Consider the following 564,049-nt stretch of genomic DNA (forward strand, 5'->3'; position numbering starts at 1 on the left):
CTGATATCTTCGCAGCTCTCAATCATCTCAATCAAAAGATGCAGGGCGGTGGCGTCAACATCATCGAAGTGGAGGAAAACCTGAAGGCTTTTCAAAAAAAGCTACCGTTATGGAAACGACGAACAGAGAACGATAACTTCGCAAATTTTCCCCTGCTGGACGACTGTGTAAGTAAGATCAAAGATGTATCTGGAATCGGAGACATTTCTGTACCTGCGGAACTGAAGCAAGCAATGGTCACACACTTAGATGAGCTTCCAAAGTCTCTCGACGGATACTTCCCTACAAGAGAGTCATATCCAGCATGGGTGAGACAGCCGTTCACGTTTAGTGTTGAGACAACAGATGTCAATGATGAATACCTCGATGAAATCATTGAAATTCAGCAGAGCCAGGTTCAACAGCAACTCTTTAGAACAACAACGCTTTCAACATTTTGGTGTCAACAAATGGTAACGTACCCTGTTATTGCTAAGAAAGCTCCTGAGATTTTCATAACGTTTGTTACAACATATCTTTGCAAGCAATCCTTTGAGGATGCTGGACATAAACGAAGAAAAGGAACAGACTTTGTTGCGAAAAGGACATGAGAGTGGCACTTGCCAAGGTGAAGCCACGCATTACTGAACTGGTCTCTGAAAGGCAACAGCAGAAGTCACACTGATTTGCAGTAAATATTCATTATTATGTTTTTGTTTTTGTGTGAAAATCATGTTTTGATGATTTTGTTCTTTGAATACAGTGATGTTGACGCACGGTTCATTTTGTGCACCAGTAAAATATATACCTATGTTTTGAATTTGAAAAAATCATAATTTATTTTTCCAATTAAGGGTTCGGTGAATGCGCATATGAAACTGGTGGGGTTCAGTACCTCCAACAAGGTTAAGAACCACTGGCCTAGACTGTGTGTTGTGTAACTTTTATCATTATTTTAGCTTTCTAGTAAATAAATACTCAACTAAGATTGGCGTGGTACGAACTCATTGGTGGGACCCGGGTCCCTGCATATTCCCGGATTATGCGACGTTCAGAATGAGACTGTAGGGGAAACTGATTAATTAGCGACTGTTGTAACATCGATATTCTGATATTCTTTGAGTTCATTTGGGAAATAGAAATTTAATAAAACTAATCTTCCCATGGTGCCCCAGGTTAATAAGTTGATAATTGCTTGATTAATTTAATCACGCAATTAGAAACCTTCAATCATTCGATGAGCAACAGTCGTTACATTAACTAACACAACGTCACGACAAGCCTAAAACTAACACTAAAATGGAACTGACAGCGTTTTAACTACTTTGCGATATGAAACATATCAGTCAAAAATATCAAATTCTCTGTTTATACTTCAAAACAAACTTTATTAGAGGTTTAAAAAATAGCTTCTAATTGACTCAAAATTCAATGACATACAGTAAGGCATTGTTAGCAGAATAGAAACATTGTCTCGAAGCGTTGATCAGGCTGTTGATTGTGGAATGTTGTCCCACTCCTCTTCAATGACGAGCTAAACTACTTCTATGCTCGCTTCGAGGCAAATAACAATGAAACATGCATAAGAGCATCAGCTGTTCTGGAAGACTGTGGGATCATGCTTTCTGCAGCCGAAGTAAGACCTTTAAACAGGTCAACATTCACAAGGCCGCAGGGCCAGATGGATTATCAGGACGTGTACTGCGATGTGCTGACCAATTGGCAAGTGTCTTCACTGACATTTTCAACCTCTCCCTGTCCGAGTCTGTAATACCAACATGTTTTAAGCAGACCACCATAGTGCCTGTGCCCATGAACACTAAGGTAACCTGCCTAAATGTCTACCGACCTGTAGCACTCAAGTCTGTATCCATGAAGTGCTTTGAAAGGCTGGTCATGGCTCACATAAACTCTAGACACACTCCAATTTGTATACCGCTCCAACAGATCCACAGATAATGCAATCTCTATTGCAGCCCACAATGCCCTTTCCCACCTGTACAAAAGGAACACCTATGTGAGAATGCTATTCATTGACTACAGCTCAGCGTTCAACACCATAGTGCCTTCAAAGCACATCAATAAGCTAAGGATCCTGGGACTAAACACCTCCCTCTGCAACTGGACCCGGGACTTCCTGACGGGTCACCTCCAGGTGGTAAGGGTAGGTAACAACACATCCACAACGCTGATCCTCAACACAGGGGCCCCTCAGGGGTGCGTGCTCAGTCCTTCTTCTTTATTCCCTGCTCACTCATGACTGCATGGCCAGGCACGACTCCAACACCATCATTAAGTTTGCCGATAACACAATAGTGGTAGGCCTGATCATGGAAAACGACGAGACTGACTATAGGGAGGAGGTCAGATACCTGGCCATGTGGTGTCAGGACAACAACCTCTCCCTCAAATTGATCAAGACAAAGTAGATGATTGTGGACTACAGGAAAAAGAGGACCGAGCACGCCCCCATTCTCATTGATGGGGCTGCAGTGGAGCAGGTTGAGAGCTTCAGGTTCCTTTGTGGCCACATCACCAATAAACTAACATGGTCTAAGCACACCAATACTGTGATGAAGAGGGCACGACAAAACATATTCCCCTTCAAGAGACTGAAAATATTTGGTATGGGTCCTCAGATCCTCAAAAGGTTCTACAGCTACACCATCGAGAGCATCCTGACTGATTGCATCACTGCCTGGTATGGCAACTGCTCGGCCTCCGACCGTAAGGCACTGGGACCAAGCTTCCTGCCATCCAGGACCTATATAGCAGGCTGTTTCAGAGGAAGGCCCTAAAAATTGTCAAAGACTCCGGCCACCCTAGTCATAAACTGTTCTCTCTTCGACCGCATGCCAAGCGGTACTGGAGCGCCAAGTCTAGGTCTAAGATGCTTCTAAACTGTTTCTACCCCCAAACCATAAGACTCCTGAACGTCTAATCAAATGGCTACCCAGGCTATTTGCATTGCCCCCCCCCCTTTTACGCCGCTGCTACTCTCTGTTGTTATCATCTATGCGTAGTCACTTTAATAACTCTACCTACATGTACATATTATGTCAACTAACCGGTGCCCCCTCACAATGACTCTGTTACCCCCCTGTATATAGTCTCGCTATTGGTATTTTACCGCTGCTCTTTATTTACTTGTTACTTTTTTTTCTTATTCTTCTCCAAAAAAAGTATGTTTTAACTGCATTGTTGGTTAGGAGCTCGTAAGTAAGTATTTCACTGTTGTATTCGGCGCATTTGATTTGGTTTTATATTGTTAGATATTGGCGGGAACTTGAAAAACTATTGTAAGAGTCAATCCAGAGCATCCCAAACATGCTTAATGGGTGACATGTTTGGTGAGTATGCAGGCCATGGAAGAACTGGGACATTTTCAGCTTCCAGGAATTGTGGCCAGATCCTTGCAACATTTAGCTGTGCATTATGTTGAAACATGAGGTGATTGTGGTGGATCTCGTCATGGTATCTCTGAGCATTTAAATTGGCATTTATAAAATGCAATTGTGTTTGATGTCTGTAGCTTATGCTTGCCCATACCATATCCCACCACTACCATAGGGCACTCAGTTCACAATGTTGACATAAGCAAACCGCTCACCCACACGATGCCATACATGCTGTATGCTGTCGTCTGCCCGGTACAGTTGAAACCGGGATTCATCCGTGAAGGGCACACTTCTCCAGCATGCCATTGGCCATTGAAGGTGAGCATTTGCCCAATGAAGTCGGTTATAATGCACTGCAGTCAGGTCAAGACTGCAGTCCCTGAGACAGTTTCTGACAGTTTGTGCAGAAGTTATTCGGCTGTGCAAACCCACAGCGGCAACACCTCCTCCATTTGCATTTATATTTTTCCTATATATTCTATAACCATGTATAGATACTATGGCATCATCAAAGGAATGATCTAAGTGTGTTTCAGAGATGGCCAGAATATGCATGTTTTCAAGTGTTAATAAGTTGTACATTTCATGAACCTTGTTTCTCAGGCTACATATGTTAGTATGGGCTGTTTCTTGTCCTTTTCTGGGTTAGTGCTATTCTGAGAGGCTGATCCAAGTTAAACATGTCCATGACAATTACGTTTAATGTCAATGGTACTGAGTGGTCTGGCAGATGGTTTCAGTGCAAACATTGGAATTCAATTCTATGAATTTAATTATTGCATACAATACAAGCCCGGATGTGGAGGTCCTGGGCTGGTATGGTTATGTGGTCTGCGGTTGTATGTACTGCCAAGTTCTCTAAAACAACTTTGGAGGTGGCTTATGGTAGATAAATTAACATTCCGTTCTCTGGGAACAGCTCTACTGGACATTTCTGCAGTACGCATGCAATTTGCAGGCCACCTCAAAACTTAAGACATTTGTGGCATTTTGTTGCGACAAAACTGCACATTTTAGAGTGACTTTTTATTGTCCTCAGCACAAGGTGCACCTGTGCAATTCCCATGCTGTTTAATCATTTTCCTGATATGCCACACCTGTCAGGTGGATGGATTATCTTGGCAGAGAAGAAATGCTCTCTAACAGGGATGTAAACAAATTTGCTCACATAATTTGAGAGATATAAGCTTTTTTTGCACTTATGTAACATTTCTGGAATCTTTGATTTCAGCTCTTGAAACATGAGACAAACACTTTACATGTTTTGTTTATATTTCTGTTCAGTGTAATTCACCAATACATTTCTTGGGAGTCCCAAAAATATTGCTATCAGGTTGTAAATCACAGCTGGCCTGTTACATTGTTTTCCACCACCAGCCATTAAGGATGCACTGTTTCAGTTTCAATAACTCAATATTTTGAACAAAAAACGGACGACTGTAACTAAGGCTGGGAATGTCAATACAATCAAACTAGCGATCACAACTCAAAACGAGGCTAATATGCTAGCGCACGTCTGAAACACAAAGCCCACGGGCGAGTATAAATAAGTCAAGAGTTGAGTTCTCTACTTTATGAACTTACAGCCTGATGCGCTCGCATTAGTGAATACAACTTCAATTCGCGCTGCTTTCATGTGTTTCGTTTACAGAACGCAATGGAGGGAAAGTGTACAGACACATGCCTAGCTCGGCTACAAACATTTTGCAGTCTGGCTTTAGTTTTTAAGCTTGGCAATGAATACCCAATAAACAAAACCTGCAACAACAAAAAAACATGCAAAGGAGAAACGTGTAGGCCTATTACAGCAACAATTAAGTCGTAGCCTAGGATGGCTACTCATCTACAATATATTTTGAGTGCACCATACAGCAATGCTGCATTCAACAGCACTGGTCATCCATGCAGTGCAAAAGAAAATTAAACATGTTTTAAGTTTAAATGTTACAACAAACCTATAACTACATTTGTGTTATTTGGAGTTACTAAATATTTCTTATTAGGGTCACAGCATATTATCCACATCTGCAAGCATGGCAGCAAAGGCTGAGCAAATATGATTTATCTCCTTTTGTTTTAATATGTTAAAATGCTCTATACAGTTTTCTAAGTACATAAGTGGACATGATCTTTTTCCTAATAAAACAATGGCCATTTTTGGGGTGTTTGTAAAAACAAAGAGGCTATGTCTGGCATGCAAAATGTGTTTTTTTCCATGTGCTAATTGAGTTTGATACACCTGAGCTAGCGTATCTACTTATCTAGTTAGCTATTTATTTAGCAAGCTAAAAACACAGAGCCTTATGGTATCTAGCTAGTTAGCTACTGGGAGAATGTCATGTCATTGCATGAGTGTGTCAGTGACTGACTTTTTCCCTTAATATTGTTTTTCAGTGGCTACAGCTAGAGAGGCAGGTGTCATTTGGTTAGCAGGCAAGTTCCCATTCAGTTGTCAAACATTCGTTGGGACAAGCATGCATTGGCAGACAAGCTGCAGAAGGACAATCAGGCTACTATTCCCCATTGTTTAAGTGCAATTTTGATAGCAACTAGCTTAAAAAGTATGAGAGGGTTTAGCTAATGTTCCCTCATTAGATTTTAGCTTATGTCGCTCTGACTAGCATTAGTTGTTGATCTTGTTGATGTACATAGGTAACTGAGGGAGAGAGACCCTACCTTTTCATGGTTGTTTGATCAATGGGACTGTGATGTTCCCAACTGTAAGAGGACTTCCATGGTATTTACATATTTGCTGAAATCCATTCATTTGTATTTTGTGGCTTTTTGCGATAGCATTCTAATGATCTGAAGTCGCGCATACCATAAATACCTTGTTGAGTATTGTGAAGTTCACTTATAAAACCTAAGGTAGTGTATGTATGTACATGCTTTTGTAGCCTAGTCCCATACTGTGTGTACTGTAGTCAACTCTTTCGTTGTTGTCAAGCCTTATGTATGACGTGTGTTTAAAGATATAAGAGATGGCAACAGCACATACATGTGACTGAGTTCATTATTATGCACTTATGAACCTGTCTTTTCATTTGAAGATATATTATTTGAATTATATAAAATATACTGCCATTGGGATCCAATGAATAGAAAGAGTGTGCAGAGGCTCATTGTCAAACGACCAAACAGACAGAGCAACCCAGTCATCTTGAATATGAAGTTAGTGCTGATTGGTTAAGTAGGTTAACGAAGTACAGAAATACCCACCCACCCGCACAAAACAATACCAGACAAAAGCAGGATGCACTTACTACAAGATAATTAAACCAAATCACATGACGCCAATTTACGCTAATCAATTTCCATTCCAAATGGATACTTGCCGTATTAAAAGTTTACGGGGTGTGATCATGACGTGTATTTATTTTTCAAAATGAAATAAGTAAGCCGATTTGAATAGGTCCACAGCTGGATGTTAAAAACGGTCTTATATTTCTATGTGGGTAGTTTGGCGTTCCAGCTGGGAAGTTAAGAAGATAACATTCTCCCTAATTAGGAAAAGCTGCTTATTCTGTTATTCCCTTGAACAGTCCCATCACTAGCCTATAAAACCAACAGAGGGAATATTATGTTTATAACAAGAACATATTCCACATGAAAATACTATTTCAATTTGAGCTGGCGCATCAAGTGCTTCAATTGCTTTAGAATACCATTAACGGAGTGTGCCGGTAGTTGGGCTCCTCAGCAGAGCTAACTTCGGAGTCCTCTGATAGATTACACCCGAATTTGCCAAACTCAGGACTTTTATAGATTCAATTCATCATAATTGCCTATAAGATGAGAAGCAGTTTTAAATGTGTGTTGTGTGTGTAATGTGTATGTTGAGTCATGGAGAACATTTTATAGTGATTGCATAATGGGGATAATAACCATGCAGATTGTATTTAACACAGAAAGGGGAGATTTACAGTACAACAGTGCCACACTGGACACTGTACTTGTTCGGCTCGTCTTACTTCAAGGACCTCTGTTTGATGGTCATAAACAAATATAGCACAATCTGTTTTTTTTGTTCATAGTGTAGCTGACATAACATGATGTTTACTATTGTGTAAAGCAAAGGTGTAGTCTTTTGTAAAACTAGCTGAAGCATGTATTAACACCTCTGACACAAAGCATACAGTATATTAGAGAGCATACAGTATATTACTTTGGCTTCCCATGCTCTTGATTCCCTGCTATTTCTGTACTGTCTAAATAATAATACAAATGCTGAAGGTGTATGGAAGGTTACTGGAATTGTGCAACACTAATTAGTGGACCCATAATTGCACCCTACTACTACATATACAGTATATTGTATTATGCTTTAGTTGGAATGTGTTGTCTTGCTAAATGAAACCGATTGTAAAATAATCAGTCATGACACAGATAATGAATACTATTAGACCCACATTTGTGACCTACCGTAGTGTTTTAACATGGGATAAAATTAGAGACTCAGAGCTAGAAAATGGTATATCATACACCACAGTTGAGGAACAATGGGAAAGTAATTCTGCTTTGAAAGTTGAACCTTTGTAACCTCACTTTTGAGAAAATGGCCTTTGAATGTTTTGGTACCTACTGGAGAGCTCTTCTGTGTCTACACCCACTCAGCATCGTTCACACCTGTTTAAGCTTTAGCCCCGACCATCTCTTTAAGGATTCACATGTGAGGCTATGTACTAAACAACCAAAGATTTCAAGACTAAAGGCTGGCTTATACTATGGGTGTGTTTGTAAATTTAATCTGTAGTGCCAGAGTGTGCTCTGGGCATTCGTAAACTGAGACTGTTTGGCTCTCGGAAAGTTCAAAGCACAGACTGGACGCTCTGGCTGAAAAGTAGGGTAGATCCGAGCGTTCTGCCCTGACAACAGGATTCAAGCACCCTATGCTAATTGGCTAACGTTTGCTAGGTTGCTAGCTACTTCCAGACACAAATGAGAGACCATTTTACTCGCCCTAGCAGAGCTTGTGTAGGCTATTATTTATGTTATCCAGAGCATTGGTGACGGGATAACAATTGAATTACAACTGTTTTGCCAGCATTTACTGACACAGGCCATATTCAACAGGTGTTGAGCATTCATACATTTGTCAGTTATTCTGCACTTTGGCACACTCAGATGAGAGTGCTCTGAAGTCAGAGTAGATAGCCAGAGAAAATTTACTATCTACGTCTATCGACAGTTGTCGCGGTGACATCAATAACATTATATTGAAATAGTTACTTGCATAATTGAGTCTTTTGTTTAGATATGCAGCTAGCTAGCAGAAAAATGAACCATAATCACAATTTATGATGTTACTACCCTGCATGAATCGGCAGGTAATGAACCAACGAGGTTCAATGTTAGCTAGCTAACAGTAGGCTATAACTAACAAAGCAAATGGCTCAGATATTAATTATATTACTACACAGATCATACATGTAACGTTAGCTAGCCAGCCAGCTAGCGTTAGCTAGCTAACAGTTTCACTTTAACTTGAAATTAAAACTAATTTTGGACTAAATTAAATACGTGTAATACCCATATACATGGATGGACACTTCTCTTTCTATGTCACGGATGTCATGGTTGCCCTTAGTTTGAAGATGTAATCAGGAGACAGTTGTTTTATACAACAGCCTTCTGTGTGTTCTCTTTTCAACTCTGTCTGTATATTTGCAATCAAACGCCAGAATTTTCACCATCTCATTAGCTATCATACTCGAAGTCCACTGATTTCAGAACTCAGTCCTCCAGAAAGTGGAGAGCTACCTTGTGCAGTTCTACTACGTAATATCTTTAAAAGAAAAAGCTGCATAATAAAGGATTACCTATTTTAGACAGAACTGTGCTACATGGCAGACCAATCCGAACTCATCTCTCGGCATATCCAGTCCACTCATTATCTCAACCAATCATGGCTAGCGGGAAGGTTGCCGACTTTTTCTGTGGCTAAACCAACTAGGTTTGTAATTTAACCATTTTGTTCGTATTTACAGATGGCACAGGCACCCTGACAGCTGAATTATTTTTTATTACTCTCTTAACCATCCCCAACTGGGAGCCGCCACTGAAATCAATGGAATGGATTTGTTATATTCCTTGCACTAATCAAAACCAACAAACTGAGATGTAGAGGTCGAAGTCGAGGGCAAGGGGCATTTAGTGGAACAGGGGAATGGAAGTGTAGATAACCAGCGGTCTGTTAGGTAGTTAAAGTATGCTGTTGTCAATGCTTTGTGTCCCTTAGACAGCACAAGGACGCCAGTGATTCTGACTGCATCCAATTGTTTTTTTTTGTTTCCAACTACGTATATGGCACTGTTTAAGTTGTTTATGGTGTTGCATTGTCATGGTGTTCAGCCTAAATTGGTGTTATCCAAAGTATTTTGCTATCCAGGTTGGTGTGTTTACTGTAGTTCCATGGCAACTCCAAAATGTGTGCGATTGATAAAGACAGGAGAAATGTTAGACTACTCCAATACTCTGATAATTTAACTGCTCACTGTTCTGTTTCCCTAAGATACAGGCAGTATACACAACCGGATTCAGTTAAATACAGCCAAACCCAATGCTTATTTTCATATTGCAGTAGCAGTGCAAGCTTCAATCTCTCAGCCCCACCACCACCATCACAAACAGTTCCAGTGCACTGCACTATCCTCTTGCCTCGAGGCCATTCAGTGTGGGCCCAGTTATTACAAGGCTTTTCCAGAGTGACAAATAAAGAATAAAATATGTATCCATCCCAAGAGGGAGAGGAAGGAGGGAGGACAGAGGAGGAGAGGAAGGAGGGGAGGGGGGATTGGTGATATTTCTGGCCCTGTATGGAGCTCTCGATGTAGTCATGACCTAGCTCAGCAGCCGCCCTGCCGCCTCACCGCTTCATGATAGATAGATGGCTTAGAGGCTTCTGCCAGATCAGAAGGGATCCCTGGTATCTCACACCACCACAGTACCTGACTGGCAATGTGTGTCCGCTAGACCAGGGCTGCGTCCCAAATGGCACCATATTCCCTATTTACTGCACTACTTTGGACCAGGGCCAATAGGACTCTGGTCAAAAAGTGCATTTTACAGGGAAAAGGGTTCCATTTGGGAGACGGACCTGAAACCATTGGTAGTGGCCTCGGATGAATTAATATAGCCTCTCCCAAAAATGAATATATATATATATATATGTGATGGAAATCGGGAATGAACGCAGTAATAAAAAGACACTGAAATTGACTTGGCATCCACATTTTTTTTGGGGGGGGAGGGGGATGTATTAGCATGTCTTGGTACTAAGACTCTGCCAGCTATTATAGACTACAAAGGGAAGCACAGCCGAGAGCTGCCCAGTTACACGAGCCTACCAAACATGCTAAATGACTTCTATGCTCACTTCGAGGAAAGTAACACTGAAGCATACATGAGAGTGTGTGATCACGCTCTCCGTAGCCGATGTGAGTAAGACCTTTAAACAGGTCAACATTCACAAGGCCGCAGGGCCATACGGACGTATACTCCGAGCATGCGCTGACCAACTGGCAAGTGTCTTCACTGACATTTTCAACCTGTCCCTGACTGAGTCTGTAATAACAACATGTTTCAAACAGACCAACATAGTCCCTGTGCCCAAGAACACTAAGGTAACCTGCCCTAAATGACTACTGACCCATAGCACTCACGTCTGTATCCATGAAGTGCTTTGAAAGGCTGGTCATGGCTCACAACACTATTATCCCATAAACCCTAGACCCACTCCGATTTGCATACCTCCCCAACAAATCCACAGATGATGCAATCTCTATTGCACTTAACACTGCCCTTTCCCACATGGACAAAAGGAACACCTATATGAGAATGCTATTCATTGACTACTTTCTCAGCGTTCAACACCATAGTGCCCTCAAAGCTCATCACCAGGCTAAGGACCCTGGGACTAAACACCTCCCTCTGCAACTGGATCCTGGACTTCCTTTCGGGCCGCCCAGGTGGTAAGGGTAGGTAACAACACATCTGACACACTGATCCTCAACACAGGGGACCTTCAGGGGTGCGTGCTCAGTCTCCTCCTGTACTCCCTGTTCACTCATGACTGCATGGCCTGGCAAGACTCCAACACCATCATCAACTTTGCCGATGACACAATAGTGGTAGACCTTATCACCAGCAACGATGAAACAGCTTATAGGGAGGAGGTCCGAGACCTGACCGTGTGCTGCCAGGACAACAACCTCTCCATCAACGTGATCAAGAAAAAGGAGATGATTGTGGACAACAGGAAAAGGAGGACCGAACATGCCCCCATTCTCATAGACGGGGCTGTAGTTGAGCAGGTTGAGAGCTTCAAGTTCCTTGGCATCCATATCAACAACTAACTAACATGGTTCAAGCACACCAAGACAGTCGTGAAGAAGGCATGACAAAAACCATACCCCCTTAAGAGACTGAAAAGATTTGGCATGTGTCCCCAGATCCTCAAAAGGTTTTACAGCTGCACCATCGAGCGCATCATGACTCGTTGCATCACTGCCTGGTATGGTAACTGCTTAGCCTCCGACCGCAAGGCACTACAGAGGGTAGTGTGTACGGCCCAGTACATCACCAGGGTGAGGATTCCAGCCATCCAGGACCTCTATACCAGGGGGTGTTAGAGGAAGGCCCTAAAAATTATCAAAGACACCAGCCACCCTAGTCATAGACTGTTCTCTCTGCTACCGCACGACAAGCGGTTCCGGAGCGCCAAGTCTAGGTCCAAGAGACTTCTAAACACCTTCTACCCCAAGCCATAAGAATCCTGAACATCTAATCAAATGGCTACCCAGACTATTTGCATTGCCCCCACCCTCTTCTTGGTCACCTCCCTGACCAAGGCCCTTCTACCCCAATTGCTCAGTTTGGCCGGGCGGCCAGTTCTAGGAAGAGTCTTGGTGGTTCCAAACTTCTTCCATTTAAGAATGATGGAGGCCGCTGTGTTCTTGGGAACCTTCAATGCTGCAGAATATTTTGGACCCTTCCCCAGTTCTGTGCCTTGACACAATCCTGTCTCAGATCTAAGGACAATTCCTTCAACCTCATTGATTTTTGCTCTGACATGCACTGTCAACAGTGGGACCTTATATAGACAGGCATGTTTATTTCCAAATTATATCCAATCATTTACCGCAGGTGGACTCCAATGAAGTTGTAGAAACATCTCAAGGATGGTCAATGGAAACAGGAGGCACCTGAGTTCAATTTCAAGTCTCATAGAAAAGGGTCTGAATACTTATGTAAATAAGGTATTTCAGTTGGACAGTTTTTTAAATCCATCTATCTGTCTACAACCAGAATCTCCCTGCGGGACAAGTTTGGTCCTTCCTTAGTTTTCAAAGACACAGCGAGTTCAAGGGAGCCTCTGCAACAGGGAGCCTACTATCCCAGGCCCTCCGTGCTCTGTGTGGTCAGGTCTCATGAGTGTACACTTTTTCTCAGTCTGCGAGAAATAAATGACGACTGGAGATACAGCGTGCAGAAGGCTGTGTTATATTTGTGGCATCTCGTCTCTCACTGACAGCTTGTCCGCCTGTACCCCTTCAGTATCAAGTACTACTTGAGTACTTCAGTTTTGAGCATTCAAGATTTTCAAGTAGCGGATTGCATTTTAACACAGTGTTTATTTGTTCGATTTTCTCCAAAGTGTACAGTCTTATATTTGATAGAGTCCATTTCAGTATTTCACACACAAGCATTTTGTGTTCATAGTTGCACAGTAACCCCTGCAGTTGATAGGCAACTCTGCCTCGGCTGAGCCAACATGGTCCCCACGACCTTCCTCTCTTCTTCCTCCACACAGGAAGTGGAGGTCCTGCGGGTGCCCACCAGCGTATGCTGCTGCATTTCCTCTGTTTTTTGTGGGATTTGTCTCCTCTGTGACTGCAGATATCAGCTAGCTACTTTCCCCCTGCGGCACACATATTTTACGGCAGCCATAAAATGGTCCAGGAAACATTGATATCATATGAACACCTCCAGCTTGGCAATTATGGCCCCTTCAAACTGCCTGTGTTGTATCTTATTCTTATGTAGATAGTACATTTTCAGAGTCTGAAAAAAATGTCCAGTCTGTACTCGTGAAGTTGTGAAGTATATGTTATTGCAGTTTGTCTACTGTTGCCTACACAGTATGTACAGTAGTTGAGCACAAGTTCGATCTGTCGATTTCTGTCCTCTGATGACCCCTCAGTTAACGGTCAGCCAGGGGCACCATCTTGAGAATAAATCTTAAGTCTGTCGATAGATACCCAGCCTGCTATAAGGCATATTGTTAGTGTTCATATGGTGTATGGTATGGAACACATATACATGTAAGTTAGTTTGTCATTTCTGAGTTTCTGAACAGAACGTTAAAGGGGAAAGCCAGAGTCCAGACAAAAACCGCTCTTTGCTAAGTAGGCTACATAACATTCCTAACAACATTTGTTTTATTGACGCTTGTCACACAACTGCATGGATTACGTCTAGTGCTCAAAACACGTTTTTTTGAGCACTAGATACTTTGCTTCCTGATGATACTTAGCTTCCAGATACTTAGCTTCCTGATGCAGTCTGAATTAGATTTTGCAGTAGTGAAAAAAGTAGTAAGTTAATAGAGTAAGAGGCTAATGAGAATGATGAAAGACAAAGAGAGGGAAATGGAAATGAGGGAGAGACACTAGAGAGACTCATGACAGCAATAGAGAATCAGGGACACGAGCGAACCTGTGCTTTCTGAGGGTTCTCTTGACCCTCGTCAGGTGATTCGAGCTGTGAGCAGAGCTGTGATGGTTAAAGCGCAATACTACAAAGGCGGCTACGTGAATCAGCTAGTCATGTTTTCCATAGGAAAGTGTCAGTATGCGGAATGGTGATGAGCTTGAAGGCTGTTTTTAGTTTTGAATTGAATCAAATCAAATCAAATGTATTTATATAGCCCTTCGTACATCAGCTGATATCTGAAAGTGCTGTACAGAAACTCAGCCTAAAACCCCAAACAGCAAGCAATGCAGGAGTAGAAGCACGGTGGCTAGGAAAAACTCCCTAGTAAGGCCAAACCTAGGAAGAAACCTAGAGAGGAACCAGGCTATGTGGGGTGGCCAGTCCTCTTCTGGCTGTGCCGGGTGGAGATTATAACAGAACATGGCCAAGATGTTCAAATGTTCATAAATGACCAGCATGGTCCAATAATAATAATCACAGGCAGAACAGTTGAAACTGGAGCAGCAGCACGGCCAGGTGGACTGGGGACAGCAATGAGTCATCATGTCAGGTAGTCCTGAGGCATGGTCCTAGGGCTCAGGTCCTCCGAGAGAGAGAAAGAAAGAGAGAAAGAGAGAATTAGAGAGGGCATACTTAAATTCACACAGGACACCGGATAGGACAGGAGAAGTACTCCAGATATAACAAACTGACCCTAGCCCCCCGACACAAACTACTGCAGCATAAATACTGGAGGCTGAGACAGGAGGGGTCAGGAGACACTGTGGCCCCATCAGAGGACACCCCCGGACAGGGCCAAACAGGAAAGATATAACCCCACCCACTTTGCCAAAGCACAGCCCCCACACCACTAGAGGGATATCTTCAACCACCAACTTACCATCCTGAGACAAGGCCGAGTATAGCCCACAAAGATCTCCGCCACGGCACAACCCAAGGGGAGGTCCCCCCCAATTGACATGTTTAAGGAAAGGATAGAGTGAGGAATACAACATAACTGGGCTGCTCCAAAAGCCTCTGTTGATGTAGTCTTTTCAAAATAGTGTATTTAATTTTTTTTTAACATTTTTTTTTACATTTTCAGTTTTCCAAAGACATACAATAACAGTTAAGGACATTTAATATACAAGACATGAAAGGTTTTGTCATGCCCTTATGACGGTCTTAGTGTGTTTGGACCATGATAGTTTGTTGGCAATGTGGCCACCAAGGAACTGCACTGCAGCCCCCTCAATGATAATTGGGGTGTGCTCGGTCCTCCTTTTCCTGTAGTCCACAATCATCTCCTTTGTCTTGATCACATTGAGGGAGAGGTTGTTGTCCTGGCACCACACGGCCAGGTCTCTGACCTCCTCCTATAGGCTGTCTCATTGTTGTTGGTGATCAGGCCTACCACTGTTGTGTCATCGGCAAACTTGATGATGGTGTTGGAGTCGTGCCTGGCCATGCAGTCATGAGTGAACAGGGAGTACAGGAGAGGACTGAGCAGGGCCCCCATGTTGAGGATCAGCATAGCAGATGTGTTGTTACCTAACCTTACCACCTGGGGGGCGGCCCATCAGGAAGTCCAGGATCCAGTTGCAGAGGGAGGTGTTTAGTCCCAGGGTCCTTAGCTTAGTGATCAGTTTTAAGGGCACTATGGTGTTGAACGCTGAGCTGTAGTTAATTAATTGCATTCTCACATAGGTGTTCCTTTTGTCCAGGTGGGAAAGGCAGTGTTGAGTGCAACAGCGATTGCATCATCTGTGGATTTGGAGTGGGTCTGGAATTTCTGGGATAATGGTGTTGATGTGAGCCATGACCATCCTTTCAAAGCACTTCATAGCTACAGGATGGTAGTCATTTAGGAAGGTTAACTTAGTGTTCTTGGGCACAGGGACAATGGTGGTCTGCTTGAAACATGTTGGTATTACAGACTCAGTCAGGGACTTGCCAGTTGGTCTCAGTGCATGCTTGGAGTACACGTCCTGGTAATCCGTCTGGCCCTGTGGCCCTGTGAATGTTGACCTGTTTTAAGGTCTTTCTCACATCGACTAAGGAGAGCATGATCACACAGTTGTCCAGAACAGCTCTCATGCATGCTTCAGTGTTACTGGCCTCGAAGCCAGCATTCGTAATTTAGCTTGTCTGGTAGGCTTGTGTCACAAGGCAGCTCTCGGCTGTGGTTCCCTTTGTAGTCTGTGATAGTTTGCAAGCCCTGCCACAACCCAATGAGCGTTGGAGCCAGTGTAGTGCGGTTCAATCTTTATCCTGTATTGAGGCTTTGACTGTTTTATGGTTCATTGGAGGGCATATTGGGATTCGTATAAGCGTCCAGGTTAGAGTACCGCTCCATGAAAGCAGCAGCTCTACTCTTTAGCTGAGTGTGGATGTTGCCTGTAATCCATGGCTTCTGGTTTGGGTATGTACGTACATCACTATGGGAATGACGTCATTGATGCACTTATTGATGAAGCCAGTTACTGGTGTGGTGTACTCCTCAATGCCATCGGATGAATCGCAGATTATATTCCAGTCTGTGCTCGCAAAACAGTCCTGTAGTTTAGCATCTGCTTCATCTGACCACTTTCTTATTGACCGAGTCACTGGTGCTTCCTGCTTTAGTTTTTGCTGGTAAGCAGGAATCAGGAAGGAAGAATTGTGGTCAAATTTGCCAAATGGAGGATGAGGGAGAGCTTTGTATGCGTCTCTGTGTGTGGAGTAAAGGTGGTCTAGAGTTTAGTGCACATTTAACATGCTGTAAGAAATTAGGTAAAAACGGATTTGAGTTTCCTTGCATTAAAGTCCCCGGCCACTAGAATTGCTGTCTCTGGATGAGCGTTTTATTGTTTGCTTATGGCCATATACAGCTCATTGAGTGCTGTCTTAGTGCCAGCATTGGTTTGTGGTGGTATATAGACAGCCACAAAAAATACAGGTGAAAACTCTCCTGGTAAATAGTATGGTCTACAGTTTATCATATAATATAATAATATATGCCATTTAGCAGACACTTTTATCCAAAGCGACTTACAGTCATGTGTGCATACATTCTACGTATGGGTGGTCCCAGCCTTCGGATCGAACCCACTACCCTGGCGTTACAAGCGCCATGCTCTACCAACTGAGCTACAGAAGGACCACCTCATAAGATACTCTACCTCAGGCGAGCAAAACTTTAAGACTTCCTTAGATTTTGTGCATCAGCTGTGGTTTACAAATATACATAGACCGCTACCCCTAGTTTTACCAGAGGCCATTCTTCTATCCTTTTTCGAAAAAGCTTAAAATCCGCTAGCTGTATGACTCGGTGAAACATAAGGTTTTACAGTTTTAATGTCCCGTTGGTAGGATATATACGTGATCGTATTTTGTCTATTTCATTATCGATTGATTGTACGTTGGCTAATGGGACTGATGGTAAAGGTAGATTACCCTCTCGGCGTATGATCCCTACAAGGCACCCAACCTTCGTCCCCGATACCTCCGTCACTTTCTCCTGCAAATGATGGGGATGAGGGCATTGTCGTGCGTCTGAAGTAAATCCTTCCCGTCCGACTCGTTAAAAAATATTCCTCCAGTACGGGGTGAGTATTCACTGTCCTGATATCTATAATCTCTTTTCGGTCATAAGACAGGTTGGCAGAAACATGATGTACAAAATGTTCAAATGATGTACAAATAACACGAAAAAACATACAAAATAGCACAATTGGTTACGGGATCGTAAAATGGCAGCCATCACCTTCAGCGCTGCTCTTCATTACAACCTGAGTTATTTCAGTCCTGCTTTACATGAGGATGAGGCTTTGATCAGTTCAAACACCCTGCCTTTTAATAAGTTGGTCGATAAGGTCGGTCTCGATAATTATGGCTTACCCTTTTCTCCAATGGGAAAATATGTACGATAGGTATTTTATAGAACAGTGGGGTGAATAATTGCGCCATTGATTTGATATAGGATGGCCGTACACTTCACCTCACCTCGTTGTTGTTGTGTACCTCACATGTTGGGGTTGTTGTTGCTTCTTACTTCACCTATTGTTTACCTCACCTCGTGTTGTTGTTTACCTTCACAGTTGACTTGGTATCGGAGGACGAATACCTGGACATCCCCAGTATCTCCAGACAGAGAGCGGGGACATACGAATGCACCGCCATCAACGACATCGCCACAGACGTCCAGACCGTTGAGATCACAGTCAACTGTGAGTTCAATGTCATCCCTGGCATGTATTTACTAGGAACCAAACAGAAGCAAACAGGCCAAAACTTGGAGGGGCTAACCTGAACTTGTCAAGCAAGAGAGACTTGTTGCAAAACGGTTTGCTACGATGTGCACTAAGCATTCTATTCTCTCGCAGACAGACATTTCACTGAGTCAATGGTTTCATGAGCAGGGATTTAATATAGACACATGGATGACGCACATGGCGGCCGCTGATTGGCTGAAAGCTCGGGGTGGTTGGAGTTTTCAACAAAGTAGCGTGACAGAAATATGATGCAAAGTTCTTGAACTACCTGTTTTTTTAAGACGATATATAAAAAGATCTGTGAATTTGAACAATAGCATAAATATACCTATTTCACTTTTACATGTAAAAAGCCGAATGACCACTGCTACACATGCTGCCAATGTTTTGAACAGATTAGATTATAATATTTAGAGCTAGCAGCTAGCTCAATAATTAACTAGTGCACCAGGGAGAGCGCAACAAGCATGCAGATGTAATACGTGAAAACAAATGATCTAACTGGGGATATGTAACTAATATAATGTCACAAAGCACGCCAGCCATCCTGAACTAATTGAAATATTTCAGAGTTAGTCAGATATTCGTTTAGAAAGACTTGAAATTGGCATAGAAGCTACCAGCTAGCTATAGCTGATGAACAATACAATTGGCCAGCCACAGTAATGCTTTTTTTGTCCTACCAGATCCGCAATGAGAAGGTTCTATCTAGTGTATCCCTCTGTCCTTTGACTCTTGTCGAATGTAGATGTCCGGTTTATCAGGTCCCAGGCTTCCATGACTGTTAATGATTATGTATTTACAAGTTAATTATAATTATCTGTTTGCTTTAGCAGCATCTGTACCTTCTAGTCTCTAGTGCGGAAGTAAGCTGTCTGGCACGAGAGACTCATTGGGAAGGATACTAGATCAGACCCATCATTTCTGACTGAGCGCACTTTTGAGGTCCCTAGGATCGTCCATTTCCTTTGTGCTGTAATAATTTATGTTATGAAATCCTGTGATTTCCTTGGGGTGGTTCCCCCTGATAGCAAATAGCTGACAAAACAATCCAATCCAATGTTCGCATGGACTATGCGCCCGCGGAGCTGCTGGCTGTCACTGGAAGGAGTGTAACAACTTGTTTTGAACAATGTCTTTTTTTACAGGAAAATGTACACATTTACCAAACTTTTATGAGCATTTCAAACATAATCTATGAATTACAGTATATATAAATATATTCCATTTTTTTCACTATATATATATATTATATATATTTATATATTTTTTATTGACTATTAACAATTGGGCCGCTGCCCCTAACGCACATGTGGGCAGACCACTTCTGGATGAAGCTCAGTTTGTGTTTAGCTTTATTTTGTTGCAGTTCATCAGAAAAAGTTGGAAAAGAGGTTATGCATGCTATGCATCATGTCTTATTGGACAATTATGGATTACGGTATTTGTTGCACGTTGGAAATTATTCTACCCTACATACAAATATGTAGTGTGACTCAGTAACCTAATAAAGTCAAATAAAAGCATTGCGAAGTATGCATACTACAGATAATTCAAATGATAGGGGAAATAGATGGGGTATAACAGGGATGTGATGTGCTTTCAGTTAATTGGGTTTATTCTAATAATTATAACATGAACTGCGCTATACTTGGAATGCAGCCCACATGCTCTGAAGTACCAGCTCAATTAAACACCACTGCATTTACAAATTTGTTCTCCAAAGAATCACAATTCAACTTGATTCCATTGTATTTACACATGACACCCATGTGATACATTGAATAGGGCTGTTACGGTGACCGTATTACCTCCACCTCAGCGATCACGAGTCATGAAGGCAGTCAAATTCCAAGTGACCGTTTAGTCATGGTAATTAGGCTTCTTCAAGATCTGTTGCTGCTCATGGTCATTAGTAGCCCAACAAACGTGCTACCTGCCTGGTACTCAATACTGTATTGTCCCTCTAATCACTCTGATATCAATGCAAATGTAAACCAACTATATTTATTTCTTAACTGTCCTAATATTAAGCACATTGCTTATCTTTACAACAGGAATATAGTTTACATGGCTGGCATGAAAATAAATCATGGCAAAAGCGTACTCCACCCGCTATTTAAGTGCATATAAGAAATGTTTTTCCGTTGCCCCTATTTCGAGACAAGTGCATGACGATGGTCCTTCCTAAATAAATACAAATGCACACATTGTTTGGTATATGTAAGGACGAGATTAAATCCAGAATAGTCTGATGGGTGACAATAAAATCTCTTGTGAATTACAGCTGAAGTCAGAAGTTTACATCCACCTTAGCTAAATACATTTAAACTCAGTTTTTCACAATTCCTGACATTTAATTCTAGTAAAGATTCCCTGTCTTAGGTCAGTTTGGACCACCACTTTATTTTATTAAGAATGTGAAATGTCAAAATAATAGGAGAGAGAATTATATAGTATATTGTAATTATTTATTTCAGCTTTTATTTATTTCATCACATTGCCAGTTGGTCAGAAATCTACATACATAGTATTTGGTAGTATTGCCTTTACATTGTTTAACTTGAGTCAAACAGTTTGGGTAGCCTTCCACAAGATTCCCACAATACGTTTGGTGAATTTTGGCCCATTCCTCCTGACAGATGGTGTAACAGAGTCAGGTTTATAGGCCTCCTTGCTCACACACGCTTATTCAGTTCTGCCCAAAAATGTTCTATGGGATTGAGGTCAGGGCTTTGTGAGGGCCACTCCAATACCTTGACTTTGTTGTCCTTAAGCCATTTTGCTACAACTTTGGAAGTGTGCTTGGGGTCATTTGTCCATTTGCGACCAAGCTTTAACTTCCTGACTGATGTCTTGAGATGTTGCTTCAATATAACCACATAATTGTCCCACCTCATGATGCCATCTATTTTGTGCAGTGCACCAGTCCCTCCTGCAGCAAAGCACCCCCACAACATGATGCTGCCACCCCATGCTTCACGGTTGGGATGGTGTTCTTCGGCTTGCAAGCCTCCCCCTTTTTCCTCCATGATTGTCATTATGGCCAAACAGTTCTATATATGTTTCATCAGAGCAGAGGACATTTCTCCAAAAAGTACGATCTTTGTCCCCATGTGCAGTTGAAAACCGTAGTCTGTTTTTTATGTTGGGTTTGGAGCAGTGGCTTCTTCCTTGCTGAGTGGCCTTTCAGGTTATGTCGACATAGGACTCATTTTACTGTGGATATAGATACTTTTGTACCTGTTTCCTCCAGCATCTTTACACGGTCCTTTGCTGCTGTTCTGGGATTGATTTGCACTTTTCGCACCAAAGTACATAGTGTTTATACTTGCGTATTATTGTTTGTACAGATGAACGTGGTACCTTCAGTAATTTGGAAATTGCTCCCTAGGATGAACCAGACTTGTGGAGGTCTACAATTATTTTGCTGAGGTCTTGGCTGATTTTTTTGTATTTCCCATGATGTCAAGCAAAGAGGGACTGAGTTTGAAGTTAGGCCTTGAAATCCATCCACAGGTACACCTCCAATTGACTCAAATGATGGCAATTAGTCTATCAGAAGTTCTAAAGCCATGACATAATTTTCTGGAATTTTCAACGTGTTTAAAGGCACTGTCAACTTAGTATATATAAACTTCTGACCCACTGGAATTGTGATACAGTGAATTATAAATGAAATAATCTGTCTGTACACAAATTGTTGGGAAAATTACCACTTGCCAAAACTATAGTTTGTTAATAAGAAATTTGTGGAGTTGTTGGAAAAGGAGTTTTAATGACTCCAACCGAAGTGAACGTAAACTTCCGAATTCAACTGTATATATTATCACTTGTGAATGATACCCAGCATGAGAAACAACCTTCGAATCATAGTCACCCACCACATGTAGCCTAGCCCATAGGCTTTTATGTTTTGATAAGGTTTGTGTCACAACTAAAGTGGCCAAATAAGCACATTAATCCACTTTACAAGGGGTTTATTGCCTAACTGGCATACATAAGCAGTGCATGAGTTTCAAGTTTTGGGATGATAATTTTCACCATAAAATTTCAAATTTCAAATAAAAGCATTACATGCATTATCACATTTGCAGTCACTTTCTATAATGGCGTTCTCCGCAAATAAAACATCCCCTCTTATAGCCTACTGCCATGTGCGCATTGCTGCGCTTATAATGTGAAGATATAGCTTAATAGTTTATCAACATTTTAAGCTAAATGTACTGATCTGTTGTATCAGCCACATTGCGTACACTTTTGGGGGGATTGCTAGTGATTATATTAATTTGGAATCTATTGCATTCCACAACTGTCCCAGACTATGTTTGGAATATGTATTTGCACCTCGGAATTGAATGAGCATGTATACAGTTGCGTTCCAGATGTGTCTGTCTTCACTTGTAGCCTGTGGGAAAGACCCAATCATGTGATGGAGAGCCATGTGAGCGAGAGGCGCAGCACACTCAGGTAGAAGGGCACAACACAGCACTCCGTGCCGCAAAAGGCGGCGATTTTTTTAGGGTGCATTAGTATATTACATTAGTATATGACATTTTCAAAGGGGATGCCGCTGTGAAATTCGAGGCACTATCAAGTGCTTGTCAAATTGTGAATGAGAGACTATTGGAGTTTGTACAGCCTGCGCAAAAAAAAACAAAGCATCATTCAAGTCTCATCATGCAGCTTTAAAGTATATTAAAATTCAAAACATATAAACCAAACCAACTTGTCGTGCCGTGACTATCATTAATGTGATGACTGTTATTTAATGAATAATTAACTACTATGTTTAATTGTTACTCAATTAAGTTAATCATGTAACAATTAACTCATTATGAATGTGGGGCACTACTGGAAAAGTTGTTTTCCAAGTTACTATCTCCCGACTTAAACTCTAAACTCTAAAGGTATATATCTATGACATCAATAACAGTATAATTGCGCCAGAGCAGAAGGCAGACGATTTACGTGCCCCCAACCGATTGTGTTTTTTGTTCGTTTATCTGCATTGTTTGTAACTTATTTTTTACTATTTTGTACATAATGTTCCTGCTACCATCTCTTATGGCCGAAAATAACTTATAGACGAGCCCGAGGCGGAGGATATACGGCTCCCTCGGGAACAGGCCCGACCCCAGTGATCTGCGTGAAGAGGCAGAGAAAGTGAGGCTGGAGGGCGGGCTGCCTTCTTAGGAATAGGAGGCAATCAAATAAACCCCCACTCCCTCAAATCTGCTCACAAACATGCAATTTTTGGACAATAAAATGGACAAGTTATTGGGAGGATTAAACTACCAATAAGACATTAAAAACTGTAACATCTTATGCTTCACAGAGTCGTGCCTGAACGACAACAATATCAACAAACAGCTGACTGGTTATATGATATACCAGCAGGATAGAACAGCAGTGTCTGGTAAGACAAGGGGCGGCAGTCTATGTAATTTTGTAAACAACAGCTGGTGCACGATATCTAAGGAAGTCTCGAGTCATTGCTCGCCTGAGGTAGAGTTTCTCATGCTAAGCTGAAGACCACATTACCTACCCAGAGAGTTTTTCCTCTATATTCTTTGTAGCTGTTTACATACCACCACAGTCAGAGGCTAGCACCAATATAGCATTGAATGAGCTGTATTCCGCAATAAGCAAACAAGAAATCTCTCACCCAGAGGTGGCAATCCTAGTAGCCGGGGACTTTAATGCAAGGAAACTTAAATCAACATGTTAAATGTGCAACCAGAGGGAAAAGAACTCTGGACCATCTATACTCCACACACAGTGATGCATCCCTCGCTCTCCATTTGGCAAATCTGACCATAATTATATCCTCCTGATTCCTGCTTATAAACAAAAATTCAACCAGGAAATACCAGTGACTAGATCAACAAAAAAGTGGTCAGATGAAGCAGATGCTAAGCTTCAGGACGGTTTTGCGAGCACAGACTGGAATATGTTCCGGGATTCCTCCAATGGCATTGAGCAGTACACCACATCTGTCATTGGCTTCATCAATAAGTGCATTGAGGACGTTGTCCCCAAAGTGACCATACGTACAATACACACCCCAACCAGAAACCATGGATTGCAGACAGCATCTGCACTAAAGGCTAGAGCTGCCACTTTCAAGGAGCGGGACTAACCTGGAAGCTTATAATAAATGCCCTCCGACGAACCATCAAAAAGGCAAAGCATCAATACAAGACAAAGATTGAATCGCACTACACCAGCTCTGATGCTCGTTGAATGTGGCAAGGCCTGCAAACAGCACCAGCTGTACCAGAAGACAGTGTGATCACGCTCTCTGCAGCCAATGTGAGGAAGACCTTTAGACAGGTCAACATTCACAAGGCCGCAGGACCAGACAGATTACCAGGACGTGTACTGCGACCATGTACTGCGACCATGTACTGCGACCATGTGCTGACCAACTGGCAAGTGTCTTCACTGACATTTTCAACCTCTCCCTGTCCGAGTCTGCAATACCAACATGTTTCAAGCAGACAATCATAGTGCCTTTGCCAAGAACACTAAGGTAACTTGTCCTAAATGACTACCGATCTGTAGACATGAAGTGCTTTGAAAGGCTGGTCATGACTCACATCAACACCGTCATCCCAAAAACCCTAGACCCACTTCAATTTGCATACCGCCCGAACAGATCCACAGATGATGCAGTCTCTATTGCACTCCACAATGCCCTTTCCCACCTGGACAGATGAACAGCTATGTGAGAATGTTATTCATTGACTACAGCTCAGCGTTCAATTTTTTTGCTTTTTATTTTATTTTACATTTATTTAATTAGGCAAGTCATTTAAGAACAAACTCTTCTTTTCAATGATGGCCTAGGAACAGTAACATCTTCAGGGGCAGAATGACAGATTGTACCTTGTCAGCTCGGGATTTGATCTTGCAACTTTCCGGTTACTGGTCCCGCACTCTATCCACAAGGCTACCTGCCGCCCCAATCAATAAGCTAAGGAACCTGGGACTAAACACCTCCCTCTGCAACTGGTTCCTGGACTTCCTGACGGGCCGCCCCAGGTGGTAAGGTTAGGTAACAACACATCCTCAACACAGGGGCCCCTCAGGGGTGCGTGCTCAGCACCCTCCTGTACACCCTGTTCACTAATAACTGCACGGCCAGGCACGACTCCAACACCATCATTAAATTTTCCGATGACACAACAGTGGTAGACCTGATCACTGACAACAACGAGACAGCTATAGGGAGGTCAGTGACCTGGCATGTGGTGCCAGGACAACAACCTCTCCCTCAACGTGATCAAAACAAAGGAGATGATTGTGGACTACAGGAAAAAGAGGACCAAGCATGCCCCCATTCTCATCGACGGGTCTGCAGTGAAGCAGGTTGAGAGATTCAAGTTCCTTGGTGTCCACATCCCCAACAAACTAACATGGTCCAAGCACACCAAGACAGTCGTAAAGGGGGCACAACAAAACCTATTCTGGGGCCAACATTCCTGCCATCCAGGTGCTGTCAGAAGAAGGCCCTGAAAATTGTCAAAGACTCCAGCCACCCTAGTCATAGACTGTTCTCTCTGCTACCGCACGGCAAGTGGTACCGGATTGCCAAGTCTAGGTCCAAGAGGCTTCTAAACAGCTTCTACCCCCAAACCATAAGACTCCTGAACATAAAATCAAATGGCTCCCCAGACTATTCACACCCCCCCCCTTCCCCTCTCCCTGCCACTGCCACTCTGTTGTCATCTTTGCATAGTCACTTTAATAACTCTACCTACATGTACATACTACCTCAACTAACCAGTGCACTCGCACATTGACTCTGTTACCGGCACCCCCCTGTATATATTGTTATTTCTTACTGCACCTCTATAATTACTTGTTACTTTCATCTCTTATTCTTATCAATATTTTTTTTAAACTGCACTGTCAGTTAGGGTCTCGTAAGTAAGCAACTGTAAGGTCTACCTGTTGTATTTGGTGCATGTGACTAATACAATTTGATTTGAACAGTAAATTATTAATAAGTACCTAATCAGTCTCATTCTGAACGTCGCATATTTCTTGGATATCTGCGCAAATCCTAACCTTATTGATGAATCAGCAATAAACAAATTGGCTTCGTTATTTATTTACTAACTAACTAAGTAATCACACAGAAATACATAAACACACACGGTTTAGGTTGTCGATTACTAACTTAATACAATGAAAACAGGTCCCTAGTGGACTATCAAAAGCATGACCGTTTGGTTACACAATGGGAATGGAGGGGTAGGTAAGGAGAGGGAGTGACAAAGAGGGTCAACTTACCGTACATACATTTGGAGCTACGCTCACGGGAATATGAATACTTTGCACATGAACGACCGCTCATTCGGAAAATAAATGCAATGTAAATATTTACGCATATGTGAGGACAGCCACTAGGAGACGAGAAGCAAGTACAGGGAGTGAATATTTAATAAATAACCGTCATGAAACAAAACAAGGACAGCGTCTGGACAGGGGGAATAAAATGACATTAATGCTGACATGGGGATGAATCTGAGGAATAGACAGATATAGGGGAGGCAATCAATACGTGATAGAGTCCAGGTGCGCATAATGAGCGCCAAAGAGGGTGAGCAGGAGAAGGCGTGACAGTACCTCCTCCCAGCTGGCGTCCCAGCTGGGCGAGCCTGACTGGCCGACCAAGGTGTGGGAGCCCGATGAGCCGACTGTGGCATGGGAGCCCGACGAGCCGGCTGAGGTATGACGTGTGATGGGAGCCTGCTGAGCTAACCGAGGAAAGAAAACCTATCGAGCCAGCTAAGGCATGGAAGCCTGATGAGCCAGCTGAGGAACCCCCGGTTCCTTCGGCAGCAGCACCTGGACCCAACATCACCAACAAAAAAACAAAAAACTCCCTGATGCCTTCCAATATTGTGCTGTCAGCATTCTGTGAGGACAGATGCTGGGAGATGAGATGCAAGTACAGGGATTGAATATTTAATCAATTATCAACATGAAACAAAACAAGGACAGCTTCTGGACAGGGGGAACAAAACAACATTAATGCTGACACAGGATGAAACTGAGGCAATCGATAAATGATGGTGTCCAGGTGAGTCCAATGAAGCACCAATGCGCGTAATGAAGGTGACAGGTGTGCGCAATGATGGGCCACCTGGTGCCAGAGAGCACCAGAGAAGGGGAGCGGGAGCAAGTGTGACAGCGTAGATGTCTTTGTTGTCTCTCTGTTGAACTCAATGGGTGCTATGGTGAGGTTATCAAGGGATGTAAGACTCTTGTTTGTCCACCAGAGGTGGTTTGTCCTTTGTAGTGGAGCTTTTCTCATCTTGTGGTGTTCATTAGACTAGATTCTTCAGGTGTACCACATGGTGGTCAGAGGGATCTGTTCTTCCCCCTCGCCTTTGGTCAAATGTCCTAGACTACTTTACATGCAAAGCTGCAGACTGTGAATGTTCTGATCTAGTCTTTCATAGGTTCCAACCATTTCGTAATGTTTAGCTCATTCTGTCTGTCACGCTGATCTTAGGGTCTCACCATTTTCAGCCGTGTAGCCACTGCCTCACACTGTCTGATCTCAATGGTTGATTATTCAGCGTTCAGCTACCGACCACTTTACATGCCATCAGTAACCCGGCATGTTTTGGTTTAATGTAAATTTTGTTAGCGAGTCCTTTTAAGCACTCCAAAAGGAGCGTTCAGGGCAAAAGTTTATATAAAAAGCCATTATCTCAGTTAGAAGGCTAAAATCACATTGCTATCTTCACAAAAGTATATATTTTATACAACATTTAGATACAAACCTGACAACTAGAATGTGTACACCCTCAGAGATAGTTATTTAGTTGTACCATCCTTAATGACATCACAAAATAATAAAATAATAAACACTTTGACAGGATTGTTCTTTAACCTCTTGAAGCTAGGGGCACTATTTTTACGTTTGCAAAAATAACATTTCCAAAGTAAATGGCCTATTTCACAGGACCAGATGCTAGAATATGCATATAATTTTACCTTTATTTAACTAGGCAAGTCAGTTAAGAACAAATTCTTATTTTCAATGACGGACTAGGAACAGTGGGTTAACTGCCTGTTCAGGGGCAGAACAATAGATTTTTACCTTGTCAGCTTGAGGATTTGAACATGAAACCTTTCGGTTACTAGTCCAATGGTCTAACCACTAGGCTACCCTGCCGCCCCAGATAGAAATTAGGATTGACAGATTAGGATAGAAAACACTCTAAAGTTTCCAAAACTGTCAAAATATTGTCTGTGAGTATAACAGAACTGATATTGCAGGCAAAACCCAGAGGGAAATCCAATCAGGAAGTGCCTCTTATTTTGAAACCCTTCTGTTCCTATGCATACCTATCCTCCATTTAAAGGGATATCAACCAGATTCCTTTTTCACTGGCTTCCCTAAGGTGTCAACCGTCTTTAGACATAGTTTCAGATTTTTATTTTCAAAAATGAGTGTGAAAGATCACATTGCGTAAGTGGGTAGGTGGGGGCTCTCAGAGGGAGTTTTTGCGCTACAGAGTAAAGCCGCCATTGTTCCTCCCGCTGTTAATGAAAAACCTACACACTCGGTTGATATATTATCAAATATATTTTTAAAAACTACCTGAGGAATGATTATAAAAAGTGTTTGACATGTTTCTGTGGACATTATGAAGACTATTTGGAATTTCCGTCTGCGTTGTTGTGAACGCTCTTTCCTGTGCATTTCTGAACATAACGCGACAAACAAACGTCGGTATTTTGGGTTTAAAAATAATCTTTATGTAGCAAAAGGAACATTTGTTGTGTAACTGGGAGTCTCGTGAGTGAAAACATCCGAAGATCATCAAAGGTAAATGGTTAATTTGATTGCTTTTCTGATTTTCGTGACCAAGCTTTCTGATGCTAAGTGTACATAATGCTATGCTGGGCTATCGATAAATTTACACAAACGCTTGGATTGCTTTCGCTCTAAAGCATAATTTCAAAATCTGAGACGACAGGTGGATTAACAAAAGGATAAACTGTGTTTTGCAATATTGCACTTGTGATTTCATGAATATGAATATTTTTTTGTAATTTTATTTGACTTTTGCGCTATGCTATTCAGTGGTTGCTGACGAAAATGATCCCGCGACAGGGATGGGTAGCGTCAAGAAGTTAAAACTAAGGGCTGCAATCACGTTAACGGAATTGAAATGACAACAGCCAGTGAAAGTGCAGGGTGCCAAATTCAAAACAAGAGAAATCTTATAAATAAAATTCCTCAAACAGTATCTTTTCCGTTTTAAAGGCAATCTTGTTGTTAATCCCACCACAGTGTCCGATTTCAAATAGGCTTTACAGCGAAAGCACCGCAAACGATTGTTAGGTCACCACCAACTCACAGAAAAACACAGCCATTTTTCCAGCCAAAGAGAGGAGTCACCAAAAACACAAATAGAGATAAAATGAATCACTAACCTTTGGTGATCTACATCTGATGACACTCATAGGACTTCATGTTACACAATACATGTATGTTTTGTTTGATAAAGTTCATATTTATATTTAAAAAAAATCTCAGAATACATTGGAGTGTTATGTTCACTAGTTCCAAAAACATCCAGTGATATTGCAGAGAGACACATCATTTTACAGAAATACTCATTATAAATGTCGATGAAAATACAATTGTTAGACATGGAAATATAGATATACCTCTCCTTAATGCAACCGCTGTGTCAGATTTCAAAAAACCTTTACGGAAAAAGCAAACCATGCAATAATCTGAGAATGGTGCTCAGAATTTTTTTATCTGCCATGTTGGAGTCAACAGAAATGAGAAATAACATTATAAATATTCCCTTACCTTTGATGATCTTCATCATAATGCACTCCCAGGAATCCTAGTTCCACAATAAATGTTTGATTTGTTCGATAATGTCCATTATTTATGTCCAAGTAGCTACTTTTGTTAGGGCGTTTAGTATAAAAATCCAAACGCTCGTGCAAGTCCAGCCGAACGTTGGACGAAAACTTCAAAAAGTTATATTACAGGTGGTAGAAACATTCCAAACTAGGTGTAGAATCCATCTTTAGGATGTTTTTTTTAATCATAAATTTTCAATAACGTTCCAACCGGAGAATTCCATTTTCTTTAGAAAAGCCATAGAACGCAGGTCGCGCTCATGTGAAATGCGTGACCAGGACCTGGCTCTGTGCTTGACCACTGACTCAAAGAGCTCTCATCCAGCCCCACATCACAGTAGAAGCCTCATTCAAGTTTCTAAAGACAGTTGACATCTGGTGGAAGCCTTAGGAAGTGAAACATAACCAATATCCCACTGTGTATTCAATAGGGACTGGGTTGAAAATCAACCAACCTCAGATTTCCCACTTCCTGTTTGGATCTCTTCTCAGGTTTTTGCCTGCCATATGAGTTATGTTATACTCACAGACATCATTCAAACAGTTTTCTATCCAATACTAATAATAATATGCAGATATTAGCAATTGGGACTGAGGAGCAGGCCGTTTACTCTGGGCAACTCTGGGCACCTTTCATCCAAACTACTCAATACTGCCCCTGCAGCCATAAGAGTTAACCATTTCCCACATTCTTAATATTAGAAATATTGTTTCAATGTCCAATCATTTGACGCAGAGGGGGACAGCCCCCCCCCCTTTCTGTGCGAGAGAGGGGTCTGGCTATCTTCAAACATGTGCCAATCTGATCTGGCACCTTTGATCCTCACCAAGGAGAGAGGGTCAGGACAAACTAAAGTTACATAAATAACTCTAAATTAAGCATATAGGAGTACGAATTTCTTTGCTAACCGCTCAACTCAGCTTTGTTCAATTTTATTCTTTATACTAATATATTATAAAATAATGACACAGAATTGTAACCTTTCCTTACGGAACCCCTCGACAACATTCTGCTGAAAAGGTACCGCGCAAAATTCAATTTTTTTTAGAAATATGTAACTTTCACACATTAACAAGTCCAATACAGCAAATGAAAGATAAACATCTTGTTAATCTACCCATCATGTCCGATTTCAAAAATGCTTTACAGCTAAAGCACAACATATGATTATGTTAGATCACCGCCAAGTCAAAAAAACTGCAATTTTTCCAGCCAAAGATAGGAGTCACAAAAAGCAGAAATAAAGATAAAATGAATCACCAATCTTTGATGATCTTCATCAGATGACACTCATAGGACATCATGTTACACAATGCATGTATGTTTTGCTCGATAATGTGCATATTTATATCAAAAAGTCTCAGTTTACATTGGCACCTTACGTGCAGTAATGTTTTGATTCCAAAACATCCGGTGATTTTGCAGAAATACTCATAATAAACATAGATAAAAGATACTAGTGTTATTCACAGAATTAAATATATACTTCTCCTTAATGAAACCGCTGTGTCAGATTTAAAAAAAACTTTACGGAAAAAGCATATCTGAGAACGGCGCTCAGAACCCAAAACAGCCAGAGGAAAATCTGCCATTTTTGAATCAACAAAGTTAGAAACAACACCATAAATATCCACTTACCTTCTTCATCAGAAGGCACTCCAAGGAATCCCAGTTCAACAATAAATGACTGATTTATTCCATAAAGTTCCATCATATATCATATATGTCCAAATAGCCACTTGTTGTTAACGTGTTCAGCCCAGTAATCCATCTTCATGAGGCGCAGGCACTTCATCCAGACAAAAACTCGAAAGGTTCCGTTACAGTCCTTTAGAAAGATGTATGGAATCAATTGTTAGATGTTTCTAACATAAAACATCAATAATGTTCCAACCTGAACAGAAAAAGCACTGGAACGAGAGTTAACTCTGTCAGGAGCGCGTGTCATGAGACCAAAGCTCTCTGCCAGACCACTGACTCAGAGGTCCCATGAGCCCCCCCTTTATAGTAGAATCCTCAAACCAGTTTCTAAATATGGTAGACACCTAATGGAAGCCCTTGGAAGTGCAACCTCATCCATATCTCAATGTGTTTTTGGTAGGCCAAGCTTTGAAAAACTACAAACCTCAGATGTCCCATTTCCTGGTTAGATTTTTCTCAGGTTTTCACCTGCTATATGAGTTCTGTTATTCTCAAAGACATCATTCAAACAGTTTTCTATCCAATACTAATAATAATGTGCATATATTAGCATCTGGGACAGAGTAGGAAGCAGTTCACTCTGGGCACGCTATTCATCCAAAAGTGAAAATGGTGCCCCCTATCCCAGAAAGGTTAAGCAAGTCTTGTCTGCTAAATTAACTAGTGTAGCCCACAGCCATTTGGTATAGCCACATCAGGACCTAACATAAGGACAACTCAGAGTATGCTATTCTGTTCTATTGAAATAGACAACATTTTCTTCATATCATGCTTCTTTAGATCTGTCTATAATAAATCATGGATTTATTAAGGAGTAGGCTATATTACATGGATTTATTTGACTTTTCAAACATGTAGATGCTCCAAATGTCTGCATCAGTGGCTTGTAGTGGAAGCCAGGATATGCTAAATGTGTTTATGTTAATTAATGGTCAATTACAGTGATACCACTTGACAATCACCGGCTGTCAACATTTTGTGACCGCCACAGACCTAACCTTGACTCCCTCTCTGGCATCCTGATCCCATGAGTGCCCTCATGTGCCCGTAGATGCCCCCAGTGTGTCAGAGGGCAGAGACGTTGGCGTGACCCTTGGCCAGAGAGGGGTGCTGGAGTGTGAAGTGGATGCGGTGCCCAAGGCGGACTTTGAGTGGTATCGAGATGACAGAAGGTAAATTGTTGTGCATGTTTGCGAGCATGTTGAATCTATGCTTTATGCAGGGTTTTAGATTTTCCTGGAAGTTGATTTTCAAGAAAGGTCATTGGGTCATCAGCATATATATATATATATATATATATATATATATATATATATATATATATATATATATAATCTGCTCAAAAAAATAAATGGAACACTAAAATAACACATCCTAGATCTGAATGAATGAAATATTCTTATTAAATACTTTTTTATTTATATAGTTGAATGTGCTGACAACAAAATCACACAAAAATGATCAATGGAAATCAAATTTATCAACCCATGGAGGTCTGGATTTAGAGTCACACTCAAAATTAAAGTGGAAAACCACACTACATGCTGATCCAACTTTGATGTAATGTCCTTAAAACAAGTCAAAATTAGGCTCAGTAGTGTGTGTGGCCTCCATGTGCCTGTATGACCTCCCTACAACGCCTGGGCATGCTCCTGATCAGGTGGTGGATGGTCTCCTGAGGGATCTCCTCCCAGACCTGGACTAAAGCATCCGCCAACTCCTGGACAGTCTGTGGTGCAACGTGGCATTGGTGGATGGAGAGAGACATGATGTCCCAGATGTGCTCAATTGGATTCAGGTCTGGGGAACGGGCGGGCCAGTCCATAGCATCAATGCCTTCCTCTTGCAGGAACTGCTGACACACTCCAGCCACATGAGGTCTAGCATTGTCTTGCATTAGAAGGAACCACACCAGCACCAGCATATGGTCTCACAAGGGGTCTGAGGATCTCATCTCGGTACCTAATGGCAGTCAGGCTACCTCTGGCGAGCACATGGAGGGCTGTGCGGACCCCCAAAGAAATACCAGCCCACACCATGACTGACCCACCGTCAAACCGGTCATGCTGGAGGATGTTGCAGGCAGCAGAAAGTTCTCCACGGCGTCTCCAGACTCTGTCACGTCTGTCACATGTGCTCAGTGTGAACCTGCTTTCATCTGTGAAGAGTACAGGGCTCCAGTGGCGAATTTGCCAATCTTGGTGTTCTCTGGCAAATGCCAAACGTCCTACATGGTGTTGGGCTGTAAGCACAACCCCCACCTGTGGACGTCGGGCCCTGATACCACCCTCATGGAGTCTGTTTCTGACCGTTTAAGCAGACACACGCACATTTGTGGCCTGTTGGAGGTCATTACGCAGGGCTCTGGCAGTGCTCCTCCTGCTCCTCCTTGGACAAAGGCAGAGGTAGCGGTCCTGCTGCTGGGTTGTTGCCCTCCTACGGCCTCCTCCACGTCTCCTGATGTACTGGCCTGTCTTCTGGTAGCACCTCCAAGCTCTGGACACTACGCTGACAGACACAGCAAACCTTCTTGCCACAGCTCGCATTGATGTGCCATCCTGGATGAGCTAAACTACTTGAGCCACTTGTGTGGGTTGTAGACAGTCTCATGCTACCACTAGAGTGAAAGCACCGCCAGCATTCAAAAGTGACCAAAACATCAGCCAGGAAGCATAGGAACTGAGAAGTGGTCTGTGGTCACCACCTGCAGAACCACTCCTTTATTGGGTGTCTTGCTAATTGCCTATAATTTCCGCCTGTTGTATATTCCATTTGCACAACAGTATGTGAAATTTATTGTCAATCAGTGTTGCTTCCGAAGTGGACAGTTTGATTGCACAGAAGTGTGATTGACTTGGAGTTACATTGTGTTGTTTAAGTGTTCCCTTTATTTTTCTTGAGCTATATATATATATATATGAGAGAGCGAGCGAGAGAGTCTTCCCTACAAGGACGTTTTGTGTATTGTTTAACTCGCATGGCTGAGCCAGCTCTATATGCATTTTAAATTGGTCAAATAAATTCATAAATGTATTCACTGACTACAGAGCTGTTTCCTTCTCTCTCAAGGATCATCAACGGTTTAGATGGCATGGAGATCGAGGATGCCGGGCAGCTCTCCAAGCTGACCTTCTTAAACATCTCAGAGGCAGACTACGGCAACTACACGTGCATCGCCATCAACAAACTCGGCAGCTCCAACGCAAGCTTTGTCCTGTATGGTGAGTACATTATGCCATTCAAGGTGCAAAAAAATGAGAATGTTGTGTAGGTAACACTTCATAATAACTTTCATGAATAAGCCATTATACATGCTTCTAAATGCTTCGGAAATTATTAAACATTTTATAAATGTTTATTATGAATGTTTACAAATGTTGAAATGTTTATTTATTATTTGTTTAGAAATAATTTATGAATGCCTATTCATGAAAGTTATGATAAAGTATACTGAATATGACTAACAAGGAACCCAAACCGGCTGCGCGCGTGCACCATCGTGCATAAATGTATTTTGTCTCACAACACCAAAAGCGATCACAACACGCAGGTTAAAATATCAAAACAAACTCAAGCTGGCTAGCTAAATTGCCATAAATGTTTAATGCTTTTCAACCTGTCCCCAAATTCATGTGATTGGTTTATAGAGTTTGACTTGATATTTTAACCTGCATGTCGTGATCGCGTTTGGTGTGCGGGAACAAAATACATTTTTGCACGATGGTGCACGCAAGCAGCCAGTTTTGGTTCCATGTAAAGTCTGGGAATCTGTGCCTTAATTGAACGCAACATTATCATAATGATTTAGGTTAACAGCAACACCTTTCACATCACTGTATGCCTTTAATACTGCACCCACAAAGCTAAAAACATATTCACCAGCTTGACTTTCTCATTGTTCACATTCAGGTAACATTGTCAGTGATTGTTTGCTTTTTGTTTGTTTTATATATTTTGCTGTGGTCTGTTCTTCTGGTGTAGAGGTTATTGAGCCTACTAGCTCAACACTAGTGCAAGGTTAGTACCGGTATTCAGCATGAGCATGCTTTTCGACTCACGCTCACCTCTCTGGTGCACTAACAGAATTCTAACAACGCATCTTAAACATTGCCATTTTCACATTGACAACAAACTGATTAGATGCCAATATCACTGGAGTGGCACTCATTGCTAATTCTGAGGTGACAGGAGGAATATGTTTCTGCCATTGGAAGGGGCCAGATAATGTTTGAGCAGTGCATGACAAAATGAGATTGTCAGAAGGTTACTGGGCTGCTCATGAAAACTTTATTAGCTTCTAATTCCATTTATTAATATTGATAACAAGTAAAAAATGTATGTCTGACAAGTGACATTTCCTGGAAGAGGGCCGGATGAGGAGAAAGTAAGTCAGTAAAATCACTGTGGAAATGGTAAATGAAGAACTCTGTACCTTTTTTAAATGTTTTGCTAACTCTGTTTTGTTTTTCTTATTTCAACCGCCTACCCGCCTCGCTATGTGGTATGTCTTCATTTTATTTTGCATGTGCTTCATCTGCTGTGTAAGTATCTATCTGTCCTAAAACTATCATTTGTGTTGTATGTGTTAAAGCTGTTGTGACAATTTGTTAAATAATTTGTCTGTCTGGTTGTGGAATGGTGTCTTTATAGGAATCACAGAGACACATTCCTAATTCCCTTTTTTTAAATCAATGCCATGTGTTTTCCATTCCGAACTTCCCTCTAGTTAGTTGTAACTAATACTTGTAATGTACGTTACTACTATAGTGAAGCCCTACACCTGACCTCTTAGCAATGTATTAGCAATGCACATTTGAATGATTGATTTGATGTGTGGTAAACGTCATTGTATTAATTAGACAGATGTTTGGAATATAAGTGAAACTGGATCATTAACTGTGGCGCCCCTCTTCAGAGATGTATTACTTGCTTTGATTTGGATTGTGGGGGGAAAGCAGCAATATTATTGTAATTATCCACATGCAGGTTTAGGAATAATCTACTGTGGCAGCATAATTGGATAGATGTCCCAATAGAATAGCTGGTGAACTCCAAGAAAATCCAAAGGAAATTAGAAATCATTGTGTTACTCGGCTTCAAAACTGCAATAATTTCGTCCCTCTCTCTCTCTCTCTCTCTCTCTCTCTCTCTCTCTCTCTCTCTCTCTCTCTCTCTCTCTCTCTCTCTCTCTCTCTCTCTCTCTCTCTCTCTCTCTCTCAATAATGCCCCATATGGTCCAATATTTTTGGGATTTCGAAAGCCCTTCTGAACCATACGACCCTGCAAGGCCAAAGAATGGAAATATGTTTAACTCATATAAGCCTTATTATATAGATCATCTCGTCAGCCTCCGAAATACAGTATAAATTCACATTCAATATGAGCTTTGCACAAAGATCATTACTGAGATTAAACATTTCATCTTGAAAGGGGACATAACACAATAGCTGTGACAATTGTCTCTAGAATTGTACCTCTTTCGCCCTCAAGAAAACTTGTCCCAAATCATATACAATATGATAAGTGTTCCAAGCACTTGGATGCTTGTCAAGGGCATTCGTTTATGGAGTTCGAGGACTACTCTACTTTGGCCTGGATTGTTGTTGTCTGGCCTGGATTAAATTCTTAACGTTAAGAGCAAATCAATAATTCTACATTTTGTCTCTAAATGAACAAGTCTTGTTCCCACTCTAGGTGAATAAAATCCCAGACCTTATGGCACCATATTTTTTATGCAGTACATGATGAATACAACATGACATTCGGGTGACAAAACAGTCCTAAACATTATTGTTATTAAATACTGATGACAAAACAGTTCTATACACAGTTTGTTAGGTACACCCATTTAGTACCGTGTCAGACCACCATTTGCATCTAGAACAGCCTGAATTATTCAGGCCATGGATAAAAGTCGGGAAATGCTCCACAGGGATATTGGTCAAATAGGACCTGATGGCATCACACAGTTGCTGCAGATTGGATGGTGATACACCACCGCCACCATCCTGTTCCATTGAGTCCAGGAACTTATGCTGCTCATGCCAAATCTTCGCCAAATCTCTGACATCAGCATGACGCAACAGGAACCGTGATTCGTCAAACCAGGCAATTTTTTCCCACTCAACTGTCTAGTATTGGGGATCGCGTGCCCAATCGAGACGCTTCTTCTTGTTTTTAGCTGATAGGAGTGGAACCCAGTGTGGTCGTGTGCTGCAATAACAAGGATCAACAAGTTGTGCGCCCCAAGATGTCGTTCTGCACACCACTGTTGTACTGTGCCGTTATTTTTCTGTTTGCGGCCCTCCTGTTAGATTGCACAGGTATTGCCATTCTCCTTCGACCTCATTCATCAATGAGTTGTTTTTGCTAACAGGACTGCCGCATGGCTGCATGTTTTCTCATGACAAACTAGGCACTGTTGTGTGTAAAAAGCCCAGTAGGGCATCCGTTTCAGAGATACTGGATCCGGTGTGCCTGGCACCAATCATACCATGCTAAATTATTTTAGGTAACTGATTTTGCTTCTTCTAATGTTCAATCGGACAGTAACTGAATACCTCAATGCCTGTCTGCCTGCTTTATATAGCAAGTCACAGCCTCATGACTCACTGTCTGTAGGAGCAATCCATTTTTGTAAACAGAGTGGTGTACTGGTGAACTGGTGATTGTACTTTACTGTTATTATATACTGGTGACAAAACAGTACTAAACATTATTTGACTCTATACTGGTGACAAGGGTGTTATGGGTGGGCCTTAGGGGCCCTGGCCCCCCTAACATACCTTCTTGCCCATCCAAATAAAATATAGAAATATTGATCATATATTTGAACAAGACGCGAGCCGACAGAAAGACTCATCAGTTTCAGTTATAAAGCATCCGAGCGAGAGAAACATTACCCATCTGTCTCAGTATGTTTACAAAAAAATACAAATGTAACCTTTATTTAACCAGGAAGGCTCATTGAGATTTTAAATATATCCTCTGTCCTGGCCAAGATAGGTAGCACCAAGTCATTGCACAATTAAAGACAGACAACGTGAAAAACTACAGGTAATCTAGTAAAAAACAGCACAGTAAAAACAGCACAGTAAAAAATATATGAAATATAGAAATCAAACTGGATGGTCTTCAGAATTAGATGGGAGGGGTTGAGGGTAGCGGAAGGATAGAAGTAAAAACAAACAGCATTTTACTATCGTAAAATACAATGTCCATACAATGTATTTCGTATGTACAGTAGAAGCCCAAGTGTTGTTGTTCATTAGTTTAGGTGGTAGGGTTAGTGGAAAATAATAAAGGAAAATATTATTTGAAAATATGTGTATTTATGTACAGTGGCTTGTGAAAGTATTCACCCCCTTGGCATTTTTCCTATTTTGTAGCCTTACAACCTGGAATCAACATTTATTTTGTGGGGGTTTGTATCATTTGATTACACAACATGTCTACCACTTTGAAGATGCTAAATATTCTTTATTGTGAAACAAACAAGAAATAAGACAAAAAATACAGAACTGAGGTGTGCATAACTATACACCCACCCAAAGTCAATACTTTGTAGAGCCACCTTTTGCAGCAATTACAGTTGCAAGTCTCTTGGCACATCTAGCCACTGGGACTTTTGCCCATTCTTCAAGGATAAACTGCTCCAGCTCCAGCTATAGTGTTGCTTTAACAGTATGCTTAGGGTCATTGTCCTGCTGGAAGGTGAACATCCGTCCCATTCTCAAATCTCTGGAACAATGAAACAGGTTTCCCTTAAGAAAGAATGTCCCTGTATTTAGCACCATCCATCATTCCTTCAATTCTGACCAGTTTCCCAGTCCCTGCCGATGAAAAACATCCCCACAGCATGATGCTGCCACCACCATGCTTCAGTGTGGGGATGGTGTTCTTGGGGTGTTGAGAGGTGTTGTGTTTGCTCCAGACATAGCGTTTTCCTTGATGACCAAAAAGCTAAATTTTTGTCTCATCTGACCAGAGTACCTTCTTCCATATGTTTGGGGAGTCTCCCACATTCCTTTTGGCGAACACCAAACTTGTTTGCTTCTTTAAGCAAAGGCTTTTTTCTGGCCACTCTCCCGTTAAGCCAATCTCCGTGGAGTGTACGGCTTAAAGTGGTCCTATGGACCGATACTCCAATCTCCGCTGTGGAGCTTTGCAGCTCCTTCATGGTTGTCTGTGGTCTCTTTGTTGCCTCTCTGATTAATGCTCTCCTTGCCTGGTCCGTAAGTTTGGTGGGCGGCCCTCTCATGGCAGGTTTGTTGTGGTGCCATATTCTTTAAAAAAATATAATAGTGGATTTAATGTTGCTCCGTGGGATGTTCAAAGTTTCAGATATTTTTTTATAACCCAACCCTGATCTGTACTTCTCCACAACTTTGTCCCTGACCTGTTTGGAGAGCTCCTTGGTCTTCACGGTGCCACTTGCTTGGTGGTGCCCCTTGCTTAGTGGTGTTGCAGACTCTGGGGCCTTTCAGAACAGGTGTATATATACTGAGTGCCCCCACTTAAACATTCCATCAGCAGGAATTGGGATTGGAATATTTCTTAGTCTGGGAATGACCTGATTAGCATAGCTATATTAGCTAACCTAGCTGTGCCAGAAATACCATGGACATACAGTGTCTTCAGAAAGGATTCACACCCCTTAAATTTTTCCACCTTTTGTTGTGTTCCAGCCTGACTGTAAAATGTATTACATTTATATTTTGTTTACTGATCAACAAACAATAGGCTACCCCATAATGTCAATCAAAATATATTAGTGTTTTATGTTCCATTCATATATGTATATATACATGGATGTGCGTACACTTTTTTACAAATGTTCTTCCCTTTTGACATTACAGAGTATTTTGTGTAGATCATTGACAAGAAAATGACAATTAAATCCACATTTATCTTACTTTGAAACAGAAGAAAATGTGGAAAAAGTCAGTGCGTGAATACCTTCTGAAGGCACTGTATCTATGTCGGGTAATAAGTAAACAGAACTAAAAATAACAATAATGTCCTCTTTTGAATTGGTTACCTAATAGATCTGGGTAAAATATATTTGTGTTTGTTATTCAAATAATTATTTTGTATGTGTGTGTATTTTCAAATAATATGGCACAAATCAACTACTTCTAAATGAAGTATTTGAAACTTTTTCAAATAATTTCCTATACATATCGTACTATTTGAATGTATTTTCAAATATTTATTTAAAATACTATTCCCAAATACCTGGATTATATTTGAGTGTATTTGCGTCGATGCATTTGAGTATTTTCAAAGACTTTCAGTATATCTCCAAATACATTCCTATATTCAACTACTTGTCTTTTCAAATAAAAAACATCTAAATAATTACTTCCAAATGTCTTTAAAAGTAATAGAAATACCCTAAACAGTATTTGAACCCAGGTGTGGTACCTAGCAACCGTTTGGCCCAGGGGGTAGTTTATTATGTGCTGAGTGTCAATTACTCAGATAATTTTGCATGTGAGCAGCATTTGCTTGTGAGCTGCTCTGTTGACATGTTTTGAGTGCCTTCTTTCATATAATCTCTCTTTTTAGAGGGGTCAACCAATGTGTTATTGTTGAGTTCATCTGTGTTAGAAAAGACATCCTCTGAAACCTTTGCATTACCGGCAGGTTTGTAATGAATCCACTTTAAAACCTAACCTAATAAACACAAACTAATTATTTTAAAAAATGTGTTCAACACATGATTAAATACTAACCTGTAGATTAACAGTACTGATACCTGTAGGTGACGTTAGGGGAAAGGGGGATTTAGTTGTATATTGTTGTACTACCACACAAATTTGTGAATATCAGTGAGACACACCTCTCCTTGAGCAGACAGCGAGTTAAGAGTTGGTGAGAAGGATTTAAAGCAGTGAATCACTTGTTAACAGAAGATTTACATAGTGATATCCATCCGACAGGTTTATGCAAGAGAAAGGGCAAAACCAATCTTGAATGCCTCAAACTCATCCAAATGTTTTGTTCCCTCTCCTCCGCCCTCCACCTTCGCCATGACAGGACCCGGAGCAGTGCAGGATGGGAACAGCGGCTCGATGGGGACACACGTACACACCTACACCTGTCTACTAGTCATCCTCCTTCCGTTTCTGCTCAAGTTTTGACGCAGTGGGCTTTCTGGCATCCGAGGGCAAGGTTGCATGTTTTGTGTGTTTTCTCTCACCTGGAACCACAAACGTGATGCACAGTGTGCATGGGCTACCCTACTACATCATGTCGAACCGCTAAAAAGTATTATGTAACATATACTTTTTTTATTCATTTTAGTTGAGTTTTAAGGACATAACAAGTTGCTTTTTTTTGTTTAGTTTCGCCTCCCATTATGATATGATTCTTAAAGTTTATTCACGTGGGTCTCAAAAATAGGCCTGTCCGATGTGGTTTGTCTGTTATTTACATTTAATTTATCTCAATTTCCCCCGACTGACAGTCATCTTAGCCCCGAGAGTCTTAGCCCCAAGAGTTAAGTGTATGAGGTAAACTAAACAAACACCCCAAACACAGGCAAGGACCAGAAGGACTGAAATCCCTCTAGGACCTAAAAGCCTGTAATCATGTTTGTTTCTGCTGTAATTATTTTGGATTCTGATACATTGACAAACCACAACCGGTTAAGAAGAAATTTAATTTTGACAAATGTTCTTCTTCCTCTCATCATTGTAAATTGTGATCTTTTCAGCTGTTTGTGCTATGCTATTTTTTGTTTGTTTTTAACACATATTGAAAAGGGGTAAATAAAATATAAAAGTTGTATAAATTTGTGCAAAGACCATGTTTGTCTTCCCTTTTAACTGGCACAAGTCTATACAAGGTGGTTTGAAGAATAATTACTTAACTAGTTATGAATGGAAAGGTAGTTTTATTTCCATTTTTGTGGACATATAACTTCAACTAATGTAATCACTTGCAAAGTTTATTCATGTCTTTACAGCTGGTGTTACTGACTTGCCTAGTTAAATAAAGGTAAAATATGGATCACTCTAAGTGCAAAACCTAACTTCCACTTCAGTCATTGAGTGATGCATTGATGTCAGTAGGAGACTAAGTGAAATTTGGACTAAAGTGGAAGTTAGGTTCCACCTCTGAAGGTTCTCAGCTGTTAATATCAGTATTTTTGTATGGTCATTGGTTTGAGTTTGTTCCAAAATAGTGTCTCATAACCAATAAGTATGAACTGTTTGGTTGTGTTGAACTGGTACGTTTTGACTGGAAATTCAGATAGATTGCTTATGTTGTCTCCCAATAGAGTGCAGATACATTAAAATATTCTCATACAGTGTGGTATACCGAGTGAAATAATCAGGGTGGAGTTTGGATTGATTTGAAATCGGGTATGTCTTCTCGTCGACGTCTCTGTGGCACTCAGGAGCTACAATAAAACGTTCTATAACCATCCACTTAATTTTACGCAATTGGATTTTGTTTAACAGGCAAGCACAATCCATGCTCCATGAAATCACTGAACAAAAATATCAACGCAACATGTAGTGTTGGTCCCATGTTTAATGAACTGAAATATAAGAAAATGTTCCATATGCACAAAAAGCTTATTTATCTTAAATGTTGTGCACAAATTTGTTTACATCCCTGTTAGTGGGCATTTCTCATTTGCCAAGATAATCCATCAACCTGACAGGTGTGGCATATCAAGAAGCTAATTAAATAGCATGATCACAGGTGCTCCTTGTGCTGTGGACAATTAAAGGCCACTCTAAAATGTGCAGTTTTGTCACACAACACAATACCACAGATGTCTCAAGTTTTGAGGGAGTGTGCAATTGGCATACTGACTGCAGGAATGTCCACCAGAGCTGTTGCCAGATAATTTGTTAATTTCTCTACCATAAATGTCCTCCAAAATTGTTTTAGAGAATTTGGCAGTACGTCCAACCGGCTTCAAAACCGCAAACCACCTGTAAGGCGTTGTGTGGGCGAGCAGTTTCCTAATGTCAAAGTTGTGAACAGAGTGCCCCATGGTGGCGGTGGGGTTATGGTATGGGTAGGCATAAGCTACGGACAACGGCAAAATTGCATTTTATCTATGGTAATTTGAATGCATAGAGATACCATGACGAGATCCTGAGGCCCATTGTCGTGCCATGCACAGCCCCATGTCACAAGGATCTGTGCACAATTAATGGTTGCTAAAAATGTCCCAGTTCTTCTATGGCCTGCATACTCACCAGACATGTCACCCATTGAGCATGTTTGGGATGCTCTGGATTGACGTGTACAACAGTGTGTTCCAGTTCCTGCTAATATCCAGAAACTTTGCAAAGCCATTGAAGAGGAGTGGGACAACATTTCACAGGCCACAGTCAACAGCCTGATCAACTCTGTGCGAAGGAGATATGTTGTGCTGCATGAGACAAATGGTGGTTTTCTGATCCACACTCCTACCTTTTTTAAGATAACTGTGACAAACAGATGCATATCTGTATTCCCAGTCATGTGAAATCCATAGATCAGGGCCTAATATATTTATTTAAATTGACTGATTTCCTGATATGAACTGTAACTCAGTAAAATCTTTGAAATTGTTTCATGTTGCGTTTATTTTTTTGTTCAGTATACAAGGATTTTGCAGCTTTCTGTGCAGTGCATCAACTCGTTTTCGCAGTTTATAAACTACATAGCAGTATCTCCTCTTCATGATAGTTTTTAAAACTTTATTAAAATATCTGTGCCCATATTCACAAAGCATCTCAGAGAAGGAGTGCTAATCTGGGGTCAGTTTTGTCTTCAAAATTAATGTGTTGACATGGACAGGGGGGAATTGATCCTAGATCAGCACTCATACTCTGAGACCCTTTATGACTGCTGACCATGGTCTTGATTTATTTCAGTCTGTCCTCTAAACACCATGTTTTCAATAGATACATGTACTGTAATGTAAATGTAAGCAAGACAAAGGTTCAGAGTAGCGTTGACAGATGTAATATGGGATGGATTGCACACAATGAAAAGGGATATATTTGCTGTTGTATTGCTATTCCACAGTTCTCTGACAGGACATTGCAGACACACCTGAATGTTCATCTCTCATCGCTGTCTCCTAAATGATTCATTCCTGTGTTGGTTTTAACGTTGCCTATATCAGACAAAGCACTTGTTGAGCCCATGACAAACACATCCTAATTCAGAGGTCTTAAAGGTAGACTCAACATTATGACATCATCAAAAACAGCGGGGAAACTTCCTGCTTTCTCCCAGAAATCAACAGCAACAAATTCTAATCTGCCAGGACTGCTGGTATTGCCTCTTCCTTAAGTGGGAATGCCTCAAGGAAGGGCACAAATTAGTCAGTTTTGTTAGTCTTCTGTTGTTGATGTCAGCACATGTGTACGATGAAGTCTGACTTTAATATTGTATTCACAAATGTGGAGAAAGGGACACATTTTGATGTTACAAAATATTTTACTTTTTAATGTTTCAAACCTGTGGTGCTGCCATCAAAATCGGCCATATTACAGCAGATATATGGGTGCATGTATCACACATTTCAAATGGGCTATGCCTGTGTGAGGGTCACATTGATTTGATAATGATTCGAAATATACATCACTGTAATTCATGATTCACCAGGCATCGGCATTATTGTAAATGATTGTTGAACTTGGATTTCATTTGAATACATTGTTCCATATGGCAGAGCACTTAGCTAATAAAGTGAGATAACACACCTATTATCCACTCCACACCAGCATAATTGTTTGAACCCCAAATCCATTTAGAAATGAATACCACGAGTATTACCCTAGTAAAATAGGTATTCAGACCTCAATGGGATAAATAAAGGTTAAATAAGTACCACATAATTAGTCAAGTGTTCTACTGTGGTAAATGTACTGATAAAACCGATCCAAATGTCTGTTGAACGATAAGCTCATTCTAGTGACTGAAACTATATAATATGGGCTCAATGAAGGCCATGCTAAGGGTAGATTCAATAAAAGTTGTATTACTTTTTTTGTAGTTGTTTTAAAACATATGTACAGAAAGCAACATCTGGGGCTTCTGAGAAGTCCACGGTATAACCATTGCAGAAACTTATTTCCCACGTATTATTTTTGACTGAGCTTATATTGGACCTACCCTATAGTATAGTGCTGTTTGTGACGTGACATTTAAGTATGCATTCAGTCACTCTGTGGTGACCGGCACACACACATTCCCTCTACCCCAATACAAGACAGTCAAGTCATTCACCCGACAAAGGTCAGTCAAAGTCGTCCCTTTATTCTGGTTGATTCCACAGTGAGTGGAAAATTACATTCTATTTGACTCCCTGTGATGTAAAAGATTGTTGGTTCATATGTATTTTCTTGTTGAAGATTGTGTGTTCATATTTCAAACTGACAATAATAATAAAAAATGATCTTAAATGCCACATGCTTTGACCATCTTTGTTTGAGTGCGCACATTGCTATGCTTTGGAATTGCAAGTCATTCATTCATGTGTGTTTGCTTCATTGGGTAATTGAACTAACCTGGTGTCTCCAATTACTTTGTTGATCCACCTTGTCAGCCATACAGTACCTGTCTAGGACCCACATGACAGACCTGCATATTGTGTCATTTTTCTGATTGGGAGACATTCAATCTGCTAACCTGCGTTAGGTAAATCAATCCCTTTTCACGCCAGGTGTCTGCCAGAAGGTGGAGAGAGTAGGCAGGGCAAATCCGTTTTTGTGATTTCTGGTATATCATCAAAATAAATAAAAACACAGCATGTTTTTGGACTCATTCAGCAGTTTTTACCAGATTATGTACAATACCATTGGAAATAATGTTGAACGTTCAAATTATGTTCCTAAATAGCCCAATGTAAAAACACAGTTTTAATGTGTCCAAATCAATTACAAATATGCAGAAACAGTTCATGCTATATTGAAAACCTAAACATAAAATGTACTATCTACACATACTGTACATGTGCGACAACAGTAATCATGTTACTTGTATAATTTATTTTATGAGCACCTTATAAACTGCACACGTACCAAAAACCCTATTGTTTTGACAAATGGCAATAAACCACTCATATTGATTAGGGAGGAAATCAGGTTCTATACGCTGTTGAAACTACCACAACTCAAAAAACACTTGGAAACTGGAGATATTTTGACACCATTGGTTAGAGAAAAACCTGCATTAGACTGTCAGCTAAATTTTAGAATGTTGCATTTTGATATGGGGGGGGGATCACCAACAAGGGGAAATGTAACACTGTCTTGTCAATCATTCAAATATCAATTATCAGGTTGAAATCAATAGTACAAGCAGCGGGAAATGAGGTTGCAGGTCCTGTTTAAACTAACACAGCAATCAAATGAATGTATTTGTGATGACTGTTAACTTTTAGATCAAAAAACACCAATCTGAAAGAAAAGTAATTGCACTAAATGTTGTGCTTTTATGAAAATGGGAGTTGTGTGTAATGTAGTAACAAAAACTGTCGACATTGGGGAAATTTGGGACAAACTCTACTTTTTGTTCATAAATATTATTCATACTATTTACAACATTTGAAGTAAATATTTTGATAGGTCAAAGTATCAGTTATCACAAAATGTATGCAACTAACTGGATTTATCCTCTACAGCATCTCTATCCCTATACCGGGGCAGTTGAGGTAACGTGCGCTAATGTGATTTGCATGATGTTGTAAGTAACAGCAAACTTTCCAGGACATAGACATGTCTTATATGGGCAGAAAGCTTAAAGTCTTGTTAATCCAACTGCACTTTCCAATTTACAGTAGCAGTGAAAAAATACCATGCTATTGTTTGAGGAGAGTGCACAACAACCAAACACTTTTATCACGGCAACTGATTTACCTCTGAAGGTAAATAATATACTTACATTCGGTAATTTTGCTCCTATTTGTCATCCTGTAGGTACCAGAGATAAAATGTAGGATTGTTTTGTTTGATAAAATACATTTTTATATTAAAATGTAGGGACTGGGTTCTACAGTTTGAACCCCTGCTGTCTCTGGCCCCACATCCAACCGGGTGTTTGCGGAGGCCAGGTGATCTGATACATCACTTGAATTCTAAATAAATCAGACAGTGTCACCAACAAAGCACCCCCACATCATCACACCTCCTCCTCCATGGGAACCACACATGCGGAGAGGCTGGTAACTCTTAATAAACTTATGCTCTGCAGCAGAGGTAACTCTGAGGCTTCCTTTCCTGTGGCGGTCCTCAGGAGAGCCAGTTTCATCATAGTGCTTGATCGTTTTTGCGACTGCACTTCAAGAAACGTTGAAAGTTCTTGAAATTTTTAGAATTGACTGACCTTCATGTTTTAAAGTAATGTTGGACTCTCATTTATCTTTGCTTTTTTGAGCTGTTCTTGCCATAATATGGACTATTTTATCAAATAGGGCTATCTCCTCTATATCACCCTACCTTGTCACAACACAAATGATTAGCTCAAACACATTAAGAAGGAAAGAAATTCCATAAATGAACTTTGAATAAGGCACTCCTGTTAATTAAAATGTATTCCATTTGACTACCTCTTGAAGCTGGTTGAGAAGGCAAGGGTTGGCTACTTTGAAGATTCTCAAATATAAAAAATATTTTGATTTGTTTAACACTTTTTTGGGCACTACATGATTCCATATGTGTTATTCCATAGGTGTGATGTCTTCACTATTATTCTGCAATGTAGAAAATAGTAAAAATAACGAAAAACCCTGTAAAGAATAGGTGTGTCAAAACTTTTGAATGGTAGTGTATATATCATTTTCCAAAACAGATACAAACATACGAACATCAATTTGCACATGGACACAAACTACCACTGCAGTGGCTTGTGAAAATATTCACCCCCTTGGAATTTTTCCTATTTTGTTACCCTACAACTTGGAATTCAAATAGATTTTTTTGAGGTTTGTATCATTTGATTTACACAACTTGCCTACCACTTTGAAGATGCTAAACTATACCCCCCCATCCTCACAGTTCACACCCCTTTACCCCACCCTAGTCAAGCTTATCACCAACTCCCATCCCTGCCCTCTCTTACCCACACTTGACAAGTGTTTCCCAACCTCCCATCTTTTCCCCCCTGCCTTCTTCTCAGTCACATTTACACCCTTCTATACATCTTCTAGCTCATCTATTCTTATTCATTCATACACAACATATACCTATCCCTCCGCACACCCATTCTCTCCTGCCCTCCTACACATATTCATATTCAACCTCCTTCACTCTCTCATTCATATGCACAGACACATACACACACATACACACACATGCGCCCACTCACAACCTCTCGCCTACAGACACACACACATCTTTAGAACAATTATTGACAATCATTGACATTATTCTGCAATGTAGATTTCTCCTTTTACATTGCCTTTTCACTGCCCATGTATCTCATTGCATCATTACATCCCTAGAGAAGAACAGTTACTTGGGGACAATAAAGTCTATATTGTATTGTTGAGAGGGGGAAAGAACATTGTCTCAATTTACAATAAACTGTTCTTGGGCATCACTGTATGTAGCCAAGTGTGCTTATCGCTTTTTTCTGCTTCTTCCTCTCCTCATGTCATTGGGCTCTTTTTCAACTGGAAAGGAACTCCATCCTCTGTGTTCCCTTCCATACCGACAGCGCTGACGGGAATCAGAGTTGAGATTTGATTCCTTTTTCCTCCAGTGACTATGCGATCGTAATGAATTGTTTACGTTTTTTCCTCAGCTTGTCCTGGACGAAGCAAATGGACTGGCGATGGATTTTGACATTGGTCTGCTAGTTCCACAGCTTAAAGATTACCATGCAAGGTTATTTAGCATTCTTCTGTTTCACGCCGATGCGATGGCATCGCTGCAGATCCTCCGGTGATACATCCATGCAAAGCACCTCCGATATCAGCTTGATCATGTACAGTGGGGCAAAAAAGTATTTAGTCAGCCACCAATTGTGCAAGTTCTCCCACTTATAAAGATGAGAGAGGCCTGCAATTTTCATCATAGGTACACTTCAACTATGACAGACAAAATGAGGAAAATAAATCCAGAAAATCACATTGTAGGATTTTTAATGCATTTATTTTCAAATTATGGTGGAAAATAAGTATTTGGTCAATAACAAAAGTTTATCTCAATACTTTGTTATATACCCTTTGTTGGCAATGACAGAGGTCAAAAGTTTTCTGTAAGTCTTCACAAGGTTTTCACACACTCTTGCTGGTATTTTGGCCCATTCCTCCATGCAGATCTCCTCTAGAGCAGTGATGTTTTGGGGCTGTTGCTGGGCAACACGGAGGTTTTCACTCAAAATCTCACGATACATGGCCCGATTCATTCTTTCCTTTACACGGATCAGTCGTCCTGGTCCCTTTGCAGAAAAACAGCCCCACGGCATGATGTTTTCCACCCCCATGCTTCACAGAAGGTATGGCGTTCTTTGGATGCAACTGTATCGTGCCATGTATCGTGAGATTTTGAGTGAAAACCTCCTTCCATCAGCAAGGACATTGAAGATGAAACATGGCTGGGTCTTTCAGCATGACAATGATCCCAAACACACCTGCCGGGCAACGAATGAGTGACTTCGTAAGAAGCATTTCAAGGTCCTGGAGTAGCCTAGCCAGTCTCCAGATCTCAACCCCATAGAAGATCTTTGGAGGGAGTTGAAAGTCCGTGTTGCCCAGCAACAGCCCCAAAACATCATTGCTCTGGAGGAGATCTGCATGGAGGAATGGGCCAAAATACCAGCAACGACAGATTTGTAACTTGTCAGCTCGGGGGTATGAACTTGCAACCTTGCGGTTACTAGTCCAACGCTCTAACCACTAGGTTACCCTGCCGCAAGCATATATTGCCGAACAGTGATTAAGAACTTATTTCATAATCTTGACCCAAAATATTATCATCAGGGAGTTAGCCATCAGTGATGGAGTGACAAGCCATTGACTGAGTTGACAGCAAAAACTCAAAACAGACATATTTTTAATTCTAAAAATAAAAATATAGAAATATATAGAAAATGATTCATTTGAAAATCCCCAATAAAAACAACCATTCTATCAGATCTTTCAGCAATATGACAGAATTTATGTTTTACGGTGTCGACAAGAATTGCATTCTTCTCTTTCTTCATTCAAGTGGTATACAATGTCATAATGTTCTTTTTCCTCAGTTGCGTCAGGATCCTATAACCTAATTAAAATAAACATATTTTAACCAGAATTCCTATCCTATCTTAATCTATCAGGGAGGTGAAGTTGACAGTTTATGGCTGTGACCCTGGTGATTTCAATATTGTTTGTTTAAACATATAAAAAGTAGAGAACTTTTACTACATGTAACGAGAACATGAAATGGGGTGCTTATGGTGTAGTTGACCCTGCTCATTAAAGATTCATTGTAGATAAATTCATTGTAGACAAGTTCCCCAAATCTCCAGACACATATTTTAGGAATCACAGTTTTGAGAGAAACATTCTTTAAACTCAGAGACGGCTATAGTATGAAACTACATAAGATCATTTTTCAGTTAATATTCATTATTGCCAGCTAAATATACTTTTTTTTTAAACTTTGGGGGTTTAAAAATGGGATCCTTTACAAGGGCCTTTCCATGCATAGGGCGACATAGAAAGTAATAATATTGAAAACATTTGAACAATTCCAAGGCAAATCATTTCCCTCATAAAATACCCCTAAACATATTTGTTTTGCACAAATAATGCAACACATTTGTTTTTCTTTTTAATCCAATGTTTTAATTAGGATGATGCAAAATAAAGCACACTCACAGTCTTTTACAACTATGCCATCTATGTCTTACTGCTTTAGCCATGGAGAGAATTGAAAAATACTGTGTGCTCTAGACTAGAGCTTCCTTAGTGCATTAGCCTGAACATTTGTCGTCCCTAGAGAGGATGTGTGGTGACTGTCACAATAACCGGAGAGCCCCATTGATTTCTCACTGACCCTGGCCACAACTGACTGTGGCCCGATCCAAATAACAGTGCCAACTCCAGCTAATGGCCATGCCCCAATGACTGGCCTCTTGATTCTGAGTACAAACTGTAGTGGTCTGTTTCAAGTGCTCGCCTCTCACCTATCAATTATGTACCATTACAGCATGGGGACTTCCTTAATAGGTTGAATCTTGTTTCTCTACCCTGCCATACCACCACGACACCGGTTGTTAATTGCACAGAGTACAGAGCGACATTTTCACATTCTCATTCATGTCCCCATAGATTATACATGTGAAAAGAGGCGCGGTGCGCCTAGTGTTCTCCTCCAAGACATCACTTAGAGAATAGGTCATTACCAGGAGGAATGCTATGCAGACAGATTATTATTTAAAGCCAGATTTTTTTCCATTGGGTGTACAGTTAAGTGTGTAGGACATCTTTAGGTTTGTGTTGTTTATTGCCGTCTTTTTTCCCAAAATGCTTCCAAATTGGGCTCCTCGGCTGCTCTGCACTTGCTACCCTGCTGTTCTACTTCATCCTCAACCGATATTTAATTCATGCAAGCATCTGTTAGCTGCAATTGTGAGAAAGTACAGAACGGCATCGTTAAAAAGAAAATGGACCCATCGATAAGATTACATATTTAACTGTACTGTACTTTCTTTATTTTGCAAATGGAATCGCGTATCTTTAACAGGCAATTTTCCAGGAAAAGTACATAATAAATTAGGGAGAAGTTTAGTAAATACAATGGAAGTCAATGCATGTCTGTCTGGAGTCATGTTGGCTGATAATGAAAGGAGTCTCCGCGCTGTAACTTACTTCATGATCAATGCAAACAGTCTATCAGCACAGCTGGTTGCCATCAATAGCAGATAGCTAGGCAGCCACTTCCCTGCTTTTATAGGCATCGAAGCACTTGTTGGTTCAAAATGTAAGAAGTACATGAATAAGGCAGACAAAAAGAAAACAACAATGTTACACTTCTGAAACCATAATGACTGAATGTTTGTCAGTAATTTGACCTGTTTTTGAAAGTTTAACGCACAACATGTTGAATGTGAAACTTAACATGCCTAACCCCAAAAGGGATCCACTGAATTCTGTATATTCTTCCTTATCCCTATAAGTAGATTTACTCACATACTGCATACTGGCAAGCTGAACTCAAGTTGTGTCATATTCAGGCTAACATGTGTGACGTGTATCGGTTCTTGTAAATAACAACACACTTTATATTTAGCTGGAAATGGCTTTCCCACAGCTTACATTAGTAGTTGGCTCTTTAGAAGCCGAATATGAATGTTAATTTTAAGAGAGTGGACAGGTGGATTGGTTATGCACCCAAACCCATGACAGACATTTAAACACTGGAGAAAAGTCATAGCTGTTTGCTTCCTGGCTCCCCGCAGAAACCATATCTCCCAGTGTTATTCACCCTCCTAATTAGTGTCAAAATGGAGTCACAAAGTTAGAAATCCTTCCTTACCAACTGTTTATTTCTCTCACCACCTTCCCCCCCAATTGTATCACTCTTCAAGGCAGCCGATCTTAATGGCAGGTAAGAATATTTAATTGGCCCGAAAAATACCGCCTCACAGGTCCGTGCAGTGCCGACTGAGGAACAGAGGTTCACAGTCCGGGTGTTTGGTGCTTATCAGAACCAAAGTGAATACCATCTGTGCTGAAAGGTACCGGGGTGCAGTTCCTTCCACGTGGGATCTCATTCAGATGGACAATGATTTTTTTATACTTGTACTTTCATGTTTTTTGATTGTGGAATGCTAATGATGATTGGGAAACTGTGTTTCACACTCCCAGCCTTTTGCTCCCCAAAATAGCATGGGGTAAAAAACTGTTTTAAATAAAAGGTGGGGTGGTATAGAGAAGATAGCCCTGTTTGGTAAAATTCCAAGTCCATATTATGGCAAGAACAGCTCAAATAAGCAAAGAGAAATGACAGTCCATCATTACTTTAAGACATGAAGGGCAGTCAATGCAGAGAAGGTCAAGAACTTGCAAAGATTCTTCAAGTTCAGTCACAAAAACCATCAAGCGCTGTGATAAAGCTGGCTCTCATGAGGACCGCCACAGGAAAAGAAGACCAAGAGTTACCTCTGCTGCAGAGGATAAGTTCATTAGAGTTACCGGCCTCAGAAATTGCAGCCCAAATAAATGCTTCACAGAGTTCAAGTAACAGACACATTTCAACATCAAGTGTTCAGAGACTGCGTGAATCAGGCCTTCGTGGTTGAATTTCTGCAAGGAATCCACTACTAAAGGACACCAATATGAAGAACAGACTTGCTAGGGCCAAGAAACATGAGCAATGGACATTAAACTGGTGGAAATCTGTCCTTTGGTCTGATGAGTCTTTGTGAGACACAGAGTAGGTGCACGGATGATCATGGCATGTGTGATTCCCACCGTGAAGTATGGAGGTAGAGGTGTGATAGAGCTTTGCTGGTGACAGTAATTTATTTAGAATTCAAGGTACATTTAACCAGCATGGTTACCACAGCATTCTGCAGCAATACATCATCCCATCTTAGCTGGACTATCATTTGTTTTTCAACTGAACAATGACCCAACACACCTCCAGGCTGTATAAGGGCTACTTGACCAAGAAGGAGAGTGATGGAGTTGGTTTGGGATGAGTTGGACCGCAGAGTGAAGGAAAAGCGGCCAACAAGTGTACGACATATGTGGAAGCTCCTTCATGACTGTTGGAAAAGTATTCCAGGTGAAGCTAGTTGAAAAAATGCCAAGAGTGTGCAAAGCTGTCATCAAGGCAAAGGGTGGCTACTTTGAAGAATCTAAAATACATGATTCCATGTGTGTTATTTCATAGTTTTTATGTCTTCACTATTATTCTACCATGTAGAAGATAGTAAAAATAAAGAAAAACCATTGAATGTGTTGGTTTGTCCAAACTTTGGACTGGTACTGTATATAAATGAGATATTTCTGTATTTCGTTTTCAATACATTTGCAAACATTTCTAAAAACATGTTTTCACTGTCATTATGGGGTTTTGTGTGTAGATGGCTGCTAAAAATTTAAATTCAGGCTGTAACACAACAAAATGTGCAATAAGTCAAGGGGTATGAATAATTTCCAAAGGCACTGTAAGTCCAATATCCAACCCTGCCATTTGCATGTTCAACCCGACCTGTCAAATCAAATATGTATATTCAATAGACCTGGATCTAAAACCAACTGTGGTGGATTTCCTGACCTCACTTGTCAATGCTACAGCCATTTTATTTTTTTCAAATCTTCCACTTGTTTGATTGTTTACTAACATTAATTTTCAATATTAAATATAGCTATCTAGATTAGGAATAGTGTTCAATAGTAGTTCATAGGCCAAATGTTCTAAAGCTTCCTATCTGCATGAGGTGCAGATCTAAAAACCAGCTGCAGGAAGTTTCCTGATCACTGTTGTCCATGCTATAGCAATTAATTTCTTAAATGTCCAATTGTTTGATTGTCTACATAAACAATGTGTACATACCAAAGGAATAACTACACAACAATCGGAATCATGTCTTCCATTCCCTAGCCATGATTACTGCCATATTCCTACTCACACGCCATCACAGTAGGTGAGGCCCTTGAGTATATCAATTAACATTTGATCTATTTCCTGGAGTAAAAAAAAGGCAGACTTGGTATATTGAATTTGTGAGGTCCTCTTGATATTTTGTGTGACTATCCCATGCCTTAATAACATCTATACGTGTGAAGGTCAGAGCACTGACAATTTTCCTGTGAAATCAGGAGTGGAGTGTAAACGGTAACATAATTAGAGGCATGGATAGGCATAATTAACTAGCACAGATCACATGAAAACTCATAAAGACAAGAAAATTAATTTTGTAGAGGTGAGTTCATTAACTCTTTCAAACAAGGCAATACGTTGTACAATTGAAGATTTACTGTATGGACTAGATTGTAAGAACATCTGATTAGTCTTCATTCCTTCTTACAAATTACATTAAATAAAATGTATATGTTAAAGTAGTTATATTCATATATTCAGTATATTAAAGTGTGTGATATCACGTCAAAAAAGGATGGAACTGAACATACTGATACTAAATCAACATGCGGAAAGTTAATTCAATGATCAAGCTACTTAAACGAGAACACATTTATTAAAGACGAATCTTCGTACAGTACCACCAAGTCATGGTAATTGAGTATCAATACAATTGAGATGGATTTCAAGGCGATTTGTTGTAAGGATGTTTGGTGGTTGAAGTAGCAGGAATGGCTAATGTACTTTGGTGTTCATCCTTGAAATATAGCACATCTTCTGTGTTGCAAAGTCAAGGAGCAAAACAATTACAATGAAGTCTGGGCTTAATTTGGTTTTGCACGATTCATTGGCTACATAGGCCAACACTGCCTCAAAACAAAAGGCGATATGAGCAAAGAAATACACCAGTGCAGAGGCATCCGGAAAACAGTCCCTCTTTGTGGAGGAAACCAAAACATGATTAATGAGGTGACAGTCATCTATCTACCTTCTCATCCCTTTTGTCAAGGGCCAATGAATGTGTTGTCTGAGCACAAAAGACAGAATCCAGGGAATGATCACCCTATGTGCTCCCTATATATTCCAAATCCCAACCAAACAAATGTGTGTTTAACTATGCTTCCTGGATGATATTCCATATGGAGTTCTTTATCTAATGCCACAGGAGTGACCTATTGGGCCAGCTAATGCCTGGTGGTGAGATTGACGAAGCCAAATGCATGCAGGAAGCCAGATAAACAAACAAACAAGCATTTCATTATCTGTTTAGTACATGACATTCATCTGTTTGGCAGGGGCAGTCATGAGTCATGACCACAGTAAAATTCCATGCAATCTCCTTTTATGCACTCTGGACATGAGTTGGTAGTTCCAAACGTGCTAACAATCATCAGGTCGCTAATGGCCTGGTACTCTGGGATCTATTGTCCCTCTAACCACAAATGTATTCGAAAATCACATCCGACACTTATCATGAAAATAGTATTTGCTTTTAAAACTCACCTCACTGTGATTGATCAATTTCAAGATAGAAGTTCAACAACAGGTTGAGCGGAAAACATGACCATTGTGGATGTTTCAAAGCCCAATGCAACAAAATGGACAGCGCTTTCTAAGGTGATGATTGATTCAAAACACACATATGCATAGGCCTATATAGTGTATGATCCTAAGCCTGAAAAAAATTACTGAATTAAAAATAATAATTGTGCCGTTACACAATGCATAGACTACCTAATGTTATGCATGGAAGAAAAACATGAACAACTGATTTATGTTGTCTTTGGTACATAATTGGTCTAGCCTATATTCCAAAATTAAACAAATTCAGGGTTAGCCTACAATTATAGTGAATTTGTATTTGATTTCAAATAGTCTATTAATTTTCATAATTAATAATGAATAAATCCTCTGCTTCATACCTTTCTCAAGAGCACAGAGAGGGGCTGTCAACAGTTTGATTAAATAATTTTTATTTTGATAACAATCTTCCTGAAGAGATTTGACTTGGTATCCCAAGTTAAGCACTGGGTAGATGGAGGAACAGGGTTGGAGAGCCCAGGCATACAGAGTTTGGGCGTATTGTCACCTGTCATGCAGCTGCAGGATGTATGCTCATCAAACAGTGTGAAATAACTGGAGTAGCCTTCCCAGCATGAGTAAAAAACGAACCAGCGGAAAAGTGGCCTCCATTCGCTATTCGGGTGCATATGTACGATATGCCTTTTCCCCCCTTTTCCTGCCCATTCGATCATGGAACATTCTAAATCGAAACTCATTTTAAATATTAGTGAAGATAAGATTAAATTGAGAATAGACTAATGGGTGAAAATAGGATCACTTGATGAAAGAACAACATAAATAGCCTACAGTCACATCATGCAGTCCGTATATCTTTTCATCGCTAAGAGATTGTAATGTTTGTGTCATTCACAACTAAACCTGCCAAATAACTCTTAATCTTGCATATAGGACCTGTTTCAAATTGTCACTTTTACACTGAATATAGCCACTTCATATGCGCGCTCGCATCAGAATCTGAAAAATATCCTTTCTATTTTATTCACCTAAGTTCATTCATATTCTTCTTACTATAACATCATGTAATATAAAATTATGATTTATAAGCATATCTTGTCTGCTAAATGAACAAGCCTACAGCCTATGGTATGGCGCATAGCCAGATTGTTACGACTTCTGCTGAAGTCGGTTCCTCTCCATGTCCGGGGGTGTTTGGTGGTCGACGTCACTGGTCTTCTAGCCATCGCCGATCCATTTTTAATTTTCCATTTGTTTTCCCACACACCTGGTTGTCATTTCCTCCATTACGTGTTGTGTTTTTAACCCTCTGTTCCCCCCATGTCTTTGTGCGGAATTGTTTGTTGTCTCTTGCGCGACGGGTTTTGTACTCATACGTTGTTATTCCGGTGGTTTTGTATTTTAAACTGCTCCAGTTATTACCCAGTTCTGCACTCCTGCGTCTGACTTCTCTGCCACCAGTTATGCACCCCTTACAGAATTCCGCACCGAATCTATGGAGTCAGCAGGAGTAGGTGCCCCTGGTATTGGGGTCGAGGAGCGCGTCCAGGAACACACAGTTATGCTCCACCATCTTGGCGCCACCATGGAGCGCGTCGTCCAAGCTATGGACCACTGGGAGAGACGGGGAGTACCTCCGGAACCTCCACCAGCACAACAGGGGCCTCCAGTACTCGCTCCCCCTGCACCTGGTTCCAGTGGGATTCGCCTCGCCCTCTCCGGGGAGTATGATGGGATGGCTGCTTGCTGCCAGGGTTTCCTGCTTCAGTTGGAAATATACCTGGCCACCGTCCACTCGACTGCTTCCGGACGTGAAAGGGTGTCCACCCTCGTCTCATGCCTCTCGGGGAAAGCCCTGGAGTGGGCCAACGCCATGTGGGTGGAAGGAGATGCGGTGCTGGACCACCTAGAGGAGTTCACCCGTCATTTCCAGGCAGTCTTCGACCACCCTCCCAAGGGAACGTCTTTTCCACCTGCGGCAGGGGACGAGGAGTGCACAGGAGTTCGCTTTCGACTTTCGAACCCTGGCCGCCGGAGCGGGATGGATTGACAGGGCCCTGATCGACCACTATCGTTGCAGTTTGCGCGAGGACGTCCGTTGAGAGTTGGCCTGCAGGGACTCTACCCTCACCTTCGACCAGCTGGTGGACCTGTACATTCATCTGGATAACCTGCTGGATACCAGCAGACGTCCAGAGCGGGGTCTGTCTGTTCCATCCCCCAGCACCACCGCTCTGATGCCCATGGAGTTGGGAGGTGCTGCGCTCAGGGAAATCTGAAGAGGTTCCGTCTCGTGCACCATCTGTGGCCGCAGAGGTCACACTAATGTTCGTGCCAGGTTGGTTCCCCTGGGGGTCGAAGGCAACAGGCAGGGCACTCTGGCGTCACCCCGGGTGAGAAGGCACCATTCTCACCCAGAGCCCTCTGTTGCACACATTTTTTTGCATTTCCTTTTCCTTTTTCCGCATTCCCAGCATAAGGCGCTCGTCGATTCAGGAGCGGCTGTGAATTTAATAGACAGATAATTTCCACATAGTTTAGCGATCCCCATCGTTCCTGTGGCTATGCCCTTCCCAGTTCACGCTTTAGACAGTCAACCATTAGGATCAGGATTAATTAGGGAGGCCACCGCTCCTCTGGGCATGTTGACGCAGGGGACACACACGGAGAGAATCAGTCTCTTTCTCATTGACTCTCCTGCGTTTCCGGTGGTGCTAGGTTAGCTTGTCATGACCCCACTGTTTCATGGCAACGGAGGGCTCTCACGGGGTGGTCGCGAGAGTGCTTGGGGAGGTGTTTAGGGGTTTTCTGTAGGTGCTACTATGGTGGAAAGTCCAGACCAGGTCTCCACTGTGTGTATTCCCCCCGAATATGCCAATTTGGCTCTCGGCATCTCCAAAAAGAAGGCGACTCAATTGAGCAGGCGCTGTGTGCAGAGCCCACTCCCCTCCAGTGTCCCTCTGGGCGTCTGTACGTTCCGTCTGCTGTTCATGACCAGCTGATCTATTGGGCCCACATGTCACCCTCCTCTGGTCATCCAGTCATAAGTCGGACGGTGCGCTGTCTGAGTGGGAAGTACTGGTGGCCCACTTTAGCTAAGGACGTGAGGGTTTTCTCCTGCTCGGTGTGCCCTCAGTGTAAGACTCCTTGGCACCTGCCCAGAGGTAAGTTTACACCACTTATCCATTCCACAACAGCCTTGGTCGCACCTGTTGGTGTACTTCCTTACCGATCTACCTCCCTCACAGGGTAACACCACGATCCTGGTCGTTGTGGACAATTTTTCTAAGTCCTGCCGTCTCCTCCCGCTGCCGGTCATCCTACGGCCCTACAGACTGCGGAGGCGCTCTTGCGGCCTGAGGATGATTGGGGTCCCCAGTTCACTTCGAGGGTCTGGAGGGTGTTCAGGGAAAGTCTGGGGGTCTCGATCAGCCTTACCTAGGATTTTCACCCTGAGAGTAATGGGCAGGTGGAAAGAGTTAACCAGGATGTGGGTAGGTTTCTGAGGGCTTATTGCCAGGACCGGCCGGGGGAGTGGGCAGCATTCGTGCCCTGGGCAGAGATTGCCCAGAACTCGCTACGCCACTCCTCCACTAACCTCTCCCCCTTCCAGTGCGTACTAGGGTATCAGCCGGTTCTGGCTCCTTGGCATCAGAGTCAGACCGAGGCTCCTGCGGTGGACGACTGGTTCCGGAGCGCGGAGGAAACATGTGACACCACCCATGTTCACCTTCAGCGTGCCGTGCTGCTCCAGAAAGCCGGAGCAGACCGTCACCGCATTGAGGCCCCGGTGTTTGGGGGACTGGGTCTGGCTCTCGACCCAAAACCTGCCCCTTCACCTGCCGTGCCAGAAGCTGGGTCCGCGGTTTGTGTGGCCATTTAACGTCCTGAGGAGACTCAACGAGGTGAGTTACAGGTTACAGCTTCCCCCCGATTACTGTATTAACCCCTCATTCCATGTATGTCCCCTCAAGCCGGTGGTGGCTGGACCACTCCAGGAGTCTGAGGTACGGGAGGGACATCGAGGGGGCCCCGGCATACAGGCATTGTGCAAGGGGCCTTCAGTACCACACACGGAGGGGTATGGTCCGGAGGAGCGATGCTGGGTTGCGGTGGAGGACGTGTTGGACTCTTCAATGCTGTGGGAGTTTCTCCATCCGGATCGCCCTGCACCTCGCCCTCCGGATCGTCCCCGAGGCTGGTGTCGGCGCACGTCAAAGGGGGTACTGTCGCGACTTCTGCCGAAGTCAGTTCCTCTCCTTGTTCGGGCGGTGTTTGGCGGTCGACGTCACTGGTCTTCTAGCCATCGCCAATCCATTTTCCATTTGTTTTGTCTTGTTTTCCACACAACTGGTTTTCATTCCCTCATTACGTGTTGTGTATTTAACCCTCTGTTCCCACTATGTCTTTGTACGGAACAGTTTGTTGTAAGTGCTTGTGCACATTGTTGTCTGGTGTGCGATGGGTTTTGTACCCATACGTTGTTATTCTGGATGCCGGTGGTTTTGTATTTTAAACTGCTCCGGTTATTACCCAGTTCTGCTCTCCTGCATCTGACTTCTCTGCCACCAGTTGCCACCCTTACACAGATAAAATACAGTAGGCCAACTCGTATTCTGTTCTGAAATACATTTTCTTCATATCATAATGTTTCTTTAGACATGCCTAAAATAAATAATGTATTTGTTGTGATGGTGTATATTCAATTTATTTATTTATTTATTTTTTAAATGTAGATGTTCCAGAGGCGTGCATCAGTGGCTTGTATGCTGCTTGAATGCATGGAGATGTTAAACGTGTTTATGTTAATTAACAGTCAATTACTGTGAGACTGGCAGGCTTTTGCATTACAATAACCAGCTGACAAAGTTTCATGACCACCGCAGCCCTAATTCTGAATACCGGTTTACTTTCTTGCAGATTATTGGCATTGGTTGTAAGTGGCCTGTAAAGTCAAAAATACAGTGTGCAATACAAAACACTGTTTCTGAGCATTTAAAAACCCACTCCAGCTGTTTTTTTTTACTTTTCCAGTTGAAAAAGTATAAATACTGTAGTAAAGCAAACACTTAATTGGGAGATCTGCAATTGCTACATAGCATTTTTGGACATTTAAGTTCATGACATATACCTATTAATTATTTAAGAATATATCTTGTAAATTCCTCATGAGCTTTAGTTCAATGTTCTTACCCCATCAGGACCCAAAATGTAAGCTTGTTTTACTCCTTTGTTTGTAAACAAAGTAAGTCTAAATAAACACGGTATAGCCTCACAACATGTTTAAAACTGTCATTGTTATCTCATGGATGGTCTGTCCTTGCTTACATTGCTCTGTCTAGGAATTTGAGAGTGGTTACATTTTTCCAGCCCCATCCCTCAGCAATTTACCAAATCATTAATGGGTGCCACTTTGTTATTGTTCAAGAAGTTGGCAATTCAAGGAGTTGGTCTCATGGGTGCACTCTGATATCATCGGCCTCCCCCTTGTGGGAACAATCGAGGACAAAATAGTAAATGTTCAAGAAATGCATTCTTGAACATGTGAATTTGAATGGACCTTAATTACAGACTTGTATGGGATCTGTAGCTATTAATAAACATGTTAAATTATGAGTCTAGTTTAGCCAAGGAGAAGCACTGAGCTATATAAGGAGAAAGACAGGATCCTTCCAGGCTAGCCACGAATGGCTGAACTAATTGAGGGGTTGACAATGCTGATGGTTGGCCATGTGTTTACATGTCAATTCTTAAAGAGAAGGGTTGTGAACGACACTGAAGGGGTGTAAACAAAGGGCTCTCTAGCATATTTCTATGCTGCAATATTACAACAACAACAAAAATAGCTTTAAGCGTTACACATTAAAGACAGAACAAAAGGCCTACAACAGCTCATTCATTTACTATTTCAACACAGCCATTGCTTTTTGTTAGTTGTGTAAGGTGCAAGGCACATTCTGGTATCATTTAACAGATTCCCATCAAATGTGTACACATTCTTTCTTGTCTAAGGAATTGGATGTAAAACATTTTGACATCTGTAAATTTAATTAGGCGTCTGCTTGTTGTTTTAAATACACAATGGGTCTGTCTTTGATGACATTGTCATTTTGTGATATGTTCTACCTTGTGACAGCTGTCATCAGGCCTGTGCTGTGAAACCGTTGTCTTCTAGAAAATAAATCTGTAAAGTGCTCTAGAGTCATTTCAGTGTTTACAAAGGAAGCACACCGAGAATGACAAATACAAGACAGCGATGCTTGAGTCATTGGTCAGATTGTGAGTAAGGACACTTCCCCTAACTTCTGTACTGTAGATAAGAGGGGTTTCAGTTTCAATTAACATGTTTATATAGCATTTTATATAGACTGTTTCAGTTTTCACTTAATTTATTATTTGGTTTAAAAAATATATAAAAATATTATGTTGAAGGCAGTTCTCTAACTTGGCAGCCAATTTCTATTTGAAGAATGCAATGGACTCATTACATTTACAAAATTGTTGTTCGGCTTTCCCAATAGAACCCTTTTTGGTTCCAACTGCCAGGTCGCAGTTGTAAATGAGAACTTGTTCTCAACTGACCTACCTGGTTAAATAAAGGTGAAATAAAATTTAAAAAATACATTTAAAAAGGGTTCTTCAAAGGGGTTGAAGAACCCTTTTAGGTTCCAGGTAGCACCTTTTTTTTCTAAGAGTGTAGATGGAAACCTAATAGATGGACCCAACAGATGGTTTATGTTGACAGGGATCTTAGGACACCTTCATCACAAACCTAGCACTGAAGATTAGTGGTGAAGAATAGCATCTGTTCATTCTCAATTTCTTATTAAAAGCCCAAAGCAAGATCCTATGAGAGTGCACATAGCTATACATATAGTTATGAGTTATAAGCAAGGGATAAAACACTTATTTAGAGGAAAATATCATTAAGCTTTATTACACTGAACAGATACAACCATCTCTTACTCATTCTCAAATAGAAAAGATACAACTACGCCTTAACATGCACAAATAGTTCAATACTATTACGTTCATTTAGTTTCTTACCAAAAGTCATTGACATACAGTTTTTGTTAATACTTTTGACAGAACAGAAGGGAAAAATAGAAAAAGGAAATGTACAATACCATTTCAATTACAGATTGCGAATAACTTGACAAGTTACGCTGAAAAACAAATGTGCAGCATATTATCTCCTGTAGTCAATAAACGAGGCAAAAGTATTTGAACATTTGAATGTTAATAAAGTTGATCACTTACAAATTCCTGTTCCCAGTTTGAATGAATGGGATGAAGATCATAATTTAGGGTAGAACACTATTTTGAGATTAGTGCTCATACCTCACACTTTGGTGCAAATATTTAATTGACATCATTGCATGGTTTACGTTTGATTAATGTGCATATCTAAAATTATGATTTGTCCTGTGTGCAACTCCCAAATAGTTATTTGAATTCTGCAGTAATTGCTCCCAACCCCCCACCCTCCACTCTCACTGGTTTTGTGGAAGTTACAATATAATTCAAACAACTATATGGCGGTTACATTTGCCAAGACCCACAAATGTTTACAAACATACGTGTTAGGGGCTCACTGTGGGTGGAAACTGAGATTGAGTAGTGTTCCTTTAAAGTGCAAATACTTATGTGTCAGATGTTTTATCATTCTAGCATGACATTTGCACGTGTGGTTGATTTATTGTATGTTTTTATTCAGATGTGTAATAATCATAGCAGAATGGTTCATGTTGCATGTATTTAATCTGAGAATGCAAGTTGCAGTGATGATGTCAAGGGTATCATGTGGAGACACTGATAGTGTCTTGCTCTTCTTTACAGTTTGATACATTAATGTACTTTATATGTTGTGAGGCTACAAAAGTAGGAACCCCCTTGGTTTGAATAAACATCACTGGCGTAGCACACACCACATAGCCCCCACAAGCAGGCAGGGCCCACAAGCTTTGGGCGGGGTCCCCCGGAGGTCGGGCCCCTCAAATAGTATATGAAAGCGTCATAAGCCATGAAAGAAAAGTTTAGAATTACAGGAAATTATCTTTAAAACTGCAACATTTTCTTTGAACCTCATGGAAAAATGTGTAGAATAGTAGAAAATTAGCTTAGAGAAAGTTAGGACAATCCTTTTCCGGTCGGGATTTTGCCATTTTCTTTTTTTACAGTAGATTTTTGGGGGGAATTTTGTTGCATTATTTCAGCTTAACATATATATCTAAGCAATAATTTTATAAGGGAAAAGATCTGACCTTGCGGGGGCCCTGTGAAACTGTGCTACGTCACTAATCAACACGATGCCGATAAGTACAATTGACATCCGTTTTTTTCTACTGTATGAATGACAAAATCATTGTTAAAAGTTGCCATGTTTATCGTAAGGATATTGTAACCTAAAATTATAAAAGAGACATCAAGAGTCAGCAAACTCCAAAACAATTGGTATTGGAAATTGAAACATTCACATTATGCATTTCTGATGAAATTGCACCCACTGTGTCCAGATAATACCGTTGTTGTTGAGTGTGGTATACTTAACCTGTGGACTGTGGTCCAACTACATTAATCATTTCAACAACAAAAAAGCAAACAAGGCACACTGCTAGCGTGATACAGATCAGGGATGGACAACTTAGATGGTGATGGGGGCCACAATAAAATGGAACCCATCATGATGAGCCGTAGTAGCCCCCCCCCCGACTTGCGAGCAAAACATTTTAGTGGCCCCCCTCATGACAGCAAAGAGAAACAATTTGCTGACTTTCCCGTAATTAAGTGACTGCTGATGCGCAACCACATTTTTGAATTGTAAATTAAATTGAGACCCTGACTGAGTAAAAAATAAAATAATAACAATATGTATTATTATTTATTTTGGGGGGTGTAGGTCCACAGACCTACAAAAGGCGGGGCAGGCCAGTTGCCCATCCCTGATATAGATAATTGTACCCTCTCTTTCAGTTATACAGCATACCTTTCATGTTTCATGATAAACATACTTCCATGTGGTATGACACTACATTATTTTGAACTTCATTTAGCCAGAGAACAAATTACTTTTGTTAGGAAGTATAGCATTTTCCAATTACATGAAGCTAAATGTGTGTTAATTGTTTCCAATTTAACAAGTTATACTTGAAAGTGGATCCCCATGGTAACTCTGACCCTCATTTTGCTTTTGGTTTATTTACAAACCCAAATCATGGATTGCTATCTGTGAAACCCCACTGTATAGCCATTTTTAGAAAATGAAACCTTTCATTAGGTATGGAATTTTGGTGAACTATTCCTTTAAAATAATGGTGCAGGAAAAACGGACAGACGGTTTCTGATTGTGTATTAGTTGTGTTGTATTATATTGGTTCTGAGGGGTATTACGTTCATACTGTTAGCTGGACATAATTGTTTTTCACACACAGACATACTACTTGGTGACACTTCCTGTCTGTGTGCCATTTGCTAAAGGAATGATTAACAAACATGAATGGAGTCATGTAGAACAATGAAAAAATGTGATACTTATTACTTGCAAAACGCTGAGCCTTGTCTGAGCCTTGTTACAAAAGGCTTATCATTTGACAATTAATAAAAGGTTTCCTATGCAATTTATGTTTGTTGTTTATAGTTTTTTACATAATTAATTAATGCATACGGGTTCATTAACTATTAATAGACCATTAATAAAGCTTTTATTGACAGCATATGTACAGTTTTGCAGAGTACCCAGTATGGTTAAAGATTTGACACTTTTGTATAGTAAACTGGATGAGATTTGATCAAAAAGAGAAACAACAACAGCTCCCTAGCTAGCCAGTCATTTGCATATGTGCTGCTTAGTTTAGTTTAGTAATGTATGTTGACTCCAGGCATGGAACAGTTTAAGTAGATATGACATCGCTATTGTTGTTTTACTGCTGCTCATAAATTACTTGTTATTTTTGTTTCTTTCTCTTATTCGTATTTACTATAATATTTGTTTTTAACTGCATTGTTCGTTAGGGACTCGTAAGTAAGCATTTCACTGTAAGGTCTACACTTGTTGATATTCTGCGCATGTGACTAATACAATTTGATTTGATTTGATTTGTTCCCCCAGGGATCTACATCTATCTTTTGACCCTCTCTTTGTCATAACTGCAAGATTACAGTATTGACTAATACACCGTTCATGATCATTTATGCACAGATTCGCATTGAACTTTAGGTTTATGACAGTGTAACTGCACTTGTGTTGACAAAAAAAAACTTTCCTTTGAGTTTTCCTCAAGTGACAGAGACATTTATTTTGTGGATAAGTTGTGACACTCTACAGTTCTTCATAAATAAAAGTGCAGAAATTGGAGAACTTTGAAGAAATACTCATCAAAGGGCCTCTGTACATGGGTGGGGGAGTGGCAAGAAAAACAAAACAGTTTATCCTTCTGACCTAGGAGACACCAGTCTTGATAATACTCATGTTTTACATATAAACATCAAGTTCAAAACCATGTGTATTGACAACATTTCATTTGATCCGTATTCATCCAGGAATAGTAAATCATTGAATGTTCTCTTTTATAAAACACAATGCACTAAAAAACCTTAGTTTGTTTTCTCTTACTTTGCGTGGTTAGGGCTCTATTCAATCAGATCCGCTTTAGCCGACACCCACATAGCAGTTGTTTTGGGGGCGTTGGGGGTGGAACTGTGTTAAAGCTGTCAAATCCACAACCGGCTCCTGGCATACCTAAAGTGGACATTGCCATTGGCTGCACAGAGTCACATTAACAGAAATCCCATGCAGCCTTGTTTATGAGGTCTAACGCTGAGATGTGAGATGTAATCTACACCTCAATTAGGATGATAGCAATACTCCTTATTTCATTTAATGATTTTTAGTTTGAGCATAATTATTTATATATATCCTACACTTTCTCATACACTACAGTGAGTATTGTAGTATTTACAGTTAACTAGAGTATAAATACTGTGGAAATGACTTCCCAAGGCAGGGGGCCCAATTGTAACCCATTATAGTCTTCAAAATGGCATAGTCTGAAGGGTGTCTGTGTTTACGTATATGCATGCACATGTGTCTGTCTGTGTGTGTGTGTGTGTGTGTGTGTGTGTGTGTGTGTGTGTGTGTGTGTGTGTGTGTGTGTGTGTGTTTACGTATATGCATGCATGCATGCGTGTGTGTGTGTGTGTGTGTGTGTGTGTGTGTGTGTGTGTGTGTGTGTGTGTGTGTGTGTGTGTGTGTGTGTGTGTGTGTGTGTGTGTGTGTGTGTGTGTGTGTGTGTGTGTGTGTGTGTGTGTGTGTGTGTATACACACTCTTCTCTGCTGCTGCCTGATAACCAGGCAGTTTTGGGACGGGACCAACATGCAACAAACCAGGTGGTGATTGCATTGTGGGGTGGCTGTGCGAAGGCTGATCAGAAGTGACAGCTGTGACATTGAATGGTTCTTATTCATTTGAAAGAAAAGGAGAAGACATAACAGCTTGAGCCCCCCAAATAGATAGAGTTGATGCGATACAGGGGACATTCCGATCCTCACCCTTTACTATTCAACCCTCTGATTGATAGAACACTGGGGTCAGGGCAAAACATGTAGTGATCAAATTGCAAGCTACATTTGTTATGGCAAATTAATTGTTTTTCACTGGACATTTTATAATGAAAGAACTTTAGAGCCTGCATTTGATACGCATGTGATCTTAATTGGATTCAAAGCCTCCTCCTACACTTGTATGTTATTTGTTATTGTTTCATTTTGTGTGGGCCATCATGGGAAGTAATGTGTCACATAGTCAAAAGGACTAAGGACTTTGTTTTTACAGTTCCTAATTTATGGACAATGTAAAACTTTATCTTCAGATGACATGTTGATTACTCACAATAGCGGTTACATCATTGCGATTCATGGACTCACTTGTATGTATGTTTTAAAGTACATTTCCTGCAATTCCACACATTTTGCCATGGGGCAGTTTTACAGCTAATGGGGTGGAGATACTTTTTTCAGTTTTAAAGCTAATTTCCTGCAGGTCTCCACAATTTGCCATAACTTATGCCATGTTAATGATGTTAATGATATCTGAGTGAGAGTGTCTAATCAAATCAATGGGGGCTCCCTTGAGGTCAGGGCCCCTGGGCATGTGCCCCGAGTGTCTGGTCGGTGTTCAGCCATGATTACTCCAAGTGTAGATAGCTGGCTAGACTAATTTACCAATCTAAAAATTGTTGACTGACATGGCTAATGGAGATTTTAAAAATTCTGATGCACAACCAAATTTCATACTTGCACCTTGTGTATTCTACTATTTTAACTCTCAACAGTAAGTTGAGATCCCCGAGTTCCTTAAAAAAAAGTGTTTTGTTGTTGCTGTTCTGGGGCACCCTAGCAGCCTGAGTCCTTAAGCGACCGCTTATGCCTGGAGCCGGCCCTGGCTATATCAAACAGTTAACCATGCAGGTAAAGTACATGAGAAACATTCTAAACTAGAGGAAATAATGAACGCGGTTCAGTGAATTTCTGCTAGGCTCTTTGCAGAATTGTTTAGAATTGATTGTGAGAGTAATTTAGGTAATCAGGCAACGTAATTTGGAAACTGTTCCTAAATCAGAAACCTTTGTGTCTGTTCAATAGATATGCAGATATACACATCCAATATGCACACCAGTTTCAATGTTTATTTGAATAGGGCCTGAAAGGACACAAACCGACAGACATTCACAATTTTTCAATCCCTGGTCAATGCAGAGGGCTAGAATGACTTCTGGGTTTATACTCTCTTGTTTTCTGCAAAGTTTTGCCATTTAAAGAGAGATCAGAACATTTGATCAATGACTCTCAATGACTCATTTCTCTTCACTTCTTGTAGTGGGGAGCGCAGGACGCATTTCTACATGTATCCTGTTGGAATCATGTTGTTTTTTCCTTTACCGTTTGCGGTTTGTTCGTAGACACCCACATTAGCTAAATGGGATTGTGGGATGTCGCTGTACTCAGTGAGAGAACAAATCACTTGTGCAGTGAATAAACTGTTTTCTTTGCACATTTCTGCCTGTGTATATCAGTCTTGTCTGTCTCAAAACTTCCTTTTAAAAAGGCGATAGCCAATTTCAGACAACTTAAAAAGCACTGTCATCATTTGTCTTTGACTATGCAGTTCTTCTCAGTGACAACCCCAAAAACGGTGTCAGTGCTGTTTATGCTTCAACAGTGCTTTTTTTTGCTGTGTATGGACTTCATTTGTCACAAATAATCCTTAAATATTTGATATTGTGTTGTTCTGCCACTGAAGTTGACATAGTTTATATTGAATGGTCTGTTTTTGTTATTATTCTGTTGCATACAACTGTAAAAATACAGTAAAATGAACAATCACATTGCATGTTTTATTTTTTTTGTAATTTACTATAATAAAAAAGCTTATGTTATTGTACAGAGAACAAACAGGACAGGACACACCAGTAATCTGAATGTACACCTCAATATTTGGGCAAAACCAGTCAACTATCAACACTTACATTAACTTTTTGTTTCCCCTTTTTTACATACAAAAGGTTGGAGTGACACAAACTTGGTAGTACCATCACCTCAGATCAGCTTCCAGGTCGACCCTCTCCCTCCCCACCCTCCTAGATATGTCCCATCTTCTGGTTTTTGTCCAAAAGAAGACATACCGCCAATGCAAACCCCCCAAAAAGAAGAGCAAACCAACGATGTTATTGGTGGTTCCTTTTGTTCCATTTCTTCTTCTGGGACCAAGAGTCTTGTTGTTTTTCAGTGCTGATAGAAGCTGATGATGGCCTGTGTTGCATCAAAACTTGAGTAGGAACAAAAAGAAAACAGTCAGCAGTAGGCAGAACGAGCAGTGGGGCGACAGTGCTGCCCTGTTCACATCGTGCATCATGGTCCCAGGGCCTGTGGGGAAAAATGTTTAGATATTAACTTCACAGTAAGGCATCGAAAGAGACAGTGCTTACCCCCACTTAGCTCTCTTACTGTGTCTATCCCCCCTCCACAGCTAAAAAAAGTGTGGGATCTATTGGCTTTAACTGCCAACAAAACTGGATGTTGGCTTTAGGGCCTTTTCCTGGAAAGTAATCTAGGGGAAGGAGGACTGGAAAGAGGTCATCATCAGCAGTAACGTTAGGTAAAGAACCAACCAGATGCATTCCTCCTGCACATTGAATAGGACCCGTTGCTTTGAAAACTGAGCATATCCTCCATTAGACACTGACCATCTTAACAAAGCATAGCCAGGAACTCAAATAGCTATTTAACCACAAATCCATCATTCATATCAGAGATGACAGGGTATTCTATACCCTTTGATGATCAAAAAGAAACATGCAGTACAAAACAAACAACATTCCCCAAATACCTTGGCATGTGAAGTGAGGAGCACAACTGAGGCTAGAGGAGAATAGAATAGTGTAGGATGGCTAAAATTGCTTCTTAATATGTGTTTTTGTTGAAGTTTGTTACTCTCTGTAAACTGCTGGAACTGCATTCAAAGGAAAAGTTGACAATACACTGTGGTTAACTATAATGCTATCCTAAGAGTTTTAGAAGTTTTCTATGACTCAACAAATTTGTATACTGAGCTATTGTATTCTCTCAATAGCTATTAAATCCAAAGAGGCTCAGCTCATTCACATGATATGCCTCTAGAGATAATCAAGAAGTTGGTGCTTTTTGTCCTACTCACGTCGACAATGTTACAATTCATTTATTAATGGCTTTACTCTACATTACAAAACTGCAAGTTTGCTTCACTGTGGATTTTCCCCCCACAACTATGAATAAGACCACTGACAAACAATATGTACAGTATATGTCTGCTTTATACCCCACCATACAGACAGATCTACATTTAGGCCAGGATTCAATCAGATCAGCGTTAACCCACAGTTACCAGCAACTGCATAGTATATCATTTATTTTGTTTAGGAAATGTCGGAGGTGTAACTGCATTCTGTAGATAATCTGTAACCATGAAGTGCTTCAAAAGGCTGGTCATGGCTCACATCAACACCATTATCCCAGAAACCCTAGACTCACTCCAATTTGCATACCACCCTAACAGATCCACAGAGAGAGCTTCAAGTTACCCTTGTGTCCACATTACCAACACATTTACGTGGTCCAAGCACACTAAGACAGTCGTGGAAAGGGCACAACAAAACCTATTCCTCCTCAGGAGACTGAAGAGATTTGGCATGGGTCCTCAGATCCTCAAAAGGTTCTACAGCTGCACCATTGAATCACTGCCTGGTATGACAACTGCACGGTCTCCGACTGCAATGCGCTACAGAGGGTAGTGCGGGACCAAGCTTCCTGCCATCCAGGACCTTTATACCAGGCACTGTCAAAGGAAGGCCCTAGAAACTGTCATAGACTCCAGCCACCCTAGTCATAGAATGGTCTCTCTCCAACCGCCGGGCAAGCGGTACCGGAGCGCCAAGTCTAGGTCTAAGAGGCTTCTAAACAGCTTTTACCCCCAAGTCATAAGACTCCTGAACATCTAATCAAATGGCCACCCAGACTTTTTGCATTGCCCACCCCTTCCCCTTATTTTACACCGATGCTACTCTCTGTTGTTATCATCATCTATGCATAGTCATTTTAATAACTCTACCCACATGTACATATTAACCGGTGATCCCGCACATTGACTCTGTCCGGGTAACCCCCTGTATATAGTCTTGCTATTGTTATTTTACTGCTGCTCTTTAATTACTTGTTACTTTTATTTCCCATTGTAATTCACATTTTTTTAAACTGCATTGTTGTTTAGGGTCTCGAAAATAAGCATTTCACTGTAAGGTCTACTACACCTATTGTATTCGGCACATGTGACTAATAAAATAGGATTTTATTCAATCATAACTGCATAGCATATCAGTGCTTTTGTTTAGGCAATGTCGGAGGTGTAACTGCATCATAATTGTCTAATCCACAGGTGGCTCCAGGCATTATACCTATCGCAGACATTGCCATTGGATGTATTAGTAGAAATCCCATGCATCTGTATTAGAAGATCATACACAGGAATATGTGATGTCATCTAAACCTTGATTAGGCTGATATAAATCCTTTTAAGTTTGAGTGTCATTATTTCTATATAGCCTACAAAAGCCACATTCGTTGATGACAGGTGATCAAATCGAGCACACAGCGATGCAATCACCATAGCTAAACATTGTCAGTAGAATGGCCCGAACAGAAGAGCTCAGTAACTTTCAAACTGGCACCGTCATAGGATGCCACCTTTTCAACAAGTAAGTTCATCAAATGTCTGCCCTGCTGGAGCTGCCCATGTCAACTGTAAGTGCTGTTATTGTGAAGTAGAAACTTCTAGGAGCAACAATGTCTCAGCCGCGAAGTGGTAGGCTACAGAAGCTCACAGAACGGCACTGCTGAGTGTTGAAGCTTGTAGAGCGTAAAAATCTTCTGTCCTCAGTTGCAACACTCAATACTGAGTTCTAAACTATTTTTCATGGTTCGAGCTTGGCCCCTTAGGTCCAGTGAAGGGAAATCTTAACTCTACAGCATACAAGACAATTCTGTGCTTCCAAATTTGTGGCAACAGTTTGGGTAAGGCCCGTTCCTGTTTCGGCATGACATTGCCTCTGTAAACAAAGAGTGGTCCATACAGAAATTATTTGTCAAGACCAGTGTGAAATAACTTGACCGGCCTGCCCAAAGCCCTGACCTCAACCCCATTGAACACCTTTGGGATAAATTGGAACGCCGACTGCGAGCCACGCCTAATCGCCTAACATCAGTGCCCGACCTCACTAATGCTCTTGTGGCTGAATGGAAGCAAGTCCCCACAGCAAAGTTCCAACATCTAGTGGAAAGCTTTCCCAGAAGAGTGGAGGCTGTTATAGCAGCAAAGGCGGGACCAACTGCATATTAATGCCCATGATTTTGAGCATGTGTCCACATACTTTTGTGTTTAAACTATAGCATCTTCAATTGCTATAATTGCATCCCCAGTGCACACAATAACACAAAAACATGTACAGTATTAAACCGATATAGTACTTCAACAGTAACAGTAAGGCAGTCTTACCATAGAGGATTATACTTGCATTGGTGATCCCCATGGTGTTCAGGGCAACACACGTGTAGTTTCCGTAGTCCTCTTCAGAAACATTCAAAAACATAAGCATGGATTGTTTACCTTGGTTCTCTATCTTAACCCCATTCAGTCCATTGAAGAGTCTGTAAAGAAGAAAATACGTTCTTAGAATATTGGTACTGGAATCCCATATCTACTGTACATGTCTATCCATAAGAAAATCCCTATAGACGTGAAGTTAAAAGATACATCTTATCTCAATCAAATTTGGCCCATTGGGGGATATGGTGTGAAGGTGTAGTCCAGGGGTGTGAAATACATTTTGCCCCGGGGGCCGCATTTCCTTGCCATCAATATTAGCAAAAAATAGCTCTCAATTCATTGTTTTGGTAATTTTCTATTCTCCCCTGACTGTCTACCTATTATTAGCAAGCTGGACAGTCCATTATCATTTCTAAACCGTTTCGATTCAGTTTAAGTCATTAACAAAAATTGAGTTTATCCCCTAGATTGGACGCCCGTATGTTTGAAACCCGTGGTGTAGTCTATAAACAATGTCGGTATAATCCAGTCCAGTTTGAGTACATTGCTGTGTAGGTATTTGTGTATGTCACAGGAGGTTGGTGGCAACTTAATTGGGGAGGGTGGGCTTGTGGTAATGGCTGGAGCAGAATAGATGGAACGGTATCAAATACTTTAAACACACGTTTTCCGTGGGTTTAATGCCATTCCATTTGTGCCGTTCCAGCCATTATTATCAGCCATCCTCCCCTCAGCATTCTCCACTGGTGTATGTGCATGTCCTTGAGAAGGGCTTAGCACAAGCATGGCTGCTAGGTAAAGACTATTAGTCTCGGGAACTTACATCGACAAAAATACTTCTGAAATAAGTCTCTAGAGCCCTAATACTGAACACAGCTCATTGGGTCATGCTGAGACGACAGCTCCGGATCGCTGTACAACAATCTGCATTGTGTAAAAAAATATTTGGCTGCATCACTAATATTCCCCACACTTCACTGGCTTGTGCCGGTTCATTTCGAAACAAGATAGTGTAGTGATTTATTATTTTTTTAAACTATACTTTCTCAGAGGTTTTCCAAGCAAAGCAGCCCATTGACAGAAACAAATTATGCAAAAACAAACACAAGTCGACTTTGGTGGCCATGATGATTCTCGTCCAAAGAAAGTAAAGTAATTTGGATAGTAAATTATAATTATACAAACTAGAATATCCCCTGTGGAAAATAAAAACAGCTGGGGGATATAAATCTCCTAACAATCAAAAAAGGCTGAGACCCTTAAATGCCCAGTGCAGTCAAAAACATGAATTCCTCTGTTATATGCATTTCCAGACTATGTTGGAATAATACTGTGAAATATGAAAAGGATGACAATGCCCTTTTAGTGTAAGAGCTGTTTGAAAAGACCTCCTGAAATTTCAGCCTGTTGATGGGTGGTATATGGCCTATATACAATGGTGGAAAAAGTACCCGGCTGTCCTACTTGAGTAAAGTAAAGAAATGACTCAAGTAAAAGGGAAAGTCACCCATGTCACGCCTTGGTCTTAGTATTTTGTGTTTTCTTTATTATTTGGTCAGGCCAGGGTGTGACATGGGTTTATTGTATTGTCGTATTGGGGGTTTTGTAGGCATTGGGATTGTGGTTGATTAGGGGTTGTGTCTAGTATAGGCTTGGCTGCCTGAGGCGGTTCTCAATCAGAGGAATATAGTGAAGTAAAAGTAAAAGTTGTCAAAAATATAAATATTAAAGTAAAGTACAGATACCCCCAATAAATACTTTAAAGTATTTTTACTTAAGTACATTACACCACTGCCTATATACCACGACTAAGGGATGTTCTTATGCACAACGCAACGCGGAGTGCCTGGATACAGCCCTTAGCTGTGGTGTACAGGCCATATACCACTAACCCCCGAGGTGCCTTTTTGCTTTTAGAAACCATTTGCAACACAGTAAGGCAAAGAAAGACACATCTATATTGAACATTTTGTTTTAATAAATAAATTCATAATAAATACAGAAAAAGTAGTCTCGTTGCTAGACTGGTTGCTATGCAACATAACCACAGGCTAGCTAGTACGTTTTCATTAAATGTATGCAAAAACAGAGCATTAGCGCCACTTCTCGAGTGACTAATACACAGCAATTATGTATTAATGTTGATCTGAATGATGCCTTTTATTGTGCATGAATGAAAAAATTGCCCCACGTTATTGTTTGTTATTGCCTTGCCCATGTTGTTGTTTATTGGATCCATGCTGCTGGAAATGGATGCCATTCTTCTAGTTGGGGAAGTTGCTGCTTTGTTGTCAGAAAGAATAGTGCTTCACCGCTTCGTCGCTTCCAAATTTGGCATCCAGTAACTTTGAAGATAGGTTTCAGATCTGTGTCCATGGACAGACATTATTTCTCATGGTTCGGAGGCAGAGGGGATCACCCGGCAGTTCAAACATGTATCCCCGTCCACTCTCCCTGTTCTTCTCCTGCAGGCCCTTGTGTTTTTTTTTTGTGGTTTTGTTGAACGAGAGAGTCGCATACTGTAAGCTATTCTCGTCTGTACATATATTAAATGAGTCAGGTTTCAGACGGTTTCCCTCCTTCACCCTTTTGCTCAAAATGAAGTTGAACATCAAACCATCGTTTCTTCACCAAACCATCAGGTGTTTCAGTGTCCAGAACCTTGGATTGTTTGATGAGCTGCATGTCTTTTTCAGTTATGGCTGTGTGGTGGGCAGCTTTGTCGAGCGCCTCTTTCCTCACGTTTTTATTTACGTCGACAAACACATTGTTGCTCGTTGTGAATTCGGTGTCCTTCTGTATATTCCATGCCAAACTGATAGGGGGGGGGGGGTCTTTGATATGTTGGTTCAAACCAGCTTTGTGTCCAGCATAGCTGCTAATCTCATGTTCTTCGCCATTCATGTTCCTGACTGAACCAGAAAAGTACTGTAGGATGTCGTTCAGCTCCGTTTTTTGTTGTATTCCCAAACTCACAATGTATCCCTTTTTCCACACACCCGTCAGTGAAGCAGGTAAGAGCCCACTTTGTTTGTTTCACATTGTACTTGTTTCTCTCAAGTTCATCTAAACTCTTATTTTTTACATGGGCATGTCAAACTATTTTTGATGTAGCCAATTTATCAAGGTGAAAGGCGCAATGATATCAAGTTGAAAAGGCTAAACGTGGTATACAAGCTCACATACTCACATACTCACAGCTAAATGTGGCTTTAGCCAATCAGCATCCAGTATCTAAACTACCCGGTTTATAATAGTTACTAGACGAATAAGAATTACACTTCCAAACCTCTCTGCCAATATCAACTCTTTTTCAGTTTTTCCCTCTCCACTCAGACCACGTCCAGACAGTCCTAGCAAAATTCTTGCTTGAGAAATTGCTCTTTGCAAGCTATTTTTGTTTCTTTTAGACCATTTTTATAAAAAGAACTATCACAGTAGGGTACATAACCTTTTCACACGTACCAACAAATGAGTGTGATCATCTACAGTTGTCCCTGTAACGTACGCTCAAACCAGTGTGATTACAACACTTATTTAGAATGTCAAGTTTCGATTGACACAACAGTCAGCATTTGAGCTAGCCACACTGTTTTTTCACAGAAACATTTTGCACAAACACAGTCCTTGCTAAGTTTTGTCCTGAATGTGACCAGTTTATTTTTGGATGCAATGTTCAGACATTCACAGAAGTAAAGAAAGCATACAGAATCCTCAAAACCGGAAAATGTAGGCTACATTAGACCTTGTGCTAAATGAGGAAAGATTGACATAACACAAGCCGTCATATTTAGATCATTCTCAGCTGACAGAACCCACAATATGAATTAGCTAATAGCAATTACAATTTATAATTCATCACATCACGGGTAAGCTCACCATTGATTGAAATAATTGAGTAAAACACTTTTTAAAAAACAAAAGTAATCCGAGTTCCGAATTCTTTGTAGTGTGCATGTTGAAGGGGGTGTGTTGTCTACGATCATTCATGTCCCTTCATTCACTTCCGGAAGTTTACTTGAAAGATAATTGAAGCATTCCTTCACCTCATTATAACATCTTTGGTCAGACAGAAGTGTACGTGACACGCAAAATGTATTGTATAATGTCAACAAACATGGCGCCACACATAGCTGGCAAATAGCTTAACATTAAGCCATTATAATCAGTACAACCTTCAAAAAAGTATTTTACACACATCATAGCTGTTCATTACAATCTATGCAATCATCTGAATGCATTATTTTCACCAGTACTTGAAAACATTTAAATAAAACTGGACACACCTACTCATTCAAGGGTTTTTCTTTTACATTGTAGAATAATAGTGAAGACATCAAAACGATGAAATAACACATACGGAATCATGTAGAAACCAAAAAAAAAGTGTTAAACAAATCTAAATAGATTTTAGATTTTAGATTCTTAAAAGTAGTCACATTTATATACAGTACCAGTCCAAAGTTTGGGCAAACCTACACATTCAATGGTTTTTCTTTATTTTTACTATCTTCTACATGGTAGAATAATAGTGAAGACATGAAAACTATGAAATAACACATATGGAATCATGTATTTTAGATTCTTCAAAGTAGCCACCCTTTGCCTTGATGACAGCTTTGCACACTCTTGTCATTCTCTCAACCAGCTTCACCTGGAATGCTTTTCCAACAGTCTTGAAGGAGTTCCCACATATGCTGAGCACTTGTTGGCTGCTTTTCCTTCACTCTGCGGTCCAACTCATCCAAAACCATCTCAATTGGGTTGAGGTTGGGTGATTGTGGAAGCCAGGTCAGCTCATCACTCTCCTTATTGGTCAAATAGCCCTTACACAGCCTGGAGGTGTGTTGGGTCATTGGCCTGTTGAAAAACAAATGATAGTCCCACAGCGCAAACCTGATGGGAAGACATATATCGCTGCAGAAAGTGTCCATTGAATTTTAAATAAATCACTGACACTGTCACCAGCAAAGCACCCCTACACCTCCTCCTCCATGCTTCAGGGTGGGAACTACACATGCGGAGATCATCCGTTCACCTACAAAGACACGGCGATTGGAACCAAAATTCTGAAATTTGGACCAAAAATTTCCACCGTCTAATGTTCATTGATCGTGTTTCTTGGCCCAAGCAAGTCACTTCTTCTTATTGATGTCCTTTAGTAGTGGTTTCTTTGCTTAAATTCAACCATGAAGGCTTGATTCACGCAGTCTCCTCTAATGAACTCTGGGTGTTCCATTCCTTTGGCGGTCCTCATGACAGGCAGTTTCATCATAGCGCTTTATTGTTTTTGTGACCACACTTGAAGAAACTTTCAAAGTTCTTCACATTTTCCGCATTGACCTTCATTTCACACCATGATCTGATCCACCTGTCTTTGTCCTTGTCTCCACCACCCTCCAGGTGTCGCCCATCTTCCCCATTATCCCCTGTGAATTTATACCTGTGTTCTTTGGTTGTCTGTGGCCAGTTAGTCTTGTCTCGTCAAGCCGAGCAGCGTGTTTTTCGTACTCCTGTTTTCTTGAGCCCCTGTTTTTCTAGTTTTCCTGGTTTTGATCATCCTGCCTGCCCTGAACCTGCCTGCCATTCCGTACCTTTTGACACTGCCCTGGATTACTGACCTCCTGTTTTCTCGAGCCCCTGTTTTTCTAGTTTTCCTGGTTTTGATCATCCTGCCTGACCCTGAGCCTGCCTGCCACTCTGTACCTTACGGACTCTGCCGAGGACTACCAACCTCTGCCTGCCCTTGACCTGTCATTTGCCTGCCCCTGTTTTACAACAGATGTCTGTTATTCTAACTGTCTGCATCTGGATCTTATCCTGAGTCGTGATCAGGCCCTACACCCAAATAAGGGCACTGCGTTCATCCACCTCTGGCTGCTCTGGCTCCCCAATGGTGGAACAAACTCCCTCACGACGCCAGGACAGCGGAGTCAATCACCACCTTCCGGAGACACCTGAAACCCCACCTCTTTAAGGAATACCTAGGATAGGATAAAGTAATCCTTCTCACCCCCCCCTTAAAATATTTAGATGCACTATTGTAAAGTGGTTGTTCCACTGGATGTCATAAGGTGAATGCACCAATTTGTAAGTCGCTCTGGATAAGAGCGTCTGCTAAATGACTTAAATGTAATGTAAATGTGATAGTACGCCACTATTGGGCGCCACTATTGGGAGGCACGAGGAATTGCTTCATGGTCTTATGGAAGGTTTCCAGACCTTTGCAGAATGCCATGACCGTGTGTTTATTACATTGATGGAGCAATCCCGCAGGTTGTCTGTTAGGCAGCCTATCACGACGGTAACCTCAGTAACCCGGCTGTCAGCAGTGCGTCTTTCCCGGCCACCCCGGCTTCCCAAGAACCCCGCTTACCTCCCTCGGAACACTTTGCTTGAGAATTGGGAACCTGTTGTGGGTTTCTCTCTCAGTGTTCGCTCATCTTCGAGCTGCAGCCCTCCTCCCGTCGAAGATAGCGTACCTTATCACATTGATGTCCGGGCTCTTGCCTGGGCTACAGCAGTGTGGGAACAACAGTCTGCCGTGTGCTTCAGTCTGGAAGAGTTTGTGGCTGAGGTGAAGAAGGTTTTAGATTCTCCGTTGTCCGCGAGAGAGGCTGCCCGGTAGTTACTCAAGCTCCAGCAAGACTCCTGCAGGTGTGGCAGGTGGATTTCCGCATGTTGGCTGCCGAGAGTGCCTACAACCCAGAATCTCTGTACGAAACGTTCCGACATGGATTATCGGAGGAAGTTAAGGACCAGTTCGCAGCCCAGGAACTGCCGACAGATGTCGAATCGCTCATCGCCTTGACTATCTAGATCAGTGGGCGGCTACGGGAACGTAGGAAGGAGAGGAGGTCCAATTCCGGTCCCCCTCGCCCACCCAAGGATTCCACCTTGCCTCCAAGGCATCCCGGAAGTCCCCAACGTCTACGTTTCTGAGACAATCCAAGGCTACCTGAGTTCTCCCGAGAGTTCTCCAGAATCTGCCAATTCGCATCTTCCTGAGCCGATGCAAATAGGCAGAGCTAGGTTGTCTCCAGCTGAACGTTTATGCAGACAATACGAAGAGTTGTTTGTATTCCGGGACTAATGGTCATTTCGTGGCTACCTGTCCACTAAAAAATCAGGCTCACTGGTAGGTGCGAGTACTCTGGTGGGCCATACGGAGAACTTTCCTTCTCCTCTTACTCACACCCCTCTGCATGTCATCCTGCTTTGGGGGAACCACTCAAAATCTCTCCCGGTACTTATCAACTCTGCGGCCCACAATACCACTCCCATCAACCTGCGAGTGTCAGGGAACCACAGCGAGGCTATACAGTTCATGATTATTAAGTCTTCCCAAGTTCCCGTGGTAACTGGACTGCTGGTGCTATCATGGCCTAGAGCCCATTCTGCCACGCCAATTGCCTGAAGTTGGTGCAGCCTGCCCCGGGATCTTTGTGTGGGCTCAGAAGTAGCCTCAGACCTCTCCGCCATTCCCGCCGAGTACCAGGACCTCCGGGAGGTTTTCAGTAAGGCCCGGGCCACTTTGTTTCATCTGCATTGACCCTATGACTGTGGGATTTATCTTCTCCTGGGCACCACACCACCCCGGTGACGACTGTATTCACTGTCGGGTCTGGGGTCCAAGGCTATGGAGACCTACATCAAGGACTCCCTCGCCCTGGACTACCGACCTCTGCCTGACTTTGACCTGTTGTTGGCCTGCCCCCTATTTTATAATAAACATCTGTTATACGAACTATATCCATTTGGGTCTTTTCCTGAGTCGTCATACTGCAAGTGTTAAAGTAATGATGGACTCTCATTTCTCTTTGCTTATTTGAGCTGTTCTTGCCGTAATATGGACTTGATCTTTTACTTAATAAGGATATCTTCTGTATACCACCCCTACCTTGTAACAACACAAGTGATTGGCTCAAATGCATTTAAGAAGGAAAGAATTTCCACAAATGAACTTCTTAAGGATGACGCAGAACACAGTTCCCATGCAGGAACATCACTCAGCGGAATTTCAGAACGCCACCTATAGTTTTTGATAAAACTCAAACTTTCATTAAACTGTCATTAAAATACACATTTAAGGTAGTGAATTAAAGCTACACTCGTTGTGAATCTATCCACCAAGTCAGATTTGTAAAATGCTTTTCGGCGAAAGCATGAGAAACTATTATCTGATAGCATGTACCCCCAAAATACTGCAACGGTCACCTAACACGACAGATTTTGCGTTAGCCGGCGCTACCCAAAACGCAGAAATAAAATATAAAACATTCATTACCTTTGACGAGCTTCTTACTTGGCACTCCTGGATGTCCTATAAACATTTATTTGGGTCTTTTTTTTCGATTAAATCGGTCCATATATAGCCTAGATATCGATCTATGAAGACTGTGTAATCAAGGAAAAAACTGAGTTTGATAACGCAACGTCATTTTAAAAAATTTAAAAAGTCGACGATAAACTTTCACAAAACACTTCGAAATACTTTTGTAATGCAACTTTAGGTATTAGTAAACGTTAATAATCTATCAAAATGATCACGGGGCGATGTATATTCTTTAGCTCCACGTCTTGAAATCATGTCCGGATATTTCTCAACCAAAACATCCTGTCGGAGACTGGAAGAAATCGGCTCCCTTGTTTCGGTTTGACCAAGAAACAAATTCGAGACAAATGACAAGACTGTTGACATCGTGTGGAAGCTGTAGGTATTGCAACCTCAGCCCCATTAAATGTGGTTCACCTTTATCAGTGGGTTCAAGTCGCGCATGGATATATTTTCCCATTTTCAGTGATCAGATTTTCCTGCACTTTTCGATGAAACTCACGTTCTGTTATAGTCACAGCAGCGATTTAACCAGTTTTAGAAACGTCTGAGTGTTTTCTATCCACAAATACTAATCATATGCATATACTATATTCCTGGCATGAATAGCAGGGCACTGAAATGTTGCGCGATTTTTAACAAAAAGCTGCGAAAATTCGCACCCTCCCTAAGAGGTTTTAACAAGGCCCACAGATTAATTGAAAATAAAAATATATATTTTTAAAGAAAAATATCAAATATATTTAGATTTTTAAACACTTTTTTGGTTACTACAAGATTCAATATGTGTTATTTCATAGTTTGGATGCCTCCACTATATTGGGCTCCCGAGTGGCGCTGCGGTCTAAGGCATTGCATCTCAGTGCAGAGGCGTCACTACAGACACCCTGGTTTGAGGCTGTATCACAACTGGCTGTGATTGTAGGGGACAATTGACCTGGGTTTGGCCGGTGTAGACCGTCATTGTGAATAAGAATTTGTTCTTTACTGACTTGCCTAGTTGCATTTTTTTATTCTACAATGTAGAAAATAGTAAAACTAAAGAAAAACCCTTGAATGAGTAGGTGTGTCCAAACTTTTGACTGGTACTGTACACATATGCATATTCTACAGTATGCTACACGATATACAGAAAATAAGGCACTTACTTTGATAGGAATGCACACATGTCCAAAATGATTAATTGTAAGGAAAACAACAATGAAGGCAATGCAGGCGCCAGCCAGAATTTTTTTGTGCAAGACTGCGCAACTATCTGTATACTTGATCTGTGGAAACACTGTGGAAGTGCTTGGGCTCTCAAAGAGAGAAGTTTGTCCAGCTAAGTGAAGGTTCAAACATAAATTCCCTGAAATGGGCTACTTTAATGTGAATTAATGAGGAGGCGGAACACACCTCAATAAAATTCTATTACATTTTTTTTTGTTAGAAATCATTTTAAATTCACAAGTTGAAACATAGCCTATAAATAATTAGCAGGCAGCGCATGTTAATAGTCCTGAAAGCATGTGCATAAAACAAGTCACGCTGGGGCGACCGTTAGAGATATTTGGAACTCACAGGTGAAAAGGTTAATTGTCATCCAGAAATGATTTGATATTGAGATTCAAATGGCTGCATTGGACATTTACAACATAGACTATTTAAAAAATATATATTTTAAGGACTTACCTGCGGTCCTCTTTGTACCACTCAAAATCTGCCCCAGGAACAGCAGAGGCCTCACATTGGAGCACCCCTTTTTGGCCCACTGGGGTACCTGTACTCCTGGCATTCGAAATGAAGGGAGCGTCTGTAGGATGCATGACATTAAATTCGTTTTATAGCGGTACATATCCACTTTTATCATTAAAGGTAAACTCAGCAATATGACATCATCACAGACAGTTGGGCAACTTTCTGCTGCTTACAGAAATCAACAACAACATTCTGATCTGCCATTCTGATCTGACACTATTGGGTCTTCCTAATGTGGGTATGTCTCACGGGATGGTGCACATTGGAAATGTTTTTGCAGTCTTGAAAGATTGAAATTATGCTTTTAAGAATTATGTCATATTGCTGTGTCTACCTACCTGATAACCATTCACTTTCTGTCCTTCAAACTGAACTGTTTCAAACAGATGAAGTATCTGTTATCCTGAATAATCTGTGAAGTCCTTCAATATGTTTTCTGTTGATACCAATGTACACGCTAGCTTGCATGTTAAACTAACAGAAGGCTTCTTAAATGAATTTATTTACCCCAGTAAGCTCTTAAAACAAGCTTGGGTCAACAAAGACTTGAAAAACAATGTAGCTGATAAAAGAGCCATATTAGCTGACTATTTAGCTTTGTTTGAGTGTTGAGCTGTTTGCCATCATTGTTTGTTTTTATGCTTACAATTGACTGTGACTTTCACCGTCCTCACATCCGGGGCTGAGATGTCATTGGAGGAGATGCATTCATAGGATCCCGACTGTTCTTTAGTGATCGCTGTCATATCAACGTATTCCCCTTCAGTGACGAATTTGTGGCCTAAAAAAGAACACAAAACATCCGTGTTTAAATGTAGAAAGCATACAGAGGTGCACAAGGTATTACCAAAACCCCCCAGGTGATTGAAATGCAGTTTCAATTACCTGACTAATAATTTATATTTGACCGAAAATGGCTCCCCAAAAGCCACATAACAACTCAAACCTTGATAATTACATAAAAATACATAGAACCATAACAAATTCCTAGCAGCAGCCGTTGAATTTGACATACACAGATGCACGTACACAATACTTCAGTTTGCAACCAGGTTAAGCAGGTGTCATATCCAAGATTCGTGGAAATCAACATTTCAAGCTGTCTGCCGCATTGACAAAGGTAGCCTGTAGACTATACAACCTTACGATGTTTTCTTGCTAGAGAGTGCGGACCGTACTTTTTCTCTATACATCAGACACTACAACATAACATTTCTTCACCTGTTCGCTAAATATTTGAATGCAGGAGCCACTCGGTGTGGAAATTCTCAAGAGATACAGTAGCAGGGTCTTGTACACAACATCAGCAGGTACCACATTACAGAAACACTGACACTCAAAATGTTATCGAATGTCAACACACATAGCATAAAATCACATTTCCCCAGACATCAGCAGTCTTGTAGGATAATCACTGCTCTCGCAATGGACATCATAAAGTCTCTAAAGTCTTGCTATTCAAAGAAACGTGCCAGTTTCAGTTATTTATCCTCTGTGTGTGTGTGGATGACTGTGTGTGTATGTGTGTGTGTGTGTGTGTGTGCGTGCGTGCGTGCGTGCGTGCGTGTGTGTGTGTGTGTGTGTGTGTGTGTGTGTGTGTTTCTTTCTGTGTGTGTGGAGGGGGAAATGGGGCTGAGACTAAAATGAAGAGACACCTTTACTTGGAGATAACCCCCTCCCAATCAGCTGAAATGTCACATACGACATTAGCATGATCTCATTACTTTCCAAAAGCCCTGGTCCCACCAGCAGCTGCTACTGCAGCTTACAGGGGACTGACTAGAAAGGTTGTGCTGGGCTGGGTTGTTACTTTTAACTTTAATGGGAAACGGAAGCACAGGTAATTGAACATTTGTATTTTGTGTTTCTATCAACATTACGCAGATTGAGACGAAGAAGTGGAAATTGAGTTATTGACCATTACTGTGTTATTTTATGGTTGCAGGGTGAGTGATGGCAAGGTTAACCTAAGATAATTTGGGCTTTAGCGTGACAGTAATTCCTTGTCCAAAAGATGGGCGGAAATGGTTAGGCCTGTATTTTCAGTCCAATCAATGAAATAATGATGTTAAGTTGTTAAATGAAAGGGAAAAAGTTTGCGTACTTTCTTAAGATTTGTGATAGAGTTACTCTGCTTTTGTATCTCAGCAGCATATTCTACTTTAAGATTGAACAGATGGTAATAGCGTGTGCAGGCACTCTTGATTGTTGTGATTTTGCTAATTGGCCCAATGAAGACCATGATGAGTTGAACTAGGTGACAAAACAACTAGACCTTCTGGCATTCTATGTTTACCTACCCTGACTCATGTTGGGCCTTCATTTATACATTCATATCAGTAGTGGTATGTAAGCTACAATAACCAGAGTAAGCATAGAAATATCCAGGACTTGAGTAGGAGAAAGTTTGAAAGTAAAGTCATGTCTCTCATGGTTGATCTTAAAATGAACCTTGTGTCAAAGCAAAAAACATGTCTTCTGTTCTAATATTCATGCCAGTTTTTGGGGGGTCTGGAGGGATTTGAGAAACACATCAAACGTGACTACATTTACATAGAAATATTATGCCAATAACTTGCCTCACAGATGAGCCATATATTCCAAACACTGTTTCCTTCTCTTTTGCAACTTTTGTAAGAGTTTGAAATTTGCTGCGCACATAGGCTCTGCCTGACTCAACCCTATTCATATTTTATTATTTTCCTCATCACACGTTTTCATATTATTTCCACAACACTGGAGAAAGAACAGCACCACTCGTGTACAATTGACAATAATTAATGTTTGCAGAGCGGTTTCTGCTTCAGCATAAGTTGTCTTAGCAACCAAGGCTGTTTCACCGTTTGCTGCTAAACCAGTTAACAATTCTAGAGAGAAATAATGTTTTTGTAATGCTACCCGTAATGGTCCCCGGATGTTTGTGTCCAGTTTTCCGTTAGTAAGGGAGCATTTTATGTACAGTATGTGGGCAAAAACCTAATGTGAACCAATTTAGCATGTTTTAGAGTTAGAGTTAGGAGAATATTCCCTTAATGTCAAACAGAACTTACCCAGAATCCAGTTGCAATGTTCACTTAAGTCAAAATACTTTAAAGTACTACTTCAGTAGTTTTTGGAGGTATCTGTACTTTACTTCACTATTTATATTTTTGAGAACGTTTGCTTTTACTCCATTACATTCCTAAAGATATTACTATACTTTTTACTCCATACATTTTCCTTGACAGCCAAATGTAAATTTTGAATGCTTAGCGGGACAGGAAGGTGGTCCAATTCACGCACTTATCATGAGAATATCCCTGGTCATCACTACTGCTTCTGATTGAGTGGACTCACTAAACACACAAGCTTTGTTTGTAAATGTGATTGTTGGAGTCTGTCCCTGGCAATCCGTAAATAAAAAATAAAATGGTGGTTTCTGGTTTGCTTAAAATAAGGAATTTGAAATTATTTATATTTTTCATTTTCCTTTTGATATTTAAGTATATTTTAGCAATTATATTGAGTTTTGATACTTAAGTATATTTAAAACCAAATAATTTTTTACTTTTACTCAAGTAATATTTTTTTTGGTGACTTTCACTTTTACTTGAGTCATTTTCTACTAAGGTATCTTGACTTTTACTAAAGTATGACAATGAGATACTTTTTCTACCGTTGCCATGTTCTCAGAATATCTATTATTAATGTTCTAGACATGTTTCCCTGGAAGGCTGCAAGAACATTCCCATGTCCAGTTTTCTTAGGGTTAGGGCAATATTCCATCAACATCCCACCAAACATATACAGAACATGATTGGTCTAATGTTGGTGGGACATTTTACATTGTTTTATTTTAGATACACTACCGGTCAAAAGTTTTAGAACACCTACTCATTCAAAGGTTTTTATGTATTCTTACTATTTTCTACATTGTAGAATAATAGTAAAGAGATCAAAACTGTGAAATAACACATATGGTATCATGTAGTAACCAAAAAAAGTCTTAAACAAATCTAAATCTATTTTATATTTGAGATTCTTCAAAGTAGCCACCCTTTGCCTTGATGACAGCTTTGCACACTCTTGGCATTCTCTCAACCAACTTCATGAGGTAGTCACCTGGAATGCATTTCAATTAATAGGTGTGCCTGTTAAAGTTCATTTTTGGAATTTCTTTCCTAATGCGTTTGGGCCAATCATTTGTGTTGTGACAAGGTAGGGGTGGTATACAGAAGATATCCCTATTTGGTAAAAGACCAAGTCCATATTATGGACAAGAATAGCTCAAGTAAGCAATGAGAAATGACAGTCCGTCATTACTTTAAGATATGAAGGTCAGTCAATCCGGAAAATGTCAAGATCTTTGAAAGTTTCTTGAAGTGCAGTCGCATAAACCATCAAGTGCTATGATGAAACAGACTTCATGAGGACCGCCACAGGAAAGGAAGACCCAGAGTTACCTCCGCTGCAGAGGACAAGTTCATTAGAGTTACCAGCCTCAGAAATTGCATCACAGATTTCCAGTAACAGGCACATCTCAACATCAACTGTTCAGAGGATCAGGCCTTCATGATCGAATTGCTGAAAAGAAACCACTACTAAAGGACCCCAATAAGAAGAAGAGAATTGCTTGGGCAAAGAAACATGAGCAATGGACGTTAGACCGGTGGAAATCTTTGTGAGATGCAGAGTATGTGAACTGATTATCTCCGCATGTGTGGTTCCCACCGTGAAGCATGGAGGTGGTGTGATGGTGTGGGGGTGCTTTAGTGGTGACATTGTCAGTGATTTATTTAGAATTCAAGGCACACTTAACCAGCATGGCTAAAGCATTTTGCAGTGATACGCTATCCCATCGGGTTTGCACTTTGTGGGACTATCATTTATTTTTCAACAGGACAATGATCAAACACACCTCCAGGCTGTGTAATGGCTTTTTGACCAATAAGGAGAGTGATAAAGTGCTGCATCAGATGACCTGGCCTCCACAATCAACCGACCTAAACCCAATTTAGATGGTTTTTGGATGAGTTGGACTGCAGAGTGAAGTAAAAGCAGCCAACAAGTGCTCAGCATATGTAGGAACTCCTTCAAGGCTATTGTAAAAGCATTCCAGGTGAAGCTGGTTGAGAAAATGCCAAGAGTGTGCAAAGCTGTCAAGGCAAAGGGTGGCTACTTTGAAGAATCTAAAATGTAAAATATATTTTGATTTGTTGACCACTTTTTTGGTTACTACATGTGTTATTTCATCATGTTGATGTCTTCACTATTATTCTACAATGTAGAAAATAGTAAAAATAAATAAAAAGACTATTAATAAGTAGGTGTGCCCAAACTTTTGGCTGGTTCTGTATTTACAGTGCATCCGGAAAGTATTCAGACCCCTTGACCTTTTCCACATTTTGTTATGTTACAGCCTTATTCTAAAATTGATTAAATAGTTTTTTCCCTCATCAATTTACACACAATACCCCAAAATGACAAAGCAAAAATTGATTTTTAGAAATGTTTATCACATTTACATTAGTATTCAGACCATTTACTCAGTACTTTGTTGAAGCACCACTGACAGCGATTACAACCTCAATTCTTCTTGGGTATGACGCTACAAACTTGGCACACCTGTATTTGGGGAGTTTCTCCCATTCCTCTCTGCAGATCCTCTCAAGTTCTGTCAGGTTGGATGGGGAGCGTTGCTGCACAGCTATTTTCAGGTCTCTCCAGAGATGTGTTTTGGTATGCTTTACCAGATCTGTGCCTCAACATAATCCTGCCTCGAAGCTCTACGGACAACTTCTTCGACCTCATGGCTTGGTTTTTGCTCTTACATCCACTGTCATCTGTGGGACTTATATAGACAAGTATGTGCCTTTCAAAATCATGTCCAATCAATTGAATTTACCACAGGTGGACTCCAATCAAGTTGTAGAAACATCTCAAGGATGACCAATGGAAACAGGATGCAATTGAGCACAATTTTGAGTCTCATGGCAAAGGGTCTGAATATTTATGTAAATGGGGTATTTCTGTTTTTTAAGTTTAATACATTTGCTAAAATTTCTAAAAACCTGTTTTCACTTTGTCATTATGGGCTATTGTGTGTAGATTGCTGAGGAACATTTTGTATTTAATCCATTTTAGAATGAGGCTGTAACGTAACAAAATGTGGATAAAGTCAAGGGGTATGAATAATTTCCGAACGCACTGTATATACTGTACTGTATATACATGTACCCAATTTCATGATATCCAATTGGTAGTTACAGTCTTGGCCCATCACTGCAACTCCCGTACAGACCTGGGAGAGGCACACTTTCTTGAGTGTACTTTTAACAGAGTTGAGAAAACACAGTTCTCAACTTCTATGCTGTCATTATCACAACGTGACTTAAGTGTGACAACCACTCACCCAGCTGCTGTTTGGACGATAGGTCTTGCAAGATAGCCTAAGCCTAGATACCATGTGGTTAGCTTTGAAGATAATTAGGTTCAGTATCTTAAGCAATGACACTGGTAGTTCATTCAGAAGGTTAGGCACAGCCACTGTAGCACAGCTACTCAAATCAAGCAGTTAGCCACTACTGCATGGCCTGTATGCCCCTATTCTATTATTGGAGAGTCTGGAGGGACTCCTTGCCCCCCTTAAGTCTACATTTAGGATCACTAGAAAGCTTTGTTAATGCTTTACAACACTGACATTAAGGTCTGCAAACCAAAGCAAACATGACACCATTTCCATGTTATTTAACCCAAATAGTGTATGTTAAGTCGCTAGCCGTTAGTAATGTACTGTAGCTTCTAGCTGCACAACTGTTGCTTGCAACCAGTGCAACATATTAACTGTTATGTTTTTGTGTCAAATTAATACCTGCACAACTGGGTTTGTTTGTTTGGGTTTGGATCGACTGCTTGTGAAACTTCACAAACTCTTTCAAGAGAAACCTTTATGTAAAATATTATCATATTTCACACTTTGTGTAGCGGCTCAAATCACCTTAGAGCATTGAATAAAGAAATCTGCCAGCAGTCATGAAAAAGGGGAGAGATTTGTTAACTAGTGTTTATCCAAGAAGTTGTTCTATTGCCTGATTCAAAACAAATGATAGAGCACAATCAGAAAGGAAAGGGCAAGATTCTCCAAAGGCAATTTTTCATCTCAGAGCCTTTTATCTGGGAACATATTCAAAGAACAAGTTCTTAAGAGGATGGATATACACTAGGCTATTATGATCAGTGCCTTGGGTGACTGTTACTCCGCATAGCTTGTATGTTAGTTATTAAACATAATACTCAAAAGCTCAAGTGCACCTAGTCCATAGGTATATTAGGAAATGCACAGACAGAACCACTGGACTGTTGCACTTTGCATCACTCACTACCCATTCCTGAAACAGGGCACAGATAAGGTCGGCCAGTGGCTACATCTGCCATGTGGGTTGTTCAGATCTTTACGTTACTCCTAAAAAAGAATGATATGATGGAATAGAAATCCTAGCCAATATTAGAAAAATATCTTAAACGTCTACAAACATTTTAAACCAAAGATGTATCAGTGAATTATATATCAGTTTGAATCATATTGATATTAACACATACCAATATTCAACTAGAATGTAACATTTCTAAGTTAATCACACAAACAAAAGAATCCCACAGGAGTTGATAAACATACATCATCATATTTAATCCAATTTCACTTCCCCACTTCTTTTCTTTCAGTAACACATTCTTGATTTGCTTCAGAAGACAGGACATTGTGCCTCAAAAAGTGCCTCAACTTTTCTAAACTGAATGACAGATTTTCCTTGAATACTCTGACACAGACAACAAAGGAACTGGAAATGACTGTAAATTGTCAACAGCAGAGCGATTTCTCCAAAGCCCATGCTAAATTCAACACAAAACCACAATCTTTACAGATCAAATCAACTATTTTCAAACTACAATACTCTCTTCCCTTCACCTTCTATTGTGTGTGGTTCTACAACAAAGTGATTGCATTGACAACGGAGACAGATCATCTGTGCATTAGAAAAGTAAATGAGAAACATATAAATAAACACCCAATGGGAGAATGCAGCTTTTGATTGACTCCGATGCCAACCGATCGCTGATTTGTGTTAGGCGTAAACAAAGCCAGAGGCCCATTGCAATTACAGCCAACAGCCTCCCTAAGAATCCTGCGGCCATTATGGAATTGTCTGTCCACAGTGAGAGAAGGCTTATTAGATTGTTAAAGGGCGAGAGTGACTGGGACATTGTGAGGAGAAATGAATAACAGAGCCATTCCATCTCTTCCACCTCTGGTTTAAAGCCCCAGTGATAAGTTAGGTCCCGGCGACATTACTGTGATTAGCATCGAAAACAACGGGCTCTCCACATTACACTTCATGTGGACTTGTTTGCATCAATCACCGAGTTCTCTGAGGAGGATGGAGTAGCTTGATGAGAGTGGAGAGTGAGCGCACGTTTGCCATTGACAAGTACCTTGGTTGTAAGAACCACATCTTTGGGGTTTGTCACACTTTTATGAGGGAAAACAACACACACACATGCACACGCACACAGCATCAACATAGACAGACACTGAACTGTGGTAATTTAACCCTTCAACCAAATAACCATATACACTGTCCTTTGGATAGTGGAACATTATTGAAACACATGGAAACTGCTGCGTGTGAAAAACAGTTCTTGACACACTCAAACCAGTGCGCCTGGCACCTGCTACCATATCCCGTTCAAAGGCACTTAAATATGTTATCTTGCCCATTTACCCTCTGAATGGCACACATACACAATCCATGTCTCAATTGTCTCAAGGCTTAAAAATCCTTATATAACCTATATCCTCCCCTTCATCTACACTGTTTGGAAGTGGATTTAACAAGTGACAACAATAAGGGATCATAGCTTCCACCTGGATTCACCTGGTCAGTCTGTCATAGAAAGAGTAGGTGTTCTTAATGATTTGTACACTCAGTGTATGTTGGTGTTTCCTTTCTTTTGGCAGTTATCTGTATATCTCATTCAGTCAGTTAAAATGGGCCGGTGGATACTGTTACACTAATCTGATATGAAGTCTGTCCTATAATTGAAGCCCATGGTCTGTCTCGTTGTATTCTCCGTATTTCCCCAGTCCATTCAGCTTGAGCTGGCTAAGGGGAGCAAGGTTGTCTGTCGCTTTAGCTCCTGCCTTTCTGGTTTGCAGTAAATTAATATAAACGCATTATGGGATGACGTTCTACTTATAATGAGATTTTAGAGAGCTAATGACTTTATAATAAACCATTGACCATTATTAATGTTTGTCAACAAATCAAAATGCAGTATGCAATCACCGCTGGATGGAATGGTTCCTAATAGGTCTTCAAAGTGTTGATTATGACTTTTGTCTACGTTAAACAATTAGGAGACTGCTGAGAAACCTGATACGGGGTGGTTATATTGAAAGTCATGGGAGTGCACCGGGGACTTCGCTATTACTGTATAACAGAAAGAAGAGGACAAAGCATTATCTTAGCAGGATAGAGGCACATTCACAGACAGGCACACAATAGGTTCACTTTAAGTGATTTACACCCTGGTTAATCCATAACCTTACTATTTAGATCTTTAGTCTTTTTGCAGGGCAGATTAGGACACTTCAGAATTTGTGCAGTTAACAGGTGTGTAAGTGTAGTGATGTAATGCATGTAAACACTTAGGTACTTTAGCTGTAAATGAAAACCGGTAACTCTGAATGCACTTTGAATCCACATTGTAGCACTATTACATCACAAGTTGCTGTTTCACATAACCTCTGATGAGCAAAGTCAACGATGTTAGCCAAACAGTATGGTTGTGTGTTTCTCAAAATATTCCTCTCATTGAGCACTCTGACCTCTCCTCAATGCTCCGGGCATCAATCCAACACACTAAAAATACTAGCACATGGAAGTGAATAGGAAATGTGATTCTAAGACATTACAATGTTCATTGGAAATGGACTGTATACATGTATGCTGTATTCTGTCAAAGCCTGTCAAGGGAGTTATTCATATTTGTTGGTTTAATATTGGCTAATATAAGGCTTAATGATGTAAGTAAGTACTACGTACAGTATAGATGGAAGATCATCATGGACCGTGAATCAATTATGTTCATCACAGCTTTTAATCAAGAGTTGTGTATGGATCTCTGCTGTCATTTGTGGAAGCCTTCCCAATATTTTTACCTCAACACTTACTGTAATTTCAATCCATTACCATGCTGTGAGTCTCATCCATGTAAAATCTTGGATCTGCTGTCAAAATAGAAATACTAATAAAATAAAATAAATCTAATGACAGAAAAAAAGTGTCCACATTCAGAATACCTACAAGCTATTCAATTATTTGTCAGCTCTTGTTAAAGTATTTTACTAGTCTCATCCTAATGCATTTTGATAGGCGTGTAATTCCCCCTCCTGTCCAATTTGTGGGATATTTTATTTAAAGCCTTTTGAAACGAAATTGCTCTCTCAATTATCCTCCTTATTTCATTAATACTAGCCCTACATTGTGAGAACTGCTCACCAGTTCAGTTAATTTTTTATTCTATCTTAATCTCCAAACCTTTTGCATAGAGGTCAGAGGCACATATTGTGAGAGAAATCCTATTGTTACAGCCAGTGGACAATTTGAGAACTAAGTTGTATTCAGTAGTTGTATTCAGGCACTAGAAGGGAGAACACGTTTTGATACGAGGAGTGAAATGGGGATTTAAAACTTGACCTTGTCCAGTAACAAAAAACAGCTGTTGGATAGGGCACATAAACGGTGTGCCCTCCTGAACACCATCTGGTTACGGAATTGGTTTTTCTATACACTTTAACTTCTTTACTGTAGCTGTGTAAAGCTGTGCCAGTTGATAACAAAAGGTAACCACTTACTAACTGAGCTTCCCTCTTACATATTATATTGAATTATAAATGAGACAATAATGCTTAATACTATTTATTGAACTACCAATGCATGAAGGGGGAATTCCGACCCAAGTTAAGCGGGCGTAAATGAAACTTATTTCCTTTTGTATGCACTTTTTCTCTACACTTATTCTTTTCTACTACATTTTTTTGACCAGCTTTTTCTTTGGGGGAGGGAGAGTTAAAGGTATATTCATGTCAATTGACACAGTTTATACCACATGTACCCATAGGCTGCAACATACAGAGACATTATCATATTTATCAACAGGATTTTGTAATAATACAATTGGTATGGAAATAAAAGAGTAGCAAAAACAGGTAGGCCCACCCAAACTCCCCAACCTAACATGTCTCCTTCCAAACCCCCCACATTCATTTGAGGGTATTTTCATCCATATTGGGTGAACCATATTGGGTGAACCATTTAGTGAACCATTTAGAAATTACTTTTAGGGGACCAAAAGTATTGGGACAAATTCACTTATATGTGTATTAAAGTAGTCAAAAGTTTAGTGCTTGGACCCATATTCCTAGCATACAATCATTACATCAAGCTTGTGACTCTACAAACTTGTTGGATGCATTTGCTGTTTGTTTTGGTTGTGTTTCAGATTATTTTGTGCCCAATAGAAATGAATGTTAAATAATGTATTTTGTTATTTTGGAGTCACTTTTATTGTAAATAAGGATAGCCTATGTTTCTAAACACTTCTAAATGAATGTGGATGCTACCATGATTACGGATAGTCCTGAATGAATCACGAATAATAATGAGTGAGAAAGATACAGATGCACAAATATCATACTCCAAAACATGCTAACAGGGGAGATTAGCATATTTTTGTTTGGGGGGGGGGGTGTGGTATTTATGCCTCTGTAACTTTCTCACTCATCATTATTCACAATACACTCAGGATTATCCATTTCTTGGAGCATTGTTATATCAATATGGTTTCTTGCTAGAATATCAAGACAGCCGGAACGCATGATATGAATATTAAGGCCTTTGCAATTCCATGAGAGAATATAGTGTTGCCATTATTTTTCTGAAATGTAACTGTTATCTTTAGTGTTGATAAGCCCATGTGAGTAAAATAAAAGCAGGACCCACAGGGAAACCCACCCATTTGTCATTCTCCACCCTGAAGACCCTTCCTGTAAACGGTTCCCCCTTTGCCTCCCTTCGCTGCCCCCCTCCACCAGGCCCCCCCTCCTCCCTAGGCCCTAACCTTTCCTCCCCGGCTCCCCCTGCCCTGCACTATAATTACAGGGTTGTAGCTTGATGGCGAGTGGCAGCCTTACCTATGAAATCTCTTAATACACAGTATATTTTTGGTCTTAAGGTATTAAAAGAATTACAATAATAAAGTAAAACCAAATGAGTAACCAATTCAGACCTTTACAATTAAGTTAGCAGACTTTACGAGTGGGTGTGTGTAACAAAGAAAAAAATATGAAAATTAAGACAAAAATCCCATATGACAGATATGCAAGCCTAATGCCTAAACAGTCAAAAATAGGATAGATGTAGGATCCATATATTGTCCATCATTGTGTAAATGACCTGGACCATAGGCAATATAATTATAACAAGTTCAATGCTCAGCAATAATAGTAATTTTCTTCCTTGTACCCACACATAAGAGGTGTCTTCATAATATTCTTATGCTGAGGACAGCATCATAGCCATAGGCTAGGCTGCTTGATTCCGCATGGATAGCATACCTGAATAATGAGCCAGTCATGCGGTTCCATCTGTTGGCTTTTCCCCTTGTGTGTTGGGTTTGATGTGCTTCTTGAAGAAGTCTTGAGCTGGGACCCAGCTTCTCCTGCACGAACAGTTCAAAAAAAAGATTGCTTTTGAAGGAAGATGGGTTGTCCGCTTCCAAACCAGTTTCAAGACCTGTGACCCACACACTGAATTTACGGGAATTATTTTCAAGTGATTCCTTTTTCTCTTTAATGAGTTTGATTATCCCTTCCAACTTAGTTTGCGCGGTTTCCAGGTCATGGAGTCACACCTCTGTCCCATTGGCTGTCTTCTCCAGGCTTTCCAATTTGGTTGAATAGGTATCCCCTTTAGCAGGTATCCACTTTGTAAATTGAGGGGCAGAGGTAATCTCCTCACGAACAATCTCTCGTATAGTGGCGGCCATCTCTTTCTGTTGCCTGGTGTTGTGAGCCACCATGTTCCCACGGTTGAATTGTTGACAGACAAATTCTAGATGCTGGATTGTAATAGACCTGCTAGTTATTTCTCGTCAAACAATGAATGTCCCACACCTTAATAAAATGTTTAGTATTGACAAGTTTTGGGAAATACAGTAAGTCAGTTCATTCAAAGTAATTTGCAAAAGAAAGCATGCCTGCCACCGGAACTGGAAACCATCTGAACAAGTAAAGTCAGGATTTCAGTCACTCCACACGAATTCTGATCTTGAACATAAGCATGAGAATAGCATGCTATTCACCCGCTGTACTTTTGGGGTGGAGCTCACAGAAATTAAGGTTTGGAGGTGTATATATCGTATATATCGTATTCTAACCTGGACTGTCACGCCCTGGTCGAAGTATTTTGTGTTTATCTTCATGTATTGGGTCAGGCCAGGGTGTGGCATGGGTTTTAGTATGTGGTGTGTATATATTGGGATTGTAGCTAGTGGGGTGATCTCCCCCGTCTGTTCAGCGCAGCCAGAGCTGCCAGCCTGCATGGAGCAGCCAGAGCTGCCAGCCTGCATGGAGCAGTCAGAGCTGTCAGTCTGCATGGAGCAGCCAGAGATGTCAGTCTGCATGGAGCAGCCAGAGATGTCAGTCTGCATGGAGCAGCCAGAGCTGTCAGTCTGCATGGAGCAGCCAGAGCTGTCAGTCTGCATGGAGCAGCCAGAGCTGTCAGTCTGCATGAAGCAGCCAGAGCTGTCAGTCTGCATGAAGCAGCCAGAGCTGCCAGTCTGCAAGGAGCTGCCAGTCTGCAAGGAGCTGCCAGTCTGCATGGAGCCGCCAGAGCTGCTAGTCTGTAAGAAGCCGCCAGAGCTGTCAGCCTACATGGAGCAGCCAGAGCCGCCAGTCAGCGTGGAGCAGCCAGAGCCGCCAGTCAGCATGGAGCAGCCAGATCTTTCAGTCTGCCAGGATCCGCCAGTCAACCAGACTCTTCCAGATCTGCCAGTCAACCAGACTCTTCCAGATCCACCAGTCAACCAGACTCTTCCAGATCCGCCAGTCAGCCAGACTCTTCCAGATCCGCCAGTCAGCCAGACTCTTCCAGATCTGCCAGTCAACCAGACTCTTCCAGATCTGCCAGTCAACCAGACTCTTCCAGATCTGCCAGTCAACCAGACTCTTCCAGATCTGCCAGTCAGCCGGGATCCGCCAGTCAGCCAGGATCCGCCAGATCCGCCAGTCAGCCAGGATCTAGTAGATCTATCTACCTGCCTGAGCTTCCTCTCACTCCTGAGCTTCCTCTCACTCCTGAGCCTCCTCACACTCCTGAGCTTCCGCCAGTCCCGCACCGGAGCCGCCACCATGGACAGACGCCCACCCGGACCCTCCCTATTGTTTTGAGGTGCGTTCGGGAGTCCGCACCTTGGGGGGGTTCTGTCACGCCCTGGTCGAAGTATTTTGTGTTTATCTTCATGTATTGGGTCAGGCCAGGGTGTGGCATGGGTTTTTGTATGTTGTGTATATATTGGGATTGTAGCTAGTGGGGTGATCTAGCAAAGTCTATGGCTGTCTGGAGTGGTTCTCAATCAGAGGCAGGTGTTTATCGTTGTCTCTGATTGGGAACCATATTTAGGCAGCCATATTCTTTGAGTTTGTCGTGGGTGATTGTCCTTAGTGTCCTTGTTCCTGTCTATGTGTTAGTGTACACAAGTATAGGCTGTTTCGGTTTTCGTTATGTTTATTGTTTTTTGTAGTGTTTGTATTTAGATTCGTGTTACGTTTGTTTATTAAAACATGAATCGCAATCTACACGCTGCATTTTGGTCCGACTCTCCTTCACACCAAGAGAACCGTTACATGGACTTAGTTCCCTCAGAATTCAAACACTTTTATGTTCCGGTCAAATGATGAATAAGCTCAAGCAACATGTCGATTCCAAGTGGAACAACATCTACTTACTGTTTTTTCGATAGAAATAACACTATTCTCCATGCACTGTAATTTAGATTTTTTAAAGAGCTATTGATAAGAGCGAGGTAAATGAGTAAGCCGTTAGGACAAGGGGATTGTAAATCTAAATTACAATTGTTTTATATATGTTTTACCTTATGATCGCTGGAGATAAATGTGAAACCAGTCATAACGGCAGCAAACTAAACCACATCAACATATCAGCTTTTCCACAGTAAAGTTTATGAAATTCTAGCCTCATCACTTGCAGGGATGAAATTTGGAAACCCAGACTGTAGGCTTCTGTAGCCATTCATATATAGTATAGCGCCAAACCTACCAAGTTGGTTTGTGATTTCTAGAAATATATGCCTGGACTTTTCACTGTATTTTTAAAAACAATTTGTATCGTGTTAAATATTAGACACAGTCAGATGCCACCATCAGTCATACCCACATACATTTATAACTGTCACTTTAGTGTTCATTTCCGTACATTTGCATCATGCCATCACATTGCTACCTTTCTTTCCTCTGTCACGTTTGACTAGTAGTTCCTGAAGATCGCAAGCAAACGTGGATCATATTAGGCTAACGTATTACAAGTTGTGCAATAATTTGGGATATCATTATGTAATGCAGACCATATGCAGCAGTTTATAACTGGAGGATGGTGCTAGGTTTACGATGACTAGACCGTTGTCATCACAGTTCCATGATTAGTGAGGATTATTAGGGTAGATTTATAGGACTATTGTTCAAATCAAATAACATATTATTTGTCATATCTTATTTGTAAAAAAAGTGGTGTAGACTAACAGTGAAAGGCTTACTTACGGGCCCTTCCCAACAATGCAGAGACATTTTTTTTGGTAATAGAAAGGTAATATAACACGAGGAATACATATGAATGAGTAACAAATTGGCTATATAAACGGCGTACCAGTACTGAGTCGATGTGCAGGGGTACGAGGTAATGGAGGTAGATACAGTGCCTTCAGAAAGTATTCACACCTCCTGACTTATTCCACATCTTGTTGTGTTACAGCCTGAATTCAAAATGGATTAAGTTTATATTTTTTTCTCACCCATCTACACACAATGACAAAGCTAAAACATGTTTTTTTTGTTCCATTTTTGGGGAAAATTAAATACAAAAATATCTCATTTACATAAGTATTCACACCCCTGAGTCAATATTTTGAAGAATCAACTCTGACAGCAATTGCAGAGTATTTCTGGATAAGTCTCTAAGAGCTTTCCAGACCTGCAAACGTGCAATTTGCTCATTATTCTTTTCTAAATTATTCAAGATCTGTCAAATTGGTTGTTGATCATTGCTCGACAACCATTTTTAGGTGTTGCCATATAGATTTTCATGCAGATTTAAGAAAAACTATAACTCGGCCACTAAGGAACATTCACTGTCTTATTGGTAAGCAATCCCAGTCTAGATTTGGCCTTGTGTTTTAGGTTATTGTCCCGCTGAAAGGTGAAATCATTTGGCAGTGGTTGTTGGAAAGCAGACTGAACCTGGTTTTCCTCTAGGATTTTGCCTGTGCCATTCCATTTATTTTTCATTTCGAAAACCTCCCTAGTCCTTAATGATTACAAGCATACCCATAACATGATTACAGTCCCCACTATCCTTGAAAATAGGAAGAGTGGTACTCAGTTCCGTTGTATTATACACAGCTAAAAAAAAGAAAGGGAACACTAAAATAACACATCCTAGATCTGAATGAATGAAATATTCTTATTAAATACTTTTTTCTTTACATAGTTGAATGTGCTGACAACAAAATCACACAAAAATTATCAATGGAAATCAAATGTATCAACCCATGGAGGTCTGGATTTAGAGTCACACTCAAAATTAAATTGGAAAACCACACTACATGCTGATCCAACTTTTATGTAATGTCCTTAAAACAAGTCAAAATTAGGCTCAGTAGTGTGTGTGGCCTCCACGTGCCTGTATGACCACCCTACAACACCTGGGCATGCTCCTGATCAGGTGGCGGAGGGATCTCCTCCCAGACCTGGACTAAAGCATCCGCCAACTCCTGGACAGTCTGTGGTGCAACGTGGCATGGTGGATGTCCCAGATGTGCTCAATTGGATTCAGGTCTGCCTTCCTCTTGCAGGAACTGCTGACACACTCCAGCCACATGAGGTCTAACATTGTCTTGCATTAGAAGGAACCCAGGGCCAACCGCACCAGCATATGGTCTCACAAGGGGTCTGAGGATCTCATCTCAGTACCTAATGGCAGTCAGGCTACCTCTGGCGAGTACATGGAGGGCTGTGCGGACCCCCAAAGAAATGCCACCCCACACCATGACTGACCCACCGCCAAACCGGTCATGCTGGAGGATGTTGCAGGCAGCAGAAAGTACTCCACGGCGTCTCCAGACTCTGTCACGTCTGTCACATGTGCTCAGTGTGAACCTGCTTTCATCTGTGAAGAGCACAGGGCACCAGTGGCGAATTTGCCAATCTTGGTGTTCTCTGGCAAATGCCAAACGTCCTGCACAGTGTTGGGCTGTAAGCACAACCCCCACCTGTGGACGTCGGGGCCCTCATACCACCCTCATTGAGTCTGTTTCTGACCGTTTAAGGAGACACACGCACATTTGGGGCCTTTTGGAGGTAATTTTGCAGGGCTCTGGCAGTGCTCCTCCTGCTCCTCCTTGCTCCTTGCACAAAGGCGGAGGTAGCGGTCCTGCTGCTACGGCCTCCTCCACGTCTCCTGATGTACTGGCCTGTCTTCTGGTAGCGCCTCCATGCTCTGGACACTACGCTGACAGACACAGCAAACCTTCTTGCCACAGCTCGCATTGATGTGCCATCCTGGATGAGCTGCACTACCTGAGCCACTCTCATGCTACCACTAGAGTGAAAGCACCGCCAGCATTCAAAAGTGACCAAAACACCAGCCAGGAAGCATAGGAACTGAGAAGTGGTCTGTGGTCACCACCTGCAGAACCACTTCTTTATTGGGGGTGTCTTGCTAATTGCCTATAATTTCCACCTGTTGTCTATTCCATTTGCACAACAGCATGTGAAATGGATTGTCAATCAGTGTTGCTTCCGAAGTGGACAGTTTGATTGCACAGAAGTGTGATTGACTTGGAGTTACATTGTGTTGTTTAAGTGTTCCCTTTATTTTTTTGAGCAGTGTATTTTCCCCAAACATAACACTTTGTAAAATGTAATTGCTTCGCTACATTTTTAGCAGAATTACTTTAGTGAACTGTTGCAAACAGGATGCACATTTTGTAATATTTGTATTCTATACAGGCTTCCTTCTTTTCACACTGTCAATTAGGTTGGTACTGTGGAGTAACTACAATGTTGCTGATCCATCCTCAGTTTTCTCCTATCACAGCCATTAACTTCATATGGCTGCAGGGGCAGTATTGAGTAGCTTCGATGGAGAGGTGCCCATTGTAAACGGCCAGCGCCTCAGTCTCAGTTGCTAATACAGTGGGGCCAAAGTATTTAGTCAGCCACCAATTGTGCAAGTTCTCCCACTTAAAAAGATGAGAGAGGCATGTAATTATCATCATAGGTACACTTCAACTATGACAGACAAAATGAGAAAAAAAATCCCAAAAATCACATTGTAGGATTTCTAATTAATTAATTTGCAAATTATGGTGGAAAATAAGTATTTGGTAAATAACAAAAGTTTATCTCAATACTTTGTTATATACTCTTTGTTGGCAATGACAGAGGTCAAACGTTTTCTGTAAGTCTTCACAAGGTTTTCACACACTGTTGCTGGTATTTTGGCCCATTCTTCCATGCAGATCTCCTCTAGAGCAGTGATGTTTTGGGGCTGTTGCTGGGCAACACGGACTTTCAACTCCCTCCAAAGATTTTCTATGGGGTTGAGATCTAGAGACTGGCTAGGCCACTCCAGGATCTTGAAATGCTTCTTACGAAGCCATTCCTTCGTTGCCCGGGCGGTTTATTTTTGGGATCACTGTCATGATGAAGGATCCAGCCACGTTTCATCTTCAATGCCCTTGCTGATGGAAGGAGGTTTTCACTCAAAATCTCACGATACATGGCCCCATTCATTCTTTCATTTACACGGATCAGTCGTCCTGGTCCCTTTGCAGAAAAACAGCCCCAAAGCATGATGTTTCCACCCCCATGTTTCACAGTAGGTATGGTGTTCTTTGGATGCAACTCGGCATTCTTTGTCCTCCAAACACGACAAGTTGAGTTTTTTTACCAAAAAGTTATATTTTGGTTTCATCTGACCATATGACATTCTCCCAATCTTCTTCTGGATCATCCAAATGCTCTCTAGCAAACTTCAGACGGACCTGGACACGTACTGGCTTAAGCAGGGAGACACGTCTGGCACTGCAGGATTTGAGTCCCTGGCGGCGTAGTGTGTTACTGATGGTGGGCTGTTACTTTGGTCCCAGCTCTCTGCAGGTCATTCACTAGGTCCCCCTGTGTGTTTCTGGGATTTTTGCTCACCGTTCTTGTGATCATTTTGACCCCACGGGGTGAGAATTGCGTGGAGCCTCAGATCGAGGGAGATTATCAGTGGTCTTGTATGTCTTCCGTTTCCAAATAATTGCTTCCACAGTTGATTTCTTCAATCCAAGCTGCTTACCTATTGCAGATTCAGTCTTCCCAGCCTGGTGCAGGTCTACAATTTTGTTTCTGGTGTCCTTTGACAGCTCTTTGGTCTTGGCCATAGTGGAGTTTGGAGTGTGACTGTTTGAGGTTGTGGACAGGTGTCTTTTATACTGATAACAAGTTCAAACAGGCACCATTAATACAGGCAACGAGTGGAGGACAGAGGAGCCTCTTAAATAAGAGGTTACAGGTCTGTGAGAGCCAGAAATCTTGCTTGTTTGTAGGTGACCAAATACTTATTTTCCACCAGAATTTGCAAATAAATTCATAACAAATCCTACAATGTGATTTTCTGGATTTTTTTCTTCTCATTTTGTCTGTAGTTGAAGTGTACCTATGATGAAAATTACAGGCCTCTCTCATCTTTTTAAGTGGGAGGACTAATACTGACTAATACTTTTTTGCCACTCTGTATATGCATATTATTATTAGTATTGGATAGAAAACACTATAAAGTTTCCAAAACTGTTGTCACGCCCTGGCCTTAGTTATCTTTGTTTTCTTTATTATTTTGGTTAGGCCAGGGTGTGGTATGTGGTATGGCCATGACAACTGTCAAAATATTGTCAGTGAGTACAACAGAACTGATATTGCATGCGAAACCCTGAGGAAAATGAAAACAGGAAGTGGCTTCTATTTCGAAAACTCTATGTTCCATAGCCTCCTTTTGCTGGATTTAAAGGGATATGAACCATATTCATTTTCCTATCGCTTCCACAAGGTGTCAACAGTCTTCAGACATTGTTTCAGGCTTTTATTTTAAAAAAATGAGCCAGAACGATAACATCGCGTCAAGTGGTCACATGAGTTTTGCTCGCGCAACAGAGTTTGAGCAGCCATTGCTTTTCCCTCTCCTACTGTGAAAGACATTTGCGGTTGATATATATATAATTTATTATATATTTTAAAAACAACTCGAGGAATGATTAGAAAAAATGTTTGACATGTTTCTGTGGAAATTATGGAAACTATTTGGAATTTCCGTCTGCGTTGTCGTGCCCGCTATTTCCTGTGGATTATTGAACATAACGCGACAAACGAACTGAGGTATTTTGGATATAAAAATCCTCTTTATGGAACAAAAGGAACATTTGTTGTGTTACTGGGAGTCTCATGAGTGAAAACATCCGAAGATCATCAAAGGTAAACGATTAATTTGATTGCTTTTATGATTTTAATGACCAACCTTCCTGTTACTAAGTGTACTTAATGTTTTGTCGTCTTTTTCCCCCATCTACTAATAGGTGCCCTTCTTTGCAAGCATTGGAGAACATTTTGATAGCGTATACAGCAACCGTTGAAAATACTAATATAAAGCGTCTAAGTTCTACACTCTTAGAAGAAAAGTTTCCAAAAGTTTTTTTTGCTGAGGGATAGGGTTCTACCACTTGGCTCTCTATTGTTTCCCCCTGTCACAGGTTCTCCTAGTCAACCCCACCTCATAAGATGAGGGAGTACATTGTTTATGAGGATTGCCTGCTGCAGTTGTTCAAGAGATGTCTAGTTGGCAGTCGAATATGCAACATAGAGAAGACCAGCAAGGGGACCCTGAGAATCACGCAGACATGCCCACGCTTTGAGCGTTCCTATAAATGGAACAGGCAGGACACTTGAATCTGGTTGGTGACATTTGACCTGGTCAAAGGTCAAAACAGTATAGAGTTGTGTCCCAATTCACCTCCATAACCTTGCTTGGTGGACCCAGCCTGATTGCTGCGTTGACCATTCTATTTCATTTCACATATCATGATATCTGAAGTGAAATCGAAAGGTGAATGCTGCGATCAGGTTGGTTCCACCATGCTTATCATAACCACCATTGATAATGTAATCAGTGCTTTGTCTGTGTTTATGTGTGAACGACGAGTATGGTTGATGAGGGGTCAGGAGCGGATCTACGTTGCCATGCCCATCAATGGGGTGCTGGCAAATACCTTACCTCCAGCCTCACCTTTTGCCTGCTCACCAACGGTCATCGTTGTTGTCACGTTGTGTTACTAACATGCTGTGTTTTCATGTGGTGCTGCCATGCTATGTTGTTGTCTTAGGTCTCTCTTTATGTTGTGTTATGGTGTCTCTCTTGTCGTGATGTGTTTTTTTGTCCAATATTTATTTATTAAATTTGTTTTAAATCTCAGCCCCTGTCCCCGCAGGCCTTTTGCCTTCTGGTAGGCCGTCATCGTAAATAAGAATTTGTTCTTAACCGACACGCCTAGTCAGATAAAACAAAAATCGAACAGTGACTGTGTACGTGTTCACAGACGCATCTATGGAGTCAGCACTTGGAGACTTGCAAGATGATGTGATGATGTCCAGACTGACAGACAGGCTTGATACTGATGTCTCTAAATGGAGAGGGACCTGGCACTCGGCAAACAATTTCTACCAGACACAACCTTTACCTTGTATTGTCTTTCTTATTATTGAATTGAATGGTATCAGTCAATATGGGGAGGGAGAAACCTTGGGCACCAGGATCAGGGACACAAAACAAGAAGATATGACCACCCTGACATGTTTGCCAAGGTAGCCCCATTACCACCAGACAAAATACCTATAGGCACAGTATCTGTATCGGCTGGGAATGACAATGAAAGGTGAAAGGTCCACATTGTTCTATGAGCAGAACACTGCTTCTATGGTATTATTTAAATGGTTGTGTATTCTACATGGACCGGTTACTACATTTGAAAGTTGTCAAAACACATGTAGAATATCTACATAAATTACGAATTGCATTATTCTCAAATAACTCTGTAGGCTACTGACCTATTCAAAGCTTCCTCCGGCATCTCACCATACCTGCAGGACTTTTATTTATTGTGATTGAGTGGGGGGGGGGAAACAACTGCGGGCAAGGTTCTGACAGATGGGTGTGTCTTGGTGGTGGCAAAGACACACACTAGAAACACCCACATCAAACCACACCCCCAAGCCAATTCACGTTAGGCTCCCGTCAAGCCAAGCCAAAAAACGACCCGAATCAGCAGGTGCAGTTCCCCTTTAATAACCAGAGTTGAGGATGATTGTGTAAAATAATCAAAACCTCACCCCTCATTATCATATTTCCCATCATGCTCTATTGCAGGTTAATTTTCAGATTTATTTTTGTTTCAATGCCTGTGTTTTTGCATATACATTGATTGGTTGATTAATCTTATGCTACACAAAGATTAATCGATTTAAAAAAAATAAACCAATCCAATCTGTTAGGAATTGTACTTATTGCACTCGTTACTAAGATAGTTGTCCTTGTTTAGATAATTTAGGTAGTCCCAAAAGACAATTTCCTTATCCTGGCATCCATTCTGAATGCAGGTTGTGGGTATTTAACCTATTTAATCCCATCGGTCACAATAGTGACTGTAATAAACCCTTTCCAGTTATAATGCTCTATAAATGTTACTGAATGATGTATCAATGCATTTACAGAAAATATTGAAATAATAAAGGGTCTCAATGAAGTATGTGCAGTGTCACATGTTTAGTGTAAATTGTCACATGACCAGAGTTTACTTCCTGGTTGCACCATGAAAAGAGGATGGCCCCCCCCATCCACAAGAGCAAAGGGCCTCTACCCACCAGAGGATCCAGTCAGAAGAGCCAAGGGAAAAGCTGCATGTGGTCAAAAATAAAAAGATTGTGTGTTCAAATGATCGAAGAGGCCTGCCACCGATGTGATTCCAGAACACATAGTATACAGCCCAAATATGCAAAAGTTTGGCACGAAACCACTGAGCCACGGAAGGAGATCTTTACTGGCTGCTGCTGTTGAAGATCAGGCATGATATGACAAAGCTTCTTACTGGCCAATCAACACGATGCACCGGTTCCAGAGAAGACGTCATTGTGACAAACGTACTGGCTCCACTGCACATTGAGTGTTTCAAGATATACAATGGACAGTAGAAAAGGAGATTAAGAGCGAATGAAAAAGGGCTGAAAAAGACAATATAATAAAAATAGAAAAGTCAATAAAGGGTGAGGAGAAGCAGTACAACGGACTCTAGGAAGAAAATAAAAGTTGACGAAAAAGACCATCAAAATGACAAATGTTTTTGGAAAAGAAGGTCAATTGATTCAAGACATACTGTATGACAGTAGGTCTGACTGATCACAGTTTAAAATAGCGATGCACAAACTAATCTTGCACTTGGTTCTGAAGCCTACCTCTATGAGATATATATATATATATATATATATATATATATATATATATATATATATATATATATATATATATATATATATATATATATATATATATATCTCATAGAGGTTCAGTGTAGGCCTCTACTTGAATACATATTCTACAGTCTACTTCTATCCTAAATGTTACCTTTATGTTCAGTGGGTATGAATCGCACGACTACAGTTGTTGGTGAATGTTGCACTAAAATGCCACAATGACAATGTTACAATGAATATTGCCCTAAAGTACATGTTCAAATGTTACAATAAAGTTACAATATTGACGTTTCAATACATGTTGCACTAAAGTAACAATGTTACAATGTATGTTACAATAAAGTAACAATGTTGAAATACGTTGATGGTTGTTTTCTTTTGTCAGTATTCATATCGTGTTGTATTAGGGTTTTGATGTGTAAAATAGTCAGACTAGAATGTGATGGGGCATTCTAGAGGCAATGCTAGTGACAGTTTTAAATGTGCTAATAACTGGGGTGGGATTTATAAGAACTTTGATAACTGCAGATGAGAATTATGTTAATTTAGTATACATTATCCCACCGGTCACAATTGTGACTGACCGACCATAAAGCACACTTTTTCACGCACTTTTCCATTAATATTTGGTCAAATTTGAGATTAAATGGGTTAAAAGTTCCAATTGTTGGATCTCCTCAATCTAGCAATAGGAATTTCACATCACTTTGCAGGAGATGAACTGCAGGCTTGATGGGGCCTGTAAACTAGGAGTTTCCTAACACCACTGTGTTAGGGTATAACTAGGCCCCCAAAGAAAGGCCTTATGATGCACACTACCGTTCAAAAGTTTGGAGTCACTTAGAAACACCTCACAAGTCCTCAACTGGCAGCTTCATTAAATAGTACCCGCAAAACACCAGTCTCAACGTCGACAGTGAAGAGGCGACTCTGGGATGCTGGCCTTCTGAACCGTGGTGGATGTCATGTCTTTTCATAAAGTGTTTAATTTTAAAGGCTAATACGGCTGGTGGAACCCTTAATGGAGGGTTCTAGGAAGAACCCTTCAAATATAAAAGGGTTATCTTTCAAACCCTTCATAGAGGGTTCTAAGAATAACATTTAGGAGAGGCAGAAGCCTTCATAGACAGTTCTAGGTAGAACCATTTACAGGGGATTCTATGAAGAACCCTACATAAAGGGTTCTAAGTAGAACACTGCAAAGGGTTCGACCTATACCAAAGAGGGTTCCCTTATGGGGACAAACCGAAGAACCCAACACGGTTATACTTGGCACTTTTTTTCTAACAGTGTAGTGTTTTGCTTGCTTGCTGTCACCTCTCACAGGGATGGGGCAGAATCCCCCCAAATCAGCTTGCGGATAAGTAATGGGTCACCATGGTTATGCGGTTCAGCCCGACCTATCCTCAAATGCCTCCCTGAACGCCCTTGATTCTGCATCCTGATATTTAACAAGGCACTGGGAGATAAATCGCCTCAGCTCTTTACAGTACAAATATATCTTCATTAGGGCAGTCATCGCCAAGACAGGGTATAATTACTTAGAGGTTTTGATTACTGACTGCCAATCAATTACTCTGATGTAATTCCTCACCCCTGAGATGGGCTGGAGTGATTACCGCTTCATTGAGTCTCTGTCTTTCTGTCTGTCTGGAGTTGTTGTCTGGGGGTTTTGTCTTGAAGGCATAAACAGCGAAGAGGTCGGAGGCACGGAGAGACAAAGAGACCTGTCAGAGCTAAAGATTAGTACCAGAGCCGATCCATTCCCTGGCTGGCTTTTCTTTCTCTTCCATGTCTGGTCAGAGCGTTTGAAATCATTCTTTGTACCAGAACTAAAAAACGTCGATAAGATTTACACACATTTGTAGCCAGACTGGCTGGCTGGCCCTTGAGAATTGTGGGCAGTTAGTTAAGAATAGAGTGTCAGCACTGAGGAAGAATGCCTCAGGTACATTGCTTTACCTGGCATAAGCTATAGCTACAGATGTTATCCAAGGTATATTAGGGAATATTCCTTGAACAGCGTGTTCAATTTACAAGCTGTTGATTATAATCAATAGGTTGTCCAGCAATGTTTTTTCATGTGCATTATCAAATCACATAACTACCAAACCTTTTGAGTAATCAAATAATCAAGATTATCAAGACGTATTGTTTAACTTCAGTCTAACTTTTCAAACATCAAGGTGGAAATAATTGACACATCTTTGGCACTGCTGTCATGCCTGTCACGTAACAAGGAACATTCGATGACATCACTGGTGGCAATAGCATTTTCTTCTTGTAAAAAACATGCCCACCAATCAACTACAGATTTGAGCAGGACACATCACAGCCGAGAGATGCATGACAGGATGTGAAATTCCTGGGGTGGTGTTGTATCAGCCCATTAATTGTACCTGATGATAATTAATAATGATCCTACCAGTGAGGCGTTCATGCGGTCCCTTTCGAAGGGAACCGTGACAATGCTCCGTGTGGGGATGGGAAGGCACACATCAGAGTTTGGAAAGGAGAAGATAAGGGGGAACAGGGAATCGGTACGAACAGGCTTCATCAGGCATGCGACTGGTTTAGTAACGTGAGAATAGAGTGATTGTGCATGAAACACAGTGTAGCATAGCTAGCGTAGCATGGCTCGCTAATGATGTGGGAGGCTGATGTAGGATAGGAGAGTTAGGTTATGTCGGAGAAGTTAGGCAGACATAGTACTCTGGAGAGACCACAAACCATTAGCCATTGCATTGGGGACCAAAGAGAGACAGTGTATTGAACTGGTCATTCTTGTTTTTTTCTCAGGAACCATACATACGGGAAGAGTAGCTTCCAATGTAGCTACTCCTGAGGGATTTCTGAGGGTGGTCATTAGGAAAGGAACACAGGACACTGCTATTGAACTACAGGGGGGAAAGTCAGGTTGATGATGGTAAAACCCAGGCACTAGTAATTAGGCCTCTTTTCCAATGGTGATGATCTAATTATACTGAACAAAAATATAAACGCAACATGCAACAATTTTACCGTGTTACAGTTAATACAAGGAAATCAGTCAATTGAAATAAATTCATTAGACCCTAATCTATGGATTTCAAAAGACTGGGTAGGGGCACAGCCATGGTTGGACCTGGGAGGGCATAGGCCCACCCACTTGGGAGCAAGGCCCAGCCAATCAGTATGAGCTTTTCCCCACAAAAGGGCTTTATTACAGATACTCATCAGCACCCCAACCTGCCCCACATTCAGACGATCCAGCATGTGAAGAAGCCAGATATGGAGGTCCTGTGCTCGCTTGGTTACACGTGGTATGCGGTTTGTGAGGCCGGTTGGACATACTTCTAAATTCTCTAAAACGACGTTGAATAGAAAAGTTTCTCTAGTAGAGAAATTAACATTGCATTTTCTAGAAACAGCTCTGGTGGACATTCTTGCAGTCAGCATACCAAGTGCACGGTCCCTCAAAACTTGAGACATATGTGGTATTGTGTTGTCTAACAACATTTTAGTGGCCTTTTATTGTTCCCAGCACAATATTTATAATGATATATAATGATCATGCTGTTTAATGAGCTTCTTGATATGCCACACCTGTGTGGATGGATTATTTTGACAAAAATGAGAAGAAATGCTCACTAACAGCGATATAAACACATTTGTACACCAAATTTGAGAGAAATAGGCTTTTGTGTGTATGGAACAAATCTGGTATATTTTATTTCAGCTCATGAAACATGGGACCAACACTTTACATGTTGTGTTTATGTTTTTGTTTGGTAAATGATGACTGATTCACACAATAGGGCTGACCTGAACCTCTATGCTGGCACATATAATTTTCTTTTCACATTGTTCTTTCTTTGGCCAAAGAATGAATCAGGCATAATAGTCATGTTCTCAAAACATGTCAGTAGGATGTTTACTCTCAGTGAGAGATTAAGCGAACAGATTATAAAAGTAGAGGGCTGTTCCCGCGGGAAACCCGCGGGCCCTGACAGAGATCATTGAGGTGTGGTCTGCATTTTTCATGCTGATGGCTGGAGCAGGCCGTCAGACAGACAACTTTGGGGTGAAAATATGTGTTAGTCCCGCACATTAGGCTACTTGGAAACTGATAACTTTCTGTTTTGTAGGTTATGATTGAGTCAATCTATTGTATTGAAACTCCTCTTTGTCGCACTATTCACACTCTCTCATAATTCAATGCTTCAAGTTCAGCAGCACCTCTCCTCTCCTAGTTGAGCGTGCAAGATCAAGTGTGCCTATAGACTATGTGTGTGGTTTCAATTAATTGCATAGGCGGAGAAGCACAGCACAGTTGTCATTCCAAAGGAGGAAAAAAATGATTTGGGTACAGTTTACTACAGTTTCTCCAAATAACTATTGATCATTGAAAAAGGTGGAGGCCGCTCAACCAACATGAGTCGTGGTGCAAGCAAAACATTTGATCATCATTTCTAAATGATAAATATTGATAACCCATTAATTTGTTTCTGCATTCAAATTGTCCCGCTCCTAAAAGGTAGGCTATAGCTATGCAAAACGTAAGAGAAAGTGCAAGTGTCAGCTCTCATCATTCTTGCTGCTTCATGTTCATTAGCCATATCTCGCCTCTCCTAGTTGGGCGTGCAAGATCAGGTGTGCATATGGTCTCTATTAAATCGAGTGGGCTTTAGCCTATGCATGGGCAGAGAAGCATGGGGCAGTTATCTTTCCAAGGAAATTAACTTCCTAAATATGATTAAGCTATAGATTAGGCCTACTACATTGTCTGGAAATAAATATTGTCTCTGCCTGCAAATCGTCCCACTCCTAAAACGTAGTTCAAGAGAACGAGAAAGTGCAAGTGTTTGTTCTCGCTCCAACTTTGGTTCTCTTTCAAACTATGGCTAGCCTATTGGCTGATATAGCCCAGTAATACCTATAGTGGTGCTGAGCGATTAACCAATTTTTTGTATTTTTTTCATTTACATTACATTTACATTTAAGTCATTTAGCAGACGCTCTTATCCAGAGCGACTTACAAATTGGTGCATTCACCTTATGACATCCAGTGGAACAGTCACTTTACAATAGTGCATCTAAATCTTAAGGGGGGGGTGAGAGGGATTACTTATCCTATCCTAGGTATTCCTTAAAGAGGTGGGGTTTCAGGTGTGTTTTCAAAGTAGCTCTCATGCTAGGAAAGTTTGGAGACATTTGATCTAAGTGATTTCCCCAGTGGCAACCCATCATTCAGGGCAGGTGGGGCATATCACATGTCAGTTTGCAAACAATGTAAACTATATATATATATATCATTGAGTTAATAAAGCTGCATACAAACATGCTCTCTTTTTATTTTATTGAATAAGGCATCTCCAAAATGCAGTTGTTTCAGCCTTGCCAATCACGTTGCACAGTGATTGGCAGATTGTTGTGTCACTCATGGAAACACTACGTCACCACCTCATGGGGACACACACTACGTCTCCACCAAATCTAATGGTAGAGCTCAAAACATCCAAGAAGGCTCAAGGTCATTGGCCACAGATAAAATGACATCAAATCATGTTATATCTAGAGTAGTTTGTATTGGACAGATCATGTCAACATCATACTTTCAAAATCCTAGCTAGCAGTTATCATGATGAAGTCGACAGTCTACTGGCAAATCCTTGTTAATCATTGTCATATGAAGAGAAATAATGAAGAGAAATTGTAGATAAAACTTATCAGTGCTCATCGGCCATTTGGCATAAACATTACACAACAAGTTGGAAAACGCAAATTCAACAATGAGTGGTTTGGAAGGAATCTGTGGCTCACTGCAAGCATTGCAAAGCAATCATTAGCCTGCTATTCAGTGGAGTGGTTGTGTGTCTCAAGTCTAAGATTAAGGGTCTCTTTTCCTAGTTTAAAATTAAAATAAAACATTCAACATTGGCCATGCTGTCAATGAAGCATGATTTGTGCCGCGCCCAAAACAAGTGTTAACTCGGAACTACAAAATCTGTCATTAGTGAGTTCAAGACAACTGGGACTCTGGAAAAATTTGCTATGACTTATATTCAACTCAGAATTGTAAATTGGGAACTGGGCCTCTTTCTAGAGCTACGACCTGGAGATCACTGACATCATCATGATTCAACTTTTTTTCCCCTAGTCTTGAAAGCACCATAAATCCAAAGAATGTCAGACTTTGATGACAAAATTTGCCCACGAAGGACAGCCACGCCACCTTCCTGTTCAAGTGAGCTAAGCACAACAAGGTGAGTCCAAAAATGTATTGTATGGTGCTGTATAAATTATGTATTATGCCAGGGAGATATGTATACTGTAGCTACGAAAGTAATACTAAGTGTATGTTGTGTAGTAAGTTGTTAGTCGACCATGTGCTTCACCCTAATAATTTGGTCTATTATCACTTCTTAATTTTGTCTACTGTTCTGACTTGGTGGTGCATATGTAACCTATAACCTGTTTTTGAGAAATGTAATCATCAAATATTCTAAGAGCTTTCATTGTCTGCTTATATGCCCCCTTTATTTATCCAACAGTTCTGTCTTGGTGTACAGGGAGCACACTGTAAGAACGGCCCATGGTCTGAATTCTGTCGCTGTACATTTCAAAAGTGTTGAACAAATAGTTATATTGACTACGTCCGTCCTAGCTCGCTCATTAACGTCTTAATCGAAATTACGGATAGCCTCTTATCCGCTTGTCGTCCCCTTATGCCATAGTTTGCACATCTCAAAAACGGCAGGAAATGAGGCTGAATGAACTGTTTTGCTGCCAGACAGGGCTCCGCTGATAGCAGTGGTAAGGTAGCAGTGGTAAGGTGTTGGGATTGTTGTTGGGACTCTGCTGTTGGGACAGCTTTATGTAGGCCCTAACAGTTTTGTGGGCACCGTTTGTCACCATTAGAGTGCAATTATTTTTTTGCCCCACCAAGATTTACATGGTAATATCGCCACTTGATTGCCTTATTCACTTTGAAGAACTACTAAAATTGTGATTTTGTCAGATGGCATCGGCAGCAGCTCTATAGAGGTGAGATGATGACTTGTAATTAAATAATAAAGTTATCAAATAAAAATAATAAAGTAAGTAGTGTGAATAAATGGTTAATAAGTGATCAGCACTAATGGCAGTCACTACCATGATATAACAGCACAGCACTAACCTAATAATGGGCCATGTGATAATCTCTGGTAATTTAACCTGTTTCATGGGTTATTTTTACACATTTTGATATTGCATTTTACATGTGTGCATTTTACCAGTATGCATAGGGTCTCGTGAGTCTTCTCAAGTACTCCCTGTGGATAGACCAAGTACCCCCGGTTGGGAACCACTAGCCAATAGGGTGCAGAATTGCTTGGACCTGTCACGACTTCTGCCGAGGTTGGCTCTGCTGCCCGTTCAGGCTGTGCTCGGCGGTCGTCGTCACCATCCTATTAGCCACTACCAATCCCTTTTCGGTTATCTGTTGGTTTTGTCTGATTTTTTTCACCTGTGTGTTAGTTAATTAGTATCTGTATATAATGTAGGTTGTCCCGCCCTTGTTTTGTGCGGGATTGTTTGTTTTTGTCATTTCGTTTCGGCTGTCGGTGTTTTTGTGTTTTATTTCTCCGGTTTGTCTGTTATTTCCTGTTTTGGATAATTTTCACCCTGTTTGTATTTTGGGTTGTCCGTGTTTATTTTTATTCACCGGAGAATAAACCTCTATTCACTATTTGCTCTCGGAGCCTGATTCCACCCACCTTGACGAGTCGTGACAGGACCATGGCTGCCAAGCAAGCTGCGTCACAGACGCGGGACAGCGGTCGGTTTTAGGACATATTGCGGGAGCGGGTAGAAGTCAGAATAAAAGACAGAGGGTGTGGTATGAAAAGCCGTGGGATAAAAAAATCAGTCCCATGAAGACCTCTAGATCAAAGCATCATTGCTGTCACGATCCATAACTGATGATAGATGACTAGGGGCTCTATTCAATCTGTATCGCGGAAGTTCAGCGTTACAGCGTGATTGAAATTTAAAGCCAATGTTTCTGCGTTAGCTGAGATTGCATTCAAGGTAAAGGCTGCATATGTCAGCTCAATCGGAAATTACCATCAAATTTATTTAGAGCAATCTGTAACACTTCAGCAATACTGATTCAATAGAGCCCTAAATCCTTTTAAAGCGAATATCTCAATGATACATTTATTCAGACTGGGGTTATTTGATTTGCCTGGTACATAAATGCACCGATGCAATCAAATAACTGATTGGAGTGGTTATCCCTTTAAAAAGTAATAGGCCTAAAAAAAAGAGACATACTTCTGAAGTCAACTGACAGACAAAATTTCTCTCGAAGCACCAGACGTTCGGATTCGCCGCTTTAATCTCAATTTCCCTATTTAGTGCCAGCCTTGACATGGGAAAGAAACATTCAAACATTCCACTGGCAGCAATTCGCCCAGCGTAGAAGACCATGTGTCCCCCCTAAATGACTGTATCCTGGGCTTTTTACAAAAGTATGACAGCCACTCAGCGTGTTCCCTTTTCACCTGTCTCTCCGGCGGCCCTGGGAAGCCCTGTCATCCATGAAGGGGGATGAGGACACATGTCAGAGGGGCCAAAGCCATAAAGAAAGCCTTCACTTAGCGGGAACACTGCAAAATGAAAATGACACTGCTACTGACGAACACCGTCAACCAACGCAGCGCACCACACCACAACCATCCTACACTCATAAAATAAAAGTGCAAGTTAGAGCCAAATAAGGTTCTTGAGAGCAATGCCATGTGTGAACCATTTTAGGGTCTCTGAAGAATCATAAATGGCATGGTTCTTTGAAGAACCATACAAAAATCCCAAACCAGAAATGTTTCGGCCCTCCAGGACTGGAATTGAATAACCCTGCTGTAGGGTTTTAAGCCTCATTTGCATATTTCCCAGGGTGCCTTTCGAGTGAATTTTTACAAGTACCCATGACCATGTTTGCTCCTGATTCAGACATGGTTTTTACATTCATTTAATTTCAGTCTAGTGGCCTTCATCAAGACGTTAGGTGAAGTTGGTGTCATAAAATATATACTTTTTGAGACAACACATATTTTGTGTAAGTGATGGGCTTACCAAAAAGAGCCAGCTCTTTTGGCTCCTAAACGGGTTTGTATTTTTTCGAGACAAACAGTATGCGTTTGACTATGATTGGTGTTAAATAAAATCATACTCTACCTGAACCACAATGTATTTAAAAATGCATTGGTTTGTTATAAAAAAGAATGCTATTAAACATTTGCATTTGAAGTATAACTTTTTAATGTATATAAACAAAGTGCATATAACCATTCAAAACTAATACAATCTGAACAGCATAATAGAATATTGCACCATATCAAAGAAAAATAAATAACAATTTGAAAAACTGCAGCATCCCACTTAAAACATTAAACTGGTCTTTTCTCTCTCTTCTTTATTGCCATTGCAATAACCAGCAGCACACAGTAATGCTGACCATATTTGGCTTTTTATGAGAGATTTGCATTCAGAAATGCAAGCTGCCTCACTTTTGAGGGGCTGATGCGGTTTCTTCTCTCAGTAATTATTTGTCCCGTTTTCGAGAAGATCCCCTCGGAGGGAACGGATGTGGCCACTATGCAGATTCTCCCTATCATGACTTTACTAAACCGTGGGTAGACAGAGGCCTTGTTCTTCCACCAGGAGGGGCTCCTCCAAATAGGATCGGACCTCCATTATGGCATCAGCTGAGGGATTCCTTCGTGCTTTGCCTCTCTCTGGCAGATGGCTGTGATTCGCTGCAGACCCTTACACAGGAGTATCATTTTTTGAGGCTGTCACATAGCTGAAAAGAGAGAACAGTAAATTATTAGTTCAGGTTCATGTTCATGTTTTGTCTACTGATACTACATTCTCATCTACTGCTCATATACATATATAATACTGGGTTAAATAATGATGTAGTAATAACTGCTTACTGTACCTCTCTCCACTGATCTCCACAGTGACCTGCTCAAATGCTTCCAGGACTCTGCACACCTCCTCCACCACCTCCCATTCCTCTTGGGTCAGAGCATCATCAGGTACATTGACAATGGCCAGGGTAGAGATGATGGCATCCTTTGACTCAAGAAACCGCTTCAACATATAAAATGTTGAATTCCACCTTGTAGTGCAGTCTTGTTTTGGCCTCAGCTCAGGCATCCCCATCTGGCATTGTGTAGACTTGAGTTTTTCAGCACCTACTGTGCTCCTGTGGAAGTATTTCATAACTGCTTTCACTTTGTCCACAGTGGGCTTCGTCAACTTCAGAGCATCTCTTACAATCAGATTGATTGTGTGGGCAAGACATGGATGATGGGTCCATTTTAAAATATTAACTTCTTGCGTCGAGCCATCCCGGATCCGGTATCGTGACTACATCCTCAAGCTCATTACCATAACGCAACGTTAACTATTCATGAAAATCGCAAATGAAATTAAATTAATCTATTTGCTCTCAAGCTTAGCCTTTTGTTAACAACACTGTCATCTCAGATTTTCAAAATATGCTTCTCAACCATTGCAAAACAAGCATTTGTGTAACAGTATTGATAGCTAGCGTAGCATTTAGCGTTAGCATTTAGCGTTAGCATTCAGCAGGCAACATTTTCACAAAAACCAGAAAAGCATTCAAATAAAATCATTTACCTTTGAAGAACTTCGGATGTTTTCAATGAGTAGACTCTCAGATAGCAAATGTTCAGTTTTTCCTGAAAGATTATTTGTTTAGGACAAATCGCTCTGTTTTCTGCGTCACGTTTAGCTACGAAAAAAACCTGTATCCAGGATTGTGTAAATCTACCTGCAAGCTAATTAGCATAACACAACGTTAACTATTCATGAAAATCGCAAATGAAATGGAATTAATCTATTTGCTCTCAAGTTTAGCCTTTTGTTAACAACACTGTCATCTCAGATTTTCAAAATATGCTTTTGAACCATAGCTAAACAAGAATTTGTGTAACAGTACTGATAGCCTAGCATAGGATTATGCCTGTCTTTCAGCATGCAACATTTTCACAAAAACCAGAAAAGGATTCAAATCAAATAATTTACCTTTGAAGAACTTCAGATGTTTTCAATGAGGAGACTCTCAGTTAGATAGCAAATGTTCCGTTTTTACAAAACATATTATTTGTGTCGACTAATCGCTCCGTTTTGTTCATCACGTTTGGGTAAAAACAAAAAAACTAATAAATTAAGTCATTAAAATGCAAACTTTTTTCCAAATTAACTCCATAATATCGACAGAAACATAGCAAACCGATGTTTAGAATCAATCCTCAAGGTGTTTTTCACATATCTATCGACGATAAAATCCTTCGTGGCAGTTGACTTTGAAATGGAACGCGCATGGACCTACAGATTACGCAATAATTTCGACACAGGACACCGGACGGGACACCAGGTAAATGTAGTCTCTTATGGTCAATCTTCCAATGATATGCCTACAAACACGTCACAATGCTGCAGACACCTTGGAGAAACGACACAAAGGGCAGGCTCATTCCTGACGCATTGACAGCCATATAAGGAGACATTAGAACACAGCGCCTTCAGAATCTGGGGCATTTCCAGTATGAAACTTCATCTTGGTTTCGCCTGTAGCATTAGTTCTGGGGCACTCACAGATAATATATTTGCAGTTTTGGAAATGTCAGAGTTTTGTCTTTCCAAGGCTGTGAATTCCATGCATAGTCGAGCATCTTTTCGTGACAAAATATTGTGCTTAAAACGGGCACGTCTTTTTATCCAATAATGACATAGCGCCCCCATAGGTTGAAGAGATTAATGGCTTTGGTTATAATAGCTGCATTGTCGCTAACACAACAAATCACTTTTCCATCTACTTGCCATTCTCTAGCCACTCTCAACAGTTCCTCTGCCAAGTTCTCTGAGGTGTGTCTGTCGCTGAACTCAAAGCAGTCCAGAGGATAGCTAGACATTGAACAATCTTCAATGAAGTGACATGGAACCGACATATAAGAAGTGGTTACCCTTGATGTCTAGCAGTCAGTGGTAAGGCAAACTGCAGTAGCTTTTTGGACTCTTTCCCGCACTGAAGCCTGTGTGCTCTCGTACAATTGTGAAATAAGTGATTTTTTAAAAGGATTTTCCTGCTTGGAATTATGTACATTGGATTTAGACTATTGCTATAATTTCTATAATTTCTGTCCTCCACGATCGAAAATGGCTGGAAGTCGGTGGCAATCATTTTAGCCAATGCAATACCAATTTGGCCTTGTTTTGATATAGACTTTGGTATAAACTGGTCCATAGAAGATTATGGGTCGCGGAGTCGGCCTACTTGACTGAGTGGATACCACGTGTGGTGTGCCAACTCCACCACTATCACTAGCAGGCCCGCTAGTCTCTCGAAGCTCCGCTATAGCTAGCTTCACAGTTCGCATATGCCGGTGTAGGTTGTGCGTAGAACCGGCTTTATATGAGATTTTGTTTTGGCAAATTCTACACTGTGCTCTAACATTGTCTACATTATTAAAATGCATCCAGATGCTACTGTGCTTTCTCATTTTCCAGCTGTTGTTTTCACAGCTGTCCTTCCTCTCTCTCCTCGGCTGCTAAGTGTGTGACTGTGAGTGAGTTGGCTCGGCCCTCGCTCACACGTCTTTTGGGTCATTGGTTTGCATCTTTGGTTCTCTTAGGGCCGACTTGTTCACGAACGACTCATCACTAATTCATGCGGCCTTCTTTTGAGGGCCTAGTTTTACCCTGTTACTTTCGCCCTGATCTGTTTCACCTGTCCGTGTGATTGTCTCCACCCGCTACAGGTGTTGCTTATTTTCCCCAGTGTATTTATCCCTGTGATTCCTGTCTCTCTGTGCCAGTTTGTCTTGTCTGTTTCAATTTAACCAGCATGGTTTTCCCATGATTTTGCTATTCTCTCTTTCCTCACGATTTTGACCCTGACCTGTTTTCTGGACTTTTATCTGGTTTTGACCTTTAGCCTGTCGACGACTATTCTATTGTCTACCTCGTTTGGAACTAATAAATATCAAACACTCAAACCATACGTAGAATGTATGCACACATGACTGTAAGTCGCTTTGGATAAAAGCGTCCGCTAAATGGCATATATTATTATTATATTATTATTATTATTATCTGCCTCCCGTGTCTGCATCTGGGTCTGGCCCTGAGCCTTATAAATACAATGGCCTGAAACTCAGGATACAGGCCACATCAGCCTTTCACGTCACATTATGCTGACTTGTATAGTGGTGTAATTTCTATTAGAATCCAATTTGATTCACCTGAATTCAAAATGACTGTTTGGGAAGACGAAGACAGAAGACTACCTTAAAGATCTAAACTGGAATAACCATTTCAGTAAAGGGTGCAATATGTTCAAGTAACAGATTGGAATAGTTTAGAAACATGTATGTTATTTATATTTCAGAAGTATAAGATTAATTAATCAATCAATTTACATACAAAAACATCGATATTTTGGGGAAAAACTACTCTAAAAATCAACCAGCATTAGAGCATGCTGGGAAACATGATAATGATAGATTAAACTCTGGTTATTCAGCACTGGGGTTATTTTACACCACTAAGCGTGAATTTACAGTTTTAATGTAACGTTTGAATCAACACTAGAAATGTTACACTGAGAAATCAACACTAGTTAACACTGGCCAATTTGATGTGCGCTATTAAAACCACACATCTGCAGGCTTCCATACATTTCAAGTACCTTTTAGAATTCTGAAAAACCGTAGATGCCATGACAAGAACCCAACTCTTAACTCAAAGGTTCTTTCTTGGGAAAATGTTCTCCAAGGAACCTTAATAGCTGAAGAAGAACCATTTAAGAACCTATACTTTTTCAGTATATCTAGAAACACAGGACATTGTTGCCACTGTAAAACTGAAATTCCCAGACATATCAAGGGTGTAAAATCAACATCGACAGGAATATCTGTCCTTTTCATCACTTGACCAGGTTGGATAAAGATTGAAACTGGCAAACCTAAGAGGTCGTGACACGTGTTAAAACCTCTATTTTATATTTAATCTTATTCCTCAAAAACAGAAACTTTTTAATAAAATGGTTTTGAATTTAATCCAATATATTTTTTAATCTATCCCTCCATTTCTATCCCTCCAAGTAAATACTAATCTGTATGTTAGTGGATAAGTGAAGACAATGCTTCCATCCTATTACCAATCAAACCGTGGCAGATCTGTAATTACTTCAAGGAGGTGAGGACTCCTTCATACTGCGCCCCACATTTTCAACTGTAGTGCTTCAACTGTTCCTGTATCCTATGTCTTTTTGTTCTTGTATGATATAGGCCTAATTATCGCTGCTAATCACACTGCTAATCACATTCTGAGCAGGAAAGTGTAGTGGATGGTCAGACACTACACATTTCACAGTGGCAGTGCCCTTAGTCATGCCCTGGAAGATTAATCATTGTCTGTTGACAGCCCAGCATTGATCTCTACAACCCATATGACACAGTCCTGACACACAGACTTCCCTGGACTCTCTAGGTATTGGGGGGGGGTATTGGATAGGAACAACTTGACAAATCTACATTTGAAGCTTAATTTTACAAGGAATTTATTTGTGAATATTTGCTGTTACAGTATACATATTTAACCTTTATCATTAGGCAATATTCCATTTCATGTTATGGTTGGTATTAATACTAGAGCAAACTATAGACAGCGTATTACTTATGGTTCAATGTTTTGAAAACATTTAACTCTGTGAATATGCCGATGTTCACAGACTAAACCCAGAACCAATGCTAATATGGATTTCCATAACAAACATACTTGCCAGAGGCAAGTATAAGAATCCAGGCATTGAGGCACAACAAAGGAAGTGCCTCAGTCGTCTTATGCAAAACATCTACACTGAAAATAAACACAAATAATGCAATTGCTTTTTATGGCTGGTCTCCTTAAGCCAATATTTAACAGAATGTCTCCTGAAGGGGAGAAATTTGGAAGCATAAAGAGCTTAGAGTAAACCATTGATTCAGTGAAATCTAACCCCAAGGTGATGCATTTGTTAATTAGACAATAAGAACAATAAAGACAGAACAAGCTGTCCTACTTAATGTCTTAAACCTTCTCTGAAGAAAAGTATGTCCCTAAAGTTTCCATCTCCCGATATACGCATACAAACCCCCAAAAACAACCTCGCAGGCATAGGGAGGAGAACGAAAGATAAACAAATATTGCCTGTTCGTTTGGACGTATCTAGTTTAAAGAATACATCTGCTTGGTCTCACACTTGCTTTTGACCCACATCCTCCCTGAGCAAAAAAAAAAAAAAAAACAATTTGCAGCCACTTTCTTGGCTTTGAAGACATTGACAGAATGGAGACAGTTTCAATTTGATTTAATGCAAATATTGCTTTCTCAGTCGGGCACAAAAATACCCAATTGAAAATATTTTCACACTTTTATTTCCACAATGCCCTAATTACTTGGAGATAGCAGCATAGTCATGTGAAAAACGTTTGTCACTTTGCTGCTAAGTAGGTTGTTTTAAGGTTTGACAAATAACACAAGGAGAAAGAAAAGTAGTCAGAATGTGGAATACCCCAGAAAACATTACGATACTGTCTTGCAACTTTGCAGAGCAGGAAAAAAAGAAGAGAGCTTTTTCTTTCCTTTTTGCTTGCTGAGCGAAGTAATTACACTATAATCATCATATTGTAGAACAGAAGGACGTAAAGAAATCTTTTTTCACACCTGACTCCAGGTTCTGTGGGCTATTTATGACTAAAATACACATACAGGTCGAAGAGATGATCAATCGAGTTACCTCAGTCCTGTACACATTGTAAAAGCAATATCATCATCGTATTCCTGATAGCTCCTGCTATGTACAAAGAATAAAAAGCCCCTTCCTTCCTCTTGAAGACATGAGTTAGAGAGCAGATTTAAGTTCACAAACATCATCACTATACCATTTTAATTATCAACTGTACCTGAGAATCAATATCGGCCTGGCATGATGCAACTTAATGACCAATGAGAATTACCATATTCACGAGTGACCACAAGAGGACTTCTAATATAACAGTAAATGTCAAATTTCAATATACATACGTATGGCAGTAAAAACCACCGGTGAACAAACTCAGTTGAATTAAAACTGGGACCGAGAGACTCAAAAACAGCTTCTATCTAAAGGTCATCAGACTGTTAATAGCAATCTCTAGCCATCTTCCACCCAGTACCCTACCCTGAACTTCGTCACTGTCACTAGCTGACTACCGCCCGGTTACTCTACCATTAACAGGCTGCTTCCCTATGTACATAGTTATGGAACACTGGTCACTTTAATAATATTTACATACTGTTTTACTCATGTCATATGTATGTATTGTATTCTAGTCAAGTTCATCCTATTCAACTATTGCTATATATAGTATATATACAGTTGAAGTCGGAGGTTTACATACACTTAGGCTGGAGTCATTAAAACTTGTTTTTCAACCACTCCACAAATTTCTAGTTAACAAACTATAGTTTTGGCAAAATAGCTAGAAACAAAGAACTTTCTTCTGAAACGAGTCAGTCTGTTCTTGCTCTGAGAAATGGAGGCTATTCCATGCGAGAAATTGCCAAGAAACTGAAGATCTCGTACAACACAGTACAAGGTCTTTGTTTCTGGCCATTTTGAGCCTGTAATCAAACCCACAAATGCTGATGCTCCAGATACTCAACTAGTCAAAAAAAAGCCCATTTTATTGCTTCTTTAACAAGCACAACAGTTTTCAGCTGTGGTAACATAATTGCAAAAGGGTTTTGTAATGATCAATTAGCCTTTTAAAATGCTAAACTTGCATTACCTTACACAACATGCCATTGGAACAGAGGATTGATGGCTGCTGATGATGGGCTTCTGTACGCCTTTGTAGATATTCCATTAAAAGCCAGCTGTTTCCAGCTAAAATAGTCATTTACAACATTAATAATGTCTACACTGTATTTCTGACCAATTCGATGTTATTTTAATGGAGAAAAATGTGCTTTTCTTTCAAAAACAAGGACATTTCTAAGTGACCAAAACGATATATATATATATAGTACCAGTCAAAAGTTTGGACACACCTACTTATTCAAGTGTTTTTCTTTATTTTTACTATTTTCTATATTGTATAATAGGAGTATAGACATCAACCAATGAAATAACACATACAGTCAATAATACAGTAGAAAAAGTCTATACACATTGTGTGCAAATGAGGTAGGATAAGGGAGGTAAGGCAATAAATAGGCCATGGTGGCAGAGTAATTACAATATAGCAATTAAACACTGGAATGGTTGATGTGCAGACGATTACTGTGCAAGTAGAGATACTGGGGTGCAAAGGAATTGATATATATTTTTTTTTCACTGGGGGTGACCAGTGAGATATACCTGCTGGAGCGCGTGCTACGGGTGGGTGCTACTATGGTGACCAGTGACCTGAGATAAGGCAGGGCTTTACCTAGCAGGTCGGATGACCTGGAGCCAGTGGTTTTGGCGACAAGTATGAAGCGAGGGCCAGCCAACGAGCGTACAGGTCACAGTGGTGGGTAGTAAATGGGGCTTTGGTGACAAAACGGATGGCACTGTGATAGACTGCATCCAATTTGTTGAGTAGTGTTTGAGGCTATTTTGTAAAGACATCGCAGAAGTGGAGGATTGGTAGGATGGTCAGTTTTACGAGGGTATGTTTGGCAGCATTAGTGAAGGATGCTTTGTTGCGAAATAGGAAGCCGATTCTAGATTTAATTTTGGATTGGAGATGCTTAATGTGAGTCTGGAAGGAGAGTTTACAGTCTAACCAGACACCTAGGTATTTGTAGTTGTCCACATATTCTAAGTCAGAACCGTCCAGAGTAGTGATGCTGGACGGGCGGGCAGGTGAGGGCAGCGATCGGTTGAAGAGCATGCATTTTCTTTTACTTGCATTTAAGAGCAGTTAGAGGCCATGGAAGGAGAGCTGTATGGCATTGAAGCTCGTCGGGAGGTTAGTTAACACAGTGTCCAAAGAAGGGCCAGAGGTATACAGAATGGTCTCGCCTGCATAGAGGTGGATCAGAGAATCCCCAGCTGCAAGAGCGACATCATTGATGTATACAGATTAGAGAGTCGGCCCGAGAATTGAACCCTGTGGCACCCCATAGAGACTGCCAGATGTCTGGACAACAGGCCCTCCGATTTAACACACTGAACTCTATCAGAGAAGTAGTTGGTGAACCAGGCGAGGCAATCATTTGAGAAACCAAGGCTGTTGAGTCTGCTGATAAGAAGGTGGTGATTGACAGAGTCGAAAGCCTTGGCCAGGTCGATGAATACGGCTGCACTGTAATGCCTCTTATCGATGGCGGTTATGATATCGTTAGGACCTTGAGCATGGCTGAGGTGCACCCATGACCAGCTCTGAAACCAGATTGCATAGCGGAGAAGGTACGGTGGGATTCAAAATGGTCGGTAATCTGTTTGTTTATAACTTGGCTTTTGAAGACCTTAGAAAGGCAGCGTAGGATAGTTATAGGTCTATAACAGTTTGGGTCTAGAGTGTCTCCCCCTTTGAAGAGGCGGATGACCGTGGCAGCTTTCCAATCTTTGGGAATCTCAGACGATACGAAAGAGAGGTTGGCTAGTAAAAGGGGTTGCAACAATTTCGGCAGATACTTTTTTTTGGAATCATATGGCATCATATGCCAGAAAGTGTTAAACAAATCAAAATATATTTTAAATATTTTAAATAGATTATACTTTAAAGTAGCCAGCATGTGCCTTTCTAACAGATTTGCACACTCTTGGCCTTCTCTCAATCAGCTTCACCTGGAATTATTTTGCAACAGTCTTGAAGGAGTTCCCACATATGCTGAGCACTTGTTGGCTGCATTTTCCTCCAGTCTTCAGTCCAACTCATCCCAAACCATCTCAATTAGGTTGAGGTCGGGTGATGGTGGAGGTCAGGTTATTTGATTGCAACACTCCATCATCCATTATCCTCCTTGTTCAAATAGCCCTTACACAGCCTGGAGGTGTGCTGGGTCATTGTCTGGTTGAAAAACAAATGATAGTCCCACTAAGCACAAACCAGATGGGATGGCGCATCACTGCACAATCTGTGGTAGCCATGCTGGTTAAGTGTGCCTTGAATTCTAAATAAATCAGTGTCGACAGAAAACACCATCACACCTCCTCCTCCCTGCTTCACGATGGGATCCACACATGTGGAGATAATCCGTTCACCTACGTTGCGTCTCACAAAGACACGGCGGTTGGAACCAAAAATCAGCAAGGCTCTTCTTCTTATTGGTGTCCTTTAGTATTGGTTTCTTTGCAGCAATTCGACATGGAAGGCCTGATTCACGCAGTCTGTAAATCCACATCCAGTCCCATCCAAAAAGGAAGAAACAATAACTTTAACACTTAAAAACACTTTATCACTTAAACATTTAAATCATATGAATATTGCCTTACCAGTATGCTGGCTGAAACAGTAAACAGTATGACAGTATGATTAGCATTGAACCACAGCAGCGGTAGCTCTGGGTCATAATTACTACAGGCCCCAGATTGTCCACCCCCCTTCCCTTGCAGCCTCAGATGGCCAGAGTAATTTCTCCTCGGCTCCTCAGTCCTCTGATGATTGGGTTCAATCTGGAACACATTGATCACACTGTTTGTTCCACTTGAGGCCCACATGAGTAACCCCCTGCCTGAATGTCATAATTTCATTGGAGACATGCCGATGACTGTCCCTGCCTCATTTATTTGAAATGCATGACCTTTGTGGAAAACAATGACCAATCAATATGTGCTTTCCCTCATCTTACTACCCCAGATGCAGGAGTAGGTGAAAATATGAGTAAAAATGGGAAAATACTGTGAGAGGAATTGGAATATTTTATGAACATGATTTCATAAAATAAGGACTGGGACGTTTGATCATGGGCAAACTACCACAGAAGTCAGTAAGTTATGGGCGAAACGACTATAACAGTGGTTCAATAATGTTAATATGGTAATAGTCTTGGTATTGTTGGTCATGTTGGCTTTATGGACTACAAGTGTGTAAAAGCATTTATAGCAGTTCAAAGGAACTGTTGTATGAATGCCTACAATACCTACCATCCAATAACCCACTATGTAATATACCGCCTGGGTACAATGCATTCGAAATACACAGGCATTTTATATATTAATACAGGTTATACCACAGCGTTATCAAACACTCATTTCTGATTGGCTAGAAGGGTATTCTAGAAAAGACATTAAAACCAGATAATGGGACAGTTGAAAAGATGTCTGGACACCATGCAATCATGACTCAATAAGCGCCTACACACGCAGACCGTATTTGCTACAAAGTTACAGAAAGCTAAACCAACAACCACACAACCCGAAATTGTATACATTGTAAACGCAGGTCCAACTAGGAAAAACCTAGCTAACTAACTAGTATTGATTTTTTTTTGCAGATAAATGTTTTTTTTTGAGCATCTGATGACCTAATGAGGTGAGTGATGAACATGGATTTCTCTGGTCCCTACTGTTGCAGTCATGACGCAAGTGGCGCTATGCTGTCAAATCCTCCCATGTTTCTATTTTGACCAGCTGTTTTCAGTAACTGATATTTTTCAATTTGGTTGTTTTATTAGCAACAAACTATTTAGCTAGCTTCTAGCCTAGTGTTTGATATGCAATGAGATATCCTCGCAATGAACAGTGTCGAGTGTCCTAACGAAAAGGCAAACTTTCCTAGCTATGCCAGGCAAAATCAGGCATTCATTTTTTATTTAACCAGGCAAGTCAGTTAAGAACAAATTCTTATTTACAATAATTGCCTAGGAACAGTGGGTTAACTGCCTCAGGGGCAAAATTACAGATTTTTACTTTGTCAGCTTGGATGTTCGATCTTCTTGGCACCATCGCTCTAACCACTAGGCTACCTGCCACCCTGATTATCAGCTCATTGCTATGGATGTCTCCAAATGAATGTCAATAGAAAACAGCTACTTTGCTGTTATTCTGGCTGCAGAGGTCGTGACTGTGTAGCCGTAGCTAGGAATAAGAACGTTGCCATGGAACATAAAGAACGAACGAAAGGGTCGCACCATAAATATCAAACTAATTGAATGAATGACTGGGTCACGTCTCTAGCAACCAAAAGTATGAATTTGCTTATGAAAATGAAAATGTCAACGGAAAAAAAAGTAGTTCTACCAGTAAATGCGTGTTTCATATTGTTTTCTTATCGACAACTGTGGTATAAGCGGGATAAACGCCTCCGTTCTGTACATTACCTGGGAAAAATGAACCCTGCAAAGGGACGAGGCGGATGTAAAGTACAGAACATTGGCATGTATCCACTACTTATATTATTGAGCCATGATGCATTATGAATGGTTCTGTGGTTCATAACACTACCAATAGTGTTAGTTTAATACATTATTTGAACAGAGTGGGTGTTAAAATTGTGGTGAAAATATGTTGTTCAGTAAAGTTTCACCATCACTGCACATAATCGCTCAACAAAACAAGCCCTACTAGCTGTATCTGAACTGAGATGGAGACAGACAGCCTTTGTATCAACAGACAGACAGTGAAGACATCTTGTAGGAGGCCTGGAGATCCTCCAAGGAGTGATGCATTATTAATCACTGCCGTTAAAAACACAGATGTGTCTGCATCTGCGCCCAGTTGAGAAGTTTCCTAGAGGTCTGTTGATTATGCCACCTTGCCTTCTGTGTTTTAGGAAGAGGCATCTGCAAGCTGCACCACTGGTACAGCTTTATCACTGCAGTGCAATCTGGGAGATTCATGAAGGAGAAAGTTTGTTTTCTTCTCCAAATATTCAGTCTCCAAACTTCATGCCTCCACATTTTACTTCATTGTTGTCAATTTTTCATCAGTAACACAAGTTTGTATGGAGATAATTTGTATTCATTATTAAAGGCCACTGGTTGTTTTTTTTAGCAAAACGTATTGGTAGTGGGTGAGGGTTACTACTGCTTTGCACCATGTAGTACTGTATCTTCGCCCTAACAATTTTTGAAGAATAAATGAATATGACCTATGCAGCAAACTTTAAAGTCAACCATTCACCTGGTACAGTACTTTTACCAACACAAGCAATGTTTTGCAATGTTTCACTTCTTTATCCAAAAAAAAAAGCAATTGCTATAATGAAATTAAAGAAATGAAATAATAAATACATTACCATAATTTTACTGCAGTGGGCTAAAATGCTTTAGGAGAACCGATGGCAGAGGAGAAATACAAGGCTACCCGTTGAGTCCTAAACAGAACTTAGGACTTATAAAAGCTTGCAGAGTAACAAGATTCTATAATACAACACACCCTGGGCAATATTTTATCAGATTTAGGTTTCATCTTAAATGTCATGTCCTTTCTCGCCTAAGTCACTTCTAATCTTTCTCAGCAAGTGCCTTCTGAAAGACACCCACAACCCAACCAGTTGTTCAAACCTTCAGTTTTTCTTAGTGCTGGGAAGATGACCAGTGGTGGATTAAAACATTGACATGTAACTAGATAAAGGGAAGCCTTACTGGATTTACACCCCACATTATTGCACAGGCCACTCCGCGGACCGACCGGGATGTAGAGATGGATTTCAGCCATCCGTAGGCCCTACCTCAAAACAATCTGTGCTGGTTTACCGACAGGAGCCACATGTACTGTAGTTTTGTCTGTACAGTTCACTTCCCTTACAAGTATCACATCCATCATGGATCATTTGATTGAACTACATTGTTAGTATTGTTTGTCCACTATGGGAGGATGGTGCTCATATCCGTGATTCGTACAAGTGGAGTGCACTGAACTGAAGGGTGTTTAAGACAAAAGACTGTACTTTCCCCCAATTTAAAAAAAAAATCATTCACCACATATCCAACAGCAGAGTGAAGTAATTCCATTGATTCAATAGTAATTCAGAATGTGTGTGTTTAAAAAAAAAGACTACCACTCTGTTGGCATAACTTTTTTTGGACAATTTCAAAACTTTTTGGAAACAAAAGATGCTCTACAGAGATGATGGACTCCAGCCATACCATCTAGGGGCCTGGACACGCTCATCACATTTCAAGATATTGACTCAGTGGCAGACCAACCCCTGCTTAGGTAATACATCCCATCCATTCTAAGTGTTATCAGAGTACTGGTGTCTATACTGCCAAGAGTGTTGTCAGTTGTAATCTTGTACCCATTTGTTTGAACTCCACTCTTAGATCTGCTATTGTTGGCTAAAAAGAGAAGCCCACTGTGGTCTGCTCACCCAGTGCTTTTAGTTCAAATGTGAATTCCATAAACTTGAATACCCTTCGGTTTTCAAATCAAGTATAGGGCTTGGTCTGCAGCATGATAGCAACCAAAGTCCATGTAATTCAGTTTATGAGATTCCATTATTGGTTACTCTGATATTTCCCCATATTGACATCGCCTACTGCCTCAGGCCCTATGGCGCTAACCTTGGAAAAGTAATTTCTACTCGATCCTCTATTACTAATAAGGACAGACCAAATGGTGCAGTTCTATGCAATCTTATAGCCATACCGACGATATCAACCATCGGACAGGGCCTGCAACCACCTATTGAACGTAGCATGTTTGAGATGGAGATTCCATGTGACTTAAAAACATTGTAAAGGACTTGGGTTGATGAATCTGAACATTAGGAGCTTACTTACTTAGAGGTGGTTGAATGGCCATTCTTATAAAACACAATTTCTCAGTCTCCTTACTGAAATCAATTTCCCTTGCCCAAAAATTGGAGCTAATATCTTTAAGGCTTTGTCTGGAGAAAAATGTATCCATAATTGTTACAGGGGTCACTCTTTTTTTTCTACTGTGTTATTGACTTGTTAATTGTTTACTCCATGTGTAACTCTGTGTTGTCTGTTCACACTGCTATGCTTTATCTTGACCAGGTCACAGTTCCAAATGAGAACTTGTTCTCAACTAGCCTACCTGGTTAAATAAAGGTGAAATAAAATAAAATTAAAATAAACATTTGAGGAGTTAACTAGTTTGTTGTCTTCTTTTATTAAATCAAATGTAATTTTCTGGGTGATCTAAATTATGATTGGGAAATGCATGCTTCAGACAATCTAAAAGACATATGTAAGGATCTAAACCTAACCCAGCTGGTGACTAAGTCCAACACGGCCCAACCTAAAGATTCTTCAAAGTCAACTCTGATTGATCTTACTTCACAAATACACCAGAAAAATATGTTTTTAATGGTGTCTTCGCCCACGGCATAAGTGACCATAGCCCAGTTGTTTGTTTGACAGATTTGAGAATAAAACAAATCTAAGCCTTGTGTCATTTTAAAAACTTCAGTGAACAGGCTTTTTTACATGATTGTTGTTTTAGTGACCTTGCTTGTATTTCAGCTATCCCTTAACCTGAGTTAGCTTTAAGCCTTTTTGCAAATGTTTCCAATACTATTGTGAATAATAATGCTCCCTTCAAAAAATGAAGGGTTAAAGGTTACTCCGGAATTATCAGAAGTTTTTTTTATAAAATAGATGATGCTTCGGTCAAGGCCAGGAACACAGGCTTCGGCCCGGACTGACACGTTTTTAAGCAACTGGGGAATCATTGTGTAAGACAAATCAGAAAGGCTAAATCTGATTATTATGTAACCGCTCTTTCGGATTGTAGTGGGAACCAGACTAAATTCTGGAAAACTGTCAAATCCCAGAAGGGTTCCACTTCCTCCTCTCTGTCACAACAAATTATTTCAAAAACTGGACTCATTACGAAAGAAAATGCCATCATTGACACATTTAATCACAATTTTATCTCTTTGAAGTAATTTCCAAGCCTATTCACAATGATATTGTGCTGGATGCTGATAGGGAAAAATTGCTGAATGATTAGAGGAATGATAGTCAAAGCTTTATTTTAGGCTATTTACAGGAAAAGTCCTGGATACTTTGCTAGCAATAGACAACATAAAATCCACAGGGGCCGACAAATTGGATCCCGGTCTGCTTAAGTGTGCAGCGCCCATCATTGTTGGCTCAATAACCCACATTTTTTATTTAACATTGTTATCAGGAAATATTCCAAATGTAAGGAAATCAGTTATTGTGCCCATAAGGGCAGGGGTAGTAGTAATGTTAATACATGTCACCCCATTTCAAGGCTTCCTTACCTAGCTAAGATTCTTGAATTCTTGGTAAATGTACAATGTTGCTCTTTTTTTTATCTGAGAAATATATGTTGAATGTAAACCAATCAGGATTTAGGTCTGGGCATAGCACCATCACAGCAACCACTTTAGATGTTAAGGATCTTATCAATGCTTTAGACACTAAAAGTGTTGTGGGCCTGTCAAAAGCTTTTCCTACTGTCATGCTATTTTACTGAATACGTTGTCCTCGATAGGCCCGAGCTCTGACACCTGTTCATTGTTTCATGATTATCTTAGAGACAGAACTCAGATTGATGGGGCCATCGTGATTGATGGGGTTAAGTCTGAATTTCTTGAAGTACATACATGTTTTGAGACCTATTCTCTTCACTACTAATATAAACACTATTGGTCAATCTGTTAAAAAGAGTCATCTATATGCGGATGATACCAGAGGTGTAAAGTACTTAAGTGAAAATACTTTAAAGTCCTAATTAGGTTGGGGTATTTTTGGGGGGTATCTGTACTTTACTTTAGTATTTATATTTTTTACTACCATTTTTACTTTATGACATTCCTTAAGAAAATATTGTACTTTTTACTCCATACATTTTCCTTGACACCCAAAAGTACTCATTACAATTTGAATGCTTAGCAGGACAGGAAATTAGTCCAATTAACACACTTATCAACTGAACATCCCTGGTCACCCCTACTGCCTCTGATCTCTGATCTGGCAGACTCACTAAACACATATGCTTCATTTGTAAATTATGTCTGAATGTTGGAGTGTTCCCGGGGCTTTCGGTAATTTAAAAACCAAGAAAATTATGCCATCTGGTTTGCTTAAGGAATTTTAAATAATTTTTTGATACTTAAGTCTATTTTAAATTTTACTGGGTGACTTTTCCTTTTACTCAAGTATGACAGTTGGGTACTTTTTCCACACTGGATGACACTATTATGTATGCTATTTCCCCAACTGTTGATCTAGCTATTGTAGGAATCCTTTGCTGATTTCAAACATGTGCTTAATACGGGCAAAACAAAATACACGTTATTTTCAAACTCTCGTTAAAAGGTTTCAGATGAACTACATGTGCACTCGTTAGATGGTTCTCCAATCGAACGTGTTCCCGCATATAAATACACCCCCCACCCCACAGTTGTGTCAAGTTCACTGGATATCCTTTGGGTGGTGGACCATTCTTGATACACATGGGAAACTGTTGAGCATGAAAAACCCAACAGCGTTACAGTTCTTGATACAAACCGGTGCGCCTGGCACCTACTACCATACCCTATTCAAAGTAACTTAAATATTTTGCCTTGTCCATTCACCCGCTGAATGGCACACATACACAATCAATGTCTCAATTGTCTCAAAAATGATTTTTTAACCCGTCTTCTCCCCTTCATATACACTGATTTTAGTGGAAACAACAATTGACATCAATAAGGGATCATAGCTTTCACCTGGATTAACCTGGTCAGTCAATGTCATAGAAAGAGCAGGTGTTCCTAATGTTTTATATACTCAGCATAGTAGAGATGGTTAAGAAGTGAAGATTTAAAATGGGTTTTTCTACAGAAACAGAGTGTGCCTTTCTCTAAGCAGTAGAAAGCAGATTATTCAGTCAACCTTTTAATCTGTTCTTGATTATGGTGATATTATTTAGCAAAGTGCAGCTGGTACTGCACTTAAACCATTGGATGCCATCTCCCATACCAACTATTGGATATCCTAACCCTGGGCTGGAGTCCAATAGGAATTACACATCACTTTGCAAGCCAACATATAGTGATGTGCAGGTAGGGTTGCAACATTCGGGTACATTTTCCAGGTTTTCCAGAAATCCCAGTTGGAAGATTCCTGGAAATCCTTCAACCAGGATATATTTTCTCAAATCTGTGAATTTTGGGAAGGTTAGCGTGATTTAGCTAAGCCTCTAAATAAGGCCTTATGAGATATGCAATATATTGTCATAAAGAGTTTAATATATTTATAACATTTGCCTTGGAACTCACTTGATGAAGGCCAACAGGACATTAAAAACTGTAATATCTTATGTCTGACTGAGTCATGGCTGAACGACGACATGAAGAACATACAGCTGGCGGGTTTTAAACTGTATCGGCAGGATAGAACAGAAGCCTCTGGTAAGACAAGGGGTAGCGGTCTATGTATGTTGGGAAACAACACCTGGTGCACAATATATAAGGTCTCAAGGTTTTTTTTCGCCTGAGGTAGAGTATCTAATGATACGCTGTAGACCACACTACCTACCTAGAGAGTTTTCATCTGTATTTTTCAAAGCTGTCTACATACCACCACAGACCGATGCTGTCACTAAGACCGCACTCAATGAGCTGTAAACGGCCATAAGCAAACAGGAAAACGCTCATCCAGAGGCAGCGCTCCTAATGGCCGGTGACTTGAACGCAGGGAAACCTAAATTTATTTTACTAAATCTCTACTAGCATGTTAAATGTGCAAAAAAGACTCTAGACCATTTTATCCCCCTGATTCATGCTTACAAGCGAAATTAAAGCAGGAAGCACAAGTGACTCGGTCAATAGAGAAGTGGTCAGATGAAGCAGATAAGCTACAGGACTGTTTTGCTAGCACAGACTGGAATATGTTCCGGGATTCATCCGATGACATTGAGGAGAACACCATATCAGTCACTGGCTTCATCAAAAAGTGCATAGATGATGTCATCCATACAGTGACCGTACATACATACCCTAACCAGAAGCCATGGATTACAGGCAACATCCGCACTGAGCTAAAGGGTAGAGCTGCAACTTTTAAGGGGCGGGACTTTAACCCGGAATCTTATAAGAAATCCCACTAAACCCTCCGACAAACCATCAAACAGGCAAAGCGTCAAAACAGGACTAATATCGGATCATACGACACCGGCTCCGACGCTCGTCGGATGTGGCAGGGCTTGCAAACTATTACAGACTACAAAGGGAAACAGAGCCGAGAACTGCCCAGTGACACGAGCATACCGGATGAACTAAATTACTTCAATGCTAGCTTCTAGGCCACTAACACTGAAACATTCATGAGTGCATCAGCTGTTCCGGATGACTGTGTGATCACACTCTCTGCAGCCGATGTGAACATTCACAAAGCCGCAGGGCGCGACGGATTACCAGGGTGTGTACTCCGAGCATGCACTGACCAACTGGCAAGTGTCTTCACTGAAATTTTCAACCTCTCCCTGTGTGAGTCTGTAATACCAACATGTATCAAGCAGACCACCATAGTCCCTGTGCCCAAGAACACAAAGGTAACCTGCCTAAATGACTACCCACTCATAGCACTTACGTCTGTAGCCATGAAGTGCATTGAAAGGCAGGTCATGGCTCACATCAACACAATTATCCCAGGAAACCACTCCAATTTGCATACTGCCCAAACAGATCCACAGATGATGCAATCTCTATTGCATTCAACACTTCCCTTTCACACCTGGACAAAAGGAACACCTCTGTGATAATGCTATTCATTGACTACAGCTCAGTGTTCAACACCATAGTGCACTAAAAGCTAAGGACCCTGGGAATAAACACCTCCCTCTGCAACTGAATCCTGGACTTCCTGATGGGCCACCCCCAGGTGGTAAGGGTAGGTAACAACACATCTGCCATGCTGATCCTCAACACGGGGGCGCCTCAGGGGTGCGTGCTCAGTCCCCTCCGGTACTCCCTGTTCCCTTATGACTGCACAGCCAGGCACGACTCCAACACAATCATGTAGTTTGCCGATGACACAATCACCGACACCAACGAGATAGCCTATAGGGAGGACGTCAGAGACCTGACCATGTGGTGCCAGGACAAAAACCTCTCCCTCAACGTGATTAAGACAAAGGAGATGATTGTGGACTACAGGAAAAGGAGGACCGAGCACGCCCCACATTCTCATCGACGGGTCTGTAGTGGAGGAGATTGAGAGCTTCAAGTTCCTTGGTGTCTACATCACCAACAAACTAACATGGTCCAAGCACACCGAGACAGTCGTGAAGAAGGCACAACAAAACCTATTCCACTTCAGGAGACTGAAAAGATTTGGCATGGGTCCTCATATCCTAAAAATGTTATACAGCTGCACCATTGAGAACATCCTGGTTGCATCACTGCCTGGTATGGCAACTGCTCTGCCTTTGACCACTTGGCACTACATAGGGTAGTGCGTACGGCCAAGTACATCACTGGGGCCAAGCTTCTTGCCATCCAGGACCTCTATACCATGCTGTGTAAGAGGAATGCCTGAAAAATTGTCAATGACTCCAGCCACCCTAGTTATAGACTGTTCTCTCTGCTACTGCACGGCAAGCAGTACCGGAGCACCAAGTCTAGGTCCAAAAGGCTTCTTAACAGGTTCTACCCCTAAGCCATAAGACTCCTGAACAGCTAGTGACAGGCTACCCAGCCCCGTCTTTACACTGCTGCTACTCTCTGTTTATTATCTATGCATAGTCACTTTAACTCTACCTACATGTACGCATTACCTCAATTACCTCAACTAAACAGTGCAACCGCCCATTGACTCTGTTCCACTACCCCCTGTATATAGCCTCGCTATTGTTATTTTACTGCTGCTGTTAAATTATTTGTTACTATTATTTAAAATATATATATATTTTTTTACTTAACACTTATTTTTCTCAAAAATTCTTAAAGCATTCTCGGTTAAGGGCTTGTAAGTAAGCCATAAGGTGAATGCACCAATTTGTAAGTCGCTCTGGATAAGAGCGTCTGCTAAATGACTTAAATGTAAATGTAAATGTATGTAATGCATTTCACTGTAAGGTCTACATTTCACTGTTGTATTTGGTGCATGTGACAAATTTAATTTGATTTGACTGAAAAATCTAAGAATTTAATAATCATGTCTCTGTCACTTACCAATAGAGTCATGGGTGGTAACTCTATAATTCACTTGAAAAGGCCAGACACACTGGGACATTTTATTGGAGGTGTGGCTTAGTTGGGGTGTTACACAAAATGTTCACGCTGATACAACTCAAATCTGGACCCCCTATAAGTTCACAGTGTCTCTATTGGTTTGAGTAACGACTACAAAATCACTTTGTGAGTGTACACTCAGATATATTAAGTGCAACGGGTTTCCCCAAAGGTTTTTTGTAATGACAGCATATTGGGGTTTACAGTGTTGCACCATTCTACTATAGTGAACAGCTACCACTAAATGGCAGTCATTAGGCTTTATAGGCAATTGAGTTATCTGGTTTCTTCAAGATAGAAATCACTACGTTTTAGAGGCATTGCCAAGCAGATTCTTTGGATATTGAGTGTGGAATGTCTTTTCCAATCCCCTTGGCCTTTTTTGAGGCACGGCCAAGCAGATATAAATAAATGTATGGGATATAGTCTGCCACAAAGCCACTGTTTTCTACCATTATTGAAAAAAGCTCTGTCTAAGGCAGCTTTCACTGGCCCTTCCCATAGGGCGGCGCACTATTGGCCCAGCGTCGTCCGGGTTAGGGGAGGGTTTGGCTGGGGTAGGCCGTTATTGTGAATAAGAATTTGTTCTTAACTGACTTGCCTAGTTAAATTAAGGTAAGAAAATAAAACATTCCAATGGCAAGCTAATGGTGCTGAAGGAGGGGAACACATTTTGATTCCATTGGAGAAGAAAATAGGTATTAGGTTAGGTAAAAGGTATTAGGTGTTTGGTATTAGGACACGCATCAATGGAAGTTGTGTTAGAGTCACTTGGAATTGGTGTCAAGAGACACTTGGAGTTGGATGTGTGACTGTCCTAATATGGACGATATATACTTTGATTATTGACTTCATACCCGCCCTGATGTCAGCTCTGCCGAAAACCATGAACAAGTTTACTTGAAGAAATAAACAGAAGGCGTCACAACTGGGTGAGGTTGTCACCAGCTGTAATAATTGCATAAAATGTCTGTCACAGTATGCAATCATAATAACAGCTTGGATCATATGGTGGATGTGTCACATAAAGTGTTACTGATTCCAGATAAGCTTGGTAGATCAGACACACACCCACTCCAAACAAGTCATGGGAGCGTTTAAAACCTATTACAGACATTGAAAATAGTTTTAGACAATGGTTATGACTGTACTTCACACTGACTTTTATTGGGTCCTGTTTTTCACTGCAGGTGATGACTGTAAAAATAGATAATACTATGTGGCAGATGCACACAGAGGAAAGTGGAGCACCAGGTGTTTGGTTTCAAAGGCATTCAATTTTACACGGGACAATGGCATAGAAGTTACTTCAAGTAATATGTGAATCTCATTTTGTGTCACGATCGTCATAAGGAGTGGACCAAAATGCAGCGTGGTATGTTTCCATCCTTTTTATTAGGAAGAGAAAACTCAAATAACAAAACAATAAAGCGAACAACCGAAACGTGACGCTCAGAGTAGTGCTCACAGGTAACTATACCTAGACAAGATCCCACAAAGCACAATGGGAAAATGGCTACCTAAATACAATCCCCAATCAGAGACAACGATAAACAGCTGCCTCTGATTGGGAACCATACTAGGCCAATATAGAAATATAATTCATCTAGATAACCCACCCTTAAATCACACCCCGACCTAACCAACATAGAGAATAAAAGCTCTCTATGGTCAGGGCGTGACATTTTGAGAATGAATGGGGCATTCTTATATCCTCCCAGCAGTATAATTGTTACATGGTAATCCTATTAAATTCCCAGCGCAGTCAAAATTGAGATTTTTTTTAAATACAAGGTTGGACTAATACTGTGAAATAGTGAAAATTATGATAATGCCCTTTTAGTGTAAGAGCTGTTTGAAAAGATCGCCTGAATTTTCAGCATATTTTGGTGGGATGGAGTTTTGGCTGGCTTGGTGACATCACCAGGCAGTAAATTAGTTAATAGACCAATAAGAAAGAAAGTTCCAAATCACTCAGCCAATACCATCTAGTTTTCAGTTTTCCCCTCCACACTCAGACCTCTCCCAGACAATTCTAGCTAAATTCTGGCTTGAGAAATTGCTCTTTGCTAAGAAGCTTTTTTCGTTTCGTTTTGACGATTTTGATTGAAAACAATTACAGTAAGGTACTTAATTGTTAGCATTAAATTATTTGAAATTCAGAAAAAAACGGCTGCACTGGACCTTTAAGACTTCCTGATTACAACACCAACACCATTAGAAAGCCAAACACTCCTTGGAGACACTAATGTGTAAGATGTGGTTATGATTATACCTCCAATAAAAACCAGAACATGAGATTAAGGTGGAATATCGTCAATTATGAAGGATTTACACACAAACCAGGAATCAAGCCTTTTTTTGAAGGCAAATGATTAAGGTTGCAAAATTACGTCAACTTTCAATAAATTCCCTGGTTTTCCAGATATCCTGGTTGGAGGATTAAGGATTTATTGCTTATTCCCTCCTGATTCCGAGAATCCTTCAACAGGTATTTCGGGAATACCTGGGAATTTATTGAAAGTTCACAGAATTCTGCAACCCTACTACTACTAACTATCGTATCATGTTTTAAACCTAATGACTAGAAGTTAATGTTGATGTCAGTGTATTTTTTCCCCTTCTCAGATTGTTGCCAGTATTCATCGTTCTCTGTCCAATGGATAATCCCACATGATCAAATACTACAGTTTAATGTAGAATACTACAGTACTTACTATATAATTATGTAGTAAACTGTAATATACTGTAGAATACTATCGTAAATACTACAGTATTGTCCTCAAAACTACTACAGTCCACAAAAACACTACAGTTTTTGAACTATAGTAATGCTGCAGTATCAATTTGCATATACCCTTCCCATTCCCCTATTATAGAAAAGAGCAGAAGTGCTGAACCTATCCATTCAGACCCCCAGTCCTACCTACAGTAACTATCCTGAGCATGGCAGTTAACCCACTGTTCCCCGGGCTCCGATGACATAGATTCACAAGGGTTGGGTTAAATGTGGTAGACATATTTCAGTTGAATGCATTCAACTGACTAGGAATCCCCGTTTCCCTTACAGGTTATGGAAAATGTGCTCTTTTAGTGTTTCCTCAAGGAGAAAGCCCCCACTTCTATGTCAAAGATAATAAAACAAAACACTATAGTAAATACTCCAGTATACTAAAGTCAGAAAAAACAGTACAATATATATATATTTCTTTTTCTCAAGTATTTATACTATAGCAAGTCCGCAAAAACACTACAGTGAATTGGAGCTCTGTCACCTGACCCGAGCCCGATGGGCCCTGACATTATACATTGGGTTAGGGCCGGAATTGGCCTGTTTTTTCATCAATAATTAGAGTAAGGTTAGGGCTCGGCATCACTAAATTGATCATTAACATTTTAAGGCTGAGCCATTTGCTCATGCTCTGCTGCGCAGCACATATCTGGTGTCAGACGTGCTTCAACCTCAACGTTGTCAGAATCCACAGGAGAGATTATTTGACCAAAAATAATAATGTTCCTTGTGTTTTGGCGGAGTTTAGAGAGACGAAGAGTAGTGTGTTTACAGCGAACTGTTCTCTGTCTTGTCATTGAGCAGAACAGCAAGCACAGGCATTACTATGGATACTCACACAAGCAGAGTCATGCACAGAGCACATGCAGCGCAGGGAGCGAGGGAGGTTAGGGGATGAACCTAGGGGTTAAAATTCATTCTGTAGTATTTATACCATATCATAAACTTGGTGGTTCGATTACTGAATGCTGATTTGCTGACAGCCGTGGTATACCACAGGTATGACAAAACATGTATTTTTACTGCTTTAATTACATTGGTAACATTTAACATTACATTTAAGTCATTTAGCAGACGCTCTTATCCAGAGCGACTTACAAATTGGTAACCAGTTTATAATAGCAATAAGGTACCTCTGAGGTTTGTAGTATTATATGGCCAATATACCACAGCTAAAGGCTGTATCCAGGCACTCCACGTTGGGTGTAAGAACAGCCGTTAGCTGTGGTATATTGGCCATATGCCACACCTCCTCATGCCTTATTGCTTAAGTATACTATAGTATTCATTCATGAGGGATACTGCAGAATAAGTCAGCAGAGAGGACCTAGTGTATTACATCCTACAACAGCATGATTTTCAGAATATAATTTTATGCAGCACTGCAACTTCAATTCATCAGAAATGAATATGTCTCTCTGCTTATGTATCCTGTGGGCACTCACAAATTGCACATGAATTGTCGAGTGCCATTTTGTAAAGTGTCAAATGCTTCAATGTCAAAGGAAAAGGGACGAATCAAATTCTCTGCCATATGTGGCGAATGAGGAGGTCTGCAAACAAATTACAACAGCTGGCTTCTAGAAAAAAAGAGTGTTTTCACTGAGGCTTGGGATCACTTTTGCTCTGCCTAATTCAATGGTCATTAAGGACAATGAGCTTACAGTAATGCATATTAACAAATACACACGTACATAGATGCAGGCACACAAACATGCACACACATACAGTGTTAGTAATTACCAATCATGTCTAAGTGTTTGACAAATGTGTCAAAAGCCTTTGCAACATGATTGCAGACAGTTTTCTATGATTCTTGCAAGTAACTGTATCAACATGGACAATATTGCGTTTCAAGTATTGTTCGCAGAGGAGAACAAGGCGATATGAAATATTTGTGTCATCTCTGACTACATTACCTTTAGCAAAGAGTATTGATATTTATTCACAATAAATGGAGATACAGGAAAGTGATAATGAAGAAAGCAACCAAGGGGGACTACATGGAAGCAAAGGCACCTTGCTTGCCAACCTCATTTGTCTTTTCCATCCATAAGTTTCCAGTACAGATTCATTGCCTAGAGACCACATGCCCTGTTTCTAATGCTGGTTTGTCATTGGCTAATGGTTACTGGTGTATTTGCAATGAGGATAAAATAGAAATGTGTGAAAAGGTTTGTTTTCTTGACTTTTTAACCTTACACATACCTTTCATCAAACCAATTTAAGTACTGATCAAAAAGCCTAAAACTGACGTATGTGATTTGCACTTCAACTGTTTTGCAGTCTTTCCTTTCATGATTGACCTTCTTTCATGGACTCCTGACATCATAGACTTGTTTCTACTGTATTATTGACTGTATGTTTGTTTTACTCCATGTGTAACTCTGTGTCATTGTATGTGTCGAACTGCTTTGCTTTATCTTGGCCAGGTCGCAATTGTAAATGAGAACATGTTCTCAACTTGCCTACCTGGTTAAATAAAGGAGGAAAAAATAAAATAAAATAAATCAATCTTGTCCAGAAGTGGATCCCCTCTTAGACTATGAGGATCTTCGATAGTGAATGAAAGGCAGCATAGAAGGGAGAAAGTTTGTGTTTTGCGAGTCAGTCATACAGTCGTGTTACTAAACCAGTGTCCACCAGTGATCAGAGTGATGAGCTAGTTTCCCCAAGTGATCAGGTGGATCAGGGGACAGAGTCTCTGAAGGAGAGTTTTGAGGTATCCCTGGTTTGTGAAGTTTCTCATTTTCAGAGGAGTGTTGATGGCAAACCAGATAGGGAGGATGATTTTGGGGGGACTTGGAGGAAACATTTTTTGCCTAGACAGTGGTTCCAAGAAAATAGTTCTCCCCAGTCAGGAAGGTGAGTCTTGTGTGTCTCTAACTGAGACCTTGTGATGTAGTGTGGCCTCGGCAGATTGAGGATGAGGTTGATTCAGGTGTCACTGAGCAACTAGGTGGTCTTAGTGGTATGATAATGGATTTGATTCCCCCAAGTGATCTGTTAGACTCAGAGATTGTCAGTTATTTTTTGGTTCCTTTAGCTGACACGTTCTTAGCCTAAGTAGATCAGGTTGTGGTCCGCAGGCTGACCATGAGGTTGTTTGGGTGTCAGCTGTTGATTTGGCTGACACATTTCTCACTGAGCTATGGGAGCGAGGAGATTCTTCCCAGTCGTATTGTGAGGTTAGCGAGGAGCCGTTGGAAGATCCGGTCTGGGTTTTGCAGGGTGACATGGCTGTGTCTTGTGATAATAGAAAATAAATAGGAGGGAAAAAAGTATACAAGTTTGGTAAATTCAGGAAAATAGAAATGGGTGACAGTAGCTAGGTTTAGAAATGGGTGACAGTAGCTAGGTTTAGAAATGGGTGACAGTAGCTAGGTTCAATCCAATAGGCAACAGATTTTCATGCAGATATTCTAAACTCCACGTAAAAACAATATGTACATTTTTTTCACCAGATTTTACAGATAAAAGGCTGTGTGATGATGTAGTGCACATTAAAATAACTTTTGCTTCCCAGAGTTGAAGTGTGAGAACCACACAACACATCATCGTGTGACTCCAAATTTACTTTCATACGATGGTTATTATATCAATATTGGACATAAAGGTGTTCCCACCATGATTTCTCACATAATTCATTTTAGTTTTTAGTTTTGTTGACATTTGGAATGTTTCCAGACAAATTTGCAGTTTCCATCAGGCCTGTCGTGACATTTTCTATCCAACGTGTACTTTACTCGCATAAAAAGGTTGGAAACCTGGTTTATGTGACTTTTTACATTCTGGGATGTGTTGGGGAATAGGTTAGGTAGTTTAGACAGCACACGACAGCTCACTACCACTTCCACACTCCAGGGGACAGCAGCAACCTTGTCCAGATGCTGAGCCTGGTTGATAAGCACATCGGGTGCTGCCAATTAGTGTGACCGTCAGTCAGGGTTTCAGGTTTCAAGCCATGGGCCTGCTACTGTTGTTTGGTGGCAATGCCACCTTTAATTTGTTTTTGAGTCTTGATTCCGGGCATGCCTTTTGTACATATTTATATTTTTTCCCCATCTGAACAAATGTGACTCGTTTCAGGAAACTAGGCGTATGTCGCGCGTCACTACTTCACAGAAGCGCTATTTGAACGTAAACTTTTTTTAAATCAAAATGCATTTTTTGGGCAGAAATGCCTTCTGGAACATGTGAACGTTTATGTGCCTTAATAACAGACATGTATGCCATCTGTAAATACAAATACAATTAGTAAATTACGTGCCTAGTTGGTTAAGCCATGGAAAAAGAGGCAACCTTCCCACTAGTCATGATTGGCTGAGATAATGAGTGGGCTGGACATGCCGAGAAATGAGTTTGGATTGGTCTGCCATGTAGCTCGCTTCTGTATATAATATGAGCAGGTCAGTATGTGTAGGTAATCCTTCTAAAACTCTTTTTTTGAAAGATATCACATAGTAGTGCATAAGTGTTGCTCTCCACTCTCTGGAGGACATAGTTTTGAAATCAGTGGAATTAGAGTATGATAGCTAAGGAGATGGAGAAAATTATGCTGTTTGATTGCAAATATGCAGACAGAGTCATAAAGAGAACACACAAAAGGTTCCGGATTACATCTTCTAACTAAGGGCAACCATGGCATCCATGACAGAGCGGGAGAAGTGTCCATCCATGTATACGGTTGAGATAGTCTAGCTAGCTACATTTTCCCGATATTACACGTTTCTAATTTAGTCAAATAGTCGGATTCATTTCAAGTTAAAGTGTCGGGCCAAATGGCTACTGTTAGCTAGCTAGCTAATGTTACCTGGCTGGCTAGCTAGCTGACATTACCTGTATGATCTGTGTAATAATATTTTTCGTATCTCAGAACATTTGCTTTGCTAGTTATAGCTTAATATTAGCTAGCTAACATTGAACCTGGTTTGTTAGCTACCTGCAGATTCATGCAGGGTAGTAACGTTATGAGTTGGGATTATGGGTCATTGTTTAGTTAGTAACATGTCAAAACAAAAGACTCCACTATGTTTATTATGTCACTGTGCCAACTGTCGATAGACGTAGCTGGTAAATTCAAGTGCAGAATAACCCACAAATTTACGAACGATCAAAACCTGTTGAATATGGCCGGTGTCAGTAAACATTGACAAGAAAAGCATAATTACATTTTGCCAGCAGCACAGTTGCAGTTACCAACGCTCTTGATAACATAAAAACAGCCTAACCAGCTCTGCTAGGGTGAGTAAAGTGGTTAGTGAGCTGTTCTCTCATTTGTGTCTGGAAGTAGCTCGCAAGCTAGCCAAAGTTAGCCAGTTGGCTTAGGTGCTTGACTGCTGTTGTTAGGTCAGAACGCTCGGATCAACCCTAATTTTCGTCCAGAGCAGCCAGTGTTTGCTCCGAGTGCGAAATGCTCTGAATTTATGCACGGCCAATCTGACCACGCTTTGAGTTTACAAACGCCCAGACTACACTCTGGTACTCCAGACTAAATTGACGAACACACCCATAGTATAAACCAGCCTTTAGTCTTGGAATTTTTGGTTGTTTAGTACATAACCTTACATGTGAATCCTTAACCGGTTAAGACTCTAGGGGCAGTATTTCATTTTTGGATAAAAAGACGTGCCCGTTTTTAGCGCAATATTTTGTCACGAAAAGATGCTCGACTATGCTTGGAATTGATAGTTTTGGAAAGAAGACACTCTGACGATTCCAGAACTGCAAAGATTTTCACTGTGAGTGCCTTAGAACAAAACCTACAGGCAAAACCAAGATGTTTGAGCGACCAGGAAATCAACAGGATTTCTGATGGCACGTTTTCCATGATCGCCTTATATGGCTGTGAATGCGACAGGAATGAACGGACACTTCCTATCGTTTCCCCAAGGTGTCTGCAGCATTGTGACGTATTTGTAGGCATATCATTGGAAGATTGACCATAAGAGACTACATTTACCAGGGGTCCCGCACGGTGTCTGTGTGGAAATTGGTGCGCAAAAGTCACCTACCAGTATTTTTCCATCCGAATCTGAGAACAATGCAGGCTTCCAGGAATGGCATTTCAATGAAGAGATATATGACAAAACACCTTGAGGATGGATTCAAACAACGTTTTCCATGTTTCAGTCGATATTATGGAGTTAATTCGGAAAAAAGTTTGACGTGTAGGTGACTGAATTTTAGGTTAGTTTCGGTAGCCAAATGCATAGTAACAAAACGGAACGTTGTGTCCTACACAAGCATCTTTCAGGAAAAACTGGACAACTGCTATGTAACTGAGAGTCTCCTCATTGAAACATCTGAAGTTCTTCAAAGGTAAATTATTTTATTTGATCCCTTTGCTGGTTTTTGTGAATATGTTGCGTGCTAAATGCTAACGCTAAATGCTAAGCTAGCTATCACCACTCTTACACAAATTATTGATTTTCTCTGGTTCTAAAGCATATTTTGAAAATCTGAGACGACAGGATTGTTAAGAAAAGGATAAGCTTGAGGATAGGCATATTTATTTCATTTCATTTGCGATTTTTAGAAATCGCTAACGTTGCGTTATGGTAATGAGCTTGAGGCTATGATTACGCTACCGAATACGGTGTGGGTAGGACTAACAGGTTAAAGAGATGGGTGGGGCTAAAGCTTAAACGAGAGTGAACGATGTGGAATGGGTGTCAAAAAGAAGAGCTCTCCAGTAGGTACCAAAATATTCAAGGGCCATTTTCTCAAAAATGAGGTTACAAGTTTATCAACATTCAAAACAGAATGACTTTCCCATTGTTCCTCAACTGTAATGTATGATATACCATCCACTACAGAGACTCTATTTTTATCCAACGTAAAAAATGACATTTATATTGTTGCTACATAAGTACAAATCGAGCCAGTCGGTCACAAATAATAATCCACTTGGACTGGAAAGAGGTCAAGAGAGACAGAGCTGGCCCTGGACAAAGGGTAAGGTTGCTGTCTCTCTAGGCACGTATATAGTACATTCAACACCTAGGTGCTTACACTGATTTCTAAATCAGGTTACAGACCAGTTAAGTAGGCCTAAGACCCAAAGACATAATGAGTACAGCACAATCAGTAGGCTAGTTATTGGTTTCGTAACATAGGTTAGGGTTGGACAGAACCTACAGGACAGTAGATCTCCAGGAAGAGGTTTGGGCAGCCCTTCTTTATGCCCTTAAAAAACAGGTCTTCTGTAAAAGCATGAAGCAAATTGGGCCATGCTCATCCAAGACAGTACCAATAACTACATCAGGGAAAAGCCTTTTACCAGTGGTAGACAGGACATTGGCCAATGTCTTAACCCAAACCTTACAAGAAAACCTATGCTCATCCCTGCATGTGCACTTTGCATTGTATTCAATCCATTGCTGTTTGTAGAACCTTCCCATCCCACTGGTGTAAGTAAACCTTTAGCATTCGGACTTTTATCCCCACTGATTACGTGATCACTCCACTGACAGACAGCTATCAGTAATAATGCAAGATTGTTCCCATTGAAAGACGTATCACAGCAAATGGAAAGCCATACGTTTTCCCCTGTATAATAGTCTGATTGCCACTCATAACGAGAGCTGTCAAGAGCCAACAACGCCAGTCCACAATGCCATAGAGCTGTCAATCATCCACTGACACTGCAAAATTAGAGGGCACAGACCTTCAAGCCTCCAACAGGAACTTTTCTAACTGGCAATTTTGTCTCCCCCAAGAAACAAATTAGAACACAATTTGGAAATAAAAATGGATCCTTGAAGGAAAGTAGACAACTTGATTGACGGCCCCTGTCATTTCTGTGTTGTGTCGTGTAAAAGTAGCAATCTTACAACAACATTGAATGGGAGAGTGGATAAGGCAGCAAAAATAATATCAAGCTGTTGATCAGATTGTGACAGAGCAGCAGGCACCGTGTAGGCCGCACAATGCAGCACTCATTTGCAAACTGCAAAGTCTTCAGTGTTTACCATCGTTTTAAATGAGGAATGTCCAATATGAAGTTTCTGACAGTCTGACGAAAGGACACTTGTAACCTCCTCCATATAACATGTGCCCCCCCTTTAATGGCCCACATTGATCCATTTGGCCCGGCAGTGCATTGTCCTCTACATGCACTGTTTTTCTCATGCACACATCTTCTAATCCTTTTAGAGAGGCTGGCAGCCAAAGATGAAGGGGCAGCGTTGAATAATTCACGGTTGTCCCCGATGAAAAAGAAGTGGAGACACAGGCTTGTAGTGCACTGAATCAATATTAAACTTGAATTGATCACATGCAAATAAGGGAATGACTGAGGGCAACCACATATACAGTATTAAGGGAATGACTGAGCCCCCCCCCCCCCCCCCCCCCCCCCCACTGGGATGTGGACTGTAAAATGTCAACAGCAGTATTGAAAATATAATTGAGCTAATATTGTTCCCAGTGATGGCTGCTCTCCTGTCCTGTCACTTGTCATCCTCCACACAGTGAGGTGAGGTGTCTTTCTGCTTCAGTAGCTGCTTCAGTTACATTTCCTCATGTTCTTGGCTGACACCACTGAATGTGATACTCAATATTCACACCAGATAGAATAATCCCCATTCGATGCCTTGGTGCTTCTCTCATTGATTGTTTGATATTTAGTCATGCTTGTTTAGCTCAGTTATGTATAATTTGGTTTATTGGACTTATTTTCAAATGTGTTGTCAAAATATGGCCCAGTCACTTAGCAGTCACTTTACTGCAATTCTTACAGACATAAATGCTTTTTGGGAGTGGTCCATAATCAGAAGCGACAGCGATGGAGGCAAACTGGGAAAAGAGTGGAGAAATGTCACTCTAGAACGCATTTAAGTTCCTACACACGTCTGAGAATTTCTTTGCGAGGCAGCCAAACATCCCTCATCTTCTTCCTTTCTTTCTTTCATTACAGCTCGCACATAAATGCCAAGTAAGATAACCTGCCATATCTCTGCATTTCCCTGACATTAACAGACAGTCTCAGCTAAAGACATTGCTTATTGGTTTTCACAGAAGTGATTTGTGATGCTTTTGTTGGTGCTGTGTGTCTGTCTATGGCTCCTGTAATGACAACTAAATTAATATTGGTTTCCTTTCTCTGTTATTGCCCAATTCAATAGAGTGGAGTTGGTAGATCAACATTACCACCATAATGTATGCATTGCATTGAAATGGAGTATGGTTTTAATTACACTCAATTCCAATCACGGAGAATGACACCATCTGATTTGGTGGTGCTGGTTTATTCATACAGGGCTTTCATTAAACAGTTACCCTTTAACTCTTGGTTGTAATGAGACAAAAGTTAGCAGAAAAATTATGATATTCAAGTTAAACACTGGAAAATCTGGGCATTTGTTTTAGGGTGGTTGTTTGATAAGGATTAGCCCCTTTTCAATTTTAGCCTAAAATGACATATCCAAATCTAACTGCCTGTAGCTCAGGCCCTGAAGCAAGGATATGCATATTCTTGGTACCATTTGAAAGGAAACACTTTTAAGTTCATGGAAATATAGAGAATATAACACATTAGATCTGGTAAAAGACAATACAAATAAAAACACAACTGTTTTTTTCTTTGTACCATAATTTTTTAAATGCAAGAGAAAGGCCATAATGTATTTTTCCAGCCCTGGTGAAATTTAGATTTTGGCCACTAGATGGCAGCAGTGTATGTGCAAAGTTTCAGACTGATCCAATGAACCATTATATTTATGTTCAAAATGTTGTATCGAGACTACCCAAATGTGCCTAATTTGTTTATTAATAACTTTTCATGTTCAAAACTGTGCACACTCCTCAAACAAATATTATGGTATTATTTCACTCTAATATCTACTGTAAATTGGACAGTGCAGTTAGATTAAAATTAGTTATAACTCCTTCAGGATCGGGGGGTGCCCTGCAGGACGGTTGAGCTAATGTAGGCTAATGCGATTAGCATGAGGTTGTAAGTAACAAGAACATTTCCCAGGACATATTCATATCTGATATTGGCAGAAATCTTAAATTCTTATTAATCTAACTGCACGGTCCAATTTACAGTAGCTATTACATAATCCAAGTCCTTTATACTGCAGCATTATATGTTTATGTATTGTTTAAAGAAATTAGGGAAAGCAAATTGGCTTGTCCCAGTAGTGATGAGTACACGGCATATTGGCCAGTGTTACCTAGTGTTGATTTTTCAGTGTAACATTTCTAGTGTTGATTCTTGCAATAAAATAACTCTGTAAATGTTAAATGAACACTCATTGGCGTAAAATAACCCCAGTGTTGGTATTACGTTGAGTGTGAGTGTGATTGTGTCAGTCTTACTCTGTGGACAGTAAAACTTTCCCATCAAAACCACACACATCATTATCATATTTCCCAGCATGCTCTACTGCTGGTATATTTTTGTGGGATAATTTTTATTATTTGTGTTTTTACAAGTACATTGTTTGATTGATTAATCTTATGCTACACAAAGATAATAACATACATTTTTCTTAAGCAATCCAATCAGTTAGTTAGTTTTACTCCACCCATTACTGAAATGGTTATTCCAGTTTAAAGGGTTGTTGTAGTCTCCTTTATCAATGTTTAATACTCTAATATTCAATCTGAATGCAGGTTGTGGTTGAATGAAAACTCCCGCTGTTGAATATCCCAACTCTTGTTGGATTCCAGTAGTTTGCAAGCCAGCATAATGTGATTTGTAGGCCTGATGTGGACTGTACACAATGAGTTTCAAGCCACTGTATTAGGGTAAAACTAGGCCATAAAATAAGGTTTGATGAGATATGTAATGTATTGTCATAAAGAGTTTGATTTTAATGATAACCTCTGCCTACGAACTCACTTGGTGAAGGCCAAAGGACTGAAACTGAATTCAACGACCGTGTCTATAGTATTGTTTATAATATTGTAATGTCCTTAATCCAACACTAAGTGACCTTGTCAAGAGATGCAGGCCTCTTAGAGTAATGGTTAAAAATACTATATGAGCATAACACCATTGGTGCAAACTATATACACTTCATAGTCTTAAAATAACCTTAGAAGTGTTATTGCATAACACTAAAAGTGTTAATTCCCTAACACTAACAAAGTGTAACAGTGTCAGTATTAAGCACCACACTGTCAATTTAAAGAGTTACTGAAACTGTTTTAACTACTGTACAGAAATGAAACAAACATATAATCATAATATCGGTCTAAAATACAGTATCAAATTCTCAGTTAATGATTCAAAACCAACTTTATAAAGGTTTTAAAAATAGGTTCTACTTGACTCAAAATTCTATTATGTAGAGTAAGGCATTGTTGGTAAAATTTCATGCATGTAGTCAATGAATGATTCATAAAATTATCCAATAGATCTTGAGGTAGGTCGTCATTGGAAATTAGAATTTGTTCTTAACTGACTTGCCTAGTTATATAAAGGTTCAATTAAATAGGTAGTCTAATAAATATTGCAATCAGGCAGTAAATCACAGTTAGTACATCATTTGGCAAGTGACTTCACTGACATTTTCAACCTCTCCCTGTCTTGAGTCTGTATTGCCAACGTGTTTCAAGCAGACCATCATAGTCCCCGTGCCCAAGAACACTAAGGTAACCTGCCTAAACGACTACCGACCCGTAGAACTCACGTCTGTAGCCATGAAATGCATTGAATGGCTGGTCATGGCTCACATCTACACCATTATCCCAGAAACCCTAGACCCACTCCAATTTGCATACCGCACAAACAGATCCACAGATGATGCAATCTCTATTTCACTCCACACTGCCCTTTCACACCTGAACAAAATGAACACCTATGTGAGAATTCTATTCATTTATTCATTGACTACAGCTCAGCGTTCAACACCATAGTGCCCTCAAAGCACATCACTAAGCTAAGGACCCTGGGACTAAACGCCTCCCTCTGCAACTGGATCCTGGACTACCTGACGGGCCGCCCCAGGTGGTAAGGGTAGGTAACAACACATAAACCACGCTAATCCTCAACATCGGGGCCCCTCCGGGGTGTGTGCTCAGTCCCCTCCTGTACTCCCTGTTCACTCATGACTGCATGGCCAGGCATGACTCCAACACCATCATTAAGTTTGTGGTGCAAGGACAACAACCTCTCCCTCAACGTGATCAAGACAAAGGAGATGATTGTGGACTACAGGAAAAGGAGGACCGAAGACACCCCCATTCTCATCGACGGGGCTGTAGTGGAGCAGATTGAGAGCTTCAAGGTCCTTGGCGTCCGCATCACCAACAAACTAAGATGGTCCAAGCACACCAAGACAGTTGTGGAGGAGGCACAATAAAACCTCTGCTACTCTCTGTTATTATCGGCCTCAACATAGTCACTTTTTAAGAAATTATAAACATTTTATTTTACCCCTTTTTCTCTTGTCTCAGCGCTTCAACTCCCGTACAGACTCAGGAGAGGCGAAGGTCGAGAGCCATGCGTCCTGCGAAACACAACCCAACCAAGCCGCACTGCTTCTTGACACAACGCACATCCAACCCGGAAGCCAAACGCAACAATGTGTTGGAGGAAACACCTCACACCTAGCGACCTGGTCACCGTGCACTGCACCCGGCCCGCCACAGAGGTCACTAGTGCACGATGAGACAAGGATATCCCTGCTGGCCAAACCCTCCCTAACCCTGGACGACACTGGGCCAATTGTGCATCGCCCCATGAGCCTCCCGGTCGCGACAGGCTGCGGCAGAGCCTGGGCTCGAACCCAGAATCTCTGGTGGCACTGCGATGCAGGAGGCCCCCATAGTCACTTTAATAACTCTACTTACATGTACATATCACCTCAATTACCTTGCCCCCGCACATTGACTCTGTACTGGTACCCCCTGTATATAGCCCCGCTATTGTTATTTACTGCTGCTCTTTAATTATTTGTTATTTATATTATTTTTTCTTGTTGTTGCTATTTCTTAAAACTACATTGATGGTTAAAGGATTGTAAGTAAGCATTTCACTGTAAGGTTGTGACAAATCTCACAAATCATTTCACCTGTTGTATTGTGACAAATACAATTTGATTCGATTTGTTGCCTCCAGACATCCTGGCGACGAACTGTTTCAGTTTCACTCACCCAATATGTTGGACAAAAAACGGATGAAAAGGGCAGTGATTGGGAATCTCAACACAATCAATCCAAATATGTAGTATGTGGCTAAGGCTATTGCTTATCTATTTACTCTTTATTTAGGTCTACTTATTAAGCAAGCTAGCTACAGTGTAAGACTTGATAGCTCAATCATTAAGCTAGCTGGAACCTATAAAATGACACAGAGCCTTGTACTGTAGCTGCTGGAATTAGCTGCTGGAAGGATGTCATGTCATCGCCTGGAAGTGGGTGAGTGTCAGACTTCTTCTGCAAAACTTTTTTCCCGCTACAGTGGCTACAGCTACTGGTATTGAAGTCATTTGGTTAGCTACCAAGAAATGTGACTCATGCACTAATAAAATAGCTACTCATCTACTCAAACTTGAACGACTGTTAGCATATCTCATAGTTGTCCAAATGTATTTGGCATCGATCAAATGAGCAGGCAGGCCAGCTATAAATCATATCACTTGTTAAAACGTTGGTTATTATGGGATTGGGGCAGGCTGCTGCAAGCCGGGCAGGCAACTATTCGTCATTGTATTCACAGTGCAATTTAGACTGGCAACTACACACTGAAAAGTTTGAGGGTTTATCTACCGTCCCCTTTGCTAGATTTGAGCTAATCTGGCTCAGGCTAATGTTGTTGTTGTTGTGCATAGGCAACTGAGGAATAAATAGCCTACTTCTTGGTTGTTGGATTCAATTTAAAGTTCCCAAAAGTAAGACGTGGTATTTATATATTTGCAGAAAACCATTCAGGTTTCTTTTGTGACTTTGGCTCGTGCTTTCTAAATAATTATCTAAACAAAAATGCATTGTTCTGCTGCCTGTAAGCACAGTCCAGTAGTGCAACATCAATGTGAATGGCATAGGCTATATGGCATGGTCTTCTTGCATAACAGGTCTACTCTAGCTGTGATTGGTAATGGAGCAACGGGTCTGTGTAGATTCCGACCTGGACAAGATGGACAAGTTGTATTAGCTTTCATTTACTGCAGTGTCTATTAATTGCCCAAACGCACGGCCACTTGCTCATTCATTGCGATAGAATTTTCACAAACACAGACTACTTCATTTCCAAACTTTCTACGAATAATGAAAACATGAACATGTGCATATCTATGGCCGATTCACAAATGGCATTACATTTGATGGTGCTAAATTTGTGTCAATTCCTCTTTAACACTGAAAAGTGTGGAACCATATACACACTGGCCCAGCGTTAATTTATAAAATGTCAATCACCTTAGATTTGAGCATCTGTGGCCTCCATTTAAGAACATCCTCAATTACTTAAAATGTGTCACTGGTGTAACCATCATTGATGCTACTACTCCTAGCCTACTCCTTAAAAATGATTGAAAGTCATTTAAGCTGCCATATCAGTTGATTTAGAATAGAAAAATTCTGTTAATTTGATTTAAAAAATGACATGCCCAATGCCACTTCAATTCAAGAACGACCCACCTCTGTTTGCAGAGTTAGTATTGGTAGAGGCCCTGTCTTACCTTTTGCCGAGCGATGCTTCCATATGATGTTGGGTTCTGGTCGTCCAATGGCAAGACACATTAGAGTAATGTTGCTGCCCTCGTTCACTGTGATGTCCGTCGATATGTTTGTGATCTTTGCAGGTACTAAGGAAAGTGGACAAAAAAACATTGAATTAAATTCTAATTGAAAGTACTATCATTCAATTATACATTTAGTAAGAATATAGATACAGCACTTTTGTTAGAAAAATGTTGACTTCATCTCAACCATCACAATTCAAACCATCAAAACCATGTAGCAAGCTTACAACTCATTTATGGTCATTACCATATAGAACATTGTACATTCTCACGAGACACTATCATATATAAATGTATAAATATATACTTTAGATAGGCATATGCCATTTGAATGTTGGATTTCAGTCTGCATTGACTGCTATGTAGGTGTAATAAAACTCTAAATTGAACCTGGACTTACATGTTGCATTTGTGACATCCAGTGTGGCTAATAAGGGTTATTATAATGGATAGGAAAGGCAGATAGGTATGTAACCAGTGATTGGGGACCATGGGGTGAGTGGTTTGCTCTCGTACATCTCATTGACCTTTCTATCTAATGCTCTAATTATTATGCATTTCTAATGTTCCTTTCTGGCTCATTTAGGGGACAGTTCCTAACCTACTTTTAAATGCCACAGAATAGCTTTCTCCAATCCTTACAGATTTGGTTTGTCACCTAAAACCCTCACAAACTTTTCAGATGCACAATTGAGAATAACCTGTTGGGCTACATCACTGCCTGGTATGGCAACAGCACCGCACACAATCACAGGGCTCTCCAGACACATCACCAGGGGAAAACTACCTGCCCTACAGCACCTGATGTCACAGGAAGGCCAAAAAGATAATCAAGAACAACAACCACCCAAGCTACTGCCTCTTCACCCCGCTACCATCCAGAACGCGAGGTCAGTACAGGTGCATCAAAGCTAGGACCGAGAGACTGAAAAACAGTTTCTAGCTCAAGGCCATCAGGAATGTCCACCAGAGCTGTTGATAGATAATGAATGTGCAGTTCTCTACCATAAGCCGCCTCCAACATTGTTTTAGAGAACTTGGCAGTACGTCTAACTGACCTCACAACCGCAGACCAAGTGTAACCACACCAGCCCAGGACCTCCTCATCTGGCTTCTTCATCTGTGGGATTGTCCAAGACCAGCCACCGGACAGCTGATGAAACTGTGGGTTTGCACAACTGAAGAATTTCTGAACAAACTGTCAGACACCGTATCAGGAAGCTCATCTGCATGCTTGTTGTTCTCACCAGTGTCTTGACCTGACTGCAGTTCGGCGTCATAACGATCTTCAGTGGGTAAATGCTCACCTTCGATGGCCACTGGCACGCTGGACAAGTGTGCTCTTCAAGAATGAATCCTGATTTCAACTGTACCCCAGATGGCAGACAGCATGTATGGCATCGTGTCGGTGAGTGGATTGCTGATGTCAACATTGTGAACAGAGTGCCACATGGTGGCGGTGGGATTATGGTATGGGCAGGCATAAACTACAGACAACTATCACATTTGCATTTTTGACGGCAATTTGAATGACATGACGAGATCCTGAGGCCCATTGTCTTGCCAATCACCCACCGCCATCACCTCATGTTTGATCATGATAATGCACGGTCCCATGTCACAAGGATCTGTACACAATTCCTGGAAGCTGAAAATGTCCCAGTTCTTCCATGGCCGGTATACTGACCAGACATGTTACCCATTGAGCATGTCTGTGATGCTCTGGATCAACGTGTACAACAGCGTTTTCCAGTTCCGGCAATATCCAGCAACTTCGCACAGCCATTGAAGAGGAGTGGGACAACACATGCCCCTACCCTTTTTTAAGATATCTGTGACCAACAGATGTACAGTATATCTGTATTCCCAGTCATGTGAAATCCATAGATTAAGGCCTAATGACTGTATTTAAATTGACTGATTTCCTTACATGAACTGTAACTCAGTAAAATAGTTGAAATTGTTGCATGTTGCATTTATATTTTAGTTCAGTGTAGTTCACCTTTATGTAAGGTCAATTTCACTTAAGAATTTGGTGCCCTATGAAATATACTTTTGCTTTCACTTGCTGGACATATCCGTTTTGTTGAACACAGACGTTTGCAAAGTAAGCATCTGAAGATGGTCAACACAACATGTAAATATCAGAGCCTGATTTTCATTACAGATACCTTAATCAGCCATCACTGGTTCTTATCACATCAATAATGCCATAAGTACATTATAAACCATCTCCAACCCTCTATCAACCATAGCCGGTCAACGGTAGCAACAGCAGTCAAGTGCTTTCAAAACAGGTATAACACCTCTACCAAGGAATCTGACATTTTGTTGTAAAGCGAAGGGACACGCTAAACTACACTGCAACTCCCTCAGTGGGTCTTAACCTTTGGCAGTCTAGTTTCCCTCAGTGTGACTTCAGAGCGAGGAGACCTGACCAGACTAACTGGCTGATGAAAAGCAGGGAGCAGAGTCTATACATCTCGGCCCTCCAAGTCTCCTGCTGAGATGAATGGGCTGGAGAGTCTGTGAAGGAACAGTTGACTGTAGTCTAGAGGGTTGACATCATTGTGTCAGCATTTTTCATGCTGCGGTTGGGAGCGGGTAGTAAGACAGACAACATTGGGCTGAAAATATATTTTGTCATTCCGCAGATTATTTGCAAACGGTCGTCTTTCTGCTTTGTGTGAGTTAGCCTAGGCCTACCTATTGTATTAAACACACAACTTTGTCCCATTATACACACACTCTCAAGATTCGCTGCTTCAAGTTAAGTAGGCCACCTCTCCTCTCCTAGTTGGTCATGAGAGATCAAGTGCGCCTAGTATACTGTGTGTGTGGTCTTTATTAAATAGTGTAGGATGCCTATGCATGGGCGGAGAATCACGTAGCATTTATCTTTCCAATTCAATTAAATATGACAATGAATATCCCATTGAGCATGGTGAAGTTATTAATTGTACTTTGGATGGTGTAACAATACACCCAGTCACTACAAAGATACTCCGTTATCGGAGAGGAAGGAAACCATTCAGGAATTTTACATCAAGGCCATTGGTGAGTTTCAAATAGTTTATAGCTGTGATAGGAGAAAACCGAGGATGCATCATCAATATGGTAGTTACTCCACAATACTAACCTAATTGACAGATGAAAAGAAGGAAGGCACTAAAGTAATACTGCAAAAAATGTGGAAAATCAATTCACTTTTTGTCCTGAATACAAAGTGCTGTGTTGTATTGTATTTTTCCCCAAACATTACTGAGTACCACTGTCCATATTTCCAAGTATAGTGGTGACTGCATCCTGTCTGGTCCTGTGTAGCTCAGTTGGTAGAGCATGGCGCTTGTAATGCCAGGGTAGTGGGTTTGATCCCCGGGACCACCCATACGTAGAATGTATGCACACATGACTGTAAGTCGCTTTGGATAAAAGCGTCTGCTAAATGGCATATATTATATTTATATTATTATTATGTTATGGGTATCCATCTAATCGTTAAGGACAGGGGAGTTTTTCAGGATAAAAAAAATTATGGAATGGAGCTCAGCACAGGCAAAATCTTAGAGAAAAAAACCTAGTTCAGTGTGCTTTCCACCAGACACTGGGAGATGAATTCACCTTTCAGCAGGACAATAACCTAAATCACAAGTCCAAATCTACACTAGAGTTACTAACCAAGAGGCAGTGAATGTTCCCGAGTGGCTGAGTTACACTTTTGACTTAAATCTGCTTGACAATCTATGACAAGACTTAAGTCTTGGTTGTCTACCAATGATCAAAACCAATTTAACAGAGCTTGAAGTCTTGTGGAAATATTACATTTACATTTACATTACATTTAAGTCATTTAGCAGACGCTCTTATCCAGAGCGACTTACAAATTGGTGCATTCACCTTATGACATCCAGTGGAACAACCACTTTACAATAGTGCATCTAAATATTTTAAGGGGGAGGGGGGTGAGAAGGATTACTTTATCCTATCCTAGGTATTCCTTAAAGAGGTGGGGTTTCAGGTGTCTCCGGAAGGTGGTGATTGACTCCGCTGTCCTGGCGTCGTGAGGGAGTTTGTTCCACCATTGGGGAGCCAGAGCAGCGAACAGTTTTGACTGAGCTGAGCGGGAACTGTACTTCCTCAGTGGTAGGGAGGCGAGCAGGCCAGAGGTGGATGAACGCAGTGCCCTTATTTGGGTGTAGGGCCTGATCAGAGCCTGGAGGTACTGAGGTGCCGTTCCCTCACAGCTCCGTAGGCAAGCACCATGGTCTTGTAGCGGATGCGAGCTTCAACTGGAAGCCAGTGGAGAGAGCGGAGGAGCGGGGTGACGTGAGAGAACTTGGGAAGGTTGAACACTAGACGGGCTGCGGCGTTCTGGATGAGTTGTAGGGGTTTAATGGCACAGGCAGGGAGCCCAGCCAACAGCGAGTTGCAGTAATCCAGACGGGAGATGACAAGTGCCTGGATTAGGACCTGCGCCGCTTCCTGTGTGAGGCAGGGTCGTACTCTGCGGATGTTGTAGAGCATGAACCTACAGGAACGGGCCACCGCCTTGATGTTAGTTGAGAACGACAGTTTGTTGTCCAGGATCACGCCAAGGTTCTTAGCGCTCTGGGAGGAGGACACAATGGAGTTGTCAACCGTGATGGCGAGATCATGGAACGGGCAGTCCTTCCCCGGGAGGAAGAGCAGCTCCGTCTTGCCGAAGTTCAGCTTGAGGTGGTGATCCGTCATCCACACTGATATGTCTGCCAGACATGCAGAGATGCGATTCGCCACCTGGTCATCAGAAGGGGGAAAGGAGAAGATTAATTGTGTGTCGTCTGCATAGCAATGATAGGAGAGACCATGTGAGGTTATGACAGAGCCAAGTGACTTGGTGTATAGCGAGAATAGGAGAGGGCCTAGAACAGAGCCCTGGGGGACACCAGTGGTGAGAGCGCGTGGTGAGGAGACAGATTCTCGCCACGCCACCTGGTAGGAGCGACCTGTCAGGTAGGACGCAATCCAAGCGTGGGCCGCGCCGGAGATGCCCAACTCGGAGAGGGTGGAGAGGAGGATCTGATGGTTCACAGTATCGAAGGCAGCCGATAGGTCTAGAAGGATGAGAGCAGAGGAGAGAGAGTTAGCTTTAGCGGTGCGGAGCGCCTCCGTGATACAGAGAAGAGCAGTCTCAGTTGAATGACTAGTCTTGAAACCTGACTGATTTGGATCAAGAAGGTCATTCTGAGAGAGATAGCGGGAGAGCTGACCAATATTGTGCAATCCAGGTGTGCAAAGCTTTTAAAGATTAACCCAAAGGTGATTCTAATGTGTATTGGCTCTAGGGTGTGAATACTTATGTAAATTACATTTCAGTATTTCAATTTCAATACATTTGAAAAAAATCCACAAATACTGTATGTTTTCACTTTGCCATTATTGGGTATTATGTGTAGATGGGAGAGCCAAAAATCAAATGAATCCATTCTGAATGTAGGCTGTAACACAACAAAATGTGGATTAAGTCAAGGGGTATGAAAACCTTCTGAAGGCACTGTATTTGTCTCTGCCTGCAAATCATCCTCATAAAAGGTAGGCTTATTCCTATATACAAAACGTTGCTCTAGAGAAAGTGTCCACTTTCATCATTGATGCTGCATCATGTTTAGTAGCAATACTTGCGAGATCAGGTGTGCATTTGGTCTCAATTAAATAGAGTAGGCTTACTTGTTCCAAATTTGCTGGGACAAGTGTGCTGAGTCACATACGCATAAAATAACATTACGGGACTGCAGTTGGGTTCGGGACCAGCTCTTTCAGTAGCGCCCAGCAGGTGTGGGCAGGTGCGGTATGAAAACCTGCAGGTGCGGGCGGGAGTCAATGACTAAATAAGTCCTGCTCAAACCTCTACCGAAGGCATCTAGCTTGATAATGGCAGTTGCCAGAGATTAAAACATGCTCAGTTGCAGTGCCCTGATGGTAGTCAGAAATCAAGACCCCAGGAAATGCGTCACTCTGTTCATGTCAGCACAGCATTGGAGGGAGCTGATAATCAAGGTCTGTGGATGTTGGAAGATTTCTTTAGGGTGTTTATTTCACAATGGAGCTTTTCAATTTTATGTTCTTATATGAATGGCTCCAAATGGAAAAAGTTACATAAACTTAGTTTGGAGTCATTAAAACTCATTTTTTAACCACTCCACAAATTTCTTGTTAATCAAACTATAGTTTTGGCAAGTCGGTTAGGACATCTACTTTGTGCATGACACAAGTCATTTTTCCAACAATTGTTTACAGACAGATTATTTCACGTATAATTCACTGTATCACAATTACAGTAGGTCAGAAGTTTACATACACCAAGTTGACTGTGCCTTAAAAACAGCTTGGAAAATTCCAGAAAATTATGTCATGGCTTTAGAAGCTTCTGTTAGGCTACTTGACATATTTGAGTCAATTGGAGGTGTACCTGTGGATGTATTTCATGGGCTACCTTCGAACTCAGTGCCTCTTTGCTTGACATCATGGGAAAATCAAAATAAATCAGCCAAGATCTCAGAAAAAAAATGTAGACCTCCACAAGTCTGGTTCATCCTTGGGAGCAATTTCCAAACGCCTGAAGGTACCACGTTCATCAGTACAAACAATATTACACAAGTATAAACACCATGGGACCACGCAACCGTCATACCACTCAGGAAGGAGACGCATTCTGTCTTCTAGCATATTGTGGTGCATTAAGTGCAAATCAATCCCAGAACAACGGCAAAGGACCTTGTGAAGATGCTGGAGGAAATAGGTACAAAAGTATCTATATCCACAGTAAAACGAGTCCTATGTCGACATAACCTGAAAGGCCCCTCAGCAAGGAAGACGCCACTGCTCCAAAAAAGGCATAAAAAAGCAAGACTACGGTTTGCAACTGCTCATGGGGACAAAGGTCATACTATTTGGAGAAATGTCCTCTGGTCTGATGAAACAAAAATAGAACTGTTTAGCCATAATAACCATAGTTATGTTTGGAGGAAAAAGGGGGAGGCTTGCAAGCCAAAGAAGACCATCCCAAACGTGAAGCACGAGGGTTGCAGCATCATGTTGTGGGGGTGCTTTGCTGCAGGAGGGACTGGTGCACTTCACAAAATAGATGGCTTCATGAGGAAGGATAATTATGTGGATATATTGAATCAACATCTCAAGACATCAGTCAGGAAGTTAAAGCTTGGTCGCAAATGCGTCTTCCAAATGGACAATGAACCAAGCATACATTCAAAGCTGTGGCAAAATGAATTCAGGACAACAAAGTCAATGTATTGGATTGGCCATCACAAAGCCCCGACCTCAATCCTATAGAAAATGTGTGGCTAGAACTGAAAAAGTGTGTTTGAGCAAGGCCTACAAACCTGACTCAGTTACACCAGCTCTGTCAGGAGGAATGGGCCAAAATTCACCCAACGTATTGTGGGAAGCTTGTGGAAGGCTACCTGAAATGTTTGACCCAAGTTAAACAATTTAAAGGCAATACTACCAAATACTAATTGAGTGTATGTAAACTTCTGACCCACAGGGAATGTGATGAAATAAATAAAAGCTGAAATAAATAGTTAAAATAAAGTGGTGATCCTAACTGACCTAAGACAGGGAATTTTTACTGTTATTAAATGTCAGGAATTGTGAAAAACTGAGTTTAAATGTATTTGGCTAAGGTGTATGTAAACTTCCTACTTCAACTGTAATTTATCAATAGCCAGTAATTGTCAAAGACTACAGCCTCCCAAGTCATATACTGTTCTCTCTGCTACCGCACGGCAAGCGCCAACTCTGTGACCAAAAGGCAACTGAACAGCTTCTACGCCAAAGCCAAAAGACTGCTGAATATTTGATCAAATTGCTACCCGGACAATTTACACTTGAACCCCTTTTATTATTTATGTATTTATCTTAACTGACTCTCCCTTGCCCTGGCTCTATGCACACTCACTACCCCCCCCCCCAATCAGTATATCCTGATTGCCTAGTCACTTTTACCCCTACACATGTACATACTGTATTACTTCAATTACCTCACCTAGCTTATACCCCTGCACATTGACTCAGTACTGGTTCTCCTTGTATATAGTGTCATTATTGTTTTTATTTTGTTACAATTTCCTTTTTCATTGAGCAAATATTTGGATTGCACACTTTTAAACTCTGCACTGTTGGGAATAGGCTCGTAAGTAGGACAAACCTATAGGTAGAAATTTGTAGGATAAAATATTTTTGGAAGTGAAACGTAGCTGGATTCTCAAGCTTGGCAGCGACGATTCAGAAATCTCAGGTTTTATAGTAGAATGCTCTAAAGAGCCAAACAGCAGAGGAAATTCTGAAGAGGTCAAATACTTTACACTAAGGAATAGAGGAGTATGAAATACATGGCCACATTGTCACGACTTCCACCGAAGGTGGCTCCCCTGCCTGTTCGGCGCTCGGCGGTCGTCGTCGCCTGTCTACTAGCTGCCACCGATCCCCTTTTCTGTTTGTTATGTCTTATTGGTTGCACCTGTTTCTTGTTTGAGTTTTGGTTCAGGACTATATAAGCCTGTTCGGCCCGCCTGCTTTTGTGCGAGCTTGTTCTCTGTTAGTCTAGGTTGGTTGCATGTTGTGTTCCCTGTCTGTTTGTGCCCAGTTTTGGGTTGGACACTTTTGTCTTCGCCTGTTGTTTTTGGCTTTAATTGTGGATACCGCAATAAAGTTTGGATTCCCCCATTTTCCTCTGCTCTCTGCGCTTGACTCCGCACTCACCCCTCCTGGCTGAATGACACACATTGTTTCCTCAGAAAACCCAGCAGAGCAAAATGTGTGTGTGTGTGTGGTTTTTTTATGTGCGTGCATGCGTGTGTTTGTATGTCTGTGCGACCTTGGACTACTTTTTACAGCAGATGTGCAACCTATAATCAACTCAAAATCCACATATTCTATTTAATTACTATATCATTTGTATCCGACATTAATGGAATATTTTACCTTAGGAATCATGACAATGTACTTTTGGCAAATCCCATCCATTGACACATCAAAGGCGTTGTTACAGCTATGTTCTCCAACTCTTTAGTTAATTAATGTTAATTTATAACCAATCCAAAATGGTTAAAAATTTCAAACGGATTACTAAAGATTTTCCAAACTTACTACCTGTACACCTAGTCCCCAAAAACATCAGAGCCAACTTCTAGTGTCTCACCAACATACAGTATATAAGTATCTACTCATAAGCACCCAGAGTCATAGAGCAGTAACATCTCCAAATATGTGAGTCTGGGAAGCATCATAAACACTGGAGCTTCGGGCTGCTTGAGCATTGACGGGAGGGAAAACTAGGCCGATATCATGCTGGTTGGTGGGAGGGAAAAGGGTGACACCTGGCTTTAAACTTCCAAGCTCTTCAATTCAAAGGCAGCTCTGCTCCAGGGACTGGAACTCATACAGTAGCATGCCTGTGTTCTAGGCTCCAGTCCAAATAATGATGTTGCATGAAAGTCAAATGGAATTATTATTTGACCCTGCTGGTCATCCATGAAGTTTGAACATCGTGGCCATGTACTGTTATAATCTCCACCCTGCACAACCAGAAGAGGACTGGCGATCAACTCAGAGCCTGGTTCCTCTCTAGGTTTCTTCCTAGATTCCTGCCTTTTTAGGGAGATTTTCCTACCCACCGTGCTTCCACATCTGCATTGCTTGCTGTTTGGGGTTTTAGGCTGGGTTTCTGTATAGCACTTAGTGACATCGGCTGATGTAAGGAGGGCTTTATAAATACATTTGATTGATTGATTTGATTGAATCACAAAGGTATTGCTTACGCTTATAGATGTATTCCATGTATTTTTATCCCCCCAAAAAACTAATATCATAACCATTATACTCTGTAACTGTTTTCAAATCACCATTGGCCTCATGCTGAAATCCCTGAGCAGTTTCCTTCCTCTCCAGCAACTGAGTTAGGAAGGGTGCCTGTATCTTTCTAGCGACTGGGTGTATTTATACACAATCCAAAGTAATAGTAGTTAATAACTTCACCATGCTCGAAGGGATGTTCAGCATTTGCTTTTTTTATTTTTACACATCTACTGTACCAATCAGTGCCCTTCTTTGCGAGGCATTGGAAAACCTCCCTGGTCTTTGTGGTTGAATCTGTGCTTGAAATTCACTTCTCTATTGAGGGACCTTACAGGCAATTGTATGTGTGGGGTACAGAGATCGACTAGTCATTAACAAAATCATGTTAACCACTATAATTGAACACGGAATGAGTCCATGCAACTTATTATGAGATTTGTTAAGCAGATTTTTACTCCTGAACTTATTTAGGCTTGTCATAACAAAGGGGTTGAACACTTATTGATTCAAGACCTTTCAGCTTCGAATATTTTATTAATTTAAAAAACAAATCTACGAAAAGTTCCACTGAAATTATGGGGTATTGTGTGTAGATCAGTGACACAAAATCTCAATTTAATAAATGTTCAATTCAGGCTGTAACACAACAAAATGTGGAAAAGGTCAAGGGGTGTGAATACTTTCTGAAGGCACTGTATATGCAGACATGTGCACAGATAGGGGTCTACATGTGCCCTCCTACTCCAATGCGCCCTTCTGGGAGGTGGTATATATTAGGGCAATAATTGCGGTAGAGGAATTTCATCATGGGTCCCTGATATGTAATACACAGAAATGTATAATTATGGATATTAATGTCATTCTTTTCATGGTGATGTATTATAAATAGGTACACAAATGTAGGAACATGTAATATCCTCCTTTGCATGTTTGGGTATTTTCTACAAATTATTCTACATTATTTTAATGAGCTCCACCACAAACAAGACCAAATTTAGTTGGATGGACTGGACCAAATCTAAACCAATAATAGACAAGTTTGGACATCAAAGTACCTAGTTTAACTTCTGCTTCCAACTCACACCCTCAAACACGTAGATCCCCTGAACGCAGCTCACTCTCCAGATCTTAATCACCTGAATTCTAATCACCTGTTCACACACTTGTATGGCATATCTCCAGTCAGAACAGAAAACAAACCTTCATTGTTGTTTTCCTTACTAATGATACTTTGATAGGAACGCACACATGTCCAGAGTTAATAATAATAATAATAATATATGCCATTTAGCAGACACTTTTATCCAAAGCGACTTACAGTCATGTGTGCATACATTCTACGTATGGGTGGTCCCGGGAATCGAACCCACTACCCTGGCGTTACAAGCGCCATGCTCTACCAACTGAGCTACAGAAGGACCACAGTTAAGTGCCTTATTGCGTTATCATAATAGTTTCTGCATATTGTGTTATGTCATTTCTACTGTAGTACACAGTATGTACACAGTATGTACACAGTATTCGGAAAATACTCAGACCCCTTGACTTTTTCCACATTTTCTTATGGTACAGATTTATTCTAATATAGATTTTTTTTTAATTCCTTATCAATCTACACACATCAATCTACACACCCCGTAATGACAAAGCAAAAAAATGTTTTTGGTGGAGGGCTGCAGAGAACGTTGTGCTTCTGGGAGTTTCTCTCATCTCCACAGAGGCACTCTGGAGCTCTGTCAGTGACCATCACGTTCTTGGTCACCGCCCTGACCAAGGCCCTTCCCCACCGATTGCTCAGTTTGGCTGGGCGGACATCTCTAGGAAAAATCTTGGTAGTTCCAAACTCCTTCCATTTAAGAATGATGGAGGCCACTGTGTTCTTGGGGACTTTCAATGCTGCATACATCTTTTGGTACCTTTCCCCAGATCTGTGCCTCAACAAAATCCTGTCTTAGAGCTTTATGGGCAATTCCTTCGACCTCATGGCTTGGTCTTTGCTCTGACATGGACTGTCAACTGTGGTACCTTATATAGACAGGTGTGTGCCTTTCTAAACTACATCCAATCTATTGAATTTAACACAGGTGGACTCCAATCAAGTTGTAGAAAAATCTCAAGGATGATCAATGCAAACAGCATGCATCTGAGCTCAATTTCAAGTCTCATAGCAAAGGGTCTGAATAATTATACAAATACGGTATTTTTTTTATGTATTTTTTTATAAATGTGCAAACATTTCTAAAAATCGGATATCACTTTGTCATTATGGGGTATTGTGTGTAGATCGATGAAAAATAAATAGTTAATCAATATTAGAACAAGGTTGTAACGTAACAAAATAGAAAGGGGAAGGGGTCTGAATACTTTTCAAATGCACTGTATGTATGGAGCACAATGTATTCTGTTTGTATCCCTTTATAGCCGCAGACACGCAAGGTACGAATTTCATTACCTTCATGGTGTTATACTCAATTGGGCGTATGTAGCTAACTACATTTGTCTATTAATTCTGTAAAACAATGCTAATGGCGTCAGAGAAGTATTAGCTTGTGTTGTGTCATATGAAGCTGCCCTGGCCTTAGACTATAATGTCCTGGAAAAATCCTGACTTCATGTCGCACATAACAAAGAACTTGACCCCAAACCTGTGTTTTTTGGAGGGAATATATTGACGGAACACCAGCATACCCTTCCATAAAAACAGGGACTCATCAAAGCATAGGTCCATGTATGGCAAAAATGTCCAACCAAATGGCGATGTCAGGCTGGTAAGAACATTTTCCTTTTGTGTAATGGGTCATTTAGGTTGGCAGTAGCATTGTTGATAAAATGTAGGCATCGCAACAGAAGTAGGAAGCAGTCTTGGGAAAAGAGAGCAGCAAATAAGAGAGTTGCAAACATAGAATCCGTGCTCCATTATCCCCTTTAGGCAGTTCATCTTCACTATTCCCATGAGAAGGACTGTCACCAGGAAGGTTAACATTTCACTAATTGTGGTTGTCATCCATTTAGTGAGCTTCCCCCTCACTCCTGGCTCTCTCTTCTCCTGTAGATCCAAGGCATAGCGATTGGTCTCCTCCACTGTCTCCCACCAGCTCCTCTATCAGAACAAACTTGAAGCACTCTGCCTCAGAGGGAGATGGCAAGGGGCTTTGCCCTCCAGACTGGGACTCAAAGCCAACAGCAGGACCAGGAGGGGTGAAATGGCTGACGGACTTCCAGCAACCGCAGACCTGTACTTCACCCAGTGTTGGTCGGCCTTCATCAACACCAGCATCTTCAGAGAGCCCTGGGACTTTGTTGGCGGGCAAGGGGTCCTTAGATTCTTGGCCAAAAGGATGGGGGGGGGCAGCACCTCACTGTCACTGTCAGAATCTGATTCCTCACCTTCATACTCAGAATTACTCCCAAAATGTTCACATTTGTGAGTTGTCTCCTTTTGAAAGACATTGCTAATGCTACAGCTTAGCCCACTAGCTACATACAGTACACACAACAACACTGAATGTGTGTTCCAGAGGTTAAGTGAGTGACTGCCAGCACTCTCCATTTGTATCAATAAATTATTATCAGACAATCGTTTGTCCAGTAATATTTTTTTTATTTACGGTTTTATTCACATTTTCAAGTGCTGGTGACAAATCATGGATTCCGATTCTTGCATAGATTGTAATGGACACATATGTGTGTAAAATCATTTTGTGAAGGTTGTACTGATTATGATGAGCTAATGCTAAGCTAATTGCCAGCTTTGTGTGGAGCCATTTTGTTAACATTAAACAAAGCATTCTGGGTGTCACGTAAACATCTGACAGACAAAACATGTTATAACAAAATGAGGTGAAGGGATGGTTCACTTGTTTTTCGAGTAAACTTCCAGAAGTGAATGATGGGAAGTGAATTATGGTAGATGACACACCCCCTTCAACATGCATATTGCAAACAGACCCAACTCATCTTGTCACCTCTTTTTATCTTTGGTTGGCGTGGAAAAACAAACATGGCGCCGTGCACAAACTCTACCAACCGTCGGATTACTTTAAACTTTTTGTAGGTGTTTTACTAAATGATTTAGAATACTGGTGAGCCCGTGATGTGAATTGTAAATAATAATTGCTATTAGCTAATTCATATTATGGTTTCTGTCAGCCGAGAATTAGCTAAATATGTCTGCTTATGTTAGCTCACCGTTTCTCAGTCAGCGGTAGGACTAATGTAGCCTGCATTTTCCGATTTGGGTGAGAATTGTTGTACTGTTGCTACTTCTTTCAAAGTCTGAACATTGCATCCAAAAATAAACTGCTCACATTGAGGACATAAAGACTGTATTTCTGCAAAATGTTTCTGTTAAAAAAACTGAGTGGCCATCTCAAACCCTAACTGTTGCATCAATCCTAACTAGTTGTTCTATGAAGTGGTGTAATCACACCGGTTTGAGTGTACGCTGCAGGGACCACTATAAATTGATCACGCCCGTGTGCTCATGCACATCATAGGGGTAAATGTAATATAAAAATTATGTCAATCGTTCGTTCTTACCACCAGTAATAGACTGCGAACAGTTAAAATGCGAATTTGCTAGCAAGAGCTTTGGGTGAACCTTGCGTGCGAGGCATTACTGATGCCAAAAGCACCCTAGAAATGGGCACAATAAGAACTGTCATTGAATCCATTTAAAATACATGGTCATAAAGGAGAGTAATTATTCTGATAACTGAAAAGTGACTTTTTCACAAAATAGAGGGACACAAGGATAACAAATGTGGCACAGTGTGGAAATTATATAAAATTTGTGAATGAAATGCAGAAATTGAAAATGCTGAAAATTATTTTGGGTTGAAGTTTAAACAGTTTATTGGTCGCATACATCGTTTGGCAGATGCTATAGTGGGTGCAGCGAAATGCTTATGTTACTAGCTCCTAACGATGCAGTAAAATGTCAATCAAGTACACAAATAATAATAATTCTTAAAAAAACATAAATAAATCAAGACATTTCAGAATTAATAAAATTAACAACCCAAATAGCACTGTAACAATAATTCAAATGCAATCTATGCATTCTGAAACCAAGATTGAACTCTTTGGCCTGAATGCCAACTGTCATGTCTGGAGGAAACCTGGCACCATCCGTATGTTGAAGCATGGTGGTGGAAGCATCATGCTGTGGGGATGTTTTTCAGCGGCAGGGACTGGGAGAGTAGTCAGGATCAAGGGAAAGATGAGCAAAGTACAGAGAGATCCTTGATGTGAACCTGCTCCAGAGTGTTCAGGACCTCAGACTGGGGCAAAGGTTCACTTTCCAATAGGACAACGACCCCAAGCACACAGCCAAGACAACACAGAAGTGGCTTCGAGACAAGTCTCTGAATATCCTTGAGTGGCCCAGCCAGTGTCCGGACTTGAACCCGATCGAGCATCATCTTGTTTTTGCTTTGTCATTATGTGGTATTGTGTGTAGATTGATGAGGGGAAAAAACAATGTAATCCATTTTAGAATAAGTCTGTAACGTAACAAAATGTGGAAAGATTGAAGAGGTCTGAATAATTTCCGAATGCATTGTATTGTTCACTAGAAGAATTAACACAAGATATACTAAGAATGTTATGTACAGTAGTAGATATATTAGAGTGAGCTATGTCAAGAATCCAGTATGTAAATTAATATGTGGTGTGAATAAAACATGTAACTAAAATGCAATGTACAGTAGTAGAATTATTACAATCAACTATGGCAAGAATACAGAATTTAAATACAGTGTGAAATAGGAAGTGTCCAGTGGTGTCCACTGTTGGTAATCAGGCCTACTACTGTTGTGTCGTCTGCAAACTTGATGATTGAGTTGGAGGCGTGAGTAGTCACGGGTGAACATGGAGTACAGGAGGGGGCTAAGCATGCACCATTGTGGAGCCCCTGTGTTGAGGATGAGCGAAGTGGAGGTGTTGTTTCCTGCCTTCACCAACTGGGGGAATCCCGTTAGGAAGTCCAGGACCCAGTTGCACAGGGCGGGGGTTTAGACCCAGGGCCTTGAGCTTGATGATGAGCTTGGAGGGTACTATGGTGTTGAATGCTGAGCTATCGTCAATGAACAGCATTCTTACATAAGTATTCCTCTTGTCCAGATGGGATAGGGCAGTGTGCACTGCGATGGCGATTGCATCGTCTGTGAATCTATTGGGGCGGTAAAGCAAATGGAAGTGGGTCTAGAGTGTCAGGTAAGGCAGAGGTGATATGATCCTTAACCAGCCTCTCAAAGGACTTCATGATGAGAGAAGTGAGAGCTACGGGGCGTGCCATCAGTCTTGTGTGTTTTCATGTTCATCACTCACTCACTGTCAAAGTCCCAACATCAGCGCATAGCTACTCTGCTACAGATTTTTTTTTTAAACGTGAAAATGCAAGCGCTTCACTCAAATGTCACATTTGCTTGTAAACAAAAACAATACTCTATAACCTTTCATTCTCATAACACACATCGCTAACTGAGTTATACATTTACATAAAGATTTTTTTTTAAATGGGTAAAATCATTTAATTGGGATTATATTTTGATATATCAAACTGCTATGGAAACATGAAACATCGGGGAACCGGTGAAGTAGTGATCGACAGCATCACCTTGAAAGGCAAACATTTCTCAGAGACGCAGGCTTGTGAATGTCACTCCAATCCCTGTTTGCCCCTTAGAAACCAGAAACCCCAAGGGTGAAAACTAACTAGTACCCTCAACATTGATGCGATATTAAATCCTTACATGGGCGATAGATTTATTTCTGGCCTTTATTATAATTGCTTGCCTGTTACTACCTCTGGGGGATCATGGAAGCTAAGCTGTTTGTGCAGAACATGCTGAGTGAACGTAACAGTGGGTTTGTGTAGCAATTGCCACATCTCTTCCACTCTAATAATGTTATTAATGGGGCTGTGTTTATGGCAGTGGAATGGGCCACTGCTTCATCACCCCTGGTAAAGTGGATCTTTTGGATTGCTCTCATGTTATTAAAGGTTAGGAAAAATGCACTAGGTAATGAATTACCTTCGCTGTCTTTGCTGTCAAAAACAGCAGTCTGTTGTAGATGTGCAGGTATTTGTCTATGAGAAAAAAGCAGACATTTGTTTACATAAATGTTGTGGTTTATGATATCGAGAGCTTAGTACTATAAGGTTCTATCTGCATTTTTGTCACCTACTGAGTTATTGACTTAGCCTTGCTCTGTTCAATGATCTCTACATACCCCAATTCATGTTAAGTTCAATAGATTACAAGATAGAAATTGCTGACACCATTCAAACCAATTCGAAACCAGTTCGAAGCTTTGCAGCCAATTATCTCAGAATGATCTTTTTGCAGATAGAACATCATAGTCCCAAGCTCAAACACACAAAAAAATATTTTTAACCGCAATAGACTTCTTTGAGTTAATTTTGATCGGGGGAAATCTTTGGCATTGTGAGATGGATATGGTTGGAAAATATGTAAATATAGTTGGTTTCATGGCCGGTTCCAGGCATAAGCGACATAAGAGACCACTTAGGCTACTGCAGACGCAAAGCACCCTCCCCCCAGAAAATAAATAATTATATATATATATATAACTATATACAGTGCATTCGGAAAGTATTCAAACCCTTTGACTTTTTCCACATTTTGTTACGTTACAGCCTTATTCTAAAATTGATTAAATATTTTTTTTCATTAATCTACACAATAACCCATAATAACAAAGCAAAAACAACTTTTTAGACATTTTGGCAAATGTATAAAGATCACATTTACATAAGTATTCAGACCCTTTACTCAGTACTTTGTTGAAGCACCTTTGACAGCGATGACCAATGCCCTTCTCCCCTGATTGCTCAGTTTGGTCGGGCGGCCAGCTCTAGGAAGAGTCTTGGTAGTTCCAAACTCCTTCCATTTAAGAATGATGGAAGCCACTGTGTTCTTGGGGACATTCAATGCAGCAGAAATGTTTTGCTACCCTTCCCAGGTCTGTGCCTCAACATAATCCTGTCTCGGAGCTCTACGGACAATTCCTTTGACCTCATGGCTTGGTTTCTGCACTGTCAACTGCGGGACCTGATGTAGACAGGTGTGTGCCTTTCCAAATCATGTCCAATCAATTTAATTTACCACAGGTAGACTCCAATCAAGTTGTAGAAACATTTTAAGGATAATCAATGGAAACAGAATGCACCTCAGCTCAATTTCAAGTCTCATAGCAAAGGGTCTGAAAACTTACTGTACGTAAATAAGGTATTTCAGTTTTTTATTTTTAATACATTTAATATATTTATATATATATATACACATATGTTTTTGTTTTGTCATTATGGGGTGTTGTGTGTAGATTGATGAGGAAAATGTTTAACTTAATTAATTTTAGAATAAGGCTGTAAGGTAGCAAAATAAGGAGAAAGTCAAGCGGTCTGAATACATTCTGAATGCACTGTATATATACTCTACCAAAAATGTTCTGCAGCACTAGCCAATGTCAGCAAAACATTTTTTTGCCAGCTGTCTAAACTTAGTTATCATGGTCGAATTACTGACGCAAGACATGTGCCCAGTGTCCCTGATCCTCACGGGCTCCACTTGATTTTGTTAGTCACTCTCACTGAAATGCCATATTAAAATAGCATAAATCATGGCAAAATGTGTAGAATTGCAGTTAATACGTTTCAAAACGGCAAAGTTACTCTCAGCCCCATGGCAAAAGGTGTGGAATTGGAGGAAATTAACTTGAAATTTTTTTCACTCTGCCATCATAAAGGGGCCACTAAAATGTTTGGCTTTAGGGCCCCCAAAAAGCTAAAGCCGGCCATGGTTGGTTTAGTAAAGTCCCAATCACTACTGTAACATGTTAAGGAAAAATTTTAGAGCAGCTGAGATTTATTTAGCATCAGATATTATGTACATGCATAATTTGCATCTCTGCCTTTGGATAAAAGCCCAAAATAAAGCTTGGCAAAATAGCCTTGAATGTGCTTCTGGTTTACACCCGCTCTAAAATCATTATGTAAATTAGTATGGGAAGGCAGTGCAAAGCAGGCCAAATAGCCGTAGAACTCAATAGGTGAGAAATTGACTCTCCACTCCCTGTGGTAGAAAAAAAAATGAAGAGAGCACTTAATGTGTTACAAAGAAAAAAGCTTAGGAGCTGACTCTCCAATTTCTATTCTCCTAATGTCGACAGAATATTTCAAATGCCTCATTACTTGTGTTTGAGGGACTAAATTAGAGGCTCTTCTCCATCCAATAATGAGTCCTAACGCTTATTACGCCAATGTGCATTAAATTGAGAGGCCAATTCCTCCTCTTTTAGACTCCCCTTATGCTAGAGAGTGCTAGGGCCTAATCTAAAAACATAGAGTTACATCATTACACTTGAGGAAACCATAGAGGATAATCCAGTAGTCCGTTTAGAGGGCTTTATAATTGAATTGAATTATGCTTGCCCTCTGACACGTCACATTGTGAGTGACATTTTGCTCAGGAGATGGCATATGTTTTGAGGCCAGCCTGGAAAGACTGCCAGAATCCACCACTGTTAGGAAGGCTAAAAGGATTAGCGTTGTCTGAAATAACTCACCAAATCAGGTTTACAGGCAATGGAAGCCAATGTAATTTTGGTCAGATATAAACATCTTTATGCTATATACTCTTATCTCCAGTTGAAGAGGGAAGTTTACAAACACTTAGGTTGGAGTCATCAAAACTCGTTTTTTTAACCACGGATATGGATACATATGTCACGGAAGCTCTGGGACAGGGGTACATTCGGCCCTCCATGTCACCCATCTCCTCAAGTTTCTTTTTTGTGAAGAAAAAGGATGGTGGTTTGCGTCCGAGTATTGATTATCGAGGTCTCAATTCCATCACGGTGGGTTTTAGTTACCGACCACCTCTCATCGCTATGGCAGTGGAATCATTTCACGGAGAGTGGTTCTTCACAAAACTGGATCTCAGGAGCGCGTATAATCTGGTGCGTTTTCGGGAGGGAGATGAGTGGAAAACCGCGTTTAGTACCACGTCTGGCCATTATGAGTACCTCGTCATGCCGTATAGGTTAAAGAATGCTCCAGCTATTTTTCAATCCTTCGTTGACCAGATTCTCAGAGACCTGCACGGACAGGGTGTGGTGGCGTATATTGACGATATTTTGATCTACTCCGCTACACGCACCACGCATGTGTCTCTGGTGCGCAAGGTTCTTGGGCGACTGCTGGAGCATGACCTGTACGTGTAGGCGGAGAAATGTGAGTTTTCCAAACGAGCCGTTTCCTTCCTGGGTTATCGCATTTCCAGCTCGGGGGTGGTAATGGAGAATGACCGACTCCGACCACGGTAAAGGAGGTGCAGCGGTTCTTAGGGTTTGCCAATTACTACCGGAGGTTTAGCCAGGGTTTTGGTCAGGTAGCAGCTCCTATTACCTCACAGCTGAAGGGGGGGGGCGGTGCGTTTGCAGTGGTCAGCAGAGGCGGACGGAGCTTTCCGTAGGTTGAAGGCGCTGTTCACCGAGGGGCCGGTGTTGGCGCATCCGGACCCTTCTTTGGTGTTCATAGTAGAGGTGGACGCATTCGAGGCTGGGGTTGGAGCGGTGCTCTCACAGCGCTCGGGTACGCCACCGAAGCTCCACCCCTGTGCTTTTTTTTCAGAAGAAGCTCGGGCCAGCGGAGTGGAATTATGATGTGGGGTGTGGGGGACAGGGAGTTGTTGGCTATGGTTAAGGTCCTGAAGGTGTGGAGACACTGGCTTGAGGGGGCTAAGCACCCTTTCCTCTTCTGGACTGACCACCGTAACCTGGAGTATATCCGATCAGCTAGGAGACTGAATCCTCGTCAGGCAAGGTGGGCCATGTATTTCACCAGATTTCGTTTTACGATCTCGTATCGACCAGGTTCCCTCAACACTAAGGCCGACGCGCTGTCCCGCCTCTATGACACTGAGGACCGGTCCATCGATCCTACTCCCATCATTCCGGCGGCTAAGCTGGTGGCACCAGTAGTATGGGAGGTGGACGCGTACATCGAGGGGCGCTAAGGGAGGAACCTGCGCCTCCACAGTGTCCGGAGGGTCGTAGGTACATGCCGCTCGCTGTTCGTGATGAATTGATTCGATGGGCTCATAGTCTTCCCTCGTCGGGTCACCCGGGTATTTCAAGGACAGTGCGAGGTCTTAGGGGGAAGTACTGGTGGCCCACCTTGGTGAGGGATGTGCGATTCTATGTCTCCTCCTGTTCGGTGTGCGCCCAGAGTAAGGCTCCTAGGCACCTGCCACGAGGGAAGTTGCAACCCCTCCCCGTTCCACACTCGGCCGTGGACTGATATATCGGTGGATTTTCTTACTGACCTTCCCCCCTCTCAGGGAAACACGACGATCCTGGTCGTTGTCGATCGGTTCTCTATGTCCTGCTGTCTTATCCCGTTGCCCGGTCTCCCTCCGGCCCTGCAGGCTGCGGAGGCTCTTTTCACCCATGTCTTCCGGCACTAAGGGGTGCCCGAGGATATTGTTTCTGATCGGGGTCCTCAGTTTACCTCCCGAGTGTGGAGGGCATTTATGGAACGTCTTGGGGTCTCGGTCAGCCTGACCTAGGGGTATCACCCGGAGAGTAATTGGCAAGTGGAGAGAGTGAACCAGGAGGTGGGTAGGTTTCTGCGGTCGTATTGCCAGGACCGGCCAGGGGAGTGGGCAAGATACATCCCCTGGGCTGAAATGGCCCAGAATTCACTAAGCCACTCTTCTACCAACATGTCACCGTTTCAGTGCGTGTTGGGGTACCAGCCGGTCCTGGCAATATGGCATCAGAGCCAGACCGAGGCTCCTGCGGTGGAGGAGTGGGTGCAGCGCTCTAAGGAGACCTGGAGGGCCGTCCAGGAGTCATTACGTCAGGCTAGTGGACGGCAGAAGAAGACCGCTGACCGTCACCGCAGTGAGGCCCCCGTGTTTGCACCGGGGGACAGGGTCTGGCTCTCGACCCAAAACCTGCCCCTCCGCTTGCCCTGCCGGAAGCTGGGCCCGCAGTGTGTAGAGCCATTTAAAGTCCTGAGGAGAATAAACAAGGTTTGTTATCAATTATTACTTCCTTCATATTATCGCATTAACCCCGCGTTTCATGTCTCTCTCCTCAGGCCGGTGGTAGCTGGTCCCATGCAGGAAGGTGAAGTTCCGGAGGTCCCTTCGCCCCCTCTGGACATCGAGGGGTCCCCGGCGTACATGATATGAGCTATTCTAGACTCAAGACGCCGGGTGAGGGGTCTGCAGTACCTTATTGACTGGGAGGGGTACGGTCCGGAGGAGAGGTGCTGGGTCCTGGTGGGGGATATTCTGGATCCATCTATGTTAAGAGAGTTCCATCGCCTCCATCCGGATCGCCCTGCAACTTGTGTCCCCGAGTCCGGCGTCAGCGCGCTGCGGGAGCTGTGCGCCGGGGGGGTACTGTCACGAATATTACCGAAGGTGGCTCCCCTTCTTGAACGGGTGGCGCTCGGCGGTCGTCGTCGCCGGTCTACTAGCTGCCACCGATCCTTTGTTCCGTGTTCGTTTGGTTTTCTAATTGTTTTCACCTGTTCATTGTTTGGTGTTAGGGTGGTGTTATTTAAGTTCGTTTAGCCCGCTTCTGTTTGTGCGGGCTTGTTCTTCTGTATTTGTGAGAAGTGTTAGTGTTTTGTTGGGTTTTCTCGCTATCCTGGTATTTTTACCTAAGGGTACTTATTGTAGTAATAGTTACGCCTGTGTTGGGTATAACTATTTAGTTCTTTTTTGATTTTGGACATTAAAGCATGTTTTTTCCCGAAACCTTTGCTCTCTGCACCTGACTCCACACCCATTCACTCATTGAGCATTACAGTTAGAAGTTTCCATAAACTAAATTGACAGTGCCTTTAAACAGCTTGGAAAATTCCAGAAAATTATGTCATGGCTTTAGAAGCTTATGATAGGCTAATTGACATCATTTGAGTCAATTTGAGGTGTACCTGTGGATGTACTTCAAGGCCTACCTTCAAACTCAGTGTCTCTTTGCTTGACATCATGGGAAATTCAAAAGAAATCAGCCAAGACCTCAGAAAAAAATTGTAGACCTCCACAAGTCTGGTTCATCCTAGGGAGCAATTTCCAAAAGTCTGAAGGTACCACGTTCATCTGGACAAACAATAGTATGCAAGTATTAACACCATGGGACCACGCAGCCGTCATACCGCTCAGGAAGTAACGCGTAATGTCTCCTAGATATTAATGTACTTTGGTGTGAAAGTGCAAATCAATCCCAGAACAACAGCAAAAGACCTTGTGAAGACACTGGAGGAAACATGTACAAAAGTATCTATATCCATAGTAAAACGAGTCCTATATTGACATTACCTGAAAGGCTGCTCAGCATGGAAGAAGCCACTGCTCCTAACCCGCCATTAAAAAGCCAGACTACGGTTTGCAAAGATCATACTTTTTGGGGAAATGTCCTCTGGTATGATGAAACAAAAATAGTACTGTTTGGCCATGCTGACCATCGTTATGTTTGGAGGAAAAAGGGGGAGGCTTGCAAGCCGAAGAACACCATCCCAACCGTGAAGCACGGGTGTGGCAGCATCATGTTGTGGGGGTAATTTGCTGGAGGAGAGACTGGTGCACTTCACAAAATAGATGGCATCATGAGGTAGGAATATTATGTGGCTATATTGAATCAACATCTCAAGTCAGGAAGTTAAAGCTTGGTAGCAAATGGATCTTCCATTTGCAAACAAAACAGAGGTTTTCAGATATAAAGAGAGACTTTATCGAACAAAAGGAACATTTATTGAATACATGAAAGTATTTTGAGTGCAACCATATGAAGATCATCAAAGGTAAGTGATTCATTTTATTTATATTTCTGACGTGTAACTATTCTACTTGGCTGGTTACTGTTTGTAATGATTTGTCTGCTGGGCTATGTTCTCAAATAATTGTAAGGTATGCTTTCGCCGTAAAGCATTTTTTTTTAAATCTGACACCGTGGTTGGATCCACAAAAAGTTCATCTTTAAACCTATGTAAAATAGTTGTATCTTTTCTGAATTTTTATAATGAGAATTTCTGATTTTGAATTTGGAGCTCTGCAATCTCACTGGATGTTGGCCAGGTGAGACGCTAGCGTCCCACATACTCTAGAGAGGTTTTAAAATAAATTGGTGAGCCTAACTGACTTAAGATAGGGAATTTGTACCGGAATAATTGTCAGGAATTGTGAAAAACAGAGTTTGAATGTATTTGGCTAAGGTGTATGTGTCACGCCCTGACCGTAGAGATCCTTTTATTCTCTATATTTGTCTGGTCAGGGTGTGACTCGGGTGGGAAAGTCTATGCTTTCTGGTTCATTGTTTTTGGCCGGGTATGATTCTCAATCAGGGACAGCTGTCTATCGTTGTCTCTTATTGAGAATCATACTGAGGCAGCCTTTTTTCCTTTTCTCATTTGTGGGTTGTTGTCTTTGTTAGTGGCATGTATAGCCTTACAGAGCTTCACGTTCATTTTGTTGTTTATTGTTTTGTTGGCGACATTTAAAATAAAATGAATGTACGCTCACCAAGCTGGTCCGGTCATTTTCAAGACGGCGTTCGTGACAGTATGTAAACTTCTGACTTCAACTGTAAGTAAAAAATCCACTAAAATGTTAAGTTAGAGAACAAAGAAGGTGCCAGTAAGATATTCTCCTCATAAACTTTAGTGAAAATAAATGTATGCTATGGGCTTAATCAGGTCTAACCTGTGTTACAGTATTGTCAAATAAAATGGAAGAATAATGTAGTGTACTATAAGACTCTCCTTTCAGGTAAATGCTTTCGGTTTTCAGAATAGCATGCGTATGTGTGGAAAGGAGCTGGGAATACAAAGACGGAAACAACGCCTGACAAAGCTAATTAGTACTCTGTTGCCCAAGGCCAGGATTTAATCAAACCTGTCACAGATATACTGAATATTGTGGTATCTTTATTTTACACTACTATTACTACTTCCTATGAAAACTGAAGTCTCCTTAGAATTTTCACTGTACCCAGAACCATTCATTTCATTTCCTGATGGAAGGAATGGAAAAGTACAATGACTCAATCCTTCAATGGGTTGGACAATACTCTTTCCGTCACTTATATTGAAAAAGCTATTACTTAAACACTGGAAGTAAAATGATACTCCAACGTTAAGAGAATGGAAGAATCAAATACTTTATTATTTAAATTTTGGAAAAAAATCTGGCCACAGACAGAAATAACATAACACAATTTGAAGTCATATGGGGTAGAATCTTACAAGTATTAGAAACAACATTGGGTGTGGATACAGTGTGAACATGTGGGTCTGGGCAAGTGTGATGTCATTAATTTTTGTGGAAATGTATGTAAACTTTAAGTAGTTTATTGTTTTTGTCCATGTATGTTTGATAATTGTTTTTTTTAAGTTTTAAAAAATATTACAAAAAAAAGGAATGGAAAAGTACAGTTGCGCGGTACTTGGTAAATATGCCAATGTGGATTTGATTGAATTTAGCCCTTAGTAGCTATTGATGTATACTGCTCACAAATTGCATTTGTTGCTACTGAGCTAATGATGCAACTCCTAACGACCACCCCATGTTATTAAGAAGGCAGAGATTTGATTGCTTGGTTGTGTCTCTTAGAACACAGTTAGAAAGTCTGCTCAGAGGATAATGACTTTGTTTTCTCTCTGTTGACATTGAATGCATCTCGTTTCATGTCTTCAAAGAGTTCCACACTTTATTACTAAGCATGATAAAAAGCACACGAAAAGTATTCACGTGATCAATTGTTTCAATTCTTCAGAACCTGCTTCTATTGATATCCTTCATGCAGTATTCGAGAGTTATGAATTAAAAGGAAAGCTTATGTTCTCTGATGTTTGAAGTATAACCTACACTTCAAAAACAATCCATAAACTGGGATATTCAAATCAATTGACTGAAATACATGCTTCTGAGTACTCTCTCAAGTTTTAACTAGGCAGCACATGTTAATACCTATGAAAACATGATTTGAGATTAAACAAACAAATTTGAGCTCAAACAACCTCATAGCTAAAACTTCAATATCAAACAAATGTATTCCCAAAATGCACTGGCTCTGTATCTCTTATCCATCACTATTAAACCAAACAGCAGACTAATACCTTGCATACTAAATAAAACAGCAGATGTACCTTGCACAACTTCATAGATACATTTCAATAATAATTCCCAAAATGCACGAGCATCTGTATCGCTTATTCATCACTTAACAAAACATGAGAAATCACTCATATTAAACAAAATGTACTTAAATGGCAGTCCTATTTTATTAGTATGGATTGTGTTGTCAAATGCATTATTTAGGTGTGGCGTAAATATGCCTTTCTATCGTAGCACAGACGCTTGAAAAAATACCAATGTCAGTTATTCCAGTGTGTTAGAGGGAGATTAGATCTGTGAAGTGTTCTAAATTATTGACATGGCATCCTATTGAGCATATGGCCAGCCAACCGTATTACCTCTAGCACCTGTCCTGAACCCTGTCCCCTGCACTCTTTCTTCTAAAGTCGTAGTCACTGTCTGCACTGGTGTGACGGCAGTACATCCCATGGTACCAAGCAGGGTTATTTATAGCCAAACAAACCTGGCCTGTCTCTGTGTGGGATCACACCACAACTCAGTCAAATTTTCTAGCTGCTATAACCATGAGTTTAGGGTCGGCAGTCATTAGTGAAATAGGCTGGTAGCATGTGCATGTTTTATTAACCATAGAACCTGGGGAAAATTCCAGTTGTGTACAGTGTTAATGAAATTAAACAACCATTGATAATCATCTTCAGATGATTTCATTTCATTTTAATAATCCTCTTATTAAATATCTAAATTGCCAATAAAAACGAGCTTCAGATAACATATTCCTTTTGGTAGTGTTCAACGCCATAGTACCCTCCAAGCTCATCATTAAGCTCGGGACACTGGGTCTGAATCCTATCCATGATTCAGGACTTCCTGACGGGCAACAACACCTCCACTATGCCGATCCTCAGCACAGAGTCCCCACAATAGTGCGTGCTCAGCCCCCTTCTGTACTCCCTGTTCACCCAGGAAGGCCAAGATGATCATCAAGGACCTCAGCCACCCAAGCCATGGCCTGTTCACCCCGCTACCATTGAGAAGGCGAGGTCAGTAAAGGTGAATCAAAGTTGGGACTGAGAGACTGAAAAACAACTTCTATCTCAAGGCCATCAGACTGTTAAATAGTGACCACTAAAACTTGATTCCACCTGTGGAAATTCAATTGATTGGACATGATTTGGTAAGGCAAACACTTGTCTATATAAGGTCCCAAAGCCCACTGAATTCAGTTATGATGCCAAACTGCAATCAGGTCAAGACACTGGTGAGGAAGTCTCTAGATTTTGCTCGCCTGAAGTAGAGTATATTGTGATAAGTTGCCTAGAGTATTCAGCTATACTTTTCGTGGCTGTTTATGTACCACCACAGACAGATGCTGGCACTAAGACCGCACTCAGTCAGCTGTATAAAGACATAAGCAAACAGGAAACCACTCACCCAGACGTGGCGCTCCTAGTCGCCGGAGACTTTAATGTAGGGAAACTTAAATCAGTTCTACCAAATTTACATCAACATGTTAAATGTGCAATCAGAGGGAAAGAATTCTAGATCAGCTGTACTCCACACATAGAGATGCGTACAAAGCTCTCCCCCGCCTTCCATTTGGTACATCTGACCACAACTCTATCCTCCTGACTCCTGCTTACAAGCAAAAATGAAAGCAGGAAGCACCAGTCTATAAGAAAGTGGTCTATGAAATAGATGCTAAACTACAGGACTGTTTTGCTATGACAGACTGGAACATGTTCTGGGATTCTTCCGATGGCATTGAGGAGTACATCACATCAGTCACTGGCTTTATCAATAAGTGCTTCGAGGACTTGGTCCCCACAATGACTGTATGTACATACCCCAACCAGAAGCCATGATTACAGGGAACATTCACACTGAGCTAAAGGGTAGAGCTGCCACTTTCAAGGTGTGGGACTCTAACCCGGAAGCTTACAAGAAATCCTGCTATGCCCTGCGATGAATCATCAATCAGTCAAAGCGTCAATACAGGGCTAAGATTGAATCATACCACACCGGCTCCGATGCTCGTCTTATGTGGCAGTGGCTTGCAAACTATTAAAAACTACAAAGGGAAGCACAGCCGCAAGCTGCCCAGTGACACAAGCCTACCAGATGAGCTAAATCACTTCTATGCTTGCTTTGAGGCAAGCAACACTGAGGCATGCATGAGAGCATCAGCTGTTCCGGACAACTGTGTGATCAAGCTCTCCGTAGCCGACGTAAGACCTTTAAAACAGGTCAACATACACAAGGCTGCGGGGCCAGATGGATTACCAGGACATGTGCTCCGGGCATGTGCTGACCAATTGGCAGGTGTCTTCACTGACATCTTCAACATGTCCCTGATTGAGTCTGTAATACCAACATGTTTCAAGCAGACCACCATAGTCCCTGTGCCCAAGAACACAAAGGCAACCTGCCTAAATGACTACAGACCCGTAGCACTCACGTCCGTAGCCATGAAGTGCTTTGAAAGGTTGGTATTGGCTCACATAAACACCATTATCCCAGAAACCCTAGACTAACTCTAATTTGCATACCGCCCAAACAGATCCACAGATGATGCAATCTCCATTGCACTCCACACTGCCCTTTCCCACCTGGACAAAATGAACACTTATGTGAGAATGCTATTCATTGGCTACAGCTCAGCGTTCAACACCATAGTACCCTCAAAGCTTACCACCAAGCTAAGGATCCTGGGACTAAACATCTCCCTCTGCAACTGGATCCTGGACTTTCTGATGGGCCGCCCCCAGGTGGTGAGGGTAGTGAGCAACACATCTGCCATGCTGATACTCAACACTGGAGCTCCCCAGGGGTGCGTGCTCAGTCCCCTCCTCTACTCCCTGTTCACCCACGACTGCATGGCCAGGCATGACTCCAACACCATCATTAAGTTTGCAGACGACACAACAGTGGTAGGCCTGATCACCAACAACAATGAGACAGCCTATAGGGAGGAGGTCAGAGACCTGGCGGGTGGTGCCAGAATAACAACCTATCCCTCAACGTAACCAAGACTAAGGAGATTATTGTGGACTACAGGAAACGGAGGACCGGGCACGCCAACCATTCTCCTCGACGGGTCTGTCGTGGAGCAGGTTGAGAGCTTCAAGATCCTTGGTGTCCACATCAACAACAAACTAGAATGGTCCAAACACACCAAGACAGTAGTGAAGAGGGCACGACAAAGCCGATTCCCCCTCAGGAAACGAATAAGATTTGACATGGGTCCTGAGATCCTCAAAAGGTTCTACAGCTGCAACATCAAGAGCATCCTGACTGTTTGCATCACTGCCTGGTACGGCAATTGCTCGGCCTCTGACCGCAAGGCACTAGAGGGTAGTGCCTACGGCCCAGTACATCACTGGGGCGAAGCTGCCTGCCATCCAGCACCTTTACACCAGGCGGTGTCAGAGGAAGGCCCTAAAAATGGTCAAAGACTCCAGTCATAGACTGTTCTCACTACTACCGCATGGCAAGCAGTACCGGAGTGCCAAGTTTAGGACAAAAAGGCTTCTCAACAGTTTTTACCCCCAAGCCATAAGACTCCTAAACAGGTTATCAAATGGCTACATGGACTATTTGCATTGTGTTCCCCACCCAACCCCTCTTTTTACGCTGCTGCTACTCTCTGTTTATCATATATGCATAGTCACTTTAACTATACATTCATGTACATACTACCTCAATTGGGCCGACCAACCAGTGCTCCCATACATTAGCTAACCGGGCTATCTGCATCGTGTCCCACCCACCACCCGCCAACCCCTCTTTTACGCTACTGCTACTCTCTGTTCGTCATATATGCATAGTGACTTTAACCATATCTACATGTACATACTACCTCAATCAGCCTGACTAACCGGTGTCTGTATTCAACCTCGCTACTTCTATAGCCTCGCTACTGAATATAGCCTGTCTTTTTACTATTGTTTTATTTCTTTACCTACCTATTGTTCACCTAATACATTTTTTGCACTATTGGTTAGAGCCTGTAAGTAAGCATTTCACTGTAAGGTCTACACCTGTTGTGTTCAGCGCACGTGACAAATAAAGTTTGATTTGATTTGAGCACACAGATGAGCTTCCCTGAGATGGTTTCTGACAGTTTGTGCAGAAATTATTCAGTTGTGCAAAGCCACAGTTTCATCAGCTGTCCAGTTGGCTGGTCTCAGATGATCCCACAGGTGAAGAAGCAGAATGTGGATGTCCTGTGCTTACACATGGTCTGCGGTTGTACTGTCACATATCTAAAACAATGTTGGAGGTGACTTATGGTAGATAACATTAAATTATCTGGCTACAGCTCTGGTGGATGTTCCTGCAGTCAGCATGCCAATTGCACGCTCCCTCAACTTTTTAGAGTGGCCTTTTATTGTCCCCAGCGCAAGGTGCACCTGTGTAATGATCATGCTGTTTCATCAGCTTCTTGATATGCCACACCTGTCAGGTGGATGGATTATCTTGGCAAAGGAGAAATGCTCACTAACAGGGATGAAAACACATTTGTGACCAAAATCTGAGAGAGTAAGCTTTTTGTGTATCTGGAAAATTCCTGGGATCTTTTGTTTTTGCTCATGAAACATGGGATCCAACACTTTATACGTTACGTTTATATTTTTATTCAGTGTAGAATGACTAAGAATTCCTCAAGAGATAATAACTTGCATTTCAGAGGTTCCAGGTTCAGAAGCATGGGTGAAAGTTACAGCTATGAAATCTTACTAAGAAACACAAGTGAATGTTAGGAATTGCCAGGGCTTCCTATAAAGTCTGTATTTTCTGTGAAAGTGGCATTATTATCTTGTGAAAACAAACGGGGATTCTCTCACTTCTCTCAGGTTTAAATGGTTGAGAGATAAATGTAGTCAAATGCCGCCTCTGCAATAATAACAACCTTGGTCCCCTTTGTAAGTATAAAACCTTGTTACAATACTTATTTGTGTTCTCTACCAAATTAAAAGTTTGAGGTTAAATCCAAGTTTCAGGTTTCTGTCTGGGGCTCCTGTACATTCTCCTTTGTTACTTATACCCTATTGAATTACTTCTGATCGATATCACAGATGGGTGTTTCTGGAAGTGCATGCAGGTTTTCGAAAAAGATATGGTTTTCCAGTTGGCGTCATTCTCAACCAAAATAGATGTAGCACTGACATTACAGCAATATCTAAGCCGATCATAATCCAAAATAGTCTTTACCAGCAGAGGTTTAAAAGTTGGTTAAAACACCCATTTGCAAAAAAACATGTTTTAATGGAACTCAGCATAAGATCTATATATATACACAGTAATTATGAAAGAGACAAGAACAATCCTACTCTTACCTCTTCCCTGTGGTGTATAAATAGGCAGGATGTCAGAGAAGGTGGTGCGGAGAGAAATGTGATAAAAAAACAACAACATCTGTGAAGCATTTCATGGCTAAACACAGCATGAAATATTAAAATGTCCTGGCACCCATGAGTCACCTTTGCTCTCACATGGCGTTCTTCAGAGCGCTGCTCTCCATTGAAGTCTCTTTGGTTCATACGATAAGAGCCCCCCGACAAGTTCAGCCATGTTGTACCCACCAACTTAAGGGTCACGTTAAGGGTGAGAGGGTCACGTTTAGGACGCATATGAAGTATAGGCGAAAGTCTGCCATCAGAAAACACAGCAGTTGGGAAAGCTGATTCCTTATGTGAGAGTTGTTTTTCTCTAGGCAGGGGCTGCGGAACTGACCGTTCAGGACCTTTCTTCCCGGTCAAACGTCCATGCAGCCTTCCAACCATTTGTTCTCAATCAGTTTCATGGGGATATGCATTTAGATCATCTTGAGTTATACAGTGTTGATTCAAAATAACCTAAAGTGTTGTTTTGAATGATGTACAGTGAGTGAATTTTAGAGCAGATTCAGGTTAAACTGTAACATAGCTTACCTGTGTATTTTGCCTAGCAGTGTGCGCTGTTGAATTTTGGCCACATGAGAGAAATATGTGGTGTTTTTGTAACGTTATACTATGCTATTATAATCAGTTCTGTTAGTGCCTTCAAAATTTTTCATCCCCCTTGACTTATTCCATATTTTGTTTTGTTAAAGCCTGAATTCAAAATGGATAAACATTAGAACTGCCTGGTCTTTCAGCCTATAAGTACCCGCAAGAGAAGGTTGAGATCGTTGAGAACGTTGCCGGGCGTTCCCTTTAGCATCAGATGTATATCTACCCGCAAGGTTTGATATGTTTAGTTTAATTCTAGACGTCCTAGTGAAAAACAAAGGCCTAATGTTTTGTATTATTCTAGACGTCCTAGTGAAAAACAAAGGCCTAATGTTTTGTATTATTCTACACGTCCTAGTGAAAAACAAAGGCCTAATGTTTTGTATTATTCTACACGTCCTAGTGAAAAACAAAGGCCTAATGTTTTGTATTATTCTACACGTCCTAGTGAAAAACAAAGGCCTAATGTTTTGTATTATTCTACACGTCCTAGTGAAAAACAAAGGCCTAATGTTTTGTATTATTCTACACGTCCTAGTGAAAAACAAAGGCCTAATGTTTTGTGTAATTCTACACGTCCTAGTAAAAAACAAAGGCCTAATGGCCTTATGTTACTAGTATTTGCTTAGAACCCAGAGCAATGCCACCGGGTGAGTGGTCATGTGAGTGGTCATACCCACCACTGCGACCTGTACGTTCTCGTTGGCTGGCCCTCGCTTCATACTCGTCGCCAAACCCACTGGCTCCAGTTCATCTACAAGACCCTGCTAGGTAAAGTCCCCCCTTATCTCAGCTCACTGGTCACCATAGCAGCACCCACCTGTAGCACGCGCTCCAGCAGGTATATCTCTCTGGTCACCCCCAAAACCAATTCTTCCTTTGGCCGCCTCTCCTTCCAGTTCTCTGCTGCCAATGACTGGAACGAACTACAAAAATCTCTGAAACTGGAAACACTTATCTCCCTCACTAGCTTTAAGCGCCAGCTGTCAGAGCAGCTTACAGATTACTGCACCTGTACAAAACACATCTATAATTTAGCCCAAACAACTACCTCTTCCCCTACTGTATTTATTTTGCTCCTTTGCACCCCATTATTTGTATTTCTACTTTGCACATTATTCCACTGCAAATCCACCATTCCAGTGTTTTACTTGCTATATTGTATTTACTTCACCACCATGGCTTTTTTTGCCTTTACCTCCCTTATCTCACCTCATTTGCTCACATTGTATATAGACTTATTTTTCTACTGTATTATTGACTGTATGTTTGTTTTACTCCATGTGTAAATCTGTGTTGTTGTATGTGTCGAACTGCTTTGGCCAGGTCACAATTGTAAATGAGAACTTGTTCTCAACTTGCCCACCTGGTTAAATATAGGTGAAATAAATAAAGGAAAATGTGCTAAACGCATGGACAGCACAGATATTCTTGGAAAAGTGACATTTGGAAATAAAGTGCCACCTCTTGAATGTTGAGTTATTAGACAAAGGTAACTTCCACAGAAGCTGCAGAATATGCTGCTTCTGATACTATACAGAAACATTTGACCTGCATGTTTCTCTGAAGGAGGATTTGATAAAGTGATGCTCCTTTCCCTGCATCTGTCAATTACAACTTTGGTATAGGTGTATAGGTATAGGTTTCGGTGTAGTTTGCAGTTTAGGTGTAGTTTGTAGTTTGGGTGTAGTTTGTAGTTTAGGTGTAGTTTGTAGTTTAAGTGTAGTTTGTTTCCCAATCATCAACTTGGATAGAATCAAGTTTAGGTTTTGTATAATTCTAAAGGCTTACTGCAACATATTCATTTCCCTTACAATAAATATGATTAGTAAAAGAGTTAGTAAATGAAACAGATTATTTTACGTAAAACATAAAAGAGAATGGTATCAACCCACAAGGCGCACAAAGAAATTATTAACATGAGCACTAACACTGATAAATATAGGCATAACAAAAACTCATCATTACACTATTGTTGTTATAAATTATATCAACCTCTTTATCATTCAGTTAGGCACAATTTAAATTGCAAATAATTTGCACAATTATCACCCATTCATCCATTTGTCATTCATTCAGTGGGCTGGCATCGTTTGCTTCCCTTCGCTCATCAACTCGGATAGAGTCAAGGATATGTTTTGCATTATTCTAAAGGCCTATTGCAACACATAGCATTTTTTAGTTTCCCTTACAATACATTCAACTAGTAGATAGAGTTATAGAAATTAAAACGGTCCCATAACAGCTTCTTTTTCCAAAGTAAAACTTAAAAGAGAATGATGTCAACACACATGGAGCACGGTCAAATTATTTGCTATAAACATGAGTGTCAACACTGATATATAGGCATAACATAAACTCATCAATATTGTCTTCCTAAATTAAATCAATCCTCTTCACCCATTGTTAGGCCTAATTTAAATTCAATTGTTAAGTAAAGTGCATGATTATCACCCATTCATCCATTTGTCATTCATTCAGTGAGGAGAGAGAGAGATGCATTAGCACCTGGCTAAGTACCAATGTCCCACATCTCGTCATTTTGGCGGGTTAAGTTTGGAATAGGTTGGGCTGAGCGGGAACTGTACTTCCTCAGTGGTAGGGAGGCGAGCAGGCCAGAGGTGGATGAACCTGCCCTTATTTGGGTGTAGGGCAGAGCCTGGAGGTACTGAGATTTCCCCTCACAGCTCCGTAGGCAAGCACCATGGTCTTGTAGCGGATGCAGCTTCAACTGGAACCAGTGGAGAGAGCGGGAGGAACGTGAGAGAACTTGGGAAGGTTGAACACTAGACGGGCTGCGGCGTTCTGGATGAGTTGTAGGGGTTTAATGGCACAGGCAGGGAGCCCAGCCAACAGCGAGTTGCAGTAATCCAGTCAAGGCCTGGATTAGGACCTGTGCCGCTTCCTGTTCAGGGTTAGCGGATGTTGTAGAGCATCTGGGACCGAAAAAATGAGGAAAAATGCTCTAAATACTTTTCTGATTGTGATTTTAAAAATCTGACTAAAGAGCAATGTAAAATACAAACATTTAGGAAAAGTCAGGGAAGGAGTAGGACGTAGCTTTTGGTCTATTTTTTTAAATGTACAAAATCAAACATCAGTAGCCGTTTGTGGTTCTGATGTTATTGATTTTTTGTCTCGCCCATCTATAGACAATACCCCATAATGACAAAGTGAAAAACATGTTTTTAGACATTTTTGCAAATGTATTAAAAATGAAACACAGAGATGTCTCATTTACATAAGTATTCACACCCCTGAGTCAATACTTTGTAGAAGCACCTTTGGCAGACTCTTTCTGGGTAAGTCTGGGTAAGAGATTGCTTTCCACACCTGGATTGTTCAACATTCGCCCATTATTATTTTCAAAATTCTTCAAGCTCTGTTAAGTTTGTTGTTGATCATTGCTAGACAACAATTTGCAGGTCTTGCCATAGATTTTGAGAAGAGGATTTAAGTCAAACTAGCAAGAAGAAGGTTGGGACGGCGGCGATAACCAGTCCGAGTAGGGGGAGTGTGGGATGTTGGATGAGAGCGAGAGGGAAAAGGATACAAGGTAGTGGTCGGAGACTTGGAGGGGAGTTGCAATGAGGTTAGTGGAAAAACAGCATCTAGTAAAGATGAGGTCGACAGAGCCTGCCTTGTGATAGGGGGAAGGTGAGAGGGTGAGGTCAAACAGAGGAGAGGACACCAGTGGTGAAGGAGCGCAGGTGAGGAGACATGAGTCAAAGGTAGTATATTTAAGTCAAACTCGGCCACTCAGGAACGTTCACTGTATTATTGGTAAGCAACTCCAGTTTGTATTTAGCCCTGTGATTTTGGTTATTATCCTGCTGAAATGTGAATTAATCTCCCAGTGTCTGGTGGAGAGCGGAGTGAACCAGGTTTCCCTCTAAGATTGCCTGTGCTTTGCGACATTCTGCTTCTTTTTTATATACTGAAAAACAATTACAAGCATACCCCATAACATGATGCAGCCACCACCATACTTGAAAATATGGAGGGGGTACTCAGTAATGTGTTGTATTTGATTTTCCCCAAACATAACATTTTGTATTCAGGACAAACAGTTCATTGATTTTTTTTTTTTTTGCAGGGGGTACTCAGTAATGTGTTGTATTTGATTTTCCCAAACATAACATTTTGTATTCAGGACAAACAGTTCATTGATTGTTTTATTCTGTACAGGCTTCCTTCTGTTCTGTAATTTAGGTTACTAATGTGGAGTAACTACAATGTTGATGATCCATCCTCTGTTTTCTCACATCACAGTTATTAAACTCTGTAATTGTTTTAAAGTCACCATTGAGTTCATGGTGAAATCCCTGAGCGGTTTCCTTCCTCTCCGGCAACTGAGTTAGGAAGGACACTATGGTGTTATCACTATGGAGCATCCCTCTCTCTCATGTGGCTTGTAATGTGAAGCAACGTCAAGTTAGCAATACATTTGCCTTTATAAAGATACATCGTTGGTAGTTATTTTACTCACGTATAGACATCTGATTACACGGCAAACACCTTTATCTTTGTATTGACTGGGTGTATTGATACAACATCCAAATTGTAATTAATGAATTCACCATGCTCAAAGGGATATTCAATGCCTGTGTTTTATTTTACCCATCTACCAATAGGTGTCCTGCTTTACGAGGCATTGGAAATTCTCTCTGGTCATGCGCAGTAAGTGATCCGGACATGTGCAGAAGGTTTGGGACCTTCAGCGCTCAGATAAAAAGGTCAGAGAAAAGGTCGGATCCGCAGCCACTCCGTTCTCTTTATCTTAAAACAAGCACCTTTACAATCTGATAGTGAAGTGTGAAAATATAATAAGGTAGCATTTAAATCTGTAAATTAAGCTTCAATAACAAACAATAATAATGTATTAATGATATATTATGAAGAGTAATCATACGGTGTAGCTGACATTCTCATCAATGATCTGTTAATTACAGTTGGAAAAAACAATTTAAGTACACTAATTTGTTCTGGGTTCACAGACTGAACAATTGTTTTAATCTGCATGCCACTGCTAATTAGAGAACATCTAATATTTAAAAAAACAAACATGCACTGGCTATTATTTTTTAAATGTTTCCTGTAAATAGTGTCAGGGCTAAATTCAAAAGGTTAATGAATAACAGATAATACATAGTTTTCTTAGCAAAATGCTGCATTTCCAAACAGGACAATAAACAATTCTTGGTGACTCTTGAGCAAGAAATAGCTATTGCCGAATTATGTCTAGTCCAGCAGTTATCAGTTTTATGATTGCATACTATTGTCTGTTGTAGCGTTGGTCCCTTTCTAAATGCAAGATCCTCTCATCGTTAGTTCATCTTGTTCAGTTTTAATTCAATGTTAAATGAGTGTGTACATGTTCTGTACCCCAAAACCCGACAAAGGGCAGTGGTGCTAATGGTTTTTGGAAACTGAGCGTGAGAGAAATTGATTTCACTGTAAATTATAACAAAAGTCCAGGTATCGACAGATGATTTAGCAAGTCCTTGCTCTGAAACTGGGGCACGGTTATCCAACTGGCTGTGCCCGCAAATCAATATCTATCAACGATCTGAAATGAAACCTAGATTAAATCCCAATTAATCTAAGGGAGTCACGTTTGGCGAGTTCCAGTTAATTACATCATCCTGGCAAAGGTTTCTCTTCAATTTACCCATCATACCTCCCCACCGGTTAATTCAAAATGATCACAGCCACGAGTTTCAAATATTGCATCTGTAAATTCACCACTAAAGTCAGACTACCATGCAAAGACAGTGATATCAATCAGCCCTGTAAGTCTAGATGACAACTTGACTAAACTCTAATCGCAAACCCCAAGAGAACTATGGAAAATGGGCTGAATCTGACTGAAGAAAAAGTGCAGTACCTTGAACAATGAGATGCACTTTGGACGATTTGGGTTTGTTGCTCATGAGGATGGAGCACACGTAGGGCCCCTCGTCGTGTACATTCACGTTCTGGATCTTTATGCTGTACTCTGTCACGGGTGTGTTGTCCATTCGGACAACGCGAGGGTCCAGAGACCACTTGTCAGTGCCCGCATAAAGAATGGTGGTGCGATTGAGCCAAGCCACCCGCGATACCTTGCTGTCCACAGTACATCTGTGAGATAAAGAGAGAAACAGAGAGAGAAGAGGATGAGTGTTAAGCATTCCAGCATATTTTTACAGTGTTCTATGGTGTCCATTCTATTGTAAAGCACAATTGAGTGATATTCATTGACTGATATGTCTGACTGATGATATTGTGTGAGGATGTAGCTTTTGTATGACTTTTTTGACAAAGTTAGACCTTGTGCACTATTATACAATATAATGTTCTTCAACACTGTTGCTGGGGCCCCACATGATGCACATGCTTTTGTTCAGACCAATACTCTGCCCTTGAGTATTTGAATCAAGGCACCAGGACCTTGATAAAAGAACTGACCACATAGCGAGGATAGCTCTCAATGAGGCTATACATCCACAATAGACTTTGGAACAAGGACTGTGTAATTACACATTCACTTACTGAAGGTTATTCCACCTGTGTAACTACTGATGCTATTACACATTTTCTTGTTCCACTGTGTAACTAATGTTTTGTAATTACACGTTTGAAAGTCACCTGTGAATTACCATGTTAATAAATCAAACCAAAATATGACCTTGTTACATGTAAGTAATGTACAAGGTGCCACTACCATTGCATGCACATGTACTAACAGGGTTGATAAATAGACTAGGACCTGGTGAAAACAATTGTAACCAGGCACATCCTATCATTAACTACCAGTCATTTTAAATTAGTTTATTTCTATGTTATGGCCTGGTTCAAAGGCTATACAGAATCAAGTGTAATGTAAGAACGATATAGTTACATAGGATATACTTAATTATCATGTACAGTACCAGTCAAAAGTTTGGACACACCTACTCATTCAAGCATTTTTCTTTATTTGTACAATTATCTATATTGTAGAATAATAGTGAACACATCAAAACTATGACATAAGATATATGGAATCATGTACTAACCAAAAAAGTGTTAAACAAATCAAAAATATATTTTATATTTGAGATTCTTCAAAGTAGCCACCTTTTGCCTTGACAGCTTTGCACACTCTTGGCATTCTCTTAACCAGCTTCACCTGGAATGTTTTTCCAACAGTCTTGGAGTTCACACAAATGCTGAGCACTTGTTGGCTACTTTTTCTTCACTCTGCGGTCCAACTCATCCCAAACCATCTCAATTGGGTTGAGTTCAGGTGATTGTGGAGGCCAGGTCATCTGATGCAGCACTCCACTGTTAGTCCAGACAAGGCCTGGACTAACAATTGAGTAAAACAAGATTATGTTTTGGGATCTGATGGGGTACAGCAGTTGAACTAAGCTCATGCGGTATTCATAAGTAACATTCTTCAAGAATCAATGAGTATGTATAATTTAGAAATGGATATATTAGTCGCAGATTGTCATTTTCAGTGAGTTATAACCTATATTTTAACTATACTTGCACATGTGTCCATTGATTGGTGTTAAATGTTTGCTCATAAATTCATTTTATTCACACTTAACACCAAATTACATACATGAGGCTTAATTAGAAGTGATTCATGCATTCTATGGAAATAAAACATATGCTTAGCATTTTACAAACAAATTCTGTCGCAATTACCATGGTACATTGCCTTAAATGTCAGTACCTGTGCAAAATTCCTATTTACACTGGGAACCTAAGCCAAGTCCGATTTGTATCTCCTTGGTATTCTCTGGTTGCCAGGCCCTGTGGAAAAGCCCAGTCGAACCATGTATTTGAAAAAGAGAGAAGCCTAACAAACAAACAACGTGATTTAAATTCAGGACAGATTATTGGATCATAACCTCCGTGCCTAACCTTCAATGAACTTCAATGTAGGAATATCATAACGCTCATAATTCCATTTCCACTTCCACTGCATACTAAACATGGACAGAGGAGAGCAAGAAAGGGAAGGATGGGAATACAGCTACAGTGGTGTATCTGACAGTATTTGCAGACAGATATCAAAACTATTGGGGAACTGTACTTCTGTACAAACTTGCAATGCAAATCCAAGGCTAAAGGTTAATGTATGTGATTGAAGTGTTACCTAAGGAAAAGCAAAATAACAATATTCACCAGTATAACAAAAGTTATATATTTTGACAAAAGGCCAACAACCTTTGTTCTGTCCAGAAATACAGCCTTATAGGATTGTTTTTTAGTGCAGTGACTCTTCATTCATTTTGCAATCTCTCATCATATCATATTTGTTCTGAAAAATCGGTTATGCATTTATTTATCTGACAGGATACATAACTGACTATGGATTCCCATTATGATCTGTAGATTGTAGAGCATCAGCAATTCCCACAAGATTCATTAGTCAACTGCCACTCTGTTGGCATGCAGTTACTAAGTCGTCTTTGTTGTAATCAATCTTCTAGTTGATTTCATGAAGTTAAAGAAGTTCGACTAGATGTGCAGAGACAACAGTATCCTTCCGTTTCTCTTAGACTAGTTACTACTACCCTTGCTGTAAAAGTTTGTTCCATGTTGCAGTTAACTGGCAGTAAGTGTTTATTGAGTTGAATATGAACAGAGCAGAGATCTCCAACGTTGGTCCTGGTGAGCTACTGACTATACAGGACTTCAGTCAGAAGCACGATTAGTTTAATCAGAATACAACATTTCCTCTTCTTGTTATTGAAATACTAATGTATAGCCACTCAAGTCATTCAATTTTTTGACTGAGAGACTTCACATTTATTGTTAATCTAAATAACGTCACAATTGATTTTCAAATCAGCTACATCACTACGTGACCACTTTAAACATGAAATTAAATGTTGAGTTTGCGCATACCCAAAGCGATCAGCTATGCTGTAGATCTGAGAAAACAGCCAAAAAATTGCTTTGACTGTTGGAATAATATCTCGTCCGAACGACTTGTTTGAACAACTTCATTGATTGTTTTGTCTAATTAGGCCTAATTTGTTACAGTGACTGTTGCTGCAGCCATTAATTCAATGGTTATATCCATTGATATGATTATTCATTAAAAGCTATTTGATAGGTCTGCTTTTGAATGCATGTAAGTGAGCCAAGAAGATCTCAGTTTTACCAATTTCACTTCAGATTCGGATGTTTATCCACATTTCTCCAAATTGACAATTTTCAAGTTGATCCAAATGTCACACTCCGAAGTGTTTTTGACACCCTGGGTTGCTCCCCTGCTCAGTATCGTCCTTCCGAGGGTCGTGGGGTTACTCTTCTTGCTCAGCATAGTCCTCCCGGTGGTCGCGTGTTCGATTCCAGTGGTAGTGATACCCTATCCCAAACCTTAATTCTTAACTAAGGCATTCGGAATTAATAAAGGATGACGCTGAGCAGGGGGGAGAAGTAACCCAGGGTGTCAAAAACATTTTCACATTTTACGTTTGGAGCAACTTCGAAATGTGACGTTTTACTACTACATATTAATTGGGGAATGGACCCTACAAGGAGTCGAAGGCATTCCACAGGGATGCTGGCCCATGTTGACTCCAATGCTTCCCACAGTTGTGTCATGTTGGATGGATGTCCTTTGGGTGGTGGACCTTTCTTGATACACGCAGGAAACTGTAGAGCATAAAAACCCCAGCAGTGTTGCAGTTCTTGACACAAACTGGTGCGCCTGGCACCTACTACCATACACCGTTCAATGGCACTAAAATCTTTTGTTTTGCACATTCACCTTCTGTGTCTCAAGGCTTAAAAATATCCTCTTCATCTACAATGATTGAAGAGGATTTTACAAGTGACATCAATAGATGGATTCATCTAGATTCACCATTGAAAGACCAGGTATTCTTAATGTTTTGTATACTCAATGCAAACTGCTCTTCCTTCAAAACACAAGGCATGAAATTATGATCAATTATTTATTGGGTATTCATTTATTCAAGAGCAAGTTCAGCAGTGTTGTATGTGTACACATTCTCACTGCATCTTACTGTAATATCACAATTAATGATAGGGAATATATGGTAGCTGTCAGAGCCGCTTGTAACCCCGTGTCAAGGCTTTTGCTTTGCAGTACAATGGTGGGTGTCAACAGCTGACAGCAAAAACTGTCAGTTTCACTGTGTTCTCTGTGTTCACCCCATTCAATCCACATTCCAAGAGAGGATTACATGGGTGTTTAACAGAGTAAAACATGGAAATGTGAAGAGTGTACAGAATGTTTGAAACACAACGAATGACCCAAGGTTGGAAGTATTATATGGGCATTTAACAATGTAACATTTTTTTAGATCTTAGATCTTTAGATCTTTTTTTCAGATCTTGTGACTCCAGTATAGTTCAAATAGTACAATGCCTATATAAATTGTGTTTCTGATAAACTAAAGTAAGAAGGCAAAATAGGGATTCTGCAGCAATACAGGCAAAAGTCCTCTTTAAGAATTAGAAACAGTTTGACAACAACACAGCAAGTGAGTACATTTTTTCACAGGACATTCTCTAAAGAAGCATCTAATTAACCATGAGTGCTAATGTGCAGCAGAAGTGTAATCAAGGGGATGGGAACCAATGAAAACTTCAAGATTAAACAGCTCTCAATGATCTCAGACACTCTGACGTCGCTTGGCAATAACTGCATTCACAATCAAAAGGGTCATTCCATTTGATTTCAATCACTTTATGACCGCAGACCTTTTAATTTGAACAAAACTTTCTATACATATTTCCCAACAGTAGAAGTGGTCAGAAAGTGACTTTTTTAAAACCTAGTTTCCCAAATATTCCGGAGATAGAGGTGTTCAAAGTTCTCCCATTTTGCATACCCCATGATACCATGAGACATCCACGTGTCACGCCCTGACTTGAGTATTCTTTGTTTTCTTTATATATTTTGGTTAGGTCAGGGTGTGACATGGGTGATGTATGTGTTTTTGTACTGTCTATGAGTTTTGTAGGTTTATGGGGTTGTTTACCATCTAGGTGTTTATGTATGTCTATGGTTGCCTAGATTGGTTCTCAATTAGAGGCAGCTGTTTATCGTTGTCTCTGATTGGGAACCATATTTAGGCAGCCATCTTCTTTGGGTATTTCGTGGGTTATTGTCTATGTGATGTTGCATGTTTGCACTCAGTGTTTATAGCGGTCACGTTCGTGTTGATGTTTTGTTTGTTTGGTGTACTTCGTGTTATTTTGGTCTTACATTAAAATAATGGATTCACATCACGCTGCGCTTTGGTCTTCTCACTACGATGTTCGTGACACCACGCCTTCATCATCCGCAAATATTAACGTTTGAGTTTGATATAATTTTAAAGTTTACAAAAAAAGTTTGTAAAACTATACAGAACTAAAATACAAACACAACATGCAACATTCAACGATTTCAATGAGTTAGTTCATATAAGGAAATGTATATACGTTTTATAAATTATATACATTTATATAATTTAATATAAGGAAATCAGTCAATTGAAATACATTCATTAGACCATAATCTATGGATTTCACATGACAGGGCAGGGGGCAGCCATGGGTGAGCCTGGGAGGGCACAGGGCCACCCACTTGGGAGGAAGGCCCACCCACAGGGGAGTCAGGCCTAGCCAATCAGAATGAGTTTTTCCCCACAAAAGGCTTTATTATTATTGTTATTACATTATTTATAAATTATCTGGCAACAATTTTGGTGGACATTCCTGCAGTCAGCATGCCAATTGCATGCTTCCTCAAAACTTGAAACATCTCTGTCATTGTGTTGTGTGGCCTTTTATTGTCCCCAGCACAAGGTGCACCTGTGTAATGGTCATGCTGTTTAATCAGCTTCTTGATATGCCACACGTCTCAGGTGGATGGATTATCTTGGTAATGGAGAAATGCTAACAGAAATGCTAACAGGAAAATAATTATTTTTGTGAAAAAAATAAGCTTTTTGTGCATATGGAAAATGTCTGGTCTCTTTCATTTCAGCTCATGAAACCAACACTTTACATGTTGTGTTAATATATATGTTTTTTAAATAAAAATGGAAATTTTAGAACCTTTAATGTCAATTATCTTAAAATGTGTAAACTCCGATTTATTTTTCATTTTCACGTATGTTGTAGCTCAGACCCTAATTTACATGATCTGGGGTGTTTGTGTAGTGCCCGCTATCGTGTGAGACACAGCATGGTCTTGAATACAGGGTGGTTGTCATTTCAATCATAGAGATTCATAGAATGGTCCTATCCCTTCAGATCTCTGCAATTTAATTGGTTCACCACTTACAGTTTAATTGAATTGAAATTGTAACTTCCAATAACTACCACAAAGATGGCTACAGGTCCACCCACGTTGAATGTCAACTTAAATGGCAATGTCTATTCTATTATCTATATTTACTATATGATTGGAACAGGTTTCCTACGGAAGGCTGACATAATGAAAAATATTCCCATTCAAGTCAAAATTCTCCGATGTGTGGACCTCCAACCATCTTTGTGGTACCATTTAAAAGTTGAAATGTCAATTTTATTCCCATTTTACTAAATTTATCAGCTCCAAAATGACACCAACCCTGTATTCCAATGCATGTTGTGTCTCAACCGATGGCGGGCACAACATAAAATATCTGTTTACGCGTTTTAGATAATTGATGTTAAACAGCTATGTAACACATTATAACATTTGTCATAAGCCGACATCAGTAGGTTTCAATAGTTATCAGTCATGTTATGACATGTTATAAAACCGGTTGTAATGACTATTAAAAATGACTGTTCACCCTGTTGTCATATGCTCCAATGTCAACTGTTAAACAACCTCTCGGAACTACCCATCCCGGATCCGGGAGAATTGTCATCAACTTACACTAATTAGCATAACGCAACGGACAAAAAATATTACTAGAAAATATTCATATTCATGAAATCACAAGTGAAATATAGTGAAACACAGCTTAGCCTTTTGTTAATCAAACTGTCATCTCAGATTTTGAAATTATGCTTTACAGCCAAAGCAAGACAAGCATTTGTGTAAGTTTATCGATAGCCTAGCATAGCATTATGTCCAGCTAGCAGCAGGAAGCTTGGTCACGAAAATCAGAAAAACAATCAAATTAACCATTTACCTTTGATGATGTTCGGATGTTTTCACTGACGAGACTCCCAGTTAGACAGCAAATGTTCATTTTGTTCCATAAAGATTATTTTTATAGCCAAAATACCTCCGTTTGTTCTTCACGTTTGGTTGAGAAATCTACCGGAAACTGCGGTCACGACAACGACAAAAAATATTCCAAATTAGATCCATAGTATCGACAGAAACATGGCAAACGTTTTTTTATAATCAATCCTCAAGGTGTTTTTCAAATATCTATTCGATAATATATCAACCGGGTCAGTTGGCTTCTTAGTAGGAGCGAGAGATACAATGGCCGCATTTGTCTATTACGCACAAATCACTCTGAGAGCCACCAGCTGACCACTGACGCAATGTTGTCGCTCACGCAAATCTTTCAAAATAAAATCCTGAAACTATGTCTTGTGACACTAGACACATTAGGGAAGCCATAGAAAAAGGAATCTGGTTGATATCCCTTTCACTGCTCAATAGGGACGCATAGGAACGCAGAGGTTTCTAAATAAGAGTCACTTCCTGATTGGATTTTTCTCAGGCTTTCGCCTGCAATATCAGTTCTGTTATACTCACAGACAATATTTTTACAGTTTTGGAAACTTTAGAGTGTCAATTATATGCATATTCTATTATCTGGTGCTGAAAAATAGCCCGTTTACTTTGGGAACGTTATTTTTCCAAAAATGAAAATATTGCCCCCTAGTTTCAAGAGTTAATAACAACTGCTATCATATAGCCTCTATGACAACTTATGTCATATGTTAGTACATGCAGTCTACATACAGTCTACATACAGATGTTATAACAGGGTGTTATGTAGTTTACTAACCGATGTGTCACATTAATACATTGAATGAAATTATGGGTGTCATAACACCCCTTGACAACTTAAGAAAGTTACATTAATGAATGTGTTTATACCACAGGATGAGTTGTGAGAATCACATAACTTCAAATGATCTTTTTTTTAAGGACACATTATAATACCAGCAACTTGACAAGAAAACACAGTAACACTATTTTAAGGTACACATATTAGCCACTACTTAGTAGTGTGTATATAAGTAGCTAATAAGGTATTTATTATGTTATTAGTCTTGTATTAGGCCTTAATTAACTATTTTCTTATAAAAACATTATACTGTAAGTCATATTACTGGTCAATCATTAATAATTTAATTATTAGCCACATAAAATATGTATTCATTGTTAATTAATTCAAGTTACACAAGAAACAGACTCTTAGGAAGCTGTCTCAATATGGGACTAATAAGGACATAGTACCTTAAAATGTGTTCCTTATTCTGAAGGGTGACCAAATTTTGACTTGCATAAAACATGTCCAGCAATGAGGTCATTGGACAGAAAGGGGCACACCTTCCCACATATTTTTCATACAGCCAACATTCAAGTCAAAGTTTGATGTAAACATGACTAAACTTCCTTAAACCTCCATATAGTGTATATGAATGCTGACTGTATGGCGTGAAATGTAAAGTGGCACACCTCCCCACACTCAGGAGCAAAAACATATAATGCTTGCATGAAACTGAAAATGTTTGTCGTTTTATGAAATAGAAATGTTTTCATATATATGCCATATAGCCAACAATCAAGTACACATTTGACATTAACAATTAGAATCTAAGCTTCCATAGTGTGTCTTCAAATCAGAATAACCATAATATTATTAATAATCATGGCAAGTATATCTATGGACGTTTCATGGCTAACCTTCTCTTCTCCCGAGTCTGTAGGGGAGTTGCAGCGATGAGACAAGACTGTAACTGTAACTACTAAAAATAATAACCATAATAATAATGCTGTTTCTGTAGACTTCCAGTCATTGCTCTAATGATAGTTATTAATGCTGACATCCTTCATATTGGACACCAGGGGTTGGAAGTGGTTCAGGGAACAGAACCAAAAACCGAAAAAGAAAACGAAACCTGGAACGAAAGTGATCCATACTGGAAAACAGAACCATTATTTTAAAAGCATGGGAACCAGTTAATAACGTTATTTTACAAAATAATGCAACAAAGCGCTCATGTAAAGCCCTCACTCTGTCACTCAGAAACGTATTCCAGTGTCTGCCTGCAAGCTTAAAATCTTTGACAGTGTGTGTGCGTGTATAGGCTACCTGCCCCCCCCCTCTGAGGCATACTGTAGGTTACAGTACTGACATTACAACTGTGATTCAGAAGATCGAGAGGGAGATTTTTAATTAGCTAGAGAAGAATGGATAACATTTTTCAATGCCAGTTAATGATACTATAGGCCTAGTTATCAGGTTTCAAAGGACTCAGCTCAAAGGACATTCAATGTTCCTCCATAGGACCTGCTCCTCCTAGGAATAATTCTGTGGAGCTAATTTAGAAAATACACATCATAACAAGATGCCCAGCGCTTTAAGCATTCTCCTCAACCCTCTCTTGTTCTCTCCCCAACCGAATCTTGCGCCTTTGGTAACACTTGTCTTTCCATCACGCATGTAAACAACTAGCTTCCCTACTCTATCGTAATATAATGAGCTAAATGTTTTTTTTAAAACAGGTTAAAAGGAACAACAAACCTTTTCTGGTTCTGGTTACTTTTTCTGGTTGGAACTGGTTCAGGACTTTATTTTGCTGGTCAGAACAGTGGAATTGAACAAAACATAAGTGTGGTTGTGTTCAGAATGAAATAATTTCACTTTCCAACCTCTGCTGGACACAGAGACATACAAATGATACCATCTGACTCTGGGGGAGTAAATAAAGGGCTTCTTTGCCAAAATCTCCAACTATCCCTTTAAATAGTGCATTGTCAACATTGTGCGATCAGATTGAATCCCAAACTCGAATGTGTTGGCTATATGACATGTAAATGAATCCATTTCTTATCTAATGAAACTACACAAATCCTCAGTTCCAGGCAAACAATATATGCTGTTGCTCACACCAATCTCGACAAACCATTTATGTATGGACCTCGCTTTGTGCATGAGGGTATTATCATGCTGAAACAGGAAAGCGCAGAAACAGAAAAGTTACTGAAGGCACTGGATCGTCTAGAATGTTGTAGCGTCAAGATTTCCCTTCACTGGAACTAAGAACTATTATTCCTCTTCCATTAAACTTTACAGTTGGCACTATGGTAGCAATCTCCTGCTATCCGCCAATCCCAGATTTGTACGTCAGACTGCCAGATGGTGAAAGGTGATTCATCACACCAGAGAACGAATTTCCAATACTCCTGAGTTCAATGGCGGCGAGCTTTACACCACTCCAGCTTGGCCATGGAAGCTCCATGAAGCTCCCGACGAACAGTTCTTGTGCTGATGTTGATTCAAGAGGTAGTTTTAAACTCGGTAGTGAGTGTTGCAACCGAGGACAATCTTTAAGCACTACCTACTTCAGCACTCGGCGGTCCCGTTCTGTCAGCTTGTGTGGCCTACCACTTCACGGCTGTGCCGTTTTTGCTCCTAGATGTTTTCACTTCGCAATGAAAGCACTTACAGTTGACCGGGACAGCTCTAGCAGGGCAGACATTTCACAAAATGACTTGTTGGAAAGGTGGCATTGTATTACGGTGCCACGTTGAAAGTCAATGAGCTCTACAGTAAGGGCATTCTAGTGCCAATGTTTGTCTATGGAAATTGTGTGGCTGTGTGCTCGATTTTATACATCTGTCAGCAATGGGTATGGCTGAATTAACCGAATCCAGTCATTTGAAGGGGTGTCCTCATACTTTGTATATACAGTCGTGGCCAAACGTTTTGAGAATGACACAAATATTAATTTCCAAAAAGTTTGTTGCTTCAGTGTCTTTAGATATTTTTGTCAGATGTTACTATGGAATACGGAAGTATAATTACAAGCATTTCATAAGTGTCAAATGCATTTATTGACAATTACATGAAGTTGATGCAAAGAGTCAATATTTGCAGTGTTGATCCTTCTTTTTGCAAGACCTCTGCAATCTGGTTGAAAAATGAGTTTTAATGACTCCAACCTAAGTGTATGTAAACTTCGACTTCAACTGTATAATGTAACTAGCGCTAGCACACTGCTAGGTAGGTAGCTAGCACTAGCAGTTGCCAGCTAGATAGCTAGCTAGCCATCAGTGGGCCAACAAAATGTTGCTTTCGCAACATCAAATACCTCATTTTATCTACCTCATTTTATCACTATTGATTTAATAATATAGCTGTCATTGTTACTGAAGCCTGCACATCTTTTTTCACAGCTGTCACAAATCCTGTTGTGCCCCAGCAACGTTGATTTTGTTGTCCATTTTGTTTCAAAATTTGCCCATGTTTCTTGGAGATCATTTGAATAGTAAAGTTTTGTGATACTCTCAACGCATCCTCGTGTGGTATCAGCACATTCATAACTGCTTTATAACACCTCAAGTCACTTTACTTAAGGTGGCTGTGCAAACTATATTAGGGCATATGACATGGTTATGATGCCCATCATTCCATTCCATGTAATAGTGTGACATAAAGGTAAAATAAAGGTAAATTACAAAACACCATGTTACAACATCTAGTATGTAGACTCCTATGCAGCATGTAATAACATATGACATAAGTTATCATGTAGACTGTGCAATAGTAGTTGTTACTAACAGTTTACAGAGCATATTACAACAGGATGAAAAGTCATTTTTAACACCCAATATAACCGGTTTTATAACATCTCATGCCGTGACTTAGAATGATTTTAAACTACTTACAATATATCATGACACATGTTATGTGTTATATAGATGTTATAAAGGCTTTATGAATGCATGCATACCTACATTAATAAAGTGTAAATAGTTTATAAAATAGTTTGACAACCCTGTTTGTAAGCTTTTAAAATGGCATCATACTCAACTGTTAATCTTTTCCAATGATGAACACTTGGATGTCTCATGGTGTGGTTGGGTATGCAAAATGGGTCAACCTTGAACACCTCTATCTTCTGAATGTTGTGGCATTCAGGTCATTTTCTGACCACTTCTACCATGGTCAAATATGTATGGAAAGTTTTGTTCAAACAAAAGTGGTGCGTTCAAAAAAGTGATTGAATTCAAATGGAATGACACAAAAATATGTTTCCTCCTTTTATAGCTCCTTTTTAGCTCACACCCACTCGTTTCCAAAAAACTGTCATTTTGGGGTTGTTTTTGACTGCTGCAGTGAAGACAGTCATGTCTGTAAGCCATCCAGTGTTGCTGCCTCGCCATCCTTCCCTAATGATTATAGTATGAGCTTTTACACCATAAATCCATTTAACTGGAGCGGACATCCAGCAGATTTTTTCCTGGGCCTATCAATTCTGTCCGCCATCAAAAATATGGTGGTGCACTCGAGCATACCTTCATGTGTGCCTCGATGATAAGTGTTACTTATGATGTGGCCTCAATTCTTCATTTAGGAATCTGGGCTGAGACATATACAGTGTTTACCCACCACCATAGAAGCCCAACCGGACAAACACTGTTGATTAAGCGGCCCACAAAATCATCCGTTCTGGAAGGTCATTGAAAGGCGATAAATACCAGGGAATAACGAGTTGATCAAATGTTGGGGAGTGATGTCTGTGCTTCAAGGGTGTTTGCAGAGACCAGACGGACGGTTTTCCGCAACGAGCAACATTCTCATTATTGACTGTTACTGTGTGGACTGGGCTTTTGCCTTGGCCTCTAATGGTGAGGCCACATTGACATCATACACCCTGGGCTAACGAAGTGTCAGACACTCGAGTGGAGGGACATTCAATAGAAGAAGTACTAGAATTCCACTCAAGTTTCCTTATTACCACTCAACAGACAGATGCCTTATTTACAGTATATAAACATCACCCTTAATTCTTCCCTTCATCTAATAATCATATAGGTTATATTAGACACCATACAGTATTTAGTTTGATTAATAGGTTATGCATTAAACAGCAAAACCCAGTAAGTTATGCAGGAGAGAACATTTCACTTCAACTGAGCAATGCACCATGGGATTCCCATCATGGTTTAGTGCGTTGAATGAAATATAATAACATATTCATCTACTTTGTTCCTCTTTGGGAGAACTGCATGGAGAGAAATATTTAGAAATATTGAGAATTAACATTCTGTGAACCAGGATATTTAAATGTACAGTTTTTTGGCATGCAACTCATTGATTCAACATAATTAAATAGCCTAAATGGTCACCCTTAAGCATTAGCCAATTCAGTATGTGGTATTGAGTTGCCAGCTACAATAGTAGAAGCAATTGTTTTAAAAAAGTACATCATACTTCGCATTTACAAGCAAATACTATTCAAATTGGTTGTGTGCTGCAGTCACCTAAATCTTTAGATGACCTAAATAGAAACCCAATGGCAATAGAACTCTAAAAACAACGCTGAAGTGTAAATAGACCTGTCAAACTGGCCAATTACATTTCATTATGTTACATGGTTTTAGTATCTGATGGAGTCATATTATTCTTCAATGTAGTTTACTCTGGAATTGCACACTGTAATTCTATTTGACTCTCACTCCAACACTATCATTCTATCCGGATTGAAACACAGACTAGTAGTGACAGCGGCATCAATTTGTGTTCATTTGCTTTCTAATAGACAGTATAAACCTATTTTCTCAAAATGTTCAGACCGATTTCTATGTCCTCACATTTTCATTTCCCTTGTGTCACTTTTTTATCAGGTTGCGGAGTGCCATGCAGTTTAAACTTTCCAAACTGATTGACTCCAGCATGCTTCAGTGGGTTAATAGCACTACTGGGAAATCTAAATTGTTGAACATTATTAATGGCCAAATGCAGATCCAATTTGGAGACATCTTGAATAGATAGAACATAAAATACAGAATCAACCTGGCACAGCAGCAGCATAACATGTAAGGTGCAAGCAAACATATTAGGTTGATAAAAACGGAATATGCCTTGTACTGTACATGGTGTTAGTAGTATAACAATTTTTTTATGAGATATTGATTCACAGCAACAACTTATGTGAAACCCAATGTAAAAAACAACAACACCAGTATCATCATAATGATATGTATCTGAAGGACATGGATACTGACAGCTGGAAATATGGTAACATTAGAACCAGGATGTATTAGAAAGATCTCCATTGGCTACAAGAAAAAAAAAGACAGTCAGACAAATAACATCATGCAGAGCCTCAGATCATCTTTCACTATACAGCCTTGTACAGCAATTGTTTTCACTCCAGTACAATGACTGTCCCTTAAATTATTAATCATGTCTTAACCAGAACACAACTTTGGAGAAAACTTTAAGCATAAAATGTTGTATACTAGTAGCTATCTTATTATTTATCTGTGGACTACAGTTCTAAGATATGGATAGGTCACCAAATCGCAGCAGAGGACATTTAGTGATTGCAGATCATTGTCAGTAGCCCGGGCTGCTCCCAGGGCCTCAGCCAAGAGATAAATGATAGCCCGGCTCTAGTTGCTAGGTGGATTGATGACCATCATTACATTGGCTGCAATGTACGGTAGCAACTTTGTTGGGCGCCCTCAGATAGGAGATACATATAAATGATCTCGCCACTACCTGTTACTAGCTGTCAAATCCTTGCTTCCTCCATTCTTGATACCTCGTCTCCTCTCAAAAGGCATTGGAGGAAAGGATCCAAGGTCACTCCCTGGGACCTCCTCTTGCAATAAGCTTTGCGAGGAATAGAGGAAACAAGGACAGAAGAAGGATTTCACGGCTACATGAGGGAAAGCTTCTGAGCCCCAAAGGATCATGGGACGGGGATGACAACATAGTTACAAAAAGTAATGAGAAGGCACAATCAGGTTATTAAAGAGGAGTTCACTAACGAGAGCCTTCAATTCTGTTGTAAACTAAGAATGTAAATTAATGATCTAATGTCCCGAGCTACTAATTAGCAGCCCTGACATTGTGAGCTTGATTTGGGCATTAGTTTGAACTGTAATTATTCAACGTACCTGGGATCCTCTCTGAACTCCCTGTGTTTGGCTTGTCTGAATTGTCGATTTTGGTGGTCAAGTGTATATGTTGTGTCATTGTCGACACTATGTGCATTATTAGACTAACAAGAGTGGGATACTATGTTTAGGCACAGTGCCATAAGCTAAATGAAAGTATTCCAGTTCAGAGTGCTTGACACACGCACACATCCACATTACACACATGCACACACACACACACATATGAAAACATGGTAGCCCGGCAGTTAGTGTTGGGCCAGTAATCAAAAGGTCGCTCGTCGAATCCGTGTGGTGAAAAATCTGTTGATGCACCCTTGAGCAAGACATCCAGGGATACTGTTGATAATGGCAGACTCTGACTCCCACCCCACTCTCTGAGCGTGACTCTAGGTGAGTTGTGATATGCGGAAAAAAAAAAGTTTCCAAAATTTGACCAATTTAAGCAGACTCACGCAATAAAGCAAAAGGTGTATGTTGTCGTACCAGAGAGCCTATCTTGTCATAACACTGCTGCACTGAGTATGTCTCTTGTGGATCAGCAATGAAAGATCTTCTGCCAGGTCTCACCTCACTCCTGCCATTAGTTTCGACACACACCTTGTCCCTATCTGCCTTTTCATAGTGTTTTGCCACGTGTGAAGTTAGTAATCAACTGCACACAACAATCTGCATGTGTTATTTAGAGAACAATCACTTTGTATGTTGAATTGATTAATCTGCGTTCATCTGAGTTGAACGTGACTGGTATTCCACTCAAATCTATTCTGTATTGTGGGGACTATCACAACAAAACTAGTTTTGTGATTCAGAGGGTCACTGAGATTGCAGAATGATACTGAAAGCTGATGAATTATTTATTCACTATAACTATAATAAAAGCCTTTCAAGAAAAACTCAAATTTCAAGAAAACTCAAAACCTGTAATTAATGCACATACAGCAAAGCTATTTTTCAGTGTTCAACCATCTCAGGTCTCAGATTCAATGTTTCTGTTGCTTTACATACCACTAAGAAATCAGAGCTTTGTTCTTGCCAAATACAAACTAAAATAGTTTCTGGTTAATCCTTATGTCCATTCTAACATACTATCTTAGTGGTTGAGAATGTATACTATATATACAAAAGTATGTGGACACCCTTTAAAATTAGTGGATTCGGCTATATCAACCACACCCGTTGCTGACAGGTGTATAAAATCAAGCACACATGCATGCAATCTCCATAGACAAACATTGGCAGTAGAATGGCCTTACTGAAGACCTTACTGACTGACTTTCAACCTGGCACTGTCATAGGATGCCACCTTTCCAACAAGTCAGTTTTTTCTGATGTAACAGATGAGAAAGTTTAGCTTAAAATGTTGATAAATTACGGGGCTATTTCTTCACATTATAAGCACAGCAATGCACACTCGGCAGTAGGCTATAAGCGCAAATGTTCCATTAGCAGGAAAACACCATTCTCAAAAGTGTCCACAAATGTGATTATGCATGTATTGCTTTTATTATAAAGGTGCATTTATATGGTGAATATGATCTTCCCGAAACATGAAACTCACGCGCTGCACATGTATGCCGGTTAGGCTCTTAGTTCCAGTGAAGGGAAACCTTAACGCTACAGCAGGGGTGTCAAACATACGGCCCGCGGGCCGGAACCGGCCCCCAAGGAGGTTCGATCAGGCCCGCAGGATAATTTGAAAGTGGAAAAAATGCATAAAAGACATGGAATTAATATTTTTAATTCGCTGCAATTCATGGATTATCCGCTAAGGGGCGCACTCTTTCCATCAGAGTAGAAGACAAGCCGCATCACTGAGACAGACTGAAAACAGCAGACGGTATCAATGCGCCATCTGCTGCTTGTTACGACGTTGTTAATACCTTGGTCTCTACCTCTCCGCTACACCATCATTAGCCAAAATGTCGTTATCCAAACGGAGAAAAGTAGATCTGGATTATCCGCTAAGTTTTCCATCAGAGTTCACTGTGAAAACGGCAGACAGGTACGCGTAATACCTTGGTCTCTACAGCCAAAATGTCGTTATCCCAAACGGAGAAAAGTAGATAAGGAGTGTAGAATTTTCAAAGAAAAAATGGACCACGTCCTATTTATTTACAGAGATGCACGGAAAACCTTTGTGCTTGGTGTGTTTGCAACAAGTTTCGGTATTGAAGGAATATAATATTCGCTACTCATCACAGCGAAAAATATGACGGCTTGCAAGGACAACTGAAAGAGATAAGATTAACCTGGCGGGTCTGAGGACAGCAGTCAACTTTCATCCAGCCGATCAGTGAAGCAAAAAGCCAGCTACCTAATTGACATTAGCATAGACAGATTGAACCATGTCAGCAAACTTCTCAGCAACAACATTTGAAGTGGATGGTTAAGGCGCTGTGCTGAGCATTTCAATCCCCTGAGAGGAAATGACAGTTCATGGAGAAAAAGGAAAACCCAATCTCAGGAATGGCTACGGGACCTTGTTCTTGGTTGATATTACTGAACACTTGAACAATCTGACAAAATGTTGCAAGGCCGCAAAAATTGCCAAAGTTTTCTGACAACATACATGCATTTAAGTTGAAGCTGACTTTGTCCATGCAACTGGCAAATGGCAACCCTGCTCATTTCCCCTGTCTGAGAATGTGTGTGTGACCAGACCTGATGACATAGGACAAAATTGTAATGGAGAAACGTTTTCAAAGGTATTTGGTGAACTTGAAGAACATGCTTCTGAAATAATTGATTTGCAGTGTGATGCAGATTTGAAGGGCAAATTTGCCTCTGTAGGTCTGGACAGATTTGATCAGTTTAAAATTTTGTGCATGTTTGGGACAACCTACCTTTGTGAACAAATTTTCTCAGTGATGAATATCAATAAAACAAAAATGTGTTCAAGGCTCACAAACAAGCACTTAAATGACATTCTGAAAGTGACAGCTAGTCAGGACATGACACCTGGTGTTGATGCACTTGTAAGGCCATGCCAAGTTTCAGGTTACAAGTCCAGACTAGACTAACAGCTTTAAAATGCTGCCTTAGATACGGTTTGCATTGAAAGAATACAGCTCCCTTAATTTAAAAAATGTGCACTTTAATGTTAGTCAGCAGCTTCAAAACAAAAGTTGTGTGAAATTCTACTGTTCATACAACTCTTATGTATTGTATGTGTATGTATGTTTCTTATGAAGTTTACAGATTTACCAGGCGAACACTTTCTTCATTACACATTTAAAATCACTCTCCTTAGTTTGTAAGGTGTACGCAGGGATTAGATATCGTATGTGTAAGTGGTTTAAAAATTCATTTCTTTAAAAGTCTCATTTAATCTTAAAGTGCATTACTATATTTTTCAGTACCAATTAAAGTTTTGTGCCTTTGTACAATCAGTGGGATCAGTTGCAATGCATATTTGTGAATGATAAAAGTAAATTGCACATTTGTCTAAGGAAATATGAGGTGTTTCATGAAATGTTTTGTAAAAGGATAGTTCCTTAAATTTCAATATTTTCCTAATGTTCTTGTGCTTCTTTACACCAAAACAAAGGAAAGGCATGTTATTTTGGTTATTTATAGCAGAGTTTTTTAATGTCCGTTGACATCTCCCTAGGCCGTATGTGGCCCACGATGCGAAATGAGTTTGACACCCCTGCGCTACAAACTTTGTGGCAACAGTTTGGGGAAGGCCCTTTCGTATTCCAGCATGACAATGCCCCTGTGCACAAAGTGAGGTCCATGCAGAAATGGTTTGTTGATAGTGGTGTGGAAGAACTTGAAGAACATGAAAAAAACCAACCATTTTAAAAATAGAGAAATAGTAACAGGCATTTAATTCCAGGGGTTGATAATAGTATTTTAAAGCTGAAGATGCCTGTCTAAAAGCTGTTTGCACATGGCCTAATTGGTATGTGTCAGGTGAAATTGATTCTCTCTTCAGACCTTTTAAATATGATCAAAGTATAACATTTTATAGCATTACCCCATAGTTTAGGGAATAGAGATCAGCTCTGTTTTCCATTACCAAACTCAAGACAACACTAGACAATGGTGCATTGTTGCAATATTAATAAACTTCCATTTTAGTTTAAGAGGGCTCAAACCATGCGTTACTATTTAAGGGCAAATGCTTTCACTGGCTTGTGGACTCTGAAAACAGAGTAGCAATATATATATATATTTTTTTTTTACACTTTGTTTTGTAGGTTTGCTTATACCTTCCTTTGAGTACTATGACAGAAGTAGGATTATTATATCCACTATACTGTATTTTCTTTAATAATAAAATATAAAGTTGAAATTAAACAGAATGTTGTGATTTTATTACAGGTCCCTCTTTCTCAAGGATGAATGACGGAGTGCCCTTTATTTGGAGAGTGAACACATGACACTGAGGATAATGACAGTGCCATTTGTCAAGTCCTGACCAAGACTAGACCAACAGAAAATATTAGATATGTGCTCCACTGGTGGGCTGTCTGTAGGGAATACAGCTGATTGAGGAAATAGAGAAGTGAAGCAAGAAAACCATCAAAACTTCAATACCCTCTTTTCACAGAATTATTGGCTTTTCTTGAAATGTGAAAATGGCACTCTAATCCTAGATCCCTCCAGAGCTGTCAACAACAGAAACGGGTTGGCATTATCTTGTAAATCTAGGCTAGCTATGAAGCTTTGTGAGGCTTTGTGTCTACTATATCACGTTGGCTCACTATTACCTGTTTGTTAAAGTGCTGGTCAAAGAAGTAAAATAAATGTTTATATATGTTATAATGTTTATAAACAGTACCGGTCAAAAGTTTGGAAACACCTACTCAATCGAGGGATTTTCTTTATTTGTACTATTTTCTACATTGTAGAATAATACTGAAGACATCAACACTATGAAATAACACATATGAACTCATATAGTAACCAAAAATGTTTTAAACACATCAAAATGTATTTTATATTTGAGATTCTTCGAAGTAGTCACCCTTTCACTTGATGACAACTTTGCACATTCTTGGCATTCTCTCAACCAGCTTCATGAGGGAGCCACCTGGAATGCATTTCAATTAACAAGTGTGCCTTGTTAAAAGTTCATTTCTTAATGTGGATGAGCCAATCAGTTGTGTTGTGACAAGGTAGGGGTGGTACATAGAAATAGCCATATTTGATAAAAGACCAAGTCCATATTACAGCAAGAACAGCTCAAATAAGCAAAGAGAAACAACAGTCTATCATTGCTTTAAGACATGAAGGTCAGTCAATACGGAAAAGGTCAAGAACTTTTAAAGTTTCTTCAAGTGCAGTCGCAAAAACTAGCAAACGCTACGATGAAACTGGCTCTTGTCATGGAACTTTCATTGCGCACACCTGGCCCCTATTCCCACTGATTGTATTTGTATATATGTGACCTTTGTTCACCATGGGGCTGTCCATTATGTTTAAAATGCCTGTTGGTGCGTGTGAGTACCTGTGCTGTGTGTCTTGGCTTTCGTGCCATTGTGGATTGCACAGATGATTACGCGTCTCGTCCCGTGTGTTAATCATCGTGCGCATGTGTTATTTATTCAAGGTACGCCTCGCTCTTTTGTTTGGGTTTCAACCCTGTGTTTATGTTATGTGTTTGTTTGGTCTTCGTCCCCGTGACTTTACAAGGCACGTCGTAATTTTGGCTGAATTGTCACGCCCTGGTCTTAGTATTTTGTGTTTTCTTTATTATTTTGGTCAGGCCAGGGTGTGACATGGGTTATTTATGTGGTGTGTTTTTTGGAGGTTATGGAATTGTGGTTAGTGGGGTTGTCTAGAAAAGTATATGGTTGCCTGGAGTGGTTCTCAATCAGAGGCAGGTGTTTATCGTTGTCTCTGATTGGGAACCATATTTAGGCAGCCATATTCTTTGAGTGTTTCGTGGGTGATTGTTCCTGTTTCTGTGTTTGTTTGCACCAGATTGGGCTGGTTCGGTTTTTCACGTTACATTTATTGTTTTTGTATTGTTCGTCATGATCTTTATTAAAGATGTATGAAGATAACCACGCTGCATTTTGGTCCTCCTCTCCTTCGACGGAAGAAAACCTTAACATGAATAAAGAACCCCATTACGCATTCCTGCGCCTGTCTCCCGAATCTCTTCATACCAGCGTGACAGCTCTCATAAAGACCGCCACAGGAAAGACCCAGAGTTACCTCTGCTGCAGAGGACAAGTTCATTAGAGTTACCAGCCTCAGAAATTGCAGACCAAATAAATAATTCAGAGTTCAAGTAACAGACACATCTCAACATCAACTGTTCAGAGGAGACTGCGTGAATCAGGCTGTCACGGATTTCCCTGGTACTACTGCTCATTCTGTGCAACAGCTCCGGAGGTCTACGTCACCGGCCTCTAGGCGCCACTGAACTGTTTCATTACGCACACCTGGTTCCCATTTCCCCTGATGAGTAATTGTATATATGTGCCCTCTGTTCACCATTGTTTTGTTGGTTATTATTCCCATGTTCATTGGTCTTGTGCTGTGGTGTGTTGTTTCAGCTTTCGTGCTGCGTGTATTGTGTACTCGTTATTACGGGTCTCGTCCCGTGTATTGTTGTGCCTTTGTTATTACGGGTCTCACCCCATGTAGTGTATTGCGGGTCTCGACCCATGTATTTATTAGAGAATTAACCTCACTCTTTTGTTTGGGTTACGTCCCTGTGTTTTTCTATATGTGTTTGTTTTGGGCTATGTCCCTGTGCCTTTTCATGGCATGTTGTATTTTTGGGTGGAGTATCAAAACCCCTTATTATGTATTCCTGCGCCTGTCTCTGACCATTTCTACAACGTGACACAGGCTTTCATGATCAGACTACTGCAAAGAAACCACTACCAAAGGACATCAATTCGAAGAAGAGACTTGCTTGGTCCAAGATCCATGATCAATAGACATTAGACTGGTGGAAAACTGTCCTTTCGTTTGATGAGTCCAAATTTGAGAATTTTGGTTCCAACCTCTGTGTCTTTGTGAGACGCAGAGTAGGTGAATGGATGATCTCTGCATGTGTAGTTCCCACTGTGAAGCATGGAGAAGGAGGTGTGGGGGTGCTTTGCTGGTGACACTTTCAGTGATTTATTTACAATTCAAGGCACACTTAATCACATGGCTACCACAGCATTCTGCTGTGATACGCCATCCCATCTGATTTACGCTTAGTGGGACAACTATTTGTTTTTCACCGCACAATGACTGAAAACACACCTCCAGGCTGTGTAAGGGCTATTTAACCAAGAAGGAGAGTGATGGAGTGTTGCAACAGATGACCTGGCCTCCAAAATCACACCCCCTAAAACCAATTGAGATGGTTTGGGATGAGTTGAACCGCAGAGTGAAGGAAAAGCAGCCAACAAGTGCTCAGCATATGTGGGAACTTCTTCAAGGCTGTTGGATAAGCATTCCTCGTGAAGCTGGTTGAGAGAATGTCAAGGTTGGCTACTTTGAAGAATCTAAAATATATTTTGATTTGTTTCACACTTTTTTGGTTACTACATGATTCTGTATGTGTTATTTCATAGTTCTGAAGTCTTCACTATTATTCTACAATGTAGAAAATAAAAAAAAAAAAAAACCTTGACTGAGTAGGTGTCCAAACTTTTGACTGGTACTGTAGGTCAGGATTCAAACCTGCTACTTCACTATGGGCCAAATCGTAACTTTTGGATTACCCAAACTCAGTAACGTAATCTGATTACATTCCATTACTTTAAGATGACTTACCCCTTAAGAGGCATTAGAAGAATACAAAAGTGTTTGTTACCAATTGAATGACATCAATTGCAGGATAAATCCATGGTAAAGTTTACATAGCTGGCCATATATGGATGTAAAAAAAAAAATTATGGGTTAGTTAAGTAGGCTACTTCTAACCCATTGCTTTCTACTACATATAATAATATGATTCAATTACATCAATTACAAGTCCAAAAAGCTATGTAGCAACTACAGATTGCCCCTTTAAGCCTATCAAAACTGTGCGAGTTTGAGCATGTGTCCATTAGGCCAATGGATTTTATTTTTTTATCAACATGAATTAGATTGAGCAATAAAGACCCCACTTTTATTCCATAGGCTAGGATCCGCACTGTGCAGCTGTTACAAGAGCTCATTTTTTCAAAAACAATGATTTATAAGCAGCTTAAACTTCTTGAAATCAAATACATATTTATATTTGTGAACAGCCACCCACAACAACCACAATCCGTAAGGCGCAAATAGCTAAATGTGAGAGCAGCAGTGTGATTCACATCAATGCACTATGTAAATAACAACAATAAGTGATATCCCTATCGACGTAGACTACAACACTGGTGTCATCCTTACCTCCAAGGGTTTATTCAAGTTGGATAATCTTTAGATGCCGACACCAGTCACACCATTGGAAGGCATAGTGTGGACTGTAGCCTACAAAAGCCTATTCCTGCTCTTTTCCTACGATCCATCAAACACATTTGGTGTGTCATCATAGTGGTCTCTGACCTGTAGTCAGACTCTCTCAGGTAGAGCAAACATGAACTTGCACCTTTTTCATTGCTGATTTGAATGTCATTGAGAAAACAGAAGTGTCAAAGATTCTTTTTCACAAACATCTTTTCTGAATGTAAAAGTGATCATCTCGTTTTTCAAAAGTATCTGTAATGTTTTTACAATATGTTTGCTGGTGATGTAACGGATTACTGTTACCGTTTTTCTAAGCCCTTAATTCCTGTGCAATTTCTGGCGTGTGATTATTGTGAACACTGAGGCTGTACCCACTTTAATTTACTCCAATCAGGCTACTGTGGCTATTTCATCAGAATGTAGGCCTACAGTAATAAAGTGGCCTACCGTCAAAAACAATGGAGAAAATGCATCTCATAACATTTTAACATGGAAATAGCGGTTCTATCATTCAGCCTACAGTAGCAGCCAATGTGTGGTGTTCAATGTAGGCCGACATGAGACTTGAAAATAACATGCAGAGCTTGACATTAACCTGTTTATCCACTTGTCCTTCAGACTGAACATTTTCTTTAGTTTGATGCAAGAAACCACTTTTCAAAATAAAATTCATTATTATTCCCATACCCTTATTATAGAGAATCAGACAAATTATACTACCCTCTGCCTATTGGCTACATAGCTTATTCAAGACTGTCTGAAAATACAACACTGCCCTTTAAGACATAAAAAAGCTCTTTACCTGACTCTCTTTTCAAAGATGGCTAGATATGTACATGTTTTGTAGGAAGCAATCACTCCCACATTGCTGACTACAAATTAGCTATAGTTGGACCAATACCTCAATAACTTGCAAAGACTATGAACAAATAGGCACACGTAGCTACAAGCAGCTCTCGCTTTGATCTCAACACAAGCGCATAATAATCGTAACCACTCATGCTGTAAAACAGTCCAGTTCAAAGTGAATGGCACAAGTCCATATATGGCAATGGTCTATTTGCATATAGACCTACTGCAGCTCTGATTGGTTACGGCACACGGGTCTGTGTAGAGTATGGGCCTGAGTTGTGCCTGTCAGTGCAATAGAATCCTACTCTGATGCACTCTGCCTACAACAAAATCTCTTGCATAGTTAGTTTTGCATACTAAGTCTTGCATAGTTCATTTTGTTTTGGTATGTTGCATTGAAAGAGGCTAATATTGCGTTGATTCGACCACAATTCCCACTGTAAAGGGAAATGTTGATAGTGTTATCTAACGGGGAAAACTCTGAACTTCACTCAACTTCCCTGGGTGGGCTGATTTTTCTTCTGGGCAGCAGTCCCTGGGGAGCTGCGCGCCTGCACACAAGCGCAGCTTAGAGGGAACATTGGATACAGCTTTTGTCAAAATGTACTTTTCATAACAGGTTTAGGAGATCTTACACAGCAGGTTAGGATAATTAACATATCAGATTAGGAGAATTAGGTTAAGGTTAGGAAGAGTGAAAAAATAAATAAACAACTTTTGACATCACTTTGACAAAAGCTGTATGCCATCTAGACAGACCCCTGTTGGGGAATAATCAGAATTAGTTGGTAACATAGGTAAGATGTTTTATATTCATCATATGTTTGTAAGTTACTTCTCATCAGAATGTTATTTTTGTATAATACTGTGGCGGGGTTGCAGTATCTGTTCTCTGTCAAGACTAAGTTGCTTGGGCCGGAGAGAGGGGAGAGGTCAAGCGTGTATCTCTTGGTTCCACAATGTCTGTGTGCCAGTCAGTGTGTCTCTGTGATCTTGTCAAGATAGGATGGATTTGATATATAGCTGTTAATATGGAGGATTTGTTTATGGTTCTGAGTTTGAGAAAATAACATAGTTTAGGAGCCAAAGCTGAACGATAAATTATGTCTATGCTGTCCAGCTATGTGTGTTTTTTGCTATGAAAGGATCTCAGTTGCAATGTGGAAGGGACTCTCAGAACATTCATTGATAGACACTGAATTGATCTGAGAGTCACAGCGTTGTGATAGAGCTCATATAATTAAAGATGGACTTTGAGAACTAACTCTGACTTGTGTGTGGTTTGCTCTCATGATTTGGTAAATAGAGGAAATTTCCACGACACCCCACATACTACCAGCTATCACATTGGAGAGGTGAAGATTGACTCATGCCATTTAGAAATCAGTATGGAATTGTGAAACAGTATGATAACTGCTACTACTGAAATTAGATACTTAATTGGCGACCACAATGGCATAACAGTTCACAAACCACAGATGTGGCGTTGCTGTCAAAATAGCTGCGACGGTAGACATTATCGAGCTGTACAGTATGCCTTTCTACTGAGTGAATAGCTTGCTGGCGGGCCACCGCTGCTGCATGTAGCCTTTTGTGTTTGTTATTGCCCCGGAGTCTTGTCTGTGCTTCATTCAGATTGGTGTCGTGCAGCTGCCTGTCCACACCAATGTAGACATACTGTTTGCAGTATCTAATCCTGACTTTGTAATGCCTTTCATCAATAACAGCCTTGTACATTGTGATACACGGCTGGCATTCCAAACAGAGTTCTGTTGGCATTTATTTGCTATGAATTTCTCTTAAAAATGGGTTTAGAACCATTGTTGTGTATAATTCATGATTGTGTGTAATACATCATAGTCTGGGTGTATCATGACTCGATGTTCCCTCACATAGTGTATCTGTACATTAAAATAAGGTGAAGAGGATTTCACGATGAGCACGGTTTATAGTTATACCGATAAGCTAACAGTTGGGGAGATGCATTTCATTTGGAGCATATTAGTGTAATTACCGATAAAATATTGCCACTTTACGATAAATGTCTCTAATACCTATAATATGTTGTATTAAAACTGGTTATATCTCGGCATCTTCATATGCCGGAATGTACGACAGCGTTATCTACTATAATACAAATTCCACACAAAAAAAAGATTAGGAATGTTGCTTATCGTCAATTCATTGAACTGCAATGCTAAAAGGCATCTGACAACTGTCTGTGCGCATCATCATTTGGCAGCTTTTGTCACGCCTTGGTCATTGTATCTTGTGTTTTTGTTATATGTTTGGGTAGGCCAGGGTGTGACATGGCTTTATATGTTGTATTTCGTATTAGGGTTTGTATTAATTGGGAGTGTGTATTATTAGGGGTGTGTCTAGTTAGGCTTGGCTGCCTGAGGCGATTCCTAATTGGAGTCAGCTGATTTTAGTTGTCTCGGATTGGGAACCGTATTTAGGTAGCCTGAGTGCGCGTTGTATTTCGTTTGTGATTGTACCTGTCTTAGTGTTAGTCACCAGATAGGCTGTATTAGTTTCATTCGTTTGTTGTTTTCTTCTTCCATTATTTCATGTACCGTATTCGCTTCATTAAAAGTCATGAGTAACCTACACGCTGCATTTCGGTCTGACTTTCTACAAACAACAGAAGAAGATCATTACAGAATCACCCACCACGATTCACAGACCGAGCAGCGTGTGAACTGGCAGGAGCTAAAGGAGGACGATATGGACGGCAGAAGCAGGGATTATACGACGTGGGAAGAAATCGACAGGTGGGCAGCCGACCCAGAGCGAGTTCAAGAGCCCGCCTGGGATTCCCTACAGCAATGCGAAGAGGGCTATACACGTATGGAATCGAGAAGGAAAGCATTGCTATACAGAGCGAAAACTGAAGGTAACAGGGGAAAGCGCAGAGAGAGAGTGGCTGAGTCAGGAAACAGACCTGAGCCTACTCTCCCTGTTAATCGTGAAGAGCAGTTGCAATGGGAGAGAATGCATCATTTGGAGATTTGGACATGAGAGGAGGAATTAGATGGTCAAGGACCCTGGGAGCAGCCGGGAGAATATCGCCGTCCCAAGGAGGAAATATAGGCAGCTAAAGCGGAGAGGCGTATGTATGAGGAGGCAGCACGGCGACGCGGTTGGAAACCGGAAAAACAGCCCAAAAAAATTATTGGGGGGGAGCTAGAAGGGAGAATAGTTATGCCAGGTAGGAAACCTGCGCATACTCCCTGTGCTCACCGTTGGGCTAGAGAGACCGGGCAGGCACCGTGTTATGCTATGGAGCGCACGGTGTTTCCAGTGCGGGTGCAGAGCCAGCTGCGACTCATACCAGCCCTTCCTATTGGCCGGGCTAGAGTGGGCATCGAGCCAGGTAAGCTTGGGCAGGCTCGGTGCTCAAGAGCTCCAGTGCGCCTGCACGGTCCGGTCTATCCAGAGCCACCTCTACACACCAGTCCTCCGGTAGCAGCTCCCCGCACCAGGCTTCCTGTGCGTGTCCTCACGCCAGTACCACCAGTTCCAGCACCACGCACCAGGCCTCCAGTGCGCCTCGCCTGTTCAGCGCAGCCAGTGCTTTTCTCCCCTCCTGCGCTGCCGGAGTCTCCCGCTTGTTTAGCGCAACCAGAGCTGTTCTCTTCTCCTGCGCTATCGGAGTCTCCCGCCTGTTCAGCTCAGCCAGAGCCTTTCTCCTCTCCTGCGCTGCCGGAGTCTCCTGTCTGTTCAGCGCCACCAGTGCTCCCAGTCTGCCCAGCGCCGCCAGTCAGCCCAGCGTCACCAGTCTGCCAGGATCCACCAGAAGTGCCAGTCTGCCAGGATCCGCCAGAAGTGCCAGTCTACCAAGATCTTCTAGATCGGCCAGACAACCTTAATCATCCTGGTCCACCAGCCAGCCAGGATTTACCGGAGCCTACTACCTGCCTGAGCTTCCTCTCAGTACTGAGCTTCCTCTCAGTACTAGGCTCCCTCTCTGTACTGGGCTCCCTTTCAGTACCGAGCTTCCTCTCAGTACCGAGCTTCCTCTCAGTACCGAGCTTCCTCTCAGTACCGGGCTTCCCCTCAGTACCGGGCTTCCCCTCAGTACCGGGCTTCCCCTCAGTACCGGGCTTCCCCTCAGTACCGGGCTTCCCCTCTGTCCCGGGCTGCCCCTCTGTCCCGGGCTGCCCCTCTGTCCCGAGTTGCCCCTCTATCCCGAGTTGCCCCTCTATCCTGAGTTGCCCCTCTATCCTGAGTTGCCCCTCTATCCTGAGTTGCCCCTCTGTCCTGAGTTGCCCCTCTGTCCCGAGCTGCCCCTCTGTCCCGAGCTGCCCCTCGGTCCCGAGCTGCCCCTCGGTCCCGAGCTGCCCCCCGGTCCCGAGCTGCCCCTCGGTCCCGAGCTGCCCCTCGGTCCCGAGCTGCCCCTCAGTTATGTGGGGATCAGGGTGAGGACTATTAGGCCATGGTCGGCGGGGAAGGTGGATTATCCTAGGATGCGTAGGGGAGGAACTAGGACATTTATGGAGTGGGGTCCACGTCCCGAGCCAGAACCGCCACCATGGACAGACGCCCACCCGGACCCTCCCTATGCTCTTGAGGTGCGTCCCGGAGTCCGCACCTTAGGGGGGGGTTCTGTCACGCCTTGGTCATTGTATCTTGTGTTTTTGTTATATGTTTGGGTAGGCCAGGGTGTGACATGGGTTTATATGTTGTATTTCGTATTAGGGTTTGTATTAATTGGGAGTGTGTATTATTAGGGGTGTGTCTAGTTAGGCTTGGCTGCCTGAGGCGATTCCTAATTGGAGTCAGCTGATTTTAGTTGTCTCGGATTGGGAACCGTATTTAGGTAGCCTGAGTGCGCGTTGTATTTCGTGGGTGATTGTACCTGTCTTAGTGTTAGTCACCAGATAGGCTGTATTAGTTTCATTCCTTTGTTGTTTTCTTCTTCCGTTATTTCATGTACCGTATTCGCTTCATTAAAAGTCATGAGTAACCTACACGCTGCATTTCGGTCTGACTTTCTACAAACAACAGAGGAAGATCATTACAGCTTTGAACTAATTAGACACATAATTAACAAAATATCTGTAATACGCCTTAATGAAAGAATGATAAGGTCAAAACAGTATTCAAAAAAAAAAATCCTTTACACTTATTTGCAATTTGCTCTAACCACACAGCTTTCACTGCTGGAAAGAATTCCAGCTGAAGTTAATAGTGATATTTCTCTCAGACAGGTGATAGAAGACAGATGGCTTGCTTTGGTGCTAATGCATATTTACTCAGTTGCATCTTGCCTGAATTTCTTCATAGCTCTATTGTATTCTCTGGGACCTATTTCCCCACCTAATGAGAATCTTTAAAGAACTAAATATTTAACACAACTTTCCAAATTATATTGAGAAATATAATGGAAACAAAAACATAAAAAATGAATACCTTCGAAGTGGTTTAAACTGCAAATATGCACACAGATGGACCAGAAGGCCTATTTTGCAAACAAAATTATAGAGTTATAAAGTATCTTGGACTCTCGGTTTTACAGTTCTTGGATTCCTTTATTATGACATAATATCATGGACAGAAAAGCTTACATGTCAAATAATATATTTACAGTAGCCTATATGAACAACACGATATAAAGATATTATACTCATTGGGAGTATATCACAGCAATTATTTCAATGTTTGTTTTGCAAACACATATCAAACAAAGGTCATTTGTTTTTCAGAACATAGCCAAAAACTACAATGAACAGGCCAATAACAGGCCACAATGGTGTAGTTTGTCCTTGGAAGTCTGATTGGTGTACATTTGCATAGCAAAATGTCCTAAAACGTGTTTAGCAGACCAAATGGTAACGGTCTTAGATTACATATAAAGGAATAACTACCACAGCAAATGGACATGATTATAAATAGCCAAATAACATTTTGCAAAGTTCCAATATCAACTGTAACTGCCAAAAGCGACATTTAAAAAGATTGTCAGTCAGTGCTTCCGTATCATTAAGCTCTTCGTACAAATTGTAACCAGTCAATTATCCAATTGTCCAAATATCATCATATAAGGAATAAATCATGCTGACAGAGGAGTGATATCTTATATGGTTTGTCTGTTTGTAAATATGCATCAAAGATGTATCATTTACCATTAATCAGTCCATTGCCATAGCAAATTAATCAGCTCAAAAATATATTTACATAATTGGAATGGTGAAGCACTCAGAGGCAAAGCAACAGCAGGGACAGGCTGGGCAGAGGTCCTAACAGATTGAACATTGGGGCCAGTGTAAAAAATTATACCTTAACTTGATTTGTTCTTTGTATTGTGTCCCGACTACTCAGAAATGTTGAAAAATGCAGTAGGATGTTCCTGGGATGGAATTGGTTCTATCACAATCATATGATATCACTACATTATCAAGGAGGATCAATAAGGAATAATGAGAGCTGCAGCTGCCTGTCTGCCAGGGTGTAGGACTTTTGCACTGAAATAATCACTGCTGGTCACATGTGATCACTATCATATCTCTGTTGAGGATGCTGAATAAACACGTGATCACTATCATATCGCTGTTGAGGATGCTGAATTAACATGTGATCACTATCATATCTCTGAGGATGCTGAATTAACAGTGTTTATTCAGCAACTGCATCAGAAAGTGAAGTTTTGGACAGCAGCAGCCATGACATTTTCCCTAACATCAATAAACTACTAAGGGCCAGCATCATCAGCCTTCCTATGACTTCATGTAGTGTTAGGAAAACTCTTCTCCCCTACAGACCGTATCAAAGCACCAATCAGTCTTGCATGCTTACTGTACATCTCAACAATCTAGCCCTGTTGTCCTTTGAAAGGGAACTCAGTAACTCTTTCGACGACATTTGGCAAGCTAACAAACTATGTCATTGTCTGTAATGGTAGCTAGCTAAAGTTAGCAGTGTCGGACACTGTTTCACTCATTAGCTGGCTAACTTTTTGAGCGAGAGGGGACAGAGTTTTGGGGGGAAAGAAACAACGATTTTGATTGACCCTGTGTAAAACCATCAATAACCAATAGTATAACCTTCATGGAAACTTGAAATACCTAACTTCACCAGACCCTCTTAGAACCATTCAGCCACTTTGGGACTAGATATGTTACATGCACAGCTACCATAGATATTCTGGCCTTCATTTTATCATACTTGCTTTAATGGTAATTTGCATATATATTCTGTCACAGTGACCACCCGGACACAAAAAACACACACATCACAGGCTGGGAGCAGCTCATGGGCACTTATAACTAAAGTGCCTTGCTCAAGGGCACAACAGCAGTAGGCAGTATACAGAGATGTTTTAGCTAGTAACCCTCTGGCTGCTGGTTATCATCCTGCCTTTCTAACCTCGAATCTACTGCCACCATAAATGTGGGGTTTGATACTTGTAGGTGTCATAACCAGCCATAAAAAACGCAATATATGCTACATGACCAAAAGTATGTGGGCACCTGCTTGTTGAACAACTCATTCTAAAATCATGGTCATTAAAATGGATTTGGTCGGGCACTGATGTTGGGCGATTAGTCCTGGCTCGCAGTCAGCGTTCCAATTCATCCCAAAGGTGTTCGATGGGGTTGAGGTCAGGGCTCTCTGCAGGCCAGTTAAGTTCCTCCATACCGATCTCTACAAACTATTTCTGTATTGATCTCGCTTTGTGCACAGGGGCATTGTCATGCTGAAACAGGAAAGGGCATTCCCCAAACTGTTGCCACAAAGTTAGAAGCACAGAATCCTCTAGAACGTCACTGTATGCTGTAGCATTACGTTTTCCCTTCACTGGAACTAAGGGGTCTAGCCCAAACCATGCAAAACAGCCTCAGATCATTATTTAAACGTTACAGGGGCAGGTAGTGTTTCCACTGCTCCAGATTCCAATTGCAATGAGCTTTACACCACCCAGCCGACGTTTGGCAGTGCGTATGGAGATCTTCGGCTTGTGTGCGGCTGCTCGGCCATGGAAACCCATTTTATGGAGCTCCTGACGAACAGTTCTTGTGCTGACTTTGCTTCCAGAGGCAGTTTGGAACTCAGTTGTGAGTATTGCAATCGACAACAGACAATGTTCTGTCAGCTTGAGTGGTTTACCATTTCGCCGCTGAGCCATTGTTGCTCCTAGACGTTTCCACTTCACAATAACAGCTGTGGCAGGTCTAGAAGGGACATTTGACAAACTGGCTTGTTGGAAAAGTGACATCCTATGTCCGTGCCACGTTGAACGTTACTGAGCTCTTCATTAAGGACATTCTAGTGCCAATGTTTGTCTATGGAGATTGTGTGGCTGTGTGTCCGAAATGGGTGTGGCTGAAATAGCCGAATCCACTAATTTGAAGGTGTGTCCACACACTTTTGTATATATAGTGTATGTCACAACATATATAAATATATGGGTCATGACAGGTTATTACAAATGAGCTATTATGACATATGAAATGATTGTGATCGCGTGATAACATATTATGACACTGGGTGTCAAGTAAAGTGTTACCAAAAAATTTTATGATTTTTATCTAACAAGTTGGGACCAAAATGGTTGAGTATCTGCTCCAGGCAGAGGTAACCAGACCCTACCCATTTGTGTCGGCTCTTGGGGATTGCTCACAGGTGTTTACAGTCATTAGTGGACAGGCATTGGAGCAAGGAACATTGTTTGAGCCACTCAATGTGTGCTTGAAGTCCTATTATATGTTTGAAGTCAACTCTCCCAGACTATGTGCTCCAGCATGGTAATTCCTTCAGACTACAGTGTATCCTCTGCCTGGAACAGAATCTTCTGCAGTAAAACTGTTACGAGCATAGATTTTTTTTTCCACTGAACAATAGTGGATAAGTATATCTACTCTTCTATGTAGTGTGAGAAGTGACTGGAGGAAGCACTGCCTTTCCGCCTGATGTGTTTGTGTTTCTGTGAATTAATAAATCAATGGATGGAGGAGCCATGAGTGTCTCTCTGATTCAGATGGGCTGAGTTAAATGCAGAAGACACATTTTGGTTGAATCAAATCCCATTTTATTGGTCACATACACATTTTTAGCAGATGTTATTGCGGGTGTAGCAAAATGCTTTTATTCATAGCTCCAACAGTGCAGTAGTATCTGACAATACACACAAATGTAAAAGTAAAAGAATGGAATTAAGAAATATATCAATATTAGGGCGAGCAATGTCGGAGTGGCATTGACTAAAATACAGTAGAATAGAATACAGTATATACATATGAGATGAGTAAAGCAGTATGTAAACATTATTCAAGTGGCCATTGATTCCATGTCTGAGTATATAGGGCAGCAGACTCTAAGTGGCAGGGTTTAGTAACCGGGTGGTTGCCTGCTTGTGATGGCCATTTAACAGTCTGATGGCCTTGAGATAGAAGCTGTTTTTGCGTCTCTCGGTCCCAGCTTTGATTCACCTGTACTGACATCGGCTTCTGGATGATAGCAGGGTGAACAGGCCATGGCTCGGGTGGTTGATGTTCTTTTTGGCCGTCCTGTGACATCAGGTGCTGTAGGTGTTCTGGAGGGTAGGTAGTTTGCCCCCGGTGATGAGTTGGGCAGACCGCACCATCCTCTGGAGAGCCCTGCGGTTGCGTGTGGTGCAGTTGCCCGTACCAGGCGGTGATACAGCCTGACAGAATGCTCTCATTTGTGCATCTGTAAAAGTTAATGAGGGTCTTAGGGGCCAAGCCGAATTTCTTCAGCCTCCTGAATGAATTCAATTGTGCAACTGACTAGGTATCCCTTTTCCCCTTTATATTCTAATGCTACTATGATATTAAGGCACTATTTATAGCTCTGTTAAATTGGCTTTGTCTCAATGCATTTTTGCCTACTGTACAGTATGTACTTGTTTGCCTTTAGTTCAACTTCTGTTGCACATAAATCTTTATATTTGTATGATAATATATAATGGTATTTTTTGTTTAAGCTGGCAAAAGTGTGTTCTGGTACGCTTTCATTCTATCACAATTTATTTTCAAAACGTATTGCGCCAATACGTAATGCGCCATTCAATACGCAATTAGTCAATGTCCTTAGTAGAGTGACTTAAACATAATATTTGACACTTGTTTTGACACCCAAATGTAGACCATTATTGTATGGGAAAACATCATGATGTGTGTGTGTTGTCACCTAAAATAGCTGAACTGTGTCAGTGAATGTGAATACATTTATCTATTGATTAGATCTGGCACTGTCTGTGTTAATAACACTTAAAACAGACGGTGTCAAGCCCAAATCAACAGAAAAAACTTTTTACGCGCGTGAACGAGTGTGTTCACGCTGGAATTAGAATGCATGGTAGTGATTGGATGAAAACAGATGGGCCGCGAGCATCAACGGTGTCATAGCGTACAAAATTAGAAGTCTATTTTTCTCACGTCTGCGCTAAGCAATACAGGTGGAATGAATGGATACATTTCCTGAAAACACACTCTTTGTGTATTGTTACGTCTGGAATTGTGACATGTATAGTTTGTGTTGATAATATCAATACTGTCAGTGCCATTAATACATATTTGAAAAAAAAAAAATGTTATCCCTCCCTATGTTGATTTCGATCACAGTCATATAGCCTTGGCAGGCTACGGCTGGGAAACTCAAGGAACTCAAAAGACAGATTTCAAGAGAAAATAATGTTCGTAGAAAGAACGAGACGAGCTACATTCTTTATAAACTGCTCGGGTGTATTAGCTGCCACTATCCTCATGTTCGTAAACTAACACAACTGTTTAGCGCAGGAAGGTACGTTGGCTCCATATGACCTATACATTGAGTCAAAAGGAAAGGAACACAGAACAATAATTCAGGGCTACATAGTGAACATAACAAATACAGCTGTTTATTATGGCATATGCTACGCAGTGTACTGTATGCGAATTGACACTCTAATCTCGCATGCAAATGTTTACGCAGTTGAGTTCGTTTTACGTGTGATTTGGGCTTTACACGCACGCATGCTTTGTTTTTCTCAGATTGCAATCTGAGTGTAAACATCAAGTTCAACTGAGGCTTTAGTCTGATGTTTCGACTGTTTGTTTCATGAAATCATATAAATAAATTGTAATAATCAATTATATCTCATTAAATCTTATTTTATGAAATAGCACATACTTACACAATAGGGCTTTGTTTCAATTTGCTATTTACATATTGTACACTGTGTACAATTCTTTGACATTCTGTGATGTATGTTCTGAAATTGCAGGCAATACAAATGAATGATTTGACATTGAACATTGTATCTTGACTGTGTGTAGGAAAGGGAGGGGTGGGATGGTAGAGAAGAACACACTGGGTTGTTTTAACCCAGCAATATAGTCTAATTTTCCCAGCAGCTGTGTCAAGCACTCAACACCAGGCGCTGGGTTACAAGCACAACCCCGCTGGGTTGAATTTAACCCAATGCCTAAATTGACACAGAGCAGGGTTATTGAAATGACCAGTATGGGGATATTTGTTACCCACAATAATTAATTTTGGAAAAAATAATATGAATTGTCATATTAGGCATAACTCAATTTCTACCTTTTTTACGATGGTAAAATAGATAATGTTAGTATAATCATTTTGCTTCTTTGCGTTTTCTGATTGAATGCATGCACTGAAACCACATGCTTTTGCCGAAGGACTTCCATAGGTTCACCATCTCCAAAGTTCACTCAAAAAGTCAATAGTTCTGAACTGGGATTGATTTAGTTTAATTTAAATTATTTCAATTTAGTTAATTATCTTTTAAACTTCCATTGGTTGAAATATATTACTCAGCTCAAAGAGGCACTGAGTTTGAAGGTAGGCCTTGAAATAAATCCACAAGTACACGTCCAATTGACTCAAATTATGTCAATTATCAGAAGCTTCTGACATAATGACATAATTTTCTGGAATTTTCCAAACTGTTTAAAGGCACAGTCAACTTGGTGTATGTAAACTTCTGACCCACTGGTATTGTGATACTGTGAATTATAAGAAATAATCTGTCTGTTAACAATTGTTGGAAAAATTACTTTTGTCATGCACAAATAAGATGTCCTAACTGACTTGCCAAAACTACAGTATGTTAACAAGAAAATTGTAGGAGTGGTTGAAAAACGAGTTTCAATGACTCCAACCTAAGTGTATGTAAACTTCCGACTTCAACTGTATATATATATACACACACACACTACCGGTCAAATATACAATACCGGTTAAAAGTTTCAGAACACATACTCATTCAAGGGTTTTTCTTTACATTTAATATTTTCAACATTGTAGAATAATTATGAAGAATTCAAAACTATGAAATTACACATATGGAGTCATGTAGGAACCAAAAAAGTGTTTAACAAATCAAAATATATTTTATATTTGAGATTCTTCAAATAGCCACCCTTGGCCTTGATGTCAGCTTTGCACACACTTGGCATTCTCTCAACCAGCTTTACCTGGAATGCTTTTCCTTCTAAATTTACATTTGGTTGAGGTCGGGGGATTGTGGAGGCCAGTTCATCTGATGCAGCAATCCATCAATCTCCTTCTTGGTAAAATAGCCCTTACACAACCTTGAGGTGTGTTGGGCCATTGTCCTGTTGAAAAACATATGATAGTCCCACTAAGCCGAAACCAGATGGGATGACGTATCGCTGTATAATGCTGTGGTAGCCATGCTGGTTAAGTGTGCCTTGAATTCTAAATAAATCACAGACATTGTCACCAGCAAAGCACCCCCACACCATAACACCTCCTCCTCCATGCTTTACAGTGGGAAATTCAGATGTGCAGATCATCCGTTCACCCACACCGCATCTCACAAAGGCATGGCTGTTGATACCAAAAATATCAAATTTGGACTCCAGACCAAAGGACATATTTCCACCTGTCTAATGTCCATTGCCTGTGTTTCTTGGCCTAAGCAAGTCTCTTCTTATTATTGGGGTCCTTTAGTAGTGGTTTCTTTGCAGCAACTCGACCATGAAGGCCTGATTCACACAGTCTCCTCTGAACAGTTGATATTGAGATGTGTCTGTTACTTGAACTCTGTGAAGCATTTATTTGGGCTGCAATTTTTTTAGGCTGGTAACTCTAAGGAACTTATCCTCTGCAGCATAGGTAACTCTGGGTCTTCCATTCCTGTGGCGGTCATGAAAGCCAGTTTCATCATAGCGCTTGATGGTTTTTGCGACTGTACTTAAAGAAACTCCGTATTGACTGACCTTCATGTCTTCAAGTAATGATGGACTTTCGTTTCTCTTTGCTTGTTTGAGCTATTCTTGCAATAATATTGACTTGGTCTTTTACTCAATCGGTCTATCTTCCCCACCTACCTTGTCACAATGTAACTGATTGGCTCAAACACATTAATTGAAATGCATTCCAGGTGACACATGATGGTAGTCACCTGTCTTCACTATTATTCTACAATGTAGAAAATAGTAAAAATAAAGAAAAACCCTTGAATGAATAGGTGTTCTAAAACTTTTGACCGGAAGTATATATATATATGTGTGTATATATATATATATATATATATATATATATATATATATATATATATAATGCATACAAAGATAAAGAACAACAAGAAGTTTTCATATTTTGTATGCATATTTTGTATGCATATTTTGTATGCAAGGAAAATAAACAAAAAAGTATCCCCCTCCCCAACCCCCCGTTCTAACTTCTAATACTAACTGTATGAGCAGGTAAAATGGGAGAGAGTGAGGTGGTTGCCAACATTATTTTCGCAGCTGTGCAGTAATCTTCCCTGATTGATTGAGGGATTCAAGGAGCCATCATCATTAAGTAGCATAATGGTTGGGGAGCATTTAATATTTAAATTCATGCTCTTTGAAATGAATTTTGTAACTTCGTCCCAAAAGCATTTAACTGCAGGGCACGCCCACATCATATGAATTGAATGTGCAAACTTGAAAATAATAAATTGATGATTTGGATTACGGGATGCCAAAGTCATATGTTTCCATATTCCTTGTCTAGTTAAAGGATGATTCAGTTACATTTAGATCTGTGGCCCATATTTTTTTAATGAAAAGCTCAGAGTATGATCTTTCCTATGGTTTTATATATTACAGAGATTAGTCCTTTCGGGAGATCAGATCATCTTTTTACAAATTCCATCATTGGATAGTTCGACAGCTGGGTATCCCATGGAACTTCATATGTCAGCATAGCTAACCTAAATAGGAGATGAAGAAAAAAAAGAGTAACCTGGTAATATAAATGCTTCTTTCAGATCTTGGAATGTCCTCAAAGCAATATTATCCATGATATCGTCAAGGGTGCAGATATGGCATTTAGACCATTCGGGTGATGTGCAAGGCATTATTGTTAAGTATTGGAGTCTGGGACATTTTATTTCCCAGTTGCATAGTTTTTACATTTTGTTCCAAAAATAAATTGTTTGAGCAATTATAGAACCAGAAGCGTAGTTTACATTTTTAAGAGATCAATGAACACCACTTTTTCCAGGGCAATGGGAGCCATCATATTTCTCTCCATTCTCAGCCAGGGAGCGGAAGTGTCATGCCTAAACCAATTTATAATTGGGCAAAATGCTTGTGCCCTAGAAATACAATTTGAAGTTTGGAATGGATAGTCCTCCAGCATCTTTCCCTCGCTGTAAATTTGTTAATTTAATCAGAGATATCTTACCTTTCCATATATATTTGTATAACGCAGTGTGGAATGCATCCCAATAGCTGGAAATGGGAGACATAGGAAGCATTGAGCTCACGAAATTCAACCGAGGCAATATATTTATTTTCACAATAGTAATTCTGCCGGTTAAAGAGACTAGGATGTTAGTCTATCTATGAGGTCTGATTGAATTTATTTGAGCGTTCTGTTTAAGTTCTTGGCAATGGTTTTATCTAAATAAATAAATAGATCTATTCCAAAGTATTTCAAATGAGAAAAAAATGGGATTCAATAAGTAGAGATGGGGTCCTCTGTCAGGTTCTTGAGGGAAAGTAGGGCAAATTTGGTTAGATTTATTTTATAACTTGTGGAGTTGAATTTGTCTATGACATTCAAAGTGTTTGGGAGAGTTGATATATATATATATATATATATATATATATATACACACATATATATATATATATATATATATATATATATATATATATATATATATATATATATATATATATATATATATATTGAGTAGATAAAGTAAGATATAGTCGACGTATAATGAGATGACGTCATCTGTAGAATTGAGAGATATTGGTGTAATTTCTTAGATTTTCGAATTGCCTGGGCCAGAGGCTCCATAGACAAACATAACAGAAGTGAGATGGGGTCACCTTGCCTCCTACATCTACTTATTCTGAGCAGAGCAGAGCAGATATTGCCTCTTATTACTATGGCTGAGGGTTTGCCATATAGTATTTTAATCATATTAATGAAATTGGAGTCCCATATGTTCCAAAACCGTCCAAAGATATGACCATTCTAGTCTACCAAAATCTTTTTCTGCGTCGAGAGTTTGAACTGCCTAAGGAGCTTTGATTTCTGATGAAGCATGTAAGATATGTAATAGACAACAAAGGTTTATCTGAGGATAATTCTTTTTTAACGAACCTGCTTTGGTCTGGATGTACCAATTCGATGTTCCAAGTTTCGATAGGACAAAATAATTGTTGAAAATAGTTTTAAATCTGTGTTTATCAAAGATATGGAGCAATAGTGAGAGCACTGGGTGGCGTCCATACTTTTTGTTTGATAAAAACAGTTAAATTAGCTCTGTATTTACATCCCTTCCAAATGAACCTTAGTAAATGGTTGTGTTAATCATTGAGAAATAGTTTTACAACAATTTTAAATAGACCAAAGGAGGAATACTGTCCAACCAGGTGACTTGCCTTTACTCATGTTAGCCAATGCCCTTTTGAGTTCATGGAGAGAGATTTGGGCTCCCAGCAAGCCGGCTTCCTCAGTTGAGGTCTTATATCTTTTAATAGGGACTCAATCTGGCTTGGTATTGATTTACAATCAGAAGTGTACAATTCTTTATAGAAATGGGATAATTAATTTGGGTTCTGATTGTAATTCACCTGATTCAGATTCGATGGTTGCAATATCCGCTAATTGATCATTACTGCAAAGCATGTTGGCCAGTAAACGACTGGGACAAATTCCATGGAAATAATGGTTGAGTCTAACTAGATGGATGGCAAATTCTGCACACTGTCTTATCAATAGATTTGCTTGACTTTGGAGATTGTAGTCTCTATTTGGTCTGAAAAAAGTATTTGTTGAGAACGCTCTGTCATTAACAATTTTTCCAATTCTGATATCTTTTATATTTGTGATTTAATCAGCCCAGATGCAAATGTAGTTGCATTGTTTTGAATAAAACGACTTATTTTTTTCTAATCAGTATCAATTCAATTGTTTTGAATAAAACAACTTATTTTTTTCTAATCAGTATCAATTCATTCAATTCAGTTTAAAATTGGAAACATTAATAAGGAAACATTAAAGCGCCATCTTGTGGCTATTTTAGGAAATACTGACATTGTTAGCTGGCAGTAGTAAGAATGATGAGCAGATGCTGAATTTCTGTTTTCTTAATCAAATCAAATTGAGTAGAGTACAACATCGATTCTGAGAATGCTTTTTGCCTGTTTGAATAGAAAGTGTACTCGGTTTTATTTGGAGGCATCAATGAGGTTGTAATCAGAGAGCATATGTTGGAGAGCCTTGGTTGCGTATGGATTGTAGTTGGTCTTATTAGATGTCCAAAATGGCATTCACGTCTGTCCCAATAACCAGTTGGAATTCAGTTAATCAAAAAACATAGGATCATAATCATTTGGAGCTTTTACACATTAATAAAAGCACTTTTCCTTCCATATGGATACATTTAAGGAAAGTGATTCTGCCTTCTTGGTCTTCACCTTTATCAAGGGTGGTGATTGTGAGTTTCTTATGTATCATTATGATTACACCCTTAGCTTTGTTTGGGGCTGACGAAAAAGCAGTCCGTTTGTATAAATGGTTCTCTATTCTAGGTGCTTGGAGCAGGTGTGCTTTTGGAGCATTACTATATCAATATGGCTTCTTCTAGAATATCAAGACATCTGGAACATTTGATATGACTGTTAAATGTCCCAGCAAATTCCACAAGAGAATAGCTAGTGATGGAATTGTTATCTTTAGTGTTTAGTGAATTGCAAAAATCTCCGAAGCTGGAGACTCACATCTCCCTCACTAGCTTTAAGCACCAGCTGTCAGAGCAGTTTACAGATCACTGCACCTGTACTTAGCCTATCTGTAAACAGCCAATCTATCTACCTACCTCATCCCCATACTGGTATTTATTTATTTTGCTCCTTTGCACCGCAGGATCTCTACCTGCACATTAATCTTCTGCCGATCCACCATTCCAGTGTTTAATTGCTATATTGTAATTATTTCGCCACCATGGCCTATTTATTTCCTTAACTTACCTCATTTGCACTCATTGTATATAGACTTTTTCTTTCCTTTTGTTCTACAGTATTATTGACTGTATGTTTTGTTTATTCCATGTGTAACTGTGTTGTTGTATGTGTCGAATTGCTTTGCTTTATCTTGGCCAGGTTCCAGTTGCAAATGAGAACTTGTTCTCAACGAGCCTACCTGCTTAAATAAAGGTACATTTTTATTTATTTTTTAAAAATATTTTTTTTAAGTGTTGAGAAGCCCATGGATATGAACTAAAAAGCAGGACCCACAGGGAAACCCACCCATTGGTTGCTCCCCACCCAGAAGACCCGATCTATAAACTATTCCCCTTCGTAAAATGCCTAAACAGTCCAAAAAATAAGATTGCTGTAGGAGCCATAGCACTTAATCTTCATCTATGATTAGAAACATGCTTTGATATGCAAAATATATATTTTTAAAATCAAGGTGTCATGTCCTAGCCGACACTCCATTATTTTTGCAGAAACCTTTGAATCTTAATTCGGAGCAGATATTTAACAGTTTTTGGAAAACGTGGTCGCATAAACACCTGTGTGAGATTTTACCGTAATTCTGTTACCAAACATTGCATCTGCACAGTTCTTCCAGTAAAATGTGTTTTTGTGATATTTTTTTGTGTACATTTTTTTCTTCCCTTGTGCGTAGAGTTGTATGGTTTGTTCAAATCTGTAATCAATGTTTGTTTTGTTGGACAAAGTGTAATTCCGTTATCATGGAATTGCCCATATTGAAAGCAGGTGCTTCCTCAGAGGTGTGGTTCCTGAGTTAATTAAGTAATTAACATCCCATCATATGTAGGGTCATGTAAAAACAAATGCTGGGAAGGCCATTATTTTGGACTGATTCTCCAAGTAGCTTATCTTGAGAAATGCTACGTGCGTGCACGCATCAGCCATCGCCAATGAGTAGCCTAGGCTTCCTCTTCAGAATTTGGTGGTGATGCAGAGCCACTGGAAAGTTAATTTAGTAGCTTACTGTAGCCTATGATATACACAGGAAAAAATATCAACTCAACATGTAAAGTGTTGGTCCCATTTTTCATGAGCTGAAATAAAATCCTTTCCATATGCACAAAAATATTATTTCTCTCAAATGTTTACATCCCTGTTAGTGAGCATTGCTCCTTTGCCAAGATAATCCATCTACTTTACAGGTGTGGCATATCGAGAAGCAGATTAAACAGCATGATCATTACACCTTGTGCCGGGGACAATAAAAGGCCACTCTAATGTGCTGTTTGTGTTCGTCATACAACACAATGCCATATATCTAATAAAAAAAAATGATTTGTCACATGCGCCGAATACAACAGGTGTAGCCCTTAGAGTGAAATACTTACAGATCCTGAGGCCCATTGTCATGCCATTCATCCGCCGTCATCACCTCATGTTTCAGCATGATAATGCATGGCCCCATGTTGTAAAGATCTGTACACAATTCCTAGAAGCTGAAAATGTCCCAGTTCTTCCATCGCCTACATACTCACCACAAAAGTCACACATTGAGTACGTTTGGGATGCTCTGGATCGACCTGTACGACAGCGTGTTCCAGTTCCCGCCAATATTCATCAACTTCGCACAGCCATTGAAGAGGAGTGGTACAACATTCCACAGGCCACAATCAACAGCCTGGTCAGCTCTATGCGAAGGAGATGTGCTGCATGAGGCAAATGGTGGTCATACCAGATACGGACTGGTTTTCAGATTCACGCCCCTACTTTGTTTAAAGGTATCTGTGGCTAACAGATTCATATACGTATTCCCAGTCATGTGAAATCCATAGATCAGGGCCTGTGTGTCTCTTCATTGGCCAGGGCTATTGTTTGCATTCAAAACCAGGTAGTTTTTATTGCTCTCAGTAAGTCACAGTCAGAATAGCCACTGAAATGTGTTCATAAAAGGCAATGTTCCCATGTGTGAAAATCCTAAAAACATCTCTGCTAAACTGTATGCCACGACATAAATGCGATAATAGATGCACGCAATGTTTCATTATAAAGGAACATTTTTTCAAAATTATATTTCATTGGAACAATTACACAAGTATTAATGTGGAAGACACACCAGAATCACTTTCCAAGAGGTGTTGAGTGTTCTTGAGGGGTCCAGTCTCAGTCCTGATTAAAATCTGCTTGAAAATCAGAGACAAGGTTTGAATATTGATGGCCATCAATGATACCCAACGAAAGTTACTGAGCTTGAGCAATTTTGAGAAAAACAATGGATGACTTTGGAGCAGGTTGTGTGGATCTGTAGGAATAAAAGTATAATTTAATAACGTTTTAGTTAGAAAAATTTAAGGCAGCAAAATGTAACAACTGTTCACAGGGTGTGCCATTATAGCATCAAAGGTCAATTGTCACGATATCCCTAGTTTGAATGACTTCAGTAAACGATTTTCACTGCTCAACATAACAGCATATTATATATGAGCACAAGCCAATATGATTCAAACACTAATTATTTGCTCTTCAGCACAGTATCTTGGGATATCATTTTCAGAGTTTGCCACTGATGAGCCCTAACCCTACATATTATAGCACGTACACTACTTTCAGCAGTAAAAAAGGATCCATATGAAGAGGGGAAGCATTCTTCTTTTCAAAAAAACATGCATAGCCCCACACAATCAGTGTGAATCATCAGAGCTTTTTCACATCAGTTTTATGTTGAACAGTCCATTTCATTTGCATCACATTAGCCATTCGAAACTTTTTTCACCACAAATGTTTCCTACCACGGTCTAACAGTTTCTCGCCTATCAAAGGAGCAATAGTAATTTGAGAGTAACAAGCTCCACACTGTACACATCATGGACAAAAATTGCAACATGAAATTCTGATTCCTAGCTACTATTCAGAACTATAACCGCACAGCACACATTGGTGTAGATGAACATTTCTTTGGTGCATTGTTTTGTGTCAAGACTGTCAGGCTGAGTTCAGTAGCATTCGTTTTGTGTCAGCCTACAAAAGATTCCCTTGAAGGTTCCTGCCCACCATGATGGCTAACTAGTCGAGTGGATGATTGATCCGCTGCAGTATGTGACCATACAGTCTGTCAATAATAAAAAGGAATGGGAAACGGCCTGCCAATAAACGGGTAAACCTTAATTACCACTCTGCTCACCAAATCGGGATGTTTCATCACACCATAGACCAACAAAGAATTCTTAACAATATAGCTTGATGATGTATAGCTAGCACCACACAAAATGGATTGATGACATGCCCTTAGAATAACCTAATAATAAAAACCTAACAAAATCTCCAATGTTAGCACAGATTGGAAATTACCCTCAATATCCCTGTTGCTGATTGGGAATAACGTTAAAATAGCTTCTTTCTGTTCCCATTCTACAAAGGTATACATGAGTACAGAGGTACTGTAACGACGGGAACATTGTCTCCATTTCATTACCTAAAAATAGCAGCTTGATATGTTTGACAGTGGCACAGATTCCTACGCACTATGGGGATTGTGTTGCATTAGAGAAACTCACACTCCAACACATCCATAAACCGACTGAAGTTTTGCCAAAACGTGTTTTACAGTTCAATGCACGCTATAGTATATTGTGTGCCAGATTTGAATTGAATATCAATGCCTTACACATGCACTGTTCTTTCTAAATCACAATTAATGAGTGGATGTTGAAGGCATTTGCTCGGTTGCTTCAGACAGCATGTATGCAAATACATTTTATTCTTGTTTTGTACTTTGTTGAAAATAATAACCCAAACGTACGACCATAAACACTCCCTCAAATGACCCCCTCTCTAAACAACATGTTTTTAAGGAGAATCTGAACATTAAACTACAATAGGTGGTTTAATCAACAGAGTACTCTAACACAAAGGTTTGCCAATTTAAGATCTGACGGTATCGATATAAAAGCAATCCATAAATTCTAAGCAGTCATGGAGATGCTATTAGTAATCCAGTGGGATCCAGAATCATGCTATTAGTAATCCAGTGGGATCCAGAATCATGCTATTAGTAATCCAGTGGGATCCAGAATCATGCTATTAGTAATCCAGTGGGATCCAGAATCATGCTATTAGTAATCCAGTGGGATCCAGAATCATGCTATTAGTAATCCAGTGGGATCCAGAATCATGCTATTAGTAATCCAGTGGGATCCAGAATCATGCACATGCATCACTTGATTATTGAAATTCCTTGTCAGAATTGAACTACTATCAGTCCATTCAGACATGTGAGCATTGACGTGGGATACAGCATTTCTTGTACTGGCTGAGGTGAAATGTATGTTTTGGGATTTCCAATGCAGATGAAACAAGGCGACGTGTCTCCTGGATATATGGTGCAGGAAATAGGTATTTTCTTAAAGTTCCCCCCCATGCAATGACACAATCAGCCACTCAGCCAGAGTTCTTCAATTTACATTTACATTACATTTAAGTCATTTAGCAGACACTCTTATCCAGAGCGACTTACAAATTGGTGCATTCACCTCAATTCATTTTTTCGTTATTTTCTCAGTTGGTAGTGGGGCCTGTCAATGCAATGCAGCAATGCTGCTCTTGTATTATCTATGCTACATATACTGGATGACATCACGTGGCAGATAGTTACTGTATGATATGAAATGGACCGCTGTTTGTGGTCAACTTTTCTCCCGTTACAAGTCTCTGCATAATTTGCATTCACGTTCTAGATGATTTGTGTTCCATTAATACACACCAACATTACAAATGACACAATGTCCAACAGCCACAGCACCATAACCAATCACATGCAGATTCATTTGTCGATAACAGCATCTCAGATTCTGTGTATGGATACCATATCAGATTTCTTAATAATGGCTGTTTATTGCAGCAGTATAAATCACAGGAAATTGATATCAACTCTGATTGGCATACTATGTACCATCACACCCAAATACAAATTCATGTCTAAAGTTTGATCAAATATACAAATAGATACAGAATAGAAAGACTTAAATAGTGTAAATACCAGAAGAAAAAAACAATGACTCCCGTGATTTCAAATTAAAGATCAAGAATACAAACTATATTACATCACAGCACACTTTTACATACAGTACAGTGCATTGACCCTGTATAAACAAATGTGGTGACCTGCATTCCCTTCACCCCTTCATAAGTAATTATTTTCCAAAAGCCGGGGCCATCCCCGTGTTGATCAGCCTTGACACCACTGTTGTTATCAGTTTCAACAATTTACATTATTTTACACGCATTCCCCCGGAGCGCAGGGACTTTGCTGCTTTCAATCGAGTGCAGAAAACATTTCGCTAACACCCGTAACGGAGGCAGTATTACTTGCAGCATCTGCCATGAATATAAAAGAATAGAAGCAAGACGATGTCCCTGTGGTGAATGTGTGGCCCATTGGAGATAACCTGATCAACTTCTGATACGTAGCTGTCCATCATCCAGACGATAACATTGCCTTTTATTTATCTTTCATCAATCTGAATTAATACGGATGGAGTGAAGGTCTGATACTAGAAGCCAAGCCTAGCCACAGGACATGGAAGTTAAGGCCTCTCATTCCATGAGGTGTCTCATTTTCCCAATGGGTTAAAGCTAAAACTGATTTCTAGTCTGATAAGTGTCAAAAGGGGAGATTTATTAACTGGACCACCTATTATTCATGATGTGATTCTACATTTTTTATGGAATCTAAATATATAATGTATTGTTAAATCAAAATGTATAATCTACACTTGACAAGATATTGTATCTATGGATCTTCATATCATGGGTCACCATGCAACTACACCGAACAAAAATATAAAATAATGTAAAGTGTTGGTCCCATGTTTCATGAGCTGAAATAAAAGATCCCAGAAATGTTCCATATGCACAAAAACCTTCATTCTCTCAAATGTGTTTACATCCCTGTTAGTGAGCCTTTCTCCTTTGCCAAGATAATCCATCCAACTGACAGATGTGGCATATCAAGAAGCTGATTAAACAGCGTGATCATTACACAGGTGCACCTTGGGCTGGGGACAATAAAAGCCCCTCTAAAATGTGCACACAACACAATGCCACAGATATCTCAAGTTTTGAGGGATAGTGCAATTGGCATGCTGATTGCAGGAATGCCCACCAGAGCTGTTGCTAGACAATTGAATGTTAATTTCTCTACCCTGAGCCACCTCCAACATCATTTTAGAGAATTTGGCAGTACTTCCCACCGGCCTCACAAACTGCAGACCACGTGTATGGCATTGTGTGGGCAAGCGGTTTGCTGATGTCAACATTGTGAACAGAGTGCCCCAAGGTGGCGGTGGGTTTATGGTATGGGCAGGCATAAGCTACGGACAATGAACACATTTGCATTTTATCGATGGCAATTTGAATGTGCAGGCATACCATGAGGAGATCCTGAGGCCCATTGTGAGGCCCATGTTTTTAAGGTTTATGTGACCAACAGATGCATATCTGTATTCCCTGTCATGTGAAATCCATAGATTAGGTCCTATTACATTTATTTCAAATGACTGATTTCCTCATATGAACTGTAACTCAATAAAATCAATGAAATTGTTGCATGTTACATTTATATTTTTGTTCAGTATAATACATTTCATGACTGGACAGTCCTAAACTGAAGATTTATCCTCTGAGATTATATCTAAAGAGTGCAAGCAAATCCAAAATGTGTGTACTGTTCACACAACAAAATTGCTGTTCTTTAATTCAGCCACTGCTGAACTATAATCACATCTTAATCACACTAGACACTCACAGCTACTCTCCCACTGGGCACGTACGTCAGTTCAATGTACATTTTTAGTTACATTTGGTTGAGTTATCAACAAACATAAATTCAACGTGAAAATAAACAAAACATTTCACCTTGTCATTGGATTTAGGTTAAAAGTTAGGTGAAAAAATATATATAATTCCCTTAAGTTGATGACTTTTTGTAAATCCAATCAGTTCTCCACATTGATTGATCATCATCACATTGAACATTTTTGTTGAAATTACATGGAAACAACCTTTCAACCAGTTTTTGCCCTGTGTGCTGTGACGAAGACTTCGAATAATCAAGTATAATTGTAGTGCTTTATGCAAAGAACCATGATCCAGACAATTAGCTCTCGATGAGACTTGTCAGTATCGCTGATTAATCTGAATTCTTTCCCCATGTCATCTCCCACTTTCATCTGAAGCCAGTTGCTCTAACAAACACGGGCTGTGCTGACAAATGCCATCTAAGCGCAGATAAGTTTACCACATTCCCACTGGGAACACACTGGTTGAATGAACATTGTTTCCATGTCATTGCAATGAAATTACATTGAATTACATGGAAAATGCCCAATGGGTTGTTTCCTGCATGGGGAATGGAAAAAGTGAAGCAATACTTAATTATGCTCAGCATTAACTAACACTTAGCCCAATGATGGCATTGCATCCCTCATTTGTGGGTTTGAAGCAGCCTTCCAGCACAATAACAGGGAGCACATGACTTTCACAGCTTGTACTCGGTTCATAACACACACCACGATTATCATTGTGGTATAAGTGAGATAACAAAGGTGATATGCCATCTGCTTTCCAGCAACAACAACAAAAAATGTAACGTGTACCCATTGTGGTGAGGGATCACGGTAGGCTATTAGATGTGAAACGGAGAGTGACAGGAAATATGTAAAATGCCCAGCTCACACACCGCACCAGGGGGATGTGTGAAGCAAATAATGGACAAAGCAGCAGCGCAATAACCACATTCTAACCCTTTGAGCATGAGTTGGAGCTGAGGAGACACATACCATTTATTATATGGCGCAGGGTGGAAATAAGCGCATTAAAACACCCTTTAAATGTATTTTCGGGAAAGGCTGTGGTCACCATTCATGCAATACAGCGGTCACCAACCGGTCGATTGCGATCTGGTCGATTTTCAAGGCATTCCTAGTCAATCACCAAACATGTATATAGAAAAGCCAACTATAAAGGCTTGCGCTCCTTTTTTGAAATTCGTGTTGAGCTATTGACCGCAAGTGCACTGAATTCCGAAGCACTGCGCACCGGGTAAGCAAAGTGTTCCCATTTTCAACCATTTAATTTGTCTGAAAATACAAGCTACACCTACCCGGCGGACCGGGAGATCTGAGACAAAATCGAGTAGGCCAACTGCACTGGCAAATCGGTTAGCTCAAATCACAGTGCCTACAGAGCTTCTGCGACCCCAGCCATAGCAAATATTGACAGTAGCCTATGTAAGATGTAATAACTTTAAAAACGATGACCACAGAGAGACTATCAACGAATACAGCAAAGAGCTGCTGATTTTATGAATGAGTTCATGTTTATGTTTTTATTATTCAGCACTGTCAAACCTGTTTTTATTCAACACTTACACAACATAAAACATGCGTATCTGTTATTCAACTCGCGCTACAGCTCCAATTAATGAGTCGCCAAGTGTATCGATAGCCCTGCGCTTTTATTATTATTAGCAGATCGACGTGTTTATAATAATATCAAGGAATATTTCACTTTCTCTGGTCATAAGAACAACATTAATTTGAGCATGAGGCAAATACGGAGCACGAAGCAAATGCGGTCCGACTCGAGTTACGCCATAAGGTGGATGCCGTCTACCCTCTCTCTGGTCAGAATTTCAATAGGGCATTTTCTAGAGCTCCGAGTTTCCGACCTGAGGATCACTGACATCATGATTTGACCTAATTTTTTTCCCGACGTCTCAGTTATCATCAGATGTAGGTGTCACACCATCAGCCCAGTAAAATGTTAAAAAGCGAATTATTTAAATGTATGCTCCGCAGTGCCTACTAGCAAGTGCTACACCAACTGATCTATTTTGTTATCAAAGCTTGTGTTTTGAAATATAACAGAGTCTGAGAATAAGAATATTGGCAGGCCAGGCATATAGCCAATATTCTGTGATAATGTACTATTAGGCCTACTGACCAAACCTCATTCATACAGAACTGTTTTATTAGGTTAATGTTCGATTTTTAAGTCATGTTTTAAAAAACATCGGAGCAGTAGATCTCAGCTTGCTCTTTGACTGCAAAAGAGATCTTGACTCAGGAAAGGTTGGTGACCACCGATGTAATACATTTAAATACTGTACATCAGACAGTATTGGGGACCTATTTCATAGTTTTTTCACAGGTATATTATTTTCCCATTTCAATCTTATAACAACCCTATACTTTTTGGCATATCTGTTATGGGAAGAGCAGACCATCTTATATGCCCTTAAATATTTTGATATGCAACCTGGATTTAACATTTAAGAGGACCATTGCTTCTATAGTGAAACAAATCTCACATATGGGCAGTTTACAAGTGATGTTGTTAGGCTACATTGTATTGTTGTTTCTTCTTCAGAGCGCACTGGCGAGCAACAACATAATTTCACTTCAAGTTTAGCACAGTATCCACACATTTCTGAATGATCGAAATGATGATGATGGTGAAAGGGGTGATTGAATTTACAATATAGAATGGGGGTTTGTAACTAGGTTGTTTCACCTGTCTTTGTGCTTGTCTCCACCCCCCTCCAGGTGTCGCCCATCTTCCCCATTATCCTCAGTGTATTTATACCTGTGTTCTCTGTTTGTCTGTTGCCAGTTCATTTACCAGCGTTTTTCCCTCTGCTCCTGTCTCTCGATTGTTCCTGTTTCCTAGTTTTCCCGGTGTTGACCATTCTGCCTGCCCTGAGCCTGCCTGCCTGTCTTCCTTTACCTTTGCCCCACCCTTCTGGATTACTGACCTTTGTCTGCCCTTGACCTGCCCCTTGCCAGACCCCGTTCGCTTAATAAACTGTTGTTACTTCGATGTTGTCGACATCTGGGTCTTACCTGAAAATGTATAGGTTTGCGCTCCTGAAAATGTATAGGTTTGCGATCTCGTGCGCATCAGGGAGGGGGATAAGCTCCTTTCCTGAGGACGGCTCACCTCTCACAGTTCTGAAACCTCCCCACGTCTACCTTTGACTCTTTCCTCTCTGTTTCCCTTCCACTCCTCTCCAAAACTCTTTTGACCTCACTCCTCACCTTCCCCCTACTCACAAGTTAGATGGTTCACTTTTGAATAAGTCTCCGGGTTCTGCTCTCATCCAACACCTCCCACACTGTTCGGATCTCGCTCTCTCTCCCCCGCTAACCTATCATCTCTTCCCTCCGCTCCAGCTGTCTTTCAGGCATTAGTGAATGATGTACCGAGCGGAAATGGAGACCTGACATGCTGAACATCTTTGTTTTAGGAAGCTCTTTGTTTACCTCCGCCCCCTGCAGATGACTGATATCCTGATTTTTTCACCGTGGTTCTGCTCACACTCCAGATTCATGTTCAGCACGTTCAAGACGTGTTCTCCAGCGCCTTTTAGAGAATTGTCTTTATGTGAAGGCTGAGAAGTGCGCTTTTTCAAGACTGTCTTTCATGTCTCCTCCGTCACATTGACCCTATCCCCTCCTCTCTTCTCCAAACTCTCTGAATCTCGGTTCTGTTATTTCCGCTGAAGGCATTCAGATGGATCCCATCTCTAAGGTCCATGCTGTCAGCGATGGCCCTCTCCTATTCTCGGGCTCTGTCATAACCTCCATGGTCTCCATTGCTATGCAGACGACACACAATAAGTCACGTGTCGACATATCAGCTGCAGCGCTTTTCCTCCCGTTTCTGCCCGTTTTCTATCGTCGTTTCATTCCAATTTCGGTCAGGTGGCAGCTCCTCTCACAGCCCTTACTTCTGTCAAGACGTGCTTTAAGTGGTCCGTTTCCGCCCAGGGAGCTTTTGATCTCCTCCTCATTAGAAGCGTTTGTGCCATTACATCCGCTCCTATCCTTGTTACACCTGACGTCTCTAGACAGTTCATTGTCGAGGTTGACGCATCAGAGGTGGGCGTGGGAGCCATTCTGTCCCAGCGCTCCCATTCTGACGATAAGGTCCACCCCTTGCCACTGAGTATTTTTCTCATCACCTGTCGCTGTCGGAACGTAACTATGATGTGGGAAACCAATCACCAACTGCTCACCAACCGCTCTTTAGCCTAGGCGAATGGCGACAGTGGTGACTGTCCCACTGGATGTCATAAGGTGAATGCACCAATTTGTAAGTCGCTCTGGATAAGAGCGTCTGCTAAATGACTTAAATGTAAATGTAAATGTAAATGTAAATGTGGGGACGAGTGGAAAACGGCGTTTAACACTCCGTTAGGGCACTTTGAATACCGGGTTCTGCCGTTCGGTCTCGCTAACGCTCCAGCTGTCTTTCAGGCATTAGTGAATGATGTACTGAGAGACATGCTGAACATCTTTGTTTTCGTTTACCTTGACGATATCCTGATTTTTTCACCGTCACTCCAGATTCATGTTCAGCACGTTCAACGTGTTCTCCAGCGCCTTTTAGAGAATTGTCTTTATGTGAAGGCTGAGAAGTGCGCTTTTCATGTCTCCTCCGTCACATTTCTCGGTTCTGTTATTTCCGCTGAAGGCATTCAGATGGATCCCGCTAAGGTCCATGCTGTCAGCGATTGGCCCGTCCCTAAGTCACGTGTCGAGCTGCAGCGCTTTCTCGGTTTCGCGAATTTCTATCGTCGTTTCATTCGTAATTTCGGTCAGGTGGCAGCTCCTCTCACAGCCCTTACTTCTGTCAAGACGTGCTTTAAGTGGTCCGTTTCCGCCCAGGGAGCTTTTGACCTCCTCAAGAAGCGTTTTACATCCGCTCCTATCCTTGTTACACCTGACGTCTCTAGACAGTTCACGTGGGAGCCATTCTGTCCCAGCGCTCCCATTCTGAAAGGTCCACCCTTGCCTATGTTGGGAAACCGCGAACTGCCTTTGCAGTGGTTGGAGGGGGCGACCGTTCCTTTTGTCGTTTGGACTGACCATAAGAACCTTGAGTACATCCGTTCTGCCAAACGACTCAATATGCGTCAGGCTCGTTGGGCGTTGTTTTTCGCTCGTTTCGAGTTCGTTATTTCTTATCGTCCGGGCTCTAAGAACACCAAGCCTGATGCTTTATCCCGTCTCTTCAGTTCTTCAGTAGCCTCCACCAACCCCAAGGGGATTCTCCCTGAGGGGCGTGTTGTCGGGTTGACTGTCTGGGGAATTGAGAGGCAGGTAAAGCAAGCACTCACTCACACTCCGTCGCCGCGCGCTTGTCCTAGGAACCTTCTTTTCGTTCCCATTTCCACTCGCCTGGCCGTTCTACAGTGGGCTCACTCTGCCAAGTTAGCCGGCCACCCCGGCGTTCGGGGTACGCTCGCTTCTATTCGCCAGCGTTTTTGGTGGCCCACTCAGGAGCGTGACACGCGTCGTTTCGTGGCTGCTTGTTCGGACTGCGCGCAGACTAAGTCCGGTAACTCTCCTCCTGCCGGTCGTCTCAGACCGCTTTCCATTCCCTCTCGACCGTGGTCTCACATCGTCTTAGACTTTATTACTGGTCTGCCTTCGTCAGCGGGGAAGACTGTTATTCTAACGGTTGTCGATAGGTTCTCTAAGGCGGCTCATTTTATTCCCCTCGCTAAGCTTCCTTCTGCTAAAGAGACGGCACAAATCATCATTGAGAATGTGTTCAGAATTCATGGCCTTCCGTCAGACGCCGTTTCGGACAGGGGTCCGCAATTCACGTCTCAATTTTGGAGGGAGTTTTGTCGTTTGATTGGGGCCTCCGTCAGTCTCTCTTCCGGTTTTAATCCCCAGTCTAACGGTCAAGCAGAACGGGCCAATCAGACTATTGGTCGCATCTTACGCAGTCTTTCCTTTCGAAACCCTGCATCTTGGGCAGAACAGCTCCCCTGGGCAGAATACGCTCACAACTCGCTTCCTTCGTCTGCGACCGGGCTATCTCCTTTTCAGAGTAACCTCGGGTACCAGCCTCCTCTATCTCGTCCCAGCTCGCCGAGTCCAGCGTCCCCTCCGCTCAGGCTTTTGTCCAACGTTGTGAGCGCACCTGGAAGAGGTTCAGGTCTGCACTTTGCCGTTATAGGGCGCAGACTGTGAGAGCCGCTAATAAGCGTAGGACTAAGAGTCCTAGGTATTGTCGCGGTCAGAGAGTATGGCTCTCCACTCCTAACCTTCCCCTTATGACAGCTTCTCGCAAATTGACCCCGCGGTTCATTGGTCCGTTCCGTATTTCTCAGGACGTTAATCCTGTCGCTGTGCGACTTCTTCTTCCGCGACATCTTCGTCGCGTCCACCCGGTCTTCCATGTCTCCTGTGTCAAGCCTTTTCTTCGCGCCCCCCGTTCGTCTCCCACCCCCCCCCCCGTCCTTGTCGAGGGCGCACCTATCTACAGGGTCCGGAAGATTATGGACATGCGTCCTCGGGGCCGTGGTCATCAGTACCTAGTGGATTGGGAGGGGTACGGTCCTGAGGAAAGGAGTTGGGTTCCATCTCGGGACGTGCTGGACCGTTCGCTGATCGATGATTTCCTCCGTTGCCGCCAGGTTTCCTCCTCGAGTGCGCCAGGAGGCGCTCGGTGAGTGGTGGGGTACTGTCATATATTGTCATGTCTTGTCCCTGTGCTTTCTCTTCTCTTCGTTTCCCCCTGCTGGTCGTATTAGGTTACTTTCTCTATCTTTCTCTCTCTCTATCGTTCCGTTCCTGCCCCCAGCTGTTCCTCATTCTCCTAACGACCTCGTTTACTCTCTCACACCTGTCCCCTCTTTTGCCCTCTGATTAAGTCTCTATTTCTCTCTCTGTTTCTGCTTCTGTCCTTGTCGGATTCTTGTTTGCTTTGCCCTTGTTCCGTCCTGTTGTAATCTGCCTCTTCATCAGATATTGCTTGTGAGCAGGTGTCTCTATCCTCTTCGGCCCGCGCCTACCCGAAGGGACCTGCAGTCTGTTGCCGCTAGCCCTGCAATTCTCCTAGAAGGGGGACTCTCCTGTTAAGCTAGAGGATTTATGTTTTCCCTGTTTGGACATCTCCTGTAAAGATTGAGGATTTATGTTTTCCCTGTTTGGACATTAAAAGACTCTGTTTCTGTTATATCGCTTTTGGGTCCTCACTCACCTGCATAACAAGTCCGACGCAGAAAGAAGGTATAGGCCTATTTAAGGAGTGCATGGCGACAGCATTGGAGGAAATCGCTATACAGACAAATATATGGATAACATAATTGTGTCTGTCAAACAGGCAAGCCTACATCTTATTTCTTAGTGCTCCAACAAAGCCTACTTGTTAGTAAATTTGTCTACTCAAGTTTCTGCACCTGACTCTGTCCATATTGATTTTAGAAATAGCGATCCACACGCAAGTGCTGGCTGTATCTTAACTAATCTTTTTAATGTATTTATCCAATTATATTCCATTCTCTTGTTTTTATTACATAAATATCCCCACTAACATTGTAATTACGTTTTTTAAATTGTATTAAGCTGTTGGTGCTTGCTTCTAGGTTGAGATTCTTGTTTCCTAATATTATTCCTATACAATTTTACGTAGCGAATAGAGCAGACCATTTATCCATCACATCCTACATTATGTTAATGAAGTCACCATGTGTGTGTGCGTAACTCAAATGTGTGTCTGGATTGTGAAGGTGTGAAACGTATCAACAAGAGAAAGAAGCCAACCAATCTTATATGTTCCCTTCAGTTTATGAGCCAACACTCCTCATGCAATGAAGGAGAACATAATACCAGCATTCAACTTTGATTCATTTACTGAATGAAGCTATATCAATGCATTTGAATTATGACGATAACCTTTGTCCCAAAGGAGGACATCTTAGCACTACTCACACATCACATTGGCCAAAACAATACACATAGAAAACACAGCAGGAAACCAACAATAGGAACAGTCAGACAAATACCTTTCCTACCCTACCATCCCACCCCACGCCTGCTCATTTGCGGAGTTGTTCATAATAGTGATAGCCCCTGGCATGACACTCCTCCCAAAGCGCACAGTGAGCACCATTTAATTGTCTGATTTAATTGTCTGATTTCTCCGACCTAATTGGAGATCAAAGCAGTGGTGGAGTGGGTGGTCTGGGCTGGAGCTCATGTGGCGGGCTTTGCACTAGTTTTGCATTCTTTCAGTAGGTGAGAGGGATCCAATCAGTTTAGATGCAGTGAAAAAATGAAATAGTAGGCCTATAGGCTTCTCCAGTGGCATGTCATAGCCTATACATTTGAGTGTTATACAACATTTCAGAACATACATGGCAAAACTTGAAAGAACTTGTGGTTCTCATGGTCAAGTGAAATGATCAAATGTATCACTTGTGCGCTCTGAAGAGGAAACAACGATATGTAGTCTAACAACATCGCTCCCAAGTGGTACAAATATGAGATTATGTTTCGCTATAGAAGAACTGGTCCTCTTAAATTGTAATTCCAAGTTGCACATCAAAATATTTAGGGTCATATGATGGTCTGCTCTGCCATTCCTCCCCTTCACACCAGTGCTGCCAGGAATATAGGGTTGCTGTCAAAAATCTATAAAATAGCTCCCCACTACCATGAGAAGTTTATGTTTAATGTATTCATTGAATGGTGATCACAGTCCTTCCGGAAATACAAATAAAAATTTAAATAGTGTTTTAATGCGACATTCCCCCGGCCTGCTCCATGTATTCAATGTACTCCATTTCAAATTTAGCTCCCAATGCGGCATTACTTCCGGGATATTATGACGCATCTGGCAGTTCCTTCTCAGTATGTTCCTAGAACACAGAAACTGGACAGCCTCCATCCTGATGAGAGAACACCAAATGGCCTCTCTTTAAAATAAAATAAAATAGTTGCACAATTCAAAAGCTAGTAGAAACGCACAGCATGAGCCATTATCTTCACCATTCACCCCAATACAGATAGATGAGAGGAGCAGTGGTGTAAGGCCAGGCTTGCAGTCTGCATTCCAATTCATCCCAAATGTGTTCAATGGGGTTGAAGTCAGGTCTCTGTGCAGGCCAGTCAAGTTCTTCCATACCGATCTCAACAAACCATTTATGTATGGTCTCGCTTTATGCACAGGGGCATAGTCACACTGAAACAGGAAAGGGCCTTCCCCAAACATAAAGTTGGAAGTACAGAATCATCTAGAATGTCATTCATTGTATGCTGTTGCAATCAGATTTCCCTTCACTGGAACTAAGGGAACTAGCCCAAACCATGAAAAACAGCCCCAGGTGATTATTCCTCCTCCATCAAACTTTACAGTTGGCACTATGCATTCAGGGAAGGTAGCGTTCTCCTTTCATCCGCCAAACCCAGATTCCTCCGTCGGACTGCCAGATGGTGAAGTGTGATTCATCACTCCAGAGAACACGTTTCCACTGCTCCAATGACGGTGAGCTTTACACCCCTCCAGCCGACGCTTGGCATTGCACATGGTAATCTGGCTTGTGTGTGGCCATGGAAACCCATTTCACAAAGCTCCCGACTAACAGCTCTTGTGCTGACATTGCTTCCAGAGGCAGTTTGGATATCGGTAGATGGAATTTACACGCTATGCACTTCATTACTCGGCTGTCCCGTTCTGTGAGCTTGTGTGGCCTGTTGTTGTTACTCCTAGATGTTTCCACTTCACAATAACAGCACTTACAATTGACCGGGGCAGCTCTGACAGGGAAGAAATTTGACAAACTGACTTGTTGGAAATGTGGCATCCTATGACGGTGCCACATTGAAAGTCATTGAGCTCATCAGTAAGGCCATTCTACTGCCAATGCTTTACTATGGAGATTGCATGGCTGTGTGCTCGATTTTATAAACCTGTCAGCAACAGGTGTGGCTGAAATAGCTTAATGCACTAATTTGAACGGGTGTTCACATACTTTTGTATATACAGTATTGTGTAAATGAAGATTTTGACCATAATTAGGCTGTGAATCATGCCACATAGAGAACCTTGTCAAAAGTATTTACGCTGTATGCTGATTCCTAATTGCTTGGTTACAAAAATATTTTATTTATATTTCCTCCTAAATAATGTAAGAGACTATCCTACCACTGCTTTTTCTGTGGGATCTGATTCATGGGAAGAGACTGTGGCACTTTCTTATGTTGTTTGGTCTTTATTCATCTACAGAGGCTTGCGAAAGTATTCACCCCACTTGGCATTTTTCCTATTTTGTTGCCTATTTTGTTGCCTATTTTGTTGGTTTGTATCAATTGATTTACACAACATGCCTACCACTTTGAAGATACAAAATATGTTTAATTGTGAAAAAAAAACAAGTAAGACAAAAAAACGGAAAACTTGAGCGTGCATAACTATTCACCCCCCCAAAGTCAATACTTTGTAGAGCCACCTTTTGCAACAATTACAGCTGCAAGTCTCTTGGAGTATGTCTCTATAACCTTGACACATCTAACCACTGGGATTTCTGCCTATTCTGTAAGGCAAAACTGCTCCAGCTCCTTCAAGTTGGATGGGTTCCACTGGTGTACCGCAATCTTTAAGTCATACCACAGATTCTCAATTGGATTGAGGTCTGGGCTTTGACTAGGCCATTCCAAGACATTTAAATGTTTCCCCTTAAACCACTCAAGTATGCTTAGGGTCATTGTCCTGCTGGAAGGTGAACCTCCGTCCCATTCTCAAATCTCTGGAAGACTGAAACAGGTTTCCCTCAAGAAAGAATGTCCCTGTATTTAGCACCATCCATCATTCCTTCAATTCTGACCAGTTTCCCAGTCCCTGCAGATGAAAATCATCCCCACAGCATGATGCTGCCACCACCATGCTTCACTGTGGGGAAGGTCATTCTCAAGGTGATGAGAGGTGTTGGGTTTGCGCCAGACATAGCATATTCCTTGATGGCCAAAAAGCTACATTTTAGTTTCATCTGACCAGAGTACCTTCTTACATACAGTATGTTTGGGTATTCTCACACATGCCTTTTGGAGAACACCAAACGTGTTTGCTTATTATTTCTTTAAGTAATGGCTTTTTTTCTGTCCATTATTCCATAATACCCAGCTCTGTGGAGAGTATAGCTTAAAGTGGTCCTATGGACAGATACTCCAATCTCCGCTGTGGAGCTTTGCAGCTCCTTCAGGGTTATCTTTGGTCTCTTTGTTGCCTCTCTGATTAATGCCCTCCTTGCCTGGTCTATGAGTTTTGGTGGGCAGCCATCTCTTGGCAGGTTTGTTGTGGTGCCATATTCTTTCCATGTTTTAATAATGATTTTAATGGTGCTCCGTGGGATGTTCAGTTTTACAAGGCACTGTATTTAACACCAGTAAAGAAAATGGGAAAACAGCTAGCAACTTCTGAAAGGGACAGTGAACCTCAGACTTTTCAATTCCATTAACCCAAAGGTGACTAATGACCTCAGGCATGTTGTTACTTCCTAAAAGGTGGTTTCTTCAACGCATACACATCTCTCTGGTCTTTGCATTAATGTGGAATTCTGGTTAATACTTGGTCTTGGTTGTTTCAATTAAGAAAAAAATTCTGTTGAGGATTTTAATGAGATAAACTTTAGATTTTATAGGTGGTTACTTGACGCTTGAACCCTATTCAATCAAACCAGGAAACCGGGATAAGTACAAAATGTAAATGTTCAGATATGAAACAAACTCAACTGCTTGTTCATTGAAATAATGTTCTCTCTTTGGGCTGGAGCAACAATGTTCTTTTTACTCATATCCCGGAACACCTGGTTGTATTTGAATAAGGCCCATGGACTCAATTACATTCCAAAATATTGTATGTTAAATCTCTCTCAATCTCTCCCCCTAACATGCAAATGTACGCACACACAAACACACACATACAAGTATACAACTGCAAGTCACTGTGAGTCTGTTTTTAAACACATGTGGACTTGCTGTCAGTAAAACCAATCCTTAATTGGGGACAATGGTGTGCCAACCAGGCCCTTACAGGCAGTGAAACAGCAATCGAGGCTAGACTTCTTGAAAAACAAGCCCACACTAACAGGAATCAACAATGCCTTGCCTTCTCTCCCTACACCTGGACTGCTTTGCATGTTCATGTGTGGAGTCTGTCTTGTGTAAACAAGAAAGCCTCCCCAGCTCAGTGACCATCCTCCCAAACTGATGGTAAATGGGCCTTGTTTTTTTTATCAAAGCCACATCCTGCTAGGAGATGGGGAGGGGAGGCAGAGATACTTTAATTCAAGCTTAATCAATGCAGTATTATATGCAGCCCTTCTAACACACGTGTAAGAGGATCTCTGGCGCCCTGCTGTGCTGCGAATCAGATTTCAATGATATGCTTCTTCGGCCATGTTTTCGGAGATGTTTCACGTGAAATCTGCAGGTGAATCTCAAAACCAAGAATGTTGAACACGGAGTGAAATCCTTTCTAGTGCATTGTAGCGACATGATGAAATTGAAAAGGATTACTAGTGATTATGGTGTCCGAATATTATGACATCCTTGGGGTCACAAGGAGTTGGTCCGAGTATGAAGAATGTAAAAATGCAAGTAAAGTTCAGTGCCAAACTGATGTACAGTTTCCATTCAAATGGGATGTCTTAAACTACAACAGTGTGAAGAGTGAGAGAGAGGAGCTATCACTGTAATTATTTTAAACAAAGTGATTTACAGATACCTTGCCTAAAACCCCAAAAGAACAAGCAATGCAGAGGCAGAATTACAGTGGCTAGGAAAAACTAAGAAACGTAAGAAGAAACCCAGAGCGGAACCAGACTCCGATGGGTGGCCAGTCCACTTCTGGCTGTACCGGGTAGAGCTGTAAAAGTGTTCTTACATCATCACAGACTGACATTGTCACAGACTAAGAGCATCTGTTGTCAAGAGCAAAGGGTTCGATTCAAGTCAATCCAACTTTATAATTAAGAAGGCGCTGCCAGATCTCAAATAATTAAAGGTTAAAGCTAGCTAGTTCTCCAATTCCTTTTGATGTTGTGACCCGATAATAATATTGTAACATTGTAAATTCTACCCCTTTCGTTCAACAGTTTTCTGTTCAACACTTCATACCAAGGAAAACATTTCCAATATGTCCAGAAAAACATTGTGGGGAAATGGTGTGTATGTTCTTTTATTGCTTTTTGTCCGCTTGTGATGCTTTCTGACACCGAAAAAGGTCTCTCTCTCAGAAGTCTGTAATAATAAAACTGGCTACTTCTGTGCTCTGTCAAAAATGAATGCATTGGCTTTCTACTAGAATTCTTTGCAAAGCAGAATGAGTTTGTGATTGTCATCCGTACAGAGAACCCAAAACATAATCAACTTTTGAACTCTCTCTCTCTCTCTCTCTCTCTCTCTCTCTCTCTCTCTCTCTCTCTCTCTCTCTCTCTCTCTCTCTCTCTCTCTCTCTCTCTCTCTCTCTCTCTCTCTCTCTCTCTCTCTCTCTCTCTCTCTCTCTCACTCTCACTCTCACTCTCACTCTCTCTCTCTCTGACTGCTACCTGCAGTGCACCTGACCGAAATTGAGGCGGTCTGAATCAAAAAGCGGAACTCATTTTCCTTTAATTACAGGCCATGCCATTCTCAGGGACAGAACAACAACTATTCCTTATGACCTGTGGGCAACCTGGGAGGCTCAAACTGAAGATGATTTTACACTCTGAGCCAGCATCCTTCTGCAGTCAAATGGCTGGTTCCCCAGTAATAGCTTATCATTGTGCAATAATAATGTCAGAGAAAATAGAGCACCTGAAGCCTTTAGTGCGCCCACCTTATGGAGACTTATTGTTTTTCATTGTGTTGACCTCTGTCGTGGTAAACACAGGCAATTGGATATGAATCTGCTCACCTCAGATTACAAAGTTTATTGCGTTTACAGAGACGGTGCAATTTGGTGTCGAGCTGCCAGCTCTGTGAAATATTGAGCTGTATCACTACAACACATTTACAGTCTGGAAAGCCAGCCTTGGTCACTCTCATACTGTCAGCAACTTACGAGTTTGAACAGCTTATCAGCAGTGCCTAAGGCAGGGTCTACAATTCCGGTTCTGGAGAGCTATTGGTTATACAGGCTTTTGGTTCATCCCAGTACTAATACACTTGATTCACATAACTAGATTCCAGACGGAATCGCTTGAACCAGTGTTGGAGACACATAGGGTCAGTTGCAAACAAAAGACAGAACTTAACGAGCAGCTGCTGGTAAGCACTGCGTGTTAAAATTAACTTGCTTGCAAACAAAAACCCACAAGAATAAACCAGCAGATCAGTTAATCTCCCGTTGATACTGTCAAACAAGTTAGATACCAGACTGTTGCGTTTGAGTTATCTACTCTCGGCTCCAATGAAATATCGATCTATAAGGAAAATAGCAAGGCTGGTAATTAATCACAAATATTTATTGTTAGAATATAGAACCAGTGAATTGTAAGAAAGATACTCACAGTAGAGTACAGTACAGTATAGTTCAGTACAGTAGAGTACAGTACAATACAGCAAATTATGGACATCTATGTTTGGGCCACATTAGAATATTATTTGTCATTTGACATACATTGATTAGACTAATTTAACGAAAACACATTATCACATTATATTAACTCAATCAGGATTGGCTTGATTTAGTAACCAATTTTAGATATGAACAATTCAGGACTTTACATTCTTTACACCCAAGCTTTACATTCTTAAAATGTGTAAAATATACTTTATTTCTATTGTGCGGAAGGATTGTCAAATAGCTAAATCACACTTAGCCTGCTCATAAAGAAGGACTACATATTTCAGATGATAATGTCAACCAAGGGGGGGTTAGCTGCAATCAAGACCAAAAGATAACCTTGACATCCTCTAGCGTTGTCCAATGTTGGTTGCAATTGAGATCAGCTGTGAGGGTGATTTAGTGCGTATTGATGGTTTAACGAGAGATCAGTTGGTGATAATCTGGTGGATTTCGATGGTTTTAATTGGACTATAGTCGAAAGATTGCGGGTTTTGGTAATTTTTGGAGGAGACATTGATCAATGAGATTTCATCCATTATTCACCCACTCAAAAAGACACCCAGATGTTTGTTGAAATCCCAAGGTGTTATCACTATGCTTTCAAACATCTACAGTGGCTTGAGAAAGTATTCATACCCCTTGGCATTTTTCCTATTTTGTTGCCTTACAACCTGGATTTAAAAATGATTTTTGGGGGGTTGTATCATTTGAGTTACACAACATGCTTACCACTTTGAAGATGCAACATATTTTTATTGTGAAACAAACAAGAAATAAAACAAAAAACTGAAAATTTGAGCGTGCATAAATATTCACCCCTCCTTCCCCCAAAAAGTCAATACTTTGTAGAGCCACCTTTTGCAGCAATTACAGCTGCAAGTCTCTTGGGATATGTCTCTATAAGTTTGACACATGTAGCCACTGGGATTTTTCCTCATTCTTCAAGGCAAAACTGCTCCAGCTCCTTCAAGTTGGATGGGTTCCACTGGTGTACCGCAATCTTTAAGTCATACCACAGATTCTCAATTGGATTGAGGTATGGGCTTTGACAAGGCCATTCCAAGACATTAAATGTTTCCCCTTATTAAACCACTTGAGTGTTGCTTTAGCAGTATGCTGCAAGGTGAACCTACATCCCAGTCTCAAATCTATGGAAGACTGAAACAGGTCTCCCTCAAGAAAGAATTTCCCTGTATTTGGCGCCATCCATCATTCCTTCAATTCTGACCAGTTTCCCAGACCTTGCCGATGAAAAACATCCCTACAGCATGATGCTGCCACCACCATGTTTCACTGTGGGGATGGTGATTCTCGAGGTGATGATAGGTGTTGGGTTTGCGCCAGACATAGCATTTTCCTTGATGGCCAAAAAGCTAAATTCTTTGTCTCATCTGACCAGAGTACCTTCTTCCATATGTTTGAGTATTCTCCCACATGCCTTTTGGTGAACAACAAACGTGTTTGCTTATTTTTTTCTTCAAGCAATTACTTTTTTCTGGCCATTCTTCTGTAAATCCCAGCTCTGTGGAGTGTACAGCTTAAAACGGTCCTATGGACAGATACTCTAATCTCCGATGTGGAGCTTTGCAGCTCCTTCAGGGTTATCTTTGGTCTCTTTGTTGCCTCTCTGATTAATGCCCTCCTTGCCTGGTCTTTGAGTTTTGGTGGGCAGCCCTCTCAAGGCAGGTTTGTTGTGGTGCCATATTCTTTCCATGTTTTAATAATGGATTTAATGGTGCTCCGTGGGATGTTCAAAGTGCAAATGCAACAAAATTGGAAAAGCGCTAAGGGGAATGAATACTTTTGCAAGGCACTATAAAAGCACAACCTAATTCCAATGGAAAAATGATGTTAGAAGATTGGTTGTGGTGTCATCAAAATGTGTTATCACTGCGTTTCCAAACATTTAAATGTTCAAAGTTCCAATGGGAATACAATGTCAGATATTTTATTTTTATACAACTTCAAGTGTTATCACTGTGCTTCATCTAATAGCACAGCCAAATTATTGCAGTTTAGATTACAATAAAAGTACATAGTGCAAGTGATCAATGGTGTTCAAGATTAAGAACAGATTATTACAGCAATTGTGAAAATATCCACAGACCTGGGACCTTTGCATGTCATCTTGAACATGCACACTTTCTATGATTACATAAGAAAACGTGTATAGTTACAGTAGCCTAACAGTGGGTGTGTTACTCATGTTCTGGTTGAATAAATACTGTTACATTAGTTTGTAAAATAGCCTTAACTGTAGGTTGTTTACTGTATTACAAAAATATTATTGAACTGTGTTTGGTTGGCAACACAACCAATTATCAACATTTGAAATATATCTAATGCTTGGATAGTTTCATCTGAGCCACTGGCTTAATCCTATTCTGGAACTTTTGGGGTTTAGATGGCGACGTGAATCCAACATATCATTTGTTAACTTGTCAACAAAATAATAGGCTACTTACTGTATTGTATAAGTGATATTGAATTGTTTTTCATTGTCAAAAACCTACAGTTTGTCTACAAATTAATCATTTACAGTGACTTGAATTTAACATATACAGTGCCTTGCGAAAGTATTCGGCCCCCTTGAACTTTGCGACCTTTTGCCACATTTCAGGCTTCAAACATAAAGATATAAAACTGTATTTTTTTGTGAAGAATCAACAACAAGTGGGACACAATCATGAAGTGGAACAACATTTATTGGATATTTCAAACTTTTTGAACAAATCAAAAACTGAAGAATTGGGCGTGCAAAATGATTCAGCCCCTTTACTTTCAGTGCAGCAAACTCTCTCCAGAAGTTCAGTGATTATCTCTGAATCATCCAATGTTGACCTAAATGACTAATGATGATAAATACAATCCACCTGTGTGTAATCAAGTCTCCGTATAAATGCACCAGCACCGTGATAGTCTCAGAGGTCCGTTAAAAGCGCAGAGAGCATTATGAAAAACAAGGAACACACCAGGCAGGTGCGGATTTGGATACAAAAATATTTCCCAAGCTTTAAACATCCCAAGGAGCACTGTGCAAGCGATAATATTGAAATGGAAGGAGTATCAGACCACTGCAAATCTACCAAGACCTGGCCGTCCCTCTAAACTTTCAGCTCATACAAGGAGAAGACTGATCAGAGATGCAGCCAAGAGGCCCATGATCACTCTGGATGAACTGCAGAGATCTACAGCTGAGGTGGGAGATATCCATAAAAAGTGTCGTTTAAAGTTTGCCACAAGCCACCTGGGAGACACACCAAACATGTGGAAGAAGGTGCTCTGGTCAGATGAAACCAACATTGAACTTTTTGGCAACAATGCAAAACGTTATGTTTGGCGCAAAAGCAACACAGCTCATCACCCTGAACACACCATCCCCACTGTCAAACATGGTGGTGGCAGCATCATGGTTTGGGCCTGCTTTTCTTCAGCAGGGACAGGGAAGATGGTTAAAATTGATGGGAAGATGGATGGAGCCAAATACAGGACCATTCTGGAAGAAAACCTGATGGAGTCTACAAAAGACCTGAGACTGGGACGGAGTTTTGTCTTCCAACAAGACAATGATCCAAAACATAAAGCAAAATCTACAATGGAATGGTTCAAAAATAAACATATCCAGGTGTTAGAATGGCCAAGTCAAAGTCCAGACCTGAATCCAATCGAGAATCTGTGGAAAGAACTGAAAACTGCTGTTCAGAAATGCTCTCCATCCAACCTCACTGAGCTCGAGCTGTTTTGCAAGGAGGAATGGGAAAGAATTTCAGTCTCTCGATGTGCAAAACTGATAGAGACATACCCCAAGCGACTTACAGCTGTAATTGCAGCAAAAGGTGGCGCTACAAAGTATTAACTTAAGGGGGCTGAATAATTTTTACACGCCCAATTTTTCAGTTTTTGATTTGTTAAAAAAGTTTGAAATATCCAATAAATGTCGTTCCACTTCATGATTGTGTCCCACTTGTTGTTGATTCTTCATAAAAAAATACAGTTTTATATCTTTATGATTGAAACCTGAAATGTGGCAAAAGGTCGCAAAGTTCAAGGGGGCCGAATACTTTCACAAGGCACTGTATATGTTAAATTCAAGTCTCCTTCCCAACAGAAAATCAAGGTTAAAGAATAGGACTAAATAAAATAAAACTTTATTTAAAGTGCATTAAAGAACAGTATGTTGAGACCCCGACTGTGCCCCCCCGCAAAAGCCTGAATTTCTTACAGCCTGAATTTAAAATGATAACATTTCTATTTCTGTCACTGGCAATACCCCGTAATGTCAAAGTGGAATTATGTTTTCAACATTTTTACAAATGAATTAAAAATTAAAAGCTGAAATATCTTGAGTCAATAAGTATTCATGCCTTTTGTTATGGCAAGCCTTTTGTTATGGCAAGCCTAAACAATTTCAGGAGTAAAAATGTGCTGTGAGGGAAATTGTATCGGTTTGTATGTATCAGATTGTACACAGATCGTATGTCTAGCATAGAGTTGAAGTCGGAAGTTTACATACATCTTAGCCAAATATATTTAAACTCAGTTTTTCACGATTCCTGATATTTAATCCTAGTAAAAATTCCATGTTTAGGTCAGTTAAGATCACCACCTTATTTTAAGAATGTGTAATGTCAGAATAATAGTAGAGATAATGATTTATTTCAGCTTTTATTTCTTTCATCACATTCCCAGCGGGTCCTAAGTTTACATACACTCAATTAGTATTTGGTAGCATTGACTTTAAATTGTTTAAATTGGGTCAAACGTTTCGGGGAGCCTTCCACAACCTTCCCACAATAAGTTGGGTGAATTTTGGCCCATTCCTCCTGACAGAGCTGGTGTAACTGAGTCAGGTTTGTAGGCCTCCTTGCTCATACACGCTTTTTCAGGTTTGCACACAAATGTTCTATAGGATTGAGGCCAGGGCTTTGTGATGGCCACTCCAATACCTTGACTTTGTTGACCATAAGCCATTTTGCAACAACTTTGGAAGTATGTTTGGGGTCATTGTCCATTTGGAAGACCCATTTGCGACCAAGCTTAAACTTCCTGACTGATGTCTTGAAATGTTGCTTCAATATATCCACATAATTTTCCTACCTCATGATGCCATCTATTTTGTGAAGTGCACCAGTCCCTCCTGCAGCAAAGCACCCCCACAACATGATGCTGCCACCACCGTGCTTCACGGTTGGGATGGTGTTCTTTGGCTTGAAAGCCTCCCCCTTTTTCCTCCAAACATAACGATGGTCAGCATGGCCAAACAGTTCTATTTTTGTTTCATCAGACCAGAGGACATTTCTCCAGAAAGTATGATCTTTGTCCCCATGTGCAGTCGCAAACTGTAGTCTGGATTTTTTATGACGGTTTTGGAGCAGTGGCTTCTTCCTTTCAGGTTACGTCGATATAGGACTTGTTTTACTGTGGATATAGATACGTTTGTAGCTGTTTCATCCAGCATCTTCACAAGGTCCTTTGCTATTGTTCTGGGATTGATTTGCACTTTTCGCACCAAAGTACGTTCATCTCTAGGAGACAGAATGCATCTCCTTCCTGAGCGGTATGACAGCTGCGTGGTCCCATGGTGTTTATACTTGCGTACTATTGTTTGTACAGATGAAATTGGTACCTTCAGGCGTTTGGAAATTGCTCCCAAGGATGAACCAGACTTGGGAGGTAATACAGTCGCCATTTGATTGTGGGGTATTCTAGGTCGGGTGAGCAAAAGGACTTGAGGTTCTCTATGTTATCACAATCACACCATGAGTGGTTGATCATGAAACATACACCCTCGCCTTTCTTCTTCCCGTTCTTTATCTCTGTCTGCGCGATGTACTGAGAACTCAGATTTCTGAATGGACAGGGACAGTATATTCCGTGAAACAGAGTATGTTACAATCTCTGATGTCTCTCTGGAAGGAGATCGTCGCTCTGAGCTCGTCTACTTTATTACCCAGAGACTTAACTTTAGCGAGTAATATACTCAGAAGAGGTGGATGGTGTGCACGCCTCCTGAGTCAGACTAGAAGTCCACTCCGAATACCTCTTCTCTGCCGGCGGTGTTTTGGAATAAGTTAAAGTGCCCTGTGGAGTACGAATAAAGGATCCAATTTGGGAAAGCCGTATTCCTGGTTGTAATGCTGGTGAGTTCTCGCCTCTGATATCCCACAGTTATTTCAGGCTGTATGTAATAACACACAAAAAATTGTGGGCTAATAATGTAAAAAATAACACAAAAAAAACATAATTCTGCAAAGTTGCTGAGGAACTAGAAGCAGAGCTGCCATCTCCATTGGCGCCATCTTGCACATCCTCAAATGTGCTTTTGTTATCATGCTGAAATATGAGGTGATGCCAGAAGATGAATGGCACGACAATTGCCATCAGGATCTCACGGTGTCTCTGTGTATTCAAATTCCCATCGATAAAATGCAATTGTGTTTGTTGTCCGTAGCTTATGCCTGTACATACCATAACCCTAATGCCACCATGGGGCACTCTGTTCACAATGCTGATATCAGCAAACTGCTTGCCAAGACGATGCCATACACACTGTCATCTGCCATCTGCCTGGTACAGTTGAAACCGGGATTCATCCATGAAGAACACACTTCTCCAGCGTGCCAGTGGCCATCGAAGGTGAGCATTTGCCCCCTGAAGTCGGTCACGACTCCGAACTGCAATCAGGTCAAGACCCTGCTGAGAACGATGAGCATGCAGATGAGCTTCCCTGAGATGGTTACTAACAGTTTGTGCAGAAATTCTTCGGATGTGCAAACCCACAGTTTCATCAGATGTCCGAGTGGCTGGTCTCAGATGATCCCGCAGGTGAAGAAGTCAGATGTGGAGGTCTTGGTCTGGCATGGTTACATGTGGTCTGGGGTTTTGAGGCCGGTTGGACGTGCTGCCAAATTCTCTAAAACAACATTGGAGGTGACTTATGGTAGAGAAATGAACATTAAATTCTCTGCCAACTGCTCTGTTGGACATTCCTGTAGTCAGCATACCAATTGCACTCACCCTCAAAACTTGAGACATCTGTGGCATTGTGTTGTGTGACAAAACTCCACATTTTAGAGTGTCCTTTTATTGTCCCCAGCACAAGGTGCAACTGTGTAATGATCATGTTGTCAGGTAGATGCATTATGTTGGCATTATGGCATATCTTGGCATTATGGGGTATTGTGTGTAGATGGGTGAGAATTATACTTTTTTTAATCAATTTTGAAGTCAGGCTTTAACACAATAAAATGTGGAATAAGACAAAGAGTATGAATAATTTCTGAAGGCATCTTTTTTTAAATAAGAAAACGTTACAGAGGTACGGACCTTTTTGTCTTCATATATAGCTATGGCCCTGTATGTAGCTAATTTAATGAGTTTGGTTTTGTGGATATTCCTTGAACACCTTCTACTTATCATTGGCCCAGGCAGATGGCTCAACTGGCTGGTGAATGGGCCCCAACTGCACCCAATAGACAAATCAAGGCTGTGGTTGGCCACTGAATTAGCCACTACATATTGACATAAAAGGTGATCCTTCTAGTCACTACATACGCTATCTGGTTGTCTGTCGTTTCATTGTTGGCTGAAACCAGTAGTTTATTTCCTGAAAACCATCTTCTTTCTACTCCACACCTTCAGGCTCAGATTAGAGTACCCTTTGTCTAGGACTTCACTCTTTGCCTACTGAGGCTCCATACCTCAAGACCCTGCGTAGCTATGGTTTGTGTCAATGGCACTCACAAGATGCCCCAGCGGCATCCAAGCAGGTCCAAATGTGATAGATTTGAGAACTATCAACAAAACCCCACAAAAGGACTCTTTCTTTTTCTCTGAAAAGGACCTGAAAAAAATCAAACTAGCAACCCAGTGAGGCTGAGGTAAAAGGCCATCGTTCCCCTCGCTGCGTAGTCTTATTCCAAGGCTGCCACTCAACCGGCTTCCTCCCCGAGAAGTTATTCTGTGGTCAATCAGAGATCCGCTCAACCTTGGAATATAAGTTAATACCAGGCCCCCTGCTTCTGTTGTGCAGCTCCAGGTAAGACTGACTGGTGTATCACCCCCCCCCCTCCCAACATTCTCTCACTGAGTCACCATCATACTCTCTGCCTCTATTTAAGCTGTCAGCATCGTCAGTACAAAACAGCCCAGATGGATTCGCACAACATTTGCATACTAAGATTGATGACAGCGAGTGTGGCCAGTGGAGTGAAAATTACTTTTTAAAATCATGCTTGTGTCGATAAATTCGTGCTTCACAGTGTGGTAATCTTTACAGTGGGCCTTTGTGTATGTCTGTGTGTACACCATTTTCTCTAATTCCACTGGAGGCTTTACGACGGCAGATTAAATGACACAATTCATTTGCCGTCAACCCTGGTGGTGGGTACAAGTTCAAATTGAATATGTTCATGTGTATTCAATATTTCCTAGTACTAATCGTGCACGAGTTGTTGTACTAATCAATGCTGTATAATAAGATTACCATGAGGAACAACAGATAGATACCTACTTTTTCCAACAAAAATGAAATGTAGGGGTGGATGGTATCATGGTCCATCAAGCTCTGGTATCTGCTTAGTGACTTCTTCTATGCTGTTTTGACATTTAAGATATGCCATAACCCCAAAGAAGATGTAGAGGTATTGTCAGGGGTGGAATTAGTGGCTAACGAGGAGGATATTTTTTACAGCCTCACTCAGTGTTTCCCCCTCCCTGTTCCGTGACCAGAGGGGTTGCATTGAGAGTTAGACTACATTCGTTTCATATATTATTCTATCAATTAAACTTTCCAGTTTCCATCACTACCAATCTGATGTCATGATGACAGGAGGCTAGCATTAGTGACAAGAATCCTTTCTCACTCATCTAGTCTACGTTCATCTTAAACATACTTTTCTGATGTTTCAGTTTAGAGTACAAATGCAAAACAATGCTGGTAAAATGCCTATTGACGCTATCAAACTAAACAACTCCTTAGCAATCCCCTTTCACTCAAAGAAAGAGAGGCGCAATGGCCATATTAATCATTGTCATTGCACTTTAGAATAGAGTGGAGAGCCAAGTATAAAATAAATAATTGCCTTTCCACTGTAATTCTAGACAGGACACACTGTGAAAAGTGATCTTACTTGTATGAGTGGGCCCGGTGAATAGACCTTACAGCCGTCATAGTCTCATTGAGATTTTTTCCCCTCGCTCCGAGACGACGATGAACCGATTAAGGACAAGAAAACCCCTTGGCAATGGCAATGCAGTTAAATCTCTCTCTGCTTTGAACTTTTCCCATCATGCTTAGTTATCCGGCTTCCTAATGTTTGCAGTCCATTAGACCTGCACACAGTTTCTGAAGGGAATGCCAGGGAAATATTAATAGATAAACTGATAGTCTGAATGGAGTCACACATGCGCATGCAAAAGCAAAGCACTCATACAGCATGCAGAACATCCAGGAAAACAGGCTTAGTATAGGGGGAAAGTGGACTGCGTGGTGGACATTAGCGTAACATTATTTCAATGTAATTTATTTAACCCACATTTGTTGAATGTGTTGGTTGGGAACACTTTGTAATTACTCTCTGATACTTATACATATTTAAATAGTATATACTACTTATAAATATACTGAACAAAAATATAAACACAACATGGAAAGTGTTGGTTCCATGTTTCATGAGCTGAAATAAAATACAACAGAAATTTTCCATGCAAACAAAAAGCTTATTTTTCTCAAATATTGTGCACAAATTTGTTTTCATTGCTGTTAGTGAGCATTACTTATTTGACAAGATAATCTATCCACCTGACAGATGTGGCATATCAAGAAGCTGATTAAACAGTATGATCATTACATAGGTGCACCTTATACTGGAGACAATAAAAGGCCAATCTAAAATGTGCAGTTTTGTCAAACAACACAATGCCACAGTCTCATGTTTTGCGGCAGTGGGCAATTGGCACGCTGACTGCAGGAATGTCCCCCAGAGATGTAGCCAGAAAACTGAATGTTAATTTCTATATCATAAGCTGCCTACAATGTTGATTTAGAGAATTTGGCAGTAAGTCCAACTGATCTCACAACTGCAGACCACGTGTAAACACGCCAGCCCAGGACCTCCATACCCGGCTTCTTCATCTGTGGAATTGTCTGAGAACAGTCACCAGGACAGCTGATCAAACCGACATCGGTGTGGAAGAACTTGACTGAGCTCAACCCCATCTTACTCTTTTGGGATGTAATTAGAACGTCTACTGCAAGCCAGGCCTAATCGCCCCACATCAGGGCCTGACCTCACTAATGCTTTTGTGGCTGAATGGAAGCAATTCCCCATAGCAATGTTCCAATATCGAGTGGAAAGCCTTCCCAGAAGAGTGAAGACTGTTATAACAGCAAAGTGGGGACCAATTCCATATTAATGCCCATGATTTTGTAATGAGATGTTCGATGAGCAGTTATTGCTAGTTAGACCAGAGAAAGCATCTTTGAGAAGCATTTCATAGTCTTCCGTATTGGCATTACCAGAGAATTTAAAACCTTTTTGTGATAATATAGTATATGGGATTGATTTTAAGAAATGTATCTTAATTAATTTAATTCATATTATGGTGTTTCTATTCAGAGAAAAATTATAAACGAAACCCTCAGGGTTTCCGTTAGGATGGGTTGGAAAATATGGCGCTGTACAACGTGACAGTCGGGAGAAGGCTACAGCATGAGGATTGGAGGATTCTAAATTGTTTGCATTCATTAGATGACTTTGTTCCAATATTTCTGTAAATCAGTCATATTTACAACGTGACTGTCGGCAGTACAGTACTGGGCTATTTAGCTAAACAATCCCCACAGGGAACACGGGAGACCGGGGTTCAATTCCCTGACAGGGAGGAAGGAGTAGGTTGTCCTTGTAAATAAGAATTTGTCCTTAACTGACTGCCTAGTTAAATAAAGGTTACACTAAGAGCATAACATCTCTACACCCTAATTTTCTAATGCTTGTCTAACCAACACCCAAATGGAAATTAAATAAGTGAAAATAAAAAATCTCATTGATTTATCAAGACCAGTCCCCATGCTTGCCTCAGAGCAGCGCGAAACAGTGGTAAAATAGTTGTAGGCTTTTGCTTCTAACTTCAATATGCTCTTTAAATAAATAAGACCTACACCATTTTCAACAGCACATTACTTAACACTAGTGAGACACATTTCACCTATGGTAGGCCTACAGTATATCGATTTGTTTTTCAATGATGTGGCTCTCCTCCAATAATTACATTTAGAGGATTGGAGGACTCTAAATTAATATCTAGGTGCATTTTCCGTTAGGATCTGTGAGGATATCTAAGGGGCTTTTATACAAATCTACATGAATTAATAATAATCGCTTTACTTAAACAGTAACAATATTTTGGAAATGTCATATTCATTTAACCTAGATTGAGTGAGGCAATTCTTGAACATGGGGTGAGACATTCTCACTAATTTGTAAATAAAGCATTTGTTATTTTTAATTGTTTATTTCTAGAGAAACCTAACATGATTATTTAGCAAACATCACTTGCTTATATTCAGTCAACACATATCTTAATATATCATGGAATATTTGAACAAGTAATTCATTATGAATCCATAAAGAAATAAACATCAGCATTTTGAAAGAGTATTTTTATCATTATTTTATTAACGAAAGCATAAAGATGCTGATGAAGAAATAGGGCACTGTACAGTATATTATTTTACATTTTGGTTAATAGAGCATTAAAAGCATTGAAGATATAAGCCACCCGTTTGTTTTTTAGGCTACTGTGTAGTCTGACAAGTAAACATAGCATACAGTACATACTGTAGTAAACATGGGAGAGTGCCTAATTCCTTACATAAGGGAGAGCAGGCCATGTCCAGGCTTTCTCGTGACCTCAAGTACTCATTAACTCTGTCTTTAATGCTTTTTCGGGTTGCATCAGTCATGAACGGAAACTTCTGAGACACAGTATTAATGTAGAACACCTGGAGGTTCACTGGCAAGCCACATTTGCCTCAGGATCCATCCCAGTTTGTATTCTGTGCCCACGTGTGGTGTTTCTCTTCGGTTACACATCCTTGGAATAGCAGAACAGCATAACGGTCTGGGCAGCCCCTGCTGTGCCTGGTGAGCAGTTGGTCAAGTTCTGTTGTCAGAAGAGGAATGGAAATGTCAGGGTGAACCGACGAAAAACTGACTCCAACACACAAACGCTGCGTACACATTTGAAGAATCTCGCTTAACTAACCGCTTTCTTGGCAACCAAGCATTTTTTCATTGCGGGCCGTTGTCCAGCCCTTTGTCCACTGATCTCCACAGAATGTTGTCGACATGGTTGTAAGCTCTGCAAAAACACATTCATGTTTTTAATACACAATTATCGATTTTATTAAAGTATGCCTACACATTGATAGGCTATATACCTTCTTTCTTTTAATTATAAAATGCTCTGAAACCAAAATACCTTTAGTATTGGTGATCCTCTCAGCTCTGGCTCATCACTCGAATTACAGTCAGAAGACAGTTGAAGAACCTTGCGTGGACTTATGGAAAGGCTCAGTAAGAAATGTTTTCTATATATATATTTTTTTTTCATTTTTTTCCCTCAATTTTTTATTATCACAACGTGTTCGCTTGTTTTGTACTGTTCTGTAGTTTCGACCCAATGATTCGTCTGACAAACAAAGAACTTTGCGTCCTGCAGGCCCAGGCATGGATCAAAACTGGCGAGACATTCAATGATGTCATCTTCACAGAAGAATCAACCAATTTGCTCAAATTGCTACAGGTCAAACAGGATGAAGATCAAGCATGCTGAGTCCCAAGCATCCACTCAAACTCCATGTGTGGGGGGCAATTTCTCGCCAGGGACCAGGCCCATATTTGATTTTTGATGGTAAGTTTGGCTATTCCACAATAATTCACCTTTGCCTACTTTTTCAGGTATCATGGCTCGAGATTTCTTTGAGAAAGAAATCATCAAGAAATATGCTGGACCTTATGTCAGAGAGGTGCTTCTGGGTACATATCGTTTCTGTCAAGGTAGGATTATAGCAATGTTTTGCTATGTTTAGGCCTATTTACATGTATATTTCTATTATTGTACCTAATTTTGGCTAAATGTATTTTTGTGTGGAATTGCAGTAAATCAGCTTTAAAACAGCTACATTTTGTCACTGAGGCCAACAGGAGGGCCTTTAAAATGTTCAGTAGGCGACCACACCATTGGTCATGACCATGACTCTGCCATGACCACCACCTAAGCCCCATTTTGATCCAGAAAATAACCCTGGATAGACACACCAGGCTCTAAATGTCATGTATTGTCATGTCTTGTCCCTGTGCTTTCTCTTCCCTTCGTTTCCCCCTGCTGGTCTTATTAGGTTTCTTTCTCTCTCTCTATCCCTCTCTCTCTCTATCGTTCCGTTCCTGCTCCCAGCTGTTCCTCATTCTCCTAACGACCTCGTTTACTCTCTCACACCTGTCCCCTATTTTGCCCTCTGATTAGGTCCCCATTTCTCTCTCGGTTTCTGCCTCTGTCCTTGTCGGATTCTTGTTTGCTGTACCCTTGTTCCGTCCTGTCGTGTTTTGCCTTTTCATCAGATGCTGCGTGTGAGCAGGTGTCTCTGTCCGCTACGGCCCGCGCCTACCCGAAGGGACCTGCAGTCTGTTGCCGCTTATCCTGCAATTCTCCTCAACAACTAAAGAGGATTTATGTTTTCCCTGTTTGGACATTTCCTGTATAGGATTGAGGATTATGTTTTCTCTGTTTGGACTTTAATAAACTCATTTTCTGTTAAGTCGCTTTTGGGTCCTCACTCATCTGCATAACACTAAAGTGAGGGTGAATTACATTTGTTATTGTAGACTGACTGGAAGTCCTAACGTTTCCTTATCCATGTTTCATGATACTGCTTTTGAGAACATTGAATCATTTGTTGGGACTTCTGAAATAAGTATGGACACTAAATGATGTTCTCCGAATCTCTGAATAAGGTATCATAGCTTGGAGTAAAATGGGTTCCCATTTGCAGATGGGTATTTGTTTTGTATTTGTTTTGTCTAGAGTCTAGACCAACACTAATCTGAGACTGAAACTCATCGCACCTGGCTGCACTTACTGTAGTGTCAAATGCTAACCCTCACAGTTTTAGGAACAAAAACAAAAATCCATTAACTACTTAAGCGTAAAAGTATATGCATATCAAGGGAGTGAGTGGGTGTGTTTGAAGCACTGTTTAAAGTCTCTGGCAGAATGAGCAGATGGGCACCTTTTTGTGAATAACTGATGATAAAAGAGGCTGATATTTGGCCAGACCCATCCAGCCGAATGGAGAGTGATGGAGGTTTGCAATGTGGGGAGGTGTTGAGGATAGATTAGACAGCCGCCCTCTCTCCGTAAAGCAGGCCTTGCCAATCGATAAGACAAACTTCAACCAAACATATATTTGATTTACAAAGTAAGAGCTCCTCTTTTCAAGCTGAAGGAGGAACTTTCTAGACTTAACCGTGTGAGGTGCCAAGCAATGAGAACTGGGGCCAATACCATCTCTTATGTCCTCCTTCATCTGTTCACATTGAAGTTCCAGAGGCTAAGCAAAGTACATCTGTATTTTTATGTTACCCACTAGCCAAAACTTTGTAGCCAATTTGACTAACCACTCAAGAGCACATATAATGAATCTGACCTTCTATTCTTTACTTTGTAAAGCGTTAATACTCCAGTTTATAATAGGGTGGATAACACTTCCATTATTTATTTAATCAGTTTTCTCAAATTGTAATGTAAAGTAATAAACTAAAGTAAGCATTTTTCTTTCTAAAAATGTATTGTTTTTGTGTGTGTGTGTGTGTACTGTAAAGCATTAACGCACGTGGGAAAGCAAATGTTGATATTCGATATCAACTGAGATACCAAATTAAATAACTTCGAAATATCCTCAATCTATCTAATTCACTGACCATAACTTTTGCTGCTTTTAGCTAACCACTGAGAATTGTTCTTACACACACTGCATTTTGACGTTGACATCCTTGATATTATCAAGTTGATACATGAGAGCCACACTTCTTTTTGTCTGCTTTGTTTTACTCTCAGTGTGGGTCAAGTGGAATAAATGGAGCTCCACAACAGCAATACAATCAGGGACCATTTCAATCTGAGCCTTGTACTAACAAGTAAGTCCCTCGCTATATAATTGCATTAGCAGAACAAATTCAACCACTTTCGAGAGTTTCGAGATTTAAAAAAGTAAATATCCCATGAAGCCGTAAATGTGTATTTTAACACATTTTGTCAAATTGTATCTCAAAGCTGACACCAATTGGCTGCTAAAAGATGTGACTATGGAATAAACCATGCCCTTCTACCCAAAGACAATGTCCTCATGACCCACTTATGCATTTAAGTTTTACATTTCCAAACGGTTCCTAGAGGCTTAACCCTTGAGGCATCTTAATAAATTAGTGACACTGAGTGATGATAACTTAACTTGAACAGCATTCCGAAGTGTGCTCATAAACGGAAGCTTAAAATTAAAGTGTCAGGATCTAACATCGCGCATCGGTCACCGCTGTGCCAAATTAATAACTGGGTAGTTCATATTTCAAATGGTGGCACAATGTTTATACTGAATTTTAGGGCAGGTTGAAGTAGTATAATTTGAGATGGTTATTTTTTACAAGCTTGAGATTTATACAGGCTAAAAACAAAAGCTAAGCAGTGTAGGAGCAGATTGTTACTTGGACGGGAGATCACCCTCATTCTTCCCTGTCCTTGAAGGAGATCCAAATCACCTCAGGCCAAGACGGGGACACAACTTTGTAATTCTGTAGTGGTGCTCGAGATGATCTATTTTTCAGTTGCACATCAGTTCAGTGCTGCACATCTCGGAAGATGTCCATAGAAGGTTAATGTGTTTAATAAGACATTCAACACTGTTAATCTGTGCAAAATGTCTTCCAAAAAGACAACCTGGAACACCATTAAATCAAATGAAATTGTATTTGTCACATACATATGATTAGCAGATGTTAATGGGAGTGTAGCGAAATGCTTGTGCTTCTAGTTCCAACAGTGCAGTAATATCTAACAAGTAATCTAACAATTCCCCAACAACTACCTAATACACACAAAAAAGAGGTGAATGAGAATATGTACATATAAATATATGGATGAGCAATGAGTGAGCGGCATAGCCAAGATGCAATAGATGGTATAAAATACAGTATATACATGTTATATGAGTAATGTAAGATATGTAAAGATTATTAAAGTGGCATTATTTAAAGTGACTAGTAATCCGTTCATTAAAGTGGCCAGTGATTTGGTCTCAATGCTGGCAGCAGCCTCACTGAGTTAGTGATTGCTGTTTAGCAGTCTGATGGCCTTGAGATAGAAGATTTTTTTCAGTCTATCGGTCCCAGCTTTGATGCACCTGTACTGACCTTGCCTTCTGGATGGTAGCGGAGTGAACAGGCAGGGGCTCGGGTGGTTGATGTCCTTGATGATCTTTGTGGCCTTCCTGCGACATCGGGTACTGTTGGTTTCATATAGGGCACGTAGTTCGCTCTTGTTGATGCATTGTGCAGACCGCACCACTCTCTGGAGAGCCTTGCAGTTGAGGGCGGTGCAGTTCCTGTACCAGGCTATGATACAGCCCGATGTAATGCTCTCGATTGTGCATCTGTAAAATTCTGTCAGGGTTTTGGGTGACAAGACACATTTTTTCAGCCTCCTGAGGTTCTTAACCACACAGTCTGTGTGGGAGGACCATTTCAGTTTGTCTGTGATGTGTATGCCGAGCAACTTAAAACGTTATACCTTCTCCACTGCTGTCCCATCGATGTGGATGGGGGTGTGCTCCATCTGCTGTTTCTTGAAGTCCACGATCATGTCCTTATTTTTTTGAGCGAGTTGTTTTTCCTGGCACCACCACATACGTCTTGTTTATGAGCCGTTGAAGTGCGACTCCACCATGTCCCTGTACTGGCATTTCGCTTGTTTGATTGCCTTGCTGAGGGCATAACTACACTATTTATATTCAGTCATATTCTCAGACCTCTTTCCATGGTTAAATGTGATGGATCATGCTTTCAGTTTCCATCGAATGCCACCATACATCCACGGTTTCTGGTTAGGGTAGGTTTTAATAGTCACAGTGGGCACAACATCTCCAATGCACTTCTTTATAAATGAACTAACCGAGACAGCGTGTAGGTCGATGTTGTTTTCTGAGGCTGACCGGAAGATAATCCAGTCCGCGTGATCAAAACAATCTTGAAGCGTGGCATCCGATTGGTCTGACCAGTGTTGAATGGTTCTCATCACTAGTACATCCTGTTTGAGTTTCTGCCTATAAGACGATAGGAGCAAGATGACGTCATGGTCGGATTTGCCGAAGGGAAGTTTTTTTTATGCAACGCAGAAGTTAGAGTAGCAGTGGTCGAGGTTATTGCCCATGCGCATAGCACAATCAATATGCTTGTAGAATTTAGGTAGCCTTGTTCTCAAATTTGCTTTGTTAAAATTCCCAGGTACAATAAATGCAGCCTCAGGATGTATGGTTTCCAGTTTGCATGTAGTCCAGTGAAGTTCCTTGATGGCCGATGGCTGTGACTATAACTGACGAGAATTCTCTTGATAGGAAAAATGGCCGGCATTTGATTGTAAGGAATTCTAGGTCGAGTGAGTAGAAGGACTTGCATTCCTGTATGTTGTTATGATTACACCATGAGTCGTTAATCATGAAGCATACAGCTCTAAACTTCCTCTTCCCAGAGAGGTGTTTATCTTTTTTATGGCTGCAGGGGCAGTATTGAGTAGCTTGGATGAAAAGGTGCCCATTGTAAACGGCCAGCTCCTCAGTCTCAGTTGCTAATATATGCATATTATTGTTAGTATTGGATGAAAAACATGCTGAAGTTCTAAAACTGTTTGAATTATGTCTGAGTATAACAGAACTCATATAGCAGGCAAAAACCTGAGAAATTCCACATCCTGTTTTTTTATTTCTGGGGGTGGCAGATCTTCAACCAAGCTCTGATTGAAATTACAGCGAGATATGGATGAGTTTTCACTTCCTACGCCTTCCACTAGATGTCAACAGTCAATAGAACTTTGTCTGATGACTCTAATGTGAAGGGGGGGTCGAATGAAACAGGAAATACTCACCACTGCCACGAGTTGACCATGCATTCACTATGCACATTCACAGGGGAAGCACCTGCGTTCCACCGTTCATTTGAAGTCATTCTAATTCTCCGGTTGGAACGTTATTCAAGATATATGTAAACAACATTCTAAAGATTGATTCAGTACATCATTTGACATGTTTCTACTGACTGTTACGGAATTTTTGGACATTTCGTCACGTTATAGTGGATGTGCTTTGTGACTTTGAAATTGTTTACCAAACGCACTAACAAAAGTAGCTAATTGGACATAAATAATGGACATTTTCGAACAAATCAATCATGTATTGTGGACCTGGGATTCCTAGGACTGCATTCTGATGAAGTTCATCAAAGGTAAGGAAAGATTTATCATGTATTTTCTGGTTTCTGTTGACTCCAACATGACGGCTAATTTGGCTAATGCGGTTGCATTAGTCTATCTATAATTCCATGTGTATAACTTGTATTATCATCTACATTTATGATGAGTATTTCTGTTGAAACGATGTGGCTATGCAAAATCACTTGATGTTTTTGGAACTAGTGAATCTAAATAGCCAATGTAAACTCAGATTATTTTATATAAATATGAACTTTATCAAACAAAACATGCATGTATTGTGTAACATGAAGTCCTATGAGTGTCATCTGATGAAGATAATTCAAGGTTAGTGATTAATTTTATCTTCATTTCTGCTTTTTGTGAATGTTATATTTTGCTGGAAAATGGCTGTGCTTATTGTGGTTTGGTGGCGACCTAACATAATCGTTTGTAGTGCTTTCGCTGAAAAGCCTATTTGAAATCGGCCACTTTGGTGGGATTAACAACAAGATTTAGCCTTAAAATTATATAAAACACATGTATGTTTCAGGAATTGTAATGATGAGATTTCTGTGGTTTGAATTTGGCGCCCTCTATTTTCACTGGTAGTTGTCATATCGATCCCGGTATTGGAATTGCAGCCATAACAAGATCTCTGTCGGCGCGATGCGTGGAGAAGCCCGGTGGCTGAACCGATTCCGACAACATATCCCGAGAGAGCCATGTAGTTTCCCAATCCATTTCTAGGGGACCACCTGGGGTGCACTTGTTTTGTTCTAGCCCAGTTTCAGCTACTCAACTAAGTACCACACCCAATATTTTTTTTGAACTTGGCCTATTAACGACTCACTGAAAGTGACATGAAAGTTAATGATTGGTGCTAACTAGCTAGAGATTCCAGAGCAGCTACACACATCATGTGGGTCCCCCCAGAACTTGCTTCCCGACTCTCAGCGTACATCATTACAGAATGACGACTCAACAATAGGAAGCATCAGGGAATGTTTTTTGTTTTTGTGTTGGGGGTGATGTTGGGTCCGGGTGTTGGATCCGGAGCTACCTGGGAGGCCTCAGCCGGTTTGTAGGCTCCCATGCCTCAGCGGATTCAATAGGCTCCCATGCCAAAGCTGGGTGAACAGGTTCCGTGCCCCAGCCGAGGCAACTGGTGAGGTCTCAGTCGGCTCATCAACCTCACTCCTCGGTTTCTGGCGACCGACGACGGTCCCCTCCGGATCCCTGGGATTGTCCCTGTGGTTGGCATCCTGCTGCTGGAGCCGAACGCACCGGGAAGGGGGTACTATCACGTATGCTCTCTCTCCGGCCTCTCGGTCACCAGGCTGCTCTTTAGGGAGCACACCTGTCACCTGTGTTATGCGCATAATGACACTCACCTGGACTCCATCACCTCCTTGATTACCTGCCCTATATATATATATATATATATATATATATATATATATATATATATATATATATATATATATATATATATATATATATATATATATACATGCAGTGGGGCAAAAAAGTATTTAGTCAGCCACCAATTGTGCTAGTTCTCCCACTTAAAAAGATGAGAGGCCTGTAATTTTCATCATAGATACACTTCAACTATGACAGACAAAATGAGAAAAAAATTCCAGAAAATCACATTGTAGAATTTTTTATTAATTTATTTGCAAATTATGGTGAAAATAAGTATTTGGTCACCAGAAACAAGCAAGATGTCTGGCTCTCACAGACCTGTAACTTGCTAACTTCTAACTAGCTTCCAGACTCTCAGCGTACATCGTTACAGTATGGAAAATGCATTCAATGCTTGCAAAAGTAATGTAATGAAAAATACTTATTTGGTTCCCCTTCTCTCACAGACAAGATTTAAATGTTCAGTATGACTTATTAAGAACTTGTTATGGATATGCAAATCATTTTGCTTAAACTACCAACAGGGTGGGAAATTAACGTTTTGGTCCATCAGCCACTGTGGCAGGATTTTTTTTTTAAAACAGCCACTCAGTTTTTTTTAAGAACCAAAATATTTTGTGACTTTAAAAATCCCAATTTATAAATAAAAGATGAGCATGCTATGTTTTTTAACACAACAAATGTATTACTAGTAAGACGTAATGGGGTATTATTGATTAATTTCATTTCATATTTGTGTCCTGCGTCTTTTTAACCAATGTTCAATCAAGCACAATCATTAGGCTAGACAAAAGTTCAGCTGCCTTTTTAAGGGAAAGGCCATTATCGTGGTAACTTAGGCACTCAGCTGTCTGTGATTAAAGATATCTCAGACTGCGATGTCTTCCTAGCAGCAGACAGTTGCAGCAAACTCAAACTAACATTGTAAAACAACCTAGCATGTGAACAAAACGATACAACTGGCCAAAAAACACGAGGACAAAGTAACACTTTATTAGCCTTTCTAGTTAATTACGTAAAAAAAATTAAACCAAACTTCTACACACTGCATGAACTTTGGAGAGAAAAAATGTTCCCAAATTCTCTGTGCGACCCTCCACCAACATGGCTGGTGAAATAGACATTCTTACCGGTCAATGACAAAATCTACCCGCACCTGTTTTGTAATGCAAGAGAGAACCAAACTCACCAACAGACTTCAACTGGTCCAGAAATCTGCTGCCAGAATCCTCAACCGCACCAGACCAACCAAACACATCACACCAATCCTCATCAATCTACACTGGCTCCCTGTGCAATCCCGTATTAACTCTAAGACACTCCTCCTTACCTACAAAGCCCAACCACAATTTGGCACCCACCTACCTCTCTTACCTTCTCCCAGTCAATGCCCCCTCCCACTCCCACCACTCCTCCTCTGCTGGTCTCCTTGTCTCCTCCTATTTCGCCTCTCCACTAGCTGCTACAGCTGCTCTGCACCAAGGTTTTGGAATGCACTCCACACATACAACATGCAGACACAGTCATCTCATTCAAAAACCTCCTAAAAACACACCTCTCCAAGGATGCTTACAACTATAACCTATGTTCTATGATCGACTCGGCCCCCCCACACCCCTTTCAGTGCATACTTATGTGTCCCCAACCTACACCCTTACCCTAAACCAAGTCCATATCCTATTACCAACCTTACCCTAAACTGGGTTTGTATCCTCTACCCAACCCCTCCATACACGTTGTATTTCGGCCATCAAATCGAAATTGATTAAAGGGTAGGGAACATCTGCCACCTTTGGAAGGCTGTAAAACGAGATTGATGATGTTTATAATATTTCTATAAAGCTCCAGAAGTGCCTTCACAGCCTATTCATACCGGCCCTCTAAATCAATAGCTGTAAAACAGACAAGTGAAAGCTGATGGAGGCATGATTTGAGTCAAATGTGCTTGCTTTTTATATGTCGGGAATTGAAGCATCTGGTATGCCCTCTACATCTATCCTGCGTAGAAATGAGTTTGAAATGGTTAGGTTCTTATTTTTCAGAGTAAAAAACTCATGGACACTAGAGAAGCTTTAACCAAGTTTAATCTTTCCCAAAGTATCTGTACAGCTGAAATCAGACAGAAAAATATTTCAGACATCACAGTTTATATGCATCCTACTTAAGAAACTCCTCCTTACAGTTTATGGCTCCACAGGAAAGAAGGTAACCAGATACCAACCCTGATTACGCCCTTAAGGGGAACTGGCCTCACCCCTCACCTCCTAATCCACAGATATCCATCTGTCTTCACTATATCAACACATCGCTCTCCTCAAACACATTCCAAAGCCTTCTGGCTTTTTACAAACTCTTTCTTGTCAAGGCTTTGTCTCTATCATTTATTTAATATCTCAATGTTCAAAGTTTAGCCGATTCCAACTAAACAAACCAATAAATATTTTTAACTAAGAGTATTAGTATATTATTAGTTGACTGACCCGGTCTCTAGAGATCTCCCAAAATAACTATTTCCAGGGTCAATTTTAAATCAATGTTCTGCATTTTGAGCCATTCCTGAACCTGAGACCAGATATAGGCTACCTGAGGGCAATACCAAAAGAAATGGTCTATTGATTAAGTATCCTCACATCAAAATCTGCTGAGCTGTGATGATTGAATGCCCCAAATATTCAACAGTTGTTGGTGGCAAGAATTCTATATAATCATTTTAGCTGAAAAGTCTTGAATCTTGCGTCATTTTATATATCAACTTATACACCCTGTACCATTGAATCGGTACATCAAAAATCCCTTCCAAATTATTTTGCAATCTGTATGGCACAGTCAACATCCTGGTCCACAAATTAAACTGGTATATTTTCCTATTTGTGCTATTTTTATTCCTCCATATTGGGCAGACAGACCAGTTCCCTACCACCTCCCACTGCCATATGCCTCCATTTATGGGGTAATGCTGTAATCAATTGGTTGTAGTCTTGGATTGAGCAGACCTTTCCATACAATTCTGAAACTCCATGAAAGACCTCTACCATTCTAATTTTCAATATATCTATGGATTGTATTATAGTTAATTTAGCTATCTATCTAACGTTAACATGACATGCCTAAACAAACGATCCGAAGTTAAAGCTTGCTGTTAGCTAGCTAACGATAGCCGAGGTTAGGTGGCTGGCTTGCTAACATTAATTCATGTGTATGAAGTGTGTGTAACGTTAGTGATGTTTTCTCAGAATTCCATTTCACATTGCTAGTTATAGCCTAATGTTAGCTAGCTAACATTTACCTTATTGGTTAACTTTAGCTAGCTATGACAATCGGTTTGTATTGCTAGTTAAAGCTTTCTGTTAGATAGCCAGCTGAGGTTAGATGCCTGGCTAGCTACAGTAGCTACCATTACCTTTATGAACTGTATGTTATCTTAGAATGCCATTTCACATATATTGTATAATAATTCAAAAATATTTGATTGCAAGCTAAAGTTGTTAGCTAGCAAGCCAGCCATTAACCTCCAGCCGGCTTGCTAACAGGAAGCTTTAACTTGCAATGAAAATAACTTTCTGACTAAATTGGAAACGTATAATATCTGAATCTGTAGCTAGATTCTTACCTGTATACATGGATGAAAGCTTCACGGCAGACTGCAACCCCTTTTCTTAAGACATCCTGTCTTGTTTCCGTTTAGTTTGAACAGCTTATTTGGCCCGTTGTGTTCCACTGATTTCAAAACGTGTTACGAAATGAGAGTCAGCATTGCATGGCATGATCGTCGTCCAGAAATAAACATTTTTTCCACTGACCTTTGTCGATAGTACTGAACAAATTCAGGCCAGCAATGTTATTGAGAACAGTAGTAACATATTTACAGTTATCCATGGCATCCCCTTACATTAAAAGGATCACATACTCATACATACTCACAACATACACCTTTAAACCAGTCAATCCATCATATTGCATACACTTAAAAGGACATTGATACAATCACTCACAACTGACCGCTGTCCCAACTGCACTGGATAGATAAGTACATATACCGATACAATTTACATTGCATTTAGTAGTCTAACATCAAAAGGAACGAATGAAAAAACTGCAGTACAAGCAGCTCATTTTATAGACACAAGATGCAACACCGACCAATCCAAACTCATCTCTCGGCGTGTCCAGCCCCCTCATTATCTCAGCCAATCATGGCCAGCGGGTAAGTTTGCTCCTTTTTTCTGTGGTTAAACCAACTTGGCTCGAAATTTAACAATTTTAATAGTATTTACAGATGACATACGTTTGATATTAAAGGCACATGAAAGTTCACATGTTTGAGAAGGAATTTCTGCCAAAAGACGCATTTTGATGGATAATATATTTTTACGTTCAAAAGGCTCCCCTGTGAAGTTGTGACTTGCGACACATGCCTACTTTCCTGAATCAGGTCACATTTTATAAGACAATCACCAAAATTGATAAAAATCCAGGCATTTATTAATAAAATCCAGTCTTACTTTATCAAAGGCCTTTTCAAAATCCGCTATAAATACCAGGCCTGGCTTCTTAGATGTTTCATGATGTTCTATTATTTATAGTAGTTGTCGTATATTATATCCAATGTATCGTCCATGTAAAAAACCTGTCTGATCAGGAAGAACAATACCCGGTAAAACCTTTTTTAATTCTGACTGCTATAAATTTCGCAAGTATTTTTGCAATACAACATTGAAGTGTAAGGGGCCTAAATATTTTTTAGATAGATTGGATCTTTATATTTGCCATCTGGGTCTTGTTTTAATAATAGTGAAATCAGACATTCCTGCTGAGCACCTGACAGACAACCATTTCTATAGGAGTAGTTCAAACAAGCTAGCATTGGAGCTTTGAGTATATCAAAAAAGTTCTGACATACCTCTACCAGTATGCCATTTGTTGCCTGTAAATTCAATAAATTGGCCTGATTTGGACCACATAGATTAATGAGCCAAATCTCTTTTTCGTCCACTTTCATATTAAAAACGATCCACCTTCTTTGCGAATCATTCTAAACTATTTGCACATTCATATCAACATTTTTGTTAATTAATTTCATCACACCTTTTGAGTTCCCTAGTCCATGACAGAGAATTATTTCACCACCCCATTCCCTTTTCCACACAACTTCATCTAAGGATGTAGAGTGAGTTTCCTGTAAACAGTATATAGTGGCAAGAAAAGGTATGTGAACCCTTTGGAATTATCTGGATTTTTGCATAAATTGGTCATAAACTTAGATCTAATCTTCATCTAAGTCACAACAACAGACAAACACAGTCTTCTTAAACTAAAAACACACAAATTGTATTTTTAATGTCTATATTGAATACATAATTTAAACATGTAAGTTGGAAAAAGTATGTAAACCCCTAGGCTAATGACTTCTCAAAGCTAATTGGAGTCAGGTAACCAGAGTACAATCATTGAGACAAAATTGTAGATGTTGGTTAGAGCTGCACTGCCCTAGCCTAGTGGTTAGAGCGTTGGACTAGTAACCGGAAGGTTGTGAGTTCAAACCCCCGAGCTGACAAGGTACAAATCTGTTGTTCTGCCCCTGAACAGGCAGTTAACCCACTGTTCCCAGGCCGTCATTGAAAATAAGAATGTGTTCTTAACTGACTTGCCTGGTTAAATAAAGGTCAAATTGAAAATAAAATAAAAACTCTGACAGAATTTGAGTTTGCTATTCACAAGAAGCATTGCCTGATGTGAACCATGCCTCGAACAAAAGAGATCTCAGAAGAGCCAAGATTAAGAATTGTTTACTTGCATCAAGCTGGAAATGGGTACACAAGTATCTCAAAAAACCTTCATGTCAGTCAGTAAGACAAATTGTCTATAAATGGAGAAAGTTCAGCCCTGTTGCAACTCTCCCTTGGAGTGGCCGTCCTGCAAAGATGACTGCAAGAGCACAGTGCAGTATGCTCAATGAGGATAAGGAGAATCCTAGAGTGTCAGCTAAAGACTTACAGAAATCTCTGGAACATGCTAACGTCTCTGTTGACAAGTGTACTATACATAAAACACTAAACAAGAATGGTGTTCTGGGAGGACACCACGGAAGATGCCACAGCTGTCCAAAAAACCCATTGCCGCACGTCTGAAGTTCGCAAAAGAGCATCTGGATGTTCCACAGCGCTACTGGCAAAATACTCTGTGGAAGATTGAGTTGAGTTGTTTGGAAGGAACACAAAACACTGTGTGGAGCAAAAAAGGAACAGCACACCAACCTCAAAACCTCATCCCAACTGTAAAGTATGGTGAAGGGAGCATCATGGTTTGGAGCTGCTTTGTTGCCTCATGGCCTGGACAGCTTGCTATCATCGACGGAAAAATTGAATTCCCAAGTTATTAAGACATTTTGCAGGAGAATGTAAGGCTCTCTGTCTGCCAATTGAAGCTCAACAGACGTTGGGTGATGCAACAGGACAACGACCCAAAACACAGAAGTAAATCAACAACAGAATGGCTTCAACAGAAGAAAATACGTCAGTCCTGACCTCAACCCGATTGAGATCCTGTGGCATGACCTCAGGAGAGCGACTCACACCAGACATCCCAAGAATATTGCTGAACAAACAGTTTTGTAAAGAGGAATGGTCCAAAATTCTTCCTGACTGTTGTGCAGGTCTGATCTGCAACTGCAGAAAACGCTGCAGAAAACGTTTGGTTGAGGTTATTGCTGCCAAAGTAGGGTCAACCAGTTATTAAAACCTTTTCTTGCCACTGCATGTTATATTCCTTTTCCTTTTAGCCACGTAAAGACTGTTCCTCCTTTTTATAATCTGCTAAACCATTATAATTAATACTGGCTATACTTATTCCGCCCCTTACCATAACTAGATACTAGTCTAAATTGACCATAATTAATGACCATAATTAATGACCATAATTAGTGCTTGTAAATTTACTGCCATGAGGTATTATGACGGTCAAAATTAGAGATTTAGAATTCAAGAAACAGGTTCTAGCAATATGTTTTATATTCCATATATTCCCATACAATAGGGTATTATTCCACAATGTCCCTGTTCTGATATCTCCCCCTTGCTTGTTGTAAACCTAGATAAACATGTAGATAAAGACATACTGTAGAAAAGATAGACAAACAAAAAAATGATAGAAAACTTAGAGAGGGAGAGAGAGAGAGAGAGAGAGAGAGAGATCAAGTGTGTATGTGTAGGTCCGTATGTGTAAATGGGCATGTAATTGAGTGTGTGATTGTTCATATCAACTTCATAGTGTTCACATATTCTTACAGTTTCCATACTTTTTTTTCGTAACCTGACGTCACCGTAGAATTTAGTACAGCCATGGTGTTGTGGAGCTGTCTCGGAGGAGCTGTCCATCTATAAAGAAGTCTGTCCAAAATGAGAAAAGCATGATTATCCCTCTCCCTTTGTTGCCTTTGTACAGGATACAGCCTCTTGCGGCGTTTGTTTATCTCCCGTGGAAATAGGTCATTGAGACTGAATTCGGTCCCTTTTACCTGCTTTTATATCAGCTCCTTTTGTTGGTTAAAATGTTAAAATCTTGCGATGACAGGTCTGGGACTCTTGATCTTGTCGCTCTGATCTCCAAGTCTGTGTAGTTGGTAGAAAGTCACCTTGTTTACAATCTCTAGAGGAAGTCTCAAGGCGGATTGTATGAACTCTCTGATTGCCTCCTCTGGATTATTTTTGGCTAACTGTTTTATATTTACTGAGTATGAGTCTGTAAATTAACTGTGACAACTGCCCAAAAAAGCTTGGTGCCGCTGTAATATGCATCAGGTCATGCAGATAAAGATAAGGTTGAATCGTTCCTTAGATTTCATATTCGCTGCACATCACACTCTTTAACTGTAAATCCTGCCCAGTTCAGATAAGAAGTGCTGTACTTATTGTTTTGGAATCTAAGTACATCTGATCCTTATCATGGCTTCATGTAACTGTTCTGCATTAATATAAAACATTATGTGCCGCTTTAAAGCAGAGAGAGAAACAAATCTAAGTCTGGCGAGACGGACTACTGACGTGAACGAAACCGAGACGACTATTGACTGCAGTGTTATCTTCACCCCATCGCCGATGTTATCCTCAAGGATGGCGATATGCATCACTCTCCAAGAAACCTTGGAGGACTTCCTGCCTTGAGAAAGAGTGACCTTTTAAACTTCAAATGAGTACAGGTTTAAGTCAATTGCATGGGATAGTACATGTAATTTTGCACTTCTCCTTACCCCCTGTCTCCCTGTCTGTCACATAGAACATGGGAAGTAAGATAAGATCCCTTCAGTGATGACGCCAAATGAACACTCATTCGACATTCAATTCCCAAAGGGAGAGTTGGTAAAGTTAAAAGTGCATCGGTAAGACAGTATGCTACTAAGGTTTATGAAGGTGGAATTGCTCGTCCTTGCTCTGGAGCTAATTTTATCAGATGTACCGACATGGTCTGGAAACATTATATTATTTGCAGGACAAATGTGCCACCCCTTAGGCAGACAAATGTGCGCAATGCACTCTACTGAGAACACCGTTGGCCCCTGCACCTTCACAGCTATAGATCCTCCTCCAATGCGAGCTCTTATATCCAAAGCCATAAACACCGACCCATCCAAATTATTAATTAAACTACTATCAGTGCCTATTCAGATATTAATCTTTAGGAGGGCACCTTCCCAAACCATTTCACATGTCAGCAAATGACCATGTTATTTAATGCGGTACCCTCTTAAATTGAGATGTTTATATTTTATTCATAGCTTCCCTGTGCCGTGGTCTGACTAGGTCTACTAAAGGTAAGACATATTTCAGACGAGCACCATATTTCAGACAGAAACATTTTCCCTCTTGATGTTCTTTCTTCTTGAACATTACTGGGCTGGATTTTCTGCAAGATAGGAACATCATCAAGGGGTGAAATAAAAGCTTTGTCACACGGCTGTTGATGTAGAGAGATCACACTTGTGGGGAGGCTCTGGCAATCCTTCACACTGACACACAGGGCAGGGGGTGGGCACTTAAAAGTACATCATCCTGGCTGGCTGCTGGAAAAAAGGAACCTTGAGTCATTCCGATAAGAAGTTTCTCTTCCTTGTTCTTTTTCCAGTTTCACAAAACTGCGTCTGAAATGGACACCATAGGCTACAGTGCGCGTGTGAATTGTAAGTATCCATGTAAGGTAAACACATTGATATAAAATAGTACATAAAGAATGACTTCTCCAAGATGGAATCAATATGAAATGGTTTTGAAAAACTCTGCTCAGAGTGTACAGTACAGTATCACATAGGCAACAAAAAAAGGATGAACATAAACACTATAAATAATGGTCTGACTTTGTAAATGAAGAATCTGCTCACAGAAAGCACTACTATTATACAGAACTGCATGATAGAACAGCACATACTTGTTGGCAGTCCATTGCATAGCCTGCCCTGTATACAGACAATGTCATTTACATCCAGGCAAATCCATCCACACCTGTGTATAACATCCGTACAAGAGAGAGAATATGTTGAGGATGCCATGATTTATCTTGTGGGTATATTAACAGAGTCACTTTTCTTCTTCTTCTGGGTAGCGACTCACTTAACTACATTGCCTTTGTCCATACAACACTCACTTTCCCTTGCAAGTATACCCCATTCATGTTTATTTGGAAGGAAAAATATGTTGTTTTTTTTAAAGAACCAGATGGGCTCGACTGTAGATTTTGTCTGATCATCTTGGTGGGTTGTCGTTATCGCGGACTAAAAAGACTACCTCCGGGCAAATTAAACAGTGATGGACACAGTACCTTTGACCTCAGAGAAAGGTCACGTCTTGCCTCCACCTGAGCACTGTAAAGTTAATTTGGGAGTCGGAGGGGTCGCTGTAAACAACCTGCCTTTTATTGCTCTCATTTCCAATGCCAAGTGAGGGACATTGGATTCTACCGATGAGGAGATAGACTAGGAGAGAGCAAAACCATTAAGTGAATAGGCAATATTCTTACATTATGCTACAGTGGTTCTTCCTTTAAAAGTTGTGTAGTACTGCAGGCTGCCGCGGAATTATATGGCATATGTGCATGGTTGAGAAAATGGTTGAGTTGATGAGCGAGGGGAAGCGAACAATGCATACTTATCATTTAAGAGCAAAAAAGCCCATATTGTTTCGCACAGAACAGGTGCTTGTATCACTACCAAATGAGAAGGTGAGAGACAGAAGAGAGGAAGGGACTGCACCGTTCGGATAGATAGAACAAGCTGGTGACAATGCTACGGGCCTATTATCAGCACAAAATGTCATCACTGAGAGAACAAAAAATAACATCAGAAACGCACTTACTAGCTTATGTGACATGTACATACTCCAACTGATGTCAATACGTGAAGATGCACATGTAAGCACGAGCTGACAATAATTGACTATATTTGACTGCTGTCATATCGAAACATATGTATTATAATGCCATTAATGCTTTTGTGCTGATTTTCACTATTTCTAAATCACATTTGGCGCTTATAAATATGTTTAGGCTACTGATGTTTTCATCGTTTGCATATATGGCCCATCACTAGAGGTCTGCATGGATTCACCTATATCCCAATCTGATAGGTTTGTCATGGGTCTCGGATATGTGTCATTTTAATTGACTTGTCTGAAAGGGCCTGTACAAATTCTGATGTAGGCTGCTATGAAAGAAAGAAAGAAAGCGGCGTAGTGTGTGTAGCTTGTTGGTCTTGGCCAATCATAAGTCATCAACGCGGCACTAGGTAACAGTCATAGAGCCTCCGTGTGTGGCAAAAGTGAGGTGATATCGAATCAATGGAAGATGGAATTAAAATAATGCAATTTAAAATTAAAGAAGGATAGGCTACAACGACCAAGACTCAAAAGGTAAGCTGCTACTTAATATTCTGAACGGAGTCCTGTTATTTGTAACTGTAGGATGAGAAAGCACATGCACCGTAGCATCAATTAGCCTAACTAGCTAGCCAACATTAGCTAGCTTAACTAGCTTCTCCCAGTTTGACAGGTACTATGTAATCATATTTGATGATAAACAACTTAGCTATGGCTGCTATTAGTTCACTATAGCGTGACTCAGCTTGGTTGGTTGCTGTCTCATCTCTGCCCCCATCCTCCCCGTTTCACTCGCTCACAGTACAGCCCCTCCGACGCCTGCTAGAGTAACCCCTCTCTCTCCCTCCTTTCTGCCGCTTCCCTAACTCAGATTTGACTGGGTCTGGTTCCAACCAGGACTATACAGAACGGTTCTAGTTGTCACCGGGTCCGTTCTGAATGGGTCTATATATTTTCAAAATGTATTTATGCATATCAGGTCCGGATGGGAAAGCACCAGGTCCAATTTGGAATGGGTCAGACTCTTTGTACCCCTGAAGACCCAGCAGTTCTAGTGTTAAAGAGTGTACAATGCTGTCTCGGATAAGAGTCACAGTGTGTCGTAATTATTTACTACTCCCAGTCAATATGTGGTGCAAAATAATATTTGCTCCTTTTCCTCCACCCAAGAACGAAGTGAAGGCAAACGTATAATAATGATACTGAAGTTCATTGGCTTCGTTTCCTCTGCATTTCAAAAATCTTTTAAAACTGCACACACACACACACACACAAACAAACAAAAACCACACACACTTAATCTCTCTATACACACAAAAAGAAAAGCCGAGATAATTGTTACATATGCTCTCGGTGCTCCTGAAATGACAATCTAGGCACAAACATCAATAAGAGATGTCCAACAAACAAAGTATCCAGCAATTCATCACACTCCCACAAAGACTCCTCATCGACTCCCCATGCTCCAGCACTCTCACAATGACAGTGTGAGAGCTCCTTAGTTTTGTCAAGGCTCTGTAAATGCAGCCAGCTCTGTTGTGTTGTGATGAAGGCCCACGAGGGGGCAACACAGGGTGATTTACAATTACACCTTAATCCAGAAACCAGGTTCACCCTTCCTGTCTTTGAGGAGTTTACAGGAGCTGGAATGCCAGTTCCATGATATGGTGGGGCCACAAAGTCCACTACGGACAATAGTTCATCTGTCACCCCCCCTTCCCCTTTCTTTACCACCCTGAGGAGATCGGGAGATAGGAGACCGAAGCCATGTTATCAGACACTTTAGTGCCAAAGCGGTGTTCTAAGAAGAGTCAGGGACTTTTACTTCACGGGGGCATTGTCATGCTGAAAAAGGAGAGGGTCTTTCCCCAAGCTGTTGGAAGCACAGTATCATGTAGAATGTCATTGTATGCTGTAGGGTTTTGATTTCTCTTCACTGGAACTAAGGGGCCTAGCCCAAACCATGAAAAAGAGCCCTAGACCATTATTCATCATACTTTACAGTTGTCACAATGTATTCGGGCAGGTAAAGTTCACCTGGCATCTGCCAAACCCAGACTCGTCAGTCAAACTGCCAGATGGTGAAGCATGACTCATCACTCTAGAGAATGCCTTTCCACTGCTCCAGAGTCCAATAGCTCGAGTTTTACCCCCCCTCCAGTTGACACTTGGCATTGCGCTTGGTGATCTTAGGCTTGTGTGCAGCTGATCAGCCATGGAAACCCATTTCATGAAGCTCCCAACGAACAGTTATTGTGACATTGCATCCAGAGGCAGTTTGGAACTCGGTAGTGAGTGTTGCCACCGGGGACAGACGACTTTAACCCGCTACAGCACTCGCCAGTTCCATTCTGTGAGCTTGTGTGGCCTACCACTTCGCGGCTGAGCCATTGTTTCCATTTCACAATAACATCACTTACAGTTGACCGGGTCAGCTCTAGCAGGGCAGAAAATAATTAGGGAGGCTTGAAGAATTTGGGCCGAGGTCAGGTCAGAAGAGGTGATAAGGAACAGTCCACACTTAAATTCCTGCCTAGCAACAGAGATCTATTGGCTGTATAGAAGTGCAAGGAGGGGGACTCCACCTAGAAGAAGGGTACAAATATATATGTGCTTGTGTAAACATGTCATTGTGTTCTGCAGCTGTTTGATCCAGTGGGTGAATAAACTTGGTTTGAGCTTTGACTAGTTGTCCGTGAGTTTACTCTGTTTGTACAGAACCTCTACAAAGTGTAAATAGAATACCTTTTGTCATAAAGTCAGTCTCTTCTAGATACAGAGTTTGGAACCTCAGTGCATCACAATAAGTAAATTAAGATTGGGTTTGGATTACATGCCCCCTTTTTCTTCCCTTTTAGCTTCCCTTCATTGAAGAGTTCTATTATGCTGACCCGGGTTGAACCGTGCAATGGCTCGTCACGTCATCGGGCAAAAACGGGGAGGGAGGCGCATCCTTCCCCAATCAAACAGTAATCTGCGTCGCTCGGTCATGATGTCAACTGAGGCCGCCTGGTGCATTGTCCAGAAACATACATCTCTTTTCCATAAAATAAATGCTTTAATTTTTATTGTAAAGGCAGATAAAGCAATCGATTTGAATGTGAAAACAGAATCCTACTCATCACTCCACATCCTTGATTACGTCACTTTTGTTTTGAGCCGACTTCACAACTGTCTCACGGCCGGCAGGTTGAAACTCAAATTCACGAACCCTCTCATTGTCCCCAACGCGCTCAAAGAATCACGGACGTTTGAGACTGAAAATATATGAATTGACAAACTATGGTTTGCATTCCTTCCCTGCTGAAGGACCCTATCATGCCGAAAAGAGGTCCTTCGTTGGTCCCCTGTGCTGGTGAGTATACCAGTAGCTAGGCCATAGACCGTTGGTTATGTAACATTATCATCGCTAGCATAGCTGATGTTATAAATAATTGTAAGATAACCTTTTGTAATGATTATGATGTTGATTGACTTTAGATTCGATATAACTTTAGCCAGCTAACTAAGAGTGAGGGGACCACCGTATTGCCATATCATGGCCATACATTGCCATATCTATGAAGTAAATTTGACGACGTGATAATATTTCAAAGTTGTTTCCTAGTAATGATTTGCCTACTATAGCAAAGTCCATGTTACTCTAAGTTAGTGTAATTTAGATGAAACAGTCACATTAGCCTCCGAGGAGCAACCCATGTCTAGGTCACATATAAATATTGGATGCAGATATGGTGGTACTCACGTCTGGCAACAACAGTGTACTAACTAGCAGCAACAAACGCAAACCAACCCAGGGCCATAGTAAAACATGTCACAGTTGGTTGCATAGTGTAACGGCGTCACCGGCCTGAATTTAATCCAATCTGGAGCCAGTCAGTCTACATCTGGAAAGCACAGAATTAGCTTACTAACAATATTACATTATTTCTCAAGCTATGTTTATCATTGAGGGATGATGACAATCGTCTACCCTGTTTTTCTGTTAGACAAGGTACACAGTTGGGTGCCAGACAGATCCTCTGGTCATGAACAGATGCTGGGAACTACCAGAAGGAGAAAAGGTTGGTATCATAACATGTCCAGCACCGTGATTGCGATGGTTTAGCGACCTATCCAACAGGTAATTACAGTCTTGTCCCATCGCTACAACTCCCATATGGAGAGGCTTATGTCGACAGCCATGTGTCCCCCGAAACGTGACCCTGCCAAGCTGCATTGCTTCTTGACAAACTGCTCGCTTAACCCGGAAGCCAGTTGCACTCATGTGTCGGAGAAAACACTGTACAACTGGCGACCGTGTCAGCATGCATTTGCCCGGCCCGCCACGGGAGTTGCTAGAGCGCGATTGGTCAAGGACATCCCGGCCGGCCACACCCTCCCAAACTCGGACGATGCTAGGCCAATTGTGTGCCACATCATGGGTCTCCTGGTCGTGGCAGGGATTGAACCCGGGTCTGTAGCAAGCACTGTGATGCAGCCCCTTAGACCGCCACTCGGGAGGCCCTTGACCGGAGTTACTGCCCTGATGACACAGATGGCTTCCTCAACAACAACCGGTTAATGTGTGTTATGTGAAAAGTTGTATTCAGAAATACCCGGCTTGATCAACTAGTAGATAGACTAATTCCCCAGGTAAGCAGATACAACTAGTAGAGTCATATTGTTTGTGAAGTCCATTAGCAAAAAGCTTTGTCCTTTCTTTAGAACAAAATGCAATTTACCAACTGGCTGACTATTATATCACTCTGCAAAGGCCCTCCCAGTCAACACCATTTCATAAGATTGCCTGCTGCAGTTGTTCGAGAGATGTCCAGTTTGCAGCAGAACATGCAGCATAAACAAAACCAGCAAGGGGGCCCTCATCAGCATCATGGAGACAAGCCCTCACTGTGAGCATTCCAATGAATGTAACAGTCAATCACATGTTGGCAAGTATCTGGCAAGCAACCTTCACCTGTAATCGGAAACAGCTTTCGCAGGCTAATCATTTGTACAAATGCAAAGTACTTTGAGACATTTGAGAAGTCAATCCTTCTCGTCCAAGTTGCTTCCATCATCTGAGTTTGACTTATTATATTCAGTGTCACTATGTCTGTAAATATCCTCCAACGCCTATTTATCGCTATAGCTAACTTTTGGAAACAATTCCTAGTTTTTGCTTTCTTTTTGCTTCCCTAGGGAGCAATTGTTATGCCAAAGTGATGAATAGAATCTGTTCAAAATAGCAGGAATGAACCATTGAGCTGCGCACTCAGAGCGCTCTGGATGCCCATAGTCCATAGGATAACAACAACAACAAAATGTGCAAAGATTTAGTCAGTGGGTGGACATTCTATTTTCTAATTCTGTCATACATTATCTGAGAACACTGACAATAGGTTACTTTTGTTCATAAGAACCAAACGATTCCTTTGAAACTATGTAGCTTTATCTCAAACACGGACCAAATCGAAGCTGACCTGACCTGATTTATTTTTTGTACTATTTTCTACATTGTAGAATAATAGTGAAGATATGAAAACTGTGAAATAACACATATGGAATCATGTAGTAACCAAAAAAGTGTTATGCATATCAACAAAATATTTAATATATCAGATTCTTCAAAGTAGCCTTCACTATTTTGCCTTGATGACAGCTTTGCACACTGTTGGCCTTCTCTCAAACAGCTCCACCTCGAATGCTTTTCCAACATTCTTGAAGGAGTTCCCACATACGCTGAGCACATGTTGGCTGCTTTTCCATCACTTGTGGTCCAACTCACTCATCCCAAACCATCTCAAATGGGATGAGGTTGGGTGATTGTGGAGGCCAGGTCATCTGATGCAGCACTCCATCACTCTCCTTCTTGGTCAAATATCCCTTACACAGCTTGGAGGTGTGTCGGGTCATTGTCCTGTTGAAAAACAAATGATAGTCCCACTAAGCGCAAACCAGATGCGATGAAGTATCGCTGCAGAATGATGTGGTAGCCATGCTGGTTAAGTGTGCCTTGAATTCTAAATAAATCCAGACAGTGTCACCTACAAAGCACCCTCACACCACCTCCTCCATGCTCACAGTGGTAACCACACATGCGGGGATCATGCATTCACATACTCTGCATCTCACAAAAACAAAAAAGATTTCCACCGGTCTATTGTCCATTGCTCGAGTTTCTTGGCCCAAGCAAGTCTCTTCTTCTTATTGGGTCCTTTAATGGTGGTTTATTTTCAGCAATTTGACCATGAAGGCCTGATTCACGCAGTCTCCTCTGAACAGTTGATGTTGATATGGGTCTGTTACTGGAACTCTGTGAAGCATTTATTTGGGTGCAATTTCTGAGGCTGGTAACTCTAATGAACTTATCCTCTACAGCAGAGGAAACTCTGGGACTTCCTTTTCTGTGGTGGTTCTCATGAATGCCAGTTTCATCATAGCACTTGATGGTTTTTGCGACTGCACTTGAAGAAACTTTCAAAGTTCTTGACATTTTTCGGAATGACTGACCTGCATTTCTTCAAGTAATGATGGACTGTCATTTCTCTTTGCTTATTTGGGTTGTTCTTGCCATAATATGAACTTTTGTCTTTTACCAAAGAGGGCTATCCTCCGTATACCACACCTACCTTGTCACAACACAACTGATTGGCGCATTAAGAAGGAAAGAAATTGTACAATTGAACTTTTATGAAGGCACACCTGTAAATTGAAATGCCTTCCAGGTGACTAACTCATGAAGCTGGCTGAGAGAATGCAAAGAGTGTGCAAAGCTGTCATCAAGGCAAAGGGTGGCTACTTTGAAGAATAAAATATATTTTGATTTGTTTAACACTTTTTTGGTTCCATGTGTGTTATTTCATAGTTTTGATGTCTTCACTATTATTCTATAATGTAGAAAATAGTAACAATTAAGAAAAACCCTTGAATGATGAGGTGTGTCCCAACTTTGACTGGTACTATATATTACGCACACATGCACGCACGCACGCACGCACCCACACACCCACGCACCCACGCACGCACACACACACACACACACACACACACACACACACACACACACACACACACACACACACACACACACACACACACACACACACACACACACACACACACACACACACACACACACACACACACACACACACATACATACATACAGTGGGGCAAAAAAGTATTTAGTCAGCCACCAAGTTCTCCCACTTAAAAAGATGAGAGAGGCCTGTAATTTTCATCATAGGTAGACTTCAACTATGACAGACAAAATGAGGAAAATAATCCAGAAAATCACATTGTAGGATTTTTTATTTATTTATTTGCAAATTATGGTGGAAAATAAGTATTTATTCACCTACAAACAAGCAAGATTTCTGGCTCTCACAGACTTGTAACTTCTTCTTTAAGAGGCTCCTCTCTCCTCCACTCGTTACCTGTATTAATGGCACCTGTTTGAACTTGTTATCAGTATAAAAGACACCTGTCCACAACCTCAAACAGTCACAATCTAAACTCCACTATGGCCAAGACCAAAGAGCTGTCAAAGGACACCAGAAACAAAATTGTAGACCTGCACCAGGCTGGGAAGACTGAATATGCAATAGGTAAGCAGCTTGGTTTGAAGAAATCAACTGTGGGAGCAATTATTAGGAAATGGAAGACATACAAGACCACTGATAATTTCCCTCGATCTGGGGCTCCACGCAAGACCTCACCCCGTTGGGTCAAAATGATCACAAGAATGGTGAGCAAATATCCCAGAACCATACGGGGGCACCTAGTGAATGACCTGCAGAGAGCTGGGACCAAAGTAATAAAGCCTACCATCAGTAACACACTACAACGCCAGGGACTCAAATCCTGCAGTGCCAGACGTGTCCCCCTGCTTAAGACAGTACATGTCCAGGCCAGTCTGAAGTTTGCTAGAGAGCATTTGGATGATCCAGAAGAAAATTGGGAGAATGTCATATGGTCAGTTGAAACCAAAATATAACTTTTTGGTAAAAACTCAACTCGTCGGGTTTGGAGGACAAAGAATGCTGAGTTGCATCCAAAGAACACCATACCTACTGTGAAGCATTGGGGGTGGAAACATCATGCTTTGGGGCTGTTTTTCTGCAAAGGGACCAGGATGACTGATCCGTGTAAAGGAAAGAATGAAGGGTGCCATGTATCGTGAGATTTGGAGTGAAAACCTCCTTCAATCAGCAAGGGCATTGAAGATAAAACATGGCTGGGTCTTTCAGCATGACAATGATCCCAAACACACCGCCCAGGCAACGAAGGAGTGGCTTCGTAAGAAGCATTTCAAGGTCCTGGAGTGGCCCAGCCAGTCTCCAGATCTGAACCCCATAGAAAATCTTTGGAGTGAGTTGAAAGTCTGTGTTGCCCAGCAACAGCCCCAAAACGTCACTGCTCTAGAGGAGATCTGCATGGAGGAATGGGCCAAAATACCAGCAACAGTGTGTGAAAACCTTATGAAGACTTACAGAAAACGTTTGACCTCTGTCATTGCCAACAAAGGGTATATAACAAAGTATTGAGATAAACTTTTGTTATTGACCAAATACTTATGTTCCACCATAATTAGCAAATTAATTCATTAACAATCCTACAACGTGATTTTCTGGATTTTTATTCTCATTTTGTCTGTCATAGTTGAAGTCTACCTATGATGAAAATTACAAGCCTCTCTCATATTTTTAAGTGGGAGAACTTGCACAATTGGTGGTTGACTGAATACTTTTCCCCCCACTGTATATATATAATTAACAAATATATAAATGCAATAATTTCAAAGATTTTACTAAGTTTTAGTTAATATGTGACCCGTTTCAGGAAGCTAGGCATATGTTGCACGTCCCTACTTTATTGGAAGGGCCATGTATCATGCTTCTGTCTATAACGTGAGCTGCTCAGAATGTGTTGATAGTCAATTCTACCGCAGTGTTCTTGAAATATATAACGTTAGCCATCGAGAACTACAAAAGTTTTGCAACTTTTCTCAACAGCATTGATGCCCTGAATTTAGCAGGCGCTATCGACAGATCAGTTGAAAAAGTGATGGGCTCCTTTCTGCAAACGCCAGGGTCAGTGTGAACCAGAGTGACTTGACACAATGCTGGCCAAACAAGATATAGGTACAAAACTGAGTTAAATGGTTCAAGTCTGCCGTGGAGCTAAATTTTCAGATTCTAAAAGTTTCTTATTTTGTCAGAAAGTAATTTTCATTGCAAGGTACAGAGAACAGTTAGCTAGCGAATGTTAGCTTGCTGGCTCCCTAGCTAACATTACTAACATTAATATTATTCTAATCAGAAATCCATTTGCATTGCTAGTTATAGCCTAATGTTAGTTAGCTAACATTTAACCCAGTTGGTTATTTTTAGCTGCCTGCAGATTCATACTACAGCTATGATAATGTTTTTATTGGTAGTAGTATGAGTTGAGATTATACCGGTTCATTGTTTAGCCAGCTAGCAACATGTCTAAACAGAAGGCTCCACTTTGCCAGATGATTACATGACCCATCAAGTTAGCCAGGTGCGTCTGGGGAGGGATTACGGACATCTATAGTATTTCATGTACATGTCTAGACAATAGTGACCCATCCACTTAGCTAGATGTGGCTGGAGAGTGGTTATAGCATTTCTTTCCCATGACCCATCATTTTAGGCAAGTGTGTCGGGTCAGCGTCATCTAAAAATTATGTAATATTTATTACATATTTTGATCTGGACACTTTCTATTTTTGATATTGCTTCTATGCAAGTAACCATTTCACTGTTCAGTTTACACCTTCTGTATCCTGTGCATGTGGCAACTAAACTTTGATTTGATATAGTGACTACTCTCTGGTAAACACACGCACCTGCACCAAAGTCAGATTAGGATATAGGCCAAGGACTAGATAAAAGTGTATTTACCTGGAGTTTTTACTTTATTGTAGGCTACTACTTTTACCACCTTTTAGTCTTGAAATCTTTGGTTGTTTACTACACTACTCACTCTGTTTAGCACATGACCTCCCGTGTGAATCCTAAAAGAACGATGATGAACAATACTGAATAGGTGTACACAAAGATGAGCCCTCCAGTAGGTGTACCAAAACATTCAAGGGCCATTTTCTCAAAACGTGTGTATGATATACAATTTTCTAGCTCTGTCTCTACTTTTATCCAATGAAAAACACACAATTTCAAATGTTACATGAGACCGAATCGAGCCAGTCGGTCACAAATGAGGACACTCCAATAATGATGGGAGAACCAGATACTGTAACATATCTAGCATACAAAGTCCTCCTGTATGTCCCATTTTGCATAAGTGATGGGTAAGATGGGTAATTCACATTTCACACAGGGGAATACTTGTCAGTTCTCTTATGTTTGATAGAGTATTTATTTCATCCAGTATCAATATGATTGCGTTCCTTGTTGTATCATATCACAATTACTCTTTGCTAATAAAGCAGAGGTTCTCTGTGGATGACATGACACATTTAATTGAAGAATGTGTATGTGTTTAGCAACAAGTGTGTCAACCTCATACTTTTCTATAAATTCAATAGAGGAATATACGTTTGCGGTCATTTGCTTCACATATGAAACATTATCATAACATCTGGATTTGATTAAATACTTTGAATCTGTTGATGCATGTGACAGCAAAGAGTAAATGAGGATGTGTGAGACACAGTGTGCATCCAGATTCCGATCAGCACACCTTGCTATTGAAAGAAAAAAATCTCTGCTTTCTCACAGATAGCCAAATATGCATAATGCTACATTTACTTGCTGGTTAGTAAAATGCACAGAATATAATCGAAAACAGAACTGGTAATTAGCAACAGAAATGTAATATGTACTTTTTCCCTCACCAAAGACATACAATTACAACAATAATGCACAGGAACGGCTTAGAATATCAATAGATTGATTACTGAGGAGGGAGTTAATTGCAATCATAAATGATGATCCCATTGTCTTGACTGTTTGATTGTAATTACATCTAATTACATGTACTAATTGTTATCATTACATGGCATGATGGGGGACTGGATGAAATGTGCTTGTAATAATTTCTCTATGTCAACACCCTCCCTATCTGTCTGTGAGTAAACATAAGACCTAACTGTATAATGTTTAAAAAAAGACCTTCTAATATTGTTTTTCGTCCCTTTGGTCAATATGGTTAATTTCCGGTGGATATGTGTCAATGTCATATCACAATATTGCAGTTTGGGCCTTTGGTCAATATATTTGCTGTGGATGTGTCAATGTCATGTGCAGGGTTTTGGAGTGTATTTTGATTGTTTCAGGAGAATTCATTCATGTAATGAAAAACAATTTAAAGTGTTGTTTCAATGAGGTTATGGTAATTTCATGTATATGGTGAAGGAATATTCAAAGATATTCAGGACTCATAGCTACGTATGGCAAGATGTATACATTGAAGCCTGAAACGGGATACTTTGTATTTGGCCATTTGTCCAATTTTACTGCAATGAATTCTAATTGGTCAACCACAGGCTATGCTTTGGTAAAAACAAAATCCTTTCTCTTTGTTCAGAGGAAAAACAACGAGAACATGAAAGAACGAATGTTGAAGATCCACTTTCAAGCATAACAACTAAGATTTGTTCACTTTGAATAAATCTATTTTTCACCCCTTGATTTGCTTTGGGGTCTGTGTTATTGAAGAATAACATCAACTGATAAATGGTTCACACAGGCTACCAAGTGGTGCAGCGGTCTGAAGCACTGCATCTCAGTGCTTGAGGCGTCATTACAGACACCCTGGTTCAAATCCAGGCTGTATCACAACTGGCTGTGATTGGGAGTCCCATAGGGTGGTGCAAAATTGGCCCAGTGTCATCTGAGTTTGGACGGTGTACGCCGTTCATTGTAAATAAGAATTTGTTCTTAATTAACTGACTTGCCTAGTTAAATAAAGGTTACATTAAAAATATATATATAATACTTATGTATTTCCCACTAGTTATGATGATTAAATAAATACTGTTGATTGAAAAGGCAAGTAAATATACTGTATGACTGACTAAGGTGAAGATGCATTTTACTGGGTGAATCTAACAAATAAAACATGCTTTAGAGTTTTTACAACAAAGTCAAAAATACATGTTCCCACACATCAGGTTTGTTATAAAGAAATGACAACCACTTTTTCTCAGCTCTAGTCCCTACTGATGAGAATTGTTGGCCATACTGGTCACACTGTCATCTTCTGTATTTCTAACTGCAATTTGAGAGTAGCAGTGCATGCATTCCCACACACATTTTAAATCGCCTTTATTTATTTACTCAATGTCAACTGTAACAAAGGAGCCATAGCAAGGAAAATGTCTGAATATCAAAAGTTTGTAGGTCTTTTCTAACATGGCAGACAAAGTGTGATGATGCGATAGCTTACAATTTCATACGAAGAATAATGGACATCTCTCATCAGAGTCAAATTATGATTCACTATGTCATCAGGAACTATGAGATCAACAGCACTAATGGAATGAATCGATAAGGTATTATGTTTTGTGAAGGAATGCGAAGTGTAGAGAATCTCATGACTGCAACAAGTTAAAAGACAAGATAATGATTTTGCAAAGTATGTATGGTGAGGTATCTGCGATACTTACAAATATTGTTACAGGTCTCCCGAGTGGCACAGCAGTCTAAGGCACTGCATCACTAAGGCACATACCCAGGTTTGATCCCAGGCTGTGTCACAGATGGTCATGACCAGGAGACCCATGAGGTGCCGCACAATTGGCCCAGTATTGTCCGGGTTAGGCCGGCTGGGATTTCCTTGTCTCATCACTCCCTAACAACTCCGTGTGGCGGGCCGGACGCCTGCAAGCTGACTTTCATTGCTAGCTGGACGGTGTTTCCTCTGACACATTGGTGCAGGTGGCTTCTGGGTTAAGCAAGCAGTGTGGCTTAACAGATTTGGAGGACACATGACTCTCGACCTTCGCCTCTCTCGAATCCGTAGGGCAGTTGCAGCGATGGGACAAGACTGCAACTGCACATGTGGACAAAGATCATACTTTTTGGAGAAATGTCCTCTGGTCTGATGAAACAACGGAGGAAAAAGGGGGACACTTGCAAGCTGAAGAACACCAAGAACCATGCTTCACGGTTGGGAGCACGGTGGCAGCATCATTTTGTGGGGGTGCTTTGCTGCAGGAGGGACTGGTGAACTTCTGGTGCACTTCATAAAATAGATGGCAACATGAGGGAGGACAATTATGTGGATATGTTGAAGCAATATCTTAAGACATCAGTCAGAAAGTTAAAGCTTGGTCGCAAATGGGTCTTCCAAATGGACAATGTCTTCCAAATGGACAATGACCCAAAGCATACTTCCAAAGTTGTGGCAAAATGGCTTAAGGACAACAAAGTCAAGGTACTGGAGTGGCCATCACAAAGCCCTGACCTCAATCCTGTAGAAAATTTGTGAGCAGAACTGAAAAAGCGTGTGCGAGCAAGGCCTACAAATCTGACTCAGTCACACCAGCTCTGTCAGGAGGAATGGGCCAAGATTCACCCAACTTATCGTGGGAAGCTTGTGGAAGGCTACCTGAAACATTTGACCCAAGGTTAAAAATTTAAAGGCAATGCTACCAAAATCTAATTGAGTGTATGTAAACCTTTGACCCACTGGGAATGTGATGAAAGAAATAAAAGCCTAAATAAATCATTCTCTCTACTATTATTCTGACATTTCATATTCTTAAAACAAACTGGTGATCCTAACTGACCCATGACAGGGAATTTTTACTAGGATTAAATGTCAGGAATTGTGAAAAACTGAGTTTAAATGTATTTGGTTAAGGTGTATGTAAACTTCCGACTTCAACTGTATGTACTCCTTTTGTCCATTTGAGTGTGGAGTGCAATTGAGAGCGTGATCACACTTTTGCTGGCCCGGAACAGCTAGTACACTCATGCATGGTTCAGTGTTGCTTGCCTCGAAGCAAGCATAGAAAGCATTTAGCTCGTCTGGTAGTCTAATCTTTTATTTTACCGTCATTTAACTAGGCAAGTCAGTTAAGAACAAATTCTTATTTTCAATGACAGCCATGTTCAGGGGCAGAACAACATATTTTTACCTTGTCAGCTCGGGGATTCAATCTTGCAACCTTTCGGTTACTAGTCCAATGTTCTAACCACTATCTGCCGCCTCATGTCGCTGGGCAGCCCGCGGCTCTATTTCCCTTTATAATCCGTGATAGTTTGCGAGCCCTGCCACATCCGTCAAGCGCCAGAGCAAATACATACGGTCATTATGGGGACGTTGTCGTGGTTGCACTTATTAATGAAGCCTGTGACTGATGTGGTAAACTCAATGTTATTGGATGGATCCCGGAACATCCACGTCATCAGACCAGTTCCATATTGAGCGTGTCACTTCCTGTCTGAGTTTTTGCTTGTAAGCACGACACAGAAGGATATAATTATTGTCTGATTTGCCAAAGGGAGGGTGAGGGATGGCCTGGTATATGTTTCTGTGTGTGTAGTAGAGGTGATTTAGAGCAGGGTTCCCCAATTTGTGGCCCGTGGGTGGTATTTAGCCTGCAGGTGTTTATATTTGGTCCCCCATGTTTTCTGAACAAAACATTAAAACATAAAAAATATTTTTAATTGTTGTACATAAAATACTGTAAAAACACCAGAAAATCAGCGGCAAGTAATTTGACCATATGCAAATATAAGCAAGGTTTGAAATGATGATTTTGTCAAATATTACTGTGCATTCGGAAAGTATTCAGACCCCTTCACTTTTTCCACATTTTGTTACGTTACAGCCATATTCTAAAATGTTTTATTTTTTTAATCCTCATCAATCTACACAGAATACCCCATAATTACAAAGCAAAAACAGGATTTTATATTTTTTTGCAAATGTATTAAAAATAAAAAACATTAAAGATAAATGTTTTACATAAGTATTTAGACCCTTTGCTATGAGACTTGAAACTGAGCATAGGTGCATCCTGTTTCCATTGATCATCCATGAGATGTTTCTCCAGCTTTATTGGAGTCCACCTGTGATAAATTCAATTGATCGGACATGATTTGGAAAGGCACACACCTGTCCTATATAAGGTCCCGCAGTTGCCATGAGGTCAAATGAATTGTCTGTAGAGCTCCGAGACAGGATTGTGTTGAGGCACAGATCTGGGGAAGGGTACCAAAATATTTCTGCAGCATTGGAGGTCCCCAAGAACACAGTGGCCTACATCATTCTTAAATGGAAGAAGTTTCGAACCACCAGGACTCTTCCGAGAGCTGGCCGCACAACCAAACTGAGCAATCAGGGGAGGTGACGAAGAACCCGATGGTCACTCTGACAGAGCTCCAGAGTTCCTCTGTTGAGATAAGAGAACCTTCCAGAAGGACAACCATATTTGCAGCACTCTACCAATCAGGCCTTTTTGGTTGAGTGGCCAGACGGAAGCCACTCCTTAGTAAAATAAACAAGATTCTCTGGTCTGATGAAACCAAGATTGAACACTTTGGCCTGAATGCCAAGCATCACATTTGGAGGAAACCTGGCGCCATCCCTACGGTGAAACACGGTGGTGGCAGCATCATGCTGTGGGGATGTTTTTCAGCAGCAGGGGCTGGGAGATTTGTCAGGATAGAGGGAAAGATTTACAGAGCAAAGTACAGAGAGATCCTTGATGAAAACCTGCTCCAGAGCCTCAGGGCCTCAGACTGGGGCGAAAGTTCACCTTCCAACCAAGACAACTAAAAATGAAGTAAAATGGATTTCAGTTTCCCTGCATTAAAATCACCGGCTGCAATAAATGTGACCTCTAAATGTGCATTTTCTTATTAGCTTATGGCCATATAGAGCCCATTGAGTGTTGTCTTAGTGCCAGTGCAGTCTTAGTTTGTGATGGTAAATAGACAGCTACCAAAAATATAGATGAAAACTCTCCTGGTAAATGGTATGGTCTGCAGCTTATCATGAGGTATTCTAACTCAAAAACGAGAGACTTCCTTAACATTAGATATTGCGCACTAGCTGTTGTTAACAAAGAGACACGCCCCTCCTTCCTTCGTCTTACCCAAGTCTGCCGTCCGGTCTCGACGATACATAGAAAAACCAGTGAGATGTATATTATCCATGTCCTCGTTCAGCCATGACTCTGAAAAACATAGGATATTACGTTTTTTCAGGTCCCGTTGATAGGAGTCTTGAACTGAGCCCATCCAGTTTGTTCTCCCGTGACTGCACGTTCGCCAATAGAATATAATTTAATGGTGGTCTATTTGCTTGCCAACGTAGTCTCATCAAAATGCCGCCTCGCCTGCCACTCTTTCTCCGCAGCTTCTTCTTTCGAGTCCCGGTAATTAGGGCCTGGTCCGGAATAAGCAGAACGTCCAGAGCTGCTGACTGGTTGAAGAAGAAAGTTTAATCCAAATTGAGGTTAGTGATCGCTGTACTGATGTCCGGAAGCTTTTTTTCGGCCATCGGAAGTAAAGGCATTATGTACCAAAGAAATTCTGCATAAATAAACACACAAAATAGCTGAATTGTTCAGGAGCCCGTACGATAGACGCTATCCACTGCAGCGCCATCTTGTATCTTGATTGAGTCCCAATACTCCTTTAGTTTAGTTGCCTTTGGATTGCAATGTTTTATTCAAGCAACAAGATAGTCTAGCACCTGTGGATCACGGCAAAGAAGGGAATTATACAGCACTATGGTGTAGTGTTACATTGTATTCTTACCGACACCTATTCAACATTAAATTCCCTCTCTACGTGCACAGGGCCATATGTCAATGGAACCCATCTTGAAATACTTTTAAAGGGAGCTGGTGGAGGGATGTGGTAAAAATGAAATTAGCCTATATCACTATAAAAACAAATTAGGCAATAGGCAGTATTGTGCACAAAATTGTGTTTTTGTAACACTGCCACTGCACATATAACAAACTGTATACAATTTGCAGACAATCTTGTTTAACCACAAAATGCCTTTGTTCAACCATTAACATTTGTCTTGGTGGGAACAAAAGGTCAATGAAAGTCAAACAAAGAAAGGTTGGTCAGAAAATACCTAAAACAGTGCACTGAGGGAACGAGGAGGAGAGTTCAGGTGGTGGGAGAGAGAACATTTGCCAGGGAAGAGTGACACGAAGGAGGTTTTGCCACTGATGAGAATTAATTAACGAAGTTGAAAAGGTGCAACTAAACATGCAGTAGGAAGGGGAGGGGAGCACAGGACATAATACATTTAGTTGCAGGTTGGCCTCAGAAGAGGAGGATCGGCTAGGATTACACTGCAGTGCCAAGGTGGCCGAAAATAAAACATTTATGACAATCAATCTCTGTGATTTACGACAACACAGAAAAGATGAAACCTAACTTGTGTAAGATGGATGTCACGGTCGGTGCGAACAGAAGACTGATGTGTGCTCAGATTACTTTCAGAGACGAAAAACACAAAAAAAGGTACTCGTGGATAATATCTAATAACTGCAGGTATGGTATCTCCTTGTAAAATGTATTTGCCTTCCTTTGAACAAAACATGTTGAGAGTTGGTTGTTTCATTGATGCAAAACCACTCAAAAATGCAATGAATGACGAAGATAAGATGTCACCATTTCTATGAACTTGGGAGATGCTGAGGCACCAGTAGTGCACCACCAGTTCTGCGTACACTCTTAGAAAAACTGGTGCTATCCAGAACCTGAAAGGGATTTTCGGCTGTCCCCATAGGATAACCCTTTGAAGAACCCTTTTTGGTTCCAGGTATAACCCTTTCCAGAGAAGGTTCAACATGGAACCCAAAAGGGTTCTACCTAGATCTGAAAAGGGTTTTTACCTAGAAACAAAAAGGGCTCTCCTGTGGGGACAGCCGACGAACCCATTTGGAACTCTTTTTTTTCTAAGAGTGCACCTTACAAACTGCTGCGTACCACTGTCTCCAACATATTTAAATGGGATGCAACTTTGGGTCTTACTGTTTCACTATAATTTCGATATTTTGGTCCAGATAATGGCAAATAGAAGAATAAGAGCCAAATATAGTTTTATCGTCAATCATCTTCAATGTATAATTTAGCATTACGATTGTGAAGTAATTTTGCCAAACAACAGTTATGGTTGAGATCAAAACTGTTGACTCAAGCTCTGTATCTTATCCTTCACAGTATCTCCATTCAAAGTTCCTACCATATTTTCACCTTTTTGTTTATTATGGTGCAAATGTTATCTTTTCAAACACGTTTTGATTGCTGATTTCTTGGCAACCAATGTTAAAATAAAGCCCCTAGAGCCCAGCAGCTCAAGCGAATGATACCCTCATTTAAGCATCAGGGGGTATGTGGGGCCTCTGCATGTTCAACACTTCATTTCTGTTATTACTCTGAGTAATTTGGCTTCATAAAAATAACTCATATCCAGCCAAGCTGATAATGGTAACCAGAGCCCAAGGACCATCTGCTTGTTCCTTGGATTCAGATGTCAATTCTCATTGATAGATTATTATCAAAATATCAATTTTCTATTTTGTGCTCTGACATCCACAACACACAAACCGAGTTTGAGGGAATGAGGGAATTCAGTGAGACGTGTTATTCCACGAATAGAGGGCCATTTGAGTAGTGTTATTGGCACTCGTGTAATTTGGATCAAAATAACTATTTATTTCACCTAATGAGCACATGTTCATCTTCATAATAAACATGTTTTCCCACATAAAGAGGTTACATTAAGATAAATTACTATAAAAGTGACAGGGTTGACCATAACAGTGTTGAAGACTTCAAATCAGCCATAATTCCCCTTGTGACAGGAATAATGGAAGCTTTTTGTGTGCATTAGGGAGGGGCAACTAAATGAAACCTTAACACAAAATGCAAACTTGTTATATTTGACACACTCGGCTTTCCACCACAAATCACCAGAAAATGGCCAAAAAGAATAGAAGCAGCTCAACTGCATTTACATTATGATTTGACTGTTAGATGTTAAAGGTTTAAAATGGGTAAATGACTAATTTTACCATATTACAATGAGAGATAATTTGTTGTTACACTAATCAAATTAAATACAGTTGAAGTCAGAGGTTTACATATACTTATGTTGGAGTCATTGACCTCTCTTGGGTAGGGGCAGTATGTTCACGTCCGGATAAAAAGAGTTCCCAAAGTAAACTGCCTGTTACTCAGGCCCAGAAGCTAGGATATGCATACAATTGGTAGATTTTGATTTTAAAACTGTTACAATAATGTCTGTGAGTATAACAGAACTGATATGGCAGGCAAAACCACGAGCACAAACCATCCCAAAAAAACAATGTTTCAGCCTACCACAATTGTCAATGGCTGTCACTTTGATTATAAGGCCTCCCAGATTGCAGTTCCTGGGGCTTCCACTAGATGTCAACAGTCTTTAGAAAGAGTTTCAGGCTGTTTTTTTGAAAAAATTAGCCAGAGATGGTAGTTTTTCAAGGTGGATCCCATTTTGGCTGTAGTGTTTCCAAGCGCATGAATGAGAGCGCGTTCTTTGGTAATTTTCCCCGGTAAAGATAATAACGATTCTCTGTCTTAAATGTTATCGTTTATTTAAGTATTAGGGTACCTAAGGTTTGATTATAAACGTTGTTTGACTTGTTTGGAAAAGTTTATTAGTAACGTTTGGGATTCATTTTGTATCCATTTTGATGGAGGGAAACTGGGTGGATTATTGACTGAAGCACGCCGAGTTTTTATGGATATAAAGGACATTATCAAACAAAAGTTAAATATTTATAATTCTGTAATTTGAATTTCGCACTCTGCAATTTCACCGGAAGTTGGCCAGGTTGGACACTACTGTATCACCTGCCCAAAAGAAGTTAAAACTCGGTTTTCAACCACTCCACAAATGTCTTGTTAACAAACTATAGTTGAGGCAAGTCAGTTAGGACGTCTACTTTGTACATGACACAAGTAATACTTTTTCCAACAATTGTTTACAGACAGAGTATTTCACTTATAATTCACAGTATCACAATTCCAGTGAGTCAGAAGTTGACATACACTAAGTTGACTGTGCATTTAAACAGCTTGGGAAATTACAGAAAATTATGTCATGGCTTTAGAAGCTTCTGGGAGTCTAATTGACATAATTTGAATCAATTGTAGGTGTACCTGTGGATGCATTTCAAGGCCTACCTTCAAACTCAGTGCCTCTTTGCATGACATCATGGGAAAATCAAAAGAAATCAGCCAAGAACTCAAAAAACAATTGTAGAGCTCCACAAGTCTGGTTCATCCTTGGGAGCAATTTCCAAACGCCTGAAGGTACCACGTTCTTCTGTACAAGCAATAGGATGCAAGTATAAACACCATGGGACCACACAGCCGTCATACCGCTCAGGAAGGCGACGCATTCTGTCTCCTAGAGATGAACCTACTTTGGTGCGAAAAGTGCAAGTCAATCCCAGAACAACAGCATAGGACCTTGTGAAGATGCTAGAGGAAACGGGTACAAAAGTATATGTATCCACAGTAAAACGAGTCCTACATCGACGTAAGCTGAAAGGGCACTCAGCAAGGAAGAAGCCACTGCTCCAAAACCGCCATAAAAAGCGAGACTATGGTTTGCAACTGCACATGGGGACAAAGATCATACTTTTTGGAGAACTTTCCTCTGGTTTGATGAAACAAAAATAGAACTGTTTGTTCATAATGACCATCATTACGTTTGGAGGAAAAAAGGGGAAGCTAGCAAGTAGAAGAACTCCATCCCAACCTTGAAGCACGGGGGTGGCAGCATCATGTTGTGGGGATGCTTTGCTTCAAGAGGGACTGGTGCACTTCACAAAATAGATGGCATCACGAGGGAGGACAAATATGTGGATATGTTGAAGCAACATCTTAAGACATCAGTAAGGAAGTTAAAGCTTGGTCGCAAATGGGTCTTCCCAATGGACAATGACCCCAAGCATACTTCCAAAGTTGTAGGAAATGGCTTAAGGACAACAAAGTCAAGGTATTGGAGTGGCCATCACAAAGCCCTGACCTCATCCTCTAGAGAATTTGCGGGTAGAACTGAAAAAGTGTGTGCGAGCAAGGAGACCTATAAACACCAGCTCTGTCAGGAGGAATGGGCCCAAATTCACCAAACTTATTGTGGGAAGCTTTTAGAAGGCTACCTGAAACGTTTGACCAAAGTTAAACAATTTAAAGACAATGCTACCAAATACTAATTCAGTATATGTAAATGTCTGACCCACTGGGAATGCGATGAAAGAAATAAAAGCTGAAATAAATAATTCTCTCTACTATTATTCTGACATTGCACATTCTTAAAATAAAGTGGTGATCCTGACTGACAGTCAGACTGAAGACAATTTTTACTAGGACTAAATGTCAGGAATTGTGAAAAACTGAGTTTAAATGTATTTGCCTAAGGTGTATGTAAACTTCTGACTTCAACTGTCAGTACAAATCTTGTGAAATGACTTTCCCAAAGCAACAAAACAAAGTAGGGCTTTACAATGTGTAATTAGAATGACACATTTCCTGAACAAATTCAGTGATATCTGCTAACCAGACCTCTCATTAAGCGATGGTCAGACTATGGTCTTGTATTGCTAAAGAATTCAGATGGTTAGTCATTCATTAAGGGCTGGGTTTCATCCAGTGTGTCAGAGTGAGCAATGAGCTGTCGCCCACTCATAGCTATGATGTGGGCGTGCCCCAAGGGTCAATACTGGGGCCCCTCCTGTTCAGTCTGTACATTAATGATCTGCCTTCTGTCTGTACTGGGTCTGAAGTTCAAATGTATGCAGATGATACAGTGATATATGTGCATGCAAAGAGCAAACAACAAGCTGCACAAGAACTCACTACTGTAATGGTCCAGGTTACAAAGTGGCTCAGTGACTCGTGTTTGCATCTCAATGTGAAAAAAACTGTTTGCATGTTCTTCACAAAGAGGGCAACAGATGCTACTGAGCCAGATGTCTATGTGTCAGGGGAGAAGCTCCAGGTGGTATCCAATTTTAAGTACCTTTGCATCATACTTGATTCCAACCTCTCTTTTAAAAAGCATGTGAAAAAGGTAATTTAAATAACCAAATTCAACCTAGCTAATTTCCGATTTATACGAAATTGTTTGACTACAGAGGTAGCAAAACTGTACTTCAATTCTATGATACTCCCCCACTTAACATACTGCTTGACTAGTTGGGCCCAAGCTTGCTGTACAACATTAAAACCTATTCAGTCTGTCTACAAACAGGCTCTCAAAGTGCTTGATAGGAAGCCCAATAGCCATCATCATTGTCACATCCTTAGAAAGCATGAGCTCTTGAGTTGGGAAAATCTTGTGCAATACACCGACGCATGTCTTGTATTCAAGATCCTTAATGGCCTGGCTCCCCCTCCACTCAATATTTTTGTTAAACAGAAAACCCAGACATATGGCAGCAGATCCACAAGGTCTGCCATGAGAGGTGACTGTATAGTTCCCCTAAGGAAAAGCACCTTTAGTAAATCTGCATTCTCTGTGAGAGCTTCCCATGTCTGGAATACACTGCCATCAGACACACATAACTGCACCACATATCACACTTTCACAAAATGCTTGAAGACCTGGCTAAAGGTCAATCAGATTTGTGAACATGGTCCCTAGCTGTGTGTTGCCGCTTTCCATGTTGTCTGTTGTCTGTAGCTTGTGAGGTGTGGAAACACTTTGTTGCTTTTATGAATTTTGTTTTGCTGCTTTTTGTTCTATGTTGCTCTGTCTGTATGCTATGTCTTGCTTGTACTATGTTGCTATGTCTTGCTTGTTCTATGGTGCTATTGTCTATATTGTAATTGTTTTTAATAACCTGCCCAGGGACTGCGGTTGAAAATTTGCCGGCTGGCTAAAACCGGCACTTTTACTGAAACGTTGATTAATGTGCACTGTCCCTGTAAAAATAAAATAAACTAAACTAAACAATGATGGTGAAAACTTTGGACAATCTTGGGGTTAAGTGTGTTCAAATCTTCCTAGAAATTGGACAAACAGAATCTGCTACATGTCAAAAGGGGATTTTCAGATGAAACAAATAACTTATTTTAATAAAAACACACTCCTATTGGCATTTTAACATGGTTTATTTAAGTTAGAGCATAGATGTATGTGATCCAACTGTAAACCGTTTTATCCAAATGTACACCAGTTGAGGCTACTCAGAGGAGGACCATCCTCCTCAGTGAATTTAAAAAATATAGAAATAGTGAAACAATAAAAACGTTTTCATTTTTTGATAAAACTATACAAAATACATTCACAGGTCAGCAAATAATAGATGAAAAAAATAGTGTTTTGCAATGAAGGTCTACACTAGCCTCAAGAGCACTCTCTGGGGTAGCACCATAGTTTCCGTCCTCCTCTGGGTACATTGACTTTGATACAAAACCGAGGAGGCTAATGGTTCTCACCCCCTTCCATAGAAGAAGGCCTTCAATGTGTCGCAAGATGCCTTCAATGTGTGCCTGATATGATTATCTGTACCAATTGTTTTAACATGACTTTAATGCTGATGAACTTTTCTGATGGTTTCAGGTCAATTTTGGGCATAAGTGAGGCCTGTGAATTGATTCTCACTCTTGACGTTGAACAATTCTTTACTGTACAAGGGGTGTGCTGCAGACCACCCCTATTGCAATGCTGAGGTTAATATATATGCCATTTAGCAGACGCTTTTATCCAAAGCGACTTACAGTCATGTGTGCATACATTCTACGTATGGGTGGTCCCGGGAATCGAACCCACTACGTTGGCGTTACAAGCGCCATGCTCTACCAACTGAGCTACAGAAGGACCACCCATACGTAGAATGTATGCACCAGGTTAAAACAGGTTTCTTTCATGGAATGGTTGTTCATTTGGGTGAATTGATCAGATTATCCTGATTTGTGTTCAACTGTCTATTCTGTGTTCTCAATGAGCAAGCATAACACACTTCCCTCTATGGTTATTGTTCCATGCCATGTTAACATCCATCTTTAAGGGTTTTCCCATCCATTTGACTTGCTATGCATTTGGTTCATAAACTATTTTATGCAGTGTTTCCAGTTGTCTTATTGAATGGCCTTTTCCCATTTCCAATTTCTTGTTGAATAACTGATAAAAACAAAGCATTGATTCTCTGGTCGTCTTTTTGTTCTTCGAGGAATGGTTAGATGAATGATCTTTTGTTTCTAACCCACTCCGAGATCATCCATGTCGTGTGGAGTATTTTTCCCAAGGCTGAACCTCTGACTGTAACAATGCATAATAAATTACTAAATCCAGTTGTTATATACTACCCCCCTCCCCAGAAAAAAAATCTGACATGAAAAAACAATCTTGGTCGACAGAGGGTGGTCTGTTCTTTCGACCAATCGATTGGTTAAACAAACATTAAACGTGTTGTCTTCAATATAGAGTACATTCAGAAAATATTCAGACCCCTGGACTTTTCCCACATTTTGTTACGTTACAGCCTTATTCTAAAAATTGATTAAATACATGTTCATATAATATATGTTCAATCTATACACAATACCCCATAACAAAGCAAAAACAGGTTTTTAGAAATGTTAGAAATGTATTAAAAAGGAAGAACAGAAATACCTTATTTACATAAGAATTCAGACCCTTTGCTATGAGACTCAATATTGAGTTCAGATGCATCCTGTTTCAATTGATTGAGATGTTTCTACAACTTTATTGAGAATCCACCTTAAGTAAATTCAATTTATTGGACATGATTTGGAAAGGCACACACCTGTCTATATAAGGTCCCACAACTGACAGTGCATGTCAGAGCAAAAACCAAGCAATGAGGTCAAAGGAATTGACCGTATAGCTCAGAGACAGGATTATGTAGAGGCATAGACCTGGGAAAAGGTACCAAACAATGTCTCCAGCATTGAAGGTCCCTAAGAACTCAGTGGCCTCCATCACTCTTAAATTAAAGAAGTTTGTAACCACCAAGACTCTTCCTAGAGCTGGCTGCCTGGCCAAACTGTGCAAATGGGGGAGAAGGACCTTGGTCAGGGAGGTGACCAAGAACCCAATGGTCACTCTGAAAGAGTTCCAGAATTTCTCTGTGGAGGTGGGAGAACATTCCATAAGGACAACCATCTCTGCAGCACTCCACCAATCAGGCCTTTATGGTAGAGTGGCAAGACGGAAGCCACTCCATAGTAAAAGGCACCTAAAGGATTCTCAGACCATGAGAAACAAGATTCTCTGGTTTGATGAAACCAAGATTGAACACTTTGACATGAATGCCAAGTGTCACATCTGGAGGAATCCTGGCACCACCTCTACGATGAAGCATGGTGGTGGCAACATCATGCAGTGGGGATGTTTTTCAGTGGCAGGGACTGGGAGACTAGGCAGGATCGAGGGAGAGATGAACGGAGCAAAGTACAGAGAAAAATATTATACATTTGCTCCTGAGCACTCAAGACCTCAGACTGGGGGCGAAGGTTTATCTTCCAATAGGACAACGACCCTAAGCACACAGCCAAGACAATGCATGAATGGCATCGGGACAAGTCTATGGATGTCCTTGAGTAGCCCAGCCAGAGTCCGGACTTGAACCCGATCTAACATCTCTGGAGAGACCTGAGCAGCGACAATCCCCATCCAAGCTTGAGAGGATCTGCAGAGAAGAATGGGAGAATAACCCTAAATACAGGAATGGCATACTTACGTAAATGTGTTATTTTAGTTTTTTATTTAGTTTACATTTGGCAAAGAAAAATGTAACCTAATTTTCCTTTGTCATTGTGGGGAATTGGGTGTAGATTGATGAGCAAAATGGCACTCCCTAAATACAGGTGTGCCAAGCTTGTAGTGTCATACCTAAGAAAATAATCGAGGCTGTATTCTCTGCCAAAGGTGCTTCAACAAAGTACTGAGTAAAGGGTCTAGTAGAATGTACATTTTATAAATAATGAACCTGTTTTTGCTTTGTCATTATGGGGTATTGTCTGTTGATTGATGAGGGGAAAAAGTATTTAATCAATTTTAGAATAAGCATGTAAGGTAACAAAATGTGGAAAAAGTCCAGGAGTCTGAATACTTTCCAATTGCACTGTATAGACACCTGTTTTAATAAAATCAACTACATGCACTGAGCTTGTCTTGATGCTTTAAGCACACTGTGTGATTAAATAATTAAGACAGACAAATGACGAGAGGCAGAGCGACCACAATTGATTTGATTGGGCCGGGCTGGGCTGGGCACATACTTGCTGCCTTGGGTTTAAAAAATGTTAACAGCCTGTGTGTACCCATTGTCTACCAACTCTATGAGGCCATAAGCAAAGAAGAAAATGCTCTCCCAGAAGCAGCGCTCCTATTGGCTCAGATGAGCCATCAAGCAAGAAAAGCGTCAAGATTGAATCTTACTACACCTGCTCTGACACTTGTAGGATGTGGCTGGGCTTGAAAACTATTACGGACTACAAATGGAAACCCAGATGCGAGCTGCCCAGTGAAGCGAGTGTACCAGACAAGCTAAATGCCTTTCATGCTCGCTTCAAGGCAAGCAACCCTGAAGCATGCATGAGAGCACCAGCTGTTCTGGATGACTGTGTGATAAAGCTCTCGGTAGCCGATGTGAACAAAACCTTTAAACAGGTTAACATTCAGAAAGCCGCTGGGCCAAACGGATTACCAGGACGTGTACTCAAAGCATGCAAGGACCAATTGTCAAGTGTCTTCACTGACATTTTCAACCTCTCCCTGACCGTGTGTCTGTAATACCTACAGGTTTCAAGTAGACCACCATAGTCCCTGTGCCCAGGAAGCGAATGTAACCTGCCTAAATGATTACCGCCCCGTGGCACTAACGTTAGTAGCCATGAAATTATTTGAAAGGCTGGTCATGGGTCACATTAATAGCATCCTCCCGGACACCCTAGACCCACTCCAATTCACATACCACCCCAACAGATGCACAGATGACACAATCTCAATCGCACTCCACATTGCCCTTTCTCACCTGGACAAAAGAACACCTATGTGAGAATGCTGTTCATTGACTACAGCTCAGCGTTCAACACCATAGTGCCCACAAAGCTCATCACTAAGCTAAGGACTCTGGGACTAAACACCTCCCTCTGCATCTGTATCCTGGACATACTGATGGGCTGCCCCCAGGTGGTAAGAGTAGGCAACAACATGTCTGCCCCGCTGATTCTTAACACTGGGGCCCCTCACGGGTGTGTACTTAGTCCCCTCCTGTATTCCCATGACTGCATGGCCAAACACGACTCCAACACCATCATTAAGTTTGTTGACGACATGACAGAGGTAGGCCTGATCACCGACAACGAGACAGCCTATAGCTACTGTCAATGTGGTGCCAGCACAAAAACCTCTCCCTCAATGTGAGCAAGACAAAGGAGCTGATTGTGGACTACAGGAAAAGGTGGGCTGAACAGGCCCCCATTACCATTGACGGGGCTGTAGTGGAGCTGGTCGCGAGTTTAAAAGTTCCTTGGTGTCCATATCACAAACAAACTATAATAGTTCAAACAAACAAAGACAGTCGTGAAGAGGGTAAAACAATACCTTTTCCCCTTCAGGAGACTGAAAAGATTTGGCATGGGTCCCCAGATCCTCAAAAGGTTCTACAGCTGCACCATCGATAGCATCCTGATCGGTTGCATCACCGCCTGGTATGCTCGGCCTCCGACTGCAAGGCGCTACAGAGGGTAGTACGAACGGCCCAGTACATCAGCTTCCTGCCATCCAGGACCTCAATACCAGGCGGTGTCAGAGGAAGGCCCTAAAAATTGTCAAAGACTCCAGCCACTCTAGTCATAGACTGTTCTCTCTGCTACCGCACGGCAAACGGTACCGGAGCGCCAAGTCTAGGACCGAGAGGCTTATAAACAGCTTCTACCCCCAAGCCATAAGACTCCAGAACAGCTAGTCAAATGGCTTCCCAGACTATTTGCATTGCCATCCCCTCTCCCCACTACTGGCACTCTCTGTTGTCATCTATGCATAGTCACTTTAATAACTCTACCTACATGTACATACTACCTCAACTAACCAGCACATTGACTCTGTTACCAGCACCCCCCCTGTACATATTGATATTTTTTACTGTTTCTCTTTAATCAATTGTTCCTTTCACCTCTTATTCTTATCCATATTTTTTTTAAACTGCACTGTTAGAAAGGGGCTCATAAGTAAGCATTTCACTGTAAGGTTGTATTCGGCGCATGTGACTAATACAATTTGATTTGATTTAATTGTGCTGAACCCAGAAAGATTAGCTGCTGCCTTAGCAGATCCCTAATAAATAGAAATACAAATCCACATTGATTGAAGTGGATTTAACAAGTGACATCAATAAGGGATCATAGCTATCACCTGGATACACCGGGTCAGTCTATGTCATGGAAAGAGCAGGTCTTCATCATGTTTTGTACACTCAGTGTATTGCTAGTATTACTTTGACATTTCGCTAGGCAGACACATTTAACTTAAATTTGTTAACTTCATATCTTCAGCCTGATCTAATGGCTATTGTATCATGTTTTAGATTTTCAAGTAATGGCAATCTGAGTGGGACTCAATACAAGGTAAGACATGCATTATAGTTACTTACGGCCCAGATATACCAAAAGATACAGTACAATAAGAAAATGATCAACTCCCCCCTATGAAATTGACTGGACTCACAGTTCTACACAGTCTACAACATTCAGGAACGGCATTAAACACTTGAATATTGGCACTGGACTAGATTTTATGCAATAGTTCTGCATGTTGATGCTACAAGGTAAGATTCAGATGTCTAGCATTCTAATTCCACCTTTTTATTTTTCCACGTTTAGTAAAACTCCCTTTGATCACCACAGTTACCCACACTTTTATGTGAGTGGTTGCTGAGAACTTCCATGCAACAACATGATTTGGTTGAATTTTGCTATGTTGGAGTCTGCTGTACAGTTATTGTTGTATTTCAGCAAGATATCTTGGGATGCCGTGCTCAGAGAAGCTCATCATGCAAGGCCATTGGATGCAACTCCAACTGGAGTGAAGATATTCCCACTATCAAATGATTGCAGCCATTATTACATCATGTATACAACATTCTCACGCTTGAAAAAGGTGGATAGATAAATGCTAATTTTCGGATGTACATCATTAGGTTGTTGAATGTTCGACTCACTGTTATGTTTTACTTCACCATGGCCTCAGGAAGAACTGCTCATACAGACTGACTGTGCAAGATCTAGTGGAGAATTTCATGTATAGATGTATCAACTGTAGATTTCCTGCGCCTTGGACCTCTGTTGGTTTGGAAATGATCAGGTTTCAGGTAAGAGCCAAGTGCAGACTGCGTTGAAGTAACAATGTTTATTGAAATAACAGGGGCAGACAAATGACAGGGCAAGGCAGGCAAGGGTCGATAATCCAGAGTAGCGGCAAAGGTACCGGGTGACAAGCAGGCTCAGGGTCAGGCAGAGGTGTCTGTAATCCAGAGGGTCTGGGGGGCAAAGGTACAAGGGTCAGGCAGAGGTGTCTGTAATCCAGAGGGGGCAAAGGTACCGGGTGACAAGCAGGCTCAGGGTCAGGCAGAGGTGTCTGTAATCCAGAGGGGGGCAAAGGTACCGGGTGACAAGCAGGCTCAGGGTCAGGCAGAGGTGTCTGTAATCCAGAGGGGGGCAAAGGTACCGGGTGACAAGCAGGCTCAGGGTCAGGCAGAGGTGTCTGTAATCCAGAGGGGGGCAAGGTACAGTTCGGCATGCAGGGTCAGTCAGAGTGATCAGGCAGACGGGCTCAGAGTCAGGACAGGCAAGGGTCAAAAACCAGGAGGGAAAAAAACGCTGGTTGACTTGAACAAACAAGACGAACTGGCACAGACAGACAGAAAACACAGGTATAACCCAGGGGATAAGTTGGAAAGATGGGCGACACCTGGAGGGAGTGGAGCCAAGCACAAGGACAGGTGAAACAGATCAGGGTGAGACAGTGTCATGACATTGACCTATTGGGTGAGGTTTATGACTCCCCCATAAATACCTTCCTCCCTTTCCTCTCCACTCTACAGAATGGACTCTTGGAAAGTCCTTTGTTAACATAGAAATGTGGTAACATCAAAAGGTTGGGGAATGGAAAAATATTACCCTTTCTCAACCAGTTGAAAGTGTCATTTGGCACTTAAAGAATATGTCAGATCAGTTGGTGTCTGGGACAATATATCTAATGATAGGATTAGATAAATTGTATCTTGGAAAGTCTACACATTCTAGATTCTATCAGATTCACATGGAATTGTTGTGCAATTGAAATGTTTCAAAATGAAACTATTTGTGAAAAGATTACATTTAATTTTAGCTTCCAAATGAAATAATTGTTTTCATAAGTAAACTATGCTCCCTCAGTGGCCACGTCCAAGCGAACAGACATCGAACAGGAAGTCAAACTCAGTTCCCGACGACGTGAGGACTGGTGTCTATACGGTTAACTTGTTATGGCTGTATACCCAATACCGGGATTGATATGACAACTACCAGTGAAAATAGAGGCCGCCAAATTCAAACCACAGAAATCTCATAATTACAATTCCTAAAACATACATATGTCTTATATCATTTTAAAGCTATTCTCGTTGTTAATCCCACCAAAGTGTCTGATTTCAAATAGGCTTTTCAGCGAAAGCACTAAAAACGATTATGTTAGGTCTCCACCAAACCATAATAAGCACAGCCATTTTCCAGCAAAATATAGCATTAACAAAAAGCATAAATAAAGATAATCACTAACCTTGAATTATCTTCATCAGATGACACTCATAGGACTTCATGTTACACAATACATGCATGTTTTGTTTGATGAAGTTCATATTTACATTGGCGCGTTAGATTCACTAGTTCCAAAAACATCAAGTGATTTTGCATAGCCACATAATTTCAACAGAAATACTCATCATAAATGGAGATGATAATGCAAGTTATACACATGGAATTATAGATATTACCTCTCCTTAATGCAACCGCTGTGTCAGATTCTTTTACATTTACATTTACATTTAAGTCATTTAGCAGACGCTCTTATCCAGAGCGAATTACAAATTTTAATTGACGGAAAAAGCAACCCATGCAATAATCTGGGACGGCGCTCAGAACAGTAGCCAAATTAGCCTCCATATTGGAGTCAACAGAAACCAGAAAATACATGATAAATGTTTCCTTACCTTTGATGAACTTCATCAGAATGCAGTCCTAGAAATCCCAGGTCTACAATAAATGCTTGATTTGTTAGAAAATGTCCGTTATTTATGTCCAATTAACTACTTTGGTTAGCGAGTTCGGTAAACAATTCCAAAGTCACAAAGCACGTCCACTATAACGTGACGAATTGTCCAAAAGTTCCGTAACAGTCAGTAGAAACATGTCAAACGATGTACTGAATCAATCTTTAGAATGTTGTTTAGATATATCTTGAATAACGTTCCAACTGGAGAATTAGAATTACTTCAGATGAGCGGTGGAACGCAAGTCCTTCCCCTGTGAACGCATGGGCCACTCATGGCTGTGGTGACTATTTCCTGTGTCAATCGACCCCACTTCACATTAGAGTCAATCAGATAAAGTTCTATTGACATCTAGTGGAAGGCGTAGGAAGTGAAAACTGATCCATATCTCGCTGTAATTTCAATGAGACCTTGGTTGAAAATCTGCCACCCCCAGAAAAATGTTTTTTGCCTGCTATAAGAGTTCTGTTAGACTCACAGACATAATTCACAGTTTTAGAAACTTCAGATTGTTTTCTATCCAATTCTAATAATAATATGCAAATATTAGCAACTATGACTGAGGAGCAGGCCGTTTATATGGGCACCTTTCATCCAAGCTACTCAATACTGCTCCTGCAGCCATAAGAAGTTAAAAGGGCTAATTTCAACTACAACCTAACGGAATTAACATTTAGTTCCCGGATGACGTGAGGACTGGTGTCCATTCGTTTTAAAAAGCTAATTTCAATGTGGAGGTGATGATCACAACTCTGGAATGGTGAATTTCGACTAGACCCGCCAGAATACAGCGAGAGCTGATTATGGCAAATTGGTATGAACTTTAAATGATTATTCACTAAAGAAGTGACACATCCTAGACGTCAAGATATTAGCTGCAGCTGTAAACGTACGTGGCCTAGGAAAGGTCAGACAATCTCTGAAGAGCGACAGGGTACTTTAACATATCCGCTCTACAACACTACAACCAGAAAGATTCTTCAAAGGACAATGGCGATCTCTGGGCAAACCAGTCTTCCATCTTCGACCCATCTATCGAAGCGCAGCTCAGAGTAAATACAGTGGGGAGAACAAGTATTTGATACACTGCCAATTTTGCAGGTTTTCCTACTTACAAAGCATGTAGAGGTCTGTCATTTTTTTTATCATAGGTACACTTCAACTGTGAGAGACGGAATCTAAAACAAAAATCCAGAAAATCACATTGTATGATTTTTAAGTAATTAATTTGCATTTCATTGCATGACATAAGTGTTTGATCACCTACCAAACAGTAAGAATTCCGGCTCTCACAGACCTGTTAGATTTTCTTTAGGAAGCACTCCTGTTCTCCACTCATTACCTGTATTAACTACACCTGTTTGAACTCGTTACCTGTATAAAAGACACCTGTCCACACACTCAATCAAACATACTCCAACCTCTCCACAATGGCCAAGACCAGAGAGCTGTGTAAGGACATCAGGGTTAAATTGTAGATGGGCTACAGGACAATAGGATGGTCTACAGGACAATAGGCAAGCAGCTTGGTGAGAAGGCAATAACTGCTGGCACAATTATTAGAAAATGGAAGAAGTTCAAGATGACGGTCAATCACCCTCGGTCTGGGGCTCCATGCAAGATCTCACCTCATGGGGCATCAATGATCATGAGGAAGGTGAGGGATCAGCCCAGAACTACACGGCAGGACCTGGTCAATGACCTGAAGAGAGCTGGGACCACAGTCTCAAAGAAAACCATTAGTAGCACACTACGCCGTCATGGATTAGAATCCTACAGCGCACACAAGGTCACCCTGCTCAAGCCAGCGCATGTCCAGGCCCGTCTGAAGTTTGCCAATGACCATCTGGATGATCCAGAGGAGGAATGGGAGAAGGTCATATGGTCTGATGAGACAAAAATAGAGCTTTTTGGTCTAAACTCCACTCGCCTGGTTTGGAGAAAGAAGAAGGATGAGTACAACCCCAAGAACACCATCCCAACCGTGAAGCATGGAGGTGAAAACATCATTCTTTGGGGATGCTTTTCTGCAAAGGGGACAGGACGACTGCACCGTATTGAGGGGAGGATGGATGGGGCCATGTATCGCGAGATCTTGGCCAACAATCTCCTTCCCTCAGTAGGAGCATTGAAGATGGGTCATGGCTGGGTCTTCCAGCATGACAATGACCCGAAACACACAGCCAGGGCAACTAAGGAGTGGCTGCGTAAGAAGCATCTCAAGGTCCTGGAGTGGCCTAGCCAGTGTCCAGACCTGAACCCAATAGAAAATCTTTGGAGGGAGCTGAAAGTCCATATTTGGCCCGAAACCTAAAGGATCTGGAGAAGGTCTGTATGGAGGAGTGGGCCAAAATCCCTGCTGCAGTGTGTGCAAACATGGTCAAGAACTACAGAAAACATATGATCTCTGTAATTACAAACAAAGGTTTCGGTACCAAATATTAAGTTCTGCTTTTCTGATGTATCAAATACTTTAGTCATGCAATAAAATGCCAATTAATTACTTAAAAATCATATAATGTGATTTTCTGGATTTTTGTTTTATATTGTGTCTCTCATAGTTGAAGTGTACCTATGATAAAAATTACAGACGTCTACATGCTTTGTAAGTAGGAAAACCTGCAAAATCGGCAGTGTATCAAATACTTGTTGTCCCCACTGTATTTATCATGCATTTTCCTTTTCCGATAGGGACGGTTATTAGAATGCATAAGATTCTGTATTTACGATAGCATAGCTTCTTTCTCAAGGTCCGATAGAGACCCATTCCCCTTTGTCCCTCAGACCTCCCTCTCTTTCATTAAAATCTAACGCACTTTCTTTGTGCAACCAGCCGTCATATCGGTTTCGTCCGCTAGGGACCTATCTTTTATGACATGATTAGTAATCGATGTATGATCTATCCTGTGTATATGTAATTCTGTGTGATTATTTAGGTATTTAATAAATAAATAAATAAGCCCATTTGTGTATTGCTAATTCAAATGATTAGCTAGTGTTCATGCAGATAACCAAGTACTTACGACAATAAGAATGAGACCGATCGAGGTGACAGTTAATAATTGACTGCAATTGATATAAAAGATCTTCAGATTTTTAAGGGAGTGGATTCGGGAGATAGCCGCTCTATATAAATGAATGTTTCCGTGGTGCCCCAGGTTATTAATGGCTAAATAGTTGCATGGTTGAATTAAATCACGTAATCAATTAAATGTTAGATAATCGATTTGATTATAATTTAATCAGTCAGAGACACGACAACAGAAATTAACATTTTCTGGTTGTATCATTTGATGGAATGTTAGTAATAAATACCCCCCCCCACAAAAAACGTTATATCCCTCCGGATATGGTGCATGGAAATGTGTGTGGTCTGTTTCCCAACCCTGTTCCTCCAGTGCCCCCAACAACACACATTTTTGTTGTAGCTCTGGACAAAAAACACCTGATCCAACTTTTTTAGGACTTGATGATTAGTTTACAAGTAGAATAAGATGTGCTTGTCCGGGGCCACAAAAACATGATGTACTGTTGGGGGTACTTGAGGACCGGAGTTGTGAAACACTGGTCTACTGCACCAGCCTCAGATGTTCAGTCACTTTTGTATAGTCTAATTATCCCCTTAGTGTCTCTCATCTTGATTTAAATGAATACCTTCACACATTCATTTGAATTCAGATACAGCCCTTCTTAGTTAAGCGTCTATTCCAATGTTGATTGTTTGGATATTTTGATTACTTTTTAATATACACTACCGTTCAAAAGTTTGGGGTCACTGAGAAATGTCCTTGTTTTTTAAAGAAAAGCACAAACTAGACACTAATGTACTTGTACTCTTGTTCAGTTGTGCCCCGGGGCTTCCCACTCCTCTTTCTGTTCTGTGAAGGGAGTAGTACACAGCATTGTAGATCTTCAGTTTCTTGGCAATTTCTCGCATGGAATAGCCTTCATTTCTCTGAAAAAAAATAGACTGACGAGTTTCAGAAGACAGTTCTTTGTTTCTGGCCATTTTGAGCCTGTAATCGAACCCACAATTGCTGATGCTCCAGATACTCAACTAGTCTAAAGAAGGCCAGTTTTATTGCTTCTTTAATCAGGACAACAGTTATCAGCTGTGCTAACATAATTTCAAAAGTGTTTTCTAATGATCAATTAGCCTTTTAAAATGATTAACTTGGATTAGATAACACAACGTGCTATTGGAACACAGGAGTGACGGTTGATGATAATGGGCCTCCGTATGCCTATATTCGATTAATAATCTGCCGTTTCCAGCTATTTATTCTTTTTTTAAACCATTATTTAACTAGGCAAGTCAGTTAAGAACAAATTCTTATTTTCAATAACGGCCTAGGAACAGTGGGTTAACTGCCTTTTTCAGGGGCAGAACGACAGATTTTTACCTAGTCAGCTCGTGGATTCGATCTTGCAACCTTTCGGTTATTTGTCCAATGCTCTAACCACTAGGCAGCAGCTACAATAGTCATTTAGAACATTAACGTCTACACTGTATTTCTGATCGATTTGATGTTATTTTAATGGACAAAAAATGAATTTCTTTCAAAAACAAGGACATTTCTAAGTGACCCCAAACTTTTGTACATTAGTTTATATTTTTTCTGTATTTGGTTACTGTACAAGGTGTGCACCTTATATTGTTCTGAATTCCTGTTGAATTTATGTTCAACTCATGGAATTGGGTCTGTGTGATATGAAGTGTTTCCTACTAAACATCCTTTTTTCAGGACCCTGTCTTTCAAAGATAATTCATAAAAATCCAAATAACTTCACAGATCTTCCTCGTAAAGGGTTTAAACACTGTTTCCCATGCTTGTTCAATTAACTATAAAACAATTAATGAACATGCACCTGTGGAACGGTTGTTAAGACACTAACAGCTTATAGAAGGTAGGCAATTAAGGTCACAACTATGAAAACTTAGGACACTAAAGAGGCCTTTCTGCCAACTGTGAATAACACAAAAGGAAAGATGCCCCTGCTCATCTGCGTGGATATTCCTTAGGTATGCTGCAAGGAGGCATGAGGACTAGATATGGCCAGGGCAATAAATTGCAATGTCCTTACTGTGAGACGCCTAAAACAGTGCTATAGGGAGACAGGACGGACAGCTGATCGTCCTCATAGTGGCAGACCACGTGTAACAACACCTGCACAGGATCAGTACATTGTTCATTTTATGGCGCAGTTGTTGAATCTTGTTATGCTCATACACATATTTACACTTGTTAAGTTTGCTGAAAATAAATGCAGTTGACAGTGCGAGGACGTTTCTTTTCTTGCTGAGTTCATGTAATAAACTGAACTGTTAAACCTTGTCTTTAATCAAGCCAGGCACCTGTTTCAGAGAGGGATGGCAAACCTGAAATTGGATGCAAAGCATTGGCGACCCTTTTATCTTTGATTAAATTTGGTTGGTAATACTTCCGAGGTTTTAATTTCAAACTAAAATTGCTCATTTAATTTTACACGTGCCATAGTTTTTTATCACATGAAAAATCAGACTAGGTATGCACTGGTCTATGAGTACCACTATCATTGCATTTGAATTTGTATGCAGATATGTTGTTTGTAAAATGGTTACATGGCAATTATGTGTGGTAAGGTAAAGTCACCACAACTACTGATGGCAACTACTCCAACCCAGGCTGTTACCCCATTGTCTAGCACCCACCTAGGTATGACACAAAGCATTTACACCACATTCATCACTGGCTATGACAATGGAGAGGTGAAGAGTGAATGGTGCTAATCAGCAGAACGGAGATGATTAGCTGGCCAGTGGTATTAGGGCCAGGTTGGGACCTGTGGTTAACACATGTACTCTTTAGAAGTGTCATTAGAGATCTAGTAACCCCAGATTTAGGACTTAACATCTCAAAATGTCACCCTTTCAGCCCTTTGGGCAAGAGTGCCCCTATTGCTGCCCTTTGGGCAAGAGTGCCCCTTATTGGTCCTCCAACACCACTTCAAGCAACAACTGGTGCCATATGTATCAAGTGTCTCAGAGAAGGAGTGCTGATTTAGGATAATTTTTGCCTTTTAGGTCACAATGAATAAGATTCCATGCACAGAGGGGACCTGATCCTAGATCAGCACTACTATTCTGAGACTCTTGATACATACAGCCCCTGGTCTCCCATCCACAGATTGACCAGGCCCGACCCTAGATAGCTTCAGTCAAAATGTGCAGCATATTCAATGTGAGCAGAAATACTGTTATCGTCATCTCCATACTTTGGAGAAATTAGGTTCAGTGACATTTACTTTTGTTTTTAGCCATAGCTTATAAAATATGAGGGTTACTGATGCAGTCTAGTTAACTATGCCATCTCGAAGCACTGCTTATTCTGCAACAGCTTTCCCCCACCAGCTTCCTAATGTTATTTTCAGACTGATCACTAGAAATAGATGGGTGATTTGGGACGTTTGAAAAGGTCCCCAGAATGTCGATATATGCCTCACGAAAAAGTATTGCCCAGCACTGGGAGCAAAAACGTAATGCTCAGAGCCGGAGCTTAGACCACATGCTAGAGTTCACAACGCTCTAGCAAGCCGCAATAATACTTGAAGATACTTTATTGTGATAGCACGTCATTTTTAATTACTTTGTTTTAAGCCTTCCCCAAACCATAGCCAGAACTTTAACCTCTCAGACTAAAAACTTAAACCTTTGAGTTGTTTCTTTTTAACCCATTACAGTCTAAGCCCTGTCTAGGGAGGGGGGTCATTTTGATAGTTGATTTGGAATCTTAAGACCCCTTTGGTATCCCAAAAAATATATTTTAAAATTAATTGATGAAAAATTGTATTTAGCCTTACTGCTATTTACCCATAGAAACATACTGAATAAAATATCCACTACATGGAACAACAGAAAGTTCCCCCCCAAGAAATCCAAATAAAGTTTGTTCTTAAGTGTCTGTCCTATATCTGAGAGATTTATGAAAGATAAGGGAACGTTTGTTCTTTTTTTATACATGTATTTAACCCCTTATTTTTTGTCACTAAACAGACTCCATATGTACCATACATTTTCTCAACTGGTACCGGGGGACCTTCAGACGAGCCTTGTGAGGCCTGTGGGTATCCTAGAGCACATGTATGTGTTCATGAGAGTCTCCACATTCCACCGAGGGGTCATGTTAGTGTGTAGCCCAAACTGTCCGGATGCTACAGACAGAAGTTGGCAGATCGGCTGTACCGACTTCAGATGAGTCGCAAGAGGCTTGAGGGGGTTGTAGAGCAAAACTTAGGCCAGACCACTACGCTACAGCCGATTTTGCGAGAAGGCCGATTTTCGGGATGTCTCATGGTCTGACAAACACTGCAGCTCTGTCACCTTTCACCACAGATGTGGAAGTGTGACATTGACGGATGCGGTGGATTAAGACGTTTCCAATGCAAAAAGATATCTCTAGCTTAAACTGACGGGGGCGTGGATATAGACTCTCTGGGTTTAACCCTGTAACCATGCAGAATTAACCCTGTAACAATGCAGAATGAATACGTCAAAACATTTCGAAGGAAAATCATAAGATCATGTTGGTTAATTTATAGTACCACAATAATGTGCTTGTCAACAGCCCAATAGTACAGCAGAAGCAAACTGAAAAGGGTTTGAAATGTTTTGATGCAAAAATGGAAGACAATGCTTTTATTTTTTACCCCTTTGTATCCCCAATTTTGTCATATCCAATTGGGTAGTTAGTCTTGTCCCATCGCTTCAAGTCCCGTACGGACTCGGGAGAGGTAAGGTCGATAGCCATGCATTCTCAAAAATACAACCCTGCCAAGCCGCACTGCTTCTTGACACACTGCTCGCTTAACCCGGAAGCCATCCATACCAATGTGTCGGAGGAAACACTGTACAACTGGTGCCAGTGTGCATTCGCCCGGCCTGCCACAGGAGTCGCTAGAGCACGATGGGTCAAGGACATCCTGGCTGGCAAAACCTTCCCCTAATCCAGAAAATGCTGGGCCAATTGTCCGCCGCCTCATGGGTCTTCCGGTCGAGGCCGGCTGCGACACAGCCCAGGATCTGTAGTGACGCCTGGATCTGGATCTGGATCTGTAGTGACGCCTCAAGCACTGCAGTGCCTTAGACCGCTGTGTCACTCAGGAGGCCCAACCTAATGTTGTTTGGCAGCAACATGGGATTCATTCTTAGCATTTTGACAGGTTACGCTCCCTAATTGCAGATTCTTGTGATAAACAAATTCTAGGCACAGTCCAAATGTAAATACTGTAGATTCAGATGAAATGTGATGGCTTATACAGTGGGGCAAAAAAAGTATTTAGTCAGCCACCAATTGTGCAAGTTCTCCCACTTAAAAAGATGAGAGAGGCCTGTAATTTTCATCATAGGTACACTTCAACTATGACAGACAAAATGAGAAAGAAAATCCAGAAAATCACATTGTATGATTTTTTATTAATTTATTTGCAAATTATGGTGGAAAATAAGTATTTGGTCACCTACAAACAAGCAAGATTTCTGGCTCTCACAGACCTGTAACTTCTTCTTTAAGAAGCTCCTCTGTCCTCCACTCGTTACCTGTATTAATGGCACCTGTTTGAACTTGTTATCAGTATAAAAGACACCTGTCCATAACCTCAAACAGTCACACTCCAAACTCCACTATGGCCAAGACCAAGGAGCTGTCAAAGAACACCAGAAACAAAATGGTAGACCTGCACCAGGCTGGGAAGACTGAATCTGCAATAGATAAGCAGCTTGGTTTGAAGAACTGTGGGAGCAATTATTAGGAAATGGAAGACATACAAGACCACTGATAATCTCCCTCGATCTGGGACTCCACGCAAGATCTCACCCCATGGGGTCAAAATGATCACAAGAACGGTGAGCAAAAATCCCAGAACCACACAGGGGGACCTAGTGAATGACCTGCAGAGAGCTGGGACCAAAGTAACAAAGCCTACCATCAGTAACACACTACGCCGCCAGGGACTCAAATCCTGCAGTGCCAGATGTGTCCCCCTGCTTAAGCCAGTACATATCCAGGCCCGTCTGAAGTTTGCTAGAGAGCATTTGGATGATCCAGAAGAAGATTGTGAGAATGTCATATGGTCAGATTAAACCAAAATATAACTTTTTGGTAAAAACTCAACTTGTCGTGTTTGGAGGACAAAGAATGCTGAGTTGCATCCAAAGAACACCATACCTACTGTGAAGCATGGGGGTGGAAACATCATGATTTGGGGCTGTTTTTCTGCAAAGGGACCAGGACGACTGATCCGTGTAAAGGAAAGAATGAATGAGGCCATGTATCGTGAGATTTTGAGTGAAAACCTCCTCCCATCAGCAAGGGCATTGAAGCGTGGCTGGGTCTTTCAGCATGACAATGATCCCAAACACACCGCCCGGGCAACGAAAGAGTGGCTTCGTAAGAAGCATTTCAAGGTCCTGGAGTGGCCTAGCCAGTCTCCAGATCTCAACCCATAGAAACTCTTTGGAGAGAGTTGAAAGTCAGTGTTGCCCAGCAACAGCCCCAAAACATCACTGCTCTAGAGGAGATCTGCATGGAGGAATGGGCCAAAATACCAGCAATAGTGTGTGAAAACCTTGTGAAGACTTACAGAAAACGTTTGACCTCTGTCATTGCCAACAAAGGGTATATAACAAAGTATTCAGATAAACTTTTGTTATTGACCAAATACTTTTTTCCACCATAATTAGCAAATAAATTCATTAAACATCCTACAATGTGATTTTCTGGATTTTTTTCCCTCATTTTGTCTGTCATAGTTGAAGTGTACCTATGATGAAAATTACAGGCCTCTCTCATCTTTTTAAGGGGGAGAACTTGCACAATTGGTGACTGACTAATTTTTTTGCCCCACTCCAAATAGCAGACACCAAGGGTACAGCATCTGTGCCATCTGTAAATCAGAATTTACCTGCATACAGAAATGCGTAGATGGTATTAAGATTGTATCTAAAAGTTTATGATTTAAATCAAATCAAATTGTATTTGTCACATGCACCGAATACAACAGGCGTTTACCATGACATGCTTACTTCCAAGCCCTTAACCAACAATGCAGTTCAAGAAATAGTAAATAAAAATATTGTCAATCAAAAAGTGGTACAATAAATGTACATCAATAATGAGGCTATATACAGGGGGTAATATACAGGATTTGAGGTAATTTGTAAAGAGACTATGCGTAGATAATAAACAGCGAGAAGCAGCCGTGTAAAAATGAAGGGGCGTGGGGTGGCATACGTACAACCCTCTGTAGTGCCTTACGGTCAGATGCTGAGCAAAATAGGCAGTGATGCAACCGGTAAGGAAGCTCTCGATGGTGCAGCTGTATGACGTTTTGAGGATCTGAGGACCCATGCCAAATCTTTTAGTCTCCTAAGGGGGAAACAGTGTTGTTGTGCCCTCCTCACAACCTTCTTGGTGTGTTTAGACCATGATAGTTTGTTGGTGATGTGGACACCAAGGAACTTAAAACTCTCGACCCACATAAGAGCCACTTTTCCTTCAATCACCCCAGGCATGAATACAGAGTTTGACAGCTCTACTCCTCTGAATTTAGTCTTACATCATTTGGGAGATTCAGATCAGAATTTGATCACCTTGTTTTCCCTCTCTAAACTCTCTCTCTCTCTCTCTCTCTCTCTCTCTCTCTCTCTCTCTCTCTCTCTCTCTCTCTCATATATTTTGTTATTTTGTGTGGTTACAAATAAGGGAATAGTCAAATGTATTCCATCCTGAATAATCCAAATGTTTGCCCTATTCAATATACAATATAACATTGCATTAAGATCAGCTAACGACCCCATCCCCACCCCACATAGATAAGAGTATCCCAGCAGCCCACAGAATCCTTAAAAATACCGAATCAATAACATGGAAGGACAATTAAACTAGCTTGAGATGAATATATGAGGTAGTTATTTTTTAATCTCTTACAAATAATAACACTATCACATACCTAAACATCACGCTTGCAACGTACATTTGTGGATATAAAGACGACTCCGTAATGAATTCAAAAACACTTTGACTAACTATAGACCACCAGGCAATATGGCACGATTCAACAAGCCAATAAGGTATACATTAAATGACTTACTTTAAGACGGCGCTGTCCCCTTGTCTGACAGTGATGTTGTCCTTTGAAAAAGAATCCCCGCTCCTCGCTGGCACTCCTGCAGGTACAAGGAATAGCAGTCTTAGACCGATGACAATAAGGCATTTCCAAGGCGCCACAAAATAACCATAAATGCCCATTTTCCGTCACTGCTCAACTTCCACGGAAACTTGAATGTCAAATATTCCTTGCTCGGTGCAAAGTAGGTACGGCCACAGCAATTCGACTCCACTCAATATGCTGTTGTGGTGGTCGACCTCTATTTCTTTGCCTCAAATAGAAGGTGAGAATGTGGCGTGTTATCGTTCAATATAATAAAGTAGGCAATATCTGCGGCTCCAGTATTCTTGGATATCTCCAAGAAATGTCCAGCAGCTACAACAGGCGATGTGTTTTTTCGGAAAGCTGATGTAGGCTAGACTGTCTCCCCTGCTCTGTGTATGTTATTTGTACTCGCCAAGAGATGGATGATCGCGCAAAGATGCATCAGCAAAGTCTCCACTTGGGTAGTTCTGCCGATAGCCTACAGCACAACACTGCAGTGACTCGTAAAACAAGTATGCTCTGAAATCAGGTGTGTATTCTTATTTGTCAAGTAGACTACATAAACTAAATCCACCAGAAAGCCAGCTCCGCGGAATCAAGTGAAATCACTCCTTCATAATGAGTGTGTGCCTTGCGCAGGCTAGTCAGTGCTCTCAGGCGCGCGTTATACAACTGTGAACCATCTGCGCAGCATCCCTACTCCCGCTATTTTTACCACCCCAGTGGATGATCAAGCAAGCGATTTGTATTGATAAATCTATAGGCTGTGTATATACTTCTATATATCCTAGTCTGCGTTATAATGGCAATAACCACCACAATTAATAGGCCAATCGGGGTGCCCAAATCATTAACATAATGCAGTCAATTATTTGAATACTGTATTGGGAACGCTTAGCTAATCAACTGACATGTACTCACTTTAACATATCAATAATGATCTAAGCTCTACTGAATAGTATAAGTGGAAGGCTATACTATTGTGTGTGTGTGTGTCTGCACATGCGTGTGTGAGATGGGGGGGGCATGTATTTGGAGATATATTTCATCATTTATTTTCAAATACATATAAAACGTTGTGTACATTTAATGCTTAAATAGTATCGGAAAGAGATTTTGTTTAGTGTGTGCAGCTCATTCCTGAAATGTATATTTGTAGCCCTAGACATACTGTCAATGTTGAAATTACACAATGTTTGGTCCCAGTGACGTTTGTGAGTAAATACATTTTACCTATACCTGCAGTAGGTACCATGCATAGGTTTTTGAAATGTACGGCATGAGCTGGTTGTTGAATAGCTATGCCCAAACATCGTTCCATAGCATTATCATAAGCACTTATGTGTCATCAGGGTCTTGGCTGCAAGTAACCCTATTCCCGGAGAGCTGATGACCTGTAGGTTTTCCCTCCAACCCTAATATAGCGCACCTGATTCTAATAATTAGCTGGTTGATAAACTCAAGTTAGTTACAACTGAGGTTAGAGCGAAAACCTACAGGGGGGTAGCTCTCCAGGAACAGGATTGGAGAGCCTTGTACTAGGGTATGCAGTGCACATCACTGCGCTAGGAGAAGTTCGCAATGTTATTATAAGCATGTTATTCCATCCCAGATCACATATTAACACACCCAAAGCATTGCCCTTCTAATTTCATCCACGGAAATATGCATGTTTGTATGCATGAGGGTTGATTTGGCAGACGGAGCCAGAGATATAGGGGTCACTGTTTGTTTTGACATGCACACAGTCCCTTGGATTTACTGAGGCGGTGTTCAATTTATTATAAGGTTGTTAGTGGGCGAAGTATGATGATGACCCCATCCGAAGAAATTGGGCTAAGATAAGAGTTAATTAAAACTCTATCTGGCCAGTGATGCAACCTGAGCATGGTCTGCTTGCACGACGTCCACATCGAACTCAATGGCTTTTTAATTAAAACCCCTCATGCTGACCTCAGCAAATCTAAGATATGTGTTCTTAATTAACGTGGGTTGCTAGGTAGGGGGGAACGTCTCGGTGAAACACTTGTTTCCAAAACACCCCCAGCTGATTAGGGTGACAACATGTTGTGTATGATAGACTTACTATAACATCAGAGCTGTTTGTCAGCTTGAACAGCCTCATCTTAATTAAAAGGCCTACTCTGTGATATTTACAGACATTCTGGATAATGTAAATTAATTATACAGTATATACAAATATAACTTATACATACCCCATGCCATGAGCTTTAGGCAACTGTCTAACCCCACCATAACCCAAAATATAAGGACGTTCTACATCCCTCAACTTTATAGCAAACCAAGTGGCAGGGTTGTGGTTTTACTCTTTTTCAAATTGCGTAGTGGGCCTTTAAGCTATAATATATAGGGCGATGGAACATTACATTTTTAACTATATGGCTGAGTCTACCATTTAAATTACCTGGGGGTTAGGTGTAAATTCACAGGTATATTTAGGAAACTTACAGTACTTTTAAAGAGTCTTTAGTCACAGTAAGACTGTGTAATCCAGAGGAAATGATTTAAGCATATGGTGCCCTTCAATTAATTGAATGTGCAGTCATCTTCTTTCTGAATTATCAATAGCTCTATTCACTCAGTTCCCTGGAGAGATATTCAACATAGATATGCTGATACCTTGTATTAGGTAGGCATGGCTCATCTGACCTTTATATGACTTCCCTAGGAGGAAATGACATGCATGCTAACTAGAGTATCATTGATACTGAGCCCAGTCAATGAAGGCCTTGACCTTGAGCTCAACTCTGAATATGGCATCATTTAAGAATTTGCTGTAATTTAGACTAAACATGCAAGAAACATTATTTTATGGCAGCTTGTTCATTTTCAAAATGTTTGAAAATAAACATTTGTCTGCATATGTAACTTTTGAAGGCTCAGTAATAAAGCGGTACTTTTTGAAGGCTCTAGCAATTTTCCCAAGCTATGCATTCTACATTTATTTTGACAGTAGGCAAAGCATGAAAGATATCAGCACATTGGTGGGTACACGGCCTGCTGAGCACTATAGCAAATGAAAGTACTTATTTATTCCTAAGAAGTCCAGGGACAGAGAGAATGGTGGTGTTCTTTCACCCTGAAAGGGCCTGCACACAGTACTTCTTGTGCAACAGTAAATGTTGTTTTTCCTCATCTGTGATTATGCTTAGTTGGGTGGAAACTCAGCTGTCATCCTAGGATGGATTCCACTCCCTTGAAGGTGAATGCATTTTAGATGTAATTTCCATCAAAATGTTACTCAAATGAAACTATAATCTCGGGATGGATCGAATCAACAACTGATAACATTTGGAATGGCAAAGTGAGCAAAAATATGCTTCAATTGTCAAATATTTCAAAAGAGATGAAGAATAATTTCGTATGGATAATTGTCCAAATTCAAGAGAAGACATTGCAGTTTTGGGCAGCTCAGGCAATCGGCAGAGACTATTATTAATGAATGACCATTCTAGGCCAATATAATGGCCCTATATCGGACCACACTGACAAGCAGAGCCCACACTCATGATAAAAGCCTTGACCCTCAACCTTTTCTTTTGCTGGTTTTGGGGCATCTTCTACCTTAAGTTGCTTAGAGATTCATGTTGTTTCTCATAGTCAGCAGAAACATACTCCCATGGTAACCACATGTAGCACGCCATGCTAGGCCTGAAGGCACTGTAGAAATGTTGATGATGAACGAGTAAGACTACACAAGGTTATTTACCGGACACTTGCTGTGGCCATACTAAGCCTGCAGATGAACATCAGATTTATTAAAGGGATGTTTGCATACCTGGTCTATGTGTTTAGGTAATGTATTTATTGAGAAGGGATTTCTTATTATGACATTGTCAGAAATATGACACCCCCCCCCCACAAAAAAAAGTTATGAAAGCGAAAGTTTGTGTGAGATGAGAAAATTGGCAGGTTGGCCTCGAAGGCTCCCCGTAGGAGACGTTTCTGTTTGAAACATTTTGTCTACTTGTAGCATGTTAGAAAAAGTTTGAAAAGAAGACTCTTTGCAGATAAAAAGATGGGAAAATTACTGTCTTGACAGTACTGGCCAACATGAATTGCTCTTCTCTGCAGTTGGAGACAAACTTTGTCCTGACCATTTTAAACAGTATCTACAGTAGTAGGATCATTTTACCTCTGTGTGATGCTAACACACTTCACACACTTTTTGTGGTATCAAAGCTGCCATGCCCCATAATTAAAGAGCCCCACAATGGACTCGCCATAATAACAATAAAACCGTTCAAACACGGACATGGTTCCAATCATTTTTTCATCATTCCTTTTTCCTGTGTTTCATGTAGGTTTTCCTGATGTGACGTTTGGGTAACCGTGTAAACCTCTCTCACACAAGGTGACTTTTGTCAATATATTTGTCTCGATTTACTCTCAGATTTGAAAATCTTAATTAGCATCAAAGTAGACATCATGCAAGACTACAAATCCCTGCAAGCTCCTGCACTTTATCTCTAGCTGACAACTTTGCTGTCAGCTGGCAAGCTAGCTACCTTGACCCAAAACAAAGGATATGTTGAACAATTTCATTTACTGTTCCATCATTTATTTAAATAATATTGGTTGGCTTGGGCGGCAGGGTAGCCTAGTGTTTAGAGCATTGGACTAGTAACCGAAAGGTTGCAAGTTCAAATCCCCGAGCTGACAAGGTACAAAATCTGTCGTTCTGCCCCTGAACAGGCAGTTAACCCACTGTTCCTAGGCCATCATTGAAAATAAGAATTTGTTCTTAATTGACTTGCCTAGTAAAATAAAGGTTAAAAAAAATGATGCAGTCAAATATTTTCAATGTTCCATGAATGCTAAGCAAATTGTTTGCAAAGAACCAAGTTACCTAGCTACCTACCAAGACAATATTGTGACACACCCTTTTCATGCCATTTCTCCCAGTGGCGGTGCTATACATCACAGTGGGCATAGATTTCAGAGTGTATATGGGTGCACAATGTTGAGAATGAGTCAAGCACTCTTTTAAGTCTGAATTGTGGAATCTATTCAACACAACGTTCTAGGTTGGCTAATGTCGGGTGTACACTACACAATTTTCAAAATCCTAACATTGCTGAGCCTCTCAAATTAAATAACCGTCTGTAGTTAAATACATTTCCTGTAGTTTTTTGTCTCATAATGGATGCTACTGTTTCATCAGGGAGCCACAAAGATTAAGTAAACAAATCGCATTGCTGAATTCACATTATGTTTGATATTTCATGCAGCCACAGAATTGAAAACAGCTAAACAATGATTTTGTTTTCAAATTTCAAATTGTTTAAAGTTTAAAGATATCACTCACACAAAAAAAGGAGACTGTACAGTGTACAATGAGTCTGTAAGTATGTCTCCTGTTATGCAGGTGAAGGAGGACCCAAACGCGACTTAACAGAAACAGAGTTTATTAATGCTCAAAACCGAATAACTGAAATCCTCTAGATAGTAGAGGGGAAAACAACTGGAGAAGCGGCCACAGACTGCAGGTCGCTTCGGTTAGGCGCAGGCCGTAGTCAACTGAGACACCTGCTCACACGCAGCGTCTGAAGAAGGCACAAAACACGACAGGACAGGGTGATACACAATCACGGCAAAAAACACGACAGGACAGGGCGAAACGCAATTACAGCATGGAATACAAAACAAGGAACCGATGGAACAGGAACGGATCACAAAGGAATAAATAGGGAGTCTAATCAGGGGAAAGGATCGGGAACAGGTGTGGGAAGACTAAATGATGATTAGGGGAATAGGAACAGCTGGGAGCAGGAACGGAACGACAGAGAGAAGAGAGAGCGAGAGAGTGAAAGGGGGAGGGGGAGAGAGAGGGATAGAACCAAACAAGACCAGCAGAGGGAAACGAATAGCATGGGGAGCACAGGGACAAGACATGACAATAAATGACAAACATGACAGTACCCCCCACTCACCGAGCGCCTCCTGGCGCACTCGAGGAGGAATCCTGGCGGCAACGGAGGAAATCATCGATGAGCGAACGGTCCAGCACGTCCCGAGACGGAACCCAACTCCTCTCCTCAGGACCGTAACCCTCCCAATCCACTAGGTATTGGTGACCCCGTCCCCGAGAACGCATGTCCATAATTTTATGTACCTTGTAAATAGGTGCGCTCTCGACAAGGACGGGAGGGGGGGAGGGAAGACGAACGGGGGTGCGAAGAAAGGGCTTAACACAGGAGACATGGAAGACAGGATGGACGCGACGAAGATGTCGCGGAAGAAGCAGTCGCACAGCGACTGGATTGACGACCTGGGAGACACGGAACGGACCAATGAACCGCGGAGTCAACTTACGAGAAGCTGTCGTAAGAGGAAGGTTGCGAGTGGAAAGCCACACTCTCTGGCCGCAACAATACCTTGGACTCTTAATCCTGCGTTTATTGGCGGCTCTCACCGTCTGTGCCCTGTAACGGCAAAGTGCAGACCTCACCCTCCTCCAGGTGCGCTCACAACGTTGGACAAACGCTTGAGCGGAGGGAACGCTGGACTCGGCAAGCTGGGATGAGAACAGAGGAGGCTGGTAACCCAGACTACTCTGAAACGGAGATAACCCGGTAGCAGACGAAGGAAGCGAAGAGCGTATTCTGCCCAGGGGAGCTGTTCTGCCCAAGACGCAGGGTTCCTGAAAGAAAGGCTGCGTAGTATGCGACCAATCGTCTGATTGGCCCTCTCTGCTTGACCGTTAGACTGGGGATGAAACCCGGAAGAGAGACTGACGGACGCACCAATCAAACGACAGAACTCCCTCCAAAACTGTGACGTGAATTGCGGACCTCTGTCTGAAACGGCGTCTAACGGGAGGCCATGAATTCTGAATACATTCTCAATAATGATTTGTGCCGTCTCCTTAGCGGAAGGAAGTTTAGCGAGGGGAATGAAATGTGCCGCCTTAGAGAACCTATCGACAACCGTCAGAATCACAGTCTTCCCCGCAGACAAAGGCAGACCGGTAATGAAGTCTAAGGCAATGTGAGACCATGGTCGAGAAGGAATGGGGAGCGGTCTGAGACGACCGGCAGGAGGAGAGTTACCCGACTTAGTCTGCGCGCAGTCCGAACAGGCAGCCACGAAACGGCGCGTGTCACGCTCCTGAGTCGGCCACCAAAAGCGCTGGCGAATAGACGCAAGAGTGCCTCGAACACCGGGATGACCCGCTAACTTGGCAGAGTGAGCCCACTGAAGAACAGCCAGACGAGTGGAAACAGGAACGAAAAGGAGGTTACTAGGACAAGCGCGCGGCGACGCAGTGTGCGTGAGTGCTTGCTTAACCTGTCTTTCAATTCCCCAGACTGTTAACCCGACAACACGCCCATAAGGAAGAATCCCCTCGGGATCAGTAGAAGCCACAGAAGAACTAAACAGACGGGATAAGGCATCAGGCTTGGTGTTCTTGCTACCCGGACGGTAAGAAATCACAAACTCGAAACGAGCGAAAAACAACGCCCAACGAGCTTGACGGGCATTAAGTCGTTTGGCAGAACGGATGTACTCAAGGTTCTTATGGTCTGTCCAAACGACAAAAGGAACGGTCGCCCTCCAACCACTGTCGCCATTCGCCTAGGGCTAAGCGGATGGCGAGCAGTTCACGGTTACCCACATCATAGTTGCGCTCAGATGGCGACAGGCGATGAGAAAAATAAGCGCAAGGATGAACCTTATCGTCAGACTGGAAGCGCTGGGATAGAATGGCTCCCACGCCTACCTCTGAAGCGCAACCTCGACAATGAATTGTCTAGTGACGTCAGGAGTAACGAGGATAGGAGCGGACGTAAAACGTTCTTTTAGAAGATCAAAAGCTCCCTGGGCGGAACCGGACCACTTAAAACACGTCTTGACAGAAGTAAGAGCTGTGAGAGGGGCAGCAACTTGACCGAAATTACGAATGAAACGCCGATAGAAATTAGCGAAACCTAAAAGCGCTGCAACTCGACACGTGACCTTGGAACGGGCCAATCACTGACAGCTTGGACCTTAGCGGAATCCATCTGAATGCCTTCAGCGGAAATAACGGAACCGAGAAAAGTAACGGAGGAGACATGAAAAGAGCACTTCTCAGCCTTTACATAGAGACAATTCTCTAAAAGGCGCTGTAGAACACGTCGAACGTGCTGAACATGAATCTCGAGTGACGGAGAAAAAATCAGGATATCGTCAAGATAGACAAAAACGAAAATGTTCAGCATGTCTCTCAGAACATCATTAACTAATGCCTGAAAAACAGCTGGCGCATTGGCGAGACCGAACGGCAGAACCCGGTACTCAAAATGCCCTAACGGAGTATTAAACGCCGTTTTCCACTCGTCCCCCTCTCTGATGCGCACGAGATGGTAAGCGTTACGAAGGTCCAACTTAGTAAAGCACCTGGCTCCCTGCAGAATCTCGAAGGCTGATGACATAAGGGGAAGCGGATAACGATTCTTAACCGTTATGTCATTCAGCCCTCGATAATCCACGCAGGGGCGCAGAGTACCGTCCTTCTTCTTAACAAAAAGAACCCCGCCCCGGCCGGAGAGGAAGAAGGCACTATGGTACCGGCGTCAAGAGACACAGACAAATAATCCTCGAGAGCCTTACGTTCGGGAGCCGACAGAGAGTATAGTCTACCTCGAGGAGGAGTGGTCCCCGGAAGGAGATCAATACTACAATCATACGACCGGTGAGGAGGAAGGGAGTTGGCTCGGGACCGACTGAAGACCGTGCGCAGATCATGATATTCCTCCGGCACTCCTGTCAAATCGCCAGGTTCCTCCTGAGAAGTAGGGACAGAAGAAACGGGAGGGATGGCAGACATTAAACACTTCACATGACAAGAAACGTTCCAGGATAGGATAGAATTACTAGACCAATTAATAGAAGGATTATGACATACTAGCCAGGGATGACCCAAAACAACAGGTGTAAACGGTGAACGGAAAATCAAAAAAGAAATAGTCTCACTGTGGTTACCAGATACTGTGAGGGTTAAAGGTAGTGTCTCAAATCTGATACTGGGAAGATGACTACCATCTAAGGCGAACATGGGCGTAGGCTTATCTAACTCTCTGAAAGGAATGTCATGTTTCCGAACCCATGCTTCGTCCATGAAACAACCCTCAGCCCCAGAGTCTATCAAGGCACTACATGTAGCGCCCGAACCGGTCCAGCGTAGGTGGACCGACAAAGTAGTACAGGACTTTGATGGAGAGACTTGAGTAGTTGCGCTCACCTGTAGCCCTCCGCTTACAGATGAGCTCTGGCTTTTACTGGGCATGAATTAACGAAATGTCCAGCAACTCCACAATAGAGGCACAGGCGGTTGGTGATCCTCCGTTCCCTCTCCTTATTCGAGATGCGAATCCCTCCCAGCTGCATGGGCTCAGTCTCAAAGCCAGAGGGGGAGATGGCTGCGATGCGGAGCAGGGAAACACCGTTGATGCGAGCTCTCTTCCACGAGCCCGGTGACGAAGATCTACCCGTCGTTCTATGCGGATGGCGAGAGCAATCAAAGAGTCCACATCTGAAGGAACCTCCCGGGAGAGAATCTCATCCTTAACCACAGCGTGGAGTCCCTCCAGAAAACGAGCGAGCAGCGCCGGCTCGTTCCACTCACTAGAGGCAGCAAGAGTGCGAAACTCAATGGAATAATCCGTTATGGACCGTTCACCTTGGCATAAGGAAGCCAGGGCCCTAGAAGCCTCCCCACCAAAAACTGAACGGTCAAAAACCCGAATCATCTCCTCTTTAAAGTTCTGGAAATCGTTAGAGCAAACAGCCCTTGCCTCCCAGATAGCTGTGCCCCATTCTCGAGCCCGGCCAGTGAGGAGTGAGATGACGTAAGCAACCCGAGCTCTCTCTCTAGAGTATGTGTTGGGTTGGAGAGAGAACACAATCTCACACTGCGTGAGAAAGGAGCGGCACTCAGTGGGCTGCCCGGAGTAGCAAGGTGGGTTATTAACCCTAGGTTCTGGAGGCTCGGCAGGCCAGGAAGTAACAGGTGGCACGAGACGTAGACTCTGGAACTGTCCAGAGAGGTCGGAAACCTGAGCAGCCAGGTTTTCCACGGCCTGGCGAGCAGCGGACAATTCCTGCTCGTGTCTGCCGAGCATGGCTCCTTGGATCTCGACGGCAGTGTAACGAGCGTCAGAAGTCGCTGGGTCCATTCTTTGATCGGTTCCTTCTGTTATGCAGGTGAAGGAGGACCCAAACGCGACTTAACAGAAACAGAGTTTATTAATGCTCAAAACCGAATAACTGAAATCCTCTAGATAGTAGAGGGGAAAACAACTGGAGAAGCGGCCACAGACTGCAGGTCGCTTCGGGTAGGCGCAGGCCGTAGTCAACTGAGACACCTGCTCACACGCAGCGTCTGAAGAAGGCACAAAACACGACAGGACAGGGTGATACACAATCACGGCAAAAAACACGACAGGACAGGGCGAAACGCAATTACAGCATGGAATACAAAACAAGGAACCGATGGAACAGGAACGGATCACAAAGGAATAAATAGGGAGTCTAATCAGGGGAAAGGATCGGGAACAGGTGTGGGAAGACTAAATGATGATTAGGGGAATAGGAACAGCTGGGAGCAGGAACGGAACGACAGAGAGAAGAGAGAGCGAGAGAGTGAAAGGGGGAGGGGGAGAGAGAGGGATAGAACCAAACAAGACCAGCAGAGGGAAACGAATAGCATGGGGAGCACAGGGACAAGACATGACAATAAATGACAAACATGACATCTCCAGGATAATATGGTAAATTGGCCTCATGTATAGGACGTCAAACAAATATATAAGACCAAGCACAAGGGTTTGATGAAGCCAGCAACGCTGATACCAAATTATTTTTTTTACATTGGGAATTTGGGAGAGAGAGAGTACTTCATCAACTTTTAGATTGCTTAAAATACCTGTACAATTATGCTAACTGTGAAACCTTCACAATATAATCAGCAGTTCAAAGGGTAGGCTAGAGTCAGTTAATCTGATTTTGTTAAATCTAAATCTCAAAGAATTCATTTTAGTGATTGATAGTATACATCTATTATTGCATGTTGACTAAACAAATGCAGTGAAATTAGTTTTAAATCATGATCAGTTTTATATACTTCTTTCTGTAGCCTAAATTTAGTAGATTGGCTTGAAAGCAGCATTCATTGATGTTGTTGCAAAACTTGATGTTACACATCGTTTACTTTTGGCAAAACCGGTCCATTCACTTGGTAGCTAGCTATCATTAGTTCAAATAAAGCAAAATGATGTACTAAAATGAAAGTATGAACCCACTTTAGTGATGTCGGTTAGAAGTTATGAATGTGGTCCCAGGCGAAGTGTTCTCTGTTGAATGTGGACACGCATCGGTCAGTCCTTGACAGTCCTTGACAGTCCTTGACAGTCCTTGACAGTCCTTGCACAAACCCATGCCCACCGTGGTTATAACACCGCCCACAAGCAAAATCCTCTTATTTTACCAGATCCCCTTCTTCAGCCAGTTGAAATCTATTTCAATTCATGGTGTCAGAATGCACTGCTGTATTTAAGCAATTCAGAACTAACTTGTTGACATGTTCTTTTACAGATTTAAAGCCAGATTAACACATTGCAGAATGTATCCATAATCATTAATGAACAAGCATATTTATTTGACAAGGATGAACCTAGTCACCCATCAATTACTTGAAAAACCTGAACTCCAACAATTACACTGTTTTAATTCAATCTAAATAGTAAACAATGCATACATATGCATTTCAAACATAACATATAAATATCTGACTTGAAGTAAAGATTACATTATTTATTCATCAATGGCACAAACCTAGGACATCGAAAAGTACCATATGAACTATAATTACTATCCGAGGGCGCACAGATTATTTTGCTTTTCCATTACAGGAATTAGACCAGAACCAACAACACACAATCAGCATATTGTGCTTTTTGGTGGGAGAGTTACAAATGGAGAAACAACTGGATGCATACGGTAGGTTTAATATAAAATACCAGGTCAAGTCCAGCAGAATGAGAAACACAGTTAACAGACTCAAAACAAGGAAGCCATGCATAAACACAGCTATATTCACACACTTGAACTCCGCTGTCAATTGTGAGCAGTACATTTACCACTGCATGCATTCACTCAGAATAAGCAGCACAGCATCACACAGGTAAAAAAAAATTAACAGCAACAGTACACAACAACACTTTTAAACGTGTTACTGAGTCTAAATGCTATTCAATCAGGAGAAGTGAAGGAAGCAGCATAGGGAAAATAGGTGAAGGCAGGGTGGGTTTATAGAGATAAGACGGAGTGTTCCAAAGTGATGGAAGTTGAGGGACCATGGGACATAAAAGGCATATTGCGGAATAAGGGGTAGCTAGAGAGATAGTTGGCCATAGAATCAACATAACATTGGGTGCGGATGTCCTTCTACACCCCTTTTAGGTCCATGTCACAAATATCTGATTCATGTCCAGTAATTCTCTTGAGTCTCAGTGTGTGTCCCTCGACGTCATTCCGTCTCAGTTTGTAGCATTCAAATCGTGGTCATCGCGTGTCTGTGACTCACAACATTAAAGACAATAAGTAATCACAGTATTTCAACAAATTGAGCCATACATAATACAACTTAATAAGCATTGAGGACAGCATTTTGTTGACAACATGGACGTTTACACTATGTCTACTGTGTGTGAATGATGGAGTAATCTTACCCCGGCTGTAGGTCCGTTTGAGAGTGTGTGTGGTCACTAATGCCTGTACATCAACCAGTACTGAACCGTTGGAGACTTGGGATGCCTGCTCTCTCTCTCAAAGTGCTGCTTGAATGTCTTCAGGTCTGCATCTATAAAGGTCAAGTACAAAATGGAGGAAGTAAAAGAATCTGTGGCTTAGATGCATTCTATTGCTTTGAATTCCAACAAACTACTACACATATGAAAGACCGTACCACACAGGCCAGTACAAAAGTCTACACATGGAGAGGAACCTAAAGGCACATACAGTACCAACCAATAGTACTCACCCGACTGACAAGGCAGTTGTGGACCAGTGCTGCCTTGGAAGCAGTCTTCTGGTCTGCAGCTGCTCCCTTCTTCTTAAATCAAATCATATTTTCTTGGCCACATACACATATTTAGCTGATTTTATTGCAGGTGTAGCAATATGCTTGTGTTCCTAGCTCCAACAGTGCAGTAGTATCTAACAGTTCACAACAATAGACACAAATCTAAAATTAAAAGAATGGAATTAAGAAATATATGAATATTAGGACAAGTAATGTCGCTCGTCTTTTCAGTTCGCTGCAGATTGCGACTGGAACGAGCTCCAAAAACACTCAAACTGGACAGTTTTATCTCAATCTCTTCATTCAAAGACTCAATCATGGACACTAATAATGACAGCTGTGGCTGCTTTGCGTGATGTATTGTTGTCTTTACCTTCTTGCCCTTTGTGCTGTTGTCTGTGCCCAACAATGTTTGTACCCTGTTTTGTGCTGCTACCATGTTGTGCTGCTGCCATGTTGTGTTGCCACCATGTTGTTGTCATTATGCTGTGCTGTCATGAGTTGATGACATGCTATGTTGTCATCTTAGGTCTCTCTTTATGTAGTGTTGTCTCTCTTGTCGTGATTTGTGTTTTGTCCGATATTCTTATTTAATATATTTTAATTTTTAATCCCAGCCCCCATCCCCGCAGGAGGCATTTTGTCCTTTTGTAGGCCGTGATTGTAAATAAGAATTTGTTCTTAACTGACTTGCCTAGTTAAAAGAGGTGAGTGGCATTGACTAAACTACCTTAGAATGGAACACAGTATATACATATGAGATGAGTAAAGCAGTATGTAAACTATATTCAAGTGACTAGTGTTCCATTATTAAAGTGGCCAGTGATTCCATGTCTATATAAACAGGGCAGCAGCCTCTAAGGTGCATGATTGAGTAACCGGCTAGCCGGCTAATGATGGCTATTTAACAGTCTGTTGGCCTTGAGATAGAAGCTGTTTTTCAGTCTCTCTGTCCCAGCTTTGATGCGCCTGTACTGACCTCTCCTTCAAAATGATAGCGGGGTGAACAGGTCGTGGCTCGGTTAAGTTTATGTCCTTGATGATCTTTTTGGCCTTTCTGTGACATTGGGTGCTGTAGGTGTCCTGGAGGGCAGAGATTGTGCCCCCGGTGATGTGTTGGGTAGACCGCACCACCCTCTGGATAGCCCTGCAATTGCGGGCGGTGCAGTTGCCATACCAGCTCGGTGATACAGCCCGACAAGATACTCTCAATTGTGCATCTGTAAAAGTTTGTAAGGGTCTTAAGGACAAATTCGAATTTCTTCAGCCTTAAGAGGTGCTTCTCCACTACGGTCCCATTGATGTGGATATGGGCGTGCTCCCTCTGCTGTTTCCTGAAGTCCATGATCAGCTCCTTAGTTTTGAGGGAGAGGTCATTTTGTGACACTACTCTGCCAGGCCCTCACCTCTTCCCTGTAGCCTGCCTCGTCATCATTGGTAATCAGGCTCGCTACTGTTGTGTCGTCTGCAAACTTGATGATTGAGTTGGACGCGTGTGGCCACACAGTCATGGGTGAACAGGACGTACAGGAGGAGGCTAAGCATGCACCCTTGTGGGGCCCCTGATTGAGGATCAGTGAAGTGGAGGTGTTGTTTCGTACCTTCACCACCTAGGGGCGGACCGTCAGGAAGTCCAGGTCCCAGTTGCACAGGGTGGGGTTCGGACACAGGGCCTCGAGCTTAATGATGAGCTTGGAGGGTACTATGGTGTTGAAGGTTATATTCAGAGCCATATCCCTGTAATGCTTAGAGAAGATCATATGTCAAGTGTTATTGACGTGTGGTGGTTACAGGTTCACTTGGCAAATCTAAAGCATTTTATTTTTGGGTGTTGCTATAGGGATCAAGAGCTAACAGTCAGTATCTAAATAATATGTGTGAAATGCTTGATAATCTATGTGATTGAAACAGAGAGGTCTACTTTCACGAATATTGACTGGTTTTCATCAAGCTGTCCATTCAAGAGGAAGCTTCTTACTGTAACCAGTGCCTGTAATCTGGTTCAGGTTGTTAATCAACCTACCAGGGTGTTTGCAAACACTACAGGAACAAGATCATCCACATGTATAGATCACATTTTTACAAATGCTGTAGAACCTTGTTCTAAAACTGTATCAATGCCCATTGGATGCAGTGATCACAATACAGTGGCTATATCCAGGAAGGCCAAAGTTCCAACAGCTGGGCCTAAAATAGTGTATAATACTTTGCTGTGACTCTTATGTGGATTATGTTAAAAATATTTGTTGGTCTGATGTGATTAATGATGCCAGACGCTGCACTTGATGAATTTATGAAATTGCTTCTTCCAATTATTGATAAACATAGAACTGTTAAGGCTCCATGGATTGATGAATTGAACAACTGTATGGTTGAAAGAGATGGGGCAAAGGAGTGGCTAATAAGTCTGGGTGCACATCTGACTGGCTTACTTACTGCAAATTGAGTAATTATGTGACTAAACTCAACAAAAAGAAGAATAAACTTAAATATGAAGCCAAGATCAATGATATAAAGAATAATGGGAGAAAAAAAACTTGAGTACTTTAAATTAAATTATGGGCAGAAAGACAAATTCAACTCCATCTTTCATCAAATCAGATGGCTTATTCCTCACAAAACCATTTGATGTTGCCAATTATTTTAATGATTATTTCATTTGCAAAGTGGGCAAACATAGACAGGAAATGCCAACCACGAACAATGAGCAATTGTATTCATGCATTAAAAAAACAAATAATGAAAGAAAAGCAGTGCAAGTTTGAATTTTTTATAGTTATTGTGGGAGAGGTGGAAAAATTATTGTTATCGATCAATGATGACATATCTCCTGGCATTGACAACTAGATGGAAAGCTACTGAGGATGGTAGCTTACTCTATAGCCACTACTATCTACCATATTTTGAATCTGACCATAGAGGAAAGTCTTTGTCCTCAGGCCTGGAGGGAAGCCAAAGTAATTTTGCTAGCCAAGAGTGGTAAAGTGGCCTTTACTGGATCTAACAGCCAGCTCTTGGAAAACTGTTGGAAAAAATTAACAACAGATATTCAGCTGCTTATAGAGAAGGGCACTCAACATGTACTGCACTGACACAAATGACTGATGATTGGTTGAAATAAACTGATAATAAGAAGATTGTGGGAGCTGTACTGTTAGATTTCAGTGCATGAATAAGCTTGGATGAATAAGGTGCCCAGAGTAAACTACCTGCTTCTCAGGCCCAGAAGCTAGAATATGCATATAATTAGTCGATTTGGATGGAATACACTCTGAAGTTTCTAATACTATTTGAATGATGTCTGTGAGTATAACAGAACTCATATGGCAGCCAGAAACCTGAGAAAAAAACAAACAGGAAGTGGGAAATCTGAGGTTTGTAGTTTTTTCAAGTCATTGCCTATCGCATATATACAGTGTCTATGGGGTCATATTGCACTTCCCAAGGCTTCCACTAGATGTCACCAGTCTTTAGAACCTTGTTTGAGGCTTCTACTGTGAAGGAGGGGGGCATGAGAGCTGATTGAGTCAGGTGTCTCATGGCAGAGTGCCTTGAGCTCTGTCTCGTGCACTCCTGTGAGAGTTAGCTGCGTTCCATTGCATTTCCACAGACAAAGGAATTCTCCAGTTGAAACATTATTGAAGATTTATGATAAAAACATTCTGAAGATTGATTCTATACTTTGTTTAACATGTTTCTACGAACTGTAATATGACATTTCGTCTGAACTTTCGCCTGGACTTGCCCGCGCCTCGTGAGTTTGGATTGTGTACTAAATATATGAAAAAAATGAAGTATTTGGACATAAATTATGGACTTTATCGAACAAAACAAACATTTATTGTGGAACTGGAATTCCTGGGAGTGCATTCTGATGAAGATCATCAAAGGTAAGTGAATATGTATAATGCTATTTCTTACTTCTGTTGACTCCACAACATGGCTGGTATCTGCATGGCTTGTTTTTATGTCTGAGCGCCATACTCAGATTATTGCATGGTTAGCTTTTTCGATAAAGTTTATTTGAAATCTGACACAGCGGTTGCATTAACTTCTTGACGCACCCATCCCCTAACGGGATCATTTTCATCAACACCCGCTGAATTGCAGCGCGCCAAATTCAAATTAAATTACTAAACATATTACATTTTCATGAAATCACAAGTGCAATATAGCAAAACACAGTTTAGCTTGTTGTTAATCCACCTGTCATGTCAGATTTCAATACACCTTTTCGGCGTTTATGTAAGAACATCTCTCTCAGTAGACAAAATATTACAAACACCTAGCAGCCAAGTAGATTAGTCACGAAAGTCAGAAAAGCAATAGATTAAATCGCTTATCGTTGATGATATTCGGATGTTTGCACTCAGACTCCCAGTTACACAATAAATGTTCCTTTTGTTCCATAAAGATTAATTTTTGATTATATTATTATTATTTTATTATTTTGAGCGTTTACACCGAAGCATGTACTCTGGACTGAGATTGATTTGGAGGTGGCGGGTCCATCATGGTCTGGGGTGGTATATCACAGCATCATCGGACTGAGCTTGTTGTCATTGCAGGCAATCTCAACGCTGTGTGTTACAGGGAAGACATCCTCCTACCTCATATGGTACCCTTCCTGCAGGCTCATCCTGACATTACCTTCCGGCATGACAATGCCACCAGCCATACTGCTCGTTCTGTGAGTGATTTCCTGCAAGACAGGAATGTCAGTGCTCTGCCATGGCCAGCGAAAAGCCTCTCAATCCCATTGAGCATGTCTGGGACCTGTTGGATCGGAGGTGGAGAGCTAGGGCCATTCCCCCAGAAATGTCCGAGAACATGCAGGTGTCTTGGTGGAAGAGTGTGGTAACATCTCACAGCAAGAACTGGTGCAGTCCATGAGGAGGAGACACACTGCAGTACTTAATGCAGCTGGTGGCCACACCAGATACCGACTTTTACTTTTGATTTTGAACCCCCCCCCTTTTTTCAGGGACACATTACTCCATTTATGTTAGTCACGTGTCTGTGGAACCTTTTCATTTTATGTCTCAGTTGATGAATCCTGTTATGTTCATACAAATATTTACACATGTTAAGTTTGCTGAAAATAAACGTAGTTGATAGTGAGAAGACGTTTCTTTTTTTGCTGAGTTTATGTGTATGTCAGCAATAAAATTTGATTTGATTTGTCCAGATGGGATAGGGCAATATGCAGTACGATTTTGATTGCATCGTCGGTGGATCTATTAGGGCAGTAAGTAAATTGAAGTGGGTCTAGGGTGTCAGGTAAGGTAGCAGTGATTATTAAGATGGCACCAGAGGGGAGGGCTGCCATTTTATTGGCTCTTAATTAACCAACCATGCTATTTAAAAAAAAATGTTTTTACGCTTAAAAAAAAATGTTTTTTTACGTTGTTCGTAACTTTTGGACATAATGTTGCTGCTACCATCCTGAACATCAAAACTGGGATTACTCACCTCAAATTGGATGAGGAGTTGTTATTCAAGAGTCGGATGCGAGGGATATACTAGACACACAACCAGGCCCAGATCCCCGTGATTCGCTGGAAATTGGAAACATAAGTTTCGCAGAAAGAGATCAGGATGCCCTTGCCCTTGACTTCCGTTCTGCTAGCTAACGTTCAATTGCTGGAACATAAATATGACCAACTGAAAGGACGAATATCCTACCAACGGGACATTAAAAACGACATTAAGAACATACAGCTGGTGGGTTATACACTCTATCGGCAGGATAGAACAGCAGCCTCTGGTAAGACACGGGGCAGGGGCCTATGCATATTTGTAAACCATGGCTGGTGCACGATATCTAAGGAAGTCTCACGGATTTGCTCGAGGTAGAGCATGTCATGAGTATGTCATGATATGCTGTAGACCACATTATCTACCCAGAGAGTTTATCTGTATTTTTTGTAGCTGTCTACATACCACCACAGACCGAGGCTGGCACTAAAACCCACACTCAATGAGCTGTATTCCGCCATAAGCAAACAGAAAAATGCTCATCCAGAGGCGGCGCTCCTAGTGGCCGGGGACTTTAATGCAGGGAAACTTAAATCCGTTTAGCCTAATTTCCATCAGCATGTTAAATGTGTAAACAGAGGGGGAAAAATTGTGCCCTCAAAGCTCATCACTAAGCTAAGGACCCTTGTCCATTGTGCCCTCAAAGCTCATCACTAAGCTAAGGACCCTGAGACTAAACACCTCCATCTGCAACTGGATCCTGGACTTCCTGATGGGCCGCCCCCAGAGTATGTTACAGTCCCTGATGTCTCTCTGGAAGGAGATCCTCACCCTGAGCTCATCTACTTTATTATCCAGAGACTGAACAATAGTGAATATACTTGGAAGCAGTGGATGGTGTGCATGTCTCCTGAGTCGGACTAGAAGTCCACTCTGAATACCTCTTCTCTGCCAGTGGCATCTTGGAGCAGCCTTTGGAATAAGTTATATTGCCCTGGAGGGACACGAACAAATGATCCATTTCAGGAAAGTCTTATTTATGTTCGTAATGCTGGTGAGTTACGGCTGCTCTGATATCCAAAAGTTATTTCTGGCTGTATATAATAACAAAAAGACATTCTGGGCTAATAATGTAAGAAATAACGCACAAAAAAAACTAAATAGTGCAAAGATGCTTAGGAGCTAGAAGCAGAGCTTCCATGTCTGTCGGCACCATCTTAGCAGCTGTGTTCCAGGTTGAAACAGCTTACCTAGTTGAGAGTTGATAAGACTCAGGCACACCCATTGGCTTCCCACCCGTTACCCTTACCCACAGACACAAATAAACATTATCAAGAACACCTAGTTTCACCATCTAAGTTAGCTAGCTAGTTAACTAGCCAGCTAGACTGTTGGTTTATAAAGCCAAAGAAAGCTAAACTTGTTTGTATGAATTTCTAACACATTTAAATGTCGAGACAAATAGATGGCTAAAGTAGTCATCTAGGCAGGCTAATGTTGCTAACTATCTGACCATGAGCTAGCTAGCTAGATAGACATGTATTGTGTACATTTAAAACTGTCAGTTTAAACAACTGTATTAATTACTTAATTTAGCTAAATTAGGTAGTTAATTCCCGAGATCCTTACCTTCTGCAGTCTCATCCACATCCCCAAGGCCCTGGTGAGTGACGAGAAGCTTGAGACAGGCATTTGTACTTCTATATGATAGCCACATTAGCAGCTAATTAACATTTCATATTTGGGGGTGGGCGGTAAACACAGGCAAATATATTGATTAAAGTCACCTTTTCCGAGAGCGATTTACACGGTTATCAAAACATCCCGCCAGGCTAAGCCTACACAAAACACAGCTCTTATCAGAAGTGTTTATAAAATCCCCTATGAGAAAAATGAATGGTGGAAAAACAATTAGAACTATTGCCATGTTTGACTGCTAGGTTTAATGGTTATTATGACTCATACTGTGATACTCTATAATCACCATGTACTGTAGGCAGACTATCTTAAGTCTGCCTGTTAGGAGGCTCATCACACACACACACACACACACACACACACACACACACACACACACACACACACACACACACACACACACACACACACACACACACACACACACACACACACACACACACACACACACACACACACACACACACACACACACACACAACTGACTACTCTGGAATTTCCACAGGCGGCAGTCTGACATGTTTCATTCCTCAACCACTCTCTCCGCCACTCTCACTGAGACAATAACAAATACAATCTCAATCAAAAGACAATGAAGTAAAAAGCCAAAGAGAGCCCACAATGACATGCACTCGACATGCAGAAATATGTTTCACAATTGTTCCAGACAGTTATCCCTTTGGAAGAATTTTGTGGTAATCAGGTAATGAAATTTGATATTTTCCATATTTAATTTAACTTCTTACGTGTAAATAGATTAAGTTATTTGGCAAAGTTTTAAGTTACTTGTTTATGAAGCCGAAACCACATTTCTCTCTTACTGTCACTAACATTTCCATATTTGATTATATTAACTCAATAAAAGATGATTGCTTTCCAGCATATTTGTAACAGGCAAATGGCCTGCCCACTATGTTATTTTCTTAGGCTAACCAATTGCAGAGCACTGTTATATGAAAGACTGGGGGGCACAATTACAAATGGCAATTTAAAGGAACATTTTGGCATTGAGAAGAAAAATGGGGTTAAACATTTTCTTATCTCTGAAGTAGTCCAAGAGGCCTGAGAGAGTATATTGCATAAGTGGCCTGATATCATCTACTTCCATAAACACCATACTACCATATTTTTACTTTTTCACTACCCTATATTGTTATTTGTCAAACTAACTTCTGACATTTGATTGTTAAAACATTTCTACGTTCTTAGAAAAAAGGTTTCCAAAAGGGTTCCTTGCGGAGGGATAGGGTTCTACCAAGAACCATTTTGATCCAAAGAACCCTATTTGGAAGACAAGGGTTCTACTTAGAACCTTTAACATCCTAAGAGACATTTTTGGAAGAAAAGGCTCTTTTATGATTCTTTGGAAGTCTTCTTTGGAATGTAAGAATGGTTCTACATAAAACTATAAAAAATATTTCCCAGCATGCTCTTGCAGGGATATTTTCAGAATTGTTTGTTTTAATATAATATTTGTGTTTTTGCATGTACATTGATGGGTTGATTAATTGTATACAACAAAGATAAAAAACATACCGTTTTCTAAACTAATTCATTCTGTTAGTAACTGCACTTATTGCAACCGTTACTGAGATAGTTGATCCAGTTAAGATGATTGAGGTAGTCTCAGTATTCAAGGTTCTTTACCCTGGCAATCATTCTGAATGCAGATTGCGGGTGATTAACAATTCCACATGTTGGATACCCTAACTATAGCTGTATTCCAATAGGAATCACACATCACTTTGCAAGCCAGTATAATGTGACTTTCAGCATGATGTGGCCTGTAAACCAAGATGTTCCTAACACCACTGTGTTTGGGTATAACTAGGCCCTCAAAGCAAGGCCTTATGATACACTACATGACAAAAAGTATGTGGACACCTGCTCGTCGAACATCACATTCCAAAATCATGGGCATTAATATGTAGATGGTCCCCCTTTGCTTCTGTAACAACCTCCACTCTTCTGTGAAGGCTTTCCACTAGATGTTGGAACACTGCTGCGGGGACATTCTTCCATTCAGCCCCAAGAGCATTAGTGAGGTCGGGCGATTAGGCCTGGCTCGGAGTCGGCGTTTACATTAATCTCAAAGGTGTTCGATGGGGATTCGAAAAAATAATTATATATATATATTTTTAGCTAGTCAAGTCAGTTAAGAACACATTCTTATTTACAATGACAACCCAAACCCAGAAGATGCTGGGCCGATTGTGCACCACACCCTTGGGACTCTCAATCACGTCTGGATGTGATGCAGCTTGGATTCGAACCAGGTACTGCAGCGATGCCCCTTGCACTAAGATGCAGTGCCGTAGACCACTGCGCCACTCAGGATGAGGTCAGGGCTCTGTGCAAGCCAGTCAAGTTTTTTCACACCGATCACGACAAAACATTTCTGTATGGACCTTGCTTTGTGCATGGGGACATTGTCATGCTGAAACAGCAAATGGCCTTCCCCAAACTGTTGCCACAAAGTTGGCAGCACAGAATTGTGTAGAATGTCATTGTATGCTGTCGCGTTAAGTTTTGCCTTCACTGGAACTAAGGGGCCATTCTACTGACAAAGTTTGTCTATAGAGCTTACATGGCGTTGTGCTTGATTTTATACACCAACAGCAAAAGGTGTGCCTGAAATAGCCAAATACACTAATTTCAAGTGGTGTCCACATACTTTTGTATATATAGTGTATATGTAATATACTGTCATAAATAATAAAAATGTTATGGCTAATAAAGCTAGTGGAACCGTTAATAGAGGGTTCTAGGTAGAACCGTATACAAGGGGTTCTTTGAGAAACCTTACATGGAGGGTTTTAGATAGAATATAATGTTTTGTAGTGTAGCCTGTCTATCTATGGGTAACAGGTTTGATGTGTTTTGTAGTGTAGCCTGTCTATCTACGGGTAACAGGATTGACGCGTTTTGTAGTGTAGCCTGTCTATCTATGGGGACCAGGATTTATGTGTTTTGTAGTGTAGCCTGTCTATCTATGGGTAACAGGCTTGATGTGTTTTGTAGTGTAGCTTGTCTATCTATGGGTAACAGGCTTGATGTGTTTTGTAGTGTAGCCTGTCTATCTATGGGTAACAGGATTGATGTGTTTTGTAGTGTAGCCTGTCTATCTATGGGTAACAGGCTTGATGTGTTTTGTAGTGTAGCCTGTCTATCTATGGGTAACAGGATTGATGTGTTTTGTAGTGTTGCCTGTCTATCTATGGGTAACAGGATTGATGTGTTTTGTAGTGTTGCCTGTCTATCTATGGGTAACAGGTTTGACGTGCTTTGTAGTGTAGCCTGTCTATCTATGGGTAACAGGTTTGACGTGTTTTGTAGTGTAGCCTGTCTATCTATGGGTAACAGGTTTGACGTGTTATGCCCGACCAGCTCAGTTTTCCACAAGAAAACACCAGAAAATGGCCAAAAAGAGTAGAACCAGCTCACCTGATTTTACACTATTATTTGACTATTAGATGTTCAATGTTTCTATAAAAAACAGGTTTGACCTTAAAATGAGGGACATACGTAAATGAATAACTAATCACTCTTAAGAAATGACTTTGTCAAAGCAACAAAATAACTAGCATTTAACAATGATGGTGAATTTGGAGAAATGTTGGGTTTAAGAGGGTTAAAATCCTCCTACAAGTCACAGAGGGTTCACGGAAGGACAAGCAGAGAAGGGTACCATGCAGAGATACCATGCACAGATTCCAAACAATCTTAATATTGAAGAATGGTTGGAGAATGGTGAAAGATAAGATCTATGTAGTTCCAATGATACCAGGAAAGGACATTCACTAAAATTGACTTAAGTCAAAACCTCATAGGTCTCATTTAACTTAGCATCTGGAAAGTATTCAGACCCCTTCCCATTTTCCACATTTTGTTACGTTACAACCTTATTCTAAAATTGATCAAATAAAAACATTTCCTCATCAATCTACACACAATACTCCATAATGACAAAGCGAAAATAGGTTTACTAATTTACTAATTTTATTGCATTAAAAATAGAAAACAGAAATACCTTATTTACATATGTATTCAGAACCTTTGCTTTGAGTTTTGAAATTGAGTCCACCTGTGAAAAATTAAATTGATTGAACATGATTTGGAAAGGCAAACACCAGTCTATGTAAGGTCCCACAGTTGACAGTGCATGTCAGAGCAAAGACCAAGCCATGAGTTTGAAGGAATTGTCCATAGAGCTCTGTGACAGGTTTGTGTAAATGAAAAGATCTGGGGAAGGGTACCAAAACAATTCTGCAGCATTGACGGTCTCCAAGAACACAATTGCCTCCATCATTCTTAAATGGAAGAAGTTTGGAAGTACCAAGACTCTTCCTAGAGCTGGCCGCCCGGCCAAACTGAGCTATCTGAGGAGAAGGGCCTTGGTCAGGGTGGTGACCAAGAACCTGATGGTCCCTCTGACAGAGCTCCAGAGTTCCTCTGTGAAGATGGGCGAACCTTCCAGAAGGACAAGCATCTCTGCAGCACCACCAATCAGGTATTTTATGGTAGAGTGGCCCGAAGGAAGTCTCTCCACATTAAAAGGCACATGACAGCCTACTTGGAGTTTGCACCTAAAGGACTCTCAGACCATGAGAAACAATATTCTCTGGTCTGATAAAACCAAGACTGAACTCTTTGGCCTGAATTCCAAGAAACACATCTGGAGGAAACCTGGCACCACCCCTACGGTGAAGAATGGTGGTGGCAGCATCATGCTGTGGGGATGCTTTTCAGTGGGAGGGACTTGGAAACTAGTGAGGATTGAGGGAAAGATGAACAGAGCAAAGTGCAGAAAGATCCTTGATGAAAATCTGCTCCAGAGCGCCTAGGACCTCAGACTTGCCTTCCAACTGGACAACATTCCTAAGCGCACAGCCAAGGCAACGCAGGTGTAGCTTCAGGACAAGTCTCTGAATGTCCTTGAGTGGCCCAGCCAAATCCCGGACTTGAACCAGATCGAACATCTCTGGAGAGACCTGAAAATTACGCTCACCATCCAACTTGACAGAGCTTGAGATGATCTGCAGAGAAGAATGGGAAAAATTCCCCAAATGCAGTGTGCCAAGCTTGTAGTATTATACCCAAGAACACTTGAGGGTGTAATTGGTTCCAAATGTGCTTCAACAAAGTACTGAGTATAGGGTCTGAATACTTATGTAAATTTGCTATCAGTTTTTATTTTAAATACATTTGCAAAAATAAAAACCTTTTAGTTTTTTCATTATGGGGTATTGTGTGTAGGTTGCTGACGTGGAAAAAATAATTTCATCATTTTTAGAATAAGGCTGTAACGTTTCAAAATTTGGAAAAAGTCAAGGTTTCCGAATACTTTGTAGATTGACTTTGCGTCAACTTGATTTGCTCACAAGAGTCAACGCAAGTCACTTTTATTAAAGCTGGAGGTCATCATCCCATTTGAAACATTTTCCTTCAAGATCACGATTTCAAATGTACTACTTAAATTGTGGAGTTTTTAATATTCTCAAGGGACAAAACAATGCTCTTGTCTATTGCTAAGATACAGATATATTACGATAGATACATTCCATGACAGCAAAGGCGGCATCATAGTGGCATCAAAGTATTTTCAGCTTAGCTCCTTCCATGGTAATAATAATGCAACATTAGATTTTATGACTTTTAAATTGAATGTTAAAGCATGTCTGTTCACAGAGTCAATGTAAACAATTATTAAAATCTTCATCGTATTAATGTCAATTAATATGAAAGATGCATTTCAGCCTATGAAGTGTAGGCTGACAGTATTTTCCTCTTCTTGTCAACAGAGGGAATAAACAGACAATCTTTCAGAAGTGTATATTTTAATAGCTCCGATGGCAACATTAAAAAAAAAATATTCCACCAGCCAAAAGTATCTGATTTAGGCACCAATGTGCTTACAAACTTTTTTAGGACAGAACTGAGGATGCATTGAAGCCCTTTCAATTTTCTCAATGTCTCTGACAAGGAGGAGTCAAAAAGCCTGAAGGACGGGTTTATTATCCTTATCAATAGCAAAACCGCAAGTAAATATATATCATTCTTCTTCTATTCTCTGCCTCTCTTTCAGCGGAAATGCCTGAAGGAAGCAGTGAACGTGGCAAGACATGGATATCTAAAAGAGTATATTGGAGAAAAGGCTATAAACTGTTGCACTAACATGATAAATTATATCAACTATTACACTATTGCAGTCATATTATAGTCTCTCTATTAAGCCTATAGTGGAACATTTAATACTATGATTGACTGTTTTTGTGGCAATGTTCCAGAAATGGTTTATTTGTCTTTATTAGCATTGTGGCATCCTTTTGGTGATCTACTTGCCATCACAGCCAGGTGTGATATATGCTTGTTCAAACATGACATAATTGCTAAAATAAATGACTTAAAAGTCATATCTTCTGTTAAAAGGACTTTACAGTGCATTCGGAAATTATTCAGCCCCCTTCACTTTTTTTCACATTTTGTTACGTTACAGCGTTATTCTAAAATGGATTAAATTATACCCCCCCCCTCATCAATCTACAAAATATCCCATAGGCAAAATGAATAAAAATTACTTTATTTTCAGTTCTCTTCAGAGATGTTCAAGTCCGGGCTCTGACTGGGCCACTCAAGGACATTCAGAGACTTGTCCCGATGCCACTCCTGCGTTGTCTTGGTTGTGTGATTAGGGTTGTTGTCCTGTTGGAAGATTAACCTTCACCCCAGTCTTTGCTCCGTTCATCGTTCCCCCGACCCTGACTAGTATCCCAGTCCCTGCCGCTGAAACACATCCCCACAGCATTATGCTGCCACGACCATGCTTCAGGAATGGTAATGGCCAGGTGATGAGCGGTGCCTGGCATCCTCCAGACGTGACACTTGGCATTATTTGTTTCATCAGACCAGAGAGTCTTGTTTATCATGGTCTGAGTGTTCTTTAGGTGCCTTTTGGCAAACTCCAAGTGGGCTGTCATGTGCCTTTTACTGAGGAGTGGCTTCCGTCTGGCCACTCTACCATAAAGGCCTGATTGGTGGAGTGCTGCAGAGATGGTCATCCAGAGGAACTCTGGATGACCATCGGGTTCTTGGTCACCTCCCCGACCAAGGCCCTTCTCCACCATTTGCGCAGTTTGGTGTTCTTGGGGACCGTCAATGCTGCAGACATTTTCTGGTACCCATCCCCAGATCTGTGCCTCGACACAATCCTGTCTCTGAGCTCCATTGACAATTCCTTCGACCTCATGGCTTGGTCTTTGCTCTGACATGCACTGTCAACTGTGGGACCTTATTTCGACAGGCGTGTGCCTTTCCAAATCATGTCCAGTCAATTTAATTTACCACAGGTGGTCTCCAATCAAGTTGTAGAAAGATCAAGGATGATCAATGGAAACAGGATGCACCTGAGCTCAATTTCAAGGCTCCTAGCAAAGGTTCTGAATACTTATGTAAAAAAGTTATTTCTGTTTTTTTGTTTTTTTTAGTACATTTGCAAAAATGTCTTTAAACCAGTTTTCACTCTATCATTATGGGGTACTATGTGTAGATTCATTAGGAAAAAAATACATATTTAATACATTTTAGAATAAGGCTGTAACGTAATAAAATGTGGAAAAAGTCAAGGGGTCTGAATACTTTCCGAATGGACTGTATGCTACAATATAGTATCAGTTGTGTTTAAACTGATTATAAAGTATGACAATTCAATGCTAAACTCAATCGGCGGTCTTGAGAAAACCAAAGAGACCTACTGCAAATAAAACTTGATGGATGTTCATTCCTTCTAACATGAGCTCTACTCAGTCCAAGATCAGCTCTGTGCTGCATCAAGAAACATGACTACACTGCCTTTTCATCAAAAACACTTTTTGTGATCTTGAAATTATTGCAGGGCTATGGCATTTGCCTATCATTTTCCCTCTTAGTCAACAAATTGCTGTCCAAGTGATATACAGTGCAATCAAAGCGGCTGCTCCAGTGAAGGTGTGAAATCATTATGCTATGGACATGCAAGAGGACCTCATAAAGATGGCTGCCACCCAGAATGAAGCAAATAGCTTCAGGCATGGAAGAGCTCTCACATTATTACGACAAGACATTCACCCTTTTTTCCATTTCATTGGAAGGTCTGCTGCATTGTTATCCTACAGTTGTCCCATCTTGAGAGATAGGGTCCTTTTGACCTAAGCCGAAGATTGTACTTGAAGAGCATGCATTATCAACTATCGAACATATTTGCCTGTTTAGTGAACGATTTGAAAAATAATGTCCTACTTGGGAAGGTACAATACTCTAACCTTGGCACAGACTGAGAAATGGTCCTTTATATAACCAGCTTCAACAAAGATCAGAGTTGGTAGGAAGAAATGTACTTGTCAGTGCCTTTTACATAGGAGTATTGAATAGGTCTGTTAACTATTTAATTCCCATGTATTATCAAATGTTCATTAGCTGTTCAAATGTAGTTACTATGTCATTACAACAATCATTTTTAATCTGGTGTACATTTTGCTGGTCTTTCCTATGAGTTAACGTTTCTGTTAATAGAACTCAGGAAAGAGGTGCATGCGTCACTTAGTTCCAATAGTTTGCCCATTAAGAGTATTAGGTACAGTAATGTTCACACCGTCCTAATTTAGGCTTTAAATGGGGTCTATTCTCAACGGGGAGGGAAAGTAGACCAGAGAGATGGGATATGACTATCAAACATCTTACTTAAAACTGCCCCCATAGACAAAATTGGGCAAACCCTATCAGATATGGTTTGAGTTTGGGATTAAAACAATCTCATTGGCATGCAAACACTATCTTTGCGCTTTTTACTCTGAGACACTCAGGAGTATTCCTGGAGATGCTTGGGACCACAGTGTGTGTGGTATTGGGGGTAATATTTGAGTTCCTCTTTCGAAAATTACCTTTCTTCATGTAAGTGCCTCTGAGGTTTAGGCAATGTGAGAAGTGGTTAGTGCATTGTGGAAATGAGGTTGTTCTGATGTCCATTCACTGCCTGCAGGCAGAATATTTGAAACAAATACGGGTGAAGAGAATTTGAATCTGTCTCGAACAGAACAACATTTATCTTGGAATATTGAATGTTCTCATAAGCAACCATTCAATTGTTTGTAATGAAGTCTTTGTATCGTTTATTTCAGAGCCATATATAGAGACATGGTTCTGGATCTTATGTATAGTGTTTCCATGCTTCTGTATTCTAGGAATGTTGGCCTTGAATGTTGCAGAACAATTTCAATAGTATTATCTTATATCGTTTATGCAGATATGAGTATGGGTCAAATCCTATTCTGTTCAATCCAGGATGTTACCGTTTGTGTGAGCCTCATACAGCTGCTCCATAAACAGATCTGGCATTCCTGCCTGTTCAAATAATATATATATATATATATTTTTACATTTGAAATGTTAGTTTGTGACAATTGTTGACAATTGTTCTGTCCATCTATTCTCTAAATACGTGGCAGTGGTAGGGAGGTAGGGAGGCTTTTATCATAACAAAAAAATAACCCTACAATCTGTCTGACCTCAGTTTTTAACCGCACATTGTAAATAATGAAGGTCGTCTGTGACCTGATGCAACACCGGCTTCTCCCGACCCCACCCCAAGCATTGGTTGCGTTGTTCATAACTGCCTGAATCCTAGGTCGTACTGTCACTCACCCAGACTCTCTCAAGATTAATATGCGCCCTAACCCTGAAATGATTGAACTGGAGATTGATTAATATTGCACAGGGAAGGACTCGCAGTGCCCCAATCCTTCACTGTCACAAAGTTGTGCTCATCTCCAAACTGCACAGAGGGGAGACAGTCAGTGATAGCCATCTTTGATGGTGGCCATGTTGGGTTAAGCGGCTGCATTTTTGGGAACAAGCAAGGGGATGTTGTGTAAAGGTTTTTATGACTCCAAGTTCTGTTGACGCCACACAGTAAAGTTTTATAACAGAGACGTGACTGGTTTATTAAATGTTATAGCACAGCAGGGAGTTGTAGAGATGCCCGTCCCTCTGTTATGTGGAGGAATTGTAGAATTCTACCCGAAGATTCTCCACACTCCACTTTCATTGCAGTGCCTTATACATACAGTGCTTTCAGAAAGTATTCACACCACTTGAATATTTCCACATTCTGTATTAGTCTGAATTTGAAAATGTATTACATTTTGATTTCTTGTCACTGGCCTACACCCAATGCCCCATCATTTCAAAGTGGAATTATGTTTTTGGGAATTTTTTTAAATTAATAAAAAAATTTAAAGCTGAAATATCTTGAGTCATTAAGTTCAGGAGTAAAAATGTGCTTAACAATTCACATAATAAGTTGCATTGACTCACTCTGTGTGAAAGAAGACTCGCTAAATTGTATCAGCATATTGATTGCGCAACCAGGGCTGGTAAAACCTTGGATCATTGCTATCGCCCTCCTTTCGGAAAAGCGGACCATGACTCCATTTTGTTGCTCCCTGCCTACAGACAGAAACTAAAACAAGAAGCTCCCGCGCTCAGGTCTGTTCAATGCTGCTCTGACCAATCTGATTCCACGCTCCAAGACTGCTTCGGTCATGTGTACCTGGGATAACAACAACATTGACGAATACGCTGATTCGGTGAGCGAGTTCATTAGATAGTGCATTGATGATGCCGTTCTCATTGCAACAATTAAAACATTCCAAAACCAGAAACCGTGGATTGATGGCAGCATTCGCGTGAAAATGAAAGCGCAAACCACTGCTTTTAACCAGGGAAAGGTGACCGGAAACATGACCGAATACAAACAGTGTAGCTATTCCCTCCGAAAGGCAATCAAGCAAGCTAAGCGCCAGTATAGAGACAAAGTAGAGTCACAATTCAACGGCTCAGACACAAGAGGTATGTGGCAGGGTCTACAGTCAATCACGGATTACAAAAAGAAAACCAGCCCTGTCACGGAACAGGATGTCTTGCTCCCAGGCATACTAAATAACTTTTTTTTGCCCGCTTTGAGGACTATACAGTGCCACTGACACACATTTAAACGTGTTAACCCTCGCAAGGCTGCAGGCCCAGACGGCATCCATAGCCTCGTCCTCAGAGCATGTGCAGACCAGCTGGCAGGTGTGTTTATGGACATATTCAGTCAATCCTTATCCCAGTCTGCTGTCCCCACATGCTTCAAGAGGGCCACCATTGTCCCTGTTCCCAAGAAAGCTAAGGTAACTGAGCTAAACGACTAGCACTCACTTCCGTCATCATGAAGTGCTTTGAGAGACTAGTCAAGGACCATATCACCTCCACTCTACCTGGCACTCTAGACCCACTCCAATTTGCTTACCGCCCAAATATGTGGAACAGACGATGCAATCTCAACCACACTGCACACTGCCCTAACCCATCTGGACAAGAGGAATACATAGGTGAGAATGCTGTTCATCGACTACAGCTCAGCATTTAACACCATAGTACCCTCCTAGCTCGTCATCAAGCTCGAGACCCTGGGTCTCGACCCCGCCCTGTGCAACTGGGTACTGGACTTCCTGACGGGCCACCCCCAGGTGGTGAGGGTAGGTAACAACATCTCCACCCCACTGATCCTCAACACAGGGGCCCCACAAGGGTGCGTTCTGAGCCCTCTCCTGTACTCCCTGTTCACCCATGACTACGTAGCCATGCACGCCTCCAACTCAATCATCAAGTTTGCGGACGACACTACAGTGGTAGGCTTGATTACCAACAACGACGAGACGGCCTACAGGGAGGAGGTGAGGGCCCTCAGAGTGTGGTGTCAGGAAAATAACCTCACACTCAACGTCAACAAAACAAAGGAGATGATTGTGGACTTCAGGAAACAGCAGAGGGAACACCGCCCTATCTACATCGATGAGACAGTAGTGGAGAGGGTAGTACGTTTTAAGTTCCTCGGCGTACACATCACGGACAAACTGAATTGGTCCACCCACACAGACAGTGTTGTGAAGAAGGTGCAGCAGCACCTCTTCAATCTCAGGAGGCTGAAGAAATTCAGCTTGTCACCAAAAGCACTCACAAACTTCTACAGATGCACAATCGAGAGCATCCCGTCGGGCTGTATCACCGCCTGGTACGGCAACTGCTCCGCCCCCAACCGTAAGGCTCTCCAGAGGGTAGTGAGGTCTGCACAACGCATCACCGGGGGCAAACTACGTGCCCTCCAGGACACCTACACCACCCGATGTCACAGGAAGGCCATAAAGATCATCAAGGACAACAACCACCCGAGCCACTGCCTGTTCACCCCGCTATCATCCAGAAGGCGAGGTCAGTACAGATGCATCAAAGTTGGGACCGAGAGACTGAAAAGAGCTTCTATCTCAAGGCCATCAGACTGTTAAATAGCCATCACTGGCCGACCACGGTTACTCAACCCTGCACCTTAGAGGCTGCTGCCCTATATGCATAGACATGGAATCACTGGCCACTTTAATAATGTAACATTAGTCACTTTAATAATGTTTATATACTGCTTTACTCGTCTCATATGTATATACTGTATTCCATTCTACTGTATTTTAGTCAATGCCACTCCGACATTGCTAGTCCTAATATTTACATATTTCTTAACTCCATTCTTTTACTTTGAATCATTAGATGCTACTGCACTGTTGGAGCTAGGAACACAAGCTTTTCGCTACACCCTAAATAACATCTGCTAAATATGTGTACGTGACTGTTAAAATTTGATTTGATTTCATTGCTTTATCTGAGTTATTTTTGAAGATTATTATTCATTTCACGTGAAAAAAAAAAAAATGCCCCTCATTTTAATAGACCGGATGCTCTCTGAACTCTTATTTTAATATGGTCAAACAATTCATATTGTCATATCATAGTTAAAAGCATCCTAGTGCCCGATAATTTAAAATCACGCAATGATTACATCAAGCTGTGACTCTAAATGGATGCATTTGCTGTTTGTTTTGATTGTGTTTCTGATTATTTTGTGACCAATAGAAATAAAATGGTAAATGTATTGTATAATATGTTTCTAAACACGTATGCATTAATGTGGACGCTACCATGATTACAGATAATCCTGAATTAATATTTAATGATGAGTGAGAAAGATTATTATTATTTTTTTGGTGGGGTGATATTTGTTCGTAGCAAGCTTAATATAATAATAATAATATATGCCATTTAGCAGACGCTTTTATCCAAAGCGACTTACAGTCATGTGTGCATACATTCTACGTATGGGTGGTCCCGGGAATCGAACCCACTACCCTGGCGTTACAAGCGCCATGCTCTACCAACTGAGCTACAGAAGGACCAGCTTAATGTAATTATCATGTGCGAGGAATGTGGGACCAAATACTAAACTTTGGACTACTTTAATACTCATAAGTGAGTTTGTACCAATACTTTTGGTCACCTAAAATGGGGGGGACCATGTACAAAAAGTGCTGTAATTTAAAACAGTTCACACGATAAGGATGAAAATATCCTCAAATTAAAGCTGACAGTCTGCACCTTAACCCCAGAGTCAGTGTATAATTTCAAATCCAAAGTGCTGGAGTACAGAGCCAACCCCCCCCAAATATGACACTGTCCCAATACTTTTGGCGCTTACTGTACGTCACTGCCTATGTTTTGGCTTGGTAGCCCCACCAAAAAATATCACCTTTCATCAATACTTAGAGTAATTTAAGAAGCTGAATTCAGAACCACTTTGGCCACCCTGTAGACTAGATGTCATAGACAGGCATTTCTGGAATATTGTCAGCCATTACATGGATTTCAGCAAAGATGCAAATGTGTCTGCAAGCATTTGAAATAGATTTTAAGTGACGTTAAATACAGTGGGGCAAAAAAGTAGTTAGTCAGCCACCAATTGTGCAAGTTCTCCCACTTATTATTAGGAAATAGAAGACATACAAGACCACTGATAATCTCCCTCGATCTGGGGCTCCACGCAAGATCTCAACCCGTGGGGTCAAAATGATCACAAGAACGGTGAGCAAAAATTCCAGAACCACATGGGGGGTCCTAGTGAATGACCTGCAGGGAGCTGGGACCAAAGTAACAAAGCCTACCATCAGTAACACACTACGCCGCCAGAGACTAAAATCCTGCAGTGCCAGAAGTGTCCCCCTGCTTAAGCCAGTACATGTCCAGGCCCGTCTGAAGTTTGCTAGAGAGCATTTGGATGATCCAGAAGAAGATTGGGAGAATGTCATATGGTTAGAGGAAACCAAAATAGAACATTTTGGTAAAAACTCAACTCGTCGTGTTTGGAGGACAAAGAATGCTGAGTTGCATCCAAAGAACACCATACCTACTGTGAAGCATGGGGGTGGAAACATCATGCTTTGGGGCTGTTTTTCTGCAAAGGGACCAGGACGACTGATCCGTGTAAAGGAAAGAATGAATGGGGCCATGTATCGTGAGATTTTGATTGAAAACCTCCTTCCATCAGCAAGGGCATTGATGATGAAACGTGGCTGGGTCTTTCAGCATGACAATGATCCCAAACAACGAAGGCAACGAAGGAGTGACTTCGTAAGAAGCATTTTAAGGTCCTGGAGTGGCCTAGCCAGTCTCCAGATTTCAACCCCATGATATATTAGCCATATACCACAAACCCCAGAGGTGCCTTATTGCTATTATAAACTAGTTACCAACGTAATTAGTGCAGTAAAAATACATGTTTTGTCATACCCATGGTATATGCTCTGAAATTCCACGGCTTTCAGCCAATCAGCATTCAGGTCTCGAACCACCCAGTTTATAATGTAATTTATACTTAATTGGGTACTGGTTGCAAAATTGTCTTTAGAGAGGGGGAAAATAGATTTAAATTACAAGCTGAATCACCTGTAATTAATTCTTCATGCTTCAGATGATTAATTTGTGAAAGAATGATGTCATGACGACTTGTTAAATTAGCCCTTGTTGACATTAATTGGCTACACTGTGCCCAACAGTAATTATTATTCAAACTTCTTTCTGTGTTTTCCAAAGGTGTCTAATACCGAGATATGGAATTAATTTCAATTGTCCCCAAATTAAATTTCAATTAAATTTGATACAGGAAGTTGTCACAATAGTTAGCCAAGTAAAACCAATGTAATGCTCCCTTATTAGTTGTTATTATGCAGTATATGGCATTGTCTTCTCGCTTCTCATTTCAATGTCATATATGCCAAGTATTCAATTTAGTTGTCCATAACAAATAAAGACTATTACGGTTGGCCATGATTCCACATAACCTTGAACGAAATGCTAGGTAACCTGCGACAAGAATAGGGCTGTGAGTGAAGGATGTGGAACAATGCACAGAATTCTTGCGGTCGCAGTATCACTGATTTCGCCCTCGCAACATGGACTAAAGCTTGCTTGGATAAGCAGGTGTCATTTAAAGTACTGCTATCTACTGACAGTTTGCAAGGCTCATCGACAATAGGATGGGATGCTTGTGTTACTAGTAAGGGGGGGATCTACAAAGACGGACAACTTGGCTGAATTCAGACTAAAGGCCGCAATCAATCAAAATAGTCCTTTCTACGTTTAGTCAGTCTGTGTTTACAGAGGGGCTCGCTATAAGGTACACACAAATGGACACGTATGCAGGCAGGCACAGACACACACACATACGCCTCATTTAACCCTCACCCTATCCTTAAACATTACCTTAACACTTATTCTGAACCTAGCCATAACCTTAGCAAGCATTTGCTTATTAACTAATAGTTTGTTGATAGTATGAACATTTGTAGATCATCTATATGGGACTATCCATATAAAGTGTGACCAAACTATGTAACAACCACAGATAGTCAGACAGACACATACACGTGATCCCGGAAAAATGAAAAAATACCTGGCTGTGAGGGAGGGCAGTCAATTAGGGGGCTTATTCAGTGGGCTGCAAGATAGGAAAGTGATGTATAGCACTGATACGACACTTTATCCTACCTGCCAGAGAAGCATGTGGGCTCTATACAAAGCATTTCTTCCTGAACATTCTGTAACACTGAGTCCTCCTGAAGTAATGCCTGGTGTCCTTGGAAACCAGACTGCAATTGTATTCAACAACAGGAAAGAGAAAAAGCTATTCCTATTGCATAAACACTACATTGTAGGTTTAACTGAATAGAGCAATGAGTGCACTGCAATAATTTGCGAGGGGCACAAAATAAATACAACCTAGGATAAAGTATAGCCCCTTACATTAGCCAAAGCACAATAGCAGCTAAGCAGACAATTTTAAAAGGATGCGATCTCATACCTACATCCAGTTACCTTAATTGTGTAGAATCAGAGCAGCAAAATAAAAACACACCTTTTTCAACATCTCATTCTTCAAGGTGTGAAATAAGAAATGATACAGTTATCTACTGTATTTAACACGAAGCAAGTCCTAGAAATGTTCTTATAAACTGGAACATTTCAATGCTACTCTATAATCAACAACAGGAGAGGGGAGCACAGCTTGAGAGTCCATAGTCCCAGCCTTGCTGAATTTCAGATTACAAACATAACTAACCATTTTCTCCACATACAATATCTACTGTATTAAATATTAACCAAGTCAGAGAAATGTTCTTCAGAGGTTACCATATCATTTTGATCAGCTTAAATGAAGAGAAGAAAGAGCTGTCCATTAATCACTTATAGGAAAACAAAACAAACAATGCAGTATAGACAGGTCCCCAGATGGAGCCACAGATTTCTCAAGTGCAATGACCTTAGAGATACAGTCAAGGCTAAACTGGTTGCCAGATTCTGTCTGATTCAATCAGCGTCTTACAAGAAATCAAGGGCTCCTGTTTCACTTGCTGTTCCAGCAACTGCCATTCCCTTTGAAACTAACAAGCTGAGGGAAATACAAATAATACCAATAGTTTTATACACACTTGTGACCGTAGCATCTGATTTCTGTGTGTGAATCCAGCTAAAGTCTACCCACTAAAATAACCCCAAGCGACATGTACTGGGATTGTGTATTATAGTGTATATAGTGGTTGGACAATCTGTTTGCAACATTTAGCATTCTCAAAAAACATAACAAAACCTATATGATATGTTACAAATGATGCCCGCAAATTAAAATACTGCTAATTAAATAATAGACATTTGTGGGGGAACAAAGTACATCTGACCATAACTTACCGTGAAACTGAAAGTACAGTAGGTGATTCAATTGTAATCTCTAATTCCAAAATAAGGTACACAACAATTAGGGCATGTGTGTGTAAACATTTTGTACCACTTTGAGGTGTTTGAGCAGTACTGCTGCTACCTAATCATCGGAATTCAGCGATTGTTTTTGTATAGCCTAAAAATAGTTAATAATTCTATGCCTTTCATCCTCAAACAGCTGTGGCTGCTTACGTACCACACACAAACACTGTGGTGAGGGCGTACAAGTGACCTTACGTTTCTTTTCTGCGAAGGCGGTGAGTGGACCCGCAGCTACAAGAAGTTTTCAAACATCCAATTCCATTATGTTTACAGAGTGCGATTCACAGGAAGACGCAGACAACATCGCAGCCTGGATGAAATCTATAGGTCTCTATAGGTCTCGGAGTGCTGGATATTTCCGTAAGGTAATCGGTAGCGGAAGGTGTATGGCAAGCTTGGATTACAACTACCATGGTTCTATAATGTTAAGAAAGGAGTATGCTGCAGTTAGATGTGGTGTTTATTTGTGTTATTTGTGTTAAGTGTATGGTAGCAGCATGTGTATATGTCTTTATACAGTACTGTAGCATCTACAGGTACTTTCTTACAATTAGAAAGCGGGAGAGAAAGGTATTGACAAAGCACTTCATAGCCTTGGGGAGTGGTTCAACTATGGACTGATAAGAGCCTTTTTTATCTAAGCCCTGATGATGCATAGTACTGCAGAGTAGAACAATATGGATTGCGGATTCTGTGATCTATTAAGCCATTGCATGATCGTTTTTTGATGACGATGTTAAGGCAGATACAATGCACTGTGATTTTATTCATGCTTGGATATTTTTTTATCTACTGAGCCAAACATAATTCCCTAATGTCATCACAGTGTCTGGTACAAATGTGTTCATGTAAAAAGGCTCCTGTGATGTTTTTTTATGAGAGAAGGAGGAAGTGTTAGTGGAGAATGAGGGTTGTCACCGGATCCCTTGAGACCACACCAGGCTGTAGTGTCCTACTCCGTTCTGTGCTTGTCCCACAGGAATAGAGAACACGATAAATAAAATGCAATTCGCTGCTTAGATGCCCCCAAAGTATAGTTCGGCAATAGTTTTAATTCCATCATATTTTGCACACCATTCAATTCAATGTGATTCTGATGGCTAAGTCCATTGGAGCATGGTGCTTGCAAGACCAATGTCAAGGATGTCGCTCCTTGGTTTTAGTATTTTGTGTTTTCTGTATTTATTTGGTCAGGCCACGGTGTGACATGGGTTATTGTGGTGTGTTTTTTGTATTGGGGTTTTGTGGGGTGTCTACGTAGTCTATGGCTGCCTGAGGCAGTTCTCAATCAGAGTCATGTGATTATCGTTGTCTCTGATTGGGAGCCATATTTAGGCAGCCATATTCTGTGAGTGTTTTGTGGGTGATTGTTCCTGTCTCTGTGTCGTTTCACCAGATAGGCGCGGTCACTTTGGTTTTTCTTTTTACTTGTTTTGGAAGAAGAGAACGAGCGCCATTCTCCTTGCGGAGATGGTGCTAAATACATCTACACGGTCGGTCCCTGGGATTGGGCTTGCTTGGAAGGAAAAGGAGTTGGAGCCTTTAGGACGGGAATCTTTTGGAAGGATAATATTGATCGGGATTCTAAAGCTGACGGTGAAGGACGTGTTTTGTTTCCAAGGCAACTCGCTGGAGGGAGCATACGACGTGGCACTATATACAGAAGAAAAACACGATGATATACTGAGAAGGGCAAGAGCAGTGGGAGGTGAGAGGCCGATGTGCCACTACGATATAACAAGCCTGGCGAAGAATAACTTTAGGGTTGTAACTGTCAACATTTACAACCCTTATGTTAAGGACGAAGAGGTGAGGGCTTTTCTGGGGAGATACATGGATAACGTCTCCTCAGCAAGGCACCTCAAAGACTCCCTTGGGTTTTGGAATGGGAGGAGAGGCTTCCAGGCCCTCCTCAGAGAGGACCCAAAGGGACATGGTGGCTACCTCCATCCTCCTGCTATGTTCTCCCTAGGGGCTGACAGGGGGACGTTGTTTTATGCATGTCAGCCCCCATTTTGCAGGCGCTGTATGGCCTACGGTCACATATTCGCCTCGTGCAGTACACAAAAATGCAGATTTTGTGCATCTGAGGATCACGAGGCGAGAGATTGTGACAAGCCTAAGACGTGCTATGGGTGTGGCTCGTCAGCACACCTGTGGAGGGGGTGCCCGGCCCGTCAGAGGTCATATGCATCTGCGGCTGGGGGGGGGGAGCAGGAGCGGGGGATGGGGGAAGAAGAGGAGGGGAAGGAAGCACGCCTCATGACCAGAGTTCAGGTCCAGAGGGGAAGGCCACAAGGAAGGAGGAGGAGCCAGAAGCGGCGGGTGGAAGAGAGAAGGAAACGGAAGGCACGGGAGTAGGAGAACCAGAAAAAGCAGCGGAAGAAGGCAACCGAGTGGAGGAGCATGAGAGAGAAGAAAGCGAGGGAGGAATGGTGGATAAGGAGACGGTGGAAGAGAAAGTGGACTGGGGGGAAAGTGCCCTGGTGGAAGAGATGAGGGGTATGGTGGATGAGCTGGCGGGAGGGGGGGGAGGGTGGTATCTCTCCACTGCCGCCATCACCAAAGAAGAGTATGAAGAGGAGGGGGCGATTGGCCGACAGTGAGGGGGAGGGGATGGCCAAGAGAGTGATGGGGGCGGGAGAAACCTCTGGGTTGCTGCTGGTTTCCCCAGGCCCTCAACTTCTGTTGGGTGGGGACACACCTAACAAGACTCAGGACTGGGTACAAGAGGAGGTGGGGAGTTTTTTGTTTGGGGACTCAGCCTCCCCAATTTTTTTCCAAACCAGCTGCAAAACTGTGGAGGGGGAGGATTGTGGGGGTAGACCCAGGGTGCAGGGCACGCCGGAGCCAAACACTATTCCTGCATCCTGGGATGGTGTGATGGAGGAAGAGGGGGGGGGGGGATGTCAGGATTAAGGATGGTGTTCTCACCGGTAGATATGGAGCAGGGGAGCATCGGGTGAGTCTCCGGTTTATGTTTTTTTTCTGTCTGGGTTTAGAATTTGAGTGTATTACATGTTTTTATTTTTTTTCATGGAGTCTAGTTTCACTTTTGGATTTTGTTAAGAGGGCGGTTTTTAGTTATTTGGAGGGTGTGGGGTTTGATTTTTGTTTTTTACAGGAGGTTCACCTGAGGGATGGAGGGGATGTTATTAGGTTTAAGAGGGAGTGGGACAAGGGGGAGTCGGTTTGGGGTGTTGGGGGGGTGCACTCATCGGGGGTAGGGATTTTGTGTGGGCACAGGGAAAAGTGGAGGATTCTTTTGTGGTAATGCAGAGGAGGGTTATAGGGGTGGATGTCACGATAAGGAATTGTAAATTTAGATTAGTGGTGGTGTATGGGCCACAGGTGGTGGCAGACAGGAGGGAGATGGTGGACTGTCTGACGCCCCCTGTGTGTCACAAATAGGAAATTAGTGATAGGGGGGGATTTTAATACAGATTTAGGAAGAGAGGGGGAATAGCAGTGCGGGCGCCATTGGCAGGCTAATGGCTTGCCATGGTCTGGTAGATGGTGGTCTGCACACTACTCCGAAAATGGACGGTCCTACATGGCGCAACTCCAGGGGGGTTGAGCGGAAGGCTCGACTATATTTTTGTACCCAGGTCTTTGGGTAAGTTGTCTGGGAGGCTGTTGCCTGTTTTCTTTTCGGATCACGACGGAGTGCTCCTGCAGGTGGGGTCGCCAGTCTGCCTCTTTGGTAGGGGGTACTGGAAGCTAGATCGGGATGTGCTGGAGGAGCAGGCTTTTGTTGACGGGTTTTATGGTTTCTTTTGGAGGCTTGAGGGCCTCCGGTCCATGTGCGAGGGGGTGTTAGAGTGGTGGGAATTAGTTAAGGTGAGGATTAGGGCTTTTATAATAGGGTATTGCAAGAGGAAAAAAAGGGAGGAGAGGAGGGAGGTGGATCGTATCCAGAGGTTAATTGAACTCGAATACGAGGCAGGCAACCTCGGCGGGTCGTTTGACTGGGAGAGATCCGCAACCCTAAAGGCGCAGCTCAGGGAGTTGCAGGAGCGGAAGGCTCGAGCTTTCCTTGAGAGTGTGCATAGTGGCTTTCTAGAACATAATGAGACTTGTTCTGCTATGTTCTTTAAGTTGGTTAGGGCAAGACAGAGTAGGAAGGTAATGTATGGTGGTAGGGAAGAAAATGGTAGTATAGTTAGAGAACCAGAGGATATGGTCAGGGTGACAACTGATCATTTCCAAGGTTTATTTAAGGAAAGGGAAATAGATGTAGAGCAGGGAAATGTGTTTTTAGAACACTTGTCCAGGCGGTTGCCGGAGGACATTAGAGAAGTGATGGAGGCCCAGATCTCACTAGAAGAGGTTGAGAGCGCTCTTAGGAGGATGGGAAAAGGGAAGGTGCCTGGGATAGATGGGCTGCCGGCTGAGTTTTATCTCAAGTTTTGGGGTATACTTGGACCAGTGGTCCTCGAAGTCTTGAAGGCCATCCTTGAGACGGGGGTCCCGGGGGGATCAATGGCTGTTGGTGTGCTGTCACTTTTATATAAGAAGGGGGAAGTAACAGACCTTGGCAACTGGCGGCCGTTGACCATGCTGTGTGTAGATTACAAGCTACTTGCAAAGGTTTTAGCAGACCGGTTGCGCACAGCCCTTCCCTACGTCGTTCATGAGGATCAGACGTGCGGGGAAGAGGGCCGCTCTATTAGATGGAACCTACAGTTAATCAGGGACTCCATCGCTTGGGTTGAAGATAGAGGTCTTCCTTTAATGTTAGCAGCGCTAGATCAGGCGAAAGCCTTCGATCGCGTGAATAGATCCTTTTTATTCAGAGTGTTAGGTCGATTAGGATTTGGGGAGAAGTTTATAGGATGGATTCGTACATTATATGTCGGAGCGGGGTGCCGAGTTAGTGTAAATAGTAACTTGGGTGACGTTTTTGACCTCTCGTCTAGGGTCAGGCAGGGGTGCCCACTCTCGGCTCTCCTCTTCGTTCTGTACATGGAGCCTCTGGGGGCTGCCATTAGGGCAGACACAGGGGTGGAAGGTTTGCTGATCCCTGGAAGTGGTGGGCTGCGTGTTAAGATGACGCAGTACGCCGACGACACTTCCTTGCTGTTGTGCAAGGACTCGTGCCTGACAAGATCCCTTGCCATGTTTGGGGATTTCACCCGAGCGTCGGGAGCAGTTCTGAACCATGCAAAGTCTTCCGTCAAGTTTTTCGGAAGATGGCGCGGTAGAACGGATGTGCCTGGGGGGTTATCTCTCTGTGAGGGGGCCCTGAGGATTCTCGGGGTCCATTTTGAGACCTCCGGCTCAGCGACGCTAAACTGGAACATGCGTATCGCAGTGGTACAGAGGAAGCTAGCAATGTGGAAAGCTAGGTATTTGTCTTTTATGGGCAAAGTTCTGGTCCTAAAGGTGGATGTGTTGCCTTCTCTTTTGTGTTTGGCATACATCTACCCATTGCCGGCTTGTCTGAGAAGGCCTCTAGTGAAGCTTGTGTTTCAGTTTATGTGGAGTGTCAGGTGCGAGTGGGTCGCCAGGGCACGCATGATCTGTCCCATTGGGGAGGGAGGTAGGGAGGTACCACATTTCCCCCTCAAGCTGGACACAATTTTTGTTTCTTTCTTGTTAACGGAGCTTGCTCAGCCAGTGATACACCCGTCCGGTTACCTCCTGCGGGTGTTTTTCTCGTATCAGGCGAGAAGCATAATGGTGTGGTCTAACACGGGTCCTCGGGCGGAACAGCTGCCGTGGCACTTTGGTCATGCAGCCAAGTGGCTGCGTGCGCACCCTGAGGTTGAAGTTGCCCGAGTAGGTTTAGATCACAGGCACCTGTACGAGGAGGTCAGAAAGGCAGGGAGTCCGGCGCCTGTAGTGGGCATCTCGGAAGTGGTCTGGGAGGGAGTGCAGGCGCGGGGTCTGGATAACAGGCTCAAGGACCTGAATTGGTTGAGCCTTCATAAGTGTTTGCCGGTACGTTCCATCTTGTACCGGTATAATTTGGTGCAATCCCCCACCTGTCTAAGATCCTCTTGTGGCAGGGAGGAGACTGTGCGCCATGTCTTTTGGGACTGTGCCTTTGCCGGAGTAGTATGGGCTAGGGCACGGGTGTTGTTAGGTTTGGTAAAGGGGGATTTTGTATTGACGTGGGCCAGGTTAGAGAGGGGTGTAGGGAGAGCGAGAGGGACGGATAGGGACAGGTTTCTGCTCTGGCTTCTCATGAGTCTCTTTAAACGGGGGCTGTGGGAAGCAAGGCAGAACATGGCGAAGACAGGTAGAGATTGGGGGGTGGAAGGGATAGTGAGGAGGGTGGAAGGAGATTTGAGGGGGATGATGAAGAGGGAGGAGAGGAAGTGGGGGCAGCATGCTGCTCGGGAGAGGTGGAATGGGGTTTAGGGCTGGGTGTCATTTAGATTTGTAAGAGGATAGATTAGGGACAGGGAGATAGGGAGAGGTATTTTGTAGGGTGACGGGGAGGGAAGATGCTCCCCTGAGGTTTTGTTTGGGGTTTATGTTTTAGTTTAATTAGTTTATTTAAAATACCATTATTTGTGTATGTATGTAAATTATGAGTTGTAAAGAATGAATGGTATTGAAGATAAATTATTTTTTATTTAAAAAATTAAAAAAGATAACCTATACAGCCTTTCACGTTCCGTTTGTTGTTTTTTTGTATTTTAGTTATTTCATGTATCGTTCCATTTTTCATTAAAGAACATGAGTAACCACCACGCTGCATTTTGGTCCACTCCTCTTTCAGACGAACGCCGTTACAAAGGATTTGAATTAATATGGGCTGATATACTATATTGAATGAGTGTCTTTTAATTTAAAAAAACATGGTGAGAATTATTGAAGGCTTAAAACAAGGCAAAACAGGCAAAACACAGAGTAAAGATGAGCTTGACCATTGTGTTTCAGACATCCACTCATCTGACAAGACAATAAACCGTCCATGTAGCGGGAAGGTATTGTGCTAACAGCATATATTAGCTCAGGTCTGTTTGGTTTACTAGATTGGCTTTATGATACAATCATTCCATGTTTTACTCTTTCTGATAGGGTATTACCGCTGAGGCAGTGGTCAAATAAAATCTTTATTTTACCTTCAACTCAGGCACTGGTAATGGCATAGGTCGATCAACAGTGATGGTGAGAGAGCGAGCGAGAGAGAGAGAGTGAGCAAGTGAGACGGAGAGAGAGGCATTTACCGAGAGAGTGAATCAGTTGCGCTAATTATCTGGTGGTATTAACAACAACCTTGCCTCCATCAATCTCTCTTTTCAGATTACCAAGCAGATTTTGGTAAACGATGCAGGGGTATTAAAACTAATGGTGACGATTTAAGGCAGGCGGTAGGGGACCTGGCATAGGAACGTGATCTGAATTGGTGATAGCAGTAACTACTGAGAGGAAGTAAGGACACAGATACTCATATTGAGGCCTTCCATTCCCCTCACTTTCCTCTTGTAGTTTGAAAAATCTGTATCAGCTTTGACGATGGGAAGATGTCCAAACTAAAATTCCTCTGGGTTGGGAGAGAATTTCTTAAATATTTTAAAATGCACAGTTTTAGGTTTAAATTCATACAAACATGACGTTGTCTACCATGCATTTCAATTGATTTGGGACCCTTTTCTCCCCCTCCTCAAATACGGATTTTCAACAGAAGCCCAAATCTAACGGGGCAAACATAACACCCCCTTGCCATATGGCAGAACTGAGTAGCTGTGGATGTGGACCTGTTGAGGAGGAACTTGCGAGACTAGCAGTGACGCAACGCTCCTTTGAAGGATGACTCTCTGTTATATTAGGTTTAGGAAATTGGAAAGCACTTGACAGATCCCCTTGATCTTCATTGACTTTCATCGAAGGTTGCGGACTGCATAGGAAGATTGGAGGATTACTTCAGAGTGTTTGTAGGCTTTGGTGTTAAATTAGTCATGGTTTAGAACACAGAGAGCCTTCCTGCCATTTAAAAGCTACACTTGTTCGGATATCTAGGAGGCAGGCTGCTGCTCCTGCCGGGGCAAGGTCTCTGTGGATGATTACCCTGTGAAAGCATGAATTGAGATCATTACAGTTCCCTGCTCTCCTCATACACCAAACGAAAGGTATCATCAGTAGCCAGATGGAGGTATAAAAAACATTATTTTTTAAAAGTGGGATTAAATTAGGTACAGTATTCAATTCTATATTCCTTGTTTTGAAGAGAGAATGTTTTAGTTTATATGCACGTCCAACTTTGCAGTGCCTCATAATGAGGGATCTGAACTATGGACAATTGGCTTTTTTCCATTATTATCCTTAAGCCTAGTTTTCAATTTGCATGAAAAGACAAAATTATACACCGATGAATTGTGTTTTGGTCCAGAGACACACTAAACTTTATTTGAAACGTGCAAAATTACATTAAACCATTGTACACCGGATCTGAGGATTTTTTTCAAAGACGTGCTGTATTTCTTACAAGACCCACGTAACTATTGACGGGCATGTGGTTTTGATGCTCTAAATAAAGAAATGCTAATTATCTTTCTTCAGAAAATTCTACAAGAGGCATATTGATAAAAGGGCTGTTGTGTTTGAGAGTGAGTGATGTTGTTTCCTCACGAGGCATAAATACCGTATTGATTACCCATCTCCAGAGTTTTGGCTGTCATTTTTCTCTCCGTTCACAGTGGGACTACTGCTGGACTGTAATCACTCGGCACTCCACTGGCACTAATGTCGTCCATTAGAGCTATACCGAAGTAACGAACACAATATGGTATTCCATAAATCACACGCAGCCACTTCCAGCTGTCTCGACGAAAAGATTTACGAAGTAGTGCATGGAATGTTAGACTTCGCTCTTGTTTGCTGGCCTAGAGGACGAGGTCAAGGGATATTTTTCTGATGATGTATCAACTTTTGGGTTCTTAATTTATGTGCTCGGGACAAGGAGACCACGTATCGCATTTCTACCATGTCTGGTTTCGTTTGGGGTGCTAATTTGCCACAAACCAAAAGTGGCTAAATTAGTCACACAGACAACAGGATTATGCAAATGAAGCCCAACGACTCCTATCATGGTTAATAGGGTCTTGAGGCTCTCCTTTGCGTGGGTGCTTTAAAAGGGGAATTTAGTCCTGGAATGACTCCTGAATTTCCTGGAAAGAAACAAATCCTCCACTAGAACGTGTAAATTGTGGCTGGCTGTGTTGAAGCCACCTGGGAGCAGCCCTGCTCTGTTGGGAAACCTAGTCTGTCTGAGGGAGAATGAGATGCAAGCTTAACATGAATAACTAATGTAGCCTACCATTGGGGCTGGAACTGCCTTTTAGGTGGCCAAACAACACAGACAATGAGGTTTCCATCATAGAAATATACCTACTGAATTCTGAACTGCTTTTACTTCCTGGTATGGGGATATTCAATAGGGTTGCCGGTTCAGCCATCACGGAACATGGACATGGAAAGCCAATGTTAGTCATGCTCACACTTAATGATGTCATCTCTGCCATCTGGTGGCGGTACGAAGTGTCATGGTCCCTCACGCTGTGATCACTGATGTTGTTGATCTGAATCCATTACTGGAGGCCTACAGTACATGACACCATTTCCATTTTTTGGGACTGTGAAAAACTGTTGTGATGCTTGTGTGTGTGGTGATCAATGTGATGAAATGTCAAACGGTGTTTTCGACTTGATAGCGGCTTATTAGACAGCTTGTGAGTCAACTGACTATGAACATCATTCCTGTGGTTCCCACATAGCCCTTCTGCTAACCTTTTCTTACTTTTCTCACTGACGAGACTATGTTATGTTTCCAAACTGAGATAGATTACAGGATCAAGCTCCGAATCCAAGCAAGTATATGAAGAGATGCTAAAAGAGATGCTAATAACCGTAACACACCAATGTTCATGACCAGCTACAGTATGCAATACATTCTCAAAGACATGCATCATTCAGTATTAATGACAGGATTTTTAATTTCTTAATTGATCTTAAATTGGATGCTTTTCTATTTTACAATAGATGATTGATCTCATCATGGGGATTTTTGCATTCCTGCATTCCACAGCCTTCAGTGTAAGTTTTACTTCTAAAGCTTATTAGTGGCCTCATGTTCATATCTGAAAAGATGTGCTCCTTGCCGCTCTATTTCACAATTGGGTGATTAATAGCTAATTTAAAACAGCAAAACTGTACATGTATCTGGCCAGGAAAGTGGGGATTAACATATATATATATATATATATTCAATTAATCATGCCCATACTACGTTTCATGAACTGATGTCCTTATGAACAAGTTATTTTACTAAATAAATCCCTTTGTATGGGTCTCTGAAGAAAACGGAAATAGGTGCAGCAAGGGATGAAGAAAAGAAGATGAGAATGACAAGAAGAATAGCCTTTGTAGAGAAGAGTAAAGCAGAAAGAAACTAGTTACTCGTCGCTCTCTCTGCACCTGTATCCAATTCTACCGGACAGTAGTTGATTCATCTCTCTTCTCTAGATTTGTTTCAAAAGATTTTCAACTTTATTTGAACCAACTGGAATACCATTGTTTGTGCTGCAGTTTGAGGCATTCGATAGTATCTTTGGGGGTTTGTGTCATTCCCTGCGGTGGCAGAATTGACTACACAATAACTGAGACGGACGATTTAACATCCGCAATACCCCAACTGAAACATAGCCTCGAACCTGGTGCGCCATCTTCCATGAAGGGTGAGTAACATGACGTCAATAGCGAGGGAGTGGTGTGCAGACTTGACGTAGGGGGAAATTCTCATTTCACTCGTTGGATATACAGATACAGTAGCTCTATATTATGTGGAAAATATCAACTGGTTTGTCATGTCCAGTGGTGCATTTGAATTCCCTTCTCTCTATTATATTCCTTGTGTGGTATCTATATATGCAGTTTATAGCACACGCCACACATAGAAATAGGAGCTGCAACATGTTTTGTCTACTTTACAGTGTTTGATGGATCAATACACTATTCCTCTGTAGACTCCTAGAAAAAAAGGAGCTATCTAGAACCGAAAAGGGTTCTTCAGCTGTTCCCATAGGCAAACCCTTTGAAGAGACCTTTTAGCTCCAGGTAGAAAGAACCCTTTTGAGATCCATGTAAAAACCTTTACACAGATGGAACACAAAATAGTTCTACCTGGAATCAAGAGTGTACTTTGGTTGTCAAAGTACAGTATACTGTACACTCGGGATAGAGCTATGGGGTGGGGGGGGGGGGTGATCCACTTCAATCATCTACACTGATTGAAGTGGATTATCAATGAGGGAGCATAGCTTTCATCTGAATTCATCTGGTCAGTTTATGTCATGAAAAGAGCAGGTGTTCCTAATGATGAAGTGAAGGAGACAATTGAGATATGGATTGTGTTTGTATGCCATTCAGAGAATGGGCAAGACAAATGTTTTAAGTTCCTTTTAATAGAGTATGGTAATAGGTGCTAAGAGCACTGGTTTGAGTGTGTCAAGAACTGCAATGCTACATTTTCCCGTGTGTATCAAAAATGGTCCACCACACAAAGGACATCCAGCCAACTTGACAGAACTGAAGAATGCTTTCGACACCTTGTAGAGTCCATGTCCGACTAATTGAGACTGTTCTGATGGGTAAATGGGGCGCAACTCAATATTAGGAAGTTGTTCTTAATGTTTTGTACACCATAATATTTGACTCATTTCAGGAAACGACTGTGTCTTGCGTCACTACTTCACAGGAGCACCATTTGAACGTGAACTTTATTTTCTTTTTTTGGCAGGGGTACCGGTACAGTGTCAATGTGTGCGGGCACTGGTTATTTGAGGTCATTTAGGTAATATGTACATGTAGGTAGAGTTATTAAAGTGACTATGCATAAATGATAACAGGGAGTAGCAGCAGAGTAAAAGAGGGGGGCAATGCAAATAGTCTGGGAAGCCATTTGATTCGATGTTAAGCAGTCTTATGGCTTGGGGGTAGAAGCTGTTTAGAAGCCTCTTGGACCTAGACTTGGCGCTCCGGTACCGCTTACCGTGCGGTAGCAAAGAAAACAGTCCATGACTAGGGTGGCTGGAGTCTTTCACAATTTTTCGGGCATTCCTCTGACACTGCCTGGTATAGGAGGTCAAGCATGGCAGGAAGCTTGGCCCCAGTGATGTCCTGGGCCGTACCCTCTGTAGGGTCTTGCGGTCAGAGGCTGAGCAGTTGCCATACCAGGCAGTCATGCAACCCGTCAGCATGCTCTCGATGGTGCAGCTGTCAAACCTTTTGATGATCTGAGGACCCATGCCAAATATTTTCAGTCTCCTGAGAGTGAATAGGTTTTGTTGTGTCCTCTTCGTGACTGTCGTGGTGTGCTTGGACATGTTAGTTTGTTGGTGATGTGGACACCAAGGAACTTGAAGCTCTCAACCTGCTCCACTACAGTCCTGTCGATTAAAATTTGGATGTGCTCTGTCCTCCTTTTCCTGTAGTCCACAATCATCTCCTTTGTCTTGATCACGTTGAGGGAGAGGTTGTTGTCCTGCACCACACGGCCAGGTCTCTGACCTCCACCTCCGTTGTCAGTGATCAGTCCTACCACTGTTGTGTCATCGGCAAACTTAATGATGGAGCTGGACTCGTGCCTAACCGTGCAGTCATGAGTGAACAGGGATTACAGGAGGGGCCTGACCACAGACCCCTTTGGGGCCCCCGTGTTGAGGATCAGCGTGGTGGATGTGTTGTTACCTACCATTACTACCTGGGGGCGGCCCGTCAGGAAGTCCAGGATCCAGTTGCAGAGGGAAGTGTTTAGTCCCAGGGTCCTTAGCTTATTGATGAGGTTTGAGGGCACTATGGTGTTGAACGCAGAGTAGCATTCTCACATAGGTGTTTCTTTTGTCCAGGTGTGAAGGAGCAGTGTGGAGAGCAATAGAGATTGCATTTTCTGTGGATTTTTTGGGATGGTAGGCCAATTGGAGTGGGTCTAGGGTTTGGAGAGTGCTATGGCTCGGTAGTCATTTAGACAGGTTACCTTAGTGTTCTTGGGCACGGGGACTATGGTGGTCTGCTTGAAATATGTTGGCATTACAGACTCAGACAGGTTGAAAATGTCAGTGAAGACACCTGCCAGTTGGTCAGTGCATGCCTTGTTTAGAGTCCTGCTCCTTGAAAGCAGCACCTCAGTGAGGATGTTGCCTGTAATCCATGGCTTCTCGTTGGTGTATGTATGTGTAGTTACTGTGGGGACTGAGGACAGAAGCTGGGAGATGAGAAGCAAGTACAGGTTGTGATTATTTAATAAATAACAGACACAAAACAAAACACAGACAGGGTCTGGACAAGGGAAAAATATTGATATTAATGCTGACAGGGATGCAACTGAGAAATAGACAGATCTAGAGGAGGCAATCAATAAAGTGATGGAGTCCAGGTGAGTCCAATGAAACACTGATGAGCTTAAAGATGGTGACAGGTGTGCGTAATGATGGGCCACCTGGCGCTTGAGAGGGGGAACAGGAGCAGGCATGACAGGGACGATGTCATCGATGCACTTATTGATAAAGCCAGTGACTGATGTGGTGTACTCCTCAATGCCAACGGAAGAATCCCAGGCACATATTCCAGTCTGTGCTAGCAAAACAGTCCTGTAGCTTAGCATCTGCTTCATCTGACCACTTTTGTATTGACCGAGTCACTGGTGATTCCTGTTCTAATTTTAGCTTGTAAGCAGGAATGAGGAGGATAGAATTATGGTCAGATTTGCCAAATGGAGGGCGAGGGAGGGCATCTCTGTGTGTATGCATCCACACACAGAGATGCATATGTTTGTGTGCATCTCTGTGTGTGGAGTAGAGGTGATTTAGAAATTGTTCCTCTGGTTGCACATTTAACATTCTGGTAGAAATGAGGTAACTGCATTAAAGTCCCTGGGCACTAGGAGTGCAGCCTCTGGATGAGCGTTTTCCTGTTTGCTTATGGCCATATACAGCTCATTGAGTGTGGTCTTAGTACCAGCATCGGTCTGCGGTGGTATATAGACAGCTACGGAAAATCTAGATGTCAACTCTGTTGGTAGATAGTGTGGTCTACAGCTTATCATGAGATACTCTACCTCAGGCGTGCAAAACCTTGAGACTTCCTTAGATTCTGTGCACCAGCTGTTGTTTACAAATATACATAGACATAAATTATGAGGCTAGTTGGTTTAGCCATGGACAAAGGTAGCAACCTTCCCGCTAACCATGATTGGCTGAGATAATGAGTGGGCTGGACATGCCAAAAGATGAGTTCGGATTGGTCTGTCATGCAGCACACTTCTGTCTATAATATCAGTTGGTTAGTATGTGTAGGTTATCCTTTCTAACACGGCTTCTTTTTTTAAAGATGCCATGTAGTAGAACTACATAAGTGTTACTCTCCAGTTTCTGGAGGACCTAATTTTGAAATCAGTGGAATTAGAGTATGATAGCTAAGGAGATGGAAAAAAATCTGCTGTTTGATTGCAAATATGCAAACGGCAAAAATTGTTACGATGGGAGTGAAGTGTTATGTCAGAGAAAACACACAGCTCCACACCGTTTCCTAAACCCTGACGGTTTGTTCTCTTTAGGAAGAAGGTGGAGGGAAGGAAGGAGGGATGGATGAAGGGAGAGTGGGGAGGGCAAAGCCCATGTCTGCTGAAATGACACATCCCTAGCTCAGTGGGTTCCGTAAGCCTCTTTTCAGCCTCTTTTCTCTGGCATATCCCCATCGTCTGCCTGTACGCAAACATGAACGTGTGTGGAATAAGTCATGCTCCTCAGTGATTATGTCCCAAACATTGCCTCTATCCCCACCGCTTTAGGATGCAGACTCCTCTCCATTTTGTGCTAGGGACAGCTTTCTCCTCTTTTTCAAGAGAGTTAATTGCTTGACAATAAAAGCAAGGGCACGGAGAAGGTCATGACAGCTCCAATGCCAGTAAAGAACATTTCACCATCATAATGTACCCACATTCAAATAAAATGTATTGAGAAAGCCTTGGCACTAAGGCTAGCATTGTCAGGCCTCTCAATGATTTATCTGCTGTTGGCTCGAAATTGTTCTCCACCTGCCCTGTGTTTAGAACGCCAATCATTTTGCCAGATAGCTATTTATGAGCCACTCAGAGGGCGTTAGTTGTTTAAGTACAGCCAAACCACACTCTCCTCTCTCTCCAACTGCTGTTTCTCGGGCCAGTCAACCCTGCGCTACAAGTGGAGGTGGATAGGACATGTTATTTTGTTCCCGGGTGAACTCCGAGTGGCTTGCCACATCCTACCACGTAAAAAGCATTTATAATGGATTAGTACATAGTTTATTCATCATTTATTAATCATTACCCCACATTTGTAAATGTTAGTAACCTAGTTATTCACACTCTTATAAAAGCATTTAATAATGATTCCGAAAAACTATCCAGAACATGCTCAATTGCACTCCACACTGCCCTCTCCCACCTAGACAAGAGGAATGCCTATGTTTTAATGCTGCTTATTGACTACAGCTCAGTGTTAAACACCATAGTGCCCTTCAAGCTCATCAGCAAACTCAGGACCCTTGGAATGAGCACCTCCCTCTGTGACTGGATTCTGGACTTTTTTACGGGCTGACCCCAGGATGTGAAGGTAGGCAACATCAAGTCCGCCACACTGACCCTCAAAACGGGATCCCAAAGGGGTGTGTGCTTAATCCCCTCCTGTACTCCCTATTTACACACGACTGCGTGGTCACGCACGACTTCAACTGCATCATCAAGTTTGCTGATGACACAACGGTGGTAGGCCTGATCACCGACGACGATGAAACGGTCTACAGGGAGGAGGGCAGATACCAGGCAGTGGTGCCAAGACAACAATATCTCCCGTAAAGTCAGCAAGAACAAGGAGGTGACTGTGGACCACTGGAAACAAGAGGGGCTGCACACTACCATCCACATCAACAGGGTCACTGTGAAAAGGGTCAAGAGGTTCCTCTGCGTTCACAACACTGAGGACCAAACATGGTCCTCTCACATCAGCACAGTCGTCAAGAAGGCACAACTGTGTCTCTTCCCCCAAAGGAGGCAGAAGAGATGTCATAACCACCTCAAATCCTCAGTGACTTTTAAAGCACCCTGACAGGTTATATCCCCACCTGAATATGCATCTGCTTTGCCCACAACTGCAGGTTCCTACAGAGGGTGGTGCGGACGCCCAGCGCATCACTGGGGGTGAGCTACCAACCATCCAAGACATTTATGCCAGGCGGTGCCTTAGAAAGGCCCAATAAATTGCTATTGACTCCAGCCACCTTAGCCATGGACTGATCTCTCTGCTCCCGTTTGGCAGGCGGTACCAGTTCTACAGGTTCTACTAAGCTATATGATATTGTTTTTTAAAATGATAATTTTTCTATTTGATTCTGAATTTTAAGACCCCTTGAAATATTGTTAAAAGATTTTATGAAGGTTTAAGATAAATTATTAAATTATTCTACACGGAAACTTAACCATTAGGGATTAGAGATTATGTAGCATGAACAAGGAGTAATTAAAAATAATAAACACAGCTCCAACTGGGTTGGAGGGGGGAAGAAAGGAATGTATGTGTGTGCCTAACGAATACAAAGAGGCTCCTTAACCTATGTTTGAACCGACCCAGCTATAACTCTGGGGAGATAAGATAGGGAAACCTGGAGGGGCTCTCCCTGTCCTATCTGGGGGGGACTGGAACTGTCAGCTGAGTGGTAATACACTCCGGGGAGACTTCAGGGGAAGAAGAGAGAATCCAAATCTTAGTGTGTATGTATGTGCGTAGGTTAGAATGTTATAAAAGGAATGTATTTGTGAATGCACAGCAGAGCTCTCGCAAATAAACTTGGATCTGATCAATTGTGAGCTGGGAATTCTGTTTAATTTAAGACCAGAACTTTACAACCTCTGGGTAGCAGACAGATAAAGATCATTGAAATGTATAAACATTGATTACAAAATTACTTAACAAACATAGATTTTGTTCTTTATTTTGCCTTAATGTTATTAGCCCATACAAACGCATTGAATAACATATTTTTTATGGGGAATCGTTTAACATAACTTAGTCTACATCAATCAATCATTCATGCCATTAAACAGCATATGGGTCATTCAATCATTTTATTATTATTCCTCTTTCATAAATATGTGCAATTAAAGGGGTATTAAAAAACCCAGAATGATTTTTTATTGCCCTTAAAAAGTGTCTTATGTGATTGAAGCATTGACATGAACTCAAAACATCCAATTTCACTGTTTCCCTATGAATAATTGTAATATTGAGAGTGAAAAACTGGAAATATAATCAGAGAAACGGAATTCGGGAATATGCTATTTGAAAGCAAGGGAAAAAATGAGTAGCTCACAAGATGTTTCATAATTTAAAAGTAGCTCTCCTGCTAAAAAAAGGTTGGCGATCCCTGCTCTATGCCCGACCACACGTCTCTACCACTCAGCCACACTGACACTCTTCTAATTCACGCGTACCCACATACAGTAGACACACACATGCACCAGCGCTCACACACTCAGTGCTGACAACACCCACATACACTCATTGCCATGCATACACCACATACGCTGCTGCCATAATTGATTATAGTGATTTATATTGCCATTTGCTGCTGCTATATTGTTTATTACAATTACAATTTAATCTGCTACCATTACTTTTTCACCAGTGGGTGGTGAAGACGGCCCAGTACATCACTGGGACTGTGCTTCCACCCATCCAGGACATCTACTCGAAACGGTGCCCAAGGAAGGAACGCAGCATCATCAAGGACCCCAGTCATGAGCTGTTCTTGGGTAGACATTATTGGAGCATGAGGTCTGATACCAACAGGCTCAGAGACAGTTTATATCTAACCCATCAGACTGCTGAACACTTGAACTGGACTGACCACCTGCTCTGATTCTCCTCACCTAAGCACACATGTACTCACTCAAGCACACAACCAAACACATACACATTCATTCTACACAGACAGACATCACAACTGCTGCTACCAGACTCTGATTGTCCTGCTCGGTTAATACACCGTGCCCCATTGCCCCTTTCCCCAATACAGGTGTAAATATAGGACTATAAATTGTGCCTTCCTGTATTATACTTACATATGCTAAAATGTTGTTTTTCTTTCTATTCAACTGCCATTTACTTTATGTCTGTATTCTTAACTGTTATTATTTCTTATTTTTGTTGAATTGTCGAGAATTGTCGATAAGAAACCTGCAAGTTCAAGTTCAATAAAACTTGAACTGTTCTATTATTATAATTGATATTTAAGTTACTAGTAATTTTACCCATTTTACAGTGCATTCGGAATGTTTTCAAACCTCTTGACTTTTTCCACATTTTGTTACAGCCTTATTCTAAAAATGGATTAAATAGGTTTTTTTTGTCATCATTTTACACACAATACCCCATAATGACAAAGCAAAAACAGGTTTTTAGAAAGTTTAGCAAATTTATTTTAAATTATGATAATATGAAATATTACATTTACATAAATATTTAGACACTTCACTCAGTACTTTGTTGAAACACCTATGGCAGTGATTATAGCCTTGAGTCTTCTTGGGTATGATACTTCAAGCTTGGAATGGGGGTTTCTCCCATTATTCTCAGAAAATCCTCTCAAGCTCTGTCAGATTTGGATGGGGAGCGTCGATACACAGTTATTTTCAGGACTCTCCAGAGATGTTAGATCGAGTTCAAGTCCGGGTTCTGACTGGGCCACTCAAGGACATTCAGAGACTTGTCCCGAAACCACTCCTGTGTTGTCTTAGCTGCGTGATTAGGGTAATTGTCCTGTTGGAAGGTATACCTTCACCCCAATCTGAGGTCCTGAGCACTCTGGATCAGGTTTTAATCAAGGATCCCTCAATCATGACTAGTCCACCAGTTCCTGAACCCCCCCCCACAGGGAGGGTCAGGTTTCCTCCAGATGTGTTTTTTGCATTCAGGCCAAACCTTGGTTTCATCAGACCAGAGAATATTGTTTCTCATGGTCTGAGAGTCGTTTATGTGCCTTTTGGCTAACTCCAAGTGGGCTGTCATGTGTATTTTACTAAGGAGTAGCTTCCGTCTGGCCACTCGACTACAATGTCCTGATTGTTGGAGTGCTACAGAGATGGTTGTCCTTCTGGAAGGTTATCTCATCTCCACAAAGGAACTCTGGAGCTCTGTCAGAGGGACCATTGAGTTCTTGGTCACCTCCCTGACCAAGGCCCTTCTCCCCAGATTGCTCAGTTTGACCGGACGGCCAACTCCAGGAAGACTCTTGGTGGTTCCAAACTTCTTCCATTTAAGAATGATGGAGGCCACTGTGTTCTTGGTGACCGTCAATGCTGCAGACTTTTTTTGGTACCCTTTCCCAGATCTGTGCCTCGACAAAATCCTGTCTCGGAGCTCCACGGACAATTCCTTCAGCCTCATGGTTTGGTTTTTGCTCTGACATGCACTGTCAACTGTCAGACCTTCTATAGACAGGTGTGTGCCTTTCCAAATCATGTCCAATCAATTGTATTTACCACAGGTGGACTCCAATCAAGTTGTAGAAACATCTCAAGGATGATCAATGGAACCAGGTTGCATCTGAGCTCAATTTCAAAGGGTCTGAAAACGTATGCAAATAAGGTATTTCTGTTTTATATATTTTTTTTAATAAATGTGCAAAAATGCCTAAACACCAGTTTTCGTTGAGTCATTGTAGGGTAGTGTGTAGATTGATGACTGCATATGTCGCGCGTCACAACACACATAATATAATGCAGGAAGACAACAGAAGGCGGTTGTATAAAACACCTGTCTCCGGATTACATCTTCAAACTATGGGCAACCATGGCATCCGTGACAGAGAGGGAGAAGCGTCCATCTATGTAAGAGAGTAAGAGAGTCTAGCTAGCTACATTTTCATATATTACTAACATTACGTGTATGATCTGTGTAGTAATATTCTCATTCGCTCAGAGCCATTTGCATTGCTAGATATAGCCTAATGCTAGATATTTAGCTACATATTTAAACAAAAGACTCCACTATGCAAGTAACTATTTCAATGGAATGTTGATGTCACTGCGACACCTGTCGATAGACATAGCAAGAGCGAATTTATCAGCTATCTACTCCGATTTCAGAGCTCTCTCGTCTGAGTGTGTCAGAGCGCAGAATAACTGACACATTTACGAATGCTGAATACCAGTTGAATATGGCCGGTGTCATTAAACTTTGACAAAAAAAGTGTATTTCAATTGTTGCCAGCAGCACAGTTGCAGTCACCAATGCTCTGGATAACATAAAAACAGCCTGCCCAGCTCTGCTAGGGTGAGAAAACTGGTCAGTGAGCGGTTCTCTCATTTGTGTCCGGAAGTAACTAGCAAGCTAGCCAACACTAGCCAGTTAGCTTGGGTGCTGTCGTTTGGTCAGAATGCTCAACCCTACTCTTCGGCCAGAGCTTCCAGTGTGCACTCTAAACACTCTGAGAGCGAAACGCTTTGACCTGCACACTCTTGCACTCCAGAGTAAATTGACGAACACACCCGTAGTATAAGACAGCCTTTAGTCTTGAAATCTTTGGTTGTTTAGTACAAAGCCTCACATGTGAATCCTTAAAGAGATGGTTGGGGCTAAAGCTTAAGAGGGTGTGAACAATGCTAAATGGATGTAGACAAAGAAGAGCTCTCCAGTAGCTACCAAAACATTCAAATGCGATTTTCTCAAAAGTGAGGTTACAAGTTTATCAACTTTCAAAGAAGAATTACTTTCCCAATGTTCTTAAACTGTATGGTATGATATACACTGCTCAAAAAAATAAAGGGAACACTTAAACAACACAATGTAACTCCAAGTCAATCACACTTCTGTGAAATCAAACTGTCCACTTATGAAGCAACACTGATTGACAATAAATTTCACATGCTGTTGTGCAAATGGAATAGACAACAGGTGGAAATTATAGGCAATTAGCAAGACACCCCCAATAAAGGAGTGGTTCTGCAGGTGGTGACCACAGACCACTTCTCAGTTCCTATGCTTCCTGGCTGGTGTTTTGGTCACATTTGAATGCTGGCGGTGCTTTCACTCTAGTGGTAGCATGAGAGTGGCTCAGGTAGTGCAGCTCATCCAGGATGGCACATCAATGTGAGCTGTGGCAAGAAGGTTTGCCACACACACTACTGAGCCTCATGTTGACTTGTTTTAAGGACATTACATCAAAGTTGGATCAGCCTGTAGTGTGGTTTTCCACTTTAATTTTGAGTGTGACTCCAAATCCAGACCTCCATGGGTTGATAAATTTGATTTCCATTGATAATACTTGTGTGATTTTGTTGTCAGCACATTCAACTATGTAAAGACAAAAGTATTTAATAAGAATATTTCATTCATTCAGATCTAGGATGTGTTATTTTAATGTTCCCTTTATTTTTTTGAGCAGTGTATAATTTTCTATCTCAGAGTCTCTACTTTTATCGAATGTAAAAAAACACAGTTTCAAATTTTGCTACATAAGACCGAATCGAGCCGGTCTGTCACAAATGTGGAAAAAGTAAAGGGGTCTTTACAAATGCACTGTACATGTACATACCTACCTCAAACCCTCCAGTATCCCTGCACACTGTAATAACGGTACTGGCACTGCACTGTATATAAATGCATTTCTCTGTTTCTCTTCTTTTCTTTTTTATTCTCTCGTATTTTATGTGGGTTTTCTTCTTATCTATATTATTACCTTATTGTGCATTGTTGGGAAAGACCTTGCAAGTTAAGCATTTCACTTTATGCTGTATCCTGCACATGTTTTATGATGAATTCATGTTCACGAAGTTGACAACACTAGCACAACATTCACATTACAAATCTTCCTCAAGTCCTTGCAAAAGTTATAAACTGATCCATATATTCCCTTTCACGTGTTGTGTGCTTTATCTTTCACCATTGATATGTTCTAGGCTATTTTGAGACCTTAACGAACATCAGGTAATGCTGGAATTTCTACCAATGGCATGTCTATCTTTTGTGAGAAATTACACTGGTCACTCAGAATATTTATGAAGTATTTATAAAGTACAAATAGCCCACAGTTTAAATGAGGCCACATTGGTTTATAAGGACCTATATTAAACATCTTCTGAATGGATTAATGATGAATAAAGATGAATACACAATTTACTAATCCATTATAAATGCTTTACTAAGTGGAGTTATTACAAAGCGCTACCTGTACTGTCTTACAGTAACATTACAATAACATATCTCCATTGTAGCAGGCCTGTAATAAATGAAGCTATTTGGAGGATCTACATTGTCAGCTTGCATTATAGATATGACAATTAAAGCTGCAACATGACTGCCTTTACTTATTCACCCAAGAGGATAAATAACAAGCTAGAGGAGAAGTTACCGGAAGAGATGAGATGAATATTGTTCATATATTGACTAGGCCTCAAAATATCCGCTAGAACAGCCAATTAACAAAACATGTCAAATCAAATGTGTATTTAGAACATTGCAACCACAGAAACCGGTGAAAAGTGTGCTCAATATAATAGTTTTTCTGAGCGTGCCATGTGCCGTAGCTATTGTAGCACCTGCCATGTTTACTTTTGTCTGGAGTCTGGTGCTTTTCTACAACAAAAAATAACACTTTGATTATCTCAACGCAATTTCCGAGACTGTGACAGGAGTGCCAAAAAGTTAAGTGGAAGAGCTTCCAGTGGGAGATACTTTGCTAATTAGCTCACTGTATAACTATAGGGCGCCCATCCCATTCTCTCTGTGGCACCAATCTGCCAGTGCCAAGCTCATTCAATGCCTCATCCCCCAGGAGTGTAGATAAAGGGTGGGCATTGTCCCTGCACGCTATACTGTAGCTAGTTAATTCCGTCTCTGCCAATCCCTCTCTCTCTCCCCACATCTCTCGCTCAGTCTTTCTCGCTCTCTACTTCCATCCCGCCTCTTTCTTTTTCTCTCTGTGTGTCAGTCTCTCTCTCACTCTGTCCCTCTCTCTCAAATGCCAACATTCCCTCCCATTAGATTAGCTGCAGCTGGATCTTCCATCTCCCACCTTATAATTGCCAAGCAAGAGGTGATTGACATCTGAATCGAGGGTGTCAGAAAAATCGGAATATTAATCGGGAGTGTAGTTGAGAGCATGTAGGTGTCTTCATGTCACCTGCTCACTTTCATTACACTAAATCATTCTGAAACCTTACCTTTCTGATCCCTCCGGGGATTATAAACAGTCTGTCATGTTTCATGAGCTCTCCAACTAATAGTGCTCTGTTGCTCCAGCTGTTTGAGAGATGTTTGAGAACCAAACGAGCAATTTGGAAAAAGTATTATCTACTTTTTGCTCCCGTCGACTGGAGATGTTAGCTCTGGTGGAGAGGAGCTTCATACTCAAAAGACCTTCTTTCAATATGATATCAAATATTTAGTACTAATGCGATGTAAGCAGAACATTTAGGACAAAACTCCACTTGTTTATGCTAAGACTATTACTTTGACATTACTCGTTGAGATTCACTGAACGTCATTTTCTGAGCAATTAAATACCCACAGTCAATAAATGATTATGGTAACTACTGGCTTGGCTTATTGCCAGCTTGTTTTAGTTTCAGCAAATACTTCTCCATGTTGTTGTCTTGCAAACAATTTGGCTACAGCAGAAACAGACTGACAAGCAGGCTACTGTGATAGCCATGTAAACAAGTATGGAGTGACCGGTACAGTGCCTTCGGAAAGTATCCACAGTTTGTTAGGGAATGTATTCAATTGTTTTTCCCCCTCATCAATCTACACACAAAACCCCATAATGACGATTTTTGCTAATTTATTAAAAAAGTAAAAACGAAATTTACACAAGTATTCAGACCCTTAGTACTTTGATGAAGCACATTTGGCAGCTATTACAGCCGTGAGTCTCCTTGGATATGACACTACAAGCTTGGCACACCTCTATTTGCAGAGTTTCTCCCATTCTTCTCTGCAGATCCTCAAGGTCTATCAGGTTGGATGGGGAGCAATGTTGCACAGCTATTTCCAGGTCTCTTCAGATATGTTTGATCAGGTTCAAGTCCAGGCTCTGGCTTGGCCACTAAAGGACATTCAGAGACTTGTCTCGAAGCCACTACTGCATTGTCTTGGCTGAGTGCTTAGGATCATTGTCCTGTTGGAAGGTGAGCCTTCACCTCAGTCTGAGGTCCTGAGAGCTCTGGAGCAGGTTTTCGTCAAGGATCTCTCTGTACTTTGCTTCTCAATCCTGACAAGTCTCCCAGTCCCTGACGCTGAAAAACATCCCCACAGCATGATTCTACCACCATGCTTCACCATAGGGATGGTGCCAGGTTTCCTCCAGATATGACACTTGACATTCAGGCCAAAGAGTTCAACTTGGTTTTATCAGACCAGAGAATCTTGTTTCTCATGGTCTGAGAGTGCCAAAAAGCACCTAAACACTCTCCATGCGGGCTGTCATGTGCCTTTTACTGAAGAGTGGCTTCCGTCTGGCCACTCTACCATATGATCAATGGAAACAGGATGCACCTGAGCTCAATTTTGAGTCTCAGAGCAACGGGTCTGAATACTTGTTAAATAAGGTATCTGTTTTTTAATATTAATACATATGCAAAAAATTCTAAAAACCTGTTTTCACTTTGTCGTTATGGGGTATTCTGTGTAGATTGCTGAGGATTCATATTTATATAATACATTGTAGAATAAGGCTTTAATAAGGTAACAAAACTTGGAAAAAGTCAAGGGGTCTAAATACTTTCCGAAGGCACTGTACATCAACTCAAGAAAGTGGCATAATATACAATACAGGCAATCATCCATTTTAGATTGGAAGAGCCATGGGACTGAAAGTGGAAGATATTATATGAGATGTGTGCAACAGTTATTTTGATATGAGTTGTGTGCATTGAGCATTGCACACGTAACAACCATGCTGAATAGAACTGCCAGAATAGAGTCAGCTCAGAGGTATGCGTACGGTTGCGAAGGGAGGGTATATTACTGGAAACTTTCTAAGTTTACCAGTAAAATAACAGAACGTTGGTATCTTTCAAGTATTTTCAACCAACGAAGAAGCTAAAAGTTATTTTGTTTGTCTCTATTGTACTAATATACCCAATGAGAAATTCCTCTTGTCTTGTCTGTTTGTGAGAAGGTGATTTCCCCAGCTGTGATTAAGTAAACTCAGTGTTTTGTTTACCGCTCAACCCCATCTTGGTGGGTTTAACAACAGGGCATTCTCTAATTGTTCTCAGTGGCTGTAAAAAAAAACACAGCACGGAATGTGGTTGACTAGACGTAAAATTGAATAAAAGCGTATAAACCATCAATGCCTGTTTATTTCCTTTTATACATTCATCTATAAGTAGTGCAACTGCTAGATTTGGTTTTTGGGGAAAACAGCCAACAGACAGAGGCTATGATGATCTAATGTGCCCTAAATCAGAGGTTGACGTTTGTCCGTGAACTAAGCAGGCTGCTGACTGCGGGACTGAGAGCCGCTGCAGCAAAGATGACAGTTGGCGAAGCTAATCCACTGCAATAATTTGGTCTGCCGTTTGAACTTTAGCATTATCTTTCTCCTTCTTCCCGCGTGCCGCCAACGACTTAAACGCCTAAGCCCGCTTTGACAGGTAAATTCCAAGTCTGGAACTTTCCTTATAAGAACGCAGTCAGACATTAATGAATAGCCCTGTTTTTTGGCCCCAAGTTTTCATTTCTGTGATATGCCAGATGTGAGACGAGAGTTATTCTTTTAGATCAGGGAAAGTTTTGGCCAGGCTGAGGGAGCCAGCGGGTGCTGAACCACAGAGCTGGAATATGCTTGCACAGCTACTTCTTTGGTTTCAAGGCATCAACCGGTGACAGCGGATGGCATTATTTACTGGTTACCCATCAGAACACAAACACGACAACATATCTTTATTTAGTATGTTCCCTCAAGAAAGGAGGAACTGCAACACTTACTAAGCTAAGGATGGGGAATTGTTGATTATCTAGTCAGGTAAGTAAATACACACGTCACTCAAAGGAAAAGAAGTGAGGATTTTAATATTGCTTGCATTTCTTTATTGCAATCCATTTCACATGAAAACATGAAATGGATATAGCATTGTAATAATAATAATAATATTTGTCCTGTTACACATAAGTGTGTAATGGAAATGTCTCTTTTTTTTTGCATATCCCAACTCCCCCGAGACACCCGCAGGGAGTGAGGTCACAGCCAGAGTCACCTTTGTACAGTGCCCCTGGAGCAATTAGGGATACGTGCCTTGCTCAAGTGCACAGCCAGATGTATATATTTGTTTAACTTGTCCGCTTTGGTATTTGAACCATCAACCTTTCGGTTATTGTGTTATAGCCTGAATTACATTGATTCAATTGAGAGTTTGTGTTACTGGCCTACACACAGTCCCCCACAATGTCAAAGTGGAATTATGTTTTTTTGGTTATATTTTTTTTTTTACAACAACAAAAATGAAAGGTGAAATGTCTCGATTCAATAAGTATTCAACCCCTTTGCTATGGCAAGCCTACATGCGTTCAGGAGTAAGAAAAAGTATTGTTGACAAAACATATGCAATTTAATCCCACCTCATAACACAAGAATGTGGAAAAAGTCAAGGGGTGTGAATACTTTCTAAAGGCACTGTATATTTCCTGCACTATGAACACTGTCTTCTGCCATTGTCATTCACCTGTATGGCTGAATTGTGCTCCTATATTTGGATTTGAATTCTCTGCGGTATCCACAAACTAGCAGAAGTAGATATATTTTGACATCGAGCTTTCTAGCTAGAGTGCATTATTTCCTTACACCAGACAAGTGACTGTAAACAAGAGAGCTCAACTGCAAAGATCTAGCCTGTCTTTAAAGCGAAGCAGAGAAGCACCAGGGGCTTTCTCGCACTGTAGCCCCACATCACACTGCATCACACGCCACATGCAGTCTGCCTCGCTGTGTTTTTCCTCCACAAACACCAAGAAGTAGGCTAAGGCCTTGAGAAGTCCCCCAAGTTACTTATCTCAGCAGTACGGCTGAGGATGAGCCTCCCCCTTCCTGGGATGACTAAAGTTTTATAATGTCACAGTGTTGTCACAGTGTTGCAACCTGCAGTGCATGTGTGTATATAGTCGCACAGCTATTGTTTCTCTACACAGCAGCAGCACAGCCTACAGAGTAAAACATACAATTGATTATAAATCACTCGACTAGTCTTCAGTAATGCATTATTGAAAAGCACATTTCTCTCGCGGGTTTGCTCGTGAGCAAGGCTTCTACTTGTTGCATTAACATTGAATAATCATGTTCACTCAATGTGCATAGTTAATCAGTCTCTTTTTACATGACTAAAAGAGACAATTATTTCCATTAAAAAAGACGGTCTTATCGAACCAGCTCTATTGGAACACTATGTTCTCTCAACAGATTGAACAGACCCCTGGTGTCCTAGAGACTGACCCTCAGCACCTTCCATCCAACCCCCAGCTAATTTCTCACACGCCCCGGGTGCCTTCCATCTCCTCTGTCTAATCTCGACCGCCCCTGGGTGGTCTTTTCTTGCCCTAGTTAATGCTCACGCATCCTCCGCTCCCCTTGGTCTGGGCTGCAGTATAGCCCAGCAGTGCAGGCTGCCTCTGAAGATTTCAGATGCAATCAGTAGCCATGCTGGAGCGCTCGCTAGCTGGAACACATTTCAATTTGCCTGCTTCCCGGGTGCTTGGGGTTCATCAAGATTTCATGGAGGACGCAAACAATTAGCTGAGAGCCATGCAAATGACCCTAGGGGACAGCCTTGCCTAGTACACAACTGACAGTAAGCAAACATTAAGAGTGGAATAACTTTACAGTCATATAGCCAAAGAATGCATCTCTCTATCAAACTATTTATAGTCATTTCCCCCCTTAGTGAAAGCAAAAATGCTAATCTTAATCCGACATCTCTTTGAAGTGTAAAATGATACTTGAGGTGGATTATTTATGGCCATGTAGATGGAGTTGAAATCCAGTTGAGTATGCACAAATGGTCTCCCAAGGACCCGACTGACAGGACGTTAGAGAGAAAAATAAAACAACATTGCCATCCATTTTGATGTCATGGCGCATATGCGTGTCAGTTACTGCAAAGTCAGTAATCAGGCGCACACACTTTTTAAAGCCTCTGCTCTCTCCTTCCCCCTGACGTTGGCTCTATCTGTCCCCTCTAATGACGGCTCATCATGGAGTCTGTTTGTTCCTCAGTAGTGTTTGATGCGGGTGCATTGTTAATGACATGCTTGGCCTTTCTGCTATGACGCAGCAGCATCCGGGCTTGCAGAGGATATGGTAATGGTATTGTATGTTTATGCGCACGTACACATTTTCATTTCAAAGAAAGACAACAAATACCTGAGCTCTGAGCACAAGCGTTTGAAAAATAGGTCATTGCCACAACTTCTCGGAGCGTCCGTGGCACTACTTTGCCCCCCAGTGGTGCACAAGTAAGCAGCAAGTATAGACATTTACATTACATTTAAGTCATTTAGCAGACGCTCTAGACATTATTTTAATATCTTGCAGGCTTGACATGTTCTGTCTAAGACCCTATGGAGTAAATGCATGTATTATCTTGCTTTCAGGGGTCAAATGGGATGTGTTGGCACATATATTGAAATTGAAATGGTGTGTGTATTAGTATGGTGGTTCTACGAGGCAAAGTAGCCAAGTAGTAGTAATGAAATGCATCAGACCATAATTTGTAGGTGTCCCGAGTAATGAATTACTGTTGTTGCCTAACTATTTTGACCACTATCTAGCTTACATTATATGCAGGTAGTGGTAAACGACAGATCTTTACCACAGAGGACCAAAGAGTATATGTAGACGAGCAAGTGCCAAGGAATTTGGACAATCTTGATATTGACACTCAAATAGTCAAGGGCAGCTTAATTTATGGAATACTTTGCTCTTAACAAAAGTACACCCTATGATAGCACAAACATATTCACAGCTAAAAATAAACAATAACAAATGGTGCTGGAGTTTCTTTACTGTAACAATTTCTCTACTCCAATATGATAACATTGATTGCTTATTTTTCCCCATCTAATTGAGATGAGTTGATATTCGCCTCGTGGATTTAAAATCATGCACGTAGCTTGAGGTCCCGACTATGATTCCCTCAACTAATTACAGTCCAAAGCCTTGAGAAGCACCATGGGTCACTGAAGGATTTACATATTTGAACTAGGGTGGAGCTTTGGCACGTATGGTGTTTACCCATCAATGTGTCGTGCACCTATGACACGAGAGCAGAAAGAATGAACATGATGCATGCTGTTCTCCATGACACATAGCTTTAGTCTTTTTATAGGACTACAGATGTATGTTTGCTGTTGAGGCAAAGGAAGAGACAAGTTTCTCTCTCTCCATCTATATCTCTCTCATTCTCTCTCTCTCTCTGGCTATGTGACTCAGTGTCACGCCTCAGTCCTGCAGTAGCCAGCCTTGAACAGCAACACATTTAGCTGGCTCGGTGGTGTGTCTGTATTCTGACCCTGCAGTAAGTCATGTGAACTGGCTGTCACGAGTGTGAAGGGTCTGGCGAGACGTAGATTGTGTCACATCATTGACAGGTATGTAAATGCTCTTGGGAATGTGAGATTTTTGTGTATTTTGTTCTGCTAGTCTACCATCTTTCTTCCAGAGTTTCTCAAACTATTTTATAGCTTGCGAGATTTAAATCTGAAGCAGAGTACTCCCTCTTTATGGGTGATGCCAGCCCCCAAGAAGCAAGCCAATGTCATCCCTTATCATTCCAATCCCTTCAAAAACAGAGATTTCCCTCATATTCCAGCAACACCTCGAAGTGATAGAAATATCCACAGCCGTTCGAAACCACAACATCCTCATTTCAATCTTACTCACCTATACCCAAAACATTTTAGATTCACTATTTGATTGTGTTGTTTTGTTTTGTTTTAGTAACTCCGAAGATGGCTATGACGTTGGGTCTTGAATATAGAATCTAATACAGGCTCAGTTTGAGACAATTAGACTGTTCCAGACTGCGATTACCCACTGATGAAAGAGAGAGTGGAAATGATAGGTGTGAAATTCAAATGGGCCGGACTCCTCATTAGAGGAGGAAGAAGGCAATCTTGTGCTTTTTGGTTTAATAACATTACTCCACAGCTGCTAGGTCACCAGACATGGAAACTTGTGAAATGTGAATCGATCCCGGTAGACTACAGGTTTAAGTTGTTTTAAAGTCGTTTGTACCCAGATAATGTCACAAATGTGTCAAAATGGAGAGATAGTGCATGTGTTATTACAGGTGGGAATTGTCATGACAATCAGTTTATGTCAACAGAGAGAATAGGAAGTATTTTACTGGTGTATTCATTTCTGTAAAGTAACATCTTTTGAGAAACACAGTCGTAACATTCATGATTGCTTAAAGGGATACTTCGGTATTTTGCGTTATTTCCTTCTTACCCAGATTTAGAATAACTCATGAATGTTAGCTTTGCGCAATTGCTGGAAGTCTATGTATATCTACTAGCCAGCTCCTCCCAAAATATCTGCTCTCTAACTACCCCAAAGCGGGGTGGTTGGTCATTTATAGTCTTACAAAGCTACGCAAAGAGTTGAAGTCGGAAGTTTACATAAACCTTGGCCAAATACATTTCAAGTTTTCACAATTCCTGACATTTAAACAAAGTAAAAATGCCCTGTCTTAGTTAGGTCCGTTAGGATCACCACTTTATTTTAAGAATGTGAAATGTCAGAATTATAGTAGAGAGAATTATTTATTTCAGCTTTTATTTCTTTCATCACATTCCCAGTGGGTCAGATGATTACATATACTCAATTAGTATTTGGTAGCATTGCCTTTAAACTGTTTAACTTGCGTCAAACATTTTGGGTAGACTTCCACAAGTTTCCCACAAAAAGTTGAGTGAATTTTGGCCCATTCCTCCTGACAGAGCTCGCGTAACTGAGTCAGGTTTGTAGGCCTCCTTGCTCGCACACACTTTTTCTATAGGTTGAGGTCAGGGCTTTGTGATGGCCACTCCAATACCTTGACTGTTGTCCTTAAGCCATTTTGCCTTAACTTTGGAAGTATGCTTGGGGTCATTGTCCATTTGGAAGACCATCTGCGACCAAGCTTTAACTTCCTGACTGATGTCTGAGATGTTGCTTCGATATATCCACATCATTTTCCTACCTCATGATGCTATCTATTTTGTGAAGTGCACCAGTCCCTCCTGCAGAAAAGCACCCCCACAACATGATGCCGACACCCCCGTGCTTCACGGTTGGGATGGTGTTCTTCGGCTTGCAAGCGTCACCCTTTTTCCTCCAAACATAACGATGGTCATTATGGCCAAACAGTTCTATTTTTGTTTCATCAGAGCAGAGGACATTTCTCCAAAAAGTACAATCTTTGTCCCCATGTGCAGTTGCAAACCATAGTCTGGCTTTTTTATGCCGGTTTTGGAGCAGTGGCTTCTTCCTTGCCGAGTGGCATTTCAGGTTATGTCGATATAGGACTCGTTTTTACTGTGGATATAGATCATTTTGTACCCGTTTCCTCCAGCATCTTTATAAGGTCCTTTGCTGTTGTTCTGGGATTGATTTGCACTTTTCGCACCAAAGTATGTTCATGTCTAGGAGACAGAATGAGTCTCCTTCCTGAGCAGTATGACGGCTGCATGGTCCCGTGATGTTAAAACTTGCGTACTATTGTTTGTACAGATGGATGTGGTACCTTCAGGTGTTGCTCCAAAGGATGAACCAGACTTGTGAAGGTCTACAATTTTTTTTCTGAGGTCTTGGCTAATTTCTTTTCATTTTCCCATGATGTCAAGCAAAGAGTCACTAAGTTTGAAGGTAGGCCTTGAAATATATCCACAGGTACACCTCCAATTGAATCAAATTATGTCAATTAGCCCATCAGAAGCTTCTAATGCCATGAAATCATTTTTTGGAATTTCCCAAGCTGTTTAAAGCACAGTCAACTTAGTGTATATAAACTTCTGACCCACTGGAATTGAATTACAGTGAATTATAAGTAAAATAATCTGTCTGTAAACAATTGTTGAAAATATTACTTCTGGCATGCACAAAGTAGATGTCCTAAACTAGCTAAAACTATAGTTTGTTAACAAGAAATTTGTGGAGTTGTTGAAAATGGAGTTTTAATGACCTAAGTGTATGTAAATTTTCAACTTCAACTGTAGTAATTGGTATTTTATTAATTCGTAAATATTACTGATAAATGTAAGGAATTCGATTATATCAACTTCCTCATTTATAGACTACTTTGGGTTCTGCCTGCGCTTTCTTCCTGTGGCAGCCAGCTGTTGCCTACTCTAGTAGCTAAAGCAACGAACTTGCTTGCTTATTAGTCAATCATCATTTTAACATTTGATAAATCATGTCAGACTTTGAGGTAGAAGAAGATGATCAAGGGTTGGAACCGAAAAGCAGAAAATAAGGTCATCTTTCGAGGAACAGAATTAGAACCGGGAGCGATAGTGATCTATACTCATCTGGAATGGGGCCCAGTTTCCCAAAAGTATCTTAAGGATAAATTAAAATCGGTAGAACGGAATCTAACGCATGCCTCAGACCACTCGTAGAAGTTCGTCGTTCTATGCTTTTTCGAACCCCCGTGTCACTTCATACACAGAAGAGCTCCGCTAAAAATAGAATCACATGGATTATCCATCTCTATGTGACCACCGGTAACTTCAGAACAAATTGACTATAAACACAAAAGGTGCGAATGTCTTTGCAACAAGCGACGTATACAAAATATGCTTAAAATGAAAACCGAGATGACTGCATTAAAATATAAACAATAGGCTATAGGTCTATTATAATCATATTGAAATAAATTTAATTTTTAATCAACTGCATTCTATTTTGCTACTTGTAGACTACTGTCTGTAATTTATCTCAATTTATTTCATGATGTGTAGCCTAACATGTGTAGCCTTCCTGTTTGGCCCTGTCTGGGGGTGTCCTCGGATGGGGCCACAGTGTCTCCTGACCCCTCCTGTCTCAGCATCCAGTATTTATGCTGCAGTAGTTTATGTGTTGGGGGGCTAGGATCAGTTTGTTATATCTGGAGTACTTCTCCTGTCCTATTCGGTGTCTTGTGTGTCTAAGTGTGCATTCTCTAATTCTCTCCTTCTCTCTTTCTTTCTCTCTCTCTCGGAGGACCTGAGCCCTAGGACCATGCCCCAGGACTACCTGACATGACTCCTTGCTGGCCCCAGTCCACCTGGCCGTGCTGCTGCTCCAGTTTCAACTGTTCTGCCTTATCATTATTCGACCATGCTGGTCATTTATGAACATTTGAACATCTTGGCCATGTTCTGTTATAATCTACACCCGGCACAGCCAGAAGAGGACTGGCCATCCCACATATGCTCTCTCTAATTATCTCTTTCTTTCTCTCTCTCGGAGGACCTGAGCCCTAGGACCATGCCCCAGGACTACCTGACATGATGACTCCTTGCTGTCCCCAGTCCACCTGACCGTGCTGCTGCTCCAGTTTCAACTGTTCTGCGTTATTATTATTCGACCATGCTGGTCATTTATGAACATTTGAACATCTTGGCCATGTTCTGTTATAATCTCCACCCGGCACAGCCAGAAGAGGACTGGCCACCCCACATAGCCTGGTTTCTCTCTCGGTTTCTTCCTAGGTTTTGGCCTTTCTAGGAAGTTTTTCCTAGCCACCATGCTTCTACACCTGCATTGCTTGCTGTTTTGGGTTTTAGGCTGGGTTTCTGTACAGCACTTTGAGATATCAGCTAATGTACGAAGGGCTATATAAATACATTTGATTTGACTTAACATGTGTGCAATGATGTGCCAAATCAATGATTTAGTGATGTGCCAAATCAATGATTTAGTGATGTGCCAAATCAATGATTTAGTGCATTTTCATTCAGTAAGCATTATAATAAGCCACCTCAATATGTGCAGCTGTAGATGGTAATATCCCTCTGGGAGCTGATCCATTGTTAGCATTGTGAATTCATTCTAATGTTACGGAAATATTTTAATTGAGAAAGCTGACCCGAGAGCAGCGATGCCTTTCTTTCGATCCTATCAGTATCGACAACACTGAGATATAATAAGAACTGGAGACTGAATTCAAGACGTCCGACCATGTTTTTCAAGGTAATCTACTCATGTTCGCATACGCCGATTCAGGGACCGTATATATCCGGGTTGCATTCGGTTTACAGACCAACATCACATGTTGACGAGCACAGGGAGCAGCGTCGACGTCATCACGCCACCAAAATACATGGCAGACATTGGATGAATGTGAAATGTTTAGATCTTCAGCTTCTAAAAGAGATGGCGAGAGAGTTGGTCAGAGACAACACACTCAAGTAGTTTTTGATATCAGAGGGGTTGAGTGTTGGTTCCTTGAGTAGGGGAGCAAATTGGGCCACTTTGATGTCAGAGGGGACGCAGCCAAAGGTCATGGATGAATTCATGAGGGGAGTGAGAAATAGGAGAGAAGGGAGGAGGGGATGGGGTCAAGCGGGCAGGATTTCAGGAGGCCTGACCTCACTATTTGCAGGATTTCGTCTGGAGAGAGAGGGGAGAAAGAGGTCAAGACGTAGGGTAGTTGTGTGAGTGGGACTAGTCGATTCAATAGGCTGAGTGAATGAGGAGCGGATGTCCTCAACCTTTTTTTCAAAGTGGTTGACAAAGTCGTCCGCAGAGAGGGAGGAGGAGAAAGTGGAGGATTAAGGTGAAAAAAAGAGTTTCCTAGTGTTAGAAACAGAAGCTTGAAATTCAGAGTGATAGAAAGTGGCTTCAACAACGAATACAGAGGAAGAAAAAGTAGAGAGCAGAGGGTGAAAGGATGATAGGTCCTTTTAAGTGTAGTTTTCCTCCAGCTGCCCACAGCCCTGTTCTGTAAGTTTGTAATGAGTCACTCAGCCAGGGCGCAGGAGGGGAGGGCCGAGCCGGCCGGGAGGAAAGGGAACAGTGTGAGTCATAGGATGCGTAAAGGGAGGATAGTAGGGTGGAAGAGGCAGAATCAGGAGACAAAAGGAAGAAAGATTTACCAGAAGGGAAAGATGATAGGATAGAAGAGGAGAAGAGTAGTGGGAGAAAGAAAGCTAAGTTTGTGATGGTGTATAAACATCTGGGTAGGGACTGAGTGGCTCGGGTTGGAGGAGAGGGAGACAGAAAAGGCAACAAAGTAGTAATCAGAGACCTGGAGGGGGCGTTACGTGAGATTAGGAGGCGAACAGCCTTTAGTAAAGATGAGGTCAAGCGTATTGCCTGTCTTGTGAGTGGGAAGGGACTGGGAGAGGGGGCGGGGGTCAAAAGTAGAGGTCGACCGATTATGATTTTTCAATGCCGATACCGAAACTGATTATTGGAGAACCAAAAAAAGACGATACCGATTAATCGGCCAATGTTTGTTTTTTGTAATAATGACAATTACAACAGTACTGAATGAACACTTATTTTAACTTAATATAATACATCAATAAAATACATTTAGCCTCAAATAAATAATGAAACATGTTCAATTTGGTTTAAATAATGCAAAAACAAAGTGTTGGAGAAGAAAGTAAAATTGCAATATTTGCCATGTAAGAAAGCTAATGTTTAAGTTCCTTGCTCAGAACATGAGAACATATGAAAGCTGGTGGTTCCAATATTCAATATTCCCAGGTAAGACGTTTTAGGTCGTAGTTATTAAAGGAATTATGGGACTATGGGACTATTTCTCTCTAAGCCATTTGTATTTCATTAACCTTTGACTATTGGATGTTCTTATAGGCACTTTAGTATTGCCAGTGTAACAGTATAGCTTCCGTCCCTCTACTCGCTCCTCTCTAAGCTCGAACCAGCAACACAATGACAACAGCCACCCTCGAAGCAGCGTTACCCATGCAGAGCAAGGGAAACAACCACTCCAAGGCTCAGAGCGAGTGACGTTTGACTATTAACGAGCGCTAACTAGCCAACTAGCCAGCCATTTCACTTCGTTCACACCAGCCTCATCTCGGAAGTTGATATGCTTGAATTCATAAACAGCGCAATACTTGACGCACAACGAAGAGCTGCAGGCAAAACGCACGAAAGTGCTATTTGAATGAATGTTTACGCGCCTGCTTCTGCCTACCACCGCTCAGTCAGACACTTGTATGCTTGTATGCTCAGTCAGATTAAACGCAACGCATGACACACTAGATAATATCTAGTAATATCATCAACCATGTGTAGTTAACTAGTGATTATGATTGATTGATTGTTTTAGTTTAATGTTAGCTAGCAACTTACCTTGGCTTACTGCATTCACGTAACAGGCAGTCTCCTTGTGGAGTGCAACAAGAGGCAGGTCGTTATTGCGTTGGACTAGTTATATGTAAGGTTGCAAGATTGGATACCAATCTGACAAGGTGAAAATATGTCGTTCTGCCCCAGAATGAGGCAGTTAACCCACCGTTCCTAGGCCGTCATTGAAAATAAGAATGTGTTCTTAACTGACTTGCCTAGTTAAATAACACATCCAACGACGCACTTCGAGACCGTTCTCTCTGCATGGTGTTTTGTAAAAAGCATGTTACAGCTTTTAGTCGTTGTAGGATAGAAGCATCATTAAAAACACTTGTAAGACTAAATTCCACTGCTATCAGGAAACCGGACCTGGACCGTTATTTTAAAAGCATGGGAACTGATTAATAATGTTCTCTAATGTTCCGGGCATATGCAAAGCCCTCACTCTGTCACTCAAACGTATTACAGTGTCTTCCTGCCAGCTAAACATCTTTGCCAATGTGTGTGGGTGAAGGCCCCTCCTCCTCCGAAGCAGGGCCTAGTTACCTATTGATGTTACAAGCGTGATTTTTAAAAATTAGGGAGAGAGATGTTTATTATTTATAAATAAAACCACATTTGGCAGCAGCTACTCTTCCTGGGATCCAGCAACATAAGATAGTAGCATACAGTTCAAAATACTGCATAACATTACATTTCATAACACCTTACCCAACACATTCAGTGTATTCCCCTATTCTCAGAGAAGAATAGATTGACATTTGAAATGCTAGTTAAGAACACTATAGTTATTAACAACAAAAATGTAAGACGTTTTGATTCTAGCTAGCTGGTCCAACGTTAAGCCACCTTTCTGAATATCAAAGACATTCAACGTTTCTTCATAGAAGCCACTCCTCTGCCCAAGTGCTTCAACCAAGCCTCCTCCTCCTCCTCCACCCTCTTTCCCCATCAGCAAAATGTCGCATCTCGTGCCCTACACTCCGCTGTTGAATGCATATGAATAGATTGACCGCTCCATAGCAAGCTGCTCTATTCACACTGATTGCTTAAGTCCTTTAATATGTTGAGCTAAAATGTGCAGATTGCCATGCCTCGTTTTCGATTCATTGATAATGAAACCTTGTTCAAAGTATCTCTATTTTTCAAACAAGCATCGCAGAGCTGGTTACAATTTCAATGTCATCCCCCAGAAAAGATAGAACAAACATTCCAACAAATACAATACCTGTATTTTATGGAAAATGGTATTTTGTTTTTTAATGATATTGTAAATTGGAATGGTAGAGTTGTGTCCTTCATGGGGCTATCGGAACTGTATGGAAAGGTCTACTCAATCCAAGAATACAACCAATTGATTACAGCTTTACCCCAAAAATTCAGGAGGCAGGTGGCAGGGGGAATAGGTAGGGAACTGGTCTGTCTGCCTAATATAAAGGATCAAAACTGGAACAAAAATAGTATAAATAGGAAAGTATACCAGTCTCATTTGAGGACCAGGAGGTTGACAGCTGTGCCATACAGATTGCAAAGAGACCTTTGATGTACCAATTCCATGGCACATAGTGTATAAATTGATATATAACACAAAGGAAGATGCAAGACTTCGTGCCTTTCAGTTAAAATTATTGCAAAGAATTCTTGCCACCAACAATTGTTTAATATCTGGGGCATACAATCATCACAGCTCTGTAGATTTCGTTGTGAGGATGCAGAATAAATATACCATTTGTTTTGGTATTGCCTCAGCTAGCCTGTTTCTGGTTTCAGGTTCAGGAATGGCTGAAAAACATTAAAATTAATCTAAAATTGACCCTAGAAATAACATTGTGGGGAGATCTGGAGAGACCTGGTCAGTCAACTACTAATATACTAATACTATTAGTAAAATTATTGTCCTTCAACTCGCAATCTGTGGATTCTATTCGATTACATTAGTGGTGGAAAAAGTATCAATTGTCATACTTGAGTTAAAGTAAAGATACCTTCATAGAAAATGACCAGAAAAACACTACTTTTTAATTTAATGTATTATTTATTTAACTAGGCAAGTCAGTTAAGGACAAATTCTTATTTACAATGACGGCCTAGGAACAGTGGGTTAACTGCCTTGTTCAGGGGCAAAACGAAAAAAAAATGGTACTTTCCGTGTCAGCTCAGGGATTCGACCTCACAACTTTTCGGTTACTGACCCAACACTCCAACCACTAGGCAAACTGCCACCCCACTTGAGTTTAAATCTAAAAAATATTTGGTTTTAAATATACTTAAGTATTCATAAGTAAATGTAATTGCAAAAATACACTTAAGCATCCAAAGTAAAAGTATAAATCACTTCAAATGGCATATAATAAGAAGATCAGAAGGCACAATTTAAAAAAAAATGCACAGATAGCCAGGGGCACACTACAACACACAAACATAATTTACAAATGAAGCATTTGTGTTTAGAGAGTCCACCAGATCAGAGACAGTAGGGATGACCAGTGATATTCTCTTGATAAGTGAGTGAAATGGACCACTTTCCTGTCCTGCAAAGCATTGAAAATGTAACAAGTACTTTTGGATGTCAGGGAAAATGTATGAGAGAAAAGGTACATTGTTTAAAAGTAGTCAAAAATATAAATTGTTAAGTACAGATACCTAAAAAAATACTTAAGTAGTACTTTAAAGTATTTTTACTTAAGTACTTTACACCACTGGATTACATAGATTCAAACTGTATGTTAAATATCACAGCATAGTTGAAAGATGTACGGCACGTAGCAAATCAAAGAAGGTGGCCAGCAGAGACAGGTGGGATACGCTGAGGAAAACGGAAGGTTGGGATGTGGAACTGGAGACAAGTGGGAGTGGCGTTGCTGGACGGGGGATATAATAGCAGTCAAAGATAAAAGTCCAAAATGTTTAAAAAAGTAAGTTTGAATGACACTGAGGGCCAACAATGTTACATCCTATGCCTGTTTTTTCCTGAGGCTGATACCCGCACAGGTAATTGTACGTGTGTACACATGCATACAGTACACACACTCGCATTCAAAACACACACATGTGCACACACACAGACACACATGTAAATAGTGCCACACATGCACTAAAACATACAGTTGGCCTTGATGTTTTGTTTTTGCATTGTTGTTTTCCTTTGTTTATCTTTTTTTCAATTTTGTTAATTTTGTTGTTTGTTGGTTCATTGCAGAATGGAGGGAGAGGTGTTGTTTTTTCGGGAGAGGGGAGACTGTGGGGGTGGGTCTCAGAAGGTTGTTGGCCTGGAAGTTGGGAGCTTGGGCTGGTGGCCGGTGGGTCGCTGGTTCGGGTCCCAGTTTTGACTTGGTGGGGCGGTGGGCGGGGTGCTTTACCCCGGTGGGTCGCTGGTTCGGGTCCCAGTTTTGACTTGGTGGGGCGGTGGGCGGGGTGCTTTACCCCGGTGGGTCGCTGGTTCGGGTCCCAGTTTTGACTTGGTGGGGCGGTGGGCGGGGTGCTTTACCCCGGTGGGTCGCTGGTTCGGGTCCCAGTTTTGACTTGGTGGGGCGGTGGGTGGGGTGCTTTACCCCGGTTGCTCCTGTTGGTCGGGATACAGTTAAATGACTGAATGTAAATGTTGAGCGGCTTCACTGCAGGTATGTTTTAATATAACAAATATATATAATATATATATGTATATATATACACAAAGGGCATTCGTAAAGTATTCAGACACCTAGACTTTTTCCACATTTTGTTACGTTGCAGTCTTACTCTAAAATCTATTAAATTGTTTTTCCCCCCACCTCATCAATCAAAACACAATAACCCATAATTTCAGAGAAAACATAGGTTTTTAGAAATGTTTTGCAAATGTATTAAACATAAAAAACATAAATATCACATTTACATACTGTAAGTATTCAGACCCTTTACTTAATACTTTGTTGAAAGAGCTTTGGCAGCCATTACAGCCGTGAGTCTTATTGGGTATGACGCTACAAGCCTGGCACATCTGTATTTGGGGAATTTCTCCCATTCTTCTCTACAGAGCATCTCAAGCTCTGTCAGGTTGGATTGGAAGCATCGATGCACAGCTATTTTCAGGTCTCTCCAGAGATGTTTGATCGAGTTCAAGTCCGGGCTCTGGCTGGGCCACTCAAGGACATTCAGAGACTTGTCCCAAAGCCATTCCTGCATTGTCTTGGCTGTGTGCTTAGGGTTGTTGTCCTGTTGAAAGGTGAACCTTTGCCCCAGTCTGAGGTCATGAGTGATCTGGAGCAGGTTTTCATCAATGATCTCTCTGTACTTTGCTCTGTTGATCTTTCCCTAGATCCTGACTAGTCTCCCAGTACCTGCCGCTGAAAAACATCCCCACAGCATGATGCTGCCACCCCCACGCATAGGGATGGTGCCAGGTTTCCTCTAGACGTGATGCTTGACATTCAGGCCAAAGAGTTCAATCTTGGTTTCATCAGACCAGAGAATCTTGTTTCTCATGGTCACCGTCCTTTAGGTGCCTTTTGGAAAATTCCAAGCGGGCTTTCTTGTGCCTTTTACTAAGGAGTGGCTTCCATCTGGCCACTCTACCATAAAGGCCTGATTGGTGGAGCACTGCAGAGATGGTTGTCCTTCTGGAAGGCCAGATCTAGGATCATTTAAGAATGAAACTTCTTTAATTTAAGAATGATGGAGAATGATGTTCTTGAGGACCTTCAATGCTGCAGACATTTTCTGATACATTTCCCCAGATCTGTGCCTCGACCCAATCTGGTCTCAGAGCTCTACGGACAATTATTTTAACCTCATTGCTTGATTTTTGTTCTGACATGCACTATCAACTCTGAGACCTTATATATACACAGGTATGTATCTTTCCAAATCATGTCCAAATCAAATTAATTTACCACAGGTGGACTCCAATCAAGTTGCTTAATTCCAAGTATTGTAGCAAATGGTCTAAATACTTATGTAAGTTAGGTATTTATTTTTTATACATTTGCAAACATTTCTTAGAACCTGTTTTTGCTTTGTCATTGAGGATTGTTTTTCATTTAATCCATTTTAGAATAATACTGTAACATAACAAAATATGGGAAAAAAATCAAGGGGTCTGAATACTTTCCGAAGGCATTGCATTTTACGAATGTGCAAAATTTACTATATGTACGAATTCTAGCTAGGAGGCTAGCTGGCTAACATTAGCTAGGCTAGGGGTTAAATTTAGGAGTTAGGTTAAACGGTTAAGGTTAGAGTTAGGAGAAAGGTTAGCTAAAAGCGTTAAGGTTAGAATCTCCTGGATGAGATTCGAACTCGCAACCTTTGAGTTGCTAGACCTTCGTGTCTTTTGTGTTGCTATGCGTTCACGTTATACGCCCACTCATCCAATCATCTTAGCTTCGTTATTGCCATAAGTAACGATCTGTCTTATGTAACCATGCTAAACATAACATATGATACTAATTTGAGTGTCCCGGATTTACATTTACTATGTTACGCCTAGTGTATGACACAAGGCTGTTAAGAGAGGAGCTGGCAAGTAGATACACATAGACTTCCAGCAATTGCACCACACAAATGATATGCTACCTTCAACTTCCTTCGAACTGCATGCAGGGACATACAAATGGTTTCCATGAGTTTGTCTAAGTAGGAAATTACCCAGTATCCCTTTAAAATCTTAGCAATGCAGGATGGTGTTTATAAACAGTTTTGCTAGAATTTGAATGACGTGTTTCTGTATGTACCGGTAGTACAAAAATATATATTTTAAATGTAAGACAATGTATACATCCTTATTTTATTATTGCCATAAAAAGGTTAACAGTGTTTGGGATTATCCTGTTCAAATCCAAGCAACAGTACAACAACCTGGAGAAGGCCTGGATTCCTAAGCAGTAAACATTGTGTGTTTAACTGTGTGTTTCCTCCTGTAAATACTGTGTCTGTTTGGAAAATATTTCAGCAATAGCAAATGGAGTTGGTTCCCCTGCGTGACAATGTTAGGTGACCTTATCAAACAGTGATAAACTGGAAATGGGAAACAGAAATCAAAATACCATCGGAGACAGGCTACATCAGTCGCTGGATGGGCTTTTGGCAGGTGAAAAACGAGTAGGACTGTAATTCCATTGCCCACACCAATACTCTATAGACAACTTGATTCAACCAGTATTTTGCTGTAGTATGTCACAGTCTGCCAGCACTGCCTGTATATACTATTCAGATAACGTTAAATTATTCAAAATCAGAAAACATTTTAAAACATTCACTCTGCTATCTATGGACAGTGTAGAGAAGCTCAATAGGAGAGCACACTCCAAAAGCAAAGCTTGTTGTCGGTTTTCTGACTGAAAGTAGTTGAATGTCAAGATGAACCAACCCAAAATGAATGGAAAAGATAAGCACCACAAATCTGGAAATGACAGGGTGCCTATCTTTTCCATTAATTTTGGATTTTGACATACACAGTGTACAAAACATTAGGAACACCTGCTCTTTCCATGACAGAGTGACCAAGTAAATCCAGGTGAAACCTATGATCTCTTATTGATGTCACTTGTTAAATCCACTTCAATCAGTGTAGATGAAGGGGAGGAGACAGGTTAAAGAAGGAGTTTTAAGCCTTGAGACATGTATTGTATATGTGTGCCATTCAGAAGGTGAATGGGCGAGACAAAAATATTTTAAGTGCCTTTAAACCGGGTATGGTAGTAGGTGCCAGGTGCACCGGTTTGTGTCAAGAACTGCTATGCTGCTGGATTTGTCACACTCAACAGTTTCCCATGTGCATAAAGAATGGTCCACCACCCAAAGGACATCCAGACAACTTGACACAACTGTGGGAAGCATTGTCGTCAGCATCCCTGTGGAATGCTTTCGACACCTTGTAGAGTCCATGCGCCGACTAATTGAGGCTGTTCAGAGGGAAAAGCGGGGGTGCAACTCAATATTAGGAAGCTGTTCCTAATGTTGTGTACACTCAGTGTTTAGGCCTATCTACAAAACAAATGGAACCTGGGACATGGACGTATCTCTACAGAAGACAACGTTTGACATCTGAAACACGAGACTGAGGTTATCCTAATATGGACACAGTACAATTGACTGGCAATGATCCATCGCAGCTCTGCACATTTTTAATAACACACCTTCAGACTGTTGTACAGATGCTAAAGTCACTTGATTGATGTGCTTGCTTTATCTTGTTGAATTGATGTCCTTGTTGACACCCAATACATCATATCTCCAATTATTTTCTCCAGTCTAGCCGAAGGATTTCAACAATCTGAGATATTATTGATTTATTTGTTGTCCTCCTTGAGACTTAATGACTGATCCAAGCAAATATTATCTCTGACTCACAATTATCACCACCGACATGTAAAAATGACAGCTAAAATAATTCATGATTTTTGTTGGGGTCGTTCTTGAATTGCGGGTGCATTTGGCATCCCTCGCCTTTGCAACCATGATAAACATGTTAAATTAACAAATAGTTACACAGTATGTTTTTGTTTATATTGAACTAATCAATGACATAAGTACTTTATGCTGTAAAACTTTGTTAATGCATTTTTTTAAGTACTTAGGTTAAGCAAATTGGCCTGTTCCAGTAGTGACATGTTTTGGGGATTTAGAGATATACATCTATTATTTTGAATGCTAGAATGTGAACAAAATGATTTAATATATTATATTGATCAATAAAACAAACAAGGCTATTGAAATACCTATTTTCTTTACCAGTATAATGTGTCCCTCAGCATTGTCATTGCTGTAACTATCTTGAAAATCATTCATTACAAAGATATACAAGGACCATGAGCATTTTCTCCAGAAAATGATTAGCTACTCACACCCTTTCAGTATGTCATACATTTGAGGATTCAATAATTAGGTGTGTTTAAATCCAAAGTGTCACATGGTGTTATTCAATTTAAATTAACATTGTGAGGCAAATTATTAAATCATATCACTTTTGTAAATTATTTTTCAAGGATGGATGACCATAGCATTAATAAACTCATCCAGTTTGCATCTCTTAGGCCGACAACTAAGGTCACAGATGACTGATAGTCTCAGTAGTTCTGAATGAATTCTAAATTGCAGCGATGCATATCAATAGAGCCACACAGACTTGAAATAAGAGGGGAGGAATGAAAGAGTTTGTCATAACCTCTCCCACTCCACCGACAGGGATATGTGGACTAATTCACCTTCAGATTGATTTCTGTGTTTAAATTCATCAGAATGAAGTGTCAAAGAGTTGTATCTTGAGCATGATCAGCAGCTCCATCTTACTGTACAATACCCTATGGAGATAGAGGTCGCTCTTGGTTGTTCACAGTTCCACTGCTGATAGGGAGAAAGCTTGCTTACCTGAAAAGAGAGAGACATTGCAATCAGGGCTGGGAAGCTTGAACACGTAAATCGTGCAATATAAATGAATGAATTTGTTTTGTATGGAAAATGTACTATCGTTCCTCACAAACTAACCATTGTAAACAAATCCTTACTGTCTCAATTCAGTTTAGATTTCTTTTTACTTCCATATTGATCCAGCAGGTGTCAGTATTACTCAAGGTAAACACAATTTGAGAAGATTGCACGACAACTGCCTTTGACAGAAAACAATACCGTTCTGGTTAAATTTTCTATCCATTGTGCACAACAAGAATGGCTCCAATATCCTAACCCATTTCAATAACATTAATATGGAAAGCAAGTAGGTCAATATAGTGTTTAACAAATTAATGTTAAAGTACACCAGCAGATTGTTGCAGTTGGCTGCCAACTACAGCTTATAATTCATTTCTAAAGGTATAATTCCATTCTAAAGGACTAAGTTGGAATGAAGGACTTGATTTACTGGGTCTCATCATTGATTTCCTTGTCAGCTTTTAATGAATGAAGGAGTGATTAACTGGTCCTGGAACTTTGCAGTAGCCGAGAGGTCATAATTTGATTAAAGATAAAGGACACGAGACAGAAAAGGAAAATGGCTAGACTGTTACATTCCTATTATTGTGGTGATAAGTCTTCCTGTCTCCATCTCAAAATTAAGGGTAGTTATTGTGCCAGACAGCCACAACAACGAACAATCAATATCCTCCCATCACTACCAACTACAGTCTTTCATTGTTTGAAGGGACATTTTTTTTACTCCATTAAAGTCCTGCTGTTCAGGAGTCATTTCAATGAATTACATTTAAAACATTGGTTATTGGAGAATGCAACTTATTAAAACTGTAAAAGTTGAGCTTTGTACAGCTGTCTTACCAAATAATACCATATTAAGCAAAGTGTCAGGCTGTTGTGGCTTTAAATGCATTTATCTTTCAATTCAATTGATCTTTCACGACATTGGAGTGAATGACTTTAAAGCTATTAAAATCCAATTTGGCTTCATTTGGTATGTAGAATAATCAAGTCCCTTTAATAAGTTGTCTTGACAAAGGTCTATCACAGTCACATTTGTTATTGAATGCTTACTCCACAACAACAGTGTGTGGAAGCCTACTCTCTCTGAATTCTCTCTAAGGAAAGCATGGCTATAAAGTCAATGGAAGAATCATATCACTCATACAGTGATCAAGCTTTTCTTTCTTTCATACCGTGTAAACACACCAGTCAGTCATAAGCACTACAACAACACTAGCTCTCAAGTGTGTGGTCTGTGGTCTGTGTATTTGGGGATTCTCTGCATACAGTTTTTTTCTTGACACAAAATGTCAGCAGGAGGGAGCGGAGAAGCGATATGAACAATTGTCTATATGCACAATACTCCAGCGGCTATTGCTTGTTTCATCCTGTTTAAGCACAATGGAGTCAAGGCCCTGGAAATACGGCAGACAGAGACTAGCTTAAGTCACTGGAGCGCCAGTCTGTGTCCCCCAAACCCCCATGTGCTGGCACACAGCAGCTGGCACACAGCAGACAGACAGCCATGCTAGCCTTCAGGGGTGGCAGAGGAAGGGGCACAGCTTGGCAGCAGCTCAGGATACCATCCATCCTTTTGTAAGGCAAATCATATTACATGGGTCTGAGCATTACCTTGCCAGCTAAATTGCCAATTTAATAGGATGTAATTGATTTATGGACACAAATTAAGGTAATAATCATCTGGGCCATAAGAGAAATATGCAAGAGGGGTTCATTAAAGGGAAACTTCAATCATTTTCAGCACCACCCCAAAATCATCATACTGTAGTTGTCTGCACTTTGTGCTCCTGTTTGAGTGTGGTCAGCTTCTGTAGAGAATACGGTATTCATTTGGTCATTGAAGACTGGATTTTTTGCATTGCACTTTCAGAAGTATGTGTTTAATTTGTGTGTCGTCAATGGAGGGACATGATTTAGGGATTTCAGTCTTGTTGCTCACGCGAAATAGCTTCTCAGCTCGGTCCACCGTCAGTACGGAACCAATCACACCAAAGGTCAAATCAAATTTGGCTTTGTCACATGCTTCGTAAACAACAGGTGTTGACTAACAGTGAAATGCTATAGCTTACAGGCCCTTCCCAACAACGCAGAGAGAGAAGATGAATAATAGAAACATTTCAAAAGAATAACACGAGGAAGAAATAGAAAAATAATAACATAAGGAATAAAGATCATGTCATTTGTCAATCTATTGTGACGTGGAATCTATGTGGAAATCACATTTGGATTTACAAAGTCATCCACCAGTAGTTTTCATCTCATTTCAAACAGTGTTTGTACACACTGAAAGTAGGATAAAACGTCAACTTAAATACAATGACTTTACATCAATCTAATTTCAACATAATCAATCATCAGAAATATGTATACTTTGGAATCGCGTTGAAAATGACACGGAGAAACGCTAAAACATTTTTTCATCCTATATTCAATTGGGTGGTTGAAATTATGTTGAATTTCATATTGGATAAGATGTTTTATTTGACGTTGTTTCAATGTGGATAGTACAATTGTACGTTTGAATAAACATCATTGTTTCAACGTGATACCATCAATCTAAATAAAGAAGTATATTGACATAAAATGTGAAGCCACAGTCCAACAATTCCGGACTGAACAGGGACTCCTACTGATACATGAGGGGTAATGCACTTCTGCAGAACAATTCTACCATCCAGATGTTTACCTTTATGTACCCTGCTTGGCTTTGGAAATGAGCGGTTTTCTTTTCACCTGAGCTATCGTGTTACACATTGATCAGTTACCATACTCGCATGCGTAGACTACCTAAATAAGATTTAATAGTTGAAAGCAACGTAATGAAATTCAGAGTGAGGTTGGGTTTATGTGGGCTACATTGACATCCGATTTGCCCAAAGGACACCGCCATTTCAACGTGTAGCTAAGTATGGTATCATTCACCAATGGTAGATTGGATCTTTGGAATAGTAGAAGTAGTTATAATTAGCCCTATAAATAGGTTGTCAAATTCATGACAATAATAATAACAAAACGTTTACCTTGGGATATTTGACTTCACTTCCTCAAATCCACCATCTGCAATGTGTGAGTTGCAGCCTTAGTCTCCTCACAACAAAGTCAGTGTACGGCCAAGGTCCCGTTAGGGTGGTACTCTCCCCTGCTATAGCCTTTTCACCCCTCAATAAACAATATATTTTTGGCCAGGGGAAACCAGGTTAGGGGAGTCTTTCACAAATACTACTTGAAATTAAATCAAAAGTACTGAAACATAAAATCCAGCTCCACTCACAACAGGACCCGGAAGGACATGTATTTACTTCAAGTCTCTTTGTGGTGAATCGTCAAGTATCTAGATACAGATTCCAATGTATATTGGACTGAATGACAATTCCACCTTGACTACATCAATATGCATATGAGAAAAACACACCGCAGCCTGTAGTCTCGTTCAGTCTATTACAAAGAAAGAACCCCAAGGCTGTCAATTATATAAACTGCCAATATTTTCAAGTCACAGTCAGGTACTGGTCAACTGCCGGCCACAGTAGTTAGACTACGAACAACACTACCATCTCTTGACCCAGCATCACCCCTTGTTCTCTGTCTGACACAGTCACTGGTGGTCACTTCATGCTGACAGGCTTTGGGCCGAAGTCACGTTGTATTAGGCCCAAAAACCGGTACAGTCGTGGGAATAAGTACTAAAGTTGCACTTACATGCAGTATGATGATGTAACATCTCAAGGACATGACAAAAACCAGTTGGTTGAAATCTGGTTGAAATTACATCATTGTAATGACTTGTCCGCTGGAAAAATCTATCATGTTAACACATTTAATCGCGTTTTCTTCTCCAGACATGAACATTTCCAAACCATGTGTCATTAACATATTTCTCCTATGCAGTCATCATAATTCTTATATATCCCAGCCCAGTTATTAAAACATTTAAAATTCTGTTACTGGTAGTTCCCAGCATTGATACTGGAACGCCCCATCACATTCTAGTGTGACTATTTTACATATCAAAAACCCTTATACAACACCGATATGAATACTGAGAGCAAAGACAAAAAAACAACAAAACATCAACACATTTCAACATTGTTACTTTATTGTAACATTGTTACCTTAGTGCAACATATATTGCAATATTCACTGTAACATTGTTTTTGACATTATAGTGCAACATTCACTAGAATATGCATTCAAGTAAAGGGCTACACTGAAATATATATATATATATATATATTAAAAATTTAAAAAATTTATAAAAAAAAAAAAATATATATATATAGATATTTCAGTGTATTTTATATATATATATATATATATATATATAAAATATATATATATACACACACACACATATACACATCCACAGCTGAAGTTCAGAAGTTTACATACACTAATGTTGATCCATTAAAACTCGTTATTCAACCACTCCACGAATTTCTTGCTAACAAACTATAGTTTTGGTAAGTCGGTTAGGATCTCTACTTCGTGCATGACACAAGTAATTTTTCCCACAATTGTTTACAGACAAATTATTTAACTTATAATTCACTGTATCACAATTACAGTGGGTCAGAAGTTTACATACACTAAGTTGACTGTGCCTATAAAAAGCTTGGAAAATTCCAGAAAATGATGTCATGGCTTTAGAAGCTTCTGATAGGCTAATTGACATAATTTGAGTCAATTGGAGGTGTACCTGTGGATGTATTTCAAGGCCTACCTTCAAACTCAGTGCCGCTTTGCTTGACATCAACAGAAATCAGCCAAGACCTCAGAAAATAAAATGTAGACCTCCACAAGTCTGGTTCATCCATGGGAGCAATTTCCAAATGCCTGAAGGTACCACGTTCATCTGTACAAACAATAGTACAGAAGTATAACCACCATGGGACCACACAGCAGTCAGGAAGGAGACACGTTCTGTCTCCTAGAGATGAACGTACTTTGGTGCGAAAAGTGCAAATCAATCCCAGAACAACAGCAAAGGACCTTGTGAAGATGCTGGAGGAAACCGGTACAAACCGGTACAAAAGTATCTATATCCACAATAAAACGAGTCCTATATCAACATAACCTGAAAGTCCGCTCAGCAAGGAAGAAGCCACTGCTCCAAAACCGCCATAACGAAGCCGGACTACAGTTTGCAACTTGCACATACAACTGCAACCGCAAAACTGGACAAAGATCGTACTTTTTGGAGAAATGTCCTCTGGTCCGATGAAACAAAAATGGAACTGTTTGGCCATAATCACCATTGTTACGTTTGGAGGAAAAAGGAGGAGGCTTGCAATCCAAAAAACATCATCCCAACCATGAAGCATGGGGGTGGCAGCATCATGTTGTGGGGGTGCTTTGCTGCAGGAAGGACTGGTGCACTTCACAAAATAGATGGCTTCATGAGGTAGGAAAATTATATGGATATATTGAAGCAGCATCTCAAGACATCAGTCAGGAAGTTAAAGCTTGGTCGCAAATGGGTCTTCCAAATGGACAATGACCTGAAGCATACTTCCAAAGTTGTGGCAAAATGGCTTAAGGAAAACAAAGTCAAGGTATTGGAGTGGCCATCACAAAGCCCTGACCTCAATCCTATATAGACAATTTGTGGGCATAACTGAAAAAGTGTGTGCGAGGAAGGAGGCCTACAAAACCTGACTCAGTTACACCAGCTCTGTCAGGAGGAATGGGCCAAAATTCACCCAACTTATTGTGGGAAGCTTGTGGAAGGCTACCCAAAATGTTTGACCCAAGTTAAACAATTTAAAGGCAATGCTCCCAAATACTAATTGAGTGTATGTAAACTTCTGACCCACTGGGAATGTTATGAAAGAAATAAAAGCTGAAATAAAATCATTATCTACTATTATTCTGACATTTCACATTCTTAAAATAAAGTGGTGATCCTAACTGACCTAAAACAGGGAATTTTTACTTGGATTTAAAATGTCAGGAATTGTGAAAAACTTTTTTTTTTAAATAATAAAAAAAAAAAAAATTTTGGGTAAGGTTTATGTAAACTTCAAACTTCAACTGGGTGGATGGATGGATGGATGTACGTACACACACATACATGCACACACATACATGCACACACACACATTTCAGTCATTTTGATAGTCTTTTTCCCTTTTTCATTTCTTCAGAGTCCGTTGTACTGCTTCTCCTCACTTTTATATTTATCTTTAATTGGCTTTTTCAGCCATTTTCCATTTACTCCTATCTCCTTTTCTATTGTCCGTTGTATATCTTGAAGCACTCAATGTGCAGTGGCGCTTTGCATTTCTCACATGCATAGGTAGTGCGTTTGTCAGAATCACAAAATCTCTGGAACCGGTGCATCGTGTTGATTGGCCAGTGAGAAGCTTTGTCATATCTTGCCCGATCTTCAACAGTAGCAGCCAGTAGAGATATCCTTCCGTGGTTTTGTGCCAACCTTTTGCATAAGAGACTGTGCCACTATCTGTGAGAAGGTCGATGGTCCCTCCCATAACGTCTCTGTAAAATAAATGGCTGTTTACGAGTGCACTGTTGAGAGACCATGCAAAGGTGAGCCACCACCACTTCTTAGACCTGCTCGAGATATGGTATCTTGAAACCTGTAGGTCATGAAGGTCAACACCAACCATGTGCTCATTGTATCGGTTGATGCATTTTGGTTGTGGGACTTTGTCAAAGACACGTTTCTCCCTGTTCCATCTCTTGACAGAGGTCTCACTGTATTTCTCCTCCATGTTTGTTGCCACTGTGACAATGTTATTGTCTTTCTAATGGACGAGCAAATTGTCTCCTTGGTTCAGAACCTCAGAGGTTCCCCGGGGTAACTTCATGAAGTCCTTCTGTGGCTTGAATGAGACATCAAACAGACTATTTTGCCTCATCGTTCCAGAGCTCCCATATCCTCTTTTTGTAATTTCATTGAGGAGTGCAAGCGAAGTGAAGAGGTTGTCATGAAGGAACCTTGAGGCACCTGAGACTGCTCTGCAAGACCAAGAATGACACTGGGTCAATGACCCAACCCAGTCCAAGGGAGGAGAGTGTGGGATCCACCATATGGCTCCATGTGATACATGTAACCACTGGATGAGGCAAGGCTCCATAGCTTGTAACCAAAATGGATTGGTTTACCTCTTATGAATTGCTTACATCCTTGTTGGCCATAATATCAGATCATGCTCTCATCAATTGACAGCCATTCCTGAAAAGGCATGACTTTGTATGACTGACTGAGCTCGGAGAAGATGGGCCTAACCCCTCGTCGTCAGTGATCTTTGTGTTGTCAACCACATGAACTGAGGCCATCATTAAATCAAAGCGATTTATCAGGCAAATGGCCTGTCTCCCCCTCATAGTCCATATGTGACCCATCGCTATCACAATCACGGAGGACAGCATCTTTCTAATTTTGAGGGATAACTGCAATGTTGCATGCCCTGTCTGGGCAGTCACCTAGATCCAACATATCCAGAACTTGACTCAAAGTGAAACTAAAAGAAAGAACAGAGTGGAAAGTTAGGTAGAACAAGAACTATGTATGTGTACAAGTGTGTGTATACCGAGATGCACTGTGTTATCCCACCGGTCACTATTGTTGCCGTCAACATGTTTACTCATTCTATAACCACACTGAACAAAGTTGAGTAATTGCAAATGCATATATCACTACTAGAGACTTTAAAGATGATGTGTACTAAAAATATTTGTCCTGTCTTTATGTAAACATACTTTACTAACCTTTTGTTTGGGAGCTTTGATGCAGCCATCCTCTTCTCATGGGGCAACCAGGAAGTAAACAGCTCTGGTCATGTGATAATTTCCACTAAACATGTGACACTGCACATATTTCATTGAGACGCTTTTATTATTTCACTATTTGCTGGAAATGCATTGATACATCATTCAGAAATATTTTTAGAGCCTGAAAACATTTTTTTACAGTCACTGTTGTGATTGATGGGATTAAAATGGTTATTTTTGCATCATGCTCAGTCAGTCTGGCGTGTGCCTTGTGTACTTGTGGATGATTCCCAGTACTGCTTATTTTTAGGATCTGGCCACCTGTACCAACACAGCTGTGTGGCACTGCCAGGGAGAGTCTGATTAGACTTGCCGTTTCTCTTCCCAAATTGAATTATCAAAGGCTGCAATCTTCATATTCTCCCAAAAGTGTATTCCTCTTTTCTTCTCTAAGAGGCAGCAATCAGAAGCAAGGTGCAATCAATACCGCAATTACTGCTGATTACAGTCTGGTCTTCATGTATAATTACAAAGGCATTTGCTGCTAGTAGTCAAAGGAGTGACCATTTGTCATAGCAAAGTCAGTTTTACTTTGAAAGCAACTATTTGATCAAAGCAAACGCATTTACAACCTTGTGAGATATGCAGTAAACATTTACAACCCAGTCTAATTGTTACCACAGAACAGTTAAATCAATACTTCGGTGTTGGCTTTTTGTGTTTTACTTGTCAAAACACAGTAACTAAAACACTAATACATTTCTGTGACACATTCATTCTATACTTGGTAGCAACAGCACATTTTCAATCCCATTCTCCTGTCAGTCTTCAAAATCCTAAATTAGATAATTAAGCTGTTTAAAATTCTGATATGACCAGTGGCGATTTTAATATGTAAATCTTGGTGGGACAAACTCAAAACATTTGTTTTAGATGCATGACAGCAAAGCCACTACACAACTCTAAACAACACATTGATTGGACTATAATGGTGACCACAAACTCTTAGGGCCTATGACGTAGCAGAATCAGAATTAGTTAACATAGATAAATAAGATGTTTTATTTACTTTCATAATATGCTTATGTGAGATACTTGTCATTAGAATGTCTCTTTTTGGACTATACTGTCGGCAGTTGCATTTTTCCTTTCTTCTCTAGGGAAAAGTCCCTTGGGGCCCAGAGAGGGGAGAGGTCAGAATGGAACATTGTCTTCATATGTGAATGCATCTGTTAAACCACGTGATGGGGAGATGTTGTGGAAAATTGCAAAATGATGTTATAGTGTTTGTGAGATTACTTTATAATCTTTGTATTACATTAAAATGTTTGTTTTATTCGACAGAATAGAATCTGTCAAATATTGTGTGTGTGTGTGTTCCACTGAGGATGGGCCTCTATGAGATAGCACTGACAGAGGAGATTTACAATGTCTTTGGCCAATAAAGCTTAAAGAGCATTCCAGATAGTGAGGTAATGTTTTGGTACTATGAAGTTCGTCATGTGAGTTGAGAGGGGTGTATCTTGGCTATAAAATATAGTATAATTATTTTGTAAGCACTCTCAGAATTCATTTATAGACACTGAATTGATCTGAGAGTCAAAGGGCTATGGTAAAGCTCATATGATTAAAGATTAAGTTTAAATATAACTCTGACTTGTGTGTGGTTTGTAAACTCTCCTCATTTAGTAATACAGGATATTATGACACCTACATTAAACTGTCCTAACAGCAGAGTCTCAACAGCAGTCCCAACACCTTACCACCGCTACACCTGGCTATCAGCAGAGTCCTGTCTGGCAGCGAAACAGTTCATTCAGCGTCATTTACTGCCTTATAAAAAAAATATAGCTGATATGACTGACTTGCTTAAAAAAATGTGGTTTCTACTGACATTTGAGATGTACAAACTATGGCATATGAGGACGGCGAGCAGATAAGAGGCAAATTCATTTGAGACCTTAATGAGCGAGCTAGGACAGACAATAGTCAATATAACTATCTGTTCAGCACTTTTGAAATGTACAGCGACAGAATTCAGAACATGGGGCCGTTCTTACACAATTTTTCCTGTATATAAAGTCAGAACTGTAGGATAAATAAAGGGGGCATAATAAGCAGACAATGAATGCTCTAACAGTATTTGATGATGACATTTCTCTGAAACAGGCTATAGGCTACATGTGCACCACTAAGTCAGAACAGTAGGCTAAATTATGATGGGAGAAGGAAGCAAATTATTAGGGTGAGGCAGATGGGCTACTAACAGCTTACTACACAACATACACTTACAGTATAACTCCTTTCTTTTCTTAGCTACAGAAAACATATCTCACTAGCATATTACATCATTTATACAGCAGCATACAAGACATTTCTGGACTCACCTTGTTGTGATGTGCTTACTTGAACAGGAAGGTGGCGCGACTTCCTTTGTGGGCAAATTTGGTCATAAAACTTTGTAATCAGTCTGGCAATCTCTGGATTTACGGTGCTTTCAAGACAACTGGGATCTCGGAAAAAAACAAGGTCGAATCATGACGTTAGTGGAATTCAGGTCAGAGCTCTAGAAAGAGTCCAGAGGTCCCGACTTGGAATTCTGAGTTGGATGACCGTTCAAAACGCATTGTCCCTGCCGGAGCTCGTTTTCTTCTGAGTTTCCAGTTGTCTTGAACTCACTGAAGTCTGAGATTTACCAGTTCCAAGTTTCCAGTTGTTTTGAACGTAGGAAAAGTAATCTGTCGTTCTGCCCCTGAACAGGCAGTTAACCCACTGTTCCCAGGCCGTCATTGAAAATAAGAATATGTTCTTAACTGAATTGCCTGGTTAAATAAAGGTAAAATAAAAAATATAAAAAATGCTGGATTGACAGCTTGTTCAATGTTGAATGTTTATGCTTTTACGGTTGGAAAAGAGACCCTTAAACACAGACTTGGACCAAACATACACTCCACTGAATAGCAGGCTAGTGATGCTATGCAGTGCTTGTAGTTAGCCAATGATTCCTTGCAAACCACTCATTGTTGAATTTCCAACATGAAGTGTAATGTTTATTAACAATGAGCACCAATACGTTTTATCTACACTGCTGAAAAAGTAAAGGGAACACTTAAACAACACAATGTAACTCCAAGTCAATCACACTTCTGTGAAATCAAACTGTCCACTTAGGAAGCAACACTGATTGACAATAAATTTCACATGCTGTTGTGCAAATGGAATAGACAACAGATGGAAATTATAGGCAATTAGCAAGACACCCCCAATAAAGGAGTGGTTCTGCAGGTGGTGACCACAGACCAGTTCCTGTGCTTCCTGGCTGATGTTTTGGTCAATTTTGAATGCTGGCGGTGCTTTCACTCTAGTGGTAGCATGAGACGGAGTCTACAACCCACACAAGTGGCTCAGGTAGTGCAGCTCATCCAGGATGGCACATCAATGCGAGCTGTGGCAAGAAGGTTTGCTGTGTCTGTCTGCGTTGTGTCCAGAGCATGGAGGCGGTACCAGGAGACAGGCCAGTACATCAGGAGATGTGGAGGAGGCCGTAGGAGGGCAACAACCCAGCAGCAGGACCGGTACCTCCGCCTTTGTGCAAGGAGGAGCAGGAGGAGCAATGCCAGAGCCCTGCAAAATGACCTCCAGCAGGCCACAAATGTCCATGTGTCTGCTCAAATGGTCAGAAACAGACTCCATGAGGGTGGTATGAGGGCCATTTGCCAGAGAACACCAAGATTGGCAAATTCGCCACTGGTGCCCTGTGCTCTTCACAGATGAAAGCAGGTTCACACTGAGCACATGTGACAGACGTGACAGAGTCTGGAGACGCCGTGGAGAGCGTTCTGCTGCCTGCAACATCCATATGCTGGTGAGGTTGGCCCTGGGTTCCTCCTAATGCAAGACAATGCTAGACCTCATGTGGCTGGAGTGTGTCAGCAGTTCCTGCAAGAGGAAGGCATTGATGCTATGGCCCGTTCCCCAGACCTGAATCCAATTGAGCACATCTGGGACATCATGTCTCGCTCAATCTACCAACGCCACGTTGCACCACAAACTGTCCAGGAGTTGGTGGATGCATTAGTCCAGGTCTGGGAGGAGATCCCTCAGGAGACCATCCGCCACCTCATCAGGAGCATGCCCAGGCATTGTAGTGAGATCATACAGTCACACACACTACTGAGCCTCATTTTGACTTGTTTTAAGGACATTACATCAAAGTTGGATCAGCCTGTAGTGTGGTTTTCCACTTTAATTTTGAGTGTGACTCCAAATCCAGACCTCCATGGGTTGATAAATTTGATTTCCATTGATCATTTGTGTGATTTTGTTGTCAGCACATTCAACTATGTCAAGAAAAAAGTATTTAATAAGAATATTTCATTCATTCAGATCTAGGATGTGTTATTTAAGTGTTCCCTTTATTTTTTTGAGCAGTGTATAATTTCTCTATATTATTTATCTTCATTTGACAAGGATTGAAAAGGATTTAACAGTATATTGTAAACTTGATTCATGATGATGACTGCTAGCTTGCTAGCTAAGATTTTTAAAGTATGATGTTGACATGATCAGTCAAATCAAAGTTACTGTAGATATAACAATTTGACAATTTTATCTGTGGCCAATGACCTTGAGCTTTCTTGGATGGGAACTTCTAATGTAACTCTATGGCAGCACCCAAGTGGTTTGAATTTTTGAGCTCTCCCCGTATATTTTGTGGTGAGGTAGTGTCCCCATGAGTGACAGAACACTGAGCCAATCACGACACAACTGGAGAACATTACAAACCTCTACGCTCCGTGTTTTCCTGCATTTTGGAACTGCCTTACTAAAGAGAGAGAAAAAAAGAGACCATGTTTGTATACAGCTTTATTAACGCAATTACATCTTCTTATTTTTTACATTGCTTGCAATTACATCTTCTTTATGTTTACATTGCTTGCAAACTGATATGTGACACATATCAATGCAAAAATAACAAGCAAAACAGGCAACAAAAATATCCAATGACGGGTCGCCACTGGATATTACAACCGTAATAATTATTTTATGTCCCGTCAATATTATGCAATGGCATGGCCTTTGCTCCAGGCAATGACATTCCCCCAGCAATATGGCCAAGCTGGGGTATATTTGATACACAAGCTGAGGTCATTTCAATATTTCTGCACTCTGTAGCCCAGAGATTGACTGAGAGACAACAGAACTAGGAGAGAGAAAGAGCAACTTGGGACAAACCAGACAGGCCATTTGAATTAGGCAGGCTTCATCCACCACACATTTCATCTAACTGGCACCCAGTCATATCTCACAAATGGATAAAAGCATCATAAACTCCCCTGCCATCACAATGTACTTGCCCCAAATCCAATAACAACAAGGTGAATAGACGTCTCTAGTTAGATATCACTGACAGAAGCCAAAAGACCAATGTCTTTTCTGGAAATCTAAGTGAGGTGTAATGGACTGGCTATTTGCTATTTTATTAATTTTATTAGCTTTTGTGGCTTTTACAGAGTAAGAAAAATACAAATATATCATACAAGAAAACAAGGCTGAAAACAATAGACAGGTGAATAAAGAGCATAATTTACAGATACAAAATATACAAGCAGATGCATAAAGACATCAAACAGACAGCCAAGGCAATACAAAATGAATAAAAAAGATCATTCATAACTATACAGATCAGACACACAACAAGTGTCTGTCAGACTACGCAATCAAAGGCCAAGTATATAAATAGCCTACATAGATTAGGGTTATTCTCAAATTGTAACGGCTGTCCTCTTCGTCTGATGAGGAATAGGAATCATCGGACCAACACGCAGCGCGGTAAGTGTTCATAATACATTTAATGAAATAAACTGAACACTGAATGACAAAAAACAACAAAGAGAGTGAACGACACAAAACAGTCCTGTAAGGTGAAAAAAAACGCAAAACAGGAAACTACCCACAAACACAGGTGGTAACAGGCTACCTAAATATGGTTCTCAATCAGAGACAACAATTGACTGCTGCCTCTGATTGGGGACCATACCAGGCCAAACACATAGAAATACAACACACAGAACAAAACATAGAATGCCCACCCCAACTCACGCCCTGACCAAACCAAAATAGAGACATAAAAAAGGAACGTGACACAAGTAGCTAAATCAGGCCAGGCCCGACATACCTGAAACTAAACCTTGGGCTTTGTTGGCAAGGATTATTTTTCAATGGTGTAGGAAAAGCCTCAATGGGAATTAAATCAATTACTCTTTGTTCGCTTTACCTATTTGACATTTCTAAAACCAAATTATCAATTCCATTATACTCCACTCTGTCTGTGTGATTTTGCTTTTTCTTCCCAAAAGCCGAATGAATGCTATGACTGGTTAATTCACTGGACTGGCTAGAGCCATCCCTTCTAATCAGCACAGACACACATCGACAGTAAATGTAATGAATTTTGCAATAGAGTGAGCAATTGATGCATTGCTAAGTGACTCCACTTGGCTGTCTCTGATTAGATACTCTAAAGCTACTAAGCACATTATCATCCCATCATACGGGTCCAGGTTAAATGTCATTATTACCCACCTGGAGCCTACTTGAGTTCATTCTGACCATGCACCTGTAGTACTGAATATGTCTCTCTTGAAGGGAGTGACTTGATATGTAATTAGGTTGACCAAATAATAATTGTTCCTGAAATGTATGCATTCATAAACCACAGTTACATATACTGAGTATAGAAAACATTAAGAATACATGCTCTTTCCATGACCGACTGGCAAGGTGAATCCGGGTAAAAGCTATGATCCCTTATTGATGTCACTTGTTAAATCCATTTCAATCAAGGGGAGAAGGCAGATTAAAGAAGGATTTTTAAGCCTTGAGACAATTGAGACATGTATTGTACTGTATATGTGTGCCATTCAGAGAGTGAATGGGCGTGACAAAATATTTAGGTGCCTTTGAACAGAGTATGGTAGTAGGCGCATCGGTTTGTGTCAAGAACTGCAATGCTGCTGGATTTTTCATGCTCAACAGTTTCCCGTGTGTATCAAGAATTGCCCACCAACCAAAGGATATCCAGCCAACTTGACACAACTGTGGGAAGCATTGGAGTCAACACTGACATAGTCCAACCCTAAACATGAGCACAAGTGTTCACTCCTTCAGCCCACAGTTGGGGGCTTGTAGGGTCTACATTCATTTATATTCCTTTACAGTTTATCATTCATGTTTTAAGTGCATTTTAAAGTCCCTGGAAGAAATGGAATGTCAAAACTCAGCTAAAAGCCCATATGTAATAACTCTACTGGTATGAATAATGTAACTGATGACGCCATGAGGTGTTGACTGAATTTAGATCATATTAACATAATTAACATAATAGACCTAGACGTGACACCAATATGGCCAAGAAACAGAAAGTCTGCCAGTCTTGACAATACTGCTGGCAGAATACAGATTATTTTGGATATCAAACAAGAAGTTGTTTGAGAAAAGCCAGAATCCTGGACTTCTGCTTTGAATTCAATGTATTATTTGTGTGTGTCTTCAGCCAACGGCATGCTCTCACAATCTGACTAAAGCCACCATCCAGACTCTCATGTAGAATTCCCTCGAACATATTAATTATCCTTCTCTGAACATCATAGAGTAAGACACCAGCATGGGGTGATACATGTTCTTTAAATAATATCACTGAATAACAAATGTCCTCTTAAACCATAACCTTAGTTGCTATGGAGAAAACATGACAGGCAGATCAAAGGGAAATTGTCTCACCTTTCTGCAGGCTGTCGCTTCAGACTGAGCATCTTAAATCAATTCATCAATTGCTTAGCATCCTGTTATCTCTTTCTGTCTGTTCCTACGGGGAGCTAAAGCCTTTAGTTCAGGGCACTAATTAAGAGGGTCTCCACATTTACTAGACATTTTGCAAAAATACCCTCAGCTACACAAATACTGGTGTAGCAGTCAGACGTCTTTGTCTTTGTCCTGTCGTGTCCCTTGTATATATCTTTTTATATGTTTTTCTTCACATATCTTTTAGAAATATTTTCCTAAACCTCAACTTCTAAATACTCTCCTGCAACCCGCCTCACCCAATGTGGCATGGATATATTTTTTTCTCTAAAGTATTTCTATTTACTTCGGCTCTGGAATCCCTCAACTGAAGCTAGCCAGCTAACTACCTACCAGCTATCAGTCAGCAAACCACTGCTAGCGGTCATCAGCTAACCTTTAGATCGGAAAGCTCTCGCCAGTTCGTACAACGTGACTCGAACCAAAGCATAACGGACCTATTTTTTTCTCTCCATATCCCCAGATTCCTACCACAAACTCTGAGCATTTTCAGCTGGATCTTCACAACTAGCTTTTCCATCCCGGAACAAGCACCAATTAGCCTGAAGCTAGCCCGGGTAGGGCTCCTGGGCTACCACCGAAGCCCACTCCTGAAATACAATATTCAGACCCCTTCTACTGCCGGTACGGGGTACGGAACCCTGCCGATCCTCTACGACTGGAATACCAACATAATCTGCCCAAGGATTCCAACAGGCTGCTAACTGCGGCCTGGTAGCTACCTAGTGCTACTTGGAACCCTACTAATCCACGAATGATCTATCGATGTCACCGCACGAAGGGGCAAAAACAGACTTACCTCCATCACGACATCCCCCAAAGGCCCTTCTGCTAACTTGCTAGCCACGGTCTACTAACTGCGAGCTTGTTAACCCAGTCTGCTAATTTCTAGCTTGCTAGCCTTGGTCTGCTAACTGCTAGCTTGTTAGCCCCAGCGTACTAATTGCTAGCACCGGCCTGCTAACTGTCTGAATTGCTGTGTCCCCAGCCAGCCCAACCTCTCACTGGACCCATATGTTCACTTGGCTATGCATGCCTCTCTCTAATATCAATATGCATTTACATTTACATTTAAGTCATTTAGCAGACGCTCTTATCCAGAGCGACTTACAAATTGGTATGCCTCGTCCATTACTTTCCTGGTTAGTGATTACTGTCTTATTTCACTGTAGAGCCTATAGCTCTGCTCAATATGCCTTAACCAACCATGTTGTTCCATCTCCTACATATGCGATGACATCACCTGGTTTAAACGATCCTAGAGACTATATCTCTCTCATCATTACTCAATGCCTAGGTTTACCTCCAATGTACTTGCATCCTACCTTACCTTTGTCTGTACATTATGCCTTGAATCTATGTAATCGTGCCCAGAAACCTGCTCCCTTTACTCTCGGTTTCGAACGTGCTAGACGGTCAGTTCTTATAGCCTTTAGCCTTACCCTTGTCCTACTTCTCCTCTGTTCCTCTGGTGATGTAGAGGTTAATCCAGTTACTGCGGTGCCTAGCTCCACATCCCACTCCCCAGGTGCTCTCATTTGTTTACTTCTGTAACAGTAAAAGCCTTGGTTTCATGCATGTTAACAGTTGAAGCCTACTCCCTAAGTTTGTTTTACTCACTGCTTTAGCACACTCTGCCAACCCGAATATCTTAGCCGTGTCTGAATCCTGGCTTAGGAAAACCACCAAAAACCCTGAAATCTCCATCCCTAACTATAACGGTGTTGCAATCTACTGCAGAGATAGCCTGCAGAGTTGTCTTACTATCCAGGTCTGTACCCAAACAATTCGAGCTTCTACTTCTAAAAATTCACCTTTCCAGAAACAAGTCTCTAACTGTTGCCGCTTGCTATAGACCACCCTCTGCCCCTAGCTGTGTCCTTGACACCATATGTGAATTGATTGCACCCCATCTATCTTCTGAGTTCGTGCTACTAGGTGACCTAAATTGGTTATTAACACCCCAGCCACCCTACAATCTAAGCTTGATACCTTCAATCTCACACAAATTACCAATGAACCCACCAGGTACAACCCCAAATCCGTAAACACGGGCACCCTCATAGATATCATCCTAACTAACTCACCCTTCTAATACACCTCTGCTGTTTTCAATCAAGATCTCAGCGTTCACTGCCTCATTGCATGCGAACAAACAACCACCCCTCATCACTGTCAAACACTCTCTAAAACACTTCTGTGAGCAGGCCTTTCTAATCGACCTGTCCGGCGTATCCTGGAATGACATTGACCTCATCCTGTCAGTAGAGGATGCCTGGTAATTCTTTAAAAGTGCCTTCCTCACTATCTTAAATAAGCATGCTCCATTCAAAAAATGTAGAACTAGGAATAGATATAGTCCTTGGTTCACTCCAGACCTATCTGCCCTTGACCAGCACAAAAACATCCTGTGGCGTTCTGCATTAGCATCGAATAGCCCCCGCGATATGCAACTTTTCAGGGAAGTTAGGAACAAATATACACAGGCAGTTAGGAAAGCTAAGGCTAGCTTTTTCAAACAGAAATTTGCCTCCTGTAGTACAAACTCTAAAAAGTTCTGGGACACTGTAAAGTCCATGGAGAATAAGAGCACATCCTTGTAGCTGCCCACTGCTCTGAGGCTAGGAAACACTGTTACCACCAATAAATCCACTATAATTGAGCATTTCAATAAGCATTTCTCTACGGCTGGCCATGTTTTCCACCTGGCTGCCCCTACCCCGGTCAACTGCCCGGCACCCTCCACAGCAACCCGCCAAAACCCCCACCATTTCTCCTTCACCCAAATCCAGAAAGCTGATGTTCTGAAAGAGCTAACAAATCTGGACCCCTACAAATCAGCCGGGTTAGACAATCTGGACTCTCTTTCTAAAATTATCTGCCAAAATTGTTGCAACACCTATTACCAGCCTGTTCAACCTCTCTTTCGTATCTTCTGAGATTCCCAAAGATTGGAAAGCTGCCGCGGTCATCCCCCTCTTCAAAGGAGGTAACACTCTAGACCCAAACTGCTACAGACCTATATCTATCCTACCCTGTCTTTCTAAGGTATTCGAAAGCCAAGTTAACAAACAGATTACCGACCATTTCGAATCCCACCGTACCTTCTCCGCTATGCAATCTGGTTTCAGAGCTGGTCATGGGTGCACCTCAGCCACGCTGAAGGTCCAAAACTACATCATAACCGCCATCGATAAGAGACACTGCTGTGCAGCCATATACATCGACCTGGCCAAGGCTTTCAACTCTGTCAATCACCACATTCTTATTGGCAGACTCGACAGCCTTGGTTTCTCAAATGACTGCCTAGCCTGGTTCACCAACTACTTATCTGGTAGAGTTCAGTGTGTCAAATCGGAGGTCCTATTTTTCGGACCTCTGGCTGTCTCTATGGGGGTGCCACAGGGTTCAATTGTCGGGCCAACTCTTTTCTCTGTATACATCAATGATGTCGCTCTTGATGCTGGTGATTCTCTGATCTACCTCTACTCAGACAACACTATTCTGTATACTTCTGGCCCCTCTTTGACGAGCTTCAATGCCATACAACTCTCCTTCCGTGGCCTCCAACTGCTCTTAAATGCAAGTAAAACTTAATGCATACTATTCAATCGATCACTGCCCGCACCTGCCTGCCCATCCAGCATCACTACTCTGGATGGCTCTGACTTAGAATACGTGAATACTTAGAATACGTGGACAACTACAAATACCTCTCCTTCCAGACTCACATTAAGCATCTCCAATCCATTAAATCTAGAATCGGCTTCCTATTTCGCAACAAAGCGTCCTTCACTCATGCTGCCAAACATACCCTCGTAAAACTGACCATCCTTCCAATCCTCAACTTCGGCGATGTCATTTATAAAATAACCTCCAACACTCTACTCTACAAATTGGATGCAGTCTATCACAGTGCCGTCCATTTTGTCATCAAAGCCCCATACACTACCCACCACTGCGACCTGTATGCTCTCGTTGGCTGGCCCTCGCTTCATACTCATCGCCAAACCCACTGGCTACAGGTCATCTACAAGTCTCTGCTAGGTAAAGCCCCACCTTATCTCAGCTCACTGGTCACGATAGCAGCACCCACTCGTAGCACACGCTCTAGCAGAGATATCTCACTGGTCACCCCCAAAGCCAATTCCTTCTTTGGTCGCCTTTCCTTCCAGTTCTATGCTGCAAATGACTGGAACAAACTGCAAAAATCACTGAACCTGGAGACTCATAATCTCCCTCACTAGCTTAAAGCACCAGCTGTCTGAGCAGCTCACAGATCACTGCACCTGTTCATAGCACATCTGTAAACAGCCCATCAATCTACCTCATCCCCATACTGTATTTATTTATTTATCTTGCTCCTTTGCACCCCAGTATCTCTACTTGCACATTCATCTTCTGCACATCTACCATTCCAGTGTTTAATTGCTATTTTGTAATTACTTCACCATCATGGCCTATTTATTGCCTTAACTCCCTTATCTTACCTCATTTGCACTCACTGTATATAGATTTTTTTTGGTTTTCTTTTTTTCTACTGTATTATTGACTGTATGTTTTGTTTATTCCATGTGTAACTAACTCTGTGTTGTTGTATGTGTTAAATTGCTATGCTTTTTCTTGGCCAGGTCGCAGTTGCAAATGAAAACTTATTCTCAACTAGCCTACCTGGTTAAATAAAGGTGTAATAAATAAAATAAAAATGGGTCACATCTCGTCCGCTACTTCCAGAGGTGGCGCCCGACATTTGCCTCAATTGTCTCAAAGTTAACATTTTCCTTATTTTTGAGACTTTAATTTTTACCTGCAATTATAGTAATAGCCTGTTACATTCTGAAATTGTCTCAGTAGGTTTAAATCTCAAGTGTTATTTTTTTTTTTGTGGGGGGGGGGGTTGACTGCACTGAGCTCCAGGCAAGAAGGGGATTATTTACATTTTCATTCGCAATTTGCTTTAACCTCATATAATGACTTCAATGATATTGATTAAATTAAGCCTGGTTTGTTTTAAGGTCACTTTAATACGTTAGCTAGCATCCACCTAAGAGCTCCTGTTAAGCTATGGTGCCGCTAAACGTCAGCATTCAGCTACAGCCACCACGATTGTGAAGATGCAGAAATGATTCTGTTTAGCTAGCTAACGTTACTTAGCTGTGTAACCTATATTATAATATGAACGATGCTGTATGATAACATTACTGTACTTTTATATTTGTATGTGAGGGGTAAACATTTATTATTGATATGCTAACGTTCCTTGATCATGAAGCATGCTGTTAGTTAGCTAGCTAGTTATCTGTGTGTTGAAAGCTAATTTAATGTGTATGGACGAGAAAATAAACCATGTAGCAAATTTTCCTCACATGCTTGTGGATTGTTGCATCATTCAATAGTGCAATTATTCAATTTTGGAATATGTTTTAGAAGAAAAGTTGCTTGGATTGTTAAATAGTTTGTGCTTACTGACTAGTGGCTACATTGATATTTGTGGTATCTACTGTGATATTGACTCTACAACAAAGGTAAGGCAATGATATAATGTGAATTGAAAAGTAGAAATCTCTTTCGCCAATCTGCTCCTACGATATCTCTCATGGTAGGAATAGGGCCTAAAACAGGATAATCCGCACAAGATTATAACAATCACCTCCTGCACTTGTATGACAGTCATCAGAAAGTAAAGACTGTTTGTACACCACATGTTCACATGTGATGTATTGGAAAACAACAGGTCTTTTTATTTTTTTTTATTTTTAAATTTTACCAGGCAAGTCAGTTAAGAACAAATTCTTATTTTCAATGACGGCCTGGGAACAGTTGGTTAACTGCCTGTTCAGGGGCAGAACGACAGATTTGTACCTTGTCAGCTCGGGGGTTTGAACTCGCAACCTTCCGGTTACTAGTCCAACGCTCTGACCACTAGGCTACGCTGCCTAGGTCCTAAGGGTTGAAATGTTGTTTGATAAGCCACATGGGAACAATAGATTGTGAGGGTGCTTAGTCTGCTTTTACTTTTTCGCTGAACATTTCCTTCGATCTCAAACACCTACTAATGTACGCATTGTACAGTATGTAATCCTTTCATATAGTAAATAATAACATTTGAATGCAATTCCACACAGAGACACTGTAGTCAAAAATAGCACAGTGAAATGTCATGCTCTCATTCTCTATAGTACCAAGAGCCACTGTAAGGATCAACTGCAGGCCAGCCCCCCTCTTAGCTGAGGATGAGAAGTCCAGTTTTAAAGTTTGAAACAGAGCTATCTGCTGGTATTGGCCATGAAAAGCCTGCAGCTGACACTGATAGGCAGCAAAATACTGTGTGTATTATTCCTTGCACAATTCCTTGCAAACATCCGATGACTGAATGGGTTTGTGTGGTTCGTGTTTGGTGCGAGTTCTTTTCATTCTAATCAATAAGAATGTATTTCATGGACCTATACTTATTCAAAGATAATAGTTTTGATATAAATGTAATGTGTCGCTATAAATGGGAGAGGATTCTTACTTGAGGATGACTTTCCTACGCAAAAAATACTATTTGACAAAATACTTAACCCTCCATGTGAGGCGTCTGTCTGTCTGTCTGTCTGTCTGTCTGTCTGTCTGTCTGTCTGTCTGTCTGTCTGTCTGTCTGTCTGTCTGTCTGTCTGTCTGTCTGTCTGTCTGTCTGTCTGTCTGTCTGTCTGTCTGTCTGTCTGTCTGTCTGTCTGTCTGTCCCCATGTCTGTCTGTCCCCATGTCTGTCTGTCCCCATGTCTGTCTGTCCCCATGTCTGTCTGTCTGTCCCCATGCCTGTCTGTCTGTCCCCATGCCTGTCTGTCTGTCCCCATGTCTGTCTGTCTGTCCCCATGTCTGTCTGTCTGTCTGTCCCCATGTCTGTCTGTCTGTCTGTCCCCATGTCTGTCCCCATGTCCGTCCCCATGTCCGTCTGTCCCCATGTCCGTCCCCATGTCCGTCCCCATGTCTGTCTGTCCCCATGTCCGTCCCCATGTCTGTCTGTCTGTCCCCATGTCTGTCTGTCTGTCCCCATGTCTGTCTGTCTGTCTGTCCCCATGTCCGTCCCCATGTCTGTCTGTCCCCATGTCCGTCCCCATGTCTGTCTGTCTGTCCCCATGTCGGTCTGTCTGTCTGTCTGTCGCCATGTCTGTCTGTCTGTCTGTCGCCATGTCTGTCTGTCTGTCTGTCGCCATGTCTGTCTGTCGCCATGTCTGTCTGTCTGTCTGTCTGTCTGTCCGTCCCCATGTCCGTCCCCCTGTCCGTCCCCATGTCCGTCCGTCCGTCCGTATGTCCCCATGTCTGTCTGTCTGTCTGTCTGTCTGTCCCCATGTCAGTCCCCATGTCTGTCTGTCTGTCTGTCTGTCTGTCTGTCTGTCTGTCTGTCTGTCTGTCTGTCTGTCTGTCTGTCTGTCTGTCTGTCTGTCTGTCTGTCTGTCTGTCTGTCTGTCTGTCTGTCTGTCCCCATGTCTGTCTGTCTGTCCCCATGTCTGTCTGTCTGTCCCCATGTCTGTCTGTCTGTCCCCATGTCTGTCCCCATGTCTGTCTGTCTGTCTGTCTGTCGGTCTGTCTGTCTGTCCCCATGTCTGTCCCCATGTCTATCTCCATGTCCGTCCCCATGTCTATCTCCATGTCCGTCTCCATGTCCCCATGTCTGTCTGTCCCCATGTCTGTCTGTCTGTCCGTCTGTCTGTCTGTCTGTACAAAAAACATTTGGCACGTTAGTAGATTATTTATTCCCTCATGATAATTCATTAGCCGTAAGTGAACATCTTACGTGGTACTATGGATTCGCATATAAGAGATCCGTTAGCTTGTTAGTGTTAAAATCACCTTTAGATTGCACTATGAACACTACAGAGGTTGCATGGGAGGCTATTGGGCCTGTGTGGGAGACTATGAGCAGTGTGAGGAGTCTCACCACTTTTAGCGTTACAGCCCTCCTGCTGTCTGCAGGCTGTTCAGAGAACAATAATGCTCCCCTGTCGTAGAGCCGGCGCAACACGACCATCTGCCGTGTCATATGAGATTTCGACTGAGAAAAGGTTGAGTCGTGTTCTGTCATTGCATGCATATTACATAATAGTGGGCTGACATGTTCTGTCTCAGGGGTTCAGGGGATTTGAGTCATTGACTCTAAGGTTTCGATCCGAGTGCAAGATTTCGACCCCTGAGTGTGATATTCAATAGCCCGTAGATCATCCACAAACAACTATTGAAGGACATATTGTAGATGAGTAATTCTCAGTGGTTGTGGTTTTTGTCATAGTCTTAGATAAGCACATCGGATTCAATCAGTAAACTAATCACCAAGCCCTTGACTTGTTGAATAAGGTGTGTTTGTCCAGGGCTACTAACCAGTCTCTCCAGAAGCAACAGTTTAGATCCTATTTAGATCTCAGGAAAGGAACACCACATTAGATAACCAATTAGCAATCAGCTTGACTCTGCCACATCTGCTTGCCAGCACGACATAACTGAGCCCATGCTGGCCAAGAGAAGACTAACAATCAAAACTTCAATAACAACAAAAATCCTTATTTCACCATTTTTTTTGTCCAACCACAACTCTGATTTCAAACCATTGTAGAGGAAGCCGAATCATATAAAAGATTTAACAAAAAAATACCAAAACTACTGTTGTTCTTTTGAACCTGAGCTGATAATGTTTTCACAGATCTGAAAGTGAGATACCTCAGTTCCGGTCCTCAAGAGCAACAGTAGCTGGACATTTGGGGTCCTTTCAGCAACATTTTTAAATGTCTAGACCATAGAGATCCTATTACATTACAAGAGGGTTATGTCATAAACCATCAAGGTTCCATAATGGGGTGAAAATGGCAGCCATATTGGTCAGGGAGAAATCCTAACCAGTTTAATTGGAATGCAGTAGAAGCATAAAGCTTATTTTACTTTTGCATGAACATAAAAGTAAGGGATGTGATATCAGAAATGATGTAATAGAATTAATTTAAATGTAAAATAGTCATAATAATAAATACAGTTTATACAAGTTTTATACAAATGTTCTGTACAGCTTCTAAAACATACAGCGAGTTTACAAAACATTAGGAACATCTTCCTAATATTGAGTTGCACCCCCTTTTGGCCTGAGAACAGCCTCAATTCGCCAGGTATGGACTCTACAAGGTGTCCACAGGGAGGCTGGACAATGTTGACTCCGATGCTTCCCACAGATGTGTCAAGTTGTCTGGATGTCCTTTGGGTGGTGGACCATTCTTGATACACACGGGAAAATGTTGATCGTAAAAAACAAACAGCAGCGTTGCAGTTCTTGACACAATCAAACTCGTGCGCCTGGCACCTACTACCATACACCGTTCAAAGGCTCTTAAATCTTTTGTCTTGCCCATTCACCCTCTGAATGGCACACACACTGTACACAATCCATGTCTCAATTGTCTCAATGTTTAAAAATCCTTCTTTAACCTGCCTCCTCCCCTTCATCTACACTGATTGAAGTGGATTTAACAGGTGACATCAAGGGATCATAGCTTTCACCTGGTCTGTCTTGTCATGGAAAGAGCATGTGTTCCTAACGTTTTGTCCTCTCAGTGTATGTAAGCATACCATAAAGGTCAAAATGACACAATATCAGTACTTGTAGAATTTACATCTCGTCTAAGTCCTGTCATCAACTGATTTCAGCCAGCGTTTGGCTTTGGATTGACTTCATTGTTTGAATGGAATGTTGGCATTTTGGCAACATTATAATTCCTATAAAACTGGTTGGCTAGCTAGCTAGCTAACATATAGCGGAGATACATTTCAAATAAATTCATTGTTTTACACTATCACAGCACTGGCAAACCATGGTTGACCAAATCCCTGACCTTTTATTCCATCATAAGAAGGTTCAAGTCTATTCTATTATTCTAATTCCTAATTCTATGGTTTCGACTTCCTCCCCAACGGTTAACAATCAAAACTATACAAACAATAATAATAGCAGTAGACCTATGTGTTTCAATGATCAGTATCACCTCATTTTGAGCCCACCACAATCATGTTATGTGAGAAAGTGAGAAATTTGCAGATGGCGTTTAGTGATGAGATTGTTTTGAACATTTGTTTTATAAGGATGTCGAGCTGTTCTTCTTTGAGGAAAGCTGTGGTGAGGTGTTATCTCTCATGACTCGCTGTGCCCGGCTCCTGGAGAGCTTCCTCACTTTTCTATTAAATAATGAATTACTAATTGTGAAACAGAGAAGCTCAGCAGGACTTACGCCGAGGCTGAGATGGAAGTCTGTTGCTTTAGCTAGAGTGATACATCAATAGTCATACATCAATTGATGATAGCAATAAGATGTTTACTCAGTGGTAAGATGAATCAGTCTTTGCCTTTTGAGTCTTAAATACTTAAACACCCTGTCGGGAAGAGTAGGGTGGCCTCGACTACACAAACGGCAATGAGTAAACAAACAAAAAAAGAGTTTCAAATGCTTTTACTTTAGCTTTTAGTCTTACAGCTTTTACAAAATAAGCTTTTTATTGTCGCTGGAGTTTTAACCACAAAGCCGTTCTGGCAAGAGGGTAGTTAAAGATGGATGCCACCTGTAGTCTCTTTGGTCGGTGTTGCTTCACTAGAGATGTTATGTTTGATACCGGAGCTCCGATGAATGCTTTGAAATCGCTAAGCAGTTTACTTCGAAGCAGTGTGCCAATGCCTGTATCACTTTATCAGAAGCACGTGATCAATGACGCCCAACGTTTCGTGTCGTCAATCAACCACCTTATTGGTTTGGTATTGGCGTCGATAGAAGACAAAAATGCTACCCTGCGCATGCGCTATGGCATGTGGCACATCATCTATAATAATTTGGCTGCTCTAAATTATTTCGGCCAGCAGGTGCCACTAGTGCCACAAGACATCCAACCAGAACCAGAACAAATAGCAGGCCAAAATATCCCTCTCAGTACTGCGCAAAAATGCAAATGCTTTCCATTTGAGTTATATTAGTTTTTTTTTCAAAATGAACCTACAGTGCCTTCAGAAATACTCACAGCTCTTGAATTTTTGTGTTAAAGACTTCTTTTAAAATATATTAAATTGAGATTATGCTTCACTGGCCTCCACATAATACTGCATAAAGTCAAAGTGGAATTATGTTGTTTTAAATGTTTAATTATTAAAAAATGAAAAGCTGAAATGTATTGAGTCAATAAGTATTCAACCCCGTTGTTATGGCAAACCTAAATAACATCAGCAGTACACAATTACTTAACAAGTCACATAATAAGTTGCATGGACTCAATCTGTGTGCGAAACATGATCTTTCTGATGACTACCTCATCTCTTTACCCCACACATACAATTATATGTAAGGTGCCTCAGTTGAGCAGTGAACTTAATATAATAAAATAATATATGCCATTTAGCAGACGCTTTTATCCAAAGCGACTTACAGTCATGTGTGCATACATTCTACGTATGGGTGGTCCCGGGGATCGAACCCACTACCCTGGCGTTACAAGCGCCATGCTCTACCAACTGAGCTACAGAAGGACTTCAAACACAGATTCAACCAAAAGACCAGGGAAAGTTTCCAATGCCTCACAATGAAGGGCTCCTATTGGAAGATGGGTAAACATTTAAAAAAGCAGACATTTAATATCCCTTTGAGCATGAAGTTATTAAATACACTTTGGATTGTGTATCAATACACCCAGTCACTACAAAGATACAGGCTTCCTTCCTAACTCAGTTTGCCGGAGTGGAAGGAAACGGCTCAGGGATTTCACCATGAGGCAAATGGTGACTTTACAACAGTGACATAGATTAATGGCTGTGACAGGAGAAAACTGAGGATGGGTCAACAAAATTGTAATTACTCCACAATACCAACCTAATTGACAGTGTCAAGAAGGAAGCCTGAACAGAACAAAAATATTCCAAAACATGCATTCTGTTTGCAATACAGCACTTAAGTAATACTACAAACAAATTGAAAAGGCAATTCACTTTTTTGTCCTGCATACAAAGTGTTATATTTGGGGCAAATCCAATATCTTACTGAGTACCACTCTCCATATAAACTGTACACTGGAGTTGCTTACGAAGAAGACATTGTTCCTGAGTGGCCTACTTCCAGTTTTTACTTATATCGGCTTCAAATCTATGGAAAGACTTGAAAATGGCTGTCTAGCAATGATCAACCACTGACTTGACAGAGCTTGAAGCATTTAAAAAAATAATAACATGCCAATATTGTACAGTCCAGGTGTGCAAAGCTTAGAGACTTAGCCAGAAAGACTCACAGCTGTATTCACTGCCAAAGGTGATTTTAACATGTATTGACTCAGTGGTGTGAATACATAAATATATATATATATATTTTTTTTAAACAAAATTCATGTTTGTCTTTTTGGGGTATTGTGTGTAGTTCGGTGAGAGAAAAAAATTCAGGTTGAATTCAGGTTGTAACAACAAAATGTGGAATAAGTCAATGGGGTATGAAAACATTCTGATGGCACTGTATTTGACACAACTGGCTTGATACAAATGCTTCAGGAAGGTTAGTTTCCCCATCACTAGGCTTCACTGGCAAAGTCTAACTCTCCTTCTGAGGAGTCTGTACTAGGGGAGAGAGAAACAGTGTATGTTGGAGAGTAGGACGGTGTCTCTTCCTAACTTCTCCAGTTGAGTGAGGTCCAGCCTGTTCTCTTGTGTCAGTCATTTAATTAGGGAATGCCTTTCAGGTGTGCTGATTAGTAATACTGCACAGGTGTGTGGGTGAGCAAAACTGGCCTGGTGCTGAAGGGACTGCAGCTTTCCACAGTGCTGAACTGAGTGCCGCTGTCCATTGTGCTGTAGCCAGTACTGATGTCCTTGGTCCATGGACCTGAAGTGAGCTCATCGGTCTCCTGTACTGAGATGGGTAGTTCTGTCCATGGTGCTGAACTGGGCATACATGTCTTCTGTGCTTTCGCTTGTGGCCCTGTCCATGGACCTGAAAGGGGCGTAATTCAGCCACAACTATGCCCATGCTTCTCATGGTACGATATACCCAAATACCCCAATTATGTGATGTTTATTTACAATAACATTATAAATTATTAAATTTACTCCAGAGGACTAAATGTAAGAAACCAATTCTTGAAAATTCCTTGTTTATGCTACAGTATTAGTTGATAATGTAACCACAACAATCATTGATTGATATAACATTCATTTAAAAAAATCAATGATCCAAAGACTCAATGTAGATTAGTTCATGTATAATGAGCTAACACCTTGTATCCTTTTCAAAATGCACATTATACCGAATCCTTGCATGAGACATCCAAAGTCATGTGAACACATTAATAGCCGTTTGAATCTGCAAGGAGGCTGCGGAGCGAGATATTATTTCCTCAATGAACATTAAATTAAATCACCATGAGGACAATGAGGCCTGATTGGGCTCTCAGACTCCTAAATGCATGTAATTGCTGTCTAATACCGCATTAGATCTAGCCACTGGTCACAGGCATAAAGGTAGACTATCATTTTCCGACCCAGGAAACACCAATACAAAAACCTGGCCACTTGAATCAAACCACTTTCAGGCCACTTGGTCACAAATTATTATGATCTGTAGAGGGAAACTCAATCTTTAATACATATAAAGTTGGCTCTATGAGTTTTAAAATTAAGGTTGTCATTATTTGAATTTAGCTAATTTAGTCATAAAGCCTTGCAGATTACGGTCACCAGTATCTGTTCTTCGAATATTAACCACAAATAAATCCCTCCAAAATAGTCTATATAAATAACCCCAAGAGCACGTGCTTGAGTCAACCCCACTCCCGTCCAGTTCTCTGGCAGGTTGCCCATACTGTCACGTGCACCTGAGATTAGGTTAGCTGATTTGTACTGCTGAGTTGCAGGTGCATATGTTCTACTGGCATACGGTCAAACCTGCCTTGTCCCAGTGCAACCTATATAGGAGGCTTTTATGTATTGCCTAGAACTTCTCTAATCATACAACAAAATGGTTATATCAACTATGAGCATCATCAGTTAGCTTCTACCATCTATCATTGAGTACCTCTGGGATGCATCCAGTAGTCTAAAGTCGTTTCCGCTCTGTGACTCCTTTTCCTCGTCTGCACTGATGTGAAAAGACAGGATGAAAGCATTGGTCAATCTGATGGCTGTAAGTCAGTAGCTCTTTGGCCGATGCTTCGGCACCGCACCCAACGCTGACCCTAATAGATAATGGAACCAATTCATCAACGGTGTCCCGTGACTTTAAGCAGAGGCCTCTAAGGTGGTAATAATCAATCAACTTTTATGTCTCCTTGACATCTCATTACGCCCAACATAAATTGAAACCTTGATGATCATCCAATGACGAAGTGCGTCCCTAGCTGGTGCACCCTAAATACTAAGTACCCTAAGTATTTTCCTTTTGAGTCTGTCGTCACTGAGGACTGACAAAGGCTGCTTTTTGGATCCTTTCTCTGAGCATTCAGTTTGACTTGGAAGGTGTTCTCTCTTTTCAGTGTCTCTCTGTCCTGAATATTTTCTCACTAATGAGGTACGGGTCTCAAAATGCCAAGGATGGTTTTGTATTAATATCTTTGTTTAAGCAGACAATGGTCTACTAGAGGATAAAAGAATGCTTGACAAAATGATGGTAACTGTGGCATATTTATATAGTCTCTGTGATTGTGCTGATTCAGATGGATCACTGGGCAGCTATGGACACAGGTATGTGCTTTGAACTTCTCCTCTACAAAGGAGGCTGTCATGAAGGAAACCGCAAGGGAGGGATGGCATGGCCTTAAGTAAAGGGTTAAGACATGACATGACCAAAAGTATGTGGACACATGCTCGTCGAACGTCTCATTCCAAAATCATGGGCATTAATATGGAATTGGTCCCCCCTTTGCTGCTATAATAGCCTCCACTCTTCTGTGAAGGATTTACACTAGATGGATCAACATTGCTGCGGGGACTTGCTTCTATTCAGCCACAAGAGCATTAGTGAGGTCAGGCACTGATGTTGGGTGTAGTCGGCATTCCAATTCACCCCAAAGGTGTTCGAAGGGGTGGGGGTCAGGGCTCGGTGCAGGCCAGTCAAGTTCTTCAACACCGATCTTGACAAACCATTTCAGTATGGACCTCGCTTGGGGCACATTGTCATGCTGAAACATGAAAAGGCCTTTCCGAAACTGTTGCCACAAATTTGGAAGTATAGAATCGTCCCTTCACTGGAACTGGGGCCTAGCCCAAAACATGAAAAATAGCCCCAGACCATTCCTCATCCACCAAACTTTACACTTGGCATTATGCATCGGGGCAGGTAGCGTTCTCCTAGCATTCGCCAAGCCCAGATTAATCCGTTGGACTGCCAGATGGTGAAGTGTGATTCATCACTCCAGAGAAAGCGCGGCATTGCACATGGTGATCTTGGGCTTGTGTGCGGCTGCTTGGCCATAGAAACCCATTTCATGAAGCTCCCGATGAACAGTTATTGTGCTGACATTGCTTCCAGAGGCAGTTTGGAGCTCGGTAGTGAGTGTTGCAACCGGGGACAGACGATTTCTACACGCTATGCGCTTCAGCAGTCCTGTTCTGTGAGCTTGTGTAGCCTACGACTTTGCAGCTGAGCCGTTGTTGCTCGAGACATTTCCACTTCACAATAACAGCACTTGAAAACTAACTTGTTGGAAAGATGGCATCCTATGAGGGTGCCACTTTGAAATTAGCTGAGCCCTTCAGTATGGCCATTCTACTGCCAATGTTTGTTTATGTAGATTGCATGGCTTTGTGCCCGATTTTTACACCTGTCAGCAACAGGTGTGGCTGTAATAGCCCAAATCCACTAATTTGAAGGGGTGTCCACATACTTTTGTTTATATACTGTGCCTTAAACCACCTCCCCATAATGGCCTGTTGGTAACTCTTCCTATGAATACCCTCTTCTAATTTCATTAGGAAGCTATTATAATGCATTACGAAGAGGGTATTCGTGGGAAGTTTTACTGACCTGTTGCTGTAAGTGAATAGTTAAACGTCTTATTACTTGGCACCAAATTATGAACAATACTCCTCCTGGTGAGGACAGTGGTGGGTATACAGGAGTGACGGCACAGTTTTCTGAAAGGCATAGAGACTGCACTGCACACGTCTTTAGCATAAAATAAATTGCCCCATGAAACAAATAGACACGTTTGAAATGAGGTTGCATATCTACTGCTGTCATTTATATGAGCTCATAAATCCTGAAAATGAAAATGTAATTTAGATTTCATTATGTTTCATGAGAAGAATGATTCTTAAATGTTCTCATTAGGCTTTGTAGATAGGAGTAGGCTACTATATTACAATATAAGATCTGTCATTCATTTGCATTTATTGTAAAAAATAAAATGTGCTTATTTACTTATCATTTGAACGTATTTTTTTACAACACGCAATTCCCAATCCCAAATAATAGTATACCACGAGAGATAACAAATAAAACAACTATCTTTGAGAGTTTTTAAGATGATTGCAATAGTTCAAAATTAATTCAGTAAAATCCCTATCCATGTAGCATACACATCAGACCTTTTGGCTTCTAAAGTTGCGATCAAAGTTCCAGGAGTCCGGATTCAGACCATGCATGAATTAAAGTCACGGGTGGTATGCACCACCATCTCTCGGTTGGGCGCCAACCACTAGCTTCTAGATGTATTCATCCTGCATCACCAAGGCATTGGGGCTTGTTTGATTGTTCAAAACTGGGCTTGATTATCAATGTTTTTCATTTTAGCATTTGGTAAACATGTAAGTTTCTCATGAGGTGTACATAATAGTTTCCATCAGTTGATGATTCCAAATAAAATGTATTTATTATAAATCTTCCTTACAATTAGCCAAAAATAAGTAATGAATGCAGCAGCACTTACACTTTGTAATGACATACTTCCTTTGATTACAAAAGTGTAATTATTACAAAGTACACAGTGCCTGATTTTCTTGAGAGGCACTTTGTGTTTTCAAGGGCTTTCAGGTCAAGCATGCTGCCTAACATTAGGGGATATGATATTTCTCTGTAGCATCTCTGAAAGCACGCAAATCCTGTCAGTTATGCTCTGAAAGATTTACCCATATTGTTACAGTAATTCTGCAAAAGTTGTCCACACGGTTAACAATGCTCTCTGATCCTTTCCCTTTCCCTTCTTCATGCCAGAATCCCCTCAGCCTCTCAAAATAACATTGACAGTCCCCTCCAGTTACATTTGTGACATTTTAAACAGTTTGCCTTTTTCTTACCCTTCTAAGTGCATCACCCAGACTGCTAAACAAACCACAAAGACAAGCAATATATTCACAAACAGTGCTTTCCAAATACTTTTCCCATCTGATCAAAGTGGCTATACGGGTGTTATAGATAAGACTGTATTGCCTTCTCTGTAATTCTGTAGATATAAACATATTGTTTTGTTTAACATTTACTGCAGCTGACAGAAAATGTGATCGGAAATATTAGCTTTCTTTTCCTATACTGAAAACTTGCAGGGCCAGATGGGGGAAAATGTAACATTTTTTGGGATGGCCCTTATACTTGTAGTTGGTCTTGGCAAACATCGTTATCAGTTACTGTTTACATTGTTTGGCAGTGTAATGGTTTCTCTGGAACAGCAAATAAGGATTTTTCGGTAACATTTTACTTGCCATCCAGTGTCATAACGCGGTCATAATCACTGTGCCAATATAGCCTCCAAACACCGGCTTCGAGGCCATTGTCACTTTTATACAACGGATTACCAACATATCCAAATCATGATTGAAATATTTGAATTAAAAACATTATTTGGATGAATTTATTCATACTATTTTATCCTTCCACCAGATTTAGTCCCAACACAAATCTAGGGTTGTTACCCAAGCCGGCTGGTCACTCGTTCTACCGGTTCGGTTGCCAGAGACGTGACCCAGTCATTCAGTCTTTATGTTTGGTATTTATGGAAGCGACCCAGTCGTTTGTTCTAAATATTCCATTGCCATATTGGCTGGCAACATTCTTATCCCTTCCTTGCTAGCTCGCCAACTACGGCCAACTTACAGTCACGTCAAACAGTGCAGCCAGAATAACAACGAGGTAGCTGCATTTGCATTTGTTTAAGCTGTTTTCTAGTGACATTTATTTGGATATATCCATGACAATGAGCTAATGATGTGCGATTTGACCTGGCATAGAAAATGTGCTCTCTCGTCGGGACACTGTTGTTCACAGGAGCTAGCCAGCACAGCTAACACAATCAGTTCAAACTGAAGCCGGAAAGACTTCAAACTAAACTTGTTTCATTTTAACTGTTTTCTATTGATAGTTCTTTGTTTATATCCATAAAAAGTATGGTGATTCATGACTTCGACTGGCTGAGAAAAGCTGCCTACCTCAGTCTCAAACTCCCGACACGTTCATTACTATGGGATAGCTGGAGATCAAACTTGAATACTGAAACAATGTTGAACATTTCGGAGAGACAGACAAGGTTTATACGAATCTCTGCTGTTGAAAACTAAATGTTAGCCAAAAAGAAATATCAGATAATGTCTAGATGCTTTTTATAGTGATCAAGTTTATAAATTGACATCAAGTTTATAAATTGCCTGGCTGGGCTGATGAGACAGTGGATTGTACAGTCAGATGGAACAGAGTAAATAGGTATTTTAACCTCTAGCGACGAGCAATCCCGTATCCGGGAGCATAATCATAGCCTCAAGCGTATTAGCATAATGCATCTTTTCCTATTCATGAAAATCGCAAATGAGATGAAATAAATATATTCAAACACAAGCTTAGCCTTTTGTTAACAACACTGTCATCTCAGATTTTCAAAATATGCATTACAGCCAACGCTAGACAAGCATTTGTGTTAGTTTAGCATGGCATAATGTAATGCTAGGCTGTGCTGGCAGCAGGCAATGAATAATATTACTACACAGATCATACACAAAGTTATCTAGCTAGCCGGCCAGATAGCATTAGCTAGCTAGCTAACAGTACACTAACTTGACATGAAAACGAGTTTGACAAAATTAGAAACATGTAATATCCCAAAATGTAGCTAGCTAGACTCTCTTTCCCATATACATGGATGGATGCTTCTCCCTCTCTGTCATGGATGGCATGGTTGCCTTTAGTTTGAAGATGTAATCCGGAGCCTTCTGTTGTCTTTTTGACTCCATCTGCATATTTGCAATCAAACACCAGTATTTTCTCCATCTACTTAGCTATCATACTCTAAATCCACTGTTTTCAAAACTCGATCCTCCAGAAAGTGGAGAGCAACACTTATGCAGTTCTACTAAGTGGTTACCACATGATTCCACGTGTGTTATTTCATAGTTTTGATATCTTCACTATTATACCACAATGTAAACAAATAGACGTAGAAAAAAAACATGTTGACTCACCCTCACCAGTCTTTCATGTTGCTGATATGGTCTATGACTCATGATACAGTACATGCCTTTAGCTTTTGTTGTCCTAAGCTACCAGGCTGAAACGCTTCCTTGCTAGCCTAACTTACTTCATGGGCAACGATTCGCCATTTATAGTTGGATCAGAATATACGGATGGATTAGAATCACTGTTATAATCGTTGGACAGTACAGGCAGTATTTAAGTAAAACCACAAGTCCAAATTCTTATCTCCATCCATCTCCATCCATGGCTACTTTAGGAAAGGGACAGTTTTAGCTAACAACGCGACGAGATGCAACAATTACATTTTATTCTGAAAATTACGTTCTGCATTTGATGGGATGTGATTAGTGTGAAGCCAAATCCAAACTGGCTTCCATTGACACCTTTTTTTTGTGCGCCAGGACCAATTCAGAGTAGAGCTCACTCAGTTTACCTCAACACTGATTGGATATTCTTTATATTTATTTTTGATCAATTGATGCCAAATGGTTGATGACGTCCCTTGCATTCAATGCAACAATGTTATACTTTTTTGAGCAGATTGCATCAGTTAGATGGGTTACAAATACTGAGAAAGATTGTCATTTACGGTCTTGCGAATTGAAGGAAATGTATGAATCACAGCGAGACGAACGATACATGTTTATGTTCTTTTTTTCTTGGTCAATTTCTTTGGGGAAGCCTGGTTTCCCTTGGCATCCATGAGTACACGCCACTGTGTATGTGGTCATCAGAAACAGGTAATGCTCCATTGATATTCTACTGCACTGTTTCATTATCATGGTCTTTCCCACTTTCAGCAAATCTCTATCTCAATTTGTTTTCAGCACATACCAGCATGAAACTGAGGATCCACGATCACTGCACTCCTTGACTCTTACAACTGTATTTTCTTTCTGTGATGACCAATTCAGACCGATACCTCGGCGAAGTGCAGTGAACCATTTCATTATTTAGAATGGCATGTCTCATGGCTCAGTGGAAATGAACATCTGACATATTGACAGGATCTGATTATGTATTTCATTCACTGTGAAATATATCACTGCATGTAAAGTCATTCAGACATTTGGCAAAGGTGGGCACAAATTGAAGACTATACCTACTATGTTGCTCAAGCTCTAATACCCATTTCATCATTACAATTTAAACTTATGAAACAAAGACTAAAACAATGTTCTGGAGATGATATTAAACCTACCAGCCCACAGTAGGCTTGATAGAGGACAATGGATATAGAGAACAGATACATAGAAAGGCTCACTGCAGACTAGTAAATAAATATGGTTTTCTGAGCAGTAGAAAATACCCCAAAGCATTCCGACCCATGCATGTCACTGTTTCAGTGGTTCAGCATTATCAGGGATGCCAGCAAAGGAGAATGTACAGTACGTGTCAATGTCTTGCTTTCTGTAAACAACATTAGCAGGGGAAATGGACTCTCTCTACAACAGCTTCCCTGATGGGGAGTACAAGTTTATTCCACTCCCTTCCATTGCTCTCTCTAGTGAGTTATGGCAGGAACACAAGAATACATGATACACACATCTGTTCCCTAGTGCTAGCGGCTCTTGGCTCATTTAGTGGGCATATCAAAAGGCATTCATATTCAAGTCTGCCACTGGGGGCCTGAGATGTGAGTTTGTATTAAGGTTTGGGGTCAACTGTCTAAATGTAGCTGTGTTCTTTTCATTATAGATGACATTTCTAAGGGTCACTGTCTGAGACACTGTCTGTCCACAAATAGCCAGTGGTGTAAAGTACTTAAGTAAAAATACTTTAAAATACTAGTAGTTTTGGGGGGTATCTGTACATACCTATTTATATTTTTGACAACTTTTACCTTCACTTCACTATATTCCAAAAGACAATTATGTAATTTTTACTCAATACATTTTCCCTGACACCCAAAAGTACTCGTTACATTTTGAATACTTAGCAGGACAGGACAATTGTCCAATTCACGCACTTCTCAAGAGAACATCCCCAGTCATCTCTACTGCCTCTGATCTGGTGGACTCACTAAACACACATGCTCCGTTTGTAAATTATGTCTGAGTGTTGGAGTGTGCCACTGGCTATCTGTAAATAAAATTTAAAAACCAGAAAATGTTGCTGACTGGTTTGCTTAATATAAGGAATATGAAGTGATTTATACTTTTACTTTAATAATATATATCATTTAGCAGATGCTTTTATCCAAAGCGACTTACAGTCATGTGTGCATACATTCTACATATGGGTGGTCCCGGGGATCGAACCCACTACCCTGGCGTTACAAGCGCCATGCTCTACCAACTGAGCTACAGAAGGACCATAACTTTAGATACTTAAGTATATTTTAATAATTACATTTACTTTGGATAGTTAAGAAATTCACACCACACCAGACTGTGGTCCTTCTGTAGCTCAGTTGGTAGAGCTTGGCGCTTGTAACGCCAGGGTAATGGGTTCGATCCCCGGGACCACCCATACGTAGAATGTATGCACACATGACTGTAAGTCGCTTTGGATAAAAGCGTCTGCTAAATGGCATATATTATTATTATTATTATATATTATATTCTAAACCAAATACTTTTAGACTTTTACTGAAGTAGTATTTTACTGGATGACTTTCACCTTTACTTGAGAATGACAATTGGGTACTTTTTTCCACCACTGCAAATATCCCAAACAGAATATTCCTTTCTTCAGAATAGTTTCTCATTGTCTACAATTTGCTGCTGTGGACAATATGTCAGTGTCAGAAAATCTGTCTTGGCTACTACTTACTTAAACTACAAACAGTGTACTAATCGTTATACATACTATTTAGAACGCACTGTTTAATAAAAATGTATGGGGTAAACAACAAATATCACATTACTAGGCTCACTTATACTATGCCATCTAATGTGCGATTGCTTTGATTCCTACTATTTGTTCATTTTAGTACAGCCTGTCTGATTATCAACTGATTATCAGCTGTTGTCAAACACACATGGGTCTGAAAAGACACTTCTCTTCCTCAATAGCATGTAGATAATTCATACTACATGAAAAGCCAAAATGAGTATGGACATCCTGGCATCGAAAGCATACTACATTTTTTAAAATTTCACATACTATGAAACTTTCTATTTAGCATTACCCAAAAAGGCCTACTATTCACGATGTATGGGTATCCGGACACGGCCTATGACATTCATTCCAAAGTAGTTTTCCCGCTTGTAATTTCTTTCCAGCCGCAAATTCCCATTTACAGCTACTTTTGTGTAAAGACCCCAAAAATATATTTGATTGCTACTTTTTATACAGTATGGGCCTCAGAGAACAAAGCATATATGTTTGTATTAAAAAGACAATATCTATACAAAATACATACGTCCATACTTAAACAGTATCTGAGTGGAATCCATGATTCTCTCACAAATCCCGACATTATTCCTCTATAATACAGTTTAATGGGAAAAGAGTGTTACTGCTCAGCCATTCAGCTAGTGACGCATCATTTCCAATTATATAACGTATGACAAAGCACTCTGAGCAGGTTGTGAAAATGAAGTTTTTCGGGTGATTTGATGGCCCTTATCCAGATGGAGGAACATCTTTCCCTCCGAGAGGATCGTTAGCAGATGAGACCGGTTTGCTGAACAACCACTTCCTGATGGGGGAAAAAAACAGTGCACGTACAAACTTCAATTTGAAAACCACGATTGCTGCAGTCTGTATAGGAGAGGGATTCTTAAGGATCGGAATGCTGCATACCAATTGCGTGGACGGAAATACTGGACCCATTTCATTATCATATCACTGATATAACTTATGCGAGGATCATCCATTTCTGCTATACGTTTTCTAAACAGCTAGGGTTGCATTTCACAATACACAAATGCATTGTGTACACTTCACTCCAAATGGAAAAGTTGCAGTTAGTTTCAAACTTTTTTCTTCATCTTCCCCAGTTATGGTTCTATAGCTTTCAAAGTCATCAACCACCACAATGCTTCCCCAAAAGGTCTCAGTGGAACAACAAAGCCACAACATAGAGGGTATGTCCATATCCCCAGCTAATTCTATTTGGTTAATGGTGCATGTCCATACATGACGGAATAACACATGTTACTGCACCAATGTGAGTCAGTAGTGTCATGGAGGCAGGACACACCATAGCAACAACCAAGCAAGGTCCACCCTAAACCAACCCTCAACCATGACATTGCCTAATGGAAGATATTCATTTTAACATGGATGACATAATCGCCCTGAAGAAGCGCTGGCTCCACCAATCACAGAGCCTCTTTGTGCACTGTTTGTGACAGCAACCCCAGAAGCTACACAACACCAAATGCAATCTGACAGCTGAAAACATAAACGGACCAGCTGAGTGGGCTAAAAACGGGACATCTCCCAGTGCTAGAACATTGAGTACAAAGCCAAAAATAAGTAGTTTTTGTGTATGTGAAATACACGAAAGGTCAAATAACGCTTGTGTTTTGTTAGATGAGTAAACCTATTTCAGAGAATAAATCAACCATGGCTAGAATAATGATACAAGAATACTTAATTACGAATCATCCTTACAGCCCAGACCAGCTAGAGTGTCTTTGAATTACCCTGATTGTGTGATGCCTTGTACACATGGCAGGTTTCACATTTGGAACAGGATTGTCTGTCAGCCAAGATCAGAGCTGTCACCATGATACAAGGGGTGACTCTGAATGAAATAAATAAATCATAAGAGTCAAAGCGCTGATTACCGGCTTAACTCTGATGTACGATCAGAAAGGTCTGTTGTCCTGCTTTCAGACTGCTAAATCCATACTGTCATTATGTGTTCCCAATTGTTGGTATTTTATAGATGTGAAGGAACATGCCACTAGTTCAGGGTGTGAATACTGGTATAACTTCATGAAGCCAGGCAATGATAGTTTGAGATTCCAACAGTGGAGGATCCTCAGGGGAAGAAGGGGAGCACCATACTCCTCAGTGAATTTTTCCAAAAATGTAAACGGTGAACTATACTAAATATATTCAAGTCACCAAATAATTGATTAAAACATACTGTTTTGCAATGAAGATCTACAGTAGCCTCAACAGCACTCCGTAGGGTGCGCCGTCCTATGCAACTCCCAATCACTGCCGGTTGTGATTCAGCCTGGTATCGAACCAGGGTCTGTAGTGACGCCTCTAGCACTGCGATGCAGTGCCTTTGACCGCTGCACCACTCGGGAGCCCGAGTGATGCAGCCGGAGGGCAGCAAGTTTCCGTCCTCCTCTGGGTACATTGACTTCAGTACAAAGACAGGGAGGCTGGTAATTCTCACCCCTTTCCATAGACGTACACAGTAATTATGACAACTTCCGGAGGATGTCCTCCAACCAATCAGAGCTCTTGCAGCATGAAGTTACATGTTGTCCACCCAATCAAAGGATCAGAGAATAATATAGTACTGAAAGCATGAGCTACAGCTAGCTAGCTAGCACTGCAGTGCATAAAATGGTGTATAGTTGACGCAAATAGAGAGAAAGACTATAGTTGAACTAATTAATTTCTTCAAAAATAAAGGAAAAGCGAGAGAGAGATAGCTATCGAATGCAGCTAGCTAGTTTATCCTACTCAAACACCTGACTCAAACAGAGAGGGATGCTATGTTAGCAAGCTGGCTATGGCTATCCAACACTGGAAGTCTTACAAGTCGAGGTGAGCTTTTGGTTTCATTAAAATATTGCCACTGGGGCCCGCCGGTGTAACTGCTAACCTCCTTGCTGACTGTACACTGTCCTGCATGATTGTAGCAGGTTTACTAACGTGTTAGTTCTTGTAGCTATGTTGACTATGAGGTTATAATATGGTGACAATGATGTAGGCAGTTTGTAGTGGTTAGTGTTTATGATAGGAAAGTTTGGCTTGCAAAGGTTTTTCGCCTGGTCACAGACAGCTGATGGGAAAAGGTGAGTGGAGGAGAGTGAGGAGATGCGAGAAGAAATTATACAATGATCAAAGGGATTATGTTCAATGTATGTGGCAGCAGAGAGCCATGACTGCCCTCCCTCCCCACATCTGTGTGTGACTTTTCCCACCTACGGCTGTGTGTTACATTACCCCAGTTAACTCCATGATACATCCCTCTTGGTGTCTGGGCCACACACCCCCAGCCCAGCTACCCCAGACAGGAGAGGAGAGGACACTGTCTGCAGTGAGGGACAGTGTGGTAGTTTCTGTTGAATTTTGGAAACAACTGTGCTCAACTTAAAGTACCAGTCTTTTCCTTTGTTCTCTCTTTTATCTTGTCCCGACAGTACATTTGACTTGTTGTTTCTTTAGGGTTTTGTTTGGTGTGGGCTACGGCAGGACAGTAGACTGTGTGAGTTTGAATTCAATAAACTGTTTTAATTTGAGAACTGGCATTTGTTCATTTGTGATTTATCGAGGTCATTACAATATGTAAAATATACGTTTTTCCCATTCAGTTTCACTCTCTTGACCTCCCCAGAACCTTCTCACTTTGAGAACCACTGTGCTAGCTCAACCGACCTGTGTTAACTGACAGTTTGTTGGTGCAATCAGAGGGGCGAGTTTGCATTCGACTAGCCAATCTGTTTTTGTAAGTTGATGCTGCATATACAGTCTCTGGCTGCGTGGAGAGTATTACACTGAGACTGTGCCACAAAATGAGTGACAAAATTTTAGAAAAAATATCCAGATAATTTCAAGTCATCAGTCTCAAGTCAAAGCTGTGTCCCGAGTCTTGAGGCTCCAAGTCAAGTCTCAAATGATTTTATATTAAAGATGAGGCTCAAGTCATTCAATTTGGGACTTGAGTCAGACTAGAGTCCAAGTCATGTGACGTGAGTCCACACCTCTGAAAATATCTAAACTTTCACATATAAACCGCATGCCACAATCTTATTACAACCACAATAGCATATGTTAGTGACTTGTTTGCTATGCATCAGCTCTCAACACGTTTTTATCTAACAAAAGTAGAAGCAAACTGACAGCCATAAAAGGATGACAGTGAAATGTGTGATTCCTTTAAGGCCTAGATTCAATCAGATCAAAAGTTACCCGACATACTAGGTGTTTTAGTGGTGTCGGAGGTGTCAAATCTGTGAGCGGCTGCTCGTGTGGTCATCAACAAGTCTTAAGGTTACACCTTGCCAGCAGCATACCACCCTGCATCCCGCTGCTGGCTTGCTTCAGAAGCTAAACAGGGTTGGTCCCGGTCAGTCCCTGGATGGGAGACCAGATGCTGCTGGAAGAGGTGTTGGAGTGCCAACAAGAGGCACTCTTTCCTCTTGCTGGTCCTCTAAAAAAATATCCCAATTCCCCAGGGCAGTGGGGACATTGCCCTGTGTAGGGAGCAGTCTTTCAGATGGGACGTTAAACAGGTGTCCTGACTCTCTGAGGTCATTAAAGATCACATGGCACTTATTGTAAGAGTAGGGGTGTTAACCCTGGTGTCCTGGCTAAATTCCCAAGCTGTCCATCAGTCACCTAATCATCTCCAGCTTACAATTGGCTCATTCATCCCCCTCCTCTCCCGTGTAACTATTTCCAGGTTATTGCTGTAAATGAGAATGTGTTCACAGTCAACTTACCTGATAAAATAAAAGCCACACCTGTCATACTCGAGTTAGACGTTCTGAACGAGAAAGTGTAGGCTATATAGAAATGACACTCAAATTGAAAATCATTAAATAGAATAATAAGTATTTATATCAGTCTAGGTGTATATTACAACACACATTCCAGTGTTGGAACTTGTAACAAGTCTGCATGGGATTAATACTAATGCGACTCAGTGCTTCAAATGGCAATGTCTGTGACAGGTATAGCGCCGGGAGACAATTTCTGATTTGACAGCTCCAATGCAATTACACCTCCAACATCGCCTAAATAAAAACAATGAAAATGCAGTTCTCAGTTATCACGTGCTAATTGAGGCAGAACTGATTAAATTTTGCCCTTAGGGCTCTATTCAATCTGTATTGCCGATGTGTTACACATTGCGCTATAGAAATGTAGAAAGGTAATATCTGATTGAGCCGACATACGCAGGCAGCCTTTATATTTCAGTCATGCCGTAATGCTGAACTTCAGTGAAACTGAATAGAGCCCTTAGTTTCCTCACACTCCTCTGAATCTCTTTCATTTTCTCTCCATCCTTTTCTCTGACCCCCACCCACTCCGCACGTTTCTCTTAAACCCAGCAAGCGATGACGTCTCTGACCTTTCTCTCTTTTCATATACCTCACCACCATAAGGCCATTTGGGAATGAACAAAATTCATCCACATGTATCTCTCTATATTGCTCTTTTCTCATATCTATGCCTTGGTGCATTTAATTCTGATTCATATAATAACATGTAAGTCTTCTTAACGCTCCAGGTGAAGATGATGGATCGTCCGATAACTGACCTTTATCCAACCTGGATGTATATTCTGCTAGAACTGTAAGGACAATTTAGAACATCCACTGGTTGTATCTCCCACTTTCACGATGCATTTTTAGAACACACTTGGTAACAATGTTTATTTATTATGATTGGTGTAGACTGAATGCATTATGACTTGTTGCTATGGAATTCATGACATTCTGTTCCATGCTGGAATTTTACTGTGATAAATACATGACCAAACCAACAAACTAAGAAAACATAACCAGCTAACATATTTTCCAGTGGGGAGAATCTGACTCTTATTCGATGCGTTTCAGTCATCCAACTCCTATGAATCTGTGACCAACCTGTGAGTAAACCGTGCTGTCAAATAGAGCTAAATGTAAAGTGAGTGTGGTGCCCTTCAAATGAGGCCTCTAGGGCTGTTCTCGCTTTCCTGTCTTATGAACTGTAATCACACAGATGGTGGCACTGGTACTGGGACTGTCCTAATATGGGCACTGTACACTTGACTTGATATCCTGAGGGAAGATTTATACTGAGAAAAGGGTGTCTGCGATGTAAGCCTGTTGAAGCTTTCTGAGGGGTTAAACTTTTCTGCCCTCATCTGGGAAAGGCTGGCACTCAGTCGACTGCTCATCTCTGGTATTACCAGTTTGTCTTTCTCCTCAAAATGTTCTACAGCTACATCATTGAAAGCATTCTTGACTGGCTGCATCGTCACTTGGTATGGCAACTGCTTGGCTTCCGACCGCAAGGTGCCACAGAGGGTAGTGTGTACTGCCCAGTACATCACTGGGGAAGAGCTCCTAGACATCTCGGACCTACATATATACAAGGTGGTGTCAGAGGAAGGCCCATAAAATTGTCAGACTTCAGCCGCCCAAGTCATAGACTGTTGTTTTCTCTGCCACCGCACTGAAAGCGGTACCAGTGCACCACTATGGAACCAAAAGGACCCCGAACAGCCCCCCAGGCAATAAAACTGATAAATAATTAACCAAATAGCTGCCCGGTCTATCTGCATTGACCCTTTTTTTCACCATCTCATTTGACTTATTACATACTCTGCTGCTGTGGTTTATTATCTATCCTTCGTCTTGTCACTTTACCCAAACCTACAGTATATGTACAGTGCCGTGAAAATCAGAAAGGGGGAAAATACTTTTTCTATATTTTTGCTTCTTTTTTTTTTTTTTTTTTTACACTGAATGTTAGCAGATCTTCAACCAAAAACTAATATTAGATAAAGGGAACATGAGTGAACAAATAACACAACAACTACATACTTATTTAATTTATTTCATTAAAGTTATTCAACACCCAATGCCCCTTTGTGAAAAAGTAATTGCCCCCTTACACTCATTAACTGGTTGTGCCACCTTTAGCTGCAATGACGCCTACCAAATGCTTCCTGTAGTTGTTGATCAGTCTCTCACATCACTGTGGAAGAAGTTTGGCCCATTCTTTCATGCAGAACTGTTGTAACTCAGCAACATTTGTTGGTTATCAAGCATGAACTGCTCATTACAAGTCCTGCCACAACATCTCAATAGCGAATAGGTCTAGACTTTGACGAGACCATTCCAAAACTTCAAATGTGTTTTAATCATTTTCAGGTAGACTTGATTGTGTTTTGAATCAGTGTCTTGCTGCACGACCCAGCTGTGCTTCAGCTTCAGCTCACAGACAGATGGCCTGACATTCTCCTGTAGAATTCTCTGATACAGAGCAGAACTCATGGATCCCTCTATTAAGGCAAGGCGTCCAGGTCCTGAGGCAGCAAAGCATCTCCAAACCATCACACTACCACCACCATGCTTGACTGGTTAGTATGAGGTTCTTACTGTGACATTCAGTGTTTGATTTTTGCCAGACATAATGGAACCCATGTTGTCCAAAAAGTTAGACTTTGAATCATCTGTCCATAAAACATTCTTCCAAGAGTCTTGATGATCATCCAGGTGCTTTGTGGCATACTTGAGTCAACTTTTTGAACGACATGGGTCCCATTTTACCTGGTGAAAACCAAACACTGCCTAACCCTAACCCTCCACAGCGACGTGAGAGACTGATCAACAACTACAGGAAGTGTTTTGTTGCAGATAAAAGGTGACAGAATGAGTTAATGAGTGTAAGGGGGCAATTACTTTTTCACACAGGGGCATTGGGTGTTGAATAACTTTGTTTATGAATTGTCATTGTTGTGTTATTTGTTCACTCAGGTTCCTTTTATCTAAAATTAGGTTTTGATTGAAGATCTGATAACATTCCGTATAAAAATAATATGCAAAAGTAGAGAAGATTTGAAAAGGGACAAATACTTTTACGCTGAAATGTAAACATCTACCTCAATTGCTTCGTACCCCTGCACATCGACTTGGTACCAGTACCACGTGTACATAGACAAGTTACTCATTGTGGATGTCTTCCTTGTGTTATTATTATTAGTAGTAGTAGTATTTTTTTGCATTGTTGAGAAGGTCCCATAAGCATTTCACTGTTAGTCTACACCTCGTTTACAAAGCATGAGATTAATCAAATTTGATTGTATATCAGCAATCTCTAGTCCATCTTGATTCCTGGGACTGATCGAGAAGCTAGTTCTAGAACCATAAAGAAATGGTATACAAAGGTCTAGGCCGATTTCATAGGTCCTCCAGGCTCCAGCAAACTCAATATCCATGCATCTCTAGTTGATAGGCGTGTATTGGGTGGCACTTTACTTAAAGGTAGACTTAGCAAAATGACATTGCGACGAGCAGCACCGGAGATCATTGAGCTGAGCAAGATGCAAGACTTCACAGTCACACATAGTATTTGCGCATGTGCACGAGTTCGCTTCACACTGTCTACAATGTGGTAGACAGGGCACCAAAACAGCAGTGTTCTTAAGCCTCGTGCTTCAATGCTCTTAGTTGTTGCGGAAATTGACCCACTATGCGGTTTACTTTCTGGATCTCCATCATATTACTGGGTCTACCTTTAACACTAATATATATGATCCATTATGATCAGGGATGAAGCTCTGATCGAGATGGTGGGAAGAAAATGTGATGAGAGAGAATGCCTTACTAATGAATGAATAATGGATATCATCATACCTTAACCAAATCATAACTTTGAAATGTAGTGCAATTAGCCACAAACTGCTATTTAGAACCCAAAATAACATACCTAGGTATAGTATTCAACTTCTATTCAGGACCTGTTCATTTAAATCCTCCTCATTTAAATATGTGTTCAGGAAATATGTGTTCCCATTTAAATTGCTGGTTGTTTGCAGATCTAACCTGGAAACTGCTGTTCTATTCATTCCAATGCCACATTTTTAGCGCTAGCCTCATTCCCACTGCCCTTGAATACTGCCACAGGCAGCAGATGTCAAGATTTCTGTTTGAACAAAACAGAAGAAAATGCCTATTCCTCCACTTTAAATACTGACATTTGCTACAGTGGGAGTGCTTTCTTTTGAGCTCCCCAGTGAATGTCATTCTAACTGGAAACAATGTCAACTGTAGGACATTAGTCTGACAATCAACAGAATTATACACATTCTCCTATTTAGGTACATGAACAACATGTGGTAGATGCAAGTATGTCTGGATAATAATTATACTCTAAATTGTTTCTGGTTGTTTTCGACATGCATTTTCAAGTGCGTGAAAAAGCCCAACCCCTTTTATGATATTAAGTCATCTTTAGATAGTGGGTATGCACTCATATCTAAAAAGGTACGTTATCAACCATTCACTACCATTTAGGGATATTGAACAAGAGTTTAATTGAGGGAGAGATAAATAATTCATGTCGATGATGAACAATTATTTTCCAAAGGAAAAGGAACATTATCACAAGTGCAGAAATATTCCCCATTGCTTTTGGCAGGTTGATTGATAAGGTTTGCCTTTGAGAAGTAAAGTGAGAGCGAGAAATGAGAAGGGCGAGGTAAAATAAGAATGATAAAGAGAGCGGGAGGAAGAAAGAGAGAGTGCTGAGGACCTGAAGTGGCTCCACCAGGGAACGTGAGACAGGATAACAGCTCGTCTGAGTGGAGCTCTCTCTACTACCATCACCTGCACTTTCATCCATATAAATGCATTATGCATTGCTCATAAGGTTTTATACATGTGCTTATAATCATAAAAAGGGTGTTCAAATTAAGTGTTACCAAAAATGTGTTTTAATTATTATTTTTTTAACATACCATAGCTGAAATTGCACATGCGCCAAGAGTGTGCCTACATACTGTAGTTATGCTTCCTTCCTTATGCCTACCCAGTCAGGGATAAAAGCACTGTATCCTCCTTGCTTTCCTCAAATCAGCAACAAACAGCCAGTGCTCAACAAAGTGGGGTATGTTTTGAAGGGCACAGGGTGTACACAATGCCATATGGGGCTTGGCATTGAGCTAGTGGGCCTGGCACTCACTCCAGGGTTTCTACCACAGCACTCCAGCCTTAGACCTTGCAAGGATGAGTGGGCAAATGTGTATCTGTGCATGGAAGGTACCAGGACATTAGCAATGCAGTGTGCCCGTGCTTTGTCCTGCCTACCCTGCCTGCCCGCCTGTCTCTCTGTGTGATTATGCAATACACATTGTAGATAGACAAGCTGGCAATTTATGGCTCTCCCTTGCCGTGACAATATATCCAATACACACCATGGTCTCTCTGGCATTATCGGTTCAATATTCAAGTCCATGCTGTGATCCCATGAGATATTTCAGATGGTGACTTTGTTCAAGTTTTTGCACAGAAGTAAAGTAATGTATCTGTCCAAAGGGCCTACAAAAATAGCACAGCAGTGAGCTAAATCCATTATCTTCCTGTATTTCGCCACAGTTAGTTGGCTGATAGAATAACAGTTCAGATGTATCTCACTCTGACTCACATAATCAATTATCCAGTGAATGATGATGCACTGTCACGTTCATTCTAAATAATGGAGCTTCACTGGTCCCACTCTGCATTCATGTTAAAACTTGTTTGGGATAGGGGGCAGCATTTTCACAGTCGGATGAAAAGCATGCCCAGAGTAAACTGCCTGCTACTCAGGCCCAGAGGCTAATATATCCATATTGCTATTAGATTTGGATAGAAAACACTGATGTTTCTAAAACTGTTTGAATGATGTCTGTGAGTATAACAGAACTCATTTGGTAGGCGAAAACTGAGAAAAATCCAACCAGGAAGTGGGGAATCTGAGGATTGTAGTTTTTCAACTCTTGGCCTATCGAATACACAGTGTCTATAGGGTGAAATTGCACTTCCTAAGGCCTCCACTAAATGTCAACAGTCTTTAGAACCTTGTTTGATGCTTCTACTGTGATGGAGGGGGGAATGAGGGCTCTTTGAGTCAGTGGTCTGGCAGAGTGCTACGAGCTGGCCACACACGTTCACGTGAGAGTTAGCTTGAGTTTCATTGCATTTCTGAAGACAAAGGAATTCTCCGGTTGGAACATTTTTCAAGATTTATGTTAAAAACATCTTAAAGATTGATTCTAAACTTCGTTTGACATGTTTCTAAGTACTGTAACATAACTTTTGACTTTGTCTCCTCCTAGTGATTGCACGTCATGAATTTGGATTACTGTGCTAAACGCGCAAACAAAAAGGAGGTATTTGGCCATAAAGATAAACTTAATCGAACAAATCAAACATTTGTGGCACTGGGATTCCTGGGAGTGCATTCTGATGAAGATCATCGAAGGTAAGTGAATATTTATAATGCTATTTCTGACTTCTGTTGACTCCAACATGGCGGATATCTGTTTGGCTTGATTTGTTGTCTGAGTGCCGTACTCAGATTATTGCATGGTTTGCTTTTTCCGTAAAGTTTATTTGAAATCTGACACAGTGGTTGCATTAAGGAGAAGTATATCTTTAATTCTGTAAATAACAATTTTATCACTTTTATCAATGTTTATCATGAGTATTTCTGTAAATTGACGTGGCTCTGCAAAATCACCAGATGTTTTGGAAGCAAAACATTACTGAACGTGATGCACCAATGTAAACTGAGATTTGTGGATATAAATATGCACTTTATCGAACAAAACATACATGTATAGTGTAACATGAAGTCCTATGAGATCAAAGGTTAGTGATTCATTTGATCTATATTTCTGTTTTTTGTGACTCCTCTCTTTGGCTGGAAAAATGGCTGTGTGAGTTTTGTGACTAGGCTCTGACCTAACATAATCATATGTTGTGCTTTCGCTGTAAAGCCTTTTTGAAATCAGACACGATGTGTAGATTAACAAGAAGTTTATCTTTCTTTTGGTGTATTGCACTTGTTAATGTATGATCTTAATTAGACCTACACTCAGACAGTTAATTAGGTACACCACCCCTATCACGAAAATGGGTCTCTCCTACAGACAGTGAGTCACGTGGCCATGGCTTGCTATATAAGCATGCAGACAGGCATCGAGGCATTCAGTTACTGTTTGATTGGACGTTATAATGGGCAAAATGAGTGACCTAAGCAGTTTGTGTGTGGAATAATCGTCGGTGTCAGGCACGCCGGATCCAGTATCTCAGAAACGGCTGCCTCTCCTGGGCATTTCACTCCTGACAGTGTCTAGGGTTTACTGAGAATGGTGCAACAAACAAAAAACATCCAGTCAGCGGCAGTCCTGTGGGCGAAAACAGCTTGTTCATGAGAGTGGTCAAAGTAGAATGGCAAGAATCGTCCAAGCTAATAGACGGGCCACAAACAGACAAATAACGGTGAAGTACAACATTGGTGTGCAGAAAGGAATCTTGGAACGCACATCTCGTCGAGCCTTGTCACAGATGGGGTATTGCAGCAGACAACAACACCGGGTCCCACTCCTATCAGCTAATAACAAGAAGATGATGATCCAGTGAGCACACAATCACCAACACTGGACAATTGAGGAGTGGAAAAACATTGCCTGGTCCGACAAATCCCGGTTCCTGTGGCATCATGCTGATGGCAGAGTCAGGATTTGGCATAAGCAGCATGAGTCAATGAACCCATCCGGCCTGGTGTCAACGGTACAGGCTGGTGGCGGTGGCGTACTGCCGTCCAATCTGCAGCAACTGCGTGATGCCGTCGCATTAGCATGGACCAACATCCCTGTGAAATGTTTTTGACTTGTAGAATCCACGCCCCAATGAATTCAAGCTGTTATGGGAGGGTCCAACCCAGTACTAGATGAGTCTAACTAATAAACTGTCCATTGTATATTGTCACAGCAAAATAATCCTGCAGCAAAAGGATTTGAACATTTAGTCCATAATGTTGCTTGATTGGTGGTTAGGCTATTAGCTGAACAAAAGTAGGCTGCATGAAATGTGTTTTCAGTGAATTGATGTAAATCACAAAGCTCATTGGCATTTCCTGTGCTGCAGGAAAATTCTCAGCAGCAAGAGTCAAATTAAGATCCTGCATCTGTATTGGCTATACTCTCTAAGAATATTAGTGAATGCTGGACAATGTCCTTATGGTATCAATGGTGTCGTTGGTGCTGAATAACTCACAGCAATGATGTGTGTCTCCTATTTGTCTAATGTCGTCCAAATGTGTAGACTTCAGAGTGTGTGTTAAGTCTTACACAGTAACCCATTAGCTGTCCGTCCCTTCCCAGTAGAGGTGAGAAATTGCAGCATTCCCAGAGGATAGGAAAGCACACTTCACAGCATCTTAGCCACATAATTAATTTACACTGCTTCCATTTTAGGAAAGCCTCATGACTGACACAATTCCTGCTGAGACTAATGTTGTTCTATTAAGGACACCTTCAATTTAATGTAGAAGTCGGCCAAAGTGGGGCTACCCACAGACCGGCTTATAACGAAGAATACAATATTATATGTTTACTTCTAACCTGTGGTGATACAAGGTGTTGTGCTGAGTTGTTTGTCTCATTAAACTGCCTGTTTAACAATCCGTAGCTGTCAATGCTATCATTCAAATCAAACTTTATTATAAGTGCATCTAAACATCTCAATAGGCTTCACAGTAAAGTAGACAATTCCCAGCTCTCTCCAATGTTATGGGTATTTCAAATCAAATAATTGTATTTGTCACGTACACATGGTTAGCAGATGTTAATGCGAGTGTAGCGAAATGCTTGTGTTTCTGGTTCCGCCCATGGAGTAATATCTAACAAGTAATTTGAATCTGTAATGTGGATAGATCTTACTTGATTTTAAAACGTGTACTTTAGAGAGGATATATTTTGACAAAGTATACTAAATAAACTGAAGCCTCATTTTCACAACCAATTTGATCCCCCGATCATAGCAATCCATCATGTTAAGCTTAGCGGATCAATGAGCAGAAACAACCTGTACTGTGTGTTAGAGTTAGCAGGCTCTTAGCGTGATATTTTGATTAATGATTCTGTCAATTTAGACGGAAAAGAAAAAAAAGCTTGAATGTTCTTCACAACCATGTCCCTTAAATCAACTATGACCATCTGCTTTAACAAACAAGAACAGATAGATACATTAATTAATACATTTAGGAAAAGTTAAGAGTGTGGAAAACAAGTCGCTGGCTTCTATGCTCTCAAGAGTGGTGGAGGAATTGTAGCTCATAAACCCACTACATCATAGGTCAAACAAAGGACATACATAAAGGACATACATATTCCACTTCATTTTTCACGACATGCTTTGACAGAAAATGGCAACCCACCTAACAATTATTTATAGTGCATTCGGAAAGTATTCAGGCACCTTGACTCTTTCCACATCTTGTTACGTTACAGCCTTATTCTAAAATATGTATATTTTTTAATCAAAACACAATACCCCAGGTTTTTAAAATTGTTTTCAAATGTATTAAAAATGAAAAACAATGAAAAAACATTTGCATAGGTATTCAGATCCTTTACTCAGTACTTTGTTGAAGCAACTTTGGCAGCGATTACAGCCTCGAGTCTTCTTGGGTATGACTAATCGTATTACTGCCACACCGGCGGTCACAAGTCAAGAGGGCAGTCAAATTACACGTGACCGTTTAGTCACGGTAAATAGGCTTCCCCAAGTTCTGATGCTGCTCATGGTTATTAGTAGCCTACCAAACTTGCTAACTGCCTGGTACTCTGCACTCTATTGTCCCTCTAAATCACTCTGACAACGATGCAAATGTAATCGAAAATGTTATTTTATTGGTTTGTAGAATATGGCTGTAACGTAACAAAATGTGAAGGGGTCTGAATACTTTCGGAATGCACTGTAAATAGACAACTGATAGGTTGCTGAAAATAAAGGCAGACAAACGGCCACTGTTATGTTAGTCACAAAAGTAAATAACTAATTATAGTGTTATGAAATGTGCAGCTAAAGTGCCTTTCACATGTTTCTTTTGACTGAGAGAATGAGAGAAATTGAGAATGTACGTTGTCAATTCATATACAAAATCAAATGTGTTTTTTCACATCTAAATGGCAATTAAAATGTTGTCATAGCGTTTATTCTGTGGAATTCCATATACAGCTATAGTCGGACGTTTACATCCAAATACATTTAAATTCAGTTTTTCACAATTGCTGACATTTAATCCTCGTAAAAATTCCCTGTCTTGGGTCTGTTAGGACCACCACTTTATTTTAAGAATGTTAAATGTCAGAATAATAGTAGAGAGAATTATTTCAGCTTTTATTTCTTTCAACACATTCCCAGTGGGTCAGGAGTTTACATACACTCAATTAGTATTTGGTATCATAGCCTTTAAATTGTTAAACTAGTATCAAACGTTTTGGGTAGCATTCCACAAGCTTCCCACAATAAGTTGGGTGAATTTTGGCCCATTCCTCCTGACAGAGCTGGTGTAACTGAGTCGAGTTTGTAGGCCTCCTTGTTCGCACACGCTTTTTCAGTTCTGCCCACAAACTTTCTACAGGATTAAGATCAGGGTTTTGTGATGGCCACTCCAATACCTTGACTTTGTTGTCCTTAAGCCATTTTGACACAACTTTGGAAGTATGCTTGGGGTCGTTGTCCATTTGGAAGACCCATTTGCGAACAAGCTTTAACTTCCTGACTGATGTCTTGAGATGGCACCGCAGAAGGGGCAGACGGAGCAGTCTTCTGGCCAGACTCCATAGACGGGTACATCGCTCCTGAGTATTTCTACTCACCAATGTCCAGTCTCTTGACAACAAGGTAGACGAAATTTGAGCAAGGGGGGCTGTACCGACGGGATGCCGGTACAGTCGGCTAGGGATGCCTAGAGTCCTCAGAGCATGCACAGACCAGCTGGCTGGTGTGTTTACGGACATATTCAATCAATCCCTATCCCAATCTGCTGCCTACCAGAGAGACATCAGAGATTGTAACATTCTCTGTTTCACGGAAACATTGCTCACAGTCGGTATAGCCCCCCAGTTTCTTCAAGCATCGCACAGACAGAAACAAAACATCTCTCTGGTATGAAGGAGGGCTGGGGTGTATGCCTTATGATTAACGAGTAGTGGTGTGATCATAACAACATACAGGAACTAAAGTCCTATTGTTCACCTGACCTAGAATTCCTTACAATCAAATGCCAACCACATTATCTACCAAGATAATTATCTTCGATTATAATCATAGCCATGTATATCTCCCACCAAGCATACACCTCAACAGCCCTGAAAGAACTTCATTGGACTCTATGTAAACTGTAAACCACATATCCTGAGGCTGCATTTATTGTAGCAGGGAATTTTAACAAGGCTAATCTGAAAACGAGGCTTTTTTAGCAGCACATCAAATGTGCGACCCGGGCTGTAAAAATTCTGGATCATTGCTACTTTAACGCGACGCATACAAAACCCTCCCTCGCCCTCCTTTCGGCAAATCTGACCATGACTCCATTTTGTTGCTCCCAGCCTATAGACAGAAACTAAAACAGGAAACACCTATGCTCAGGTCTGTTCAACGCTGGTCCCACCAATCTGATTCAAAGCTTCAAGATGGTTTCGATCACGTGTACTGGGATATGTTTCCGGATAGCCTCAGACAACAACATTGATGTATATGCTGATTCGGTGAACGAGTTTATTAGGAAGTGCAACGGTCATGTTGTAAACCACGGCTCACTATTAAAACATTCCCCAACCAGAAACCGTGGATTGATGGCAGCATTCCCGCAAAACTGAAAGCGCGAACCAATGCTTTTAATCATGGCAAGGGGACCGGAAATACAAAAAAGAAATACCAGACAGTGTAGCTATTCTCTCAGCAAAGCAATCAAACAAGCTAGTATAGAGACAAAGTAGAGTCGCAATTCAACAGCTCAGACACGAAACGTATGTGGCAGGGTCTACAGTCAATCAGGGATTACCTAAAGAAAAGCAGCCCCATCGTGGACACCGACGTCTATGAGGACAATACAGTGCCACTGACACGGCCCGCTACAAAAACCTGTGGCCTCTCCCTCACCGCAGCAAATGTGAATAAAACATTTTACACATGTTAACCCTTGCAAGGCTGCTGGCCCAGACGGCATCCCATAGCCGAGTCCTCAGAGCATGCGCAGACCAGCTGGCTGGTGTGTTTATGGACATATTCAATCAATCCCTGTCCCGATCTGCTGTTCCCACATGCTTCAAGAGGGCCACCATTGTTCCTGTTCCCAAGATAGCTAAGGTAACTGGGCTAAACGACTATTGCCCCATTGCACTCACTTCCGTCATCAAGAAGTGCTTTGAGAACTTAGTCAAGGATCATATCACCTCCAACCTACCCGTCACCCTAGACCCACTCCAATTTGCTTACCACCCCAATGGGTCCACAGACGACGCAATCACAATCACACTGTACACTGACCTAACCCATCTGTACCAGAGGAATACCTATGTAAGAATGCTGTTCAACGATTACAGCTCAGCATTTAACACCATAGTAGACTGACCCCGGGTCTCGACCCCCCCTGTGCAACTGGGTCCTGGTCTTTGACGGGCTGCCCCCTGGTGGTGAAGGTAGGAAACAACATCTCCACCCACCTGATTCTCAACACTGGGGCCCCACAAGGGTGCATTCCCAGCCCTCTCCTGTACTCCCTGTTCAACCATGATTGCGTGGCCATGCACGCCTTCAACTCAATCATCAAGTTTGCAGAGGGAACACCCCCCTATCCACATCGACGGGACAGTAGTGGAGAAGGTGGAAAGTTTTAAGTTCCTCGGCGTACACATCACGGACGAACTGAATTGGTCCACCCACACAGACAGTGTGGTGAAGAAGGCGTGACAGCATCTCTTCAACCTCAGGAGACTGTAGAAATTTGGCTTGTCACCAAAAACACACAAACCTTTACAGATGAACAATCGAGAGCATCCTGTCGGGCTGTATCACCGCCTGATACAGCAACTGCTCCGCCCACAACCGTAAGGCTCTCCAGACGCGTCACCAGGGGCAAACTATCTGCCCTCCAGGACATCTACAGCACCTGATGTCACAAGAAGGCCAAAAAGATCATCAAGGACAACAACCACCCGAGCCACTGCCTGTTCACCCCGCTATCATCCAGAAGGCGAGGTCAGTACAGGTGCATCAAAGCTGGGACCGAGAGAATGAAAAACAGCTTCCATCTCAAGCCCAACAGACTGTTAAACAATCATCGCTGACAACATACTGACTCAAATCTCTAGCCACTTCAATAATAAAAAATTGGATGTAATAAATGTATCACTAGTCACTTTAAAAAAATGTCACTGTATATAATGTTTACATACCCTACATTACTCATCACATATGAATATACTGTACTCTGTACCATGTACTGCATCTTGCCTACAACGTTCGGCCATCGCTCATCCATATATGCATATGTACATATTCTTATTCATTCCTTTACACTTGTGTGTATAAGGTAGTTGTTGTGAAATTGTTAGATATTACTGCAACCTAGGAACTAGAAGCATAAGCATTTAGCTACACTCACATTAGCAGATGTTAACCATGTGTATGTGACCAATAACATTTGATTTGATATGTTGCTTCAATATATCCACATAATTTTCCCTCCTCATGTTGCCAGCTATTTTGTGAAGTGCACCAGTCCCTCCTGCAGCAAAGCACCCCCACAACATGATGCTGCCACCCCCGTGCTTCATGGTTGGGAAGGTGTTCTTCGGCTTGCAAGCATCCCCCTTTTTCCTCCAAACATAACGATGGTCATTATGCCCCAAAAAGTTATATTTTATTTTCATCAGCCTTTTCTCCAAAAAGTACGATCTTTGTCCCAATGTGCAGTTGCAAACCGTAGTCTGGCTTTTTTTAATGGTGGATTTGGAGCAGTGGCTTCTTCCTTGCTTAGCGGTCGTTCAGGTTGTCGATATAGGACTCGTCTTACTGTGGATATAGATACTTTTGTACCTGTTTCCTCCAGCATCTTCACAAGGTCCTTTGCTGTTGTTCTGGGATTAGCCACCTAGCTAAGGTCCACTGATTAGCTGCACTGGGAAAACTATTACACTCAACTGAACGACTTGATTATTGTAGTGTTAGCTAGCTACATTGCTGTCTTCGTATCTTCGTATCCAAGATAATTGTGTTGTTTAGGTTTAGAGTGTGTAGTCTTAGAGTGATTATCTTAATTTACCGAGGTTAGCTAGCCAGCAATTTGTCGTCCTTAACGTAGGAGACTCTGCTAGCTAGCCAACGCTAGCCAACATCTTCTGAATAGAACTCAACAACCCGGTCGCATTCACAGGTAGTATCACATTTTCACTTCATTTCATTACAGTACAACGGTTTGATTTGTTTGATCGTAGCTAGCTACATAGCTAGCTACATAGCCGTCTTTGTATCAAAGATAATTGTGTAGTCTAGAGCGATTTTCTAGGTTAGCTAGCCAGCCATTGTCGTTCTTTTAACGCAATGTAACGTAAACAACACTGCTAGCTAGCCAGCTAGCCCCCGAATAGCAACACTGCAGAAACTATTACACTCAACGGAACGACTTGATTAGTGTAGTGTCAACAACGCACCCACTGCCAGCTAGCCTACTTCAGCAGTACTGTATCATTTTAATCATTTTAGTCAATAAGATTCTTGCTACGTAGCTTAACTTTCTGAACATTCGAGACGTGTAGTCCACTTGTCATTCCAATCTCCTTTGCGTTAGCGTAGCCTCTTCTGTAGCCTGTCAACTATGTGTCTGTTTATCCCTGTTCTCTCCTCTCTGCACAGACCATACAAACGCTCCACACCGCGTGGCCGCGGCCACCCTACTCTGGTGGTCCCAGCGCGCACGACCCACGTGGAGTTCCAGGTCTCCGGTAGCCTCTGGAACTGCCAATCTGCGGTCAACAAGGCAGAGTTCATCTCAGCCTATGCCTCCCTCCAGTCCCTCGACTTCTTGGCACTGACGGAAACATGGATCACCACAGACAACACTGCTACTCCTACTGCTCTCTCTTCGTCCGCCTACGTGTTCTCGCACACACCGAGAGCTTCTGGTCAGCGGGGATCCTCATCTCTCCCAAGTGGTCATTCTCTCTTTCTCCCCTTACCCATCTGTCTATCGCCTCCTTTGAATTCCATACTGTCACAGTTACCAGCCCTTTCAAGCTTAACATCCTTATCATTTATCGCCCTCCAGGTTCCCTCGGAGAGTTCATCAATGAGCTTGATGCCTTGATAAGCTCCTTTCCTGAGGACGGCTCACCTCTCACAGTTCTGGGCGACTTTAACCTCCCCACGTCTACCTTTGACTCATTCCTCTCTGCCTCCTTCTTTCCACTCCTCTCCTCTTTTGACCTCACCCTCTCACCTTCCCCCCCTACTCACAAGGCAGGCAATACGCTCGACCTCATCTTTACTAGATGCTGTTCTTCCACTAACCTCATTGCAACTCCCCTCCAAGTCTCCGACCACTACCTTGTATCCTTTTCCCTCTCACTCTCATCCAACACCTCCCACACTGCCCCTACTCGGATGGTATCGCGCCGTCCCAACCTTCGCTCTCCCCCGCTACTCTCTCCTCTTCCATCCTATCATCTCTTCCCTCCGCTCAAACCTTCTCCCACCTATCTCCTGATTCTGCCTCCTCAACCCTCCTCTCCTCCCTCTCTGCATCCCTTGACTCTCTATGTCCCCTATCCTCCAGGCCGGCTCGGTCCTCCCCTCCCGCTCCGTGGCTCGATGACTCATTGCGAGCTCACAGAACAGGGCTCCGGGCAGCCGAGCGGAAATGGAGGAAAACTCGCCTCCCTGCGGACCTGGCATCCTTTCACTCCCTCCTCTCTACATTTTCCTCCTCTGTCTCTGCTGCTAAAGCCACTTTCTACCACGCTAAATTCCAAGCATCTGCCTCTAACCCTAGGAAGCTCTTTGCCACCTTCTCCTCCCTCCTGAATCCTCCTCCCCCCCCCTCCTCCTCTCTCTGCAGATGACTTCGTCAACCATTTTGAAAAGAAGGTCGACGACATCCGATCCTCGTTTGCTAAGTCAAACGACACCGCTGGTTCTGCTCACACTGCCCTACCCTGTGCTCTGACCTCTTTCTCCCTATCCCCTCCTCTCTCCAGATGAAATCTCGCTCATCAACTCATCCCTGACCGCTCTTGACGGCCGGTCCGCCCAACAACCTGCCCGCTTGACCCTATCCCCTCCTCTCTTCTCCAGACCATTTCCGGAGACCTTCTCCCTTACCTCACCTTCGATCTCATCAACTCATCCCTGACCGCTGGCTACGTCCCTTCCGTCTTCAAGAGAGCGAGAGTTGCACCCCTTCTGAAAAAACCTACACCTCGATCCTCTCTCACCCCCCTTCTCCTTTCCCCCTTTAAGATTTAGATGCACTATTGTAAAGTGACTGTTCCACTGGATGTCATAAGGTGAATGCACCCCCAATTTGTAAGTCGCTCTGGATAAGAGCGTCCTGCTAAAGATGCACTGTCTGGACTGACTGTTCCACTGGAAATTTGTGACTTAAATGTAATGTAATGAAATCACAAGACGGAGCTGCCTTCCTCCGGGGAAGGACTGCCCGTTCCATGATCTCACCATCACGGTAATGTAAATGGATTGATTTGCACTTTTCCCACCAAAGTACGTTCATCTCTAGGAGACAGAATACGTCTCCTTCTTCAGCGTTATGACGGCTGTGTGGTCCCATGGTGTTTATACTTGCAAACTATTGTTTGTACAGATGAACGTGGTGTGGTACCTTCAGGCGTTTGGAAATTGTTCCCAAGGATGAACCAGACTTGTGGAGGTCTACAATTTATTTTCTGAGGCTGATTTCTTTTGATTTTCCCATGATGTCAAGCAAAGAGGCACTGAGTTTGAAGGTAGGCCTTGAAATACATCCACAGGTACAACTCCAATTGACTCAAATTATGTCAATTAGCCTATCAGAAGCATCTGAAACCATGACATCATTTTCTGGAATTTTCCAAGCTGTTTAAAGGCACTGTCAATTTAGTGTATGTAAACTTCTGACCCACTGGAATTGTGATACAGTGAATTATAAGTGAAATAATCTGTCTGTAAACAATTGTTGGAAATATTACTTGTGTCATGCACAAAGTAGATGTCCTTACCGACTTGCCAAAACTATAGTTTCTTAACAATAAATTTGTGGAGTGGTTGAAAAATGAGTTTTAATGACTCCAAACTAAGTGTATGTAAACTTCTGACTTCAACTGTGGACTATTTTAAACTGTGTGATTGAGACAAGGATGAATACTATGAACATGTATCTTTGTGTCAAACACATTTCTGATTAAACAGACACCTGGGAATTCCACACCTTGTCTTTTGAAAAAGTCTTAAATTAGATGTTTCTGTACATTTGAGACAATGTTATTTCAAGGCTCATTATCTTACAAATAACAGAGAGCAAAATATTGTGCTCCAATTTCACGGAGCTGTCAACAATAATGAATTGCGTTGAGTATGCAACATTGATGAGAACGCTTTGTAAATCCACCTGCAAGTCTATAGCATTATTTTATGGAAATTAACAAGAGAAAGATTAACAAGATTTAATAGGATCATATTCATCTGCCCTCTCATACATGTAATGAAAAGCTTCCTGCAAGGACCATGTAGACAGCTGGAGTACAAAACAAATCCCAAATCAAATCAAATTTTTATTTGTCACATACACATGGTTAGCAGATGTTAATGCGAGTGTAGCGAAATGCTTGTGCTTCTAGTTCCGACAATGCAGTGATAACCAACAAGTAATCTAACTAACAATTCCAAAACTACTGTCTTATACACAGTGTAAGGGAATAAGGAATATGTACATAAGGATATATGAATGAGTATATAATACATCATAGTTATATGATGTATTAGGGACAGATCACATTTTATTGGGGATGAGGGGTGGTCCAAAATAAGGGAGGGTTGCTTTGAGGAGGGTTGTGTTTTTTTTTTTTTATTGGGCACAGGGGAGGGCAGTGTTTTTTTCCTTCTGGTTAACATTTGCTCTTTTGCAGATTTTACTATATAATTTCTTCTATGCCAGCCACATTTCCTCATCTTCTTGCATGTGCCTCCCCTATATCAAGGTGTTTTGGTACTTCCCCTCATGCACTACGCTTTTCAGTGAGCTAACTTTTACTATACCACAGGTCAGTATAGTCTACCAGTCTGACTGTCTGTCTATCCTGCCCTCTATCCACGATTCATAGTGACAATAGTGGTAAGTTGATCGTTTGCCAAGATCTGCAATAGTCTAACTATTAATCATATCGCACATAAAAGCATTCAAAGCTGCATCAAATTTCTTAACTAGTAAGATGGTGGCCTTCTCCATTGGCACCATCTTTTCATCTTTACCTGACAAGAGAACAGGGCTGTGACGGTCATGGAATTTAAGATGACGGTGACTGGTAAGCCAAATGACTACGTCGCTGGTAGCTCCGGACCGCCGACCGTCGCTGGAGGCTCCGGACCGTCTCAGGAGGTTCCGGACCGTGGAACGTCAGCTGGGCCGCGAACCCCAGTTTTGTCGTTGTTGTTGTTGTTCCGTCCGCCTGCTTCCATGGCAGGCTTCTGTCTCTTGCAATAATCTCTTCCCACATTCAGGATGTCCTCCACTCCAGGCTTTCCTCCTGGGCACACTGCTTGGTCCTTTGTTGTTGGGATCTTCTGTCACAATCGTCATAATAACTGGACCAAAGCGCAGCATGATCTGGGTTCCACATATTTTATTACTATGTGAAACTCAAAGCAAAACAAAACAATAAACGTGACGAAAATGCAGTGCTCACATGCACTACACAAAAACAAGATTCCAAAGCACAAAGGGGAAAATGGCTGCCTAAATATGATCCCCAATCAGAGACAATGATAAACAGCTGCCTCTGTTTGGGAACCATACTAGGCCAACATAGAAATATAATTACCTAGATGACCCACCCAAGTCACTTCCCGACCTAACCAATATGGAGAATAAAAAGCTGTCTATGGTCAGGGCGTGACATAAACAAATCATAATAGATTTGAGATTCTTCAAGGTAACCACCCTATGCCTTGATGACAGCTTTGCACACTATTGCATTCTCTCAACCAGCTTCATGAGGTATTCACCTGGAATGCATTTCAATTAACAGGTGTGCCTTGTTAAAAGGGTGTTATACAGAAGATAGCTCTATTTGGTAAAATACCAAGTCCATATTATGGCAAATAAGCAAAGAGAAACGACAGTCCATCATTACTTTAAGACATGAAGGTCAGTCAATCCGGAAAATGTCAATAACTTTTAAAGGTTTCTTCTAGAGCAGTGGCAAAAACCATCAAGCGCAATGATGAAATTGGCTCTCATGAAGACAGCTGCTGCAGAGAAAAAGTTTGTTAGCATTACCAGCCTCAGAAATTGCAGTCCAAATAAATGTATCACAGAGTTTAAGTAACAGACACATCTCAACAGCAAATGTTCAGAGGAGACTGCATGAATCAGCCCTTCATGGTAGAATTGCTGCAAAGAAACCACTACTAAAGGACACCAATAATAATAAGAGACTTGCTTGGGCCAAGAAACACAAGCAATGGACATTAGACCGGTAGAAATCTGTCCTTTGGACTTATGAGTCCAAATTTCTGATTTTTGGTTCCAACAGTGTCTTTGTGAGACGCATAGTAGGTCAACGGATGATCTCCACATGTGTGGTTCCCACCATGAAAGAGGAGGTGTGATGGTGTGGGAGTACTTTGCTGGTGACACTGTCAGTGATTTATTTAGAATTCAAGGCAGACTTAACCAGCATGGATACCACAGCATTCTGCAGCAATACTCCATCCCATCTGTTTTTCAACAGGACAATGACGCAACACACCTCAAGGCTGTGTAAAGGCTATTTAACCAAGAAGGAGAGTGATGGAGTGCTGCATCAAATGACCTGGCATCCACAAATCACCTGACCTCAACCCAATTGAGATGGACTGCAGAATTAAGGAAAAGCAGTTAACAAGTGATCAGCATGTGGGAACTCCTTTAAACTGTTTTGGCTGCAATCCCCCTATCGGGATAAATGTCATCAACAACCGCTGAATAGCATAGTGCTACATACAGTAAATATTACTATAAATATTTATATTCATGAAATCACAAGTGTAATATAGGAAAACACCGCTTAGCCTTTTGTTAATCCCCCTGTCGTCTCAGATTTTGAAATTGTGCTTCACAGTGAAAGCAATCCAAGCGTTTGTGTAAATTTATCGATTGCATGATAAAACATTAAGTACACTTAGCATCAGGTAGCTCGGTCACGAAAATCAGAAAAGCAATCAAATTAATCGTTTACCTTTGATGATCTTCGGATGTTTTCACTCACGAGACTCCCAGTTACACACCAAATGTTCCGTTTGTTCCATAAAGATGATTTTTATATCCAAAATTGTGAAGAATCAACAAGTGGGACACAATCATGAAGTGGAACAACATTTATTGGATATTTCAAACTTTTTTAACAAATCAAAAACTGAAAAATTGGGTGTGCAAAATTATTCAGCCCCCTTAAGTTAATACTTTGTAGCGTCACCTTTTGCTGTGATTACAGCTGTAAGTCACTTGGGGTATGTCTCTATCAGTTTTGCACATCGAGAGACTGAAATTCTTTCCCATTCCTCCTTGCAAAACAGCTCGAGCTCAGTGAGGTTGGATGGAGAGCATTTGTGAACAGCAGTTTTCAGTTCTTTCCACAGATTCTCGATTGGATTCAGGTCTGGACTTTGACTTGGCCATTCTAACACCTGGATATGTTTATTTTTGAACCATTCCATTGTAGATTTTGTTTTATGTTTTGGATCATTGTCTTGTTGGAAGACAAAACTCCGTCCCAGTCTCAGGTCTTTTGTAGACTCTCTTCTTCCAGAATGGTCCTGTATTTGGCTCCATCCATCTTCCCATCAATTTTAACCATCTTCCCTGTCCCTGCTGAAGAAAAGCAGGCCCAAACCATGATGCTGCCACCACCATGTTTGACAGTGGGGATGGTGTGTTCAGGGTGATGAGCTGTGTTGCTTTTACGCCAAACATAACGTTTTGCTTTGTTGCCAAAAAGTTCAATTTTGGTTTCATCTGACCAGAGCACCTTCTTCCACATGTTTGGTGTGTCTCCCAGGTGGCTTGTGGCAAACTTTAAACGACACTTTTTATGGATATCTTTAAGAAATGGCTTTCTTCTTGCCACTCTTCCATAAAGGCCAGATTTGTGCAACATATGACTGATTGTTGTCCTATGGACAGAGTCTCCCACCTCAGCTGTAGATCTCTTGTTGTTGATTCTTCACAAAAAAATACAGTTTTATATCATCTTTATGTTTGAAGCCTGAAATGTGGCAAAAGGTCGCAAAGTTCAAGGGGGCCGGATACTTTCGCAAGGCACTGTATTAGCAATTGAGACTGAGGAGCTGGCCGTTTACAATGGGCACCTTTTCATCCAAGCTACTCAATACTGTCCCTGCAGCCATATGAATTTAAGACTATTGGAAAGCATTCCAGGTGAAGCTGGTTGAATGAGTAGGTGTGCAAACATTTGACTGGTACTGTATATATAAAAAACACTTACATTTTCTCCTCTCCTCTCCTTCACTCCTGACTAGAGGTTGACCGATTAATCGGGACGGCCGATTAATTAGGGCCGATTTCAAGTTTTCATAACAATCTGTAATCGTCCTTTTTGGACACCGATCATGGCTGATTACATTGCACTCCACGAGGAGACTGCGTGGCAGGCTGACTTCCTGTTATGCGAGTGCCGCAAGGAGCCAAGGTAAGGTGCTAGCTAGCATTAAACTTATCTTATAAAAAACAATCAATCTTAACATAATCACTAGTCAACTGCACATGGTTAATGATATTACTAGTTTATCTAGCTTGTCCTGTGTTGCATATATTCGATGAGGTACCTGTTAATTTATCATTGAATCACAACCTACTTCGCCAAACGGGAGATTTAACATGTGCATTCACGAAAAAAAGCACTGTCGTTGCACCAATGTGTACCTAACCATAAGCATCAATGCCTTTCTTAAAATCAATACACAAGTATATATTTTTAAACCTGTATATTTAGTTAATATTGCCTGTTAACATGAATTTATTTTAACTAGGGAAATGTTGTCACTTCTCTTGCTGTCACGACTTCCGCCGAGGTTGGCTCTCCTGCCCGTTCGGGCTGTGCTCGGCGGTCGTCGTCACCGTCCTATTAGCCACTACCGATCCCTATTCGGTTATCTGTTTATGACTTCAAGCCTATCAACTCCTGAGATTAGGCTGGCAATACTAAAGTGCCTATTAGAACATCCAATAGTCAATATTAGTCAAAAATGAAATACAAATGGTATAGAGAGAAATAGTTCTATAATAAACTACAACCTAAAACTTCTTACCTGCGAATATTGAAGACTCAAGTTAATAGGAACCACCAGCTTTCACATGTTCTGATCAAGGAACTTAAACGTTAGCTTTTTTTACATGGCACATATTGCACCTTTACTTTCTTCTCCAACACTTTGTTTTTGCATTATTTAAACCAAATTGAACATGTTTCATTATTTAATTGAGACTTGATTTTATTGATATATTATATTAAGTTAAAATAAGTGTTCATTCAGTATTGTTGTAATTGTCATTATTACAAATATACGTATATAACAAAATATCGGGCGATTAATCGGTATTGGCTTTTTTTTTGGGTCCTCCACGAATCGGTATCAGTATCGGCGTTGAAAAATCCTAAATCGGTCGCCCTCTCCTCCTCATGTGATGCTGCGTGTTGCTTGGGCAAGGAACAAAGTTTCCTCACGTTGTAGAGTCATTGTTACAGCAGAAACGGACTCAACCGCACGAATGCCCAGCTGTCCTGCCTTCAGTCAGCTGGTTGTTCTACACAAAAAAACCTGGTTATGACAAGTTATATTATTTTCATGATGGTCTTCATACATACCCGTCGGTTATACAGTAACTGTGCCAGACCTAAAAGAGAAGCAATATAAATCAATGCTAAATTATATACAGTAGTATAGACTACTATTGATTGAGGGTAAAAAGACCTTACCAGAGACAGAAAGTCCTTCATAGGCCTGTGAATTGCTATTGCGCTTGCATTGTTTATGAAGCTGGTTGATTTGATTAAGTTTGACAAGGACATGACCTGCTCTGGGCTGTGGCAGAGAAAGTGCACTAATAGGAATGCTACTGTATGAACAGATCACACAGATTTAGCTTGATCAGTGGTTCTACCAAAGTATGACCATACTGTATACATTTATGAATACATCTCATTCGAAAAAAGGGGTCCAGTAGTTGAAATCATGCTGAATGAGTAGTTGAATCCATGTTCATCAGAGATATTTAAATATATACAGTTGAAGTCAAGAGGTTTACATACACTTAGGTTGGAGTAATTAAAACTTGTTATTCAACCACTCCACAAATTTCTTGTTAATAAACTATAGTTTTGGCAAGTCGGTTAGGACGTCTACTTTGTGCATGACACAAGTAATTTTTCCTACAATTGTTAACAGACAGATTATTTCATGTATAATTCACTGTATCACAATTACAGTGGGTCAGAAGTGTACATACACTAAGTTGACAGTGCCTTTAAACAGCTTGGAAAATTCCAGAAAATGATGTCATTGTATAAGGAGCATCTGATAGGCTAATTGACATCATTTGAGTCAATTTGAGGTATACCAGTGGATGTATTTCAAGGCATACCTTCCAACACAGTGCCTCTTTGCTTGTTCATCATGGGAAAATCAAAAGAAACCAGCCAAGACCTCAGGAAATAAATTGTAGACCTCCACAAGTCTGGTTCATCATTGGGAGCAATTTCCACTCCTGAAGGTACCATGTTCATCTGTACAAACAATAGTTTGCAAGTATAAACACCATGGGACGACGCAGCTGTCATACCGCTCTGGAAGGAGACGTGGTCTGTCTCCTAGAGATGAACGTACTTTGGTGGGAAAAGTGCAAATCAATCCCAGAACAACAGCAAAGTACCTTGTGAAGATGCTGGAGGAAACAGGTACAAAAGTATCTATATCCACAGTAAAACAAGTCCTATATCGACATAACCTGAAAGACTGCTCAGCAAGGAAGAAGCCACTGCTCCAAAACCACCATAAAAAAGCCAGACGACAGTATGCAACTGCACATGGGGACAAAGATCGTACTTTTTGGAGAAATGTCCTCTGGTCTGATGAAACAAAAATAGAACGGTTGGACATAATGGGGGAGGCTTGCAAGCAAAAGAACACCATCCCAACTGTGAAGCACCGGGGTGACAGCATCATGATGTGGGGGTGCTTTGCTGCAGGAGGGACTGGTGACCTTCCCAAAATGGATGGCTTTATGAGACAGGAAAATTATGTGGATATATTGAAGCAACATCTCAAGACATCAGTCAGGAAGTTAAAGCTTGGTTGCAAATGGGGCTTCCAAATGGACAATGACCCCAAGCATACTTCCAAAGTAGTGACAAAATGGCTTAAGGACAGTAAAGTCAAGGTATTGGAGTGGTCATCACAAAGCCCTGACCTCAAACCTATAGATAATTTGTTGGCAGAACTGAAAAAGTGTGTGCAGGCAAGTAGGCCTACGAACCTGACTCGGTTACCAGTTAGTCAGGAGGAATGGGCCTCAAAAGTTTCTACAGCTGCACCATTGAGGGCATCCTGACCGGTTGCATCACCGCCTGGTATGGCAACTGCTCAGCATCTGACCATACGGCGCTACAGAGGGTAGTGGGAACGGCCCAGTACATCACTGGGGCCAAGCCTCCTGCCATCCAGGTCCTATACAATAGGCGGTGTCAGAGGAAAGCCCATAAAATTGTCAGAGACTCCAGTCTACCGCACGGCAAGCGCACGGCAAGCTACCGCACGGCAAGCGGTACCGGAGCACCAAGTCTAGGACCAAAAGGCTCCTCAACAGCTTCTACCCCCAAGTCATAAGACTGATGAACAAATAATGAAATCTCAATAAACCAAAAAAAAGTGTTAAACAAATCAACATATGATGATAGCTTTGCACACTCTTGGCATTCTCTCAACCAGCTTCAATAGTCTTGAAGGAGTTCCCACATGTGCTGAGCACTTGTTGGCTGATTTTCCTTCACTCTGCAGTCCAACTCAACCCAAACCATCTCAACTGGGTTGATGTCAGGTGATTGTGAAGGCCAGGTCTTCTGATGCAGCACTACATCACTCTGCTTCTTGGACAATAGTCCTTAGCCAGGTGCCAGGTGTGTTGGGTCATTGTCCTGTTGAAAAACAAATGATAGTCCTACTAGGTGCAATCCAGCAATGCACCCCCATACCATCACATCTCTTCAACCATGCTTCACGATGGGAACCACACTTGCGGAGATTATCCAATCACCTACTCTGTGTCTCACAAAGACATGACGGTTGGAACTAAAAATCTCAAATTTGGATTCATCAGACCAAAGGACAGATTTCCACCAGTCTAATGAACATTGCTCATGTTTCTTGGCCAGAGCAAGTCTCTTCTTATTATTGGTAGCCTATAGTAGTGGTTTCTTTGCAGCAATTTGCAGCAATTTGACTGATTCACGCAGTCTCCTCTGAATTGTTGATGTTGAGATGTGTCTGTTACTTGAACTCTATGAAGCATTTATTCGGACTGCAATTTCTGAGGCTGGTAAGTCTAATGAACTTATCCTCTGCAGCAGAGGTAACTCTGGGTCTTCCTTTCCTGTGGCGGACCTCATGAGAGGCAGTTTCGTCATAGTGCTTGATGGTTTTTGCGACTGCACTTGAGACTTTCAAATTAAAATTTTCCAGACTGACTGACCTTCATGTCTTAAAATAATGATGGACTGTCTTTTCTCTTTGCTTATTTGAGCTGTTCTTGACATAATATGGACTTTTACCAAATCTTCTGTATACCACCCCTTCCTGGTCACAACACAACTGATTGGTTCAAACGCATTAAGGAAAGAAATTCCACAAATTAACTTTTAACAAGTTACAGATGGTAATTGAAATGCTTTCCAGGTGACTACCTCATGAAGCTGGTTGAGAGAATGCCAAGAGCTGCAAAGCTGTCATCAAGAGAAAGGGTAGCTACTTTGCAGAATCTCAAATATAACATTTGTTTAACTCTTTTCTGGTTACTGCATGATTCCCTATGTGTTATTTCATAGATTTGATGTCTTCAGTATTATTATAAAATGTAGAACATAGCACAAATAACAAAAAATCATTGAATGTATAGATCTGCTCAAACTGTTGACTGGTACTGTATGTAAAATGTGTTTGTAGTTTGAAGGTTAACATCCAAAAATCAATAAGCATCGTTGCAGGGGCATATAAATAATCCAACAAATTGCCTAGAGTACTATCGAAATGGACCCTTCAATAGCACAACACCAGATGCCCACATGGAGTTCTGGTTGACATCTCATTTGAGTGACAGCACCTCCTACACAGCAGTGTTCTCCTGATGTCATCGCCCAGGGGGGTGCAGTGCCCCCTATAAGTCCTGTGATGCCACCGTGGAACAGATGGAGTGTTAGTCATGCGGGATTGCTAGTGACTCTCACTCTCGGGGGGTAGGGGCCACAAAAAAAACATCTGCATTACTACCGGCCCTGGCTCTGCTGCGTCTTCACCCAGTGCAAGCTTTCTCAATTGGCGTAATTCAAAGTCCACAGATGCAGAGAAGTGATAGTCTGGCATCCCGTAGTGACAGAGCTAAGTGGCTCTGAGACCACCATCCATGGGGGACGCACAGTCCATACGCGCCCCTCCCCAAATTTTCAACAAACGCAGCTCCACATACTAGTCTCCTATTAATGTTTATGTGTTGATGTCTGGAGAAATTGCTTGAGAATTCCAAAAGTAAGCTATGAAAACCAACGTCCAATATTGTAGAACACTGCTGTTGGTACACGTACACATTTTGGACACTGATAGATGCTTTAGTCTCTTACATCACCTCGGAGTTAGTTAGCTCACTTTTGAGTGCTAGATAGACTCCTACTGACAAACAATGCTAATGAACTTGGAGTGAGCAGTGAGGTCACCCCCAATACAGTATTGGTGCCATTGTTGTATGAGTAAACATTGATACACCCCTGCATTGTAACCGTTTCAGCTTGTGCATTGACTTTCAGAAGGGAGTTTGTGTGCACAGGTGTAGGATCTTAATTTGTCCAGTGTTAGTGCAGGTTTTCAGTAAATGTATGTATGTAAATCATGAAGCTCATCTGAGGTGCAGGAAAATTGTCAGCAACAAAAGAGTGATTAAAGATCATGCATTTGTATGTTTGTGATTGCATGAATAAGTAGGTACAATGTGGCATATGAGGCTAGTTTTGCTAATGTAATATACTACATTGAGCTAATCCTGAAAGATATTACCTGAAAAACTTTCAGAAATTAGGAATTTTACTTAAGTAATATATCAATACCAGAAGTAAATCCCCCCCCCCCCCCCCCATTTGTAATACTAGACACGCTTCCCCTGAACATCAATGAAACGCACTCTGTCTCCGTTGATTAACATGTCAAAGTCCCTCACAGACGCTGCATTTCTAGCTGCGACAGAAACCAATTATCCAGACCTTGAAGTCATGGATTGAAAAGTGTTGCCGTTACCTTGGAGAATATAGGCAGCTCCTTTGACATGGTCCCAGAAATATCAATATTAATTTTATTGGCTCGGATCAAAACGGGATATGACAGTTAAGTATTTGAGGCGGCAGTTCATATGACAGACGTATAATTCACCCGACAACATAGATCCAACTGAAGCATCATCACAACAAACCCAAAAGACAGTACAGTACATCTCTCTTAGCATTCCTAATACATGCAACATGTAATCTGCATATCACTGGTATTCTGCATTATATGCTGTTGCCAATGCAAGCTTTTCTTCGCATCAATTTCTGTCAACATCAGATAGAAGTACGTTTTGGCAACCCTGTGGGAGCTTGGGAGACAACTGAGCAAGGATCACATTGAACTAAGACCAAAGTGTCTGGACAGACTTTCCTCCACTGGTGTTTCGCCTGAATCTTTTCCAACAGCTTTGACAGTGACAGACCACTTCTCAGGGGAGAGAAAGAGAAGGCGAGGGGGAGAGAGAAAGGCAGTGTGTGATTGTCAAATGTAGCTCACCCGGTAAAACTCTGTTGCTACAGTGCATCACTTCGCAACAACAATACAACAGCCAGCGTGCGGGAGATGGAGCAAAAGAGATGGAAAAGTCTTACCTGGGAACACGAGCAGCGCAAACACCCACGGCAGGATGAGGAGATACATGGAATTATACATTCTTCTAATTTAATCAGTTGACACCGATGGACACTTATGTTTCTTCACTCTCTTCTGTATTATTGTTTTTCTTTCAACAGGAATGCAGTCAACAGTGCTGTTTTGCGCTCCTTCACAATTCTCAAATGTTTCAGCTTTTCCTTCGACTGGTGTTCTCTACGCTGAAGGTTATTTAAATCCAGTGCAGGTTGTGGCAGCATGCAGCAACCGACTCCTCATTCAGTATTCACACACATACGCAGGGACCAATGCTCTGAAAGCCAAAGGGAGAGGGTTGGTCCAACTCTGCTCCACTCTCATTGGTCAAGGCTTTTGGCTGTCAGTCAGACCCTGCTCTTGTACTATTGGAACATGAGAAGTTCCACATACTTGGACTGATATCAATGTTGGAACATCTGGAAGTAATACGCCTCGATGCCAACTATACAAAACGTAACGTTATGACTATAACTACTATTCCCTGGAGATGGGAAATGAGGTACAACATGCTTTCTTGACTTTGGTTGAAGGATCACACCAGACAGGGCCAATAAAATTCGAACTAGGCTTGAAGCCCTGCCTTCCACATGTGATAAACATGAGCCTCTGATTCATTCCTTCAATTTAATACCACTATTCACCGAGCCTCAGGGAGCAGAGGTTATAGTCATAACGTTACGTTCCCTTTTAGTCAGTCAACTTCGGTACAACATACTATGAGGTAATATAATCACGCCCCAAGCCAACCCCAAAGGATATTAAATTAAATGTCCCAATGGAGACCTTGGGATTATAAAGGTTCTATCTGAAATTTTTGTAAAAATTAGTTAGTCAAATATAATTTCTATTTATGTAGTTCTGCATATCTCTGGGAAGTTAGAGTTGGGAAAAAATATTATTTTAAGTGAGTAAAATAATTACAACTAGACATTTTGATCTGCATAAACCAATATAAACTTGACACTATAAGGTTCTATCTGCAATCCAATCACAAGCCTGAATAAATACAGAACACGTCTTTGTCATCTCCCTCTAAGCGATGGTCTAGGATAGTGTAACAGAATAACTTTACGTCCGTCCCCTTGCCCATACCCGGGCGCGAACCAGGGACCCTCTGCACACATCGACAACAGTCACCCTCAAAGCATCGTTACCCATCGCTCCACAAAAGCCGCGGCCCTTGCAGAGCAAGGGGAACTACTACTTCAAGGTCTCAGAGCAAGTGACGTAACCGATTGAAACGCTATTTAGCGCGCACCGCTAACTAAGCTAGCCGTTTCACATCCGTTACATTAGCCTAGCCAGTAATAATGGCAGGCGAGCAAAAAACAACACTGTCAAAAATCTTAAAGTAATTAATGTCACACCGTTGTTCAGTGATGACAATAATTATTCTGATGATCATAATACTTCATGTATTTGATGACGTGCTCTGACTTCAGCTAAAGTTAGCTGGCTGGCTAGCTAACTAATATTATGTCATGTGTTGGGATTCATTGTTTAGCTAGCTAGCTACCTAGCTAAAGATTCTCATCTTAGTGTGCCAAAGCGCAGAATATCTGATGCATTTTTGAACGCTCAACGCCCATTGAATATGTCCGGCAACAAAGCGTAATTCAATTGTTGCCAGCAGCACAGTTACAGTCACTACTGCTCTGCATTACATGAAAAAAAGCCTAACCAGCTCTGCTAAGGTTAGTAAAATGGTCAGAGTGGGGTGTTCTCTCATTAGGTGTCTGGAAGTAGCTAGCCAATGTTAGCCAGTTAGCTTGGGTGTTGTTGATGGGTGTTGTTGATGTGAGGTCAGAGCTTTCAGAACAACCCTACTTATTGGCCAGAGAGTCCAGTGTGCACTCTGAACGAAAAACCACAGAGCGATAGGGTGAGTAATGTTCAGTGAGCTGTTCTCTCTCTTAGCTGTCTGGAAGTAGCTGGCAAGTACAGAACGGTTGGATCAACCCTTAAAGAGATGGATGGGTGTTAACAATGCTGAATGGGTGTAGACAAAGAAGGCTTCTCCAGTAGTAGTACCAAAACATTGAAAGACTGTTTTTCTCAAAAGTGAGGTTACAAGTTGATCAACTTTCAAAGCTGTATTACTTTCCCATTGTTTCCTCAAATGCCGTGTATGATATACCATTTTCTAGCTTTGAGTCTCTACTTTTAACCAATGGAAAATACAGAAATTCAAATGTTGCTACATAAGACCGAATCCATGTGGTGAGTCACACTGTTAAGAAGCAAAAGGAGGAGGTGAAAAAAGGGAAATATTTCAAAGCTGAGGACTTGTAGGACGCAGCTATGACTTTCGGAGCAAGACCATATTTGGATGCAACATCACCTTACCGTCACCCGGGGGGGAACTAAGACAAATAGATAACACTGCTCGTTTTCTTATTTTCCCAAGCGAAACACTCCTATATCTGGGCAACCACCAATGGATGTAGTCTGCACTCCTGAAGAAGAAGGCCATCCTGAGTCCTGAGTTGAAGCAACTGGGAACATGCATTGTCCGAAGTAAGAGCAAATTGTCTGACAAAACACCAGATTAGCTCTGCTTAAAAACCTGTTTGGGATAGGGGGCAGCATTTTCACAGTCAGATGAAAAGCGTGCCCAGAGTAAACTGCCTGCTACTCAGGCCTAGAAGCTAATATATGCATATTAGTAGATTTGGATAGAAAACACTCTGAAGATTCTAGAACTGTTTGAATGGTGGCTGTGAGTATAACAGAACTCATATGGCAGGCGAAAACCTGAGAAACATTTTCAACTCATTGCCTATCGAATATACAGTGTCTAAGGGGTCATATTGCACTTTCTAAGGCTTCCACTAGATGTCAACAGTATTTAGAACCTTGTTTGAGGCTTCTACTGTGAAGGGGGAGAGAATGAGAGCTGTTTCAACCAGAGGTCTGGCAGAATGCCATGAACTGATCATGTGTGCGCCCATGAGAGCGATCTGCGTTCCATTGCATTTCTAAAGACAAAGGAATTCTCCGGTTGGAACATTATCGAAGATTTATGTTAAAAACATCCTAAGGATTGACTCTATACGTCATTTGACATGTTTCTACAAACTGTAATATAACTTTTTGATCTTTTTGTCTGAACTTTCACCCGCGCCTCATGAGTTTGGATTTGTGAACTAAACGCGCTAACAAAAGGAGGTATTTGGACATAAATGATGGACTTTATCAAACAAAATAAACATTTATTGTGGAACTGGGATTCCTGGGAGTGCATTCTGATAAAGATCATCAAAGGTAAGTGACTATTTATAACGCTATTTCTGACTTTTACTGACTCCACAACATGGCGGGTGTCTACGTGGCTTGTTTTGTGTCTGAGCGCCGTACTCAGATTATTGCATGGTTTGCTTTTTCCGTAAAGCCTTTTTGAAATCTGACACAGCGGTTGCAAAGGAAGTAGAGAATTCAGGCAGCTTTTCGCAGCTTTTTGTTAAAAATCGCGCAACATTTCAGCGCTCTGCTATTCATGCCAGGAATATAGTATATGCATATGATTAGTATGTGTGGATAGAAAACACTCAGACATTTCTAAAACTGTTTAAATCACGGCTGTGGCTTTAACAGAACGTGTGTTTCATCGTAAAGTGCAGGGAAATCTGTTTACTGAAAATTGAAAAATATATCCTTCCGCGACTTCAAGGAAATGTTCAAAGTTAACCGAATTAAATAGATTAATTAAATAGATTCACAACGAGTGTAGGTTTAATTCAGTATATTGTATGTCAATTTTAATGAAAGTTTGCATTTTATCAAAAACTATACGTGGCGCACTTGAAATTTCCACTGATTTCCACTGATTGATGTTCCCACAGCGGGAGCACTTCCCTAATAAGTTAAGGTTAAGGTTAAGTTAAAGTACATCTATAATTCTGTGCATAACACCTGTATCTTTATCAAAGTTTATGATGAGTATTTCTGTAAATTGACGTGGCTCTCTGCAAATTCGCCGGATGTTTTCGAGGCACAACATTACTGAACATAACGCGCCAATGTAAGCTGAGATTTTTTGAGATTAATATTGAACTTTATCAAACAAAACATACATCTATTGTATTTATAACCCCTAACCCTAACAAGTTTTTAAACAGATTAATTTTGATGGAGATTTTATTATGTTAATTCGATTTCCACAGGGCCACATAAATTGTTGAAGGGATAAAACTAAGGCAAATAAAGGCGGCGAGAGGATACCTATAGAAACTGGTCGCCCTCACTCTTCGACTAGCCTCTCATAACCGGTGACAGAGTGCACAGGAGCCGGGAGACATTTGACTCAACCAATGACCCCTGTGGCAGCCTAGGGGAGTCAGAGGTGAAACTCACAAAAAATAATACAGCGGGAGACCGTATTGCAGTGCTCAAATAATAGTTATTTAATAAAGGTTGGGAGGAACAGGGAGGGAATATAAACAACTGAAAGGCCTCTCAGGTAACGGGTGGGTCACTCTGTGTCCGGTGTGGTGGCTCTTCGGACCGCCTGTGTTAATTAACAAAAAAAGAGAGAGCGAGCGATGATTCAGGGGTTTCAATACTTGCTCTCAACTTGAATGGGTCCTCTTCTCCAATTCTTCTGATTTCTAAGTGTACCCTCTGCCTGTCTGCCCAAGAACATGAGAATGACGCAGGAGGGGATGGTTGCTGTTTTATGTGCTCCTAACCACATGTGCTGTTTTGTTTGTTTTTTCACGTTGTTGTTAACTTATTTTGTACATAATGTTGCTGCTATTGTCACTTATGACTGAAAATAACTTCTGGAAATCAGAACAGCAGGGGGAGCGGGCTGGTGTTACAAAGGGGTAGGCCATTCAACAGCGAATTCGAAGATACACACATCCATAAAGGGAATCGGAATTGTTTGCCCTCCAATTTTTTTTACCTGTTTCAACAGACATGCTATCTTGTCCTGGACCTGCTGTTCCGACTCTCTCTCTCCCTCTGTCCTGGACCTGCTGTTCCGACTCTCTCTCTCTCTCTCTCTCTCTCCTGGACCTGCTGTTCTGATTCTCTCTCTCTCTCTCTCTCCTGGAACTGCTGTTCCGACTCTCGCTCTCCCTCTCTCCTGGACCTGCTGTTCCGAACTCGCTCTCTCTCTCTCTCCTGGACCTGCTGTTCCGACTCTCTCTCTCTCCTGGACCTGCTGTTCCGACTCTCTCTCTCTCTCTCTCTGGACCTGCTGTTCCGACTCTCGCTCTCCCTCTCTCCTGGACCTGCTGTTCCGACTCTCTCTCTCTCTCCTGGACCTGCTGTTCCGACTCTCTCTCTCTCTCTCCTGGACCTGCTGTTCCGACTGTCTCTCTCTCCTGGACCTGCTGTTCCGACTCTCTCTCTCTCCTGGACCTGCTGTTCCGACTCTCTCTCTCTCTCTCTCCTGGGCCTGCTGTTCCGACTCTCTCTCTCCCTCGCTCCTGGACCTGCTGTTCCGACTCTCTCTCTCCTGGACCTGCTGTTCCGACTCTCTCTCTCTCTCTCCTGGACCTGCTGTTCAGACTCTCTCTCTCCCTCGCTCCTGGACCTGCTGTTCCGACTCTCTCTCTCTCCTGGACCTGCTGTTCCGACTCTCTCTCTCTCTCTCCTGGACCTGCTGTTCCGACTCTCTCTCTCCCTCTCTCCTGGACCTGCTGTTCAGACTCTCGCTCTCCCTCTCTCCTGGACCTGCTGTTCCGACTCTCTCTCTCCCTCTCTCCTGGACCTGCTGTTCCGACTCTCTCTCTCTCTCTCCTGGACCTGCTGTTCCGACTCTCTCTCTCTCACTCTCCTGGACCTGCTGTTCCGACTCTCGCTCTCCCTCTCTCCTGGACCTGCTGTTCCGACTCTCTCTCTCCCTCTCTCCTGGACCTGCTGTTCCGACTCTCTCTCTCCCTCTCTCCTGGACCTGCTGTTCCGACTCTCTCTCTCTCTCTCCTGGACCTGCTGTTCCGACTCTCTCTCTCCCTCTCTCCTGGACCTGCTGTTCTGATTCTCTCTCTCCCTCTCCCCTGGACCTGCTTTCTCGACCTATGAATCCTCAGTTATGAAAAGCCAACTGACATTTACTCCTGAGGTGTTGGGGGCTGAAGAAATGTAACCATTCTCAAATCCATAGAGCTATATATAGATGCAAGGACTGACCATCCATGATATCAAAATGATCGTTTTTACCAAGTTTTGAGGCTGCATTGTGTTGGTTTACATTTTCTTTGTTTACAAACATTGGAATTAACAAGCTTATTGTTATGCGGGTGAATGAGGACCCAAAAGCGACTTAGCGAAAACAGAGTCTTTATTCCAGTAACTGGCAAAAGTAATACTCCTGGACAATATAAGAAGAAAACAAAACATAAAAAAACTTAAATCCACTCGTAGTGACGAGGACAGACTGGAGACTCGACCATTGACTGCAGGTTGCCTCGGGAAGGCACCGACCGTAGCAGACTAGGACACCTGCTCACACGCAGCATCTGAAGGAGACAAGACACGACAGGGCGAGACAATGACACAGCACAGCGAACATCATACAAGGATCCGACAGGGACAGACGCGGAAAACAAGGGGAGAAATAGGGACTCTAATCAGAGGACAAAATAGGGGACAGGTGTGAAAAGACTAAATGAGTGAGTTAGGAGAATGAGGAACAGCTGGGAGCAGGAACGGAACGATAGAGAGAGGAGAGAGAGGGAGGGGGAGAGAGAGGGATAGAAAAAGGGAACGAACCTAATAAGACCAGCAGGGGGAAACGAACAGAAGGGAAAGCATAATGACAAGACAATATAAGACAAAACATGACAGTACCCCCCCACTCACCGAGCGCCTCCTGGCGCACTCGAGGAGGAATCCTGGCGGCAACGGAGGAAATCATCAATCAGCGAACGGTCCAGCACGTCCCGAGATGGAACCCAACTCCTCTCCTCAGGACCGTAACCCTCCCAATCCACTAAGTACTGGTGACCACGTCCCCGAGAACGCATGTCCATGATCCTACGTACCTTGTAAATAGGTGCGCCCTCGACAAGGACGGGGGGGGAGACGAACGGGGTGCGAAGAAAGGGCTTGACACAGGAGACATGGAAGACAGGATGGACGCGACGAAGATGTCGCGGAAGAAGCAGTCGCACAGCGACAGGATTGACGACCTGGGAGACACGGAACGGACCAATGAACCGCGGAGTCAACTTACGAGAAGCTGTCGTAAGGGGAAGGTTACGAGTGGAAAGCCACACTCTCTGGCCGCGACAATACCTAGGACTCTTAATCCTACGTTTATTGGCGGCTCTCACAGTCTGCGCCCTGTAACGGCAAAGTGCAGACTGCACCCTCCTCCAGGTGCGCTCACAACGTTGGACAAACGCCTGAGCGGAGGGAGCGCTGGACTCGGCGAGCTGGGACGAGAACAGAGGAGGCTGGTAACCCAGACTACTCTGAAACGGAGATAGCCCGGTAGCAGACGAAGGAAGCGAGTTGTGAGCGTATTCTGCCCAGGGGAGCTGTTCTGCCCAAGACGCAGGGTTTCTAAAAGAAAGGCTGCGTAGTATGCGACCAATCGTCTGATTGGCCCTTTCTGCTTGACCGTTAGACTGGGGATGAAAACCGGAAGAGAGACTGACGGAAGCACCAATCAAACGACAGAACTCCCTCCAAAACTGTGACGTGAATTGCGGACCTCTGTCTGAAACGGCGTCTAACGGGAGGCCATGAATTCTGAACACATTCTCGATGATGATTTGTGCCGTCTCCTTAGCGGAAGGAAGTTTAGCGAGGGGAATGAAATGTGCCGCCTTAGAGAACCTATCGACAACTGTAAGAATCACAGTCTTCCCCGCAGACGAAGGCAGACCGGTAATGAAGTCTAAGGCGATGTGAGACCATGGTCGAGAAGGAATGGGAAGCGGTCTGAGACGACCGGCAGGAGGAGAGTTACCTGACTTAGTCTGCGCGCAGTCCGAACAAGCAGCCACGAAACGGCGCGTGTCACGCTCCTGAGTAGGCCACCAAAAGCGCTGGCGAATAGAAGCAAGAGTACCTCGAACGCCGGGATGGCCAGCTAACTTGGCAGAGTGAGCCCACTGAAGAACAGCCAGACGAGTAGAAACAGGAACGAAAAGAAGGTTACTAGGACAAGCGCGCGGAGACGCAGTGTGAGTGAGTGCTTGCTTAACCTGTCTCTCAATACCCCAGACTGTCAACCCGACAACACGCCCATAAGGAAGAATCCCCTCGGGATCAGTAGAAGCCACAGAAGAACTAAAGAGACGGGATAAGGCATCAGGCTTGGTGTTCTTATTACCCGGGCGATAAGAAATCACAAACTCGAAACGAGCGAAAAACAACGCCCAACGAGCTTGACGTGCATTAAGTCGTTTGGCAGAACGGATGTACTCAAGGTTCTTATGGTCAGTCCAAACGACAAAAGGAACGGTCGCCCCCTCCAACCACTGTCGCCATTCGCCTAGGGCTAAGCGGATGGCGAGCAGTTCGCGGTTACCCACATCATAGTTGCGTTCCGATGGCGACAGGCGATGAGAAAAATAAGCGCAAGGATGAACCTTATCGTCAGACTGGAAGCGCTGGGATAGAATGGCTCCCACGCCCACCTCTGAAGCGTCAACCTCGACAATGAATTGTTTAGTGACGTCAGGAGTAACGAGGATAGGAGCGGACGTAAAACGCTTCTTGAGGAGATCAAAAGCTCCCTGGGCGGAACCGGACCACTTAAAGCACAACTTGACAGAAGTAAGAGCTGTGAGAGGGGCAGCAACTTGACCGAAATTACGAATGAAACGCCGATAGAAATTAGCGAAACCTAGAAAGCGCTGCAACTCGACACGTGACCTTGGAACGGGCCAATCACTGACAGCTTGGACCTTACCGGGATCCATCTGAATGCCTTCAGCGGAAATAACAGAACCGAGAAAAGTGACGGAGGAGACATGAAAGGCGCACTTCTCAGGCTTCACGTAGAGACAATTCTCTAAAAGGCGCTGGAGTACACGTCGAACGTGCTGAACATGAATCTCGAGTGACGGTGAAAAAATCAGGATATCGTCAAGGTAGACAAAAACAAAGATGTTCAACATGTCTCTCAGTACATCATTAACTAATGCCTGAAAAACAGCTGGAGCATTAGCGAGACCAAACGGCAGAACCCGGTACTCAAAATGCCCTAACGGAGTGTTAAACGCCGTTTTCCACTCGTCCCCCTCTCTGATGCTCACGAGATGGTAAGCATTACGAAGGTCCAACTTAGTAAAGAACCTGGCTCCCTGCAGAATCTCGAAGGCTGATGACATAAGGGGAAGCGGATAACGATTCTTAACCGTTATGTCATTCAGCCCTCGATAATCCACGCAGGGGCGCAGAGTACCGTCTTTCTTCTTAACAAAAAAAAAAACCCCGCCCCGGCAGGAGAGGAAGAAGGCACTACGGTGCTGGCGTCAAGAGAAACAGACAAATAATCCTCGAGAGCCTTACGTTCGGGAGCCGACAGAGAGTATAGTCTACCCCGAGGGGGAGTGGTCCCCGGAAGGAGATCAATACTACAATCATACGACCGGTGAGGAGGAAGGGAGTTGGCTCTGGACCGACTGAAGACCGTGCGCAGATCATGATATTCCTCCGGCACTCCTGTCAAATCACCAGGTTCCTCCTGAGAAGAGGGGACAGAAGAAACAGGAGGGATAGCAGACATTAAACACTTCACATGACAGGAAACGTTCCAGGATAGGATAGAATTACTAGACCAATTAATAGAAGGATTATGACATACTAGCCAGGGATGACCCAAAACAACAGGTGTAAAAGGTGAACGAAAAATCTAAAAGGAAATAGTCTCACTGTGGTTACCAGATACTGTGAGGGTTAAAGGTAGTGTCTCATATCTGATACTGGGGAGATGACTACCATCTAAGGCGAACATGGGCGTGGGCTTCCCTAACTGTCTGAGAGGAATGTCATGTTTCCGAGCCCATGCTTCGTCCATAAAACAACCCTCAGCCCCAGAGTCTATCAAGGCACTGCATGAAACAGCCGAACCGGTCCAGCGTAGATGGACCGACATAGTAGTACAGGATCTTGATGGAGAGACCTGAGTAGTAGCGCTCACCAGTAGCCCCCTGCTTACTGATGAGCTCTGGCTTTTACTGGACATGAATTGACAAAATGTCCAGCAAATCCGCAATAGAGGCACAGGCGGTTGGTGATCCTCCGTTCCCTCTCCTTAGTCGAGATGCGAATACCTCCCAGCTGCATGGGCTCAGTCTCTGAGCCGGAGGAAGGAGATGGTTGCGATGCGGAGAGGGGAAACACCGTTAACGCGAGCTCTCTTCCACGAGCTCGGTGACGAAGATCTACCCGTCATTCTATGCGGATGGCGAGTGCAATCAAAGAGTCCACACTGGAAGGAACCTCCCGGGAGAGAATCTCATCCTTAACCTCTGCGTGGAGTCCCTCCAGAAAACGAGCGAGCAGCGCCGGCTCGTTCCAGTCACTAGAGGCAGCAAGAGTGCGAAACTCTATAGAGTAATCCGTTATGGATCGATCACCTTGACATAGGGAAGCCAGGGCCCTAGAAGCCTCCCTACCAAAAACTGAACGATCAAAAACCCGTATCATCTCCTCTTTAAAGTTCAGGTAATTGTTAGAACAATCAGCCCTTGCCTCCCAGATAGCTGTGCCCCACTCTCGAGCCCGGCCAGTAAGGAGTGATATGACGTAAGCAACCCGAGCTCTCTCTCTTGAGTATGTGTTGGGTTGGAGAGAGAACACAATATCACACTGGGTGAGAAAGGAGCGGCATTCAGTGGGCTGCCCGGAGTAACAAGGTGGGTTATTAACCCTAGGTTCCGGAGACTCGGCAGACCAGGAAGTAGCTGGTGGCACGAGACGAAGACTCTGGAACTGTCCAGAGAGGTCGGAAACCTGAGCGGCCAGGGTCTCAACGGCATGACGAGCAGCAGACAACTCCTGCTCGTGTCTGCCGAGCATAGCTCCCTGGATCTCGACGGCAGTGTTACGAGAATCCGTAGTCGCTGGGTCCATTCTTGGTCGGATCCTTCTGTTATGCGGGTGAATGAGGACCCAAAAGCGACTTAGCGAAAACAGAGTCTTTATTCCAGTAACTGGCAAAAGTATTACTCCTGGACAATATAAGAAGAAAACAAAACATAAAAAAAACTTAAATCCACTCGTAGTGACGAGGACAGACTGGAGACTCGACCATTGACTGCAGGTTGCCTCGGGAAGGCACCGACCGTAGCAGACTAGGACACCTGCTCACACGCAGCATCTGAAGGAGACAAGACACGACAGGGCGAGACAATGACACAGCACAGCGAACATCATACAAGGATCCGACAGGGACAGAAGCGGAAAACAAGGGGAGAAATAGGGACTCTAATCAGAGGACAAAATAGGGGACAGGTGTGAAAAGACTAAATGAGTGAGTTAGGAGAATGAGGAACAGCTGGGAGCAGGAACGGAACGATAGAGAGAGGAGAGAGAGGGAGGGGGAGAGAGAGGGATAGAAAAAGGGAACGAACCTAATAAGACCAGCAGGGGGAAACGAACAGAAGGGAAAGCATAATGACAAGACAATATAAGACAAAACATGACACTTATATTTGAGCTTCTGATCGGGTACGACAGTTGAACTAAGTATGAGGCATTTATAAGTTAGATTCTTCAAGAATAAATGGTTACATTCATTTATAAGTGCAAAAATGAATATAGCAACTGCTGATTGCCCCTATAAGGTATGCTACTGTTGCAAAGACTTGCAAAGCCTTTCATGTGAATCCTAGTCTTGTTTCATTGGAACTTGTAAAAACACCTTTAATAACCCTGTAACTGACTATGTATTTTGTAATCCTGTTTCTATGATCCAATACCATGTATCCAGATAACGACGTCTGCTAAATGGCATATATTATTAAAGTCTCCATTGAGACTTTACTAATAGTAGTCACCATTCCTTTTCAAGGCTATTTTATTTTATTTATTTCACCTTTATTTAGTTCTCATTTGCAACTGCGACCTGGCCAAGATAAAGCAAAGCAGTTCAACACATACAGCGAATCCAGAGTTACACATGGAATAAACAAACATACAATCAATAATACAGTAGAAAAGTCTATATACAGCATGTGCAAATGAGGCAGAATCAGAGAGGTAAGGCAATAAATAGGCCATGGTGGCAAAGTAATTACAATATAGCAATTAAACACTGAAATGGTAGAATGTGCAGCGTATGAATGTGCAAGTAGAGATACTAGGGTGCAAAGGAGCAAGATAAATAAATAAATTCAGTATGGGGATGAGGTAGATTGGATGGGCTATTTAGAGATGGGCTATGTACAGGTGCAGTGATCTGTGAGCTACTCTGACAGCTGTTGCTTAAAGCTAGTGAGGGAGGTTACAGCCTCCAGCTTCAGTGATCTTTGCAGTTCGTTCCAGTCATTGGCAGCAGAGAACTGGAAGGAGAGGCGGCCAAAGGAAGAATTGGCTTTGGGGGTGACAAGTGAGATATACCTGCTGGAGCGCGTGCTACAGGTGGGTGCTACTATGGTGACTAGTGAGCTGAGATAAGGCGGGGCTTTACCTAGCAGAGACTTGTAGATGACCTGGAGCCAGTGGGTTTGGCGACAAGTATGAAGCGAGGGCCAGCCAACGAGAGCTTACAGGTCGCAGTGGTGGGTAGTATATGGGGCTTTGGTTACAAAACGGATGCCACTGTGATAGACTGCATCCAATTTGTTGAGTAGAGTGTTTGAGGCTATTTTTTAAATGACATCGCCGAAGTCAAGGATTGGTAGGATGGTCAGTTTTACGAGGGTATGTTTGGCAGCATGAGTGAAGGTTGCTTTGTTGCGAAATAGGTTGCTGATTATAGATTTAATTTTGGATTGGAAATGTTTAAAGTGAGTCTGGAAGGAGAGTTTACAGTCTAACCAGACACCTAGGTATTTGTAGTTGTCGACATATTCTAAATCAGAACCGTCCAGAGTAGTGATGCTGGATGGGCGGGCAGGTGCAGGCAGCGATCGGTTGAAGAACATGTATTTAGTTTGACTGGAATTTAAGAGCAGTTGGAGGCCATGGAAGGAGAGTTGTATGGCATTGAAGCTCGTCTGGAGGTTAGTTAAGGCCAACATCACTGAGAGGGCCAACATCCCGGAGTCGCCTCTTCACTGTTGACGCTGAGACTGGTGTTTTCCGGGTACTACTTAATGAAGCTGCCAGTTGAGTACTTGTGAGGCATCTGTTTCTCAAATTAGACACTGTAATGTACTTATCCTCTTGCTCAGTTGTGCTCCCACTCCTTTTTCTATTCTGGTTAGAGTCAGTTTATTCTGTTCTGTGAAGGGAGTAGTGCACAGCGTTGTACGAGATCTTTCTCGCATGGAATAACCTTCATTTCTCAGAACAAAAATAGACAGACGAGTTTCAGAAGAAAGTTCTTTGTTTCTAGCCATTTTGAGACTGTAATCGAACCCACAAATGCTGATGCTCCAGATACTCAACTAGTCTAAAGAAGGCCAGTTGTATTGCTTCTTTAATCAAAACAACAGTTTTCAGCTGTGCTAACATAATTGCAAAAGGGTTTTCTAATGATCAATTAGCCTTTTAAAATGATAAACCTGGATCAGCTAACACAAATTGCCATTGGAACACAGCAGTAATGGTTGCTGATAATGGGCCTCTGTACACCTATGTAGATATTCCATAAAGAAAATCTGCCTTTTCCAGCTACAAGTCATTACAACATTAACAATGTCTACACTGTCTTTCTGATCAATTTGATGTTATTTTAATCAACAAAAAATGTGCTTTTCTTTCAAAAACAAGGACATTTCTAAGTGACCCCAAACTTTTGAGGGTAGTGATGCTCCTCGCCCCCTCGAATCTGAGACGCCCAGGCCCAACTCTGAGGTTCGGTATGGACCAGAAAGGGCTCATGGAAGTTGGTTGTGACGAGTACCAGTTCTGCACACAGTGCCTGCTGCAGGGTGGAGAAAGCCTGGTCCGCCTCTTTCGTCCAAGTGACATGGTGGGGCAGGCGTTGTCAGGTCATGTCATGTCATGAAAAGTAGCAGCAGTTGTGAAAAACTGGGGAATAAACCGTTGATAATACCACACCAACCCAATGAAAGTTTTTACCTGCTTCTTTGTGGTGGGCTTAGACCAGGTTCAAGTAGCTGCTGTGGTTTGATCCTCCCCCGGTCAATCGTGTAGCCCTGATATTCAGCCTACTCTAGGCCAAGCCTACATTTTCGGGGTTTGCCGTCAGACCGGCCTCTCGTAGGGCTCTCAGTGTCTTGCCATGGTCCATTCTGAATTATGAATGATTATGTCATCCAGGTAGGCTTCTGCATACTCACGGTGGGGTCGCAGGATCCATTCTATCATCTGTTGGAAATGGCCGTAGCTCCGTGCACCCCAAACAGAAGGACCATATAGTGGGAAAGTCCCTCTGGGGTGAAGAAGGATGTATTTTCTTTGGCGGGTTCTGCCAGTTAGATCTAATGTGGAAATAAAGTGGGCAGGCCTTAATCTCTCGATTCGTTTGTCTATTCTGTTCATCGGGTGAGTATCAAACTTTGACATCTTGTTTAACTTCCGGGAGTCATTACAGAACCAAGTGCTACCATCGGGATTGGGCAATAGTACAATGGGGCTAGCCTAAGAACTGTGGGATTCTTCAATGATATCTAGTTCTAACATCTTCCTCACCTCCTCTCAGATGGTCTCGCTCTTAGACTCTGGGATGCGGTATGGCCTTAATTTCACCTTCTTTCCAGGTTTCGTGACGAATTTTTGCTGGGCCACTGTGGTTCTTCCCGGTATCCCTAAGAAGACATCCGGGTGTTTGCTGATCAGCCCCTGGAGATCCTATCATTGACTGAGGCCAAGCTGGAGACCCAGCGGCACCTCTGGAAGCCTTGGAGAGAGGGGGACAATAGATGGGGCAGTCACTCTCTCCCGGGGAGGGGCATGCCACTGCTTTAGCAGGTTCACATGATATAACTGGGTAGGTTTGCATCTCCCTAATTGATTTACTTTGTAGTTCACCGCATTCACTCATTCTAGTATCTCATACAGGCCCTGCCACTTGGTCAGGAATTTGCAGTCGGGGGTGGAGATGAGTGCTAAGACCAGTTGTCCTGGAGTGAATTTGTGGAGTCGGGCCTCCCTGTTGTAGACCTGAGGCCAGACTCTCACCATGCTGTAACGCATCTCCTCCACGTTTTCAATAACTGACCAGTAAGGGGAGGATTGTTGCTCCCAGGCCTCCTTTGCCAGGTCCAGCATGAACCAGGGTCATCTGCAGTACATGAGTTCAAAGGGTGAGAATCTCATGGGTGCCAGTGGGACCTCTCTGATGAAGAACAGAACAAAGGGTATTAGCTGGTCCCAATTTGTTCCTTCTGCATTTTGTTCCTTCTTTTTTTACCGCAAAATGTGGAAAGGAACAATCACTCACCTGCTCTACTGGTTTTCCACCAACAGCTCCCACCCTTGTCCTCGCCTGCTCCAGGTTGGGATCGGTGAGTTGGGCAATTAAAAAAAGAACTAATTGTTCATGATTAGGAAAGTTTTGAGAACCATACAAACTTCAACAGACAACGACCAGGGGGTGAGTACTTCCACTAAGGGGCAGTTTCATTGGCGCAATGTAAAACAGTCTCGTCTTCCAATTGTTTGTTTAACAATCAAATCAAATTTTATTGGTCACATACACATGGTTAGCAGATGTTAATCTAACAAATGCACAACAACTACCTTATACTAGTTAAATAAAGGTTAAAAATACAGACAAATGTAAATGGATGAACTGAATATGTACATATAAATATATGGATGAGCGATGGAGTGCAGAATAGGCAAGATGCAGTAGATGGTATAGAATACAGTATATACATATGAGATGGGTAATGCACTAGTGATGCATAATAACATGAATTGTTCCTGTTCACACCAAGGTGAAGAGCCTTACACGGGACCCAAACTGGCTGCGCACGTAAAATATCAGAACAAACTCTGAAACAATTACATTCATTTGGGGACAGGTCGAAAAGCATTTAACATTTATGGCAATTTAGCTAGCTAGCTTGTACTTGCTAGTTAATGTGTCCTATTCATCTAGCTTGCTGTTGTAGCTACTTTGTCCTGTGATATAAACATTGAGTTATTTTACCTGAAATTAATCACACATAAAACGGTCAACCGAATCGTTTCTAGTCATCTCTCCTCCTTCCAGGCTTTTTCATCTCATGTCTTTATATTGTGATTAGCAACTTTCATAAATTAGGTGCATTACCACCACTGACCTTGTTCATCTTTCAGTCACCAATGTGGGCATTTAACCAATGAGGAGATAGGAGAGGCAGGACTTGCAGCGCGATCTGCATCACAAATAGAACTGACTTCTATTTTAGCCCTTGGCAACGCAGACGCTCGTTGGCGCGAGCGAGCGGTGTGGGTGCAATAATTGAATAATATGTCACGCTTATCACCGGTGGAAGGCGTGGCTTCCAGAGAGGCACAGATTTCATTGGCTTTGTCAGGAGTGATTGTAGATCCTTCAACCAAAGTTGTGAGAGTGCGACTTCCCATAGTATGTTGTAGCGAAGTTGACTGACTGAAAGGGAACTCATGTTTTATATAGGAACACAAGATCATTTTATAACAATTCATGATCTCATTGGCAGGTAGGGACATCATTTCCTTACTGCCCAATGACTGAACATCATATTTTTATGAATTGATGCTATAAAACAATGTAACACAGTTCAAACTGGGTAAGAATACCTTGGCCAGACGGACCAGTTTATGTAATCAATTAAATTGTGTAAGCTGGACTGATCTCCCTCATCTCATCTGCCTTTAAGTTAATTGGGTATTAGAAATGAGATTTTCAATGTAGTGTGAGTCTAGACCCAATTTGATAATTCTATCACTTTTCATTATATTCTGAGAATCCCTTTTTATTGCAGAACATAGCCATAATTACACGCTAGAGAAAATGTCAATTTTGATCAGGTTTCATATCGAGCTTAAAAAAAAAAAATGAAAGTGTATTATGGAGCCATCACCCATCACCATATCATGTCACCTCAAAAGTCTAGAACATCAGTACATCTTCACTTAAAAAATATTACCCTTTGTGTGCTAAGATCCTGGTTGTTTGTGCTCTCGGCTTTTCCAAGAACAAATCCAGAGCTCTTTGTAGTCTGTCTTTAAAAAGAGCTTCCATAGAATTACATTTGGTATTTACATATATTTTTTAAAGGCACTACGTATCCTACATACACACAAAACTATCTAGGTCAAGTAGGGGAGAGGCGCTGTGCTGTGAGGTGTTTCTTTATCTGGGTTTTTTCCCAGGTTTGCTGTTTATTTGAGCAATATGAGATTGGATTTCCATGCAATAAGGGCTCTATATTATACTGTACGCTTTTGTCACAATCTTGGAAATGAGCAGACCAAGGCGCAGCATGAGTATAGTTCCACATTTTTATTTAAGTGAAAATAACAAAACAATATAACCAAACTTACAAGGACCGTGAGGCCGTAGTGCCCAAACACACTAACACAAACAACATCCCAGAAATGCAGGTGGGGAAAAAGCCTACCTAAATATGATCCCCAATTAGAGGCAACAATTACCAGCTGCCTCCAATTGGGAACCACACAAACCACCAACCTAGAAATCTATAAACTAGATAACCCCCCACTCACACTCTGACCTAAACACCATAGAGAACCTAGGGCTCTCTATTGTCAGGGCGTGACAGCTTTCTTGATTTTGTTCTGGATTTGGAGACTGTGAAAAGATCCCTGGTGGCATGTCTGGTGAGATGTGTGTGTCAGAGCTGTGTGTAAGTTGACTATGCAAACAAGTTGGGATTTTCAACACATTGTTTCTTATAAAAAGAAGTGATGCAGTCAGTCTCTCAGCTCTTAGCCAAGAGATACTGGCATGCATAGTATTTACATCAGCCCTCTGATTACAATGAAGAGCAGAACTTGCCGCTCTGTTATGGGCCAGCTGCAGCTTAAAGGCACAGTCAATTTAGTGTATGTGAACTTTTGATCCACTGGAATTGTGATACAGTGAATTATAAGTGAAATAATCCATCTATAAACAATTGTTGGAAAGATTACTTGGGTCAGGCAGGAAGTAGATGTCCTAACAGACTTGCCACAACTATAGTTTGTTAACAAGAAATTTGTAGAGTGGTTGAAAAACGAGTTTTAATGACTCCAACCTAAGTGTATGTTAACTTCCAACTTCAACTGTACCTTTTCACATGACTGCGTGACATTTGACTGCACTGGACCTTTAACATGTTAATTAAGGGTAAAAAATCATGGTTCACACTTACAGTTTACAACATACCCGTCAAATCTTTTGATCTATTTTAAACAATACAAGAAACAGATGATTAAGCACAGCTGTAAAAATAAAATAAAAATACATATAATTCTCACTGTTGAACTAATTTCCTAAACTCCTAATTATGAATGTCTCAAATTCCCCGATTAAATAAAAAAGGACTGAAACGTCCAATTTCAACTAACACCGAAAATAAAAACATCAAAACAGATCAGTGTGCAGGTTGAACACCTTCAATGAGTTTTAACAGCGGTTGGCACTGTAACGGCTTTCTTCCGCTGAAGGAGAGGACCAAAATGCAGTGTCGTTAGTGTTCAACATCTTTAATATCGACGAGAACACTACAAAATACAAAACAACAAACGTTAAAACCGAACCAGTCCTATCTGGTGCAAAGGCAGAAGACAATCACCCACAAAATACCCAACGAACATGGCTGCCTAAATATGGTTCCCAATCAGAGACAACGACAGACAGCTGCCTCTAATTGAGAACCAATTTAGGCAACCATAAACATACAAAACTACCTAGAAAGGAAACAGCCCCATAAACATACAAAACCCCTAGACCAGTCTAACACATAAATCCCCCATGTCACACCCTGACCTAACCAAAATAATAAAGAAAACAAGGATAACTAAGGCCAGGGTGTGACAGGCACACAATAAATCTTGCATTACCAACACCTACTAGATTGGAGTATAACTCCGTTTATACCTTGCTTGAAAAAAACATATAAATCAACAAATATCCTACCATCTACTTTAATTTAAAACCCACCACCCTACTCCACTATTTAAACTAATCTAGTCCTACCTCAGGCCAACATACTGAAAGGACAGGACACCACCGTTCAACACACCCTGTAACTCTTCTGATGTCAAATCCCGTATACCCAAATGCTTCTCTGCAGCTGCCACGACAACCTCTATTTTCTGAGACTTTATGTTCCATCCCTGCAGTACAGTTGATACTGTAACTATTGTGTATGCTAAAAATCTAATTTTACTGAAGCATATGTCACTCGTTGGCCTAACCCTCTGTACTGCTCTACTACTCACACGAATCCTCAACAGGATCCTTCGCTCTTGACCCAGCTTCCTCAACTTTCTTCACTGCCTCAGCATATGATACCCTCTACTCTTGGTAACCTCATCCTGCCGCTCTCACACCTGACATTTCTGATCCCCAGCACCATGGGCACTCCTACAGTTAACACATACCACTTATTTCTTCAATGCTACACACTCCTTTGAATCATGTCCTTCTGCACACTTCTCACACCTAGGAACCGTCCTACTACAAACTGTTTCCGCATGCCCATTAGCGTGACACCTGTAACAATGTAATGTATTCGGCACATAAGATTGTACAGGATAACTGAAATATCCTAACGGCACTTTGCTGGGCAGAGACTCAACATCAAAACTCAAAAGAACCGACAATGACTATTCTGTTTCACATCTCATGCCACGCACTCTGAGTCGCACCGTATAGGCTATAATAAGATCCTCTCAAACTTTCTTGAATAACCAACTATGACCTAGTTTTGTTACTGCACAGACACCTAGGCAGCAAAGAGCACAACTGTTGAATTTGTGTAGGTTTTTACGGAAACCTTCCCTTGGCTTGAGGGACTGGAGTCTAAAATGTTACAGATAGTGCTCCCTAAGGTAACCTGCCACTCTGCATTTCCATCCCAAAAGATGGCCTGAGTCTAGCCCTGTGGCAAGCAGGGAGAGCCCTCATAAAGGAATCATATACAGTAGGGTCCGGAATTATTGGATCCCTTGATAAAGATGTGCAAAAAAGACTGTATAAAATAATACAAATACTGAACTGTATTGTATGCTCAAACAATATGGTAATATGATGCGAAAATAGAGGTCTCGCCGCTCACACCAGGCCTTCGAAAGAACAATGCAGAAAATACCTCATCCCTACTGTAAAATATGGTGGTGGATCTTTGATGTTATGGGGCTATTTCGCTTCCAATGGTCCTGGGGCAGTTGGAAGCCCTTTACACTCGCATTTGTATATGGGTTAAAAATGGCAGATTTGGGCAATGATAAACTACTAAATTGGAACACAGTGGCTATATAGTAACATGCTATACATTACATCAGATCGCTTGCTTTGTGCTTCATAGCACTGTATAGATTTTGACTGACAGCCGTTCTGAAATTGAGCACCTTGCACGACAACAAGTTGCCCACCATTTTGTTTTGTTGTCTGATTGAGGGAAATGCTGTAAATTAAGAGGACTCTGTATATTCGAAGATGAGTCATTAAGGATTATTGTCACGCCCTGACCTTAGATATCTGTCTTTCTATATATTTTGTTTAGGTCAGGGTGTGACTAGGGTGGGTAATCTAGTTTATGTATGTTTAGGGTTTTTGTATGTCTAGGGGTTTTTGTTTGTCTATGTTGGCATGATATGGTTCCCAATCAGAGACAGCTGTTTATCGTTGTCTCTGATTGAGGATCATATTTAGCTAGCCATTTTCCTCATTTGTGTTGTGGGATCTTGACTATGTATAGTTGGCTTAGTGCACATCAGTGGTTGGTTGGTTGGTTGGTTGGTTGGTTGGTTGGTTGGTTGGTTGGTTGGTTGGTTGGTTGGTTGGTTGGTTGGTTGGTTGGTTGGTTGAGTTTATTAAAATGATGTGGAACTGTACTCACGCTGTGCCTTGGTCTCATCATTATGACGAACGTGACCATTATAATAAAATAAATACCATTTGATGTCACACAAGCAAGCCAAACACCCGTGAGTCCAAATGTGCACTTCACATTTCCATATAATAAAACTCATGTCATATACAGTGTCAACATTTATGATCACTATGTTTGATGTACAGTTTCAAGATAACATGGAGTCATACCCTGGATTGTTCTGAACAGATTGAGCCTAAGTTTGTCTATTGTGAAGAAAATGCGCCACGACATATGTACCCGAATGCACTCGGGACTCCTTTCTATGCACACCAAAATGATGATCTGTTTCCAACAATTGCAATGTTAAAGCTTAAAACCTCTTACAGCTCCCCCCCTACTTTGTGCAATTTCCGCCTGAAGACATACCCAAATCTAACAGCCTGCAGCTCAGGCACAGAACCAAGGACATGCATATTCTTGGTTCCATTTGAAAGAAAACACTCTGCAGTTTGTGTACATGTGAATTGAATGTAGGAGAATATAACACAATAGATCTGGTTTAGATAAAATAATGAAAAACAACATACGGTTTTTATTTTTGTATCATCATCTTTAAAATGAACAAGATAAAACAAACATTCAGATAGGATGATGGGGACAATTTCAGTGAAAAATATGAGAGGGCAACAGTACTAGCGAAGTAGCAAAGTTTCAGAATGATAACTTCCAAAATGATTGTGCTTACATGACATTTATCATGAAGTCACCCAGGTGTCCCACACAAGTAGCCCAAATGTACCCAAGTGGCCAAATTGGTGAAGGTATACATTGTGAAACAAATAACTATATACAAAATACCAAAATGGTATTCTAACACACACCCCCCAAAAATGGAGAAAAAAATGGAAAAGAAAAATGGAAAAAAATAATTATTGATTAAAAAATATATGAAAAAATATATATATACATTTACAAAATAAAATGGGTAATTATTTACACACATTCAATATTTGGAAGACTCTCAGTCCTCTATCAAATCAAATACATTTATATACAGTGCCTTGCGAAAGTATTCAGCGCCCTTGAACTTTGCGACCTTTTTCCACATTTCAGGCTTCAAACATAAAGATATAAAACTGTATTTTTTTGTGAAGAATCAACAACAAGTGGGACACAACCATGAAGTGGAACTACATTTATTGGATATTTCAAACTTTTTAACAAATCAAAAACTGAAAAATTGGGCATGCAAAATTATTCAGCCCCCTTAAGTTAATACTTTGTAGCGCCACCTTTTGCTGCGATTACAGTTGTAAGTCGCTTGGGGTATGTCTCTATCAGTTTTGCACATCAAGAGACTGAAATCTTTTCCCATTCCTCCTTACAAAACAGCTCGAGCTCAGTGAGGTTGGATGGAGAGCATTTGTGAACAGCAGTTTTCAGTTCTTTCCACAGATTCTCGATTGGATTCAGGTCTGGACCCTCCCTAGAAAGGCAAAAACCTAGGAAGAAACCTAGAGAGGAACCAGGCTATGAGGGGTGTCCAGTCCTCTTCTGGCTGTGCCGCGTGGAGATCACAGTGGTTGTAGACGGTGCAACAGGACAGCACCTCAAGAGTAAAAATGAACAGTTTAGGGTTCCATGGCCGCAGGCAGAACAGTTGAAACTGGAACAGCGGCAAGGCCAGGTGGACTGGGGACAGCAAGGAGTCATCATGCCAGGTAGTCCTGACGCATGGTCCTAGGGCTCAGGTTCTCTGAGAGAGAGAAAGAGAGAATTAGAGAGAGCATACTTAAATTCACACAGGACACCGGATAAGACTCCCATTCGGAGTCAGTATCACTGTGAAAGAAAATGTTCAGTTAGAATAGTTTCACATATGAGCCCTGTATCAACAGGTATAATAAACAGATATATAGAGAGAGTACAGGGAACATAAGTTTGAATATATTATTATGACCTTCTAGATCTACTGTCTCTTTTATATTATGACATTTAAGCTAGATCTACTGTCTCTATTATATTACAACAGACCAGCTGTATCTACTGTCTCCATTTCACTTTGGCCATTGATGTGGTCCTGCCCCCTACTCAACAGCCTCAAATAGGCTATTTCATGTGGGTTGGGGTGGGGCGGCAGACACACACATCTCACATTTCATGACATTACATGTTTATATATTGCTTCTAAAATAAAATAAAAATCACAGATAATATTTTATATTAATAATTTCAAACAAGGGCATTAGCATGATAAGAACTTACCAGTCCAAAATGATGTCCTCTCCCGTTCAAAAAATATTCCTCCACAATCGCTAAATGAATCGTCCTACAAGAATCTCTGTCTCACCTTCCCAATCAATTTATTCTAAAATTGCGTGTACAGCTGTATATCTAGACTTAGATTTAGCTTTCCCTGACTTAGTCGCCATAATGATTGATTTATAAACAACTGAATCCGCGCGTTCAACAAACAATGCAGTGCGTAATATGTGCTTCTCCTTCCGGTATGAAACTTCAATAGCGAATGACTCACTTTACGCTGGAGCTTACTACATGGGTTGGTCTTGCAACACATAAACATGGCGTATTGCCGTTTAGCTCAACTCATTGGCTATCTACCCAGCTAGATTTCAAGACGATCAGTGGTCATTGGGTTAAAAGACGGTCAATCAACGAAACAGCGGGCAAATCATTGGTGCACAATGATGTCATTGTCACGCCTTGGCCATTGTATTTTGTGTTTTTGTTATATGTTTGGGTAGGCCAGGGTGTGACATGGGTTTATATGTTGTTTTCGTATTGGGGTTTGTATTATTTGGGATCGCGGCTGATTAGGGGTGTTGTATAGGCTTGGCTGCCTGAGGCAGGTGATTCTCGTTGTCTCTGATTGGGAACCGTATATAGGGAGCCATAGTTTCGCTTTGTATTTCGTGGGTGATTGTTCCTGTCTCTGTGTAGTGTTCACCAGATAGGCTGTAATTAGATTTCACGTTCCGTTTGTTGTTTTGTATTGTATAGTTATTTCATGTATTACGTTTTCATTCATTAAAGATCATGAGTAACAAACACGCTGCATTTCGGTCCGACTCTCTTCCTTCAACAGACGAACGCCGTTACAGAATCACCCACCACTCACGGACCGAGCAGTGTGTAAACTGGCAGCGACAGCGACAGCTTCAGCAGCGAAAGGAGGACATTATGGACGGTAGAGGCATGGAGTATACAACGTGGGAAGAAATCGACAGGTGGGCGGCCGACCCAGAGAGAGTGCAGGCGCCCGCCTGGGATTCGCTGCAGCAATGCGAAGAGGGCTATAGGCGAATGGAGTCAATAAAAAAGAGAAGGCGGCGCAGAGCGAAAACCGAAAGTCACCCAAAAAAATGTATTGGGGGGGGCTCAGGGAGAGTATGGCTGAGTCAGGGGATAGACCTGAGCCAACTCTCCTTGTTTATCGTGAGGCGCCAAGGAGGAGACCAGAACCAGAGCCAGTGTTAGAGGTGAGCGAAGCAGAGACTGTGAAGGAGTTAATGGGGAAAGTGGAGTGGAGAGTAATGAGGGAGTTGCTAGCTTGGTGCTATAGATACAATATTCGTCCGACGGATCGTGTCGGGGATTTGATAGCACCTGAGTTAGCGCTCTATACTTATCCTACCCTAATACCTAGGATAGAATAAGTAATCCTTCTCACCGCCCCCCCTTTAAGATTTAGATGCACTATTGTAAAGTGACTGTTCCACTGGATGTCATAAGGTGAATGCACCAATTTGTAAGTCGCTCTGGATAAGAGCGTCTGCTAAATGACTTAAATGTAATGTAAATGTAATACTCAACCTGAGGTGCGTGTTAGTCGGTTGGTGAAGTTGGTGCCAGCCTCACGCACCAGGCCTCCTGTGCACATCCCTAGCCTTGAACGTCCTGTGCCTACACTGCTCTCAAGATCTCCAGTACGCCTTCACGGTCTAGCCCATCCTGTGCCACCTCCACACTCCAGTCCTCCGGTAGCAGCTCCCCGCACCAGGCTTCCTGTGCATGTCCTCGATCCAGTACCACCAGTTCCAGCACCACGCACCAGGCCTTCAGTGCGCCTCACCTGTTCAGCGCAGCCAGCGCTTTTCTCCTCTCCTGTGCTGTCGGAGTCTCCCGCCTGTTTAGCGCAGCCAGAGCCTTTCTCCTCTCCTGCGCTGCCGGAGTCTCCCGTCTGCCCAGCGCTGCCAGTGCCGCCAGTCTGCCCAGCGCCGCCAGTGCTCCCAGTCTGCCCAGCGCTGCCAGTGCCCCCAGTCTGCCCAGCGCCGCCAGTCTGCCCAGCGCCGCCAGTGCTCCCAGTCTGCCCAGCGCTGCCAGTCTGCCCAGCGCCGCCAGTCTGCCCAGCGCCGCCAGTCTGTCAGGATCAGTTAGATCCACCAGTCAGCCAGGATCCACCAGTCTGCCAGGATCCGCCAGAAGTGCCAGTCAGCCAGGATCTGCCAGTCTGCAGAGAGCTGTCAGTCTGCATGAAGCAGCCAGAGCTGTCAGTCTGCATGAAGCAGCCAGAGCTATCAGTCTGTAAGAAGCAGCCAGAGCTGTCAGTCTGCATAGAGCAGCTAGATCCGCCAGTCAGCCATGATCTTCTAGATCTGCCAGACAACCAGTCTCTTCCAGATCTGCCAGACAACCAGTCTCTTCTAGATCTGCCAGTAAACCAGTCTCTTCCAGATCTGCCAGTCAACCAGAATCTTCCAGATCTGCTAGTCAACCTGAATCTTCCAGTTCCACCAGCCAGCCAGGATTTACCGGAGCCTACTAACTGCCTGAGCTTCATCTCAGTACTGGGCTTACATTTACATTTAAGTCATTTAGCAGACGCTCTTATCCAGAGCGACTTACAAATTGGCTTCATCCCAGTACTGGGCTTCCTCTCAGTACTGGGCTTCCTCTCAGTACTGGGCTTCCCCTCAGTCCCGGGCTGCCCCTCTGTCCTGAGCTGCTCCTCTGTCCCGAGCTGCCCCTCTGTCCCAAGCTGCCCTTCTGTCCCGAGCTGCCCTTCTGTCCCGAGCTGCCCCTCTGTCCCGAGCTGTCCCTCAGTCCCGAGCTGCCCCTCTGTCCCGAGCTGCCCCTCTGTCCCGAGCTGCCCCTCAGTCCCGGGATGCCCCTCAGTCACGAGCTGCTCCTCAGTTATGTGGGGATCTGGGTGAGGACTATTAGCCCATGGTCAGCGGAGAGGGTGGATTATCCCAGGACGCGAAGGTGAGGAACTAGGACATTAATGAAGTGGGGTCCACGTCCCGAGCCGGAGCCGCCACCATGGACAGACGCCCACCCGGACCCTCCCTATTGGTTTGAGGTGCGTCCGGGAGTCCACACCTTAGGGGGGGAAGGTTCTGTCACGCCTTGGTCATTGTATTTTGTGTTTTTGTTATATGTTTGGGTAGGCCAGGGTGTGACATGGGTTTATATGTTGTTTTCATATTGGGGTTTGTATTATTTGGGATCACGGCTGATTAGGGGTGTTGTATAGGCTTGGCTGCCTGAGGCGATTCTCAATCAGAGTCAGGTGATTCTCGTCTCTGATTGGGAACCGTATTTAGGGAGCCATAGTTTCGCTTTGTATTTCATGGGTGATTGTTCCTATCTCTGTGTAGTGTTCACCAGATAGGCTGTAATTAGATTTCACGTTCCGTTTGTTGTTTTGTATTGTATAGTTATTTCATGTATCACGATTTCATTCATTAAAGATCATGAGTAACAAACACGCTGCATTTCGGTCCGACTCTCTTCCTTCAACAGACGAACGCCGTTACAGTCATGACTTGTTGTCTTCAAATCGCTGGTGGTGTTTGGAGGATATACACTGCTCAATAAAATAAAGGAAACACTAAAATAACACATCCTAGATCTGAATGAATGAAATATTCTTATTAAATACTTTTTTCTTCACATAGTTGAATGTGCTGACATCAAAATCACACAAAAATGATCAATGGAAATCAAATGTATCAACCCATGGAGGTCTGGATTTGAAGTCACACTCAAAATTAAAGTGGAAAACCACACTACAGGCTGATCCAACTTTGATGTAATGTCCTTAAAACAAGTCAAAATGAGGCTCAGAAGTGTGTGTGGCCTCCACGTGCCTGTATGAACTCCCTACAATGCCTTGGCATGCTCCTGATGAGGTGGTGGATGGTCTCCTGAGGGATCTCCTCCCAGACCTGGACTAAAGCATCCGCCAACTCCTGGACAGTTTGTGGTGCAACGTGGCGTTGGTGGATGGAGCGAGACATGATGTCGCAGATGTGCTCAATTGGATTCAGGTCTTGGGAACAGGCGGGCCAGTCCATAGCATCAATGCCTTCCTCTTGCAGGAACTGCTGACACACTCCAGCCACATGAGGTCTAGCATTGTCTTGCATTAGGAGGAACCCAGGGCAAACCGCACCAGTATATGGTCTCACAAGGGGTATGAGGATCTCATCTCGGTACCTAATGGCAGTCAGGCTACCTCTGGCGAGCACATGGAGGGCTGTGTGGCCCCCCCCAAAGAAATGCCACCCCACAGCATGACTGACCCACCGCCAAACCGGTCATGCTGGATGATGTTGCAGGCAACAGAACATTCTCCACGGCGTCTCCAGACTCTGTCACGTCTGTCACGTGCTCAGTGTGAACCTGCTTTCATCTGTGAAGAGCACAGGGAGCCAGTGGCAAATTTGCCAATCTTGGTGTTCTCTGGCAAATGCCAAACATCCTATCTATATCCCCAGTAAAACAAGTCCTATATCGACATAACCTGAAAGGGCCACTCAGCAAGGAAGAAGCCACTGCTCCAAAACCACCATAAAAAAGCCAGACTACGGTTTGCAACTGCACATGGGGACAAAGATCGTACTTTTTGGAGAAATGTCCTCTGGTCTGATGAAACAAAATAGAACTGTTTTACCATAATGACCATAATGACCATCGTTATGTTTGGAGGAAAAAGGGGGAAGCTTGCAAGCCGAAGAACACCATCCCAACGGTGAAGCACGGGGGGTTGTGGGGGTGCTGTACTGTAGGAGGGACTGGTGCACTTCACAACATAGTTGGCATCATGAGATAGGAAAATTACGTGGATATATTGAAGCAACATCTCAAGACATCAGTCAGGAAGTTAAAGCTTGGTCGCAAATGGGTCTTACTACTGGACAATGACGCCAAGCATACTTCCAAAGTTGTGGCAAAATGGCTTAAGGACAACAAAGTCTAGGTATTCGAGTGGCTATCACAAATCCCTGACCTCAATCCTATAGAAAATGTGTGGGGCAGAACTGAAAAGCGTATGCGAGCAAGGAGGCCGACACACCTGACTTGGTTACACCTGCTCTGTCAGGAGGAATGGGCCAAAATTCACCCAATTTATTGTGGGAAGCTTGTGGAAGGCTACCCAAAACTTTTGACCCAAGTTAAACAATTTAAAGGCAATGCTACCAAATACTAATTGAGTGTATGTAAACTTCTGACCCACTGGTAGTGTGATGAAAGTAATGAAAGCTGAAATAAATCATTCCCTCTACTGTTATTCTGACGTTTCACTTTCTTAAAATAAAGTGGTGATCCTAACTGACCTAAGACAGGGATTTTTACTAGGATTAAATGTCAGGAATTGTAAAAAACTGAGTTTAAATGTATTTGGCTAAGGTCTATGCAAACTTCCGACTTCAACTGTAATGTAGAAAATAGTAAAAATAAAGAAAAACCCTTGAATGAGTAGGTCTGTCCAAACTTTTAACTGGTACTATACGTATTTTTTCTTTTTTTGCTATTTTAATTTAAAACAATCACAGTAAGGTACTTTATTGTTACCCAGAAATTATTTGATTTTGAGATTTTTAAAATGGCTGCATTGAACCTTTCATACCATCAGAAAAGACACAAGGGAAATCTAACAGTAAACAGTTCTAGATGATTGCAGGACTGTGCTGAGAGAAATGTATCATTACTAATCATGCGGAAAGATCGGCTTGCACCTTAGATGAGAGAATATGGGCTGATTACACATTAAATCGGCAGAATCCTATCTAATTCATCACTAAACAAGTTGGCAGACATTTGTATAATTTGCATAGTGTATATATTCATTATGTTCTGGGTCAGACAAACCATCATGTGACTAAGCTGTAGATGGACAGGGTATCTAATCAGCGAAGCAGTTCTTGTTTCACATCAAGTTTGCACGAAGATGATGCTCATTTTTGCTCAAACTGTCAAGATGTCTTTGATGTTACATTACAAGCCGCCGAACAGTTTTCACACCAGAAGGATCAGATAGGAAAACAAATAACATATGAAAGCAAGAGAGGATTGTTGTTACACGTGATCATTTCCAAATTGTTTTCATCTTGTCACTCAGTATTCTCTATCTGTCTTGTCTGTTCAATTTCACCGGTACTATACTGTCTCCTTTTTATTTCTCAGACAAGGACCAAATCTACAGTGTCAGCTCCCAATTATCTGTAGCCATGTAATTCTTTGAAAGGCTGGTCATGGCTCACATCAGCACTATCATCCCAGACACCCAGGACCCACTCCAATTCGCATACCACCCCCAACAGATCCACAGATGACGCAATCTCCATTGCACTCCACACTGCCCTTTCCCACTTAGACACTTTGTGATCTTTGTGGGCTATACTCGGCCTTGTCTCAGGATGGTAAGTTGGTGGTTGAAAATATCCCTCTAGTGGTGTGGGGGCTGTGGTTTGGCAAAGTGGGTGGGGTTATATCCTTCCTGTTTGGCCCTGTCCGGGGGGTATCATCGGATGGGGCCACAGTGTCTCCTGACCCCTCCTGTCTCAGCCTCCAGTATTTAAGCTGCAGTAGTTTATGTGTCGGGGGGCTAGGGTCAGTTTGTTATATCCGGAGTACTTCTCCTGTCTTATCCGGTGTCCTGTGTGAATTTAAGTATGCTCTCTCTAATTCTCTCTTTATATTTGACCATGCTGGTCAGTTTTGAACATCTTGGCCATGTTCTGTTATAATCTACAGCCAGAAGAGGACTGGCCACCCCTCATAGCCTGGTTCCTCTCTAGGTTTCTTCCTAGGTTTTGGCCTTTCTAGGGAGTTTTTCCTAGCCACCGTGCTTCTACACCTGCATTGCTTGCTGTTTGGGGTTTTAGGCTGGGTTTCTGTACAGCACTTTGAGATATCAGCTGATGTACGAAGGGCTAAATAAATAAATTTGATTTGATTTGACACAAGGAACAGCTATGTGAGAATTCTGTTCATTGACTACATTTCAGCATTCAACACCATATTGCCAACAAAGCTCATCACTAAGCTAAGGACCCTGGGACTAAACACCTCCCACTGGAACTGGATCCTGGAATTCCTGACCTGATCACCGACTACGATGAGATGGAGGAGGTCAGAGATGTCCGAGAGGTCAGAGGTCAGAGAGGTCAGAGACCTGGCAGTGTGGTGCCAGGACAAAAATAACCTCTCTCTCAATGTCAGCAAGACAAGGGAGCTGATCTTGGACTATAGGAAACTGAGAGCCGAGCACACCCCCATTCACATCGATAGGGCTGGAGTGGAGCGGGTCGAGAGCTTCAAGTTCCTCTGTGTCCACATCACTAAGAATCTATGGTCCAAACACACCAACATGGAAGAGTGCACATGAAGAGGGCACGACAATGCCTCTTCCCCCTCAGAGGCTGAAAAGATTTGGCATGGGCCCTCAGATCCTCAACAAGTTATACAGCAGCACCATTGAGAGCATCTTGACTGGCTGCATCACTGCTTGGTATGCAACTGGTTGGCATCTGACTGCAAGGCACTACGGAGGGTAGTGTGTTTAAAAAATCAATTTAAAATCACCTTTATTTAACCAGGTAGGCAAGTTGAGAACAAGTTCTCATTTACAATTGTGACCTGGCCAAGATAAAGCAAAGCAGTTCGACACATACAGCAACACAGAGTTACACATGGAATAAAACAAACAAACAGTCAATAATACAGTAGAAAAATAAGTCTATATACAATGTGAGCAAATGAGGTGAGATATGGGAGGTAAAGGCAAAAAAGGACATTGGTGAAGTAAATACAATATAGCAAGTAAAACACTGGAATGGTGGATTTGCAGTGGAAGAATGTGCAAAGTAGAGTAATGGCGTGCAAAGGAGCAAAATAAAGAATTAATTAAATATAGTAGGGGAAGAGGGTAGTTGTTTGGCCTAAATTATAGATGGGCTATGTACAGGTGCAGTATTCTGTGAGCTGCTCTGACAACTGGTGCTTAAAGCTAGTGAGGGAGATAAGTGTTTCCAGTTTCAGAGATTGTTGTAGTTCGTTCCAGTCATTGGCAGCAGAGAACTGGAAGGAGAGGCGGCCAAAGGAAGTACTGCCCAGTACATCACTTGGGCCAAATTACCTGCCATCCCAGACCTCTATACCATGAGCCACAGACTGTTTTCTCTGCTGCCGCATGGCAAGCGGTACCAATTCATCAAGTTTGGAACCAACAGGACCTTGAACAGCTTCTACTCCCAAGCCATAAAACTTCTAAACAAGACTGATAAATAGCTAATCAAATGGATACCTGGACTACCTGCATAGACCCTTTTTTGCACAAACAATCTTACACTGACTCTATGCATACACACTGGACATTACCCACACATTCACACATGCTTACACTGACACCCCAATACACACACACATAGACCCAGGTCACTCGTGATACAAGTCAGTATTCAATGTCCATCCATGTCTGAGAAACTCGGGAGATTGTGTAAAAAACGGCTACTAGGGGCAACAGTGAGCGCTGTTACCTTCAAGTAGGTTTCAGTCTTCCTAGGGTGTAAACACCTGCCTCTGGTGACAAAGGTTACGTGTTTGAATCCAGTGATGGAAAGTTGATTTTGAGATTTTTGTTTTAGGCCTATCCCAAACCTTAACCCTTACCTGAAGAATTCAGGGTTAATGCCTAACCTAATGCCTAACCTTAAGATTTCTTAGCCAAAAGAAAATTCCCCCCAAAATGCATCATTGTGGGGATGATCTATGTATTTTGAAACTTGTATATCTTGAAAACTTGATCGCTGACAAGCGACTATGTCAACAATGGACTAATGAAACAACACCAAAAGATGGTTATTGGGTGGAGTTTTCCATCAATGCCTAACCTTAACCTTGACCTTACAATGTGCAGTTAATACCTAAACTTAACCTTACACACTTTTGGAACAACTTCAAAATTTGACGTTTGAGAAACATGGATTAACGTCTAATTCTGACGTGAGACTGTGAGAGCTTGTTGCTACATACGCCCGCACCTACATAACATGCACATGCACACACACACACACACACACACACACACACACACACACACACACACACACACACACACACACACACACACACACACACACACACACACACACACACACACACACACACACACACACACACACACACACACACACACACACACACACACACACTTTCACCACATACGCTGCTGCTAGTCACTTCACCCCTATCTATATGTACAGTACATAGCTAACTCAAGCAAAAATTTAGCTCGGACTGTATGTGTAACTGCGTTCCTCTGTTGAAAGAAGAGAGTCGGACCGAAATGCAGCGTGTAGGTTACTCATGACTTTAATGAAAGAAATACGCGGTACATGAAATAACTGAATACTAAATACAAACACAACAGAACGGAATGTGAAACTAATTACAGCCTATCTGGTGAATACTACACAAAGACAGGAACAAACACCCACGAAATACAAAGCGAACTCAGGCTACCTAAATACGGTTCCCAATCAGAGACAACGATAAGCACCTGACTCTAATTGAGAATCACCTCAGGCAGCCAAGCCTATACCACACCCCTAATCAGCCGCGATCCCAAAATATACAAACCCCAATACGAAACACAACATATAAACCCATGTCACACCCTGGCCTACCCAAACATATAACAAAAACACAAGATACAATGACCAAGGCGTGACAGTGTGGGAGTGGTGGTCTGAGTGGGGTTATTAACAGAGAGGTTTGGAACCATGAAAGGCCAAAATGCCATCGCACCAAATCAGGCTGAAATTTCAGGCAGTCTTTTCAAACAGCTCTTACACTAAAAGGACATTATCATAATTTTCACAATTTCACAGCATTATTCCAACCTCATAGTGTGGAAATATATCTAAAACACTGGAAAATCAAAATGTTTGACTGCGCTGGGCCTTTAAATGTGTATTTGAAAATACTTATAGGATGAATGTGCTCATAGGAAATCTTGTTGTCATCATTTTGACAGATGTGTTTGCATATCAAACATACACAATATGTTAATGCTGATAACACTCTAACCTATTATCTGATGAATGTCCAGTAGTTTTCTAACATTTCAATAACTTGGCTCATAGCATTAATGATCATGACAGATTAGGGAATGGAGGCGGCAATACAATGGTGTCAATACACATGCATCCAAATGACAGAGGAACCGAAGTGACAATTTGAAATGGGGCCATTGGAAACGTGTGATAGTGCCTTGTCTTGTTGAATAGCAACAAACATGATTACATAGTCTACAAGCTGGGTTAGCATAATTACAAATACAAACTTTGTTTTGAGACACTTTCCAGCCTTGGGTTTTGCCAAGGGCAAGCACAGGAAGTGGTGCACCTTAGAGAATGGTTTTCCTCTGGGGAGGTGAGAGCTGTCCTCAAGGGGATATGGCATTAGGGGAAGTATTTGAAATAAAACAGGCTGTAGCGAGTTGAAGCCTGAAGCGGGAGACGTTTCATCTGCAAAGAACATTATGCTACTCGTGCCAAAATGGGGTCCCATTGGGCACAGATGTCATTTCAACATCTAGTTTTGATTGTCTTTTGGTTGAGTTGTCAGCTAACATGAATTCAATGTGAAGTCAACCAAAAATTGTACCATGTCATTGGATTTAGGTTAAAAGGTGGGTGAAAAAAATATGAAATTCCCTTAGGTTGATGACTTATTGCAAATCCAATCAGTTTTCCACATTGATTCAAAGCGCATTAGAATGTATTTGTTGAAAGGACATTGATTCAACCAGTTTTTGCCCAGTGTGGTTAACACTGAGGTTTAAATTAATGTCCCGAGTGTACAATGTATTCGGAAAGTATTCAGACCCCTTAACTTTTTTCACAATTTGTTACATTACAGCCTTATTCTAAAATCGATTACATTTATTTGTTTCCTTATCAATCTACACACAATACCCCATAATGAAAAATGAATGAAAAAAATTAAATGAAAAAGCAATAACAGGTTTTTAGAATTTGTGCACATTAATTAAAAATAAAATATCATAAATATCTTATTGACATAAGTATTCAGACCCTTTGCTATGAGACTAGAAATTGAGCTCGGGTGCATCCTGTTTCCATTGATAATCCTTGAGATGTTTTTTCAACTTGATTGGAGTCCACCTGAGGTAAATTCAATTGATTGTGTAACGGTCGTTGTATGAAGGAGAGGACCAAGGTGCAGCGTGGTATGTGTCCATATCTTTTAATAAAGAACTTGAACACTGAACATAAACAATAAACCGAAAACAGTTCTGGCTGGTGCAGAATCACAACAGAAAACAGAAAATAATCACCCACGAAACACAATAGAAAACAGGCTACCTAAATATGGTTCTCAATCAGGGACAACGATTGACATCTGCCTCTGATTGAGAACCATACCAGGCCAAACACAGAAATAGGAAATCATAGAAAAACTAACATAGACAACCTACCCAACTCATAATAAAAGAACTAAGGTCAGAACATAACAGATTGGGCATGATTTGGAAAGGCACACACCTGTCTATATAAGGTCTGACAGTTGACATTGAATGTCAGAGCAAAAGCCAAGGCATGAGGTCGAAGTAATTGTCCGTAGAGCACCGAGACAGGATTGTGTCGAGGCACAGATCTGTGGAATAGTACTATAAAATGTTTGCAACGTTAAAGGTCCTCAAGAACACAGTGGCAGAGCTATGTTACTTCAGCTGCACTGCAAATGCTTTAGATTCTTTATATCCACTGTCTTATAAGTCTCTGAAACACCAGACATTACTATTTCATTCTCATGTCAAAACATCCATAAAGCTAGCTAGCTAGCTGGCTAATTAGCGATTTTCGTAAATTAACATCATGACAAAAAATATATATATATTTTTTTCTCTACATTAACTAACATCTTCCTCTCAAATGTACATTTTTTGCAATATTCGTTATGATGTTATAATTACTTACATTTGCTTCATCCAAGTATTTTGTCAGTTATCTTTGCTAAAAAAAGTCTCCAGAGTTGGGTCGCAGAGTGTCAAATTCGTCATGGGAACCACTCGATACAATTGGTGATCGTCCAGTGTTCACTGATGCCGATTTGCATAAAGTTTGGAAATGCTGAACTTTTTCACCGCCCCCCCCCACGCTACGTTCACTCTGCTCAACGCTCCCCTGCCCACTCCGCTTCTCACTGCTTTCCTTCCATTGAAAATGAATAGGAAGCGGTGTTTCACCGCGCGATACCGCCCCTAGAGTACACGGGCAGTGGTATTCGTTTCTAGACGGGACGACAACAGTTTGGGATAGGGTGTGAGTGAAAACACTGGATGGCATGCTAGTGCTGAGAAGGTACATGTTCTTCTTGTTTCTGTATTGGGTGATGGGACCATCGCTCATCATGTGGATTGTCATGATTTTGGATTGTTGATCTTGACATCTCTTAGGACAAGCTCCAGGTGAGTGAGCCCATACTGCTCTCTCATCCTGTCTAAGGGAGTCAGATATGGTGGCGTAGGACTGGCTTCCTTCTGATGTGTACACAACGCTTGTATGGATCTTAGCCTGCTGTCTGCTCCGCCCAAAGTGGGACACCTGGATTTCTGTGGCCAATTTGCAACTGAGTCAGCAGTAAGCTGTGTCTTGATGATAAAGGCATCTGCAAATTGAACGTCAATTAATATAGATACAACAGATATGTAGATAGATAGATAGTAGTTATTTACGTAAACTTATTTTCAGTATTAGCTGCTGGATGTGCTATACTATAAAACAAAAACAACTGACATAAAACACCCTTATCTTACAAAAACTTGTTGTTGTTTATGCTTAAAAGAAGATAATATGTTGTATTTGTGTGTACAAACTATATATATATATATATATATATATATATATATATATATATATATATATATATATATATATATATATATATATATATATATATATATATATATATATATATATATATATATATATATATATATATATATATATATATGAATATATAACTTAATACAAAGACAAACATATTGACATCACCCAGTATAACCGTTTAGTCATATTGTGTTATGATTTTAGATGTTTTATTAACATTTATTTAGATTACATTTGTCTTAGGACACTCACTCCCTATGACTCTGTATCACATTTAACCATGAACTATTTTAGGACTCAATAAAAGAGAAAGGGCATAGTTACATAACATAAAATGTGTTTAAATCGGTTGTTGATTTTGGAAAATATTTCATACCATACCAAAATATGCACGTCACATTGACCCAAACAGAGCTAAGGAGGAATACTGCCCATCCAGGTGATTTGCCTTTATTCATGCTAATGTACTTTTGAGTTCATTGAGAGAGATTTGGGCTCCCAGTGAGGCAGCTTCCTCTGTTGAGAAAAGAGGATTTCTTAATTATTTTAGAAAGGATTTCGTCTGGCTTGGTGTAGCTTTACAATCAGAGTGGTACAGGGACAATGTTGGATTCATTTGGTTTCAAAAAGTAATTCCACAGTCAGTTTTAGATTCAATAGTTGTTATATCAGCTAATTGATCATTATACGAAGCTTGTTTACCAGTAAATGACTGGGGCGATTGTCATAGATGTAATGGTTGAGTCTAACTTGATGGATGGCAAATTCGTCTCTTTGTCTGATTAAATTCCGTTCTGTCTTGAATTTGGAAAGTGTAATACGCTCTAACATAGTTAAAAACATTTCCAATGTTGATATCTTCTTTAATTGTGATTTATTCAACCCAGATGCAAATGCTGTTGATTTTTTTTCATGAAAACTTTTGGTGGCATCCCACAGAATCCGGGGTTCATCGACTAATTTATTTTATAGATCATTTTATAGATCATCATTTAAAATTGTAGTGATGAAACGTTGAAATGCCATCTTGTGGCTGTTTTAGGTGATTCTGAAATGTGTAATTGGCAGTAGTAGTGGAGGACAAAAATACATGTATGCCTATGGATTTATAGCAGCTATGTAGCCAATCTGTGTATGGAACCTGAGACGCTTTGTATAAATATTAGTTCAGAACAGTGGTTTTAATTGCTTCCACCAAGAAATTGCAGAAAATGACTGTTACACACATGACTGTTACATGTCAATATTATCTAGCTATGAGCCTAGCTATGAACCTCAGCTCTCATAGCCGGTTGTACTGACTTCAAGACTGAATGGGATCAATGAAGCCTATGGATTGAGTAGATTATAATGTAACTTTATTGTTCCAAGGATGCAAGTCATATATACACATGTAGTTATTACCAAGCATGAGTTCCCCACATTGCTGCCTGTACATTGAATACATTCACTTATCATGTACTGTACCTTGGCAAATAAAGCTACAGTTCAGGTATGAATGTCTGTGAGACATTCTTTTTCAGTCATATCCAATACCAGGAGTATTACACTCCAGTCTTTGGATGGTGCTGTGTCTGCACGTAAGTATTACAATTATACACCTCATCAGTGTTTACCAATACTGGTTCTGGGACATCAATGGTCACACATTGTAATTCTGTAGTAGACTAGAACACATGACTAGTTAAAGTTTGATTTATAATTAATATATACAGGACCGGATTTTTTTTTAAATGCACACTGCACTTCCTATGCATAATGGAAATACAGGTTCATCTCACCATCTCATTTCCTTCATCTGTACTGATCTGATGACACAAAATAGTATTTCATCAAATGAGAGACTTAATTTCAACCAGTAGAGAATGTGAAAAGCTTTATTGAAAGAAGTCCAGTATCCAAGTGTTATAGAAGCATAAATTATAAATATTATAATTGTAATATTGGTGTGCATTATAAAACCGAGAGAAAGAAAGAGGTGTTGGGGAGTGAGGTGTGAGTGTCAAAGACAAAGGGAAAGTGATAAGAACAGAGGAGGGAAGACAGCATATGATTAATGAATTACAGTGCAACTAAACTTCATATTCTTTCAGTTCATCACAATTACATAATAGTGTCTCTAGTGGTGTCTCCTAACCATCCCTGGGCTCTCAGTCGGCCCGAAGGTTATTTTCGAGTCGATGAGGTAGTGATGACTACCTCATCTCCCCCTCTTCAGAGGACACATCTTTTTTTCTTTTTTTATAGCTTTTCTGTTACACACAGTGCTGCTTGAAAGTATGTGAACCTTACAGGGCTGGTCATTATTTTGCTATAAAATATTAAAATAAACATAGAAAATCCTTATCTAAATCCCAATTCGTTATAAAAGACAATCCAAGTAAATGACAGAATCAAGAACACATGATGTATTTTCATTTTTTTTAACAAAAGTGGTTTATTTAACAGAAACTGAGATTTGATGTGTGCAAAAATATGTGAACCCCTTCAATCAATAGCTTGTGCACCTCCATTAGCAGTGATAACTTGAAGAAAATATATCTCCTACAGCCAGTAATCAGTCTCTGACATCTGTTTTGAGGGATTTTTGCCCACTCCTCCTTACAGAACAATTGAGTGAGGTTTGAGGGGTGTCTGGCATGAACTGCCCATTTCAGGTTCTGCCACAGCATCTCGGTTGGATTTAGGTCAGGATTTTGACTTGGCCAATCCAATGCACCAATCTTCTTTCTACTGAGCCATTCGTTGGGAGATTTGCTCGAATACTTTGGGTCGTTGTCTTGTTGAAAGACCCATTTTTGTCCCAGCTTTAGCTCCTTGACTGATGGCCTGACGGTCTGTTCAAGAATCTCTTGGTATACCTCAGAAAATGGTTCTGGAGTCGTCCAGGTCCAGAAGAGGAAAAGCAGCCCCAGATCTTGACATTCCCACCACCATGCTTGACTGTTTTGATACAGTTATTTTGGTGATAGGCAGTGTTTGGTTAATGACAAACATAGCAGTGTTGATTGTGACCAAAAAGGTGAATTTGACACATCGGTCCAGAGAAGGGACTTCCAGAAACATTCAGGTTTGTCCAGGTGGTCTCTGGAAAAGTTAAGATGGGCAGTTTGGTTCTTTTTTGACAGCAGAGGCTTCTTCCTAGCAAACCTCCCATGAATGGCATTTCAATTCAGTGTTCTTTTTATTGTTGAAGCATGCACCGTTTCCTGAGATGCAGCAAGGGGGGCCTGTTAAACTCTAGAGGTTATGTTCGGGTTGGCTTTTACTGATTTATTATTGGTCTTGTGGCTCTTGGGGATATTTTGGAAGAGTGTCCACTTCTAGGCCAAGTTGCTGTCATGTTAAATGCTTTTCATTTGTAAATTATTTGCCTCACAGTGGACTGATGGAGCTCAAATCTTTTTGAGATTATTTTATCGCCTTCCCCAGACTGATGTGCTCTCACTACCCTAGTCCTGATGTCCTCTGAGATCTCCTTTCCTCTCTGCATGGTGCGCTTTGCATTCACCTGGATGGGTAACCCTAGAATGACCAGGTTTCTGATATCTATTTATCAGAGTACCACACAAACTCTTTCCTAATGTCTTGTCTGTGACTGTCACTCAATGTGAAGACTTATTTTATCAAATCAATTCTCTATATGTAATTATTATTTTGTGATTAAACTAATCATGTTAACTTATTAACTAGGAAGTCGAGGCACCATGTAATTTTTTTATAGAGTCTCGAATTCCCGAATCAACTCTTCAGATATTTTCATGTTATCATTTAGTCTTCCATTAATGTTTATTAATTGTTACCTCAGTCTCATTCCAATTGTAAAATTCTAGGTTATCTGCATGAATCCTAGTTTCCATAATGAATCAGAAATATACAAATTGGCTTATTTATGTATTTACTAACTAACTAAATAATCACAGAAACACATCACAAACAAACAGTAGATATTGGTCACTAACAGTGATAGAAAAGTCTCCAGTTGGCTAAACCGATATGAAGGCTTGTGAGTCAACGGAAAGGGGTGGGGACTGAGAAAGAGTGGGAAAGACAAAATTGATTCACTACACACAGTCTATAATTATATTAATTGAAATTCATTAATCCTTTGCACACGGCCACTCATTTAGGGCGGCAGGGTAGCTTAGTTGTTAGAGCATTTGACTAGTAACCGGAAGGTTGCAAGTTCAAACCCCTGAGCTGACAAGGTACAAATCTGTCGTTCTGCCCCTGAACAGGCGGTTAACCCACTGTTCCTAGGCCGTCATTGAAAATAAGAATTTGTTCTTAACTGACTTGCCTAGTTAAATAAAGGTAAAATAAATGAATGGCTGCTCATTTGAGAATAATTGCAATGTATATATATTTACGCCCGTATGTCATTGTTGTCTTCTCTTTTGGAGTCCTCGATCGTCCTGTAGGGTTCATCAGAGTCTCTGGTTAAATTTCCCAGAAGTCACAATGTCTTTCGTGGTTGTAAGTGGTTAGAATGGATACATCAGAGTATAATTTGGAAATGTTCTCATAGAATAGGTGCTTTGACAGTTGTCGGTATTCTCATTCTAGACCTACGTAATTATATATCGAAGATTTGTTATTATTCTGTAGTGATCGATAGTCTCAGAGTCTAAACATTTCCAGCCATGTAGCCAATGCTCCACGTGGTATGGTCTTGTCCTTTGGTAGTTGTAGTGCCAACTAGTTCAACATGTCGCGTCAGCTGCATGTTTTTTAGTCTGGTGTGAATTTCTTCAGGAGTGGGTTTTATCCTCTGTCGAAGAAGGGGGCGCCTAATGTGATGTCTGGGTTCACTGGGGTGTAGCCACTGAATAGTTCATCTTTATATGAAAATCCATAGTCTCATTTAGAAGGTTAATATCACATTACATCTTTTCACAAATAGTTCCATGTTTAATCACATACGTTTCACAATATTTAGATGTAAGACTGACAGCTGGGAAATGTACACTTTAAGATATACCGTTGGGTTTTCGGTCCTTCATGAGATCACAAAATGAAGCACACTCATCATAACTGTCCCTTAAGTGTCCATGGACCATTCCCACATTCTCTAAAGTGGAAATATTGTATAATTCTCCCATTTTGGGGGTTTAGGAGTTTGGCCAAGTCTCTCTTTGTTCTGGTACATTCTCTCAGTACTGCATGCAGTTTCTACTAGGTATTTATGACTTGTTGTGTGTGTGTGTGATAGCCACTCCAATACCTTGACTTTGTTGTCCTTAAGACATTTTGCCACAACTTGGAAGTATGTTTGGGGTCAAAGGAAGAATTGGCTTTGGGGGTGACCAGTGAGATATAATTGCTGGAGCACGTGCTACAGGTGGGTCCTGCTATGGTGACCAGTGAGCTGAGATAAGGCGACGCTTTACCTAGCAAAGACTTGTAGATGACCTGGAGCCAGTGGGTTTAGCGACGAGTATGAAGCGAGGGCCAGCCAACGAGATACAGGTCGCAGGGGTGGGTAGTAAATAGGGCTTTGGTGACAAAACGGATGGCACTGTGATAGACTGCATCCAGTTTGTTGAGTAGTGTTGGAGGCTATTTTGTAAATGACATCGCTGAAGTCGAGGATCGGTAGGATGGTCAGTTTTAAGGGGGTATGTTTGGCAGCATGAGTGAAGGATGCTTTGTTGTGAAATAGGAAGCCGATTCTAGATTTAATTTTGGATTGGAGATGCTTAATGTGAGTCTGGGAAGGAGAGATTAGAGTCTAACCAGACACCTAGGTATTTGTTGTTGTCCACATATTCTAAGACAGAATCGTCCAGAATAGTGATGCAGTGATCGGTTGAAGAGCATGCATTTAGTTTTATTTGCATTTAAGAGCAGTTAGAGGCCATGGAAAGAGAGTTGTATGGCATTTAACCTCTAGCGACGAGCAATCCCGTATCCGGGAGCGTAATCATAGCCTCAAGCTCATTACCATAACGCAACGTTTCCTATTCATGAAAATCGCAAATGAAATGAAATAAATATATTCAAACACAAGCTTAGCCTTTTGTTAACAACACTGTCATCTCAGATTTTCAAAATATGCTTTTCAACCAAAGCTACACAAGCATTTGTGTAAGAGTATTGATAGCCTAGCATAGCATTAAGCCTAGCATTCAGCAGGCAACATTTTCACAAAAACAAGAAAAGCATTCAAATAAAATCTTTACCTTTGAAGAACTTCGGATGTTTTCAATGACGAGACTTAGTTAGATAGCAAATGTTTTTTTTTCCTAAAATATTATTTGTGTAGACGAAATAGCTCCGTTTTGTTCATCACGTTTGGCTCAGAAAAAGACCGGAAAATGCAGTCACTTACAACGCCTAATTTTTTTCCAAATTAGCTCCATAATATCGACAGAAACATGGCAAACGTTGTTTAGAAACAATCCTCAAGGTGTTTTTCACATATCTATTCGATAATCTATCAGTGGTGTCAGTTGGCTTCTCATCAGAAGCAAATGGAAAAATACTGCAGCTGGAGATTACGCAATAATTGCGACGGAGGATACCAAGCGACCACCTGGTAGATGTAATCTCTTATGGTCAATCTTCCAATGATATGCCTACAAATACGTCACAATGCTGTCAACACCTTGGGCAAGCGACAGAAAGCCTAAGCTCATTCGTGGCCCATTCACAGCCATATAAGGAGTCATTGGCATGAGGCGGTTTCAAAAGATTCCTTCCTCCACTTCCTGATTGGATTTTTATCTGGGTTTTTTCTGTAACATCAGTTCTGTGGCACTCACAGACAATATCTTTGCAGTTTTGGAAACGTCAGAGTGTTTTCTTTCCAAAGCTGTCAATTATATGCATAGTCGAGCATCTTTTCGTGACAAAATATCTTGCTTAAAATGGGAAAGTTTTTCATCCAAAAATGAAAATAGCGCCCCCTATATCCAAGAAGTTAATAACCTCATAGTCCGCCCCATCCCGCATGCGGCATCATTACTACAGCCTCAAGCTCATTACCATTTCTACCATTTACCATTTCTAAAAATCGCAAATGAAATGAAATAAATATGCCTGCTCTCAAGCTTATCATTTTCTTAACAATCCTGTCGTCTCAGATTTTCAAAATATGCTTTAGAACCAGAGAAAATCAATAATTTGTGTAAGAGTGGTGATAGCTAGCTTAGCATTTAGCGTTAGCATTTAGCACATCTCATCTGGAAATTAGTTAACACCGTGTCAAAAGAAGGGCCAGAGGTATACAGAATGGTGTCGTCTGCATAGAGGTGGATCAGAGAATCACTAGCAGCAAGAGTGACATCATTGATGTATACAGAGAAGAGGGTCGGCCCAATAATTGAACCCTGTGGCACCCCCATAGAGATTGCAACAGGCTCTCCGATTTGAAACACTGAACTCTATCAGATAAGTAATTGGCGAACCAGGCGACGCAATCATTTAACCTCTTGGTCCTACCTGGCACGCAGGCGTCCCATCTAGAGCTCTGGAAATGCAAATGCGCTACGCTAAATGCTAATAGTATTAGTTAAAACTCAAACGTTCATTAAAATACACATGCAGGGTATTGAATTAAAGCTCCACTCATTGTGAATCCAGGCAACAAGTCAGATTTTTAAAATGCTTTTCGGCGAAAGCATGAGAAGCTATTATCTGATAGCATGTAACACCCCAAAAGACCCGCAGGGGACATAAACAAAATAATTAGCATAGTCGTCGCTACACAAACCGCACAAATAAAATATAAAACATTCATTACCTTTGACCATCTTCTTTGTTGGCACTCCTAGATGTCCCATAATCACTATTGGGTCTTTTTTCAGATTAAATCGGTCCATATATAGCCTAGATATCGATCTATGAAGACTGTGTGATAAACGGAAAAAATAGCATTTCATAACGTAACGTCATTTTTTAAAATTCAAAAAGTCAACGATAAACTTTCACAAAACACTTCGAAATACTTTTGTAATGCAACTTTAGGTATTAGTACACGTTAATAAGCGATAAAATTCATCAGGAGGCGATGTCAATTCTATAGGTGTCTGTTTCGAAAAAAATGTCTTGGAGAGAGCCCGACCAAAACATCCGGTCGGAGACCGGAGGGAATCGATTCCCTTGATTCGGTTAGACCAAGAATCAATTGCGAATCAAATGACAAGACTCTAGACAACGTGTGGAAGCTGTAGGCACTGAAACCTCAGTCTCGTGTAATTCGATTCACTTTGAACAATTCCTTGAAGTCGCGGATGGATATTTATTTCCATTTTCAGTGATCAGATATTCCTGCACTTTTCGATGAAACACACGTTCTGTTATAGTCACACCCGTGATTTAACCAGTTTTATAAACGTCTGAGTGTTTTCTATCCACACATACTAATCATATGCATATACTATATTCCTGGCCTGAGTAGCAGGGTGCTGAAATGTTACGTGATTTATAACAGAATGTTCAAAAAAGTAGAGGGTCGACTTAACAGAAACCAAGCCTGTTGATAAGAATGTGGTGATTGACAGAATCGAAATCCTTGGCCAGGTCGATGAATACGGCTGCACAGTAATGTACCTTATCGATGGAGGTTATGATATCGTTTATGACCTTGTGCGTGGCTGCGGTGCACCCATAACCAGCTCTGAAACCATATTGCATAGCGGAGAAGGTACGGTGGGATTCGAAATGGTCGGTAATCTGTTTGTTAAAACTTCTTATGTCTTAGATCCCGCTAACGGGATCGATATGACAATAGCCAGTGAAAGTGCAGGGTGCCAAATTCAAAACAACAGAAATCTCATAATTAAAATTCCTCAACTACAGAAGTATTTTACACCATATTATAGATAAACTTCTTGTTAATCCCACCACAGTGTCCGATTTCAAAAAGACTTTACGACGAAAGCACACCAAACCATTATGTTAGGTCTGCACCTAGTCACAGAAAAACTGAAATCTTATAATTAAAATACATCAACTATAGAAGTATTTTACAGCATGTTATAGATAAACTTCTTGTTAATCCCACCACAGTGTCCGATTTCAAAAAGACTTTACGACGAAAGCACACCAAACGATTATGTTAGGTCTGCACCTAGTCACAGAAAAACAGACATTTTTTCCAGCCAAAGAGACGAGTCACAAAAAAAAGAAATTGAGATAAAATTCATCACTAACCTTTGATGATCTTCATCAGATGACACTCATAGGACTTCATGTATGTTTTCTTTGATAAAGGTCATATTTATATCCAAAACTCTCAGTTCACATTGGCGCATTGCATGCAGTAATGTTATGCTTCCAAAACATCCAGTGATTTTGCCGAGAGCCACATCAATTTACAGAAATACTCATGATAAACATTGATAAAAGATACAACTGTTATGCATGGAAGTTTAGATAAAGTTCTCCTTAATGCAACCGCAGTGTCAGATTTCAAAAAAAGCTTTACCGAAAAAGCACACCATGCAATAATCTGTGTACAGCACTCAGACAACAAAACAAGCCATACAGATATCCGCCATGTTGTGGAGTCAACAGAAATCAGAAATAGCATTATAAATATTCACTTACCTTTGATGATATTCATCAGAATGCACTCCCAGGAATCACAGTTCCACAATAAAAATAAATGTTGTTTGATAAAGTCCATCATTTATGTCCAAATACCTCCTTGTTTGCGCTTTTAGTACACAATCCAAACTCACGAGGTGCGGGCAAGTCCAGGTGAAAGTTCAGACGAAAAGTATATTACAGCTCGTAGAAACATGTCAAACGAAGTGTAGAATCAATCTTTACGATGTTTTTTATCTTAAATCTTCCAACCGGAGAATTCCTTTGTCTGTAGAAATGCAATGGAACGCAAGCTAACTCTCACGTGAGCGTGCGTGATCAGCTCATGCCACTCTGGCAGACCTCTGACTCATTCAGCTCCCATTCCCCCCCTCCTTTACAGTAGATGCATCAAACAAGGTTCCAAAGACTGTTGACATCCAGTGGAAGCCTTAGGAAGTGCAATATGACCCCATGGACAGGGTATATTAGATAGGCAATGACTTGAAAAACTACTAACCTCAGATTTCCCACTTCATGGTTGGATTTCTTTTCTCCGTTTTTTGCCTGCCGTATGAGTTCTGTTATACTCACAGACATCATTCAAATAGTTTTAGAAACATCAGTGTTTTCTATCCAAATATACTAATAATATGCAGATATTCGCAACTGGGCGTGAGTAGCAGGCAGTTTACTCTGGTCACCTTATTCATCCAAGCTACTCAATACTGCCCCGAGGCATAAGAAGTTAACTTGGCTTTCGAAGACCTTTGAAAGGCAGGGTAGGATAGATATACATCTGTAGCAGTTTGGGTCTAGAGTGTCTCCCCCTTTGAAGAGGGGGATGACTGCGGCAGCTTTCCAATCTTTGGGAATGTCAGTAGATCTGAAAGAGGTTGAACAGGCTAGTAATAGGGGTTGCAACAATTTTGTCAGATCATTTTAGAAAGAGAGGGTCCAGATTGTCTAGCCCGGCTGATTTGTAGGGGTCCAGATTTTGCAGCTCTTTCAGAACATCAGCTTTTAATTGTAGTTTTAGTTCAGAGAGTCTAATAAAGTGATAAAGATTCCCCCTTCAATGAGAATGTGCAGGGATCCATATTGTGGACTTAAGAAAAAGCTTTAGTCATCAGCTTACTGGATTTCTAACCTCTTGATGTTCTTGTTGCCTCTAATTTTAATAGCTAGCATTTCAATGGCCATAATACAGAGATATGAAGACAATGGACAGCCTTGTTTTACTACTCTGAAAGCTCAATACTTTCTGAGAAGTAACCAATATTTACTATTTTACACCTGGGGCTGCTATACATAACTTTAACCTGTGTATAAGAGATTCACCAGAATTAAAGTAATCCAGGCATTTCTATATAAATTCTAGTCATACTTTATCAAACAAATTTTCAAAATCTGCTATGAAGACCAGGCCTGGTATATTTGAGGTTTCATAATAATCAATTGTTTCAAGTAATTGTCGTATATTATCTCCAATATATCATCCATGTAGTCTGTTTTGTTAATGTACTGAACTCACCCTTACCTGAACAGCACCCTCACCTGAGAAGTAGATATCAAAGGGATAGAAACTGGGAATTAAATAACTGCAGTTGGCATATATTACATTACAATGGGTATGTGAACGCCTGCTCATCGAACATCTCATTCCAAAATCATGAGCATTCATTTGGAGTTGGTGCCCCTTTTGCTGCTATAACAGCCTCCACTCTTGTTGGAATATTGCTTCCCTGCCCTGGACCCACGCCCTACTGCTTCCTTGGATTCTGCTCCGGACCTGCTTACCCTGCCCCTACTCCCCTTGCATCAGCCTCAGCTCCTAGTTCCTTGCTATTTGTCAAGCTTCCCCTGGCCCGCAACCCATCTCACCCCGGCTTTTCAAATAATACCTTAGTTACCTTATCCCTGTGTTGGAGTCTGCACTTGGGTTCACCTGCTCCGCCCCACTTAACACTACCCATAGAAATTTTAAAACAAGTTATATTTTGTCTCTGTCTCTTTTCATAGTTTTCCTCCAATTCGCAATTGGCTGTATCTATCTATGTACTGTATCTGATGGGGGGTCATTGTCTGGATAAAAAGGATACGACATGTGGCCATCGTAGCATTTGATAGATTTATGCCAGTGAGCATTTGGCCTCCGTTGACAAAATTATTTGCCAATCAGCATTGAGCTGAGCTCAACTGTGGGTGATCCTAGCACAGCATAACACCCTGAAGGGAGGCCAGTTTCAATATGGAGTCACACCCATCACATCAAAAGCAGAACATGTTTGTCAGAAAAAAAATGTGTTTCTGGAATTGGTTTCTGTCCTGCAGTAGCTAGCTAAGTAAATCTGCCCTTTCCAAAGCCATGGTTGAAGATGGGGATTTGGACTTGTTTTTTTTACTTAATTCTCTGTACAGGCCAATGATTAGAACAGCAATTCTGATCTAACGATAAATTCATACATTGTGCAACTGGCCTGAGACAATTGAAGTTCTATATGTAGCCTAGATTTAGTAGGCTCACGTTAACTAGCTAGCTAACTTAGCTGGTTTAGCAAGCATTTGAGCCAGGTAGCCTAGTCTCTGACATAAACTAAAAGTGTGTACTACTCAGTCATAGGCCATTTTGCCAACATGAAAAAGGGAAAGTCAACATGTTTTTTATACTTGCGTGCGCACACACATGCAGTGAAATTAGTACCATGGACAACCACATGATATTGAGTAATGTTGATTGGACTTAATTGTTTTTCGTATCTTTTAAGTTTGAAGATTTATCACTGTATTAGACTATTCAGAAACAAAGCAATAAAAGAAACGCCCCTTTTCAGGACCTTGTCTTTCAAAGATAATTCGGAAAAATCCAAATACATTCAGATTGTAAAGGGTTTAAAACTTCTTAGGGATAGGGGGCAGTATTCGGAAGTTTGGATGATTGAGGTGCCCAAAGTAAACTGCCTGTTACTCAGGCTCAGAAGCTAGGATATGTATATGCATGGTAGTATTGGATAGAACACTAAAGTTTCTAAAAATGTTAAAATAATGTCTGTGAATATAACAGAACTGTTATATACTATACTCAGCCTTGTCTCAGGATGGACCTGAGCCCTAGGACCATGCCCCAGGACTACCTGACATGATGACTCCTTGCTGTCCCCAGTCCACCTGGCCATGCTGCTGCTCCAGTTTCAACTGACCTGAGCCCTAGGACCATGCCCCAGGACTACCTGACATGATGACTCCTTGCTGTCCCCAGTCCACCTGGCCATGCTGCTGCTCCAGTTTCAACTGTTCTGCCTTACTATTATTCGACCATGCTGGTCATTTATGAACATTTGAACATCTTGGCCATGTTCTGTTATAATCTCCACCCGGCACAGCCAGAAGAGGACGGGCCACCCCACATATGCTCTCTCTAATTTTCTCTTTCTTTCTCTCTCTCGGAGGACCTGAGCCCTAGGACCGTGCCGCAGGACTACCTGACATGATGACTCCTTGCTGTCCCCGGTCCACCTGACTGTGCTGCTGTTCCAGTTTCAACTGTTCTGCCTTACTATTATTCGACCATGCTGGTCATTTATGAACATTTTAACATCTTGGCCATGTTCTGTTATAATCTCCACCCGGCACAGCCAGAAGAGGACTGGCCACCCCACATAGCCTGGTTCCTCTCTAGGTTTCTTCCTAGGTTTTGGCCTTTCTAGGGAGTTTTTCCTAGCCACCGTGCTTCTACACCTGCATTGCTTGCTGTTTGGGGTTTTAGGCTGGGTTTCTGTACAGCACTTTGAGATATCAGCTGATGTACGAAGGGCTATATAAATAAATTTGATTTGATTTGATTTGATCTGATCTGGCAGGCAAAACCCAGAGGACAATCCATCCAGGAATATTTTTGAGGTCATTGGATTTTCCAACGCTTTTCTATGGGGAAGCCAAACTATTAGGACCCAGATTGCAGTTCCTGTTTCTTCCACTAGATGTCAAAAGTCTTCTTCTTAGGACACGAAAGAGGCCTTTCTACTGACTCTGAAACACACCAAAAGAAAGATGTCCTGGATCCCTGCTCATCTGCATGAACGTGCCTTTGGCATGCTGCAAGGAAGCATGAGGACTGCAGATGTGGCCAGGGCTATAAATTGCAATGTCCGTACTGTGAGACGCCTAAGACAGTGCTACATGGAGACAGGATGAACAGTTGATCGTCTTCGCAATGGCAGACCACGTGTAACACCTGCACAGTTTCAGTACATCCGAACATCACACCTGTGGGACAGGTACAGGATGACAACAACAACTTCCTGAGTTACACAATTCATTCATCAGTGCTCAGACTGTCCGCAATAGGCTGAGAGAGGCTGGACTGATAGCTTGTGGGCCTGTTGTAAAGCAGGTCCTCACCAGACATCACCGTTAACAGTGTCACCTATTGGCACAAACCCACTGTCGCTGGACCAGACAGGACTGGCAAAAAGTGTTCACTGACAAGATGAGATTGTCTCACCAGGGGTGATGGTCAGATTTGCTTTTACCGTCGAAGGAATGAGGGTTACACCGAGGCGTGTACTCTAGAGCGGGATCGATTTGCAGGTGGAGGGTATGCCATGAACTGGGGCGATGTGTCACAGCATCATTGGACTGAGCTTGTTGTCATTGCAGGCAATCTCAACGCTGTGCATTACAGGGAAGAAATCCTCCTTCCTCATGCGGTACCATTCCTGTAGGCTCATCCTGACATGACCCTCCAGCATGACAATGCCACCAGCCATACTGCTCGTTCTGTGCGTGATTTCCTGCATATCAGGAATGTCCGTGTTCTACCATGGCCAGCAAAAAGCCCGGATCTCAACCCCATTGAGCACGTCTGGGATCTGTTGGATCGGAGGGTGAGGGCTAGGGCCATTCCCGACAGAAATGTCTGGGAACTTGCAGGGGCCTTGGTGGAAGAGTGGGGTAACATATCACAGCAAGAACTGGCAAATCTGGTGTAGTCCACGAGGAGGAGATGCACTGCAATACTTAATGCAGCTGGTGGCCACACCAGATACTGACTGTTACTTTTGATTGATACCCCCCCCCCCCCTTTGTCCAGGGACACATTATCCCAAACTCGGTCTTGCCTTTTTTTCCTGGCTTGGTTTCCCCAGTGATTTTACTCACATACCACTACTGCAAATATCCAATACATAGGCTAGTCCATCATCCAGATTGGAGCTGTAAATACAATCAAGATGGACAAATGACAGAGTTGTTTGTTTGGCACTGTTGATCAGCAAACGTTTGGATTGAAAGAGCAAGAAGACAGGAGAAGGAGCGCGGAATTTATTTAGGTTGTTCGAAACTGGTGAGTTTTTCTGATGCTAGCAAGCATGCTCTACAGTAGCTTAGGTTTTGTTCTCACCCACTTATGACTGGCAGCCTGCTGCAGCAGCAGCGGTGTTGTTGCCGAGCAACTGAATTGCTTGACCCAGTGTTAGAACACTGAGCTTCGGCTGAAAAAGATGTTAGCATTGCCTGTAAAGGGGTAGCACATTGTTGGTTCTTGATGGACAGAAATGAGCACATAAGAGCGATAAATTATACATTCGATAACTGTTGAACTTGCACCAAGTCCAATGGACACTTTATGGATGCTATAGTCCCCTTGTAATCTGACATCTAGAAATTGAACTAGGTGGGACTGTAAAATACTCAATTACTAAAGACCCTGTTAAAAATCGGCATGCGGTTCTCGCTAACGGCCAGACTGCTCATTACGAGAGGCAGGGAGTGTGTTGTGTACCTTAAAGTTAATTTGCAATTTCCATCGACATGGGTGTCATATTGGCTTAGACATTGTTACGTTCTCCAGCAAAAAAATCAAATAGTGTCACTCACAGAAGGGGAGACTAACAAACAGTCACTGACCATAACCAAAATTAAACAGATGGGGCTTTAGGAAAGGTTCTGAAAGACACTCATGGGGGTGTCCACTGAAAGTTGACTAGCAACAGCAACTTGAACCTAAAAGACACCCACCATGACCGGCCACTAAATTTGCCCAAGAACAGGCAAACATTAAAACCCACACCAAACTTAGACAGAAAGCAAACCAAAAAGTGAAGCAAAATGAAAATGGGGAAGATAAAGGATTGTTGGTCTAGAAATTAAATAGGGAGAGACAATTAAAGGTGTTAACCCTCCACATCTCTCAAGACAACTGGAGCACTGGGCCAGCACAGGTGAAACACCTTCCTACATACTGACTAACGAGGTGACACCAATTGGTGCGCTTAATGTTCAACCTCAAAATATACATGGAAAACCAAAGCCTGTAACAATCTGATGGTGTCATATTCACTTAGAAATCACCCCCACTATATTATGAGGGGTACTGTAATATCAGGTCCTGAGAAAAAGTTTGATTGAAAAACACACGGCCGTTGGCAGATCAGGAGATTAGCTAATCATCATAGGAGCTCTATTCATATCTGACCTTTTAATTAACATTGGAGTGGACATGGCCGGTCCTCTTGATTTGGGTAGTTATTTTTCCCAGGCAGCCAGGGGAGGTGGTGTGAGATGATGTCTGTCGAGTTGTTTGGTTTTCCTAAAGGGAAGAATGGGGGTGGATGGATGAAGAGGAGAGGATGGTTTATATATGGAATTGTTGCATCACTAATGGCTGTGGGCAGGTTACTGAGAGCAGCAGAGGGGACAGTTATTTTCTTCTGCTATTCACACACTGAGATAATTCCATGTTCCACCCTTTTGTTTCCCCCTCCGTCCTCAGTTTGCTGTTTGAACCGACAGAGAGGGAGTAAGGTGCCAAATGTGTTGATGTCATGCTTTGTCTTAATCCTTTGTTGTTCTTGTTTTGAGAACAATGCCTCTGTGTAGATCGAAATCATTCATTGTATAATAGGATGAGTACAGAATTTAGTAAAATTGTTATTGTGCATGTATTAACCCTACGGCCTCTCCGTTTTGCTCTTTCTATCGCCAACGTCTTACTCCACCTAATTCAAGTAATAGAGATCCACAATGGATTGCAGAGAAACTACAGTTGTCTAAGTGAGTCCTTTCTTTGCGCAGGGCGTGCCGATTGGAAATTAGACCACCAAATCAACAGGATGAGAGGAATGAAAGGGGAGTTTGTCTGCCCTTAAGATAATTGCAAACTGAACTGCTAATTGAAGGCTCTGATCTGTCAGGGCTGGTGAGTAGGTCCACACGTCCACACTGACAATGATCACCTGCCATATCAAAATAATAATTGTTGTGGATGACTCTATTCCGGATCCAATCACCCCTATAAGGGGGAATGAAAGCTCCAGTGTTGGAAATAACATCAGATTATGTAATTGGTTCAGCAATATGTGACTCTCCAGCTAGATTCGGTCTTATGTAGCAACATTTGAAAATGTGTTTTTCTTTTAATTCGGATAAAAGTAGAGACTCAGAGCTACAGAATGGTATGTCACACACTACATTTTTTGAGGAACAATGGGCAAGTAATTCTGCTTTGAAAGTTGATAAACTTGTAAACTCACTTTTGAGAAATTTGCCTTTGAATGTTTTGGTATCTAGTGAAGAGCTCTTCTTTATCTACACCCATTCAACATTGTAAGCTTTAGCCCCACCCATCTCGTTTCACTCTCGGAGCGATCAGAGTGCAAACTTGACGCTCTGTTCGATGATTTGTTTACCTATAAATAACATGAAAACATCGACACCGGCCATATTCAACGGGTGTTGTACACTTTAGCTTAAGACATGTGGTTAGCTAGCTAGCGTCAGCTAAGGAGCCAGCCAGCTAACATCAGCTAGCTAGCTAACAATACACTTTAGTTTAAGACATGTAGCTAGCTAGGTAAACAATGAACCTAGCTAGGTAAACAACGTGTAAGATCACACACATCATGTAATGTTAGCCAACGAGCCAGCCAGCTAACTTTGCCTAGTTAAACAACAATGAACATAGTGCCAAATCATGTCGTTGCTACCCTGCATGAATATGCTGGGAGCTAACCAAACAGGTTCAATGTTAGCTAGCTAACATTCGGCTCTAACTACAAAAGCAAACAGCTCTGGGATACAAATAATAACATCAGCTAGTGAGCCAGCCAGCTAATGTTAGCTAGCTAGCTGTGCACTTTAGCTTGAAATGAAATCACTTCCAGTCAAAATTAGAAACTGACGCTAGACTATCATCATGCATAATGGACTTGTCTCCCTGTCACGGATGCCATGCCACGGTTGCCCTTAGTTTGAAGATGTAATCCGGAGACAGCTGTTTTCTCCATCTCTTTCGCTCTTATACACTAATTCCACTGATTTCAAAACTTGATCCTTCAGAAAGTGGACAGCAACACTAATGCAGCTCCACTACACAAATGTTTTTTAAGTAGCTTTTGACAGGTTTACCAACACAGTCTATCCAGCTCAAATAGACAGAAACGTTCTATATGGCAGACCAAAAAAAAAACATGAAAATGGCTCTGTGAAGTATGGGCAATACAAACAGGATACAAAAATATAATTTTGGAGATCTGGTGTGAATCCTACATAGCATCCTATTCCCAATATAGTGCACTACCTTTGACCAGAGCCCTATGGGCCCTTTATATGGTGTCATTTGAAACACAACCATAGTATAAACAGGAATTCAGGCTCTAGTGCAGGGATCTCCAACAGGTTGATTGCAAACTACTAGCAGCTTGCAGCCCACCTATGAGTAGCTCGCCAAACAATTCTGAAAGTACATACATTTGACACGTTTTCACCTGCAAACTGTCATAAACTAATATCAGATACGTCAAGCTCCTGGCTACTATCTGATCAAAGCCTCATTGATATTATCCCACCCCTGGTTAGCCACAAGTAGTAATTTTGAGTATTTATATTGTGTTTGTGTGGCCATGCACCCAGTTCAAGTCAACATTGGCTCTACCCTATCCTTTTAACTGGTGGGCATTACCTCTGGCGTAGTTGGTAGAAAAGGGCACTGGGTACAGGTCTGGAAACATGTCCAAAGTACAGCAGCAGCAGTAGTAGCCACCATTAGGTTGGTGCAATTTGCTTGTTTTAATGGACAACATTACTGCATGGTTTGTATAGTGTTTGTATCTCAAATGGATGAACTGCCATGTTCTATACCTAATCTGTTGTCCCTCTGTCCATGTACTGTATGAATTTGCGTGTGTGAACTGCTTGAGGAGCTGGTAAAATATGTCATGTCTCTGCAGCACTGTGGGATCCATGGGTTTCTGTGAAGGAAACAGATGCGTGAGGGAGGATTTGGAAGACCAGGCCTGAAGGGAGATACTGTTAGGTGCTCATTATGTGGGTCTACACCCCCCCCCCCCTCATTAAGTTTGCTGATGACATGATGGTGGTAGGCCTGATCACCAATTACGATGAGATAGCCTAAAGGGAAGAGGTCAGTGACCTAGCAGTATGGTACCAGTACAACAGCCTCTCCCTCAACTTCAGCAAGACAAAGAAGCTGATCGTGGACTACAGGAAGTGGAGGGCCAATGAAAGGGGTTCACCTAGGGGTCATGTAAGGGGCTGTATCAAATTGTTGATATGTTATAATAATTGATTATGCTTATGTTGTATTAATGGTAGAGGAAGGGTTATAAAACCCCTCCCTCCTTTCATGTATAGGATCCTAGACTACAGATTAACAATATATACATTTTGATGTTTAATATTGTTCCACAGTACTTTTCTAGTCTCTCTGCCTGTTATGAAGAAACTGTCTGAGAAATGTGTGACTGTGAAGGCAGAACTCTGCAGGGGAGTGTAAGAGATTAGTGAGACATTCCGCTGTAAATCAACATGGACATTTACTTCTAAGCTTTTAGATAGCTATATAAACAAGAGTTTTAATGTTGAGTAGTCATGGTTTTGTCTCATAAGTAGAATATAATGACGTAGGCAGTGACATCACTAGGGAAGGACTTTGGGTTTAATGAAATAACTTGTGACCTTTTCTTTGATGCAGAACTTACTCGGAAACATGCATTATGTTCCTGTTTGTCTGCAATTGCATTAAAAGGTTTTTGAATGATTTAAATAAAGATAGCCATAATGCTAATTTCACCAATGAGCCAATGATTGACAAGGAACACGGAAACGAACCCCAACATTTTGCGAGCTTGCCAGGAGTGAGTGTCAACCCCGGTTGGAGGAGATTCCACACCATGGTGCCAGAGTGCCAATTTAAAAAAGGTATGCAGACACCCATTTAATCTGCGTCTGAAATTAAATGACATTCACTGATGTGGTTTCCCTCTAACAAGTAAATGGCACCTCACTCAAAAAGATAGGCATACACTTTGCATAGGACAAAAATTTTAGTTTGGAGAAATTACGTAATGGACTATTGGTGAAATGCATGTTGTCAATGAATGAAATGAGTGATTGATGATTTTTATTTTGGGTAGTAATGCAGGCGATACAGGCGATGCTGAAATACAATTTTTGTATTTTTTGAGAGGTGATTCAGTAATGCGGGCAATTATTACCAATACTAGTTATTTTGGTTTTGGAGAGGTGGTTATAATACTCATCTCTATTTTATTTTGGGTTGTAATGTGACAATACAGAGGCGGATGCAAGATGCAAGCAACGATGGTTTAATGAATACAGTTTACAGCAGCAACAGGACAGACAGACTGTACTCAGACGGAATCCGACCCAGGGACTAGGGCACATCTTCCGATGATAGCGTGCTGAGAAATCCAGTGGAGCATGCTGAGAAATCCAGTGGAGTGTGTCCGGAATGGGTAGGAAGGAGCACAGCAGATAATCCACACAAGGACGGCGAGAGACTGAGCAAGGACACACGACACAACCTCAGGGAAGTAACAACGATCTGACAACAGGAAACACTGGTTACAGAACATATAAAGGGAAGATAAGTGGTTCCAGCTGGCGCAGACAATCAGGCCGAGATTGGGAACCACGCCCACACAAACACAGGAGAGAGAGAGAGAGAGAAAGAGAGAGGGAGGCAGTGGATTCATGAACCGTGACAGTACCCCCCCCCCTAGGAACGCCTCTTGGCGTTCCCAGGCGATTTTACCTGTCGATTGAAATCATTGATAAGGGAGTGATCCAGAATGTCCCTAGCAGGCACCCAACTTCTCTCCTCCGGGCCGTAACCCTCCCAGTCCACCAGGTACTGGAATCCGCGAATCCGCGTTTTAGACACATGAAAGGTAGGATGAATTCTCCTATACGCCGGAGGAAGCTTGAGCCGGACCGCCACCGGACTAATGATCCTGGTGACCTTGAACGGGCCGATAAATTTGGGGGCAAGCTTGTTCGAAACGGATCGGAGTGGAATGTTCTTAGTAGAAAGCCACACTCTTTGGCCAACGACGTATACCGGAGGCTTCGACCGGTGGCGATCGGCCTTAGCCTTGGTGCGCACCCCCACCCGGAGAAGAGTCTCACGGGCTCTGCTCCATGCGTGACGGCAACTCTGGATGAAAGCGTGAGCGGAGGGAACAGTGACCTCGGACTCCGTACTGGGAAAGATAGGTGGCTGGTAACCTAAACTACACTCAAACGGAGAGAGACCCGTGGCTGCCACTGGCAACGAATTGTGAGCGTCCTCAACCATAGAGAGTTGTTGACTCCAGGAAGAGGGATTCTTAGAAACCAAACATCGCAACACTCTCTCCAAATCTTGGTTGGCCCTCTCCGTTTGACCGTTGCTCTGGGGATGAAACCCTGAAGACAGGCTGACACTCGCTCCCAGTAACCTACAAAACTCTTGCCAAAACTTGGACACAAATTGGGGCCCCCTGTCAGAAACTACGTCCATCGGCAGGCCATGTAAGCGAAAGACGTGATCCACGACAGTTACCGCTGTCTCCTTGGCAGATGGTAATTTAGGCAAGGGAATAAAATGAGCCGCCTTCGAGAACCGGTCCACCACGGTCAAAACAACCGTCTTGCCCTGGGAGGGCGGGAGGCCGGTAACAAAATCTAGCGCGATGTGGGACCAGGGTCTCGAAGGGACCGACAGTGGTTGGAGTAACCCATCTGGGGGTGGATTAGAAGTCTTCCCAGTGGCACAAACCGAGCAAGCCAAGACAAAACTGTGAATGTCACGAGCCACCAGTGGCCACCAAAAGCGTTGCTTAACCAAAAAGCTAGTGCGGCTGACTCCTGGATGACACGCTACGTTGGAGCAATGCCCCCACCGAATAACATCGGACCGACACCCCTCCGGCACAAACAACCGATTAGGCGGGCAACCGGGCGGAGGCGTTACCCCTTCTAAGGCCGTTTTGACCCTCGATTCAACCTCCCATGTGAGTGTGGAGACCACTAGGGTCCCGGGTAGGATGCACTCGGGAGTGGATGGGCGTTCGGAATGGTCAAAAATGCGAGAAAGGGAATCGGGTTTGACATTCTTGGAACCCGGGCGATACGAGAGAGAGAAGTCAAAACGTCCGAAAAAGAGTGCCCACCGCACCTGCCTGGAGTTGAGTCACTTGGCGGTTCTGATATATTCCAAATTTTTGTGATCGGTCCAAACTATAAAAGGTACCCCCGAACCCTCTAACCAATGGCGCCACTCCTCCAGTGCTAACTTCACTGCCAACAACTCACTGTTGCCAATGTCGTAGTTGCGTTCCGCAGGTGATAACCGATGGGAAAGGAACGCACAAGGGTGCATCTTGTCGTCAGAAGAGGAACGTTGGGAAAGTACCGCACCTACCCCCACCTCTGAAGCGTCCACCTCCACCAAGAACTGACGCGAGGGATCGGGAGCTATGAGAATGGGAGCCGAAACAAAGCGGCTCTTGAGTTTGGCGAATGCAGCCTCGGCTGTGTCGGACCACCTGAACCTCACTCTGGGGGAGGTTAAGGCGGTAAGAGGAGCGACTATCTGGCTAAAGTTGCGAACAAAACGCCGATAGAAATTGGCGAATCCCAGAAACCTCTGTAGGACCTTACGGGAATCTGGGCTTGGCCAATCCACCACAGCCTTAACCTTGTCAGGATCCATGCGAATATCTTCAGTCGAGACGATGTAACCTAGGAATGGAACGGATTGTGCATGAAAAATGCATTTCTCCGCCTTGACAAAAAGTCCATTCTCCAACAACCTCTGAAGCACTCGTCTGACGTGCTGAACATGTTCCTGGAGAGAAGAAGAAAAAAATCAGTATGTCATCCAGGTAAACATATATGAACTGATCAATCATATCTCTCAGCACGTCATTGACGAGTGCCTGGAAAACCGCTGGGAAGTTGGATAGCCCAAAAGGCATGACCAAATATTCGAAGTGCCCTCTGGGGGTGTTAAACGCGGTCTTCCATTCGTCACCCCCCCTTATGCGAACCAAATGATATGCATTACGTAAATCCAACTTAGTGAACACGGATGCTCCCTATAACCTTTCAAAGGCTGAGGACATCAACGGTAAGGGATAGGTATTCTTCACTGTGATGTTATTCAACCCACGGTAATCAATGCAAGGATGCAGAGATCCGTCCTTCTTCCCCACAAAGAAGAACCCCGCCCCCGCTGGAGAAGAGGAAGGACGAATGAATCCAGATGCCAGAGAATCAGAGATGTATCTCTCCATAGCCTCCCTCTCAGGAACAGAGAGTGAATATAACTTGCCTTTAGGTGGAGACTCACCTGGCAATAATTCTATTGCACAGTCATAGGGACGATGCGGAGGAAGAGAAGCAGCACGGGACTTACTGAACACCTCCTTCAGGTCGAGGTATTCAACGGGCACGTTAGACAAATCCACTGCCTCCTCTAGAAACACAGAATCAGACACAGACGAACAAGCAGACACTAAACAGGACTCAAGACACTTGTTACTCCACATGGATATAGAGTTATGACCCCAGTCAACTCTGGGGTTGTGTTGGGTGAGCCAAGGGTGGCCGAGAACTAATGGTGCAAGGGGTGAGTCCATGAGTAGGAATGATAGTGTCTCAGTGTGATTGCCAGAAGTGATGAGTGTGATAGGTTCAGTGGTGTGAGAAATGTTGGGGAGTTCCTGACCATTGAGAGCGTTGACGGATATCTTGTGCGTGAGTGAGGTGATAGGAATCTGGAGCTTGTGAGCGAGCTTAAAGTCCATGAAATTACCCTCTGCTCCTGAGTCCAGTAAGGCTTGGGTGTCGTGCGTGTGGGTGGCCCATCTTAGTCTTACCGGGAGGAGAGTAGATGATGAGGTCTTCTCTGTGGTGACCCCACCCGATAGTAGCCTCATGCTTACTACCGGGCCTGATCTTTTACCGGGCAGGAGTGGATAAAGTGGCCCGCTCTACCACAGTAGAGACAGAGTCCTTGGGATCTCCGCCTCTCCCTCTCTTCCCGGGAGAGGTGAGCTCTCCCCAGCTGCATGGGTTCGTGAGCGGAGGCTGAACTGGCCGTGTTCCCGCCGCTGGCATGCCAGCCCTCCGTGTAGTTATACGGTCTGTTAGGGCATGCTCGGCAGCCAATACGACTCAGACGAGCGTCGACCCTCAAGGCTAGTTCCACTAGTCCATTTAAACTCCTGGGAAGGTCCAGAACATAAATCTCCTTCTGGATCCGGTCCTCCAGCCCATGCAGGAACATGTCCCACTGCGCCTCCTCGTTCCACTGACACTCTGCCGCCAGAGTGCGGAATTGGATGGAGTATTCCGATACTGAAAGTTCTCCTTGGCGAAGGTCAGCGAGTAGTCTGACCGCCTCCCTACCCGCCACGGCCCGATCGAAGACCCTTCTCATCTCCTCGGAGTGTGTCTGGAAAGAGGAGCAGCATGGGTCCTGGTTCGCCCACACCGCCGTTCCCCAAAGAGCCGATTTGCCTGATAGCAGTGTGAGTACGAATGCTACCTTAGACTGTTCACGGTTGAAGGTCCGTGGCTACAACGAGAAATGCATGGAACATCTCGTAAGAAAAGCTCTGCAATAGTCAGGATCACCTGAATAACCCTCTGGTGTCGGTAGCCGTGGCTCTAGCTGGGAATCCAACTCTGGCGGGGCGGGTTGAACTGCCGGTGTAGGTGGCGCAGCGGAACCACTCAGATGTTGCAATTGTTGGGTCAGCTGGGATACCTGCGTCACAAGGGCTTGTACTGCCCGACCTGTGCTGGAGATGTTCTCCTCTTGTTGATCCATTCTCGTGATACTGCGGGAAATGAATTCGGTCAGACTCGTTGAACTCGCTGCATCAATGGTCTGGTCAGATCGTTCTGTGACAATACAGAGGCGGATGCAAGATGCAAGCAACGATGGTTTAATGAATACAGTTTACAGCAGCAACAGGACAGACAGACTGTACTCAGACGGAATCCGACCCAGGGACTAGGGCGCATCTTCCGATGATAGCGTGCTGAGAAATCCAGTGGAGCATGCTGAGAAATCCAGTGGAGTGTGTCCGGAATGGGTAGGAAGGAGCACAGCAGATAATCCACACAAGGGCGGCGAGAGACTGAGCAAGGTCACACGACACAACCTCAGGGAAGTAACAACGATCTGACAACAGGAAACACTGGTTACTGAACATATAAAGGGAAGATAAGTGGTTCCAGCTGGCGCAGACAATCAGGCCGAGATTGGGAACCACGCCCACACAAACACGGGAGAGAGAGAGAAGGAGAGAGAGAGAGAAAGAGAGAGGGAGGCAGTGGATTCATGAACCGTGACATGTAATGCGAGCGACCATTACTGTATACTAGTTATTTTATTTAGGAGAGGTGATTCAAAGATAATAATAATATATTTTATTTTGTAGAGGTAATTCAGGTAAAATGACCAAATACTAGTTATTTTGGTTTTGGAGAGGTGGTTATGATACTCATCTCTTCTACCTTATTTTGGGTTGTAATGCAGGCGACCATTACAAAATACTACTTATTTCTTATTTTTGTAGTGTTTATTTTGAAGAGGTACCCAGTGAATGAGTTGAGTTGTTTATGAATAGTGCGTTGTATGTTTCATTGTTTGTTTGTCTGTGGATTATGGCGGGGTTTGGGTAATGGCCCAATAGTGGAATAGAAAGTAGGAGTAGGACAGAAGTTATTTGAATAAAAGGTTGAACGTATTTGTTAGGGACATTTTCCTAATATGTACATAGGACAGTATTGGAAATGTACAACCCTTAATATAGCAGTAAAAGTATTACGAAGAAGTTCTGTAGAAATTTTCAATAAAAAGTTATTTCGTGATTTTTATCACCACAAGGGGGCACTGGTGTATAACATATTACTATTACTCCACACCCTTAAGATATAATATTAGGAATTGAAGTCTAGCATGTGGTTGTCTCTGAGGCCCGTGTGTGAAATATATTTCAGTATCGTAGAACCATTTATTATAGCCTGGATTAAGTGAGAGTAGATTTAGAATTAGTATCAACCACTGGTATTTAACACACACTGAAAGGAGATAGAGAAAAATGTATATAGGCATATTCCTACATATTACACCCACTTTGGGATAACCATTTAGAAATTGGAAAACACATTACACGCAGACTTTCTAAATAAAAAGCCGGAGCACCATAGCACAGTGAAACCAGAATGAGGAGATAGACTTCATTGCTCCTGTCACGCCTGTTGAATATATGCAAAAGAAGTTTCCTGCTGTGGAATTTACATTCACTTTTAAGAAATGGCATGTCTGGACAGAGATGGCAGGAGAAAATCGATATCCAATGGCTGGTTCATTCAACAAGACTAAGTTGGATTTAGTCAAGGAGATAATTCAGCCAAGGAAGAGTGGACAAGGAGAAGGAGATGAAGAGAAGTTCCCTTATATCAGAAACTGTGATGGGGCTGATGGTGCTGGAAGAAAAAGGAGGCACAGATCCCTTGCCACCCCAACTCACTCTACAAAAACGAACCGACTGGAAGACCCTAGACATCTGCTCAAGTTGTTTCTACAGGCTCATCACAACCACAGACCCACAATCATGGACTGGAAGAGGATATGGGCCCGCCAGAGCCCTTCGTGAATGGAACAACACTCAATGATGGACCTGTGGGCAGTTGGAGCATGCAAACCTCGACAAGTTGTTGGATTTTCCCTGAGCAAATCATCAGGAACAATAACAGGGACATCTGGACAGCCCAGGAATGTGTACCGGACAAAGACTTGTTTGATGTACCTCTGCTTGACTCTGACATGGTGCTGTTTGTTGATGGTTCTGCCTATATAGGTCAAAGCACAGGGAAGAAACATGTAGGATTTGATGTAGTAGATGTAGAAGATGATATTGAGGTTAAACAGCCCCTACCAGACCATTTATCAGCGCAACAGACAGATTTATTATCTCTGACCACAGCTTGTGACTTGGAGGAAGGGAAGGCCTTTACTGGCTACTCAGAATATGCTATTGGAGTTTGTTTGTTATGGTGTGGGATTTGGAGAGAAGGCACACCTATTAAAAACAGACCTTATGTTGGACAGTTGATTGAAGATATGTGAAAACCTAACACATTGGCTAGTGTTAAGTTTGAGGCATACATGGGTTGGTGTGATAATGCTAGAATTGGTAACATCATAGCTGATGAGGCGGCCAAATTGGCTGTTTCCCGTTGTCACACACATGCATTTTATGTTTAGTTGTTTGAAACTACTGATCTTGATAAACTGTCACATGGGGCGAAGGGGGGAACCCAAGAGCGGACTCAGATGAGGAAGCTGCGATAATGAACCAAATGTTTATTGTAATAGAGAGATATGGAGTGCTGAACCAGGGTAACTTGGATGAGTAGCAGAGCGCCAAATTCAAAGAAATTACTATAAAAATCAAACTTTGATGAAATCACATATGTAAGATACCAAAGTAAAGCTACACTTGTTGTAAATCCCACCAACATGTCAGATTTCAAAAAGGCTTTTTGGCGAAAGCAAACAATGCTATTATCTGAGGATAGCACCTCCGTAAACAAAGAGAGAAAGCATATTTCAACCCTGCAGGCGCGACATAAAAACGCAGAAATAAAAATATAAATCATACCTTACCTTTGACGAGCTTCTTTTGCTGGCACTCGAATATGTCCCATAAACATCACAAATGGTCCCTTTGTTCGATTAATTCCATCGATATATATCCAAAATGTATTTGGCGCGTTTGATCCAGAAAATCACCAGTTCCAACATGCACAACGTGACTACAAAATATCTCAAAAGTTACCTGTAAACTTTACCAAAACATTTCAAACTTTAGGTATTTTTGAAAGTAAATAATCGATAGAATTGAAGATGGGATGATCTGTGTTCAATACAGGATGAAAACAAACTGACGGTACCTTTCTGGTCACGCGCCTCTAACAGTACACTTGAAGTGACCCTCGTTTTGAACAGGGTTACTCCTTCATTACACAAAGGAAAAACCTCAACCAATTTCTAAAGACTGGGGACATCCAGTGGAAGTGGTGGGAACTGCAAGAAGGTCCCTTATTGAAAAGAGATAGACCTCAAAATAAAATCGCCTGCTACATAAGTTCTGTTAAATTCACAGACATGATTCAAACAGTTCTTGAAACTTCAGAGTATTTTCTATCCAAATCACTAATAAAACACTAAACACTAATAATATGCATATATTATCTTCTGGGGATGAGAAACAGGCAGTTGAATTTGGGCATGCATTTCATCCGGACGTGAAAATACTGCCCCATCACCAAGAAGTTAAGTGTTAGGGTCCAGGCCCAACTGGTTGACCTGAGACTATAAGAGCAGCTAGAGGAAAAGCCTACCACACAAGGTTGGCCTCAAACAGGGGTTTGGGGGAAGATGGGCAGGCGATATGACCAAATAGTATTTTCCCCATATCGCCCGAGCCTCTTCTTACCAGACACAGGGAACAAGAGGAAACCAGGTGACCAACCTGTATAGATAGCTCCTAGTATTGAGACGCCGCTGCCTGTCCTCTGGAGATAGACGATTCCGGACAATTTGCATGGGTTCAGGTTCAGAACATGCCTGGGGTTGGGGTACAGTCAGAGGAGAATAACAAGGCACTGAAGCTAAGGAATTTGCAACCTCAACTACCCTCTCCCTCCGCCGCTCCCAGAGACAATTGTCAATGAAGATAGTGAGAGAAATTAGTTCATCAAGATCAGGCTCCTCCCTGGACACCAACTCATCCTTTAGGGTCTCAGTGAGTGAGTTCCGGAATGCTCCCTGAAGAGCCTCCTCATCCCAGCCGCTCTCTGCGGCGAGGGTGCGGAACTCACATGCCATTGCAGCAACACTCTAGGAGCCTTGACGGAGGGACAGGAGTCGTTTATCAGCGTCCTTTCCGCAAACCGGGTGGTCAAAAACATTCCTCATCTCCTCCGTGAATCTACTATAGGAGAAGCAAATGGGTGATTGTCTCTCCCAACACAGCAGTGGCCCAAGAAGCGTTGCGACACAGAGGCAACCAATCAAAAATAAAATCTTGGCTCGTTCACTAGCATAAGAGTAAGGCTGTTGCTCAAACACTAGTGAACATTGTACTAAAAATGCTCTGCAGGTTCCGAGATTACCATCGTAGCGCTCTCCGGGGCGGAGAGGAGGGACAGGTTGTGAGCTTAGGGTGAAAATGTGACTCTGTAGGACAGACAGGTTCTGTGAAAACTCCCAAGATAGTCTCCAGAAGAGTTTTAAGAGCTTGGTCATGTTGATTGAGCAGGGCGCCTTGACCAATGAGCATTTGGTGGAGAGTATCCAAGTCTGCTTGGTTCATATCTTGGCCAGATCGTACTGTTACATGGGGCCAAGGGGGGGGGGGACCCAAGAGCGGACTCAGATGAGGAAGCCAGGATAATGAACCAAATGTTTATTGTAGCAGAGAGATATGGAGTGCTAACTTGGATGAGTAAAGAGTGTGCTTGGGGAATAGCTGCAGGTAAAGTAGATACTGGATGACCACTAGGGGTTGTGGCAGGAGTAGATGTGACAGAAACTGATATTCTCGCTCAACAGGTGTGGAGGGAGAGAGGGTGTGTTCTCTGTCCTAGGTCTGGCTTATGGCTACATCTTTTGTCTGGCATGCCCTGTTTACCATCAACCATGATCTTTAATATTTGCCGATTGGTTCATGGAGTAAGCCATTTGTCAAAGGGGGATATGAGGTGAGAAATGAGGAGGAGAAGGAGAAGATTTCGGCCCAATGGTATTACCCAAAATTTGAATCAGCACGTAAAACAGTTAATTTATCGGTACGCTGCATGCTTGTTAAATAATATAGACAAGGGAACTCCACTGCAACCAGGGAAGTTCCCCATTCCAAAAGGATCTTGTGTCCACCTAGCTATGGATTTCTTAGACATGGTAGAGCGAAAAGAAAGAAGGACATACTGCCTGGTGATAATTGACAGGTTTACCAGGTGGGTGGAACCCTCCCACTACCAACTGTAATGCGCGATCAGTTGCAAAATTGCTAGACAGAGAAATCATACCCAGGTTCGGAGTGCCTGAGGTGTTGTCTGCAGACAATGGGACCCATCTCATAGGAGATGTGGTTACCTAAATGGCCAAAAATGATGGGTGTTGACCAGAAGTTTGTGTCCATCTATCAACCGTGGAGTAACGAGAGTTATTCCACAGGAATGGCATGGGTAGAGGGATTTACCTCTTGAAAATGCGCAGCAGCTTTAACAAAGGTATTGGGTGTACACCTTATGAAATGTTAACAAGGCGACCAATGAACACCCCAGGGGTGAGACCTATGACTGACCAACAGAAAGACATAAATGAGACATAGTGTCACCATCTTGAGTACATGAAGGAACTAACTTCTGTGATAAGTTTTCTCCACTCTCACACTAGGAAATCAGCAGAACCAATCGAACCAATCCCAGGTGAGGATCTGGATGCTCTAACCATCTGCGTAGGAGACTGGGTGAAACTACGAGTCCATAAAATAAAATGGAACCAGCTACAATGAATGGGTGCCTTCCAGGTGACCATGGCAACACTGACTGAAATCTGGGTAGTGGAGGGGACCTGCTGGCATCATCTCTCCCACTGCAAGCATCTCCCAGAGTGGAAGCCATGGATGAGCACTGGAGGAAGGGAGAGCAGGGCCCCGAGAACATCTGAAGGAGGAAGAAGGTCCAAGCAAAAGGACAGATGCAGAGGGCCCAGACCAAACGGCCGGAAAGAAAGATAAAAAGAAGGCTCTAGTCAACGAGCGGAAGAGGAGACATCATTTTACACTCAGGTTCAATAACTAGGAAACAGAGACTACCCCGGGTCTGGTGGTTTGTTTTCCCCGTCATCCTTTCCATGGGTCTCCTTGTTGGTGCAGCCACAGGACCCATTGGGGGATCTGAGGAAAACAACAAATGGATACAAATGGTGAGAAAAAAATGGAAAACAGACTAAGAGTCCAGGAACCCAGATTTTAGTGCTTAGAAAGCCTACATCCACTGAGCTGTTCGGGATTCAGGTTGAGCCTAAGAAGGGAGAAGGGAGGGAGCAAACTTACCTGATGTGGTAGAAGAAAGCAGGCCTAGAACTCAACTCAGGAGAGGTGAGTCAGTCTTCAAGGTAAGAACTACCCACTCTGTGCAGTGTAATTATCCCAGCAGGTACCTGTGGATAGAATTGTTAGGATTTTTTATTTTTATCTGACCTTTATTTAACTAGGCAAGTCAGTTAAGAACAAATTCTTACTTTCAATGACGGCCTAGGAACAGTGGGTTAAGTGCCTGTTCAGGGGCAGAACAGCAGATCTGTACCTTGTCAGCTCGGGGATTTGAACTTGCAACCTTCCAGTTACTAGTCCAATGCTTTAACAACTAGGCTACCCTGGAAGCTTAAGCATCATTCCCATATTGAACTCCCTAAGCCTGAAGTTAACCCCTGCCCTGTGTCTTTGTAATAATGGAAAGGAAGAGATGGGAGATACTAGAGCTTGTTGTATATATATGGGTCAACTGAGAGAAGAGTATAGTGATATGAGACACTATGCTAAATGGGATTTTAATGTGTTAGACTTCCAGCAACAGGTGACAGGTGTAAACATTTCCAGCATAGAGGAAGGCATGGGAGCACCTTTTGGATGGATGTGGGTATGCAGTGACAAGGGGTATCTCACTTTACCTCCTGGATGGGGGGATGGTGTTATTTGGGGAGAACAGAAATGTACATGTTAAGAATTCCGGTAAGGGATCTTTTCAATGAGACAGGTAAAACCAACTCTGGGATACCGCAGCGTGCCAAACGACTCATCCCAGTAATCAGGAAGCCTATGGCCATGTCCTACACCCGGGTGAGAATTTTGGTATGTCATCCATACCCTCCTGGGGTGTGGCTGTCCTAGGAAAGTGGGTAATCAATTTAACCTATTCTTTACAGGCCCATATGAATTTAACAACCCGAGGATTTAACCAACTCTCATTAGATGTCCAAAATCTGAAAGCAGTCGTCAGCCGCCATGATTTGGCTTTAGATTATCTTTTGGCGAAGGAAGGAGGACAGTAACAACTTACTAGGTATTATTGATCCTGAAAATTGTGTTATGCTCCTCTCTGACTCCTCTGAGAATATGACTGCAATAATTGATAAGATTGCTGATCTTAGTAAAACTCTCTCAAAATCTGTTTTTGACAAAATTGGTGACTGGTTTAATGCTACATTTGGAAATGTGATGGGAAAAGTTATGTTGACTGTTTTCATTGTTTACTCCTATACTTGTAGGAGGTTTGGTGATTTTGGTTACTGTTTATATTTGTAAGAAAATGACTTGTAACTGCTCTTGACCATGCTGGAATGATGGTGATGGTGGAAGCTGATATAAATCGTGCTGAAGGTGATAGTGGTGCATTTCTGGTTTCTCTTTATCCCATTGTTTATTCAACTTGTGTGGTTCTTCCCAGGACTCAGGGGGAAATGGGAGTTATAACCAGACTCATCCACCTCCACTTGCATTCCAGAAACCTCAGGAGTTGTTTCTCCCTTTAGAAGGCCATCCCTGGGATCAAATGGATCCGGGGGATTTGCTAAATCTATTTAATTTCAGAGGAGAATATTATGATTGAAGCTGTGAGACTAATTAGTCTCAAAGGGGGAAATGAAAGGGGTTCACCTAGGGGTCATGATAGGGGCTGTACCAAATGGTTGATGTATTATAATAATTGATTATGCTTCTGTTGTAGTAATGGAAGGGGAGGGGTTATAAGACCCCTCCCTCCTTAAATGTATAGGGTCATAGACTACAGATTAACAATATATATATACATTGTGAGGTTTAATATTGTTCCACAGTACTTTTCTAGTCTCTCTGCCTATTATGAAGAAAGAAACTGTCTGTGAAGGCAGAACTCTGCAGGGGAGTATAAGAGATAAGAGATCAGTCAGACATTCCACTATAAATCAGCTTGGACATGTACAGCTAAGCTTTTAGATAGCTATATAAACAATGGTTTTAGTGTTGAGTAGGCATGGTTTTGATCTAATAAGTAGAGGATAATGACGTAGGCAGTGACATCACTGGGGATGGACTTTGGGTTTAATAAAATAACTTGTGACATTTTCTTTGATGCAGAACTTACTCGGAAACATGCATTATGTTGCTGATGTCAACTTCTGTCAATTGCATTAATAAAAGGTTTCTGAATTATTTAATTAAAGATATTAGCATAATGCTAATTTCACCAATGAGGAAATTATTGAAAAGGTACAAGGAAAGCAACCCTGCCATCCAGGACCTCTATACTGTACCAGGCGGTGTCAGAGGAAGACTATAAAATTGTCAAAGACTCCAGCCACCCAAATCAAATAGTGTTCTATGCTAACGCACGGCAAACGTTACCGGAGCGCCAAGTCTGGGACCAAAAGGCTCCTGAACTGCTTTTATCCCCAAGCCATAAGACTGCTGAACAGTTAATCAAATGGCTACCCTGAACTATTTGAATTTGACCCCTTTTTTCCCTGCTGACTGACTATTGCACTGGCTCTATGCACACTCTCAGGACTCCACCCACACACTCACAAACACTACACTCCAACACACACATTCGCTAAAAAAATAAAAAATAAAAAAATAAAAGCACACCTGTCTATCTATATAAGGTACCACAGTTGACAGTGCATGTCAGAGCAAAAACCAAGCCTTGAGCTCAAAGGAATTGTCCGTAGAGCTCCAAGACAGGATTGTGTCGAGGCACAGATCTGGGGAAGGGTACCAAAACATTTCTGCAGCATTGAACGTCCCAAAGAACACAGTGGCCTCCATCATTCTTAAATGGAAAAACCTTAGAACCACAAAGACTCTTCCTAGAGCTGGCTGCCTGGCCAAACTGAGCAATTGGAGGAGAAGTGCATTGTTGGTCAGGGAGGTGACCAAGAACCCAATGGTCAGTCAGAGAGTTCCTCTGTGGAGATGGGAGAATCTTCCAGAAGGACAACCATCTCTGCAGCATGCCACCAATCAGGCCTCCATGGTAGACTTGCCAGATAGAAGCTACTCCTCAGTAAAAAGTACATGACAGCCTGCTTGGAGGTTATTAAAAGCACCTAAAGACTCTCTGACCATGAGAAACACGATTCTCTAGTCTGAAGAAACCTCACAGTGAAGCATGGTGGTGGCAGCATCATGCTGTGGGGATGTTTTCAGCGGGATGGACTGAGAGACTAGTTAGGATCGAGGGAAAGATCAACGGAGCAAAGTACAAAGAGATCCTTGATGAAAACCTACTCCAGAGTACTCAAGACCTCAGACGGGGATGAAGGTTCACCTTTCAACAGGACAACGACCCTGAGCACACAGCCAAGACAATACATGGGTGGCCGTGGGTCAACTCTCAGAATGTCCTTGAGTCTCCCAGCCAGAGCCCGGACTTGAACCTGATCGAACTTCTCTGGAGAGATCTGAAAATAACTGTGCAGCTTCACCTCCACATCCAACCTGACAAAGCTTGAGAGGATCTGCAGAGAAAATGGGAGAAACTCACCAAATACAGGTGTGCAAAGCTTAGCATCATACCCAATCAGACTCAAGGCTGTAATCGTTGCTTCAACAAAGTACTGAGTAAAGGGTCTGAATAGTTATCTAAATGTGATATTTCTGTTTTGTAAAAAAAAATATGTTTTTGCTTTGTCGTTATGGGGTAGCGTGTAGATTGATGGGGGGGACGATTTAATTGATTTTAGAATAAGGCTGTAACATAACAAAATGTGGAAGAAGCCAAGGGGTCTGAATACTTTCTGAATGCTCTGTATGCATGTGTATGTTGTGCCTTCAGAAAGTATTCACACCCCATTACCTTTTTCATATTTTGTTGCGTTACAGCCTGAATTGTCACTGATCTACACAAAATACCCCAATGTCAAAGTGGAATCTTATATTTAGAATGTTTGTGTTCTTGTTGAAGCAGAAGGTGGAGGGCCAGTTGCTATGTTGATGATGATGCCATGGTGTGACCTTGGGACTATAAGGTTCTCTCTGACATTTTGGTCCCGTTATTCAAATAGAGTTGCTCTTTAGGTGGTCCCTTATGTGTGAGATGTCAGATGTTTTTTTTAAAGTACATTTACAATAAAACTTTAAAAATCTGAAAGTTCTATCAGTGAAAACCCCTTTTAACGGTGCTATAAAGGTTCTATCTGCAATCCTGGGTTGTCAATCCAAAATATTTTAATTCAGAAAGCGGGTGTTTAATATATGAAACCTGTTACATACAAAACTGTCACGCCTTGGTCATTGTATCTTGTGTTTTTGTTATATGTTTGGGTAGGCCAGGGTGTGACATGGGTTTATATGTTGTATTTCGTATTGGGGTTTGTATTAATTAGGAGTGTGTATTAGGGGTGTGTCTAGTTAGGCTTGGCTGCCTGAGGCGATTCCTAATTGGGGTCAGCTGATTCTCGTTGTCTCGGATTGGGAACCGTATTTAGGCAGCCTGAGTGCGCGTTGTATTTCGTGGGCGATTGTACCTGTCTTTGTGTTAGTCACCAGATAGGCTGTATTAGTTTCACTCGTTTGTTGTTTTGTATTCTCAGTTATTTCATGTACAGCATTTTCTTCATTAAATGTCATGAGTAACCTACACGCTGCATTTCGGTCTAAATCTCTTCAAACAACAGATGAAGTTCATTACAAAAACAACATCTCTGATATCAAATGTATTTGTTTTATTCTTACATTTCCAACACTTAGCGATTCAGCTTGGGAATCCTCAGGTTATCATGGAGAATAGAGAGGCTTTCAAATACATCTGATTCCAATTGAGATGGCGGAGGAGAAATAAACCACTCCACATTGGGTGGAAGGGTCATTAACATTCACTGTTTTGATAGAAAATTAGCAACAGAACAGTAGCCGGCATGTCGTCTGCAATTAAATTAAAGAGCATTACAAAAGTAATGTCTCATTCTGGGTTCTCTATATGGCAAGTAAAGATTTCTGTCTCTTTTCCATTGCATCGCTTTGTGAATAATGTAACTGGGACTAGACTATTAATTGGGCCTCAAACCGATCTGCAGACTTGTCTGAGACCCAGCTTATTAGACTTGAAACATCTGAGAGGATCGCTTCATTAAGGATTACACACAAGGAAAACTCAACAGATGATAAGTATGATACAATAAGCTTGCTTTTCACATAAATCTCCATCCAGGATTATATAAATCAAATATAGTGTGTTGCACTTGTACTCCTTGTATACAGCCTTATTATTGTGTTGCATTTTCTGTTACTATTCCCCGTTTGCCTAGTCACTTTTATCCCTACCCACATGTACATACTGTATTCTCTCAACTACCTTTCATTCCCCTAGACATTTACTCGATACTGGTACTCCTAGATAGCCTCATTATTGTGTTACTATGTTTTTTCATAGCAAATATGTCTTACTTTTGAACACTGCGCTGTTGGGAATGGGCTCGTAAGTAAGCATTTCACTGTCAAGTCTGCATGTCTGCATGTGTTGTATTTGGCGCATGACCAACACAATTTTATTTGTTATAGCGCAATTAAAACACAGAAACAACTTCCTGAAAATTGTACCTTTGTCGACAACGGGAACAAGTCAAGTCATGTTGCATGTGCCTTGCAGTGGTTATTGTATAATGTTGCATAGTATTCACCACCTATAACAGGAATACTCAAATCCAACAATCGATGTGCACTTTATTGCTTGGTCTTTTCTCCAAGACAGTTCATTGATTCACTGTCACCAATTGGCCTTGGATTCCTCTGATCTGGTGTCCCAAGTCTGACTCCTTTACGATATGGGAATCAAAGCACATAAAGCCTATTCAGACAGAGTTGAAGCAACAAAATGTCAATGTACAGGACATAATATGCCTATTCATTTTTCTATTTACATTAGCAATGGAGTGTCACGTGTCGAGAGAGGCTACGGGGGCTTGGCAACGTGACGTTCTTGCTCCACAGCTCAACTGTACCTTAAATATCACAGTAACCACTAAGCATGCTCACTATTCAAATAGCTATGCGAGCAAATTTTCATCAACCAAATTACACTCTTCAATAACACAGCTCGGGCTCCCGAGCCACCACTGCATCTCAGTGCAAGAGGCATCACTACAGTCCCTGGTTTGAATCCAGGCTGCATCACATCCGGCCATGATTGGGAGTCCCATAGGGTGGTGCATTATTGGCCCAGCGTTGCCCGGGTGTGGCGGGGCAGGCCACCGTTGTAAATACGAATTTGTTCTTAATTAACTGACTTGCCTAGTAAAATAAAGGTTAAAAAAAGAAATTCTCAAGCATGTGCAGACAACTAAATGGTTTATTTTCTCATCCATACACATTAATTTAGCTGCAAGACAACACAGCCGAAGTGACACAGCTAGTTAACAACATATGCTTAGTCAAGTAACTTCAGCATAGCAAAATAAATGTTCACCCCATCATACAAATGTAAAATTAGTGACATTATCAATTATCAGTGCCATTCATGTTATACAGAGCTAGCTAGCAAGCTAAACAAAATGTCTGCATCCTCCTCAAATACTACTAGCTAACTACTACTGCTAACTTACCTACTAAGTTAGTTAGCTGAATGCTACAACAACGAACATTACCTGAACCATAGCTAGATTGCATTTCAGCCTACTGTATTGAATTTACCTTAGAACAAACCATGCTTCACTTCATCAAGATCATGCAAGTCATTACATGACAAAAATCAAATCGTGACTGAAAAAGTTGTTAATTCACTGAGAAGCTGCCGCTTGCATTCCTTGAAAGGAAAGTTTCTCAGGCATTGTTAAAGACTTTGGTTTTTCATTTATGTTTTGAGGTTGGACTTTAGCATGTAGGGTGCACCGATTGGTGTCACCTCGTTAGGCAGTGTGTGTTACACCTGTGCTGGTTTCCATCTCATTAGTGGGATGGTGTTTCACCTGTGCTGGCCCAGGTGCTATTTAAAGTGTCTGGCCCAGTGCTCCAGTGGTCTTGATAGACGTGGAGAGTTACTAATGAGTTCTTAACTGATTTACCTAGTTAAATTAAAAATTCAATAGTTTGGTATGGGTTTTTCTTTTGTTTGCATCTTCTTGGGCAAAATTTGTGGGCGCTCATGGTGGGTGTCTTAGGTTCCAGTTGTTGTTGCTATTCAACTTTGTGGACACCCCCATGAGTGTCTTTCAGAACCCCTCCTAAAACCCTACTTGTTTCTTTTAGTTGTCACTGAATCTTTGTTAGTTCCCCCTTCTGTTTGAGTGATTTTTTTTGGTGCTCTTGCTGGGGAAATAATTGGTTGATGTCATTGGAAGACCTTATCTTTACGTTTTACTACAAAACATAGAAACACACCATTTTCACATGTTGGGGTGGTGTTGGAGATGATCAATATGAAGTAGCAAAATTGTGAAATTTCCTTTTGAAGCTACAGCATCAATTTCAGAGTAACTGGCTTCTACTGAAATTTCAAGGAAATAGTCAATAAAACAAGTCTCTAATGAAGGAAAATGCCTATACATTTCAGCTGTTTCTAAAGCATTGCTTTGCTATTAAGAATTTTACTATAGGAGCATTTGGCGCAACAACAATTCTGTTTACACAGCAATGCTCAGAGGGGGGCAACTCTTGGGGGATTGTCATGCACTACCTCCGAAGGTGGCAGGCGAGATGTGAGAAATGTGCAGCTTTACATTAGGGAAAGGAAGATACCTAGAATGTATTCAATTGAAATGTGTCTTCTTTATTTAACCTAACCCCTATGATTCAGAGGGGCTGCCATAATCGACTTCTACGTCTTTGGCACCCGGGAACAGTGGGTTTAACTGCTTTTCTCAGAACAAGAGATGTTTTACCTTGTCAGCTCGGTGATTCAATCCAGCAACCTTCCGGTTACTGGCTCAATGCTCTAACCACTAGGCTGCCTGCCATGAAAAAGTATTGGCCCCCTTTCAGATTTTCTCTTTTGATACTGAATGTTGTCAGATCTTCAACCTAAACCTAATATTTGATAAAGGGAATCTGAGTTTACAAATAACAAAAAGATGGATAGTTATGTTATTTAATAAACTAAGTTATGCAACACCCAATGCTTCTGTGTGAAAAAATAATTGGCCCCTTACACTCTAACTTGTTGTGCCACCTTTAGCTGCAATGACTGCAACCAAATGCTTCCTGTAGTTGTTGATCAGTCTCTTACATTGCTGTGGAGGAATTGTAGCCCACTCTTGCATGCAAAACAACTAACTCATCAACATTTGTGGGTTTTCAAGTATGAACTGCTTAATTGGACGACGTGGTGATCTACAGCCACTCCTGGGAGGAGCACATACAGCATCTTAGCAGTCCTGGGGAAGATCCATGATGCAGGCCTCAAGCTTAATCCTCCTGAAGTGTAAGTGGGCGAAACATGAGAAAAAGTACCTGGGTTACCAGCTGGGTAAGGGTGAAGTTGGGCAGGTGGACAAAGTGGAGTCCATCAGGAACAGCCCTCAACTCAGAACCAAGACACAGGTGAAGTCCTACCTAGGTCTGGCAGGGTGGTACCGGAGATTCATTCTGCAGTTTTCGACCATCGCTGTCCCTCTGACCAACCTCTCTTCAAAGGAGGCCAGCAACCCTGTGATGTGGACTGGAAATTTCAGAGCGCCACCTATAGTTTTCGATAAAACTCAAACTTTCATTAAAACACACATGCAAGGTACTGAATTAAAGCTACACTCGTGAATCTAGCCACCAAGTCAGATTTGTAAAATGCTTTTCGGCGAAAGCATGAGAAGATATTATCTGATAGCATGCACCCCCCAAAATAACAGAACGTCACCTAAACAACAGATTTTGCGGTAGCCGGCGCTACACAAAACGCAGAAATAAAATATAAAACTGCGACCCAAAACAACGACGTCGTAAAAGAGGTAAACGAAGGGGTCTTCTGGTCAGGCTCTGGAGACGGGCACATCGCGCATCACTCCCTAGCATACTACTCGCCAATGTCCAGTCTCTAGACAACAAAGGTTGATGAAATCCCAGCAAGGGTAGAATTCCAGAGGGACATCAGAGACTGTAATGTTCTTTGCTTCACGGAAACACTCCCACTCGAGAGACGCTAACGGAATCGGTGCATCCAGCTGGTTTCTTCACACATCGCGCTGACAGAAACAAACATCTTTCTGGTAAGAAGAGGGGCGGGGGCGTATGCCTTATGATTAACGAGACGTGGTGTTATCACAACAACATACAGGAAATCAAGTCCTTCTGTTCACCTGATTTAGAATTCCTCACAATCAAATGTCGACCGCATTATCTACCAAGGGAATTCTCTTCGATTATAATCACAGCCGTATATATTCCCCCCCAAGCAGACACATCGATGGCCCTGAACAAACTTTATTTGACTCTTTGCAAACTGGAAACCACATATTCTGAGGCTGCATTCATTGTAGCTGGGGATTTTAACAAGGCTAATCTGAAAACATGACTCCCTAAATTGTATCAGCATATCGATTGCACAACCAGGGCTGGTAAAACCTTGGGTCATTGCCATTCTAACTTCCGCGACGCATATTATATATATATATATATATATATATTTACAACTTTCTTCGCATACATTTTTATATATTTTTCTTTATTTTCCTTAAACTCATCTTCAAAACCCTCTCCTGCAACCCGCCTCACCAATTTATATTTTTTTGAAAGTATTATTTACCTCAAATCTGTAATCCTCCAGAGAAGCTAATCCAGAAGCTAGCCAGAAGCTAACCAGAAGCTAATCAGAAGCTAGTTAGCTTCTTTACTGGCTAATCGTTAGTATTCAGCTAACCATGGTTTGTGGTCATCAGCTATCCTTTAGCTCGAAGATCTATCGGCAGTTTTGTACGGCGCGGCTCGGACCGGAACATACCGGACCTATTTTTCGCTCCATGTCCCCAGATTTCAACCGCTAACTCTGGACATTTATTCCTGGATCTCGCAGCTAGCTAGCTGCTATCCGTGTGAATATCTGCTTATGTATTCGGGAGCAAACATCACTTATTCCGGAGCTAGCCAGCTGAAGAGTTCCATCAGTCACTCCTGGGCTACAATCACCTATCCGGACCCGTTTTACTGCCAGCGCGGAGCCCCACCAGGCATCCACAACTGGACTACCGACGTTATCTACCCGAGGGAGTTATCCGGCTGGCTCCTCCGTCACAACGTTACCTGAACGCCCATCTGCAGTCCGCTAATCGTTCACGTCACCCCGCTCCTCCGTTCTCTCCACTGGCTTCCAGTTGAAGCTCGCATCCGCTACAAGACCATGGTGCTTGCCTATGGAGCTGTGAGGGGAACGGCACCTCAGTACCTCCAGGCTCTGATCAGGCCCTACACACAAACAAGGGCACTGCGTTCATCCACCTCTGGCCTGCTCGCCTCCCTACCACTGAGGAAGTACAGCTCCCGCTCAGCCCAGTCAAAACTGTTCGCTGCTCTGGCCCCCCAATGGTGGAACAAACTCCCTCAAGACGCCAGGCAGCGGAGTCAATCACCACCTTCCGGAGACACCTGAAACCCCACCTCTTTAAGGAATGGTCTTTGTTTTGGTCTTTGCGCACAAATCTTTTTGTGGAGGCAAGTCTACGAGACACCTGAAACCCCACCTCTTTAAGGAATACCTAGGATAGGATAAGTAATCCCTCTCACCCCCCACCCCCTTTAGGATTGAGATGCACTATTGTAAAGTGACTGTCCCGCTGGATGTCATAAGGTGAATGCACCAATTTGTAAGTCGCTGCTAAATGAGCGTCTGCTAAATGACTTAAATGTAAATGTAAATGTTAGGTGTCGTATTGGCTGCTATCTGAATAGACCTATCGGACAATTTTATTTTTATTTTATGTAATTTTTTCTTCAGCCTCTATAACTATATCTATTGTTGTTGTTTTTTTGCGAATTGGATTGATCCCCCCTACCACACAGAACCCCACTAATCCTACCGACGGAAACGCACACTCCATGTGTAACTCTGTGTCGTTGTATGTGTCGAACCGCTTTGCTTTATCTTGGCCAGGTCGCAATTGTAAATGAGAACTTGTTCTCAACTTGCCTACCTGGTTAAATAAAGGTGAAATAAATCAATATAAGACCCTCCCCCGCCCTCCTTTCGGAAAAGCTGACCACGGCTCCATTTTGTTGCTCCTTGCCTACAGACAGAAACTAAAACAAGAAGCTCCCACGTTCAGGTCTGTTCAACACTGGTCCGACCAATCAGATTCCACGCTTCAAGACTGCTTCGATACAACAACAACATTGACAAATATGCTGATTCGGTGAGCGAGTTCATTAGAATGTGCATTGACGATGTCATTCCCATAGCAACACTGACCTTAAGGTCTGCAAACCAAAGCAAACATGACACCATTTCCATGTTATTTAACCCACATCAATGATTAAAACATTCCCAAACCAGAAACCGGGAATTGATGGCAGAATTCACGTGAAACTGAAAGCAGGAACCATTGCTTTTAACCAGGGAAAGGTGACCGGAAACATGACCGAATACAAACAGTGTAGCTATTCCCTCTGCAAGGCAATCAAACAAGCTAATCGTCAGTATAGAGACAAAGTAAACTCACAATTCAATGGGTCAGACACAAGAGGTATGTGGCAGGGTCTACAGTCAATCACGGATTACAAAAAGAAAACCAGTCCCGTCTCGGACCAGGATGTCTTGCTCCCAGGCAGACTAAATAAAAAAAATTGCCCACTTTGAGGACAATACAGTGCCACTGACACGGCCTGCAACCAAAACCTGCAGATGTGAGTAAAACATTTTAATGTGTTAACCCTCGCAAGGCTGCAGGCCCAGACGGCATCTCCAGCTGAGTCCTCAGAGCATGCTCAGATCAGCTGGCTGGTGTGTTTACGGACATATTCAATCAATCCTTATCCCAGTCTGCTGTTCCCACATGCTTCAAGAGGTTTTGAAATGAGAATGTCATGCCTTTTCTTATGTCTATGTTATTCATAGTTCGGTTGAAAGCTGCAATATTACTACCTACATTAAATATAATATTACTACCAATACATTTTTTTTGGCTCAGGTCAGGCTGCCAGATCTGGACCTGAATGACTTGGGCCTAGTCTGTACTGTCATTCATTACCGGACTCGTGCTTAGATACGGCTGCCAGACCCGGGCCAGCAGTTTAATATCTGGCTAGCCTGAATCAGGCCAGATGTGGGCCAGATGTTTGTGCTACTTGGGTGTTTTCATTTTGAAAAAGTGCCAGTTCCAGTGTTTTGGAATCTTATCTTGTCTTACAGAAAATTCATTAAATATTTAACAATGGTTGTTAAAAAGGTTTGCAATAAAATATTGTTTTCATACGTTTTCTTTTACATAGATGTAATTTCCACCACACCGTGTCACTTCTATAACTATCCATATTTTTTAGGTAAATGAGTATATTATGTATCATTTACATATATTTATTTGTTTTAGATAGGGAAATCACATGGTTGTAATCATAATCTCACCAAAAAGTTGGGTGGACATTGTCATGATAATAAATGTCTTCAGCTGTCACCAATGCAAGTTTATACATTCAGGCGGTCATATTTAATTATTAATATTAGGAAAACCTTAATCACTTAAAATAATATTATATTTGCGTTAATGTACAAATGTATAATAAATGTGTTATAAATGGTTGTTTAATGATGTGAGAAAATAACATTTGTCTATGGCTGTATGGGAAAAATGACAAAAATATACATTCTTGAATAGTATGATAGCAGTCAGTATTAGATATTGTTACTAGACAAATCAAAGACAATTATAATACTTCTGGTAAAATGGTGTTTCAATAAGTTTTCATTTCTGAAAACTTTCAGGGCCAAAGTGTCCAAAGTTGCAGAATCACCCATATGCTGTGGTGGATCAGAGGGGTCCTTAAATAATTTGCTGGAGCTAGTTTGGTCAATGAATGGTTTATGCAAAAGCACAAGTAGCCATAATTCATTTGGCCACAGAAAGGAAAGCAGACAGAGCAATAAATTGTAAAGGCAGTGATTTGGCAAATTCAATAGAATGTTTAAGGGAATTGGAATTATTCCCACAGCCAATAAAGATTATTTGGACTCCCCAATGATATCCCTTTCTTCCGTAATACTCATTGTCATTGGTTTGCTAGTTCCACAGTGACTGGAGGGATTCTCTTTTAAGCTATGATTTATGGCGAGGGTACTGAGAAAACAGCTTTGGTGCATTATGGCACGTAATTATGCTAATTGTTTGATGGCAAATTAGGATGTCTATGATCTGAGACAGACATGTCGATAGATTTTACGATCACCTGAAAAAACATTGATTGGAACAACATTGGAACAAAACTGATGTCATTGTCAATTTTTCGTCTATCAACTTAAATACAACTGTAATGCAATGGTTAAAGAATGTGCATGTATCCTCCTCTAAAAACAAAGTATTTGCAGTAATGCGTGAAGTATTAGCTTAATGATAGAGGGTGCATTCATTGTGGAACATGTTCAGGTGAAGTGCATCTACAGCGCAGTACATCTATTGTAATGAGTGTAAACTACTGCCTCAGGTATAGTGTATAATAAATAATGTTTTTCAACACTTTACCCTCACAACACTATAGCAGTGTTTTTCAAGCAAGTTGGCATTTATTGGGATGGCTCATGTACTGGAGGCAGCTTTACCGGTTAGTCACTAGCTTGCACAGCCACATTCATTTATGCCTAACCCTAAATTAAGTGATACAAAATACAAAAACAACAGAACGGAACGTGAAACTAATTAATTACAGCCTATCTGGGTTTTTT

General features: G+C 41.4%; 2 protein-coding genes across 8 annotated transcripts in view; one reads left to right on the forward strand and one right to left on the reverse strand.

Moving 5' to 3' along the window:
- The window catches only part of LOC124000105 (opioid-binding protein/cell adhesion molecule-like), a 559,214-nt gene extending 516,474 nt beyond the window's left edge, over positions 1-42,740 (forward strand). For 3 of the 6 annotated variants that reach the window (XM_046306240.1, XM_046306239.1, XM_046306243.1), the window contains exons 5-10: positions 18,149-18,277; positions 32,989-33,109; positions 35,007-35,158; positions 35,919-35,954; positions 41,508-41,585; positions 41,979-42,740. In XM_046306240.1, the coding sequence (XP_046162196.1) occupies positions 18,149-18,277; positions 32,989-33,109; positions 35,007-35,158; positions 35,919-35,954; positions 41,508-41,585; positions 41,979-42,082 (620 nt within the window). In that variant the 3' untranslated portion in view covers positions 42,083-42,740. The remainder of the gene's footprint in view (positions 1-18,148; positions 18,278-32,988; positions 33,110-35,006; positions 35,159-35,918; positions 35,955-41,507; positions 41,586-41,978) is intronic. The other 3 variants (XM_046306241.1, XM_046306244.1, XM_046306242.1) reach the window with 2 other exon arrangements.
- A 27,652-nt stretch (positions 42,741-70,392) lies between these two features.
- On the reverse strand, positions 70,393-483,310 carry LOC124000897 (opioid-binding protein/cell adhesion molecule-like). Of its 2 annotated transcripts, XM_046307575.1 has the most exons (8): positions 483,039-483,310; positions 329,667-329,742; positions 193,648-193,883; positions 155,717-155,842; positions 84,870-85,004; positions 84,158-84,278; positions 74,101-74,252; positions 70,393-70,940 (listed from the first exon to the last, which is right to left on the reverse strand). In XM_046307575.1, the coding sequence occupies exons 1-8, from the start codon at positions 483,097-483,099 to the stop codon at positions 70,837-70,839; spliced, it is 1,011 nt and encodes a 336-aa protein (XP_046163531.1). In that variant the 5' UTR covers positions 483,100-483,310; the 3' UTR covers positions 70,393-70,836. The 2 variants fall into 2 exon arrangements, with proteins under 2 accessions (XP_046163531.1, XP_046163530.1); XM_046307574.1 differs by lacking the exon at positions 483,039-483,310 and having other exon boundaries at positions 329,667-330,344.
- Positions 483,311-564,049: the final 80,739 nt, after the last annotated feature.

Source organism: Oncorhynchus gorbuscha, linkage group LG16 (assembly GCF_021184085.1).
Source record: "Oncorhynchus gorbuscha isolate QuinsamMale2020 ecotype Even-year linkage group LG16, OgorEven_v1.0, whole genome shotgun sequence".
In the NCBI taxonomy this organism is placed as follows: domain Eukaryota; kingdom Metazoa; phylum Chordata; class Actinopteri; order Salmoniformes; family Salmonidae; genus Oncorhynchus; species Oncorhynchus gorbuscha.

Bases quoted from the DNA above. Each gene is read 5' to 3' on its own strand.
- LOC124000897 (XM_046307574.1), bottom strand. From the start codon at position 329,824: ATGGGCATTTATGGTTATTTTGTGGCGCCTTGGAAATGCCTTATTGTC. The intron at 193,884-329,666 runs GTAAGTCATTTA...TTTATCTCACAG, and splicing joins GGGGACAGCGCCGTCTTAAA to ATGTACTGTGGACAGCAAGG. The intron at 85,005-155,716 runs GTAAGACAGGGC...GTTCTTTTTTAG, and splicing joins GAAGCATCGCTCGGCAAAAG to GCCACAAATTCGTCACTGAA.